This window comes from Lynx rufus, unplaced genomic scaffold (genome assembly GCF_022079265.1).
Source record: "Lynx rufus isolate CCGP_SWC_20201006 ecotype Redwood Valley unplaced genomic scaffold, mLynRuf1.p SCAF_4, whole genome shotgun sequence".
NCBI lineage: Eukaryota > Metazoa > Chordata > Mammalia > Carnivora > Felidae > Lynx > Lynx rufus.
Window position 1 is genome coordinate 12,852,208 of NW_025814856.1, and position 505,774 is coordinate 13,357,981.

The 505,774-nt window shown below is 55.6% G+C and overlaps 24 protein-coding genes, 4 long non-coding RNA genes, 1 other non-coding gene and 1 pseudogene across 69 annotated transcripts; 16 read left to right on the forward strand and 14 right to left on the reverse strand.

The window, feature by feature from the left end:
• Positions 1 to 12,769: 12,769 nt before the first annotated feature.
• IL12RB1 (interleukin 12 receptor subunit beta 1) lies at positions 12,770 to 33,198 on the reverse strand. 5 transcript variants are annotated; one of them, XM_047094893.1, is made up of 16 exons: positions 33,004 to 33,198; positions 31,679 to 31,741; positions 30,703 to 30,817; positions 30,052 to 30,221; positions 28,262 to 28,404; positions 24,942 to 24,975; positions 23,688 to 23,813; positions 22,628 to 22,710; positions 21,517 to 21,760; positions 19,102 to 19,263; positions 18,264 to 18,401; positions 17,743 to 17,898; positions 16,101 to 16,235; positions 15,052 to 15,154; positions 14,687 to 14,768; positions 12,770 to 13,894 (listed from the first exon to the last, which is right to left on the reverse strand). In XM_047094893.1, exons 1-16 carry the CDS (start codon positions 33,071 to 33,073, stop codon positions 13,541 to 13,543), a joined length of 2,178 nt encoding a protein of 725 aa, XP_046950849.1. In that variant the 5' UTR covers positions 33,074 to 33,198; the 3' UTR covers positions 12,770 to 13,540. The 5 variants fall into 5 exon arrangements, with proteins under 5 accessions (XP_046950849.1, XP_046950847.1, XP_046950850.1 ...); XM_047094891.1 differs by having other exon boundaries at positions 31,679 to 32,187; positions 33,004 to 33,091; XM_047094894.1 differs by lacking the exon at positions 31,679 to 31,741.
• A 14,615-nt stretch (positions 33,199 to 47,813) lies between these two features.
• MAST3 (microtubule associated serine/threonine kinase 3) lies at positions 47,814 to 77,381 on the forward strand. 17 transcript variants are annotated; one of them, XM_047095575.1, is made up of 28 exons: positions 47,814 to 47,995; positions 48,296 to 48,385; positions 55,942 to 56,030; positions 56,114 to 56,186; positions 56,365 to 56,385; positions 56,897 to 57,011; positions 57,422 to 57,582; positions 57,768 to 57,843; positions 58,151 to 58,360; positions 58,457 to 58,558; positions 58,849 to 58,981; positions 60,496 to 60,557; positions 60,958 to 61,043; positions 62,085 to 62,293; positions 62,973 to 63,111; positions 65,771 to 65,903; positions 66,149 to 66,314; positions 66,928 to 67,029; positions 67,662 to 67,784; positions 68,631 to 68,740; positions 70,079 to 70,215; positions 70,743 to 70,984; positions 71,721 to 71,927; positions 72,221 to 72,447; positions 72,905 to 73,027; positions 73,639 to 73,775; positions 73,880 to 74,061; positions 75,275 to 77,381. In XM_047095575.1, exons 1-28 carry the CDS (start codon positions 47,949 to 47,951, stop codon positions 75,805 to 75,807), a joined length of 4,035 nt encoding a protein of 1,344 aa, XP_046951531.1. In that variant the 5' UTR covers positions 47,814 to 47,948; the 3' UTR covers positions 75,808 to 77,381. The 17 variants fall into 17 exon arrangements, with proteins under 17 accessions (XP_046951531.1, XP_046951530.1, XP_046951529.1 ...); XM_047095574.1 differs by having other exon boundaries at positions 56,117 to 56,186; positions 70,740 to 70,984; XM_047095573.1 differs by having other exon boundaries at positions 47,815 to 47,995; positions 70,740 to 70,984.
• LOC124523732 (uncharacterized) lies at positions 76,205 to 78,425 on the reverse strand. The gene is made up of 2 exons (XR_006965089.1): positions 77,727 to 78,425; positions 76,205 to 77,620 (listed from the first exon to the last, which is right to left on the reverse strand). It is a non-coding gene; the product is annotated as an uncharacterized LOC124523732 (long non-coding RNA).
• A 53-nt stretch (positions 78,426 to 78,478) lies between these two features.
• On the forward strand, positions 78,479 to 91,286 carry PIK3R2 (phosphoinositide-3-kinase regulatory subunit 2). 2 transcript variants are annotated; one of them, XM_047095590.1, is made up of 16 exons: positions 78,479 to 78,565; positions 80,247 to 80,995; positions 83,786 to 83,878; positions 84,244 to 84,294; positions 84,385 to 84,516; positions 84,606 to 84,816; positions 85,311 to 85,396; positions 85,556 to 85,664; positions 85,753 to 85,851; positions 86,010 to 86,190; positions 86,275 to 86,400; positions 87,906 to 88,048; positions 88,287 to 88,463; positions 89,373 to 89,444; positions 89,618 to 89,788; positions 90,122 to 91,286. In XM_047095590.1, exons 2-16 carry the CDS (start codon positions 80,674 to 80,676, stop codon positions 90,327 to 90,329), a joined length of 2,181 nt encoding a protein of 726 aa, XP_046951546.1. In that variant the 5' UTR covers positions 78,479 to 78,565; positions 80,247 to 80,673; the 3' UTR covers positions 90,330 to 91,286. The 2 variants fall into 2 exon arrangements, with proteins under 2 accessions (XP_046951546.1, XP_046951547.1); XM_047095591.1 differs by lacking the exon at positions 78,479 to 78,565 and having other exon boundaries at positions 80,189 to 80,995.
• LOC124523733 (uncharacterized) lies at positions 85,750 to 93,074 on the reverse strand. Its single transcript, XR_006965090.1, has 2 exons — positions 92,420 to 93,074; positions 85,750 to 86,716 (listed from the first exon to the last, which is right to left on the reverse strand). It is a non-coding gene; the product is annotated as an uncharacterized LOC124523733 (long non-coding RNA).
• Positions 93,075 to 93,875: 801 nt separating this feature from the next.
• Positions 93,876 to 97,276, forward strand: IFI30 (IFI30 lysosomal thiol reductase). Its single transcript, XM_047095592.1, has 7 exons — positions 93,876 to 94,004; positions 95,010 to 95,192; positions 95,275 to 95,349; positions 95,598 to 95,690; positions 96,518 to 96,670; positions 96,856 to 96,909; positions 96,994 to 97,276. Exons 1-7 carry the CDS (start codon positions 93,876 to 93,878, stop codon positions 97,054 to 97,056), a joined length of 750 nt encoding a protein of 249 aa, XP_046951548.1. The 3' UTR covers positions 97,057 to 97,276.
• Positions 97,277 to 105,137: 7,861 nt separating this feature from the next.
• Positions 105,138 to 107,811, forward strand: MPV17L2 (MPV17 mitochondrial inner membrane protein like 2). Of its 4 annotated transcripts, none has more exons than XM_047097070.1 (4): positions 105,138 to 105,491; positions 106,150 to 106,320; positions 107,034 to 107,110; positions 107,203 to 107,811. In XM_047097070.1, the coding sequence occupies exons 1-4, from the start codon at positions 105,305 to 105,307 to the stop codon at positions 107,386 to 107,388; spliced, it is 621 nt and encodes a 206-aa protein (XP_046953026.1). In that variant the 5' UTR covers positions 105,138 to 105,304; the 3' UTR covers positions 107,389 to 107,811. The 4 variants fall into 4 exon arrangements, with proteins under 4 accessions (XP_046953026.1, XP_046953027.1, XP_046953025.1 ...); XM_047097071.1 differs by having other exon boundaries at positions 105,405 to 106,320; positions 107,203 to 107,331; positions 107,535 to 107,811; XM_047097069.1 differs by having other exon boundaries at positions 105,407 to 106,320; positions 107,203 to 107,419; positions 107,535 to 107,811.
• Positions 107,808 to 113,036, reverse strand: RAB3A (RAB3A, member RAS oncogene family). The gene is made up of 5 exons (XM_047097067.1): positions 112,937 to 113,036; positions 111,538 to 111,765; positions 110,288 to 110,406; positions 109,584 to 109,708; positions 107,808 to 108,712 (listed from the first exon to the last, which is right to left on the reverse strand). Exons 2-5 carry the CDS (start codon positions 111,763 to 111,765, stop codon positions 108,522 to 108,524), a joined length of 663 nt encoding a protein of 220 aa, XP_046953023.1. The 5' UTR covers positions 112,937 to 113,036; the 3' UTR covers positions 107,808 to 108,521.
• Positions 113,037 to 116,998: 3,962 nt separating this feature from the next.
• On the reverse strand, positions 116,999 to 129,561 carry PDE4C (phosphodiesterase 4C). 2 transcript variants are annotated; one of them, XM_047096779.1, is made up of 15 exons: positions 129,401 to 129,561; positions 126,154 to 126,345; positions 125,225 to 125,261; positions 125,034 to 125,134; positions 124,720 to 124,772; positions 124,233 to 124,345; positions 124,059 to 124,152; positions 123,362 to 123,525; positions 123,064 to 123,162; positions 122,454 to 122,618; positions 122,268 to 122,367; positions 121,505 to 121,659; positions 119,883 to 120,005; positions 119,442 to 119,624; positions 116,999 to 118,878 (listed from the first exon to the last, which is right to left on the reverse strand). In XM_047096779.1, exons 1-15 carry the CDS (start codon positions 129,544 to 129,546, stop codon positions 118,540 to 118,542), a joined length of 2,064 nt encoding a protein of 687 aa, XP_046952735.1. In that variant the 5' UTR covers positions 129,547 to 129,561; the 3' UTR covers positions 116,999 to 118,539. The 2 variants fall into 2 exon arrangements, with proteins under 2 accessions (XP_046952735.1, XP_046952734.1); XM_047096778.1 differs by having other exon boundaries at positions 125,061 to 125,134; positions 129,401 to 129,546.
• A 21,665-nt stretch (positions 129,562 to 151,226) lies between these two features.
• On the reverse strand, positions 151,227 to 163,962 carry IQCN (IQ motif containing N). The gene is given in 4 exon segments (XM_047094618.1): positions 151,227 to 152,185; positions 159,428 to 162,727; positions 162,729 to 162,817; positions 163,950 to 163,962. Coding segments are annotated over 4 exon segments (4,329 nt in total). The 3' UTR covers positions 151,227 to 151,258.
• A 6,130-nt stretch (positions 163,963 to 170,092) lies between these two features.
• On the reverse strand, positions 170,093 to 171,941 carry JUND (JunD proto-oncogene, AP-1 transcription factor subunit). Its single transcript, XM_047095602.1, has one exon. It carries the CDS (start codon positions 171,842 to 171,844, stop codon positions 170,801 to 170,803), a length of 1,044 nt encoding a protein of 347 aa, XP_046951558.1. The 5' UTR covers positions 171,845 to 171,941; the 3' UTR covers positions 170,093 to 170,800.
• A 962-nt stretch (positions 171,942 to 172,903) lies between these two features.
• LOC124523740 (uncharacterized) lies at positions 172,904 to 176,738 on the forward strand. Of its 2 annotated transcripts, XR_006965092.1 has the most exons (3): positions 172,904 to 175,246; positions 175,785 to 175,935; positions 176,273 to 176,738. It is a non-coding gene; the product is annotated as an uncharacterized LOC124523740 (long non-coding RNA). The 2 variants fall into 2 exon arrangements; XR_006965091.1 differs by having other exon boundaries at positions 172,904 to 175,935.
• Positions 176,739 to 188,600: 11,862 nt separating this feature from the next.
• On the reverse strand, positions 188,601 to 202,585 carry LSM4 (LSM4 homolog, U6 small nuclear RNA and mRNA degradation associated). Its single transcript, XM_047096880.1, has 5 exons — positions 202,492 to 202,585; positions 197,861 to 197,902; positions 194,282 to 194,380; positions 191,111 to 191,294; positions 188,601 to 189,293 (listed from the first exon to the last, which is right to left on the reverse strand). The coding sequence occupies exons 1-5, from the start codon at positions 202,492 to 202,494 to the stop codon at positions 189,202 to 189,204; spliced, it is 420 nt and encodes a 139-aa protein (XP_046952836.1). The 5' UTR covers positions 202,495 to 202,585; the 3' UTR covers positions 188,601 to 189,201.
• A 9,489-nt stretch (positions 202,586 to 212,074) lies between these two features.
• PGPEP1 (pyroglutamyl-peptidase I) lies at positions 212,075 to 242,526 on the forward strand. 2 transcript variants are annotated; one of them, XM_047095045.1, is made up of 5 exons: positions 212,075 to 212,184; positions 214,172 to 214,224; positions 229,699 to 229,815; positions 233,956 to 234,188; positions 238,096 to 242,526. In XM_047095045.1, exons 1-5 carry the CDS (start codon positions 212,151 to 212,153, stop codon positions 238,286 to 238,288), a joined length of 630 nt encoding a protein of 209 aa, XP_046951001.1. In that variant the 5' UTR covers positions 212,075 to 212,150; the 3' UTR covers positions 238,289 to 242,526. The 2 variants fall into 2 exon arrangements, with proteins under 2 accessions (XP_046951001.1, XP_046951002.1); XM_047095046.1 differs by lacking the exons at positions 212,075 to 212,184; positions 214,172 to 214,224 and having other exon boundaries at positions 229,772 to 229,858.
• Positions 242,527 to 271,535: 29,009 nt separating this feature from the next.
• Positions 271,536 to 273,571, forward strand: GDF15 (growth differentiation factor 15). The gene is made up of 2 exons (XM_047095887.1): positions 271,536 to 271,809; positions 272,583 to 273,571. Exons 1-2 carry the CDS (start codon positions 271,536 to 271,538, stop codon positions 273,227 to 273,229), a joined length of 921 nt encoding a protein of 306 aa, XP_046951843.1. The 3' UTR covers positions 273,230 to 273,571.
• A 3,162-nt stretch (positions 273,572 to 276,733) lies between these two features.
• LRRC25 (leucine rich repeat containing 25) lies at positions 276,734 to 280,947 on the reverse strand. The gene is made up of 3 exons (XM_047095888.1): positions 280,748 to 280,947; positions 279,402 to 280,195; positions 276,734 to 277,172 (listed from the first exon to the last, which is right to left on the reverse strand). The coding sequence occupies exons 2-3, from the start codon at positions 280,184 to 280,186 to the stop codon at positions 277,034 to 277,036; spliced, it is 924 nt and encodes a 307-aa protein (XP_046951844.1). The 5' UTR covers positions 280,187 to 280,195; positions 280,748 to 280,947; the 3' UTR covers positions 276,734 to 277,033.
• On the forward strand, positions 280,152 to 282,763 carry LOC124523944 (uncharacterized). Its single transcript, XR_006965139.1, has 3 exons — positions 280,152 to 280,406; positions 281,405 to 281,877; positions 282,247 to 282,763. It is a non-coding gene; the product is annotated as an uncharacterized LOC124523944 (long non-coding RNA).
• Positions 282,764 to 292,462: 9,699 nt separating this feature from the next.
• On the forward strand, positions 292,463 to 306,955 carry SSBP4 (single stranded DNA binding protein 4). Of its 8 annotated transcripts, none has more exons than XM_047095493.1 (18): positions 292,467 to 292,845; positions 298,772 to 298,844; positions 299,204 to 299,265; positions 299,362 to 299,446; positions 303,044 to 303,133; positions 303,624 to 303,689; positions 303,915 to 303,974; positions 304,060 to 304,129; positions 304,296 to 304,363; positions 304,448 to 304,515; positions 304,833 to 304,878; positions 304,969 to 305,004; positions 305,130 to 305,184; positions 305,271 to 305,341; positions 305,437 to 305,515; positions 305,898 to 305,926; positions 306,088 to 306,311; positions 306,571 to 306,955. In XM_047095493.1, the coding sequence occupies exons 1-17, from the start codon at positions 292,787 to 292,789 to the stop codon at positions 306,295 to 306,297; spliced, it is 1,227 nt and encodes a 408-aa protein (XP_046951449.1). In that variant the 5' UTR covers positions 292,467 to 292,786; the 3' UTR covers positions 306,298 to 306,311; positions 306,571 to 306,955. The 8 variants fall into 8 exon arrangements, with proteins under 8 accessions (XP_046951447.1, XP_046951453.1, XP_046951448.1 ...); XM_047095496.1 differs by having other exon boundaries at positions 292,469 to 292,845; positions 306,088 to 306,195; XM_047095497.1 differs by having other exon boundaries at positions 292,464 to 292,845; positions 299,388 to 299,446; positions 304,296 to 304,515; positions 306,088 to 306,195.
• LOC124523673 (U6 snRNA-associated Sm-like protein LSm2) lies at positions 293,205 to 298,763 on the forward strand (annotated as a pseudogene).
• A 212-nt stretch (positions 306,956 to 307,167) lies between the features above and the next one.
• Positions 307,168 to 315,542, reverse strand: ISYNA1 (inositol-3-phosphate synthase 1). Of its 2 annotated transcripts, none has more exons than XM_047095490.1 (12): positions 315,460 to 315,542; positions 312,949 to 313,064; positions 310,044 to 310,172; positions 309,739 to 309,900; positions 309,329 to 309,461; positions 309,024 to 309,217; positions 308,681 to 308,830; positions 308,380 to 308,595; positions 308,105 to 308,269; positions 307,896 to 308,009; positions 307,604 to 307,821; positions 307,168 to 307,478 (listed from the first exon to the last, which is right to left on the reverse strand). In XM_047095490.1, exons 2-12 carry the CDS (start codon positions 313,033 to 313,035, stop codon positions 307,277 to 307,279), a joined length of 1,770 nt encoding a protein of 589 aa, XP_046951446.1. In that variant the 5' UTR covers positions 313,036 to 313,064; positions 315,460 to 315,542; the 3' UTR covers positions 307,168 to 307,276. The 2 variants fall into 2 exon arrangements, with proteins under 2 accessions (XP_046951446.1, XP_046951445.1); XM_047095489.1 differs by lacking the exon at positions 315,460 to 315,542 and adding an exon at positions 313,493 to 313,581.
• Positions 313,511 to 391,383, reverse strand: ELL (elongation factor for RNA polymerase II). Of its 2 annotated transcripts, none has more exons than XM_047095487.1 (12): positions 391,235 to 391,383; positions 344,721 to 344,768; positions 337,464 to 337,585; positions 336,884 to 337,047; positions 334,501 to 334,775; positions 330,795 to 330,919; positions 322,987 to 323,083; positions 321,363 to 321,837; positions 318,284 to 318,350; positions 317,865 to 318,036; positions 316,488 to 316,532; positions 313,511 to 315,801 (listed from the first exon to the last, which is right to left on the reverse strand). In XM_047095487.1, exons 1-12 carry the CDS (start codon positions 391,367 to 391,369, stop codon positions 315,685 to 315,687), a joined length of 1,842 nt encoding a protein of 613 aa, XP_046951443.1. In that variant the 5' UTR covers positions 391,370 to 391,383; the 3' UTR covers positions 313,511 to 315,684. The 2 variants fall into 2 exon arrangements, with proteins under 2 accessions (XP_046951443.1, XP_046951444.1); XM_047095488.1 differs by lacking the exon at positions 391,235 to 391,383 and adding an exon at positions 345,643 to 345,672.
• A 10,000-nt stretch (positions 391,384 to 401,383) lies between these two features.
• On the reverse strand, positions 401,384 to 410,567 carry FKBP8 (FKBP prolyl isomerase 8). Of its 2 annotated transcripts, none has more exons than XM_047095769.1 (9): positions 410,476 to 410,567; positions 408,774 to 409,096; positions 406,463 to 406,632; positions 406,187 to 406,275; positions 405,690 to 405,907; positions 404,858 to 405,030; positions 402,973 to 403,050; positions 402,333 to 402,464; positions 401,384 to 401,915 (listed from the first exon to the last, which is right to left on the reverse strand). In XM_047095769.1, the coding sequence occupies exons 2-9, from the start codon at positions 409,069 to 409,071 to the stop codon at positions 401,829 to 401,831; spliced, it is 1,245 nt and encodes a 414-aa protein (XP_046951725.1). In that variant the 5' UTR covers positions 409,072 to 409,096; positions 410,476 to 410,567; the 3' UTR covers positions 401,384 to 401,828. The 2 variants fall into 2 exon arrangements, with proteins under 2 accessions (XP_046951725.1, XP_046951724.1); XM_047095768.1 differs by having other exon boundaries at positions 405,690 to 405,910.
• Positions 410,568 to 417,325: 6,758 nt separating this feature from the next.
• KXD1 (KxDL motif containing 1) lies at positions 417,326 to 425,322 on the forward strand. The gene is made up of 5 exons (XM_047096217.1): positions 417,326 to 417,399; positions 420,180 to 420,301; positions 421,260 to 421,412; positions 422,994 to 423,040; positions 423,980 to 425,322. The coding sequence occupies exons 2-5, from the start codon at positions 420,201 to 420,203 to the stop codon at positions 424,207 to 424,209; spliced, it is 531 nt and encodes a 176-aa protein (XP_046952173.1). The 5' UTR covers positions 417,326 to 417,399; positions 420,180 to 420,200; the 3' UTR covers positions 424,210 to 425,322.
• A 690-nt stretch (positions 425,323 to 426,012) lies between these two features.
• UBA52 (ubiquitin A-52 residue ribosomal protein fusion product 1) lies at positions 426,013 to 429,444 on the forward strand. Its single transcript, XM_047096319.1, has 5 exons — positions 426,013 to 426,107; positions 427,180 to 427,293; positions 427,531 to 427,617; positions 429,049 to 429,151; positions 429,248 to 429,444. Exons 2-5 carry the CDS (start codon positions 427,191 to 427,193, stop codon positions 429,339 to 429,341), a joined length of 387 nt encoding a protein of 128 aa, XP_046952275.1. The 5' UTR covers positions 426,013 to 426,107; positions 427,180 to 427,190; the 3' UTR covers positions 429,342 to 429,444.
• Positions 429,445 to 430,930: 1,486 nt separating this feature from the next.
• REX1BD (required for excision 1-B domain containing) lies at positions 430,931 to 433,649 on the forward strand. 4 transcript variants are annotated; one of them, XR_006965182.1, is made up of 6 exons: positions 430,931 to 431,048; positions 431,143 to 431,225; positions 431,585 to 431,813; positions 432,192 to 432,286; positions 432,718 to 432,797; positions 433,428 to 433,649. XR_006965182.1 is itself a non-coding variant. In XM_047096317.1 (5 exons), the coding sequence occupies exons 1-5, from the start codon at positions 430,947 to 430,949 to the stop codon at positions 433,498 to 433,500; spliced, it is 567 nt and encodes a 188-aa protein (XP_046952273.1). In that variant the 5' UTR covers positions 430,931 to 430,946; the 3' UTR covers positions 433,501 to 433,649. The 4 variants fall into 4 exon arrangements, 2 of the variants coding, with proteins under 2 accessions (XP_046952273.1, XP_046952274.1); XR_006965183.1 differs by lacking the exon at positions 433,428 to 433,649 and having other exon boundaries at positions 432,192 to 432,364; positions 432,718 to 432,803; XM_047096317.1 differs by lacking the exon at positions 432,192 to 432,286.
• A 618-nt stretch (positions 433,650 to 434,267) lies between these two features.
• On the reverse strand, positions 434,268 to 444,484 carry CRLF1 (cytokine receptor like factor 1). The gene is made up of 9 exons (XM_047096316.1): positions 444,373 to 444,484; positions 439,477 to 439,758; positions 439,050 to 439,179; positions 438,706 to 438,875; positions 437,521 to 437,678; positions 437,275 to 437,443; positions 434,989 to 435,176; positions 434,833 to 434,880; positions 434,268 to 434,288 (listed from the first exon to the last, which is right to left on the reverse strand). Exons 1-9 carry the CDS (start codon positions 444,482 to 444,484, stop codon positions 434,268 to 434,270), a joined length of 1,278 nt encoding a protein of 425 aa, XP_046952272.1.
• Positions 436,930 to 437,002, reverse strand: TRNAK-CUU (transfer RNA lysine (anticodon CUU)). Its single transcript has one exon. It is a non-coding gene; the product is annotated as a tRNA-Lys (tRNA).
• A 6,105-nt stretch (positions 444,485 to 450,589) lies between the features above and the next one.
• On the forward strand, positions 450,590 to 455,618 carry TMEM59L (transmembrane protein 59 like). The gene is made up of 8 exons (XM_047097155.1): positions 450,590 to 450,788; positions 451,752 to 451,908; positions 452,010 to 452,119; positions 453,266 to 453,418; positions 454,000 to 454,102; positions 454,426 to 454,543; positions 454,645 to 454,762; positions 455,013 to 455,618. Exons 1-8 carry the CDS (start codon positions 450,621 to 450,623, stop codon positions 455,139 to 455,141), a joined length of 1,056 nt encoding a protein of 351 aa, XP_046953111.1. The 5' UTR covers positions 450,590 to 450,620; the 3' UTR covers positions 455,142 to 455,618.
• Positions 455,619 to 491,875: 36,257 nt separating this feature from the next.
• On the forward strand, positions 491,876 to 492,106 carry LOC124524181 (kelch-like protein 26). The gene has a single exon (XM_047096264.1). It carries the CDS (start codon positions 491,876 to 491,878, stop codon positions 492,059 to 492,061), a length of 186 nt encoding a protein of 61 aa, XP_046952220.1. The 3' UTR covers positions 492,062 to 492,106.
• Positions 492,107 to 494,225: 2,119 nt separating this feature from the next.
• Positions 494,226 to 497,089, forward strand: LOC124524182 (kelch-like protein 26). Its single transcript, XM_047096265.1, has one exon. The coding sequence runs from the start codon at positions 494,230 to 494,232 to the stop codon at positions 495,805 to 495,807; it is 1,578 nt and encodes a 525-aa protein (XP_046952221.1). The 5' UTR covers positions 494,226 to 494,229; the 3' UTR covers positions 495,808 to 497,089.
• Positions 497,090 to 505,774: the final 8,685 nt, after the last annotated feature.

Sequence of the window (505,774 nt, forward strand, 5' to 3'; positions counted from 1 at the left end):
CATAAAATGATCTCTGGGCTCCTGGGTCTGATCCCAGGCCTGATGTCCAGGATCGAGGGAAATCTCAGCTCTTCCTGGAGCAAAGCCCAGTGGCGCCAGAGTGGGGGATGTCTAGAAAACTCCGAGAATGCCCCAGGCCTGAGACAGAGGCGCCAGGCCGCCTCAAGAAGGCGGCTGGGAATTCTGCTGCTGGCATCCCCCTGCCATTCCGGAAATATGTGATGTGCACCCCCACACCTGCCAGCTCCGAGGCTGGAGTGACCAGAGCAGTGACTCCTTCATCCCTGGGGAGGCACTTGCAATATAAGGAGTGACCGCCCTTCCATGGGCTGCCTTCCTGGGAGACGCTGGGGGGACGGCCGGACAGGGGAGAGGTGGGGAGTGAGAGGTGACAGCCTGAGTTTTAGGGGACCTGGGGATCTCATCTCATTCCCTGAGACTGGGGGAGCGGGGCTGGCCTTATGACTGATGTCGCTGAGGAAGCGGGCTGGAATCCAAATGACCAGATCTGGAGAAACCCATCATTTCACCAGGAAAAATCTCTGAACCATGACCTCCACCAAGAGTGGGAACAGAGGACGGATAGCTTAAAATGAACTTGTCGTGCACCCCAAAACCCATGAGGGCAGATGCCGGCCATGTGAAAATCGGTCCATCCAAAAACAAACAAAGAAACAAAACAGCTCGGTGGTATCGGGAATATGATAGAGGAAGGAATGATCTGGTGAAACAGATCAAGTGGAGGCCTCCCTACATTGGAAAGAGAAATAAATGAAATAAATGGGGCTCTCGACCCTTCAGGGAAACAGAAATGGCTCTCTTAAGAGATCCTAAAGAAGCAACAGGGAAGGTGGATGTACCATATTCATGGATGGGGAGGCTGAGGCTTAAAAGATGCAGATTCTCCCCATCGGAGGGTCTGTTTTGTCTCCCCCCCCCCTTCTGAAGTTTTAACACAACCCCATCCAAAGTCACAACACGGGCTTTCCTTCAGGAGCATGATAAGGTGACACAAAAATTCACCGGGAAGAGCAGAGGGTTGCAAATAGAATACTTATACAGAAGAACAGGGCGGTGTTACCTGTCCTACCAGCTATGGGGACCCATGACAAAGCTTGTAATTAAGTCAGAGGGATACTGGCACAGGCAGGGACACGTTGACCAATGGATTGGAATTAAATGCCCACAGTCACCCCATGGAGGTCAGGAATTGGCTCCAAGATAGAGAGGATCTATCTCAGCAGCCGGGAGGGGAGAGTATTGTCTAAAAGAATCCGTACAGTGAGAGTCTATGTTGAAAACAATTCAGGTAGGGGCGCCTGGGTGGCGCAGTCGGTTAAGCGTCCGACTTCAGCCAGGTCACGATCTCGCGGTCCGGGAGTTCGAGCCCCGCGTCAGGCTCTGGGCTGATGGCTCGGAGCCTGGAGCCTGTTTCCGATTCTGTGTCTCCCTCTCTCTCTGCCCCTCCCCCGTTCATGCTCTGTCTCTCTCTGTCCCAAAAATAAATAAACGTTGAAAAAAAAAATTAAAAAAAAAAAAAAGAAAACAATTCAGGTAGTTCTTTCTGCCCACGGGTCCTGTCCCCGTGCTCTAATAAAACCAGTTACCTTTTCTGTACCAAAAAAAAAAAGCCCAAACAATTCAGTTGGGTCCCTTTGCCACATCACACACAAAACTCAGTCTCCCGCTCCAGTCTCCGTTTCCATCTCACATGGCCTTCTCTTCTGTCTCAGCTCTTCCCCTCCTTTCTCTTATCTTCCAAGGACACTTGGCATTGGATTTAGGGCCCACCCTAAACCAGAATGATCCTATCTCAAGATCTTTACCTTAATGACATCCGCAGAGACCTTATTCCAAATAAGGCCGCATTCACAAATTCCAGGTGGACCCGTCTTTCGGAGGACACCAGGCAGATCGCTTCGGGGGACCCTTGGTCTTAAGCTCATATCAGAACACAGTGAACACCCGTTAGCCTGGGGTCCACAAGGTCATGTACCTGTTGCTTCCAATCCTTGCTCGCCTCGATGTCCCCAGCTTCCGGCAAGGGCTTGGCCCACAGCAGATTGGAGACGATTCCAGAGCGGTGAAGCGAATAGATTCAGGCTCCCGACAGCCGGGGTTGAAGTCCTAGCCCCTCAGAGCAGCAACCTGATCTCTCTGTGCCTCAGTTGCCCATAAAGTAGAGCTGATAATGATCTTCTTGGACAATGCTGGGTTGTGCCCCCCCCTCACAAAAAAGATGTCTACCCACAACCTGAGAATGTGACCTTAAAGGGCGTGAAAGCAAAACCAAATGCCCAAGATAGTGTCCCTTAGGCCAAAAAGGGGCTTAATACCTAACCTAATTGCAAATTCAACCTCCCTGAGAATGTAAGTCTTAACCAGTCAGCCAGGAATTTTCTTTCTTTCTTGTTCTTTAATTTTTTTTAATTATTTATTTTTGGGAGAGAGAGCGCGTGCGAGGGAGGGTCAGAGAGAGAGGGAGACCCAGAATCCGAAGCAGGCCCCAGGCTCTGAGCTGTCAGCACAGAGCAAACCCATGAAAGGTGAGATCATGACCTGAGCCGAAGTTGGACGCCCAACTAACTGAGCCACCCAGGCGCCCCGGCCAGGAATTTTCAATCTGCACCAATGAGGGATCAGTTGTGGGCCCTGTCCATGCCCCCCAAAGGAAGATGAGGGAACCCACCTAATAAGACTCCTTGGTCCTTCTCACTTAAGGTGACCTGGCCTGGAATAACCCTTTCTTTTCTTTTCTTTTCTTTTTTTTTTTTAATTTTTTTTTTTTAACATTTATTTATCTTTGAGACAGAGCATGAACGGGGGAGGGGCAGAGAGAGAGGGAGACAAAGAATCGGAAGCAGGCTCCAGGCTCTGGGCCATCCCAGAGCCTGACGCGGGGCTCGAACTCACGGACCGCAAGATCGTGACCTGAGCTGAAGTCGGACGCTCAACCGACTGAGCCACCCAGGCGCCCCTCTTTTCTTTTGCTAATAACTTTCTAGCCCCACCCTTCTGGTAAAAACCTTCCATTTTTTTTTACAACTCCTCCCAGCTCCGGTCCAGTCACTAGGTGCGATGCTGTCCCATTTGTCCCTGGCCTGATTAAAAAAAACAATTTTTTTTTTAACATTTATCTATTTTTTGAGAGACAGAGAGAGACAGTGTGAGCGGGGGAGGAGCAGAGAGAGAAAGACACAGAATCCGAAGCAGGCTCCGGGCTCTGAGCGGTCAGCACAGAGCCCGCTGCGGGGCTCGAACCCGTGAGCCATGAGATCGTAACCTGAGCTGAAGTCGGGACGTTTGAGCGACTGAAACACCCAGGCGCCCCGTGTCTGGCTTGATAAAGGCAATTAGATCTTCTGCTCGGTCCAATTTTTGTTCTTTAACAAGGGTCACTGCAAACATAATGAGCTTTGGATCTGGAGACAAGAGCTTCGGGGACTCGGGTTAAGGGACAAAGAAGAAGACAGAGACAAAGGCCACGTGCACGTGGACATAGACGCAGACATCGGGGTGATGCAGCCACAAGCTAAGGAACCCCACGGGCTGCCGGCCACCACGGGAAGCCAGGAGACAGGCCTGGGTTGGGCGCTCCCTCTGAGCCCCCAGGAGGAGCCCACCTCGCCACCACTTGGGTTCCAGGCCTCCGGCCCCCTGGACTGTGTGAGAACAAGTTGTTTGAAATGTGGCAGGTTCATGGTCATCTGTTCCAGCCCCCGGGAAGCTCAGACTTTGCCTTACAGCGTTGTTGGGGGTGATGGGATGAACTAGTACCTGGTACACAGCCTTTTAAACAGCAAGCACTTAATCTATGCTCCGCAGGAGAATAAAATGTGCTAATTCAGCAGAGCATGAAGTCATTGTTGACTGTTGATTGAATGAGGGATCAAAGCTCGGTGGGGATGAGGGCTCCGTGCACTCCCAGGCCCCTGGCTCCCCTGCCCACACGGTCCCCAGACCCCTGACCTCCCCTCTGCCCAGGGTTGCCCTGCCTTCCCTGAGCAGACAGGTTGATCAGCCCCGAGCAGGCAGCCGGTGGGGCAGCAAACCTCCCCAGGCCTCAGGCGGTTGGAGCCGGACGACGCTATTTGCAAATCTGCAAATCGAGCAAATCGAAACCGGGACTGAGGCTTTGGCCACCCACTTGTGAAACCAGCCGCTGCTGTTTCCTCCCTGTCAGAAAGTCTCCCAGTGAGGGGACAAGGGGAGGGGCAAGGGGAGTGGAGGAGGGCTGACTGTGTTCCCAGGGGACCTTGGGAAGTAACGGCACCTTTTTGCTTCGGTTTACCCATCTGCGACTGGGTGGGGGCAGGGGAGGGATCTGCGGGCTCCTGGTTGGAGACGTGGGAGTCGGGGACGCTGGGTAAGTGACTTCACCCCTCTGAGCCTCAGTTTCCCCATGTGTGAACTGGTGAGACACACACAGCCGCTCTTTCCTTTGGGAGACATGACTCCAATCCGATCACCTGCCCTGAGATCTCCCAGGGTGCCCCACTGCTCTGAAGGTGACGACCAACCCCCTCCCTGTGGCCCCAAAGGCCCCATGAGTCCCACCTTGCTGCCCTCCCCACATGAACTCCCCACGCCACCTCCTCAGGAAGAAACAAATGCATTCCTAGCTCAGGGCTTCGGTCTCCATGCCGCCCCTTCCAGAAGGTGCTCACCTGAGAAACTCTCTCTCTGCCACATCTGGCCAAGTGTCCTACTCCATTCATTCCATCCATCTCCCTCCCTGCCCCCAGGCCATAAATCCCACCAAGGGATATGTCCCCATCGTCCTCAGCCCTGTCCCCAGCCCCTAGCCCAGGCCCTAGCACACAGTAAGCGCCTGGTAAATGGCTCTCATTAAGAACGTGATTAAGCACGCTGATTAAGCACGTTGGCTTGACATTGCTGTGAACAAAACACAGACTCCTGATGGCAAGAGAAAAAGAAGGGCATGTGGGCGGACCTCCGAGCTGAGACCTGAAGGAGGTGACGGAGACATACGGGTGTCTTGGGGGAGACCCGTCGCGGGCAGAGGCACAGCCTGTGCAAAGGCCCTGGGGCAGGAGAGTGCCTGCCGTGGAGGAGTTTCCCAGAGGCCCATGTGGCCTGAGTGGAGTGAGAGTTGTGTTAGAGTCAGCAGTTCGTTAGGCTTTAACAGGATGTCTGAAGGCCAGCAAAGTGTGAGTCACGGTCAGTTATGGGGAAGGTCAGAGGTCTGTCCTGGCAGCCCGGCAAAACAAAGCCACAAAAAGCCGGATCAAACCAGACAGGCCCAAGACAACAACAACAACAACAACAACAACAAAAGTGCAAAGCCCTGCTCCCCCCAAAATCCCCTCCCCAAGAAATAAATATTCCACCCCCTCGTTAACAACTGTCCATAAAGGCTAGAGACCCAAACCCCAGGCCTAGCAGCTCTTCCTTGAGCCTGCCTGCTCTCACCTCTCAAGAGTGTACGCTCGCTTGAATTACACGTTCCTTCTTGAACCACTCAGCCGTTACGCCTGGTCCGTCCTCGAATTCTTTCTCGCAAAGGAGACCAAGAGTCTCTGGCGGCATCCCGGGGTGCAGCTGGATGGAGGCCGCAGGACCCGGGGTTCTCCCCAGCCTCCCTGCCAACAGCTGGAAGGAAGTGGGAACCGCAAGGCCAGCAGGGTCCTGGGGCTATGAGAAGGCCTTTGGCTCTTACCCCACGGAAGGTGGGAGCCATAGAGCGTTCTGGAGAAAGGCAGGGCGGGTCTGACCCTGGCCACATGGAGGGAAGGTTCTATGGGGGCTGAGAGCAGAAGCACGGAGACCAGGGAGGCAGTGCCTTGCTGGTTATAGGGACAGATTCTGCTGGGGTTGGACCAGAATCTGGGGAGAAAGGGTCGGGCTTAGGAGCAGTTTTGCGGGAGAATGGAGAAGAGGATGGGCCTGTTTGAGCCCATCTCACAGGGAGGTAAACTGGGGATCTGGGAGCAGAGGGATGTAGGTAAAGGAGAGGCTGAAAGGGAAAGAGGGGAGTTAAGAGGTGGCCAGGGTCTGGGACAGAGATTCGGGGCCTCCCCAGACTCACCAGGGCTGGTACAGACACCATGCTTCCATCTCTGATTTTCTCTAGAATTTCAATCTTGTCAGAGGGAAGAGGCTCACCTCTTCCGGTTGACGATAGGCCCGACCCAGCTTCCCACAGGCTCATTTACTCCCCTCAGCAGCTCCGAGACCAGGGTACCACCTTTTACAGAAGGGGAAACGGAGGCGCAGACAGATGAACCCGTCACGCAGGTTGACGAGTGGCAGAGGAGGGGTTTCGAACCCAGGACGTCAGGCTCCAGACCCCGTTGTTGGGAAGGCGCTCTGCCTTGGGGAGGGGGTGGCGTCATCCAATGTCCCACCCTGGAACGTATTATTTAGTACCCGGCTTCAGATGGGGTTTTTGTGGTTGTGGGATTGTTCATTCATTCCTAGCCACCTTCAGGTTCCTGCCTTGTGCAGGTGAAGTCCAAGGCCCCAGCTTGGGAAGGTCTAGGCCTGACACAGATACTCCTAGTTCCATAGAGTCTAGGCCGGGAGGAGTTACCCGGAGCTGGGGGTCCCCAAGGGCCTGGGGGGCTTCCTGAAGAAGGGACCCTCAGCCTGAGACTCCCTTCCTGCGCCCCCCCCACAGTTACGATGAAAGGCAGGGAGCTCGGGGCCAATGGGGGCACTTCCTGGGTGGAGGTTCCACCTCAGACCCTGCTTCTAGCTGCCCCCCCCCAGCTCCTGGCTGGCACCAGGCCACCTCCAGTGCCACCGCGACACGACTTGGGCCACCCACCAGACCACAGTCACTGGGAAACCAGCTGCGGGAGGTGAGGGTGTCACTGTCCAGCCTGCCCGGGGTGGGGGGGGGTGGGGGGAACCATTTACAGCGACTATTTATGGGGCAGGCCCAGGGGACCGCAGGCTGGAGGACAGCCTGAGAGCCACAGAGCCTGGTGGCTGGACCAGAATGACCAGTCGTGCCACTGGGGGTTGGAGGCCCTGGATGAGACTCCTCATGATACAGGCTTCAGTTTCCCCATCTAAAAAAGTCAGGGGAGGGGAGTGGTGGATGTCGGGCTGCTGGGTTTCCTAGGTTTGAGAGGGATTCTGACGCGGTTTGGGTCTCCCGGGCAGCAAGAGAGAGCCCCAGGCTTCCTGGAGCGGGGGCTCCGAGGCCACAGTGAGGACAGATGGGGGGGAGATTAGGATCTGGGCTCGGGAGAGCCTCTTAGACTGAGGGCTGGCGCTGGGTTAGTGCGGGAGATCCCCAGGCAGGCTTGAGGGAGAGACAGGAACGGATCGGGAGAATGTGAGACAGGGAAATGAAACATGAAAGGGAGAGAAATGGGAAAGATTGGGGGGGGGGTACGCTCAGGGAGGCACAGACCCCCCCCCACAAATCCATGGGAAGCTGGGGGCTCAGGGCCAGCCCCCTTGTCCACTGGGCCAGAGGAGCCCCTGGGTGGGGCATTAATCTGTGTGCTTTTTAAAATTATTATTAAATATAATTTATTGTCAACTTGGTTTCCATGCAACACCCAGCGCTCCTCCCCGACAGGTGCCCTCCTCAATGCCCCTCACCCACCCTCCCCTCCCTCCCACCCCCCATCAACCCTCAGTTTATTCTCAGTGTTTAAGAGTCTTTCATGGTTTGCCTCCTTAATCTCTGTGTGCTGTTGAGCAAACCATGACTTTAATATTATGGTGTTTGAGGGGCATCTGGGTGGCTCGGTCGGTTAAGCGTCCAGCTCTTGATTTTGGCTCAGCTCATGATCTCGCGGTTTCGTGAGTTCGAGCCCCGCTCCGGGCCCTGGGCTGACAGCTCAGAGCCTGGGGCCCGTTTCAGATTCTGTGTCCCCCTTTCTCCGCCCCACCCCTGCTTGTGCTCTGTCTCGCTCTGACTTTCAAAAATGAAGAAACATTCTTAAAAAATGGTTTTTTTTTTAAGATTTTCTCTCTCTGCCCCTCCCCCCCCAAAGTAAATAAATAAATAAACAAACTTCAACAAATAAACACACTTTAAAAAAACATACCGTTGTGGATGATGTTAGCGACAGCTTCACTCTGCTCGCTCTCCACTCTCACAACCCCGAGGGAGGACTAACTACCCCCATTTCACCGATGGAGAAACTGAGGCTCAGAGAGCCCCCCCCCCCCCCCTCCACCAGGCTGCACAGCTAGGCTGGGAGCAGAGCCGGGACAGCCCGGGTGCGGGTGCGTGAGACCTGTCGGTTGCCTGGGTGACCCCACCCTCACCCCCCCAACCCCCTGCCCAGCCCCCCAAGGCACATCCGCCAACCGCCCCCTTCCCCCACCAGCCCTCCCGGAGTGTTTTTCTTCCCTCCTCCTGGGTGTTTTGGTTACGGGCCCCCCCGGAGCAGCCGGGCCGCGTAACAGGCGGTTCCTGCCGGCAGGGTCAGCCCAGGGCTGGCGGGGAGCCAGGAGCAGCGCCAGGCCCAGGGTGGGGAGGACTCAGGGAGCGATCACCGCCCTTGCCCCCCCCAGGCGGTCAGCCAGTTCCGTTTTCCTCTCCCCCTGTTCCCCCCCCCCCCCACCAAACCCGTGTCCCGCTGGCTCCACCGGGACAGCGGGGCCCAGCGTGGTCGCGGCCCCCATCTGTGGCCACGGGGGCCCCCTCGCTGGATGCGGGCGGGTGGCTCCGGGCGGGGTTTCCCGCGTCCTTGCCAAGGTTCCGTGCGCTCTGTTCGTTATTAAACATTGATGGAGGCTGCAGGGTGCGGGCCCAAGAGGCCTTCCAGTTGGGGGAACGAGGGCAGGGCGCAGACGCCCCAACCCCAGTGGGGTGGGGGGTGTTCCGGCCAGGACCCGAGGGAGGGGCTGGGGGCAGGAGGATGGGACAAGTGGCTGGAAGGCCGGGAGAATTCTCAGCTATGACACCTAATCACAAGCAACCAAAGGAATACGTAAATTGGTCTCCATCAAATTAAAAAGAAAAACAACAAAAATTGACCAAGGTCATTCCTAAGGAAGTTGAAAAGGCAGGGGCGCCTGGGTGGCTCAGTAGGTTAAGCATGCGACTTTGGCTCAGGTCATGATCTTGTGGTTTGTGAGTTCGAGCCCCGTGTTGACAGCCTGGAGCTTGCTTCAGGTTCTGTGTCCTCCCCCCCCCCCCCCCCCCCGCTTGTGCTCTGTCTCTCTCTCTGTCTTTCAAAACTGAATAAACATTAAAAAAAATTCTAAAAAGAAAGTTGAAAAGGCAACCCACAGAATGGAAGGAGAATTATCTGCAAATCTTGTATCTGACAAGGGATCGATATCCAGAATATATGAAGCACTCTTACAACTCAAAAGGAAACAAATAGCCCGATTAAAAAATAAGGAAAGGAGGGACTTAATGTGACAGCCTATCAACATTTGAAGATATTGGTACTTGATATCCTGTTAAGGAAAACGTGCCTCCGAATTTTAAGCTGGAGGGTCACTGGAACAACTTTTCGAAGAGAATCACAACCACGTGATTTTTTTAGATTTTCAGTACATACTAAGAATTGTGTACAAACTGAATTGTCTGTACTGACCCTCAGAACAACCAATGAAAACTCAATTATGAAAAAAAATATGGAAAGCATTCAAATAGATGTTTCTCCGAAGAAGGTCTATAAATGGCCAATAAGCACATGAAAAAGTGCAGAAAGAAAGAAAGGAAGAAAGAACAAATGAAAGAAAGAAAGGAGGGAGGGAGAGAGGAATGAAAGGAAGGAAGGAAGGAAGGAAGGAAGGAAGGAAGGGGAGAGGAATGAAAGGAAGGAAGGAAGGAAGGAAGGGGAGAGGAATGGAAGGAAGGAAGGAAGGAAGGAAGGAAGGAAGGGGAGAGGAATGGAAGGAAGGAAGGAAGGAAGGAAGGAAGGACGGAAGGAAGGAAGGTGAGTGAATAAATACACGGGGATAACGTCCAGCGATGGAATATTACTCAGCCATCGTAAAGAATGGAGTTCGGACACACGCTACAACACGGATGAAGCTCTGAGACATTTATGCTGAGTTTCTTTCGCTGAAGAACGCACACGGGAGGCCACACGTCGTATGATCCCGTTTATATGAAATGTCCAAAGAGACAGATCCATAGAGAGACAGAGAGCAGATTGGCGGGAAGACAGAGAGCCGGGGGGGGGGGGGGGGGGGGGGGGGGGCTGGGGGAGGGCGGGGGAGGGGAGGGGGAGTGACCGCTCACGGGCGCAAGGTTTCCTTTGGAGGTGATGGAAATGTTCTGGAATTAGACAAAGGTGACGATCGCGCAGTATTGAGAAGGCACCAAGCACCACGGAATTAATTGTTCGTTTTACAAGGGTGATCTGTATGGTGTGTGGACATCTCTTAAAAAAAAAAAACAACAAACATTGACAAACAAAAAAAGGAGGAAGGAACAAAGGCACACAGCTGGGGGAAGGGCCAAGGGCCTGGCATCTGCAGGGTGAGGACGGTTAAGCGCGAGCGGCCTGGCCACGGCTGTCCTGCGTCATCCCTACGGCCCAGGGTCCTCGGGGGCCACTGATAACCTCAGCCCCATCCTGGCTCAAGGGAGGAGACAGAGAGACAACATCTCTTCCTGACCAAGCGCAGAGGCCCCTGGAGAAAGAGGAGGGAGGGATCTGGGGAGGTAAACTGAGGCAGCCTATCTCCCTGATGGAGACATGCTTCCTGACTCGAGGCGGAAGCCATGATGAAAGGGAGTCAGATCAAGAGAGACAGAGACAGAGGAGAGGGAGCAAGAGGGGGCCAAGGGCTCTGGAGAGGCCACCTTATCCATTTTCCAGACCAGGACGCTGAGGCCAGCAAGGCTGAGTTTTCTGTTCCTCTGAACAGTAGCAGGACTCACGCATCAGGTCTCAACCATCCTGCTCCAGGACACCATCCCCCAGCCTGAGAGTAAAACCCATAGGCCCCAGGAGGCAGTAACTTCTATCCCCACGGCCCCCACACGCCCCCACTCCCCCATCAACCACGCCTGCCTCAGGGCCTTTGCTCTCTCCGTTGTGCTGGCCTCTCTTCACCACTTGACCCTGGTATCACTGCTCCCAGGAAGCCCTCCCTTACCCACTGTTCACACTTTCACTAGTCGCCCTCACTGTGTCGGGTTTATTATAAGTCCCTGCGTGACGATCACGTGACCATCTGCCTTCCCCACCGCGCCAGAAGCCCCTCGTGACAGAACCAATTCTGACCTGCGCAGGATAGGGCTTGGCACACAGTAGGTGCTCAACGCGGACTTCGCAAATCAACGGATGAATACAGATGTGAAACGGGGTCTACTACAGTCCCGACTGCCAGAGCTGCTGGGAGGAGCTGAGGGCTGGACATTCGGAGGACCCCGGAATAACGAGTACACACTGGGCGCTCAATAAACACCGGGCCGGGGCTCTGCTAAGCAGGGTGGTCCAACCCAGTGAGGTAGGGACCCCAAACCAGTGCTCTGAACCCTTTCCTATTATACACACAGGCAAACAGAAACCCAGAGAGGCACCTCCTATAGGTCATTTCCTAGCAGCGGAAACAACTCAAAGTACAAAAAGGGAACTCAAAGTCAACAAAAAGGGAACCTGATGGAGGAAAAAAAAAAAAAAAAAAAATCCCAAGGTGGTGGGTTTCAGGCATGGCTGGATCCGGAGACAAGGGAGCCATCTCACTGGGCTGCTGTCCTCCCTGAAAGCTTCTCTCCCAAGGCAGTTTCAGCCTTCCCCATCCCCCACCCCCCCACCCTGTGGAAGCAGGGTGTCCACTCTCCCCATTCTACAGCAAGAAAATTCCAGATGGTGCTCAATAAATGTCCAACTCCTACCCCTTGGACCCAGGGAGGCTGTGCCTCGGTATGGGTTTGTTACCTCCTGGGGCCACCAAACAGGGTGGGTCCGGGACTGGGGCAGCCCCTATGGGGGCGTTTAGTTACCTGGCGGCTTCACTGTGAGGGGTAGGGGTGGGTATCGGGTTCTGGACTTGAGAAGGTAGCTTTGAGCTGCGGCCCAGGTCCCTCTGGTCTTTTTTATGAGGCCGCTGACCCGGCATCCCTTGCTGTCTGCCCACTTGGTCTTGCCACCAAGGAAGGAGGAGCACGGATTCGCAAGGGAAGGCATGCCTGGATGGGAGGTGGCACATCCACGGGAGGGAGCATGCGCACAACGGTGAACCGTCTCTCGCAGCTGGAGCACGGGGTGGGGGTGGGGGGGGCAAGGCTTCTGTTCTCCCGTCTAGATGCATAGATGGAAAACTGGGGCGCCCCCCAGGGGGCGGGGCCTGAGCCTCTCCCCTCCCCGGGGCGTTATGGAGCCAGACCTTTCTGCCCCAGAAGCTTCCTGTCCTTTTGCCACAAAATCCAGGGGTTCTGGGTTCTAATCTCCTCCCCTTCCCCCTCCCCGCCCTCCCTTAAAACCGTTAAAGTCTGTTTTGCAAACTCCGTGGCAGGGGAGGGGCGGGGAGGGGGCAGGGGAGGCCCGCGAGGGGCCGAGAGACACGGGCTGGTGTTGCCACCTGGTGGCCACGGGGGGAATCCGAGACGACGGGAGGAGCTCGGGTGGGGAGGGACGGAAAGAGGGCAGATTCAGGGTCCGAATGGGGCGTTGGCGGGGGGGGGGGGGCTGCGGAGCGTTGAGGGCGAAGAGAAAGGAGGAACCCCAAGCGCTGACCCTGGGCGGAGGGCGAATCGACCCCTAAGGGGGGTGGAGCTGGGGGAAGGAACCATGGCTCCTGATTTCAGGGGACCCGCTCCCCCTCGGGCTGTCCCTCCCCTTGCCCAGTCCTGATCTGGTAGAGTTCGGAGTGATGATCCAGTTGTGTCTCATTTATTAAAACGGAAGGCTCATTTATTCAGCCATAAGCTCCCTCCCCCACCCCACAGCTCTGTGAGTTCAGTATTATCCTCACCCCCATTCTACAGGGGAGGAGACTGAGGCTGAGGAGGGGCCATCACTTCCTTCAGAATGATTAGAGCCCCCCCCCCCCCCGCCTTGTTTTCCCCACCACTAGCTCCTCAGAGTCTGGACACCCTGCAGCGCCCGCAGGAACTCTGTGCCCAGACTCCCCATCAAGTGCTCTTGGGACAAGACGTCCAGCCTCGGGTCCTAGAATCAGCATGAGCCCCCCCCCACCCCCCTCCAGCCTATTCAACACCGAAAAGTTCTGTCCCTTCCCCCATGGATGTCTTGGGGGGGGGTAGCAGCTTCCATTTTCTGGCGCTTTCTAGAGTTCCCACCAGAGGACATGTTGCAAGACTTGCTAGACAGAGTCAGTAGGGGGGCGGGGCGGGGAGGGCGGTGGCATCAGAGCCTCGAGGGTGGAAATGGGGTCTGGGTCACCTGGCCCAGGTCTGACTCCCACCAGTGCTTTGTTAGCTTCAGCCTAGCCACTTGCCCTCTCTGAGCCTCAGTGGCCGTGTCTGTAAGATAGAACAGCCATGTACCTCTCGAGGTGGTTGTGGGGGTTCAGGACATCGCGGGAGTGTCTAGACAGAATAAGCTGGGTATGCAATGTTTGCTTAATAACCGGCTGTCTTCAGGCTTCCTGCCTGAAGGACGACTTTCTCCTCTGTCCCTCAGGCCTCCAGGCCGGTGTGCGAAGGGCCACTGAATACGGGAGTCTGTATTAGGTCTCCCAAGAGCAGTGAGAGTCCAGCCGCCTGGGCAGGACTGCCCTCCAGACCATCCTGCCTTCCCGGCTCCGGAGTCTGAGCCTCAGGGTGTCCTCGCACCTGTCTCCTGTCCTCCGAGGGCAGCTCCGCGTCCAAGGCCAGCTCAGGAGCGCCCTGAAGCAGCCGTGTCTTCTCCTTGAGATGCCCGGGCGTGTCCGGGTCCGTTCCCTCACCTTTTTCCCAGGGCGCGTTCACCACCAGGGCCTCTTTTCGGTACACCTCCTCTGGGAAGTCTGCCGGGCTTGTCCACTGCCAAGCCTAGATAGGAAGGGTGGGCCCGAGGCTGTGGGCAGCGCCCTATTTCCTATCCACACGGGGAGTGGATCGTGCTCCTGCTGGCTTAATTCTCTAAAATCCTGAGACCAATTCGAGGATCAGCTCTAAATCAGTGACCCCCCCCCCATTCGGCATCCCCTTGGGAAGTCCTCCCCGGCCCCCCCCCCCCCCCATTTCTCTTTGGGAAATTGTTCCTCTTCTGACTGTTGATGTGATTGGGCAGGCAGGGCAGTGTCTCCACCCCAACTTGAGTGATGGACATGTGACCTGGCCCAGCCAATCAGAGCACTCTAGCCCCTGATTCCATGAGCATGTGGCCCAAGCTGGGCCAATCAGTGATGGCCCTGAGACTTTTGCTGAAGCGAATGGGGAAAACGGCACCTGCTTCCACTGGGGAAAGGCTGAGCCTGGCTGGGAGGGAAGACTGCGGGCAGAACAGCAGCCCAGACAAATGGATGTTCAGTGTCGGGATTCCTAGATCTAGCCATGCCTGAAGACCACCATCCAGGGAATCCTCCCCTTACCCCCCCCCCCCACCCCCACCCACACTGGGTTCTTCTGTTGTTGTTTCTGCTGCTAGGAAATGACCCACAGGAGGTTCCTCTCTGGGCCTCTGCTTGTCAGTGTGCGAAATAGGACGGGTTTTTGGAATCCCTGTGTCAGTGGTTAGGGGAGAATAAAATGAGTGAAGGCATGGCCATTACTCTGTAGAACGCCAGCCCAGAGTATAGACCCAATAAATAAGACCTTAAATTAGAAAAGGAGTGCCCTTACCTGCTTCCCCTGGCTGCTATGGAACTCGACCACAGTGCTGGCACAGGGTGTGGGCAGAGGCGGGCACAGATACCGCGCAGCCCTGGGGAGGGAAGGGAGCTGGTCGGAGGAGCAGTGTTTCTATCCGTTCTTACTTTTTCATTGTTCTGTCTTATTTTGTTCATCTCCACTAGGTTATAAAGGGAGAAATGATGTGGACTGGGGCGGGGGGGGGGGGGGAAGGCGGGCATCTGACAGACTTTGTTTCAAATCCCAGCTCAGCCCCCACCGCTGGATCCTTTGGACCTGACTCCCTGAGCCTCAGTTTCCTCATCTGTAAACTGGGCACCAATACGGACCATCTTGGGGGAGATGGTGTAAGTTACCTGTTCAGGCCGAGGTACCCAAGGACGCCCAGGAGAAGGATGCTCAGGAAACTCCCCAGAGACGCGAGGAGTACGGACAAATCGAACTGGGAAACCTGGACTTCTGGGAGTGGGAGAGGTTGGGTTGGGGGAGGGACACCTCCCGCCTCTTACCGGGAAGGGAGGTGGGAGGGCTGGACCCTCCGTCAACTCGCTGCTGACCATGGCATGCCATGGGTGCCTCTGTGCCTCAGTTTCCTCATACGTGAAGCCAGAGACCGGGGAACCCACTTGCCCTGTGTCTGCGGGACAAAGGCCCGGCCCGCCGCGCCCAGGACACCGTGGCTCCAAGTGCCCGCAGGTTGTGCCCATGTGGTTGCTCCCCTGGACCCAGACCTGCCACCCCACGCGAGGACTGACTGCCTGGTTCTCTTGGGACCAGATTTCACCGTAAGGACAACAGGCAGCGACTATGGCAGGAACAGGGATCATTTGATTTCCAAAGCTCTTCCAGCCACACCCCCCAGGACAACGGAGCCCGCCTCCTTATCTTTGCGATAAGAGAGACACTCATTCATTCACATTCACTCACTCCATAAATAGCCCCCTGCCCCCTCTACCTCCCCTGGAGCCCCCAGGCTGGAGGGGGGGGTGGTGGGACAGAGCCTGGGACACAGACACCCTCCCTCACCCACTCCCAAGATCTCAGGCCAGGAAGGAAGGGCAGTAACAGCTAGGGGGGCAGGGGGCGGGGTGGGCACCCAGAGGAAAGCGTGGAAGGCTTCCTGGAGGAGGAAGCTTATGAGCTGAGTTTTGGAGGATGGAAAGGAGTTAGCGGGAAGCACAGACATTCCGGGCAGAGGCGCCTGCACAGGCAAGGCAACAGGAGTGTGAGAGAAGGTTCCGGAAGGGAAAAACCGCAAGAAGAGGTGGGAACAGAGTGAGGTGGGACTTCCTCCTGAGGGTGATGCACTGGGGGCAGGGGCAGGCCCAGGGCGGGGCGGCTGGGGGAGGCTTGGGCCGGGGCAGTGCATGCTGGGTAAATACCCAGGCCCTGCCCTCCTACTCACCGAAGCTGAATGGCTGGGGTTGGCTCCAGGCGCCCTGCAGCGTCACCGTGTCTGCTCGAACCTGGACGGTGTAGGCTGTGCCAGCCCGAAGGCCACCAAGGGTGACCTCGGTCTCCGTGGGCTTCACAGACAGCTCTGTGGGAAGGAGGCAGGCGCGGGTTCCTAGACTGCCTTTACTCCCACCGGGCGATGGGATGCCCGGGGCCTGGCTGGGCAGCGACACCCTAGGAGTGGCAATGGGGACTCAAGGCGTTTTGCTGAAAACTCTTAATGCACCCACGCACCTCGGCTTGTTGGGAGGAATCTTCGTCACCAAAATATTTAGTGAATGGTGCTATTTTTCTCAAATCCTGACCTCTTCGGGCTCCTTGCTCCGTCCCCTGACCAGACCCACCTGCCTTTTCCTCCAAGCTCCTTAGAGACGCCAGGTTCTGTTACACCTCAGGGCCTTTGCACGGACAGTCCCCCCCCTCCTCTACTTTGTTCACCCTTTCCCCGGATATCCGCGTGGTTTCCTCCCTCTCCTCCTTAAAAACACTTTTTCGGGGCGCCCGGGGGGCTCAGTCGTTTGAGCCTCCGACTTCGGCTCAGGTCATGAATCTCGCGGTCTGTGAGTCCGAGCCCCATGTCGGGCTCTGTGCTGACAGCTCAGAGCCTGGAGCCTGCTTCCCAGTCTGTCTCTCTCTCTCTCCCTGCCCCTCCCCAGCTTGTGCTCTCTCTCTCTCTCAAAATAAATAAAAATCTTAAAAAAAAATAAAATAAAGCCCTCCATAAAAATCCTCACGATGAGAATACCGCTGTCGGCCGTTATCAAGAAGAAAAAAACTCCTAGAAGCCTCAGTCGATATTCTTTGTGTATATTCAAGACAGAATATTCTTCAAACGGAATTTGGGGAGAACGGGTAAATGTGGCCAACGGGTGGTTCGTGCGCTAATCTTCAGCAACCTGACTTTTGGCAGATGGGTTTTCGGTAATGGCCGCTGCCAGCTACGCCGCCCCGAATAAGCCACCGAAGCCCACTCGGCCTCATTTACCCCCTCTAAGCAATGGGTGGCCAGGCTGATGGCAGGTGTCTTTGATACCTGGGTGTCCCCCCTGCCCCCGGGGCATCTGTGCCTTGACCGGTGAGTGCTAGGTGCTTGGTGGGAAGGCAAGACACGAAGAGGCAGGTCTCGCTGGCCCGGCCCGTTGCTGCAGGAGGTGGGGGGTGTGAGGCCGTATCGGAAAGGCTGTGTTCCCCGCGTGGAAGAGGGGGGGCCTAGTGAGACTTGCCCGGCGTGTTCTCACTTCTTCCCCTCCTAAGGGGCGAGAAGGGGCACCTGACTGAGCCCAAGTCCAGGCTTCCTTAACCCTTGGGCGGGAATCCCACTCCAGGCCTCAGTGTTCCCATCTGTGAAATGGGGACAGCTGCTGATTCACAGGAGGGGCTGCCACTCACACACGGGGTATGTTGTGGGCACACGGCTGCTGCCCCCTGGGGGCCCGGAAAGGGCCGTCGAGACTCGGAGCCCATCTCCTGGGTTATGGGCGGGAAAACCAAGGCCCAGAGAGGGGCAGCGAGGTGCTCGGGGTCCCGCAGCCAGGCAGACCTCAATCCCAGACCCCTTCTCCCCGCAGCCAGACCCGCGCTGCCTCACGTACTGGACATCTGGCCTCCATCCTTCTCCTGGCAGAGCACGACGTACTCCTTCAGGACGCCAGGGCAAGCGCTCAGCACGGAGGGTGCCCACTCCACCGTCACGGAGTCCTGGCTGAGCCTTTTCACCAGCACGTGTTGTGGGCTTCCGGCCCCCGGGGCTGCAACCGCGGCCATGGTCAGTTCCAGGAGTACCGGCTGAACCCTTCCTTCCCGCGTGCCCAGCCCGGCCCCGCGCAGAGACCCACGCGGGTGACCTTGGCGGCAGAGTCGGGCGGGCCTGGGTTCGAGTCCTGGCTCCCCGACCAGGCGCCATCATTTCTCTTCTCTGCGCCTCACTTTATTGAATCTATAAAATGGGGCGAGGCCGCTCGGGGCGTCTACAGGAACCCCCTTCTGCGTGTCTCGCTTCTGGCCAAGGCCTGGCCCGGAGTAAGTGCCCCTGAATGTTCTTTCCCTCCTCCTCACGCCCAAGGCCGCTACCGAGCCCTCCGGAGGGACCACCCCGTAGGTCTGGGCTACTCACCGTGGCCCCCGAAGTGGTAGGTGGACAAGACCGTGGACCACGAGGTGGGCTTCTGTGGGTGTGCGGACGCGAAGATCGTGACGCGGTAACACATCTTCTGCTCCAGCGCCCCGGATGCCCTGCTCCAGCTGTAGGTTGCTGGAAGGATTGGCCCGGGCCAGGCCAGTAAACAGGTTGTATTTCCCTCCACATCTCGGCGCTGGCTGTGCCTCGTGCCGGGAACTCCCAGAGAGCGCTCCTGCTCATGCTTCAAAACCCTCGCACCAATGTCCCCTCTTCCAGGATCCCTTCCTTATCCCCCCACAGCCCGTCCCCGCCCCCCTCCAGCCCAGCCCTTCCTCTACAGGGCCTGGTGTGCCTGTCCCCAGCTCTGTCTCCCCAGTCTGCGGACTCCTCACGGGCCAGTCTGAGGCTGAGGTTCCTGGCGGAGGCCAGGCCCAGGGTAGGGAGCGGGAGGGAAGACGCGAGGTTGCGGGGGCCATGAGCCCTCCCCGTTTTCCTCCGGAGGCCTCATTAAATTCGCCACCAGGTTCTTGCTAGCTGCACCTTCTCTGGCACCGGTGAATGTTTAACAGGCACCCTGGGATGTGAGACTCATTACCTACTGGGGCGCGATCTGCCCAGGGCTAAGCAAGCCCTGATGCCCCAGGATCCTGGCAGGGAGCTCCCGACCTGCATGGGGGGGCGGGTCCAAGTCTCAGCCTGGCTCCCACCTCTGGGGGACGTCGGGTAAGCAGCCAGGCCTCTCTCGGCCTCACACACCGCACACGCACGGCCCCTAGAGGTCTGACCCGACCAGGAGCTCTAAGGCAGAGGCAGAGGCGGGGCATTACGGTACCCATTCCAGTAGGGTCCCGATCCTGGGGTGGAGTCAGGGTGCAGGTGGTCAGGCTCCTGTCCTGGCCCCGGGGCTGCCACTCGATGCAGTAGGTCATGTCCGGGGCCCAGGCTGGCCAACGCATGATGGTGCCGTTGGCGCCGGCGCTGATATTCAGAACCCCTGGTTTTGGAAGGAGCGGAGAGAGCCACGTGAGAACAGGTGCCCCCTTCTCCCGCCAGTCCAAGGCGTGCCATCCTCTGGCCAAACCCTAACCCCTCGGGGCCGCGGGTATCTGCGCCTGGCTCTGTGTCCTCACACTGGGGGCCACCGGGCTGGGAGCCGGGCCCAGGGGCTGTTTGAATAAGTTCGGTCGTTTCCAGGTCTGACCATGAGTTCCCTGCTAAGACGCCCACCGTCCGCGACGCCTGTACGCGCGCGCGCACACACACACACACACACACACACACGCATGCGCACCCCTCCCCTTCCCGCCTCGCCAGCCCGGGGAGCATCTCTTGTTCCAGCAGATGTCTGGCCACCCACCTCCTGCCTCACCCAGTGACGGGTGGGTGTGGTGCCGGATGGGCCTCCTGGCCTGGGCACAAGGACACATCCACTCAGCTCCCGGCTCATCTCTCCCACTCCCTCCCGCAAGGGCGTCTGCAACAACCTTGGGGAGGTGGGCACGACTTCTAATTCCGGGGTCCACAACTAGCACGTATTGAGCGCCGACTATATGCGCCGGGCCCGTGTGAGGGCTTTGCTATATCCTTCGCTACCAAGGGGGACCGTGATCACCCCACTAACACAGACTCGGAGGCTCAGGGAGGGAGAGCCACTGACCCAAGGTCACACAGCGGGGCCATGACCCAAACCAGGCCGGGGAGCTGACTGGCTCGCTGCTGTGCGAGCGGCTTCACCCATCTGAGCCTCAGTCGTCTCATCTCTGAAATGGGCATCGTGGTAACAGCCCTGTGCTCACAGGGTTGCAGGGTGGCTCGGTGGGGCCGGGACCGGGGTGCGAGTGAGGCAACGATCGGGCACAAAATGTGAGGCACTGAAGAACTCAGTCGTCAAGGTAAATGTTTTAAATGCGATATTAAAAAAAAAAAAAATCAAGGGGCACCTGGGTGGCTCAGTCGTTTAAGCGTCCGGCTGGGGTCATGATCTCACGGTTCGTGGGTTCGAGCCCCAGATCGGGCTCTGTGCTGTCAGCTCAGAGCCTGGAACCTGCTTCAGATTCTGTGTCTCCCTCTCTCTCTGCCCCTCCCCCACTCGTGCTCTCTTTTTCTCTCTCTCTTAAAAATAAGTCAATAAAACATTAAAAATAAAATAAAATATAAATAAAGCTAAAGAGGTCAAAACATGAACGGAAAAGTATGTGATGGGCACAATTTACAATCGCCAAAAGGTGGAAACAGCCCAAGTGTTCATCCGCGGATGAACAGGTCAATGCGCCGGGGTCCCGGCCACGCGATAGAATGTTCCTCGGTCATAAAAAGGAAACGTGGATGAACTTGGAAAACGTTATGCTGGTGAAAGAAGCCAGATACAAGAAGCCACGTGGTATGTGACCCCGTTTCCGTGAAATCTATAGAGACAGAAAGCGGGTTAGTGGTTGCCAAGGGCTGGGGAGAAGGGGGATGGGGAGTGACGGCTGATGGGCACGGGGTCTCCCTTTGAGGGTGATAGACATGTTCTGGAACCGGACAGAGGTGATGGTTGCGCATCACTGTGAATGTCCTAAATGCCACTGAATCGCACCTGTTAAAGTGGCTGGTGTTGCTACGCGAATTTCACCTCAATAAAATATGTGTGTGCGCATACGTGCCCGTATACATAAATATAAATCTTGATTTGTTTCATCATACGTATAAATACATGTACATATTTAATTATGTATATGTATACATAATGAACAAACATCAAGATTTTTATTTTATGCTGGGGGGGGCGCAAGCGAGAGAGAGGGAGAGACAGGAAGACAGAGGGAGAAGCGGGGCTCCCCCGAAGCGGACTCACGAACCCGTGAGATCATGACCTGAGCCGAAGTCAGATGCTTCATGACTAAGCCACCCAGGCGCCCCAGATATCAAGATTTTAAGTGAAGATAGGATCAATCCTGTGCCCGCCTCGCCCGCCACACCCTGGTCCCCGTACAAGTTTATTTACAAAAACAGGTGGTTGGTCTGGGCTGTACTTTGCCAGCTAGAGTTTTGTTGTTTGCGCGTTTGCTTTAAATACTGCGTTGTAACATGACATGCCCTAATTAGTTGATTTTGACACGTTCTTAAATTTGACACCCCCTTCACTTTGTGCCTCACCTGCCTCCCCGCTCCCCCCCTACCCCGGCCCCCCTGCCTGGCGGAGGCTCAGAGTAGGTTCTCAGATCCCAGAGGCCCTCCCGCAGCCCTCCCCGGCCAGAGGAGACACCTGGGTGGGTGTGGGCATGGGCAGGAATGTGCCACGTCTGGTTGGGGCCCGGGCCGAATCGATTCTGGGAGACGACAGCCAGGTCATAGGCGGCGCCGGAGATATTGATGAACCTTCTCAGCTGCAAGGTCTTTGTGGCCTTGGGCTTACACGGGCAGGACAGCATGTGCAGGTGGACACGGTAGGTCACCTCCCCGCCAGACTTGGACCTGAGGCAGCCTTCTGGAAGGTCAAGCTGGGGCAGCTGTGGGGAGTGTGAGAGGCTTGCGGAGGCCTGACCCCGGTCATCATCCCCAGGGTGCGGCCCCCGGGCAGACTCATCCATGGGCCAGGGCCTGTGCCAAAAATTAAAACAAAACAACACAACCAGCCCCCGCCCCCTGTCCCCCAAAAAGAAACCCTCCGTGCTGCCAGGGCGGCTGGAAAATAGCCATTCACGTCCGGTGCATGTTGGTCTGAGGGGGAAATAATTGGGCGAAACTCACAGAGAGCCAGGGAAAAAAATGTTTTCGTTTTCTGGGGGTTTTTTTTTGGTGGGTTTTTTTTTTTTTTTTTTCCATCTTTGGAAAAGCCTGGAAATTTTTCCTAAGAAAAGGAATTCGAATGAGAGGAAAGCCAGGAAGTGAAAGAGCTTTACTGCAGCCTTTACTGTGACAGCCCGTTAGGGAGCTGGCCGTGTTAATTATGGTGAAGCCAGGCGGCACAACATTTGGTGGTTTTGCACCCTGACTTGGCCAGGAGAGTTTCCCTCTGTGCCTCAGTTTCCTTCCCTGTAAAATGGGGGTTAATTAGACTGTTCTTAACGGGTTGTTTATTATCTCCCATCTAGATGGACATGGCCGACCCCTGGCCTGCCCGTTTGCACCCCAGCCCCTCACAATCTGGCCCCCACCTGGCAGCCAGGGGAAGTCTACGAACACCTGAACCCCGCCATATCCCTCCTCTGCTCACATACCCTCCATTGCTCCCAATTACCCTGCAGAGTTAAACCCACGGTCCTTGCCACCTCCATGGCTCTTCCCCATGTCCTACTCGTGCCCCGACTCCAGCCTCTTTCTTGTCGCCTTCTGCCCATCCCAGGCCACCCTACAGCCCTGTGCCGGCCCATTACCTGCCCATCCAGAGTCACCTGCCTCTTCCCGTCTGGGCGGAGTGCCCCCACCGAGAACCTCCAGCTGGGCTGTGGGAGACGTTCTGCAATGAATGGGACGGGCAAGACAGTGACGCTGGGGGCGTTCCCTTGCCCGCCGCCACCCACAGACCCCCGATGGGGACCCCCCCCCCGCCCCGCCTTGAAACACAGGATTCCCATGGGATGTTAGTTTGCAAAATCTGAAAACATGGAGATCTAGTCTCCAACAACGTGACTATACTTAACGCTAGAAAACTACACTTTGAAATGGCTAAAATGGTACATTTTATATATGATGGGCTTTTTACCACACTTTTTTTTTTTTAAAGTCTGAAAATAACTCTTGGAGTTGTTTTCCGGCAGATAATGCACTTGGGCAGGAGGAGACCCCAGATCACAAGGCCAGGAGCAAATGTTGCCAGTGGCCTCATTCTTCCCTCCCTCTTGGACCCCGTCGCCACTCTAGAGCTGCCCAAACTCCAGCTTCCTGTGTCATTTGGGAAAGTACGTCTTTGTGACACAGCCATTTTCCCCTGTCAGCGCCCTGGGTGGCTTGAAAAGAGAAAAGCAACGAAACACCTCGGAAGAAGAGAACGACTGAGAAATGTTTCTTTTCAGATGATGGATTCCCCACATTTGACGACGTGAAACTCGCTCACCGTTCTGCCCCCTTTTACTCATTTCCACTGATTTCTCCCGTCGCCTGTTTACTGACACCCGCCGCCTTATTTCCAAGGCCCACTGCTGAATTCTTCTTCTTCTTCTTTTTTTTTTTTTAATGTTTATTTATTTTTGAGAGCGAGAGAGACAGAGCATGAGCAGGGGCAGAGACAGGGAGGGAGACACAGAATCCGGAATCCGAAGCAGGCTCCAGGCTCTGAGCCATCAGCACAGAGCCCGACGCGGGGCTCAAACTCAAGAACCATGAGATCGTGACTGAGCCGAAGTCGGACGCTCAACCGACTGAGCCACCCAGGCGCCCCTCCGCTGCCGAATTTCTACTGCCTGCCCTGGTTCCTGTGACTCTAGGTGCTCTCACCAGGCGGGACACACACGGAGCTGCTCCAGCCACTCCAGGGATCTCCTGGGGCTCCCGGCCTGAGCCGCCGCCTCCGCAGCTGGAATTCCTGGGCTGCGTCCATCTGCAGGGGGCAGAGGCATGACTCTGGCAAGAAACAGGTCAGACATCAAGCTGAAGGGCTGTCCCACACCTGGGGGTGCCCCGGGGCTTGGCACTTGGCACTTAGCCGTCATACACTTTTGTTTTTTTTAATTTTTTAACGTTTGTTTTTTTTTTTTTTTAATTTTTTTTTTTTCAACGTTTTTTATTTATTTTTTTTGGGACAGAGAGAGACAGAGCATGAACGGGGGAGGGGCAGAGAGAGAGGGAGACACAGAATCGGAAACAGGCTCCAGGCTCCGAGCCATCAGCCCAGAGCCTGACGCGGGGCTCGAACTCACGGACCGTGAGATCGTGACCTGGCTGAAGTCGGACGCTTAACCGACTGCGCCACCCAGGCGCCCCTAACGTTTGTTTTTTAAGACAGAGAGAGCACAAGTGTGGGGAGAGGGGCAGAGAGAGAGGGAGACACAGAACCGGAAGCAGGCCCCAGGCTCTGAGCTGTCAGCACAGAGCCCGACGCGGGGCTCGAACCCACGAACCGCGAGATCATGACCTGAGCTGGAGTCAGATGCTTAACCGACTAAGCCACCCGGGTGCCCCAGTCGTCATACACTTATTGAGTGCCAGCTGTGTGCTGGGCCCTAGGGACACTGCGGGAATAGGCCAGGGCCTGTCCCCTTGGAGCTTCAAGATCACCCATTCTTCTGGGGCGCCTGGGTGGCTCAGTCGGTTAAGCGGCCGACTTGGGCTCAGGTCATGATCTCGCGGTCCATGAGTTCGAGCCCCGCGTCGGGCTCTGTGCTGACAGCTCAGAGCCTAGAGCCTGTTTCAGATTCTGTGTCTCCCTCTCTCTCTGACCCTCCCCCGTTCATGCTTTGTCTCTCTCTGTCTCAAAAATAAATAAACGTTAAAAAAAATAAAAAATTAAAAAAAAAAGATCACCCATTCTGCCCCTGCCCTAGGTCAGGGGCAAGGCCACCCATGGGGATGTGCCCCTGATCAATGGCTTCTCACCCCCCAGGCTGTTTCCTCACCTGTGAACTGGGAATAATCCAACACTGAACTACAGGGTGGGCCAGGAAGCACACAGAGAATTTAGCACTGGGCCTGGCACCCAGTGGGTGCTCAATTAATGCTAGCTTGCTGCAGCTGTTGTTATATTATTCTCACCGAAGCCAGCATCATCTTGACGTCCACAGTGGCCCTAGGACAAGATCATATATATACATATATATATACACATATATACATATATATACATATACACATATATATGTATATACACGTATATATACATATACACATACATATATACATATATATACATATACACATACACATATATATAATATATACATATATATACACATATATACATATATATATACACACACACACACATATGAATGAACCTGTGACCATTTCGGTGTTGAGAAATACTAGCTCTTTTCATTGTAAACAATTATTTTAGGGGCACCTGAGTGGCTCAGTCGGTTAAGCGTCCGACTTCGGCTCAGGTCATGATCTCACGGTCCGTGAGTTCGAGCCCCGCGTCGGGCTCTGTGCTGACAGCTCGGAGCCTGGAACCTGCTTCCGATTCTGTGTCTCCCTCTCTCTCTGACCCTCCCCTGTTCATGCTCTGTCTCTCTCGGTCTCAAAAATAAATAAACGTTAAAAAAAAAATTTCTAATTAAACAATGATTTTACGTGCAATGTGGGAGCTTGGGTCGGAGCCAGGAACAGAAAGAGGATGTTTGTAAAAATAAATAAATAAATACATAAATAACCAGAAATAAAAGAGGACATTCGTGGAAAAGCGAGTGACCTCTGCAATTTAACTCATAGCAATCCATCTCAGTTGCAAACAAACACACTCAAGAATGTGAGATATTAACATGTGGGGAAGCTGGGTGGAGTTTCTGTGGGAGTTGTCGGCTTCCTGGAAACTTTACGGAGAATCTAAGATTCTTCTAGAATTACAAGTTTACTGAAAAGATTTCAGGAGGCAGGGGCGCCAGGGTGGCTCAGTTGGTTAAGCGTCCAACTCTTAATTTCGGCTCAGTTCACGATCTCGCGGTTCGTAGGTTCGAGCCCCGCATCGGGATCTCTGCTGACAGCTCAGAGCTTAGAGCCTGCCTTCAGACTCTGTGTCTTGCTCTCTCTCTCTGCCCCTCCCCTGCTTGCGCGCGCTCTCTCTCTCTCTCTCTCTCTCTCTCAAAAAAAAAAAAAGAAAGAAAGAAAAGAAAAAAAGAAAAATCTTAACAAAAATTACTTTAGGTGGCAAAACCTGTATGTCTATGGTGTTGGGGGTCAGGAAAGCCAGATTTTAGGACACAGCCTGGCCCACACTTCCCGGTGTGATGCTGAGAGTCCCCCAACATCCCAAGCTTCAGTTCCCTCCTCTGCTAAGGTGCTCAGGGGGCTGGAAATAAAACAGAGAGACACGCCTTTCGCCATCAGAGGCCCCATACCACTGCCTCTGACTGATTCCGTGGACCTGATGGCATAACAGAGACTCAGAGGGGCCCAACATTGGGAGGGACGGCGGGGCTGACGCTGAGGCGGCTCCCTGACCTCAAGATGCTCCCAGTCTGAGGGAGGAGGAGACGCCATAATTCAGAGGCTGGAGGTCTCTGTCTCTCCCAAACTAGGGGATTCTTCTTCTTCTTTTTTTTTTTAGGTTTATTTATTTTGAGAGAGAGAGAGATGGAGAGAGCACGAGCAGGGCAGGGACAGAGAGAGAGAGGGAGAGAGAAAATCCCCAACAGCCTCCATGCTGTCAGCGGAGATCCCACAAACCGTGAGATCGTGACCTGAGCTGAGATCAAAGTGTTGGGACGCTTAACCGACGGAGCCACCCAGGTGCCCCCCAGACTAGAGACTTCCTGGGCGCTAAACAAGGGCTGAGATTTCTGGCAGGCCCAGCTGGCTCTGCCCCGGGGGGGGGGGGGGGGGAACAGCAGGGGCGGCAGAGGGTAGCCAAAGAATGAATGAAGGTCCAAAAAAGTCATACAGAGAAACAACCTAAGGGTCCGACGATGGATGAATGAAAAAACAAAAACAAAAACAAAACCAAAATCAGGTGGTGTATATACAACGGACTATCACTCAGCCGTACAAGAAGGAAATCTTGCCGTCTGTGACGACATGAATGGGGGAGTGTATTATGCTAAGTGTAAAAGGATCTCTCACCCACGTGGAATCTGGAGCAAAACCACCCGGAAACGTGTGGATACAGAGAACTGATTGGTGGTTGCCAGAGGCAGGGGTGGGCGGCGCGTGACACGGGTGAAGGTGGTCAAAAGGGACAAACTTCATTTGTGAAAGAAGTCAGTCCTGGGGATGTCATGTCCAGCTCGGTGACTGTAGCTAATAATACTGCCTGATGGGGGCGCCTGGGTGGCTCAGTCGGTGACCCGTCCGCCGCCGTCGGCTCAAGGCATGATCTCCGAGTTCGTGAGTTCGAGCCCCGTGTCAGGCTCTGGGCTGATGGCTCAGAGCCTGGAGCCTGTTTCAGATTCTGTGTCTCCCTCTCTCTCTCTGCTGGGGCGCCTGGGTGGCTCAGTCGGTTAAGCGGCCGACTTCCGCTCAGGTCACGATCTCGCGGTCCGTGAGTTCGAGCCCCGCGTCGGGCTCTGTGCTGACAGCTCAGAGCCTGGAGCCTGTTTCAGATTCTGTGTCTCCCTCTCTCTCTGACCCTCCCCCATTCATGCTCTGTCTCTCTCTGTCTCAAAAATAAATAAACGTTAAAAAAAATTTTAAAAAAAATAAATAAAAATAAAAAATAATAACAATAATAACACAGTGTGGTGTATTTGAAAGTTCCTGGGAGAGTAGATCTTCCAAAGGTCTTAGGACAAGAAAAAAGGTTTATAACTTCGTGTGATCATCTCACAATATGTATATAAATATCAAATAAGTATGTTGAACACCTGAAACCAATACAATGTTATATGTCAATTATATCGAAGAAGAAGAAGAAGAAGAAGAAGAAGAAAAGGAGGAAGAGGAGGAGGAGGAGGAGGAGGATGGAAGGGAGGAGTGGAAGTGGAAGGGCAGCTTCCTGGAGAGGCGGCCCTGGAGCTGGACCCTGAAGGTGGGCTGGAGTCTCATGTGCTCAGATAGAAAGGAAAGCATACAGATGGAGAAGACTGCATGGGTAAAGGCAGAGTCTGGAAATGCCGGGCATGAGCAGAGACTAACAGCCATTCAGGAGGGGACCAGAGGAAGCACGAGGCAGGTGAGGGTACCTAGGGCCAGCCGAGGAAAGGATGCCCTCCTGAGGGTAATAGGGAGCCATGGAAGGTGTGCGAGCGAGGGAGGTCACGACGAGAGCTGGGTGTCAAGGAGACTCCAGAGGCTAGAAACAAGGCAAGAGTGGAGGCCAGGTAGGAGGGGGGAAGGGTGTAGAGACGGTGAAACTGATTTGGGGGATGGAGCTGCCCCGGGGAGAGGCCTGTGTTCTCCCCCCGCCCGGGGAATAAACTCACCAGCTTCCAAAGGCTGCCGGCTGTCCGGTGCCGGAACTGGACCTCGGCGCCATCCTGGCGGGCTGGGGTCTCCCACTTCATGAGCAGCCGCCCCGCGGAGCCAGACACCTTGATGTCTCCCAGCAGCGGTGGGTCGTATTTAACTGGAAGCAGAGATGGGGTTTGGGGAGGGGGCCAGCATATGCGTGAGTTACTGGTCCTGAAAATTTCAGAACATCCGTCCCACCCAGCCCAGGGTAACTGACTAAGCCCCCAGTATGTGAATCGGGGAAACCCTTACATGCTCCGTCTAAGCCTGGGAGGGAAATATCAATACCCCTTAGAGCAACGCTATAGTGAGACAGGCGCTTTTGTAAGCTGCTGACGGGGAGGGTCGTTGGCAATCTATTTTTCGAGAGGACGATTAGGGAAATCTTACTAATTTTTTAGACCCTGACCCAAAGAGAGACGTCTATCATTCTTTCTGCACCTTGGTCACACCATGCCTGATTCTACCTCAGGGCCTTTGCACTTGCCGTCGCTCTCATGTCCTCCACCTGGAACACACTTTTCTACGCTTTATTCCTGTTGGATCTTTTTTTTTTTTTATCCTTCCGGGCTCAGCTTGAGCCGGAAGCCTCCCTGGCCTCCCAGCGGTATCTCCTCGTATGTAATAATCATGCCTCGTTCATCACCCCCACTTGATTCTGGGCTCCACGAAGGCAGAGAGAGGCAGGGCCACGAGTACAGTGAAGCAAGAAAGGCAAGGGTGTACAAAGACATGGTCGGATCCTGTCTTTAATTAACTAATTAATTTATAAGTTTAGAGGGGTTTTGTTTGTTTGTTTGTTTGTTTGTTTGTTTTTGAGAGAGAGAGTATGAGCAGGGGAGGGGCAGAGAGAGGGAGAGAGAGAATCTTAGGCAGCCCAGCGCGGAGCCTGACGTAGGACTCCATCTCAGGACTGTGAGATCATGACCTGAGCCAAAATCAAGGGTCGGACGCTTAACCGACTGAGCATATTTTAAACCGCGATATTTTAGGGGCGCCTGGGTAGCGCAGTCGGTTAAGCGTCCGACTTCAGCCAGGTCACGATCTCGCGGTGCGTGAGTTCGAGCCCCGCGTCGGGCTCGGGGCCGATGGCTCAGAGCCTGGAGCCTGTTTCCGATTCTGTGTCTCCCTCTCTCTCTGCCCCTCCCCCGTTCATGCTCTGTCTCTCTCTGTCCCAAAAACAAATAAACGTTGAAAAAAAAAAAAAGCGATATTTTAAAACCGACCCCATATTTTAAAACGCGGTACTTTGTTCACCGTGGATTTTTTTTCCCATGAATTTTGATTTTTAAAAATCTTGCATTACCGTAGTGTTTGTATCGACTAGCGAGGTTTGGGGCACCCCTTGGAAATGTTGTGCCCCAGGCGGGCTCCCTTCTCACCTCACCCTAGTCCCAGCTCCGAGCTGCAGACTTCGGTGGCCTCGCTCGTGTCCCTGTGACTCAGCGGTAGCACACGGTGGGAACTCAGCAACGATATGTCAAAGTGTATGTGGTTGAGTCGTGAAAACAGACATAGAAGACCCAACAGGGTCCCAGCAGCTTTCACCCAGAAGCCACCTAAGTGGCCGGCAGCTGGGGATTGGCGAGGGGACCATAAAAAACTGCCATGTCTCACGATAGCGTGTGATGTGAAAACAGCTGGCGTTATCGAGCCGCTGGCCGGAATCCCCCCCAGGTCCAGGCTCAGGGACCGGAGGCTTCTCTGGGTGACGAAGGGGCCGCGGGGAGGAGGAGGAGGAGGAGGAGAACAGGGTACTGACCTGAGCTATGAAGCATCAGGGTGACCTTGGGTGACTTCTCTGTCCGGTTCCCGGCTCGAGATTCGACCCAGAGGGTGACAGCCTGCAGCACAGATATGCCGTCCTGGTCGGAGAACTGCACCTTGGTGGCCGAGCCCGCGGCAAAGTAGCAACAGCGCCCGGACCTGAGGCTGGGGAGGGAGAGTGCTGGTGCTCAGTCTGGGGGTCCTCGGGACCCCCAGGGTGCCTCGGCAGAAGGTGTGAGTCGCATCCCATCATCTTCTTCTGCCCCCTTTGCTCCCCCTCCGCGGCCTGGGGACTCCGTGGGGATCAGCCTGGAACCGAGGGGTTGGGTGGGTGTGTGTGTGTGTGTGTGTGTGTGTGTGTGTGTGTGTGTCCCGGAATCTCGCGAGATGGGCTGCCACAGGAGGAAGGAAGATGGGAATGAATGGATGGGAGGATGGACGAGTGAGTGAGAGGGTGGGGACGAGGGGCTAGAGGGACGCACCCCCCCCACCTCCCACCCCCGCCACAACATAGAGAGTCCCAGCCCTCTCTTCTCACGTGAGAAACTGAGCCTCCCGAAAGGAGCCTGACAAGGTCACACATCTGAGAGCGGGAGCCAGGGTGGGATGATGAATGAGGGTCTGGGAACTGGGGCAGGGTCCTCACCAGCACCTCAGGAAGTGGCTGACCCCAGCCGCGGGGCCCTCGTACCGCCAGGAGCATTCATAACCGGCGCTGAATATCCGGTAGCAGGTCAGGTCCTTGGGGCCTGAAGCCGAGCCTAGAGGAGATACCAGAGGTTTGGGAATGGACCAAGAATCGGCAGGGGCCCCTCCTTGCTGACGCACCCTCAGGGTAAATCTTTGTGACATTTAAGGAACCCGCTCCCAGCCCCCTCCCTGTGCCCTTTTCTCCTGTCTCCTGCCGTCTCCTGTGCTCACCCCCCTCCGGCCACACCAGTGGACTCCTCACCAGTCCTCAAACACACCAAGCTTACTCCCACCACAGGGCCTTTGCACACGCGGGGCCAGCTGCCTAGCATGCTTTCCCCCCAGATCTCGACATTCCAGTTTCTCCTTCAGGGTCACCTCCTTGACCGCCAGGCAACCTGAAACAGCCCCTTCCTTCATCCCCCACCTCCTCTGGTTTCTCATAGCACATCCTAGGATGCCGTCCATGTACGTGTTTGGCAGTCGGGGTCACGGCCGGGTCTTTCATGCCTAGAACTGTGTCCGCACAGAGTGGGTGCTCAGTGACTATGTCTCGCACAAAAGAGCGGATGAAGAGCCCGTTCAATGGCAGGCCCTTACTGGGGTGCATCGCAAGCACACATGTTCCAGCAATGCCTGCCTCCGGGGAGCCCCAAAATGTCTCACGGCTGCTTAGCCCCCCCACGCTGAACAGACACAGACACCAAGTCTGCGACGCTGCGAGGGAGGAGACGAGGCTCAGAGAGGCAAGCGACCGATCCAGGACGCCCGAGCTTGGTGAGGATAGGACAGCAGGCCGTCTGGTCACTCCCAAGACCTGAGGCCGGCCTCAAACTTTGGCTGGGCAGGAGAGAGCTGAGGGACCGGCCCCCAGGGATGGGCCAGTCAGAGCCCCGCATGCCCTCTCCCCACAGCGCAGAACTGTTCCAGACCTGAGTCTGTATCCGGATACGGTGGGTCCTGAAAACAGCACCCGCTCGTGCCGCAGGCTTCGGCTGCAAAGGCAACAAAGAGATCATGACATTCCCAGAGTTCAACTGCGTGGGAGAGGGGCTCAGGCCGGGGGCTCGCCAAGTCACCATCCACCCACCTCTCCACGTTCCCATAAACGGATCCGCCCACCCGCCCTGCCGTCCCTCCACACGTCCAGTCTTCTGCCCATCCGTCCACCCGCTCGTTCATCCACGCGTCAACCTCTCAGGTTGCTCTTCCCAGGGTCCCCCGGACCCCTCCCCGTCTCTGATCTCCAGCCCTGCCTCACCCCTGAAGGCCCTGAAACCCTGCCGCTGCTGTTTCCAGAGAGGGAAACTGAGGCACAGAGAGGCAGAGGGGTGGCCTGAGGTCACACAGCAGCAACAGCTGAACCGGAATTAGAGGTCAAACCCAGCCATCTGCAGGGGTCTGGGCTCCTTCCCATCTGATTCCACAAGACGGAGAGAGTCTATGAGTATATATAAGGTAGGAATATACCATGTACTACAAACATGATCAGTTACCCTGTATATCACTTATATACATATTTGTTCTTTACCCTTTTCTTAGCATTTCTTTTTATTTATTTACTTATTTAAAAGGTTTTATTTAGGGGCGCCTGGGTGGCGCAGTCGGTTGAGCGTCCGACTTCAGCCAGGTCACGATCTCGCGGTCCGTGAGTTCGAGCCCCGCGTCGGGCTCTGGGCTGATGGCTCAGAGCCTGGAGCCTGTTTCTGATTCTGTGTCTCCCTCTCTCTCTGCCCCTCCCCCGTTCATGCTCTGTCTCTCTCTGTCCCACAAATAAATAAACGTTGAAAAAAAAATTAAAAAAAAAAAAAAGGTTTTATTTATTTTTGAGACAGAGGTGTGAGCGGGGGAAGGGCAGAGAGAGAGGGGGACAGAGGATCCAAAGCGGGCTCTGGATGACAGCAGAGACGCCCACACGGGGCTCGAACCCACGAACCGTGAGACCATGACATGAGCCGAAGTCAGGCGCTTAACCGCCCGAGCCACCCAGGCGCCCCATCCTTTTCTTAGCATTTCTCACAGAACTCTGGGAAGTGGGAAAGATTCAGGGGTTCGGCCCATTCCACGGAAGACAAAATCAAGACCGGAGGGAGGATGCCCAAGTTGGACCCCGGAAGCTATGATCAGCGATCTCCCATTTGAGAGAGGGAAAGACTGAGGCCCAGAGACGCAGAACCCAGCCCAGAAACCCAGATCCGCGGCCTTTCACTCACACGTCTCCCAGCAAAGAGCCACCTTGTCGGGGTGGAGCACTCACCGCCCTGCCCTGGAAGTAGCAGCAGGAGGAGGGGGACCAGCCTGGTCAACAACTGCCCCATGAAGTCCATGCAGAGGCCTGCAGCCCCGGATGAGCTTCTGTGTTGCTGGCGAGGCCCAGCCACCCCGTCCTCGCCCTGGAACACATTGAAGCTGAGCAAGAAAGAATGCTAAAAAGATTAAAAAAAAAAAAGTTAGGTGTCATGGCCCCTCCTGGCATAAGTCAAACTGAAAGAGAAACCCAGGAAGTCAGCTCGGTGATGGTGGCCTCATCCCAGCCACAAAGCCACCCGTGGGGCCAGTCGGACCCAGGGCCTTAGATCTCAGGGTCTCTTCCGACCCGAGAAAGACCCAAGCAGGACACCGGGTGCCAGCCTCATGAGGGGGCAGCTCTGTGCCCTTGCCCCGGTCTCTGGCCCTCTCTAGCCAACTTCTGACACTCGGGTGCCAAATGGGAGCCCAGGGTTCTTGGATGTCTGAGTTCACTCTCCCAACAAGTCATTCTGAAGTGTTTGCTGTACCTTACCCCTCCCCCCCGCACCCCCCCCTCCCCGGCCGCAGCAAATGCCCACCTCCCCGTTTCCCAGACTCTGGTCTCAGGGCACCCTGGGTCCCGGCTCCTAAAGAGCCCCTTTGCTTCCTTCAGACGAAGCGTTTTCTCTTCTCCGTGTCTGTTTCTTTGGCATCTGGGGGGTCTCACTTTCTGAGTCTCTCTCCCCACTGTCAAAAGAGGCCCAGGATGTCCATGGAGAAGCACTGATTCATGCTACAAAGCGGATGAATCTCAAACACGTCGTGCTGAGTGAAAACAGCCAGACGCAGCAGCCCACGTGTTGTATGATTCCATGTATATAAAATGTCCAGAGCAAAAAAAATAAATAAATAAATAAATAAAACATAAAAAATAAAAAATAAATAAAAAATAAAACGTCCAGAGCAGGCAGATTCGAAGAGACAGAAAGATTAGCGGTTGCCAGCGGCTGGGGGGTGGGGGCTGGGGAGTGACTGCTAATGGGGACGAGCTTCCCCTTGGGGTGGGGAGAACGTTCTGGAACTCGACAGAGGTGACGGTTGCAAAACGTAGTGAATGCTCTAAATGCCACTGAACTGTGTATTTTAAACTGGTTACTTTTATGTCATGTGATTTTTCACCTACAAAAAAAAAAAAAAATGTTCACGGAACCGTGGGAGACGGAGGAGCACGCGGTGAGGGTCTGTCTTGGAAGAGCATCTGGGGAAACTGAGGCCCAGGTGGGCCAGGAGGAGGCCCATTCTCGGAGAAGCCCTGTCCCCGGGGAGGGGGGGGGGGGCAACTGGGCCGGTCAGGGTCAGGCGCCCGGGAGGCCATGAGGTCAGAGCCATGGGAACAAAGAAACAGTGTCCCAGGCCTGGCACAGTGGGGACGGGGACCCCGTGACCCCGCACAGAGCAGCCTTCACTGGCAATAGGGCCAGGCCAGGCCAGGGGGTGGAGTGGACTGATGTGTGAGGCCTGGGGGAGGGGCAGAGACAGAGAGAGACAGAGACAGATTGAGAGAAACATAAGGAAAGAGGGAAGAGACCGGTTAGAGAGAGGGCCAAAGTCACGACCTCCCCTCGAGGAGCCTGAGACCCCACCCGAGGAGACACCATCATGGGCCCCATTTCACAGATGGAGACACTGAGCCCAGAGGCCTCAGCTGCCTGTGAAAAGATGGATTCAGAGAGAGTCCCCTCCCCTCCCCGCCCCCCAGTGGGGCTGAGCGGTGAGTGGGGAGTGAGCCTCATGCCCCAGGGCTGCCCCATCACCGAGGTCGGCCCTTCCAGGCCTCAGCTACCCCATCTGCAAAATAGGCTGTAGCGAGGATTAAGGATTTGGGCTCCCGGCAGATCGTGCCCACCGGACAGCCAGCGTAATTAATCATTGTTTGGCGGGCCTCCAGTGGCCTCTGCTCTTGTCACAGCTCCTTCCCATCTCCCCAAAGTCAGAGCAGCCACTGGAAAGACATCAAAGGAGGGAGAGAAGAGTGGAGGAGGGGTCAGAGCTGGACACAGATGCCACCGCCCCCCAGCTCCTTGATGTCAGGGCTGGGTGCAGGGAGGGGCTGGGGGTGTTCCAAGGGAGAGTAGGGAGGGATGCCCAGAGAAGGGGGATCTTGAACTGGGGTTTATAGAATGCAACAGCACTCCCCACAGAGGGGCACAGCAGAGACCAAAGCTCAGGGGACATGCTTTGGGGGACCATCAGGATGAGCAAGGAGGTCTCGGACTCCACAGGAGAGATGAAGGTGATAAGTCGGACAGGGACCTCGAGCGTCAGGCTGAAGGGCTGGGCTTTTTTTCCCAAGGGCACTGGGGAGCCATAGCAGGTGTGTGAGCAGGACGCCAGTCACAGGTGAAGTGGTGTTTCTATCCTTATCAAAGTCAGGATCTGCACTTCACCTTCCCCCATGCCCGATCCGCACACCCAGCTCCCTTGGCCTGCCCGCCCCTACTCCAGGAAGCCCTGGGGTGCCCTCGGTGGCCCCTCCCAGCTGCCCTAGAAACACAGCTGGGGTATGCCCCTAGGGCTGCCCCACTTTCAGCCGCCTCACGAACTGCTGGGAGGGGGAGGCAGGAAGGATTGGGTTAAAAGGGGCCGCCGGAAATGGAAATCGTGACAGGAGGAACCACAGAATTTCCCCACCCCCTCAGCTTCCGCCTCCTTCCTGGGTAGAGTGACCTTCAGTCAGCCGAGGGTTGAGCTTTTCCCTTCTCGTGGCCACAAGACCCTGACGTCCCTGGAGGGCATCTGAGAATGTTGAAGGATGAATAGGATTTTGCAAGGAGAAAATCTGTTAGGTTTTTTTAATCAAACACATTTCTAGGCATCACTTATTCGTTCAACGATCACACTCCCTGATGCCCCTTAGAGATACCTGAGAAGGGTTTTGATGGATGTATAGAAGTTCGCAGGGAAACAAATCACTTATTCCTTCGGTAAAAATGTTCTTTGATGCTTCTTAAATTTGAAGCGGGTTTTGAAAGATGCATAGGCGTTCACCAGGGGAAAATTGCACTCATTGTTCGATTGATTCAGCGAGTCAGTCAATAAATGTCCCCTAGCGCCCACGGAAGGTGTAATTTTGGAAGTTCTGTGGAGAAGTTCTCTAGATGGAGCAAGGGCATTTGAAATCTCTCTGGTGGCTCCCCCCCCAGCAGCTCCCCCATTTGCCTGGTCCAACCACCTCTGGTACAGGGAACCTCTCTTTCCCCAAGATTGCAGCCAAAGTCCCAGGGAAGACTGATTGGCTGAGCCTGGGTTTCATGTCCACCGTGAGCCAGGGTGCTGGCTGAAGTGAATGAAAAGTCTCTAGGTCACATGTCCACCCCAACTTGGACTCTAGGAGAACTTGTAGGCAGAACAGACCAGAGACAGGGCTGTCGTCGGTCACTGTAAGGTGCGAGCTCCCCATTACCCGGCGTAGACAAGCTATAGCCTGAGGTCCTTTTAGCATAGGGTTGCCAGATAAAACGTGCCCTATTAAATGAGAATTTCAGGGGGCGCCTGGGTGGCGCAGTCGGTTAAGCGTCTGACTTCAGCCAGGTCACGATCTCGCGGTCCGGGAGTTCGAGCCCCGCGTCAGGCTCTGGGCTGATGGCTCAGAGCCTGGAGCCTGTTTCCGATTCTGTGTCTCCCTCTCTCTCTGCCCCTCCCCCGTTCATGCTCTGTCTCTCTCTGTCCCCAAAATAAATAAACGTTGAAAAAAAATTAAAAAAAATAAAATAAATGAGAATTTCAGGTTAAACGCCCATAAGTTTTTAGCATATCTACTTACCAAGGATCGCGTGGAACATTATGAACAATTATTCATTGTTTGTCTGAAATTACATTTAACTGGGTGGCTCAGACGGAGTGCCTTCAGTAACAGGAATTTCTTTCCTTACAGTTCTGAAGGCTACAAGTCCAAGATCAAGATGCTGGCAGGTTTGGCTTCTTCTGGGGTCTTTCTCCCCGGCTTGCAGATGGGGTTTTCCTGCGTGTTCACGTGGCCTTTCTTCTGTGCGTGCCTGTGCCCTAATCTCTTCTTTTTTTTTTTAATTTTTTTTTAACGTTTATTTATTTTTGAGACAGAGAGAGACAGAGCATGAATGGGGGAGGGTCACAGAGAGAGGGAGACACAGAATCTGAAACAGGCTCCAGGCTCTGAGCTGTCAGCCCAGAGCCCGACGCGGGGCTCGAGCTCACGGACCGTGAGATCATGACCTGAGCTGAAGTCGGACGCTTAACCGACCGAGCCACCCAGGCGCCTCCTAATCTCTTCTTATAAAGACAGCAATCATATTGGATTAGGATCCACCCAGGTAACCTCATTTTACTTTAACTGTCCCTTTAAAGTCCCTCTCTCCGGACACAGTCACATTCTGAAGGACCTACGGTGAGGATTTCAACGTCTGGATTTTGGAAAAACATGACTCAGCTTACAGCAGTGGGTGCTTTTGACTGCACAGAACAGTCTGGCCGTTTTTGAAAAAGCAGAAATACAGAGTTACCATATGACCCAGGAATTTCACGCCTAGATGTAGACCCAAGAGAATTGAAAGCATATGTCCACACAATAACTTGCGCATGAATGTTCACAGCAGTGCAACTCACAAGAGCCCAACAGTGGAAAAACTCAAATGTCCATCGACAGGTGAACGGATAAACAAAATGGGGTCCATCCACACGATGGAATATTATTCAGCCATAAAAAGGAAGGAAGCCCCGATTCAAGCTACAGCGTGGGTGCAACTTGAAAACATCGTGTGGAGCGACAGAAGCCGGACACAAAAAGGGCCACATGTTGTAGCATTCCATTTATGTGAAATGTCTAGAACAGGCAAAGCCACGGAGACAGAAAGCAGACTGGCGGCTGCCGGAGGGAGGATGGTCAGTGCTCACGGGTAAAGGTTTTCTTCTAGGGTTGGTAAAATGTTCTGCGATTAGAAAGTGGTGACGATTACACAATTCTGAGAATATGCTAAGAACCACGGAATGGTACTCTTTAAAAAGATCTATTTTAGGGGCTCCGGGGTGGCTCGGTCTGTTAAGCGTCGGACTCTCGATTTCGGCTCAGGTCATGATCTCACGGTTTTGTGGGTTTCGGCCCCGAGTTGGGCTCTGTGCAATGACAGCGTGGAGCCTGCCTGGGATTCTCCCTCTCCTCTCTCTCTCTCTCTCTGCCCCTACCCCCCTTGCGCTTTCTCTGTCTCTCTCAAAATAAATAAACTTAAAAAATAAAAATAAATTAAAAGGTATATTTTATGGTGGGTGAATTATATGTCAATTTTATTTATTTATTTTTATTTATCTTTTATAAATTTGTGAGGGGAGTACCAGTACCCTTTTTATTTTATTTTTTTTTTAATGTTTACTTATTTTTGAGAGAGAGAGAGACAGAGCGTGAGCAGGGGAGGGGCAGAGAGAGAGGGAGACACAGAATCCGAAGCAGGTTCCAGGCTCCGAGCTGTCAGCACAGAGCCCGACGCGGGGCTCGAACCCACGAACTGCGAGATCATGACCTGAGCCGAAGTCGGAGCTTACCCGACTGAGACACCCAGGCGCCCCTCCTTTTTTTTTTTTTTTTTTATTTAATGTTTCTTTATTTTTGAGAGAAAGAGAGCACCAGCAGGTGAAGAGTGGAGAGAGAGGGGGACAGAGGATCAGAAGTGGGTTCTGGGCTCACAGCAGCTTAGCCCAACGCGGGGCTCAAACTCCCAAAACCGTGAGATCATGATCTGAGCTGAAGTTTGACGCTCAGCCGACTGCGCCACCCAGGCGCCCCCCCAATATTTCAGTTTTAAAGTGTGTATGACAAAAACAAAATTTCAGGAAGCCCTGTATTTTTATGTGCTCAATCTGGCCACTGTAATTTGGTAGGAGCCTATCCGGACTCAAAGGCAATCGGGCCCTCCCTGGGGTCTCTCCTCCAGCCTGAGAAGATACTGTAATGTCTAAGTCCAACGGATAGCCAAGGGAACCTGCAGGTGCAGAGACAGTGGCAGTCCCAGTGGAAGAGAGAATATGGGTCCCATCTTGGCACTTGGGCTTCTCCCTGCCTCAGTTTCCCTTCTGCAAAGGGGGGCTGATCAATTATCACCAGATACCTGTGGAAGGTGGTCCTCATTAGGCGCTTAGTCAGGTGCCCAGCTGACTCGGCAAAGGGAGTCCTCCTCAAAACAGAAACCGGCAACAGTGGCTGCCTGTTCTTGTAAATAAAGTTTTATTGGGGCTAGGGCCAGAATTAAGGTGAAACCAGTAAGGCAGCGTGATGTAAAGGCAGAGGCAGAGCCTGCATTTTTGGTGTTTCGTTCATCCTGCGCTTTTCGCACTGGCCCTTTTCAAATTTCGAACAGAACTGAGGGTCTCGTTCACCTCACCCTAGAACTGGTCTTGTTGTGCGCCCTGGGCACATCAACTAACTTCTCTGAGCCTCAGTTTCCTTCTCTGCAAAATGGGGGTGCTAACGTTCCCTTATTCCCAGGAGGATTCATTGAAAAATGGTTTCATCTTGGCTGGGGGGTAAGGGTGGGGCCTGGAAGGGCGGGTCTGGCCCATCCAATGGAGGCGGGGCCCTTCCAGGAGGGCTCCCAGGGAGGGGCGGGGCCAGGACACGTCAGCTGACCGGCTTGACCAATGGCGCGGGGTGGCGGGGCTTGGCAGGCTGGGGCGGGGCCGGGGGCGGGCCAGGCGGCGCGGACTAGCGGGCCATGGACGAGCCGAGCCTCCTGCGGCGCCGAGGGCTCCAGGTGAGGCCCCTGCGTGGGCGGGCGGAGGGCGCGGCCGAGTGCACCTGGCTTGGGTGCCAGGGGCGAGGTTTCGGCGTCCGGAGAAACTGAGGCGGAGAGCGGGGCGCGCGCTGCGATCGCTCCTTCTGCCCGCTTTTCAAAGTGCTTTTCGCCTGATGGGAAGGGGACATAGACTCCGTTTGGTTTGACAGATGGAGAAACTGAGGCTCCAAGCGCTAGCGTGGGAGACGGGGGCTGAGGGTTGGGCCCCTTCCCACCAGCTGCTCTAATAATATGAGCAACAGCAGCCTTTGAGCGCTCACCATATGGTCCTCGTCGTGTTAATCTTTTTACTGGTGATATATTCTTATTAATTAATGTGGATCATTACCTGCCTCGTGCCTTCGCTGCGCCACCGCGCCCCAGCCTCGGCTCACCCCTAAGGTGAGCCGAGGAGGTTGGGGCTGTCCGGGGCGCCCATTTGTCAGACAGGGAAACGGAGGCTCGAGTCTGGAAAAGTCACAAACTCGAGGTCGCCCGACAGAGGTTCAATCCGGCAGCCTTAACTGGCTCTCTGTTGCAGAAAGCACTGCAAACTGGCTTGCGGGGGGCCGGGCGGGCGGGGGGGAGGGGTGTCGAGGGCAGGAGACACTTTTGCTTATCCGGATCTCAGTTTCCCCATTGGCTGTAGGGGCCCTCCTCTTCTGACCTCTGGCCCTGAGTTTGTGCGTGAGAGAGTTCGAACCCACGCAGGGGCCACGGGACCCCGATGGGCGACTCCTTTGACTTTTCTGGCCCTCAGTTTCCCTTATCTCTGTGCAAAGGGAATTAAGATGATCTAGCCGAGGCGTAGACCACACCCTTAAGAAGCCACCAGGTTGCCTGTCGGGAACCTGGGATTCCTCACTTACCCAACAAACATTTCTTGAGTGCCTGCTGGAGAGGCGGCGGGGTGTTCACCCTCTGAAACCGCTCTCCTGGGTCTCCTAGCCTGTTGGGGGGTATGGACGCCTGAGCAGCAGTGACCCCAGGGAGTTGTCAGCTGCAGTGTGGGACGCTCAGGCACTCTTGGAGAAGGCGCCTGACCCAAGCGTTGCTGGGTGGTCTTGGAGCAGAGGAAACAGCGCGGGTGGCAGGGCAGGGGCGGGGGGGTGGTGCATGGGGAAATAAGAGAGTCTGAGGGAAGCTAGAACCTTGGAAGGACGGGGTGGGGGTGGGGTCCGGGAGGGCAGGGGCAGAGATGAAAGGCAGAAGCACCCCCACCCCCAGGCGTGGCGGGGGCGGGGGCCGCAAGGGGAAAGTCCGAGGCCAGAGACAAGAGCGAGGGGCCTGGGCGTAGGGGAGGGGGCGGTGAGCGGTGGGGTGTTGTGGGGGGACAGGCCCCGCCCCGAGCCCCAGTTAGACGCGAGCCCCGCCCGCGGCCTCTTAAAATAGAGAAACTGCCTTCGGGTAGGCGAATGGGGGCGCTGCTGACGTCAAGAAGTGGGGGCCTGTTTCACGGGGAAGAGGCACCCGCTCCCTGATGACGAGTCCCATGCTACAAAAGGGGAAACTGAGGCTCAGAGAAGCCTAGCCCCTGCCCAGCAGTCACAGCACGTAGGTGACAGAGTCAGGATTCGAACCCAGGCAGGTCTGGCTCGCCCTCTTGCTCTGTGGAGGCAGAGGGACAAGTAGAGATTGCCCAGATGAGTGAGGGAATTCCGGGTGGAGGGCACAGCACGTGCAAAGGCCCAGAAGCATGTAACTATGTATGTTGCATGGGGAAACTAGAAGCCGGGCTAGGGCCAGGACTGTGAGAGTGGACCCTCTGCTTCAGGGCGTTCCAGTGCCGATTTTGAAGAGGTTAGATTTTCTCCCTAAGGTGATTGGGAGCTATGGAAAGTGCTGGTGCAAGGGAGGAACACTATCAGACCTGAAGGCTTTGAAAGACTCCTCTGGAGCAGGTGGGGGCCACAGAGGGGGCCAGAGGCCAGGAAGTTACCTGGAGTAAATAACCAAATAGGAAACCGTGAAAATAATAAAAAATTAGTCATAGTAGATGTATAGAGCTGCCTGGGTGGCTCAGTCAGTTCAGCATCTGACTCTCGATTTTGGCTCAGGTCATGATCTCACTCACAGTCATGAGGTTGAGCCCAGTGTTGGGCTCTGCACGGAGTGTGGAGCCTGCTTGGGATCCTCTCTCTCCCTCTCTCTCTCCCCCTCTCCCCCCACCCTGAAAATAAATAAATAAACATTTTTTAAAACTTAAAAAAAATAATAATAGTAGAAATATAAATAATGTCTCACAGTAACGGGCACCCACAAATGCGAAGCACCGTGTGTGCATTTAATTCTCCTAACAGCACAAGAGGTCAGTGCTATTATTAGCCTCGTTTTTTCAGAGAGGGAGACTGAGGATCAGAGAGGGAAATTGAGAGATTTGGAATGCTAACCAGTCCGGCTTCTGAGGATGCAAAAACGTGGAGGGCCTGGGTCTGGGGCATAAGCTATCCGGTACCTTAACTCGGAGCTTTGTTAATGGGCCCAGGAGCACCCCCAGCCAAGCAGGTAGCAGCCTCCTGGTCAGAGCCAGTCAGGTGCTCTGGAGGCTGACCCTTCCAAAGGTCAAAGAGTCGATTCATAGAAGCTTGAGGAAGTGGAGGGGACTCAAGTCAGTTGCTGACTGGCTAGTATAGACCATATCCGTGGGAAGGCTGGCTAATCTGACCGGGGCAGTGCGCTGGGAGGTGGTAAGCAGGAACTGGTCTGGCCCTTGGACCCCCAGTGTGCGACGGGTCAGAGGAAGAGCTGGGAACTGGGCCTTCCCGCTTTGGGTTAAGCTCAGTCTTCTGTGCAGCACTTATGGGTGCCGGTTAACGTGAGCTCCACTCCTCGCATTGTTATTGCTACGACTACTATTCTTATTATTCTATCGTTATTTTTTTATCATCTCCCACTTGGGCCTTTGCTTCACAAGCCATGCTTCTTTTTTTTTTTATTTTATTTTTAAGTTTTTATTTATTTCTTTAGAGAGAGAGAGAATCTCAAGCAGGTTCCACACTGTCAGCAACAGAGCCCGACTCGGGGCTCGAACTCATGAACCGTGAGATCATGACCTGAGCCGAAATCGAGAGCCGGATGCTTAACCGACTGAACCACCCAGGCGCCCCACGAACCACAGACTTTTAAAACACCAGATCTCCAAATCCAGGGGCAGTGAAGGTGGCCAGAGCTTGTATCTATCTGAACTTTGTCTCTGCTGCTGCTGGAGGCATTCCCTGGAAGGTCCATCCTGCATCCTCGTGGCCCAGTTCAACTTACTCTTCTCCTCCAAAAAGCCCTCAGGCTGGTGCTCTGTGGTCCCTGCTGACTTCTCTCTCCCTTCACTGCAGTTGCCAACTTCCCGTTGGGGCTTGGTGCCAGCCAGCCTGGGTCCTACCCCCACCGCACAGATTCCCACCAGCCTGACCACCCCCCACCCAGGAAGCCTCTTGGCTCCCCCCACCTCCAGCCCCTTGTCTCCCCCTGGGTCTCCCCAGTGCCTCCAGTGTGGGGGTGTCCATGCCCCGGGGGGGGGTTCCTCAGGATGGAGCTGAGGTTTCTGGCTGGGAGGCAGCATTGCCCAGCCCAGCCAAGAACCGAAGAGGTTGCCGTAAATATTATCTTTAAAGGGCAGTTCCAAGGGATCGGGCCCCCACCTACTCTGGTCTATGCGGGAGTCACTCCTTGAGAACAGCCGGCGAAGAGGGGGCTGAAGGCGGAAGCAGATGGCTCTGGGAGCAGAGGGTCCGGGGGCGGTGCCGGGAGAATTCCATGTGGTCCCAGCTTTCCACAGAGCCTTTGCAGGGGGCTGCCGACCTTCCCTCGCTTCTCTCTGCCACTTTACATCTTTTTGTATTTTGGAAGCAAATTAAAATTTGTGGTTAAATTGGTGGTTATTATTAACCTCACAAAATCATTGTCTTGGCACGGATTTATCGAAGCCTCCCCAGTGCCGGGCTCTTAGCTTGTTTCTCGATTCCTCCCAGGACCCTATGGAACCGGGAGGCTTTCCAAACGAAGAAACTGATGTGAAATTGTTTGGCGGGGGTCACACAGCTCAGATGATGGGGAGCCAGACTGGGAACCCAGGACGGCCAGGGCTTTGGAAGGAAATGGTTGGGATGGGGGAGGGGGTGCCGGAGCAAGGAAGTCCTGGGTTCAGATGCCAGCTCCTCGCTGTTTCACGGGTTAGAGGAGAGGGGTAAGCTGGCATAAGACCCCATAACAATCGGAGGGGGCAGCAGGAGGCCTTAATGGTGGTGGTGGTTCCTATGACTGTGATCAATTGCCCTGAACGATAGTGAGCTCTCCATTCCCAGAGGTATTCAGGCAGACAGAAACACCCCGGGACGGCGGGTCAGCCTCTTCCCACCTTGAACCGCCCGGTTCTGTGGGCTCAGGGTAGCTGGGGTCAGGCCTCGGGGTGACACCCCTCCTCTTGGACCCTCCTCTTCCCCTGCTGGGGGACCCAGCCAACCTCTCCCAGCCCCGTCCTGCACCGGGCAGCTGCCAGCCCCCTTGAATTGGCTGTGGGGGCTGATGACGTCAGTGGTTGCCATGGTGAACGCCCCGCTCTGGATGTGGGCAGTCCGGAGAGCCCACCTAGGTAAAAATAGTCATGTGTCTGTCCTCCACAGGACCGCCCTGGCGTGTGTGTTTGGGGGAGGGGGGAGCGGGGGGGGGGGTGGGGATGTCCAGAGACCTGGATTCCCTTCCTTCTCCTTGCCAAGAGACACGGGCAGCTGGCTTCCCTGTGCGCCTCGGTTTCCCAGCCTGAAAACCGGCCCTTGCTCCTGGTCTGTATGTATTAGGTGGCTCAGTAAAATTTATCAGGTATTACGACAGTCCACCTAGGCCCTTGCTTGAGCTCAACAATAACACAACGCACAGCAGCCACGATAATAATGTCTGATCATCACTACCCTGGGACCCTCCCGATGTTACCCTCCGCCTTATAGGTGGGAAAATCAAAGCACGAATTGCGCAAGTTACTTGCTCAAGGTCCAGGCAAGAACAGGTAATAAATAGATCTGGACCCAGGTCTGAGTATCCCTAGATTCTAAACTTGCGTGACATGGCCTTTTGAGAATTTAGAAACCTTCTTGGGTGAGCTACATTTGAGGATGGACTCCGGGGTCACCATGAACCCCAAGTGCACGGCTTTTTGCCCTGCATATGGCGAGGGCACCCAGGGTTGGTGCAGTCAGCTTGCTGAGCTCTAAAAGGGTCTTCAAAAGGGAGTCACTGATTAGTGCCCCCACCCCCCCATCGGTTCCCAAGACACAAATCCACATAAGCTTTGCAGAAGTGACTCTCAGATCTGGGAGGGGGCAGAGTGAGGACGAGTCAAGAATCTCCCTTTCCGCGAACAATTGTTACTATTTAGCCACTATTGACATACTTCTTTACAAATATAACTAATTTGTTATTTAAAATAATGAAGTTATGGGGCGCCTGGGTGGCTCAGTCGGTTAAGCGGTCCACTCTTGATTTCAGCTCAGGTCACGATCTCCATGTTCTCGTGAGTTCGAGCCCCACATCGGGTTCTGCGCTGACAGTGCTGAGCCTGCGTGGGATTCTCTCTCTCTCCTCTCTCTCTGTCTCCTCTCTCTCTCTGTCTCTCTGCCCCTCCCCCACTCTGGCTCCCTCTCTCTCTCTAAATAAATAAATAAATAAACTTTAAAATCAAATAAAATAATGAAGTTATTTTTAGTACAAGGAGGGTTTGAGCTAGGCAGGGAGGTGATTGGGAGTCTGGAGGGCTTTCAGGAGGAAGGGGTGCCTGAGCTGAGGGATGATGTGCAATTGACTAGCACCAGAGGGGAGGGAAGGCAGTCTTGGCAGAAGACACAGCTGGTGCAAAGGCCCTGAGGCAGGGCAGAACCCAGAATATGGGGCAGCAGAAAGGAGGCATTGGCTGGAGCTGGGTGAGCGAGGGGCCACCTTCGGGGTGAGGTGGGTGGAGGGCCGGGGATGTGAAGGGCCTGTCTCCTTGGGAATGACCCCTGTTTCCTCTCATTTCAGAAGGAGCTGAGCCTGCCACGCCGGGGACGTGGGTGAGTTCACCTAAGGCCAGTGGGCTGGGCTGGACCCAACGGTCCTGGGCACAGATATTTCAGCGGCAGCCTCCAGACTGTGAATTTATTTGATAATCACAACAAAGCTGCTCACCTTGATCCTTTCCCCCGGTGTTTGCAAAGTGCTTTGGAAGTGCTTCATTTGGCCCGCACAAGCTGGGGGCCCACGCCAGTTTGCAAATGTGGAGATTGAAGCGCTGTAGGGTTGCACAGCTGGCACAAGGGCATCCAGACTGGAAAAGGAACCCTTGTCTAGCATCTAGAGTCCAAATTAGAAGATTCCAGCCAAGTATCCTGGAGCCAGCTTGCATGTCTCCCATGACGGGGAGCTCACTGTCAGGGAACACAGGTAGAAAATTGTATCCTTCAGGGTCACATTAGCATTTTTCTGTAGGCTGGCATTTTCAGATCCCAGAGCTCACAGACCGTTGTGTGTCGTGTCTTTGCTGGTTTACAGACGGGAAAGCACAGCCCAGGACAGGGAGGGTTTTGCCTTGTGCTAGTGGTCCGGAGGTGTGTGAGTGTAGCACACCCGCTCTTTGGGGGCTGTGTTTGCCTGAGGGATGGGAATTCTCTTGCCCGGCAGTGAAATTACCCACTTAACAAACTTTTTTGGGGTGCCTACTGTGTATCAGGCCCTGTTCCAGGCATGGGGGGGGGCACAGAGACAAATCGATGCTGGACCCTGCCCATGGAGCTCACACTCTTCTTGGGGAGAGTTATGGTGAAGAGATGTACTGCAGGGGAGAAATTAAACAGATAGAGAAGCTGGGGGTGGGGGGCGGCTTTAGCCCTGTTGGAGAAGGTAACATTTGAGCCTAGATCTAGAAGAGGAAGAAGAGGCAAGAGGGAAAGTCTGAGGGGAAGAGCATTCCAGTTAGAGGGAACAGCATGGGCAAAGGTCCTGGGGTGCAAACCAGCTTGGCGTTGAAAGAACATCATGGAGACAGCAGTAGCTGGAGTGAAGAGAGCACAGGGGAGGTGAAGGGAGAGAGGAGGGAGGTCCTGGGGTTTGGATGAGAGTTTGAAATCTGATGGTGGGGATGGGGTCAGACTGGCCCCCAAGCCCTGACCATATGTTCTTGATGGACTGGGGATGTGCAGCTGGTGGGGAGGAGCCTGAGGGGCCCGTAGGGGCGGGGCTCCGGCATTGACCGGAAGGCGGGCACTGTCCCTGGCCTTTGCCCAGGCTGGCGGCGGGGTGGTGGACCGGAATCAGTCAGAACCACGGAGGACAAAGTCCTGGGCCACGGGGCAGAACGAGGACAAAGACTCCCTGAGAGCTGTCTACTTTCTGCTACCTACCGCGTTCTTGACCGGGTCTAAGTGGGGTGTCGAGGGGGGTGGCCATAGCCAGACACAACCCCGGAGTCTTGGGAGCTGGGCTGGGCAAAAGGGAGGGTGGGACTCGGGGCGCCATGGGTTGTTGTGTAGGGACGGCTCCGCCCAAGAGGGGCCCATGGGACCGAACTGGGATGTGGGTGAGGGGGACGACGCTCCAGACAGGGACCCCAGCGAAGCAAAGGCCTGGAGGCGTGGACCGGCCTCTGGTGTGCGTGGGGATGCTGAGACCCGCCGCGAGGGGCTGTGCTGAGCGGCAGGCGGTGGGGGAATAGGGGCGGGACGCGCTCAGATCCGGGGTCCGACAGACAACACCCCCCCCCCCACCTCCGCACCTCCCGGGGAGGGGTGGGGCGAGGGCAGAGACCCGGCCGGGAAGGGGTGGGGCCAGGCGATGGAGCAATAATGCCAATCGAGGAGGCAGTGACCGCCCTTCCTTTTCGGCCGCGCAGCCCTGGGGCTCGAGACCCGGCAGCCTCGGCGTCCCTCTCTCCGGGAGGGGGTGGCACCTGCCACTCCAGCCTCCCGCAGCCCGACTTTTCCTGCTGGGCTGGGCCTGCGCGCAGGTGCGGGGCCCGAGCCCCGCCCCGAGGCGGAGAGAGCCCGCCCCCCGCGCCCCCGGCGGCCCGGCCTCCGCGCCGCCGCGTCCGTCGCGCCCGCCAGGCGTGCTGTCCCCACGTCCGCCTCTGTGGGTCTGTCCGATCGCGCCACCATCAGGGGTTGGGGGCCACAAAGAGGGCTTTGGCACCCAGCCGCGTAGACGCAACCGCGGCCTCAGCATGAAGTCTCGCAGGGACAAGCTTCACATCCCGGCGCTGACCCTCGAGTGAGTGCTTGGCGAAGAAGGGGGGAAATGGGGAGGGAGGAAGAGAGGCAGACAGACAACCCGCCCTTCCCCCCCGCGTCTCTTTTTAAGTCGCCCCGAGTCAGACCGCCGCCTCCGGGGAGCCCTCCCGGGTCATCGGTCATCGGTCAGGCCCCACCCCCGCGGCCTTGGCGAGACCCAGAATCCCGGGCCTTGGGGGCTCCTTCTCCCTAAGGGAACCTAAGTCCGGGTCCGAATTCGGATTCGGCCACACGCAGGGGCCACCACCAGGTTCACCGTCCCCGGCCTCTTTCTTTACAGTCTGTCTCCGAGCAGCCAGAGCCCATCTTTGCTGAGCCCCAGCAGCCCCTGCAGCCCTTGCAGCCCCTCACTGGGCCTGCATCCCTGGAGGTAAGTGACAGCACTTGGGGGGCGGGGCTCGGACATTGCCCTGACACCCCAGAACCTTGGAAGCCGCCCAGACCCAGCTTCCTCACCAAGGTACTGTGGGCTGGTGACATCACCTCTCTGGGCCTCAGTTTACCCCTCCATAAAATGAAACTACTATCCACATTAGGGCCTTGATGGGGGAAATTCCATTTTCAACCACAGCCAACAGGTCCTCCATCCGACAGGTGGCCAAGGTGAGGCTAGAACTTGAGCTGTGGCCCAAGGACATCCCTGGGACAGATGCTGGGTTCCCAGCCTGCTCTGGGCCCTCCCTGCTGAATCAGCCTTGCCTTCCAGCCTGTGACCTCCAGGACCCTCCCCACACCCAGCTCAGCTGGCCAGAAAGCTCCTCCCTCTGAATGTAGACACACACACACACACACACACACACACACACACACACACAAAGCTGAGAGTTCACCGTTAGAGCCCCACGCACTGTACCAGGCAAAGTGGCGTCAGGAGGAAAGAACCAGCTTGACTGAGTGCCAGCCCTGTACCAAATACCTTCTGTTTCCTGCACAAGCCGAGAGGGAGGCGCCCTTCCTGTCCCCATTTCTCAGCTGAGGAAACTGAGGCTGAGAGGAGACGCCACTTCTCCTGGTTCAGTACGTCTGAGGACCGAGCATCAGGGCCAGCTTGGCTACCAAAGTCTGTTGAGGGTTTGAGGCAGCCTCTGTGACTGGCGCATCTCAGGGTCTTGCCCCCTCTATGGGAGGGAAGATCAGGGTTGTCGTGGGCTCTTCGCACGCCTTGGGAAAAGTTCAGGGAGGTGACAGATGTGTGAGTCAGTCATGTCTAGAATTCAATGGCCCATCAATCATTTATACCTCAGTATGAACGAACTGATTAGATTCTTTCCAATAGACCTTTCGTGGGGAGAAGAGAGAACAATTTGGAGCCCTCACTGGGTGCTGGGCAACAGACAGTTCCCTTCGTTAAGTAGGTACCTACTGTGAGCCAGATGCTAAGGGCATAGCTGTGAACAAGATTAACGTAATCCTTCCCTCATGGGCCTCTCAGTCAGATCTCTGGAGGTGGGCAGTGAACAAGTGAGGAGACAAACAAGAGCCATTCAGACGGTGACCCCTTGGGGGAGGTGGTGTTTTAGCCAAGGTCGAGGCAGAGCTAGGGGAAGAGAGGTACCAGGCAATGGGAACTGTACGTGCAAAGGTCCTGAGGCAGGACCAAGAATTGAAAAGCTTCTGTGGCTGCCTTGGGGGAAGAAAGGTCTGCCGAGGACAAGTGATAGGAAGGGAGGTGGCCAGGATAACATCTGGGTAGAAAATGGTGGGGCCTAGACCAGGTCGGGGTATCCAGTGGGGACTGCTGTACCCCCCATTTAGGGGAGGAGGAAACCCAGGACATCAGAGTATGTTGTGCAGAGGTACCCTGGGAAAGAGTGTCGGGCCAAATCTCACACCGACTGCTTGGCCTCAACCACCAAGTGAACAACAGCTGAGCCAGTTTACCAGGAGCAAATGGAGGCAGAGAGTTTGGGGCTCTGAGCAGAAAAGCCTCCTCACCCGCCACCAGAGGGCAGCAGAGCCCCATCACCTTGGGCCAGGCAAGGAAATGGGTCCCTGCCTCCCCTGCTCCAAGTACCCTAGGAATAAGCCCACGTTTGTCCCCTCAGCCTCCAAGTCCCCATGAGTCTGGCCCCTGCCACCTCTTATCTCCCTGTCATCTATCTCCCCATCTGGCTCACCATACTCTAGCCATGAGGCTTCCTGGGCTGCTAGAATATAAGCTGGTCCAGCCTCAGGGCCTTTGCATTTGCTACTCCTCTGCCCAGAGCTCCATTTCCTCCTTTCTTTGTTTGCCACGTCTCTATCAAGCCCTCAGATAGGAAGCTTTTTCTGAACACAGCCCCCATTCAGGGCCTCCCAAGCCCCAGATATATCCATTATGCCTGCCCATTTCCCTCATTGAGACTGCATTACGGGTGTGATTTCCATGTTTTCTTGTGTGATTCTTAGGTTATTTTTCTCACCCAGAGGTTTGGGAGCCCCTTGAGGGCCAGAGCTGGATCTGTCCTCTCTATTCTAGGGCGGGGCCTGGTATACAGCAGGTGCTCAGTTAATGCTTATGGCATGGACAAATGGGAAGGAGGTGGGAGGGCTCTGCCTGTGGTGGTGAGCAGGAGGTAATCGAAGAAGGTCGTGAACTCAAGGTCGTGAATTCGGCCCTCATGGACAAGGGGGCAATAAAAAGCACCGTCAGAAGAATGTTCCCTCTGGGGCCTTGAATGTCAGGGACAGGAAGAATTTGTATTTTTCTATCCAGGGAGCGAAGAACCATACAGCATATAGAGCTGGGAGGGGTGTGGACAGTGCATGGGCAGGTGGGAAGGGCTTGGGATGGTCAGACCACGGAGGGGTTGAGGGTAGGGTTCTGTATGCTCACTGGGGCTTTGCCATTTACATAGTCACTTAGCACAAGCAGAGGGAGGCAGGTCCTGAGTTACGGACAGGGTTAGGATCTGAGACCTAGGAGGGGGATTCACCCAGAAGTGTGGTTTTGCTGTAAAAGCACCGAGGAGCCACGGAGGGCGGGTGAGTTGGGGAGGGACGTGATCTGGTGGGCAGGGGGCTGACGCCAGGCATCGGTGGCTTAGTCAGCCTTTCACGGGAGGCCTTTGCCACGGCCACAGGCGTTGTGGATTGTCAGCTGCAGCATTGTTCTGCAGAGGAGGAAACTGAGGCCAGATGGGCGTGGGAGAAGTGGCTGCTGGGGATGCCAGCACAGTGGGAGTAATGGGGGGCACGGAGGCACTATAGGGTGCCACCACAGCTGGGATTGACGGGTAATTCCTTTACGAACTGCGCAGAAGCATCCCTGGCACACATGGTGGGGAGGGTTTGTGGGCACGGTATGTCAGCATATGGTGACACCAGACCACGATTCCATCTCTACCTGGGCCTCAAACCAGGTCTGGAATCTACCCACTTTTCCCCACAGCCTCACCCTGGTCCGGGCCCCAGTGTCGTCCTCCCAGACCCTGTTACAGCCTCTCACTAGCCTCCTGCCACCTGCATTCCTGCCCCTGACAGCTCCTGTTCCCCATGGAAGACGGTGGGGAGGGGCGGAATTGACAAACAATTCAGACCATGCCCCTTCCCTGCTCACACGTCCTCCGTGGCTCCCCATTGCTTCTCCCGTTACAACCGCACTCTTCCTGCAACGTTTACATGTTAAGTCCTGCTGGCCTCTTCCCCTCAGTCTGGTCTCAGGGCTTCTGCACAAGTTGCGCCCTCTGTTGGGAACACTTCCCATGGCTGGCCCCTCTTCCTTCTCAATGTGTCACCTCCTCAGAGAGGTCTCCTGGCTAAAGTCGCCCTTTGCCATTTGTTACCTCTGTTCTTTTCCTTCCTTGACTATGGTATTTGAAATTATCTTGATCATTGAGTCGTTTGCTGTTTACTGTCTGCTTCCCCCACCAGACTTGGGGCCTCTGAGGGCAGGGTACTCAGGGTTTAGCACAGGGTCAGGAACACAGTAGTTACTCAATAAATGTCGTGTGAGTGAATGACCAGCGAGGGGTGTTTGAGACCCAGGCCCAGGGGACCTGGAGAGCATCAGGAGGACAAACCCAGTAGCTTCCTGAGGGTGACTGTGGCCATGGCCAAGGCAGGATGGGGAGTCTCTTGAGAAACCTGAGAAGCAAAATTCGCGGCAAGAAGGTTGGGGGGAGTTAGGGTTACACACCAGGCGGGGGCCCCTATCCATGACTTCTCAGGTATGGGGTCTGGGCTTCAGCGTCTGGGTTGGTTCCCAAAGCATCATGTGATCTGTGAAGAGGCCACCCTCAGGGTGACACTGTCCCTGACTTCTGGGACGGTCATGAGAGGAAGAAGCATTAATTCACTACCTCCTGTGTCAGACGTTCCTATTTCTATGGTGAACAGGTACTGCATTCCCAGCCCTTTCTGTGCCTCCGATTCCATTCCATTTTCCTGAGGGGACATCTGTAGAGGGAGAAACAGAGGCCTGGCTGGAAGTTAGCCTGATGCTAATAACATTTATCACACATTTATCAGGCACTGTTGTGGGTGCCACCTTACGTCTAATTCATGTAATCATCCTATCAGCCCAATTTCCCTCCCATTTTACACTTGAGAAGACAGGCCTCAGAAGTTAAATCAGGTATCCCCTGAGTCGGGTAGCCAAGTTGATGGCCTTTCCGTCACCATAGACAGGCAAAGCATGTCAGATGCCCTGATTTCCGTTTGCTCAACCCGTCCTTTCTGCCAGTCCAGTGCTGAGAGATGCCGGGGCCTCAGGGAGCCCAAGCCCGAGAAGACAGAGCCAGACAGACGAGAAAAGGTTTCCTGGAAGAGGGGACGCTGGATTTTGCCAGGCAGGAAGGACATTCCAAGAAGGGGAGCCACCGTGGGGCACGGTAGCATGAGCCAGGCCAGGCCCTGGGATAGGTCTCAAGTGCCACACTCAGAAGGGGTTCGCGCGGGGGGGAGAGAGGGAAAAGGAGACGTGAGCAGATTGACGTTTTGAAGGAAGGGGGCTACGTTCCACCGCCTCACCTAACAGGCGCCAACGCCCCGCCCCCGCCGTCCGCAGCCCTGGCAACGCCCCGCCCCTCCGCCCGCGGCCCTGGCAACGCCCAGCCCACTAAGCCAGCACGCGGGTCCGCCAGCCTCGCTTCCGCGTCGCTCGCTCCGCCCCGCGAGGCCCCGCCCCCGCGAGGCCCCGCCCCCGCGCTCGCCTGGGCGGGTTCCCGGCCGCGTTCCGGGGCGCGCGCTTCCTCCTCGCCCCCTAACCCCAGCCCCGCGGCGCGCACCCCCTACCCCGCTCCGCGGGGCTCCTGGGGCCAATCCCGCCGCGGAGGTTCGTGCCCCGCCGCCGCCGCCGCTGCGCCCCCGCGCCTCCCGGGTCTCGGGCGGCGGCGGCGGCACAAAGAGAAGCAGCATGTCCGACCCCAGCTACTGGACGGCGGTGGCTGCGCCAGGCCACCGGAGCCGCCTTGCCAAGGGCGCGCTGCTGCAGCGCTCCAAGAGGTAGGGGGCACCGTGCGGGCAAAGGCGCGGCGGCCGGCCAAGCAAACACGAGTTGCCAGAAGTATATCCCGTGGCGGGTGGCGTGGGCCACTGTGTGCGGCGGTAGGGGGCAGGGGGGGACGCTTTGGGATCGAGGTATCCTCTAGGACCCCAGATACCCTCGTTTCGCCCGTCGTTACCCCGGAGTGGGGTGTCTGCCCGCCGGGGTCTTAAGTTAAGGGGGTAACACAGGCAGAAGGGACTTGGGACCGAGGCAGGATTCGAACCCGGGTCTCTAGGCCTGGGAGACCTGGGGAGGAGCTTCTTGGAAAAACTGAGGCTAGTCTGGCCCTGGGGCTCAGTTAGCGGAAATGTTGTTTCAGAAGCAGATATTTACCGCACGAGGCTGGCATGCAGGTGGTGCGTCAGGAGCGGGGTCACGGGGGTAAAATACTGGGTTTAGCCTCCAGCGAAGCCTGGCTTCTCTTGGAGTCTGTTTCCTCTTCTGAAAAGAAAAGGCCAGGTAAGGGCTGTGGACTTTACAGGACTTGGGTTCAAATTCCTGCCCAGCCACTGCCTGGCTGTGTGACCTTAGGCAGTTCCTTAACCTCTCTGTTCTTAGATGTTTCACTGGTGCTGGGTTGGGGCGTTCCTAGAGGGCTAGGCACCGAGACCAGCTGCTGAAGGACCTGGAATGCTAGGTTCAGGGCTTAGACGCTTCTCCCAGATCCTGTGGAGCTACAGAGGGCTTATGGGCACCTTAGGGATCGGGTACAGGAAGCTGGCCTCAGGCCAGCGTTTTCTGTCGTATTCTCACTCTGTGTTGTCCCACTTGGGTGTTTATTGAATGGCTAGGCAGAGCTTCTCCGCGTCCTGGGCCTTCTCCAGAGAGGGCTGAGCAAATAGTCGACACTAGACAGTTGCTCGGGAAGTGCACAAATGATGCCCGGTTCCCCTTTGAGACCTCAAATATGGCTGTGTTTTCTTTTCAAGAAGGCCCCGCCTGAGAGCGAGAGGGAGGTGGCCAAGTGTTTTTCCCAAAGGCAGCTGTTAGTGATAAATGATGCATTGGGGTGCAGCATGGAGCTGAGGACCCAGATGAGGGCTGGGAGAGGATGTGGGACTGGCGGGGGTATGGGTGTGTGTGTGGGGGGGGGGGTTGTTGGCAGGAAGTCTTGCAGGAACCTGTGGGTTTCACTTTTGCTTCTGTACATCAGACTACAGGACAGTTCCTTGCGGCTGTTGACATCCGTGGCCTCAGTTTCCTAGGCTGGGAAGTGGGTGCAACTGGTGTCTCTCACCTCCGGGTTTGTTGGGATTGGCAAAGGGTGACTTAATTCACCGGGGAGGCATTGCCTGCCCTCCCACTGCGTGCACTAGACCCTGCAGGAGTTGTGGGGAGAAAGATGACAATATACGTGCCCACGGCCATCGACCCAGTGCTGGGCCCAGAGCTGAACACTGTGTACGTAGTGCATCAGATCTTGCCAGCACCTTGCAGGGTGTACAGATGGGGAAACAAGCTCAGAAGGGCAGGTGCACATGCTGGATCCCTCCTCCCTGCCTGTCTTGATGCCTGGGTCGGCGGCTGACCCTGCTCTCCCATGTCTTAGCCTGCTCTGTGCCTTCTGCCTGGGACACCATTCCTGGCCCTGTAAGGCCCTGAGGTTTCTCTCTCCCTCCCTGTGCCACTGAGCTGCGTTGGCGGCTCAGAGTATGTGGGCTGCTGCACTTGTCGAGCAAGCAGAGCCGTTGCTGGGCGACTGCACCGGGGAAGGTGGGGAGACGGTTTGCTCTCAATTTCCCTCTGCCAGGGCGGGGGCCGGGGCCGGGGCACAGGTGGGAGAGGCTGGGCAAGCGCGGGAGTGGCCTGGGCCAGGGGGTCTGGAAGCCAGAAGACAACGGGGATGGAGGGAGGGGAACGTGTGGGCAAAAGTTGGGTAGAACAGGAAGGACAGGACCTAAGGTGCGAGATGCTGATTTTCGGGGTTTTATAAGGATCAGACTGGCATTTTGGGGGGATCGTGGGGAGGAAGGTCGCCAAGAGATTGGGGCAGTGAGCCTGAGAAGGGGTGCGTGGAATGGAATGGGAACCTGCCTCAGTTCACCAGTGAGCTCCGGGGTCCTCTCCACTCTCTGCCTTATTTGCCAGTGCTCCTGGCCGGGGCATGGCGTCAGCGAAGGAGTGGGGGTGGGGTGGTGAACACAGAAGCGTGAGAAGGCTCACGGGGGGCTCCTGGCCATGTGCAGTGTCCCCCAGGAGTCTGGAAGTGTTTCATGCCACCACTGATAATAATAAGAGTTTTAACAGTAGGCAACATTTGTCAAAAATGACTACCCCAGACCTCAAAGGCCGAGCTAAGGGCCATGCAGGAGTCCAACTGGGGGCAGAGTGACAGTGGTCACACCTAGCTTCCCGTCCTGCCCCAAAGCTGGCCACATGTGCGCTCTGGCTTGGGCACGTGGTCCTCTGAGCCCTGAGGCCTGGGCCAGCGCCTAACCTTGTCCCCACCTCCCTGACAGCTGCCGCAGTGGGAACCGCAAAAGCCTGGTGGTGGGAACGCCCTCCCCAACCCTCTCCCGGCCCCTGTCTCCGCTCTCAGTTCCAACAGGTGAGTGTGGGAGCAAGCCTGCAGGGGCGGTGTCCCGTCTCTGCCCCCCCTACCTCAGTTTCCCCTGCCTGCTTCTTCCTCAGCAGGCAACAGCCCCCTGGATAGTCCTCGGAACTTCTCCGCTGCGTCGGCCGTGAACTTCCCCTTTGCCCGAAGGTGAGTGGTCACTGGCTTTGAGGGATGACCTCAGCACAACCGGTGAGGGGACAGGCAGCGGCATGCCCTTGGTGGTTGGCCCTGCCTCTTCATTCGCCTTTTCCCCTCCCCTGTCCCCTGCCCTGTGACGGTCTCTCCCCCTGGCTTCTGCCCCCGGCAAACGCGCGGCCTTCTGCAGCCACGTCCCGCGCATGGACAGGTAATTTCAGGGAGCCCTTGGGGAGGAGGAGGGCACACCATCCAGGCTAAAATCACTAATTCACTAAAAATCATTAATTTACTTAGAGTTGACGTTGGACCAAGCATTTAAATGTTACTCGTTCACTCATTAACATTTATCGAGCACCCGTTACATGCCGTACCCTGTGCCGGGGGCCGAGGAAGGGGGAGGCTGGACTTCGACCCTTGGGGAGTCCTCAGTCTCAAGGGGGTGACTGGCATGTATCCCAGCAACTGCAACTCACAGAGGTCAGAGCTTCGATGTGGGAGGCACTGGCAGCTGGGTCAGGGAGGGCTTCCTGGAGGAGGTGTCAGAAGGACAAGGAGAAAACACACAGTGGATTTGTTCACCTTGAACCTCTGTTCGCCGCCTTTTCAGAAGATCCTTCCTCCAACAGGGCCAGCACCTGCCAGCCACGGTCTCCGTCCTTAGTCCCCACAAACCACGGGGGCCATGCCTTCTTTCCAACTCTTCTGGTTCTCCCCTCTAGGGCTGACGGCAGAAGATGGTCCCTTGCATCTCTCCCATCTTCTGGCTATGGAACCAACACACCCAGCTCCACCGTCTCGGTACCCACAGTCCCACCTTGGCCAGCAGACAGGCGGGTGCGAGGTGGGGCGGGACACGTCTTTGGTTTTTATCAAGGTGTCGGATAGTTGTCCAGTCAACAAACATCCTGGCTGCCCCCTCTGTGCCCCATTCCGGGCAACGTATGGCTCCCTGAAAGGACCCAGCCTCGGTCCCAAGGAGTCCCCGTTCTGGAGGACACAGACATCCCCATCCTGTGGGGTTAGGGCCTGGCCAGAGGGAGTCTTAGGGTTGCTTAAGGAGCAGGCGGCGAGGCTTGTTGGAGGAGGGGGCATCAGAGCTGGGGTTTTGAAGGATGCGTAGAAGTCAGGCAGGAGAGTGTTAACATCTAATGACCAGCAGGCAGCCTAGGCCTTGAGGGGTGATGCTAGGGTTCTGGCTTTGGCGCTGACTGTGAACTCGTGGCCCTGATACCCCCTCCTGCCAGTCGAGCTCATCCTCCCGGGAGCGCCTCCACCAGCTTCCTTTCCAGCCGACACCGGATGAACTATGCTTCCTGTCCAAGCATTTCCGCAGCTCAGAGAGCATGGCTGACGAGGAGGGCGGCCACCGCTCACCCCACCTTCGTCCCCGTTCCCGCAGCCTCAGGTGGGCCTCGACCTCTAACCTCGGCCCCTCCCCGGGCTGCCTTTGGGGCCCACATTGTGGCCCCTCCTCCACCTCTGGCCCTGACCCTGTCCGAGCCTGGCCTCTGATCCTCGACCCTCCCCCGGACTGGATTTCTGGTCCCACGTCACAAGCTGACTGTCCCCCGCCTGCCCCTTCCCCTTCAGCCCGGGACGCACAACAGGGAACTTCGACAATGAAATCGTCATGATGAATCATGTGTACCGGGAGAGGTTCCCCAAGGTGGGCAGTGCCCGGTGGCTGCACCGGCCCTAACTCCCCTCCATGTTGTTGTCCCTCCTTGGCACCCTGTCTTCTTGGCTGTATCCCGCCCATCTCTCCATTTCTGTCTGTCCCTATCTCTCTGTCTCAAAGCGCCCCCCTCCAACCCAGGCATATTGCTTCTTCCCCCCCCCCCCCAGTTCTCTGGCCCCGTCGTCTCCATCATCACATTCTCCCCCACAACTGCCTGTCTTGCCCTCACCTGTGTGTATTGGCCCCCCCCCCCGGCCCCGTCCAGTGACCAGGTTGTCCCATCCGCCCTGCCCAGGCCACGGCACAGATGGAAGGCCGCCTGGAAGAATTCCTTGCTGCTTTTGCACCCGGCGCCCGGCTGGCCCTGGCCGATGGCGTCCTGGGCTTCATCCACCACCAGATCATTGAGCTGGCCCGCGACTGCCTGGCCAAGTCTGGAGAGGCCCTCGTCACCTCCCGCTACTTCATGGAGATGCAGGAGAAGCTGGAGAGGCTGCTACAAGATGTGCGTGGGGGTGGGGGGTGGGGGGTGGGTGTAGGGGTCCCCGGGGAGGGCAGGGCCAAGGGCCTGCAGGCGACGCCATCACCCGCCTCTCCCTAGGCCCACGAGCGCTCGGACAGTGAGGAGGTCGGCTTCATTGTCCAGCTTGTCCGGAAGCTGCTCATCATCATCTCGAGGCCGGCGAGGCTCCTTGAGTGCCTGGTGAGTCTCTGCACCCAGCCAGGTGTGGGGCCCAGCGGTTGAGACTAGGCCGCTAGAACCGTCCTGCTGAGATACAAGAGACATGCCCATCGGGTGGGGTTTGGGGAGGAGCACGGGGTGCCTCCCGGCTGGGCTGGGCTCTTTTCCCCAGGGAAGTGCCAGGAGCTGAGATCTGGAGGGGAGAGTTGGAGCCACCGATAGTGAAGCTGCTTCAGACGGAGGGAACGGCACGGGCCAAGGCCTGGAGGTGGGCACAAGCCCCGCCTTACCGGCCCCTCTGCCACCCCCAGGAGTTTGACCCTGAGGAGTTTTACCACCTGCTGGAGGCTGCCGAGGGCCAGGCCCGAGAGGGCCAGGGCATCAAGACGGACCTGCCTCAGTACATCATTGGGCAGCTGGGCCTGGCTAAGGACCCCCTCGAGGGTAAGCTGACGGGAGTAGGGTGGAAAGGGAAAACCAAGGAGAGGCCGGGGCAGAGCTGTGATTCGAACCCAGAGCCGTCAACTCCACAGCTGCCATGATGTCCTTCGTCTCTCTGTGGCTCTGCCCTCAGCCACCTGTGGGGCCCACTGTGGGAAAGTGCCTGGGGTTCCTGGGTCAGCCAGCTGTAAGCGGGACCTCTGACCTGCCAAGGGGTGGCTCCAAGAGGAGCCACCGCTCCTCCCACGAGTCCCCAAAGTACTTTCCTGATTTCATCATCTGACCGTGGCCCAGGAGACGGACTTAGAGTCGGACAGGACAACCAACCCGTGGGCTTGACCAAGCTGGTCAAGAACTCCCCCCAGACAGCAGAGTCAGGAGACGTGCACCTGAGACGTGGGACCCGGGGAGCGTCGAACTTGGACCTGACCTGGTCCAGGTGCGGCCATGGGAGGCTCTGGGGAAAGGTTGATGTGTAAGCGAGTCCTGGCGGATGGAGAGGTGACCAGGTACAGATCTGGGGAAGAGAGGGGGTGAGCCGGGCAGGGGGGGAGGGTGAAAGCAAAGGCCCTGAGGTGTGCGGGAAGAACAGTGAGGGGGGAAGCGACTGGAGCTGAGGAAGAAGCAAAGCTGGGAGAAGGTGGTGGGGTCAGCAGGGCTTTGCCACAGTGGCTGGCGTCTGCCCAGCATCACTGCTCTGTTAACCCTGGGACTGGGCTGCCACTGTCCCCGTTTAAGGCTGAGGCTCCAGGCAGATGAGGTCGAGCAGGGATTCAGACCTCGGCGGGCCCCAGGCCAGACCGCTTGTCGACTGGCTGTGTGGCCCCGGCTGTGCCTGGCTGTCCAATGAAGGCAGGTGGTGCCGTGGGCGGCCCCGGGGTCAGAGGAAGCAGAAAGTGGCCGGGCAGTTGGCAGCTGAGACTGTGGGGCAGGTCATCTATCCAGTGCCCCCGGCCGGGAACCTACTGAGTAAAAGAGGCTGTATTCAAACCCAGACCTCCCTCACCCGTGAGACCCCATTGTCCCATCCCAGCCTTGCTCCGTGACCGTGAGACACTGTCATGATTCAGTGCCATCATCACGGCTCATGTGCACCAGCCGCTCACTCGGGGCCGCCCCTCTGCCAAAGCCCTAGGGCCAGAAAACGGCATGGGTGGGGGGCTCCCTCTGGGCCACACCCTCAGCTGAGGAGGATGTTAGGAGCCAAGACCCAGAGGGCCCATGTCACAGCCTGCGTTAACAGGCCCAAGGCTCGGAGCCAGGATGATGGCTGTGCCATTCAGAGGCTGGGCTTCCCACGGGTCCTTCTGGAAAGTTCCTCAGGCGTTGCTTACTCTGGCCTGGGTTTGGCCAAGGTCTGGGCGTAGTAGGGGCTCGATGATGCGATGATGGTATCGTGGGAGCCGGTCAGGGAGGCACTACGTCCCCAGGATGAGCCCTGGAGGCCTTGGGAAATCTCTGGGCGATCGAGGCACAGGCACGGAGGCATCATTTGAGGCTCCTCCCTTGTCTCACAGAAATGGTGCCTCTGAGTCACCTTGAAGAGGGAGGACAGCCTCCAGCACCTGAGTCCCCGGAGGTAAGTCACAGAGCTTTGACGCCCCCACCTGTCGGGTTCTTTTCAAGGTAGATCAGGCAGCCGTGGGAGGGGCTGGGTGTGCGGACGTGTTGCATGTAGTAGGTGCTTAGTAAATGCCTGTGACTTGAGGGAGAAGGTAGAGGCGAGTGCCCTGCCCTGGCGGTTGGACAGGGCAAGGCTGGAGGGGATACTGGAAAGGGGCGTTTTGGAAGATGTCTAGGAGTTTTCTGGAAGGAGGACGTGGCTCCAGCCAAAGCTCAGAAACTCAGAAGCTGAGTTTGAGAAGTCTGGAAGGAGAAAGTAGCATCAGATGTCGGGACCAGTGGCTGGGACTTGAAGGCAGGAGGAGCCCGGCCTGCTCTGAGGTGGGGCAGGACCCTGACCCTTCTTTGCCCCCTAGAGCCGCGCCCTGGTCGGCCCATCGCGGAGGAAGCCGTGTGAGAATGACTTCGAGACCATCAAACTCATTAGCAACGGGGCCTACGGGTAAGTCCTCGGGTCCCCCAGGGACTGATTTCTCAGCCGCCCACGGGGATGCCTGAGGTCCAGCGGCCCCTGAATGTGCAGTCCGGGAAGCTGAGGCCTGAAGAGGGCAGTAGAGACACAGTACAGCCAGGCCAGGGTCTCAGACAGGCTCCGCCACGGTCTAGGCCATTACCTGCCCCAGGTGTAGGGAGTTCTAGGTATACAAGGAAAAAGATGGCTCCGTGGTGGCGGTAGTGAGCAGTGAGCGTTATTTTAGTGCTACTTTGACAGGTCCGCGTGGGGCTGGGGTGGGAGGGGGAGTCCTTCACAGGGTAAGACTGTCCAGAAGGGGCTTGTGCGTCTGGGTGATGTGGCTCAGCAGGGAGCTGCAAGAGGGAGCAGTGGCTTGGGGTCTTTTTAGCCCCAGGGCTCGTCTTCCGGATGGCTAGTAAATTTGGTATCGTTTCACTACGGATGCAAAGCTGGCAAGCTCTCAACGGTTAAAAATCTGCTTATTTGGGCCCTATTTAAAGCACTTTGAGGGGCGCCTGGGTGGCGCAGTCGGTTAAGCGTCCGACTTCAGCCAGGTCACGATCTCGCGGTCCGTGAGTTCGAGCCCCGCGTCGGGCTCTGGGCTGATGGCTCAGAGCCTGGAGCCTGTTTCCGATTCTGTGCCTCCCTCTCTCTCTGCCCCTCGCCCGTTCATGCTCTGTCTCTCTCTGTCCCAAAAATAAATAAACGTTGAAAAAAAAATTTAAAAAAAAAAAAAAAAAAAAAAGCACTTTGAGTTTGGTGCCAGGGGGCTTTTGACTGCAGGGGTCTCAGTCTGCCGTGAAGACATAAGCCAAGGGCCATCTCTGTCATATCGATGTGACACCAAGAAAGGCAGCTTAAACCCATAGGGTGGCTGCTTTTGGAGAGGGGCCAGGTAAGGAGAAAGGGTGTCCCGGCTGTAGGGCGCAGCGCGGGCAGAGGCCTGGCAGGTTGGGTTCTGGGCCCAGGTCGGGGCCCGTTGCCTGCCCGGGCCTCGGTCTCAAGCCTCGGCGAACCCGGCTCCCCCAGGGCTGTCTACCTGGTGCGGCACCGAGACACACGGCAGCGCTTTGCCATCAAGAAGATCAACAAGCAGAACCTGATTCTGCGCAACCAGATCCAGCAGGTCTTTGTGGAGCGTGACATCCTCACCTTTGCCGAGAACCCGTTTGTGGTCAGCATGTTCTGCTCCTTCGAGACCCGTCGCCACTTGTGTATGGTCATGGAGTATGTGGAAGGTGCGGTCACTAGGGCTTGCATGCCTCCAGTGACGGGGAGCTCACCATCTGCCCAGAAGAAAGTCCCTCCTTTGACCAAGCTAGAGTCTGCTCCGGCCTCCCTGGGGTCCCAGCCTGCCTTGGGAGCTCCTCAGTCTGTGGTGGGGGGGGTCCAACCTGGGCAGTTGGGGCTGAGGGAGTCCAAAGAGGTGTGTGAGGGTGGGACCCAGACATCCTAGGCGGGGGGGGGGGGGGGGTGGTACCAGTGAGCAGAGGCCTGAGGGCCAGAAGTAAGAGCAAGGACGGAGGGAGGGTGGGACGTGTGGGTCGGAAGGGCCAGGATGATTGGGGGCCAGGGAGAAGAGTTGTTGGATCAGGTTTGCAGTTAAAGAATGAGCAGGGCCTTCAGGGGGTGCAGGGGTGTGCACTGTTCAAGGTCCTTCTAGGCAAGGAGGGGGAATGAGCACTTAGGAGGCACTGGCTGTGTACAGGGTAAGGAACCGTGTCCTCGCAGGGCTGCTGCCCTGCCAGGGGAGAATCAGGAATCTGGATCTGCCCTCCCTCCTGCCCTTCTTGGTTCCCCGCCTTGGTTTGGTATAGACCAGGGAGGCTTTGCAGGAGGGTGGGGGGGGGGGGGTCTCGTAAGCCTGGAGCAAGGCTCTAGAGCCCAGGGCCTCTGAACGCATCTGTCGCCCAACAGGTGGTGACTGTGCCACACTTCTGAAGAACATGGGCCCGCTGCCCGTGGACATGGCCCGCATGTACTTCGCCGAGACGGTCCTGGCACTGGAGTACTTGCACAACTACGGCATAGTGCACCGGGACCTCAAGCCTGACAAGTGAGCAGCCTGGGGCTTTGGGAGCGGGGCCTCTGATTGGGGTCTGGGGCTGCTCAGAGCTCCCCGCCTATCCAGGTCCTGCTGGCCCATGGGCCCCTGGCAGCAGGAAGACAGGGAGCAGTGGCAACTTTGGGCACCTGGTGCATACAGAGGAGGACAGGTACTTAAGAGGCACCTGCTGTATGCGAGGGGAGGATAGTTGTATTTATGGAGGTGCGGTCAGGCAAAGAGAGAATGTGCACTTTAGTGTGCACACAACGCACAGGGGAAGGGACTGTGCACTCACAGAGTTACCGCGGCACAAGAGGAGAGAACGTGCACTTAGGAGGCACCGGCTGTATACAGGGAACAGGGACGTGCCCTTTGCAAGACCTTCTGTGTGAAGAAAGGGACTGTGCATGTCTTGAGCACCTGTTGTGTGTTTGTGCAGGGAAGACAGGAAGAGATGTTCACTGAGAGCCTTGGGAAGTTTATTTTGCTCTAGCACCTGATAAGCACCTACTGCATGCCAGGTCCTCTGTGGGCGACCGTGAGACGCGTGTGTGAATAATCCATCGTGCTTTATAACCCCTACATAATTTGCAAGGCACTCTCCCCTGCATTAATTGAGCACCTGCTGTTTATAGAGCAAGGGGCTGCTCTTGATATCAAGTGCCGTCTGGATACCAGGCCAGGAGCTCGAGTTTCTTAGGTTCTTGCTGCACGGGGGTGTGAACATCAGCATTAAGAGCCTGCACGTTTTCAGGCGTCTTGTAGTTTGCCAGCGGCTTAGAAAATAAAGTGTGTATTTGGCACCTGCCATGTACCTGGGCCTCTGTGCGCAACACTTGTCAATATGCTCTGTGCCGTCAGGTCTGTGGATCATCCTAGAGTGGGGTGGGGTCTCCTGAGTGACCCCAAGGCAGCACCTGCCCCTCCCAGGCTCGGGACCCCCATCTGCAAAATGGCACAGGCCGGCGCCCAGCCCCCGAAGGTTCAGGGAGACAGGCGCACACGATAGACACGCGAGAGAGATACTTTCTCCTTTCACTTTGGAAAATTCCAAATACATCCCAAAGTCGAGAGAAGGCGCATTCATTCACTGGGGCTGTCAGAGCAAAGTAGCACAGAACTGGGCGGCTTAAACAATAGAAGTTAATTCTCACAGTTCTGGAAGCCAGAAGTCCAAGATCGAGGTAGCAGCAGGGCTCCCTCTGAAGTCCCCAGGGAAGGATCTCTTCCAGGACCCTCCCCCAGCTTCTGGTGATTTCTTGGCTTGTGGCGACATTGCCCCGCTCTTCACATGGCGTCCTCCCTCTGCATGTCTGGGTCCAAATGCCGTTCCTGTAAGGACACCAGTCATACTGGATGAGGGGTCCCTGTACTCAGGGACGTCCTCCTCTTAACTAATCACACAACAATCCCGTCTCCAAATAAGGTCACGTTCGTAGTCACTAGAGGTCCGGACGTCAACATGTGACTTTGGAGGTACATAACTCAGCCCAGAACAGAAGGAAGGGTCCAGTGCCCCCCCGTCCACTCCCCACATTCAACCCGTTTCCACAGCTTCCAACGCTTGGCCAATCCTGCTTCCTCCCCATCCCTGGGTCCCCCCACCCCCCATGCCGGGCAATTTGAAGCATATCCCAGGCATCGTATCATTTCATTATCATTTCATTTGTAAGAAGGAAAGGTTTTTTTTTTTTTTTTTTTAACATTTACCTATTTTTGAGAGAGAGAGAGAGAGAGAGAGAGAGAGCGCGAGCAGGGGAGGGGCAGAGAGAGAGGAAACAGAATCCAAAGCAGGCTCCAGGCTCCAAGTGGTCAGCACAGAGCCCGACGCGGGGCTCGAACCCACAAACCGTGAGATCATGACCTGAGCCGAACTTGGACACTTAACCCACTGAGCCACCACGGCACCCCCAGAACTTTTTAAAGACAGTAGGTGCACAGAATCGTTCCTTTAGAGAGTCCGTGGATGCAGTTCTGTGCCAAGTAAACGGTTTATCAAACCACTTGGCTATACGCAGGTCTCCAGAAATTAAGCAGCCGAGGTACCAGGAGGTGCGCGAAACGGCGACTTTCTAAAGGTGGTGCGTATGGTTCTGTCATCTGGCAAGGCGTTTATATCCTTGAGCCGACGGGAAAACTAGAACAGCAGGGTGCATGGGAGGTGTACAAGGTTTTAAAAACGGGTGCCCTCAGGAGGTGCACAGAAATATTTCTGTATACAGCAGCTGCTCAAGGTATGTTCGTTTTTCGACAGGAAACGTAAATAACGAGGGCTTGCAAAGAAAGCATTTAGTGAAAACAAAAAATGGCCACGTGTGCAAAAATATACTGTGGGTTTCAGACGTTTTCATGCACAGCGGGGAGACGGTATGATTCTCGGGAGATGTAAATTCCAACAGCGGAGTATACAGTAGGTGCTCAGTAGCGACACCAGATGCATCCGGTGGGTGCACCGAGACGTTTGCCAGATTGGCAGTATTGCCCAAGACCTGTCGGTCCTCGTGATGACGTGCCCGCGCTCGGGAAGTGCTTTCCGACCCCCTCGGGGGAGTTAAGCCGCCCTGGCTGGACCTCAGCCCACCTGGGGTGGCACCAGGTTCCGGGGCGGCATGAGAAGCCAGGCACCTCGGGCCCCCCAGCCCTGAGTGCACCACCCGCCCACCCACAGCCTTCTCATCACCTCACTTGGCCACATCAAGCTGACCGACTTCGGCCTATCCAAGATTGGGCTCATGAGCATGGCCACCAACCTCTATGAGGGCCACATCGAGAAGGACACCCGGGAGTTCGTGGACAAGCAGGTGTGCGGGTGGGCAGGTGGCCCTGGGTGCGGGGCCGCCCCCCCCCCCCCATCTGGATCCTGACCCTCAGGACGCGGGGAGACTTCGCAGCACGAAGGAGAAAATAAACCGCACCCCCCCCCCCGCCCCCCGCCCCGTAATTCTCTCCACCCCCCGTTCCCAGCCTGGCCTTGGCCTCTCCGTCCCCCTCGTGGTCTCTCTGGAGTTGGAGGCCATCCTCCTGTTCCCCATTCTGCCTGACCCAGGTGTGCGGGACCCCTGAGTACATCGCGCCCGAGGTCATCTTCCGCCAGGGCTACGGGAAGCCGGTGGACTGGTGGGCCATGGGTGTCGTCCTCTATGAATTCCTGGTGGGCTGTGTGCCCTTCTTCGGAGACACCCCCGAGGAACTGTTCGGCCAGGTGGTCAGTGGTGCGTTTCCCCCACCGTGGCCCCGGTTCGAGTCTTGGCCGCCCTGGGGCTCTGGGCAGCAGTTTCCCTACCGAAGGGAGCAGCTATGTGTGTGGATTGGGCACGTGTGGTGTGCCTGGCCCCAGCTGGACACTGGGGACATGGCCAAGGGCGAGACAGCAAGGGAGATAAACACGCAAGTTAGGGAACATCAGATACAAAAAAAAGTGCCCAGGAAAAGAAGCAGGAAGAGGGGAGGGGATAGGGTACCAGAGGTGGTGGGGGCAGGGGCTTGGGGGGGGCGCTGCATTAAATAGAGGGTCATGGAGGCCTCGCCAAGGTGACGGTGTGAGTAAAGACCTGAAGGAGCAGCAGGGAGTCCCAAAAGTAGAAGAGGGGAAGGTGTTCTGGGCAGAGGATGCAGCCACAGCAAAGGCTGTGTATGAGGTGGGACCGAGCCTGGTGTGTTGATGGAATAGAAAAGGCTGATGGCTTAGAGTACAGTGAGTGAGGGGAGGTGGTTGGAGGTGCTATGAAGGGCTGTCCTCACCCTCTCACTCTCTTTTATTTTATTTTACGTTTATTATTATTTTTTTAATTTGACTTGATTTATTTTTCCCTCTCCTCATTTTAGATGAGATCATGTGGCCCGAAGGGGATGAGGCCCTTCCGGCAGATGCCCAGGACCTCATCACCAGGCTGCTCCGACAGAGCCCACTGGACCGTCTGGGCACTGGTATGTGGACGTGGGATGGGGAGAGGCTGCATAGAGAAGGGGGACTTGGGGCTGGGGTTTTGAAGGACGCACAGGAGTTCACCGGGAACTAGCGTAAGACCTTGAAGGAATAGCGGGTATCTGGGTCGGATGCAGACAAGGGGCACTGAGGCTGAGTGAGAGCCTACAAGGTCACCGTGGGGTATGTCCTAAGGTCCTCAAAGGCCCAGCCCAGTGGATCCCACTGTTCAGATTCCCCAGCCACCTAGTTAATGGTTAAAGGACTATTCGAGACTCACGCAGCCACTAGAGGTTATGTCCATGAGGAAGCTTAGCCACTGGAGAGGACCACAGGGGCTGAGGTTGGGGAACAGGATCCCTTCACGCAGTCAGCTCTCTGCTCCGTGGAGTAGAAATGCATAGAGAAGGCTGGAAAGAAAGCCCTCCTAGGGCTTTGGGATCTCGGAATCCAGCAGAGGAAAGAGCAGGGCCTGGGGGCTAGCCCCAATTCTGTCTGTCTTCAGGCTCTTAAACAGCGGCTGTTCCCCTCGCCATCTTTATGGCTCTGTGTTGGCCAAGTTGGGGCTCAGATTTGGCCCAGGGGGCAGTGGGGGACAGGGACACGCAGGGCTGAGCCAGGCATGTGTTGGCAGGTGGCACCCACGAGGTAAAACAGCACCCCTTCTTCCGAACACTGGACTGGGCAGGGCTTCTGCGACACAAAGCTGAGTTCGTGCCACAGCTCGAAGCTGAGGATGACACCAGCTACTTTGACAGTAAGTCGGGGGGGGGGGGGGTCAGGGGGGTGGGCTCTGCTATCCCACAAGCCCCTGAGGCGGGGAGGGGATGTCTGCCAGGGTCTCCACCCAAGCACCTCGCCCTGGACCTGGAGCTTCTGACTTCCGGAGCTTTCTGAGTAATCAGAGCGTGTCTGCCGGCAGCTGCCCCCTCCCTGGCTGGGATTTCCTGTGCCTCTGGGGTCCGGAGGCCACGGCGTCCTCTTGGGTTGTGGGAGGGGAAACCAAGGCACTGAGTGTGGCAGACCCTTGCCTGGCGTCCCTAGCAGGTTCAGCCTCCTCATCTGTCACACGGGAGGGAGGGGCGCTTCGCTTTGCCTTGTGGAGGGAGCCCCTCCGACATTGTGGGTGGGCTCAGACGAGTCTTCCTCTGCCCACTTGGGGCTCCAGCCACACAGGTTAAATGCCCTAGGCTTCCAGCACCTCCTCTAGAATTTGCTGTGTGATCTTGGGCGTGTCAGAGGTCTTCTCTGAGCAGCTGTTTCCTGTCCTGTAAAGTGGGGAGCATCCTTCATGTTTAAGATGCACACGATCACCTAATTCTGGGTGACCCATCTCAAGGGCGAGGTTCCCGAGGGTCAGACACAAGAATCCCCACCCACAGTCCCACGGTTTTTAGGGACCCAGCTGGAGTTTTTCGGCCGGGTCCTCACTCTGCCAACGCAAGCCTCCCGTGGCCCCTAAATACACCAGACACAGCCCCACCTCAGTGCCTTTGCCCTGACCGTGTCTCCCCACCCCGGGACGCCCTCCCCAGATCACCCCACAGCCCTCGCGGCCGCCTCGGGGCATCGGGTGGGCTGTACGTGCCTTTCCGTCCTGCAGCGCGCTCGGAACGCTACCGCCACCTGGGCTCCGAGGACGAGGAGACCAACGACGAGGAGTCATCCACGGAGATCCCCCAGTTCTCGTCATGTTCCCACCGGTTCAGCAAGGTGGGCCCGGGGACCTAGCTACGGCACTGGGGATGTTGCAAAATGTTGGTTCGAGGTTGGGGGCGGGGTTCTGCTGCTTTCTGTCGTGATGGTGGTTGAAATACGTATGAAATATACCATCAGAGCCGTTCGATTCATTGGTTGGTTGATCGATTGGGGGGGGGGGGCGGGGTAGAGTTTTTCCCTTTAACGAAATGACCTTGGAAATGACGTACCTTTCCGCGACGCCAACGCTACAGTTTTCGGAGTCACAGTAAGATACGCAGAATTGCATCCATAATTAACATGAATGCCAACACTTCAAGCAGTGATTTCAGTTACGTGGCGAACACAGTCAAGAAAGCAGCCACCGGACAAACGTGGGCTCCTCTCCTGCCTCCCCCTCTTCCCGGGAGGTGGCGTAAGGGGCAGCAGCTGCAGCGGCAGAGGTCAAAGGGGTGGCGCCCCATCGTAGCCATTTTAAACTACAATTCGGTGGCATTCTGCGCATTCATAAGGTCGGGACACCCATCACCTCTGGTTCCAGAACGTTCCCATCATCCCAAAGGGAACCCCGATCCCGTGGGCAGTCACTCCCCTTCCCCTCTCCCCCAGCCCCGGGCCACCCACAGTCTGCCTTCTGTGTCTGGTGTCTTTCACTCAGTTGGATGTTTTCAGAGTTCACCCACGGTATCGTGTGTGCAGGGCTTCGTTCCTTTTTGTGGCTGAGTAGTGTTCCACTGTGTGGACGGACCACGTTTTGTGTACCCATCCGTTGGTGGACACTTGGGTCATTTCCACTTTTGGGCGACTGTGACCAGTGCTGCTGTGCTGGGTGCCACATTTTATAGCCTCACAAGCTTAAGTTTCCTTCCTTTGTTTCTAATTTGATGAAGAAAACCTTCCCTGCTGCTTGTGGGCCTGGGCCCCAGGCAGAGCACCCTGATCAGCAGCAGAAACCCTGGCTGCGGCCCCCTTGGTAGCCAGGCCCCTTCGAACCTTAGTTTCTCTGTCTGTACAGTGGGCGTCTTTACTCTGCTGTTTTTAGGGATGTGGTGAGTCTGGATTTAAGGAAGTGACTCACAGGGAAGCACGGGGCATATAGGAAGCACTCAACTAAGCTCACTCTTTTTCCTTTTTTTTTTTTTTTTTTTTGAGAGAGAGAGAGAGAGAGAGCGCATGTGTGTGTGTGAGTTGGGGAGAGGGGCAGAGGGAGAGAGAATTCCAAGCAGTCTCCACACCCAGGGTGGAACCCGATGCCGGGCTCGATCCCACAACCCTGGGATCGTGAGTCGGACACTCAACCGACGGGGCCACCCAGGCACCCCCACTGTTACTAATGTTTTCTGTTTCTTCCAGGTCTACAGCAGCTCCGAGTTCCTGGCCGCCCAGCCCACGCCAACCTTCGCCGAACGGAGCTTCAGCGAGGACCGGGAGGAAGGGTGGGAGCGCAGCGGCGAGGGCGAGTATGGCCGCCGCCTGAGCATGGATATTCGGTAGGTGGGCTGGAGAGTATGAGCAGATCCAGCTTCCGAGCCTGCTGGGAGGTGGAACCACAAAATCTAACACTGCAAGGAGCTTCCCGGTGGCCCAGGAGAAAAGGGTCAGACACACTGGCTAGCCTGTCAGACCCCTGCCAGCGTGGCCCCTATCATTGCTGCCTCTGGCTTTGCGTCCCTTACCACAGCAGGCATAAAGCCGCCGTGCACTGTCCTACTGCTAGGCTTCTGCTTGCTCCGTTCCCTCTGCCAGCATACCCTTCGCTAACAAACTCCTGTCCGTTCCTCAAAGACCAGACTCAACAGAAATAATCAATGTCTACTAGAGGATGAGTGTCGGAAGCTGGGTTTTTAAAAACGCCAATTCTCTGGGCAGAGGACGGGGCAAGCAGAGGGAACTCACCCTGTATTTACGAATTCCCTCTGGTTCTGGGCTGAGTGTTCAAATCTGGCTGCCAGGGGTAACTGGGTGTCCCGGGGCGACGGCGCCTGGCAAGTGTGATTTTGGCCCTTCCCTGCAGCAGCCTGAGGTCCTGGACGTCCTCTGGTACTTCCTGTCCGTCGTCTTCCCAGCCCGAGCGGGGCCCCAGCCCGTCTCTCTTGAGTACTATTAGCCTGGACACGATGCCCAAGTTTGCCTTCTCGTCAGAGGATGAGGGAGCCAGCCCAGCCTCTGCGGGCCCCAAGAGGCCCATCTTCATTCTGGGGGAGCCCGATCCACCCCCAGCAGCCACCCCAGTGATGCCCAAGCCCTCAAGCCTTTCTGGTAGGTGAGGTCCAGGGTGGGCGGGATAGTGGTGTAGAAAGTTTCCCAGAGGGACTATTTGAGATGGGTTTTGAAGGATAAGTAGGAGCTCCCCAGAGAGACCATTTGCCTGTCTAACAAAGGCTTTAAGATAGGAGAGGCCAGGGCTCCCAGAGAATCCTCGAGCCTCAGCTTGTCTCCCAGTCTAGGGGTGATAACCCCAGCTTCACTGGGTCAGGATGGGACTGGAGAGGGGGGTGAGACCGCAGAGCTCTGAGGGGTGCTGGGGGTCTGACGGGTGGGAGAAGGCTGCTTAGAGGAAGGGACTTGCAGAGTGGAGCTTTCCAGGGAGAGCAGTGCAGGAAGGAAGTGTGGGAAGAGAGAACCCTCTAAAGAAAGGCCAGGTAGGGGCGCCTGGGTGGCTCAGTCGGTTGAGCGGCCGACTTCGGCTCAGGTCATGATCTCACGGTCCGTGAGTTCGAGCCCCGCGTCGGGCTCTGTGCTGACGGCTGGGAGCCTGGAGCCTGTTTCGGATTCTGTGTTGCCCTCTCTCTCTGACCCTCCCCTGTTCGTGCTCTGTCTCTCCCTGTCTCAAAAATAAATAAAACGTTAAAAAATAAAAATTTAAAAAAAAGAAAGGCCAGGTAGCCAAACTAGGGTCCACGCTGACCGGGGAGGAAGGGGCTCTGCCTGCCGAGGGCAGAAGGACTGAGTGGTGAGACCGGCCGGGCTGACCCCCAACCCTGCTGACCCCTAGCTGACCCAGCCGCCCTCAGCCACGCACGCCTACGGAGCAACAGCATCGGTACACGGCACTCAACACCACGGGCCTTGGATGCTGGCCGAGGCCGCCGCCTTGGGGGCCAAAGAGACCCAGCTCCCGAGAAGTCTCGGGCCTCCCCCAGCGGGGGCCGTGTGCCCAAGTCCGCCTCAGTGTCCGCCCTGTCGCTCATCATCACGGCCGGTAACGCACGTGGCCCAGCCTCGTCTTTGCTTTGTCCGTCCACGTCTGTTGTAACCGCGGGGCTCGGGCTGTGCCACAGGAAGGGGGAAGGAGCGAGACACGGGGAGAGCTGGGGGGGGCCGGCATTCCTGGCGGAGGGCACTGCATGTGCAAAGGCCTGATCGGGGGGCCGTGCCTGGGACACTAGAGCAGCAGCAAAGCAGCCAGAATGGTCCGCTTGGTGGGAAGGGGAGGTGCCCTCCCCACCCTCGTCCCTGCGAGGGAGCGACCCCCCCCAACCCGTGTCCTTGCAGATGATGGCAGCGGCGGCCCCCTCATGAGCCCTCTGTCCCCACGCTCGCTGTCCTCGAACCCGTCGTCCCGAGACTCCTCTCCAAGCCGAGACCCGTCCCCCGTGTGCGGCAGCCTGCGGCCCCCCATTGTCATCCACAGCTCGGGCAAGAAGTACGGCTTCAGCCTGCGGGCCATCCGCGTCTACATGGGCGACAGCGATGTCTATACCGTGCACCACGTTGTCTGGGTGAGCTGGCCTCGGGGTGGGCAGGAACAGCGGGACTTGGTTTGAGTCTAGCTTCACCCTGGCAAGGCACTTCACTTTGGGAGCCGCGTTTTCTAGTCTTGGGAAAGCAAGCTCATTGGCCGAAAGGTTTTGGAGCCCAGGGCAGGGAGCTGGTGCCACCTGGGTCTTTGCAGCCCCTCTTACTTAGGAGGAAGGGGTTGGGGCAAGACGGACAGGGATGGACAGAGCGGTAGAGACCTCAGTTGGGCACGAAGCTCCCGCCCCACGCCCGCAGATGCACCCTGGGTGTGATGTCCTGCCTCCCCCCGGCCCAGGGCCCGTTCCCTCCCTGCCAGCACCCAAGGTCAAGGAAACCACGTGAGTGGCAGCAGCTTGCTGGGGTCCCACAGCTGACCCAGCTGGGCCGGGGTCTCCAGCTGTGGGTCCCAAGCCCCCTGACCCTACCATCCACCCCCAGAGCGTGGAGGAAGGAAGCCCTGCCCAGGAGGCGGGCCTGCGAGCTGGGGACCTCATCACCCACATCAACGGGGAGTCAGTCCTGGGTCTGGTGCACATGGACGTCGTTGAGCTGCTGCTGAAGGTTCAGCCCCCCATCTGCCCACCCTTGGGACTTCCAGACCCCCACCCCACTCTGCCTACCCTTGGGGCTCCCAGAATCCCCACGTCCCGTCCATCCTCAGGGGCCCAGGTCTGCCCCCACTGCTTTGCTCCTGTGACCCCTCAGCTTTTGATCCTGAGGTTGTCCCCTCTGGAACCACACCTTTCCACACCTGGTCCCACCTCCAGGCCTTGCATGTCCCCTCCCCTCTGCCCAGGACGTACATCCTCCTTTGCCCCCTGGGTGCCCCTACGTTTGGCCCTCCTTCTGGCTCACCCTGGCCTTATGAGGCTGGGGGTGTCCGTATTATCTTTATCTTCCTCAGGGGGGCTGAGGCCTGGGGGTGGGGAGGTGGGCCCAGGCCAGGAGGCAGGGCCTTGTTTGGAGAGCTCCTAGGACCGGTGGGTGGACAGGTGGGCAGCTCATTGCATGGATGGGCAGATGACGGACACGCATCTTTGGCCCAGTGAGTGGGAGGTCAGTAGGCGAGAAGTGGGTAGATAGGATCTGGGGCTCTGACGGACGAAGAAGTGCGTGGGGGGGCTCGCTAGGTGGGAGACACACAGGTGACCCCCTCGCCATCCCTCCCGCAGAGCGGCAACAAGATCGCCCTGCGGACCACAGCCCTGGAGAACACCTCCATCAAGGTGGGCCCCGCCCGGAAGAACGTGGCCAAGGGCCGCATGGCTCGCAGGAGCAAGCGTAGCCGCCGGCGGGAGACCCAGGACCGGTGAGCGACGGGTGGGCCTGCGCGGAGTGCTGCAGAGGACCGGGAGCAGGCTCCCTGGACTGCTGGGGACAGGGGTTCTGACGCATCGGGTCTCTCCCCCTCAGGCGGAAGTCGCTCTTCAAGAAGATCTCAAAACAGTCCTCTGTGCTGCACACCAGCCGGAGCTTCTCCTCCGGCCTCCACCACTCCCTGTCGTCCAGCGAGAGCCTCCCGGGTTCGCCCACCCACAGCCTCTCCCCCAGCCCCACTACGCCTTGCTGCAGCCCAGCTCCCGACGCCCCCGCAGGTAGGTGTGCCCCCTCCCCCCGCCCTGCCCCGGGGCCACCCTGGGGCTGCTCAGGTCTGTGGGGCCTGACCCCGTTGAGGACGCCGGTGGGGTTTACAGGAGGGAATGACATGACATAGGAAGTGAGGGGACCAGAAGGGCCTTTCCAGTCGCTTGGGGTCTGAAAGGCAGCCTGGAAGTGGGAGGAGAGAGGCGGGAGAGCAGAGAAGAGAGTACCCAGCAGAGGGAGCATCGTGGACCAAGGGGGCTAGGCTGCAGGGTTGTGAAAGCAGGGAGAAGGCTGGGAGGGAGGAAGTTGGGAGATGGGTCAGGCCAAGGAGCTGGGCTTAAATTGGTGGGCAGCTGGGAGCTATGGAGGGTGTGTGAGCTAGAGAGGGCATGTTTTATTTATTTATTTATTTTTTAATTTTTTTTTAACATTTATTTATTTTTGAGACAGAGAGAGACAGAGCATGAACAGGGGAGGGTCAGAGAGAGGGAGACACAGAATCTGAAACAGGGTCCAGGCTCTGAGCTGTCAGCACAGAGCCTGACACGGGGCTCGAACTCACGGACCGCGAGATCGTGACCTGAGCCGAAGTCGGCCGCTTAACCGACTGAGCCACCCAGGCGAGGGCATGTTTTAGAAGGGTCTGCGTTTTAGAAAGATCATTCCGGGGCAGGAAAGGATGGGGACTTGGCCCAATGTCTGTGAGAGACAGCCAGGTGCAGACACCCCTAGGCTCACTGGGTCAGCCTCCAGTGATGGGAGGACCAGGCTGGGGCACCCCTGAGGGGAAGCAGGGAAAGCCTCCTGGAGGAGGCCCCTGCTCCAAGAAGCCCTCTCTGCCCCCTCTCTACCCTGACTTCGAGGGGCTGAGGATATCTGTGCCACCTTTCCTTTCCTCAGACCAGGTATCCTCGGCAGCTGAGGCTTGGGGTGGGGGGGCGGTCACGGGGCAGATGGTGGATGCGTACCTTTGGCCCATTGAGGGGTAGGTCATTAGATGAGAAGTGGGTGGATAGGAACTAGGGCTTTGATGGATGAGTAGGAGTTCACCAGATCTAAGCCAAGGGAACACCTTGCACACATTACAGGAGGCGAGAAAGGCAGGCATATTGGGTGGCCGTAGGCAGAGACGTGGGCTTTGGCAGGCGCTCTCAGGCCCAGGGCCCCACGACAGGGCTGGGGACATGCAGGCCGGTGGCCCTGACCCTCATCTATCACCCACAGACACCGCATCCCCTCCCAGTGCATCCCCGAGCTCCAGCAGCCCTGCCTCTCCTGCCGCCGCTGGCCACACCCGCCCTAGCTCCCTGCATGGCCTGGCCGCCAAGCTCGGGCCACCCCGCCCCAAGGCCGGCCGCCGCAAGTCCACCAGCAGCATCCCGCCCTCCCCACTGGCCTGCCCCCCGGTGCCCGTGCCCCCACCCCGCTCACCCTCGCCCCTCCCCGGGCACCCACCTGCACCCGCCCGGTCTCCACGGTTGCGCCGGGGCCAGTCGGCTGATAAGCTGGGTTCGGGTGAACGGCTGGATGGGGAGCTGGGGCGCCGCGGCCGCGGGCCAGACTCGGAGCTGGTAGTCATGCGGCGGCTACACCTGTCCGAGCGCCGTGACTCCTTCAAGAAGCAGGAGGCCGTGCAGGAGGTGAGCTTCGATGAGCCACCCGAGGAGGCCGCCGGGCCGCTCACCTCTGTGCCGCAGATTGCCGTGGAGGGCGCCGAGGCTGTGCCAGGAGCCCTTGGTCCTGCCGGGAAGGACTGATCCCTCCCACCCGGCCTCCCCCTGGCCTAGAAGTTGGGCTTTTTCGTGTGCAATGTTTTTTCCGTCAAGCGACTCTTGGATGGAGACTGAGCCACCAGACTGTGACACCCGGAAGGCGAGAAGCCATCTCAGTCCTTACCGGAAAGCAGAGACAGCACCTCCTTCGTGTTCCGGTGCAGATCAGGGGCCATACGTGGGGGCAGGAATGGGGGACAAGGGTGGCATTGTAAATAGCAGCAAATCCCTGCGACTAATTTATTACTTTTTATAAGCGATAGTTAGACTGAGCCACCACTGTGAAGGTGGCTGCCCGGGTCCTGCCCCTTGCACCTGGGACCCCATTTGCAGACGCTGCCCCCTGGGCTGAGAAGGAAGCACTTTGGACAAGTTACGTATGTTTGTGTTTTCTAGGTTTTCTGTATGTTTTAGTTTTGTGTGTGTGTGTTCCTTGATCCCATCCTGGCCCAGGACCCACTGACCTGAGGGGATACAGGCAAGCTTACCTGTCTGGGCCCAATGCGGATAGGACTTGGAGAGTCTGTAAATGATTCCCCTCCACCACAAAACAAAGCAATCCCGATGAGGGACTGGACGCTGAAAGCTACGTCTCACTGTCATAGCCTCTATCCCTAGGCCAGTCTCGCTAGAGTTTGCTTCTAGTCCTGAAGGCTTCAGCCCGGGGGAGGGGGTGTGGGACCTGGGACCTTGATGGAGGAGCAGAGAGGTCACCCACTCCACAGGGGGACACTGATGCCCTGGGGGGGGGGAGGCGCAGGCCTCGAAGGGTACTACTGCCAGGGCAGGGGAAGAACGTCCAGCCTGGACAAGATTTCACGTGCTCAGTGCCCACCAGGGTGAGCCCTTGACCATGATGTGTCTGAAACACCCTACGGAGGGTTCCCGCAACGTATCGCAGCCTTCCTAGAATGAAATTCGAGTGAGAAACCCAGCTGGGGGGCAATGGGGCCCAAGTTTGAATCTTGGCTTCCTCGTGTGGCTCTGGGAAAATGGCTTTCCCACTCTGTGCCTCAGTTTCCTCGTGTTTACAAAACTAATCCCAATGACTATTTATTAAGCATCCGCCCTATGCCAGACGCTTTTACTCGTGGCTTCTCCCCCAGCCAGCCTTGAGAAGGCTGCAGGTGGCGGTGTCCTCCCCATTTTACGGACAAGTAACCGAGGCCTGGCGAGGGGTGGAGACGTGTCGCACGATCACCTGGTAAAAAAATCACGCAGCCAGGCCCCGTCGTGGGCACTGTCGACAAGGGAGCTTGAACGGAGAGTCTGGTGTCGGATACAGCAGATCCACCTCCAGCTCTCTTCCCCAGGCTGCTGTGTGACACACACTGGGCGTCTCAGAACCGCCACTTCCTCTGTGGAGGTGGCCGGCCAGATCCCTGCGCCCCACCTGATGAGGGCACTTTCCAGGCACCGTAGCCCACTCTGCATCCCTCCCAGAGACCCTCGCCCAGCACTGGCTGGTGCTGGAGCTAGACCAAGGCTGTGCATGACTTGTGCCCCCCACCCCCCTTCCATCCTGGAGCTGACCGTGAATAAAAGCCCACGTTTACAAAGAGGAGGCCCAACGTCTGGATTTGTGAGGGGCAAAGAAAGGGGTAAGGGGAGAGAGTGTGGTGGGGACGGGGTGAAAACTGACTTCCTTTGGAGGGGTTTTGAAGGTGGCGCAGGAGTTCGCCAATGAGATTCTCCCTGATGTCTTCTCGGGTCCCTGGCCTCCTCCTGCCGTCTCCCCGAGTACCCATCATAGGCTCTGCTCTTAAGCTTCATCCGGACACCGATCTGGGGCCCCGAGCTGTGTTAATAAAACAAATAAACCATCTCTGTGTCCTTTCTATACAAGTCTTCGCTGGAACTGTGCCCTGTCCCCCCACAGTCCCCCACGCCGCACGCGAACCCACCCCAACTCCGTGTTTTGGGGTTACTTCTGGGCAGTACCAGAAGCCCCGGGCCACGCTTCCGAGTGTCTTCGGCTATTCCGGAAACAATCGTCCGTCTCTGGGTCCTCGTTGGGCGTGTTCCCGCGCTCGCTGCGCTGCAAATAGTTCAGCTGTTTCCGGACGCTCTGGGCTGCCATGGAAACGCTTTCAATCCCAGCTTATTTGGCTCTTTCCTGAAAAGCTCAGATTTCTGCGGCGAGCTCCCTTCCCACCCCACCGCCTCCTGCTCCCTGAGCTCGGGCCGCCTCGCGCCCTTAGGACCCATCCATCAGTTCCGGAAACTGGTGGTCCATCCCTGGCTCTCGACTCACAGGGCCTCCCTCTGGGTCCGAGCACACGCGGTTCTTTGCAGAAACTGCAGTCTCGGGGCTCAGCCTCGGTTCCATCAGTCCCGCTGGGGGGAGACGCTCGGCGATTTCCGGAATCACTCGGTCATCTCGAAGCCCAGCCGGGCCCCGCCGAGCTTAGGGAAACGCTTAGCTGACGCGATTGCGCTCGGCTGTTTCCGGAAATGCTCGGCTATCTCGTGGCACCCTCTGCCCGCCAGTCCCGCGGGAGGATGTTCGGCTCTTTCCGGAAATGCTCGGCCATCCCGAGGCTCCGCCCCCGCCTCGCTTCACGCGCCTGGCCCGAACGCGCTCGGCCATTTCCGCCGGGGGCGGGCCCGGCTGTTCGGAACGGCGGCGGCTGTGGCGGAGGCGGGGATCCCGCGGCTGCGGCGACGGCGGCCGCGGCGGAGCCACGGGTCGGGCTCCGCTCCGTGTGACGGCGGCCGCGGCGGCGGTGGCGGCCGCGACCAGGTAAGTCCAGGCCGGCTGGCGTGGCAGGCTAGGCTGGGCGTGCGCGCCAGTGCGGGGCGCCTAAGCAGAGCGCGGGGCCGAGGTGGAAGTCGGAACGCGAGCGCCTAGCCGCATCGCGCCCCGCGGGAACCGGGGGCCTCCGGGAGCAGGAGGCCTCGGGTTCGACCTGGCAGCGGTGCAGCCTGCCCCGGACGGTGGGGAGAGGAACGCGGTGCCCCCAGGCAGAGATAAGGCGCTGGGACTGCGGCCCCCGATGGAAGGAGGCCCTGCCTGGAGTGGGGCGTCGAGCAGTAATAAGGGGCACCCAGGCTTTGTGTGGGACATGGTGAGATGCAGGAGGGTCGGGGGTCGTCTCCGCTTCCGTTCCCCTGGGGGCTGCCGGGTCCACGCAGGCCTGGGCACGCCTCTGAATACGCGTGAGCGCGCGGGCCCTGCGTCCAGCCGCCGAGCCCCTGGCCAGGCCTGGCCCCTCCACCCGGCCTCCTGGATTCCCCGGGCGCACACACCGGGGCGTGTGCAAACGTGTGCACGTTGGGGCGCGGGGGCCGGCAGGCGAGCGGATCCAGGAGGTTTCCTGGACGTCCCCTCGCTGGGCCTCAGTTTCCCCACCTGTAGAATGGTGGTACCGGGTCCAGGAAGCGGGTACGTTTGGGCACCCCGGAACGGGGAGCTTCTCCTCCCTGCAGAGAGTCCCTTCTGGGGCTCTCGTGGTCGGGGCACAAAGCCCCGACCCCTCTGTCTGGCACTCGAGGACCAGCGCGGTCGACGGCGGGTGGCTTTCATCGGGCCACCCTGAACTCTTGGCAAGCAACTTCCCACTGTCAAGCCTTTGCACGTACTATTCCCTCTAGCCAGTACTCTCTCCTATCCTTTCTGAAGACCCGCCCTCTAGAAAAGCACGCCCTCCCCCACTCCCCAGTCTCGGGAAGACCGAACCTGTGGGGCTGAGACTGGGAATGCTGTCCGTGGCGGGCTGTTTCCCCGAGGCTGGGCGCTCCCGGGGCGTGATCACCGATCGCCATGCATCCAGCAGCCTCCCCCTTGGCAGCTGTGATGCCCTCCTGCCATTAACCCTCTCCTGGCTGCATGGAGGTCCCCTTGTCCGCCCATCACCCCCCCTCACGTTTTGAGATCCTACTCTAGGCCCCTCATTGAGCCAAGCCGGAACACGCACGCACGCACGCACGCACACGCGCACCTTCATTTCTCCCCCCGCAGAGACCTTGGACTCACTTGTTAGTCCTTTGCCCGCGCTGGGGCCTCCAGCTGGACCTGCTTTCCTACCTCTTTGCTTCCTTGCTGCCTCCTGTGTTCAGCTGGCCCGGCCCCTCTTTGGGACTCCCATAGTACCCTAAGCATTCCCCATCACGCTCTGCCCACTGGGGGTCTAACTGGCTTCGTGGCCCACTGGTCCGACAAAGACCTCCCTGCGCTGAGCCTCGGTTTCTCCATCTCTAACGGGCGATGAAGAGCGTGCGATATGCCTGGGGCAGAGCTCACCAGAACCCCAAGGGCTGCTGTTACGCCCATTTCACAGCTGGGGAAACAAGACTAGAGAGGGGCTGGGACTGGCCCGAGGTTACCCAGCGAGGGGATTCCAAGCTCAGATTTGGACCCATCTCTGGGGTGGGGGTGGCAGGAGCCCGACCCGGCTGACGCTGCCCTGCCCATCTCCCCCTAGGTCGGCGTCCTGGCCAAGCATGGTGACAGCCTGTGCCCTCGGCCCCCTCGTCTGGCGCAGCCGGAAGAGCCGCCAGCCTCGGGCGCCGATGGCCCCCCGTGTGAGGGAGTGAGCAGCCTGGCCCTGCCCTACGGATCGAGGGGGGACGCAGCGGCCGAGTGACCTGAGACCACGCTGCCGACCCCCTCCCACCAGTTGACGGATGGTGGAGCGAGCCATGAGCGACCCACGTCAGGGTCGTGGAATGATGGTGGGAGGCAAGGCATGAGTGACCCCCGTGGTCACCTGTAACTAACTTCTTGGTAGAAATAGTGGTCTCGGTGCCCCAGGCCGACTCAGCGGACCCTCCCCGGCCGTCGCCCCAGCTGATGGGGCCACCGGGGCCCCGAGCAGCAGCTTGACCGTCCAGACCCCACCCTGCCCAGCCATGGCCGGCGCCGAGGGCTTCCAGTACCGCGCGCTGTACCCGTTCCGCCGGGAGCGGCCGGAGGACCTGGAGCTGCTGCCCGGCGACGTGCTGGTGGTGAGCCGAGCAGCCCTGCAGGTGCTGGGCGTGGCCGAGGGCAACGAGCGCTGCCCACAGAGCGTGGGCTGGATGCCGGGCCTCAATGAGCGCACGCGGCAGCGAGGTGACTTCCCCGGCACCTACGTCGAGTTCCTGGGTCCTGTAGCCCTGGCCCGGCCCGGCCCGCGTCCGCGTGGCCCCCGCCCACTGCCCGCCAGGCCCCGGGACGGGCCCCCTGAGCCAGGTGAGCAGCAGGCAGGGGCCCCGGCAGGGGCGGGGGTTCCCTCAGACCCTCAGCTTCCTCTTTTTTCTAGTGAAGCAATGGCACCCCTTCCAGGGGAGGAGGAATAAGGACATGTGGTTGGTCAGCAAGTGTTGACTGCACTGCTGTCGAGGGCTGGGCACGGTTCATGGCGCCGGGGACACAGCGGTGGACACGGGCCCGGCCCCGCCCTTGTGGGGCTCCTGGTGCAAGAAGTGACAAGTGACGAGAAGTGATTAGGTAACGGAAAGGGCTGTGAGGAAGGAGCCTCACAAGGGGAGAGCTGGGGGCGAAGGGCTCCAGGCGGCAAGCACAGCAAAGGCAGAGGCTGAGCGGTAGGGATGGAGTGGCGGGTTCGGGGAACAGCCCATGGAGCCGAGTGGGAAGGGAAGGGCCACGCAACAGGGGCTGTGCCTCAGGGACTTTGTGGGATTGACTCTGAGCACAGTGGGGAGCGTTCGGCAGGATTCAGAGGTTCACTTTAGCCTCGTCCCTCGGTTTACCGATAGGGTCCCTTGAGAAACCCCCTGTCTGTTGCCCTAAGTTTACCTGGATTCCAAAATGGAGGGAGCCACAGAGCCTAAATAAAGAGGATGGGATGATCATTCCAGGCCATGTAGCACACTGGGGTATGAGGACCCCACACGCCTCCCCCAAAGACCCTTGGCCATCTACACTTCCGAGGCACGTGGTAGGAGTGCAGAATGAGGGCACTGGGGGTAGGCTCAAATCGCTGTCTGCTGGGCAGGGCACATGGGTTCCAGCCAGGGAAACCAAGGCTCAGGTTGTGGGGAGGAGGCTGGTAAGTGCTGAGTGCCTGGTAGTCTGCTCCCCCACCCCCCGCCACAGCAACCCAGGGAGGCCCCGCCTACAGATGGGGAGACCCAGGTGCAAAGGAGTCAAACCACTCACCGTGGCCACATCCCCCAGGGAAGACCAAGGCCCTGGGAGGCGCCATGGCCCCAACCTTTGGCCTGCCCGGTTTTGTGCCAGAGGGACATTGATGCCCCAAGAGGGTCACAGCAGAACCCCACAGCATGGGGCCGAGTTGGGGGGGGGGGTGCGGGAAACAGAGGCTGTGGTGTGGTGCTGCTAGGGGTTTGCAGCATCTGGCGCCTCCAGGGCCGGGGCCTACGTCCCGCCTCAGCCTGGAGGAGCAGGAGGCGGCCCCATCCGGGCTCCCAGCCAAAATCTGCCTCTCCCCCTGGTAACAGCCGCCTCCCTCCTCTGCCTGGCCTCGGTCCAGCCACCACACACATGCCCACTCCGAGTGGCTGCCCAGCCCCGCCCTCCAAGTCTTCCAGGACTAGGTGACAGCGGCTGGGGCCAGCCCTCTCCAGGCCTCAGTTTCCTCATCTGGCAGCAGGAAGAACTGGTCCTCTGCACGTGCAGGCCCTGCCTCTCCAGGGCCCTAGGACCACCCAGCAACGTGCTGTGGCTGCCTGTGTCCCCTCCGTTCCATCCCGCACAGGGAGCTAGTGCGCAACTTCAGTGTCGCACCTGGGCCCCCAGAGGGTGGTTGCTCCCTCCCTCGGCCTCAGTTCCCGCATCAATAAAATGGGGGTGACACCTGTTCTCACGAGACTTCCCTCCCCCGCTTTGCAGAGGAGCCGCAGGCAACTTTCGAACCTGTGCCCCCACCCTGCCACCATCACCCACCTCCTCTCCCCTTGTTCTCTCTTTTTTTTTCCTCTTTAGTGTTTTTGACGTAGCTGGGCCTTTCTCCAGCTTGAGGCACCACCTGGCCCATCACTCAGGGAGGCCCCGCAGGCCTGGGCTTGCCCTTGCTGGATGCCAGGGCGTCCCTGCCGAGGGCCGGAGCCGCATCAAATGGTGGCCGTGCAGGCAGAGCACGCCTGAACACAAAGGGCCCGGTGGAGCGAGAAACGCGGGCCCAGGAAGGCCTCTGACACCCGCTGGGAAGGGGTTCAGCATTTTTAAAACCGGGAGAAATACTTTTTTTTTTTTTTTTTTTTTTTTTTTTTAAAGCAAGATGACTTAGAGAATGGAGAAAGGTCCTTGAAGTGAGGTGTTCTGACCCGGATAGGGGAGACTGTCCTTTTATTGTCTTCAACCGCTTTGTTGTTCCCACTAAGGGAGAAATGACACCATGAACCGGTTTCTTACTCGAGGGAACTGAGGCTCAGAGAGGGCGGGTTCTGTACCCAAGGTCGCACAGTGAGCGACGGCAGCACCGCCGTAGTGAATGCCCACGGACTCGGTGGCCTCAAGCAACAGTGTATTTTCTCACTGTTCCGGAGGCCACAAGTCCAAAATCAAGGTGTCGGCAGGGCCGTGCACCCTCTGGAATGTCTAGGAACGGGTGGTTCTTTGTTTTTTCCAGCCTCCAGGACCTCCAGGTGTTCCTTGGCTTGTGGGCGCATCACCCCAATCTCTGCCTTTGTCTTCACCTGGCCTTCTCTTCTTACAAAGACACCAGTCATTGGATTGAGAGCCCCAAATCTAACATCTCGTCTCACAATTCTTACCTTAATTGTATCCGCGTAATAAGGTCGTAGTCGCAGGTGTCAGGATTTCTACCTGGTCTCTGAAAGTGTGTAAACTGCTACTTCAACCCAGAAAATCGTTTGCCACCAACTCAACCCTCCCAGCCGCTTCAGCCGGGCCTTTTGGCTTCCAAACGATGGCGGTTCAGATGCCAGGCGCCTGCCTAGACCCGACCCCACCGGGAGCCGCGCAAGCGGAGGTGCAGGCAAAGAAGGGCCGGAGTCCTTCCAGGGACCCCCCCAACACGCTGTCCCCTTCTGCCAGGCCTCACGCTCCCTGACCTGCCAGAGCAGTTCTCCCCACCTGATGTGGCTCCCCCGCTCCTGGTGAAGCTCGTGGAGGCCATTGAGCGGACAGGTGAGCCTCCGCCCGGCTGCAACCCATGTATGCTGCTTGCTTATCTCTGGTGACGGGCCACTCCTCCTCTCACGGGGCCGCCAGACCCACTCTGCATGGAAAGAAGCCGAGCTTGGATGCTCTGGGCCTCCACGTGGAGGTGGGGCAGTAGTGACTCCTACCGGGTTGGATGGGAAGGTGGTCACCGGACCTGCCGTTGCGCGTGCTGTGCCCTCTGGCACCACCTGCCTCCCCTCCCCCTGCTCTTCTGATCTCTGGGAGGTTGAGTAGCCATCCCAGGCTCCACAAGGGGTACGGGGATGCATGTGAGAGCTGGTCTTCCCATCTGGGGTGGAGCTGACCCACCCCTTCCCCTACCCCTCCAGGGCTAGACAGCGAATCCCTCTACAGGCCTGAGCTGCCCGCCCCGCGCACAGGTGAGGGGAAGCTTGGACGGGCAGGGGTTGGGGGAGCGCTGGCCCTGGGCCTCCTTGGCCAACCCTGCCCCCCCCTCCTTGCCCCCGCAGACTGGTCCCTGAGCGACGTGGAGCAGTGGGACGCCACAGCCCTGGCAGATGGCGTCAAGGGCTTCCTGCTGGCGCTGCCCGCCCCCCTCGTGACGCCCGAGGCTGCGGCCGAGGCGCGCCGGGCCCTGCGGGGTGAGCCTGGCGGGAAGCCCGGGTGGGAAGGGGGCCGGGGCGGACCGGCGCCGGCCCCGGCTCACCCTGCCCCGGCCGTGTGTCCACAGAGGCCGCGGGGCCCGTGGGGCCGGCGCTGGAGCCCCCGACGCTGCCACTGCACCGCGCGCTCACGCTGCGCTTCCTGCTCCAGCACCTGGGCCGGGTGGCCCGACGTGCCCCGGCTCCGGGCCCCGCCGTGCGAGCCCTGGGCGCCACCTTCGGGCCGCTGCTGCTGCGCGCGCCGCCCCCCTCGCCGCCGCCAGGGGGCGCGCCCGACGGGTGAGGCGCCAGAGGGGGCGGGGCTGAGCCGGAGCTAAAAGGGGCGGGCTTTCAGGGAGGAGGGGCGGGGAGCCTCCGCCCAGGGTGGGGTCTAGGCCGTGATAAAGGAGTGTGAACGGGGGCCCCGGGGTTAAGAGGCCAGAGGTGTTGTGATGCCGGGGACTAGTTAGGATAACCGGGGTGGGATCTGTGGTTCCAGGAAGACCCCAGCAGCCTTGAGACTTGAAGCGATGGGGCCTAGACCACAGAAGAGGCTCGTGGGTGGAGCTGTGCACCTTCGCTTCCGCTCCCCCTCCCACCCTAGGTGCTAGACTCCCGTGTGTTTGGTGTGTGAACATTTATCGAGTGCTTACTGCATACACGTAAACAGGCGGGGGGGCCCCCACACCTGCCCGTCTTCTTCCCTACACGCGTTTTCACGTACGTCTGCCGCACGATGCGGGACCCTGTGCACCTCAGACCCTACCTACCCCCTGCGCTCCCCTTCCCCCTAGGACTGAGCCCAGCCCTGACTTCCCGGCGTTGCTGGTGGAGAAGTTGCTTCAGGAACATCTGGAAGAGCAGGAGGTCGCACCCCCAGGTGACTCTCCCCCCCCCCCCACCCCAATATTAGCTCTTACTGTTGGGAATCACGAATACTGACCTGGAGTCCTGCCCGCATCAGCAAGCTCTGTTGCAGTAGGAGCCAGCCACGGTATACAGTTGGTGCTCAGTGTACATTTCTTTTCCCGTCCCCCAGCGCTGCCGCCCAAACCCCCCAAGGCCAAGCCAGCCCCCGCAGGCCTAGCCAATGGGGGGAGCCCGCCCTCCCTGCAGGATGCCGAGTGGTACTGGGGTGACATCTCCAGGTAGGGCCGTGGGACGGGGCCCCGTGGCGGGCAGAGCCCGAAGGGCAGGGTCTCCCGGTGGGCGCCCCAATCCTGGGTCTCCCCGCAGGGAGGAAGTGAATGAGAAACTCCGGGACACACCCGATGGCACCTTTCTGGTCCGAGATGCATCCAGCAAGATCCAGGGGGAATACACACTGACCCTCAGGTGGGGGCCTGCCCCTTCCGGGGTGACTGGGTGTGAGAGGTGGGAGGGAGGACACCCAGGGCGGAAGGACAGGGGGTTGCCTGGAGAGTGGGGCACGTGCGGTGTCCGGACGGCTGGGGATCCCACGGGCTGCTGACACCCCTCTCGCCCGCCCCTAGGAAAGGCGGGAACAACAAGCTGATTAAGGTCTTCCATCGTGACGGGCACTATGGCTTCTCAGAGCCGCTCACCTTCTGCTCCGTTGTGGACCTCATCACCCACTACCGCCACGAGTCGCTGGCCCAGTACAATGCCAAACTGGACACACGGCTCCTCTACCCAGTGTCCAAGTACCAGCAGGTCTGCGGCCGGGGTGGGAGGACAGTGCCAGCCTCCGGCACAAGTGTCCCAGGCCGCTTCTCTGATCACCCCGGGTGTCCCTAGGACCAGATCGTCAAGGAGGACAGCGTGGAGGCGGTGGGCGCCCAGCTCAAAGTCTATCACCAGCAGTACCAGGACAAGAGCCGCGAGTACGACCAGCTCTACGAGGAGTACACACGCACCTCCCAGGTACCACAGGCCTGCACACGTGGGGAGACCCAGGCGTGGAGGGGCGGCGGCGAGGCCATAGGGACAGCCGTCTGCTTCCAGGTCACAGAGCAGTCACTCAGCACCCGGAACTGCCCTAAAGGCAGAAATCAGTGCATGTGTTTTCAAAAAAGGAAGGCACCAGCCAGCCTCCCGGGAGCAGCTGAGTCAGGACCTAGAAAATGCCTTGGTGGAGCCTCTGCGTTTCTCGGGGCCTCACTTTCCCCATCTGGAACCGCGGGTCTTCCTTATTTCTCCGTCACCCCTCAACCTGGATGTTATCCCGAGTGATGATAACCTGACAAAGAGTTGATGGAGACAAAGGGTCAGGCGATCACGGGAAAGCGCAACATCTTTTAAAACAGGGAAGGGGGATGGGGCGCCTGGGTGGCTCGGTCGGTTGGGCATCCGACTTCGGCTCAGGTCATGATCTCGCGGTCCGTGAGTTCGAGCCCCGCGTCGGTCTCTGTGCTGACAGCTCGGAGCCTGGAGCCTGTTTCAGATTCTGTGTCTCCCTCTCTCTCTGCTCCTCCCCCACTCGTGCTCTGTCTGTGTCGCTCTCAAAAATAAACATTAATTTTTTTTTTTAACGGGGAAGGGGGAGGGAGGTTTTATCACTCAAAGACTGTTAATAATCTACTTCTGTAAGTTGAGACGCAGCTAATTCAGACTGGACATCCCATTTCAGGCAGAGAATATCTCGGTTCCCCCTGCCATCCCCGAGGAATTTCTTCCTTGTCCCCTTTTTACTGATGGGTCGTCTGAAGCTCTGAGCAGACAAGACGCCTGCCTGATGGGTGATGAACATCGTGATCTTGGGAGCGACTTAGGGCCCCTGAGTCTCAGTTTCCCCATTAATAGCTCTCGCTTTGTAGGAAGCTCTCGGCAGGTTCTACAAGATGATATATTGAAAGTACTCCGTGTAGCATGTACCCTGAGAGGGAGCCCCATGCCCTGTACGTAGCAACTAGATTTGTCATTTTTTCTAATTTTTTAAATTTATTTTGAGAGAGAGAGAGAGAGTGCACGTGAGCGGAGGAGGGACAGAGAGAATGCCAAGCAGGCTCTGTGCTGTCAGCATGGCACGCTGAAGGCACACTATCATGCAGCTTCTCAGACCTAAGCTTCCGGCAGCTTAGGCGTGAGATCGTGACCCGAGCCAGTACCCAGAGTTGGACGCTTAACCAACCGAGCCACCCAGGTGCCCCTAGATTTGTCTTTAATTCTCAGCAGTGCTAACAGATCCAGGTGTTTGTAGGGTACCCAAAAGAGGATCTAAAGGAAGAGTGGGTTTGGGGAGTGGGGTTCTGAAGGCTGAATAGGAGTCCGTTCAGTACAGGAGGAGCTAGAGGAATGATGCACCTGATGGAGGGAACAGCGTGAGCAAAGTCTCCATATAAGAGTGGGGATCTGCCTTCACCCCTCATGAGGGACTTGAAAGGAATCCCAGCAGGTGCTAAGAGTGCCCCCCCCCACCGCCATTTCAGGAACTGCAGATGAAGCGCACAGCAATTGAGGCCTTCAACGAGACCATCAAGATCTTTGAAGAGCAGGGCCAGACACAAGAGAAGTGTAGCAAGGAGTATCTGGAGCGCTTCCGGCGTGAGGGCAATGAGAAAGAGATGCAGAGGTGAGTCGGCTCCTCTGCCCTGCCCTACCCCACCCTACCCTGATCTGGCACAGTGCACTTGGGGAAAGAAAGGAAACAGGGGGGACACCCCGAGTTCCAGGGGGAGGGAGGGTCGTTTGAAATGGGCTCTGAAGGATGAATAGGAGTTCGCGGGGAAAGAATTCAGGGACGCAGCAGTGCAAAGGCGTAGAGGCTGGGGCGCCGTCTGAGGCCTCAGAGCCGCCCCCCCCCCCCACAGGATCCTGCTGAACTCAGAGCGGCTCAAGTCTCGCATCGCCGAGATCCACGAGAGCCGCACGAAGCTGGAGCAGGAGCTGCGGGCACAGGCCTCCGACAACCGGGAGATCGACAAGCGCATGAACAGCCTCAAGCCAGACCTCATGCAGCTCCGCAAGATCCGAGACCAGTACCTCGTGTGAGTGCCTGGCTCTGTGCTCGGCTGCAGAGTCCCTCGTGAGCTCAGGCACATCTGGCGCGGTGACCTCTGCCGGGGCCTCACTCGCGTTGCCTCCACCAAGCGGCCCCGCCTTGCCCCTGAGACCCCTCGTCTGTCCAGGAGCCCCCCCCGGCCCTGTCGATCAGACCCCTCCTAGCCCCCCCCCCCCCCCCCCGGGAAGGGCTACCTAGGTACGGGTCGGCCTCAGCCTCACAGTGGTCTGCGAAATGGGAACACTGTTCCCACGGAGCTTGGTCACTGGGAGCCTCCAGCAGAAGCCAGTCTGTGGATGCTAACCGCGCGGCCTAGCGCACGGGAGGGTCGCAGCAGCCCCAGCTCGAGCTGAAATCGTGCCCCTGCCCCCCCGAGCCGCCGAGGGCTTCCTCAAGGGCTTCTCTCTCCCACCTCCGCCTGAGATGCATACGTGTACCTGCCGTGTGCCACGCACTGTGCTGAGTACCGAGTGCGCGTTAGCTCATTCTGTTCTCTCAAAGTTCTTTGTAAAGTTAGCCCTTAACAGCTGAGGGAAACTGAGGTACGGGACAGAGCCCCCCCGTGTGAAGGCACACTGCCGTGCCGCCCTCAGGCCTAAATTTCTGGTAGCGATAAGACCTTGCTGGGGTGGCCCATTCTAGGGGTCTGATAAGTGTTAAAGGAAACATAGTAAGTGGGGGCTTCCCTGGAAGGTCCCCGGGGCCAAGCTTTCCTTGACCAAGCCAAGGCTGACCCCTTGTGGCAGCCGGCGGTATTGCACCCAGAACCTGCACTCCTGTAGGCCGGTCCTTGCCTCCGGCCGGGCCGCCCTGACCCACTGTGGGCTAGCCTGCCTGTGCTGCTCTGTTCCCCTCCCGGCAGGGTGGAATGAGCCTACCTTTCCTCTTCCTCCAGGTGGCTTACCCAGAAAGGTGCCCGGCAGAAGAAAATCAACGAGTGGTTGGGGATCAAAAATGAGACCGAGGAGTAAGTGAACACCCGATGGGGGCCCGGGAAGGCTTCCCGGAGGAGGGGGCCGTTTTCGGTGGGTTTTGCAGGACGAGTAGGAGTTCACCAGGGCAGGTGAGTCGTCCAGGCGGCAGGAGAGCCTCAGAGGCTTGTGGGTGAGTGACAGGGGTCCCTCCCTGCTTCCTCCGCAGCCAGTATGCGCTGATGGAAGACGAGGATGACCTCCCCCACCACGAGGAACGCACGTGGTACGTGGGCAAGATCAACCGCACGCAGGCTGAGGAAATGCTGAGTGGCAAGCGGGATGGCACCTTCCTCATCCGCGAGAGCAGCCAGCGGGGCTGCTATGCCTGCTCTGTGGTGTGAGTGCCTGGCGGGGGGGGGGGGGGGGGGGCCGGGAGTGAGCGCAGGGGTGGGGGATGCGCGCGTTCCTCCGGAGAGCTCTCGCTGAGCACCTACTGTGTGCTAGACCTTGGGAAGACGGCCAGGAAGAAGCTCCCCGCCGCCCCCCCCCCACAATGGCTGCCACAGGAAAGGGAGGAGGCTAAGGCAGGAGGCGGTGGCATCCGGACCAGGGTGGGGTCCGGGACGCGGGGAAATGCGCGTCCAGCGCCGAGATCACCTGGTGGGAGTAGCGGGAACGGGGAGAGCCCGGGGGGAGCCCACCTGAGCGCCCCCTTCGCCTGCGCCTGCAGGGTGGACGGCGACACCAAGCACTGTGTCATCTACCGCACGGCCACCGGCTTCGGCTTCGCGGAGCCCTACAACCTGTACGGGTCGCTGAAGGAGCTGGTGCTGCATTACCAGCACGCCTCGCTGGTGCAGCACAACGACGCGCTCACCGTCACGCTCGCCCACCCCGTGCGGGCCCCCGGGCCCGGGCCCCCGCCGGCCACCCGCTGACCACCGAGCACCGGCCCGGAGCGGTCACCCCCGGGCCCGGAGGCTGGGGGGGCAGTCCCATCCTTCTGCCTCTGTCCCTTCTTCCGGGTTTTCTGTCTTGTCTGTCTCCTTTAGGAGCCTCTTCCTGTCTCTTTCCATCTCTCTTTCTGAGCCTCCCTCCGTCTCTCCCTGTCACCCTGTCTCTTTCCCTCCCCAACCTGTCGGTCCTTCTCTCTGTCCCTCTGTGTCTCCGGGTTGGGGGTCCTACCTCCCCAACCCCATACCCCCCTCCTCCATGGGCACTGCCCTCCCCACGGCTCTGGCCACCCCTAATCCTGTGCGCCCTGCCCACCAGAGCCCCCCCACCCCCGGGGTCCCCGAAGCCCCACCTGGCTGCACCTGCCATGTTTACAGAGGCCCCTGGGCTGTGCGGCCCCAGCCTGGGTGCCCCGATTTTTAAGCCATAGACCTGGGGTCACGGCAGGAAGGAACTTTACTTGGCCACTTCCAAGAACTTCGGCTGGGACATTCTGGGCCGGGCGGGACCCGCCCCCAGACCCAACTTCCCCTCCAAACCCTGAAGTGAAACCACCACTTGGTTATCCCCCCCATAGGGGTCACCGGCCAAGAAGCAACGCCCCAAAATGAAAAGAGTTAAAAATAAACTCACAAGCCGGCCCCACCCGGCACCAGGCCTCCCAGAAATAGAGGCCCCCGGCACCGCTTGGGCGGCTGAGACGCATCACTGCCCACGGCACCTCTACTCAGTGTACGTTCAAGGCTTCTCGATCATGTTGGGTTCTGATTTGATTTTCTCTTGACTGTAAAGCCCCTTTTTCTCTCCTCTTTTGGGATGAGAGCCCTGGTTTTCTACACTACCCGCGGACCCCCCCCCCACCTCCCGCCTGCCCAGCTAGGCTGGCAGGCAGGTTTTGTAAAGTACGTTGATACTGATATGGATATAAAACATCGAACGTGTGGATGCTTCTGTTGTTGGTGACGGGACTTCTCTATGGCTCCCGTGTGCTGGGGACCCTGGCATTCACAGGGTCACACAGACCCGGCAGCCAGTGAAGGCTGACGGTCCTCCCTCCCTCCCTCCCCGCCACCCGGTTTAGCTGCTTGTGACCAGAGAAGTTGAGAGACCTGCCCAAGGTCACAGGGCAGAGAGGCTCAAACCCTGAGCTCTGCCCTGGGCCGCGGCCTCCTCAAGGCACCCCAGACTCCAGCCTGGCTTTTCACCATCATCCAGGCTGTCCCCCAGGTTTGAGTCCCAGCCCACAGCCACCAGCCAGGCCCTCAGGAAAGCCGCCTCCCCTCTGATGGGCAGCTTCGTCATTGCCAGGTGGGGTCGATAGCACAACCCTCTCATCACACACAGAAGCCCCCCCCCCCCGCCATGTCCTTAATGCCCTCAGTGCCAGCCCCTCCCTGCTGACTCTCCTCTGACCCCCTCCACACCCACCCCTGACTTTCAGGCCTCCAGGTCCCAGAGGACACTGACCTGGGGCCTCATGGTGTCTTTGACCTTGACCATTCGCCATCCTCCCCTCCCCAAGGTCCCGGTCTCAGCCCTCCCCTCTCCTCCCCCCTCTCCCTACAGAGAGTAAGCTTTCTGCCCTCTCCCCTCGGGGCTGGCACCTGTCAGGGCCCAGCATGCCTGCAGCAGCCCAGGATAAATGAACAAAGCTGCCCTCTGAGCCGTTTCTCACTGGGCTCCAAGGGGCAGGACCTGCCTCCCTTGGCCTGAGCGCCCGGGCTCTCCCCAGGGCTGTCCCTGCTGTGCCCCGTGAGTGATTCCAGCCCAGACGCTGTCTCCCCTGTGGTCTTCACCCACTGCGTGGGGGAACACAGGATAAAGGTCACCTTCTAGGTCCCATGACACCAGCAGGCTGAGCCTGGAGACAAGAGGTGACACCCCACATGGCCTCCAGCAGGTGCCTGCACTCAGCCACCTGCTGTTTCCTTGGGACAGTTCCCCCACCCTTTCTGATCCTCTCCCCAGAGGATCTGACCCTCAGATTCCTCTCACCAAGTAGGATCAATAGTTGCTACTCCCACCCCCAAGAGCAAGTCTCTTAAGGCTTGGATAAGCAAAGGAATGAGGTTACCTCTGGGAATTCATCCAATCAGGCTGGGGCCTAGTAACCACTGGAAAACTTGTAGCAATTTGGGATTATTTCTTCCGCCAGGGCTTCCTCTTCCAGAGACATCACAGAAATGGGTTTTGCAAAGGGTTCAAAGAGAATTGGCAGGACCATCCAGCCGTGGGGACTTTAGGGAACCCCCTCGCCCCCCGCCCAAAGCTGCTGCCGCGGACACCAGGCTGGGAGGCCGGGGCTTCTCCCAGACCGGAAGGAGGCAGAGCTGGGGAGCTGGGGCTGTGATCTGGGCCAGGTTTGGGCATTTCCTCCCGTGGGATCAGGTCCTGTGTCATGCCTGGTATTTGAGGCCCTGCAAGGCCTGAACGTCTGGGTTATTCCCTCATCACCCCCAGCCTCCACCTCAGGCTAGTCTCTGCCTGCACCTCCCAAGAACTTTCCAGCTGGGCCACCCCACCCCTAGCCTGGGCCAACCCTCCCTCTGCCTCTGAGCCCACCACGTGGCTTTCTTCCCCAGACTTCACTCTTCTCCCCCTGTTACAGAAGGGGAAGCTGAGGGTCCATCGCTTGAGGTGTCCAGTGGAGTCTGGAGACAAACCCCGTTTGGGTCCCCCACGGTCAACCCCCCTCCCTCCCATGGGAGCTCCCTGCGGGCCTGGATGCTCACCCCCCCACCCCCACCCCAAGCTTTGGATGGAGGAGAGAAGGAACTCCAGCTTTCCTCTTGCCCGCCACCCCCACCCCAGCCAGGGCTGGGAGGACCCAGAGAAGCGAGGGGCCCTCCCCCCACTGGCTTCTGCTTTCTGGCCCAGCTGTGGCCAAGCCTGAGTCAGCGCCGCGGGACCACGCTTGGTGGCACTGAGGCGTCGGGGCTGGGGAGCCTGAGAGGAGGAGGGGGCGCGAGGGGCAGGTCCCATGGTCGAGAGTGAGGGGCTCCCCGCGCAAGGCTGGGGTGCGGGGACGGGCTGTGCAGCCCCTCCCTGCTCCCCCATAAGAGAGCAGGGTAGGGAGAGGGGGCTCCCAGGCTAGGAACGGGGGCCTGGGTCACCCTGGCCAACCCCAGAGCTGTCTGTGGGCCCATGGAGACCCTTCTTTCTCTCTCTGTCTCTCTCTCTCTCCCTCTCTCTGTGTCTATCTCTGAAGCCTCCACCTAATCTCTGCTCCCCGAGTTCTTGCCCCAGCTTCACGTGATTGGGCGACCCTGGGGGCTGGGAGGGGTCGAGAGAGATGGAAAGGCGGCCCCACGGCCTCGGGATGGCGGGCCCAGCACCTGGCGGGAGTGAGGGTGGGGGACAGGCTGGACAGGGACCCAGAGAGGTCAATAGGTACCTAGAGACGCCAGCCCCAGCCCCCAGGGGCGTGGGCATCGGGAGGCGGGTCCGGCTGGGGGCTGGGCCACCGCGGGGTTAAAGGCTGCTCCTTCCCCGGGCCGCTGCTCCCGCCTCCGCACGACGGCCCGGCTGTGATGGCCTCGTCGCCACCCCTGCCGTTCCTGCCGCCGCCGCCGCTGCTGCTGCTGTTGCTGCTGGGGGTCCCCGCGGTGGCGCGGGCGTCCTCGCTGGACAGACTCCCCGAGGGGGCGGCCGCCTGCCGGGTAGGGATGGCGACGCGGCGGGTGGGCCGGCGGGGACCGACGCCCAGGCAGGGGGCGACGCGGGACAGGCGGCTCCTCCCCTCTCCCCGGACTTTGCCGGGAAAGCCTAGGGTCCCGGGGACGCTGTCCCGGCGGGTACCGAACCCCACCCGCGGGCACCGTGGCCGCGCTCGGATTCGTTTCACTTGCCCATCTCGCGTCCGAGACTCTCCGGCAGTCCTCCACCCACCCCCGCCCGCCCAGCCCGGGGGTGCATTGAGCACCTACTGTGTACGTCTGGGGCGGGAAGGGAGTCTCCTTCTGTATGCCAGGGGAAGCCCAGATAAGTCGGCCCGTGGCACCGACCCTGCAGGTGCTGCTACTGGGTGCATTCCGGCCGGGGAAGAAAGAGCTCGCGTGCTTCTGGGGCCGAGCAAGCAGTTGTCCCGGAGGCTGAGCGACTTGCTCACTGCTGCACAGACACTGGCTGCTGCCATCCGTCAGCCGAAACCGGAAATCAGCACAAATTAGGCGCCGCCTCTGCAGTGGGGTTTGGGAGGGGTTCACCTGGGCCCCTGAAGAGGAAGAATAAATAAGGAGTCCGCGCAAGGGTAGGGCCCTGCTCAGCCCCGGGGGGGGGGGGCAAGGCTCTGGGGGATGAGGTGGCAACAAATGAGCATGAATTAGTCTCCTGTGGTATGCACCTCTGAGAAGGCAGGATTGAGGGCAGTGACCAGAAATGCACATGCCTCGGGTCCTTACTGCGTACAGTTCCCCTGGGCCAGGGGTTTCACCTCAACTGAAGGAAAGCAAGAGCTGTGCATAAATTAAGTGCCTACTGTTTGCAAGTCTTTGCTTTGCAGAAAAACTAGGAAGACTTAGGGATGCAATAAAGCCTTAGGGTCAGGGTTCCACCTGGCAACGTCTGAAAGGAGGGCAAAGTGGAGCACCTACTGTTTGCAGCTACCTTTCTTCAAGAGAACCAAGCGGGGCTGTACTCCCTTCACACCCCTTCCTCCCACACAGGCTGGGGACCTGTGCCCACAGGGGCCCCTCGGGAAGTCACAGTCCCCGCCTGTCAACGTGAGCCTCTACTACGAGGCACTGTGCCCCGGCTGCCGGTCCTTCCTGATCCGAGAACTCTTCCCGACCTGGCTGATGGTCCTGGAGATCCTCAACGTCACGCTGGTGCCCTATGGAAATGCCCAGGTCCGTTGGCACTGGGGAAACTGAGGCGCCAGGGGAGGGGGCAGCCGGCGGGCCAGCCAGCACTCACCTAGCTGCCTTGCAGGAGCAAAATGTCAGCGGCAGGTGGGAGTTCACATGCCAGCACGGTGAGCAGGAATGCAAGCTTAACAAGGTGGAGGTGAGCAGCTCCCAGAATTCCCGAGCGGTGGGGGCAAGAGGCTGGGGACGTTGCCCGTTGTCGGGAAGGCCGAGGCGAGGCTCAGAAGGGACTGGAACCGGCCCCATCCTCTGCCTGCGTGCCTCCACTGAGTCATATCCTCGTTCACCCCTTTATTAGTGAGCACCCGCGATTACTCCCAGAGTGGTGTAGGTAGGGGTGCCCTGGGCCCACTTCATGCCCTTGCCTGTCTCCTCCCTATCCTACAGGCCTGCCTGTGGGACCAGCTAGAGAGGAATATGGCCTTCCTGACCATTGTCTGCTTGGAGGAAATGGATGACATGGAGAAAAACCTGAAGCCGGTGAGCCACACCCCTCCCCTTGGCCCGGGTTGGGAGGCCCTGGGCTTCCCTGTACCCAGACGGACCCAGGCTCAAGTCTTGGCCCGACCGACCACCGCTCTCTCTGTAGCCCCAGGAAAGTGACCTTCCCTCAGGAAGCCTCACATCTCTGAATCAAGGGAACAAAGATCTTTTGGAGGCAGGGGTAGATCAAGGAGGGCTTCCTGGAGGAGCTGCCTCTGAACTGGGCTTGGATGAACAGAAACGTACAGGCATACAGATGATGATCCTCATCTGGGGTATGAGGATGACGGGACAGGCCCGCCTACTTCTCGGGAGGGTTACGAGAAAACAATTCCCAACGGAGTAACTCATGAATGCCGATCGTTTATTCACTCATCAAACATCTGGACCGCCGCCTAAGAGGCCTCACCCCGGGATGCCCCGCAGCCCTGCAGAGTCATAGCGGGGCCAGAAGAGTGAGGAGGAGGGAGCGCTCAGAAGATTCTGGAGCAGGAAGTGGAGGGGTGTTCCTGGTGGAGGGAACAGCACATAGGAAAGCTCCGAGGAAAATGAGACGCTAGAGGGGCCAGTCTAGGGGCTGCAGGTCTGGTCTCATGAGAGGCAGGAGCAGTTGGACTCCCACCTCGGGGGCCTCCCCTCAGGCAAATATTAAGCACCTGCTGTTTATGGGTCTTGTTGCATTGCTGTGGACCCAAACGTCTCCTGTTGCCAGTGAGGAAACAGAAGCTTGGCTCGGGGGGACTGGAGGAGGCACCGTTGGGGAGATAACACAGAGGAAGCTGAGGCAATGCTCCGGCTCACCAGCAACCCTTCTTCACCCTCAGTGCCTGCAGATCTATGCTCCCGAGGTGTCCCCGGACACCATCATGGAGTGTGCAATGGGGGACCGCGGCATGCAACTCTTGCACATTAACGCCCAGCTTACAGATGCCCTGCAGCCGCGCCACGAGTATGTGCCGTGGGTCGTCGTCAATGGGGTAAGAGCTCTCGGAACCCTGCGTGTGGCCCCGGGGCAGGGACCAGGATGATGGATGTGCCCACTGGTCCTGGGAGGCAGGGGCCAGACTCGGAGCCATTTGCAGCCCCTTCCGGGCCAGACTCAGGTTAGTTGGGGCAAGTGGAGCCGGGGAGACTGTACGACTTCCTGTCGTGTTTTGTGCAGAAACCCTTGAAAGATCTGAGTCAGCTCCTAAGCCTCGTCTGCCACCTGTACCAGGTAAGCTGGAAGGGGGACAGAGGGGCCGCTGGGGGCGGGTAGGGACTCGTTCCGGGACCGCCAGCTCACGGCTGTCCCCTCCAGGGTGAGAAGCCAGATGTCTGCCAACCCGTGGCCAGCTCCCACAGGGAAGTCTGCTTCAAGTGACCGCTGGCGCCCCCGAAGGGAGCTGATGGAGGAAAAGCCAGAGCACTGCCCCCGTTTTTTCCGACCCCTGACTCCCAGCGGCTGCTACTCACCATCCGGATAATTTCTACCCATTCCACGAAGCCCAGACTCAGAATCCTGCCCCGACATCAAGACTCTTGCCCCACTGGTGACGGTGCTACCTTGAAACTAGTTTAATAAACACTTCTGGATGCTGTGATTCATTTGATAAGTTCGCAAATCTCTCTCTTCCGGCCACCACCGTGCCGAGACCCCTGAGAAGCCTCCTTTCTAGGGAATGCAGAGCCGGACAGACGTTCCTGGTCCCACAGGGAGCAGAGATGGGCCAGAGGGAGGCACCAGGGCAGGAGGACCCCAGAGAGAGAGTGAAGGCTCTGCATAGGAATAGGGGCAGTGGGGCTCGGGTTCTGAAGGGTGAGTAAGAGTTCACTGGGCAGAGGAGGTATTCATTAATTCAACCCACAGCACTAACTGTTCCCTTTTGCTGACCCCGCACTAATAGGAGTTGAGCTAGAAGGTGGAGCAGGGATCTTGTCTAGGGAGTTTCGAAGAAGGCGTTCACTAGTGGCAGGGGGGTGGATCCCCGCATTCCAGGCAAGAGGAACAGACTGCAAAGACCACGCCAGCAGCAAAATCCGGAGCTGTGGGCGCCTGGGTGGCTCAGTCGGTTAAGCATCTGACTTCGGCTCAGGTCATGATCTCACGGTTGGTGAGTTCGAGTCCCGCATCGGGTTAGCTTGAGCCCCACTTCGGGTGAGTCCCGCTTCTCTCGGTCTCCCTCTCTCTCTGCCCCTGTCTGTCCCTTGCTCACTTGCGCCCTCTCTCAAAAAAAAAAAAAAAAAAAAAAAAAAAAAAATCTGGAGCTATAATGCCAAGTTGAGGCCAGGCTGAGAACACCAGGACATATTATAGGATACCTTAAAAAAAAAATGTTTTTGTTTTTGTTTTTGAGAGAGAGAGAGACCCGGGTGGAGAGGAGCAGAAGAAGAGGGAGAGAGAACCTTAAGCAGACTCCCCACTCAGTGTGGAGCCCGATGCAGGGCTCGATCTCACAACCGTGAGATCACGACCTGAGCCCAAACCAAGAGCTGGACGCTTAACCAACTGAGCCACCCAGGCGCCCCAAGATACTTTTCAAAAAAAAAAAGAAAAAATAGGATTCTTTGATATAAAATGATTACATGTTAAAATTTTTATTTCATTCATGATTAATGAAGAAACCTGGTTAGATGTTCAAAGAAGCATTCAAAAAACAGGGAGGTTTATAAATGAGAAATCTTGAAATGATTGTGCAAATAGAAGTAAAAATGACTTTCACTTTCTCATAAAGTGGTGGAGGGGGTAACACGTTTTTTTTACTCCCAGTTTTTTCTTTGTTTTACTTTATTATTTATTTAAAATCAATTTAATGAACATACAGTGTAGTATTCGTTTCAGGAGTAAAACCTAGTAATTCATCACTTAAGTTTTTTTTTATTTTAATAATAGATTTTATTTAACCTGAGGTTTTATTTAACCTGATATGGATCTGATACATTATCATTTCAACGTGTAAGGGATATGAGCAATCTTAATGAGACCTTCTTTGTTCTTTTTTTTTTTTCATACTAAGTCCTTTTTTTGTTTAAGTTTATTTATTTTGTTCTGTTTTTAAATGTTTATTTAGTGGTGCGCCTGGGTGGCTCGGTTAAGCGTCTGACCTCGGCTCGGGTCACGATCTCGCGGTCTGTGAGTTCGAGTCGCGCATCCGGCTCTGTGCTGACAGCTCAGAGCCTGGAGCCTGCTTCGGATTCTGTGTCTCCCTCTTTCTCTCTGCCCCTCCCCTGCTCATGCTCTGTCTCTCTCTCTCAAAAATAAATAAACGTGGGGCGCCTGGGTGGCGCAGTCGGTTAAGCGTCCGACTTCAGCCAGGTCACGATCTCGCGGTCCGTGAGTTCGAGCCCCGCGTCGGGCTCTGGGCTGATGGCTCAGAGCCCGGAGCCTGTTTCCGATTCTGTGTCTCCCTCTCTCTCTGCTCCTCCCCTGCTCGTGCTCTGTCTCTCTCTGTCCCAAAAATAAATAAACGTTGAAAAAAAATAAATAAATAAACGTTAAAAAAAATTTTTTTTAATCACAGACACAGGACACCTGGGTAGCTCAGCCCGTGGAGCGTGCAACTCTGATCCACTATGAGCATGGAGCCTGCTTAAAATTCTCTCTCCCTCTCCCCATCTCTCTCTCCCGTCCCCACCCCTCCCCACTTGCACTCTCTGAGAAAAAAAAAAAAAAAAATCACAGACTCAAAGAACCTACAAAGTTAAACATCTGACTCTCTTCCTTTTTTATTTAGTATCATGCTTGATATAAGCAAACCATTCACTTTTATCATATGTTTTGTTCTTAGGGTTAAATTTATCATTTTATAATCTTAAACGCAGAGATAACGACCTCGTTTGACTAATCTTAACTTATGTAAGCATTTTTTTAAAAGGTCAGTTAAAGGGCATCTGGGTGGCTCAGTTGGTGAAGCATCCGACTTCTGCTCAGGTCGTGATTTCACGGTTCGTGAGTTCGAGACCCGCTCCAGGCTCCTCACTCACTCTCCCTCTCTCTCTGCCCCTCACTCACTCACGTTCTCTCTCTAAAATAAGTAAGATAAATAAATAAAATAAAAAGTCAACTAAATAGAGCTCTTTGACAATTTTTAGCAATAGTTCTGGAGGTAGAAAAATGCCACATAAACATAGAGACAGATACAATCAGAGATCTTATAGCTCCTATTTTTAAATTTTAGCCATGACACAGGTACAGGAATAACAAAACTCACATGTTTGAAAAAAAATAGTTCAGGGGATGCCCAGCTGGCTGAGTCAGTGGAGCGTGTGACTCTTGATCTTGGGGTTGTGAGTTCAGACCCCACACAGGCATGGAGCTTACTTTAAAAAAAAAAAAAGTTAAATTAAAAAATAGATTTAAAAATAAAATTATTTTAATAGTTGACTCCAAACTATGTTTCTGGCAGATGGAACGAGTTACTAATATTTGCAAAGAAGATTTTTAAGAGATTTCACCTGCCGGTTTGTTCCCAAGTGGCCCTCTGAGTATATATTCCCATTTTAGCTTAGGAGAGAAGGCTTTGAAAATAGTTCCTAACAGCCTCAGAATATCAGCCTCCTTAGGCCAGTTTCTGTCCATAGAGTTCCTTTAAGAATAATAATAATGAAAAAAAAAAGTCCTTTTAAATATCTTATCAGGCTTGTGGTTTATATACACAATGGAATACTACGTGGCAATGAGAAAAAATGAAATATGGCCTTTTGTAGCAACGTGGATGGAACTGGAGAGTGTGATGCTAAGTGAAATAAGCCATACAGAGAAAGACAGATACCATATGGTTTCACTCTTAGGTGGATCCTGAGAAACTTAACAGGAACCCATGGGGGAGGGGAAGGAAAAAAAAAAAAAAAAAAAAAGGACGTTAGAGTGGGAGAGAGCCAAAGCATAAGAGACTGTTAAAAACTGAGAACAGACTGAGGGTTGATGGGGGGTGGGAGGGAGGGGCGGGTGGGTGATGGGTATTGAGGAGGGCACCTTTTGGGATGAGCACTGGGTGTTGTATGGAAACCAATTTGTCAATAAACTTCATAAAAAAAAAATATCTTATCAGGCTTCAGCTCAGACAAACAGTAAATTTTTCTGGCGCTATTGAAATCTTATTATTATTTTTTTAAACAGAAGCATACCTGTTCCAAGTGACTCAAAACCCAAACCCGGAAGTGCCTGGGTGGTTCAGTCGGTTAAGCGTCTGACTTCAGCTCAGATCATGATCTCTCAGCTCGTGGGTTCGAGCCCTGTGTCGGGCTCTGTGCTGACAGCTCAGAGCCTGGAGCCTGCCTCGTATTCTGTGTGTGTATGTCTCTCTCTCTGCCCCTCCTCCGTTCGCTGTCTCTCAAAAAATGAATAAACGTCAGGGGCGCCTGGGAGGCGCAGTCGGTTAAGCGTCCGACTTCAGCCAGGTCACGATCTCGCAGTCTGTGAGTTCGAGCCCCGCGTCAGGCTCTGGGCTGATGGCTCGGAGCCTGGAACCTGTTTCCGATTCTGTGTCTCCCTCTCTCTCTGCCCCTCGCCCGTTCATGCTCTGTCTCTCTCTGTCCCCAAAATAAATAAACGTTGAAAAAAAAAGTTTAAAAAAAAAAAAATGAATAAACGTCAAAAAAAAAAAAAAATCAAAACCCAAACCAAAGCCTTTTATGACCTAACCAGGGACATAAGAGGTGTCCCCAAGGAGGGCACAAAAGTTCATTCTTCCCAAGATTCAGAGCCACTCTCAAAGACAGCCAACAGGACAGACGTTCTCCAGAGAGCTGGCAACGACCCTAACCACAAATGGGGTGCGACCCACGTTTCTGGCTGGCCCTTGACATGTTCTCAGGGCTCCTAACCTGACGGTTGGTCCCCTACAGCACCCAGACCTGACAACAGGCAGGCAGAAAGCCAAGCCAAGCTTTCAGCCCACAAAAGGGGACAAACAGGAAAACAACAGCTGGGAGGGAGGGATTAACAAGCGGGTACCCAAAACCAGAAAATTTTTGAAGTTTATTTTTATTATTTATTTTTTTGAAACAGATACAGAGCAAGCGGAGGAGAGACAGAGAGAGGGAGACAGAGGATCGCAAGAGGGCTCCAGGCAATCAGAGCAGAGCTGAACTGAACGTGGGGCCCGAACCGGGAGATCACGACCAGAGCCAAAACTGAGATACTTAACCGACTGAGGCCCCGCCAGGCGCCCTTCAAAACCAAATTTACGAGAGTCACGCAGAATCCAAAGAACTAGTCCTTCCGAATGCTTTCCTCTCGCCAGTCGGAACCCAGAAGGGAACAAAGAGAAATTTTTAGCATCCTCTCCCCACCAGGCACTAGAGCCAGAGATCCAGAAGGCAAACGAGGTAAGAAATCTTACCTATTGCTGGCTTCATCGGGCCCCGGGACCTCCCAACTGCAGACCCAGAGCCAACGGAGTCCCAGCCAATGTTACACCATCCTGGTTACCAAGCAGGACAGCCTCCGGCTGAGACTAAAACCAGGCAGATTAAAAGCATGTGGATTTTGGGGCGCCTGGGTGGCTCAGTCGGTTGAGCAGCCGACTTCGGCTCAGGTCATGATCTCGCGGTCCGTGGGTTCGAGCCCCGCGTCGGGCTCTGTGCTGACAGCTCAGAGCCTGGAGCCTGTTTCGGATTCTGTGTCGCCCTCTCTCTGACCCTCCCCTGTTCATGCTCTGTCTCTCCCTGTCTCAAAAATAAATAAAACGTTAAAAAAAATGAATAAATAAATAAATAAATAAAAGCATTTGGACTTTATTTACACACACGAGGGAGCCCTTATGAGAAAAAGGAAGACTCGAGAAATAATTAGGCCCAAGTGCTTCTTTACTAGGTTGAACACAGGGAGGCAATGATGGAAAAGCAACTAAAGTATATAGGGATGAGCCGCTCAGATGCCCTTTTCTATGAAATTATTCATTGATCTCCCATTGTCTCTCAGCCAGCAACTAGGAATCTTCCGATAGAAATGATCAAATGGTCAGACCATAAAGCCAGATTCCCAGACTCTCACACCCCCAATGCAGGTGACAATATCCATCATAAAGGCATCAAAAGCAAAGCACACATCTATAGAGAGGAGAACAAAGGCGAGAACAATAAACAGTGAAATTATCTTACCCCTTGGGAATCATCACAACTGTAGCCACCATGAAATGTACTTGTCTATTGACAAAGCCTACCTGACTCTGTCCTGTGAACAGTGTGATGTTTTCCCCACCTTTGGGCCATTTTGGAAGTTTTTCCACCAAGATGCAGTAAAATCTAGCGCCTGGAATACCAGGCTATGGCACTTGACAGCAATAGGGAGTGCCAAAGGACAATTTTCCAAAAAAAAAAAAAAAAGAAAAGAAAAGGTAAAATCACAACTCTCCTACAGATAAAAAAAATAAATGAGCACATGTTAAAAATTATTAACTCATTATTTTTTTAAAGCACGGGAAATTGTACATTTTTTAATGTTTTTATTTTATTTTATTTTTGAGAGAGACAGAGTGCAAGTGGGGAAGGGGCAGAGAGAGGGGAAGACACAGAACCTGAAGCAGGCTCCAGGCTCTGAGCTGAGCTGCCGGCACAGAGCCTGACTCGGGCCTGACTCTGGGCGGGAACTCACAGACCGCGCGATCATGACCTGAGCTGAAGTCAGACACTCAACCAATTGAGCCACCCAGGCGCCCCATCTTAACTCATTATTAATGAGGAGAACCGGTCAGATGTTAAAACCATTTCAGAGGGGATTCAAACAAGAAGCAAATTAGGAATAGTAAAATAAATGTGCAAATTAATGGAACAAAGATTAGGGGAAGTGTCTCTCCACCTGGCTGAATTCATTTGCATATCTCGAAGCAAAAATTATTTTTCCCTGTAATCATGTAACTACAGAGTTTATAAAAAATCATCCATAGAAATCAAAATCAGAAACCCCTGAAGGGTTTAAAAAACATTTTTTTAAATTTAGATTTTATTTTTAAGTAATCTCCACAAAGTGGGGCTCAAACTCACAACCCGAAGTTCGAGAGCCATACGCTCCACCAGCTGAGCCAGCCAGCGCCCCAATAATTTTTTTATCGTATAGGGGCATATAGCAAAATAGTTTAGTTGTTGCAGACCACAGTCTTTGTTGCGACTCCTCATTGTAGTGAGGGTAGACAATACAGAAACGAATGAGCATGTCTCTGTTCCAATAGAATTTTATTTACGGATCCAGAAATTTGATTTTCGTGTAATTCTCATGTTACGGAATCTTATTTTGATTTGTTTCCCCAACCATTTGTAAAGTGAGAAAAGGAGGTGAAAAGGAACTGAAAAGGAACAAAGGCTTTAATCTGGGGTCCCAGAATTACACTTCAGGAAGCACAGATTCCTGAGTAACCAGAAAAGTGTCCCTCTCATGTGGGGAAGCAAACGGATTTCATGAGAAAGAAGAAAACGGTAATTACATGATTTAGATAAAGGAGAAAAAAAAAACCCTGCTAATTTGGTGCTGACCAGTTGAGTCACTTCTGATTACTGTTGTTATTTTATTGGTGCGATCAATGAAACTGTCCCTAGTATTTATTAATTTACTTTCTCCATATGATCCGAATGCCAATTACTCTTAAAAATTTTATGAGCAACTGCTTGTAAAACGATTGCTGTCCAGCCCAGCTCGAGTTCATTAGTTGCAAAGTAAAATGGAGCTTCAAAACGGATTCTCTCGGGTCCAGAAATTTTATTTCAACTATTTCACACACTTAAAAAAATGTAAGAAACATTTTTAGCTCGTGAACCTCACAAAAACAGCAATAGGATTTGGCCCACAGGCCACAGTTTGCGACACCCTGGCTCCTTCTAACCCACAGCTTTCCACTGAAACTCCTCTATTTTCCCCTACAGGAACACGGGAGGTAAAATAGGGATATAATTGTTTGTATAACTGCTGGGAAATAAATTAATGCATGTAATGTGCCCAGAACGGTGCCTAACGTTTTCATTGTTATTATTCTGGAACTGAGGTCAGATACCCAGCTAAAGTCAGGACCAAGGTCAATGTCCGGATCAGCCTCCAACTGGGCCGCGCGCGTATCAGAACTGTATCTCTCCCCCAGTTCCGTGAGTCTCTGCGGGATTAGACTTCTGCCGCGGGAGCGGTCGTGGTCACGGGTCGCATTCCTTCCTTCTCAGGAATTCCGGGAGAATCTGAGAACCTGGAGGGCAACTAAAAATGAGAACAAAATTGACCATCTCAACACAGGAGGCGGGACAACCGGCAGTGAGTCGCCGGCATACCGCTGGTCTGTGATTGGCCAGCGCAGTAGTGGGCTGGTCGGTAAGAGTGTGGCGACGGCTGTCCATTGGTCAGCGCAGAAAGGGGCGGGGAAACGAGGGACAGTCAGCCTTTGATATGCGTGTTGCAGTGAGACGCCTATTTGCGATTGGTCCGTTAGGTGCGGAAGGCAACGACTGGCTTCATTCAGCGATCGGCCCCGGGATGGGATGCCGGTCTTTTATTGGCTAATACCTCTCGAGGCCCGCAAAATTGAGCGACCTGCGGTCAGTGATTGACTGGCGAGGGCTGGGGCGGGCGTGCAGAAAGCGAAGACAGAGTGCGATTGGCCAGCACCGGGAGGGCGGCGATCCCGGCGCGGGTTCCAGAGTAGCGGCGGGCTATGGCTTCCGGCGGCAGGCGCTGGCTGCGCGGTCTGTGGGCCGTGGGGCAGCCCCTGTTCCAAGGTCGTGCGCTGCTCGTCACCAACACGCTGGGCTGCGGTGCTCTCATGGCGGCCGGGGACGGCGTGCGCCAATCCTGGGAGGTCCGCGCCCGGCCTGGCCAGAAATTCGACCCGCGGCGCTCAGGTGAGGAGGCCGGCGCTATACTGGCCCCTGGCCCCGGAGGATCTTTGGCCCCAACCTCAGATTTGGAGATCCCTGACCCGTGGCCCTAATTCCCGGCAGGACCCCTGACCTTGGCGTGCACCCGAGACCCTCAAAACCCACCCTCGGGTCTCCACCTCGGGGTCTCTGTCCCGTCCCCACTCCAGGTCTCCCATCTCCTCCTACTTCCTGGTCCCTGCCTCCTCCCATATCCAGTTTCTGTCCGCTTCCACCCGCCAGGCCTCGCCCCCACTCATCCCCTTTTCAGCTTCCCTCCCTTCTGCACAGAGACCAAACCGCACCCAGGGTAGTCGAGAGCTCAGCCTCCGGACCCAGTCAAGCCTGGGATTGTGCCCTGGCCCCACGCTTCCCAACCCGCTGTGCCTGTTTCCTCGTCCGGAGAGCAGGGCAGCGGTAGAACCTGCTCAGAGGGTGGTGAATGGGATGAGAGAAAACGGGAGAGGAGCCACTGGGACGGTGCCTGGCAGTGTGGCTTGTAATGGAAGATCGTACGGCTGGGCTCAGGGAGAACTTCAGGTTAATCAGGGAGGGAGGTTAACCAGGGAGGGAATGGATGGGGGGATTTGCTTGCCTGACGTGCCCTCCCCCCCACCCTCCCCGACTCTTGGACTGCTCTCAGCTAGCATGTTTGCAGTGGGCTGCAGTATGGGCCCCTTCCTGCACTACTGGTACCTCTGGCTGGACCACCTGCTCCCAGCGTCCGGCCTCCGTGGCCTCCCAAACGTCCTCAGGAAGGTCCTCATCGACCAGCTGGTGGCCTCTCCCATGCTAGGCGTCTGGTACTTCTTAGGTAAGGAGCCTTGTGAGCTTGGGCTTTGCCCCTCCATACGTCAGGAGGGGCATAGCCAGCTTTGTGTTAAGAAGGATGCTGAGGTGCCTTTCTGACGTGCTCTTCTGTGAGTGGCTCGGGCCTGGGTGCTGTGTCCCAGTGGTAACAGGACAGACCCGTCGGGGGCAGGTATGAACGGCAGAATCAGACAATGATCCTTAGTGTAGGAGGGATGAGGACAGGATCAGGTGGGCCCAAGGCAATGGTTGGGAGGGCTGCCCAAAGGAGAGGACACTCAGCTGAGACCTGAAGGAGCCAGCAGGCATGAAGAACTGCCCGTGTAAAGGCCCTGGGGCTGAAGGAAGAGTTGCTGGGGCTGGGGTTGATGTTGATGGGGTGCAGTCATCCAGCCCTTGACTCTAGGATGAGTTTCCCCCATCCTCCCCACCCCTTCCCCCCAGGCTGTTTCCTGTGTGGAAGGCAGGAAATAAAACAGCCTCAGGAAGGGTGCATTTTCATCCTTTGGGGTGCGTGTTTATTTATAACCTCTCCCTCACTGGAACCGACTTGTTCTCCGCCCCAGCCACTCTGCTGCGTGTGGCCCTTCCCACCACAAGGCTTTTAAAACATGGTCTGTCTGCCGGGGACACTGGCCTTCAGGGCTCCTGCCCCATCTACTCTATCACCGGTACTCCCCAGCCTCTGACACTCCCATTTTTTGGTTTCCTTCCCAGGCCTTGGCTGCCTGGAGGGCCAAACCCTGGATGAGAGCTGCCAGGAGCTGCGGGACAAGTTCTGGGAATTCTACAAGGTGGGCAACGCCCACCCCCTCGGGCCCCGCCCTTCCCTCGCGGCCACGCCCTCAAGGCCCTGCCCCTGACCACACTCCGCCCCTCCCCTCAGGCCGACTGGTGCGTTTGGCCAGCCGCGCAGCTGGTGAACTTTCTCTTCGTGCCCAGCCAGTTCCGAGTCACCTACATCAATGGCCTGACGCTGGGCTGGGACACGTACCTCTCCTACCTGAAGTACCGGGTGAGCACGGTGGGTGCACCAGGCACCCAGGGGACTCCTCAGGGGCCACACGTGTGAACCCCCAACGGCAATGCATCTGCACTCCACGGTGAGGTCCTCCTCTGCCTGTGACAGTCCACAAACCACAGTAGGCGGGTGGGGAGCTGATCACCAGCAGGGTAAAGACCGAGCCCCTCTCTGCTGTTTGATGTGACCTTGGCCAGGTCCCTGCTGAGTCTTTCCCGCAAGATTGAGCCCAGCCACAAGACTGGAGGATGAGGGCTCACTTGGCGACGAGGAGTCCAGAGGGGTGTGTGACCAGACCTTCTTGCACGGACGGACCCTGGGCCCAAGGTGGGGACACAGCCCATGCCCTTAGAGCAGGGCCGAGCCTGGAGTTGACCTCCAGAATCTGGGGCCTTAGGCTGGGCCGAGTGGCCTCCAGTATCCTGCTCGGGTCACGGGCTGTGGAAAGTCTATTAAATTATCTTGTCATTGAAATTGCTGTGGATGACCAAGGCCACCGTTGGCAGGCCGGCACTCATAGGGACATGGCGTCATCCATTCACTTTATTGGGTGTGTGTAGTGTGGTCATGACATCTCCTGGGGATCCGAGGGGCACGTTTGACACTCATGACGTCCGAGCAGGTCTGGTGTTTTGGGGGGGGTCCCAGGGTGGCGAGTACCCACAGCAGCCCTCACCTCTAAAAAAGGGTAAAACTTTGGGGGTGAGGAGCCAGGTGGGTCACTGCCTGGCTCTGATCCACCCCATGGTCCATGCTGAGACCCACCCCCCCCAGAGTGGCCTTGGCCCAGCGAGTCACAGCCAAGAGGCTGGCCAACCAGACTACCTCCCATTACCCAATGAGCCTGCCCTGGGGTGTCATCGGGCCCCCTCTTCAAAACCAGTAACTCTCGATGGGGGGTGAATTTTAAAAAAGGTGGGGTCTTGAGAGGAGGGGAAGCGGTGAGTTCACAGGGCCACGACACGCCACGGCAGAGTGGGGACAGGGCTGTATGTACAGGGTGGGACGTGGGATGGGTAGGGAGCCCGTGCCCCTGGGGGACATCTCCAATAAATAAATAAATAACTACAATAATAAATAAGGGTGAGGGGCCAAGTGGGGGCAGAGGTCTCGCGCCCTCGGCCAGTGGGGGCTGGATCAGGCCCGGGGGGGTGGGGAGGGCGGGGGTGGGGGCAGGGCAGCTCTCAGCAGGCGCAGTCCTGGTGCGGAGGCGCCTGCTGGTCCGTGAGCTGTGGGCCCTGCTTGGCACCCGTGACTGCAGGGTCGGCCGTGTCCAATGACTCGGACATCTTCTCACAGATGACGTCCACCAGGCGCTCAAAGGTCTGCTTGACATTAATGTTGTCCTTGGCGCTTGCCTCAAAGAACTCAAAGCCTGTGGTTTGGGAAGGGAGGGGTGAGGACCCTGGTCTTCTGCCTCCCAGAGCCCCTTCTCTGAGGGCAGGGAACATCTGGAGATCCCCAGTGCCGACCACCTGTCAAAGGCACCAACAAGCCCTCTAGGGAAGCAACACTAGGCCGGGTGGGCCCTGTTGTTCATATTCCTTCCCGCACCCTCGGACTGTCCCTTCTGGTCTCCAGGCCCCTGGCAAGACCTACTTCTTTGCTCCTGCCGGCCGACCCAGCCTGTGCACTGACCCTGGCAGCATCTGACATTCCCATCCGCCCGTGCCCTCCCCCGCTTACGTACCCTCTGGTCCCCTGCGGCCTCTCCGGAGGATCCGTGTGGTTCGGACCCTGCACGATCGGCCACGTTTCCTCCAAGTGGCCCCCGTGGCCCCGCCGTGTGAAATGACTCGCCAAAACACCCACGATCTCCCCCACCTGTGGCCTTTGCCTAAGTTGTTCCCTCTGCCCGAGAGAGCACCCTTTGCTCAAGCACCAGATCTAGTGCCTTCCTCCAGGTCTTCCCTACTCCAGGCAGAGCTTGCCCCCCTCCCCAGGCACTCCCCCAGCCCAGCCCCCCGTAAAATGAGGTCCTTCAGGCCCAGCAACCCGACAGGAGGCCAGGCAGCGAGGGGATCCGAATGAATCAGTAATTCCCTGCCTGGTGAACTCCTATGCATCCATCAAGGTCCATCTCACGGCTCCTGGATCAGGGCCATTTGCAGAAAGCGTGAATTGTCTGCATTCAAATCCAGGCCCTGTCCTGGCTCTGCCGTGAGATCTTGGACGCGTTCCCTCCCTTTCAGGGCCTCGCTGTCGCTTTCCTAGCCTGGAGGTGTGCGGCCCCACGAGGCACTCACCAAGGTGGTCAGCCAACTGCCGGCCACGTTCCGACGACACCACCCGTTCATCTTCCATGTCACACTTGTTCCCCACCAGCAGCACCTGGGCATTGTCCCATGAGTAGGTCTTGATCTGGGTCGACCTGGAGGAGGCGGTGACAGGTGGGGTCAGGGCTGGGAGGATCCTGCCTCCAGCGTCCTTTTGTCTCCTCCCTCCCTCACCCCACTCTAGTCCCCCACCTCCTGATTATTCCTTGAACTTGGCAGACTTGGTCCCTCCTTCCAGCCTGTGTCCTGCCAGGAACACGCTTCTGAGGCTCCCAGACCTTCGAAACCCCTTTCGAGCAGCCCTCCTTCCCAGATCCCTGTCCCCCAGAGAGAATTTCTCCCTCCTCTGCAAACTCAGAAATTTCCTTAAAACTTAGCATTACTTTGGGCAGGAATGTAAACGTTTATTTATATCCTTTCACCTATGAGAACTGTCCTATTCTCTGCCCCCGCCCTGACTTTTTCTCTCTACGTATTTCATATTTCATTCTTCCATCTGAAATAAAACCTTTTTTTTCCCCTTAGTTCGAGCCAATGCTACCAAGCTTTAATGATTACAGACTGACAGCAGGTCTGAGAATCTAGTATCGTATTTACATTTCTGCCAGGGCAGCTGGGGCTTCGCATCAAACCCAGTTCTGAAGACAGTCTGCGAGGGGATGGGGTGTGCTCACCAGTCCTGCACGGCGTTGAAGGACTCCTCGTTGGTAATGTCGTACATGAGGATAAAGCCCATGGCACCCCGGTAGTAGGCCGTGGTGATGGTCCGGTATCGCTCTTGCCCTGCTGTGTCCTGGGGAAGAAAAGACAGGGGTCAGAGAGGACCCACGCATAAGCTCCTCAGAATGGAAATAAGCCCTGAGGTTGTCCAGCCCAGCCCCCCTGGGGACCAGAGGTGGCTCAGGGAAAGCAGACTGGCCACGTACATCGTGCTCCATCATCCTCCAGAGGCAAGCACCTACAGAATCAGTCCATCACTCCTTCAACATACCTGGGCAGTGACCTGTGCCACACCCTGTGCGGGGCACTGGGGGCACAGCCGTTAACAAAATGGACAAAAATCACTGCCTTGTGAAACTGACAACCCGGGATAGGAAACAGACGATAAACACATAAAAAAGAAGAAAACGTATCCTATGTTGGAGGGTGATAAAGACCGAGGAGGAAGATAAAGTTGGACAAGGAAGGACAGGCAGTGCAGGCGAGGTATGGTTTTAAAAGCTGAAGGAAAGGAGGAGGGACCCATGTGGGGATTAAGGGAGAGACAATCCAGGCAAAAGGCACAGCCCAGGCAACGGCCCTGAAGTGGGTCTGTGCCTGGAACATCTGAGGAACGGTAAGGAGGCGGAGGTGGAAGGAGACCGACCAGGCAGGGGCTCCCAGACCGGGGGAGAGGGGGGTACTCCTAAGCCAGGGGACAGGTATGGGTTTTACCCTGAGTGAGGTCGGGGCCATGGGAGAGCAAGAAGCAGAGAAGGGAAGGCTCTGACTTGGGATTTAACAGGTTCCCTCAGGCCTCTATGGGGTTAAAGGAGGTGACCAGTAGACCCCAGGGAAGGTGCCTGCTCCTGTCCCAGGGAACGAGGTTGGGGGGCCAAGATCCAGCTGAAACCGAATACAGACTCCTATGAAAGAGCTTCAAGATGGGGAAACTGAGGCACCAAGCCAAGTGATGCTCTTGACAATAGCAAGGCATAGGAAAGGACCCAGCATTTGCTCCTTCCCCACACCCAGAGAGCAGTGATTAGGCACCCATGCGAGAACAACAGCACTCTATTCTGGGCCTCTGGCCCCCGGATACACAGGAGGCACCTGATAAATGCCCAGTGTGTGAATGAATGAATCCAGACAGGGAACAGACAATGCTGGGGCTGCTTTTCTGGGAAGGGAAAGTGAGAGACAGGAGCTCCCCAGCTGGACCCACCCAGATCTGCAGCTTGATCCTCTTGTCGTTGCGGTAGATGGTCTTGACCTTGAAGTCTATGCCCACAGTGCTGACAAAAGCAGGCGTGAAGGAATCGTCTGCATAGCGGAATAGGAAAGACGTCTTGCCCACGCTGCTGTTGCCAATGATGAGGATCTTGAACATGTAGTCGAAGTTCTGGTCCGAGGACTCCTTCTGCCCATAGCGTGAGTCTGTGGCGGACGCCATCTGGGTGTGTGGGGTGTAGGTGAGGTTGAGGAGTCCTCTTCCACCACCAACTGCCTAAGCCCCAGGCACAGGGTGCAGAGAACTCGAGAGCTCTTGAGGGGGACTAGTGTTTTGAGATTACCCTTATCTCATTAGAAGCCCCAGTGCTAATGGTGGGGCCGTGGCAAAGGACGGCGGTGACCTTGAAAGGCCGGAAGTGTCAGAGGAGGAGCTCAGAGAGGTGGGGGTAGGGACACCCCAGCAAGCCCCTCCAGCACGCCCTCGGCCCAGGTCCCAGGTCCGACTGTAATCCTAAACCCTAAGGCTAGGTGGGTAGGGGTGACTGCAGCCGGCCCCGCCCCCCATCAATCATTCATGTTCCTCAGAACGGAGCTGCTCGGGCGCACGTGCACACGCGTGTACGATCCCGCGGGGATGCGAGTCGCAGCACCCCCTTCCCCTAGACTCCCAAGATAGGAGAGATCGGGCTAAAGCAGCTGGTCATGTGACAGGCACGGGGCGTGCACACGTTCACGTGCACGCAGCAGGGAACACAGCCGTACACGCGTGTGCACATGAGAGTCGAATACACTCGACGCACAGGAAAGAGACGCAGACACTTGTCTGCACACCAACACGCATATACAAATGTGACAAGCCCACCCGTGCGCAGGACGCCCTCCACCCATGCAGGCGTGTACACGTCACCCACGCGGGCACGCATTCCAGTGCACGTATGGACACGGCGTGCACGTACATCACAGTCCATGCGTCTCCTTCCACACGCGTGCAGCACGCACTCACGGGAGTCGGGACACCCACAGGGTCACACGAGCATACCCTGGTACATAAGCAAAAGGGTATGCACACAAACCCGCCGGCACAGGCGGGCGCGCACACGTGTGTTCACACCACGCGCACGCGCACGCACAGAACCTCCCGCGCGCAAAGCTTCCCGCAAGGCACTCGCCTCCCCTCCCCCTCCGCCGCAGAGGCCGAGGGTGGGGGGTGGGGGTGAGATTCCGGCAGGTAGGGGGAACCAGGGCCCTACCCTTACAAGGGCTGTGATCGCCGCACCCTTCTTCCCATTTGACCCTAGCCAACCTCGTCCCCTACCCTGCAAGCCCATCAGTCAAATGAAGGTTATGTAGGTGTTCGCTGAGGCGGCGAACCAGGCCGCCCGGCAACTCACCTTGCCCTGCACCGATGCGGTGGTGACCCTAGCGATGGCGACTTTTCGGCAGCTGTGGTGACAGGGCCCCCGTGAGTTGATATGGGGCTGCGGCGCGACAGGGGCAGCGGCGGCGGCGGCAGCGGCTCAGGCCCCTGCAGTCCGCGGTGACGTCCTGCAAAGAGTGAGGCGGGGCCTCATATGCAGATGTAGCCGTGACGCCATCCTGGGGCGGAGCCGCGCTTGGAGAAGTAGCCCACTGACGCACACAGAGCCAGGGGGCGGGGCTCCCACGCAGATTAACCCACGAACGGGGCGGGGACCAGTGTGCTCAGCCAGTAGTGCGCGGGGGCGGTGCCTACCTGCCCCGCCCCCTGCTTGCGTCATGGAGGCGGGGGCGAGTGGCGTCCTGTCACTGGCTCAAGCTCCGGAGCGACGGACTGAATAGCCGATCAGAGATAATCACCTTTCTGCTCTTGTCCAATAATGGTTCCCATATGGTTGCAGGGATGAGAGGTTGAGGCCTTCCTTTGCTAAGCCTGGGTCTTCAGGGGGCGTTCCCGTTCCCCGCCCCCGCCTCCCCCCCCCCCCCGCCTTTGGCCTGAGACTTCAGCGGACCGCGACCTCTTGTTAAAAACACTCTATTCCCAATTTCAGAAAAGAGGAGCAGACATCCGAGAGATGCTCCATGTCCCCTATTTATGGGGTTCAAAATAAGTACAAATGAAGAAAAAGCGGAGATAGGGGTCAAGAGAGACCAATTTCCGAGGTGTAAGATCCCCGAAGAGGACCGGGCTGGTAGATGCCCGATCCCGTTTCTGAGATGAAAAAGAAGAAAGAAGAAATAGGGATCAAGAGAACCACTTCCTAGAAAAGAAGGAAGGGGCTGACGCTACAGGAACCCCTCCTCTCCCTGCGCCCCACTTTCCGGAGAAAAATTCGAAGACCGTGCTGAAGTGGGGCAGAGAAAGGGCCTACCTCCTAAATGCCCAAAGCCTGCATTAAAAAACAAAAAAACAAACAAACAAAAAAAACAAGAAACCAGGAAACAGGGAGGGTCTGAGCGAGGTTCAAAGACCCAGCCATAAAGATGGGGCTGGAAGATGCTTTACCCGTGCCTGGTCACTGACTTAGGGGACCCACTCCCTCCATCTGGGGAAAGAAGACTCAAGAGATTGGAGACTTTGGGGGCTGAGCTGCTCATTTATCCTCCCAAATCTTGAGGGGGAAATGTCAGAATTGGAGGGGGGACAGGAGAACAAGACCCTTTCCCCCGTTTTGGATCCCTGCCCCTCAACTCCGGTCCCCAGACCCGGCAGGAGGAGCGTGGCCCCAAGAGAATCCTGATTCTTTGATTCCTCCCCGGGCGCTGATGGAGGGGATGGCAGGGGGTGGGTTTCGTCCTGTTTATAAAAAGCTTGCCAGCTGCGGAGGCGCCTAAAGACCAGAATAACTTAGCGCCTGGAGCCGCCCCCCCCCTCCCCCGTCCCCTGGAAGTTCGGGGCGTCCCTCGCGTTCCGCTGGCATTTATTTTTATTAAGGGTAACATTTTTGTCCCTCTCCTCCAATCGCACTATAAAAGTATTACGAACCTACTGCGGAGAGTTGGGAAATTCAGAAAAGCATAAAAAAATAAACAAAAATAAATTTACCCCCAATCTCCCCCACCCCCAGACCGGCAGTCAGTGGGGCCCCAAGCGCGCTGGGACAGGAACCGGCCCACACCCCCGGCGGAGGTAAGGACGCGTGAGGCTTCTTGGCTCCCTGACCTCCCAAACGCTTGCTCTGGGCTTTGTACGTGGGTGGCGCTCAGAAATAGCCCACAACACTGTGTACCAGCGTCTGCACAGAGGAATTTGTGTTTTATTTTATTTTATTTTATTTGTATTTATTTTTATTTTTTCATGTTTATTTCTTTTTGAGAGAGGGAGGGACAGAGCGTGAGCAGGGGAGGGACAGAGAGAGGGAGACACAGAATCCGAAACAGGCTCCAGGCTCTGAGCTGTCAGCACAGAGAACGGCGCGGGGCTCGAACTCACGGACCGTGAGATCATGACCTGAGCCGAAGTCGGCCGCTTAACCGACTGAGCCACCCAGGCGCCCTGGGAATTTGTATTTTAAAGTAAAAATAATGCAAGGCATTTATTGTTGAGGAAGAGCATTCCACTCCAGAATTAGGGATGGTTGAATGGGGGAAATGCTGGACAGCAGGGGAGACCAGAGCTGGTGACACAGAGGCCTTAAATCCTCCCAAGTCCCACCCTACTCCGAGTAAAGTCTAGACTCCACCCGACAGCCCAGGCCCTCCAGCCAGCTGCCTCTCGCCAGCTACCTTCCCATCTCATCTTTCTCCTCCAGTCAGATACTCCCTCTCGTTCCAGGTGCAATCCTACCTCAGGGCCTTTGCATCCGCTGTTCCCGCTGCCTGGAGCACAGTTCCCCCACCTCCTTCCAAGCCTGGCTCTCTCACCCCCTTCAGATCTCGGATGGACACCCACCTCCCATTTCGGGTCACCTTCCTATCACGTTGCCATATTTCTCCTTCTCCTGACACATCCCCATCAGAAATAATTATTTGACTTGTCTATCCATCAGCCATCTGAGAGTTCTGAGAGACAGGGATTGGTGTCCCCGGCACCTAGACCTGTGGACACAGTAAGTGCCCTGTGATGGTAGGACATGTATGAATGAATGATTGGAGAGAGGCTGACTTTGGCCACGGAGGCGAGGGAACCTCTCTGAAGAAGTGCCATTTGAGCAGGAACGTGAAGAACGAGCTGTTCCCTCCAGAAAGAGGGAACAGCAAATGTTCACTAAACAAGCTCAAGGGACAGCCTCTTTCCAGCTCTCCTTTCCAAGGAGAGGCCCAGGCAACGTCTCCTTAAGAGAAAGGGCAAACTGAGGCCCTGAGAGTCACCCTAGGAGGTCACAAGGGCCAAAAGTTCCAAGGAGCCCTGAAGCCCTTCTCCAACCTTCCTCTTCAGGTACAGAGTAGGCCACAGAGGCGAAAACTGTGTCCCTTGGTAAGGACCCTAAGCGGGAGAAAGTGGGGGACCTTGAACATGTGAGCAACTTCGCTCACCCCCTCTGCAGGCCTCAGTTTCTACATCTGAGAAATGGGAGAAGGAAGAGACAGAGTTAATGTGCACCTCAAGCAGGTAGCTCGGTGCGTGGCTCAGGACACACTCTTCTCAAGCTCAGAGAGGTTAAGAGACTCGAAGTTGTCAATATTCATCTCTAGGGGATACTGAGGATGGTGTGGTGGGCCTGGCCCAGGCCTAGGGGGATCAGGGTGTGGAGACGATGGTGGACATGAATCCAAGAATCCTCGAGAACTTCCACGAGTGCCAGCCTGGGATGGAGGGCCAGGAAGGACCGTGCAGGGGAGGAGACGCTGAGCTGAGACCCAACCAGTGAGAATGAGGGTGGGGGTGAAGCAATCCAGGTGGTTTGGCACGGTATGTGCAAAGGCCCTGAGGTGGGGCCATAACTTGGGGTATGGAAAGCCAGCATGGGTGGAGTGCGGTCAGTAGGAGGGAGAGAGATGCCTGTGACCCAAATTGAAGGGGAACATATGTTCTTATGAATAGGTGGAGAGAAGAGAAAAAAAAACAAAAACAAAATAAAAATGGGGAAATAAGGTGAGAGGCTGAAGGCAGATGATCTACAGGAAGGTTATAGCAGAATTTTATTCTCTTTTTTTTATGTTTCCATTATTTCCAAATTCTCTACAGTAAACACATATTACTTGTAAGTAAAGGGGAGGAGGGAGAAATAATTATAAATACAAATCCCCTAAATCTCTGCCTTTTATTTATTTTTTTAATTTTTTCTAATGTGTATTCATTTTTGAAAGACAGAGAACGAGCAGGAGAGGGGCAGAGAGAGAGAGAGAGAGAGAGGGAGACACAGAATCCGAAGCAGGCTCCAGGCTGCGAGCTGTCAGCACAGAGCCCGATGCGGGGCTCGAACTCACCAACCGTGAGATCATGACCTGAGCCGAAGTTGGACACTTAACCCACTGAGCCACCCAGGCGCCCCTAAATCTCTGCCTTTCAAAAGTCTGGAAGGAAACGCACCAAGTTCGTGACCCAGATGAATTTTAATTCTCCCTCTGTGGAATTTGATCATTACTTGTGATGAGGATGAATCATGTCAGTGGGATGGAATCATCAAGGGAATTATTTAGGAATGAAGCCAGCTGTCCTTGAAGCCAGGGGCTGCTTGATGACTTGTGTCATGTATGATTCTTCAGGCAGGCGACGAGGGGCGGGGCGGGGAGATACTGAGGCTTCTGGAGGCGGGAATCGAACCTGATCCTGGAGCACAGAGCAGGCCCCTTCAGCATGAGCTCGACGTCGCGGGGAGCCGAGAAACGGCGGGTAAGGCGAGGAGAATGCCCGATTTCGCCCCGCCTCCCTTCCGTGCCTCCGTCCGCCAGGGGGCGCCGCTGGCTACTGTCCAGCTCCCAACTGCGCGGCCCAGCAGGCCAAACGGCCCTCTTTGCAACCCCGTTTCCCCATCCCTGAGATGGGCGCGGCATTAATTTTGGGTGATAGGTTTATTTAACCCCGGAGACACGTTCAGTGCCCCACGTTTCTAAGATATTTCGGAGAGGTCACGGACACCACCCTCCAACCAAAGTTTACCCAAGTACTAGGATCAGGCCATGGAGGGGAAACTGAGGCCCAGAAGGGGCTGTGCCTGGAAAGCAAGGGTCAGAGGCCCCCTTCCCCCTACAGGGAGTCTGGGGGATCCTCAGAAACAGGAGGTGTAGAGATTTGCCGTTGGGGGAGGGGGCGGATTCTGTGCTTTGTTGCTGTTCTGTAAGAGGGAGAAAAGGCGGGTGGCAGGGGTCCTGGGGCTAGGGAGAACAGAACCCACAGACCCGAGGACAGAAACTACAGCCACTTAAAGCAACAACCAGCGAGTGCACAGGCGGTCATAAGCTAAGTCAGTCTTCAGAGTTCCCGGCACAGAGCCCTCTTTCCTGCTCCGTGTTGGTCCCGACCGGAGCTCCTGAGCCAGAATCGGGTCTGGGACAAAGCTTTGGTGCTGAAAATTCTCCCGTTCGAGTTTCCAGTCTCTTGCGTGGAGCCGCCTGGCAGATGAAGGCGAGGCGCCTGAGGTGGGGGTGCATCGCCTGGGGGCTGCCTCCCCACCCCCTCGTGCAGGGCTACCCTAGAAGCACGCAGCGGGCCCGGGCCCGGCACACAGCAGGTGCCCAATAAACATGTGATAAAGGGTGAACGAACCAAGTGATGGATGTCCCTCAAGAGTGGCCGCTGGAGAAGGTGGACAAGGGAGGGGCCTGGCAAGACACCCTCTTTCCACACCGGGGGGTGGAAGCCCAGGAGGGAGAGATCCCAAGGGTGCTGGGAGAGGCTGCCTCCAGCCCAGCCCCTTGGAGAGCTCTCTCAGCAAATCCAGGTTCAGACTGGCCCCCAGCCAGCTGCCTTCGCTTTGACCGTGAGGCCTGCCTAGAACTAAAAGCTTGGTCTTCTCCCTCAGTGGTAGGGGTGGTGGGGACGGGGGACAGAGGCAAGGCAGGGGCCACCTCGGACCTCTTCCTGGGAGGCCCACCCACCCAATCAGGAGCCATTAGGTCCCGAAGGGCTCCGCCATCACACTGGCCTCCGGTTGTCCAGGGGTAGGGCCCCAGGGTCTGGGCCGGCCTCAGGGACCAGCAGCTCAGTGTCAGGTGACTCCGACACCTCCGTGTCCAATGTTGGTCCCTCCTCCTCCTCCTCCTCCTCTTCTGCCTCCTCCAGAGTCAGCTCAAACTGGAACCTGTCGGGGCCACCCTGCTCGGGGCGGGTGAGACCCACAGGACTGCGGGGGATCTTGCTCTGGTACCACTCGCGGTTGTCCTCCAGTGTATCCAACAGGTCCTGTGCGTCTGGGTGCACGAGATCAGCCCACGTCTCCCACAGTGGGTGTGCAATGTAATCAATGAAACCCACCTGTGGGTTGATACAGGGCAGGGAGGTGGGGAAGGTAGCTGTGGCGTGAGTCACCGTGGAACCTAGACCTGGTCCGGCCTCCAGGCCTCTGCCCTGCTTGTTCCCTCTGTCTGGAATGCCAGCTCCCAACTCCTACTCATCCTTCAAAACCCTCTTCAAACAGCCCCTCCTCTGGGAAACCGCTCCTGCCCCTTCTGGTCTCCCTCAACCCCTAAGTCTTTCTCCCTACCTCATCCCTGTCACCTCCCCTCAGGGCCGGATGTATGTGGCCCCCAGACTGGGAGCCCCTCCAGGTTCCCCCCGCCTCCACGGCACCCAAACAGGTATTTCCAAACTCCTCCCGTACGGATCCCTCCCCCCCTGCAACGGATCCCTCTCCCCGCAGTCCAGAGGGAATGCCTCCCGGGACTGACTCCACAGAGCCCAGGGCAGACCTCACCCTTAGGCCACTTCCCCTCCCTGGCCAGCTGTGGTCAAGCCAGGACTCCCGGGGTCGGCTCACCCAGCGTTTCCCTCCCCTGTCCCCGGTGCCTGCTGGTGGCTCAGCCCAGGGGCCCTCACACCTGGGACTTCTCCACCGAGGCGGTGTGCTTGTCACACATGGGGCTGATATCCAGGCCTGATTCACGCTCCCGGTCGCCCTGCTGGAAGAACTCGGCCATGATGCGGTCGGTCCACCGGCGGTACAGCTCCAGCGGCTTGGTGGGGTTGCTGAGGTCAGCACAGTGTACCAGGTTCTGCAAGACCTGGGGAGACCAAGGCTCGGGAGGGCTCGGGCCGGGCCACTCTCAGGCCTGGTAGCCTCCGCAAGAGGCTGGCGCCACGAACACCCCCATCTTACGGGTGGGGAAACTGAGGCCCGGGTGGGAAAGAAGGGCCAAGGCATCGGCGTGTGGCTCTGGGTGCCTCCGTTTCTTCAAGCTGGCTGCACAGCTGGTGCTTCGTAAGCAAAGCTAGGTGAGAGCCGTGGAGACCGAGGCTCCAGGGCCCATCTGGACACACACCTGGATGCGGTCAGAATAGTTGTCCAACAGCAGGACTCCAAGGCTTGTCACCTTCTTGGTCTCCACCATGGTCTTGAGGTCGGCCAGGAGGTTCATGTGTTTGGACATGTCCGTGGCCAGCACCTGGGAGCAGACAAGATGACGAGGATGAGGACTGCGCCCGCCCCACCTTCCAGACCCCACGCCCACTCCGTTCCTTAGCCCTCTGAGCCTCAGGACCCTCATCTGTGAAATGGGGGGATGTCACAAGATTCACTGCAAACCCAGTTCACCCGAGGAGCTGAGTCAACGGTCCCTTCTCCAAGGTTGCTGGGTTCGTGAGGGTACATCCCACCCATGGGACAGGGCACAGGGAGAGAAATTAAACCGGGGGCTGGCGTGCCCGAGGGCAGTGGTGAAGCCCAGCAGAGGGCATAGCCTGTGCAAAGGCCCTGGTGCTGGGTGAGCTGAGGAACACAGAGGAGGCAGTTGCGATGGCAGCTGAGGGGAGCAATGAGTCTCAGGGAGGAGTGGGGGATTTATTCAGAGGGCCACGGGAGCCACAGGTGGATCTGAAACCAGCAAGGACCTGCCTTTGGTGCTCCCCAACCCCCCTGTGGCCACCGTGCGGCCAGAAGGGCTGTTTTCAGACATTTGGAGGGAAGTTCAGCTCAGAGTTTCAACTTAACTGAAAAAAATAATAATAATCAGTTTCACTGGACCCGAGCACAGCCAGCCCAGGAGTGATCCACACGCAGTGCGTGGGCTCCTCTGAGAATCAAAGAAAAATCTCAAAAGTTCTCCCCAAACCTCCCACCTGCCCGAAATGATGTTCCTACCGGGGGTACCTATTGCCCAAGGCCCCAAGTCAAGACCACCTCACCAAACTTTTCATTCTTGGTTTCCTCTGAGCTGTTCCCTCTGCTAGAAACACTCCTCCCTACCCCATGGCCGCCACACCCTGCGAGTCCTGCCAATTTCAGTGTTCCCTCCCGGGGAAGCCCTCCCCAACCTTGAGTACTCCCCTGCCTCCCCCCATCACGGGTCTATCTCTGGGTTCTCTCATCGTGGCTCTGCCTGTGGGTCCCTCTCCCTCACAGGCCATTGAGTCTCCTAAAGTCTCCTCCACAGGCCACTGAGTCTCCTACTGGTCATTGGCACAGGGCAAGCACACAAGAGGTGTCCAATAAACGCTTGTTAAATTAATGAAAGAGGGGCGCTTGGCTGGTTCAGTCTGCAGAGCATGCGACTCTTGATCTCAGGAACGTGAGTTCAAACCCCACGTTGGGCGTGGAGGCTACTTAATTAAAATAATAATAATAATAATAAGTAAAATAATTAACGAATGAGACACCAAGACCCCAAAGCCTACTGTTGTCTTTTGATCTGAAAAATACCAAATGGACAGACTTATGGCTCAGAACAAAGTTGCACCTGGAACCCCAGAAACTCAGTTTATGAAACTCTGCCAGGATTTCATTCCCCCAACCAAGGGTCTGGTGACCCTCACCCAGGGCTTGGATGGTCGCTGCCCCATTTTACAGAGGAGGAAGCTCAGGTTCAGAGCGGAGACATGTCCAGGTCCAACCGAACCCCCAGCCAGGCCAAGATCACCCCCATCCCGTTCATAGCCGTGTCCTCACCATGTCGATGACCATCCTGCGCAGACTCAGCCGCTGCTTGGCACTGAGGTTCTGGAAGATGTCACAGTTCTCTGCCTGCAGCAGCTTGAAGCCCACGGCCAGGTGGTGGTTCTCCAGCACGGAGGCATCGTTGTACATGAGCGCAAGCTCTGAGTCTGTGGGGGAGGCAGAGAGCCTCAAGACCTGTCCGCCCACCACCTCCACCCAAAGGAGTTGGTAGGCAAACTCCTACTCGCGCACGAAGGCCCCAACTCTGATGCCCTCCATTCCGCGAAGCCTTCTAGAATTCTGTCTTTCCCCCTAGCCCTGCCCTGACTGCAGGTCCGGGGGCATCGGCGTTCAGATCTCCCTCCTCGAGACCGGGGACCCCTTGAGGCGTCGGCGTGGCAGGAGGCAGTGCGCACTGAGTGCCTGTTGAATGAACAACTGAGTCACCGTCTTACTGGATTCTGGGGTGGTTAAGAAGGCTCCACTCTCATCCCAGGCTCTCCAAGGATGTATACAAGAGGCACCCAGTAATTATCTGAGTTTTTCCGACGTCTCAAAGGACCCCGAACTTTCAAACCTTTGTGGCCCCGGATCAGCTCTGCCACGTTTGTTATTGTCTCACGTATTGAGCACCTACTGTGTACCTGGAACTGCTCTGAGCACCAAAGGGAAGGACTGTCCCAGCCATTTCACAAACGGGGAAACTAGGCTCAGAGCAGGAATGGGTGGGTCTGGGGTCAGGTGATTGACAGGTGGGGCCCCACCCCCGACTCACTGGTGTTAACGAGAAACTGGTTGGAGACCCCAGGGTGGTCCACGTCGTGGATGGCGCTTGCGAAGATAGCAGCCAGGACTTCCAGGTCTGTGAAAACGGCCTGGGCAGGCAGGAGGCGTGAGAAGTAGGGGGTGGGCTCCCTGCACCCTGCACCCACCCTGGCTGCCTCTAGACTTAGGGTAGTACCTCAAGGGCAGGTGTGGCCAGCAGCACGTGCGTGGACTGAGCCACGTCGGCGGCGTGTAGGCTGTTGTGGTAGGCCACATCGGCATGGTAGTGACTTTCCAACGTCAGAAGGTAGGTGACGAGTGTGTCTGCTGGGATCTGAAATGTCTTGAGCAGGTCTCGTTCCTGGTCCATCACAGGCCTCCAGTCAAGGCCTTGGCCTCTGGGGCAGCAGCATACACCGTTCCTATGCCTTCTCTCCTTCTGAGCTCCTATCCGTCCCTCAAATGCCCCCTCTTCCAGGACGCCCTCCCTGCTCTCCCTCCGAACTCCCTTGGTCTCTGTCCTGCCCCTCTGGTCTATCCCTGACCTCACAGGCCTGGGGCTCTCTTCGTCCAGTCCTTCCCTCCAACCCTGAGTCTCTTCAGGGCCAGGCTCCGGGCTGAGGCTTGTTGCCAATGCATGTTTCCACCTAGTGAACTCCTATTCGTCCTTCAATACGCAGCTCGCATTATGCCATTCGGGGGGATCAGGGAGGACTTGAAGAATGAGTGTCCCCCGAGGCCTTGGGGTAGGAAGATGTGAAGGAAAGAAGCCCCAGTAGCGTTGGAAGCCAAGGGCGGGGAGGTACCTGAAAGATGTTGAACATGATGGTTGTAAGGGGCCGGTTCCCACTTAGCTCTGCCACCTTGAACACGTCGAGCCCCCATTTGTTGGTATCTTCCAGTTCCTAAAATGCGAAGAACTGAAGCTTAACTCCAGCCCAGCTTGCTCCGACTCTGGACCCTTGACATCCCCCACCGGGCCTCAGGTCCTATGCTGAGCCCCACCTGCCCAATCTACAGGTGGGCAAACTGAGGCCCAAGGTAGGGCATCCACACAGAGCCAGGACTCAACGGCAAGTCTCGGTATTCCAGTTGGGGACCCACCTTGGCCAGCTGCCCCTCCTGGTCAGTCTGGACCCCAAAGCGTGGGACGGTGGCTGCAGAGAGGCCGGCACTGTGGGGGAGCCCACGCAGCCCGCTGATCTGAGACATGGGCCTTGGGGTCTCCGTGGGGGTCACCCTGGGCAACTCCATCTCAGTCTGCTGGTCTGTAGATGGAGCAGGGCGGGGCTCAGGGAAACTGATTCACCTGCTGGGGTCATCCTGCCTCGCCTCAGGTCACGGACCTTGCCAAACCTCAGGATCAACCTATTTCTTTTTCATCTGGATCAAAGTGAGCTTGGAGTAAAGTCCCTATCGGGCCCGTAGCTACCCTTCTCCGTTCATGGCTGATCTCAGTGACCTCTTCTGTTTGATATTGCCCGTCGGCAACCAGGGCTCAGCATTTTCCCCCAAAAAGCCAAATGTGCTTTCCATCTCCCAAGGTGGAGACCCAGCTGTCTCGTTCACTCCCTGTCTCCCTTGGAAAACTTCTACTCGTGCTTCAAAACCCTAGCTTTAATATGCCCCTCCACCTAACAGTTCCTTCTGTTCCTCTCTCTGGAACAGCTCTGACCCATGGGGTTGGAAGTGCCCATGTCCAGCTCTGTCTCCCCAGGAGGCCTGTAAGAGAAGTCTTTTCTTTTTCTTGGTTCTTCCTACCTCTATTGTGTTGCTCAAGCAGTGACCCACCACAGCTCACCCAGGAAGGTTCGGGAGATGTACTCGGACACCTGGTTCCCAGAGCGGCTGGTTTCAGACAGGTGAGTTAATTCCCGGTTCAGCATCCGCTTGAACTGCAGGGGAAGGTGAGGACAGTGATGATGGGGGCACCGTGGCCAGAGGCAAACGATCTGGGCTATCTGGCCCTCCTCACCTTGTTGGAGGCCATCTCCCCCACTGAGTGCCGCGTCTGCAGTGTCTCCAGCTGATCCAGACACCAGTCCAGCTCGTCCAGTGTCTCCAGAGCCAGCTTCTGCCCAGTGTCCTCTGGGGGCCAAGCTGGTCAGGAGGCCTGCCTCACCCTCCCCCCTCCCGGCCTTGGGGACCCCGCATCCCTCATGCCACCTTCTGTTGCATCTGGGCCCCAGAGCCCTTCCCAATAAGGCCACTCAGGACCTCAGGATCTGAGTGGTAGACATGTCCCCAAGTAGCTGTGTGACCACGGATGGGCAGGTCTCTGCCCCTCCCTGGGCCTCAGCCTCCCCATCTGTAATATGGGTATGGCAGACCCCACCCCCAAAGGTGTTCTGGAGATTACAATTAGCAAGTCCCTAAGGACTCATGGGCTGAGTAGGTCGCCATGGAGAGGAAGTTCACAGCCGTCCAGCTGTGGGAGGAAGGGGAAGGGGCAGGCACATTACCTGTAAGTGGAGGGGGCTGACTGCCAAATAGGGGGTTTTCGACCGATGCCTGCCTGCGTTACGGATGGCCTCCCTCACTCATGGGCCCCGCCCCCAAGTCCTCCAGGCCCCGCCCCCACCCACCCCTTGCCCCGCCTCGCCCCGTCCCTCAGGTCGCTGGCCACCTTATTTCGGGTCAGGCCCCACCGCAGCTTTGCCCACCTGTCTTCAGGCCCCGCCCCTCTAGGCCTCGTCCCGCCCCCTCCTGCCCTTCCCTCCCGCAGGCCCCGCCCCGATGCCTGCCCGAGTCGTCCCGGTCTCTTTCTCGGCCTGACCTCGCCTCCTCCCCGCCCTCTGCGTACGTGGCTGCCCCGCGTCCTTGCAGGTGGGCTAGGGCTGCGACGTTGCTCCGAACCGTTCTCAGACTTGCTAGGACCTGTCGGAAGGGGCGCGATCAGCGCTGGAAAGCGGGGGTCGGTTCTCCCCGCTTGGCCCAGGGGAGGAGGGGCAAATGGTGGGCACCCACCTGGGCAAAAGGCGTCACGATCATGTCTTCTCCGTGTCTGCGGGGGGGAGACGGGACATCAGGAAGGGCGGCCAAGAGAAGCCCTCACGCTGGTTCCCATCTTCCAGCTTTTTATACATATATATGTATATATATATATATTTTTTTAATGTTTATTTATTTTGGAGAGAGAGAGAGAGAGAGCGAACATTGGAGGGGTAGAGAGAGAGAGAAGGAGACAGAGGATCCAAAGCAGGCTCTGCGCTGACAGCGAGCCTGATGTGGGGTCTGAACTCACCGCTGGGAAATCATGACCTGTGCTGAAGTCCCGATGCTTAACCGACTGAGCCACCCGGGCCCCCCACACCCACCGCCTTCTTCCAGCTTTTACCCAGACTATGCCCTCTACTGAGTGTGACCTCCCCACATGACTCCACCTTTGGTCCCTATGCTCCCCTCACCTGACTAGTCTGAAAGCCACCAGAGTTCCTCTGACCAAGCCCCATCTCACAACTAGTGAACCATGGGCAGCAGAGGTCTTAAGACAGGCAAGGCGGAAATTACCGTGTTTTTCTTTTTTCTTTTTTTTTTTTTTTGAATTTTATTTTTAAAAATTTTTTTCAATATATGAAATTTATTGTCAAATTGGTTTCCATACACCGTGTTTTTCTTTTCATTGTGGCTACCACGAAGCTCAAATCAAGGTGTTTGTTCGGTTGCTGTCATTGAACATCTCCGGATCGCCACCGAACTCCAGGCTAAAGTCAAGCACAGAGCCTTACTGGGTATCATTCTCAGCATGCTCGACTGAATAAGGGAGCTGTCTGGAAAACACCTGCTTAAACGTCAAAGCCCAGCTCAAGTGACCACTTGAAGGAGGTTTGCTGAATGGAGACATTAAGGAAGGAGGGACGAACAAGGAGGTGTCATCCCATCAGTCTTGGACTCACAGATCACTAGCCACAGAGGAGTTCCGAGACATGGCCTTGGGTGAGAGGTCGTAGTCGCTGTCGGAGCGGTACAGGAAGGACTCTCGCCTCTGGCCGTGCTGAGCAGGCGCCTGGATGACCCGGCCAAGGCCAGGCCCGGCCTGAGGGTCCAGGGTGCTTCTCCCGCATGACAGTCCATTTTCCAGATCAAAGCTGAAGGCAGATTAGGCATGGTCAGTGCCGAGGGTCCTGGCACGTGGAGGCCTGGCTGTGGCCCACACCCGCTGTCACATCCTCCCCGGGGGGCCTCGGTGGGTTGGGCAGAATAGCCTCCGGCTTGTCTACCTCCCCACAGGCACACCCCTACTCAGGGACCGCGTGCCTCTCATTCCTCTGCCTCCACATCTGTACCCCGGAGCCTTTCCCACTGGGAGCAACCTGGTCTCTGGGACATGGGTTTCGGATCTGTCCCCAAGTGACTGTGTGACCATGGGTAGGTTTCAGCCTTTCTCTGGACATCAGCCACTTGGTCTCTAACGTGGGCTTGGTATACTCCTTCCCCGAGGAGGCTTTTAGGGAGTTACAACAGAGGACCTGACGAGGGGCAACTGTGTAAATTAAGGTCGAGGTCCCATGGTAAGTTCACGGGGACTGGAAATGACTTCCTGGGTTTTCCTTTCTGGAGACCAGGGTCCTGCCTAGATCTGACACGCTCCAAGGCTCCCCCAGCCAGCTTAGGAGATGCTCCCATCACCTGTCCCCACCCCCAGCTCCCAGGCCCCAGCCCATTCCTTATGGCCCGGCCCCAATCTCCACGACCACGCCCCCAGCTCACTTGGCCTTGTCCTCAGTTTCCCCACTCGCCTGCTTCGTTTTAGGTCCAAACGCTCTGCCTGTTCTTTTCCACCTCCGGGCCTTTGCACAGGCTGTGCCCTCTGCCCGGAGCACCAACGTCCCTCCCTCGGGTGCCCCTTGTTTCGGATAATCCCCAATACCCCCTCCCAGCTGTCAGCCCTTGTGTCTCCATCATGCCACACTCTGACTGGGTAAGGGGAATCTACACCCCTACCCCTTGGGATTAGAGATCAGAGAAAAAGTGGGAGGGGCCCGGGGAAACAGAAGTGTGGGAGAGGAGTTAGGACAGTGAGCAGTTAGCAACCAGGGAGAGGAGGGGCCATCTGTGTGTGGGTCATGGGCTTTTGAGAAGGGGATAGGCAGGAGAAGCGAAGACAGGAAGACACCGGAGACCGCCCCAAACATGGGGCCCCTGGCTAAGGGCCGGTGTCCGCTTCGTCCCCTGCGAAGGGACCCCATCCCAGACCACCGGCCAGGATCAGCACCAGCCTGAAGATTCTGAGCAGGGGATTCGGCTCAGACCGTGGTGGGGGTGGGGGATTCGACAGGATTCTGTCCAGTTCGGCCGGATTCGGTCTGGGTCGGTCAAATACAGCCAGGTTTGACCTGAGTTTGGTCTGATCACACAGGTTTGGGCCTGGTCCAGATAGGTTCGGTCGGGTGAATTCGGTAAGATTCGGATACGTCCGACCGCGCTCGGGAAGGTTCGGCTACATTCGGTCATGCTCGCCTAAATCCGGCAGCGCCAGGTTTCCGAGCAAGTCCGGGTGGCCCTCGACCCGAGTCGGGCGTATTCGGCTTCGTCCGGCCTCACTCGGGTGAGTTCGGGCATTTTCGGCTATGTCGGCAGCTCTCGGCCTTTTCGAGTTCGCCGCCTCCCTGAGAATCCCCAGGCTGCTGGGACCTCCGAGCTCCCGCTTCGTGACGTCACCCCTAGGGGCGGGGCTTCTTAACCCTGCCCTGCCCAGGCCGGGGCTTGGCGGCGGGCAGCGAAACACTCTGGAGGGCTAGCGGCCCTCGGAGGGGGGAGTCCTGCCCTCGGAGGGGGGAGTCCTGGGGGTGGTGCACCTCTACCCCTTCCTTGCCTCTCCTCAAATGTTCTGGAAGAGCAAATCTATGGATCAAGAGGGAAACTGAGGCCAGGAGAGGCAACAGGGTGCTGGATTCGCATCCAAGTAATAGGTGCAGAGGGTTAAGGGCTGGGCCGGGATTTTCGCGCCGCGAGAAAAGCTGTTTTTCTTTCTGCTCTAAACTTAGCCCGGAGCGGCGGGGTCACACCGTGATTCCATGACGCGGGCGGCGCGGAGCGAGGTCGCCTGGACTATGAGAATCGCGCGTCTTAGGTAAACTGAGGCAAGAGGGCCTCGGAGGAACCCACCCTCCGCTAGTCTCACCTTCTGGGACTGGTGGCTCTCCCTCAACGCCTTTGAGCTCTCTCCGGGGAGGACCTCTCTCCCTCCGCAGGGACCCCTCTTCGCGGGCGTCTGGTGCCCTGGGGACGCTCTCCGGGATCTGGGACACCCCTCCAACCCCTCCGGGGCTGAAATGGAGCCATCAAGGACCACGGTCACGACTCCCTCCACCCTGCCAGCTGTCGCTGGCCGTGTGACCTTGGTGAAGGGACCTCCAGTCCCTGAGCCGCCAGGTGCCAAATTATCAAGTGAGTCCTAACGCGGCACGAATCCAGCGCAAGGCGCCAAACGCGGTCCGCGCCCACAAGCCCCACCTCCCGCCCCAGCCTCGCCCCCGAGCCCCACGAGGTCACAGCTTCCTGAAGGGGTCGGGGTTCGAACCCGGAACAGTGGGTCGAGTCTTTGTAGGACGCGTGTGGGGCTGCGCGGAGCCAGCGCTCAGCGAGGGCAGGTCCGCTTTCACCGTGGGACACACAACTCGCCCGCTTACGCTGCGAACGCCCTGTTTCGAAGGCCCCGTCAAATCGGGTCTTCATCTGTAGACACCGAAGGCTTAGTGTGAGCACCCCCCCCACCCTCCCCGGGGGCCATCTAGTCGCTGGCTCCGGTACCCGACTGGGGAGCGAGACCAAGGGGAGGAGTCATTTCCTCCTCCCCTCACCGCCAGGGCGTTCAGCCCGCCTGCCCCGGCCGACGAGGGTCAGGAGGAGACGTGAGCCTCAGCCCGTCCGGCTCGGGGCTGCACATCTGGAAAGGGACAGACGCTGGTCCCCAGGGCATGTGGACAGGCAGCGGGTGGAGGGAGACAGAAATGGAGAAAGAGTCTCCAAGTACGAGAGACCGAGAGCGGGCAGAGGGAGAGAGATCCCGAGAAAGAGAGGGAGGGGCAGAGCATCCCTACCCGGATTCCCCACCCGGCTCCAGCTGTCCCTGACTCTGCCCTTCCCACCTCCAGCCTGGCGGTTCTGGCGACCCCCGCCAGGCCCTCCTTCTCGCCTCACCACAGCGGATGGGCCACAGTGAAGCGCCGCTGCAGGCGGATACTCTGGTTCACCAGGAGCTTCCGGAAGAGCCCGGGGGAGCCGCGAGGGGAGCCCCGGGGAGAGCCGGGCCCGGGGGCCGGGGCGGGCGCGGGGGGTCCCTGCATCGCCAAGACCGCATGGAGGCTGCACCCAGCGCGGGCTGCGCGGGACCTTTTCTGGACAGCCGCGGGGGCGGGGCCCGGCGGGGAGGGGGCAGAGGGCGCACTTGGCCCCGCCTCGCCGCGGGACCTCTCCTGGATGCCCCCACCGGGACCAATGGGGGAAACTGAGGCACTGAGCTGGACGCGACTCTCTGCTCCCTCCCTTTGGGGGTGGCCCCGTGGGTCCCAGAACCCGGATCTTACGCCACTTCTCTCTGCCTAAATGTCCCTAATTAGAGCAGCTTCTGGGGTTGATAACTTGGCTGAGAAGAGTGAAATGCGGAAGTCAGTAAGGGAAGCGTCCCCCTTTGTGAGAGGGTCACAGAGGCACGGAGTTTACCGAGGGGCTGCCCGCGTCTCACACAGGGCTTCCAGTGCCCCTCTGCCCATTTCCCATATGGAGACAATGAGGCCTGGAGCCACTCGGCGCTGCCCAGAAACTACAGACCCTTAACCCTTTGCCAGGTGGAGAAACTGAGGCTTGGAGGGAGGTAGTAACAGGCACAAGGCTTTGCTGCAGGGCAGAGGGGTTCAAACCCAGCCTCCCCTCTCTGAGTCCCCCTCCACTAGGCCCCGCATGACCCCCACCCACTCTGACATTCCCCAGGCCCCGTCTCTGGATCCTTTCCTCTCTTTTGCTGTTCCTACTAGACAAACATCCGCACTCCACTCTCGCCAGGTCTTCCGTCTGTGAAGCATCAACTGCCTTTCCTCTGCCCCAGGAGGGACCCCAGGGGGCCTGGAAAGGGAGGTGTGTGTCTGGGGGTTTCCAGGGGTCTGTAGCAGGTGCTTTATCCTCTGAATGCTGGCATTGGGATGGCCCTGCCCCATTCCATAGGAAAGGAAACCAAGTCTCAGGGTATCGCACTCGGAGGCAGGACCTCGAATGCCCATGTTTTAGGCAGAGGCAGCTCTAAAGGCATCTGTGTCCCTGCTGTGGGATGACACCCCCTCCCCCGCCTGGGCTTTGCCCCAGGGGACTTCATGAGTTTTGGGGTCCTTAGACAAACGGCACCCCCATTTCTGGCACTCCTAGGGGAATGTGAGATACAATGGGGGTGATTAGAGCTTCAGCAGGGACACCTGAGGTGCTACAGGCAGGAGAACTCTGACTCTCTCCTGACTCCCAGCCATCGTGTTGTCCCCATTGTACAGGTGAGAAAACGGAGGCTCAGAGAAGTAGGGTCCCGCTGGGGCTCAGGAGTGCAGAGAGTCTCAAGGACCTGGCTGGGAACCCCCTCCTGCTCCCATGGCCCTGCAACCGGACACCTGGTGGGAACCAGACTTGCTGTCCCAACGACAAAAATACCATCTGTAGCTACTGTGGCTGGACCTAATTATAGCCGGTCCCCAGGGGATAGAGGCCGCCAGGATCAGCCTGGTGGAGGCACTGGGGACAGGGTCAGGGGAGCCTTGATATCACCTCGGCCCCGTGGGAGGGGCTTGGAATTGCCTGGTGTCCCCAAGGAGAAACTGAGGCACGGGGAGACTCAGTCCCTCCCCAGAAGTCACAGACATGAAATGGAGAGCTAAGACGAAATGCATCGACACAAACTGCTTCCTACTAGCCTGGAGCTGAGCCAAGGGCTGTGCATGTAAAAGTCATTTGATTTTCAGAGCAAACTCTACAAAGTGGGGACTATCGTGCTCATTTTGCCGATGGGGAAATTGAGGCACAGAGAGGCGGTGTTCACTTGTCTGGGGGAGTGGTAGGGCCAGGGTCATTCAAGCCGAGGCAGGAGGGCTCCCTAGCTTGTGCCCTCTCCCACCTAATGCTTAACTGGCTCCAGCCCCTCTGGAGTCCCAGAGGCTACTCTGACATTCATGTTTGATCAAAAGATTTAACAGTTTAATGGTTTGAAACATTAATAGATTCAACTTTAAATATTTTATTAACAGTTTTAACAGTAATGCTCTATTAATAGCTTTTTGGATGGAGAAACTGAAGCCTGGCCGGCTTGACTGCGGGAGGCCCCGAACCCAGCCGGGTAAAGAGCTGAGGCTGAAGGAGAGGTGGACGTGAGGACTCCCACCTTGACTTTGTCCCTGTGTGCTGCATGACCTGAGGAAGTGCCCAGCACTCTAGTGCCCTTAACATATCACTGGAATCCCCCCGCCGCTTTGAGCATTCCTTCCCTGGGCAGACACTTTTTTCCTCTGCCACCAGGTGGCCCCAGTGAGATGGGTGCTGTTGTGCCCATTTTACAGACAAGTAAACTGAGGTCTGGAGAGGAGCCATGACTTGCCGAAGTCCCCACGGAGAGTCTAGACAAAGGGAGGAGGGTGGGGGCTGAGTCCAGTTATAGATGCTCACATGGGGCAGATCTCACCCTCCTCTGCTCCAGACCCTCTCCATGGCTCCCCGTTGCCCTTCTGTCTCAACCCCCACCCCTCTGAATGCCTTGTATGGTCTGAACCTTTTGAGGTCTGAGCCTCCCTCACCCCCCTCCCTCCTCTTGGCTCCCTCTGCTCCAGCCTCTTCCCCCCTCCTTACTTTTCCTTGAACCAACCAGGTTCATTCCCACCCCATGCCTGTGCCCAAGTGCTTTTCTCCGGCTGCCTGTTCGTGTTTCAGGTCATAACTGGAGCACGACCCCCTCCAGGAAGCCCTCCCTAACTAGATGGGCAAATATCCTCTGGGCGTCCTTCTCTCATAGGTACAGTTTCACATTTCCTGCCATGATTATTTGATCTGGATCTGCCTCGCCCACTAGACCCTCAAAGGCAGGAAGGACATGCCTTTGCTCACAGTGTGCCCTCGGTGTCTGGCACTCAGTAGGTAAATGAATAAGAGAGGCTCCCCTCCCACCCTCCGGCCACAGTGATCTGTGTTCAGCTCTTCACAGAGCTGTTCTGGTCCTCTTTGACTCTGAGGCTTGGCACATTCTATTCATTCTGCTTGGCATATCCTTCCCTTCATTCTCGCTGGCTAAATTCTCCTCATCCTTCAGTTTAAGCTTAGATGCCACCTGTTCCAAACCATCTTTTCTCACCCCCTGCCTGCCCCGTGCTGGATCAGAAGCCTCCTCTGAGCTCCCCTGGCACCCTGACCTCTCCCCATGGCAACACAGGTCACTCTGTGCTATTTCCCCCTGGTGTGAGTATCTCCACCATCAGCCTGTCAGCACCTGTTTACCCACGGCTGAGTCTCCAGTACATAGTACTGGCGCCTGGCACATAGTAGGTGCTTAATAAACGCTTGCTGAACCAGATGCTAGCATCCTCCCAGACCACATGATCTGCCTGGGGCAGTGGGGAGGACAGCCAGAGCTGGGGACGAGGCTCCCACACAGAAAGTTCAAGACAAAATGTAGAAAGTACAGATTCGTGTTTGCATCTCACTGTCAACACTGTTGTTCAAAGAAGCCCTGCCACTTTTTCGGGACCACAGAGCAGGTTAGCCTTGAACCCAGCTTCCCCGAGGGCTGAGACCCTCCCCCACACACCGGCATATATATGCACGTGCACATGCACACACACTCACGGGAACACAGTCCCCTGCCTTCCGGAGCCACTTGGAGTCTCCCCCTAGATGGGCCCAAACCCGTCTGTTTGTTCTTTCTTGAAGATGGAAAATCATGAGTCACTGGGAGTGGGGACAGGAGGAGCTGAGGGATGGGGGGGCGGGGGCTGGTGGGGGCATGGGGCCTGCTGGGTCACCTGGGAACAGCTCCAAATCCTCTGGGCCATGGGGCCCATCTGCCCCAGATGTCTCCCAGGGCTGCTAGAGGACCAGGCTGGGAGTGTTAGTCCAGGCTTGTCGGCCAAGTAAGAAGTTAGTGGCCCCAGGAGGTCCATGGGCCAAAGTGGGAAAAATGAAAATCAAGATCCAGAGAGGAAAGCAACTCATCTGACGTCACCCTGCCTGGCCTCAAACCCAGGACTCTAGATCTGGCCTAGAGTCAAGTGGCTCCCCCTCCCATTCAAGGAAGGCCTGGGGTTTCTAGATCCTGCTTCTCAACCCTCCACCTCCTCAGACTTCTAGCCCTGAGACTCCCATCTCTGGTCCCTCTAAGGCCCCTGCTTTACCTCTCTGTTTGTTTTCTGTCTGTCTTATTCCCCTGCCTGCCACCCCCCTTGGTTTATATGAAAAAGGAGCAGCAGCCCTCCCTCTTTACCCCTCCCCCCATCTCCACCCCATCCCTTTGGATGTGGAAAAAGCATGCTGTGTTCAGTCTCCCCAAGAGGCTCTTCTCCTCCCCAGGTCACAGGGGGCAGGGTGGAGAGGGGTGGCCAGACAAACCATAGAGAAGCTCCTTCCCCCAGCGCTGTGGATAGCCTGCCCTGGTCCTCTCATACACACTCCCCAAGGTGCCCTCAGATACTCACGGTGACCACCAACCCCAGAAACGTCCCAGGACATTCCAAGATCTGGAGGACCCTCGGACACCCAGCTGGGTCGGAGTGAGATCACCCTCAGTCACACACCCATGGGCACCACAAGGGGAAACACATAGGCACGTACGCAGCGATGTACGCACACCCAAACGCATCCGGTCAGCCACAGACACAGCTGGCTCTGGACACGCACAACAGGTCGGAGTACACGCGGGTGCAACTGCTCAGACTCAGACACACACTCAGATGCAACTGCACCTTAACGCAACCAGTCACAAACCCATAAGCAAACCCTCCAGCTCCAACCCACATAAAGAGCAGCTTTTTCCTCCGAAGAACCGGCCTCAAGCCAAGCAGCAGAGACCCCCGCCCCTGGAGAAGCGAGGACCCTCCCCCACTCCCGCCAGGCCCCGCGCGCCCCTCCCCCACGCCTTGGGAGTGCCCTGCCCCCGCCCACCTACCGCCTGTAGAAGGAGGTGGGCCAGGAGCGCAGCGACTTCTCGAGCCCGGGCCGCGGGCTCCGGTCCCGCTCACTGCGGCCCGCGGACTTGTCCGGGTCCGAGTAGAAGCGCTGCTGGATGCGGATGGGGCGCCGGGGCTGACGCCACAAGTGCTTCGGGGGTCTGGCTATGCCTTGGCGGCTGCGAACGCGACTCAGCTCGCTGGATGCCTCCTCCCCTTCTTGGACCCCTGGGGTCTCCATGCGCCAGAAGAAGGCGGCAGGGAGAGCAGGGAGCAGAGAGAGCAGGGCACGGGAGCCCCGAGAACGAGGAGTATCTGCGCCCGCCCGGGTCGGGCCAGGACCGGGGGTGGAGGCGACAGCGAGCAGCTGTCCGCGCCGGAGGTGCTGAGGCGGGAGAAGGTAGAAACAGGGACTCAAGGTGGGGCTGACACCAAGGAGCTGTCCTTGCCCAGATGGTGCTGAAGGACAGCACGGAAAGAAGAACTTGGGGGTGGGGGTTGGAAACAGGGGCTGGGGATACCCCGAGAGCAGAAAATGGTTTGCTGTCCTCCCCTCTAGTGCCGAGTGAAAAAGGGTCAAGACATGAGCTTGGAGTGAAGACAGAGATTGTCCTCCCTGTTGCTGCCGAATGGAGAGCTGGGAGACAGGGGCTCTGGAGATCCCCAGCGCTAAGGCTCTGTCCCTTCTCCTGGTGCTGAAAGGGAAGGTAGATTCGGGGACTCCGGGTGGATGAGATGCGAGGAGCTAGCTGCAGGAAAGCGCAGAGACAGGGGTTCAGGAACACCTCCACACCAGGGCGTCGTCCGCCCAGGAGGTGCTGAAAGCTGAGCAGCGGCGGGTCCTCAACCCTCCCCAATGACTGTAGCAAGGAGGAGTCTGGAAGCAGAGTCAAGGGCTCTGGTCTTCAGAAGTAGGCACAGATGGTGTTTCTCTGTCAAGCTCAGGAAGGTAGGATTAGCAGTTCAGTCCTAGATGGGGTCTCCTGGGAGCCCTGAAGCCCCTACTCACACAGGGCAGGGATTCGGGAAGGGCAGAGAAATGGGGAGGGCTGTAACAGGGCCCTCCCATCCCTGGGGTGGGCACACAGAAACTGCGTCTAGTCGGGGCTGACAACAGCGGAGGTGGGTAGAGAGGGGCACGCTTTTATAGCCACACCAACGCCTAGACCCTCGGCGGAAATGGTGGGATCTCATTCGTCCCACTATGCCTTGGGCCCCACCTCACAGCCATGATTCCTGCCCTCAAATCCCAGGCCTGCCCCTCCCTTCCCCAGTTCTAGAAACTCAAGGCCCTACCCACCAGACATCCTAATCCCAGGAGTAATTTCCTGGTAAGTGGCAGAGGGAGGGTGAGAACATTTTCTATTATGGTTAACAGAAGTAGACAGGGACAAGAGCAGGGCCGGGCTGGTGGGTGCAGTCTCTGGGCTGGGGCAGGGATGCATTTGGGGCCACTCAGTGCAGTAGATTTGGGGGCAGGAAGAGCCATGATCTCAGAAGGCCATTTCAAGGATATTTCTCATGGAGACCACCCTCTACCCTAGTTGTGTCCCCAGGTTGGAGAAATGGGAAACGTTTGGGCCCGAGAGCCAAACAGACTGGGTTCAGCACAAACAACTCTTCTATGTACTTTACTTTCATGGCTCAGTCATTGCCCTTCCTCTCAGCCCCCTGCCCTCTAGAGCTGATAGTAGGAGATAACTTGGTCCATTGGCAGGGAACATGGGTTCTCCCACTGGCTGGCTGTCACTCCACCCCGCCCCCCAGCCTGTTTTCTATTCTGGAAAGTGGGGATAATGTTCGTGTCCTACATCCTGGCATTGTTGGGAGGGTGGAAAGGGATGTCACCTGCGAAGGGTCAAAGACTAGGAGCTGTCCACACCAGTCCGTCCCCCTACTCTTTTACTCCTGCTGGTGTCCAACAATGCCTGGTTTGTCTACCTCGTAAATAACTTCTGTATCTGCCTACTTCTCTCCAGCCCATGGCTCCACCTTGGTCCACGTACCACCATCTCCTGCCCAGAACTGCCCAGGCCTCTTCATTGGGCTCTTGCTGCTTCTACCTCTGCCCTTGACAATTCTACTCAGTAGTCACAGAGAATTTTTTAAGTGCCAATCTGATCAACTCACTCACTTGAAAACCCACCCATGGCTCCCCGTTGCACACCATGAGGTCTTATGTGGTCCAGCCCCTGCCAACAGCCGCAGGCTCCCCTCCCACCCTCCAATTACACTGATCTGTGTTCAGCTCTGCGCACACCTGGTCTTCTTGAGATGTGCTTTGCACATTCTGTTCCTTCTAACTGGCGTATGCTTCCCTGCCCTTCTGTGGCTGACTTCGCTGAATCCTTCATGCGAAACTCAGATGCCACTTCTTCCAAGTGGTCCTTTCCTCACCCCGTACCCCCCAGTGCAGGGTCAGAAACCTCCTCTGGACTCCCGTGGCGCTCTGATCTCTCCAACTGGTATGAGTCTCTCTCCATCAGCAGCCTGTGAGCCCGTTTGCCCGTGGCTGTGTTACCGATACAGGGCCTGACACATAGCAGGTACTTAACAAATGTTTTCTGAACAGGTTAGAGAAAGGTTCAGCTAGACGAGGCATTCTGTCTCTCCTGAGACTGGCCCCCTTCATCCCCATCTGCCTCCTCACCTGCTTGGGCCTGGACTGTGGCTTTGCTCTGTTCCTCGAGCCTCGATGGTGAACACCACACGGGCACTGGGCTCACCCTCTCCAGGGGTTCCAAGGCGGCTCGACAGTGGCGGCAGCAATGGGGTCCCTGAGAATCTTCTCCGGACGAGACCACTGCCAAGCGGGCTCATGGGAGCCAAGCCAGAATCCACCGACTCTCGGACCCGCTGGGGAGACAGTGGTGAGACGTCAGCAAGTTCCCAGGCAAGGTGCCTCTCCGGGGCCCAGGGAACCGTGAGGAGAGTCTGAGATGCCCTCACCCAGATTCCTGGACTAGACCAGAGAGCCGTATCTCAGTCCTACTTTCTCCCTGAGTGAATTTACATCTCTGAGTCTAAGTTTCCTCATCCATGAAATGGGCGTGTGGATCTCAGACCCGCAGAATATGAGTGGTCCTGGCCCACAGCGGGCGTTGCAGCAATATTTATTTATTAATCAATTAGCACATAGTATATTTATTATTGATAACATTCTATAATATATACTGCTATTTAAGAATACTCTAGTGATTTTCTATCATATTATATTTTTTATTAAAACATAAAAATAAAACATGCCGCACATGGACAAGTGAATAACAACAACAATGCCAATAGCTAACCTTTCTTGCACACTCACTGCACATAGGTGCTGTTCTAAGGATCCCTCACGGGTTAGTTCACAAGGGCACAACAGGGCTAGTATATAGACCATTATCCTCATTTTATTTGAAAAAAATTTTTTAGAGATTTTATTTTTTAAAATAATCTCTAGACCCAATGTGGGTCTCTAGACCCAAATTCACAACCCGGAGATCGAGATCGCATGCTGATCGCATGTGCCAGCCAGGCACCCCCTCCCCATCATCCTCATTTTACAAACAAGGAAACTGAGGCTCAGAGGTGAAGAAAATGCCCACGTTTGCTGTTGGCAAATAAATCCTGAATCCGGAGCTGTGGTGCCTCATTTCCTGAAGGAAGAACTGAACAGGGGGAAATTAGATGAGAGGGTGTTGGCAAGCATGTCCTGAGGAAACACTTGAGACATTTGAAAATCAAACAGAATCAGAACGAACTGATGAATCAGCAAGGGTGAGCTTTCCAGCCCAACAGAACTGGCTTCACCCCATGCCACGTGGTGTAGAGGAAAGCATGCCTTAGTGTTCCCATCTGTGAAATGGGATGAAAGTGATACCAATCATTTGGCGGTGTTGATAATAAAAGGACAGGCCCACATGTTCCAGTCACAGTCTGAGACCTGTCAGTGGTGCTGACTCCAGGTCTTGGAATTCACAGCCTTGGGTGTGTGTGTGTGTGTGTGTGTGCGCACACACTCACGCGCTGGGGGATCAAAGGAGTAAATGGGATGTGGGAGAGGTGGAGCTCAGAGGGGCAGCCCAGCCTTCTCCTGCTCTGCCACTAAGCCTCATCAATTAGTCTATCTCGACAATCAGACATGCACATAGGAAAACTGAGGTCCAAGACAATATGGCACATCAGGGCCAGAGCTAGGGCAAGGGGAAGCAGGAAAGAAGGTACGAGGAACACACATCAGTTGCGCCTCTATAAGCCATGTTTCTGCAGGGCATTTATTTCTTCACGGAGGAAGAGGAAATGACTGGCTGAGAGTCACAGAGCCAGGGGCTGCTCAGTTCCCCCCCCCAGCCCCACTAAGCTCTTTGCACAGATATGATCCTTCTAGGACCCAGGATACTTAACCGGTCCCCTCACTTCCAACCCCATATGAGCATAACCCTCTCCCAGGAGCACCTGAATTCTAATGTAGAAATCTAAGTGTTCAGCGCTAGGCCTCCCCTGGGAGGTTTTGTGGTAGCCGGGAGGATGTGCAGGGAAAGCAGAGGGTGGGGTGTGTGGATGCATTGGGCCCCTCCCAGAACAGGAAGCCCACTGGGATGTCACCTGCCCATTTTCTTCTTGGGGAAGCTCAGTTCCAGATGGAGAAACCACCTGCCCACATTCATACTCACTCATTTATTCATTCCAAAAAAAAAAAAGAAAAGTTCCCATTGTGCTAGAAAGAAAATGAAACTGTGTCATAGCTTGGAGAGTGGTGGGGTGAGGGGGACGGATAATGTTGCTCAGGCGTAGTTAGGGGCCTCTCTGAAGAGGCAACTTTGAACTGAGATCTGAACGAAGAAGGAGCTATCCAGGAGAAAGCTAGAGCAAAAGCATACCAGGCACAGGGAACAGCATGTGCAAAGCCCCTGAGGTACGACTGAGCTGGTGGGTTTGAGGAACATCAGAGGGGCTGGAGTGGAGTGTGGGAGATGAGTGGGTGGGAGTTGATACAGAGGCTCGGGGGTGGGATGAGGAGTTGGGAGTTGGTTATGGGAGTGGACTGAGAACTTCTGAGGGATGTGAGTTGCTTTATCATTTTAAGAAGCCTCCTGTGTTGATCTCAGGGCAAAGGGACGTCGGGGGCAGGGTAAAGGCTGGGGCAGCATCTCAGTAGGTCAGGATCATGGTGGGGCCCACGGGTGGATTTGGGATATGTTTTGGAGGCTGAAGGATGGGCCATGGCCATGGATGTTCAAGGAGATTCAAAGGTACGTCATGATTATGATGGGTGACCAGTCCTTTACCGGATAACTAATAGCCACATAGTTACCTGGGTGGGTGGGGCCACCTGGATGGGGAAGATTGGCGGGGGTGGGGGTGGGGTGGGGAGTATGATAATTAGGGCTTGGTTTAAATATCATGTGACCCTCCCAGGGGAAGCCAGTGGAGGCGGCTGGATGTTTGGGTCTGGGCTTGTGGGGGGCCAGGCTGGTTTTAGGGTAAAACAGGAAAGACAGGCCCTGTGGGGAGTGGTTGACCTTCCCCCGTCTGGACCAGGGCTGGGGCAAGAGTGGGGCACTCTCAGAGCTGTAGGCTGGAGAGGGGACGGTCCTCCTGGCCTCTCAGCCGCAGCATGAATCAAACTGCCACTCCAGACTAATTGCTTTCCCTGTTGAGAGGCTGGCAAGCGGACAGAAAGCCTCGGGGGAGGAGGGGGAAGGGCTTGGAGGGAGGCCGAGAAGCTGTCTTTCTCGCCTGTGCCCAAGATCTCGATATGAGCCAGCCCTGGCTGCAAGCCCCGAGTCCTGCCTCTAAGACAAACCCTAAATCTGTCTCTCGCCTGCTCCCTACTGTCCCGTGGTTCCCAGCACCCCTAGAGCAAATTCTCAGAAGCCCCTGGGACCCCACCTGCCCCAGGCCCTACCCACAGCTGCCTCTCACCTTCCTCCATCTCCCCGTAGCTCAGCTGGCCCCAACCCCACCTAAACCTGCCTCAGGACCTTTACACGTGCTCTGCCCTCTGCAGGGAACGCCCTTCCCCCAGCTCTCCCTCAAGGCTGGCTGCTTGTTTTCATTTATTCAACTTAAATGTCACCTCCTGGGAGATGCCCTTCCTGCCCAGCCTGCAGTGTCATTCCCACTGACCCATCCCCAAATCCCATTCTTTTTGTTAGTTGGACACCCAACTCCCCAGCCTGTGAGCCTCCACGTCCCCCATGCCCAAAGCTGGGCCCAAAGCATAGTAGATGTTCCATGTGCAGGTAGAATGACTGATGCTGTAAATTGTGTGCTTTGGGGGAACACGGGGGGGGGTCCCCTCTGCACAGAGGAAGAAGGTGTGGCTCAGAGAAGGAGCTGGCTGCCAGGGCTCGCTGGGGCCTGACCAGGGCCTTCCCACACACCACGTTAAAAAGGAGGAACGGGAGGGGGTGTCTGGGTGGCTCAGTTGGTTAAGCGTCCGACTTCAGCTCAGGTCATGATCTCACAGTCCTGCGCTGACAGCTCAGAGCCTGGAGCCTGCTTCGGATTCTGTGTCTCCCTCTCTCTCTGCCCCTCCCCTGCTCATTCTCTGTCTCTCTCCGTCTCAAAAATAAATAAAAACATTAAAAAAAAAAAAGGAGGAACAGGAGGATCTTGGGTGGCAGAAACATTGGGGGGCTCAGCAGTGGGGTTCAGGGTGCAGACAAGGGTCCCGAAGGCCCAGGTTGAAATCTCAGTTGGCCACTCACTTTGAGGGAGGGATAGCCTCTCTGTGCCTCAGTTTCCTCATCTGCAAACTGGGACTACCCTCATCCTTATTCTCCTTGCATAGACAGCTGGGCTGCGGATAAATGAGTTACGGCATGCGGGACCTTGCCTGCTGCAGGGGACCAGCTCAAACCACAGGGGACCTCTCTCAAACCACACAATTTTAGCCCCCGCCCTTTTTTTTAACATAAGCAAACAGAGTTCCAGTTTCTCAGTCACTCAGGCCTTGGTGATCAGTCTGGGACTCAAAGTCAGCCCGTGCTGGGTTCTCTGCGTACTACCTCAGTTTCCCAGAATGAGGTCGTTGGCCCCGTCCCTAAGGTGTGACCTCCTACCCTCCCTGGACTGAGGGCACCCAGGCCTCCTTTCCCTGGGCAGTCAAAACCTCGCATCCAGACCCCAAGGCTCCCTGCTGCTCCCTCCTCCTCTACTGGTCTCCTGCTCCCAAAGGCACTGGCTGTGGCCCTGGGCTGGACACCTGGATTGCATCCCAGACTCCTAGTGACCTCTCTGGGCCTCGGTTTCCCCCAGGCAACTCTGGGTGTTTCCAGTAGGGGACATACTGTGACCCCCTCCCCGACGGCCTGGACAGCCCGCCCCCCAGCCCCCAGCCCCCACTCACCTCACTGAGCAGGAAGGACAGTGCTGTCCCGCTGCGCCTCATCCTGCAGGCATCTCTGAGCCCGGGGAGACAGAGGTGAGATCCCTGAGGCCCCGAGAGCCCAGCCGTACCCCTGCGAGACTCCCCCCAGACAGGGGGCTCATCCCACACCCTGTACCCTCTCTCAGAGCCCGCAGATACTCAATCAAGGTAGCCCGGGCCACACCACAGGTGCCAGTGTGGGACACCCCCCCAGAACTCTGCGGGGGCCCCTATCCAGGGACAGCAGGCCCCGACGCCGACGCACACTCCCCAAGCCTCCTGCTCCCTCCGTGCCAGGGTCAGCAGCCTTGGAGCATAAGGACCTTCGGGAAGAAGTCCCCTGGCCCCGGGCCCCATGGGGGACCATTCGGCTCCCAGCCCAGCTCTGATGGATTCAGGGACCCAAGTCCGCTGGCTGAGAACTCCCCAAACTCACACAAGGCCCTGCTAGGCCCCGGGCAGGCCTGGCACTCACTGCCACCGCTGAGTCCTGCCTGAGTCCCGTGACCTCCCTGGGAGCGGAGGAAGGGAGGACTGGACCTGCCCAAGTGGGCGGCTCAGGGTCCCCCCCCCATCCCGGCGGAACCCCTTAACTGTCTGAGTGCCAGGCTCAGACAGGACACACCCATATACCACCCTGAGGACAGAGCCAGAGGGTGGCAGGCAGAGTGACGGGGGACAGTGGGGGGGGTTCCCAACATGGAGTGTGACCAAGTGTATGTGTGTGTGAAGGGGGAGGTAGGCTCAGGGAGGGTGGGGTGTTAGGTTTAATTGTTCCTGTGTTTGTAAGAGGGACAGAGAGATGGAAACATGAAGAGCCAAAGAAAGAGAAAGAGAGAAAGAAAGGGAGAGACACACAGAGACAAAAAGAGACAGATAGGGAGAGACAGAGAGGAGAGACAGACAGAGGTGCAGATTTGAGTAAGATGGAAAGATTTTACCCGCTCAGGGTCTGGGACACATGTTGCACAGCATAGCCCATGAGGTGTGGCCTCAGGAGTTTGGGGGTGGCCCTCTGGGGGGTCCCTGGAGGCTCCAGGAAAGCTGGTCACCACGCTGTGCCACTCTAGGCAGATCGATGACCCTCTCTGGTCAATGCCCTCTTCACAAACAGCGGGGACTGGAGCTTCAGTGGAACCAGCACCCCCCCCCAACCCTGGGGTTGGGTGGGAGGGGCTGTGGCCAGAGGAAAGGGGTTTGTGTGGTTCTGTCACCTCTCGAGCTACTGCAGGTTAATGTGTCACCAGAACAGCCGCCTGCCGGGGAGGCCCTGCCGTCCCTCTGCCCCCAAAAATCATTAGAGCATGACCCTGTCCCCGGGGCAGGCTTCACCCCCCCCCCCGTGCTGTGTGACCTTGACCTCCCACCTCTGACCTCCCACCTCTGTCACCACCCATTTCACAGAAGGGTAAATCCAGCCTTGAGGGGGCAGCTCCAGGCCGGAGTCCTGGCCGAGGCATAGCCTGGAGCCTCCATATCCCACTCTGGCTAGAGAAGCCCGGATGGTCCTGGGGATGGGGTCGGTGGAAGCAGGAAGAACCCACTGACCCACCAAAGGTCCCAGCCCCAGGCCTGCCGCTCCCTGGACCGTTTTCCCTCCTGCACAATGGGAGGAGAGAGTGGGGCCCAGGCTCAGGAAGCAGGGCCGAGGTGGGGGAGCCATTGTGCCTCCATGTTGTCTGCGTGCTTCTGGTGCCTTCCTGCCCCCAAGCCTTTGCACAGGCCGTGCCTGCCTCCTGGAGAGCTGCTTTGTCCGCCTCAAGACTGGAAGAACTTCCTGGCTGGAAACTCCCCCGTGATGTAAAGCTGGTCTGAGCTGGTAAAATCTTTCCATTCTAAGACACACACTCCTTCGCACAGCCAGCGCGGCCCCCCACTCACGTCTCCCTTATCCTACTCCGACTTCACTTACTTCCGTGTTGTTTCCCAAACGTCGCGAGTTCTTCCTACCGCAGGACATTTGCATTTGCTGTGCCTGTTTCCTGGGATCCCCTCCCAGCTTTCTCCAGGGTGGCTCCTTCCCACCACCCCTCACCGCCCTCTCAGGAAACCTGGACGCAAGGGCCCTTGTGATTTGGCCACAACCCCAGTCTGTGACTCCGTGACCCTCTTCGCCACCTGAAGTGATGTCATTTGATTCCCTGGCTATTGTCTGTCCCCATATTTGAGACTGTGGGCCCCAAGAGGGTGGAGAAATGGTCCCCACTATGACCCCAGCACATAGTAGACACTCAGAAGCGTTTGTCACAGCAGTCCATGACTCGGGAGGCCACAGAGGAACACAAAGGCTTTATTCTGGCAAGCCTAGCCCCTCCGCAGGTGCTCTACCCCGTCCAAGCCCCCTTCTCCCTTGGCCCCACGGAGATCACTCTGGTGGGTGATGGGCAAAGGAGGACCTTTGGCTCGCTGTCTCCTGGGGGAGGAACACACACGAGAGAACGTTCAGGCACGAGCAGGGTCTGCAGCAGGGACTTGGGAGGGCAATCCCTCCAGCCCAGCCCCCACCTCACCGTGGACATCTCATCCAGCTTCTAGAACTCAGACACACCACGGTGGCCACGCCTCACAGCCATTAGCACAGACCCGATGAGCAAGACGGACACCAGCAGACACACAGCCACCACCACGCCTGGGTTCCTGTGCAACTCGGGGGCCCCAGTGTCCCCTGGAGCTGAGGGGAGGAGGCCTGAGTCAGCCCTGGACCCCACCCCTCCCAAGGCTGAAACACCCACTGGGTGTTTCTACATCCCTTCCAGGAAGCCGTGCTCACTTCCCTCTCCTGTTGCTGCTGCGACTTTCTTTTAAGTTTATTTATTTATTTTGAGAGAGAGAGAGCGCGCATGGGAGGGGCAGAGAGAGAGAGAGAGAGAGAGAGAGAGAAAGAGAACCCCAAGCAGGCTCTGCACTGTCACCGCAGAGCCCGACTCGGGGCTTGAACTCTCAAACTGAGAGACCCATGACCGGAGCACACATCAAGAGTCGGACGCTCAACCGACTGAGCCACCCAGGCGCCCTGCTGCTGTAACTTTTTTTTTTTTAATATAGTTTTTAAACAATGTTTTTTTTTAATTTTTTTTTTCAACGTTTATTTATTTTTGGGACAGAGAGAGACAGAGCATGAACAGGGGAGGGGCAGAGAGAGAGGGAGACACAGAATCGGACGCAGGCTCCAGGCTCTGAGCCATCAGCCCAGAGCCCGATGCGGGGCTCGAACTCACGGACCGCGAGATCGTGACCTGGCTGAAGTCAGACGCTTAACCGACTGCGCCACCCAGGCGCCCCTTTAAACAATGTTTTTTAATGCTCATTTATTTTTAAGAGAGAGAGACAGAGCGTGAGCAGGGGAGGGGCAGAGAAAGAGGGAGACACAGAATCTGAAACAGGCCGCGGGCTCTGAACTGTCAGCACAGAGCCAGACGCGGGGCTCGAACTCCCAAACCATGAGATCGTGACCTGAGCGGAAGTTGGACGCTCAACCAACTGAGCCACGCAGGCGCCCCTGTAACTTTTTTTAAAGCACGATTTTCTCCTTTCCCTTTTGAAAATCATTTGTCTATAAGGAACTCATTCAGTGCTCTGTGTTTTTTGCTGCCCTCGTTGGGGACTCTCAGGAGTTCTTGCCAATTGAGAAAAAGCAAATCTAGGATTCTGTTCCCAAATGCAGCGACGTTCTGATGATGCCTGCAAAATTTGAGCCTTTGTGAGGCTGGTTTCCATCCTAGGACTTCAGGCAGGTCATTACACTTTGTGTCACGCTGTTCTTTGGACATTTGAGACAACACACTGTTCTGAATGACGGTTTTTTTTTTTTTTTCTAGACCCCCTAGAAATGCTTGGCTTCTACTGAACCCCCAGGGCCCTGTCTGGCCATGCTCTGCAAATACCCTACCCTCCCTGCTGCCACCAGTATCCCCACTCATCCACCCCACTCACTCGGTCGGTCCCAACCCTGTCACTGGCCCTCAGATGCGCCAGGCACAGTCCTACCTCAGGACCTTTGCATGGGCCGTGCCAGCTACCCGGGCTGCTCTCCGGCTAGATACCTGTGTGACTGCCTCCTTCACCTCCTTTAAACTGAGACATTTGCTAACCGTTCTTTAAAAATTTCAATCCTAGGGGCGCCTGGGTGGCTCAGTCGGTTGAGCGTCCGACTTCCGCTCAGGTGATAATCTCACAGGTCATGAGTTCAAGCCCCGCGTCGGGCTCTGTGCTGACGGCTCGGAGCCTGGAGCCTGCTTTGGATTCTGTGTCTCGCTCTCTCTCTCTTTCTCTCTGCCCCTCCCCCGCCTCACACTCTGTCTCTCAAAAAGAAATAAATGTTAAAAAAGAAAAAAAAAATTTTTTTTCTTAATTCAATCCTAGGGGTGCCTGGATGGCTCAGTCGGTTAAGCATCTGACTCTTGATTTTGGCTCAGGTCATGATCTCATGGTCTGTGAGTTCAAGCCCCACATCCGGCTCTGGGCTGACAGCACAGAGCCTGCTAGGATTCTCTCTCTCTCCCTCTCTCTCTCTGCCCCTCTCCCTGCTCCTCCTCTCTTTCTCAAAATAAATACATTTTTAAAAACTAAAAATGTCAATCCTAGTACGGGACTCTTGATCTCCGGGTCGTGAGTTTGAGCCCCACACTGGGGGTAGAGATTACTTAACAGTTAAAAGTTTAAAACAAATTTCAATACACTTGTATTCACATTCTGACCCCTTATCGTGCTTATCTTGTTCTTTTATAAACAAATCAATAATTTACTTATAACCTGTCTCCCAACAAAGCTGTGTCTCACAGGACCTGATACACACTAGGTGCTTAATAAATGTGCATAGAAGAAAGAAGGTCTGAGCGGCTTTAGGTGATACCCGGTAGAGTAAGAAGCCCTGATCCACACATTCTCAGGTCTGTGTCTCTCCCTGGTGGCTAATCCCAGAACTGCAGCCTGCTACCCCCAACCATTTCCCCAACCCCCAAACCTCCAGTACTCACCCGAGCCAGAGGACACAGAGGTCCCGTCAGTGCTGACTGAGGGCATGGAAGAGGGCTCTGGTCTCGAGCTGGGAGAAGTGGAGCTCCAATGCAAGGTCAAGGTGGGGGAGCTTGGGGGGCTCGAGTGGGAGGTAGGGGTAAGCTCTGAACCCGGGGAGCCAGAACTGGGGTGGGTGGCCGTTTCTGGTTGTGGGGAGGAGATGGGCTCCAACCCTAGATTTGTGGAGCTGGTGGGGGTTGCCCCTGAATTTGAGGAGTCGGGGTTTGAAATAGGGGTGCGGACCTGGACGTTGGAGTCTGTAAAAAGAGAAACACGCCCAAAATGGAGTCACTTGTGCTAAGCCCCATATCAACAAGCCAAGACTTAATACCTAATCTAATCGCGGTTTCCGCCCCGCCCAGGAGTGGGACCTTTACCCCGTCAATCTGGAATTAGCTGGTCAGCACTTGTGAGATAATCTGCCTCCTAGATGCCCCTCCTCTGCTTTCTCGCAAAGGAAGGTAAACTTGCCTGAAACAATCCACTCTTTGCTGGGAACTGCCTTTCTCTTCCCCCACTTCTGCCTATAAAAGCCTTCCATTTTGTACAGCTCCCCGGAGCTCCTTTCTATCTGCTAAGATGGGACGCTGCCCAATTCATGAATCATTAATAAAGCCGTTTAGGTCTTCGGATTTATTCCTGCCGAATTTTGCCTTTTAACAAGTCTGCCTCTACACTCGACGTGCTGCTGTGGATAGTAGCGGCCGGTGGTTTCCACTGAGCTCGAGGAGCCGTAGCTGGGAAGCTCGGTTCTCCGTCCTGCTCGCCAAGAGCACGGAAAAAAATAACACTGGAGGGAAAACTCACCGAGGGAGCAGGGAGGGGATGGTTAGGGACAAGGGGGTGTGGCCTCAGCCCCAGCCCCTCTCCGGAGGTCTCCCCGTTATCCCAGATGGTAAACACCTGCCTCTCGGGAGACCTGGAGGACTTGGCGAACCACGTGAGTGCTCCGTGGGAAGCGGGAGGCGCCCTTGTCTGAAGTTCTACAGCCAAAGTTACAGCCCGGGTGGGGCCCTCCCCGCCCCCACTCTTGCTTCGGGACTCTAAAGGCCCTCGGTATATAGGGAATGGCTGCAACCCAGCCAGCTGGGGAACTCTTTCTCTTTTTTCTTTTCTTTTCTCTTCTTTTCTTTCTTTCCCTCCTTCCTTTCCTTTCTTTCTTCTTTCTTTCTTCCTTCCTTTCTTTTCTGTTTCTTTCTTTCTTCCCTCTTTCCTTTCCTTCCTTCCTTTTCCTTCTTTTTCTTTCTTTTCTTTCTCTTTCCTTCTTTCTTTCTTTTTCCTTCTTTCTTCCTTCTTTCCCTTCTCTTTCTTTTTTCCTTACCTCCTTCCTTTTCTTTCTTTCTCCCTTTCTTCCTTTCTTTTTTTTTCTTTCTTTCTTTCTTTTCTTTCTTCCTTCCTTTCTTTCCTTCCTTTTCTTTCTCTTTTCTTTCTTTCTTTCTTTCTTTCTTTCTTTCTTTCTTTCTTTCTTTCTTTCTTTCTTTTCTTTCAAGTCTATCCTCAATGTGGGGCTTGAAATCACCACCCTGAGACCAGGAGTCTCATGCTCCACCAACTGAGCCAGCCAGGCGACCCTGGGGAACCCTTCTAAACCTTCTGGGACTCAGTTTCTTCCTCTGTAAAGTGTAAGTCGAGCCTCTGAACGCTCACACAGGTTTGGCACATAGTGGGTGGTCAGGTGCACAGATCTACCTCCAAGCCCCCGGGGAGGATCAGCCTTAATCTTCTTCATCAGGTACCTGGAAGGTCCCCAAGGCTAAACTCAGAGTCTTAAATGAGAGGTTGGTTCTGAGGTCTCTGGCTCTGGGAACAATCCGTGGTTTGGGGCTCTGGAAATTACCCTGCTCTGTTCCAGCCACTCCCTGGCTCCTACCCCATCCCAGGCACTGAGCCCAGGAGCTAGAATGAGGGTGGGTGAATATTTTGTGGGCCACGTCCCACAAGGACTTCCTAGTTCCAGGCTGCTAGGCACCTTAGCTGCTTGTGAGCTCGTTCATCAACGGCTCCTTGCCCCACCCTACCTACTCTGCCCCGGGCGAATCTTTGTGCTTCCTCCCTCACCTCACCTCCGGCAGCAAAAATGCGGAAATAACCTCAGGCGCCAGGAGGGGGCTGGGTCTACACACAGACCCCTAATTCTCTGTCCAGGCTCCCAGGCTCTGTGGGATGCCAGAGAAGTCTAGCAGAGGCATGGTGCACTGGCCTGACTTCATTCCCATTTTACAGATGGGGGACTAAGGCTCAGAATGGTTGGGAACCTGGCCCAAGGTGACTGGGAAGGTGGGAAGAGGGCCCCTTAAGGACCACCAAGGAGTCAAGGATGAAGAGGCCAGCCTCCCCAAACTGCTTCCTATCATTATTTTTGAGGCATTTCTGCTGAAATGAAGATGCCTCAGGGCCACAGTGGACCCCAAGCCAAGCCAGAACTCTGGGGGGCTGAACTTTTTTTTTTTTTTTTTTTTTTTTAAGTAGGCTTCACATGCAGCAAAGAGCCCAAGGGGTGGGGGCGCGGGGGGAAGAGACGGGCTTGAACTCGTGACCCTTCAAGAGTCGGACCCTTAACTGACTAAGCCACCCAGGTGCCCCAAGGGAGCTGAACGTTTTAAAGTCAACCGAGGAAAGCCAGTGCTTGAAAGAGGAGGTGGAGGACGACACAAGCTCTGCTGAGTGCCGGGGACAGAGTAGACAGGTGCTCCTGAGCTGCCGGAGAGCTGACCAGAAGGTGAAGTGAAATTGGATCCAGGCACTGTGCCGGGAGTTTGCTTTGCCCGGAGTGCCCTAGACCAGGAGGCTGGCAAGAGCCAAGGCATCTGGTTCTACTCTGGGCCTGGCACAGCTGGGAGACTCGCCTCGCCTGAGCCTCAGTTTCCTGAGCTCTGCAGGAGGGATACATGTGGTGCCTTCGGAGTGAAGCTCTTGCCCGCAGTGGGAATCCCGGGCGTGGTGGCCTCCGTTCTTGACGTTCTAGGGCTGAGGCCGGGGCATGGGTCAGAGAGAGCCATGACTCGGTGGGACAAGGAGGGCTGGGGGGAAGGCTGCGGGTTCAATTCTTCTGCAGCCAGGGGACCGTCTTACAGGGCGGCAGAAGGAAATCAAGTCAGGCGCCAAGAACCTCTCCTGGGAGCCATCAATGCTTAGTGACCAGGAAGTGAGCCCTTACGTGCCCCCCACTATGGCCCTGGGGCCCTCACTCCTCTCCCCTTGGGGGCTACAAGAAACTGAGGTTTGAAACAGAACCTCAAACTGGGTATGGAGGCCCCCACCAGCCTCTTGCTGGTTCAGATCAGCAGCAGAGTGGCAGCGCCCCACTTTGCTTCTGAGAGGAGCGGCCCTTCACGTGTTGGGGGAAGGCTGGGGGTGGGGGGGGTGGCCTGAAGGAGGGATTCAGAAGCCAAGTGTGTTCCTGAGCCATACGCCCCCCCCCTCCAGCTTCCCCAAAGCCAGGCCTCCTTGTCACCTGTTCTTACCTCTAGAGGCGACAGGGGCAAGGGAGGGATTCCCCAGCAGCAGCACCAGAGACAGCGGCAGAAGTGGCGAGGGCAGCTGGGAGCCCGCCATTCCAGGGCAGGGAGGGCGAAAGGCGGGCTCAGCACAGGTGTGTGGCACGCGCACGCGCACACGCACGCGCCCCCTGCCTGCGGCGCGTGGGGCTGGGCACAGGTGGGGCAGAGGTGGGGCCTCAGGACACAGGGCCTCTGGGGGCCCGCTACTGTTCCCCGGGGGTGCCATTCCTGCCGCCCTGTCCACCTGGACCCCCCGCCTCTCCTACAAACCCCACCTGGACCATGACCCTGAAGCCGTCCAACTCTCCCTATCCCCTCAACTCTGTGGCCCCCTCCGTAGCTGCCCTAAATCCATGCTGTCGCCGCCCCGCCCCTCCTCTGTCCGGGCCGCCCCCCTCTGGGGCAGCCCCCTCACTCTCTCTCTCTGCCCAGTTCCTGCCCCAACAGGCTGGTTGGGTCTGTCTGGCTCGCTCTCTCACCAAGACTGGGGGTGAGAGAGAAAGGCAGGCTACACTTCCCCAATCGGGAAGTGGCTGGGAACTCGTAGCATTTCCTGAAGGGGGCACCCATGCATACGCCCGTAGGATTTTCTAGGGGCAGGGAACTCATGGTGGCCATTCTGGACCAGGTCCCCGGACACTGGCTTCTGGAATGTGCTGGGGACCGCTTCCATCTGGAACTGACTGGACTCCCCTCCATTAGCCACGGATAGACACGGTGACGTATGTGAGGCCACCCTGTCGGCCCTGACCTCTGGAAAAGATTGAGGGTCCCTCTCCCGGCTGCAGAACCCAGGTGCCGACTGCACGGTTGGAAGCTTTGGGGCCCCTCCCATCCAAGATGTTCCAGAGCCTCTCAATTCCCTCCCACACCCCCAACCACACCCAAGACACCCCCACGAGCACAGGTGGACCAAGACTCAGGCTGTGGAGGGCTTTATTCACTAGACCCAAAGAGCCACACTGCCCCTCTCCTGGTGTCCCCCCACCAGTCAGCCAATGTCCTAGACACCCGGCCACTGCATATACTGCGGATCGTCCCACGCTGCTGGTCCCAAGAGCGCATCCGTGGTGAGGGCGGCCCGAGTGTGATGGCCGCGCCAGGTGGCTTGAAGCGTCTTGGCTGCCACCTGCTTCTGCCTCAGCTGGCGGCGTGCGCTGAAGCCCCTCCACGCCGACTGGATGGTCGCGGCTGCCTCATTCTGGCGACGGGACTGCCGGGGGCTCCCGGGGGTTGTCTGGGTGCCAGAGCCCCATGGGACGCCTGCCTGGACTCTGGCGCCCCGGCCCATGCCGTGCACCACCCGAGTAGGCAGGGTGTGGCCACACATGTGGCACGTGCGGGGGCTGGAGCCCACGAGCATCACCACACTGGGCGGGCTCCCCGCCCTGGGACTCAGGGACTGGCAGAGGGGGCAGACGTGCGGCTGGCAGGACTGGAAGCAGCGGTGGTCAGAGGTCCACCCGGTCCTGCCGCCCATCTCGGCCCACACGCCCTGGAGCAACGCTGGCGGGGTTTGGCCCCGGCGGATACAGAAGCCCCGCCACACGGCCTGGATGACGGTGGCAGCTCTGGAGAGCCGGGCCAGGTCCCGCCGCACACAGTAGCCACGCCAGGCGGCCTGGATGATGACGGCCCACTGGTGCCACGCTTTGATGGCGCGGCGTGCCAGGTAGCCACGTGTGCGCGCCTGGATAACGACCACAGCGCGGATGATTATCTTCTCCACGGCCTGCATCGATGCCATCAGCTTCCCTGGCTGCCTGGGATTCACCGCTGCCTCTCTGCCCACAGTGTCCCCCGGCACAGAAGCCCTGGCCGGCTCCCACGGGCCACCAGGGGTCACTGCGCCGTCCACGGGCCCGACGGCTCCACTGGGGACGGCAGAGTTCCGCGCTTGGCCACCAGCTCTGACGGCGTCCGCGGGCCCCTGGAGTACAGCGGGAGTCAGGAGTGCCCTAGGACTATCTGTAGGAGCCACAGCGCTCTGGAAATCCCGAGACCCCCACGTTGGCTCCTGGGTTAAAAGGGGCCTCCGGGAACCACCAGGTGAAGACTCATAGCCCAGAGACACCCTCCAAAACTCTGGGTGCAGCCCAGGGATGCCCATGTCGTGTGTCGCCTCAGTACGCGTGATTGGTGTTATGGCTGGTGGCGTAGCCGGGAGGTGTTCGGGACTTTGCCGTGAGGACCTGTGGGCCTGCTCTCGCACGTCACGTGAGGGCACGATCCTGGCTACCTTATCATCTAGCATTTCCGACACAAGACTACCAGGCATGGACCTATCGGATTTTCTAGAGCCAAGAAACTTGTGGCTGGTCTGAGCCGGATCCCCAGACGCTGGCTTCTCGTGTGTTCTGGGGACAGCTTCTGTCTGGAACCCACCAGATGCCACCCCACTCACCCTGGGCGGATAAAGCGGCACATGTGAGGCCACCCTGGCGGCCCCTGACCTCTGGGAAGTCCTGGGGGTCCCCATCCCAGCTACCGACCCTGGGTGCAAACTGGATGTTATAGTGCTGCCATGGGCCAGCTTGGGTGACCCTGCGACTATGGTAGAAGCCCCCGCCTCGTGGGCGTGGCTCTGGGGCACGTGATCCACCAAGGGGTTCTGAGGCACAATGAGAGCCACCGAGGGGCTCTGGGACCCATGAGCCGCTGTTGCCCGCTGATGAGCCAAAGGGGCCCCGGTAGCTCTGACAGACTCCATGTGCACACTGGGGACCCTGCTAGTTGTCACAAAGTGGGAATTGGGGGCCCCCCAAGTGGTTGCTGACCCCTGCTGCAGAGCTGCAGTGACGCCACCTGCCCTCCAGTGCTTGGCAATACTCAGGGCCTGGGGAGGGACAGGGGCCATGCCACTGGTCAGCGACTTGGTTTCACTGGGAACCACCTCCTCCAACAATGGCTTTTGACCGTTGGGAAGGACCTGGAGGTTGTGGTTGATGTCAGTTGACGGGAGGCTATGGGACATCCACGGGGTTTCCTCGAGGACTATGGACTCCCCACTGAATTCAGACGCCTGGGACAGAGCCTTCCCCAGGTCCTCTGGCTTCATCATGACCTGGTCATCTGTGGTCTCAAATGGCATCATCCCAAGAGCGTGGCTCAACTGTGAGGCTCTTTGTAGAACCGTGGGCCTTTGGTGCACCCTCCAGGTTGTGCCACTAGCTTCCCCAGCCCGGGGATGAAGTTGAGCCAGGCCAATGGCACGGGATGCTTGGAAGGGGGCTATAGACCCTTCCCCAGCCAGGGATCCGTAGTAAGGACGGGGAGTGATCCCGATCAGCATGGACCCCTGGGGAAGGCTCTGGGCCACATTTCCGACTGTGGGGGGCAGGCCAGCTGCGCTAGCCCTGGACCCCAGAACCAGGCCCCCATTCAGTCCCCCAGCCATAGATGCTGGAACCATAATAGAGGCCACCGACTCAGGGGAGACACTTGGGGCCACCTCACTCGCCACTGAACCTGGGACAAGGCTCGGAGCAGTGAAACTAACTGCGCATCTTACAGGGAGGCTTTGCCTCATCCCACCAGCCCCAGACGCTGCAATCAGACTGGGGGCCACAGAACCTGGACACAGGGTCCTGGTCATGCCACTGGCCACAGAACCCAGAGGAAAGCTCTGGGCCACAGCACTGGCCATGGGATCTGGAGGAAGACCCTGGCCCATGCCCCTGATACCGGATCCTGGGGGAAGGCTATGGCTGATACCATAGATCACAGACCCCGGGGGAAGGGTTTGAGCTACACCACTGACCACATAACCTGGTGGAAGGTGGGGAGGCACGTCACTGATCACGGGCCCCGGAGGCAGGCTTTGGCCCACACCTCTGATCACAGACCCAGGAGGAAGGCTGGGGGCCACACCACTGGCCATAGCACCTGGGGCCATAGCTGTGGCCATCCTATTGGCTACAGAACCTGGCACCAGGCCACTGCCTGTGCCCATCACAGGCTCCTGGCTGACAGCGTTTGCTTGTTGGTAACCTGGTGCCACAATTGTGGACACAGAAGGATGCTGGTGGTTCAAAGGTGTTGGGAGATCGACATTGACCGGAGACATATTGGGGGCCACGCTGGCCTGGGAAAACTTGAATGGACTCCTACCCCGTCTGTTGGGCACTGAAGCCCGGGAGAAACCAGGACACGCCTCTGAGGCTTGTTCACGAACCAAAGGGACACCTGCCACAGAGCCCGGGGATGCAGTGGGGGTCGTCCCACTGGCCACCTGAAACTGGTCTGGGCCCACACCAGTTACCGCACTTCTCTGGCACACACTCCCTGCGATGCCTGGACACACAGGTCCCGGACACACACTTAGGAACATACCAGCAGCCAGGGTCCCCCGAGACATATTTGGGAACATGCCGGCAGCCATGGCACCTGGGGACATGCTGGTAGCCATGCCCCTGAACAGAGCCCCCGGAGATATACCGGTTCCCTGGTCTAGACAAGAATCCTCTCCACTAGCCACAGGCACCTGGTAGAGGTCTGGGGCTGAAACAGCAACAGCAGAATGTGCCGTCCTACTTGGGCACCTCCCCCTGACACTGAATGGCTGATGGCATTCAAGGGACACCTCACTGAACTCAGGGGCCTGGGGGTGTGAGGCCACCCCGCTAACCATTACAGGATCTTGACATGGGTCCACCCCAGGGGTCACAGATGGCTGGCTCAGACCTTGACCCATGCTGCTGGTCCCAGATGGATATGATGCACTCGGGGGGACTTCAGTCACAACCGATGGATGACGCCGACTCGGGGCCACGGCATTCACCCTTGATGATGGTAGATTTGAACCCACTTTAGGGGGCCGACTTGACTGACCAACTGCACAGCTCGTACCACTCATTACAGATGGTTGGAATAGGCTGAGGGGCTCCCTACTGGCCACAGGTGCCTGGGCTAGGCTGGGGGCCACCCCACCAGTCATAGGTAGCGGTGTTAGGCTGGGGGCCATTCTACCGGTCACAGATCCCTGCATTAGGTTGGGGGCCATCCCACTGGTCACAGATGGCCAGGCTAGGCTGGGGGCCACCCCACCAGTCACAGGTAGCTGTGTTAGGCTGGGGACCACCCTACTAGTCACAGATGCCTGCATTAGGTTGGGGGCCATCCCACTGGTCACAGATGGCTGGGCTAGGCTGGAGGTCACCACACTGGTCACAGGTGGCTGGGCTAGGTTGGGGGCCATCCCACTGGTCACAGATGGCTGGGCTAGGCTGGAGGTCACCACACTGGTCACAGATGGCTGGGCTAGGCTGGGAGCCATCACACTAGTCATAGATGGCTGGGCTAGGTTGGAAGCCACCCTACCAGTCATAGATGGCTGGGCTAGGTTGGGGGCCATGGCACCAGTCACAGATGGTTGGGCTAGATTGGGAGCCACCCCACTAGTCATAGATGGCTGGGCTATGCTGGGGGCCACCACACTAGTCATAGATGGCTGGGCTAGGTTGGAGGCCACCCCACTGGTCACAGGTGGCTGGGCTAGGCTGGGGGCCACCCCACCAGTCACGGATGGCCGGGCTAGGCTGGGGGCCACCCCACCAGTCACAGGTAGCTGTGTTAGGCTGGGGACCACCCTACTGGTCACAGATGCCTGCATTAGGTTGGGGGCCATCCCAGTGGTCACAGATGGCTGGGCTAGGCTGGAGGTCACCACACTGGTCACAGGTGGCTGGGCTAGGCTGGGGGCCACCCCACTGGTCACAGATGGCCGGGCTAGGCTGGGGGCCACCCCACCAGTCATAGGTAGCAGTGTTAGGCTGGGGGCCATTCTACCGGTCACAGATGCCCGCATTAGGTTGGGGGCCATCCCACTGGTCACAGATGGCTGGGCTAGGCTGGAGGTCACCACACTGGTCACAGGTGGCTGGGCTAGGTTGGGGGCCACTCCACTGGTCACAGATGGCTGGGCTAGGCTGGGGGCCATCACACTAGTCATAGATGGCTGGGCTAGGTTGGAAGCCACCCCACCAGTCACAGATGGCTGGGCTAGGCTGGAGGTCACCACACTGGTCACAGATGGCTGGGCTAGGCTGGGGGCCATCACACTAGTCATAGATGGCTGGGCTAGGTTGGAAGCCACCCTACCAGTCACAGATGGCTGGGCTAGGCTGTAGGTCACCACACTGGTCACAGGTGGCTGGGCTAGGCTGGGGGCCACCCCACTGGTCAAAGATGCCTGGGCTAGGTTGGGGGCCACCATACTAGTCACAGATGACCAGGCTAGGTTGGGGGCCATGGCACTAGTCATAGATGGCTGGGCTAGGCTGGCGGCCACCCCACTGATCACTGATGCCTGGGCTAGATTTGGGGCCACTCCACTGGTCACAGATGGCTGGGCTAGTCTGGGGACCACCCTACCAGTCATAGATGGCTGGGCTAGGTTGGGGGCCATGGCACCAGTCACAGATGGTTGGGCTAGATTGGGAGCCACCCCACTAGTCATAGATGGCTGGGCTAGGTTGGAGGCCACCCCACTGGTCACAGGTGGCTGGGCTAGGCTGGGGGCCACCCCACCAGTCACGGATGGCCGGGCTAGGCTGGGGACCACCACACTAGTCACAGATGGCCAGGCTAGGTTGGGGGCCACCCCACTGGTCACAGATGGCTGGGCTGGACTGGGGGCCACCCCACCGGTCATGGATGCCTGGGCTAGGTTGGGGGCCACCACACTAGTCAAAGACGGCCAGGCTAGGTTGGGGGCCACCACACTAGTCACAGATGCCTGGGCCAGGCTGGGGGCCACGACACTGATCACTGATGCCTGGGCTAAGTTGGGAGCTGTCCCACTAGTCACAGATAGCTGGGCTAGTATGGGGGCCACCCTACCAGTCACAGATGGCTGGGCTAGTTTGGGGGCCACGGCACCAGTCACAGATTGTTGGGCTAGGTTGAGGGCCACCCCACTAGTAATAGACGGCTGGGCTAGGCTGGGGGCCACGTTACCGGTCACAGATGCCTGGGCTAAGTTGGGAGCTGTCCCACCAGTCACAGATGGCTGGGCTAGGCTGGGGGCCACCCCAGCAGTCATAGATGGCTGGGCTAGGCTGGGGGCCACCCCACTGGTCACAGATGGCTGGGCTAGGCTGGGGGCCACCCTACCGGTCACAGATGCCTCAGATAGGCTGGGGGCCACCCCACCGGTCATAGATGGCTGGGCTAGGCTGGGGGCCACCCTACCGGTTATAGATGGCTGGGCTAAGTTGGGGGCCACCCCACCGGTCACAGACGGCTGAGCTAGGCTGGGGGCCACGCTACTGGTCACAGACGCCTGGGCTAAATTGGGAGCCACTCCACTGGTCCCAGATGGCTGAGCTAGGCTGGGGGCCACCTTACCGGTCACAGATGCCTGGTCTATGTTGGGGGCCACCCCACCTGTCACAGATGGCTGGGCTAGGCTGGGGGTGACCTTAGTAGTCATAGACGATTCAGATAGGCTGGGGGTGACCCTACTGACTACAATTGGCTGTTGTGGGTTTGGAGCCATGTTATCTGCTACTGATGGCAGGGAGAGGCTTGAGGTTAATCTACTGGCCCCAGAGGGCTGCTGATACATGGTAGGGGCCACATTACCCAAAGACACACTTCTGGTCAGTCCTGTTCTATAGGATTTCTGGGACAAGCTCTTCTTCAGATCCATGGAGCTTTGGCCTGAAGACACATCCCTCTCATCCGGATCATCTGAGCCCCAGTGGACACTCAAGGTCACATGACCGGACACTGAGCTGTGGTGCAGAATGGGCATCGGCTCTGAACTCGCAGAGGGAGGGTGGTGGAGGTTTGGAGTTGTGTGTGGCCAGCTCACCTCCCTAGTTTCTTCCCTGTCTCCAGGCCCCTGAGGCCCCCCTGAGGCCTCTCCAGAGAGGAGGGCATCTACCCGGATGTCCCTATCCAAGCTGGCCTCCAAGGACTCCTCCTCCGCCAGGTCGATAGCAGTCAGACTGGTCACAGATATGGTAGAAAGGCTGAGTGAACTACAGCTGGGCAATGAGCTCTGGGAATTACTCACATTCGGGCCACAGTCTGTGGAGTCTGGGGACAGGCTTCCGGACAGGTCATTGTCCAGACCCTGTGGCAAACTGGCCACCAGTTCATTGAGTATACGGCCAGTCACTTGCTCCCATGGGCAGTGCCCACTGGAAATGGTACCCTCGGTCCGCTTCCTCTCCTGCCGAGGGATGGCTGTACCGGGCAGGGGGTGTGCCAACCTACTGCCTGGGGACGCTTGGAACACACTGGGATCTACCTGAGTCTTGAGTGCCCAGTGATGACCGGGAGCCGCGGAGCCAGGCAAGAGACCTAGGCTTATGTCACAGGCCTTGGGAGTCTGTGGTTGGGCTAGGGGTGCTTTGCTCACAGCGGCAGCCTTCCGTGGACCTGAGGTCGCCTTGCCGATTCTCTCCCTAGGGTCCGGGGAGGCCCGTTTGTGATTTGAGGACTGAGTTTTCTGCACGGCGTCCTCACGGACCACAGATGGCTGTCGTGGAACTTTGGTAGCCGATGACCGGTATACGCCGGGGGGCACCTTGTTGACCCCGGAGGGCCGACACCAACAAACAGATCCCCCATAGGCAGCGACACACCGGTGGGAGTGGGAGGCTTTCCCGCCACCCACAGTGCGGGGAGGCATAGCCGGGGCCACCCTGCCCTCCCTCGACGAGGCCCAGGGATGTGGGGCCACCCTGCTGACATGTGGCTTATGGGAGCTCTGGGCTGTGCCACCGGCCACTGACGGCTGGCTGGTGCTTGGGCCCACACCGTTGGCAATGAGCGGCTGCCACAGACTGGGGGGCAGCTGCAGGAGGGGTGGCCTGGGCAAATCGGGGCCCGTGTCGCTCTCCACGGGGTTGAGATCCGATGCCAATTCACCGGCCACTGGGGGGAGGCACACAGTTTCCTCACTGACCTCAGGATTCAGATACAGGTTTGAGGAGGAGTCCCTGCTGGGCCCCATCTCCCGTGATGAAGTGGGGTCCAGGGCAGCAATTAGGGGGTACTGATGAACAGTGGTGATCACTCTACTAATTAGGGAGGCACCCATAGAGACCACCGACGAGCAGGGTGACCCCCCGAGCATGGCCCCATCCCCCATCGCTGCTAAGAACCCGGCAGGCCTGCCTGTGAAGGAGCCCTCCCAGGCCCCATCCTGGGGAACCCTGACCTTGCTGGGCTGTGGTCTCACGGGGCCTAGGGTGGGCCCCCACGCAGCTGATGGGCTCCCCACCTCCACTGGGGTCGGCATCACAGTCATCCTGCTTCCTGCTGTTTGCGAGGTGGCCTTGGGGAGGACGACTCCGGTCCTCAGGGCTGTCTGAGACAAAGACTGGCTCAGGACCGCGCCCAGCTCCCCCTGACACAGGGCCTGGCTCAGGGCTGCCCACTCCTCCTCCGTCAGCGCCTTGCTGAGCACGCCCGCCAGTTTGCCCTGCTTGGCCATAGCGAGTTTTGCCCGGAGCTCGGTGGGGGTCAGGGTGCGGGACAGGGCAATGCCCAGCTCACCCCAGGACAGCACTTTCATCAGCGCTGTGCCCAGCATGCCCTGGGGCAGGGCCTTGGTCATCGTGGCACCCAGGACTTTCTTTGTCAGGGCCTGGTTCGGGGCTGCCCTCACTTGCCCCTGGGAGAGGGCTTTCGCCAGCAGGGCACGGAGGTCCTCCTGGGAGCCCAGCTCGGCGGCCAGCTCGGCACACAGGGAGGCGAGCTGGGAGGCTGCCAGCTCTTCCTGGCAGGGTGTGGCTGGGCCGGCCATCGACGGCTGGGCCCGGGGAGCTCCACTGTCACCCCAGGATTCAATGTTGCGCGTGGGGTGTCTGGCAGATGCCGACAGGGGCATCAGCATGCTCTGGGTCTCGGAGGACCCCTGGCATGGGCCCCGGGTGGCTTTGCCCTGTGTATGGCTGTGGGGCTGGATCCGGGTCAGTCTGTCCTCTGGCTTGGCTCGGGGCAGAGTGCCAAGGGCACCAACGTGATGACAAGGCTGGGAGGAGGCCCTGAACCCAGCCAAGAGCGGCTGCGACCGGGTCTTGCCGCTGAGCTCAGCAGGTTGGTGGGTTCCATAGAGGCACTCGGCTGCTTCTGTGACCAGCTGGGCCTGGGAGTGCACCTTGGTCAGCCCGGTAGGCAGATGTGCTTGAGATTGGACCTTTACTGCTCCTGTGGCCAGATGTGCCTGGGACTGTGCTTTGGTCAGACATGTGCCCAGATGTGCAAAGGATGGGGTCTTGGTCAGCTTGGCAGATGGACGTGCCTGGGACAGGGCCTTGGACGGACATGGGCCCAGATGTGCCTGGGGCAGAGTCGCGGTCACCTCAGCAAGCAGCTGTCCCTGGGACGAGGCTGTGGTTGAACACGTGGCCAGCCGTTCCTGGGGCAGAGCTTTGGCCAGACATGTTCCCGCGGCCTTGGCCGGACATGTGGCCGGCTCTCCCCGGGGTAGGACCACAGCTGTTTCTACAGGCACATACACCTGGGATTGAACCTTCATGACATCGGTCCTCAGGTGTGTCTGTAATGAGGACTTGTTCCTGTCCTCAGTCACTTTTGCCCGTGGCGAAGCCCTGGGCGTTTCAACGGCCAAACTGGTGTTGGATACTGTTTCCGTTTTCACCTGTTTCTGGGAGAAGGTCTTGAGTTTTTCAGCTTCTAAAGGAGGCCTGGCTGGAGCCTGGGGAGTCCCAGCCCCCAGATGTGGTGGGGGAAAGTATTTGACCTTTCCCTCAGGCAAGGATGAGCGGGATGAGATCTTGACCATCCCTGTTGTCTGCTTTGCATCCACCACAGCCTTGGCCTTTGGTCCGTTCAGATACGTGTGGGATGAGGTGTTGGGAACTCCGGCTGCCGCTGCTGCTGGAGGTGAAGACTTCAGATTTCCAGCTGTTGGAGGTGGCAGGAACAGGGTCCTGATGATGGCAGCCACCGAGCGGAATTGGGCTGGGGTTTTGGTGACCATGGCCGCCAGACGGGTCTGGGGAGGTGTCTTGGCCATCGCCGGCACTGGGCATGTCTGGGGCGGAGTCTTGGTCATTGCGGCCACAGGGCGTGTCTGGGTTGGGGGCTTGATCATTGAGGCTAACAGGCATATCTGTGGTGAGATGTTGGCCATCATGGCTGCCGGTCGTGTCTGGGGTGAAGGGTTGGTTATCGAGGCTGTCGCTCGCATCTGGGTTGGGGTCTTGGATACCGGGGCTGCTGGGGATGGCTGGGGTGGGGTCTTGTTCACCATGGCTGCCAAGCAAGACTGTAATGGGGTCTTGGTCACTGTGGCTGGCTGGGATGTCTGGGGTGAAGTCTTAGCCACTGCAGCCACCGGGCATGTCTGGGGTGAGGCCTTGGCCACCGGGCCTACCTGGTACATCTGGGGTGGGGTCTTGGTTATTGTTGCCATGGGTGTCGAGCATGGCTGGGGTGGGGTCTTGTTCATCATGGCTGCCAGGCAAGACTGGAGTGGGGTCTTGGGCATCGCGGCTGCTGGGTACATCGCGGTTGGGGTCTTGGTCATCCGGGCCGCTGGGTACATCTGGGGTGGGGCCTTGGCTACTGTTCCCGTGGGCACTACACACGGCTGGGGCGGGGTCTTGGTTATCACACGTGCTGGGCCTGTCTGGGGTGGGGCTTTGAAGACCTCTGCTTCCATGTGGTCCTGGGTCTGGGTCTTGAGTGATCGGTGAACTGCCGGGGCAGACCTGACAGGTGGTGGTGGCCCGGAGGCTCCTGACTTGCTGGCTCTGGCAGTTCCTTGCCTGGTCTTCACTGTGTCCCCTTCTACATGGACAAGGCAGGAATTTCTGACGGTTCTTGTCAGCAGGCACGGGCGGCACTTTGCATCTAGACTCACTGGACATGGAAGTCTGATGGCAACGGTCTGGTGTGGTAGGAAGGTGACGTTGGGGCCTCCAATGGTACAAGGGACCCGTATGCCCGGCTGTGGAGTACTCTGGGTCTGCAGGAGGACCAGCTGGTGGGTGCAGGCAGCCAGGCTGTCGGAGGAAGGGAACTGGGTCTCTTTGCTCACCATGATGGGCTGAGCCAGAGGGGACTTGCTCTCTCCTGGATGCTGGAACCGCACCTGCTGGGGGGGGTGGTAAGGGATGTCCCCCTCCTCCACGCTCACTTTTTTCTCCACCGACTTGCCAGACCGGAGGAGACGCTTGGTGTTGAAGTGTCTCCAGGCCTCCTGGATGGCCCTGGCTGCCATCATCTGGGAGATCAGCTTTTGCCGGAGCCGGTAGCCTCTCCAGTTGGCTTGGATGAGGGTGGCTGCACGGGACAGCATCATGTCCATCTCATCTACCAGGATGTTCTTGAAGGCCTGGCTCTCAACCACAGCCCGGAGGCGTGGGATGTGACGAGTCGCCTTCTTGTCCTTGTCCAGATCTTGCGGAAGGCTCTCCTTGGAACCAAGTGGCTCATGCTGAGGTTTTGGACGCAGTGTCCGTGCTTTGTCTTGGAGATTGGGGTCGGACTGGGGCTGGTACAAGCTCTGCCCATTGGCTGATAACTGGGGCTGCGTTGCTTGCTGCATTGTCTTTCTTCTTGAGCAGGTCAGCTCTGCCTGTGAAGGGTGGCAAGGAGGTAGGTGGTCAGGGAGTGGGGTCATGCAGGCAAGAGGTCTCCTTGCTGCAGCAAGCACTCCAGGACCTACATCTTTCTGCTCTTGGCACCTCACAATCTTCCTCCTCTCCTTTGCAAGCCCTCTTTCTCCTGGCCACCTACCGCGGTGGCCTTTGGTACCTATGTCTCCCTCATCATCCTGTGGCCACTTCAATGCTGGCACAGTGCACCCGCTCAGTTAAATGTCCAACCACCTTCTTGCTTTTTGAACTTCCTTTATATCTGGAACATAGTGTGAATATAGCACTGATCACACTATTTTGGAAAATTTCTGGGGTGTGTGTGTGTGTGTTATTTTTTGCCTCTCCCCATTTACTATGAATTCCTAGAAGGCTAGAACCAAGTCTGAGTCATTTCTGAGTCCCCATCTCGGTCACAGGGCCTGGTTTCAGGCTGCGAGCAGGTGAGTGTTGGGTGGGTGGCTACATTAATAAATGAGTGGTTGAGTGGATTGGAAGTTGGGCAGATAGGTGGACGAATGACTAGATACGGAAGGGATAAATCTGGATAAATGAATGGTGAGTGGGTTGGAAAGAGGGATAAAGGGTTGTGTGGAAGAATAAATCGGTAAATGAAATTGATGAATGAATTGATCAACAGATCAACAAATAAGGAAATGGACACATGGATGGATGGATGGATGGATAAACAAATGGATGGATGGATGGATGGATGGATGGGGAGAGAGGAGGAGGGAGGAATGGACGGATGGGTAGACGAATGAGTAGTGGATGGATAAAATCTGAGTAGATAAACGGGCGTATGAATGAAGAGAACTGAAGGAATTGAAGAGATCAATGAACAGGAGGTAGACTGATGGCTGGATGGATCAGAGAATAGATGGTGGATGACTCGTAGATGATGGGTAGATCAACGACAGATGGAAGGATGAGTAGAAGGACGAGGGGGTGACTGCGGTTTTCAGAAGTACCTTGGTTCAGAGGGAGTTGGGATATTGCCAAGCAGCCCTGATGCGTAACCTGGAGCATAATACACTTGTCTGGCAGAAGCCCCCCCACATCCCTGCCATCTGGTGGGAGTAGCCAGATTTCTTTTCCCAGCCATCTGCATACCTTGAAGGGCCATAGAGTTGGCGAAGGAGCAGGAGGAGAAGGTGCAATCTCAGAAGCCAACTTGTAAGAGGAAGCAGCCTTCATTCAGCCCTTCATCTCATGCAACGTGCAGCAACGCTGCCCTGGGCTGGCTCTGACCTCGAGACCAACATGAGAAGAAATGTTAAAAAGCAGACAAACAAAATCCCCAAACCCCAGCATCTCAAAACAAAAATCAAAGACTTTTAATTCCACAAAGATGAATGGACAGAGAAGTTCATTCTAGTGTTATTCGGGGTTTTTGAATGTTTGTTTATTTTGAGAGACGGAGAGAGAAAGAGTGCGTGCGAGCAGGGGAGGGGCAGAGGGGGACAGAGAGAATCCAAAGCAGGCTCCATGCTATCAGCACAGAGCGTGACCCAGGGCTCAATCTAATGACTGTGAGATCGTGACCTGAGCTGAAATCAAGAGTTGGACACTTAACTGACTGAGCCACCCAGGAGCCCCTAATGTTATTTTGTACATATAAGCAAAACAGTTAGAGATAGCCAAAAAGGTGATTCCTAGGGGGTCAGTTACAAGTGCATAAAGAAGGATGTTCAAGGATGTTCATCACTGTATTGTTGAAGAAGAGTAAAAACTGAAAACCACCCAAATGCTTATCAACAGGAGGTGGCTTAAATTACACAGAACAAGGGGGCCTGGGTGGCTCAGGTGATTAAGCGTCCGACTTCAGCTCAGGTCATGATCTCGCGGTTTGTTAGTTCAGGCCCCGTGTCGGGCTCTGTGCCGACAGCTCGGAGCCTGGAGCCCGCTTCGGATGCTGTGTCTCCCTCTCTCTCTGCCCCTCTCCTGCTCGCTCGCTTTCTCTCAAAAATAAATAAACATTAAAAAAATTGGTTTAATTTACTCAGAACATTCATACAGCGGTATGCAATCCAGCCGTCAGAAAGGTGTCCAGATCCACAAAAAGGGCTAAAATTTAAAAGATGGACACAGCATGACCACTTGGGGAAACTGTCGGTATCTTGAAGGCGATTCATCAATTCCACCCTGACATTTACACTCAAGAGGTCCACGTGTTCATTACACTCACCCCAAACCAGAAACCATCCAAATGCCCATCAACAGAAGACTTAAATTCAACCATATGAGTAATTGATATAATAGACCAAACACCTTAAGACAGAGATGATCGCGGGCGCCTGGGTGGCGCAGTCGGTTAAGCGTCCGACTTCAGCCAGGTCACGATCTCGCGGTCCGTGAGTTCGAGCCCCGCGTCAGGCTCTGGGCTGATGGCTCAGAGACTGGAGCCTGTTTCCAATTCTGTGTCTCCCTCTCTCTCTGCCCCTCCCCCGTTCATGCTCTGTCTCTCTCTGTCCCAAAAATAAATAAACATTGAAAAAAAAAAAAAAAAGACAGAGATGATCGAAATAGATTTGTTTTCAAAGACCCACACGCTGCCTCCTTTCACAATGAATGTTGTAGCGTCACCTATGTAATGGCTTGAATGTCCTGCCCCAGCCCGGTGTTCACCCCAGCCCCAGGACAGGCTGGGCCCATTCAGAACAAGCATCAGTGTGAACTGAATCATAACGGCAAATGGGCCCGAGGCTGGTTCTCCTGGAGGTGGGCACAGTCATTGTCCCCATTTCACAGAGGAGAAACCTGAGGCCCGGAGAAGCCAATATACCATATTTCTTATTTCTTTGTTATTTCTGATTTGCCTCCCCGCCAATTAACTATGAGCTGCCCATGGGTAGGGATGTCTGCCTATTTTCTTTGCTGTTGAACCCCCAGTGCCTAGAATAGTACATACAATAGGTGCTCAATAGATGTTTATGGATAGATGCATGGATGGATGGATGGATGGATGGATGGATGCAGCCCAAGCTTCAGAACTTGGAGAGAGCAGCTTCAGGATCTGAAACGGCCTATCCCAGAGTCTGGGGTTTCATCAGCCACATGGGTCAGCCCTTTCAATGAGCTCAATCAAAATGAGTGAACAGACAACGGAGTGAGAGGGGACAGGAAAAAGGAAAGGGGCCCCCAGACGTGTAAGCTGAGCTGGCTTGGAAATTTTGAGTAAACCCCTCTGAGCCTCAGTTTCCCTGTCACACAAGCTAAGACCACTTTCCCGGCCTCCCAAGAAACACGATAGGCTCTCCAGGCTGGGACCCCAGGCAGACAAACCCACCATCAGGTTTTTGGGGGCGCCAAGCACCCCTGGTCTGAGGGACTGAAAAGCTGACCCACTTCTTGGAGTGGCCTGGAGAGTCCAAGGGGGCTCTGAGGATGCTGGAGGCCAGGGGAGAACAGCCCAGTCTCCGTGTACCCACCCCCCAAACCCTCCACCAGCCCCACTCACCTGCCCCTGAAGCTGAACCGACCGGCCCGAATGGCCAGCCTTGGGGCCCTGGTGCCACAATGGCTTTGTGACTCACAGCCAAGTTCCAGCCAATCCCCACCAGCTCCTCCTGGGGAAAGGGGGTTCTAGAAGGCAGACCCAGTGTGGGGGCAGTACCTAGATCAGGGCTGAGGGTTATGGTGGTTGCTACATATTTCCTGCCTGTCCTGAACAGAAAATTAAGGCCCTGAGCACAGAGGGGGGCCCGAATTCTTCCCCTACACGTGTCTCAAGGCAGACTCAGTCTCACATGCCTTGGGCATTTGTTGAGCACCTAAGTTTGTAGTGGGACCTCATCTGGGTCTGGGGACACAAACAACTCAAATAACTTGGGGGTGTGAGACTGCTAGGAAGGAATCAAAGAGGGGGTGGATGGGCTGAGTCCCAGAGGAGAAGGGGTTAGTCACAGGAGAGCTGGGGGAAGGGCATCCCAGGTGGAGAACACAGTTTGGGCAAAGGCCCTGAGGCGGAAGAAGTTAGGCATGGTTAGGGAACGTGGAGGCTGATGTGGTTGGAGGCGAGGGAGAAGAGGGCCGGAGGTGGAGGACAACCGAATAGGGAGGAGTCAGAGAGGAGTACGGAGTTTGGATTTTATCAAGAAGGTTCTGGGGAGCCGTAAGAGGGGTCCAGAGCAAAGAAGACACTGCTGTTGTAAAAGGCCAGGGATTGTCTGTGTCTGGCTCTGAGGATAGGGGCTCCTTAGAGTGAAGCTAGGCCCAAGGTCCCTTGGGGTCCCCATACGGGCCTGGCAAAACCGGGTATTGACTCTGAGCCACAGTCCTGAAGGGGAAAGTGAGGCCACCGTCCCCATTCACCTCCTGGGGCTGGGCTGATGCCCGGTGTGAATCACACTGCTGGCCGGGGCTGGGGCTGACACACACCTTGGCCTCGGCTCAGCAGGGTCCTGCCAAAGCCACACAGCCCGGCCCGGCAGCCTCTGCCTCGCTTCCCTGGGGGTTGCTGGGGAACAGCTTCCAAGGCCAGCTGGGTAGCTGAGGGAAGAAGTGTTATCAGGCTCCCAGCTGTGCAAAGGCCCTGAGGCCGGAAAAGAAAGAAGTAGTTTGGGGGTGGTGGTGCCTGGAGAGACACTGACCTCTCCAGCGCCAGATGCACTCAAGGACTTTTTTTTTCCAGAAAGGTTTCAAGTATGGGGTCAGATCTGTGGTTTTCAACAAAGCCCCCATGTCACATGCTGGTGAAAACATAGGGCCTCCTCTTAGACCCAAGGCTCCTGGGAGCCAGGCAAGAGTCTAGGGTTCTAGCCCCTGCTCTGCCATCTAGCAGGGGTGGGATACAGTAAGATATACTTGGCCTTCGTCCCTGGTCCCTGGCACTCTTCTCCTGAAACTCTCGGAATCTCTGAGGGTGATAAGTGTCTTTTGTAAACTAAGAGATGAGTGATGGCTGGGGACTAACAGATAGCTTCAGGATGGGGGCTGGTCCCCAGAAAGACCAAGGCATTAGAGGGTTGGAACTTTCAGCCCCACCTGCCAGACCTCCTGGGAGGGAGGAGGGGCTGGAGATTGAACTAATCACCAAAGGTCAGTGACCTAACCATCATGCCTATGGAAAAAGACCACTGGGGTTCAGAGAGCTTTTTAGTTGGTGACCACGCGGAGGTACCGGGAGGGCGGCACACACAGAGGGCGTGGAAACTCCACCCCCCTTCCCCTTGTATCTTGCCCTATATATCTCCACCTGGCTGTTCCCGAGTTGTATCCTTTAAAATAGTCCAGTAATAGTAAATAAAGCACTTTCCTAGGCTCTTTGAGCTGTTCTGGCAAGTTATAAAAACTGGGGTGGGGGTCATGGAAACCCTTGGTTTCTAGCTGGTTGCTCAGATGTCCCAGGTGACAACTTGGGGCTTGCACCTGGCATCTTTTTTTTTTTTTTTATGGTTATTCATTTTTGAGAGACAGGGCATGAGCAGGGGAGGGGCAAGGAGGGAGGGAGACACAGAATCCGAAGCAGGCTCCAGGCTCTGAGCTGTCAGCACAGAGCCCGATGCGGGGCTTGAACCCACAAACCGTGAGATCCAGACCCGAGCCGGAGCGACTGAGCCACCCAGGTGCCCCGTAACTGGCATCTTAAATGAGGATGGTCTTGTGGGACTAGGACCTTCACCTGTGGAGTCTGTGCGAACTCCAGGTAATGTCAGAACCGAATTGCAGGGCACCTGGTGTCTAGAAAACCGGATTGGTTGGTGTGGGGAAAACCCCCCAACACATTTGACGTCAGGATTAGGAATAAAACAGTTCAGGGGGGTGTCGGGCACATCTCCCAACCTCCTGGGCCTCCCCTTCTCTGTAGATTGGGGGCTGCACGGGGAACACTTGAGTATCGTTATTCTTCTTCCCCCAAAGCGATATGGGAGATGTTACCTGGGCACGAACGTACCCATTTCACAGCACGGAAGGTAGAGGGGAGAAGGGGAGAGGACTTGGTTGAGGTCACGCAGTGGCAAATTGGCAAGTGAGGGCTCCGTCTCCTGAAGAGTGAAGCTCTGCCCCTAAAACATGGCTCTTGGCCCCCTCTGTGTCAAGACACCCCCAACTCAGCTTCAGCCTCTTTCTCGCTCCCGGGCCCCCTCCTGAAACGTCTGCCTGAAGGTAGGTGGTGCTCAAGAGGAAGTCACATGGTTAAAAACCCATCCCCAAAGCAGCTCCCGAAGCCTTGAAAAGTGGGCGGCCGGGGTGATCAGAAGGAAGAGTCCCACCCTTCCAATGGCAGAGGGACTGTGGGCATGTGCCGTTCCTTCTTTGCACCTGTTCCCCCATTTATAAAACAGGGACAATTCATCTGCCTTCCTTAGCAGGGCTGGGTATACAGCTGGCGCTCAACACACGACCACCAGCTTGACTTGCCCTGTGCCTAGGTCCCTCCAGGCCCCAAGTGAAGCAGAAGCCCCAAACCCAGGGTCTTTTGCCCACACAACAGCACGGGCCAGAGCAGGCAGGGGAAGAAGGCGGCCTGGCAGGCAAGGCTCTGGAGGTGAGGTCCGCATGTCCCTGCAGTCTCCCGAAAACTTCAGGCTGTGTGACCTCAAGTTACTCAATCTCTCTTAACATTAGTTTCCTCAAAATGGGAGAGTAGGATGTTGGGAAGGGAGAGGTCTTCAGGGAGTACTTGGAAAATCCTGACTCCAAGTCAATACCCTTAAAGGACGATGGCACAGAATGTAGTTCTAACTCCGGTCCTGGAGGCAGACTGCCCGTCAGACCCCACCTGGGCCACTTTTCTTCTGGTCCTGAGATAGCATCTCCATCCACGGGACAACGGTGAGGTTACACTGAGCACCACCTGTAGCCAAGCACCACTCTGTGAACAAAGTGTTCATCCTCCAACTTTGTGGGACAATGTTACAACTGTTCTGCCCATTTTACAGACACGGTTAACAGAGGCCCAGAGGTTCAAGTTTCTGCCTTTTCCTGCCTGCCGGTACTGGGCTGTCCTCTTTCCATCTTGGTGTCTCTTCCCCCAAGGAGACAACCGTGGGCCCATTAGTTCCAAAAGCTTGTTGGAGATCCCAGTGTCCCCCACCTAACCTGGACATGAGTCGGCCCCAAGCCTAGGCGCGCCTAGATGGCGCTCGCTGCGCGCCAGATGTGCAAGGCCCCTCCCGGACGCCGGCTCTCCTCCGAAGTAGGGGCGGAGGGAGGAGGGGAAGGAGGCAAGGAGGGGGAAGGGGAGCGTGCGGGCCAGGCCCAGCCCAGCCCGACAGGCCCCGGCGGGGGAAGAAGGAGGCAGAGAGCCGAGCTGGCGTAACGAGACTTTACTGAAAACAGAAAACCGGGCGAACCAAGGATTACAAACCGGAATGTGGACTCGTAGCAAAACAAAACAACAGAACAAAAAGGGCGGGAGGAGGGGTGTCGGAAAGACGGAAGGGGGGGGGAGCAAGAGCGAGGAAAGGGAAGGGAGTTTTTTTTTTTTCTTCTTCCCATTTCTTTAAAAAACCAACACAAGAAAAAACACACACACACAACCAACGTTTGTTCCCGAGTAGAAACATAAATAGGGCAGAATCGAACACTCTGTTCTTCTCTCTTCCAAAGGCAAAAAAAAAAAAAAAAAAAAGTAAAAGGAAAGGCAGGGCTTGAGGCTGCGCCCCCTCGGAGCCCCCTTCGGCAGCGGTGTGTACAACGGGGCGGCCGGGGCGCGCGGGTTTGTGCAACACTGGGTGGCCGCGCTCGGGGAACAGAGGCAGCGCGAGGGCGGGGGGGGTCATGCGCTTGCCCCCCGGGAGTAGGGGGTCCAGCTTGTCGAGTCTGAGGCGCCCTCTCCGAGTCCTGGGCACCCTCGGGGGGTCCTCAGGGACCGCGCCCTCTCGGAATCCTGGCACCCTCGGGGTGGGGGGGGTGTCCCCGGGGCCGCGCCCTCTCGGAGTCCGGGGCGCCCACGCCCCCCCCCCCACGCAAGCCCGCCTCCCGGGGAGGGGGGCCGCGCATGCGCCCCGCGCGCGGGCTCAGTACGCGGACACCTGGTGCTGGGGCAGCAGCTGGCAGCCGCTGTTGACGTGGCTGAGGACCTTCTGCTTGAGCTGCGCCACCTGCTCGCGCAGCAGGCTCGCCGTGGACGCCAGCTCCGTGTTCTGGCTCTTGAGCGTCTTGACTTTCTCCTCGAGGCGCGAGATGCGCTCCAGCTTGCGCTTGCGGCACTTAGAGGCAGCGATGCGGTTGCGCAGCCGCTTGCGCTCCGCCTTAATGCGCTCCTGCGTGTCCATGTCGATGGGCGACAACGGCGGGCTCTCGCCGAAGCTTGGCACGTCGGGCACCGTCTGCGGCTCATCCTTGAGCGCCGTCAGGCGGGGCGGCCCCAGCGCGCCTGGGGGCGGCGGCGGAGGGAAGGGCACAGGCTCGGCGGCGAAGGCGACTGTCGCAGCACCCCCTGAACCTCCGGTGCCGCCCGCATAGCTGCTCAGGTTCGCGTAGACGGGCGCCTCGGGCGTGGCTGCCGCCGGGGCCAGTTCGCCAGGAGGCGCGGCGCCCGCAGCCGTGCCCGAGGGTCCTCCCGCGGCCGCGGCAGCGGAGGCCGCGCCCGCGCCCAGCTGGTTCTGCTTGTGCAAGTCCTCCAGGGCCTTGACGAAGCCCTCAGCAAACTCCTGCTCCTCGCTGGCCGCCACCTTGGGGTAGAGGAACTGAGTGCTCGTCGGTGTGGTGGTGACCAGCCCGTTGGACTGGATGATTAGGCGCTCGAGCTCCGGCGAGGCGAGCTTGAGCAGCCCCAGGTCGGGCGAGGCAAGCAGGCCGTCGGGGGGCGCCGCGCCTGGGGCGCCGTCGGTGCGCAGGGGGGCCGGGGGCGGCGCGGCGGCAGGCTTGAGCGCCGCCGCCACCTGCTCGCTCAGGCTCAGCGTCAGCGCGTCTTTCTTCATCATGCTGCCAGTCGCCGCCGTCGGGGGCGCCCCGGGGAACAGGCGACCCGGGGACGCGAAGCTACCACCGCCACCACTGCTACTGACGCCGCCGCCCAGGCCGCTCAGCGCCTCATCGCCGTAGAAGGGTGTTTCCATCCTCCGCCTCCCCCGCCGCGCCGGCCCGGGGGGGGGGAGTGGCCGCGGCCGCCCGGGGGGCCTGCGCCCCCCCGTCCGCTCGGCCCTACGCCCGCCCCGGCCGAGGCCGCTGCGCCCGGCCCTCCGCTGGCGGCGGCTCCTACGCCGCGCAGTTCGCGCGCCCTCTTATAGCCTCGGCCCAGCGCGATGAGCTCACTGCCCCCGCTCGCCATTGGGCGTGGGTGACGTCGCTCATTTGCATGGTGGGGTGGGGCCAAGTCGTTGACGCCCCCCTAGCTGCCGTTGCCCCGGTGACGCGCGGTAAACCGCACAACAGCGCGCTGCCTTGTGGGTTGACGTCATGGGGGCGGACCCCGAGCCCGGACCCGGTTACCCCGCCCCGGGAGCGCAGTGTACAACCAATGCCCCCAGCGCTGCCTCCCGCCAAGGCACGTCCCGGGTGGCGTGATGAGCCCGGCCACCAGCCGCCTGCCCGCCCCAAGGCCCCGCCCCGCATCCGCGCGTGGGGCCCCGGCGGGGAGGGGGAGGGGGAGGGGGCGGGGGCGGGAGCGGGGGCGGTGCCGGCCTCCGGGGACCGGTGGGGGGATGGGGCCCGGATGGATAAATAACTCCCTGGCGCCCTCCGCTCCACTACGCCTACAAGTGCCTTCCTTACCGCTCCTCTATTCTGGCTCTGTACGGGCTGGGGGCAGAAGGCCTTAGGGAGCTGTACCCGGTGGCTTCCTGGGCGTGTTGGCCAGATCTGCCTGTTTCACCCCCACCCCAAATCTCCAGTGATGTGTTTGCCCCAGAAAGACGAGGGAAGGGAGAGGAGAACTGTTGGAAGCTGCTGAAAGCGCTTTGATCTTGATACTTTTCACTGAGGAGTCTAAAAGTACGGAGTCCAACTTCCTGACTTTACAGACTGAGAAACTGGGGCTTACTAAATTGTGACCAGGCCTGACCTCTTATTCACCTGGTAGAACCCGGGCCTCCTGGGCCTCCTGCTCCTGGGCAGCCGCCTACAATTTTACCCTGCATCTGCCAGGGCCTGCTGTGGGTCCCGAGGTGAGGGTGATGGACTATAGCCCCTCCCCCCTCGCCCCGTTTCCTCAGCGGCTCTCCCTTCCCTCAGCGGCTCTCCCTTCCGGAATGTTAAGGCAGGAGCCCATCTGGTCATTGTTACCTGCTTGTTATTATTTTGTTATTGTCAGTGCTCAACGGGCCTCCTAAAAGACTGGCTGGGGATGGGATATGAGGGTGTAGGGAGAGGGCAACCTCTCCAACACTCCCTAGGGATTGTTGGGACATCTAGGTCTGGCTGACAGCTCCTGCGCACAACCCCTCAGGTAGACTGTGAAGGCTCCAAGGACCCTTCTTCCACGGACTCCCTCTGACCTTTCACTTTCACCTTCTCTGAGCCTTGGCCTCTCAGCTCATAGCTGCCTCAGGGCCTTTGCATGTACTATGCCCTTTGCCCGTGCTCCCTTCCCCACTGCAAATCCTAATGTCCTCAGAGAGGCCACTCCCACTCAGTGTATTTCCATTGTATCCTTGGAAGCATTCAGAATGACAGGATGGACCATAAATTTCCGGAGGGCAAGGACCTTTATCTATCCCGAACCTGTTGGTCACCAACATCCAATACAGCACCTGGCTCAGTGTTGAAGGAGAGTGCTGCCTGGCCTAGTTGCGGTGGCAGTCTCTGGCCTCAGTTTGTCTGACTCACCTGGAGGCATGAACATTCCCAGTCCCCAACCCTCGTCTCCTACCTCCCTACCTCATCTGGCCCTGCCCCTGATTGGGCCCTGGAGCAAGAAGGCCATGAAGGAAACTGTCACCAGGAGCAGGAGGCCTGCCCTGGTGGGCAGTGGCCCAGGGGTGTGAGTGTGTCTATATCCACACAAATGTCTGTTTGTGCCTGTGTTGTGTTCATGTATGGGTCAGTGTACTCAGGTGTGTTCACACACAAGGGCAGGTGTCTATGTGCCAGTGTGGGTTCATGCACGTAGATCTGTGTGCCTGTATGTATACACATATATGTATACTTGTATATACGTATGTGTCCATTTGTGTGTTTCTAGGCACGTAGGTCTCTGTGCCCTCCAGACCTGTCCTCTCAGGTCCCAGCCTGGGCAAAGGGACCCTTGATGAGAGGGGATCCTGTCCCCAGCCTGTTGCTAGCCTTGCCCTGGGACCCTGCTCTGGGCCTGTGCAATGGGGCTAGATTGGAGGAGATGGGGCCATGCTTCTCTCCAAGGCAGGACATGAGTGGGTGGCCTAGATAGCCTCCACCCTGACCTTGGGCCTTGACCTTAATAAGTGGGTGAATGGTCTGGTGAAATATGGGCAGAACCTACCTGAGCTGAAAAACTGACCAGCAAACAGGCCTTGGGAAATGGAGGCACAGGGAACCCAAGGCAATTCACCTCTCTGAGTCTCAGTTTCCTCCTCATGAAAATGGAGTGAGTAATCTCACCTCCCTCGTGGAGTATTGTGATTTTTGTTTCTTTTCTTTTCTTTTTTTTTTTTTTTTATTCAGTAAACTCTACCCCCTTCATGGGGCTAGAACTCACGACCCTGAGATCAAGAGTCCACATGCTCTACTGACTGAGCCAACCAGGTGCCTCAAAAAATACTGTAGTTTTTATTGGATTTAAAGGAATAGAGCTCATAAGTGCTTTCTATAATTGTTTTATGTTATTATTATAAGGCTAGCCTTAGCTGTGTATGGTTGTTTGGCCTGGAGCTCCTCCGGCCAGAAGTGCCCTTCTATCCAACAGGCAAATTGCTACTCTTGCTTCAAAACCCACTGTCTCCTCCTCCAAGAAGTCTTCCCTATCCACACCCTCAAGGAGTCCCCTAAGCCACCCCCCACCCCCCACCGTCTGGCTGAGCCCGTCCACCATCTGTATTGGGCTCTGTCTGCCCCAGATGGGGCAGGGGAGAGTCCTGTAAGCTGGGTAGGCAGGACCTGTCTTGGCCTCTAAGTATGGGGAGCTGCCCTGGGCAGACTCTGCCAGCCCCACTTTTCAAGGAGTTGAAAAACTGGCTCCTTCAGTCTCTGCTGTGCACCTGCTGTTCCCTCTGACCCAACACCTTTTCCTACCCTCTCCTTTCTCCTAGCCAGAAAGCCCTCTGGGACACCCTAATACTGCTCTTCCATTGGGACCAATCCTATCCCCATCTCATCAGGCATTTCAATAGGAGGCCTGAATCCATCAACCAGCCATATGCAGTGAACTAGGGGTAACTCCTATTCTCTCATTCATTCGACAGATACTGACTGAGCACCTACTGTGAGCCAAGCGATGGGGACACACACGAGTGACACAAACACCCTCACCCCGCACCCGGTCTGAAAGAGGAACCTGTCAAACGCGGCTTCAAGGAGGCTGAAGGGTGCCCCCTCCATGGACGGGGGTATGTTTTAGAGTTGGGTGATCTGGGAGGGGCACCCTGGGAGGTGATGCTGAACGAAGGAGAAGCTGGAGCAAATCTTGAGCTAATTTGAAGGCCCAACATCCCAGACTGTGGGAACAGCAAAAGCAAACGCCCTGGGGCAGAAAGCAGCTGGCCACATTGATGGAGAGAGGCAGGTGGCGCTGGATTGGGTGAAGCCAGGGGAAGCCAGAGGGAGAGAAGGAAAGCAAGGGTGCAGGACTTCTACAGAACCCGGTGGTGTTTGTCCCAAGAGTAGTGGAAGTGGCTGTAGAAGATGGGACTGAGGGAGAAGTCGGTAACAGGGCTCGGCCTGGACTCTGCATTTTCGCCCTTCCTCTCCCAGCCCCTCCAGGAGTCTCAGGACATTATCTCACTTCCCAGATCAGCGTCCAGGGAGGGAGCGGGACCCACCCCTACCCCCACCCACCCATCCCCGTTTGGAACGGAAGCTGAAACTAACCCCCACCCCTCTCCCAGCCACGGCTCTAATCTCTGCCGCTCTGGCGCCTTTCTCCAGAGCGAAGAGCTTACCCTTCTTGTTTAAAGCGACCTGCAACTCGGTTTAATGTTTAGTCTTTATTTGAAGACCCAGAGAACTAAAATCTACTCGATGAAACGGAAAGCCCCAAAGAAAGAGAAAGAAGGAGTTAATCAGGAAGCAGAAAGGGGTGAGGCGGAGGGGACCTCTCCATGGGGAGGTACGCGGGGAATGTCCCGCGGCGCTCGGGACACCGCGGGGCTGGGTAGAGTTTATGGGGAACGTCCTCCGACACTTAGGACCCACCGGCTGGTGGGGGCGGGGCTTGCGATCGCAGTCCCCGGGTGACGGGACCCCGCTAGGGGGCCGGGGGAGGGGCGCCGGCCTTGGGCCGGGGGCGCGTCGGCCCCGGCGCATTCCTGAGGATCAGGTTACCGGCCAAGGCGGCGGCCCCTCCCCTCCCTTCCAGCCTGGCTTCCGCCCTCGCCAGGGGCAGGAACCACAGTCACCTCCCCCGTCCTGTGCAGGTGCTTGGCCAGCCGCAGGGAGGGGATCCACACCCTGTCCTCTGGGCCGGCACTGGCGCTCTCCAGTCTCACAAGACCCTTTTACCGACGAGGAAACCGACGCGTCCTCAGCGCCTTTTCAGCACTGGTGGAACCAGACTGATAGAGCTTGCTTTACGACCCGTGGCCCAGTTGACTCCACCGAGGGTGCAGTGTCGACAGCCTCTCGTAGGCAGGCCGGGAAGAGCGGCTCAGTCTAAGTCCAGTGTTCATTGATTGTCCTGGGTGAGCCCAGAAGGGCGCCGGCTCAAGGAGAAAACCATGCCTCACAACACCTTCCCTACCAGATTCCTGCGCTCATCCAGGGAACTCTGCTGTATACCCAGGCCCAGGTTAGGCCCTTTCACAGGCAGACTTTAAGAAACCAGAAGGTTTGGGGGTCAGAGGGTGGTGAGTCGGGCTTCACTAAAGCAACTTCAGAAGCTGATTTGTTTGATTTTGTTTTTCTTCTGGCCAGCCTCAAGCACCATCAGCCTCAATCACCCCTTCCGCCACCCACTCTTGAGCACCTACTGTGTGTCCGGGCTCTGTGTGCTGGGGGAGGGTTTTCCATCATCCCTCATCACCTCCTAAGCTGATCCGCAAATAGAAGACAGGACAGAACCACCATAATGAAGAAGTATGCTTTAGGCTGATGTCACTCTTTCTCCTTCAGGTCGACCCCTTTTTCTGTTTTTACTTGGGTAAATATATTTCAAAAGGGAAACTTCATGTCACCACCAAGAATGGAAAACCAGTTTCTCTTCCATAAATAGAAGGAAAGTGAAAAACGATGAAATGAGAGCAAAACCCAGGCATTCCCTCCTCAAGGACACTCTGGGCCAGGCCCAGAGTGGGAATGTCCAAATATCCAGAAAGCACTAAAGGCAGAGAATCCCCAAGCCAAGAAGAGTACAGGAGGGGCCACAAGGGTAGTTTTATCCCCTAGCGGCCCAGCACACAGTAGATGGTCAGTGATGTGCTAAGCCTTGGCAGTGAGCACCTACTACATGTGGGGGTTGCCTGCATCCAACAGCAGCCTTCCAATGCCTGTGGGTTACTGACCCGTTTCCAGGTACAAGTGAAGGTGATGGCAGGTAGCAGCCCTTTGGGGGTGGGACCCCACTGGGGCCTCTCTGGGGAGACTTCAGGTTGGCTCAGTTAAGTGGAAGCTTCCGCCTAAAGACTTTGGGGCTGTCCCCACCCACAGTCCTGTGGCCCCTGACGTCCTTCTGTGCTGAATTATGGGCCCCCTTCCCAGGCTGCCCAGGGACTGGGGAGGGAAGCAATGTGTGAATCAATGAATGAGTGCGAATAAGTAAATGAGTGAGCGAGTGGATGATGTAACGGATGGTTTGGTGAAGTAATGAATGGATGAATGAATTAACGAATGACCGGATGCACCCATGCTGCCAAGATGGGATACCCACTGCCCACATTTTTCCGTGATACCTTCCCACCAGCACTGCAAGGAGGGCCACCTGTCCACATTTTTCAGATGGATAAACTGAGGCTCGGAGCAAACCATGGCTCCACATGTTGGAGGGCAGATTGGAATACAGGTGGCCTGGTTCACCGCGAGCTGCAGGCAGAGGGGCTGGAGCTCAGGGGGCCTGGCTGGGGCAGAGGAAAGTTGGAACTGGACCTCAAGCCTGCGGGGCCTAGAGGGCCGGCACCTGATCGTCGCCCAGTAAAGGAGCGGGGCCCCAGCGGAGGAGTACATTGAATGGGGGCCAGGCCAGACGAAGGGAGAGAGCGGGGAAGCGGTGGGGGCGGGGGCGGGGCCGCCGGAGTGGGGAGGAGCAGGCAGTCTCAGTCGCTTAGGAAGGGGCCCCAAGGAAGGAGCAGGATTGGGGGGCGCCCCGACACGCGAGACACACAAACGCCAGCCCTGCGTCTCCCGAGGGTGGGGGGCACAGCCCCCCCCATCGGAACCTGAGGCCGCCACCGTAAACTCCCTCGCCTGCCCGCCTCCCCCTTTACTTCGCCACCGCCTCTCCTCTGGAGGAAGTGGTGAGGGTGCGGGGGAGGGCCCCCCATTCTCACTTCCCCTGAGGCAGGGCGGGGACTGCAGGTCAGGGTCCCCTCCCCCCCCCCCGCTGCGAGGATGGATGGGTGTGGGGGGGGTGCCCACAGGGGTGGGGGCGGGGAGCCGCAAGAGCTGGGGCTCGGCCAGCGCGGGGCGGCCCCTCGCTGGGTGACCTGAGCTCTCTGGGTTTGAATGGTTCTCATCTGAAAAATGGGGGGAAGAAACTCAACCTTGGAACAATGGATTGCTGGGTGAGAGGCCCCGCCCCAGGCCCGGGGAGACCGAGCCGGACAAGGACACTCCCAGGCCCGGAGGGGTCAGGGCCGGGCCGGAGGGAGAGATGTCGCCGTAAACACGGACTTGGACCCGGGCGGGAGGCGCATTCCAGGCGGAGGGAAGGGCGCAAAGGCCTGGAGGCTGGTGGGGACCTCCCGCCTCGCCGGGCGGCTGGGCCTGCCCAGGACCTGCCCCTCGTCGGTCCCCCCAGCCCGGCCCCTCCTCTGGCGGGGGTGGAGGAGGGACCTGGAGGGCCTCCGCGCGGCCAGCCGACGCCGCACAGTTCACCCCGCGCCGCGGCCGGACCCAGTGGCGAGGGGGGCGGGTGGCGTCAGCGCCGACGTCAAGGCGAGGCGGAGCCGCGTAGACTCGGGCCCGGCGCCCGCGCCCCACGCAGAGCTGGAAGTCGTGGGTGTGGTGGTAGGCAGGGCTCGCCTTCCAGCTGTCCCGACGTTGGGGACCGGAGGGGGAAACTGAGGCCCGGCGAGGCGCGTGGCCTAGCTGAGACTGAAGCTGGGCCTCAGGGCTCCAGGGCCCCGTCTCGCAGCCCCAGCCCTTCCTGTGTCCCACACCGTCACCCTCTCCCAGTCGTTCGCTCGCGCTGGCCCGCACCGCGACAGCCCCCAGGGTCACTCGGCTGCGGCGGCGACGAACTGGGGTTTTGTGTGTTGTTTGCTTTCCGGCAGGTAGACAGGTCCCTACGAAACCGCCCAATGAAGCGTCACCGCAGACACGTGGGCCTCAGTTTCCTCAACCGGACAAAGGAGGAAAGCTGACATTTAACCGCGCGGGCTCACAGCTCCTGCCTTCGGGAAGGGCGGGGGAGACAATCTAGAGGCGAGAGATACAAGTGGGGGGACACCAGCGAGGCCGAATTCGAATCCACGGCTGGCTCCCGGTCCCCCTTTTGTCCTCTATACCTCCGCCCACTCTCGTCCCACTCCCTCGGTTTCTAACCCTCTCCCCTCTCCTCCCTTCTCCCTCCCCTCCCCCCACAGGCCCCGCTCCGCTCCGAGCCCCGCCGGGCCGCTAATTAAATGCAGAACTGGGGGGAGGGGGCGGCTCGCTGTTAACCCCTTCCCGCCGGGCCCAGGAGGGCTTCCCTTGGCTGAGGAGGGGAAGCGGGAACGCTGCTCAGCCCCCCTCCGCTCCTGGCTTAAGGCCCCAGGACAAGCCCATTTGACGGACGGGTAAATCGAGGCTAAGGGGCCAGCCCCGAAGCTCTAGGCAAGACCCGATTATTAATCAGGGCCTCCAGATAGGAGGGCCAGGGCCTAGAAATAGCCGAGAGAAAGGGGAGATAGGGGGAGAAAGGCAGAAGGAGATGGAAGGAGAGAGAGCCGGGAGGGAGGGAGGAAAAGTCTGTTGGAGCCAGACAGAAACAGCCAGAGACCCAGAGAGAGTGAGACAAATGAGTTAAGAAGAGACACCAGCTGGAGAAGGCTAGAGACAGTAGGAAGAGGAAGAGAGAAACACTCAAGTATTTTCTATGGGATTCTCCGTCCTTGGCTGGGGACTAGAACTAACTAGTGAGGAAGGAAAGGTGGCCCTCTAAATATCTACAAGGAAAACAGAGTAACTATCCCAGGCTGGCACGGTTGGGACTGGGGGGGACGCAGTGGCCCTGAGAACCATCAGTATGTGTGGTGATAGGGGACTCCTAGGCCACCTCGGGTGCTGGAGGCCCACAGGGCAAGCCCCCCCTCACTGGCTCCTGGCCCTGGGCTGGCTTGCCCACTATTCGCTGACCTCTGACAGGGCCTTGTTGCCTGAACTGAGGGTCAACCCTGACCAGGGAGCTGTAGGTCACTTCACGTTCCCACCCTGTCCTTAGAGCTCTGGGTCAGGTAGACAGGACCCAGACACAGCCATTCCACTGCCTGGGACCCCTGTCCCTCCGCACGATGACTACTGCCACCGTGGAGCTGGGTAAACGAGAGATTTGAGAGGGGCCCAACATTCTTGGGGTGCGAGCAACTGAAAAAATGGGTAATACGTCAAGCAGTGACAGGAGCTATGAAGAGATCTCAGGGGGATGTGCAGAGGATCAGTGACATCTGTGGACCAAAGGGGCACAGGGGAAGGGGGGGACCAGGGAAGGCCGGACTCCTGAAAGCTGGAATAGCACAGGCAAAGGTCCTGAGGTAGGAATGCATGATGTGCTGGAGGAGAATCTAGAAGCAGGCCTAGAGTAGGGTGAGGAGAAGGGAGACAGGGTAGGGGGATCACAGGGACACCCAGGTCACCAGCAGCTGGGGGGGGGGGGTCATTGGAGTTTTTGCCAGCCCAGGAGGAGCCTGTGACAGCCCTCCCTGCCTCAGTCTCCCCACCAGTGCCCATGTTTCAGAGGATGCAGAGGAGTCTCGGGGGAATAGGCGCTGCCCAGAGCCACAGGGACCTGTCTTCTGTCCTCTGCGGGTGCCACCCTGGCCTCCTCTCACCCTCTGTGGCTCCCTGCTCTGGCTTGTCTTCCTGTTACCACCTAGCTCTGCCCCTCCTGTGGTCCAGCCTCCCAACACGTGCCCATAATGTTCCTTCCCCTGCAGTACCCGCCTCAGGAGACATTCCCTGGCCCCCTCCCAGGCAGAGCAAAGAGACCCTTCCTCGGCTGGGGCTGGCTCTCCAACCGCCCTCAGCCCTCTCACCCTTTGGCTACAAGCTCCGCAAGAAAGGAGGAGGCTCAGGAGACTGGGTTAAGGGAAACAGGGGAAGGTGAACAGTGTGGTCCTGGAGCCTGCATAAAAATAGCTGCCCCCTCTGCGCCTGCCCCCTTCAAGGAGGCATGACGGTGGCTGCAGTGACGGGGGATGTGCCAGGAGGAGCATCAGGCAGGGCCCGCGTTGCCATGGCGACGCTGACTCAGAGGCAGAGGCAGGTAGCAGCATCTAGTACCCGCCAGCCCGCCCCTGTGCTCATGGCACCCTGCCCAACCCCCACCCTCCAGCCTCCACTCTGGGGGACCTCTTTTGAAGCTGAAGAAGGGTGGGTGAGACCCCAGCATGGCTGGATGAAGTTCTCCACTCACCCCTACCCGATCACCTGCTGGAAGGTAGGAGACGCTATTTTATCACACTAACCTGGGTACCACATCTTCCTCCTTCAGGACACTCATCTGCCCATCCATCTGTTTATATGTCCATCCATCCACCCATCCATCCATCCATCCATCCATCTATTCATCCACCCACCCACCCACCCACTCATCTGTCCATCCCTCTATTTACCCATCCACCCAATATTTATGGAGCCCCTACTATGCGCCCACATTGTTCTCAGCACAGGGCAGTCATCCTCTGCTCCAGCATTCAAGGTATCAGAGAAGGATCTGGGCTGGGGCGATGCAGGTGACGATGATGAGGCCTCCGTGGCTTCTTGGGCCAAGGCCTTGAGAAGTTGAGGCCCCTTCTCTCCCTCCTGCTCCCAGTCTGTCTCCTCTACCACTATCTGTTTCAGACTCTATCTCCCCATCCCAGAGTACAGCCCAGACCCTTCCCCAATCCCACCCCCAGGCCCTCACCCCCAGACCATGTATCCCCTTTCCTCTTTTCCCTCATTTATTCACTCCAGCCACATGAGCCTCTGTGTTTTTCCTCCAACACACCAGCTTATTCCCACCTCAGGGCCTTTGCACATGTTTTTCTCCCTGCCTGGAAAACGCTTAAGGTCTTTACCTGGCATTTATCTTGTTTATTTCTTGGCTTCCTTATTATCTGTCTCAACGCCCATCTCCAGAGTATAAAGACTTAAGAGAGAGTCTGGTTCCTTTGGTGTCCTGTCTGCCTGTCTCTGCCTTCATTTTGCCCACTGTGAAATGGACAGATGGGAATGGTGTTCACAAGTAAGACTTTATAGAGGGGGTTGGGAGTAGGAATTAAGTCCTTAGAACTGTGCCTGGCACAGAGTAAGTGCTCAATTAACATTTCCTTAAAAATAGTCTGGGCGGGGGCGGGGGGGGGGGCGCCCTGGGTGGCTCAGTTGGTTAAGTTCCCTACTTCAGCTCAGGTCATGATCTCACACTCCATGAGTTCGAGCCCTGCATCGGGCTCTGTGCTGACAGCTCAGAGCCTGGAGCCTGCTTCGAATTCTGTGTCTCCCTCTCTGTCTGCCCCTCCCCCACTCACGCTTTGTCTCTCTCTCTCTCTCAAAAATAAACCTTAAAAATTTTTTAAAACATAGTCCAAATGTCCATGAGCTGCTGAAGGATAAACAATATATGATCCGGCTATACAATGGAATACGACTCAGCCATAAAAAGGAATGAAGCCCTGACACAGTTACATCGTGGATGAACTTTGAAAACGTCGTGCTCAGTGAAAGAAGTCGGACACAAAGGCCACCTGTTGTATGATTTCATTTATATGAAATGTCCAGAGCAGGCAAATCCATAGACCCAGACAGCAGATTAATGGTTGTTCAGGGTCTAGGAGAGAGGGAGTGGGAGGTGACTGGTAACCGGACAGGGTTTCTTTTTTTGGGTAATGAAAATGTTCAGGAGGGGTGCCTGGGTGGCTCCGTCGGTTAAGCGGCCGACTTCGGCTCAGGTCATGATCTCGCGGTTCACGAGTTCAAGCCCCACATCAGGCTCATTGCTGTCAGCCTGGAGCCTGCTTGGGATTCCATGTCCCCCTCTCTTTGCCCCTCCCCTGCTTGGTCTCTGTCTCTGTCTCGCTCTCTCAAAAACAAATAAGCATTCAATATAAAATAAAATGGTTAATTTTGTGTGAGTGAATCTTACATCAGTAATAATTTTTAAAAGAACATTGGGTGATAACTAAGGAAATCTGAATGAAGTGTGTACTTCAGTTAATAATGATCAGCTTACTGCAACTTCAAGATGCCCAGCATGCACTTGCCCTTGAGCCTTCACACCTGCTGTTCCATCTAGCTGGAGGCTCCGGGGAACCTAGGAGCTGGATCAGACTCTGGGGTCTGAGCTGCAGTCTAACCATTTGCCGTCCCTCTGCCCCCTCCCCCCCCCCCCCTCCTCCAATCACTGGAAAGGTCAGAGTGCTTGGTGGATAGGGATGATGTTGAGGACATTCCCCTGCCTTTGGAGGGTCAGGCTGCACTCTCCGGGGTGTGGGGGAGGGAGAAGGACCTCCAAGCTCATGGGGTCCCGCAGCAAGTGGGCAGGAGAGGCAATGGATTGCCAGCTGCCTGGCATGGCTAGCTGGGGAGCCCTCTCCTGTTTCCAGCTGTCTCATGAACACAAACAGCAAGAACCATTTTTTGAATTTTTAAGGAAAGTTGCTGAGTAATGAAGATCTCCCTGGACAGCACTGCTGTGCCCTCAGGCTCCCTCTCCAGGAACTGAGTCTTCTGGGGTTTGTGGAAAAGACAGCCTTTCCAGAAGCTTCTGAGGAAACCATGTCGAGGCTCTCCATGGCGACAGGGAGAGTGGGAGGGAGGGAGGGAGGCCACCTCACCATCATCCACACGCACTTGGGCATTTAGGGACATCCCCGAGCCCTGCTTGCCAGGGATACTCAACATGCCAGAGGGGCACAGTGTGGAAGGACAGGCCCTGGGGGGGGGGGGCCTACAGGGAGGGTTTTCAAAGGAACAGAGAAGGGAATGAGGGAGGGGAAGACGCAGGAGGACGCACTGAGTATTTTTAGGCACTGAATGCAGCCCTGAAATATTTCCACGGCCACTCCCCGAGGGTGAGCAGGGTGACTATTTCGGTGCCTGGTTCCAGTGGAGGCGGGACGGACAAGGGTGAGTCACCGCTGGGTGGCTGGACCCAGACTGGGAGGGGGCTCTTAGGGCAGGACCGGGGGCCTTCCAGGTGACCACTCACCAGCCTGGGCCAGGCAATCAGTGCTGGCCTCCAGGGCGAGGAGGACGGTGGCCTAGCCAAGCCAAGCATGTGGCACCATCGCCAGGGTCCCCCCAGTGAGCTGCTCGGGCTGAGCCCAAGGCTTATAGAGACGGAGAGGGTCCCAGGAGGAGTTTCCGACACTCTACAGGTGATCGGTGAAGAGTGAAGCTCCCCTCTGAGCCGCATGCAAGTCTGTATGGAGCGCTTGCTGTATACCAAGCCTCCTTCCCCTTGTGATCGTCCCGACAACCCCTGTGAGGTAGAGGCCACTGTGATCCCCTGTGACCAGCAAGGAGGTGGAGGCGCAGTGGGGTAACCCTTGCCAAACATTTGGTGTATCTCGAACCCAGTCCATCAGTGGAGGCTACAGTCAGGGGAATAAGTTTTAAAGCAGGTGCCAACCTCGCCCGCCCCCACCCCAAACGACTCCTGTCTCCTGATTCCATACCTGACACAGCTAAACTAGGAGAAGGTAAACGGATCCTCTAAGTTCCAGGAGGCAACAGAAGGAGGAGCTTGGAGGAGCCTCTGGAGCTGTGTGACCTGGGGGCAGGTGGCTCACCCTCTCTGTGCCTGAGTGTGGGAGCTACCTGGCACACACTGGATTGTTTTTAGGATCACGGCTTGGGTCTGATGACTCCTTTTTTTTTTTTTAATGCTTTTTCAAAAACAAAATTTTTATTTAGAGAGAGAGAGAGAGAGAGCACACACATAAGCACATGTGCTGGGGGTGGGGGTGGGGGCGGGTAGGGAGGGACAGAGAATCCCAAGCAGGCTCTGCACTGTCAGCACAGAGCCTGACGAGGGGCTCGAACTCAAAAACCATGAGAGATCATGACCTGAGCTGAAATCAAGAGTTGGGCATTTAACCAGCCGAGCCACCCAGGCGCCCGGGGTCTGATAACTCCTGACCTCATCTCTGCCCGGCCGTGACAAGCCACATAAGCTTGGGGGGCTTTTCACTTGCGGTTCCCTCCACCTGTTCCCTCCTCTCTTCCCGTGGACAGTGGCTTCTTGACCTTCGGGAGTGGATTTGAACATGCCTCCCTCGGTGAGGCCACCCCTTCGTCTCTGGAAATCTTCAATCCCAGCATCCTGGCGTTCCTAAGGAAAGACGAACCCTTCTGCCTGGGCCCTCATGGCACCCCTGCCCCCTCTTTTTTTTTTTTTTTTAACATTTTATTTATTTGTGAGACAGGGAGACACAGAGCATGAACGGGGGAGGGTCAGAGAGAGAGGGAGACACAGACCGAAACAGGCTCCAGGCTCTGAGCTGTCAGCACAGAGCCCGACGCGGGGCTCGAACTCACGGACCGTGAGATCATGACCTGAGCCAAAGTCGGACGCTTAACCGACTGAGCCACCCAGGCGCCCCCCCGCCCCCTCTTTTACCACGTCTGTGACCTCTACTGTGGGCCGAGCCCCCAGCACCAACCTCCTCCTAGTCTCCTGGCTTCCGCTCTTGTCTCGGTCTGTTCCAGAACCCTCTGTGCCTCCCATCTTGCTCAGGGCCTGCACCTGCCCCACTTCCTACCCACTCACTTTGTTCTCGTCACCACTCTGTGCAGGGCCTTTGCACTGGCACAGGCCTTTCCCCTTGTCTGAAATGCTCTTCCCCTCGATGGCTCGTTCCCTTGGCTTCCTCCTTTTCTTGAATGTCACCCTCTGACCACCTTTCTCCCATTCTTGCTTTCTTTTTTCTCCACGCTGATGCATTCGGCTTGTTTGTTGCTCACTCACTCTGTGGAAGGTAAGGGCCACCGGGCCAGGGCTCTTTGCCTCATTCATGCTGAGTGTCCAGCAACCGGGACGGGGTGGTGGCCCCAGTTCCTCCGCCTCCAGGCCAGCCCCCTGCTCCACTGAGGCGGGCAGCTTCTCCCAGCGGTCCTGTGAGCGGACATCAGCCCCACTCCTATACCCCTTACTGGCCAGGTGTCCTCAGAGGGACAGTGGAAGACACCAGGGCACTCGCTGAGCCACTGGACACACACACACTGCTGATACCAGGACAGGCTGGGGGCCCTAGGGTCCAGATGGATGGGTGGGGAGGACACTTGTCATCATGCTCCCGTGGACTCAGCGGGCACAGGGAAGGGCTTCCCCGCGGAGCTCTTGAAGCAGCATGAGGCCCCACCGAGAAGGTGTTGAGGGGGGGTGTGTGCAGACAGGGGTGTGCAGCAAGAGAGATGCCCCCCCTTCCCCCCGCCCGCTGCCGCCTTGTGGGACAGATGCTTCGGGTCGCTGGCCGCATCCGTGTCCCCCAGATGGACTCTTGGCCCCAAGTCAGGCTAGCAGGGGCCAGGGCCGTCAAGGCTGGCCCTGCAGGGCTTGGGCTCCAGGCTGAGTCACACCTCCGCTCAGATGGGAACTGGAGCAAACGCCAGGGGTAGGAGGTCCTTGGTTCTTGGGAACCGGGAACAACCTACGTTGAAGGCGTCCTACTTGCCCCGAGTCACGCACCGGTCAGCTGACGAGGGCTCAGGTCCCAGCCGACAACCATCAGGCGGGTGGAAAAATCGAGGCCCACTGCTTAGGATCTAGACGGGCTCTTTTGGTTTCTCTTCTTGTTGAGGGGGCCGAGGCTGGTTTCTCGAAACCAACCGGGAAGCTTTGAAAAACGGGGCCGTCCCGACAGCCAGCTCAGAAAGACAGAACCTTCCGGAAACCCACTGCACCTAAGCGGACTGGGCTGATGAGGCGGCTCACGTCACGGGAGGGCGAGGAGGGGACTGGGCTGCAAGCCCGGGCTGCCTGGCTGGAAAGGTCAGGGCCGGCTGGCATGTCTGGCGACACACGCGGGAAGCCGCGATTACGCAGGCTGGCTCCGGTGCCGGCGCTGAGCCCCAGTGCAGAGCCGTGGTGGGGGTGGCGGGGAGGGAGAGCCTGGGCCCAAGACCCTGAGCTGTGAAAGGCGTGTTCTCGTTCTAGTTGTTCTCAGGGCAGGGCTAGGTTAGGGGAGGAAAAACCAAACTGCTAGAAGCAGGAAGGGGCGGGGACTCCAAAGGGCTTCCCATTCGCAGCCTTGCTGGACACCTGACCCCAGCTTTCATCAAAGCCTCTCCAGACGGGGCCCCACAGGCTTTTATGGGCCTGTGAGTCCGGGGCCATGGGGGAGGGGAGCTGAGAACCCGGCCATCTCCCTTCCCACCGGTCCTTCTGGCTCCTGCCCCCACCCCCCACCCCCCACCCCCAGCCCGCAGCCCACGTCTCTGAGGGATGTGATCTCTCTGGGCCTGGGGCTTTGCCAGGCGCCCCCAGGGTTCCACTCTGCCTCCTTGCCCTGTCCCCCGTCCGCGCCAGAGTCCTGCTTTGACACTCGACACATACTCGGGCTGCAGCAGGTCCCACGAGGGGCGCCCGAGGGAAAAGCAATGGTGGTGGCCTGGGGCAGGGCAAGAGCACATCTTGAGACGGGCTGAGGAGTCTCGGATGTGGCTACCTGCGAGACTGCCTGGCTAGCCCTCGGCAGCTCCAACCAGTGGAGTTCTGTCTCAGGCAGCACCTTGGATGCTGATCACCCCTGAGAACGGGTCTCGACACGGTGACGATGAGAACCCGCTCTGGTGGGAAGCGGCTGGTGCCCCGTCTTGCCTCCCAGCACCAGGCTGTCCCGCGGTTCCCCTCACTTGTAACAACAAGGAAAATCAGTCCGCTGACAATGGCACAGAAGCATTTTGCAAAAGTGCTGGCTCAACATCCCAGGCAGATCACGTCTGTGCCCCAACTTGGGAGAGGAGATAAGAGCCTCATGACAAGGTTCCTCGCACGTTGCTGGAGGCAGCCGCTCGTCACAGCTTCTCTCAGTGAACCTGGTGTGAATGGTGCTTACAAAGCAGGGGCGGAGGGCAGGACACTGGTGGCAAGGATGGGCTGCGTGGGCATCACGCTGGCTCCTCCCTGGGACTTCCCTCCCCCCCCTTCCCCGCATCACCTCTCTCTGCAAAGGGGCCCAGGGATGACAGGCAGACCTGGTGCTGGAGGGCCACTCCCACCGCCCGGACAACAGCCACCTCTTTCTTAAAAGGACATCATGGGACACGGAACCAGTGTCCTGTTGAAATACTTCCCCTTGGCGAGACAGGCAGCAACCCTCGAAAGGAAACTTCTTTTATGGGGCTGTGATTTCCTGAGGATACCACACTCTAGATGTGCCCAATGGCTCAAAAGGAATTAGGAATTTGCAGTTGGTAGTTGTATTTGTTTTTATTTTTGTAACACAAACAGGGAGAGAGGAGGCAAAGGGGCAGGGCGCAGCAACGTCCCAGGAACAGCTTCTGTGGCGGCATACGTTCCTACGTATTTGTTTTCAAAAGGCAGTTCTGAGGTCCGTGTTTCAGGAAACTCCCAAGGCTGTCAATCTCAGTGCAAACAGCTTAAAATAAAAACCTCCGGTCTGTTCACCACAGGAGGATCCAACTCAAAATGCAAAATAAGCCTGTTTGGAAAGCGCCCGCCCTCAAAACAAGAGCGAGGGCTTTAAAGACATATTAAACACAGAATCTTCCAGGAATCGAGTCAGCTGCGGCATCACAGAACCAAAAACACCAAATAACATATCCAACTGTAGAACTGCTGGCTTTAAAAAATAAAGGGGTGGGGGTGGGGGTGGGACTTACGTAAAAAGGATCACAAAATGACAGACGGGGAGGGACGGGGGCTCTTCCCCAACACCTGCCTCTTCTTTTTGCTCTGAACACACTCCCGAATCGGAGAGCAGGACCGCAGCGTCAGGGAGCGGCAACAGATGCTCAGGGGCAGCTCAGTCTCGGGGGGACGAGGGGCGGCTCACTGTTTGCCCGCCTGTCTGCCCGGCTTCTTTTCCGGCTGACCTCTGCCTGTGCCTGGGATCCCACCTCGGCCCCGGCCACCAAACACACCTGTGAAAACAGAGGAGGGGGCTGCAGCAGAGCCGGGTCTGGAAGTCCAGCTGAGATGTGGGGTGGTGCTCCAGAAAGTTCTCAGTGTTGACGAGGGACAAGACCAGCTCCCCAGGGGTACGAGGGATGGCAGGGAGGACAGAGGTCAGCTCCCAGTCACACGGGGGCTTGGGGCGGGCTTCCTGGGAGAGGGCCTGGGGCCAGGGTAGGGGGGAGTCATCAAAAGGACAGAGCCAGATGGCTTCCAGGAGGAGGGGAGCGAGAGCCCGAACAGGGACAGCACTCAGCCCAGGGGGAGGGGCACAGGCCCCCAGCTCTGAGGACCCAGGCTTCTCTTTGCCGGCACCGCCCACACCCACTGGCCCAGGAGAGAAACCGTTGGGAGATTCTGTGTGTCCAGCCTGGGGGCGGGATAAGGGAGTTCTCTGCCCTCTAACCCCCGCTGGCCAGTGATGGGCCTGTGTTTCTAAGACATTTTATGTGGAGCCCGAGGTAGGAGCTGTGTAGGAGGCTGAGTAGTCAGGGATAGAACACAACCCCACCCAGGGAGGACCCGGAAGGACCAGGGCAGCATGGGGACACAGAAAGGTGCCCACAGTCCCCCTTCCGCCACAAACCCACAGCGGGCCCTACAGGGACTGACGCCAATGCCCGTAGAAGCTGCCTCTCCTCACCTCTCACGGGCAAGACCAGCTCTGCCACACACCGTGAGATTTCCAGCTGCCGCCGAGGGTCCCATGGGCTCTCTTTTCAGAGTGGCCCAAGGAATTACTCCTCCCTCAGTCTCTGCTCCTCTGGGCAGCTCACTCAACAGTGGTGGCCCCCAGCATGAAGAGCCAGCCCCCAGGTATGGAAAAGGCCCAGTTCACCCCCAGGCCTCGGTAACCCTCCATCTGGAGTGCCCTCTCCGCCTCCTCCCTCTGGCTCACTCCTGACGATCACGGGAACCTCGAGGCTCCGGGGGCTGACTCTGTCCGTCCTGGCCCTGCCTGTGAGCCCCCGGGGGGGGGGGGGGGGCTAGGCCTGGCACACAGAAGGCCCCTACAGATGGAAGAGACAAAGCCAGGCCCCTCCAACAAGAGGAGTGAGTGGAGGGTGGGGGGTCTGCAGATGGCCTCTGGGCTCAGGCCCCAGCTGACTGCACAACAAATTGAATTTTAAGCCAGATTTATAATCCCGGGGTTGGGGGTAGGGTGAGGGGAGTCCATCAAAAAGGCATGAACTCTTCCTTGTATAAAGGAGAGACAGCAGGGAAGGGTCTCACGCCAGGCCCTGAGCTGGGATTCTCACCAGCAGCCTGGTGAGGCAGGGGCCCCCAGACTCTCTGCAGAGGGGAACCTGAAGCTGGGGAGGTGCCTCGCCATGCCCAGAGGACCTGCCAGGACCCACAGGTGGGCATCAGACGAGGGCTCAAGTCCCAGGTCAGCACAGGCACCGCATCAGTAGGCTGAGCTGGACCCAGAGTTAAGGGAGCACCGATGACTGCTGCCGGGCAGAAGGGCCCAGGTCGGGGAGGAGGGGGGGGTCAGCACCACCCACGAGGACTACACGATGCTCCTTGGGTTGGGCCTGTGGGGCTGGGGCAGGCAGCAAACAGCAGCACCAGGAGAGCCCTGTGAGTCATGACCCCCAGCTCTACGTAGGGGGCTCAGAGCCAGGCCTGTGGCACCGTGACGGCACCACCCAAGAATGTCAACACTGGGACGGGATGGCTGACACGTGCTGCTGCAGCCACCCTTCAGCGGCAAGGCCCGGGCAGACCCCGTGGCCTAGCCAGTTGGAGGGGTCGGGGGGAATGAGGGGAGAGAAAGGCCTACCTCGCCCAGCACCCCCCATGCCTCGACCCTTCTGCTGCTTCTGCTGTTGCAGGCCACCGCGGCCACGGCCCTTGGCCACCACCTCCTCCTTGACCATGTCGATGATCTCATCAGGTATGCGCAGGTACTTGATTGTGCTGCCACGGATGTAGCACTCGGGCATCCGCCAAAACTTGTCCCCATCCTGTGCGAGAGAAGGGGGAGTCTCAGATCTGGGGAGCATGGGGGGAGTCCCTGCAGAGGGGGTGCAGACGGCCAGGGCACATCTGTCCCTCATGTCCCCATTCCCACCTGGGCCACAGTCCTAGCCTCCCTGCACCTGCAATCACCCCTGCGTAGTTCTCAGTCCTGGACTTGATGTGGGGGTGGGGGAGCTGCCTTCCAGTGGAATCTCTCCAGACCCTTGGTATCCCTTTATACAAAGAGTCAGGGGATCACATGAGATAGCTTCCTCATTCTCGACCTGTCCTCCAGTGTGGGACAGGGTTTGTTACCTGCGGCCCACAGCCCAGAGAAGGCTGTGGCCCTACGTACCAGGCACTGCCACAGCCTGGCCATGGCCCAGCCCCTCCACTCTCCTGCCCCCAGCCTTCTAGAACGCACCTTCTGGAACCCTCTCCTCCTGCCCTGACTCATTCATTCATCCACATGTCTCCTGACAGGCTCTGAGCTGGGTGTGGGACACAAGTAAGTGGGATAGAGACTCTGTGTGACCGGTGAAGAGGGCGGGAGGGGGTGGCAAGGCTGGCCAGAGGCGGCAACCAATGATGCCAGTTTTCAGAGGAGCTAATTAAGGCTGGAGAGATTAGAAGGCTTGCAAAGTCACAGACTCCGGAGCAATGCCAACGCTGCAGGTCCTAGGATGTCAACTGCCTCCCCCCCCCCCCCCGCCCCGTACCCTGTGACCAGCACAAGGCCTTGCTCCACACCCCCTCCTGTTGCCCTTGGGCAGGAGCCCAGGGCCTCTTCCTTCAGATTAGTTCTCCAGCCCCACCCCTGGTACCCTGAGCCAGAAGTCTTGGCAGCCCTCTCCTCCCTGCACATCCCTAGAAATCAGACCAAGACACTTCCCTTCTCAGAACCCAATCAGGGCCCCCTTGGCCCAAGGACAAGGTCCAAACTCCTCAGTGTGGCTCCCAAGGGCCTGAGATCTAGCCCCACCCTGGCTGCCCTCTCTCAGCTCTCGATGACGTGCCTTCCAGATGGAAACTTCTGGAACACACAGTGGGCTTCTTGCCTCTAGCACTTTGCACATGCTGTTCCCACTTTTCCATGTCTGGCTAACTCTGACCCCCGACAGGCCTTGCTTCCCAGCCTCCTTGAAACCCCCAGTCCTCATGCATAACACTTCCCAGCAGTGCCTGGGTCAGGCCAGTCTGGCCCAGTGGAAGTACTCAACATGACAAATGGAAAACTAAGGGCCAAAAGGAATGTCTGGGGGCCAACTCTTCCCAAGAGTGTGCACAAGCCCCCAACCCGCACAGGAATCCCATGAGGTCTCGGGGCACTCCTCTCCCAGGAAAGGTAGGCCAGGGGCCAAGTCCGCAGGGATGCAAAGTACAGCCTGACAGAAACAGAATGATTCCATGGAAGCTCAGGGCTGGGACTGGCTGCTCAGGGCTCAGCTTTCCCTTAGCCAAGGACAGGCTGGGCCCAGCACACTCCCTGCAGGAACCAGAGCTTACTCTGCATTCCCTGGCAAGAGCTGAGCAGCCTGAGCTGAAACCACCCTCCAACCAACCTTAGCTTTCCAGTGCTTTCTTGGCCCCTGGGGTGTCTGTATCCTGCCCATGCTGCCTGCTGCCCAAGGGAGGTGCTGCTACCACAGCACCGGAGGATGCCGGAGAGCCCAAGTGACACTGAACCTCACACCGGCCTCTCTTTCCAACCAGTAGATACAAAGGGAGGACGACCCAGGAGGACCCACAGGTCCAGTCTCTGCTGGCGGTGGAGGTCAAGGCTGACCTTGCCCTGAGAACTGGCGGTTGCTTCCAGGCCCCAGCAGTGGACACAGACCTACTGGCCACGTGCTCGGCTATGCACTGTGACAGCGTCTGCTATAGCCACACTGGAACTGCCCAGACACCTGCTGCCAGAAGGGCGGCATGAAAACCCGGAGAAAGTTTCTAGCGGGACACCTCCCACAATGTACCATCACAAGAAGCAGGGCACAGAGCCACACAGGTGAGGGGAGACGGTCACACTTACCACTTTGCCTGCCGGGGTGTGAACCACCCAGGAGGACGGCCCAGGGGCAAGACGGGCTGCCTAGTGCTCTGCTGTACTCTGGGATGGCAAGCCTCAGGGCACCTGCCCACGGGCTCAAGACAGCCCCATTCTGGATGGTCCCCCTGCACCTTCCTCCCCGGTAACATAGGGGGCTGTTGCCAAAAGGGGGATGGAGACTGGAATCGAGGCAGAAGGAAAGCCCTGGCAAACCCCAACACAGGTTAGCAGTAGAGAGCCCTGCCTTCACCACTATCATCATTCTCATTGCTCTGTGGGTCATCCTGAGGGCTGGGGAGGCCTGTGACCCTAGACCTCCAGTCCTGGCCCATCCAGGGGTCCTCCTGGCCCTGTACTTCCTGGTTTGAGGCCTTGGGAGGTAAACAAGTTTCCTAGTCCACAGGGCCACAGGGCTGCCCTCGCCCCCTGGTGGCCTGGACATCCCATGGCCACATCACCCTGGCCTGCTTGGCGAGAGATATACACAACCAGGACCAAAGGCAGCAGAGGCTGACAAGGAAGGTCAGGTTTGCCTTGGAGGCCACCGCCCTACCTGGACACTAGGGATCTGAAACCAGAAGTGCCCCCTAGGCCTAAGTCCTTCTTGTTTAGGACGGGCACCAGAGGTGGGGGGATGGGGCAGCGTCCCCATAGGTGCAAAGTCCGGGGCACCAGGTGGAGTTGGAGGCCCGCACATCTGCCCCCACCACACCTGGACCAGTCACTCGGGCCCCGCCCTTCCTAAGCCCGACTTCTTCCATAGCCTTACCCGGGCGGGATGACCTGGCAGATGTCATCCCACAAGGGCAGGGAGGGACCTTCACTCCCCTGAGGGCGCTGAGGCTCTATAAGCCCCAGATCTTATACCAGCCTGGCCCTGCCTGACCAGCTGTGCCAGAAGGCCCCCAGGCAGTGGGCGCAGACTCAGGGCACGAGGGCACTCACCCTAGATGTGCAGATCACCTCTCGAAGGTTAATGTTCATCCAGTTATCACAGCTCACCAGGTGCCCATTGTATGTCTCTCCATTTTTGAGTTCCACCAGCTGGAAAGAAACGGCCCCAAGTCAGCCATGGGTCCCAAGGGAAGCGCAGCCCTACTTCTAAGAGCTATGGGACTATGGCCCGGGCCTCATTCTGACACATCCTAGCACCTCTTGGGACCCAGTAGCCACAGCACATGGTGCCTAACATGGTCCACACACACACATCCCCATCCCCTGACCCCCGGCCTCAGTGGCCCATCTTACAGGCGACACGTTTTACATCCTCTGTATGTTTTGCTGGGCATCGTAGACTTCTATGATGAAACCAAAAAAAAAATTTTTTTTTAAAGTTTATTTATTTTTGACAGAGACAGAGTGCAAACATGAGCTGGGGAGGTGCAGAGAGAGAGAGAGGGAGACACAGAATCCAAAGCAGGCTCCAGGCTCCGAGCCGTCAGCACAGAGCCCGATGCGGGGCTCGAACCCACAAACCGTGAGATCATGACCTGGGCCGAAGTCGGACGCTTAACTGGCTGGGCCACCCAGGTGCCCCGAAACCAATTTTTTTGTGCAAAGCAAACAAACAAAAAAACAAAAAACAAAAAACAAACCCACAAAAAATCCTCTACAAAGCTTTCTTTAAAGGAACCAGCGAGGTTTGGGTAACAGTGGCCACTGATTCATGACAGCTGGGAAGGCACACCTCAGCTGGTCCCGGCAGGTGTGCCAGGGGCAGGTGTTCTTTGATGGCACATGGGTGAGCTTTGGTGGTCTGGAAAGTCTTTTTCCATCCAACGCCTACTTACTCATCTGTTTTGTTTTGTTTTATTTTATTTTATTTTATTTTATTTATTTATTTATTTATTTTTAAAGCCTTCTTTTTTTAAAATTTTATTTATTTTGTGTTTTTTATTTTTTATTTTTTTAACATTTATTTATTGAGAGACAGAGAGAGACAGAGCATGAGCAGGGGAGGGGCAGAGAGAGAGAGAGGAAGACACAGAATCCGAAGCAGGCTCCAGGCTCTGAGCTGTCAGCACAGGGCCCAACGCGGGGCTCGAACTCACGAACTGTGAGATCACGACCTGAGCTGAAGTAGGACGCTTAACTGACTGAGCCACCCGGTCGCCCCCTTACTCGTCTATTTTAATGTGTTTTGGGAAAACACAAGTAGTAGCACATCATTCTGAAAATATGCTGACATTTAAAAAAGAATCAACTCGGGGGAAAAAAAAAAAAAGAATCAACTCAGGTACCTGCCCAGGAGAAATAAAAACAAACATCCACGCAAGACCGAGTGTACAAATGTCACTGCGGCCAAAACAATCCCAAAAAGACAAAAAATAGAAACCACCCACATGTCCATCATCAGCAGACAAATGGATAAACAAACTGTGGTATGTCTATACAAAGGAGTATCACATGGCCATAAGGAACGAAGCCCTGATACACGTTAAAATGTGGACGAACCTCGAAAAATATTAAAAGAAAACAAACACAAAAGGCCACACAGTGCATGATCCCATTTCTAGGAAACGTCCAGAAGAGGCAGATCCATAGACACAGAAGGCAGGTTAGTGGTTGCCAGGGGCTGGGGGAAGGGGAGTCACTGTTAACAGGGATGGGGTTTCCTTCCCGGGTGATGAAATTGTTCTGAAACTACACAGAGGTGGTTGGTTGTTTACAACACTGTGAATGTACTAAATACCCCTGAGTTGTATGTGTTAAAAGGCTGAATGGGGGGCGCCTGGGTGGCGCAGTCGGTTAAGCGTCCGACTTCAGCCAGGTCACGATCTCGCGGTCTGTGAGTTCGAGCCCCGCGTCGGGCTCTGGGCTGATGGCTCAGAGCCTGGAGCCTGTTTCTGATTCTGTGTCTCCCTCTCTCTCTGCCCCTCGCCCGTTCATGCTCTGTCTCTCTCTGTCCCAAAAATAAATAAACGTTGAAAAAAAAAAAAAATTAAAAAAAAAAAAAAAAAGGCTGAATGGTAGGTGCGCCTGGCTGGCTCAGTCAGAAGAGCATGTGACTCTTAATCTCGGGGTTGTGAGTTTGAGCCCCTTGTTGGGTGTAGAGATTGCATAAATAAATGAATTAAGTAAAAACTTCAAAAAAAAAAAGGTTCAGGGGCACCTGGGTGGCTCAGTCAGTTAAGCTGCCGGTTTCGGCTCGAGTCATGATCTCACAGTTCATGGGTTCCAGCCTCACATCAGGCTCTCTGCTGTCAGCGCAGAATCTGTTTTGGATCTTCTGTCTCCCTCTCTCTGACCCTTACTTGCTTGCTTGTGCATGCACACACACACTCTCTCTCTCAAAAGTAAATAAACATAAAAAAAAAAAAGATTGAACTGTCTATGAATTATATTTCAGTAAAAAAGAGAGAACAGAATATACTGACATATATCACACACTGTATGATTATGGGCAAAAGTCATTTAGGGAAAAAACACGCGTTATGTGATCCCATGTATATTTTCAAAAAGCACATTCATGTTTATACACGTATGTTAAAAGTCTGGATGTGCAGGGCACCTGGCTGGCTCAGTAGGTGTAGCATGTGACTCTTGACCTTGGGTTTGTGAGTTTGAGCCCCATTTGGGCCAGGAGTCTACTTAAAAAAAAAAAGTGTAGATGTGCATATATCAAAGATATAGTTAATTTGCTGGGAAGGTTAATGAAGAGAAGCTTCTAGGTTTTTTTTAATGTTCACTTGGTTTTGAAGGAGAGAGAGACAGAGCATGAGCAGGGGAGGGGCAAAGAGAGAGAGAGACACAAGAATCTGAAGCAGGCTCCAGGCTCTGAGCTGTCATCATGGAGCCCAACGTGGGCTCGAACTGAAGGGCCATGAGATCATGACCTGAGCTGAAGCCGAATGCTTAACTGATTGAGTTACCCAGGTGCCCCTGGAGCGTCTAGTTTCTATGTATCTCTAGTGTTTGACATTTTAAAAAAAAGTTTATTTGTTTTGAGAGAGAGAGAGAGAGAGCATGTGTGTGTGTAAGTGTAGGGGGCAGAAGAGGGGCAGAAAGAGAGGGAGAGAATCCAAGCAGGGTCTGCACTCAGCGCAGAACCTGACCTGGGGCCTGATTCCACAAAACTTGAGATCGTGATTTGAGCCGAAATCAAGAGTCGGACACTTAACCCACTGAACCACTCAGGTGCCCCATGGTGTTTGACATTTTTTCCCCCTAAGTTTTTAAACATTTATTTATCTTTGAGAGCAAGAGAGAGAGAGAATCCCAAGCAGGCTCTGCATCGTCAGCACAGAGCCCGACACAGGGCTCGATCCCATGAACTGTGAGATCATGACCTGAGTCGAAATCAACAGTCGGATGCTGAACTGCCTGAGCCACACAAGTGGCCCAGTGTTCGACATTTTAATAAGCATGTATTACTTTTATAAGCAGCAGAACTAACCCAAGTCCTGACACAGGCAGAAGAGGGTTAGGAGGGCAGGTCTGCCTCACCCTTTGCCCAGTGTCCCCACCCCCATTCTGAGGCCGGCCCCCACTGAAACTCCTTGCCCCCGGCCCACACGGACTCACCATGGGATGATTCTGAGCAGTCTTCAGCAGTGACAAGGGAAGCTGTAAGGCAAACAAAGGCACGTGACTTGTCTGTCTGATCAGCACCAAGGAGCCTTGGCCTCTGGGCACAGCTGGGACTCCAGTCCCACAAATCTGCCAGCTCATCACAGTGCTGGGGGTGCGGGAGCATGCATCCCTCACCCCGATAGAAGACACGTGCTCCCAACTCTGCCCAACCCCAGGACACACGCTGCCTCCCGGTGTGGTAAAATTTCAAAAGCCTGCCTCCTGCCCAAGATCAGAGGCAGCAGTCACCTGGTCTTGGGGCTGACCAAGGGCATTTCTTTATAACTCACGTTGCATATATTTACACCCTCGACAGGAAAGGGCTTAGTCCTCCGTGCTTATCAGTAGCATCACAGCACACAGGTCCTACCGCTGGTTGCGTTTTTTACTCAACTGCTGTCTCTGAGATGCATCCATGTGAATACATGCAGCTCCTTCAACTTCATCCTCAGTGAGGTTATTGTCACACCCACTCTACAGATGGGGATACTGAGGCTTAGAGACTGAGGACCTTGCTGGGCACTATAGAGCTAGTAAGAGATAGAGCCTGGCTTGACCCCATTTGCTGGAAGGCAGTTCATGCTGAGCCCACGCCTCAAAGGGCAGCCAAGCAGCCTTCATCGAAGGTGGCTACGTCTGAGCTAGGTTTTCAGAGAGCACTCCATCAGGTAGGAGGAAGAAACATTCCAGAAAAAAAATCTGTCACTACTACAAGTGACAGCAAATAAAAGATGCACTCTTTGAAATATCACCCACACAAAGTTTTCAAGATATTAAAAAAAAAAAAATCTGCTCTTCTCATTTTGGGTGTACAAATCACGACCCACATACTAAGGGCCTGCCTCTCGGTCTCCAGGAGGGTGACCTCGGGTGGCAGTGCTTGGGTCCGGGATTCGATGACAGGCCAGCTGGCAAGGCCAGATGAAGGTTCCGGACCGAGGGTCCCACGGATGAGACACTGCCTCAGCGGGGGGGACGGGAGCTTCACTGTACCCTGTCCTGGCAGTTCTGGAATCCGAAGTCACCCTGCCCCCCAGAAGCTCTCTGCAGGGGAGTCTCAGCCTGCCCTCACCCTCCCAACGCAAGGCAGCTGCTTCTCCAGGTGGTGGCGACCGGAGGCCAGAAATGGCCCTCAACCCCCACAGGGGGGCCCCAGTGGAAAGACCTGAGCGGGGATTCCCACATCCCATAGACCTTCTCTATGAAGGGCTGCCCAGGGGAGGTCCGGCGCCGGCAGGAAGCCAGGCCCAAGCCCACTTCCTGTATTGGCTTCCTGGAAGGGCAAGAGAAGGGGCCACGTGGAGAAGAGGTGGCTGCTGAGAGGAGGGCGGGCAAGCAGGCTGGGGCCCCAAAGAGACAACCTGCAGCTCCTGTGCCCTCATCTGTGCGATGGTGCCCGGGTGCAGAGAGCCATGGAAAAACAGGAGGCTCCGACTCCCACGTGGGGGCCGCGAGCCTCGGTCGCCTTTTACAGTGGAGAAGCCCCAGGCTTTCCTGGGCAAGCCTGTTATCTTGTGTCCAAAATGGGAACGTGGACCAGGGTGACACACTCGGGTCTTCCTCCCAGATTACCTGAGGGGGCAGGGCCAGGCTGGCCCTGGAAGGCATAGAAGATGGACTCAGCACTGAGGCAGAGAGAAGTGCAGCCAAGGCCCCTCTAGATGAGGGACCAGCGGCCAGAGCAGGAGGGACCTTCCAGGGACACACAGCAAGATCCTGGTAAAGCCCATGAAAGCTGATGTCCGTCAGCAGGGGACCCACAGGGGTCCTCCTACGGCATACACAGCTTCTTTTTATTTTTGGGAAAGCACAAGCCAGGGAGGGTCAGAGAGAGGGGGACAGAGGGTCCGAAGCAGCCTCTGCACTGACAGGCTGACAGCAGCAAGCCAGATGTGGGGCTGGAACTCACAAACCGTGAGATCCTGACCTGAGCTCAACTGACTGAGCCACCCAGGTGCCCCGTTTTTTTGTTTTTTTTTTTTAAGTTTATTTATTTATTTTTGAGAGAGAGGGAGTGGGAGGGAGAGTGTGAGCGGGGGAGGGGCAGACAGAAAGGAGAGAGAATCCCAATCAGCACAGAGCTCGAACTCATGGAACTGTGAGATCAGGACCTGAGCCGAAATCAAGAGCCTGACACTTAACTGAGCCACCCAGGCATAGGCTTCTCTGCCGGCGCTGGCCTTTCCCTTGTCCCAGCTACTGGCACCACAGCCCTGAAGAAGCCACAGCTTCCTCGGCTGTCACTGGCAGTGCCCTATTCACAAAGCAGCTGAGAAGGCGTCTGAGACACAGAAGGCACCAAAACCTGCTCCCAACACTCCCCTGCACATCCAGGCCCCAGGCAGGTCACAAGGCCAAGCCAGCTCCAGCCAAACTGGACCATTCGGTTTCTCACAAGCCACACCCATTTGTGCTGTACGACCTTTGTTCCCCAAGTTCCCTCTGCCTGAGCTGTCCTTCCCCAGGCTGGTAGCTGCTCCCATATCACTTCTTAAGGCTGTTGGCCAAGCCCTCATAATAACCTCGTCTAGGGATTGAGATTTCCACCTGGGCCACCCACTGCTGCTTCCATTATAGGACAGAGCCAGTCTCTAATTATCTTGTTTATTATGTCTCCCTGGCTAGACTGGAAAACTCAGAGGGTGTGGACTTTGTCCAGTGCCGAGCTTGGAGCCAGGCACTTGAGAGGGACTCAGTAAATATTTGCTAAACAAATACACAAGAAAATGCACACATCATCCAGGGAGGCAAGCGGTGTGGGTGGAATAACTGCCCCACCCCACAGATAAGAAAAGGCGAGGCTCAGATGGGGAGGGGTGGCATCGGAACAGTCCCCCCAAGGCTGCAATGGCCGGGAGCAGTGTCCACATCTTGCCATCTTCCAGATCTTTATCCCTAAACTGAGCCGGAGACAGAGGCTAGAGGAAGGGGAAGATCCCTGAGAACTTAAAAGACTCGGTGGGGAAGAAGTTCTTGAAGGTGACCAGGGAGATGGCACCAGGACACCATTGGGGGAGACAAGGCTGTCTAGAGTTGGGAAAGTCAAAAGCTTCAGAAAAGAGCCTCCCTTCCTCTAGGCTTTTTCAGAATGTCTGGGGTCTGGTTCTCAGGTCTAAACCAATCTAAGGCTAGACCTGACAGCTTCCTGAGGCTCCCAATTCAGGAAGCTGTCATGGATCGACCCTCCAGACCTCCTGCTTTCGGCCCCACCATGACCAAAGGGAACTGGCAGTGTGTCATGCGTTGTCCCTTCGTGAACATTCTTCAGGCTGAAAAAATAAGTCTTTCCACAAGCACTGTTCTAGGCTCAGGCAACAACTTATCAGGGATAAAAGTCAAAGATCCTGCCTCCAGGGAGCTTAACGAGGAAGGAAACTTCCGGTTCCGCCCATGCCCTCAGGTCAATTCTGCCCTCCAGCAGAGAGGAACACACTCCCTTCTCTCAATTCCTGCAACAGCCAGCAGTATTTAGTGCAAGCCTTCCCTAACCTTCAGGGTGACTGGTGCTGATGGGCTAGGCACTCTCCTTAGGAGGCCTGGCTCTGAATTTGTGTGGTCCTGCTTCCCTGTCCACACATTTTAATTTTTTTATTTTTTTGAGAAGGAGAGAGAGAGCACGCAAAAAGAGGGGCAGAGGGAGCGAATCCAAAGCAGGCTCCATCCTCAGCTACGGGGCTCCATCCCATGACCCTGGGGTCGTGACCTGAGCCAAAAATCAAAAGTTGGACGCTCAACAGACTGAGCCACTCAAGTACCCCTACACATTTTTTTTAAAGTAAGCTCTACGCCCAACACGGGGCCTGAACTCACACCCCCAGTATCAAGAGTCGCATGCTCTACCAACTGAGCCAGCCAGGCGCACCTCCCTGTCTATACTCTGAAGGCACAGGCACTCTCTGGCCTAAGTCCAGAACTTCCAGACCCGAGAGCAGCATGGTTCTGGAAAGGTTTCCGGTCAGGGCCTCAGTTTCTCCTTCAGTGAACTGGGAGGGTGCAGTGATTCCACTCGTGGTTCAAAATGCCCTTTCTCCAGAAACGACACCCTGTGTGATCCAGGGAGAAGGCAAATCTCCTCTATGGGCCTGTTTTTTTCAGCCTGAAAACGAGTGGCACAGAAGACTTGTGCTAACATTCTAAGAACCTTGCAGGTCTTGAAAGTCTCAGAACTGGCTTAATTTGAGAACTCAGATCGGCCCCCTGTCGCTCCACCTTTCCAATATATGAAGTTAGATTAGGTCGGATGCACTTGGAGCCACTCCCTGCCCGAACTCACTCTAAGGCGTTCACCGGACCCTTTGCCGGGTCCCCTCTCTCAGGCCTCGGTTTCCCCATCTGCAAGGTGGGAAGACTGCAGCTAGGCAGACGTATTATGAGTACACGTTCGTCCAATCCTAAATTCCCTGAGAGCGACGTGCTGGGTGCCCTGGGAGACCTCCCTGCCCTCGTCTGCGGCCGGGGGGCAGAATCGAGGCCCTGGCTGCACTCTAGCTCCGTGTCGCCCCTGCCTCAGCGCCCGCCCCGAAGGCGCTCGGCGGCCGCGTCCCCCGCCTCCCGGAGAGACCTCGCAGCCGCGCAGCCCTCACCATGGTGTCGGCGGGAAGCCGGCTAGCCGACCACTTCCGCCGCCGCCGCTCACGCTCCTGCCGGTAGCCGCCCTGCCGCGCGCCACTAAGCTGAAATGAAGTGGCAGCGACGTGAGCCAGTCAGCGCGGGGCTCGAGGGAAGAGCAACCAATCAACGTGGAGTAGGGAGGGGTCGGCTAGACAAGAGGGACAAGGTTGGCTGTGTTCTCGCTGGAGGAATACGGGAGAGGGCCGTAAAGTGTCGACGTGAGTGCTGAAAAAGGGGCGGAGCCACGCGCGCCAGCTCCAGTGGCCTTGTGGGTAAAGGCGCATGCGCAGGTGAAACTCTCGTTGCTCTCCTGGGCTCCGCGCTGTGGGCAAAGCCGGATATTGCCACAATTTGCAAAGGAAGAAATTGAGGCTTCGTGGTTATTGGGTTGTGTCTAATGCCTCCCTTAGGGCTCCTACACTTCAGATTTTAGTTATTTTAGTTGAGCCTCGCCCCAGGCACGTTTTTTGGTAGGTTGGAATCCCGACTGTGCCTCTCTGAGCCTCAGTTGGGTGACCATCAAGGGTTCCTTCCTCTGCTTTGACCTTCAAGCTTGTAAGTGAGCAGTAGGTGCCTTCCTCCAGTGACTACTCTTTTCCAGGTGTCCTGAGTGTCAGCATTGGCATGAGAGCCTTTCTTACGAAGACCAGGGCCAAGTTCTTCCAGCTAAGAAGGCCCTATATTTCCTGGAGCCTGCTTGGGGAGGCCTTGATGCTCACGTTCTCAATAAAAATTCCCATGCATCAGGCCTCAGAGACCTGAGCAGAAAAAGATGGGAACACATAGGCCTAGCCACCTCCCATTAAAATCTCCCCTCTAGGACCTGGTGAGGGAGGGAGATCTGGGTGCCCAGCGCTGCTTTAAATGAGCTGAGTGAGGCATGTTATTCCCTTTCCCCTCCTCTTTAAAAACCGAAATAATCATCTCTACCAACCAGGGTTACTGTGTGGCTTGAAAAAATATGGAAGCCACATAAAGTGCTAGGCACCTGGGAGCGCTGAATCAACAGTTGTCCTTCAAGCCTTAGCTTGGGGTCCTTCCACCCCCGGAAACCAACCTTGAAGACTCCAGGGCACATAGCCTATCAACAGGGTGACCCCAGGAAACCCCCATTGGAGGTGGAGGCTGAGAAAGGGAGGGTAGGATCCTTGCAGGGGGCACCAATGGGTAGTCAATGCAGTAGTCTAGCAACTGGGGGGTCAGTCCAGCTGGAGACCTCATGGAGACAGCATAAAAGCTGGTGTCTTAATAGTGATCCCACCTAGGGTCAGGGCAGCTGGGGTATATATTCAAGCCTTCTCTAGCATTGGCTTAGGCCTGGGTGCTGGTGGGGTCTGAGTTGTGTGCAGGACACTGGTAGGTGACTAATAGTGATACGCCACTGGGTTAGAGGGATTAGAATGACAAGCCAAGCCTTGTTTGCCAATGTTAAAAAGGCTGATTACGGTAAACAGCAGAAACTGCGGTACCATGAACTGTCTCGGCATCAGCATGGTGGTGGAAATAGGAAGAAAATCACAGGCTGGTACACTCCTTTCTGATTTTCCTCGACTTCTGTACTTGGCAGTTTCTTCTTTGGCCCAACTGGCAAACGCCTGTTCATCCTTGAAAACTCTGCTTGGGTGACCCCGTGTGGCAGACTGCAGTCACTGCAGTTGTTGTCGGCCCTTTTAACATAGGGATGGCCAGTCAGAATAGAAGGCTCCATCCCTCTAGCCCATCATGATTGGTTAAAGGAGGAGCATGTGACCAGCCAAGGTTCATTAGGATCTCCCTTGGGAGGGACGCTGAGGCTGGCCAAGAGAGCTTTCCATGGAGGTTGTTGAAAGTGACATAGTTTAAGACTAGGATTGGTTTTCTGGACGATGCTTTCTCTGCATGGTGAATCCAACCTCCACAAGAGCTACCATGTGGGGAAGGAGGCATGGTGTGAGGCCCTGGATCCAGCTGTACCTGAAGCCATGAAGTGTGACTTTCCACTGAGCCCAAAATGTTGTCCTTTATTGCTGAATTCTCTTGGAGTTTGGACTCGGTCCCCGGCAGTTGGCATAAGGTGCACTAATGTATAGGTGCTCTGCGAACATTTCCGTGATAGCCCCCCAAATCTAATCGTCCCTTCTCTTACACTTTGAACTTCAGTAGCTGGCACTGAATCACTACCTGGTCTGTGTCACATTGTCATTGCTTGCTTGCCCACTTAAGCCTTTCTCAACTCTGACTTGTAGGCCCCTGTTTACCGCTGTCAGCCAAGTTCCTGCTGTTCATCAAGGACACGTGACCCAGGCTCAACGAATCAGAAGGCACCCCTGGGATGGTTCTGAACCGGCAGAACCGGAGCGGGAGTCAAGTACAGACCTCCCCATCTCGACTTCAGAATCTTGGCCGTATTTAATCCTGGATCCAGCTGTATGTACCTGATGCTTCATAAATCCTCCTCTTTCCTTATCCCTTGAACCAATAATGCTATTTTTTTTTTCCAGTCTACTTTAAATTGTGTTTCTGGGGGCGCCTGGGTGTCTTTGTTGAGTGGTGGACTCTTGATTGCAGCTCCGGTCATGATCCCAGGGTGGGGATCTAGCCCCAAGTTGGGCTCTGTGCTGAGTGTGGAGCCTACTTGGGATCGTCTCTCTCTCTCTCTCTCTCTCTCTCTCTCTCCCCTCTCTCTCTCTCTCTCTCTTTCTCTCTCCCTCTGCACCCCACCCCTCAAATAAAAATAAAATAAATATAAGTTGTGTTTCTGACAGCAGAAACCTAAAGAGTAAAGGTCAAGGTACCTGTCAAATTAACAAAAACACTCTACCCTACACTAAAAAAGGGGGGGGGGCTGAAGAATTGTAAGACCCCATGCTGTCAAAGTGGTGGTGAAAACTGGTACACATGTATTTCCTTTCGAGTGGGGAAAACATTGGCATTGTTGGCCAATTAGGTCTCAAAATCCACAGACGTGTCACGTCCTTCAGTAAGCCATTTCTGAAATGTTATACCAAGGAGATCTTGCAAAGGAAGGGAACCACTCTATGCCAAGGCCTTGCAGCAACGTTGCCAATTGTAAAATAACACAAAGAACATCAAGGTCTAACAGCAGTGTACTGGTTGCATAAACTACGGTTCACCCACTAGACGGAATATTTTCCATTCATTAAAAATTATATGTAACCTCACCATCATCACCAAGGGTGGGCTGAGCTCCGTGACTCACTTTCAAAGAACAGAGCAGAGAAAGGGGAAAATAGTGACTTGACGGTGGAGACATGTGACAGTTGCCACACACAGTGGGGTGAATGGCAGGCCCCTAAAGACACGTCCAAGTCCTGACTCCAGAACCTGGGAGTGTGACCTTATTTGGAAAAAGAGGCTTCCCACATTTAATCAAGTTAAGGGTATTGAGATGAGATTGTCAGGGGTTTAAGGTGGAGCCAAAACCCAATGACTGATGTCCTTGTAAGAGAAAGGCAGAGGGAGATTTGAGACACAGAGAAAACAGAGGCACAGTTTGGGGTGATGCAACCATAAGTCGAGGAATCCCCAGGAGCTGGAAGATCCAATGAAGGATCTTCCCTTAGAGTCTCCAGAGGGAAGATGGCCCTAGGGACACCTTGATTTTGTGCTTCTGGCCTCCTGAACCTTGAGGAAGAGATTTGCGTTGTTTTAAGCCACCGAATTTGTGGTCATTTGTTATGGCAGTCACAGGAGACCCAGATGACACCACCATGAGAAATTGTGTGGCTGTTAGGAATCCCTGCTACGATGAGACGAAAGGGGCGTCTCACCTCTGCAGTCTCCCCCAAACAACCACAGCCCCGTTCTAATCACAAGAACATCAAACAGACCCAGGTGGAGGGTACCCCACAGGACACGGGCCAGTCTTCCTCAAGACTGCTCAGGTCATGAACAACAAGGAAAGACACATATCCCGTTCTATTAAGGAAAAAAAAAAAAAAGGATTCCCCCTTATTCTGTGTGACCACATTGTCATCCACGCTAATGCATGGAAACAATTCTTTACAAACGAAAGTTGGTTTTTCAACAACTCTGAGAAATTAGGTGCGGTACTGAGTCCATTACATCGTATCGATGTCAATTTCTGGTTTGGCAATAGTTTAGTAAGATGGACCATTTTACTGGGTCAAGCTGAGTGAAGGGTCCATGGAAATGCTGTCTTTGCAACTTTATATTCGTCTTCAGCTGCTTCAAAAAGAGAAGTTATAAAAGCTGAGTGACCAAAAGACTCGAAAGCAGCCTGTCGAAGAGATACTTGTATACCCGTGTTCATAGCTGCTGTCTTCGTGACGGCCAAAAGGTGGGAGCAGCCCAAGTGTTCACGAAGGGATGAATGGAGAAACAAAATGTGGCGTATTCGTACAATGGGGTATTATCAGCCTTAAACAGGAAGGAAGTCTGACACACGCCACGGTCACGGAGGAACTTTGAGGGCACTGTGCTAACTGAAATAAGCCAGTCACAAAAAGACAAAGGCTGTATGATTGTATTTATATGAGGTCCCTAAAGCAGTCATATTCATAGAGACAGAAGGTAGAATGGTGAGCGCCAGGGGCTGGGGGAGGAGAATGGAGAGTTAGTGTTTCATAGGGACAGAATTTCAGTTTTGCAAGATAAAAAGTGTTCTAAGGACCACTCGCAAGAAAGTGTGAATGTACTTTTTAATTTTTTATTTTTTTTAATGATTATTTTTTTTTGGGGGGGGGAGAGAGTCAGAGAGAGAGGGAGAGAGAGAGAATCCCAAGCAGGCTCTGCTCTGTCAGCGCAGAGCCCAATGAGGGTCTCAAATCCACAAACTGCGGGTGAGATCATGACCTGAGCTGAACTCAAGAGTCAAACTTTTAACCGACTGAGCCACCCTGGCGCCCCTGAACGTACTTTTAACACTACTGAACTGTACGCTTAAAAATGGCAAAATTTAGGGGCGCCAGGGTGGCTCAGTCGATTAAGCGTCCAACTTCGACTCAGGTCGTGATCTCACGGTTCGTGAGCTCGAGCCCCACATCGGGCTCTGTGCTAACAGCTCAGGGCCTGGAACCTTCCTTGGTTTCTGTGTCTCCCTCTCTCTCTGTCCCTCCCCTGCTCAGGCTCTGCCTCTCAAAAAGTGAATAAATGTTAAAAATTTTTTTAAATGGTAAAATTTATGTTAGGTGTAATTAAAACACACACACACACACACACACACACACACACACACAACCCCAAAACTCTAGTGGCATTTTTTTTAAAAGGAAAAGTGTCCGTGTTGGATTTATTTTGGAGTACAGGTATACCCAACTTTTCAAAAGTTCACGTTATGCCACTTGCTTTTATGAAATACCTACTCCTTAGTACCCATTTGCCGTAACCGAAAGAAATGGGAAGGTTTAGCGACTGTTCCACAGCGAGTCCTTATAGAGGCGGCGTGCATCCTGGGCAGCAGGAGTGGAAGCCCCAAGCTCCTTCTCCGAGAACTACACTCAGCGTCACAACGTCAAGCCACCAAAGCACCCGCCTGTGGCTGTGAGCGTCTGTGTCTTATTTTGATTGGTTGGTTGGCCGATCGATCGACTGAGTCATTCATTCCCTTAACAAGATGCGTCCTGGGGCACCTGTGAGGCTCAGACAGTTAAGCCTCCGACTTCGGCTCAGGTCATGATCTCACAGTTTGTGGGTTCGAGCTCTGCGTCGGGCTCCGTGCGGACAGCGTGGAGCCTGCTTGGGATTCTGTCTCTGGTGTCCCTCCCCTCCTTGTGCACTCTACTTCTCTCTCTCAAAATTTAAATAAACATTAAACACACAAACAAGATGTGTCCTAAGGTATCAGAAAAGCCTAAGAGGTTATTTTGGGGGGTCTGGGAACGCTAAAAAAATTTTCCATATTAATTTACATGCTTCTTTGCCATTTCTGCTTACTAAAGGTTTCACAGAAACACTCTACTTTCAGTTAACAGCAGAAACCTGTAGGTGATGTGTGTTGGGGGTGCAAGAGCTGTTGGCGATGTTCCCCTCTACTCCCACTTTCACACACCACCCCCATCCCGGTTCTCTCCCCAAGAGGCCCTAGCATCAATTTCTTGTTTTTCCCTCCTGAGATATTTTCTGCATTTGCAAACACATTTGTGTTTCTCTTTCTTTCTTGAACATTTGCTTTTTATTCCATAGATTCTTCTCCGCTGGATTTCTTTCCTCTTCTTTTTAAATATTTTATTAATTTGTTTGTTTTTATTTCAAAAATTTTTAATGTTTACTTTATTTATTTATTTATTTATTTATTTATTTATTTATTTATTTATTTTTGAGAGAGAGAGAGAGAGAGAGAGACAGAGTGAGAGCAGGGGAGGGGCAGAGGGAGAGGGAAACACAGAGTCCAAAGCAGGTTCCAGGCTCCGAGCTGTCAGCACAGAGCCCCATGCGGGGCTTGAACTCACGAACCGAGACATCAGGACCTGAGCCAAAGTCAGATGCCTAACCGACTGAGCCACCCAGGTGACCCTGTTTATTTTTAAAGTAGACTCTACACTGGACTTGGGGCTCAAACTTACCCTCAGAGATCAAGAGTTTCATGCTTTACTGACTGAGCCAGCCAGGTGCCCCTCATCTTTTCTTTTTTTCTTTTCTTTCTCTTTGTGATAAAATGCACATAACATAAAACCCCTTAAACCATTTTAAAGTGTACAATTCATTGGCACTAAATACATTCACCATGTTGTACAACCAACACCTCTATCTACTTCTAGAACATTTCATCACCCCAAAATGAAACACCATCCCTGTTAGCAATCACTTCCCCTCCCCCCTCCCCCAGCCCCTGGCAACCATTCATTTGCTTTCTGCTGTCTATGGACTTGCCTGTTCTGGACATTTCTTATTCATTCATTCATTCATTCGTTCGTTCGTTCATTTACTTTTGAACATTCGTTCATTCATTTACTTTTAAATTTTTTTTTTTTCAACGTTTATTTATTTTTGGGACAGAGAGAGACAGAGCATGAACGGGGGAGGGGCAGAGAGAGAGGGAGACACAGAATCGGAAACAGGCTCCAGGCTCTGAGCCATCAGCCCAGAGCCTGACGCGGGGCTCGAACTCACGGACCGCGAGATCGTGACCTGGCTGAAGTCGGACGCTTAACCGACTGCGCCACCCAGGCGCCCCTTCATTTACTTTTAAAGTTTTCACTTATTTTCAGAGAGAGCATGAGCAGGGGAGGGACAGAGAGAGAGAGAGAGAGAGAGAGAATTCTGACAGCAGGCTCCACACCATCAGCACAGAGCTGTTCTGGGTATTCCTTGTAAGTGGAATCATACCCTCCGTGGCCTTTTGTAACCGGCTTCCTTCACCAGGCACGATGTTTTCAAGATTCATCCATGCCTGGATCAGAACTTCATTCCTTTTTATGGCTGAGTAATATTCCATTGCATGGATGGGCCAATTTTGTTTCCCTGTTCAGCCATTGATGAATTGATGAACATTTGTTTGTACAGACCTTCGGGCAATTGAATAACGTTGTCATGAACAATCACGCACAAGTATTTGTTTGAACACCTATTTTCTTTTTTTTTTTTTTTTTTTTTAAATTTTTTTTTTTAACGTTTATTTATTTTTGAGACAGAGAGAGACAGAGCATGAACGGGGGAGGGGCAGAGAGAGAGGGAGACACAGAATCGGAAACAGGCTCCAGGCTCTGAGCCATCAGCACAGAGCCCGATGCGGGGCTCGAACTCACGGACCGCGAGATCGTGACCTGAGCCGAAGTCGGCCACTTAACCGACTGAGCCACCCAGGCGCCCCATTGAACACCTATTTTCAATTATTTTGAATTTATACCTAGGAGTGGAATTGCTGGTCCTATGATCACTAGGCTTAACTTTTTGAGGAATTGCCAAGCTTTTCCACAGCAGCGCTTTAGGGCTTGGCTTTCCAATGTAATTATCTTGCCCCCCCCGCCTTTTTTTTTTTTTTTTAAGGAGCCCTCCATTTCTCCTTGCCTCTTCATCTATCCCCTGGTGTTGCTGGGCCTTTCTTCCACTTGCTCTCAGCAGTACTGTGTGACTCAGTTTCTCCCCATCAGCGCTGACTCTGGATGTTATACAGGTGTCCTTCCTTTTGTACATTGGGATGAGGGCAAGTGATGTGGCTTCCTTCCCTTTACAACCCTGGCTTCTAGCAACATGTGCAGACACTTCTGACAATGTTTGAGTTACGAAACGTGATCGTGGGGAGATTTTTGTTCTGTTCTCTTCTCCCACTTGGCTTGGCTCTTGTTCGCACAGCTGGTGCAAGCCGGCTCTCAGATTTTCTGAATTCTACCTGAAGCTGCCAGAGACCAAAATAGCCACTGAGTATGTGACCTCTGGTCTGAGCTTGCAAATCAGGGCTCCAGGCCAGTCCGAGGAGCTCTGCCCTGGGTATTCTGAGGCTGGGGCCAGAGGCAGATGGCCTTTGAGTCAGCACCCAAGCTAATCCGGTGCCAAGGCTGCTTGGAATGAGATGTCAGCGACCCGAGTCCAAGGTCTAGCCCTGTTTTCTGATGATGGGGCCAGAAACTCAGCTTTCTCTCTCTGGCAGATTTTGGAGAAATCCTGGTCTCTGATGATCATTAGTGGGCCACCTACAGTATGCCAGGCACATACTGGGTGCAGGGACATGGCTGTAATGGAGGCAAGCTCCTGGCCTGGAAGTTCTAATCCCTGTGTCAGAAGAAATGGGAAATAAATCGGAAAAGTAGAGTCTATCATGGACTGTGGACGAAGAGCAAGCAAGGAAAGGAGATGGACCTACTCACAGAGGGTGAGGGGCCGGGTAGGGGATTCTCAGCCAGGGAGGGCAAAGAGAACACCCAGGAGGAGGTGAAGTGGAGCTGACTCCTGAAGGAAGAGAAGCAACTAGGTTCGCAGATACCGGCAGGGCATGTTCCAGGCAGCAGGAACAGGAAGTGCAAAGGCCCTGGGGTGGGACTCTGCTAGGCCCTTGGAGGGCTGTTGGGGCTAGAAGTGGGGTAAGTGTTGGGGAGATGGAGAGAGGGGAAGCCTAGGTCTGCGGAGCCACATCACCGTCTTTCTTTGCAACATAGGAGCCTGCAGAGGACCTCTGGGCGCCGCCGCACTGTGGTGCTGGGCTTTCGCTTTATTTCGTCCCCCTCTCAACCTCCTGGCCCGCAGGCTGCTTCTGGGACTCCAGGAGGCTCTAGTCGAGTGGCCTTAGGATCCATGCTTCAGTTTCCTCCTCTGTAAAACGCAGCGACTAACGGAGCCTTACCGGCAGGTGGCGGGGAGGGGGGCCAGATAATTCACAGCAGTGAGCAGACCGCGGCGCTCAGTGAGTTCAAGCGGCCACGCCGCACAGGACGAACTGTCCCCATCACTCAGGTGGAGACACTGAGGCCGGGGAAGGCGGGGAGTTGGGCCCTCCGGGGGTGAGTGTTCGGTTCTGGGCGCGCACGCAGCGTCTGGCACCCGGGGGCGCGCACGCCGAGCGGCCCGGCCGGGGGCGGGGCCGGGGCCGGGGCCGGGGCCGGGGGCGGGGCCGGGGGCGGGGCCGGGGGCGGGGCCGGGGGCGGGGCGGCGCGGGATCCGGGCCGCGGGGGCAGCGGCGGCTGCGGGACTCGCCAGTCCCGACGGGAGCGGGTCCGAGGCGCAGCCTGAGCCCGTCATGGAGCAGCCCAGGAAGGCGGTGGTGGTGACGGGTACGCTGATGGCGGCCGCGGTGACAGCGGCCGCGGGCAGGGGCGGGTCGGGCGGCTCCAGAGCCGGCGGGGTCGGGAGGGGCGCGGTGGCCGGGCGGGGCAGGTGCTAGAAGTCGTCTTAGGTTTGGAAGATGTCATCGCCCAGCTCAGTCCGCGCAACACGTAGAAAGTGAAGAAGGAGAGCCCCTGTGTTCCCACTGTCAGGGGTCGGGGCAGGCAAGGGCGTGGGGGTCCGGTCAAGTGCCCAGAGCGGACCAGGCCCCTCGGACGTCCTTCCTTCCCCAGGTGAGGACAGTGGCTCTCTGGGCACCTGTCTTCTGTCTGCCCGGCTGGTGGGCAGGACTGGACTTATCCCTGCCCCTCCCGAGGTCGGGCCTGTCCCCACCCACGGCCCCAGGGGACAAAGGCCAATTTGCGGGCAGGAAGTGCCCCAGTGACAAATGAACCTCCTGGCAGCCAGTGCTCCCCCAGCCCTGCGCTAAGAGGGGGCTGCTCTCCTGAGGCAAGAGCAGGTGGAGGTCGGGGGACCTCGAGCGGGTAGCCGCTCTCCCTGTTGTCGCCAGGACCGGCTCAGTCAAAAATCTTTCCGCCCCGGGCTGTTTATGGGTGAGTCCCTCCCCGCTGTCACCAACTCCCTGAAACTAACTGTTCCTCCTCGAGGAGACTCCGCCTCAGGGCCACGTGGGCGTCAACTTCCGCCGGGCCTCTGGCTGGGGGGTCATTTTGACCCTCTGTCTGGAGGGGTCAGAGTAGGAGATCCCGCTAAGGTTCACGCAAGTGGTTTGTAGACCCGGGAGGGTGAGGCTGGGCCTGGAATTCTCAGGAAGATAGAAGAAGGCACTCACTCAACAGATGTGTGTAATTGGGGCGACGGTCACTGCCCCCCCCCCCCCCCCCCCCCCGCGCAGCCCTCCTGTATCTGGTTATTTGTTCCTCTAGTGTCCACTATGCAGGGAGCCACCGGAGTGGACTTTTTCCTTGCATGAGTTCACGATATGTTCACCATCTCCATTTGGCAAAGGGGAAACAGGCTCACAGAGGTCACCCTGTTTGTAGGTGGCTGAGCTGAGACTCATACTTAGTCTATGAAGGAGGAGAGGGGGGGTAGAGAAATCCTGCCCCCACTGGGGGGGGGAGCCTGCTGTTCCAGGACACAGCATCCCTTCCGGGGGGGGGGGGCCTTGTCACCACCTGGGACCTTCAGTCTTCTTGGGGGTGTTCATTTTTAGGCAGGGTGACAGGGTGATCAGAGTAGAAGAGCTGTGGACTCTCATGAATCTGGTTTAAAATCCCAGCTCTTCTGCCTTCTGGCTGTGTGACCTTAGGCAGCTGTTTTCACCTCTCTGTGCCTTAGTCTCCCTCCTGTAAAAGGGGCCCAGGAAGCAGCCTTGGCTGAAAGGGGGATGCGGTGAGGCCGAGTGCCACAGTGCGTGCAGAGCACTTAGCACATCCTCAGGTGGACTCTCTTGGTTTGTAAGTGGGGCTGGAGTTTGAGCAAGTGGACAGTAGGGTTGCAGGGTGGTGTCCCGTCAGCCTGTCCTGGGAGACACCCACACGCATCCCTTAAGGGCTGTTCCTTACTTTGTGGTGGTTCACGGAGCCCAGAGGCTCTGCACAAAGACGGCGAGAAAATAATTGTAGATGGGGGTCGGGGATAGTGGAGGAAATTGCGAGGGGAACAGACCAGCCCTTTCTGGGGCAAAAGGAGGCCACTGGCCCCTTGCTGGGCACAAAAGTCAGGTGACGGTGAAGACAAGAAAGGACAGTTAAAAGCCGTTAAGAGCAGAGAAAGGAGGGGGTGCTCCGAAGGCCCCTGGGTGCACCCAAGAACACAGGACCAGGCCCCCTGACATTGTCCCACGTGGCAGGTGTTCTCGAAGATCCCTGTTCCCCCAGGTGGGGCAGCAGCCTGACCTTGGGCAGGCTAGAAAAGATCACTGGGTGGTGATACGCTGACTTTCCTGTTTTTGTTTTGGTTTTTTTGCAGGGTTTGGCCCTTTTGGGGAACACACTGTGAATGCCAGCTGGATTGCAGTACAGGTAACTCAGATCCGGAGGGTAGGAATCAGGCTTGGGGCTGGGGTCCCCCTGGAGATATATGGCACCAAAGAAGGGAAGGAATCTATGAAGAGAACGTCTCCCTTGAAGCTTCCTGCAAAACATTTATGCCCGATACACTCTTCTTTCCACATGGGAACCACTGTCACTTGCACCTGTCAGCTTGCTCTGCACCGAGCACTCTGAATTTCCCCCACAACCCCTTGCACGGTTGGGGGCACTTATTCGTGTGCCCACTTTACTGATGAGGCAACTGAGGCCCAGAGAGAGTTATCTGAGGTCACACGGTGAGGAAACTAGAATGGCATTGCCTCAAAGGTACCCCATGCCCCAACCAGGTTTGGGGGTGACCAGGCAGGGATGTTGGGGGGATGTATTAACCTTGTTGAGAGGATATAATGACCTTCACTGTTGCCTCCCAGCAGCTGGGGGAGGAGAAGGCTGCATATTGAGGGGGGGTGCCTTTCCCACTATCCTGAACAGGTTGTTAGCCTTCAAGCCTTCCAGTTTCTTTGTCAGATGGGGCATTTGGAGAGACAGACGGGAACAATGGGGAGAGAGAAAGAGAGAAACGTTTTCTCCTTATATAAATCAGATCTGCAGAGACCGGAGCCAAACTCATGTTAATCCTAGCCCATTAGCTGCTTGATTTAAAGCATCCCCTGCTTTTCACTCCAGAGCCCTGACTTTGGAGAAAAATCCAAGTTAAAACCTCAACGCATCAACCCCTAGTTGGGGGGCCCCCCACCTCTTATGCCACCCCTCATATAGACCTCGAAATCGTGGCGACTTTCCTTTTTAAAAAAATGTGCACCCCACCTTCTGAGCGGGACAGAGGGACGGGGTCCCCGGGACCCTGCAGATGGAAGCGTGTCCAGGGCTCTGTCCATTGCACCCGCTCCCTGGAGCCCCAGACAAAAAGGAAACAGCGTGTTTCTGAGGACGTTGTGTGTCTGGCTTTGTGCGAGTTTCAGACAGGAGCCTTCACGGGGCTGAGTGGACACAAAGCCGTGTGTCTGAATTCCTGGGCCCCAGACACTATGATCTGCATCTAAATAGGAGAAAAATCAATTAAACAATCTTTGGAAATCCCTCCGGGCTTTGGGATGTGGATGGTGGGGGACGGCCGCTTTTCATCCCGCTGCCCGAGGGGAAATACCCCCTGATATTTTGGTTGCCCAACTTGCCAGACCTGGCCTCTGGAAGACTTTGAGTTTTCTTCCTCAAGCTTAGGAAACAAGAAGAGAGGCTTCTCCACCATTCCCTGGATAAAAAGATGCCAACCTTCCCAGATCTGAGCGTTTCCCTTAAAACAAAACCCAACCAAACAAAAAATTGTAGTTGCTCGTACATACTTTGAGTGAACACGTCGGCGTAGCTCCACGAAATTTTCCGCACGTGCACCTTCGCGTCACCCGCGTCTGGATCAAGATCTAGAACATTCCTAGCCCCCTTCTCTTCGCAGAAGAGCCTTGTGCCCCTTCCTAGCTATTTCCCCCCAGGCGTAAACCTCGCTGTTGACTCCCCCCCCAACTCCCCCGCCCCCGCTGCCGTCGTGGGTGACACCTGTTCTAGAACTCAGGCATCAATGCAGTTGCACTCGGGTCGGGTACCTTCTGCACAGCACAGTGTCTGCAGGTTCCTTCTGTGGGGTGGCTGGGAGCTCCCCTTGGTGTGTTTTAATTGACCTAGGTAAAACGGATTTGCCCATGCAGAGGGTGTCCCGTTGGGTGGGTGGAATCCATCCCTCAAGAAAATGTGCCTCGGCATGTTCTTGCTGTGATCCAGACCTGAGTTCTGAGTCAGTCCCCTCAAGCTGAAGATGGGAATTTTGTTCCCCGGGCTGAGCAGCAGTTAACTTCCGGTCCCTACTGACTTTTCAGAAGCCCAAGCTGTCATCTGTAGAAAGAACCCCTCCTCTCCCAGGGACCAGCTAACTTCTCTTCTCTCTCTCTCTCTCTCTCTCTCTCTCTCTCTCTCTCTGTCTCTCTCACCTTCTCTTTATCTGTCTCTGTGTCTCTCAGACTCCCTCTGGTCTCTCCCTCTTTCCCCTTATGGCTCCATCTGTCTCTCTGTACATCTGTCTCTGTCTCTGTCTTTCACTCTCTTCTCGCCCCTGTTCCCCCCACCTCCTCTGTCCGTCTGTCTCATCTGACCTTCCTTCTTCATGCCTTAGGTGAACGTGTGCTCTAGTGGAGAGTGAACTGTTTCCCACAAGCCACAGTGGGGAGGTGGGAGTGCTGGGGACGGAGGGCACCCCCTTTTCATCTTTCCCCAGGGTGGCGCTGCCCCTCAGCACCTCTCACAGAAGGGGCTTGATCTTTGGAGTGTCCTGTCTCCCCCTGGGTCTAGGGTGGCGGGTGTGGGACACTGGCTGCAGATCTCTCTTCCTAGGAGGCTCAGGTGGGTGTCAAGGGCCGGGACCCCCTTGACTTGGGGCCGTCTGGAGTGTTCCCTGCCCAAGCGCCACGAGGAGGAGCTGGGTCACAGGTCCTGGTGACATCACGGGACAATTACTGCCACAGTGAGTCTAGACAGACCTGCTAAGGATATTAACCAGGGAACAAAGGGGGTCTTTGTCGTGGGGTCAAGGGAATCGGTCAGATGCGGCCTCGCGGCGGGGTCTTGTCAGGTAGACTGGGGTCTAGACAATGCGCCGTCTGGGGCGCGGGAGCCCTGTTTGTTTCACGGGTGTGTGCTCAGCAGCCACGCTCACCGCGGTGTCGTGGGACTTGGGGTATGCTTGCCGCTCCCCTCCTCCCCCAGGAGGACTGTCCAGCCCTGCTGGGACAGAAAGCCTCCCGAGGCAAAGAATTCAGCTAGATTACAGGCCACCCGCTTCTGATCACTTCGGATGAGCCTTATATAGCCGCTCCTTCCCCCGCCACTGCCTTGTTTAAAATCGGGGAATAACTTGTATAAAGCGACACTACAGATCTTTAGCGCCCCTAACACTTCAGTGAAGAGTATTTATACCCTTGTCAGGGATATTTCGGTCAACATAGTGACCCATTTCCAGCAACCTGGAATGTTCCCTTCTGCCCCGCATCGCTTCCCCAGCACCCTCCGCCCTGCCCCCGAGGCAGCTGCCGTCCTGACCTCAGTCACCTTGCATGAGTTTTTGGCTAGCCTCAAACTGTGACTGAACAAGATGGCACAACCTCTGTGTCCCCCGCGGGCCGGCTGCTTTTGCTTAGCCTGAGTTGGTGGCTCTTTTCCCGACTCACCCCCTCCTCCCACTGACCTTGGCATTGAGGGGCTTCAGGGCTTGCTCCCAAAGAATGAAACGGCAGGGGCACTGTGGAGGGGTGGGTGGAGGTGATGGTATATTTTCGGTGACAGCTTTCTTAGTAGATTTTTTTTGCCCCCCAGATGAGGGGGCGGGGGCTAGGTGATGACCCAGAGCACAGGAGGAGCAAAGATCAGGGCAAGAAGGCTACTCCCAGGGCACCTGGCTGGCTTGGTCAGTAGGGCATGTGACTCTTGATCTCAGGGTTGTGAGTTCGAGCCCCACGTTGGGCATGGAGCCTCCTTAAAAAAGCAAAAATTGAAAAAAGAAGGCAGTGAGTCATTCCATGGCTCCTTGGTGAGGCCAACTCATTTCCTACCACCGAGAACCGATGTGGGCATGTGGCCATCCCACTAATGCTCAAGAAACATCACCCAGTGGACACAGCCCTTGAGTTGATCTAGGCAAGTGACACTGCTCAGAACAGAGTGCCCGTCCTGCTGGGCAGAGAGGATCCGTAGGGAGGGCCTGCTGTTCCGAGCCAGGCATCCAGCCTTGGCACATCACATGTCATGGTGGCCACCAGGAGGGTTATGGTGCCCCAGAGAAGGTTTCTTGGGTTGGTCACCAATAGAGTTAGCATCCTTTGTCCCCCTGCCCACAGAGGTGGTTTCCCCAAGTACATGTGTCTGGGCTTGTGGGTGGTCTGGCCTGTGGACAGCTCCCCAACTGGAACCAAACAAGTAAAGGTGATTTTTTTGGGGGGAGGGGGCAAGTGAGCGAGGGCAGAGAGAGAATCCCAGGAGGGGCAGACAGAGAGAGAGAGAGAGAGAGAGAGAGAGAGAACAAGTAGGGGAGGGGCAGAGAGAGGGAGAGGGGATCACAGACAGACTCACACTGTCAGCGCAGAGCCCGATGTGGGGCTCGAACTCAGAAACCATGAGATCACGACCTGAGCCGAAATTGGACGCTTAATGGATTGAGCCACCCAGGCGCGCCCCTGCCCTGAGTCATTTAGAGGTCAATTGCAGACATGACACCCCCTTGACCCCTAAATAATTCACCGTGCATTTCCTAAAACACAACCTCAGCACAATGGTTAAAGTCAGACTCCTTTAACAGAGATGCAATGCTACAACTTACAGCCCTTATTCAGAGTTTGCCAGCCTCCTCATTCATGTCCTTCACAGCAGAAGGAAATTCCACATCACACATTGTGTTCAGTTGTTCTACCTCTTTAATCCCCTGTAATCTGGAAAGTTCCTCGGTCTTTCTTTGTGTCTCACGTCAGGACACTTGCTGAGAACTGCTCAGTTCTTTGGAGAGCGTCCTTCGGTGTGGTTTGTTTGACGTTTCCTCTTGATTACACGGAGGCTGCAGGTTTTGGTAGGAGGTCCTCAGAAGCGATGTTGTGTCCTTCTTGGTGCATTGTATTGGGAGTCACCAGAGTTTGAAGTGTCTTGTGACTGGTGTTGTTGACCTTGATCGTTTGCTAAAGATGAGATCTGGTGGACTTCTCTCCTATGATATGGTCTTGCCCTTTGTCATTAAAAAGTACCCTGTAGGGGCGCCTGGGTGGTGCAGTCGGTTAAGCGTCCGACTTCAGCCAGGTCACGATCTCGCGGTCCGTGAGTTCGAGCCCCGCGTCAGGCTCTGGGCTGATGGCTCAGAGCCTGGAGCCTGTTTCCGATTCTGTGTCTCCCTCTCTCTCTGCCCCTCCCCCGTTCATGCTCTGTCTCTCTCTGTCCCAAAAAAAATAAATAAACGTTGAAAAAAAAAAATTAAAAAAAAAAAAAAAGTACCCTGTCGTGAGATACTTTGTAGTGTATAAATACTTGTTTAGACTTACTTTTAGCATCCCCTGGTGAGTGTTGCCTGAATCAGTTTTTGTTTTAGTTGATGGTTACCAAATGGCAGTTTTCTAGTTTCAGCTTTCCTTTGACACTTTTTTTAATGTTTATTTATTTAGAGAGAGGCGGGGGGGGAGGGGCGGAGAGAGAGGGAGACACAGAATCCAAAGCAGGCTCCAGGCTCCGAGCTGACGCAGGGCTCGAACCCACAGACCACGAGATCATGACCTGAGCTGAAGTCAGACGCTTAACTGACTGAGCCACCCAGGCGCCCCTCCTTTGACACTTTTTTTGGCCTCCTGCTTTTAGGAGCTTATTTGTATCCACGTGGACTTACTGCCCTCAAGATATGACCATTGCTCACTCTCAGTCTTTATTTTGATGTTCAAATTGTTGGTGTTCAGATTGTCTCAGATTTGGCTCGTGGCATTCCCTTCAGGCTAGCTCCGGTGCCCTTTTTGTGTGTCCCCATCATTCTCCGAGCACGTCGCTTTTTGTTGTTTTTTTGTTTGGTTGGTTTTTTGGTTCCAGAGTCAATTTTTGCAAATGAGTTATTTCAGAATAATTTTAGAACCTAACTTACAAATTCAGAAAGATTGCACAGATAATACAAAGGGTTCCTGCACATGCCTCGCTTGATTTCCCCTAGTGTGAACATCTTAAATAACTACTACATTTCTCGAAATGAAGAAACCAACCCTGGTCCACCACTATTAGTAAACTCTGGACTTTATTCCGGTTTCATGAGTTTTCCCACTCATGTCCTTTTCTGTACCAGGATCCCATCCAGGATCCTTCATTGCATTTCACCGGACGTCTCTTTCTATTTTCTTTTCTGATTTCTACCTGAGTGTTGGATGTCAAGTGCTTCGTGTCCTTTTTTTTAAAAAAAATCGAGATTGGGCGCCTGCGTGGCTCAGTCGGTTAAGCGTCTGACTTCGGCCCAGGTCATGATCTCACGGTTTGTGAGTTCGAGCCCCGCATCGGGCTCTGTGCTGACAGCTTGGAGCCTGCTTCAGATTCTGTGTCTCCCTCTCTCTCTCTCTCTGCACCTCCCCAGCTCATGCTCACTCTCTGTCTCTGTCAAAAATAAATAAACTTAAAAAAAAATTAAAAAATAATAAAAAAACCAAGATATAATCTTACGGAAATACAATTACGTGCCATAAAGTTCCTCCTGGTACAAGCATCACCAATATCTAATTCCAGAACTTTTTCATCACCCCAGAAAGAAACCCCATGCCATTAACCGTCACTCTCCCATTCTTCCTTTTTCCTAGTGCCTGATAACTACTAATTTACTCTCCATCTCTATGGATGTGTCTGTTCTGGACATTTTATGTGGAGTCATACATCATGTGGCCTTTTATGTCTGGCTTGTTTCACTCAGCATCCCGTTTAACTTATTTTGTATTTTTTAGAGCATTTTTAAAAATTTTTATTTATTTACTTTGAAAGAGAGAGAGTGGAGGAGGAGCAGAGAGAGAGGGAGAGAGAGAGAATCCCAAGCAGGCTCCACACTGTCAGCAAGGAGCCTGACACGGGGCTTGAACCCACACACCGTGAGATCATGACCTGAGCTGAAAACAAGAGCCAAACGCCCAACTGACTGAGCCACCCAGGTGCCCCTCAGTGTCGCATCTTCACAGTCCTTCCCTATTGTAGTGTGTCCGCACTTCATTCCTTTTTATGGCTGAATAATATTCCATTGTGTGGGCATACTGTGTTTGACTCGCCATTCAATCGTTGATAGCTATTTGGGTTTTTTCCACCTTCTAGTTGTCGTGAATCGTGCTGCTATGGACATTCACATACAAGTTTTTGTGAGGATGTAGGTTTTCGTTTCTCCTAGGTATACATAGACCTGGGAGGGGGACTGATGGGTCATGTGGGAACTCCAGGTTCGCCCATGTACTTTCCCTGCTCCGGCCTTGGAATCAGCAAGTTCAACAAAAAGCCTTCATTTCTGTCCTCAATAATAATTTAAAAACCAGGAGCTGGGGGCTGGGTGTGCTCAGTACTGCTGGGGTGTCGTTACTTGTGAGCTGTCAGTGGGCAGGGGGGGAAGCAACGATGCATCGGCTCGCACACCCACCCTTACGTGCACCCATTTCTTTTTATTTAAAAAAATTTTTTTAATGTTTATATATTTTTAAGAGAGAGAAAGAGAGCGAGCACGCACGGGTGGCGGAAGGGCAGAGACAGAGGGAGACCCAGAATCCGAAGCGGGCTCCAGGCTCTGAGCTGTCAGCACAGAGCCTGAGGCAGGGCTCGAACTCACGGACCGTGAGATCATGAGCTGAGCTGAAGTCAGACACTTAACCAACCGAGTCACCCAGGCACGTGTAGATTAAAAAAAAAATTTTTTTTTTTAACATTTATTTATTTTTGAGAGAGACAGAGACAGAATGCAAGTGGGTTAGGGACAGAGAGAGAGGGAGACACAGAATCCGAAGCAGGCTCCAAGCTGTCAGCACAGAGCCCAATGCGGGGCTCGAACCCACAGAGCGGTGAGATCGTGACCTGAGCCGAGGTCAGACACTCAACCGACTGAGCCACCCAGGCGCCCCAGGCACCTGTAGATTTTAGATTCCCCATCGGGATGGGGAGAAAAGGCAGAGAGAGGAATTCCAGAAAGTTCTGCAGGGTTTCAAATTGGAATCGGGATAGTTCCCAGCTTTCAACAAGTGAAGAAGTACGGTTGGCAAGGAGCCAAAGGCTGAATCTCCAAGGGGGAGAATCCGGGGCATGGGGAACAGAGTGCTCAGATTCCTGACTCAGGGACAGGAGCCGAAGAGCAGCTATTTTCCCTCCTGTTACCAGCGCCACCCCCACCCCCACCCCCCAGCCTGGTGTGGACGTGATCGCAGATGCCTTTAGTGCCTGCGCCCTGGGGGCGGGGTGGGGGGGGGGAAGCTAGCCAAAGGGAAGGCAGTTAATACAGACCATGGCTTCCTGCCTTGTTCTTTCTTTGTCCTTTTAAAACGGTGAGAAAATCAAGGAAGAAATCAAGGAGAAAATCAAGGGAGAAAATCAAAGGAAGAGACAGAGCCCGATGCGGGGCACGAACTCCCGAACTGTGAGATCATGACCTGAGACAGAGGCAGATGCTTAACCGACTGAGCCACCCAGGCACCCCTCTTTCCTTTTTAAGGCTGAATATTATTTTATATTGTATGGCTAGCCCAAATTTTGTTAATCCATTCATTAGTTGATGGACATATCGGTTATTTCCGCCTTTGGCTATGGTGTATAATGCTATTATGAACATAGGTGTATAAATGTGCATTCAGGACCCCGCTTTCAATATTTTGTATAGAGACCTAGAAGGGGAGTTGTTGGATCGTATGGTAATTCTGTGTTTAACTTTTTGAGGAACCACACACTGTTTCCCACAGCAGCTGCACCATTTCACTTTCGTTTTTTGTTTTTGTTTTTGTTTTTCAAAGACTTTATTTTTAAGTAATCTCTCCACTCAAGGTGGGGCTTGAACTCACAACCTCGAGGTCAAGAGTCATGTGCTCCACTGACTGAGCCAGGCAGGCAACCCTGCACCATTTTACATTCTTACCGGCAGTGCGCAAGGGCTCCAACTTCTCCACATCCTCCTCAACCCTTGTTATTTCTTGTCTTTTTGATATTAGCCATTCCGACAGGCGTGAGGGGATCCCTTGTTGGGATTTTGATCTGCATTTCCCTGACGACTGATAATGTTGCGCATCTTTTCATGTACTCATTGGCAATTCGTATGGCTTCTTTGGAGAAATGTCTGTACATATCCTTTGCCTATTTTAAATTAAAAAAAAAAAACATTTTAGAGAGGGTGTGCAAGCTGGGGAGAGGGGCAGAGGGAGAGAGAGAATCTTAAGCAGTCTCCGCGCTCAGCACAGAGCCTGACATGGGCCTTGAGCCCACGCCCCTGGGATCATATGACCTGAGCCCAAATCAAGAGTCCGATGCTCAACCGACTGAGGCAGGTGCCCCCGGCCTTTGCCTGTTTTAAAACTGGGTTGTTAATTTTGTTGTTCTTCTTGTTATTGAGTTGTAGGCATTCTTTATATCTTCAAGATTTTGATTCCTTGTCAGATACGTGATTGCAAATGTTTCCCCTCATTCCATGGGCTGTCGTTTCACTCTGTTGATTGTGTTCTTTGGTACACAAAAGTTTTCCATTTTTATCAAATCGAATTTCTCTGTTTTTGTTTTATTGTCTGTGATTTTGGTGTTGTTGAATTTGTTTTTCAGAGGAAAAAAAGAGCTCAGTGGGTCTCTTCGTAGGGACTGGGGGAAGATTCATTTATAAATTCTCAAATTTTTCCCCTGCCTCTACGATGTGCTGGGTCAGAGATCAGAAAAGCAGGTTTTGATTTCGGTCTTCAAACTTGATCTGTATGGATTTTTAAAAAATTGCTCTTTGGGGCGCCTGGGTGGCTCAGCCGGTTGAGCCTCCGACTTCGGCTCAGGTCATGATCTCTCGGTCCCTGAGTTCGAGCCCCGCGTCGGGCTCTGTGCTGACAGCTCGGAGCCTGGAGTCCGCTTTGGATTCTGTGTCTGCCCCTTCCCTGCTCATGCTCTGTCTGTGTCTCAAAAATAAATAAATAAATAAAAAACCTTATTTTTTATTTTTATTTTTTAACGTTTATTTATTTTTGAGGCAGAGACACAGCCTGAGAGGGGGAGGGGCAGAGAGAGGGAGACACAGAATCTGAAACAGGCTCCAGGCTCTGAGCGGTCAGCACAGAGCCCGACGCGGGGCTCGAACTCACGGACCGCGAGATCATGACCTGAACCGAAGTTGGACGCCTAACCGACTGAGCCACCCAGGCGCCCCAATAAAAAAAAAAAAACCTTAAAATAAAAAAAAACTGCTCTTTAATGTCCTTATCTACTAATTAATTCTATCATCTCTGTTGTTCCTGGACTATTTCTGTTGATTGATTTTCCTCTTCATTAAGGGTTCTAGTTTCCTGCCTTTTTTTTTTTTTTTTTTTTTTTTTTTTGCTTGTCTGGTAAGTTTCACTTTCCTGCCAGACCTGAATTTTACCTTGTGGCCCGCTGGATACCTTTTTATTTCCTCGAAATATTCTTGAGCTTTGCTCTGGGATACGGTTAAGTTGCTGGAAACAGTTTGATCCTTTCCAGCCTTGCTGTTAAGTTGTTTTTTGTTTTTTTTTTTTTGTTTTTTTTTTTGTTTTTTTTTTTTTAGGCAGGACCAGAATAGTCTTTATGCTGGGGCTAATTTTTCTCTACTTCCTTATGAAGTTTTTCCACTCTGGCTGATTCACACCCTCTGCTCCTTTCGAGGCTCAGTCCCTGGTCTTGGCACACCTATATGCCCATTAAGTTCTCAAACTCTCAAAAGATGTCTGCATTGATCAGGCTCTCCCTTTCCCCTCCTCCCCCCTCCCCCCAGCTATCTTCTTTCTAGGACTCTGCTCTGCAAACTGTAGCCTTCTTACCTTTTCTAGAACCCCAGCTTTGATGCCTCAATGTCTGAAAAGTGTTATTTTACACATTTTGTCTATTTGTTTCCATTTGTTCCAGATTGGGGGGAGCGGCGGGGAATCTGATTCTGGAGGCTCCGTTTTAGCCAGGAAGAAATGGCGCTTTTTTTTTTTTTTTTTTTTTAAAGGAAGCACGTACATGTTTTATTTATTTATTTATTTATTTATTTATTTTTTTCAACGTTTATTTATTTTTGGGACAGAGAGAGACAGAGCATGAACGGGGGAGGGGCAGAGAGAGAGGGAGACACAGAATCGGAAACAGGCTCCAGGCTCTGAGCCATCAGCCCAGAGCCCGACGCGGGGCTCGAACTCACGGACCGCGAGATCGTGACCTGGCTGAAGTCGGACGCTTAACCGACTGCGCCACCCAGGCGCCCCAAGAAGCACGTACATGTTTTAAAATGCAATTTAAGTTAACATCTTTTGAGCAGTTTTTAGACTCTGCCTTATGTGTGTGTGTTGTTGTATTTTTCCTCCCTATGACATGGGTACTCTTGTTAATCCCATTTACAGATGAGAAAACTGAGGCACAGAGAGGGTGAATGACTTACCGAAGGTCTCTCAGCCAGTAAGTGGTAAGAAGAAGGAGCAAACGTGGCCAGAGCCTCCGGCTCTGGAGGCTGTGCCCCTGACTCCTACCCTCCAGCATCCATGCATTCAAGAGCCACTTTTTTTCTCTTTTTGTTTATGTAGATGAAACTTACATAACATAAAATTAACCATTTTAGGGGCGCCTGGGTGGCGCAGTCGGTTAAGCGTCCGACTTCAGCCAGGTCACGATCTCGCGGTCCGTGAGTTCGAGCCCCGCGTCGGGCTCTGGGCTGATGGCTCAGAGCCTGGAGCCTGTTTCCGATTCTGTGTCTCCCTCTCTCTCTGCCCCTCCCCCGTTCATGCTCTGTCTCTCTCTGTCCCAAAAATAAATAAACGCTGAAAAAAAAATTAAAAAAAAAAAATTAACCATTTTAAAATGAACAGTTCAGGGGCATTTACTATGTTCACAGTGTTGTACACCCCCCACCCGTCTCTGGTTCCAGAACATTCCCATCCCCCTAAAGGAAATCCTGTCCCCATCAGCAGCCACTCCCCATCCGCCCTTCTCCAGCCCCTGACTACCACTAATTTACTTTCTGTGCCTATGGATTTGGCTGTTCTGGACATTTCATAGACAGAAATCATATACCGTGTGACCTTTTGTGTCTGGCTTCTTTCAGTCCGCATGTGCTTTCATGGTCATCCACACTGAAGCACGGGTCAGGGCTCTGTTCCTTTTCGTGGCTGAATAATATTCCACTGTGTGGCTAGACCACATTTTGTTTCTTCATCCTTTTATCCAGTGATGGATGCTCGGGCCCGTCTCTACCTCTTCTATTGAGGAGGTACTTTTAGTTACTTATTTTCAAAGTTTTACTTATGTAAGTAATCTCTGCACCCAACATGGGACTTGAACTCATGACCCCAAGATCGAGAGTTGCATGCTCTTCCAACTGAGCCAGTCAGGTGTCCCAGGAGCTACTTTTTTTTTTTTTTTTAAGTGTATTTATTTATTTATTTTGAGAGAGAGAGCTCGCAAGCAGGGGAGGGGCAGAGAGAGAGGGAGAGAGAATCCCAAGCAGGCTCTGCACGGTCAGCGCAGAGCCCGACGCGGAACCTGATCCCACGAACTGTGAGGTCATGACCTGAGCCGAAATCGAGGGTTGGATGCTTAACCAACTGAGCCCCCAGGCGCCCTCCCCCAGGAGCTGCTTTTCAATGTAGGAAAGGATGGAAAGAAAAGAGAGGGTCCCAGCTAGCAGCTAGTCCAAACCTCTATTTTGTAGTTGAGGAAAGTGAGGCACTTAGGTCTATATTTCGGTCTATGCTTGAGCTGCTCAGTTGCTCAGCCAGTATTCGCAAGCACCTACCTTGTGCGTGCCCTGTGCTATAGAAAGGACACCATTCTGCGGGGCTGAGGGAGTGTGCAAAGGGGTGCTTGTAAAAGTGTCAAGTGCTTGTCAGGAGGCTGAGACATGAAAGCTAAGGAGAGAGTTGACTGACGGGAAAGTAAGGGGAAGAATGTTCCATGTAGTGGGAACAGCCAGTGCAAAGGCCCTGAGGCAGGAGTGAGTCTGGTATGTGGGAGGCCACATGGCTGGAGTGAAGTTAGCCAAATGGGGGTGGTGGGTGGGGGGTGGGGAGGGTTGGGGGTGAAGGAAGAAGGGAGAGAAGGGCAAGGAAATTGGCAGCGTCCGGCTTATGGGCCTCATGGATGATGGCGGGAGTTAGGATTTTTATTCTGGGTGTGGCAGGAAACACAGCAGAGTAAGCAGGGGAAGGGTGTGATGTGATTTTAGATTTCGCCTTGGGAGGCAAGCCGTTGGGCAGCGTAGGGTGGGAGACCATGGGGTTTGAGTCTCCAAACTGCCAAACAAAACCTGGCGTATCCCATAAATCCCACCCATGGGACTCTCTGACATCCACCGGGGTAGCCTTTTCAACCCCCGAGTGAGATCTGGGAATAATATGAGAGAGCCCTACCGATAGTAATCGTTGGGAGCGTTCATTTTACTATGAAAAATGCTCAAGCGAAGGATCGTCTGTCCGTGTTTGGGTGGCCATTCAAAACAATCCCCCCGGGTGTGTGGCACGTAGCAGGCGGGTGAGTGTTTATGAAATTGTGGGAATGGAAACAGGGCTCAGGACGTAAAGCCTTCTGGTGGGGGGGGGGGGGGGGCGTGACGGTGTGACAATTCACTGGCGAGCTCCGTGCCTGCTTCGTCTCCAAATCCCCACACCCTTTAGAGAATGTCTCCCTGATCCCATTGCACAGTCCGGGAAGTTGAGGCTTAGATGAAAAGGGAACGTGAGAGTAAAAATACTAATGACCGAGAGAAAAAAATTATAATAAGAGAAATGAAATATGCTGCCAAGTTTCTCTTAAGGATATGTGAAATGTTTTGAAATGGATTTCACCCAAAATGTCACCCCCTCACCTCGCAACCACCTGCCCCAGCAGCGGCCTGCCCTCCACCTGTGCACCAGTGTTGAGCGAGCACATCTGCCCTCTGTCTGGCCCTGGGACTTCTTCGGGGGTGGGGGTGGGGAGGTTCTTTCTGATCACTGGGCTTGGTGACAGGGATGGGGTCTCAGTCCCCCGTGCTGGAGTTTAAGACTCTCCCCACATGGGGGGGGCGCCTGGGTGGCTCAGTCAGTTGAGTGTCCAACTTTGGTTCAGGTCATGATCTCACCATTTGGGAGTTTGAGTCCCGCGTTGGGCAGTGAGGGATCAGCTACCCAGATCCTCTCTGCCCCTCCCCCACTTGCGCGCGCGCATGCGCGCGCTCTCTCTCTCTCTCTCTCTCTCTCTCAAAATTTAAAAAAAAAAAAAGAAAAAAAAAAGAAGACCCAATGATTTGGGGCACCCAAGTGGCTCAGTCAGTTAAGCGTCCGACTCTTGATTTCAGCTCAGGTCGTGATCTCACGGTTTGTGAGTTTGAGCCCCATGTCGGTTTCCATGCTATTAGTGCGGAGCCTGCTTTGGATTCTCTGCCTCTCCCTCTCTCCCTCTCTCTCTGCCCCTCTGCTGTCTTCTCTCTCTCTCTCTCTCTCTCTCTCAAAATGAATAAAATAAACTTAAATGAGATTTCCCATACAAGTACACCATGCCCCCCACCCCCTTGGTGTCGTTGTCTCCAGGTGACCTTGACGCACCCTCTTGGGGGGGGGGCAGTTGGGAATTCTCTGTCGGTGAGAAGGGACCTTCGTTTCCAGGTGTTGGATGCTCTCCAGCAACTGCGGTCAAATGAGCGTGGAGTTGGGACAGCGTGGATAGCAAGGTCAAGGCAACCAGATAAAGTAGCCTCGAAGCCATGTCAGGGGATGCAAGAACTCGCCCGCAATGAATTAATTCGGCGAAGCCAAGTGCACGCAAAAAAGGCTTTGTCTGGGACCCCACATCCACCAGTGGTAGCGTTTTCCAACCACTGCACGCGATCTGAGAATGATAGGAAACGATCCTGCAGTGGTCATTATTCATTATTCAGAGTATCAGTTAAAAAAAAAATTTTTTTTAATGTTTCTTTGTTCTTTGAGAGAGAAAGAGAGAGAGCACAAGCAGCGGAGGGGCGGAGAGGGGGAGACAGAATCGGAAGCAGGCTCCAGGCTCTGCGCTGTCAGCCCAGAGCCCGATGCGGGGCTCGAACCCACGAACGTGAGATCATGACCTGAGTCGAAATCAAGAGTTGGACGCTTAACCGACTAGGCCCCCCGGGCGCCCCTCATGATGTTTTTAAGCCACCTCATGCTGGAGATTGTTAGAGGGTCCCTAAGGGGTTGGGTCCACCTGTGGACGTGAACCGAGATCCTGCTATGTGTGGCATGCGTCAAGTCTATAAATAATTCTTATCAGGTATAATGAAGCGGAAAGTATAATAACAAATAACAAAGACAATAGTCGTAATGGGAGCCGACATTATCTGAGCACATACGATGTGCCGAGCATTTCTTGGAACTATTAGCGTGTATGCGTTCGTTTAATTCTTACAGCTGCCTTGTGAAAAAACTACTTTTTTACCCCCATTTTATGGATGAGGAAACAGGCTCAGAGAGGTTAAGTAAGTTGCCCAAGATCACACAGGGTTCAAACCCAGGCGCCCAGCTTCAAAGGCCGCAGCTGCCCATGGAGATGCAGAGAGAGTTTGAGAAGAGGGAGCGGGGAGGGGATCGAGGGAGGAGCTTTGGGGCTGGGCCAGCGTGCACACCTTTCCTTCCACTCTGCACACTGAGTCTGGAGCCCCACCTGCTTTCTGAAGACGGATCAGTTTACCCCCTGGGAACGCATTAACCCTGCAGCCCTCACCCAATGCCACAACACTCCCTCTCGTCTCCCTTCCAGGAGCTGGAGAAGCTAGGGCTTGGTGACAGCGTGGACCTACATGTGTATGAGATTCCAGTCGAGTACAAGACGGTCCAGAGGCTCATCCCTGCCCTGTGGGAGAAGCACAGCCCACAGGTGAGTGGGGCGAAGGCAGGTGCTTCCTCATCAGGACCTGCAGGTGGGCACCCCGCACGTGGATGATTTGTGTGGCTTTGTTCCTGCTTCAATCACATGGCCGATGCCCATGGCCTTGTCCCCCAAAGGGCCACACTTTCCCGGGTTACCCGTGGATGCGAGGGAGGAGTGCAAACATCTGCGACCCCACAGAGCCTGGCTCCATCCCTCTGGAGTTCTGTGTCACTCACGACCCATTTAGTTACAGGTGACAGTCAAAGCACACCTTAACTCAGCTTAAGCACAAATGCTTGTAAGCTTCAGGTATAGCTTGATCCAGGCACTCGCCCAGTGTTATCAGCCATCCCTCTTGGCCCTTCGGCTTTGCTTTGTGCCTCGCTTTTGCTCTGGCAAAGGTAGGTGGCTGCTGGCCGATACCCTACCGACTCAGCCCCTCAGCGGAAAGAAAACATCTTTCCTTTTGATAATTGCCCAGAGTCCATGGCTGATTCTCACTGGCCACCGGGGTCCCCTGCCAGTCCCTGAGCCAATCACTATGGCTGGGGGTTGGAGGGAGGAGCGCTCTGATTCGTGAAGCCTGGTCACATGCCTCCTCTGGTGGCCAGTGGGTGGTCTCCCCTCTCTCCGAACCTCTTGAAAGGGGGTTCCACAAGGGGACCATGAGTATGGGAGGGAGCTGTGATGTGGTGTAATGGAGGCCAGACAAGAAGGAGCCACACTCTCCCACCACAGACACATGTGACTCCAAGGGGTCAGGAGTGGAAGTTGCCTGGGAAGTTACCTGGGTGGTGTCTCTGATAAGTGAGGTAACTGGTCGCCCGTGGGCGCCCCACCCAGCTTCCCACACTAGCCTGCCTTGCAGATTTTCCAGGGCCGACCAGTGGAATCTTCCTTCCTAATGAGCCCTCCTGTCGAGTCTCAAGTGGACTTTGTCCCTTGTGAGAGGGGGACCTGGAGGCTTAGTGAGACGTGACCAAAGGTTCTGTCAATAGACATTTTCTTCTGCTTTTTCTTTAAAAAATTTTTTAAATGTTTATTTATTTTTGAGAGAGAGAGAGAGAGAGACAGAGCATGAGCGGGGGGAGGGGCAGAGAGAGGGGGAGACACAGAATCTGAAACGGGCTCCAGGCTCTGAGCGGTCAGCACAGAGCCCGACGCGGGGCTCGAACTCACGGACCGAGAGATCGTGACCTGAGCCGAAGTCGGACGCTTTAACCGACTGAGCCACCCGGGCATCCCTCTTCTGCTTTTTCTGTGCAGTCCTGCCTTTTTCTAGTTAAACAAATAAAAATACCCTAAAGCATGAACATGTTTTGAAAAATTTTTCCGACCATAGAGAATCACCCCTGCCTAGTTAAGTGGCACCATGATTATTGCCATTTTATCACTCACACACGTATCTGCACACACGCGTGTGCATGTATGTTACTGTGCACACGCATGTGCTGTTTCAACAACCTGCGTGGACTGGGCTCCTGCGGCTGCTGTAAGAATTGGCCGTAAACTTCGGACCACAGAAATGTAGTCTCACGTTTCTGGAGGCACAGAAATCCAAAGTCAAGGCCTCAGCAGCTATACTCTCTCTCAGGGGAGGGTCATTTGGGGTCTCTTCCAGCTTCTCCCTCTGTGGTCACGTGGGCTTCTCCTCCTCTCTGTCTCTGGCTTTTCTTCACGTGTCTCTTTTACGGACATTTGTCATTGGATTTGCGGCCCACCCAGATAATCCAGGAAGATCTCGTCAAGAGACCCTTTACTCACTTACATCGATAAAGACCCTTTTTCCAAATGAGGTCACAGTCGCGATTTCCAGGCAATTAGGACGGGGTTTTTTTTTTCTTTTCTTTTTTTTTTTTTTTTTTTTTTTTGCATGCGGGGGGTATCACCTTGCAGCTCATTATACAACAGCTGCTGCTTTGTTTTCACATTCACCAATATTCAATTTATGGAACTCCAGATAGGACAGTGCCAGATGTGGGGCATCCGGTAGTGAATCAACTAACCTTGTGACTCCAAAGAGTTAGATTCTCCAGCATTATGGCCCATTAGACATCATCACTCCCTTCTGCTGGACACTTTACATCTTCCACTAGCCACACTTAAAAGATATAAGAACAGGGGCGCCTGGGTGGCGCAGTCGGTTAAGCGTCCGACTTCAGCCAGGTCACGATCTCGCGGTCCGTGAGTTCGAGCCCCGCGTCGGGCTCTGGGCTGATGGCTCGGAACCTGGAGCCTGTTTCCGATTCTGTGTCTCCCTCTCTCTCTGCCCCTCCCCCGTTCATGCTCTGTCTCTCTCTGTCCCAAAAATAAATAAAAAACGTTGAAAAAAAAAAATTAAAAAAAAAAAAAAAGATATAAGAACAGGGGCGCCTGGGTGGCTCAGTCAGTTGAGCGTCCGACTTCGGCTCAGGTCACGATCTCGCGGTCCGTGAGTTCGAGCCCCACAATGGGCTCTGAGCTGATGGCTCAGAGCCTGGAGCCTGCTTCGGATTCTGTGTCTCCCTCTCTCTCTGCCCCTCCCCTGCTCATGCTCTGTCTCTCTGTGTCTCAAAAATAAATAAACGTTAAAAAAAAAAAAATAAAAAAAAAAATAAAAAAAATAAAGAAAAACATTTTAAAAGATTTTAAAAAAGATATAAAAAGAAATAGGTGAAATTAATTTTAATCATGTCTTCAACGTAACCCCATGTGTCTAAAATATTATCCTCTCAACCTGTAATCAACTTTTAGAAAGTTATAATTTTTTTAATTAAATTTTTTGTTTATTTATTCATTTTTGAAAGACAGAACATGAGGGGGGAAGAGGCAGAGAGAGAGGGAGACACAGAATCTAAAACAGGCTCCAGGCTCTGAGCTGTCAGCACAGACCCCGACGCGGGGCTCAAACTTACAAACTGTGAGATCATGACCTGTGCAGAAGTCAGACGCTTAACGGACTGAGCCACCCAGGAGCCCCAACTAAAAGTTATTAATGAGGCATTTTACATTCTTGTTTGTGCCCAGTCTCCGAAATCTGGTGTGTGTTCTGCACCGATTAAACATCTCAAATTTGTAGGAGCCACATTTTGTGCTCACTAGCCCTGGCTGCTGTATGGGACAGCTGTGCATCAGCCTATATTTTATTTTTATTTTATTATTTTATTATTTTATTTTTTGAGAGGGCAGAGAGAAGGAGACGGGAGGGGGTTGGAGAGAGACAGAGAAGTGAGACTCACCCGAAGCAAGTCTTCTGTTTTACCTGAAGCAGGGCTCGAGCTCACCATCATCAGCCTATATTTTAAGTGGGCTCAGGTCATGATCTCGTGGTTCGTGGGTTCGAGCCCCGCGTCGGGCTCTGTGCTGACGGCTCAGAGCCCGGAGCCTGCTTCAGATTCTATGTCTCTCCCTCTCTCTCTGCCCCTCCCCTGCTCATGCCCTTTCTCTCTCTCTCTTTCAGGAATAAACATTTTAAAAGTTTAAAAAATAAAAAAAAAAAATAAATGTTTATATCTTTTCTTACAGTGCCCTCTCTGGGTGTAAGCATATACACAAATAATAAGTAATAGTTGAAATTCGACTGTACTTAATCTGGTGTCCTGCTTGTTATAAATATTTTGTTGTGAGCATTTTATTATGTAGGTCATTAGAAATCCTCCCTTATATCACGTTAACGGCTGGGTAGATTTTAGTAATTGACATGACTGCCCTCCTATTATTATTCTAGTGCTTTGATACTTTTTTTCAATTTTTATGCAAAACCCTGACGTGATCGTTGACAGGTTATTACCTCTTTCGCTTCGATCCCTGAAAGTTACACCATGTTTTTTGCATTTGGCAATATGTCTTGAAGGTCATCCTGTATAGAACTGCTTTTGGCATGTTAACTCCGTAACGTATCCAGCCAACCCCCTACTAACGGCTAAGGAGGTTGTTTCTGGTATTTGATTGTATTAACACAGTTGCAATGAACACCCTTGCATGTTTTACAGCCTTGCGTGTTTCGCTTGGCCTATACCTTTGTGTGGGGCCGACTGTGTGGTGTATTCCAGCAGCAAGAGGCCAGAAACGACGTAACTCCAGGCAGAGCCCCGAGAGGATGCTGTCCTCTCCTGCACCTGGGGTGGGGGGACCCCCAGTCTCATGGCCCTGCCCATCTGTCTGCAGCTCGTGGTGCATGTGGGGGTGTCGGGCATGGCGACCGCGGTCACACTGGAGAAGTGCGGGCATAACAAGGGCTACAAGGGGCTGGACAACTGCCGCTTCTGCCCCGGCTCCCAGTGCTGCGTGGAGGACGGGCCCGAAAGCATTGACTCCATCATCGACATGGATGCTGTGTGTAAGAGGGTCACCACGCTGGGCCTGGATGTGTCAGTGACCATCTCCCAAGATGCCGGCAGGTAGGGCACCTTGGGGTGATCGCGAGCAGCGGTTTCCCTCCTCCACCGGCCCAGGCTGGCGTTGAACAAGCCGAGTGCGTTGACTTTGGCCTCTGTGGGCTGAGCACTCGCCGTTCACGAGGCTCAGAGCTAAGTACGTGCACATAACAGGTGCCACGGATTCTGCTTCTGGGACTCATTATGTGTGGATCTGCCCACCTCTCCCCTGCTCTGGGTGCTAGCATCTGCCACCTGGACGCTGCTGCCCCGGCCGCCTCCCTGGTGTCCCTCCCTCCACCTCTGCCCCGGCCCTGAGGGTCCTCTTCCTCCAAGCGGTTGGTTTCTGTTTGTGTTTTCTGTGGCTGTTGTAACAAAAACCATCACCTTGGTAGCTTAGGACAACAAAAATGTATTGTCTCCCAGTTCTGGAGGCTAGAGGTCCAAAATCAAGGTGTTGGCAACGTTTGCTCCTTCTGGAGGCCCTGAAGGGGAATCTGTTCCCTGCCTCTCTCCCGGTTTTTGGTCTGCAGGTAACCCTTGGGGTTCCTTGGCTTGTGGCCACATCGCCCCGATCTTTGCCTCCGTCTCTACATGGCCTTCTTCCCTGTGTGTGTATTTACATGACCTTTTCATGAGGACATCAGTCATGGGATATAGGACCTACCTGAGGCCAGTATGATTTCATATTAGCTAATTATATCTGCAAAACCCCTATATCCGTATGAGGTTCTGGGTGAACATACAGTCTGGGAAGAAACTCTTCAGCCTCTTACAAGCTCTTTTATAAATTTAAGTCTGATGGTGTTCCCTTCCTTGCTTAATCCCTCCTGCAGCTCTCACGGCACCTAGAATAAAATCCAAGCTGTCTCCACCACCATCCATAGGTTCTGTGTGGTCTGGCCCCTGCCCACCTCTCCACTTTCATCTGCCTTCATTCTTCTGTCCCCCACTGCATGCCAGCCACACAAGCCAGCCTCCTCCAGTTCCTCAAACACAGCACGCTCACTCTAGCCTCAGGGCCTTTGCACGTGATATGGCCTCTGCCCTCATATGCAGATCTCACCTCCCTCTGATAAGGTGTCTTTCAGGTTTTAGCTCCAGCACGTTGCCTCCTTGGAGGGGGGGGGGTGGCCTCTGCAATCTCCTGGACCAAATTATGTCCCCTCTGTTCAACGCCCTCTCAGCACCAGGTGTCTCCATTTCTCAACACTCTGTACACTTCTCCAGCCCAAAGGCAGCAGGTGGCAGATTCAGTAGACTGAATGGAGTAACCGCATTCACCACCGTTCTGTTTTTATTTTTTTTAATGTTTATCGATTTACTTATTTTGAGAGAGAGATAGAGAGCGAGCAGGGGAGGGGCAGAAGGAGAGGGACACAGAGAATCCAGAGCAGGCTCCATGCTGTCAGCGCAGAGCCCGATGCGGGGCTCGAACTCACGAACCTTGCTTGAGATCACGACCTGAGCCAAAACCAAGAGTCAGACGCTTAACTGCCTGAGCCACCCAGACGCCCCCATCATTCTGTTTTTAAAACTAATTCCAAATGGCACAGATAATTCCAGACTATATTCTCATGTGTTCCCACTGGGAAAAATTCTCTTGCCCTCTCTCCTTCTCCCTAGCGATCCCTCTGTTAAAGCTGAGACTTAAATTGTAAAACTTCCTATGCACCGACACCTTTCCGTAGACGGGTAACCCTTGAACAACATGGGGGTAGGGCTGCTGATCACCCCCCTGCATACAAAATTTGCATAACATTTGACTCCCCTCACCTCTGCCAAACTTTACTACTGTTAGATCACTGTTGACCAGAAGCCTTACTGATAACATAAACAGTTGATTAACACACGTTTTGTATGTTATGTGTGTGTGTGTGTGTGTGTGTGTGTGTGCTGTTTTCTTACAATAAAGTAAGTTAGAGAAAAGAAAATGTTATTAAGAAATTCATAAGGAGGGGCTCCAGGCTGGCTCAGTCAGTAGACTGTGTGACTCTTGATCTCGGGGTAGTGGGATTAGGCCCCCACGTTGAGTATAGAGCTTACATTAAAAAAAAAAAAAATCAGGGGCGCCTGGGTGGCTCAGTCGGTTGAGCATCCAACTTCAACTCAGGTCACGGTCTTGCAGTTCGTGAGTTCGAGCCCCGCATCGGGCTCTGTGCCAACAAACAGCTCAGAGCCTGGAGCCTGCTTCCGATTCTGTATCTCTCTCTCTCTCCCCCTCCCCCGGTCGTGCTATGCCTCTTTCTGTCTCTCAAAAATAAGTAAATGTTAAAAAAAAAATTTTTTTTAATCATAAGGAAATGGGAGCTAACCCAAGTGTCCACTGATTGATGAGTGGAGAAAGAAGATATGATACACACACACACACACACACACACACACACTGGGATATTATTCAGCCATAAAAGAATGAAATATTGCCCTTTGCAACTCCACGGATGGAGCTAGAGAGTATAATGCTCAGCAAGATAAACCAGTCAGAGAAAGACAAATCCCGTGTGATTGCACTCATATGTGGAATTTAAGAAACGAATGAGCAAAGGGGAAAAAAACAGAGAGAGAGAGAGGCAAACCGAGAAACAGACTCTTAACTACAGAGAACACCCCAGTGGTGCCCAGAGGGGAGGGGTGGGGGTGGGTGAGGTCGGTGATGGGGAGCAGCGAGGGCACTTGTCACGACGAGCACCAGGGGTTGTCTGCAACTGTTGAATCACTATATCGTACACCTAAAACTAGTATCACACTGTACGTTAACTAACCGGAATTAAAGTGAAAACAAACAACAACCACAAAAGAAAACCATAAGGAAAAGAAAATGCATTTACGGCACTGGGCTTACTGGAAAAAAAACCCTTGTGTAAGGGGACCCTTGCAGTTCAAAGCCATGTTGTTCAGGGTACGTGAGGGTACGTGAACACTTGGTCCTCCAGTTTAGGCTTTTGTCCTATTTTGTTTTGCTTTTATGCGGCTGGGGTTACGTGATGTGTATGTTCTTGAGCTGTCCCTTCGTCGGTTTCACTCGTGGGCACGCGGCGCGGGTCTTGGTGGATTCTCCGTTTCCCTCTGGATCCACCGTGTGCCTTGTAGATGGCTGCATAGTATTCCCTTGTGTGGATGAGCCGATTCATTAAGCCGCTCTTCAGTCAGCGGACGTTTAGATGGCGCCCTGGCTTGTTTGGGCTGCTACAACCAAATACCACATACTGGGCGGCTTATAAACAACAGAAAGTAATTGCTTACACTTTTGGAGGCTGGGAAGTTGAAGATCAAGGCACCGGTCCGGTCCTGTTCTAATGAAGACCTCCCTCTGGGCTGCAGCCCCCTTCGTGCTGCGGCAGGAGGAGGGAGCTAGCTCTCTGGGGTCTCTTTTATAAGGGCCCTAACCCCATTCACGAGGGGCTTTCACGTCCCAAAGGCCCCACCTCTTAAGACTATCACATCGGGAGTTAGGGGCTTCAATAGTGAATTTGAGGCTGGATATTCAGACCGGGGCAGGTTACTTCCCATTTCTCGACTTTTCTACTTAACAATGCAGCAAATGCCTTGTTGGTCTTTCCTGTGCCCTCATGCCAATGGCTTCTGGAGCTAGATTCCAAAAACCAGAAATAATATGTCACGAAGTCTAGGCATTTGTGATATACTAGCCTGCCCAATTTTCCCCCTGGAGCAATTTGCATCGCCACTGGTAGCATCTCATACTGCCTCCTTCCTCACATACGCACCAGCACACGAGGTTATCGGGGTTTTTCGTTTTTGCCAGCCTGGGGAGGGTGAAGCAGTCGGTGTTCCATCCTGTGGCTTTCTGGCGAGGTTGGGGGTCTTACGGTAGATCTGGATGGAGGCTGTCTTGTTAGTCTGTGTACTGACTCTCTGACCCTGTTTTGGTCTCCCTCTGCCACCCCCCCCACCGCCATGCCCTGCAACGTAGGTACCTCTGCGATTTCACCTACTACACCTCTCTGTACCAGAGTCATGGCCGCTCAGCCTTCGTTCACGTGCCCCCGCTGGGCAAGCCGTACAACGCAGACCAGCTGGGCAGGGCGCTGCGGGCCATCATCGAGGAGATGCTGGACGTCCTGGAGCAGTCAGAAGGCAAAATCAACTGTCGCCACAAACACTGAGAGCCTCTTAGGCCTCCCGAGACCTCGTCCCACTAGGGACCCTGGGAGGGACATCTGCCTTCTGGGGCCTGGCCAAGGAGGATACGCCTGACAGCTGGGGATCTGATTTGGATCAATATTCCGACTTACACACCTCTTCCTTTTTCTCCGCAAAAGGGCTGGTCGATTGGCAAGGGGTGGCTGAAGATTTTTCCTCTATCGCCTTTTGCTTTAGGGGACACCGCCACAATGGCCGGGAAGCCCGTGGGTCCCGATCTCCACGGGGAATCCTGGCCGAGTGGATCTCTGCTCTTTGATCCCGCAGCTGGGGCCCCCTGTTCACCTGCCTAAGTCTCCGGTGAAGGGATTCCGGTGTTCCCCCCGTCCATGACTGGTTTTTCCCAAACTTAAAAACTCCTTGAAATGTCTTTGCCCTGATTCATGTCCCAACAGCCTGGACAGCCCTGGAAAGGGCTGCCTTGGGATATGGCAGGGGCTTTTTTTTCTTTCTTTCTCCTCTCTCTCTCTCTCTCTCTCTCTCTCTCTCTGTCTCTCTTACTCTGGAGCGGGGCTGCCGGTGGAAAGCAGACCTTGTCATTTTGACATGCACATGACTGTTGTTTTTTTTTTTTTTTTTAATGTGTAAACATTTATAGCAGCTGCAAACCCACCCCGCATCTGGCCTGGATTTTTGTGGACTTGGTGCTGGGGACCAGCTTACTGCTCTCCTCGTGGCGGTGGGGGCAGAATGGGGCCTGGGGGCCGGAGTTTGCCGAACTCCATGTGTGCTGGCGTGTTTGAGCACGAGGGTGGCGAAGCGGCCAGGGGGCTTTTGTGTAGATGGATTTGGAGCCGCGCCCAGGACTCAGGAGTAAATTTTGATCTCACTCCCTGGCAGCTTTGAACTTGCCAGCCGGGGATGAGAGTAACGCCACCCAGCTGGACCTTGATTACCGGTCAGAGGGAGAGAACGACCACAGCAGTCAGGAAGCCAACTGAGGAAAACACCCATTCGGGAAGGGATCTACTACTTTGGGGGACCGTGTGGTTTTATCATGCCCCTAAGTGTGAGGTGTGCTGGAATCTGATGCCGTGTTGGATCGTGTCGGTGTTTCCCAGCATGCAGTTCTTTTGAAAACAGATGAGGGTTTTGCTTTGTTTTGTTTTGTTTTGTTTTCTTCAACCTTCACCTTCTTCCCCTCTTGTTCCGATGGCCAGGGGAGGTCCTGCCTCTGCTGAGCTGCTGTGTCGCTGGGAAACCGGGTTGATGGGTTTCCGAGTTAAATGCATGTTCGGAGTCCTGGGTTTCCTCTGGATGGGGGAGTGGAGAGGAGTGGGTGACTTGGGGCCGGCACTTGGCAATGGGTGTGGACTATGGCTGGCAGGTTGAAATGATTGGGACTCTTTCTCCATGCCCGCCTGCCTTCTACCAGAAATGTCCCTTTCGCGTCCCCAGTCTGAGTTTGTAGTGTCCCGAGAAATCTGCAGCGTGGGATTCTGTGAGCAGAAATTGCGGCGCTTCTGAATATGGGGAGCTCGAGGCTCATGGGGTTAGCTCGGTTCCCCAAAGGTCCGATCCGCAGGTGTCGGAGGAGGAAATGAATCCAGGCAAGATGGGGAGGGAAGGGGTGGGGCATTCCTGGAGATGAGCCACGTCTGTGCTTAGCTGGATACCCACTGGAACCCAGACGCACCATCCCCAAACTCCGCATTTCCATCCTTCTTTTGTCTTCATTTTGCCTCTCTGTGTGAAGCACCACGTGATTCAGAAAGTTAGAGGTACAACTTACTGTCCGATCATTGTTGAGTGTACGTATGTCATTTTTGTGTTCCGGCAATGGTTTTAGATTTTCTCATCCAGTCCAGCTGGAATCCTCTCCTTGTCCACGATGCAGAGCATTTCGCTCATTCTTATTTAATCAGCCATTGGACCTTTCACCCACTTGCTGCCAACTCTTGGATCGCCCAGTTTGGGGCAGACTCACCTGTTCCCTCCGCGGCGTGTCTGTCCGCATTTATCGGGCCTTGGACTAAAATGTCCTTGTGTGAGAAGGGAGGACCAAGCCCCGTTCTTCCTCCCTCATCATTTGCGGAGGCTCAGGGGGAGGGGGGCACGCAGAATGGGGCAGGGGGATGGCTCTGTGAAGTGGCTTAGCCGCGTGTGGAGGGGAGATGCTGAGAGGTGGGTGCAGCAGGTGTTAGTGGCAGAAAGATGGGCAGAAGGATGTGGTGGGAAGGCTGTTGGGGGAATCTGGTAGGGTCAGTGGGGAGGCGCCTCTCCCTGGGCCCCCATGGCGGGGTGCCGAGGTGGGGGATGGGGACAGCAACAGTCATCTGGGTGTCTGGTGACGGCATGTCCTTTAAGGTGCCAGAGCCTCTGCACCTCATACCTTTCTTCTTCTCTCAGCCCCTTTGGCTCCGCCTTCCTCACCAAAAAGAAGGTCAGTGGTATGTACTTGAGGGTGTAGCTTGAAAAAGAAACAAGAAGGCGTGGTTGGAGAGAAGGAAAGGTGGCAAGAAGCAGGAATTTGAGTCGGTGGCCTGGGTTTGCACCACCTGGCCCGCCTGGTCTGGTCAAGGAACAGCCAAAGGTCCCTTGGCCGCTGGGAGAGACAGGGCCAGGTGGGGGACAGAGGTCAGGGCCAGGTGGGGGGGACGGAGGTCATGGCTTCCCAGGTGGTGCCAGGTCTTTGGGGGAAATGTCAGATTGCAATAGTTTCAGCAAGGCAAAGAGTTTTCAGCTGCCTTGCTCTTTACTGGCACAGTGACTTCTGGAACAGAAAGGGCCTGCTCAGGGGGATGGCTGGAAGAGTAGATTCAGGATGCCTTTTTGTTGCCTTAGAAGTTTCTGCCAGGAAGCCAGGCCCGCTGGGGTGTGTGTGTGTGTGTGTGTGTGTGTGTGCGTGCGCGCGCCCGCATGCCTGTGTCCCCCGAGGGCGACTGGGCCAGGGAGGGGAGCTGCTCCTGGAAATCCGCCCACCCCACCAGCCTCTTTTCTGCTGCCACTGTCTAGACTGTTGACCTTTGACCTCTCCACCCCTTGGAGTGTTTAAACCCAAAAGTCCCCTCTGGGGAGAGTGGGACAAAGCCCCATTCTTCTCCATGGCCCCAGCCTCCACCCCGAGACCCTCGAAAGCGCACGCGTGAGCCTGCAGCGGGTGTGGGGACGTTGGTGGTCATACAGGCGGAGGCAGGCCACCGCGTTGCCAGGTGGCTCCTCGTGGCCACGGATCCCCCACTGTATCCATTGACTCCGGGAAGCCGAAAAGGGCTTTTGTTTTTATATCCCACAGTGCATTTCCCTTCTCCAGGCACAAGTGCCTCAAAAGGGCCTGGGCCTGCTGGCTGGGAGGGAGAACATCTCTATTTTTGTGGTGAGGAGGCACATTAAAGGCCACGGACCCCCTCACACCCATGGCAGCATGGCTCTTTGGGCTGGGAGGCCATTTGCTGCCATCCACATCTCGGGTGGATGCTGAACATTTCTGCTAAGAGACTCTGTCCTCCGGTTCATGGGCGGTTGTCACAAGCTGAGTGTCGCGGGCTCCCAGGTCTCTGGGGGACCTGTTCCAGCCCTGAGCTGCTCCTCCTGCCAAACCCATTTCTCCCCTTCTCTCTCCTCACCAAGCCTTCCTTTCAGCTGCCTGGAGACCCACAGAAGTGCCTGCCTCTCTAATGAACACGGGGCACAGAGAAAGGGGACGAGATGAGAAAGAGAGAAGTAACCCCAGGCTCTGGACCCCAGGGCCCAGGCCAGGGTCACCGGAGCCACTTGCAGAGGTGGGGTCTGGAGCGAGTGACTTTTGTGACTGACACACTTTGTCTCCAGGAAATCACAGAGAAAGCCAGTTTGGAATTGGGCTCTGTGCTTCCCGGGCGTGTGGCATCCCCAGATGCCAAGGAAGCTACATCGGGATCTTGGGAAGCAGACTTGGCTTTTGCCTGCCCTAGGGGTACCTGGCATGTTTCTGGGGCTCCGTTAACATCTCAGGTTTCTCTCTCATCCTGTGTCTCTCTTTCGGAAAAACCTTTCCCACCGAAGGTAACTGCGTTTTCTGTCCCCCAAGGTGGGCCTGGCCCCTGCACCCTCAGGGTGGCTTCTCCCTGACCCCCAGAGTTCCTGTGAGTGCCTTGTCCGAAACCCTCCTGGCTGGGACCCCTGGCTGGGGAGGGGTCTGTCGGACTTTGCTGGGGGCTGGGCTCTGGGACACCCCAATCTTGACACCCCAGAAAGCAAATAAAACAGTTGAAATGTGTGATTTCTTGTGTGTCTTTGTGAGACGTTAGCAGCCACCGGGGTCATCCCCAGCCTGAGGGTATCAGTGGGCACAGGGGGCTCTGACTCACTGGGATTTCTGTCCTTGGTGCCCACTTTGTGGCGGCTGTTGTGAGTGTGCTGAGTGGATCATCATTGATGAGGGGGTTTCTGTACAGAATGGTCTCCCTCCTCACAACCCAATGCCTCTGTTCTGATGCACAGAGAGATCAAGTAACCTGCCTACTGTCCCACAGCAAGGGGGTGTGGTGGTGCTGGGGTTTGAGTCATGATCGTTTAGATTCCCGGCGTGTGCAATATTCCCACTCACAACTCTGTGGTGGGGGTGCCATTACGACCTTTCACAGATGGGGAAACTGAGGCTCTGACAGGTGAAGCCTCTTGTCATGGCCAGGGAGAGGAGAGGCAGGAAAGTGAACCCAGGCCAGCTTCTCTGGCACTGAGTAGTTTGAACCAGAGACAGGGCTTGGTCATTCCCCTATGTCTGTCCTCGGAAGGAATGAAGCCACTCCAGGGTCAGGGGCTTTCAAAGAATAGATTAAAAAAATTTTTTTTCCTAATGTGTTTTTTATTTATTTTTGAGAGACAGAGACAGAGCACCAGCTGGGGAGGGGCAGAGAGAGAGGGAGACACAGAATCCGAGGCAGGCTCCAGGCTCTGAGCTGTCAGCACAGAGCCCCGCGCGGGGCTCGAACTCACAAATGGTGAGATCATGACCTGAGCCAAAGTTGGATGCTTAACCGACCAACTGAGCCACCCAGGCTCCCTCAAAGAATAGATTTTTGAAACCAAAAGGACTTGTCTTGGGGGATGTTGGTCCCGGGGGAGGGGGCACCTCCTTGAAGTCCCTGAGGACACAGGGACTTTGCACCCTCAGAGGAAGTGTCCTCTGCACCCAGCACAGCTCCAGGCGTTTAATAGGTGTGCAGTAAACTACAGGGGGAGGTGGGAAAGGGGTGAATGCTCAGTGTTCTATCTCCAGGCCAGCAGGGGGCGCAAGGAGGCGCCGGAGTCTCCAGGGAGCGGAAGACAAGCCCCGGAAGGCCAGCTTCCTTCTCTAGCCCAGACCCTCACACCACCGGCTCCTTACCGCTGGAGCCCTGTCTCCCTGCGGCTATGTCGGTCACTTATGAAGTGCCTACTGTGCATTGCTGCCTGGGCTGGGGACACACCAGGGATCCAGCAGTTTCCAGGCCGGGAGTACGGTGCAGGGGATCCGGCAGTGATGGGGGACATACAGGGAGCTGAACGGTCAAGGCATATGAGGGGAGGCTCATTAGAGGGTAAGGCTTGGAGAAGTCTGTTGGCCCCATTCAATAGTTTCCGTCAGCTCTCGCCTGGACATTCTCAGTCTTACTTGGAGATCAGGGGCTTGGATGATGGGGTTTTGGGGTGACGGGGAGTTCGGAGCTGACAGCCAAGAAAGAATTCTTGAAGACATCTTTGGTGCAAAAAAGGTGATTTTATTAAAGCACGGGGACAGGACCCGTGGGCAGAAAGAGCTGTACTGGGATTGTGATGGGTAACTCATTATAGACCTTCGGGTTGGGAGGGGGTTAGGGATAGAGCAAATCTCTAAGGTATTTTGGAAGCAAGGTTTCCGGGGCCTGGCGGGCCTCAGCGTTGTTTGGAAAACGTCATTTGTTACCGATTAGTAAAACCTCAGTCATGAGACCCTTCAGATGTGTATCAGAGGGCCCTATGCTTGGAGTATGATTGCCAGCATAGACTTGGGGGCTAAGGATATAGGAGGTTTGCGAAGGAATTTTTATGTGTTTAAGGAGCCTCACAGGATCCTGGGGGGTCAGGATAATGTGAAGCCAAGGTTGTCTTTTGCCCCCAGCAAAGTGTCATCGTCAAGGCAGCTGAGCTCCTAGAGGAAGGTCGCTCTGCCTGTTTCAAGGACTCGCCAACGGGCCGCAGGCAGTAAGGGAATTTCATTTTTCCTTAGTTTGCCTTAGTTTCCCACATCAGCACGGCAAGCACATAAACCCCTTTCCTTTGTTCTTGGGTAGCCGGGAGTGTCCAAGGAATATCACACATGTCCCACCAGAGCAAGGGGGGTTGCTAGCCTGTACGTTGCCCTTGGCTTGCATTATGCTCCCTCACCATAGGACACCAGTCTCGTCCTTCTCATCCACCTGATTCTGGGGATCTGCTGGGGGCCCCTCCCCATCTCTCATGCCCTCCGTGGCTCTCTTGTTCTTCCAGGAGAAAGCCTGACTCCTCTGCTGGGCATTTGAACCTCTGTTCTCTGGTTACTACCAATCCCAAGCTATCCCCTCTGCCTGGAAGCCCTCCCGCCCCCATTTATACCTGGAGAACTCCTATGCATCCCTCAAAACCCAAGGTCATCTTGGGACACGTTGTGTGTGAAAGTCCTGGGTAGGGGTAAGGGGGGAGGGTGAAGTGCTGAGCCGGATATCCCAAAGTCCTTCCCCCACACCCTCTTTAACTTTCCTACCCCTTCCTTTCTACACTGGCAGCTTGCCATCACGCGTTCAGCAGTTTCTACAAGGAGTGTCTCAGACCTGCCCTGACATGTCCAGGTCCCTGGAAAGGGGGAGGGGCAGGCTCAGGCTGCCCCACCACAACCACCCCCACCCCCACCCCCCCCACACACACACTGTGGTCCTGATGGGGAAGGTGGGGAGGCCAAGATAGAGACTCTGAGAGACTGAAAAGCAGAAATGCAGAGAGAGCAAGGGAGAGATTCAGAAACAGGCAGAGAAAATACGGGAAGTCCCTAGACATTTTCTCTTCCAAACTCCTGTGAGGACACTCAAGGGGCAGAGGGGGTCCCGAGCCAGCCAAGGAAAAGGATTTGAGGTGTTGGGTGACCTGGCTGGGTGCTGTGTGTCCCAGCCAGGCACAGGGTGCCCTGCTCTGGGCTTCGGTTTCCCCCGTGCTAACATTCACCCACCTTCATGTGGCAGGACTGTGTGTCTGTGCTCAGCCAGGGCCTGGCACCGAGTGGGTGCCCCATTAATGCCCATCGTAGCTCCCAGAACCATGACAGGAGCCAGCGCACGTGCCAACCTGGGCGCTGGAGCGCGGGGAAGGGAGGGCAGGCTCGGGGTTCCCCGGGCCAAACGTTCCGGGCAGTGAGCACGTGGGGTCCCGAAGCCCGCTGCCTCAGCTGACCCACTTCCTGCCCAGCTCAGGCTGTCCACCCCCCCCCCCACCCCCCCCCCCGGCCAGGAACCCGCACAGCCGGTCCCAGGGGCTGAGCTAACCACTTCCGCCCCAGGCAGCTTGGCCGGGCTGACTCACGCTCAGCTGTCCTCACCACTCCTAACCCACGGAGGGAGAGTTAACGGGGGGCAAGGGGGAGGGGCTGGCAGAGGCCCAAACCCAGAATAAGAGAGGTCAGGCTGGAAGCATCACAGAGGAGAATCATTCACCAGTCAACTTCCTGACAAATGAAAACCTGACCTTGACAAGGGGGAAAAAAAAGAAAAAAAAGGAATAAATGGAGGGTTTTGGGTACATTAGAGTCAATCACAATTTCGTGCTTTTGGACATCAAAAAAATCCATAAAGAAATGGAAAAGACAAGCCAGGGACTGAGAGAAGATACCTGCCATGCATTTCACTGGCCGAGAATACCTTCCAGAACATATGAAGACACGCTGATGGAAGGGAAAAAAAAGACATATTTTTTAAATGTTTATTTAATTTGAAAAAGAGAGAGAGAGAGAGATCGAGCAGAGAAAGGGCAGTGAGTAAGGGAGTGAGAATCCCAAGCGGGCTCCAGCACAGAGCCTGACGTGGGGCTCGAACTCACAAACTGTGAGATCATGACTCGAGCCAAAACCAAGAGTCAGATGCTTAACCGACTGAGCCACCCAGGTGCTCCCCAAACCACCAGATACTAAGATGGGCGGATGACATTCATTGTTTCATGGGGCGGCCATAACAGTTACCACAAACTGGGTGGTTTAAAGCAGCAGAAATTTATTCTTTTATTGTCTGGAGGCCAGAAGACCCAACTCAAAATGTCAGCAGGAGGCCGTGAGGGAGAATTGGTCCCAGACCCCCCTCTTCTGGCTTCTGCCAGCTTCCAGCACTCCCTGATGGCCCTTGGCTGGTGGCCACATCACTCGGATCTCTGCCTCTGTCTTTACGTGGCCTTCTTATAAGGCCATCAGTCATTGGATTTAGGGACCATCCTACTCCAACGCGACCTCATTTTAATGTAAATAATTACATCTGCAAAGACCCTAAAAGTCACAATCTGAGGTTCAGGTGGATGTGCATTTGGGGACACAATACTCAATGACGTACAGACATGAACGGGCAGTTCAGGGAAGGTGGACCAGGACAACCAAACATAGAAGCCCAACCTTAGTTGGGAGCAAAAATCACTCGGAGACCTCTCCTCACCCCTAGGGAGACTCGCACGCAGGCTCTAGAGACAATGGGCAGAGGTCGCTGGGAGTGCACTGGTGATGGGCGTGGGAATCCGTCTGGCCACGTTAAAGAGTAATTTGGCTAGTGCAGTTGCGGATGGCTGGACCCTCCGACCTGGCCATTCTGCTGCTGGTGTGCATCCCAGAAAAACCTGAAGCGCATGTCTTCCCAGCGGCCTGGCTTATCATAACGAGGAGTGGGAGCCCAGAAAAAAAAACGCTGGGGCATGATACCGTGGAGCACTATAAGCACCAAAAAAGGATGAGCCAGACTTCCAAATCTCCTGAACATGGAGTGAAAATGAGCAGGTTGCAAAGGGGGATAAACAGTGTGATACCAATGTTAATAAAGGGGTTTTTTTTATTTGCATTTTTGTTTTTTTTTTAATTTTTTTTTCAACGTTTATTTATTTTTGGGACAGAGAGAGACAGAGCATGAACGGGGGAGGGGCAGAGAGAGAGGGAGACACAGAATCGGAAACAGGCTCCAGGCTCTGAGCCGTCAGCCCAGAGCCCGACGCGGGGCTCGAACTCACGGACCGCGAGATCGTGACCTGGCTGAAGCCGGACGCTTAACCGACTGCGCCACCCAGGCGCCCCTTATTTGCATTTTTGTATTGTGGTCAAATATAGAGAGCGTAAAATGTGCTATTTTAACCATTCCTAAGTGTACTGGTCAGTGGTCCATTTACAAGGTTGCATACGCACCACACACGACCTCTACTTAATTCCAAAACTTTTCCATCAGCCCCAGACAAAAACTCTGTAACAATAATTCCTCATGCCCGTCCCTCTTCCTTTAGCCCCTGGTAATAACCTCTAATCTACTTTCGGTCTCTCTGAATGCACATATTACAGATATTGCATGTGAGTGTAATCATATAATGCTTGTCTGTCTCTAACTTATTTCACTCAGCATGTTTTCAAAGTTCATCCAAGTTGTATCATGGATCAGAACTCCATTCTTTTTTATGGCTGAGTAATATTCCATTGTGTAGCTATACCACATTTTATTGATCCTTTCAGCCAGTGAAGGATACTTGAGTTGCTTCCGCCTTTTGGCTATTGTGAATAGCGCTGCAGTGAACATCGGTGTGCAGGATTGGTTCCAATCCCTGCTTTCAATTCTTCTTAAAAAATTAATTCATCTTTGAGAGACCCAGAGAGCACGAGTGAGCGAGGGGCAGAGAGAGAGGGAGAGAGAGGGAGAGTGCAGAGCCCGGAGCAGGGCTCAAGCTCACCCAGTGTGGGGCTCGAACTCATGAACCGTGAGATTATGACCTGAGCCAAAGTCGGATGCTTAATGGACTGAGCCACCCAGGTGCACCCTCCGCTTTCAATTCTTTTGCGTATATACCCAGAAGTGGAATTTCTGGATCATATGGTAATTCTCTGTTTAGCCTTTTATTTATTTATTGTTTAAGTAGTCTCCATGCCCAAGATGGAGGGCAACTCACGACCTTGAGTTCAAGACCTGAGCTGAGATCAAGAGTCAGACACTTGGGGGCACCTGGGTGGTTCAGTCAGTTGATCAGCCAACTTTGGCTCAGGTCATGATCTCACAGTTTGTGAGTTTGAGCCCTGCATCAGGCTCGCTGCTGTCTGAGGAATCCATTTTGAATTGCCTATCTCCCTCTGCCCCCCGCCCCCACCTCTCAAAAAAAAAAAATAACATTAAAAAAAATAAGAGTCAGACACTGAATCAACTGAGCCACCCAGGTGCCCCTATGTTCAGCTTTTTGAAGAACCACCAAATTGTTTTCCACAGAAGTTGCACCATTTCGCATTCCCACCAGTGGCACAAGAGGGTTCCAGTTTCTCCACACCCACCCATTATTCTGATATTAGCCACGCTAGTGAGTGGGAAATTGTATCTCACTGTAGTTTTCACTTGCATTTTCCTAATGACCGTTGATGTTGAGCATCTTTTTAGGCATTTATTGTCCATTTGTGTATCTTTCTTGGAGGAATACCTATTCATGTCCTTTGCCCACTTTTAAATTAGATTGTCTTTTTGTTAGTGAGTTGTAGGAGTTCTTGGTATGTTTTGGATATTAAACCCTCATGAGATATAATTTGCAAATATTTTCTACCTCTCTCATGGATTCCTTGGGATTTTCTATATATAAGGGTCACATCATTGGTGAATAGAAGTAGTTTTATCTCTTCCTTTAAAATTTAGATGCCTTTTATTTATTTTTCTTGTCTAACTGCTCTGGTTAGAACTTTCAGCATGACATTGAGTAGCAGTGGTGAAGGTAGACTTTCTTGTCTTGTTCCTTGTCTTAGGGGGAAAGTTTTCGCCTCTCACCATTGAGAAGGAAGTTAGCTATGGGTTTTTCATAAATGTCCTTTATGATGTGCATGAAGTTCTATCCCTAGTTTTCTGAGAGTTTTTATCACAAAAAGGTACTAGATTTTGCCAAAAGGCATTAATTAAGATGATCGTGTGGGGGCGCCTGGGTGACTTTGTCGTTTAAGCATCTGACTTTGGCTCAGGTCATGATCTCACAGATTGTGAGTCTGAGTCCCGCATCAGGCTCTGTGCTGACAGCTCAGAGCCTGGAACCTGCTTCAGATTCTGTGTCTCCCTCTCTCTCTCTCTCTGCCCCTCTGCCACTCAATCTCTGTCTCTCTCTCTCTCCTTCAAAAATAAACAAACATTATGTCCACCAACTGATGAATGGATAAAGATGTGATTTATATATACAATGGAATACTACTTGGCAATGAGAAAGAATAAAATCTTCCCTTTTGCAGCAACATGGATGGAACTGGAAGGTATTACGCTAAGTGAAATGTCAGTCAGAGAAAGATAGAGATCATATGTTTTCACTCATATGTGGAACTTGAGAAACTTAACAGAAGACCATGGGGGAAGGGGATGGGGAAAAAATAGTTACAAACAAAGAGGGAAGGAGGCAAACCATAAGAGACTCTTAAATACAGACAACAAACTGAGGGTAGATGGGGGGGCGGTGTGGGGGGAGGGTAAAATGAGTGATGAGCATTGAGGAGGGCACTTGTTGGGATGAGCACTGGGTGTTATATGTAAGCGATGAACCACGGGAATCTACCCCCAAAACCAAGAGCACATTGTACACACTGTATGTGAGCCAATTTGACAATAAATTATACTTTAAAAAAAGCAAAAATAAACACTAAAAATTTTTTTTAATTTTTTTTTTTTTTCAACGTTTATTTATTTTTGGGACAGAGAGAGACAGAGCATGAACGGGGGAGGGGCAGAGAGAGAGGGAGACACAGAATGGGAAACAGGCTCCAGGCTCTGAGCCATCAGCCCAGAGCCCGACGCGGGGCTCGAACTCACGGACCGCGAGATCGTGACCTGGCTGAAGTCGGACGCTTAACCGACTGCGCCACCCAGGCGCCCCTAAAAATTTTTTTAAAAGATGATTGTGTGATTTTTTTCTGTTGTTCCATTAATATGATGTATTATGTTGATTGATTTTGTTATGTTGAACCATCCTTGCATTCTTCAGATCAATCCTACTTGGTTATGGTGTGTAATCCTTTTAATATGCTTGTTTGTTTTTGTTTTTGTTTTTGTTTTTTGTTTTTGAGAAAGAGAGAGCACCCACATGTAAGTTGGGGAGGAGCAGAGCAGATGGAGAGGGAGAGAATCTCAAGGAGGGTCCATGCCCAGCCTGGAGCTCAACGCAGGGCTCAATCTCATGACCGTGAGATCGTGACCAGAGCTGAAATCAAGAGGCAGATGCTTAACCGACTAAGCCACCCAGGCATTCCTTAATATCCTTTTGGATTTAGTTTGCTAGCTTTTGGTTTAGGAATTTTACAACTATATTCTTAAGGGATATTGATCTGTGTTTAAGGAAATACTTCAGTCCTCCTTCTTTGTTTCTCTTTCACTCTCACACAACTACCACCATACTCACACAATTTCTGCAACGCCACAATAAGCAATTTTCAGCCAGGTATCTGACAGTTTAACTCAGTTCTGACACTATCTACCTGCAGATAGTGTCAGATCCTTCTGGTTAAGGGTTTGGCCCTATAAGACTGCCCAATACTTCAGATGCCCATAGCAAGTCCAAGTTCATAGACGGGCTACAAATCAGAGGTTCCCATGACCCACACAACTCAGGACAACAGTTTACTTACTGTTTACCTGTTTATTATAAAAGGATATGATAAGGATACAGGTGAACATTCAGATGGACAAGATCTGTAGGGTAAGTATGTGGGAAGAGGCAAGGAGTTTCCATGCCTTCTCTGGGTACACCACTTTCCCAGCATTTCCACATGTTCACCAACCCGGAAGCTCTCTGAACCCCGTACTTTTGGGATTTTTATGGAGGCTTCATCACGTAGGCATGATAAATCATTAACTCCATTTACAGCCCCTCTCCCCTTTCTGAAGAATAGGGGGTGTGGCTGAAAATTCCAAACTTCTAATCATGGCTTGGCCTTTCTGGTGACCAGTCCCCATCCAAGAGCCCACCCAGAGTTGCCTCATTATAACAAAAGACACTCCTATCGCCCAGGAAATTCCAAGGGTTTTAGGAGCCCTGTGCCAGGAATTAGGGTCAAAGACCAAATATTATAACAAAAGATGCTCCTCATGTTTTTATCACTTAGGAAATTACAAAGGCTTCAGGGGCTCTATGCCAGGAACCAGGGCAGAGACCAATACGTATTTTTTCTATTCCCTCGCAGTCTGTAATTTTTTCTTATAACGTATTTATCAGTCTTTATTATCAGGGTAATGCAGGTTTCATTGTAAGTGTTGCTTCCTCTTCCATTTTTTGGAAGAGTTAGATAAGAATTGGTGTTATGGTTGAACCTTGAACAACATGGATTTGAACTGCACAGGTGTATACATGGATTTTTTTTTTATAAATACAGTGTGGGACTGTAAATGTATTTTCTCCTCCTTATGATTTTCTTAATGCGTTTTTGTCTAGTTTACTTAATTGTAAGAATACAGTATTTAATACATATACAAAATATAAAATAATACATATAACGAACAAAATAGTTTTAGTCGACTGCTTATGTTATAGGTAAGGCTTCTGGGCCACAGTAGGCTACTAGTGGTTGCATTTGTGGGGACTCAAAAGTTATACCTGGGGCGCCTGGGTAGCTCAGTCGGTTAAACGGCTGACTCTTAGTTTCGGCTCAGGTCCTGATCTTGCCTTCTGGGAGTTCCAGCCCCTCATCGGGCTCCATGCTGACAGTGCAGAACCTGCTTGGGAGTCTCTCTCTCTCTCTCCCTTTCTCTGTCCCTCCCCCACTCACTCTCTCTGTCTTTCTCAAAATGAATAAACTTAAAAGAATTTTTTAAATTTTAAAAATTTCAAAACAAGTTATATGCTGAATTTTGACTCCATGATGGGGGGGGGTCAATGTCCCTAACCCCCATGTGGATCAAGGGTAACTATTTAATGAATGATTGGTAGAATTCACCAGGGAAGCCCTCTAGTCCTGCACCTTTCTTCGTTGGAAATTTTTTGACTACTGATTCTATCTCTTTATTTATAGGTCTGTTGAGATTTTCCATTTCTTCTTAAGTCAGTTTAGGTAATTTGTGTGTTTCGAGGAATTTGTCTGTTTCATCTAGGTTATCTAATTTGTTGGCATATTTGGCATATTTTTTTTAGCATTCTCTTATCTTTTTTATTTCTTTTTTTAAAGCTCATTTATTTGGAGAGACAGAGAGAGTACAAGTAGGGGAGGGGCACAGAGAGAGGGAGAGAGAGACTATCCCAAGCAGGCTCCCCATTGTCAGTGCAGAGCCTGGTGCAGGGCTTGAACTCATGAACCATGAGATCATGACCTGAGCCGAAGTCTGACACTTAACCAACTGAGCCACCCAGGTGCCCCTCTTTTTTATTTCTATGAGTCAGTGGTAATGTCCCCACTTTTATTTCTGATTTTAATGATTTGCATCTTCTCTCTTTTTCCTTTGTCAATCTAGCTAAAAATGTGTTGATTTTGTTGATATTTTCAAAGATGCAACTTTTGGTTTCATTGATTCCCAGTGATGCTATTTTCTCTATTCACTCTTTATCTTTGCTGTAATCTTCCTTCCTTCCTCACACTAGCTTTGATTTAAATTTACTCTTCTTCTACTTCCTCAAAGTGTAAAGTTAGGTTATTCATTTGAGATCTTTTTTTCTTTTTCAATGTAGGCATTTATAGCTGTCAGTTTCACATGTGCCCTGCCTTTGCTGCATCCCATGACTTTTAGTATGCTTGGTTTTCATTTGTTTCCAGATATTTTCCAACTTCCTTTGTGACTTCTTCTTTGATCCACAGTTTCTTTAAAATTGTGTTGTTTGGGGCGCCTGGGTGGTGCAGTCGGTTAAGCGTCCGACTTCAGCCAGGTCACAATCTTGCGGTCCGTGAGTTCGAGCCCCGCGTCAGGCTCTGGGCTGACGGCTCAGAGCCTGGAGCCTGTTTCCGATTCTGTGTCTCCCTCTCTCTCTGCCCCTCCCCCGTTCATGCTCTGTCTCTCTCTGTCCCAAAAATAAATAAACGTTGAAAAAAAAATAAATAAAATTGTGTTGTTTAATATCTATATATTTGCAAACATTCCAGTGTTCCTCCTATTATTAATTTCTAGCTCCATTCCGTTGTAGTTGGAGAAGACACTTTATAGGACTTCGATTTTTAAAATCTTTTAAGACTTTTCCCCCTAGCATCCGGCCTATATGGGAAGATATTGCATGTACATTTGACAGGAATGTGTAACTCTGCTGTTCTTTCATGGAATTTTCTATGGATGTCTCTTCAGTCTAGCTGGTTTACAGTGTTGTTTAACCCTCTATGTCCTTAATCTTCTGTCTAGATGTTCTAGATGTTATTAAAAGTGGAGTATTGAAGTCTCCCATCGCTTTTGTAGAACGACTTGTTTTTCCTTTGGATTCTGTCGATGTTTGCTTCTTATAATTTGGAGCTCTGTTGTTTGATGTATATATGTTTAGATATGGCTTTGAATTACCGTCTACTGTCCTTTTATTTCAACTTTAGCATTTTTTAAAATGCTTGTTTATTTTTGAGAGAGACAGAGAGAGTGTGCGCGTGTGCGAGTGGGCGAGGGCAGAGGGGGGTGACAGAGGATCCGAAGCAGGCTCTGTGCTGACAGCAGAGAGCCCGACGCAGGGCTCTAACTCACGAACCACAGGATCATACCCTGAGCCGAAGACAGATGCTCAATCACCCAGGTGCCCTGTTGGCTACAGAATTCTTGGTCAGGCTGTCAATCTTACTGAGGATGTACTGAGCATGTACATGATGAGTAGCTTTTTCTTGGTTCTTTCAGATTTTGCTCTTTCTCTTTGGCTTGCAACAGTTTCATTACAGTGTGTCAATGTGGGCTTCTTAGATGTGTAGATTGGTATCTGCCACCAAATCTGGGAAGTTTTTGGCCATCATTTCTTCAGGCATTCTTTCTGCCCTTTACTCTCTCTCTACACACACACTCTCCCCCTTCTGGGCCTCCTATAATGCTTATGTTGATTCTCTTGATGGTGTCCCACAGAGCCTTTAAACCGTTCACTCTTTGTTCTCTTTTCTTTCTGCTCTGCAGACATAATAAATTCAATCATCCTATCTTCAGGTCTGTTGATTCTTTCTTCTGCTTGTTCAAATCTTCTGTTAAGACCTCTAGTGAATTTTGCATTTCGGTTATTGTCCTTTTCAGATCCAGAGCTTCTGTTGGGTTTCTTTTCATAATGTCTATCTCTTTATTGATGATCTTAGTTTGTTCATACTCTATTTCCCTGACTTCCTTTACTTCTCTTTCCATGTTTCCCTTAGGTCTTTGAGCATGTTTAAGATAGTTGTTTTATAGTTATTGTCTAGTAAGTCAGATGTCTGGGCTTCCTTAGAGGTGACTTCATTCCTGTCAATTTATTCTGTCCCTTTGAGGGCCACCTTGCTGGCTCAGACAGTGGAGCATGTGACTCTTGGCCTTGGGGTTGTGAGTTCGATCCCCACAGTGGGTGTAGAGATTACTTAAAAATAAAATTTAAAGGGGCACCTGGGCAGCTCAATCGCTTAAGCGTCTGAGTCTTGGTTTTGGCTCAAATCATGATCTCATGGTTCGTGAGTTTGGTTTGAGCCCTGCGTCGGGCTCTGTGCTGACAGCTCAGATCCTGGAGCCTGCTTTGGTTTTTGTGTCTCCGTCTTTCTCTTCCCCTCCCCTGCTCATGCTCTGTCTCTTTCTCTGTCTCTCAAAAAATAAAATGTTAAAAAAATTTTAAACATGAAATAAGATAAAATTTTGAAAATTAATTTATTTTTCTCCTTTGAGTAGGCCATAGTTTTATGTTTCCTTTTATGCCTTGTGATCTTTTTGTTGAAAACTAGGCATTTGAACATTATAATGTGGTAACTGTAGAAACCAGATTCTCCTCTTCCTGAGGGCTTGCTGTTTTTGTTTTTGTCTTTAAATTGTTGAAGGTTGTCTTGTTTCATTTGTTTAGGCACTTTTCCAAACTATATTAAGCAAGGACTGTATTCTTTGTTGTGTGTAGTCCTGAGTTCTCTGTTCGTTTAGCTCAAGCTCAGTTAATATCTTTTTTCTTTTTCTTTTAACTTGTTTTATTTTTTATTTTTTTAAATTTACATCCAAATTAGTTAGCATCTAGTGCAACAATGATTTCAGGAGTAGATTCCTTAATGTCCCTTACCCATTTAGCCCATCCCCCCTCCCACAACCCCTCCAGTAACTCTCAGTTTGTTCTCCCTATTTAAGAGTCTCTTCTGTTTTGTCCCCCTCCTTGTTTTTATATTATTTTTGTGTCCCTTCCCTTATGTTCATCTGTTTTGTCTCTTAAAGTCCTCGTATGAGTGAAGTCATATGATTTTTGTCTTTCTCTGACTAATTTCACTCAGCGTAATACCCTCCAGTTCCATCCACGTTGTTACAAATGGCAAGATTTCATTCTTCTTGATTGCCGAGTAATACTCCATTGTATATATATACCGCATCTTCTTTATCCATTCATCCATCGATGGACAGTTGGGCTCCTTCCATACTTTGGCTATTGTTGCTAGTGTGCTATAAACATGGGGGTGCACGTGTCCCTTCGAAACGGCATACCTGTATCCCTTGGATAAATGCCTGGTAGTGCCATTGCTGGGTCATAGGGTAGTTCCATTTTTAGTTTTTTGAGGAACCTCCATTCTGTTTTCCAGAGTGGCTGCACCAGCTTACATTCCCAAGGCTCAGTTAATATCTTGACAGAGATTTCTTCTAATGCCAGGAGATAAAAACAACAACAACAACAAAAACAAACCCAAAACCAACCAAACAACCAACCAAACAACAAAAGAATCCACCTCTCCTAGTATTTTCAGATTGGTTCTGTGCTAGGGCATTGCTTCAACATTAAGCTGGGTTTGTACTGAGTCTGGGGATCAGCCTGAGATGAAAGCTTAGGGTCTCCTCAGGTCTTTTCTGAGCATGAGACTAGCCCTGGACCATACACATAGTTTTCCAAATTCCCTCCATATAAAAGGAGGCTCTGAATGTCCTAATTCCCCAAAGAATCTCCCCCAACTTTTCCTCCTGGGGTTTAGATGATTGATAAATACGTTTTGACCACAATCTTTTACCCTAGGTGCTTGCAGTTTGTTAGTTCATCTTGCAGTGTTTTTGAGCAACGCCTGCCACTTTTCTGGCCTGAGCTCTGAGTTAGGCAATTCAGAGATGAGCATTTTGTGTGAGTCCTTCAAGAAGCCCTGAGTAGGTTAGAACAGACCTACAAAGTAATTTGTGAACGAGATCTCCTCTGCCTCCTCCAGAATTAGAGACCAGGGTCCAGCACTGGTAACACAGGTTGTCTCTGTTAAACCATCACTGCTGAGCTGAGGAGGGGATGGGACAAGGGCAAGTAAAAATACCATCAAGCTTTCCCACCATTTTCGAATTGCCCTTTAATTCTTTTCTTCAACATTTGCTTAGTTGCTGCAAACCTTTGATGGTTTTCCAGAGTTCTGACAAAATCAACTCTGATAGTTTCTGTTTGTTTGATGTTCTTGTGGGGTTGGGAGAGGTTGGAGCTGTCCATTCCACCATTTTGCTGGTAGGTTTTTTTTTTAAGATTTTATTTTATTGGGGCACCTGGGTGGCTCAGTCAGTTGAGTGTTGGACTTGGCCTCAGGTCATGATCTCACGTTCGTGGGTTTGAGCCCCACATCGGGCTCTGTGCTGACAGCTCGGAGCCTGGAACCTGCTTTGAATTCTGTGTCTCCCTCTCTCTCTGTCCCTCCCCTGCTCGTGCCCTATCTCTCTCTGTCTCTCAAAAAGAAAAAAAGTAAAAAAAAAAAAAAAAAGAAAAAAGATTTTATTTTATTTATTGTTTTATTTTAGAGAGAGAGCGAGAGCATGAGTGAGGGAAAGGGACAGAGAGAGAGAGAGAGAGAGAAAGAATCCCAAGCAATCTCCACGTCCAGTGTGAGCCTGACATGGGACTTGATTCCATGACCCAGGGATCATGACCTGAGTCAAAATCAAGAACCCAACACTCAATTGACTGAGCCACCCAGGTGCCCCTAAAGATGGTATGTATGTGTGTATGTATTTATTTGTTTATTTTAAATGTTTTATTTTGAGATAGAGAGAGAGCAAGTGGGGGAGGGGCAGACAGAGGGAGACAGAGAATCCCAAACAGGCTCTGAGCCACCAATGTGGAGCCCAATGCGGGGCTCCAACTCACAAACCATGAGGTCATAACTGGAGCCAAAATTCTAGAGTTGGATGCTCAGCAGACTGAGCCACCCAGACATCCCCTAAAGATTTTTTTTTTTTTAAGTAATCTCTATACCCAATGTGGGGCTTGAACCTACAACCTCAAGATCAAGAGTCACTCGCTCCATTGACTGAGCCAGACAGGTGCCCCATGCTGAAAAAGTTTTAAATATGCTTACCCCTTCAAAATATATATAATATTATAAAAATAGGCATTGGGATGACCAAATCCCAGTTTTAGATAGAGACTTCCCTGGGATTGGAAAGGACAGCATAATGGATGGATGATGGAGGGTATAAAAGGTGTTCAACTCTTTTGGGAATGTTTCTTTTTTTTTTTTTATAAACAAATTTTTTTTTAATGTTTATTAATTTTTGGGACAGAGAGAGACAGAGCATGAACGGGGGAGGCGCGGAGAGAGAGGGAGACACAGAATCGGAAGCAGGCTCCAGGCTCTGAGCCATCAGCCCAGAGCCCGACGCGGGGCTCGAACTCACGGACCGCAAGATCGTGACCTGGCTGAAGTCGGACGCTTAACCGACTGCGCCACCCAGGCGCCCCTGGGAATGTTTCTTTAGCTGGGTAGTAGGTAGGTGGGTGTTTGTTACTTTATTATTGATATTTTTGTGTAGACCTGAAATATTTTGTAACAAAAAGTAAAACTGAGACGAGAAGGCTTGGCAGTTTCTCAACAAGTTCAACGTAAAATTACCACACGACCCAGCAACTGCTCTCCTTGGTATAGACCCAAGGGAACTGAAACAGGTGTTCAAACAAAACGCGTACATGCGTGTTTATAGCAGCACTATTCACAGTTGCTAAAATATAAATATTATGATTCCACTCATATGAAATGTTCAGAACAGGCAAAATTATAGGGACAGAAAGTAGATTGGTGGTTGTCAGGGGCAGGGGCAAGGGGGGTGAGGAGTGACTGCTAATGGGGACGGGGTTTCCTTTTGGGGTGATGAAAAAGTTCCGGAACTAGATAGCGATGATGGTTACACAACACTGTGAATGAATGAAACCCACTGAATCGCACATTTTTAAATGGTTATGTTTATGTAATGTGTCTTTTACACAATAAAAAATTTTTTTTAAATTTTTTTTAACGTTTATTTATTTTTGAGACAGAGAGAGATAGAGCATGAACGGGGGAGGGTCAGAGAGAGAGGGAGACACAGAATCCGAAACAGGCTCCAGGCTCTGAGCTGTCAGCACAGAGCCCGACGCTGGGCTCGAACTCACGGACCGCAAGATCATGACCTGAGCCGAAGTCGGACGCCCAACCGACTGAGCCACCCAGGCGCCCCAATAAAAAAATTTTTTTTAACAATAAAACTGACTTTGCTCAAGAAATGGCCCTTGCCATCGATCGGGTACTTTTTGGGGGTGAATCTACATGCTTACAGATTTGTAATCGGATCTTGATCCCGAAAAGCTGCAAATAAACCTCTCCGGGTGAGGAAAACTGCCCTTGACAAGAAAGAAAAAGAATCCAGGATGTGAAGAGCTCACTTGCCCAGGTGACAGAGATGCGGAGAAGCCAAACCAGGATTTCAAACAGGCTCATCCGCTGAGAACAACCTCCAGGGCCCGGCTGTCACCTCCAGCTGTCTCACTCTCACTCTCACACTGTCTGTGTGAGAGTCTCTAACCTCAGGGCCTTTGAATAGGCTGTGTCCCCTGCTAGCGGTTTTTTCTCTACTCCCATCACACCTAGAGTCTTCTTTTTCCACTTGAAGGGAGGCCCTGGCACATGACAGATGCTGAAGCAGTATTTGTGGGATGAATGAGCGAATGAATGAGTAGATGGGTTTCTCTAAAGCACCTCTCGGGGTGCCTGGTGGCTCAGTTGGTTAAGCGTCCGGCTTTGCCTCAGGTCATAATCTCACAGTTCATGGGTTCGAGTCCTGCATCCAGCTCCGTGCTGACAGCTCGGAGCCTGGAACCTGCTTCGGATTCTATGTCTCCCTCTCTCTCTGCCCCTCCCCCACTCATGCTCGGTCTCTCTCTCTCTCAAAAAGAAATAAACAGTAAAGCACCTCTCACGTGAGCACTGTCAAATGGCAAAAGCAATACAATTTAGCAATGAGTTTGATGTCCCTTCTTCAAGGGAAAACAATCCACGAATCCATGGGAGACTGTCTCATGGGCAGAGTAGCATACCCCCTGAGGAATGTAGGATTTTACAGAGCTTTAGAAGTGACTCAGAAGCAGGACATGGCTGACTAGGAGGTCAGGGATTTCCTTACAAGGTTAGCAGGTCTTATTTTCTAGGGTAAGGTAAGCTAGCTAATGCTGAACGGGAAGATTGTGATTGGTGTATGTTAGGTTTCCTATAAGGACAGGCTGATTTAGGTTTATTTATTTATTTTTTAATGTTTATTTATTTTGAGAGAGAGCGAGAGAGCGAGCATGAGTGGGGGAGGAGCAGAGAGAGAGGAGAGAGAGAATCCCAGGCAGGCTCCGTGCTGTCAGCACAGAGCCCGAGGTAGGGCTTGGACTCACCAAACTGTGAGATCATGACCTGAGCCGAGATCAAGAGTCGGACGCTTAACCGACTGAGCCCCCCCAGACGCCCCAAGGTGATTTAGGTTTAGATTTATGATGTGGGCAGGGCCCACACTGGGGTGGCTTCTATTTTGTGGGTCCAGGTATGCAAATTACCCTTATCAGAAGCAAGGAGAAAGACCTGTGGATCCTCATAGCTGTGGCCTGTCCAGGGCTGAGGACATTAGAGGAGGAGCCTGGCACAGAGAGGCCAAGACACCTGCCTAAGACCACACAGCCAGGAAGTGGCAAAATCTGGATTTGAACTTGAGTCTCCCTTCCCTGAGCATGGGTTTGTCCTACAATGGCCCGAGTACCGCAAGCCCATTATATACCCCGGAATGTGTGTGCATCTTTCCCATCTGAAGGTGCGAGAAGATGCCAACCCCTCGCCACCCCCATTCACTGCTGTGGGTGGCCCTCAGGGACTTTCCCAGACCACGCCTGATCTGATAGCTATCCCTCAGTCCCTGTGAATGTGCCTTGATTTGGAAAAAGGGTCTTTGCAGATGTGATTAAGTTAAAGGTCTGGAATGAGCCCATTCTGGATTTATAGTGGGACTTAACTCTACAGGTGTCCTTAGAGGGGGAGGAGGAGAGAAGAGAAGGCCATGTAAAGACAGAAGCAGAGATTGGAGCGATGCGGCCACAAGCCAAGTATTGGGGAGGAGGAATTCTCTCTGCCCTTCAAGGTCCCCGTAGCTGGACTAAGAATCAAATTGACATGAGACATTAACAGGAGAAAATGAAATGTAATAGCCTGCATATGTCTGGGGAATCCACACAGATATGGGAATTCCAAAGACAGTGAGGCAACGCGATGCTTGCATGAGCTCAGGAGAGGGGTAGGGGTCTGAGGAGAAAAGGGAAGAGAGACCCGTTAGCAGGAGGGTAAGAGGAGGTGTTTATAAAACAAACACCACCCTGTTATGTAGATACGTTTCTTAGGTAAAGAGGAATTTTGGGGAATAGCTCTCTTCCTAGCATAAGCAGGTAGTTGAGTGGGAGGTACAGAGCTTTTCCCGAATCTGCTGGGTTCTGATTGCTTTTAACTCAAAATAGGGTTCATGCTAAAGCGGCTCATCTTGGGGCTGCCTGCCCTTGGCCCCTCCATGAGGAACATCTGGGGCCACAAACACTGGGAGAGGCCAGGATTTCAAACTTCTGGCCTGCAGAACTGCGAGGGAATAATTTTCTGTTGTTTTAAGCCTCTCCGTTTGTGATCCTTGATTACAGCAGCCTAGGAAACCAGCATAGTAATAGTGGGGCCTGGTCCTTGAAAAGGTGCTGGTCTGCGGGGGGCACAGGGCCAGAACCAGATACCCTAGTCTTCGGTGGGCAGGATGGCACCCTGAGAGGGAGGCCCCTCAGCCTCAGGGAAACTGGGGAGAGCATAGGGAGTGCTTCATGGGAGGCAGGACATCAAAGCTGGGGTTGAACAGATACATAGGGGTTTGTCAGAAGGAGACACTGTTTCCGAGCAAACTTGCCCGGGCGTGTTTCAACCCAACTCTGGCTGGAGAGATTGCTGCCCAACCACCTCTACTAACAGAGGTCATTAAATCTAAAACATTGGGATTATAGCTCAGATTAAGGCCCATCTACTCAGTGCTACCCTTTAAGGGGGTAGTGCTGAGAAAGCAGTGTTTGGAAGAGATTAGCAATGCTTCAGAATCTGCTGGGCATCTCAAGGGCTGAGCCAGCAGTTAAACCCAGGCTGCCTGGAGGACCCTCTGGATGACACAGGCACCCACTGGCCTGGAAGGAAGCTCACGTAATAGGATAGCAATTCTCCTTGTCCTGCAAACTCATAGGAAATTTTAAAATAACTTTTTTTTTTTTTTGGCCTCTTCCGGACCTCCTGCCGTGACTGTGTTTGTTTCATGTCATGAGAAACAAATAATAGAAGTGGGTGTGTGTTTTCTTGTGTGTTGCGTGTGTTTGATGAGGGTGGCCATGGCCAAAAGTAGGTGGTGGCGAGGGAAAATTCTGGGAGGTTTGGGGCCAAGTCAGGTGGCGGGAACGGCCTGACCCCTGGCCTTCACGCTGTTTACTTCTACCTTGGATTGGCCCCTGGGGACCCATGGAAGCTGCCAGAGAGGAATGCAGGGCCCTGGCCCACTGAGCTCATTGATGGCCGCCTGCCTACCTCCCGCCCCACCGCCCCTCCCAGCTTGGCCACGGGGCTGGCCATGAGGTCATCAGCTAACGATTTTCTGAAGGGGAGCCAGAATGGCCCGGATGCCTTCATTCCAGAGTTTGGTGAACTGGAAACGTCATGGAGCTAATGTTCCCCTTCGCTGCCCCTGGGCATCCCCCAGGCCCTCGGTGGTGCTATGTCCCCTTGGGAAGTTCCAGGAATAAATAAACTAATTAGTGGTTCTGCTTGTAAAGTGATGCCCACTCACGAGCCAGCAGCTCCACTCCCTTCTGGAGTGGGCTACTAAGCAGCCAGGAAAAGGGGTGAACCAGATAGAGAACGAGTCTTTATCTTCCGACAGATGAAGAACAAGTGATGTTGGGTGAAAGATGCCAGACAGAAGAGAGAATGCTGGTTCCGTTATATCAGGTTGGAAAAGAGGCAAACTCAGCCATCGTAACAGAAGTGGCATCGCGGTCATCCAGGGTGTTCCTGGGGCTGGGAATGTTCTGGAACCTCATCTGGGAAGTCGCCCCGCAGGCCTACCGTATGGGAAGTGTCACTGAGCTGAACACTAAGATGACTTCTTTTCTGCTTCATGTTAGTCGTATCTCAATAAAAGTTTAAAAAGAAAACGGCCGAGGCTGTGGAAAATATTCCGGGCACTCCTCAAAAAGTTAACACACAGAATAACGATGTGACCCAGCAGTTCCGCTTCTGGGCATAGCCCCACGAGAACTGAAAACAGGTCCTCAAGGGGTGCCTGGGTGGCTCAGTCGGTTAAGCATCCAACTCTTGGTTTCAGCTCAGGTCATGATCTCACGGTTTGTGGGTTCGAGCCCCACGTTGGGTTCTGCACGGTCAGTGAGGAGCCTGTTTAGGATCCTCTCTCTCTCCTTCTCTTTCTGCCCCTCCCCGGCTTGTGTGCTCTCTCCCAAAATAAATAATTAAACTAAAAAAAAGAAAGAACGAAAGAAAGAAAGAAAGAAAGAAAGAAAGAAAGAAAGAAAGAAAGAAAAAAGAAAGAAAGAAAAGAAAGAAAGAAAAAAGAAAGAAAGAAAAGAAAAGAAAAGAAAGAAGGAAAGAAAACAGGTCCTTGAATCATTGTATATCCTTGTAGGGCTGTTCACAGCAGCCCTATTCAAAGCTGCCGAAAGGTGAAAACAATCCCAATGACCATGAATGGGTGAGTAGATGAACAAAACGTGGTCCATCCATACAATAGAATATCACTCAGCTATAAGAGGAATGAAGGACACACACTGCCCAATGGATAAGCCTGGAAAACAGCATGCTGAGGAAAGAAGCCAAACACTAAAGACCATCCATCTGTTGTATGATTTCACATATATATGTGACATTGTCACTTATAATAAGAAATATGTGTTTGGTCTTTGACCCTTGGAATTCCTGTGATGAGGGCTATAAACGTGTCTTTTTTTTTTTTTTTAAACGCTCCATGCCCAATGTAGGGCTTGAACTCATGACCCTGAGATTCAGAGTCACATGCTCTACTGACTGAGCCAGCCAGGTGCCTCAAGAGCTATACGCGTGCCTTTTAGAAGGCACCTGACCGTGTGATTAGAGAGTTCAACTTTCAGTCCAATCCACACTGACCTCAGGAGAGGGGAGAGGGGCTGGAAGTTGTTGAGTCAGCCCCCAACTGCCGATGATTTGATCAACCATGCCTACGTCATGAAGTCTCCATAACAACCCAAAGGGCAGGGTTCCCTGGAGGGCTTCCGGGTTGATCAACATAGAGATTTAGGGAGACGGCACCCCTTCCCACCTAATGCATCTCTCCATTTGGCTGTTGATTTGTATTCTTTTATATCCTCCCTAGTAAATCAGTAATCTAGTGAGTAAATGGGTTTCCTGAGTTCTGTGAGCTGCTCTAGCGAAGGAGCTGAACCCAAGGAGGGGGTCTTGGGAGCCTGTGATTTATAGCCAGTCTAGAAGGACCACGATTAACAACCTTGCTAGGGGCATCTGAAGTGGAGGACTGAACCCTTAATCTGTGGGATATCCCACAGGGAGGTAGTGTCAGAATTAAGTCGACCTGTAGGACATCCACCTGTGTTGGAGAATTGTCCGCGTGTGGAACCCTACCCGCCCCGCCCCATCACATTGGACATTGGGTGCAGTATATACTTAATATGAACCGTCCGGAACAGGCAGATCCATGGAGACAGAAAGCTGATTGGTGGTTGCCAGGGGCTGGGGGAGGGGCACGGGGAGCGACCGACTGCTCATGGGGACGAGGTCTCTTTTTGTGGTGATGGAAATGTTCTGGAACCGACTGAGGTGATGGTGGCACAAATGCTACGTCATTCAATTGTTCGCTTGGAAATGTTGAGCTGTTAATTTTCCGTGGAGCCTCATACGGCCTCCCAGGAGAGCTAGGTGGTGAGTGGAGATGTCTTCAAAGAAATCTTCCCAGGCCTCCAACCTCTGTGCCCCTGGGGACCCAGGCATTCTAACAAGACACAGGGAAGTCTTACCTGGCCGGTGGGGACATGTGCAAAAATCCCATGGTAGGATGGCTCCCTATTACTCTATCTACCTTACTTGCCCCCGGGGCCCTGGATTTCTTTTTCTTTTCTTTTCTTTTCTTTTTTTTTTTTTTATTTTATTTTTTTTTTAAATTTTTTTTTTCAACGTTTTATTTATTTTGGGGACAGAGAGAGACAGAGCATGAACGCGGGAGGGGCAGAGAGAGAGGGAGACACAGAATCTGAAACAGGCTCCAGGCTCTGAGCCATCAGCCCAGAGCCCGACGCGGGGCTCGAACTCACGGACCGCGAGATTGTGACCTGGCTGAAGTCGGACGCTTAACCGACTGCGCCACCCAGGCGCCCCTTCTTTTCTTTTTTAATGTTTATTTATTTTTGACAGAGAGAGAGAGAGAGACAGAGCATGAGCGGGGGAGGGGCAGAGAGAGAGGGAGACACAGAATCCGAAGCAGGCTCCAGGCTCTGAGCTGTCAGCACAGAGCCCGATGCGGGGCTTGAACTCACGGAACACGAGATCATGACCTGAGCTGAAGTCAGACGCTCAACCGACTGAGCCCCTCTTTTTTTTTTTTTTAAGTTTACTTATCTATTTTGAAGGGGAGGGGAGGGACAGAGAGAGACAGAGAGGAAGAGAGAGAATCCCAAGCAGGCTCCCTGCCATCAGCACCAAGCCTGATGTGGGGCTTGAACTCACGAACTGTGAGACCATGACCTGAGCTGAAATCAAGAGTCAGACACTTAACCAACTGAGCCACCCAGGCACCCCGACCCTGGTTTCCTTAATCTTAGAAAGCAAATGGGTCTGAATGGAAAGAGGCTGGGTCCAACCTCCTGCCCAGCTGCAATCAGGCTGGAAATGACGGTGGCAGGAGCAAGTTTAAGCACCTCCTGCTGGCTGGGGACATCACCCAGGACACTTTGGGACCCTCCCAAAGCCGGGCAGTAATCCCAAGGCACAGAAGCTGAGACAGACTCAGGGGAAACCCAGTCTCCCCAGTGGGTGCATGCTGGGCGTTGGGGGAAGCCTGGCCCTGCTCCCCCAGCAGGGACTTGCTTTGTGATCCCCAGCAAGCCCTTGTACCTTTGCTGCACACACTGTCACACTTCACACATCCCCACGGTCGGCCTCACACAGCTGCCCATCTTCTCTGTGGCCAAGGAACAGGCACAGGGGCCAGTGCCTGGGGCCAGGGGTCCTCAGCAGTGGAGAAAGGTCTGAGGGGAAGGCCTGGGTCCTCCTGGGGCACCCCTTGCCCTCTACCATCTGGTGGTTGGACCTGACACCAGCCCTAAACCCCAGCACTCCAATTCCCTGCCCCCTCCACTCTGGGCCCAGCCAAGGGCCTGGGCCCCAGAGTAGCTTCATCTCTGTCTAAGTCTTCAAAGGGCCTCCAGTCTGGGGCAGACAGAGCCAAGCACAGATACTCCCAGGGCTGTGAGGTCAGGTCTGCGCTGAAGGAAAGGATGGGGGTTGGGAGCATGTGGCTGAGCCTGGAAAGGTCATGGTAGGCAAGGCTTCCTGGAGGAGGAGCTTTTTGGGTAGGGTTTTGAAGAACGAGCAGGAGTTCCCCCCAAGGATCAGGGACTGCAAAAACACTCAGTCAATCACACAACCTCCTATGGGTCTGGCCCTGTCGTTTATGCCCCATTTGAACTTCTCTCCAGTGAAAGTCTCAGTTCTTGTTTTCCAGATGAAGAAACAGAAGTGGGATGAAGGGGAATGACTTGCCTAAGGCTGTACCTTCTGGCTCCTTCTGGCCCTTTCTCCTCTGCTTCCTTTGGTTTTCAACATCTGGAGCCTTTGACCGGGCCCTCTGAGATGCGATGTCTGGATGTCCCCAGACTCCAGAAGTTGCAGAAACCTTTCAAAGACACCCTGACCACGCTGCCGTTGAACAAGAACTTGAAAGACTCAAACGCCAACCAGATCCTAAAGTGTGAGTGAAATCTCAGAGACCCTTTGGGGCAGTCCCCACATCTAACCAGTGGTTCCGTGTCCTAGAGACCCACTGCTGAACCTCAGTTACTCCCCATCTGTGAACTGGGCAGGAATAGCCCATCTCCCCTCATGACTGAAGAAGGAGCCAGCAGCCTCATCTGCCCAGCCACACAGGGTGGGGCTCGGTCAGCATGGGATTATTATAACCCCGCCCTGATCACAGATGGAGAAACTGAGGCCCAGAGGGGTCAGCAACTCTCCTGAAAGTGCACAGGGCCTGCAGAACCCAGAGGCAGGTGCCAGGAGGGCATCGTTCTTACCGTTGGTGGGGGTCAGGGGGGAGATATGTGCAGGGGTGAGGGGAAGGTAGCCAGAACCTGCTTAGGTTGGTTCCAGATTTGAAGCAATCGAGGGCCAAACACTGCTAAAGTTGCCAGCAGAAGGTGCCCTCAAGAACTGGGCTATATGATCCTCTGGAAGGAGTTTGGTGGGGGAAGGTGTCAGGATCCGGACAGTGCTCTGAACCCTCCCTGGTCTTGCCTGTGCTGTATATTTTCCAAGTAAACTTGGGTCTTCTCTGAACCTAGTAACTAGGTTGAGGGCCCTAGAATCTCAGGCCCACTCCACAGTTGTCGCCAAGACCTGGACCAGCTTGGGGGGCTGTGTGTCTGAGGATCCTAAGGGTCCAAGGAATCTGGAAGTTAGGCACCCTGTGTGGTCTGGTACCCTTCATTGCTCAGACATGGAAACCAAGATCCAGAGAGTTGAAAACACAGTAGCTGGTTGTTATTGCCCCAGGGACTTAGCAGGCCTTCAATAAAATGTTTTTGCCTTCCAGAGGAGGCAGAACCACTGTTTGGCTCTTAGTCCCTCTAAATATCAGATATACATGAATTCCTGCAAGTACTTACTAAGCACGTACTGTGTGCCAGACATGGTGGTGACTGGGCAGACAGAAAGGGAGATGAAATGATACATAATGAAATAAAATGGGGCAGTGCCTATATTAGGCAGGCTGGAGGGATATGTAGCCTGCCATGCTGAGATTCAGGGGACTAGTGTGCCAGGAAGAGGAAGCAGCTTGTGCAAAGGCCCTGAGGTGGGGTCCGGCTTGGTGTGTGGGAAGAAATGGGCACCCTGCGCCTAGCACATAGGAGTCCCACGAGTTACCAGTTTCTCTTTCTCTCTCCACAGGAAACTTCCAGCCTAGCATCTCTTCTGCCCATGAGAAATCCTGCTCCCACTGCCAAGGCCACTATGAGTCTTATGGTCCCCGAGGCACCACGTGGGCCTGGGAGTCAGCTCCTTGTCACCCCAGAGGTAGCATCCAGGCCCCTGGAACACCAGATCCACAAAAAGACTGGACATACACCATTTGGGTGTCTTATATGTCTTATAGCTTAACCACAATGCTGCCACTTTGCCTCTAAGCCCACAGGTCAGAATGGCAGCACTTAGGGTGAGGCAGGCACTAGCTAATGTCCACATCTTGAAACTTAATTCCTAACAGATCCTGAGTGCACATTCCAACAGACCTTGTCCCCTGACTCCCTCCCTGCCTATGAGTCCTCCTTACATCCCTCTGAAGAGATGATGGGGGTTGCCATTACCACCTTTTACGGACAGGGAAACTGAAGCTCATTTATCACAAGCTGGGGGTTGAGAACTCACAGATCATGAGGGAAAACAGTCCAGCCTTTAGCTGCTCTTCCTTCCCCAAAATTCATTTCTCTTCCTTCCTCTCCCCATCAAACCTACCTTCAGCTACCCAGAGACCCACAGAAGTGCCTGCCTCCCCAGTACACATGGGGCACAGAGAAAGGGGACACGATGAGAAAGAGAGAAGCAACCCCAGGCTCGGAGAGGGGGCTGGCTCCCCACTGCTTGGGTTGGGGTCATCCAAGGGTTCAAAAGGGGTGGGGTCTGGGGCAAGTGGCTTTTGTGGCGACACACTCTGTCCTGAGGAAATCCCAGAGGAAGTCAGTTTGGAATTGGGCTCCCTGCTCCCAAGGCATGCAGTTTCCCCGGACAATACAGGAGGCATCATCTGGCTTTGGGGGAGCACAGGTGGCTTTCTGCTTGCCCTGGGGGTACCTGGCATGTTTCTGGGGCTCCCTTCACATCTCAGGTTTCTATCCCGCTCGAAATCTCTCTTTAGGACAAACCGTTCCTGCTGAAAGTGACTGTGTCTTTTGTCCCCAAAGGAGGGTTTAGGCCCTACATCCTCTGGCCGTCTTCTCCCTGACGCCCAGAGTTCCTGTGAATGCCTTGTCTGAAGCCCCTGTGCCTGGGACCCCAGGGTCTGCTGGACTTTGCCCAAACTTGACACCCCGGAAGGCAAATAAAACAGCTTAAATAGGTGATTTCTCACGTCTTTGTGAGAGGTTAGCCTCCACCAGGGTTGTCCTCTGCCTGGGGGCATCAGTGGGCAGAGGGGGCCCTGATTCACAAGGATTTCTGTCCTTGGAGTGTGACCTGGTGCCCAGTTTGTGTTGGCTCTTATGAGTTTGCTGAGTTAAGAATGGTAAGATTTCTGTACTTAATGTTCTCCTTCCTCACAACCCACACTGCTTTTGTTCTATGCACAGAGAGTTTGAGTACTTGCCTATGGTCACACAGCAGAGTGGGTGGCACTAGGATTTGAATCACGATCGTGCTGACCCACAGCGTGTGCAAAAATTCCCACTCCCTGTGTGTTCTCTCCACAGCCCTGACTCAGAATGCCATTACCACTTTTTACAGATGGGGAAACCGAGGCCCTGCCGGTTGATGCCTTGTCCCACATGTCATGGCCAGGGAGAAGTGGGCCAGAATGTCAACCCAGGCCAGCTTCTCTGGAGCTGACAAATGTCCAGTCTGTTGGGACCTGGATCAGGAAAAACTCTTTATGAGGCTTTTAAATTTGGGGGGGGGGGAAGAGAGAAAGGAAGGAAGGAAGGAAGGAAGGAAGGAAGGAAGGAAGGAAGGAAGGGAGGGAGGAAGGAACAGTCCTAGACAGAGGGAACTTCAGAATCCTATCACAGGCTTAGAAATGCCAGGAAAACAGTCAGCCAAAGGCTGGTCTCCAGTGTGGAGTTGCCCCCTACAATCTTACTTGCCCCTCCTGGTTTGGTTCCCTTAAGAGAAAAGTGTATGAACGGTGCCTGCAGCGTGAACTCTGGTGAAAGTTGGCATCTCACCATGATTGATCTCGCAGGGATGCCTACTAGGAAAGCGCCCCCTCTGCCCCACCCACCCCAGGTGAGGTCAGACCTAGGCACTGGTGACCCTTGCTGACCTGCCCTTACCACGTTGGGATTACTCAGCACTCTGGCTCACCTTTGGTGCCTGGCCTCTGCGGAGGGCATAGCAGTGCGGCCGCACAGTGGCCCCAGCTCCTTGTCTAGTCAGTCCGGGACCCTTTTTGAGCTCTTACTGTGTGGGCCAAGCTGGTGGGGCAAGAGGCCCATCTTCCCAACAGCCCCTGTCAACATGGTAGTGACAGTGGCAGGAGCCGGTCTGCTTACTAAGCACCTGAATGCCCCGGGCATCACAGAGGGATACTTGAGACCCATAGCTGGGCGGTAATCCCACTGCAGAGAGGCTGAGACTGAGACTCGGCGGAGGTGGAGGGGGTGGGGGTTGCTGAGCCTTGGCTGGGCTCACACAGCCAGTGGGTGCATGTTGGGGGTGGCGGGGAGGCCCGACCGTGTTCCTGCAGTGTGGGGATTTGCTGTGTGACCCGCAGCAAGTCCTTGTCACCTCTTGCCTGCACACCTGGGTCTTCCTAGGGCACCCCTTGCCCTTCTACCATCTGGTGGCGGGCCTGATAACAGCCCTCCAATTCCCTGCCCCCTCCACTCTGGACTGGGCCCCAGAGTATCTTCATCTCTGTCTAAGTCTTCAAAGGGCCTCCAGTCTGGGGCAGACAGAGCCAAGCACAGATACTCCCAGGGCTGTGAGGTCAGGTCTGCGCTGAAGGAAAGGATGGGGGTTGGGAACATGCGGCTGAGCCTGGAAAGGTCATGGTAGGCAAGGCTTCCTGGAGGAGGAGCTTTTTGGGTAGGGTTTTGAAGAACGAGCAGGAGTTCCCCCTAAGGATCAGGGACTGCAAAAACACTCAGTCAATCACACAACCTCCTATGGGTCTGGCCCTGTCGTTTATGCCCCATTTGAACTTCTCTCCAGTGAAAGTCTCAGTTCTTGTTTTCCAGATGAAGAAACAGAAGTGGGATGAAGGGGAATGACTTGCCTAAGGTTGTACCTCCTGGCCCTTTCTCCTCTGCTTCCTTTGGTTTTCAACATCTGGAGCCTTTGACCCTAACCAGGAAGGGAGAGAGAAAATCCCATGAGGGAGAAGGCCTCCTCTTAAGCGCTTGCTATGGAATTGAGCACATAGAAATAAGTCTTTTTCTGACAAAAGCATTCTTTTCACCAGTCCACCAAGCTGGAAGGAAGTCCCCATTTCATAGAGGATACTGAGGCTCAAAGAGGCTTCTGGGGGGGAGGGCGTCCCCCACTTCCCCAGGAGAACTCCCCAGAAGGGCCTCCCCCTTAAAAGCAGCCCAACACTCAGCCATGTATGGTCCCTGGAGTGTTTACTCTGCACCCAGAGCGGAAGGGACCAGGCAGGCGGGGGCGGACAAAGTCCGGGGATTATAAAGGCCAGTCCAGCAGCGTCCGGTGTCTCAGTTCAGAGCTCAGCTAGCACAGGCATGCGTGGGCCTGGACCCACACCACCAATGCTGTTGATGCTGCTGATGCTCTACTGGCTGCCTTCGGGAGGTGCCCTGTCTTTGGCCCAGGAGCACCTCCCGGCCTTTCCGGGACCCTCAGACGCTCGCTCCGGTACGGATGTCTCCAGATTCGAGGAGTTTCGGAAACTCTACGAACACCTGCAGACCAGGTTGCGGTTGAACCAAAGCTGGGAAGATTCAAACCCTGACCGAGTCATCTCTGAAGCTCAAGTCCGGATACTCACTCCAAAGCGTGAGTGAAATCTAGGAGACCGGCGCCCCCTGTGCAGCTACCGTCATCTAACCAGTGGTTCTGAGACACAGGGACCCAGACCTGCCACTGAGCCTCAGTTTCCTTATCTGTGAACTGTACAAGAACATCCCCCCCTAGGGGCTCCGGGGGGTGGGGGTGGGGGGGAGGTGGTGGCCGGGTTTATGCCAAGACTAGGCGGGGTGTGGGCAAAGTGAGATGTTAAAGATCGCAGATGGGGAAACTGAGGCCCAGCGAGTCTCTTGAAAACTCACAGAGCCTGGAATTTCCAGAAACAAAATCGGGCGCGGGGTGGGGGGTGGGGTCCCTGTCCTTGGGTTTAGGGGTGGGGGAGAGCACGCAATCTAGGAGAAGGGATGCAGGGGCGGGGACGAGAGGAGCGCAGCCCAGGGATAGGCTGGATCTGCCAGTCTGATGCAATCCCTTGACAAGCCACTGCTCAAGTCTCTTACCAAGCACCCACTGTGTACCAGGCATGGTGGTGACCGGGGAGACTGAAACTCCTACTAAGATTCTAGTAGGGGAGATGAAATGATACACAATGAAAGAAAATAGGGCAGTGCCTATGTTAGGCAGGCTGGAGGAACACGTAGCCTGCCATGCTGAGATTCAGGGGACTAGTGTGCCGGGAAGGGGAAGCAGCTAGTGCAAAGGCCCTGAGGTAGGATCCAGGTTGGTGTGGGGAAGGAAATGGGCACTTGCGCCTGGTGCACACAGGCCCGTCACTGACCGACTGGCTCTCTTCTCTCCCTCAGTGCGACTTGGGCTGGGCGGCCACCTGCACCTGCGCATCGCCCGAGCTGACCTGACGAAGGGGCTCCCCGCATCCTTCCGCCTGCATCGCGCGCTGCTCAGGCTGTCCCCGACGGAGCTGAGCTCGTGGGACGTGACGCGGCCGCTGCGGCGTCAGCTCAGCCTTGGAGGTTCCGGGACGCCCACCCTCCACCTGCGACTGTTGCCTCAGAGGGACCGCTTGCCGGCGGCGTTGCCTTCTTCTGCAAGTCCCCAGCTTAAGCTGCACTGGCGGCCACGCGCGGCCAGAGGGCGCCGCAACGCGCATGCGCGCTCCAAGGACGACTGCCCCCTGGGGGCGGGGCGCTGCTGCCGCCTGCAAAGCTTGCGCGCGTCGCTCGAGGACTTGGGATGGGCCAACTGGGTGGTGGCGCCTCGCGAGCTGGACGTGCGCATGTGTATCGGCGCGTGCCCAAGCCAGTTCCGGTCGGCCAACACGCACGCGCAGATGCAGGCGCGCCTGCACGGCCTGAACCCCGACGCGACGCCGGCGCCGTGCTGCGTACCCGCCCGCTACGAGCCGGTGGTGCTCATGCACCAAGACAGCGACGGTCGGGTGTCGCTTACGCCCTTCGACGACCTCGTGGCCAAGGACTGCCACTGCCTATGAGCGGTCCTAGTCTTTCGCTTACGGCTCGTGCGCAGTGGAAGTGACCTCAGAGGTCCTTGCCTGTCGAAGGGGCTTGTGGGTCCTGAGATACCCGATTTCCCACCACTGCTATCTACCCCGTCCGGCGGAGACCGCTGTATTTATGTTTGTATTTATTATTAACTTATTGGGGTGATCTGCCTGGGGACTGGAGGGGCTGGTCTGACGGTGTGCATTTATTTAAAACCGTGGTAATAAAAATGAAGTTGTCTGACCCGAGCCCCGATGGTCGTCCAGGATGGAGCTGGTGACCCTGGGAAGAACCTTCCGCTTCCTGAGCTCAGTTCTCACAGGGGACCTGGTATTGGGGTGAGTGGAACTGCTCAGGGAACGGGTGGTGGGGCGTTCTGGGATGCCAAGCAATTGGATGGTGCTCATGACGCCAGTGCCCCTCAAAGACACCCTTCTCTCTGTCTCTGTGCTTCTCTGTCTCTCGTTCCTCTGTTTCTGAGACCCTTCTGGGTGTCCCTCTCCCTCCATATCTCATCTCTCAGTATTCCTGCTTCTGTGGTGATACGGTCCTCTCTCTATCACTGTCCTGCTGGCCCTCCTTGCATTGGAGTCCCCTTTCCAAACACAGGCAGCCATCCGTCTGCAATCAGGCATATTGTGTGTGATGTCGCCCCTGAACTCGAAGGACCCCATCACTTCTATTTGTGGCACATCACTCTATGTTAACGGTACCTCTATTCTTTCAGATAAAAAGAGCTGAGCTGGGGGCCGGGGGGGGGGCGGGGAATGGGGGGGTGGGGAGGACTGCACCCTGCATGGCAGAGGCGGCCGGGAGTCCCAGGCCTCTGCCTGCACTTGGTTTCCACCAGCCCACAAACAACAGCATGGCAGCCATCCCCTGCAGCGTCTTGCTCGTGGCCACCCTCGACTATCACTGGCACCGCCTGGGTTCCACTTCCAGTAACACCTCCTGCGGAAGGGCAGAGTATCCTGGGGAAGCCATCCCTCACCACCCCAGTTCCCCAAGACTAACCCGGGTCACTGATGGGCAAGCTGCTTTTTGGGGAAGTCCACTCTCCCATTCGCGGCCACAGTGTTGGAGTCCCCAGAACCCTCAGAATCTCTCCAGTGGCAGGATCACCTGTGACTTGGCTCTGGAAGCTCTATGAGGAAGCAGCTTGGTGGCCAGCCTGACAAGGCTAACGCCTGGCCCCAGTCCTGAGTGGGCACCACCAGGCACCAGCCTTCGGGAGGCGGTAGGCTCATCAGAGCCCATCCCTCCCCTCCCCGTAGACTAGGCAGGCTGCAGCAAGCAGACCAGTGGTTTCTTTTCTATCAAAACAGCAAAACACTAAAAAGGAAGTTGAGAGAATCCCACTCTCTACTATCCAAGCCACAGGCATGCCTTTCTGACGCTCTGTTATTGTGTGCCTTGCACCAAGTGGAAAATCTACTCCAAGCAGCTAGTTAAAAACAAAAAATGGGGAAATAAACACATTGTGAGGAACATTTTCATGCACACTGCATCTCCAGTGTTATGAGTCTTCCTACTTAGGATCTTGGAATCCCCAAGATGTGCCAAATCCAGGCCCCTCCCACACCCAACTGCCTGTCCATCCTGAGAATCTCTGATAGGAAATGTTACGGGGGCCTGGGGAAGAGAGTGCCTACTTCCAGCAGTGAGTGAGGTGTGTCCCCTGTGAGTGCTGCCACCCAGAGGCAGACCTGAGTGACTGTAGGTGCCCCTGAATGTATTCAGTAAATGCCCACTTTGTGTCAGGCCTTGATTGGGCACTGAGGACACAGAAATACCAAGACAGGCAAAAAAGCATCCCATTTGAGCTCAGTCGAGTGAGGAAGATAGGTGAGTGCAAAGAAAAATAATGAGAAAGTAGTGGACGGTGGGAAGAATTGTGCTGAGAAGTCAATCCAGGCCATCTATTAATGAATGGAGTCCGAGGTGATTTAGATGGTCGGCAGAGGGGGGGGGGGGGGGCTCCCTGAGGAAATGATATATGAACTGAGACCTGGAAGAACAGGACCCGGGAGAGTCGGAGGATAAGCATTTGTGGCATAAGAGCAGGTGCAAAGGCCCTGGGGTGGAAACAAGCTCGGTGTTCAACAGCAAAACTGTTGAAGATGGGGCCAGAGAGGTGGGGGCAGGGGGCAGAAGCCACCAAATCTCATGGGTGATGGTGAGGGTGTGGGTTAGACATAGGAGCTGGGGAGGGCTGGGATCTGATTTATGCCAGAGGCAAGAAAGATGACTGGGGACAGGAGTGGCCACTTGAACAGTGTCTAGGGTGGGCATGCAGGGAATTAAGGTAGTAAAGACCCTCATAGTTTCCCTCTCCCGTCCCAGATCATTCCCAAGTGTTGGGGAACCCAAGGGAGCCTCAAAATTAATACCAAGGTCACCCAAAGCCAGCAGATGCCATATTGAGCCTCTCCCCAAATAACAGCTGTTGCCTTTGCTGAACATTGTGTTGCCCATGGGCCTTTTTATCCCTCTAGGCTGCTGCTTGTCAGGCTGGTCCCCCTACCCAGTATGCGTGTCCTCTCCACTTCTCAAACACTTAACGCATTCTTCAAAACCCACTCCGGATTCCCTTCTTATATGCACCCTTTTCTCAGCTCCTTCGTTCATCTCCCTCTGGGGCCCTTGACCCCATCCCTCCCTCCAGGCCAGGCTTGACCTCTCAGGACTGAGGGTGCCTGTGTCCAGCTGTCTCCCCTAGATTGGAGGGTTGGCAGGAGCCAGGCTGGAAGCAGCTGACAGGACACCCAGCTGAGGCATGAGAATTTGAACAAACTCTTAAAAGACACTGAGACTCAGTTCCTGACAAGAAACCAAGGAAGCCTTCTTAGAGGAAGTGGCATTGAGCCTGACCTTGAAGGGTGAGTTAAGATATCTCAGCATATTAAAGCTAAAACAGCTGCAGAGACACTAATTCTAATTGCCTTGTACAGATGGGGGAACTGAGGTCCTGTTAATGGCAGAGTCAGGACTTGGACCCGTGCCCCCTGACACCCAGAGACCAGAGTTCTGCATCTGTATTAAGATATTTAACAGTGCGACAAAGTGAAAGGGGATGGCATCCTGGGCGAAAGGAATGGCATGGGTAAATGACAACTTCAGGAGCAAGGTGGAGTTGGTGGTGAGGAGGCCTATACCAGAAGGACAGAGGGATGGGAGGGGCCAGTGAGTTGGGCAGGGCAGGATCACGCAGGCCTCAACCCCCAGGCTGAGGTCCTGGGAGCCCTGGGGAATCCATGGAGGGTATGTGAGCAGGGGAGGAACACAGTACCATTCATAAGTTATAATGATCCCTCTGGGACTGGTATGGGCTGCCCTGCGGGCTAAGCCTGGGTATCAGGTACCCGGGAAGGCAGCCCAAGAGGGACAGAGGGGAGAGACCAAGGGTGGGGAACAATTCAGGAGTCTCAGAGATCTGGTTTGGGTAGCTTAAGGAAATCCCCACCTCAAGGAACCCACTCACCCTGAGCCAGCAGCCTTGTCAGCCCTGCAGTATTTATTGAGCACGTCTAGTACTCTCCCAGGAGGGTGACAATGGCATTCACAAATTGACCCTCCTGTCCCCATACCAGGGCCTCTCCTCTTCCCCTTCCAGCAGCTGCGGGAGGTGAGAAGCAGAGCGGGGGCTGGAGAGGGAGCTACAGAGCCTCCCTGGGGCTTTAGGGACGGTCCTTCTCTGTCCCCATTCCTCAGGTGGGAAAACGGAGGCCAGGGAAGAGCCAGAATGCTCCCAGTCAGCTGGAAGGCAGCAGGTGTGAGTTCAGGGCACCAAAGACTCAGTGCCCGGGGATCACATACTCCTCTTCGTCCAGTGGGGCTCGGTCCAGCGACCGCAGATTGCAGTAGACAGGCTGGGAGGCACGGTCGAGGCCCTCATAATTCATGTAGAAGTCGCTATCCTCTGATGGGTGGGCCCTGTGGAGACAAACAGATGCGAGGGGAGGGAGGACTCAGGGTGCAGGCACGTCAGCTTTGAGAGGCAAAGAAAGTTCTGGGCAGCTGAGATCCCCCCCCCCCCCAGTATTTACATGTGAAGAAACTGAGGCACAGGGCAGTGTTCTCCCAGCCTCTCAAGTTTCTCTGAGGAAAGGAGGTGGGGGGGCCAGAGATTCAGGGAAGATTCCGTGGATTTAGCATTGTAATGCTGTGGCACAAGGACCTCGAGCCCATGGTCAAATCGTCTTCCCCCTTAAAGTTGAGATCATTGCTCATTTTTTACATTAAATCTAGACTTCAGTTTCCTCTTGAAAAGTCAGAAGTTCCAGCTGCACCAGCCACACGGACACAAGTGGCTAAAGCCAAACCAGTGCCCCTTCAAATGGGAAATGTTTTCACTAGGTTTCCTGAAGCAACTGACTTTGTGGCCTCAGTACAGAAATAAATCTCAGAGTCCCAGATCCATAGAGGAGGAGGCAGTTTCTTGGCAACGTCTAGCTATGGTAGGCAAGACCCGCAGAGAAGAACTTTCCTGCCTCTGGAACATGCTTCTAGAACCCTACCCCAGGTTGGGGGGGGCACCTCTTTTTTTTTTTAACGTTTATTTATTTTTGAGAGAGGGAGAGAGAGTGTGTGTGCATGCACACAGGCGGGGGAGGGGCAGAGAGAGAGAGGGAGACATAGAATCCGAAGCAGGCTCCAGGCTCCCAGCTGTCAGCACAGAGCCGGATGCAGGACTCGAACTCATAAACCATGAGATCATGACCTGAGGCGAAGTCTGAAGCTCAACCAACTGAGCCACCCAGATGCCCCTGGGGGATACTTCCTTGTTACCTCTTATAACAAAAGCTATTTGGGGCAAGTTGTGTCTATCAGTCATTCATGCTTTACAATGAATCACTCCAGGGGCTCCGGGGTGGCTCAGTCAGTTAAGCATCCAACTCTCAGTTTCGGCTCAGATCATGATCTCATGGTTTGTGGGTTCAAGCCCTGCATTGGACTCTGGGCTGTCAGGGTTGAGCCTGCTTGGCATTCTCTCTCTCCTCTCTCTCTGCCTCTACCCTGCTTGCTCTCTCTCTCTCTCAAAACAAATAGGCTTAAAAAAAAAAAAAAGAATGAATCCCTCAAAATACATAAATGCTTATGTGGGATAGACAGGACTCAGAGCCAGGATTTGTTTCCTGCCCCTGCTTTGGAATCACTGTGTGACCTTGGGCAAGTCATCCCCCTGTCTCCCAGAACCTCCGCCTGTACAACTAAAACGTAGGGTGGGAATGACACATCCGATATCATTTGGATCGCATCACGATGTTTTTGGCGGAGACTGGCCCTGAGATTTTGCTGACAGTGAGGCAGAGGCGAGCATCAGAACATGAGCTGTTTTATGGAGTCCAGTGCCTTTCAGCTCCCCACCACAGACCACTTCTGCTTTTGAGCCAAATTTGCATCTGCTTTGCATGTTCTCTCATTTCTCACCAGCAGCTTCCCAGCAGCCTCCCCACTTTGTGGATTCCCTTGCCCAAACCCATCCATGATCCTGTTCCACTCCTGCTGGGGTTCTCCCAGCCCCCTCCAGCCTCCGCTCTGATGTCTTGCTTTTCGCAAAACCGATTCACGGAAGATTCTCTATTCTCTTCCACCTCCAGGTCTTTGCCCCTGCTGGTGCTGCCGCCCGAAATTCCCTCATTCCCTCAGCCAACCTGGAAAAGTTGAACCCATCTAAGTCCAGCCAAATCTGAAGGTGACAGGGCTTCGTTGGGGGGGGGGCGGGGAGAGGGACACAGCTTTCTTAGCATCTCATGTGCCAAAGGCAGATGGGGAAAGGGGAGCTGTCCCCATTTTACAGAGACTGAAACAGAGGTTCAGAGACAGCCCTTGGGTCACACAGGAACTGAGCCCAGGCCACTGACTGCTACTGCAAAGCCCCTACTCTGCCTCAGCACGCGCATCCCCTCTCCCCATCCTTGATAGCCAGAAACTGGGTTTGCAGGTCACGAAGGGGGAAACGTGTCTCAGATACAGGAACTCAATTCTTATCCCAACTCCATGAGGTGGGGGCTGTTATTATCCCCATTTTACAGATGAGAAAACTGAGGCCCTGAGGTGAAACTACTTGCCCAAAATCACACAGCCTACGAGAGGCGGTGCGGGGATTTGAATCCCCGCCGTCTGCCTCCAGAGTGTTGCAGGCAGATGTGAGTCACTCACCCCTGTTCGGCCCACTGGTGCCTGGTAGCTGGCTGGCCCACGAACACATTCTCATAGTCGGGTGTGGAGGGTCTGGGCAGGACAGCCTCTGGGGGCTTAGGGCTGAGGCCTCGGCTACTATACCTCGGCTGCTTGCCCAAGCCAGACCTGGAACCATCCTGAGCAGCCCATGTTTTGTCCAGGTCGTGGCTGCTGACCATCCAGTGTCCCCGAAGTCTCCAGGCCAGCACTAGGCCAGCAATGGTGAGCCCAAGGAGCAGGCTACAACCAGCCACCAGTGCCCCGATGGTCATCACGGACAGGCCAGGGGGGCAGCCAACCTCCAGGAAGGTAGAGATATTGTGCCAGGCGCCAGTAGCTGTGTCCAGGCACAGCAGAGGCAGCTGGCCAGAGCAGTTGTCCCGTCTGACCTGGTGCCAGGATTCTAGGACACAGCTGCAGTCAGCCTTCAGGTCAAGTTTACAGCGCATGGCCAGTGCCCTGTCCACTCGGTCCAGTGGGTTGTTTGTCACATCTAGGACCTCCAGCTTTCCCAGGAGGGCAAAGAAGGGCAGTGGTAGCTCTTGAAGACCATTCCCAGACAGGTCAAGAAGGACCACGTTCCTGGCCTGCAGAGACTGGTTCCGGGGCAGGCTCAGGCCTTGGCCGCTGAAATTCAGGCATGTGGCTGTGAACTCTGTGGTCCAGTCCACGTCCCACGAGGACACGTTGCATGACAATCCTTGGCTGCCGGGATCCTGCAGCAGCAGCGGCAACAACAGCATCCACACCAGGGCGCCCCCCATCCAAGCAACCTAGGCAGAGACACCAGAATCCAAGCCCCGACCTTAGCCTGTGGACACTTCACCCTCACTGCCTGTGTATTAATATTAATGTCAATGTTAATATTATTATTTCAGAGTGACTCAGGCTCCTTCGGACATGATTAAACGCAGCCTCTAGTGTGCCTCGCCTCTGGTCGGCTCTAGCCTCTGTCTGACCCCAGTCGCCCCCTCTGGGAACCCGGTACGTAATTCCAGGGCCCAAAGGTCTCGGAAGGCGAGGAGGAGACCCGACCCAATCAGTCCCTCCCCTTCTCCCCGTGGAGCCCCTTCGGGTTAAGTTTCCCTTCCCCTCCCCTCCCCACCCCGAATATTTCGGGCGCCCTCATTGGCCAAGACGGGACCATATGCAAAATAAGCGGTTGCCCCGGAAACGGCCCGCCCCTGGCCCAACTAATTGTTTCTTCCGGAACTGCGAAGTGTTGGGAGTCTTGGGCTGATCTGGGGTGGGGCTGCTGAAGGGAACCCCCTACAATTTGGTTTGAGGCCCCTTCTCGGACCCCAGTTCTAGCGCCTCCGTCCTACCTTTGTGGTCCCACCGCCACGCTTTTGCCTCGGCGGTGCTGGAAGGCTCTGGCGCGGGACGGCTGCGTGCTGGCTGACCTGCACGAGAGGGCCCAAGCGGTCAGCACCCTCTGCGGATTCGCTCTGGTCCCGGGCGCTCCTCAGGATCCGCACCCAGAGACTCAGGGGAAGAGGAACTGGTGTCCGGGTGCAAGGCTGAGGGGAAGAATGAAGACACAGAGACACGCCCCCCCCCCCTGCAAGACCTCAGGCCCAGGATTCTCACGGGAGGGGGAGGGGCGACCTGCTTCTCTCTTGCTGGAACCCAGTGACTACATGTCCCCCATTAACACCCCGAATGACTGCTATCTCATCAGCTCGCTTCCTGGTCTCAACTCGGTTGCCGCCCAAGCCACGCATTCACATATTCATTCAACAATCACCCATGCTGGACTTCCAAAAGGCCTCGGCTATGGCCAGGTTCTGGTGGAGCAACCCAGTCTTTGGAGAGAGCAGAGCTAGCCACAGACACACCCAGTCCAGTGGAGTCGGGTCAGGGTCAGAGGGAGGGACAGAGTCCGGTAAGGGTTCCTAGAGGAGGGAGCATTAGAATTGGGGCTTCAACCCGTGGGTAGAGTTTTGCCAAGAATTCCTAAAACCTGCCTTTGACTCTCCCAGCTGCTAGCCTCCCCGACAGACTCAGAGCTCCTGCTCCTGTACAGTGATGCCTCCACCGTGGAGGGGGCTGCGAGGAGGGCTCCCTGGGAGAGGAGACGTTGATTTCAGGACTTGGGGGTGAGTCACAGTAGCTGGCAGAAATAAATGCATAGCAGATTCCAGGCAGAAGTCACAACAGGCGTGGAGGCCCTGCAGCTTGAGAAAGCATGGTGGGCTGGGACTGTGCATTTAGGAGTGGAGTGGCTAGATGGACAGGCTAAGAGGAGGAAGTGGTGGTGTGGGCAGGCGGTGGGCAGTGCCGGCCTCAGAAGCCAGGCGGAGGAGTGGGGCGTTATTCCCAGGGCCGTGGGGAGCCAAGGAAGATGTGTGAGCAGTGGAGGAGTGCTGTGTCCAAAGATTCCTCCAGAGTGAGCGAGCCTGCTGTCTGGAGGTGGGGAACCTGGGCAGGAGACCAGCGTTCCAGAAGGAGACAGGTACCTGAGTCAGACCCAAAGCGTAGTGACAAGAGTAGATGAAGGAGGGTGGGCTAGGAGAGGGTTTCCGCCTCCCTGGGGTCCTAGCGTCAGGCAGACCCAGTTCAATTCCCTTCCAGACCCTGACTCACTGTGCAATCTTAACCCCCCTGTGCCTCAGTTTCCACATCTGTAAAGTGGGATAAATTCTGAGAGCCTTCTTGACGGTGAGAAGCTGAACCCCACCCCCCCCATGCTTCCCCCTCTCCTCAAACTCTGCCCCTTCCCCTCTTCAGACTCAGAGGGATGGCCAAAGGTTTTGAGCCGAGACTTTTAGAAAGAGCTGGAAATTGTCGTTCCAGCGCACCCAAAGGTACTTTTTCCTAACAGAAAAATTGCACATCACAACTCTGAGGCGTCATTTGTTTTCCCCTATGAGACTGGCAAAGATTCAGAAGTGTGCCGATGTTCTGCGCTGGCCGGGCTATGGGAAAACAGGGAAGCCCGTGCCCCACTTCAGGATCACATGTGGCGCTGTCCCAGTGGAAGGCACACTGACCGGCAGAGGCCACGGGGGTTCCAAACACTCGTGCCTGCTGCCCCAGCATCCGCTGCTGGGACTGTCCTGAATGTTTCATGTGGACAAAGTGACAAGGGCGGCGGTGGCATGAACTAACTGAGGAGTGGATAAATGAAACGTGGTGCCTCCAGACAGCGGAATGTTACTCAGCCGCAAAAAGTGGTGAAGTGCTGACGCTCCCTTGGTCATGGATGAACCTTGAAAACATCAGGGTGAGTGAAAGAAGCCAGAGTCACAAAAGCCCACGGAGCCTATGACTCCATTGATACGAGACGTCCGGACCAGGCAAATCCCTAGGGACAGAAAGCAGATTGGTGGTCCCCAGGGGGCTGGGGTGAGGGTGGGGCGGCGAAGCAGGGGGATGGGGTTTCCATCTGGGGCAATGGAAATGTTCTGGAGCCAGAGGTAGGTGGTGCTCACAAAACACTTTGTAAATGTACAAAAAACTCACGCAATCGTTCACTCTAAGATGGTGAAAATGGTCAATTTTATGTTAAGTGTGTTTTGAACAATTTTAACAAAGAGGGAGGGCCAAGAGATGACACGGTTAAGGATGATTCATCTCAATGTTGTTATATGGGGGGGGGGGGAGAAAAAAAGGAAGCAATCTAAGGGATTGGGTAGATGAATAATGATTTATCCATCCTGGAGGGGGGGTGCCACAGAGTCATAGAAACAAAATGACGGGTCTCTATGGACTGAGAAGCAAAGACTCATTTATTTCTCCCAGAAACCTTTATTAAGCTCCTACTGTGTGCCGAGGCCTTAGGGAGAAGGATGAGGGGGACTTACTGAGTAAGGAGGTGGGAGAAGGGCATCCAGGGGATGGAACAGACTGTGGCAAAGGTCTGGGGAGGGGTGGAGGGGGTGGGAGCAGACCTAGGTGAGAGCAGATGTCTCCAAGAGAAAACATTAACTGAAAAAAGCCAAAAAAGTAAACTTCTAGATTTCATTTCGTTCTTCCAGAGAAACCGTGGATGAAACACGGAAAACAAATACCCGCGGTTACCTCGAAGCAGCGGGCAGATGGGAGGGAGAAATTCACCACGTAGGTTTTTCATGCAAAACACAGAAATCAGCCAGCAAACACATGTAAGACACGCTGGCTTTGGGGATAAGAGGGACAGAGGGGCACCAGCCAGCTTCGGGCCTGGGTGGGGGTGGATGTCCCCTATGCCCCACACCCTGGGAGGAATCCGCAGAGTTAAGGGCTAAGTCCTCCTAGAATAGGAGGAAATGAGAAAATGAGGAAGTACCAGACACAAGGGCTGGGGGTGTTGGGGGGGGGGAGGGTCAGGCGTGGGGCCTGGGATAGTGGGTTCTGGAGGTGGGTCAGGGGGACCTGGGGGTCCTGGAGTCTGGAACATTTAGAGGGGTCTGGAGTTTGGGAGGCCTAGGTCCTGGGGCTTAGGAGTCTGGAGGTTCCCGGCATTTGGGGAGGTCCTGGGTTCTGGAGCATGGCAGGGGTCTGACAGGTCTGGGGCCTGGGGGACTTGGGGTCTGGACCTGCTTGCTGCAGCCCCAGAAGGTCACGGCCAGGCTATGGGGAGCAGGGCAGCTCTGGCTCCACGGCCTGAGGGGGACCAGAAGCTTCCAGAGGGTACATCTCCACACTCCCTCTCCTTCCAGGCTGACATGTCCCGAGACTGAGTCTGAAACAGGTCTGAGTCCCACGCGGGGCCAGTCTCTCAGCACAGAGACTTTCAGAGATCCTTAGAGATACCTAGAGACCTTCAGAAACCCCCAGAGATACCTAAAACAACCCAGAATCCCCAAGACCCCAGAAATACCTATAGGCCCTCACAGATAGCCCAAGACAGAGAGATTCCAGAGACACTCAAGGACACCTAGAGACCCACAGAAACTTCCAGAGATACCCAGAGAAACTCAGACATCCCCAAGACCCCAGGGATGCCCAGAGACCTTTACAGACCTTCAGACACCCCCCAACAATAGTCAGAAAAATTCAAAAGACCCTCCACTAAAGACAAAGATAGATATACAGAGTTCCCTGGGGGTAAACCCAGACCCAGGGCCACCAATGTGTGGCCCCCACAACTTAACCATATTTGCCCGACATCCTCTGACCCCCATGTACCCACCTACGCTGGGTAAGGCCTCGGCCTGGGCCCTGCCCCCAACATTTCCGAGACTGGGAGCTGAAGTGGATCAAGGGTTTGCTCTCTCCCATTATCCACCTCATCCTGCTCCTGGGTTCTCACACTTACCCAGAATCTGCCCCTCTCTCCACCCCTGGGGTCCAGGCCCCCAGATCTCTTGCCCTAAGCCCTGTCCTACCATTTCCAATCTCCATGTATTCAAAGTGCAGCCTTGGAACACCAGACGTCCCCCCCCCCCCCTTTCCTTCCAGGTCTGGCTGCTCTGAAGATCCAGTCTCATCTGGGGGAGGGTGGAGGGCAGGGTGCCAGGCAGCCCAACCCAGCAGCAGAGGCCATCTAGAGGCCTGGATCTTGAGGTGTCTGAGGGGCTCTGGAGCCAGCAGGTCAGGACCAGAGAGGCAGGTGTGACAAGCAGAGGCTGCACTGGGGCAGCAAAGCTGACTTAGGGGCAAGCCCGGACTGTGGGTAGATGTGGGCGGCCGCGGACCAGGCGTTAATCCAGCAAGCGATGACTGAGGTCTCCTTGGCCACTTCACCGCTGTGTGACCCAAGGCCAGTACCTTAATCTGTCTATGCCTCGGCTTCCTCTCGGGTAAAACGAGGACAGCGAAAACCACCCTAGAGGGTGGCTGTGAAGGGCTGAGAAGCAGGTGTGAACACGAGCCTGCCTACGGCACCGGGGACACTTGGCTGAGTGTCCCACGGGGGAGGGGGAGGGGGTCAATGATGGTCCATCGAATGGACAAAGATTGAATCAGAAGGTATAGCTTGATTTTGAATGAGTAGAAAGACCGAGTCTGAAGTCACGTGGCCATGTTGGTTACGGTGAAATTTTAGAAGTCAGTGAATGCTGTTGTAAGGGGGGGTGAGGTGGGTGGTGGGGGGGGGCAAACAAAAATATATCGCTGAGGCAGCTGCGGTCAGCAAGCACGTTCCACCTGCGAGAGCCAAGTTTGGTCTGGCTGTGGGAGGCTGCGGGAGGCCAAGCTGCTGGGCCACAGGGCTCCCCTGGGAATAGCCCTCCGCCACAGAAGGAGGAGCGTTGATTATAAATGCCTCAGATTCCTCCTACCTCACTTAGGACATCTCTGAGGCACGCTCTGGGCTGTGTCCCTGAGGGCCCCCTGGGAAACCAGCCCCTGGGAACCCCCTGGTTGGTACCCCCCTGAAGGGCTCCTTCTCTCTCCTCACCTTGACCTCTGTCTCTTCCTCGACCAGGGCTTCTCGGAATGACCACCTAAACAGTCCATGCTCTTGAATTCTGTTCTTAGAACCTGCTTCTTAGGGACCCCAAATTAAGATAGGTGGAGTGATTGGGACACCTGGCTGACTCAGTAGAGCATGTTGACTCTTGACCTTGGGGTCATGAGTTCAAGCCCCACATTGGGTGTAGAGATTACTTAAATAAAAATACGCTTAAAAAAAAAGGATGCAATCTTCACGATAGCCCCTCGGGATAGGAACTGTCATTACGCTTCATAGGAACTGAAAAGACCCCTGGTCCATTTTACAGACAGGGAAACTGAGGCATGGTGTGTTTGAGTAGCTTGCCCAAGGCTCAAGAACAACTGAGGGTCAGCCGAGAATCCGTGTGGTTGACCATGAGGCTGCACGGTGCTCAAACACAAGATGCATTCGCGTACGTCTACCTGGCGGGGTCTGCAGGTCTCCAGGTCACTCCTGGATGCATGGATTTGAACTTGAGTTCATGATAGCGATTGCCTGGGGCTGTGGACTAAGGAGGGTATTTCGTTTTATTTGTTAGGTTTTCTTTTCTTTTTCTTTTTAAAGATTTTATTTTTAAGTAACTGCTACTCCCAAAGTGAGGCTTGAACCCACACTCTGAGATCACGAGTGGTATGCTGTACCGACTGAACCAGCCAGACGCCCCTAATTGTTTAATTTTTTATGAAGATTACATTCATCCCTCAAATATTTACTGAGTGCCTCCTGAATGCAGCAAAACTCCTGCCCTTCCTTGAGGAGCTGATATTCCAGTGGGGAAGGTGCAATGATTAGGAAGTAGGAGTGCAGTGGAGAAAAAGTTAAACAGAGTGTAGAGGGGTTTGGTTCATGGCTTGGAAAAGTTGGTGAAAGACCTCTGGAGAAAATAAAGTGAGGGGGAAAAAAAGATATGCAGGGCAGAGTTCAAAATGGGAAGTTTTGGGGGCGGGGGGTGGAGGAACCGGGTGATTTTTTTTTCTGTATTTTTCTTCTTCTTTTTTTTGCTATGAAATAATTCAACACATAAATATGTAAATATATATCTGGAAGCCGACTTGGGGGCATGGGCAAGGTCAAGAGGAGCTGACTACGTTCCAAGCCTGAAGCTTGAGATCTCAAGTGCTGTTCCAAAGGTGCACCAAGGTGAGGCTTGAAGGGGGGAGGGGGGTGGGAGAGGAAGACCCTTAGAAGCTGGTGCTGCGAGTCTCTGCTGCCCTCGTGTGGCCATACTTGGGATTGTAAGTCCTCAGTGGCCTGGGCAGAGGCAGAAAATTGGTCCCTGGCCCTTTTGAACCCTGGACTCCACCCTGGCCAGGGAGGATGGTAATGATGGTCTGTGTCACAATCAGGCTAAGACCACTGAGGACACTGAAGGCCTCAGATCCCAGCGCAGAGGGGACAATGATCATTTTTAATTCATGTGTGTGCCAGCAGGTATTTATTGAGCTCCTGCTGTGTGCCAAGACTTGTTCTAAGCACTGAGCAAAACATTCAAACTCCCTGCCCTCGTGGAACTCATGGACTACTGAAAATGTGGGAAATCAACGTGCAAAAACAAGGTTTTCAGGAAAATCCAACGGGGCAATGTGACCCGGGTTGGAGGGCCTCTCTGAGAAGACATGTGGGAGCTGAGGCCTTAAGGATGAAGAGTAGCAGGCCATGGGGAAGGGCTGGGGGCAAGGTATCCCAGGCAGAGAGCACTGCCATGCAAAGGCCCTGGGGTAGGGATGAGCTGGATGCATACAACAGGACCGTGGACACAAAGTACCCAGCTTCTGGTGCTTAGCAAGCATCCATTCCCCAGTGTTACTATTAAGTGATGGACTCCCAAATGGGGGGGGGGAGGGAAGACCCCTCCCCTTTACTGCCCAAAGAGATACCTGGTTCTCCACTCTCTGCTGTGTGTCTTCAGGTAAGTTGCTTCCCTGTACTGAGCCTCAATTTTATCTGTGGAACTCTTTCTGTACCTGCTACAGGCTCTTCCCTCCTTCATTCCTCTCTTCCCTGCTCCTCCCCCCAGGCCTGAAGTTTCCGCAGAATGCCTCCAGTTTCTCAGAGTGAGTATCCCAGACCCAGACAGGGCAGGCATGCCAGTGGGTGAGGTGCTGCCTCTGCGTCACCCGTGTGACTTTTTTAGTAGCTCTCTGGGCTCAGAGAGCCCTGTTCTAGTCTATAACATGGGAATGAGGCTGCTGGGCGAATTTTCCAGGGATGATCTGATCCGGGCTGAGCCCACCAATTCCTTACGATTGGTTTGGCCCTGGAGTTCAAATGCAACGAGAAGGAACAGGCACTTCATTTATGGGCACTGGAGCCCACGGAAGGCACTGGAGGTAGCTCAGCGTACTGGCTCAGGCGGAGCTTTGTTGAGGATGGTGCTGATGGGCGGGGCTGTAGAATTGCTTGAGGCTCCTCCTCCTAGTCATCCAGGGTCCCCTCGGTTGCCTAGAGTTCAGCAGCAGCTCTGCAAGCTGGGGGGTTCGGTCGCCTCCGGTTCCAAGACTCTCAGTGGACCTGCGCAGCCAGGATTCAAACCCAGGCCCAATCTCCATCCATCCGGGGACTTCTACCTCCAGGCGATCAGTCTTGGAGTACAGGAAACCTGAGACTCCAAGGGGTTTCTGCCTCTTCCGGGAGACTTTGCCTCCCCTCCACCCCCCCCCCTCCACCCCCAGCGCTCAGGTTGGGGGCCTTGCTCCTCCCACCAGGTCTAGGCTAGAACTCCCACCCCTGCTCTAGCACTCGGGCCAGCTGCTGTGGCTTCTCCCCTCCCGATGTTGTTTGGGTTTTAATTTTTGTGTTGCAGTTAGAAAATTACCCATAATTACAGCTTCTGAGAGGAAACATCTCAGGGCCCAGACCCTGCTCCCAGCTGTGGCCCGCCTCCCACGCACGGCTGGGGAGGAGCCCCCATCCCGAATCCGGGCCCCTCCCAAGGCCTGCCACTTTAATGAGAAGTGGGGGGGGGGATGCTCCTTCCATCTCCAGTGGAGAGGAAAAACCATCATCAGGAAAACCCAAACCAGGCTTCCCAGCGACTTCTGCAACATATTCACCGGCCGCCAGGGCTGTGTCCGCAGGGAGGACAGATCCGGGGGGAGGCAGAGGCTGTCAACAGAGTATTTGATGCATCATTTTATCGTAACAGTGACAAATTCAACCAAGACCAGTGCTGAACCACTAATCTGGGGGAGATGGCCAGGGAAGGCAAGGAAGAGGGAGGGGAGGAGAAAGAGGGGAAGGAAGGAGACGAGGGGGGTGGCGGGAAGAAGGAACTAGAATAGGCAGGGCCAGGAGCCAAAGAGCCCTCCAGGCAGCAGCAGGAACAGCCCGTGCAAAGGCCGGGAGGTGGGCCTGTGAAGGGCGGGTATGAAGAATGGAAGGGCTGGCAGGGAGTGGGGAGGGACAGACTTTCCTCCATTCAACCCCCCACTCCCACCCCGCCCCAGCCCTAGGAGCACAGTCCGCTACGGGCTTGCCCAGGCACCGCCTCCAACCCGGTGGTGATCCCGAGGCAGAGAACTGGCTCAAGGCTGCAGTCCCCGCACAACCACACAGGGGCAGTCGGGAGCCGATGAAGGAATGGCGGGTCTAGGATTCCGACCAGACTTTAATAAGTCTCTGCTTCGGGTCCCCACCGGGACCCCAATCAATTCCCGGGTCTGCCATTGGCCCAGGGCCCCTGTCTACCTGGGCTTCTTACGCGGGCAACCTTCTGCATCCTCCATGCTATCTCAATGTACCCAGGAGCCCCATGGAGCTTCTTAAAATCCTGTTGCGGATTGCCGTTCAAGGCTACACACTTTCCCGTGGCTCCTTATTGCTTAGAACGAATCCCAACCCGTCCCCTCGGGAGCGATCCGGTTCCTCTTCCTGTTCCAGCCACACTGCCCTCCTCGTTCTGCCTCCAGCACCTTAACCGTGTACCCACCTCAGGGCCTTTGCACTTCTGTGCTGCAGTCTGAACATTTTGCTTTCAGATCTTTCAGATCCACCCCTCCCTTAATAAAATAACAAACAAAAAAAACCACGAAAACTTTCCTCCCCTCCCCCCCAAGCCCCTCCCTCTTCTGGGTGCGGTGGGGGTAAGGCCCTTCTGTGGGTTCTGCTCTTGTAAGGAGGGCGCCCTGCTTGGATGTGCGAGCGGCTCCGCTTCCCTGACGCCGCGTGGGGCCGATCTCCCTTTTCTCGGACTTTTCCGCGGGCACCGAGGCTGTGTTTGGAGATCCGTCCCGGTTGCCATGAGAACCGCGCTTGTCGCTTCAGCCCGCCGCACCTCCCCCTTCGCAGCTCGCGCTGCGTTTCCCTCCTTCTCTCCATCCTCCCACCACCCCCCCACCCCCCCACCCCCCCACCCGCCCGCCTGCCTCCACCCTGCCTGGGAGCCCGGCCCTTTTGGCCATCGCTGGATCCTCTCCACTGGGAACCCCTCCCTCTGCCCAGCATGTGGTACTCCTTGAAATTATCCTACGGACACGCCAGCGTTTGACGGTCAGCCCTCCCCATCAAAATCTCAGTTCCACAAGCAGTAGCAAAGCGTGCTGGCTGGGTCCCCAGAGCCCCCACAAGAGCCCTGCGCACAGCAGATGCTCAATAAATGTTTGTGGGGAGGCTGGAGATCACGACTCAAGGAACCGTGGCTCAGAAAGGCCGAGGGACCCGCGCAGGACACACAGAATCCCGGGGAGCCACCGAGCGCTGGGAGATAAATAGGGGGTGCCTGGGATGGCATCCTCGGGGCCGGAGTGTCACAGTTGTCACATATACGCTGTGCGACGAGGGGGAGCCACTTTCTCTGTGCCTCGTTGGAAGTAGGCGCCGGAGACCGGTGGTGGGAGCGGGTATTACGACGAGGGTGCCCTTGGCTCCCACGTCCGCCGGTGGCCTCCGGGGCGCTGGGCAGCCGCCAGCTCGAGGCCCCTATAGAAGCTTGCCGGCCGCGCCCCCATTAGCTCGCAACGCAGGCCCCTCCTCTACGCCTGCCCGGGCCTCGGGGGCCCCGCGGGAGAGGAAGCTGGGGGAGGGGACGACCGGCTGGACAGGAAGTGGGAAGGGCTGGCGTCCCCCTCCAACCCCGGCCGGGGCCCCTCGGGATGGAGGCGGGGCTGGGGCCTGCCTGGCCCTTCCCTTCCTCTCCGCCTGTCTGGAACCCCAGCGGCTCCCGACTTCCCGACCGCCAGGCTTGAGGGGTGGGGATCCCTACTGGGGAGCGCGGCCTCTTAGAGGGAGGTATAACAGGGAGTCAGCTGGCAGGGGCGGGGGCGGTTGCTCCCATCAAGACACACACACACACACACACACACACACACACACACACACACACGACGCAGGAATCCTGAGCACACAACCACACAACACAGGTCCCGGGGAGCCAGTAATCAACCTCCGCGCGGAGGCACACGCAAACACACACACTTGTGCACACAGCCTAAGGGCGTCACTCGGCCTCACACAACCGCCAAGGACACACAACCGCTGCCGCAGAGCCAGGGCCAGTTGACCAGACAGCAGCCTTTCCCTGGATACCTACCAAACTCCAGGCAGGCATGATGCACATGTGCACTCACACAGGAACTGCGGGTTCACACCCAGACACAGACACACACGCTCGCAGTCGTGCATGGGGGGGGGGGAGCGGGGGGGGAACCCCTATGGCGGACATTCACAGAAACATCCAGACCTGGAGACACAACCGGACTGCCTCCCTCCACCGGGCGCAAGCAGGTCCCGCGCACAGGCCTCCACCCCTCGCAGGCACCCTTGTCCTTACTTCGGTGTCTGCCCCCATCTCACACCCTCTGGAGGGAGGAGAAGGGCCCCTGGAGGGGGAATGGGGTCCCCCCCACCCCCCGCCTGCAGTCCTGACTCCTGCAGAGGAGACAATGAAAAGTGGGATGCGCCCCGTTTACAGCCGGCCGATACCCAGGCTGAGCAGCAGCCGCAGGAATGACCCAGGCGACAATCACCCAGCAACTGCTATTGACACAGGGTGTGGCTACGGGGCGGCGCTGTGTGGTGGTCTTCGGGTTGCATGTGTCTGCGTCGTGTGTCTGTGAGTGGCCACAGGCCCCGGGACCGTGTGACGCTGTCGTCTGTGGCACTGTGAGACCCCAGGGCTACGTGTGGAGCCCTGGGTAGGAGTTCCGACAAGCAGCCGCGTTTTTGCCACGGCCCGTTGGGAGCTGTAGCACAACGGAGCCGACGTGTGCCTGTGCGTCCCTGTGAGCAGTGGCCTGTGTGCTTTGCTGTCCTGGTGGCCACTGTGTGTACCACCGTGTGTGGGACGGGGTGTCCCTGGGTGAACTGTACGTGTGGCGGGTTCCTCTCAGGATGTGGGGGGACATATCTGTGGGGAGGACACCCAGCGTGACGGCCTGTCGCTTTAGGGAACTCTCACTCGTCGTTCCAGTGGCTCTGTGGATTTGTGTGTGTAGGGTCCTGTGTGTGGCTGTGCTCCTGGGTGTACAATTTGGGTGGCTGGTCCTATTTGTAGACCGTGTGTGGAGCCGTGATCAACTGTATCCTGCTGTGTGTCCCCAGGTGGCCGCCCCCACCCGTGCCTGCGTGTGTGTCCCCGCGCTCCCCCCCCCACTGCGTTGGGCACTGCGCGTGCGCGCCCGGCCCACGGTCCCCACAGCGGGACCCATCCGCGCGCCCGCCATCGCCCCTTTAAGAGCGGCGCCCGCGGGCGGCAGGGAGGCGGCGGGCGGGGGCGCGCGCGGCGGGAGGAGGGGGCGCGCGCTTCCCGGAACAGCCCGCGCTGAGGGAAGAGAGGAAGAAAATAAAACCCGTGGCTGGAGCTGAAGCTGGAGCTGCCGCCGCCGCCGCCACCGCCGCCTTGGCCGTCTGGAGCTCCCCCGCGCGGACGATGCCCGCGGTGCCCGCGCGGGGCTCGGGGCTGTGAGGCCCAGGGCGCGGGGTAGCTATGGCGACCGCTAGCGCGGCCCGCGGTGCCGCCTGACAGGTGTGGGCCCCGGAGGCGGCGGCGGCGGCGGCTCGGAGCAGCATGTACGCCAAGGGGGGCAAGGGCTCGGCCGTGCCCTCCGACAGCCAGGCCCGCGAGAAGTGAGTCGGTGGGCCGGGGGCGGGACTCGGCCGCCGCGCAGGCTTCCGTGGGCCCCAATGCCGGCGGGCACCGCGCGGGGCACGTGGGCGCGGGGGCAGGGCGTGCGGGGCCCCAGCGCGGCTCGAAGGGGTCGCGAGATTTGCGGGGGCGCGCGAGACCCGAGGGGCGCGAGATTTGAGGGGGGCGCGCGAGACCCGAGGGGCGCGCGGGGCCGCGAGATTCGTGGGAGTGCGCTAGATCTAAGGGGCGTGGGGAGCTGCGGGGTTCGCGAGATTTGACGGGCGCGTGGGACTCGGGCGGCGCGAGGGACGCAAGGGGTCGTGTGGCTGGAGGGGGTGCGCGAGATCCCAGAGGTCGGGAGGGCTGAGGGGGCGCGTGAAACCCGAGGGCTTGAGCGACCCTAGTGGCGCGAGGGGTCGCGACGTGGCCCCATACTTGAGGGCGCGACAGATCCGAGCCGGACTCGAAGGTCGCGAGACCTCCAACAGTCGAGACCTGCGTGCGCGCGAGGTCGCGAGCCGAGCCCTCTCCCACATTCTGCAGGGAAGTTTCCGCGGCCGACGAGACTGACCTCAGTCGGGGAGGGGGGAACCCCTGCACCTCAGGAAGAGCTTGAGAGAGGAGAGGGCCTGAGGGGTGCTGGCCCCAGCCCCGCGTGGGCAGCTGGGTGGATCCCCTGGGGAGGCCACACGGCTCCCAGTGCGGGGGGGGGGGGACACTGGGATCTGCAAAAACCCCTCATGCGGAGGCTAAAGGTGCCATCGTGCCTATTCTCCAGGCCCCTTGGTGCCCAGAGCTGCCCTGCGTTCGTCCGTTTCTTGTAGGGGCTCCCATGTAAGCGTTGGTTTGGAGATCGGGTTCTGCTGCTAAAGAAAGTTTGGAAAACACCAGATGGTCGCACCCCCTCTTTCATCCGTAGGGCTGCGGGGGCCCTGGGGAGGAAGCGATCTGCTGAGGTCTCAGCGTCTGGGGCACGAGAGAGCGAGAGCTCTCGGAAGGGGGGAGGGCGACACCGCACCCGGGAAGCCGGCTGGTTGCTGCTGAGCCTTCCTTTCTGAAATAAGGACGACCGGCCTTGTAGGATTCTCACAAGGACTACAAGGACTGGTGAAAGGCTGCAGGTGGAGCACCCCACGCAGGCAGCCACCAGCCCAGCCATTTCCTGTGTCTGGGCCTCGGTTTCCTCCTCTGTGAAATGGGGTGTGTGTGGGGGGGGGGGGTTACACTGCTCAGGTCCTCAGCCCCTGGCACTATGTTTTTCTCCTTGCTCACCCTCCTGCCTCCTCCTGCCCTTCTTCCCTCTCAGGTCCCTGTCCTGGGCCGGCCTCTGGCTCCCCATCTCAACACTGGGTCTGGGACAGCCTGCCCCAGAAAGGACTGAATACCTGCTGGGTGCGTCCAATAATAAACACTCCCAACCTACAGGGCAGCCTGGAGGGCACCTACCACCCAGACCTAACTAGCACTTGCATTTGGTCATTGGATTTAGGGCTTTTTAAATAAGAGTACGAAGGTAGCAGGGGTAGCTGCAGGCCCCTTTGTCCCCTTTGTATCCCTCCTCCTATGGCTCCAGAGGCTCTGCCATCGTGAAGCGGTGCTAGGTTGGTTTAAATCATTCCATAAACGACAACCATGGTTGGTGTCACTGGGTTCCTTGTGTTTTTTTCTCCTGGGGTGGGTTTTGAGACAGGACACATGACCACAGGTGAAGTTTGTTCCTTAGCTCAGCAGGTGCGGGAATCACCTTGCGTTTGCTCTGTTTCTTGCTGGGCTTCCAATTATGGCTGTGGGCATCCTTGTTTGGAGAGCAGATGAGTAAGAGGTCCTTAAGAAAGGAGCCCCTGAACTGAGTCTTGGAGGCTAAGCAGAGCCGCTGGACACAGGGGAGCCTCCAAGGAAGGACTTGAGAAGAGGTAGCGTCTGGGAGGGAACAGGAGGAGGAGGAAGACAGAGGTGGAATTTGTGAGTGGGGGTCGTCACTCTGGCCACCGTCTGGGAGAAGGGCTGTGAGGGGCAAGTGTGGAGGCTGTGCCAGGCGGATGGTGAGGAGGGTGGTCACCACCCTGGCAAGAGATGCCTGAAGGCCTGGCCTTGAAGGCAGCCGTGGGGAGGGAGGAAGTGTGTGGCTTGGAGAGTCCCTTTGATGAGTGATACAAGCCCCTGGGTAGAGGGCATCTCCCAGCCCCCAGCAGCAAGTCCAGGGGCTTTAGGGGGGAGGAGGACACCGTGCGGGGAGGATCCGTTTTCTTGATTACGGTGGTGGTGCCGCATTGTAGCCTGCAGGGCTCTAACATCCTATTAGGTCACCGTGTGCATTTCTTCCTATGAATACTTGGGGTCTGGGCACGCCAGATCCTCTAGGTCACTCGCTCCTTCCATCCACCTGCCCTCTTATCGCAGAAGCGCCCCCATGAGTGCAGTCATTCTGCAGGTCATTTGCCAACCTGGTTAGGGGTGGGGATGCCAGGATTTGGATCCAGAGCCCAGGCCCTTCCCCATGAGCGAGCCCAGGGCTTGGTCAGTGACCGTCAAACTAGAAGCCCTGCTTGGGGTCTCTGAAGGGCCCTGAACAACTTAGCCCATGTCCAGGCTTCAAAAATTTTCACACACCCCTCCCCCCGTCCCCCGCCGCCAACATGCTCGCTGTCAGGCCCCAGGCTGGCGGTTCCGGCCCTCGCTTTCCCTCCGGCAGTGGCTGGACCACCTTGCTCTTCCACTCCTTTTTCAAGTCCCTCGTGGGCAAGGATGTGGTCGTGGAACTCAAGAATGACCTGAGCATCTGTGGAACCCTCCAGCGTGTGGATCGGTATCTCAACATCAAACTAACTGACGTCAGTGTCACAGACCCTGAGAAATAGCCTCACACGTTATCAGTGAAGGGCTGCTTCATCCGGGGCTCAGTGGTCCGCCCTGTGCGGTTGCCGGCAGATGAGGCCGCCGCAGCGGCTACAGGACGCAGCAAGGAAGGAGGCCCTGCAGCAGAAACAGTGGTGGTTCCTCCTCCCCGCGCTGTCCCTCTTCTACTGGTGACCTTTAACCTCAAGTCCCAGCCGGGACCCCTGGCTCCCATACTTGAGGGTTTTTTGTCTTTTTTTTTTTTTTTTAATAGTGGAGCCTTTTTTTTTTTTTTTTTAATTACTTCAGGGATGAATGGATGAGAGGAAATAATAGTGGGGAGCAGCTCTCCTCTGTTGAGGGGAGGATAAGTAGGCTGAGGAACTGCAAAGCCTGCCTTGTCCCCAGCATCTGTCCTTCTCACTCCTTCCGTGGAGTGGGAAGAATCTCCTAGATTTCTCCAGGGCGCCCATGTGTTTCGTTTTGGGGATGGAAGGAATCTCCCGTATCGGCAATAAAGTTACGATGCACACACAAGCAACAACAATAAAAACACTTTTCACCCAAAACAAAACAGCTCACAATTCTTCCCTCAGACTCCATCGTAGTAAAAATTAAAGTACCAACATGTAAGAGAAATCTGCAAAACTGAAAACTGTGCCTGGTTTCTCTGCTTTGGGGATAAAACCCCACCCAAATCCTTAACATCGAAATACTCAGCCAACTTGTATGGGTGCTTACCAGACTACTTGTGTTAATCCCCCCCCCCCACCTGAAGTCACAGGGAGTCCTGGTGTTGGTTTGTTCATTCCTTTGGGGTAGCTGGGGGCCCAAGATGCGCCGGGCTCTGTTTTAAGTTCAGTAGCGAGTGAAAGAGAGCAAGTCCCTGCCTCCACCCCCGGCCCCCTCCGAAGCTACATTCCAGAAGGAGCTGCAGGCAGAGAGCAGAGACCTATGTGTCAGAAGGGGATAAATAAGGTGATGGGGGGGGGGCGGCAGATGGGGCAGGTGGTGTTAGGTGTGATAGGAAAGACTGTGACAGGTGACATTTGAGCTACACCGGTCTCTAGGTAGAAGCGTTGGAGGTGGGTGAACACCCTGGGTAAAGGCCCTGAGGTGGAGGATGGCCAGTGTATGTGTGTTGGGGCAGTGAAGGGGGAGTGTTACGGGATGTGTGTGTGTAGACACTAGGGGCTGGGGAGAGCGCAGCCCCTGGAAGGGGGTGGGGGGGGCTGTCGAAATCCAGGTAAGAGATCCTAGTGGCCTGGGCCAAGCGTGTGCTAGAGGAGGCAGGAAGAAGGCTCCGAATCAGGAGAGAGAGCTTTTTCCTTAAGTCTTTTCCCCCTAAATTCAGTAAGTGCAGTGATCTCAGGGCTGTGGTTGGGTGGATGTTATTCGTGCACGTGTGTGCACCCTTGTACCTTTGTGAGTCAAGGCCAGACCACCCAAGCCAGATCACAGGGGCGTGGGGGGCAGGCAGAGGCGGGCTCCTGAACCTGCATTCTGGGTCACATGTCACTGCTGAACAGTCAAGGCCAAAGGGAGGTATAGGAGGACCCAATGGCTGGCAGTGTAGACCCCTTGGTGGATGTGGTGGGAGCCAAGGGTATTTCTTCAGGGGGCTTACTGAGCTAGAATTCCCCCAGGGCAAGACCGCAGCCCCCCACTACCCCTACCCTTACCCCATCTACCTGGATTCCCCCACCTCATTTTGCTTCCTTGTCTCTGGACGTCTCACCCCAGACTTTCCTGCTCCTTGCAGCAACCCCCGAAATGGGTGAGGGACTGACCAGACCTCTCTCAGCCTCTCCTTACCTGGAAGGTGGGGTAGCTGGTAGGCCTGGGCTGGTTGGCTCTGCTTCAGGCCATTGGCTTTTCACATTTGTTGCTTCACTAATGGACACAGGGCTGGCAGATGCAGGCCCCTTGAAGGCTCAGGAAGCCTCCAGAAAGGAAGAGTCACAGGAGTGAATTGGACAGGTAAACCTGGACATGGGGCCATGGGGCCAGGAAGGCTGAGAGGGGTGCGATGATGTGGGGGAATCCGCAGCCAGTCTTGAGGAAAACCCACGCTTGGAGTTGCGTGAGCACCGTGAACTCTACCCCTCTATGCCCTGTCCCTGTAGGTGGCTGTCACAGCTCATTTGGTGTGGTGTGAGCCAGGGGCCCACCTCACCCTGGGACAGCTGCCCACCCCAACCCCTTAACGTCCCCCTTTTGCCCTTCCCTAGCACGCACAACCTTCCGGCCCACCATATAACTTAGCTTCTCCTATGTATTCTTGTGTCCCTGTCTGCCCACGAGCAGGTAGCTTGCAGAGGTACAGGTGTCTGTTGCGTTCATTGCACAGGGAGGCGCTGGATGAAGGAAGAGGATCCAGGCCAAGGACAGAACCCATGGGGTGGGGCAGGGACTGGGGGCCAGGACAGAATGGCCAGAACTGCCTCTGTGAGGTCTGAGGAAGGGGGAGTGATCTGATGGGGGGCGGGTATGTGAGGATCAAGAAGCCTGGCTGGGAAGGTGGGGAGAGAGCAGGAACATGAGACAAAGCAGGGTTATTTTAGGATGGGGCCCTCAGCCAGGGAAGGGCGGCCAGCCGAGTGGGGAGGCGTTCTAGAAGGCCTTCCAGCTCAGGCCAGCCCTTGAGGAGTCCCCAGTCTTGGATCTGGACCCTATACCCAGGGCATAGTCTGGAGTGACATCCGGGAGCCCTTTCTCCTGGGCAGAAAACCTCCCTGGGACCAAGGCTGTTCTGGGGTCTCAGCGTTGGCAGGATGGGGCCGGGACTTGGTGTTTAACAGAGCAGAGTTTGGTTTGCAAGTGGGGGGTTATGGACTGCTGAGAGCGTTGCCTAGAAGAAGGGCCTGCAGGCTGGGTATTGATGGATATGTAGGAGTTGGCTGGTCTGAGCAACTGAAGTCATCACCTGTCAGGGTGGGGGAGATGTGGGTGATTGGGGAACCAGTAGGGGGCAGCGAGTGAGGCCAGGCGTGGCGTCATGAGGGGCTCACTGAGGGCCTCTCTCAGGGATCCTTGGGACTGTGGGGCTCGCCCCAGGCCTGAGCCAGCCTCCCCTCTGCCTGCCTGCAGGTTGGCACTCTATGTATATGAGTACCTGTTGCACGTTGGTGCCCAGAAGTCAGCCCAGACCTTTCTGTCCGAGGTAAGCCAGCCTGGCCAGGCAGAGATCCCCCCCCAAGCTGGGCCCTTCCTTACCACCCATACCCCGGGGTCCTCTCCACCTCCTTTCCAGATGGGTTGGGGGTGCCCCTCTGCTGGCCCTGGGAACTGAGGGCTGGGGTGGATCAGGGCCCGTGGACTGGTGTCCAGGCATCTGCCTGGCCATCTGACGATCTGTGCCCACTTATCTGCCCCTCACGTAGTTGCCCCCCTCCCAGCTCCCTTGCTCTGGGCTGCTGGTCCCCTGCCCCAGCATTCCCCAGGCACCAGGCTGGGCTAGGGCTGCCCCAGGTTGGAAGGGGTCAGGCAGGGCCCTCTCACTGTCTTGCCTTCCCCCTGCAGATCCGATGGGAGAAGAACATTACGCTGGGGGAGCCCCCAGGGTTCCTGCATTCCTGGTGGTGGTGCGTGTGAGGCTGGCCAGGGTGGGCCACGGAGGGGGGCTGGGTGGGGACGTGTGGGGAAACCATCGTCCCCCCCCCCCTCCCTGCCGCCCACAGCGTGTTCTGGGACTTGTACTGTGCAGCACCTGACCGCAGAGAGGCGTGTGAGCACTCAAATGAGGCCAAGGCCTTCCAGGACTACGTGAGTCCCTGCCCCGGGGACTGGGACCAGGGCTCGTGGGCATGGGCAGGTTTCTGGGCCTGTGGCCTTGGGGTCCTGTGTGGCCTGAGGCTGGCTTGGGTGGCCAAGTGGGTCTGGCTGTGGGGATTGATCTGGGATCTGGCCACTTCTGGGGAGTCCCTATTCCCTCTACTCAGTATAGGGATACTCACAAGATGGGGGAGGTCCTTCCACTGCGCTCAGCTCCTGAGGGCCCCCACAGCCCCCCCATACCTTCCTGAGGCGGGCCCCGCCTCTCTTCTCCATCATCTGAATCCCCCGTGGAGCCAGGAGCTCCTGCCTCCCCATCTGCCTAGCTGTGTATGTGTAGTTTGTGTGTGTGTGTCTACATGTGTGGCGGGGGACAGGGTTGGGGCCACTACTGCATGTCCCCTCCCGCCCCAGCCTTTCTGAGTGCAGGCGGGAGTGGGGGTGGGGGTTGGCTAACTGGCAGGTGCACCCTTGAGCAGCAGAGGCCCAGCAGTGGGCACACTTCCTAACTTTGCTTGGTGGCTGAGGCTGTTGACTCCACCTCTTTGGCCTCAGTTTCCTTCTGGGTTGAGTGGGGGTCAGAGGCCTGTCTGAAGAGGAAAGGGCGTGACATGAAAGGGCTGGTGGCATTTTGTCATGGGCAGATGGCAGCCCCTGCCTTTATCTTCTTGGCCTTGGGTGTGGGGCTTGGCCACCCGGCTTCTCCAAGAGGTCTCTGGCTGGCCAGGAAAGGCTTGGGGGCTCCGGGCCCACTCAAGGGGGAAGCAGCAGCGCAACTGGCGTCCAGGGGCGGGCAGCTCTAGGCGAGTTTCCCCCTCCCACCCTCCTCCCCGTTGTGCGCCCACACTCGGACAGCCGTCCTCGCATACTGAGCAATCCTCCCCGCTGTGCCCCCTCGGGCCTCCCAGGGCGTGGCGGTCCCCATCTCGCTCTGCAATTGGTCAAGGTTGTGCACCGCCTCCCCGCATAACGCATCCCCTCCCCTGCCCAGTGCAGGCCTTCGTAGGGCGGGAGTGCAGCCCCAGAGGGGTAAGGCTTCGTCTTGTCCCTGAAGACGCTCCTCACGCGCCTTACGCTGTGCTTGGGAGCTGGGGTCATACTGTTGGTCCCTACTGGGTCCCACTGCTCGTGTGCTGCCCCCCTGTCCCTCTCCTGCCAGAACTGGGGCTCCAGGGGTGTCTGGAGTTGTGTGCGTGCCTGACTCCTTGAGGGCGCCCCCTCCCGGCCTGCTCAGCGCCCCTTCCCTCTCCGCCCCGGCTTTGCCTCTGCCCGCGACTCCAGCGGCCTCTCAGGGCGCCTCCAGGGAGGGCAAGGAGGGCGGAGTGTTTGGTTCTTCACACGGAGGGGTACGCGCTTCCCGGGAGCGCGCCGGTTACCATGGCAGCGGAGCGCGCGTGGCGTGGGGGGTGGGGGAAGATGGCACGGGCACAGCGGACGTGGGTGGGGGGATGGGGACCCCCCCCCACCCCGCCCGCGGTGGGTAGCGACCTGGCCCCGGGGTGGCGGGTTCTCTGTTGCTACGGGCGCACATCCTGACCGGCCGCTGCTCTAGCGCCCTGCTTGCCTCCTCTACGTGGTCGGTGTGTGTGGGGGGGCCTCCGAGTGGGGACTCAGTTCGCCCCTCCCGGCTCTGCTGCCGACCTCGGCATCTCCAGGAAACGCTAGCGCGCCCAACCCGTCGTCATAGCAACGCAGGTTGGGCCAGGGCGTCTCCGGGCGGATGATGGACGTGGGGGGGGGGGTCTAGCTGGGCCACCCGCCAGGGAGAGTGGACCGCCCCATATTAACCCTTCTGGGCCTAGAATTGGGAAGCTACAAGGGGGTGAGGGGTGCCCCATCTTTTCCCTGCCCCCACATCTCGTGGTCCGCAGCCCAGAAATCAGCTGCCCCCACCTCCGCCCTCCCGACCAGGAAATGATCTGGCGCCTGTTGTGGCTCAAAAGGAGGGGGACTGCTCTCCCACCCTCCCTGTGGGGTAGGTGGGGGGGGGGCGGGGGTGGATAGACCTAAGGTTCAGAGGTGCCCCTGTTCAGCCACTGAGGCAGGCGCCTTCGAGAATAGCTGTTCAGCTGTAAGGCTGTATCTGTGGGAGGGCATGAGGTGGAGGAAGGGGGGGGGGTGGCAGTTTGGAGGGGGGGCTGAAAGCTTTATCCCCCCTCACTCCTAGGGTCTCTTGGGCTTTCAAAAGATTTGCAATGGGCCCTGGGAGTGCTTTCAGTCACCATAGGCCTGGGGAGGCTCCCACCCATACCTCCCCAGTTTGGGGCCTGGAGTCCTTCAGAGGCTGACCTTTGAGAAGGGACAGGAAGGGGGGCAGCTTGCATTCCCCAGGCGGAAGGGTATGTCTCCAGGGGCCCTGCCCTGACCCAGCCAAGGGGCCCTCTCCCCACTTCTGTAGGGCAGGAAATGCTGTGTGACCGTGGGCAAAATGCTTAACTCCTCTGAACCCAAGTGGCTGCAGTTCTACAAATTCCTGAGCATCCCTTGTGTGATGGCTTGTGCTAGCCCCAGGGACGGCAGTGACCCGCAAAGACCAGACCCTTCCTCTTGGGTCCTGTCAGGCCTGGAGTGGGGGCAGATGATCCAGACAGACCAGAGTCAAGGGGCCCCCAGAGAACTACTCCTCTCTTCTCTACTCAGTCCCTGCAGAGTCCTCCTCCTTCCCTATCCTTTGATGTGTCCCCTCTGCCCTGTAAACTAGGCCTCCATTTCCCCTTCTCCTCCCTGCTCTGTGGGCCCCAAAGGCAGACAGGCCTGGGACTTGGAACCGACCAGAGGAAGTGGCCTGTCAGCCTGCCCCCTGCCAGCTCTGGCCTGCCACCAGCATCTCCGCCCTTGGCTGACATGGGAACTCCCCTCTCTGGCACCCTGTCATCTCCTCTCCTCCATCTGAAGTCAGGAGCCTGAAGACCCCACCCCAGTAGTCCTCCTCTTCATTTCCCTCCCTATTGGAGGAGGAGGGGGATTGGTGTGTGCAGCAGCTTCAGGGAGGAGCCTTCTGGAAGGGAGGTTCATCTTGAAGCTGCCAGTTGGTTTTTAGGTGTCTTGGATAGAGCTGGGGGTCTAGCTTATCTGCCTCACCAGCCTACCGGGATGGGCCTAGAGTTGGGGACTGTGCCCCTACTAGTCTGAGGTTAGATTCAGATGGAAGGAACAGGCCTGTGCCAATGGATGAGGCACATGCCCACTGGAGCCCTGGGTTGTTGGCATTTTCAGACCCCCAGATCCTTGGGCTTGGGACTGACTCCTTAGGAACTGGGAATCCTGGCCTCCTTCCTGGGCTGTGGGTTCAGCCTGGCAGGGCCCTGATCACCTCCAGCGTCTTGGGTGCAGCAAAGAGGCAAAGCCCATCCTGAGGGCCACAAAGCGCATCTGAGGAGGAGGCCAAGTCAGGGTTGCTAATCGTGGGTGGGGACAGGGGCAGCTGCTCGTCACCTAGAGGACCCTCCAGGCATCCTCACCTGCATGGGTAGAAGGTCAGATGGTCCAGGTTCCTTGTGCAGTGGAGTGGGCTGCTTTTGGAAAGGAGAGGACACTCAAGCAGGAAGTGACCTGACCTGGTTTTCATGGTATTCCCCACCCCTGCAGAGCTCTGTAGCGGCCCCTAGTCCAGTGATGGGGAGCATGGCCCCCAACGACGCAATGGCAGCGGGCCCCATGGCACCCGGCTTCTTCCAGGTACAGCCAGGGCTGGTGCCCCCTGTTCTGCAACTCTTGAGTGGTTATGTCAGGGTGACAGGTGCGGGCACTGATGGGGTTGGGGGTCTCATGTGGGGAGAGGCCCTGGCAGGCTGGAATTGGGTGGGAGGGTGGTCAGTGCGTGGGTTTTTGCATCTGGGTTTTGGTGTAGCCAGCGGGGGAGGGGCCGCTTGAGCTGGGTCCCAGGCCAGGAGAAGGCGGGGGTCTCTGTGCAGTTGGTCTGTGCGCGCCAGGTTGCTAAGAGTCTTGGAGCATGGCTCTCTGAGCCGTGGGTCTTGCCCCTGACTGTTTCCGTAGAGCCCCTCACCCCAAACCCCGTCTTGCCTTAGGGGGAGTGCAGGACTGGCCCACCCTCCCGCCTCCATGGCATCCCCTCCCCCCTCCCTGGCCACGCCCAGCAAGGCCACAGAAAGCAGTGAAGCTTCGGTGGACCTCGCTCTTCCCAACCCACCTGGTTCTGTCCTCCTAGGGCCCCCCCGACTCCCAGCAGCCCCCCCACAACCCCAACGCCCCCATGATGGGGCCTCACGTTCAGGTAAGGACCTGTGACGCCCCGCCCCTTCACCACACGCACGTCCCAGCAACTCGAGCCCCCGGCCCCACCGCACTTACGCTCCGGGCACTGGCTGGCTGCGGTCTGCTGACTGGTCCTGGAAGAGGGGGCTGTCCAGGCTGGGGGCCGGGGCGCCGCAGGAACGGGGTAGCTTCGGGGGGGCGAACGGGCGGTGGGAGGTGCTGATCCCCGGCCCACCTCTTCCAGCCCTTCATGTCACCGCGGTTCCCAGGGGGCCCCCGGCCCGCCCTGCGGATGCCGAGTCAGGTGAGAGAGGGATGAGGGGAGGGGGGGCAGGAGTTGGGCCAGGGTGGTGGTGCCCTCGCTCACTGCTGCCACGCCCCCTCCGCAGCCTCCGGTGGGCCTCCCGGGCTCCCAGCCCCTCCTCCCTGGCGCCATGGAACCCTCCCCGCGTGCTCAGGGTGAGTAGGGAAGCTCCCGCTGCTGCCTCCCCCTCCACTCATCGGGACCCCGGCTCGGAATGCCTGGTCCCTGCTGTCTCACGGTGCAGAACTACCCCCATCCAGCCCATGTCCACCCCGGGGAGTGTTACCGGCCTGAGCCCCCCTCCTTCTGTCCCCACCTCAGGGCATCCGAGCATGGGCCCGATGCAGAGGGTGACACCTCCACGGGGCATGGCCGGCGTTGGACCCCAGGTGAGGGCAGGGTCCGGGAGAGGGGGTACGCCTCGGGGCCTTCCCCCCACACCTTGGCCACTCACAGCCCTTCTGCTTCCCCAGAGCTATGGAGGTGGCATGCGGCCCCCACCCAACTCTCTCGCCGGCCCGGGCCTGCCCACCATGAACATGTAAGGCCCTGGGAGAACCCCTGGAGTGTGCCCACGTGGGCCATCACCCAGCTTCACGGGCTGGGTGGGCCGGGGCAGGCTCAATCTGCACTGGCCATTGTTAATGCTCTGGATATCGTTTACTCTGCTGTCAGGTGGGGAAACTGAGGCCCAAAGGCTGGTGAGGGATGAAGGCTGACCCAGCCAATGTCTGCTGCGCTGAGGGCCTGTTTGGGGGCACATGGGGCAGCGGGGGGTGGGGTGGGGGGGTGACAGTGCGTAGTGGGGGGCCGTGTACCACCCGGCCTCACCCCAGGGTCCACCACTGTCTCTTCTAGGGGCCCTGGAGTGCGAGGCCCATGGGCCAGCCCCAGCGGAAACTCGGTGAGTGGTGGCCCGGAGGGCCGGGGGAAGATGGTGGCGGTCTGTGAGGGGTAGAGCGGGCCGACTGCTCATAGCTGCCCTTCTCCCCAGATCCCCTATTCCTCCTCCTCCCCCGGCAGCTACACGGTGAGTGGGGCCCAGCGGGGCCGTGGCTGTGCCGCTCAAGCCTGGGGGGAGGGGTTGTGGGTGGCAGATGTGTGTGTGTGTGTGGGGGGGTCTTTCTCACCTTCTCTGTCTCCCTCCTTGTGCAGGGACCCCCAGGAGGAGGCGGGCCCCCTGGAACACCCATCATGCCCAGCCCTGGAGGTGGTACAGCCCGGGTGGGGTACAGGGAGGGTGTTCCTGGAGAAGTCGTCACGCTTCTTCCCCTCATGCACCAATATCTCCCCCAGACTCCACCAACTCCAGCGAGAACATGTACACTATCATGAACCCCATTGGGCCGGGCGCCGGCAGGGCTAATGTGAGTGGAGGGGACTCCAGGGTGGGGGCTGCAGAAAGTAGTGGCCCCACTGGGGGTCTGGTGGCCCTAGTCCCACGCTGCCCCGCTGCCCGCAGTTCCCACTTGGCCCTGGTCCGGAGGGCCCCATGGCGGCCATGAGTGCGATGGAGCCTCATCACGTGAACGGATCCCTGGGTGAGTGGGCGTCCGGAGACCACCCCCGCCCCTCTCCCCAACCAGGCTGCTTCACAAGCCTTTTGCGCCCCCTGGCGGATGCTCCCGCCCCTCCAACCCCGTTTCTCCTCTGGCGACCCAGTTGTGCCCCGAGCTTCCGCAGGCGGCCCAGTGGCAGGGGTTGCGTTGGGGGGGAGGATTCCTGTAACTAAACCATGAGTGCCATCACTGACCCCTGCCCGGACCCTCCGTCCGAGATCCCCAGCAGGCTGGGCCTGGGAGCGGGGGCCTGGGCCTGGGAGTTCGAGGAGGGTGTCGATTGACCCTGGGCTCCCCGGGGGCGGGGAAGTCGGGCCTGGCGCAGGCGCGTCTGAGCCGCGGTCCGCCGTCTGTCGGTCCACAGGCTCGGGCGATATGGACGGGTTGCCGAAGGTGAGGGGCCGCGCTCCTGCGTGGGGTGGGGCCTGGGGCTCCCGGGGCGCGGGGATGCGGGCTTGACCAGGGCGGTGAGGCCTAGTCCAGGTCGGGACGAGCGGTGGGCAGGGCCTGGCCCGCGGGGCGGGGAGTACCGCGCTGACCGCGGCCGCCCCCAGAGCTCCCCCGGCGCCGTGGCCGGCCTGAGCAACGCCCCGGGCACCCCGCGGGACGACGGCGAGATGGCGGCCGCCGGGACCTTCCTGCACCCGTTCCCGAGCGAAAGCGTAAGCGACTGCGTCGACTCCCCCCCCGCGGCGGCGTCGGGCCGGAGGGGCCTGGCGGGCAGGCCCCGGCGGGGCGGCCGGGGGGCCAGAGCAAGACCGTGACCGCGGCGGGCCAGGTGGGGGGGCGGCCGCGTCATCCTTCCCCTCCCCTCTCCCCCCTTCCCTCACTCCCGCCCTTATCTCACCGGCCCGCCCCCGTCCCAACCCCACCCTGGGACCCGCACCCCAGGGCGGCTTCCCCACGCTTCGCCACCTGTCTCCCCCCCCCTCCCTACGTCCGCCCCGCCCCGTCCCCTCTTCTCCCCGGGGGGGCGGGTCCCAGCCTAGGCCGGAGCTGAGCCCGCCTCCGCGCGCCACCCCCTCGTCTCTCCGCAGTACTCGCCGGGGATGACCATGAGCGTGTGATGGGGCAGTAGCCCCTTGCCCACTGCCGGCCTCGGCTTCTGCCCAGTGCCCCTGCCTGGGACCAAGGTCCAGGGGCTCGGGCAGTCTGCTGGGTGAGGGTCTGAGGTCACACCTCGGGCGACTGTACTCCAGTTCAAGGATTGGACAGCTGGGAGGCCCCGCACGAAGGACTCTCATTTTATAAAAAAACAAAACAAAAAACAAAAAACGCAAGGACCTCAGAGACGTTCTTTCATGTATAGGACCTTCCTGCCATTTCTATTTTGTCCAAGGGGGCTCCCTGGGGACCTCTTTTCCCCTGGACAGCAGGGGGTGGGCCCCATCAATAAATGTAACTTGGTTTTGGTTTTTGGTATCTGGTCTCAGATTTCTTCACTTTGGCTTGCAGCCACATCCTCCATCATGGGGTTAGGCAGAGGCTTCAGGGTTCTGGAAGTCTCAAGATTTGGGACATCAGTTTTTGAAGGGTAGGTTGGAGTCTACCACGTGAGAAACGGGAAATGGGGTCTAGAGTGGGGGGGTGGGGTGATTAGGATTAGGTCGCAGGCGCCAAGAACCCACAGGTGATGCTGTGGCCGTAGTGGCACTGGCTTTATTGTCTTTAGGGGTCTTGGAAAGGTTGGGTCCTGAGGGGCAATGGAGGCCGGAGTTTGGGGGCAGAAGAATGACCATGGCCTTAAGTGGTGGGCATCTGGGGTGCGTCAACCTGCGAGTGCCCGTTGGCATCACCCGTACAGCCGTTGGGGGCAGTTGGCGCTGGTCCCTTCTTGCAAGGCACGGGGCAGGCAGCGACCACGGGCCCCCCTCGCGTGAGGCCCGGGCGCTCCATCTTGTGCTCCAGAAGCATGTGGTTCTGTGGCGGGAGCCCCACACAGGCCCTGGGGAAAAGGCTGGGGGTTAGCGGGGGCCGGACTCCGCAGCCGGTGGACCCCGCGGCCTCCCATCCCTAGAGTCCCTGTGGCCACTTGGGCCTGCGACGGGGAGCCCCGAGGCCAGGGCGCACCTGAGGATATTCTCGATGCAGCTGCGCTGGCGGAAGAGCGCATTGACCACCGGGCTGCCCGGGGGCACTAGCGGCGCCTTGAAGAGGAAGCCGAGCAGCGACAGCACCGAGTGGAAGCTCTGCGGCTCGGGGTCGGCGTCGGTGCAGAAGCTCACTCGCTGGCACAGTTCGGTCAGCAGCACCAGGTCTAGCATGATGGGCGCGGCCAGAAGCGAGTCCTGTGGGGGCCGGGGGGTCAGAAGGTAGGGGGGGCCGGCGGGCAGCCCCCCTCCCGCCCCGGCGGGCCCCGCACCTCGCACGTGTTGTGCAGCACCAGCGTGTTGGTGCCGCCCAGCATCAGCTCCGACGTGTACTCATCCAACGCACGCTTGCTGTCGCCCACGTACGGCACGTACTTGATGACCACCTGGAGGGCAGCACGAGGTCACAGGGGTCCCCGCCCTCCTCGGCCGGGAGCCCCCACCCCCACCCCACCCCCACAGCGGCCCACGGCCCACGCACGCAGTGGTCGGGCTCCTCGCCGGGTGCGTAGAGCACCGGGTTGCTCTGCACCATGTCATCCACCACGCTGCTCTTGGACACCTCCTTGGAGCGGAACTGTGGCGGCGCCGACAGGTTCTGCCCGTCGTTGTTGCCCAGGTGGTTGTAGCTCACGATGGACATGGTCTGCGGGGAAAAAGGGGCCCCGCGGCAGCTGCAGGCCCCACAGCGCACAACCCCGGCGCTTAGGGTCCAAGCACCCCCTCCTGCGCCGTGCACCCCCGGGGCCCACGCACCTTGAGGCCGGAGCCAATAAGGAAGTCCACCAGTACGGACTTGACCTTGGTCTGTCCTGACTTGAAGTCGTCTCCACCCACGAAGACGCGTCGCTGACGTGCAAGCTCGAGGGCCCCGGGTACCAGCGTGTTCTGCGGGGACCCGTTGAGGAAGGCACAGCCCTCCAAGATGCTGGCCACAGCGAAGAGAGTGGAGGGCGACACCTCCAGGCCCAGCTGCGGACGTAGGCGGGCAGTCAGCACGGAGGGGTTCTTTGGGGCTCTGGCCCTGACCCCTCTCCAACCCCGTGTGCACCCCCACCTGGATGGTACGCAGCAAGTTCTCAGCAGTGTCATTGAGGCCTGGGACCACTTCGCAGAAGCGCTCCGTGTTCGCTGTCCACAGGACGATGACTTTGTCTAGCCCAGCGCTGGACCGGAAGTCACGGATGTCCCTGCGGATCTGCTCCAACTGGGCGGGGAGGGAAGGAGGTCGTACAGGCCCCTCGATCTGGAGAGGTCTGGGCGACTCAGTTGCCCAAGTGCAGAGTGAGGTGTGGACCCTCAGGATGGGAGCGTGAAGACAAAAGACGGATAGAGAACGTGGGGGCAAACGGCGGGAGCAACAAGTGGCAAGGGATAAAGGACTTGGGGCGGGGCTGCACCTGCTGGGCGCGAGTGCCAAGTATGAGGTTGTCCGCACGCGCACTCTGGTTAGCGGCGATGAACTCGGGGATGTAGACAGAGGGCCGGGGGCGGAGGGACTCCATGTGTGGCCACAGTTGCTCCTGCAGTCCCCAATCCAATACTTGCGCGCGCCGCATGGCCTCAGCCAGGTTCACGGATGATATGTCCCAGCCTGCGGCGGGGTGCGGGGTGGGAGGCTAACACCCCCAAGCTCAGCCCAGCCCGGAACCTAGGCCCCTCCAGGCCCCGCCTCCCACCCGCCCCTGCCTAGGGCCCCGCCCACCGTCGAACACGAGGTCGTCGGGTGCCACCATGGGCAGCAGTGCGCTGAAGGGCACGAACACCTCCTGGCCCTCGGCGTCCAAGCCCAGGCTAACGGTGCCGGCCTGCGTCAGCGAGCCGTAGTAGTTGGCCTCCTGGGGGGCGGCAGGCGGGGCGGAGTGAGGTGGGGCGTGGCGTGGGCCGCTGGCCGGCCAGGGCCCCGCCCGGCATCCTCAAGCTCCGCCTTACTTTTGGACGCCTCAGCCGCAGAAGCGGCTCCCCGTTTGGAGGTTCCCCCCACCACGGGAGCCGGCCGGCACCTTAGGCTCCTCCCCCTGAGGGCCCCCCTCCTTCGTAGAGCTCCGCCCCCTAGAGGCCCTTCTCCCTCCCGCACCGACTCCGGCCAAGGCCAAGCCCCACCCGACCCCCCACCTTGCGGCCGGTGCGCGTGGGCCAGGACAGGCGCAGCCGGTTGGCCAGCACGGCAGCGGTGAGCGTGGAGCCGTTGTTCCCACCCCAGCCGACGAGCATGACCCCGAGCCGGGGCACCTGCCGGACGGTCCGGAAGGTGAAGCGCGTGGACGTGGGGTATACCTGGGGACGGGCGGTTCAGTGAGTCTGGGGCCACACCCCCCTCTTACTGCAGGGACAGGCCCACAGACGTTGGGTCATTCCCGTCCCCTCCTGGCTCCCTAGTTCCCCCATTCCCACCCCACAACTCCTGGTCCCCTGCCTACCTTGAGGACACCGCCCTCGCGGCTGACGCACGTTGTCCGGTACTCGTACTGAGCCTCGATGGCGTCAGGGCCGTAGACCACGTCGGGGCTTTCGACCACGAACTCGGTTGTGGCCTCCATCGCGGAGAGCTAGGGGCGGAGGGTGGGCAGGTCAGCGGGGACACGGGAGCCGGCGGACCGAGGCGACTGCGGTCCCCGGAGAGCCCGCACCAAACTCGGGGACGCACTCACCGGCGCGGAGTCAACTCGGACAGTGGCGGACGGCGAGGGCTCGGGGCGCGCGAACTCCAGAGAAAAGAGCCGCGGCCCCGCCCACGCCCCGCCCCTCACCCCACCCGCGCCAGGGAGGAGGGGCGCGCGGGGAGGAGGGGCGCGTCTGCCTAAGATTCGGGTTCAAGGCCCCGGAGACCTTAGCCATCACCGCCCTTGGGATCCCGCCCTGCCTGGCGCGGCAGGACATCCACGTGGGCTCCAGACCCCGGCCCGAGCACGGAGCGCGTGGATTCACTTCGCACCACAGTCGCTTAAGGCGCTCGGCCGCTTTGCCTCATTTTGCAAAAGAGGACAATAACGGTTGCAAGAGCGCGCCAGGCCCAGCCACAAGGCAAAAGGTGGAGCTGGAGCAGGGCAGGGGGGCTGGGCACCTGGGTCCGAGATACTGCAGTGGAAACTAAGGCCAGAACTCTGACTCCCAAGCCAAACACTGCTTCAGCCTAGGCCGCCTCGGCCTCCCCCTTCCTGAGCAGAAGACACTCCCGACAGGGCTCACATGGTGCGTGTAGGGGGCGCTGCGAGGCCTCGATTTCCCTACCTGTGGCAGGAGGGCTTGGCAGGGCCAGGCTGGAGGGGGCCGGTGTTTGGTGAGAGGGCAGCGGAAGGGAGGGGGTGGGCAGGACCAACGAGGTCAGCTGGGGAGGAGCTAGGCAGGCACAGCACGGCGCCCCCCTAGCACCCAGTGATAAGGGAGCGTGGGAACCCGGCGGGCGGGCGGGGGCGGCTCCCCCAGGAACTTTCCAAAACAAGCGGCCTCCTCCGGCTGGAAAGTTTCCACCACTGGAGCTGACCCAAAAGGTGGATAGTTGGGAACGTTCGCAGGAAACATGGTCAGGGCCTGGCCTTGGGGGTTGTGGGCTCCGAGACTCTGGCTCCAGGCTTTGCCCTCAAGGGGCTCCAGTGTAGGGGCGTCCGAAGTACACTGGGGCACCCCTACCTGGCCAGAGGCAACTCACAGATAGGGTCTGGCAAGGGCAGGCTGCCTGGAGGAGGTGGTTGCTGCAAGGTTCTTGAGACAAGAGGACATCTCTTATGGGGAGATATGAAGGACTGCCCAGGCAAAAACCTGGGGGGGTGGGTTCAGGGGCAGATGGAAAGGTGGCCAGGTGGGGGGGAAGAGAAGCGGTCTGGGGACAAGGGCAGACCCTCGAGGCTGGAGGGAGGGAGTATTGTATAATATTTGGGTTTCGTCCCCAGTTCCTGGCTGGAGATTGAGTCCAGTCACCAACGGCCAGTGATTTCATCATATGTACATAACGGAGCCTCTGCAAAAACCCAACAAGGAGGGCTCGGGAAGCATATGACGGTGCTGCCCACATGATGGGCGGTGGCACATCTGGAGAAGGCATGGAAGCCCAGTGCCATTCTTCGCTCCCTGCCTTCACCATCTACCTCCTCCGGCTGTTGGGAGTGTTTTCCTGAGCACTGTGAGCCATTCTGGCAAACCAAGGCGGGGAGCCGAGGGAACCCCTGATGTATAGCCAGTGGGTCAGAAGTCTGGGTGGCCCGAGACTTGTGGCAGGTGTCGGAAGTCGGGGCGGTCTTGTGTGGGACTGAGCCCTTCACCTGTGGGGTCTGATGCCAGCTCCAAGAATTGAAATCCAGTAGGTGCCAGAAGGCTGGAGGGAGCTTGTGCCTCCAAGTGACAAGTGACCTGGGAATGTGTGCAGAGACCAGAGAGGTCCCCAGCCCCAGGCCTGGGGAGCCCTAGCATTCACTGGGCAGCCTGCAGGAGGTGCCAGGAAGATGGTGGGGGCAGAGCTGACCCAGACAGGCTCCCCGGAAGGGCAGTGGGGTGGCTGGGTGGGGGGCTGGGAGGGACGTGGCCTCGGGCTGCTTCTAATCCTGGCAGACAAATGGGCACCGTACAGTGATCGCAGGGACCACCTGGGGACCCCAGTGGGGCTCTCGAGGGCAGGGGCAGGGCTGTCTCAGCCACCGAGTGCCAGTGCCCAGGTGGAGCCTGGCGCACAGGAGGGACTGTGGGATCGGAGTGCCGGCAAGATGACACCTGGGGATGTCGTCTAACAAGTGGCCGGAATGGTGGGCGGCCCCTAGCCCCTCGGCCATGGTACAGATTGTGAGCTTGGGAAGACCCTTCTGGGGCTGGGGGGCTGGACTTGTGACGTCCTTGGCTCGGGAAGGATGGTCACGGGACTGCCTGCCGCTGAGGTGCCGGGGGTGACGGCCACCCTGGGAGGCACGGGGGCTGCAGGGGAGTCTGGTGGAGGGCCTAGGGAGTCGGGTGGGCAAGGCGAAGCTGAGGCGTGACGGGGTTGAAGGGGGCAGACGCTGGCCCTGGACTCCGGACCGTGGGGGAGAGAGATGTTATCCCCGAGAAGAATGGTACGGGCGGGCAGGCCGCCCGGGGAGCAGGGTACACTCTGCCCCACAGGGCCTGCTTGACCTTGTCTCCTGCGCCCCTTGGATTCCCAGGCCACCTTAGAACTCGGACCAAGGCTGCTGGCCAGCAGGGCTGTCCCAGAGGCTAAGGCCCACAGCCCCTGACCCCTGGACCCCTTTAATCCCAGTCTTACTCTTTATCTATTTTTCCTTCCTAAGATAAACACCCACCCGCACCACGTCCTTCAAGAACAGGACCCTGACCCCTGCCTTGCCTTCAGCTCCTCACCTGGAACATGGGACAAGGACAGCCATCCCTGCTGGCATCCTGGGCCTGTGGGATTCCACTGGGCCTCAGCGTCCCCATCCCCATCATGGGCACAGGGGCGGCCCCAGCGAGCCGGCCTAGTTGGGAGAAACAATAAAATAGTGCCGTCACCGCCGTTTTCATCATTTCCCCAAACATGGGTGCTCCCCTGGCCCCACGCGTTCCCTGCTCCTGGGGGCTCTGGCACTTCGGGAGGCCTCTGCTGGCCCTGGTCTACCCTGTCCACACCCGGGGACACGGCCCTGCTCATACACCCACCCTGGCTCCCCGCTGCCCCCACATCCCCAGTGTCCATTCCTCTCCTGCCTGTGACCAAGTGGTCTGGCCTCGTGCCTTGGCACCTGCAGGGCCCATCACCTCGCCTGGGTCAGCCTCCACCTGCCGGCCTCACCCCCACGTGTGCTCATCGCCATGGCTACTCCGGGGCCGGCCAAGTCTAGTCCTGACCCCAGCCCTCCCCCACAGGGGCCCAGGAGGCCCCTGGCTGTGACAGACACAAACGCACCCAGGCACTCCGGGCTGCTAGGTTCGGTTCAGTGAAATTTATTGTAGGTTGAAAAAAAATCAGCATTCACCTGTTTAGTGTACAAAAAGGACACTAGATCTTTTAAGAAAATATTAGGAAACTGAAGACGCGGATGCCTTTCAATCGTAACATTTTGGCAAAAGTGAAAAGTTCTTGTAAACACCAACTCCATGGCTCAAAATAGTTTTTCTCCACAGTACAATATTAAAAAGGGGGTGCAAAACACAGTATCAATAAGTTAGACCATATTTAATCAGCCAGAACTTTTGTCCATCAACCCCCAAAGCACAAAACTTTTTCTTAGCTTCATAATTCCTTAAAAGGAGAAAAACAACAACAACAAAAAACAACAAAAAGCCAACAACAAAAAGGAAATTCAACTGAGAGTCCCTTGAGCCGGTTCCCAGGGCAGAGGGCCGGGTCAGCCCCGCGGGCTGCAGCCTCCTTGAATAATCCCTTTTCACCCGGGTCCGCGCGTCCGGCTGAGGACAGTCTACGCGTACAACGCGGCTGTCTGCAGAACTCGGGGGGGGTCCCTGGAGTCTGCTCAACCCTTATCCCACTCCATCCCAAATGAAAAAAAACAAAACAACCACTGAAACATGAGGGGTCAGTTCCCTCGGTGCTCGGGGCATCCCAGGGGTCCCAAGAAAGGAGCCTTGGGTGGGGCAGGCACACTGCCGGTGCCTCCGTGAGGGCGCCTGCTCTTTGGGAAACCGTTAGGAGACGTCCCCATGGCTTGGAAAAATAGACATTTTTCTGCATGAGCATTTCTGCTCTCCCTGCCTCACTACTGTTGGCGACAGCACCCCCCACCCACCCAGCGCATGACCCCCAGGCTCCAGGTTGCAGCCTCTCCGTCTGCCTTCCCTGGTTGTGGCTTCGCTGAATGCGGCCCTGAATGTGAACACACGCCTCTGTCCCCACTGCACCCCGGCGGGGCCCTCACACACACGTACACACACATACATGTGGTCCCCCAACACTGGGGGACACTAGACTAGGCACAGCTACTAAGCAGCAATGATGGTGTCCATGGATCCCACGCCCCCCGCCCAGAGTGGGCGGACGGGGCACGTTTTCTGAGCTCACTCTCAGGGGGTCCCCTGACCCCATCAACCCCCCCCCAGCCCCTCCCTGAGTGTAAACCCTGCGGTGACTCTGCTAAGATGACCCCAAGACCCACAAGTGGACTGAGGGATGGAGTGAGGTCAACAGCATGGAGACCACACGGTCTCAGCGCGAAAAGAAAAGCAGCAGCAAAGGGGGAAATGGAGAACGTAATAAAAGAAAATCCGACACTGTTGTTGCAGTGTGAGCTCGTAGCACAGAAAACCCCCAGTGACCCCCTACAGCTGAGGGCCTGAAATAGCAGGGCAGGCCTGGTGGGCCGAGAGCCGCTCTGCCCCTCCGGCTCTCAGCAGCTGCTCTGGGGCCAGCTGGAGTTCTCGAAATAGACCTGGGCGGGCCTCTACCCCCCTTAGAGCAGAGACCCCGTCCCGGCCTGGGCCGGGAGAGGCCCGGGGCTGTAGGGAGGGCCCGGGGCGGGAGCACAGCCAAACGTGGGCATCAGCTGCACCCCCGCCCCTGCCCACCGCCCCCTCCTTGGTTCTCTCCTCAGCCCTCAGGAGCAAGACTTTCAGATGGCATCTGTAATACTGCAGAAAGGACACAGGGCGGCATCTAGACCCTGGTGTCCAAGGAGGGGAGGCACAGGTTTAGAAAAGATGCTTTCTCTCTCATACAAAAATAGACTGAAGTCTCATAAGCAGTAGCTAAAAGTGGCTGTCTTTGTATAAAACTAGAAAAGGCAGGCAGGCTGGCCTTGGAGTCTTTCGGGGAGGGGGAAGCTCAAGCCCCTTGGGCTGTGGGCCGGAGAAGAGGTGGGGGCTCCTCAGGAGGTGGGGGGGGGGCGGGGGAGTGGGATGAGACGCCGGCCCCCGCACCTGGATCTGTGACCTGTGGGCACCAGGTCTGCAGGGGCTCCCCCGAAAGCCGGCGTTGCTGGCTCAGATGAATGTGTCTTCCTCGTGTTTATTTGTTTAAATAAATCTCTTTTTTTCCGCTCTGGAACTCCCCACCCCCCCCACCCGCCCCCAGCTCCCCCACCATCCAGGAGGGTTGGCCCGGCATGGGGAGCCGGCCTGGACCACCAGCCCCGTGGCCTCAGGCTAGGGCCAGGCCTGCAGCTGTCGCTGGTCGTACTCGGCGATGAGCCTCTTGATGTGGGCCAGCTTGCTGTGCAGGTACTCGCAGCGGTGCTTCTCCTGGCTGTAGTTGGTGTTGGTCTGCAAGAGAGCAGCGGCAGGGCTGAGCCACATCCTGCAGCCGCCACCCCAGAGCGTGCCCTGTGTGAAGCAGGCCAGCCTGCTGGTCGCCTCGGGCTCCCACTCCCCCTACTTGCAGGCCAGTGCCCACCAAGCAATGACAGGGACCCTTGCTCTATCTTGGACCAGAGCCCTGGGCTGGTGTCCCCCCGCCCCCGAGTCCCATCCTGGGAAACACGGTCACTGCCAGGATGAGGGTCAGAGGCAAGACTGTCACAAAGTCTCCTTCCTGGGCTGGGACCTGGCTGGCAGAGAAACACCCTGGCACACGGGGGCACACACGTGGTGAACCCACAGCTCGTGGCCTTGAGGAGCAAGAACTGACAGAGCCCTGACTAGGCATTCCTGCCAGACTAGCAGCTGGGGGCGGGAAGCTTCGGCTCCTCCCTTGACCTTGGAGGGAGCCAGAAAGAGCCTGGGGGCTGCACCCACGAAGCAGTGGGAGAGCTGGAGGGTGCTGGGGTGCCCAGGGAGGGACGGGCTGAGCTTCTTAGCTGTCAATGGGGGCAGGGACTGCCCTGAGGACCCAAGACTCCAGCCTAGCCAAGGCCCATCCCCCTTCCGTCCTCTCCCGGACTCTAGTGCTGCTCACCTTAAGCCAGCTTCGTCTGACCCCCTCCCCAAGCCCACAAAGGGTAGATACTTACCTTTTTGATTTTTCGATATTCCTGCAAAATCTGCCCGCGAGTAGTCTGGAAAACAAAAGAAAGCGAACAATGACCCTGGCTGCAGGAAACCCCAACTGAGTGACCCCTTCTCCCTGATAACCTGTGACCTGCACAGTCACCACCTGCCTTGAGACAATAGCCTCAGCATGGCGTGAGGGAAGCTGACCAAAGTAAAGAGAAGCAGGCGGAGGGGTGGGGAGGGGAGATGAACAAGGCAGGAGGTGGGGGGAGGATGTTGGGCCAGGGGAGAGAGAGGCAGGGGCCCAGCCTCAGGGACCAGCACGATGGGCAGCACAGCAGGAGGGGCCGGTCAGAACCGTGGGAGGGAGGAAGCAAAGAGCAGGTTGGGTGGCCTCCCTCCTTCACACCCAGTTGGCCTGTCCTCTGTTCAAGGCCAACCATCCGAGGGTGCAGGGAGCTAGTGGGGGATGTCCACGTGGGGGCTGCAGGAGGGAAGAGAGAGAGAGACCCCAGGGACTCATGTATCCCAGACCCTCAGAACCCCGATCATGACTCCAATTACGAGCTGGTTTCGTCTGGAAACCAAGGTGGCTCCCACGAGGGGAGACGGACCTCAACACCCGATCAATCAGATAACTAGCTCCGAAAGGTGGCATGAGGGGAGGCTGGAGTCCCAGGGCTGCTGACCAAGGGTAGAGCCCCCCCCCGACCCCCCACCGGTGAGCTCCAACACGGTCAGCTCGGGGAGCCCGCACGCCTTTGATCAGAGGGCGAGGGAGTCCTAAAACGGGCAGGGGGCCCTCCACAGGGTCCACAGGAACCCTCCAGCCCCTCCCCCTGTGGCTCTGAGAGCACGGATGGGCTGTGAGCTGCAGAGAGGACCCCAGGTGCTCTTGCAGGGGGGACCCAGTAATCCGACCCACCGCTCTGTGCGGGGCCTGGCTGTTTCAGTTGCCCCAGACGCCACCCCTGCCCTAACAGGTCATCTCCCACCTGTGGAGTCAGCCTCCACCGTCCCCATTGCAGAGGAGGCCAAACTTGGCCTGACAGCCCGCGGACTTCCACGGCCGAGCCCTGGGGATGGGCCTGAATCACATCAGCAGCAAAAGGACAGCTGACTGCCAGGCGTGACAGGGAGAAACACCGGCAGACGCGGCGGCCCTCCTCACCTGGGAGGGGTAGAGGCCAGGCTCGGGGGCCATGGCTAGGGCTGGAGGCCTCAGGTTTGGCTGCACCCATGAGAAACAGGCCCGTCTCACCAGGTCGGGTGCAGAGCACGGGGGGCAAGTGTGCAGAGCACGGGGGGCAAGTGTGCAGCGCCCGGGGTGGGCCGGGCCCCCGCCCAGAGTATGTCTGTGAGTGCGGTGGACAGTGGCGGGGGAGGGGGGTGTCCACCTCGTATTCCTCGGAGCCCTGGGACAACTGCCGGAGCTGGGCGTCCAGCTGCGTGAAGCGCCGCGTGATCTGCTCAATGCGCGCGTGCAGGTCGCGGTACTCGCTGTACTCCGCGTTAAAGTCGTTCTTGTAGCTCTGGCGCTGCTCCGAGGAGGAAATGGTGGCATATTTCCTGGGGAGAGGGAGAGAGGGGCCAGCAGGGCCCAGGGGGCTGCTGCGGAGAGAGGCTGGGGTGCCCGTGGTCACCCGCGCCCCGCCCCCCACCAGCCCCCACCTCGTGGGTGATTTCCTGGCTTGAGCGGGAGCCTGGTCCTAGAACTCCCACACAGCAACACGCAGTCGGATCCTACCTCTGCTAACTCGCGGTGCGGGGGAGAGTGTGGGGCGGGGAGAGGGGGGCCAACCAGGGAAGTACTCACAGCAAGTAGTCGGGGGTCTCTGAGGTTGACGTGGGGACGCTCGAGCTGTTGCAGGCCCCATTTAAACCTACAAAGGAAGAGCAAATGCGTACCTTCTGAGTCCACACCGAGACCCGCACCAAGCTCTGTTGTCCGGAGGACGTGGAAGGATAGCAGAAAGGGGATCAGGAAGGGCAGAGGGAGTGTGAGGGCTGGGCAAGCGACACCTCGGGGGCCTCACTGGACCCAGAAGCGCCGCAGCCGAGCCAAGTGTGCGTCCCTGCACCACAGTCGTGTAAAGTGCAGGGAGCCCTGGCGTGCCACGTGCACGTTTCCGGCAAGCAGCAGAAAGGACACGTGAACGACAGGGCCGACGCATGGGCCACTTGTTCAGAGCTTGACCGATCCAGAGACCTTGCCACCTCTGCTGACTGCATGTAAAAGACCGCTACTCTGAAAACAAGCAACGCCCTTGTCCAAGGTCTCTGGCCCTGCCGGACGAAGAAAGATGGCCACCTGGTTCCTGCCCGCATCCCAGGCCGTCCACTAGGAGGAGCTGGAGGACACGGGACTGTCCGCGGCGCTTGGGGGCAGAGTAGACCAAAACTACCATCTAGCAGATTTCCGGGGGGGGGGCGGCGGGGGGCTTCTTTCAGACGGCCTTTTTTCTCAGCACGGAAGACATCTGTCACCGTGCAGTATATCCTCGGTACCCACTGTGTGTCCCTCTGACTGGAAAGCAGCCCACCTGGGAATCCCTGGGCTGCAGGGAATGATTCCCACCATGGAGCACACCTCTCCCCTCCCTCGGGGCCGTGGCCCGATGAACACACATGTAAGTTTAGTCCGTGCTTCCGCGACCCACGCTTTGCATAAGGTACGCCTTCCAGAGTGTTCTGCCATGAGTGGGCCCAGTCAGCATTGCCTCATTTAGCCTTCCTGAGATCTTCAGGTGAGAGAACAAATGGAGAAACCAAGGCTCAGGGTCAGATTCACCTACCACCTGAGACACCTCTGGGGGCCGGCCTGAGCAAAACTTAGAGGCCCTACTCCTACCGGAGCACTCTCTGCGCATCGTCCTCACTCAGCCACCCCGCCCCTTCACTAGCCGAGCTGATTCCCACCATGTGGCCCGGGCCTACAGGGAACCCCCCACAGCTGCCCCCTCCATTGTCCCTTCTACCAGCTTCTCCTATGCCTCCTCCATGCCTGGGTCCCACTGTGAGAGGGACTCCCCATCCGACCCCTCAGAGGTCAGTGGGCCTCCTGAGCTCGGCCTGGCTGTGCCCAACCCCCACACCCAGTACACCAGCCTGCCCAGGAAGGTACCCTGAAGCAACAGGAGGGGTCCAGGGACCGAGCAAGAGTGGGGGGCAGACACAAGGATGTGCGTAGGACCCAGGAGTGCACCTGCAGCACAGGCACGAGTTGGGGCTATGGGCCCAAGGTGGCATCAGGACAGGGGTGGCTAAGAAGAGCCATCTGCCCGGCAGATGCTGCATCTGTCGGGGTCAGAGGCAATCATGGCGCAGGGCTGGGACAGTACGGCACAGAGGAGTGGGTTAAATCAATGCCTGTGCCTCCCGTGTGGAACACGAGAACAAGAAAGCGTCCTCACATGCTGACCTGGAACCTTCTCCAGTGCGTCTGAAGCAGAGGCAGGGTGCACAAAGAACCAAGGTGGGTGTTTCCTGCTTGTACGGCTGCCTGCACAGGCAGAGCACATACTCTATCCCAGAAGGAGCCTCGGAGCAGGACGGGGGGCCTCTGTGCCCAACCGTTTTGTTACCATTCAAGGCACCTGCGAGACGCAGATGAAGACAGTCACCCAGCCTAAGGCACAGCTCCCAGTGCCTCAGCTGTCCTCATGCCTTCCCTCGGGCCACCTTACTCCCTGGTTTGCCCGATTCCAAACCTCACTTTCTCACTTTAATCCGGGGACAAGCTACCTAGGCCGCTGTGTCCTGGGCAGGACCTGAAGCCACCTGAGCCTCATGTGTGGGGCCCACCCCATGGTATTCCTCCTTCCCGGGGCCCTTCCAGGGGCACATGGGGTCTTGCGTTCACCCTTTGGGACAGGTCGTGCTGACTGGCTGCGCCCGCTCAGGGTTTATCTCCCCAGGCAGGACAGGCTCAAGGGACCTAGGCCTCACCTCAAGGGAGGGGCCGGCAAAGGCCTTTCTAGAGAGCAGCTGAACAACTCATTAAAAATAAGGAGAATGCAGCTCCACCCTTGACCCAGGAATGCCTCCTGCTCGGATCCTTTCTGGACACATAATCTGAGAGCGGCAGAAAGTCACACAGCGTGAGACTGCCTGCAGGAGGCAGGTGCAGCTGCAGCTCTGTGGCCACATCATGCTGATTCTGTTAACAGCCACGTGGGGTGCTCAGCTCGGGTGCCTAGGGCCGTGAACTCAAGGTGACCCAAGCTCCGGGGGTGAAGACCCCCACTCCCACCCCAAGCCTGGCCTGTCCATACACCTTCCCAGGATCTCTGGGCCCCACAAAGGTTCTCCTGCTCTCTCTCCAGCCACCCTTGTACCTGCTGCTGTGATCCCAGCTTTCTCGACTTCGGCTTCCTCACCTGCTACATGACCTCATTCTGACTCCTACTGCCTGCTGTTCTATGGACAGCTTCCCAAACCCAGTCTCCACAGGCTGAAATATTCACTAGTCAGCAGGCTACACAACGCCTGCGGCGGCCCACGTGCCGCCCCACTGCCTTCCCTGAACCCCAGCCCCACCCTGCTCCCCTTTCAGTGTCTGGGACCTCCCTGCAGCCAGGGCTGTCGCCTGGAACTAGCTCCTCTCCGGGGGCGTTGTTTGCCTCCATGGGCCTCAGCTCGGTCGGGTTCTGTGCACCCAGCACCAGCCTGGCACACAGCAGGACTGCAGAAGCCTCCAAGGCCAAGACCACTGGGGCACTCGTGACCTCGTACAAGAACACAGGGTGCAAAGGAGTTGAATGTGCAGGGCGTGCCAATATGGGGGCCCATGGGGTGGTACAGCCCCCTCTGAGCAGTGGCGGGTGTGGGGAGCTCAGGCTCCTGGCAACGTCCTCCTGCAGTCTCCCACCACAGGCCTGTCTCCTGGTACCTACCCGGGGCATCTGGTGGGGCTCCAAGGGGGCTGGGTAAGTGGTCTGGCAACCGGGCCTGGTGCCTGTCCTCAGCTGCCCTCTCCTTGTCTTTGTGCTTCTTGGACTTCTTCTTGGATTTGCTGCGCGATGAGCCGCCATGGGGCCTGCTGGGCTGGGCACAGTCCGTCAGCAGGGGCAAACCGAGGCGCGTAGTCGGGGCCGGGGTGGCCACTTCTCCGTGATCACAGTCCCGGCCGCTGTGGCCCAGGTCATTGCTGACGTCAGCCAAGGGGTCATGGGCCCTCGGGGGCTCCAACCGCGGGGGCAGGTGGGCATCCGTGCCAGCCAGCGGGCCTGGGGTAGGCAATAGGGCCTCGCGGCCATGGGGTGCACTCAGCTTCCCATTGATGGCAGGCTGAGCTCTCTGGGTGAAATGTGATATCCTGAGTTTCTTGTTGGCCAGGGGACCGATGAAATCAGGAGGCTGTGGTCGTTTCTACAAAGGAAGGGAAACTTTTAAAAGGGAGACTGTGTCTGGAATCACTGGTGTCCCTTGAGAAGTGGCTGGGGAGCAACAGGCTGACCCTGAGCTCAGCAGCGAGGCCCTAAGAAACCCGGTGCCCACCTGCAAGGCCCACTCTGGCCACAAGGGGGCACACAGAAACAGCCAGGCCCTCGCTGAGGCAGGCTCAGCCCACACTGAGTAAGAGCAGAGAAGCAGCAATCAGCAGAACTGGCCAGCTGAAGCACTCAAAAAGGCCACCTCTGGGGACTGGTCTGAAATGTCCCTGCTTCCAGCATCTTCCCTAGATGAGGGGGATGGTGACAGAACCAAGTCTGAAGGATACAGGGCAGCCCCACCGGCTGGGATATCCACCCCTCTAGACCCAGGACTCCTTGGATCCCCATGGCAACCCTGTTACGTGTGCAGGCCTCATCCCCATTTCACAAGTGAGAAGGCTGAGGCGCGTGAGGCAGGGACGGACCACAGACAGCCCAGACCCAGGGAAGCAGCTAGACAGAAAGATGGTGGACAGCAGGCCCGCGATCAGGGGGAAGCAGTGCAATGGGGCCCTCAGCCCTCTATTTTGGCCCCAAAGCCAGGGCACGCAGAGACCTGACCTCGCCACAAGCAGGCTTCAGAGCCTTGGACACGGGCTGGGAGCCTCCAAGGCAAAGGAGAGAAGGGAGATAAATAAGGGACCTGGGACAAGGGACTCAGGGGCCAGAGCATGCGGGTAGGGACATGTGAGTGCCCTTGCTGACTACTGATTAAATCAGCAGCGGCCACCACTCACAGGGCCCTGTGCCCGCAGCCAGCACACTCCATTTTACAGAATGTTCGCGACAGCTTTGAGAAGCAAGTGCACCTGCCATGCCTGCTGGCTCAGGGCAACGCGGTGCCTGCTCTCCATCCACCCACAAGTACTCGAGGGAACTGCGCCAAGGGCCCGGGCCCGGGGCCCCAGACTGGGGGAAGCCAGGCAGCTGCTCACTCACTGCAGAACATACCCGGCCCTGAGCCAAGGGCCCAACAGGCTACCCGAACACTGAGGTCCGGCCTGGCCCCCTGGCTCCTACCCCGCCCTCCCCCCTCACCACTGCCACCACCACCTGCGGTCACACCCATGCCTGCCACTCCTACCTGAGGGGGCGAGGCGGAGCTTCCATGTTCCCTGGGAGGACTGGAGGCAGCAGGGTCTCCGGGGAGGCCACCTGCACTCTGTGGCTGGCACAGCTTCCTATGAAGGAGAAGCGGGGTAGCTGAAAGGCCCCGCACACCCAGGCCCACCTGCCTTTCCACGGACACCATGCTGTCCCACCCTCACCCAGTGATTTGGGGAGGGGCCAGCTGCCCTGGCGAACCAGAACGGGGTTGAGTACCCGGGAACATCAGGGCATGGTAGGCAGAGAGCAGCCTAAGCATGTCCACCCTGGGTTCATCCATAGCCCAGAGGACCACCCCGCTCAGTGTCCTGCTGCGCCCAGAAGAGTCAGTGGACACCCCCTCATCTAGACACCCGTTACTGTGGAGACCAGGGACCCAAGTAAAATTGACTGGATATTCAAGGTCTGTGTCACGTCCCTGTGGAAGCTGGGTAAACTGGAGCACCGGCCCCCTCCTTTTAAAAACAATCATTCAGGGCGCCTGGGTGGCTCAGTCAGTTGAGCGTCTGACTTCGGCTCTGGTCATGATCTCACCGTCTGTGAGTTCGAGCCCTGCGTTGGGCTCTATGCTGACAGCTCAGAGCCTGGAACCTACTTCAAATTCTGTGTGTCTCTCTCTCTCTCAAAAATAAACATTAAAAAAAAAAAATCATTCGTCCTAATAATGCTGCTTACTGCAGAAACTTTAGAAAATGCAGAAGGGGACTGAGATGACCTGGCATGACAGGAAGTCCTCCCGGATTCAGGACTCACTTTCCTGGGAGCCACATTACAATACCTCCTCACGGGCGACAGGGGCAGCCAGCGATCCACAGGAGGGGTACCTGAGCATAACAGTGCAGCCAGGGACCAAACAAGAGACACTCTGACACTCAACGGGCAAACAGAAGGCCTACTAGTGACCCTGGCCTGAGGCCCCTCTCTAATCCGCCTCTCATATTCCCGGAGGTTACGAGTCTCACAGGAGCCCAGCCGCCAGCCCGGTGCTGTGCGTGGTGCCGCGGGCCCTCCAAGTGCCCTGCAAATGTCTGCCACGGGGACCATGTCGTCTGCACTGCTCCTGAGCACTGACAAGCAGAGCACAACTCCTTGACCGATGGCCACATTACAGACCACTGCTGCTGTCCCCTCCACGGTGGCCCCAAACGCAAGGAGAGCCACAGGAAAAGGGCCTGCAACACGCAAGCACGCACCAGGGTAAAACAGTCCGTGTGGCCACAAGGGGTACTGCCAGTCTGCCGTCCGGGGCACAAGGAAGCAACCGGAGGCATTCACATGCACTCTCTCCAGCCTCCGTTAAAAAGGCACGAAAGAGGGGAAAGACAGCAGCACGGTCTAACGCAGAAAGCAGAAGCGTTGACTATCTTATAGGAGCCAAGAAAACGGCCCAGGCCACAGGACCCCACGGGCCTGGGGGCCAGAGCCTCAGAGACCGCAGAGAAGGGGCTCCTGCAGGATCCTGGTCCGCTGCGGGGAAAGACCCCACAGTATGCTGAGGAGTGAAGGAGCCCAGGCCTTCTCTGGGAGGCCAGGAGGCTGCTCCAGCCACACCCGGACAACAAGACGGACAGACGTGTGGCCTCAGGAGAGGAGGAAAGGGAGGGGCCCGTGGGGCTTCAGAGAAACCTCAGCAGCCCTCCTGAGGAGGTGAAGCCGCTCGGAGGAAAGTCTTGAAGGCCTGCCCCCGGGCCTCCAGGTAACAAATGTGAGAGAGACAAGAAAATGCATTTGAAAGGGAAGAGAGACTCTACAAGCAGATGAAAATTTTAAATCCACAACAGAAACACCAGCCTTAGTATCCTCAGAAAGACAAAGGACTCCAAATAGACATTTCTCCAAATGAGAATAGACATTGGTCATTCTCCAAATGAGAACAGACATTTCTCCAAAGAAGATACACAAATGGCCAAGAAGCACATGAAAAAGCGCTCAACACCATTAGCCGTCACGAAAATGCAAATCAAAACCACAATGAGATATTACCTCATATCCATAAGAGGGCTAGAATTAAAAACAAAAAACCAAACAGAACAAAAACCAGAAAATGGGTGGGGGGGAAAGCAAGTACTGGTGAGGATGTGAAGAAACTGGAACCTTTCTGTGCATTGTTGGTGGGAACGTAAAATGGTGCAGCTGTTGTGTAGAAAAGTCTGGCAGTTTTTCGAAAACCTCAACTCCACTCCTCTTTCCTCACCTGAGAGGACTGAGACTCTATGTCCATACACATCCTCTGACACAAATGTTCACAGGAGCGCTACCCACGATCACCAAGAGAAAGAAATGACCCGAGGGTCCAGCAGCAGATGAATGAATAGACAACTGTGGTGTATAACCACACACGAGAGAATATTACTGAGCCACAAAAAGGAACAAGGCTCTGCCACGTGTTACAATCTACAGGAACCTTAAAAAACGTTACAGAGTAAAAGAAGCCAGTCAGACAAGGCCACGTGGTGTATGATCCCGTTTATATGAAACGTCCAGAGAGAACAGGCAAATCCAAAGACACAGAAAGCAGATCGGTGGTTACCAGGGGCTGGGGGAGGGCGATGGGAGTATCTGCTAATGTGGGGTTCCATCTTTGGGGACATGTTCTGGAACCAGCTAGAGGCAGTAGTTGTACAATGTTGTGGATATAATTAATGCCACTGAATTGTGAGAAAGAACAAAGCTGGAGGCATCAATCCCGTGTTCCAAGATACAGTACAGGGGCGCCTGGGTGGCTCAGTCGGTTGAACGTCCGACTTCGGCTCAGGTCATGATCCCACAGCTCGCGGGTTTGAGCCCCGCGTCGGGCTCTGTGCTGACAGCTCAGAGCCTGGAGCCTGCTTCAGATTCTGTGTCTCTCTCTCTGCCTCTCCCCCACTCACACCTTGTATGCCTCTCAAAAATAAATAAACATTTAAAAAATTTTTAAAAAAGACACAATATAAAGCTATAATAATCAAAACAGCATAATACTAGCACAAAAAAATAGACACACAGATCAATGGAACAGAATAGAGAGCCCATAAGTAAACTCACGCTTATATGGTCAATTAATCCAGGACAAAGGAGGCAAGAATATCCAACAGGGAAAAGACAGCCTCTTCAATAAATGCTGTTGGGAAACTGGACCACCTATATGCCAAAGGATGAAACCAGACCACCTGCTTACACCATACACAAAAATAAACTCAAAATGGATTAAAGACCTAAATGTGAGACCTGAAACCATAAAACTTCTAAAAAGAAAACACAGACAGTAATCTCTTGTACACTGAGTTTAGCAACATATCTGTTGGATGCATCTCCTCAGGCAGGGGGAAAAAAAGCACAAACAATTGGGACTTCATCAAAATAAAAAGCTTTTGCACGGCAAGGGAACATCGACAAAACAAAACGACAACCTACTGAACAGGAAAAGATACTTGCAAATTATACATCTGCTAGGGGATTAATACCCAAAACATATAAAGAACTCACACAACTCAACACCCAAAAAAAAAAAAACCAAAAAACCAAAAACACCCCACAAATAATCTGACTTTAAAAAGGGCAGAAAATCTGAACAGATATTTTCCCACAGACCTACAGATGGCCAACAGCTACAGGAAAAGATATTCAACATCACTAGTCATCAGGGAAATGCAAATCAAAACCATGAGATATCACTTCACACCTGTCGGAACGGCTAGTATCGAAAAGAAAAGAAACGAGTGCTGGTGAGGATGGGGAGAAAAGGGAACCCTCCTGCACTGTTGGGAGTAATGCCAACTGGTACAGCCACTGTGGAAAACAGTATGGAGGTCCCCCCCCCCCAAATTTAAAAACAGAACTACCAGGCAATTAGCAATAGCACTACTGGGTACTTATACAGAGGAAACAAACAAACGAATCAAAAATATACAAGCTCCCCTAAGTTGACTGAAGCATTACTTACAATAGCCAAGATATGAAAGCAACCTAAGTGGCCGCGAAGAGATGAACAAGATAAAAAAGAATGTGGAATATAAAAACAACGGAATATTACTCAGCCATAAAAAAGGATGGGGCCTCACTGTCTGCAACAACGTGGATGGACCGAGAAGGTATTATGCTATGTGAAATAAGTTAGACAAATACCATATTATTTCACTTATATGTGGAATCTAAAACATAAGATGAAATAAATAAATAAATAAAATGAACACACAAATGAAAAGAGAAACAGACTCATAAATGCAGAGAACAAACTGGTGGCTGCCAGAGGGGAGGGGCATGGAGGGGGGGAGAAAGAGGCGAAGGGAATTAAGAGATACAAACTTCCAGTTATAAAATAATTAAGTCACCGGAACAGGCACAAAAAGTACCGCATGGGGAATACAGTCAGTAACACTGTAACAGTCTCACAGGGTTACAGATGGTGACCACACTGCACTTACTGGTGAGCACTGAAAAATGTACAGAACTGTCATATCATTATGCTGTAGACTTGAATCTAATGTAACACCGTATGTCAACCATATTTCAACAATGAAAAATTTTAAAATAAAAACATCACTCCCACGGAATGAGAATGTGATGCCACAAAAAACCAGACCAAAGACCAGTGGGAGCTAGAAACAATTGGCAAAAGGGATGGGATGGGAGAAGCTGAAAAGAGAGAGTGACGTGCAATGGGGAAGATGCGAAAGTGGACAGTTTATGGAGCACAACCCTCCCCCCGTACCTCTGACACCTCCACTCCCCTCCCCCTCTCTGCCCCCTGCCTCACATAAAGGGAGGTTGCCGGAGGGGCATAGGAAGCCTTTCCAGGAGCACACACAGGGTGGGAAGAAGGATGAAGGGAGTTTTCAGGCTGTGAGAGCAGAGACACTCGCCCCAGAGCACCTGCCAGGCCACGCCGTGATCACGCAGACGTGTAAATGGCTGGGTGGGGAACCTCCAACCCTTGTGGGCCAGGCCTTCAACATGGAGGCAAAAGTCCTCGGGATCGGGGCGCCTGGGTGGCACAGTCGGTTGGGCGTCCGACTTCAGCCAGGTCACGATCTTGCGGTCCATGAGTTCGAGCCCCGCGTCAGGCTCTGGGCTGATGGCTCAGAGCCTGGAGCCTGTTTCCGATTCTGTGTCTCCCTCTCTCTCTGCCCCTCCCCCGTTCATGCTCTGTCTCTCTGTGTCCCCAAAAAATAAATAAACGTTGAAAAAAAAATTAAAAAAAAAAAAAAAAGTCCTCAGGATCTGAAGGCCCAGACTTGGGCAACTGCCAATCCAATCTGACTGAGCTATGGCAGAGGGGCCAATCAAAGCCCTTTCCTCAGGAGCTGTATCCCTTCAGCACCAGGGCAGCTGTATCCCTGCACAGGGAGAGGGAGAGGAGTGAGGAGAGCGAGAGGAGAGTGAGAGGGGAACAGGAGTGGAGCGGTCTCCTGGGCGAACCGGCAGGACCTCTGATCTGCTGAAAGTGACAAAAGGCCATGGGACAACCAGGGGAAGCTTGGGTTGTGAAGGACAACGCGAATGAGCAGAGTAAGTGACAGGGCAGCCAAGCAGGTTACCAAGTCCACAAAGAGCATATGTGATGGGACGGTGACTGTGGTTTGGCGTGTGGTCCAGATGCCTGCCCTCAGGGAAGCGAGGCCAGGACAAGTGCAGGTGGTGGCAGGGTTGAGGGGAGTGAGTGTAAGGCCAGGCAACGTTGCCAAAGTCTCATCCTGCACTGGGAACACCTGGGGCAGGACGGGCCCCAGCAGCTACACACATGGGGAATAGAAGCACAGAGAAAGAATCGAAAGGATGCAGGAAGTGGGTGTCCGTGTAGAGCAAAGCCTCAGGGGCCCAGGTAGACTCTGCAAGCAGAAGCGTGCTTAACTCAGGTATGGATTTTGAACAAGCTGTAGGAAAAGGAGATGGCCCAGCTTCCGGGGTGACACTCGTCCCTACTCCCCACCAGCAGAAATACCCCGAGGCCCAGTTTTCCTTCCTGCCATGGGGCCATGGCTTCAAGAACTGCTATGCATGGGGTTTTCTTCGGGGCGTGAACAACCTAAAAAAGAACTGAGCAGACAGGTGGCTGGGGTCACCTTCAGCGTGGTCACGGGCATCGAAGATGCTGACCCTGACTTCTGCACACCAACCAGTTCAAGCTTCCAAGGACGGTAGGTGCTGCTGGTAAGTCGAGTGTGTCCTGGCGAGGCTGATCCCTAAGCTGGCCCATGCAGAGGGAAGAGGTGGCCCGGGCGGAAGCCAAGTGCCTTGGGTTTACACGAGTCCTGGCAGCTCACTCAGCAGAGCAGGGAACACGAGCCCGGAACAGCACAAAGCTCCAGAGCCGAGATTCCTACTGACCCCACCTACACACACACACACACACACACGCACACACACACACACACACACACTCCTGGCCATTCCCCTTCTGGGGAGCTCAGTGTGGCCAATGCCCTCAGGGTCTGAGAACAAGCAGCCAGTTAGTGAGAGGCTCTGAAGGACGGGAGGACAGGTACAGTCTTGCAGTGAGTGTCCCTCGTGCGCCCCTTGCCACCTCCAAGCACTTGGGCAGGTAAACTTGACCATTTCAACAGTGGTCAACTCAAGACATATTTAGCTGGGGCAACAGCAGACCCCAGAGAGGGGATGGGGGCGGGGGGGGGTCTTCTGCTGAAAACCTCTCCTCTCAGTCTCCCCAAGACCTCTGGACAGCCGGAGCCGTGACCCTAGGCTGGCCTAGAAACAGGTACTGGCTTGGGGAGGAGTGCCCTGCAGGGCTGATGAGAAACTCCGGGTTCACCTAGAGCGGCCCCAAATCGGCTCTGCTTTTTACACGCAATTAGTGCTTTAAACAGCTGAACTTCAAAACACACACACACACACCTCATAAATAACTCCAAGTCCCTGAGAAATCACTTAAGGACTAATTAGTGTATCAGCCTGCTCTGAAAGCCGCTTCACAGCCCGGCTCCCAAGTCAGGCATCAATTGAGAAGGAAATCATTAATTGCTTGCCTGAGCCAGGCAGGGGCCTACTTAACCACTCCTCCCTTGGGCCACCAAGGCCACTCCTGACCTCAGGTCCCAATTAATCTGAGAGGGAATGTGTTTAATTAATGCTACTTAATCATGTCTGTGGAGAGTTTTGTTTTGCTTTGTTTCTCTCTGCTTCAAGATCTCGAGAGGTTCTTCTTAAGAAGGAAGTGGCCTACTGGGGCGCCTGGGTGGCGCAGTCGGTTAAGCGTCCGACTTCAGCCAGGTCACGATCTCGTGGTCCGTGAGTTCGAGCCCCGCGTCAGGCTCTGGGCTGATGGCTCGGAGCCTGGAGCCTGTTTCCGATTCTGTGTCTCCCTCTCTCTCTGCCCCTCCCCCGTTCATGCTGTGTCTCTCTCTGTCCCAAAAATAAATAAACGTTGAAAAAAAAAATTTAAAAAAAAAAAAAAAAAAAAGAAGGAAGTGGCCTACAGCAGAAGCCTGTGGGGGTGTGCAGGTTTGGGAAGGGAGCCTGATGGGAAAGGAAAGGAGGCACTGGGATAAGCTGGGTGGACTGAATCCTTCTGTCTGGGCATTCTGGTGTTCAGGACAGTGACTTGTGCCCTCCACTCCAGCCAGCAGGGGCTGGCCTTTCCCCCGACAAGGGGCCACGGTGGGCTGCCCGGGCACTGTGGCGTCCCAGGCAGCGGGGAAAGACTGCCAGAGAGTCTCCATGGATCCTTCCATCCTGCTCAAGGGCCCTGTGGCCTTCAGAACCACACAAGGCCACCCCAGCATCCTCAGGAGGAGATCTGCCCCAGAACCAAGGTGTGGGGACAGGCCCAGAGATGGGAGGCGGCATTACCGGACCAGCATCCGCTTCAGCAGCTGCTGGTCCCCTTCCGAGTAGCCAGGCCAGTCCTTCTGCACATCCTTATACACACAGTCCTTCAGCGTGCATGTGCCATCCTTGGCATTCACGTTGGCCACCTGTAAGAAGAACCAGAATCACCTTGCGGGAAGCCCAGGGGAAGCAGGAGCTACTGAAAGCATTTGATGGAAGGTGGGGGCAGACACCCAGGAGGGGAAAGAGGACAGAACCCCCCCGCTCCCCGCCAAATCCCCTGCCTACCGGGGCAGCAAGCCTTCGGATGCAAAGGGGTCAGAACACCAGGTCCTGACACACGTGTCTTACAGCTGCCGGAAGACAGGTTGGCTCCTAAAGGGGCGGTGCTGCCATCTATACTCGCAGGACCCCATCACCAGCCTCCCGACTGAACGTTTCATCTTCACCAAATTCAGGTTAAATCTTAACACCCAAAATGATGGTGTTAGGAGGTGGGGCCTTTGGGAGGTGATGAGGTCATGAGGGTTTAGAGCCCTCATGAACGGGAGCAGTGCCCCCTATAAGAGACTCCAGAGGGCCCTCGCCACTCCTGCCACGTGATGACACAGTGAGAAGACCCACTCTGTGAACTGGGAAGGGGGCCCTCACCAAACCCCCAATCTGCTGGCGCCTCGATCTTAGACCTCCCAGCCTCCAGAACTGCGGGAAGTAAACGTCTGTTGTTTATACGCCACCAGTTTATGTTATTCTCTCAACAGCAGTCTGAACAGACCGACGCCCGCTCTCGAATACACACTCCCCGTACACACGTGGCGGAGGCTGGGGCAGCCGGGGCCTCCAGGGGCCAGGCTAAGTCCACCTTCCCCGCAACCAGCCAGCCCTGCTCGGGCGGGGTAGCAAAGGCTGAGCTGGTCTCCAAGACTGTGAAGGCAGACTCAAAACGTTGACCCTGAGGATGCTTATAGAAGTTCGGGCCCCACCCCAAAGCGGGTACTTCCGGGACTATCTCGCTGGCCTTTAGCGCACGGCCGCAGGGAGCTGGCGCGGCGGCTGTTTTTCACTCTCACGGGCTCTTCTGAGAGGACTCTGTGTCACAGCGGTTTCCACAGGGAACATTTTTTAATGGTTGAGTAATATTCCACCAAACATCTGCACTGTGATTTACTCAAAGGTTTCTCCTTTGTTGGATGCTGACGCCATTTCCAGTTTCTCTGTAGCATATAAACAGACACCGCTGTGTGCAGGTTTTTCCATGCTGGCGACGTTTTCCTTCGGCCAGCTTCCCAGAAGTGGGATTAATGGGTCAAAGGCTCTGAACATTTTTATGGCTCTTGATGCGTTTTGCTAAAACGCTCTCCAGAAGAGCCACCCACCCGTCAACACTCCCACCCATGGGGGGCGAGCCTGTGGGTTTCTCTGAGGCCCCGCCAGCACCGGAGACAGATGCTTTAAATCTTTGCTTTGGATGTTTTCACAGAAGGAAGAGGGAAGGTTCCTCTGAGGAGTGTGGTTTCGTGTGTGTTGCTCATCGGAATCCCTGATCACTTGGGGGCGGCTGGAAATGACCAGCCGGGGCAAGGCCCGGCCCACAGTGTTCCCAGAGACCTTCCCCTTCCTCAAGCTGACGGGGTCCTGCTACTGCCCACGACCACCAGGGAGAACAAGCTGGGTAGTAAATACAGAAGCACAAGGCAGATGGGGCCATTTAGAAGAAATCACAGTAGACATGGGGAACACCCTCTGCCACCGACACCACGGGAGGCTGCTGACTCCAAATCAACCTAAGAAGCCAGAGCCCAGCAGGGTACCTCTCTGGTCCTGGGAGCAATGAGAGCATCTCAGAGGTTAAAAAAGCAGCAGGAGGGGCGCCTGGGTGGCGCAGTCGGTTAAGCGTCCGACTTCAGCCAGGTCACGATCTCGCGGTCCGGGAGTTCGAGCCCCGCGTCGGGCTCTGGGCTGATGGCTCAGAGCCTGGAGCCTGTTTCCGATTCTGTGTCTCCCTCTCTCTCTGCCCCTCCCCCGTTCATGCTCTGTCTCTCTCTGTCCCCAAAATAAATAAACGTTGAAAAAAAAATTTAAAAAAAAAAAAAAAAAAAAAAAAAAAAAAAGCAGCAGGAACCCCTGGCACAACGACATCAGCACCGACAGATCCCCTTTCTCTTTGGAAAACTGAGCCCGCTGGCATTCTTGCTGCATCGGAGGACTGCTCAGAGGGTAAATCTCAGGTGTAACTGTGTGCACGGTCAGTTAAGTTTCACGTTCTGGTTTGAGGGGTTCAAGTGCTTCTTCTTTACTCTGGGCACAAACAGGGCAAGAGAGGAAGGTGGGAGCATGGGCGTTCCCAAGAACACCACAGTAGGGGCCAATGGCGGCCTGACCGGGAAGCGGTGTGGACTACAGGCATGTCCAGGTGGGCACAGGTCCCACCTGCGTCTTCAGTCCTGGCTCACGTCTGAAGACCTGGCAATCTGCCAGCCCTGCCTCATTCTGAGCTCCAGCCCAGGGGAAGGGCCTCCACTGTGCTTCCCTTGAGTTCCCAAGGATAAGGCTGACACCTGCGACTTCCCAAGGAAACAAGCCCCCTAAGAACATCATTCCTGTTCTGGAGCTTTCTGGATGCTTTGGCAAGCCCCTCTGCCAAAGAAAACTTCTGAGCCATCAAGCTACATATCTACCTTCTAATAGGCCAGGAGCCAACTCGTGAGCTCAGAGGGAGAAACCTTAAAGCTTGGTCCTCGCCTGCACAGCCTCTGAGTGGGGGACAGTGGCTCAAGAGGCCACATCCACACAGGGGTTCCTGCCAAGTAGAGCCCCTGAGGCCAGGGTCCCGGTGACGTGAGGGGCCGCGAACCCCGTGGCTCATCCTCAGACACAGCTACCAACTGTCACAGCATGTGAGTTCTGCACTGCTGCCAGGAGCGTCTGAGGTGGGACGCAGGTGAGCTGGCGGACAGAATCCCTGGAGGCTCGGCCACACCTCCTCCGCGGGATGCGACTGTCATGCCAGCCACGTGGACCTCACAGCAGGGCTCCACGGTGGCCCATCCCCACTTCACAGCAAGGAGGCATCTGCGTGGTCTGGCTGATGTGGCGAAGCCAGAGCGAGCCGTTCACCTTCCCAGGGGTCCTCAGACTCCCTCCGGGGGCTTTGGGAGACAGGCCCCCCCCCCCTCCTGCTCCAAAGCCTGAGCTGTGCCCTAATAGCAGGCTTCATCTGCTGACATCACGTTCAACCCCTCAAGAGGCGCTGCGGGCAAGCTGCAGCCACACACGGAAGCCTGAGGGTCTCCACGTGAAGCCCCTTGCCCAGAGCCACGGCTGGTGTGGTAGGGACGCCCACTGACCGTGGAGCCTGTGCTCTTGTTAACTCACATATGCGGTCACCCAGGCTTCTTTAAATTCTAAAAGCCTCAGGCGGCGAAGTCTTTGTTGGATCCTCTGTGCTGTGCCCGCTGCCTGTGTGGTAGCAGACAGCGAAGGAGGAGCATGCTGACCTCCCTCCGAGCCAACCTCGGAGCCACTGGACAACAAGCACCATGGCCAGCAACGTGTCCGTGACACCCTTAAGCCGGTCCTAACCCGGGAGGCTGAGGCTCTGAGGCAGGCTGCGAATCTTGGAAGAGATCCCAGGAAGGGCTCTTCCCAGCACCCCTGTGTCCAGACCCTCTGCCGAGGCCACTCAAGGTTGACTGAACCCTCCACCTGGCCCCGGGCAAGCACGAACCTGCTGGAGGAGGCCGTCCAGCGCATCCTTGTCCGCCTGGGCCAGGCCGTCCTTCTGCAGCCGTAGCAACAGCTCAGCCTTCCGATAGGGCCTCAGCGCCAGGAGGTGCAGCACTCGGTCACGGAAGGGCCTCTGAGACACCCCACCGCCCCCACTAATGCCACCAACACTGCTCTTCTTGATGGCACTCGCCAGGTTGATCGGCGTCGCCCGCTTCCGGGAGGGCACGGCGTCCGTGGCCCCCGGGGCTGGTTTCCGAAACTGAACCTTCTTGCCTGCAACGAGAGCCAAGGCATTAGGGATTTAAGGGGGTGAGGGGGTACGGCCTCTGTGTCCCTCTGCCTGGGGCTGATGCCGAACTCTGAGCGAGTGCGTGGACGCCTGCTGACGGCCGACAGCCCAAGGGGAAGGCAGCTGGAGCCCCATCCAGCCTGGCCTGCTCCGTGGGGACCTGGAGAGCTGAGTACACCATCTACTGACCACACACAGCTACCAGGCCCTTGCAGGGCCCCAAGTGTCAGAAGCGGGAGCTGCAGGAAACAGAGGTATGTTCAGAGCTTTAATGGATTTCATCAAGGGCAGGCCGACCGCTATACGGAGAGGGCGGCTGATGAAAAGGGTGGGGTTCCTGAACGGCCAGAGGCAGGCGCCCCCAGAGCCCACACATCACAGCACTCTCCAGCCACAGGATCCGCCATTCTCTTTTATGATAAAGGAGGAGTGGAAAAAGGTATGGGGCCGCTTGGGCAGCTTCTCTGGAGACCCTGGGGTAGGAGCAGCTCCCCAGGCTGCAGCCCCGTCAAGTGCTTCTTGGACAGACCCAGAGTCCCGGGGGAGGGGGGCAGCGGCCCGATCCCCCACCCCCCTAGTGCGAACAGACTCCAGCACTGCTCTTGAGAGAGGGGCCTCTGCTCAGAATTTGTTAACTCCACCCTGGACGGCAGCACGGCCACTGAGGGAACGTGCACGGCCAAGTGAGGTCAGCGTGTGCCTCACGTCCTTGGGCCAGAAAGCTCTCCACAAGAACTTTTTGTTTTGCTCTCATCCCTTAAATCTCATTTGTCAAATTAATACGGGAAGGAGTGCTGTCAAAATCCTTAGGGCCAGACTTTGTTCCCAGAGGACCCAGCTGATGGGCTGACGCAGGGTAGAGGAGAGGCCTGACGCAGTGGGACATACATGACTACGCTTTCAGAGGCCAGGAGACAAGTGCTGCCACCAGAACCGAAACCAAGAACTCTCGCCGTCCCCAAAGTGGTACAACAAGCACACTTTTGACCAAGTTTTTGGCTGAAGGACCCAGAAACTTACTAAGATGTATATGAATGTCCACATTTGCACGCTGAGGCGAGAGCAGGCAGGGGAAGCATTTCTGGCTTCTGGCTGCTGCTCTCGGGCGGCTTTGTCCCCAGCAGCAGCTCACAGCCCAGGGCATGGGCTCCCTCGGCATGCACGGCCACATCCAGCAGGATGCAGCGTTCACTGGTAGCATGGACTCCTACTCCTCCTGCCTAGGGTTTCGCTCAGAACCAACCCCACTGCCACACCAGTGAAATCACATACTCCCTTGGGGGCCTTTGAAATCCTCCCACCTTTTCTTAAAAAACAAAAAACCCCAAAAGCCATTAAGGTCCTGTTTGCTGTAAGCCATTTTGTGCCTTTCTCGGGCCTAACGCCCTTCCTCTTGGCCTTGAATCCTGATGACTCTTGAACCTGTCTGGGTCTAGGTGCTGGGAAGACTAAAGCAAGAATGGAGCTTCCTAAAAGTAAACACTTTTCATGCTGCTGGTGTCTCAACTTCACCAAAACCGTTTCCAAGCAGATGATGAGCTGCCAGAGCCTTCTCGTCCAGCAGGAAATCAACACATTTCCTTCCCAGTTGTGACCTGACAGGCCCTTGCTGGCCCCAACCCAGCAGCAGACTATTTGCCATAGGGCACATCTCACAATCGGCACCTTGCCGCTGGCCGTGTCAGGCCTGGGGAAGAGCCAGCCAGGCGGGTGAGGGCAGGGGTGGCAGCTGAAGGAGGACAGACCCCAGCCCTGCCATCGAGGAGCGTGTCTATCTCCCTGATGGGTAGGGATTCCCGAGGTCAGAACCTGAGAGAAGGGCTCGTGGATTCGGAATTCCTGGAGTTCTTGGGGCTCATATTCAAACTGGGGAATCAGCAGATGCCACAGCCCCCAACAGACTTGGCCAGTACAACAGGACCTTTTCTGACCTGACAATGAGAGATGGCTCCCCTTGCCTGGGGCCGCACCTCTGTCAACCCACCATTCCCACTCCTGGCCAGGACAAGCCCTCAGTCCCTCCTGCTCCCCACCACAGCTGCCCAGCAGGCATGAGCCCCCCCACAGGCGGAGTCGCAGGCCTCATCCTCACCCAGGTAGCGGCCTCCAGGCTTGATGACGATGGCACCACGGCTCCGTGTCTCCTCCTCAGCTTGTGCCATGCTCTGTCGTGCTTTCTGGTAGGAGTCATCGGTGGCACACACCGTGATTTTGTCCTGGATGCTGCCCAGGCAGTCCAGGTGAACATCCCCGTGGCTGCAAAACACGGGGCCAGAAGCTAAGGTGAACTCCTGGGATGACAGGGAGACACGGTCTGGGCGCCCGTGTTCCCCCGTTACCCCCCAGCTGGAAATGGGGCCAGCGCTAACTTGAGCAGCATCGTTTCCACACAGCGTATCTTAACCGGGAAAAGACAAGGGAACCCAGGCCCCTGGGCAGAGGTAGCAGGCCTGCACCTGTGCCCTGGACACACTGAATGCAGCAGCAAGGCTCGGGTATGAGAAGGGGGATCTGGAATGGCCTGGCTGGCTCAGTCAGTAGAGCACGCGGGTCTTGATCTTGAGGTCGTGAGTTCAAGCCCAACATTGGGTATAGAGATGACTTAAATAAATACCCCCCCTCAAAAAAAGAGAAGAAGAAGAAGGGGGCACTGCGCCCAGATGGGGCCTTACCTGGACACATATTGCTGGATGCAGTCAAAGCTGCCCTGGGGGCTGTCACGGCCAATGTTGGAGAGGTAGAAGGAGAAGGTCCGCGCCTCTGTGGGGCAGTCAGGCTGGGGGATGGAGATGTGCTGCATGGAGAGGGAGAAACATCACTGGGAGGTCCACATCACGGAGGGGACCGTGGGATGGGCCATCCACTGGACCCCAGACTGTCCCCCACAGCTTGACACAAGGAGGAAGTGCCAGTGCTTTCTAAGCATGGCACGTTGGTCTGAGGAGCACAGAGCACTTAGCACACGCCCGGAGCCAGGGAGCCCACCCTGATCTGGGGCCATGAGCCAATTTCCCACCCAGCAAATGGGGCAGATCTGGCCTGGGACATGTGTGAAGGTGACGTGAGACAAGACGGGCAGCAGTAGCTACCAGTGCACACTGAGCAGCCGATATGCTCCAACCCTTGCTCCCCTGTGGGATACACACTCCACCTGGATGTCCATTCGCTGTCCTGCAGCCAAGACCAAGGCGGGTGCAGGCCCCGAGGGGCTCACAGATCGGCCGCACCCTCCCCCAACAAACCGTGACACGGTTACATGTGACAAAGGATGAATGTCTTGGTTAATAGAACCCTGACTTCGGACAGTGCCTCTGCAGAAGAGTGGGACAGCCTGACCGGCAGATAGACAGCAAAGGTCCCGGCCAAGGTGCAGGGCTCGGTGCAGGTGGGATAGCACTGCACCCACAGGCCGGGGCTGCATTCCAGGCCAACCCTCACTGGGTTGAAGTCCTGGGGGCTGTGGAGGAAGCTGGTGGGAAGATCCATGCTCTGGTTGCTGGCCCATATTTGGGGCACAAGATGGGCCTCCAGAACCCTCTGTTACCAGTGGGGACTCCTCATAAAGTAATCCCTGGGTTTTGAGTGCAGGAGCTCAACACAGCTAGGCACACAAACAAGGGGGGGCAGAAGTGGTAAACGGAGGTTGAGGGGGTGGGCAGGCCCCATTCAGGCCTTATCCTTGGGCTGCTAAACCACCTCAGTATGCCCAGGCCCTATTTCTTCTCCACTGATGTGAGACCACCATGCCTCCCTCATCAGCACTGGACCAAACATGGCCCCAACTGAATTCCAGCCTTGCCCAGCTGTCATATGTAAATAAGGGCAGTTCAGCCTGCGACTGAGGACACGGTGGCTCAGGTCACAAGGAGGGCCGCTGCCCTCTTCACAGCCTCCCTCCCTTCACCGCTCCTCAGGGTGGTGTGTGGACCCATAAGGGAACCTGCACGTGCACCTGGCCTAGAGTTAGCCCCAAAATACTGAGTGGCCTGCCCAGCCTGCAGTCAGTCCCTGCCCCAGACGTGCACAGTGAGAGCCAACGTGGCACAGACTGGCTCCCAGATAAGGCAGTTCAGCCCTGTCCTGCCTGTATGCGACATCTCCTTGTCTCACACTTGTGCCATCTTGTGCTGCCGGCCCATCCCTTCTTGGATGTGACGTTTGTTCTCCATCACAGAGGCAGCCGGAACACGCCGCCCAGATGTTGAGGCTCAGGCTGCTGAGGGTCACTGCAGGAGACGCACCCAGAGCCAGATACGCACTGATGCCGTTGCCCAGAATGCAGCCGGAAGCTCATGCACCCCAAAGTCAGCAAGTCAACAGTAGCTTCCGGTGGAAGCTGACACCCCTGCCATCGGGTGGCTCTTCCTCCACCCGATCCTTGAACCTCCTCCTCATCTCATCCTGGCTCTGATGGAGACATAGCCTCCCCAGGCGCCACTTTCCACCTCAGTCTGCTCAGAGGACAGTGGCTGCCTCAAGGGCAATGGTCCTCACTGGGCTGTCACCCCTGAGAGGAGGGCAGGAGGTCAGGTCTCAGTCCCAAAGTGATTGTGCTTCTCTCTGGGTGGGAGCCGTGGGGACTCTTCGCCGTGACCCTTTTATGCCATCTAAACCTTTTCCACACAGGTGTGCGCGCCCACCTCCAAAATTCGTCCTGGACGTGGGGGTCCCAACACAGAGCCCGGAGGTGGGTTTGTGTAGCCACTGGGGCCACAGGATGGTGGGAAACCCGGGGCTTGAAACTGATGCATGGGAGAACGTGATGCTGCTGGGGGCAGGGGAGACACACACAGAGGTCTCCAGTATCCTTCAGGACAAAGGCGGGGACACCCGAGCGGGGGAAGGAGGAAGGCAGAGGGGAGGTTTGCTGGGAGCCTGTTGTGGCCAGGTCTCTCGGCCCCATTGCCGCCCAGCACTACCACGGCCTGAGGACTCCTTTGGTTAACGGGCGGCTTTGCTGCTCCTCAGTGACGCTGGTCATCGGTTACCAGTCGGTGGGCACCGAGCAAGGAAATTCCCCATCTGGGCATGAATAGACCAGGAATGCATGGCTTTCTCTGTGCCAGCGAAGAGCTTGGCACATGTACCAGGATGTGGCCCGACAGTCAGCCCTGCTCAGCTGCAGTATGTGCCTCTTGGACCGAGTCTCGGCTGCCCCACGGGGGCCACCATGTGGCCCTCAGCTGGCCTGGGCATGCAGGTCTGGGTGCCTCTAAGGTCAGCCCTGACTCCAGGTTATGGGGGCAGGGGGAGTCACTTTAAACCTAATCGAGTGTCTGTGTACACAGACCCAGAGCAGCAAACAGCCTTGTCCTTCCTGGGCGGCCCTGAGTGCCTCTGAGACCTGTGAGGGGCACAGGTCCCTGCCAGAGCCCTTTCACCTCCTCCTTTTTATTTATTTATTTTGAGAGAGAGAGAGAGAGAGAGATTGAGAATGTGCACATGTAACCAGGGGAGGGGGAGAGAGAGAGGGAGAGAATCCCAAGCAGGCTCCGCACCGTCAGTGTGGACCCCGAGGCAGGGCTCAATCTCACGAACAGCGAGATCATGACCTGACCTGAAATCAAGAGTCGGACACTTAAGTGACTGAGCCACTCAGGTGCCCCTCACCTCCTCCTCCTTTTGAAATCCATCCTAAGTGGGACCTGCCTCCCCTCCCCGCCCCCCCCCCCCCCCTGGATCTGCAGGTGCAGGCGGGAGCTGTGAAAAGGCACATCAAGTCCTGGTGGCAAAAACTGGCGGGGGAAGGGCTCGATATTCCGTTCCGGTAAGAACAAGACAAACAGGTACGCACAGGAACCCAAACTCCAACTGACCAGGTTCTCTCTGGCCAGAGGAGGTTCCAGGCAACACTTGCTTTCTTAGTTATTTTCGCTTCCTAAAGAAGCCTCAGAATAAAACATGTTCTGGGTAAAGAGAACCACGGTTGTCCAGCTGAACTTGACTTCCAAGAGCAAAGCAGCCACTTCGGCCCAGGGGCACTCCCTCAACCCCAACACCAGGGTGCATTCTAAGCACCTCCCTGCATTCCAAGACCCGCTCTCAAGCCCTCACTCACCGAGGATGCTCAGAAGTGGGAGTGCACGCCCCTGCCCTCTGCTCAACCTTGGCACACAGATGGTTCCCGACTCTGCAACACCCCATTTTAGAAATTTTTTAGACTGTTTTCAAATTGTCCCTGTGACAACACGGCAACAAGCACCCTCGTGCCTCAATCATGTGCACATCCCGGACTGCTCCTTCAGAGTTGGCTCCTGGACACAGACAGAAATTGGTCAAAGGCTTTCGACCAGCCCTGCCAAACTTCATTCTAGAAACTGCAGCTCAGGCAAATGCCGCAACACTAAACTGCCCTGGATACCACCCCTACTTCTCTTTTTTTGTCAACTGAAGAGTTTTGGGGTGGGGCTGGCCAGATGGAGGTTTCTTTTCCCCTCTGGAGGCTGACTTTTCACCAGCTGTCAGATGTTCACAACTCAGAAGTGAACCCCAGGGGCACCTGGGTGGCTAAGTCGGTTAAGCGTCCGACTCCTGATTTTGGCTCAGGTCATGATCTCACAGTTTGTGAGTTCAAGCCCTACACGGGGCTTCGTGCTGGCGGAGCCTGCTTGGGATTCTCTCTCTCTCCCTCTCTCCCTCAAAATAAGTAAAATAAACTTAAAAGAAAAAAAAAAAAGTGAGCCCCAGACAGCAGAGGGGCCCAGGTCAGCCAGCTCAGTGTCTGGGAGAGGGCAGGGAATGCAAACACAAACATGTACGTGGCAATGAAACAGAGATGAACACTTTGCTCTGGCACATGACACCCTAGAGGCCAACACGCTACAAGTGAGAGACTGGCAAATGCCATTAGTCACCCCAAGGAACTAGCCAATGCCAGGGCCCGGCCACACACCACAACCTCCTCGGGCAGGCCTGGCTCCCATGGTGCTTACAAGCATAGGCAGGGAGGCGACCAGGCCAGATCGGACTCCCACCACCTCGCCCCCAGGCAGCGCTCAACACTGAGGTCCTATGCTGGCTGTGCACACCAAGGGGGACATGCACTAGGGGCTGAGTGAGCTTGCTGTGGGCTGCAAGGACACTGGTTTCCTTAAGTCCTTATTACCCCCCCACACACACAACCCCCAAGGCAGAGAGCCCATCACCTGGGCGAGGAGGCTGAGGGACAGTGAAAAGAACTGGCAAAGGCCCCTGAGCCAAGAGCCTACAGACCTTCAGTCTGTCAGCTTCATGGGCCTCTGGGAAAGACGGTCCTTGTCACGCTATGCAGAGCCTGGAACGTGGACTCAGCCCATGGACCACGAACACTGAATGGGCCTGCCCAGCCCCGCCCCTCTGGCCTCCCGTTCCTCTCTGTACCCAGCCTACCTCACTGGCCCCATCCCCACCCTCAGCTATACACAAGCAGCTCAGCGACCAGGAGAGGTGGGAGGGGAGAGCCCAGGCACCCTGCCTCCTCTGGCAGCATGGTGACTATGCAGATGCGGCCCGGCCAGGAAAGCGTCTGCTGTGTGTCCAGCACCAGGCCAGGCCCCTCACACCTGGCAGGGAGTAGGGGATGCATCCCATCACTGCCCAGGAAGAGAAGGATGACGTCCAGACACGGAGGGTAGACCTAGTGCCTGACCCTTCACAGCAAGCAGGGAAAGAACAGCACCCCTCGTCTCTACCTGGCACAGCCCTCCCCAGGCTCACAAAGGGAAGAGTGGAGAACTGTGGCCTGACTTGCCCAAAGCTGCGGCACAGGGCCTCTGTACCCTCAGAACCTTCTAGAAACTCTGTTACACATGAGAAAATCCAGAAGGAAGGAAAGTGGGCAAAGCATGATTCTGACTCTAAGGTGGCAGGACCCCTGACTCGAATGGATGTGGCTCTCAGGCTTTGCACAGAAATTTGGGTGACACAAAACATGGCCCAGGAGAACCTCATGGTGCTTCCGTGAGCGGCCGTGTGGTGTCCTGCTGACCAGAAAATGCTGCTCACAGGATAAGCCATGGCTTTTAGTGGCCCTTTCCAGGCATCTGCTTCCGCATCTTCCCGACTACAGAGGGTACAGCATGACTATTGGCCACCAGAGGGCACCATGGGACCGGTCTGGCAGCAAGCCGAGGGAGCCCTGCCCCCCAACACTGACCTCTGCCCCTGGGGAAATGTCCCAGGGACAATAAAGGGAAGGCTGCCACAAGACTGATGGGACCAAAGAGAGGTGCAGAAGTTCCAGAGGAGGAACTGGGGGAGCAGGAGTCTGGGGCCTTTCAAGAGGTCTTGCTGACTTTAACTGGTCTTCGCAATAATGTCAGTTCAGTTCAGTTCACGTGTGCACCTGGCCAGGCCTCAGCCCCCAGGGGCATCATGAATGCTAATCTGGATGGGGGTATTCTGTAGATGTGGTGGCATCCACAACCAGCTGACTTTAAGAAAGTGACCCTCGGGGCGCCTGGGTGGCGCAGTCGGTTAAGCGTCCGACTTCAGCCAGGTCACGATCTCGCGGTCCGTGAGTTCGAGCCCTGCATCAGGCTCTGGGCTGATGGCTCAGAGCCTGGAGCCTGTTTCCGATTCTGTGTCTCCCTCTTTCTCTGACCCTCCCCCGTTCATGCTCTGTCTCTCTCTGTCCCAAAAATAAATAAACGTTAAAAAAAAAAAAAAATTTAAAAAGAAAGTGACCCTCAATGGTCTGAGTGGGCCTCACCCAAATGGCTGAAGGCCTTAAGGAAACTGAGGTTTCCCTGAGGAGAAAGAAGGTCGCCTATGGACCACAGTGCCCACTCCTGCCTTCCCCATGGATGACTTTCAGCCTCACCAGCCCCACAACTATGTGAGCCAATGCCTTGCAATACATCTCCTTGTATCTTTGTATCTGTACACACAGACACGTGGATGTTCTAGAGGCTCTGTCTCTCTGGAGCACCCTGGCAGGTGCGCAGATCTTCTTAAGGAGGCAGCCGGCCAGCTGTCAGGTGGAAACTAACTGATTTAGACACTTGTGGCAACCCTTCAGATTAAAAAGAGAAAAAGAGAGAGACAGACAGACAGACAGACTTGCAATAAAGACCACAAGAAAAACCAGTGTATCAAGGTATGTTTGGTGGGTGAGGGATCTGTGGGGGGGGCGGGGGAGGGGGCAGGGGTAAGTCCTAAGCCTTGGGAGGCAAGGATTGTGGACAACTAATCCTTTCTTTTATTCTCCAATTTTTTTCTGTAAGGTGGTCATTTAGAATGAAATAAACACATTTCACAAAAAATGGGACTGCTGAGTTTCTATACCTACCCCCTGGGCCAGCAGCCCAGTACCAAAATCAGACACCCACGGTCCCAGGTCCAACAACAGAGACCAGCTTCCAGGGAGGCTACAGCTCCAGTCCCACTTGGCCTCTGGGACACCTCAGGTTTTTTGTTTTTTGTTTTTAAATTTTTTTACATTTATTTACTTTTGAGAGACAGAGCACAAGTGGGGGAGGGGCAGAGAGAGAATGAGACACAGAATCCGAAGCAGGCTCCAGGCTCCGAGGTGTCAGCACAAGAGCCCGACGTGGGGCTTGAACTCACAAACCGTGAGATCGTGACCTGAGCTGAAGTCGGATGCCCAACCGACTGAGCCACCCAGGCGCCCCTAGGACACCTCTGTTTTGAATCAGCACAGAGATCAGATCAGTACGGGGGGCCCAGGAGTCATTGGCTACAGGAAGGAAGGGGAGACTCTGAGGGGCCACTGGACAGAGAAGCTGCATTCGCCCCAGACAGCCTCTTGGTGTGGCCCTGGCTGTGGGACCAACCTGGCAGGCCTCAGCTTGGCACAGGCCCTGGCCTGACACAGAGCCGGATGGGGCCAAAATGCTGCCCCCAGCCTGCCTCTGTGCCCAGCAAGCCATGACAGGCAAGACAGCACACTGGTCACAATTCCAAATACGATTAAGACAAAAAAGACTCACCCCTTGACTTCCCTGGAATCGGATTGACGGTCTCAGTGAAACAGAATCCTGCAAAAAAGAAAAACAGGAAAGTGTCATTAAGATATCTCTAAATCCAGGGATTTACTTCCCAGTTGTAGAAAGAGTAGTGTAAGGACAGTGCTTTCAGGAGAGGCAAGAGAAAACACACATACGCTGAAAATGCCAGGAAAGGTCACTGAAACAGAATTTTAAAAGATCGGCAGGAGTTCTCGGATGCTGTGGGGGCCAGGTATATAAGAAGTAAGAGTGGAGACACAGGCAGTGGGCAGTCCCTCACCGTCCTCCCCAAACCAACGTCAGCCCAGGCTGTCCTGACCCAGAGACACCCTCTCAGAAGGGAACCGCCATGGACAAGCACCACTGCCCAGAAGGCAGGCTGATGAGGTGATGTCCTCACCCCCCACCCCCCACCCCCCCACCACCAAACACCCTGCCAAGACAGGGCCCAATGCCTGCTCAGTTCCCACGTCACAGCTTCAGAGCAATTTGTCACCGAGCTTGGGACGGCGGAATTTCCAAATGTCACAAGAAAAAATATACTTAAAAACTCAAAATACTTGAAGCTTCAGCTATTCAGAGCTCAGCCTTCTGTCAGAATTTCAGAAAGAACATGGGTCCAGATGGAGGGTCGCACCTCTCTTTCTCACCCATCTTGGGCCCCGAGCACCCACCTTCTGCACAGCAGTTACCGCCCCACCGTGTGGTCCTAGTTTGTCACCACAACCCTCTCCCTCAGCCCCCAAACCCACCTGGCCTCTGTGCCCACTGTCCTCCCCAGCCTTCTTCAGACGGCAGGCAGGGTCTGGGCTCTCCCACCTCCAGTCGAGCCCCACCTGCAGTGAGGCGAGGCCCTCCCACCTGGCCCCCACACTCCCAGACACCAGGGGTCTGGAATGGCTACCTGTCTGCTCCCCATCCAGCATGTCAGGCCACCGCAGGCCCTGGGGTGAAGGAGCTCTCCAGATTTGTGGAAAGAACCAGCCAACGGGGCACCTACGTGGCTCAGTAGGTTAAGCGTCCAAATCTTGAGTTTGGCTCAAGGTCATGATCATCGTTCCTGAGACTGAGCTCCACACTGGGCTCTGGACTGACAGCATGGAGCCTGCTTGGGATTCTCTCCTTCTCTCTTTACTTCTCCCCGTCTATGCTCTCCCTCGCTCTCTTTCTCTCTCACTCTCAAAAAATAAACATTTAAAAAACCCCACTAATAAGACAAAATTAAAAAAGAAAAAAAACAACCAACGGGCATGCTGGCCTCTCGGTGCCCATGGACCCATTAGCCGCTGGGGTGAGGGCTGCGGTTGTGTCGCAGACATGGCTCAGCCAGCATGGACCACGCAAGCCACGCATGTACCCCTGCCCTTTTTGTTTACCAGGAACCCCTTCTTTACCCAAAAATCTCAAGGATTCTGTCATCGGGAGCAATTTGTCACTGAGTGTGGTGCAGCAGAATTTCCAAACGTCCTGAGAGATCACACCGAGCACCAGTACTTACCTCCATGGGATCGGACACCCTAGAAGCTACCCTATACTTCCAAAGCACATCACCTCTCACTGCCAGGCCATCAGATATGGGACGTCCACCAGCCCCTTGTTCTGCTCCAGGACTAGAAACTAGCCCCTGCAGGCACAAGGCCCACTGTGCTTTGGAGAAAGGAGCCAGGCTTCCCCCAAAGCAGGCTCAGGACCAGCTGCCCCATCCTACAAACCACAACCTGACCCCCGCCTGGGCTGATGTTCAGAGAATGAGAAACACAGCCCCTGTGGGGTCCCCGGCCTGGCTGGGCTCTTGAAGACACGACACTTAGGCAGCCTTTGCTTGGAATTGGGTTAAAGAAAGAGACCAAAAAGAAAACCTGCAGGTGGCCAATGAGCATGTGAGAAGCTAAGACTCATCAGTGAGGCGCAGGCTTTGTAGGGAGATACCGTGCACCTATCAGAATGGCTAAAACAAAAAGGATGATACCCCAGACATTCATCTCTTGCTGGTGGGAGCATACAAAGCACAGCCACTGTGGAAAACAGTCTGGTAGTTTCTCAAAAGGTTAAACACAGTTACCACATGACCCCGAATTTCCACTCCAAGGCACAGACCCAAGAGAAATGAAAACATAGATCTACACAAAATCTTATCTACAAATGTGCACAGAATTACTCTTAATATCCAAAAGGCAGCAACAATCCAAACATCCATCAACTGGTGGACAAATTCCCGATGGACACAACATGGACAAACCCCAAAGCCACTGGCTAAGTGAGAGTACCTCAACATATGACATCCTGCAGGTATGAATCTGCTCATATAAATTTCCAAAACTAAAGAGACAGAAAGTCGATCAGTGAGTGCCTGGGCTAGGGGTGGGAGCGGCAGTGGCTGCGGATGTCGGAGGCAACTTCTCAGGTGGTGTAGTCACTCTCATGGACTCCACACCTAAAACGGGTACATTCTGTGTGCTGTCGACACACCTCCATGATAGCTGTGACCTGTCCTCAGGCTCACGGAGGGTCTCTCTCTGAAGACTCCTGGGCTTTGAGCAACATCACCCGAACACAGAAGATTCCTGAACACCCAGGGGAGATACTCTGGTCTGATAATCGTTTGCAGTGCAGGAGTGATATAAAGGAGATGGAAGTAAACGGCAGAAAACACAAGAGCAGCACAGCAAAGGCGATGTTAAGACCGAGTAGTCCTACAGAGCTCTCTACCACCATCACCGGATCATCAAAGACAGGAAAGCAGGCTGTTCCTGGCAGAGGGAACAGCAGATGCAAAGCCCAGAGCAGAGGTGTGGGACGCCGCGGTGCACCCCCGGTCTGTTAGTCCAGACCCCCACACAGGAGTCAGCCAGGGACGAACTCTAGTACCGTGTGTGTCTGTTATCAACACAGGGCAAGGTCTGTGTCCTCCAGGGGCTTGGGGGACAGGGGACATGACAACGGTGATGCTAGGAGTCTGGATATACAGTAACAGTGGGGAGGAACTAGAAAGAGTGCACCTCCCTGGAAAGAATTCCACCAGGACGGCCCCAGAAGTTCCTGGCTGACAACCAGCACCCACGCCAGCTGGTGTGGTGGGCCACCCTCCCCCTGGACCACATGCTCCCCGTGGGCCATTTAGTGAAGCATTTAACCGGCCTGGTTGTGGTCAAGCAAGTTATCCGGAAGACTCCTTTCTTGCAGTCACTCATTTCCCAAGGGCAGTGGCTTCACCCATTGGAGACGCTGGCAGAGAGGCCTAAAAACCCAGGCTTTCTTGACAATGCCAAGTGCATGCCCCCATGCGACGAGGCTGTCACCACAGAACCAGACTCCTGGCTATAAGGGCTCTCATGGTGTCTCCTCCCTCCAGCAGGAGCACCAGACCCTTCTTGTCAATAGCAGAGCAATGCACTCACGCTATCGCATACACACTTGGGTGACTCCCCACAGGCCCTGTCTAGAGCCACTAACAAAAAGAGGCTCCAGGACAAGACCCACCAGAGTTCCGCCCGCCCCGTGCAGGCAGGGGAAAGGGGCCCCACCTGGTAAGACATTAGAACAAAGGGAGAAGCGGCACCTCAGTGCCCTCACATTCACTAGATGACAAAGTGTATTCTAACGGCACTCAGGCCACGCCATCCAACACTGGACAGCCAGTCACAGCCACAGCCACACTTAGGGCCTGGTAGGGCCCACCCTTGGTAATCTGGGTTAATAAGGCTCCCTGAGCCACTGCGGCTCTTACCCATCAGCTCCTCCACCCCAGGGCAAACTACCTTGACTGTTTTTGTTTTTGTTTTTTATTTATTTTGAGAGGGGGAGAGCACCCGCATGCATGCAGGGGAGGGACAGAGAAAGGGAAAGAGAGAATCCCAAGCAGGCTCCACGCTGTCAACGCAGAGTCTGACGTGGGGGGCTCGATCTCATGAACCATGAGATCATGACCGGAGCTGAAATCAAGAGTTGGACTTTTAACTGACTGAGCCACCCAGGTGCTCCTACCTTGACCTTTTGTGCAGACTTTCCACACGGGGCACCTGCTGGCCACTGTGCACCCCACCCCTCCGCCTTAAGATTTCCAGGAAGAAACCTAGGTGCCAGCCGGGCCACCTCTCCACGGGCTGCAGGAATTCGGTTTTGGAGTGTCCTCTATACTGGCATGTGACCATCCCACCTGCCACAAACTCCCAGCTCAGAGACCCAGCAACATTTTAATGAAGCACAACAAAATGAAAATTGTTGCAAGAAGGTTTTAATTTTACGGAATTTTGTAAAGGGTTCTAAACTGTACTGAAACCTCGTGTGTGTCTCCACACACGAGTGTGGCCTTTGGCACACATTATTTTGCCCGGGGAGGGGGGGTGATACTTGCAATGGAAATCTGTTTTTAGATCAAAGTATGGGTTTTATTCTTCTAAAAGGAAGTTCTCAACTACTTACTGTAAAGCAAATACACTTAATTTGAATGACTCAAAGCACATCTAGCCTGTCACCTCCAAGAACCTACTAGAATCAAGCTGGCTGCATCATTCAGCAGTTCTTAACCCTCCCTCTGAGTCAGGTTCAGGGTGGGGCAGGTAGGCTGAGGGGAACCCCAAATGCTGTGCACCCCTGTGGAAACCCCAACCACTGGGTCAAGTCACATTGACAGAAGTGGCTTTCAGCATGTGGGGCATCGCCCCAGCTTCCTCCCTCGGCCGTCTAACAAAGAGGTGCAACCATCTGGGCTTCTTCCCGCTCCAACCAGCAAGCTGCAGCAGACACCAACGTGGACCCCCACTTGGAGGTCCCTGGGTGTCTGCTGGGTACACTGGGGACACAAGACCCAGCAAAGGCCTGCTGCGCCTGACCCCCGTGGGTGGCCGACGGCCAGTGGTAGCAGAAGCAGCCACAGCTTTGTTCGCACCAGCAGTGCCGCATGCCGCGCGCAACAGAAAGGCCTGCTGGTCTGAAGCTGGCTGTTCCCAAGGGCTCCCAGGGAAACACGGGCCGGGCAGCCCCAAGGCCCTAGGCTAGCAACTTCCAAATTCCTACAGGCAACAACACACACCCAAAGCCGAAGATCCAGCACCTGAGAACAGCATGCCTGCACTTCCCCTCACTTAGCAGCCTCCATGGCTGGTGAAGGCACAGAACTCAGTGCCATCCGGAGGTGGAGCAGCGGGGGACGAGGGCACACGCACAGCAAAACATGTCCTACAGGTCACAGGCAGAGAGCTAGCTGCACTTTGGGCTTGTCATCCCTAAACTCCACGACAAACCTCAAGTCACAGGGAGGGTCAAATGACTTGCCCACACCCACAAGGGCAGGATTCAACCCTGCCTGCCACCACTAAGGCCCACGTTCTCCGCGGTGGGTGATACACAGCTGCAATCTCCTTTTTTCCGAGCCCTTTAGGGGCACGCAGGCTGACCACGAAAGGACCCAGCCAGGTCTGCTGCAGTCACCTCTGGCCTTCTGTCTAGGGATTCTGGGGTTCAGGCCAGTGATTCATGCCCTCCACTCCACTGACAGGAGGTTGGCCTTTCCTCTTTGGGAGGCCATGGTTGGCCACCCAAGTCCAGGGAACATTTGCTGGATGAACAGAAGGGCAAATGAACAGACGGCAATCTCATCAAACCCTCTCAGCCCTTCACAAGCAGACACTTACATAAGAGGCAGATAGACTACCTGGGTCCAGACATGCCACCTACTGGCAACAACAAGGGTGGTGGACAAAAAACATCCAACAACAATTTTCGGATAGGGGCACGGGCAGCACTAGCCAGAGATGTGCAAGAGAAGGGAAACAGCTAAGGGAGTCTCTGACTGCCCAGCTCACTGCCTCAAGAAACTTTCCAGATCACAGGCGGGGGAGGCTGAAGGGGCTGGATGTGTAGACAGAGGCCCATGGAGGAGGGGGCAGCGCGGAAGGATTCTCCTGGAGCCTGCACAGGGCCCTGAGCTGCTGCCCACAAAGGCTCAGGGGCACTTCCCAAGGCAGGGCCCCCAGGATGTGGCCTGGGACATGCCATATGTGGCCAGTCCAGGGGAGTCCTCGCTGCACCCCGCTAGGCAGTGGAGCTCAACTAATCCTCTTCTCTCAATTCCCCTTACTAAAAAAATCTCAGAAACAAGCTTCCGTGGGATCAGCTGATCCACCACTAACCAAAGTGCCTGTCAGAGGCCACAGCAGAACCAACACGCTTCAAGAAAGACAACGAAACCCAGCACACAACCCCATGGAATTCACAACACTCAGTATCCAAAACCAAAGCCTCCAGACATGTTGAGGCTATAGGAGAATGTGACCCCCTAACACAGGAGAAAATGCAGCCAATGGGAACAGACTCAGAAAGGCCAGAGATGATGGAACTGATAAAGGCTTTACTTTAGAGCAACCATTATATATTAAAAGTGTTCAAGGGCTGGGGTTCCTGGGTGGCCCAGTTGGTTGAGCGTCTGACTTCGGCTCAGGCCGTGATCTCACAGTTTGTGGGTTCGAGCCCTGCATGGGGCTCTGTGCTGACAGCTCAGAGCCTGGAGCCTGCTTCATATTTCGTGTCTCCCTCTCTCTCTCTGCCCCTCCACCACTCACGCTCTGTCTCTCAAAAATGAATAAACATTAAAAACATTTTTTAATTAAAAAAATGTTTAAGGACTTAAAAGAAACTTGAACTGGTGAGAAGAGAAATATGAGGCATAAGAAGAGAGCCACATGGAACTTCTAGGGCTGAGAAATGCAATATCTGGAAAGAAAAACTCACTAGGAAGGATTACTATTAGGCAATGTGGAAGAAAAAAGTTATGAACCTGATGACAAACTAACAAACACTATCCAAAATGAATCACACACAGGAAAAAAAGTCTATGGAAAAGTGAATACAGCCTTGGTGAACTTCGGGACAATGGTACCAAGAGTTCCAACATATGCATAACTGGTATCCCAAGAGCATGGTATCTGAAGAAATAATGGCCCAGATGTGAGGAGCACAATAATTCAATAGATCCAAGAAGCTCCAGACGGAAAACAAAGAACCATGTCACAGCATACCATAAGCAAATGAGCATGACTGCTGACTGACATGCTATGAACCAAGAAGCAAAGATAAGACTCACAAGGCCCAGTATCAAAAAAAAACAAGCCTGGAGACCAGGGAAAGACATCTGTAAAATACTGAGGAAGAATAACGCCAACCCAGAATTCCTTATCCAGTGAAAAGAGAAGGGGAAACGAAAACTTGTGCAGACAAAGGCTGAGAGAATCTTTGCAGTAGATCTGTACTGCAAGGAAGATTCTGAAAGTCCTTCAGGAGGCAGGAGAATGACACCAGAAGGGCCCGTGGCTCTGCACAGAGGGTAAAAAGCACCGGGTTACAGGGAATGTGTGTATGAACATGAAAGACTTGTTCTCATTGTGATATTTCCAGAGAAGACAACGGGGGGGGGGGGGGGCGGGGGGGCACCTGGCTGGCTCAGTCAGTTGAGCATCAGACTCTTGGTTTCAGCTCAGGTCATGATCTCATGGTTCGTGTGATGGAGCCGTGCACTCTTAGTGCAGAGCCTCCTTGGGATTCTCTCTCTCTCTCTCTCTCTCTCTCTCTCTCTCTCTCTCTCTCTCCGACCCTCCCCCCACGTGAGAGAGCATGTGTGCACACATGCACTCTCTCTCTCTCAAAATAAACATTTTTTTTAAAACTGGCTTAAACAAAAAAAAAGAAGAAGACAATTGACGGCTCAAGGCACAAATAATGATAATGAAGCACAGAATTTGGAAGTGTAGCCTTAAAAGGGTGGCAATGAGGGGCACCTGGATGGCTCAGTCGGTTAAGCTTCTGACTTCAGCTCAGGTCATGATCTCGTCGCCTGTGAGTTCGAGCCCTGCATCGGGCTCTGTGCTGACAGCTCAGAGCCCGGAGCCTGCTTTGGATTCTGTGCCTCCCTCTCTGCCCTTCCCTTGATTGTGCGTGCGCTCTCCCGCTCTCTCTCTCTCTGTCTCTCAAAACTAAATAAACATTAAAAAATTAAAAAAAAAAAAAAAAAGGTGGCCATGAGGCACAAGGACTGGGGTGGGGAAGATGGAAGCAAACCTGAGGCACAAGGTTAACTGGAGGGCCGCGCTCTCAGTGCCAAGCTAACCCTGACCTCCCTTGAGCCCAGGCCTTGGGGGAATGGAGTAGCCAGACTCTGCACCTTTGCCTGCTGGACACGCTGGCCGTGCACCTCCAGCCCGGCTGACCACTTACCCCTCTATGCACTCAAGGGGCATTTCCCGAGTCCCTCGAGTCCCAGGCCATGCCTCACAGAGCATGGCATGCAGGGCAGGACAACTGGACACAGGCCACCCACCATGGGGCCATGATTACACACAGAAGGATCCAGTGAGGGAACCAGTGCACACGGCAAGAGGGCAGACCTGAACCAGGGTGGCAGAGGCTGGCGCGGAGATCCTGAGCAGCACAAGAGCGGCCCTGGGTAAGAAGACGTGGCGCAAATGGAAGTCCGCGGCGGTGTGATGGGCACAGGGCTTCCCCGGGGCTTGTGGACCCCCGACAAGGTGTGGCACCGACAGTGCGGAGCAAGCGGCCAGAGCCCCGTCAGAGATGCCTTCACAGCAGGACCAGCGGTCACCCTCTGGACCCACCTGGCCCGGCCGCCAGCAGCTGGAACACCCTGGCGGTGCGTGGGCTCACCATGCTACCATGACCCGTCACTGCCTTCTGTCTGGCTGCTCCCTGCAGGGGACAACATGGGGCCAGGGACACACCATTTGTGAGGGGAGCCCTGTCACCCTATTACCTGGCCTACTCAGCAGAACAGAAGGCGGACATGCCAGGGAAGGGCCAACAGACTAGCCCAGGTGCTGCCCATTTCCCTGTTGCCTTGGCAGCTTTCGGGTCATTCCCCAGACTGTGATTAGCAAGTTATCAGGTAACACGACTTCCTATGACAGTCTCTAGGACACACCTGTCCGCATGCATCGCGCTCAGTAAGTGTATGGGCTGCACTTCAGGCCAGCAATGCCACACACAACACCTCCAGTCTCTGCAGACCCTCTGAGGGGTCACGTCATTCCCACCACAGGCTCAGAGGTCATACCCTTCCCCAAGGCTGAGCAGCCCAGTGACTGCAGCAGGCATGGAGGGGGGTCTGGGCCCTTGAGAGCCCCACCCCAGCTGTGGCCCTATCAGGACCCAGTGTAGCAGAACACCATCTCCTATTAGGCATGTGCGGGGTTTGAAACCAGGAGTTCGTTGGGACAAGTGTCGCTGTGCTTCGGCCAGGAGCCCAGGGTGAATCAGGAGGCCTGGCAGGGGTGGGCAGCGAGGAGGCCTCACTACAGAGCACACTGCAGTCTTCCGGCCCCAGGCAGCTCCTGCGGGTGTGATAAAGATGGTGATGCAGGTAGGAAGAAACAGGCAGCATGCAGGGCAGGGCAACAGGCAGCCCCGCAGGAGGAGGCACGGATGCTGCCCACGGCAGGCCCCTTCACGCCAGGACCGGGACAGGGAGAGTCAGAACTTCACCATGGCCAGAATCCCCCTTTTTCTCCCCATGGAGAAGAGCACTTCTTGGGTAAAGCAACAGGAAGTGTTTACGGAATCCACCTCCAGGTCCAGGAAGCACACTACGTAGGCACTGAGTTACATTCAGGGTTCTTAACCAAGTGATTCTGCCCCGGGGGACATGGGCAACGTCCAGAGACATACTTGGCTGGGGAGGAGGGCCCTCCTGGTCTCTGGAGCATGGGAGGCCAGGGATGCTGTGCAACACCCCACAAGGCCCACAACAGGCTAACTCCAGAGTGATCTGGCCCCAGACGTCAGCGGTGCCGAGGCAGAGAAGCCCTGAGCTAACTGCTGTCATGAGGAAAGCAAAGGGGAAAGCAATTGTCAGAGCAGAACGTGGGCCATAACGTGGGCTATTCCACGGGACAAATGACCTGGTTTCTTCAACAGATGGATGGCACAAAAGGAAGAAGGATGGAGTGCTATAAATTACCAGACTTGACACACACATCAAGTGTGGGTCTGCGTGGACCCAGCCACGTGAAGGCAGCCTGCAAGGGTGCCTGGGGCTGTGCCTCGGGTGCTCTCACTGAGCTGCATAAAGACTGTCTGAAAAAACCAGTTCCTTTCTGTAAACATTCAACTCAGTCACTGAAAAAGCCAAGGGTGCGATGAAAATATGACCAGGATTATTTTACAAAAACTCCAGCAAAACTAAACAAAGTCGGGGAGGGGTGTCTTGGGGAAGAGTTGAAACGAGAAGGGTCAGGCACTCACAGAGGGCAAGGTCGGGAGATGGCATGGGGCCAGTCGTTGTTCTCATCTCTGTCATTTCTTCACATTAACATTCCCATGTGAAAGGTCTGTTATTTTTAATTTTAAGTTTATTTATTTCGAGAGAAAGAGGGAGTGCAAGTGGGAGAGGGGCAGAGGGGAGGGGGAGAATCCCAAGCAGGCCCCACGCTGTCAGCACAGAGCCCCACGCGGGTCTCGATACCGCGAACTGTGAGATCATGACCTGAACTGAAATCAAGAGTTGGACGCGTATCTGACTGAGCCACCCGGCACCCCCATGTGAAAGATTTAAAACAAAAAGTGCACACGTACAAGCCCTCCCACACCACACAGAATGGACACGGGGCAAGGCCAGCAAAACGGACAAGCACCAAGTCTGCACGTCATCTGGGGAAGAGGGGCAGGGCCAGCAGAGGTAAGACAAGTGAGGACTGGTCTGACCTGGACACGGCCCCAGGATGTCTGCCACTGGCCTTGCATAAGCAGCAGCACCCAACGCCGCCCCTCCCAGTTCCGGAGTGCCAACTCTTCCTGGGGAAACGCTCCCTGTAATCCACATGGCCTGACCCTCGTGACGCAGAGCCACCTGTGGAAAATGACCAAAAAGAAGGCATCTGTTCTCCCTAAAGCCTCTGTCTGTAGGACTCTGCAAACACAAGTGAAGTGCACCAGCATTTCTTTGGGGCTGTGATCAATCAATCCTCTCCTGAGCAGTATGTGGCCAAGAAAGGGGGCAGTTAAGTCCTGAGAAAAGGCCTGGCTGCAGACCTCCTGGCAACCGTTCCCACCTGCCCCCCCCCCCCCCCCCGCCTCTTTCCAGTAAAGCACAAACAATTGGGAAACTCTTTTCAAGGAATCCTCCCTGCAACTTCCCGGCAGATTCTGAGCAGGATGCCGAAGCTGTGGAAAGTTTAGACAGTGTCTGTGGCCGTGAGGGGCCGTTTCCATGAAGTACAAACAGGGAGAATGGCGGCACATTCATCACTGCGTGGAGGGACACGTAAAAGCCAGAAGATATTCCAAGCAGCCAAGAGCCAGGTGTAAATCAGGACCCACACAGTAGCCAGCCCGGCAAATATTTCTACCTAAATTCATGGACGTGCACAGAAAGTTCGAGGATTAGAAAAAAAGATGCAAATCACCTGAAACTGTGACCTGGACAACCCCCCCCCCCCCCACTCCCGTGTGTTTTGCTTGATCTTCTTGGGTCAGCAAATAAAGGCAGACCAGAAGGGCCACCTTCTTTCCGAGGAGATTCCCATGTGCCCATCCATACTCCAACTCCCCACCACGCCCGGTCCCTGGCGATCGCCAATCTGTTTTCTCCTTTTCCAGGTTATGTATATGGAATCATGCTGTATGAGTTTCCTGTGACCACTATAACAAATCACCACAAACTTGTGGCTGAAAACAAGAAAAATGTATTCCCTCTGTGTCCTGGAGCCCAGAAGTCTGAAATCAGTATTCCACAGGCTGAAATCCAGGGGTGTGCAGGGCCACACTCTGTCCAGAGGCTCTAGGCAGCGAGCCCTTCTCGCTTCGTCCAGCTTCTTGGGTCTCTAGGCATTCCTCAGCTTGTGGCCACATCACCCCAATCTCTGCCTCTGTGGTCACACCGCCTTTTCCTCTGCGTCAAATCTCTTTCTGCCTCTTTCTTACAGGGTTACTCGTGATTACGTTTAGAGCCCACCCAGATAATTCAGGATGATCTCCCCACCTAAAGATCCCTACCTTAATCCCATCTGCAAAATCCTTTTTTCCATCTAAAATCACATTCACAAGCTCTAGGGGTTGAGTCTTGGACACTGATCAGACCCCTATCCAGCTGACCGCACACACTTCGCAGAATGCCTCTGAGATTCACCCATGCTGCTGTCTCCAAAGTCCATTCCTTTTTACCGTTGTTAACCTACTGTATTATGCCAGCGTGTTCATCCGTTTGCCGACTAAAGGACACAAGGCTCATCTCCTATTTGAAGGACTAATGCATAAAGCTGCTATAAACATTCACATATGGGATTTTGTACGGACACGAGTTTTTGTTTCACCCAGGAGCACAACTGGGGGTCCTATGGCAAGTGTCTGTTTAACCTTATGAGAAATTGCCAAATTGTCTCCCAGAGTGGCCACATTCCCACCAGCAATGAGGGGAGTCCAGGGGCTCCCTATCCACACCGGCATTTGGCATCCTCGGCTGTTCTACTTTAGCCACTCTCATAGGTAGGAAGTGGCAGCTCATTGTGGTTTCCGTTCGCATTTCCTTATTGACTAATGACGTGGAGCATGTTTCATGGACTAATTTGCCATTCTTTCATCTTCGTGGTGAAGCGGTACAAAGCTGCAATGCATTTTTAAAAACTGGGTCGTTTTCTTAGTATTGCATTTTGAGAGCTCTTTATATGTCTGGATACAAGAGTTTTATCACGCGAGTTTTGCAAAATCTCTCCCAGTCCATGGCCTTTTTATTCTCTTACCAGTGTCCTTCAAAGAGAAGTTCTTCACTCTGATGAAGGGGCACTTACCAATTTTTTCTTTTATGGGACTTGTTCTTTGGGGTTATAGCTACCCCTTGGCTTTTCTGAAATAGTCCTGTTTTATGAAAATCTAAATCGCCATTCTTACCAACGTTCCCTTCCTTTCCCAAAAAGGAAGCTCTAGGGAACTGCCAGGTCCAGCCCCCTCGGCCCAGTCCCCGCTGAAGTGTTTCTCTCAGATGCTCGTGTCTGCACACTCCCTGGATCACGACCCTGGATGCTCCCTGGATGCTGACCACTTGGACACCATCCGGTTTCGGCCTTATGACCCTGGCGGGTTGGACCAGGTACCGTCCTCCCACCACACCCGCCCTTTGCCCTGAAGTACAGCTCTCACTACTTCAAGGCCTCCATACTGGTACAGCCAAGTTGGGCCTGGGCCACACGGGGCCAAGATCATTCCCCCGCGGGGTTCCCTGTGTCCCCTCGTGTATCGGCCAACACAACCACCCTTAGGTGCCCAAAGCGGTGGCCCTACAGACGGGACACTGAGTGAATCAGCACATAGGGGACATCAGGACACAGGAAGTGCAGAAGGACCCATGGGGCATGGTCGGGCGCATGCTCCGCTCAGATGAGGGTGGGCAGCATCTGAACCCTGACCAGAGCGGGTACTGCATGGGCTCGCTGGGCACAGGCTCTGCACAGAAACTGCAGCCAAATCGAACACAACAACTTGTGGTATCTCGGCTGGCAGCCATCATGAAGCCCCTTCTTCAACTATCCAGACATCAAGGTTCCCACTGTTACAACTGAGGAAAATGAGGCAGAGAGAGAAGACACGGCTGCTGGAGGTCACAGGTGGGGCTGGGGTTCTCTGAGCTGTGCAACCCGCGCCTGGGCCTGGGCCTGGCCCTCTTTTCAACACCTCTGTCTCATTATTTCATCTTTCCCATCTGCCTTTCCTCAACGAGAAAAAGTAAGAAGCCGCCCTGCCTCGATCCTTGCTGCACGCCCCCAGGACACACAGCCCACAGTGCTGAGCACAGCCTGTGCAGGGGCCAGGCCCACACACCGGACCCGACCCCTCTGTCCCCACGGTGGCCAAGGGCCGAACCTGCAATCTCATCGCTCCTGGGACCTGAGACTCCTCTGTCTGGGCAGGAGCCAACCTCGGGGAGGTACGTCCTTGCCCTCTTCTCTCTCTCTCTCTCTTTCTCGCCTCAGTCCAGGAACACAGGAAACGCAGATAAACGAGCAAGAAAGCACACAGAGCACTTTGCACCAAGGCTCTTCTGCCACAGCCTCATGAGGAGCCTGAGTGCCGAGTGGGCTTCTTCTGTTTTTCTAACTCGACTAACACTCATCATACCAGGCACTGAACTCCGTGTCGAACTTCACTCCGCCCAGAGCCGGTGGGCAGGAGTGGGGAGCATGACAGCTCCACTCCCCACACAGCTGAGAGAGGATCAAGTGACAGTGGAGGAAGCTGAGGGCCTGACCTAGGTCACGGGGTCCTCTGGGGCACAGCCTGGGATTCGGGCTGCCCAATGCTCCACATCTCACGGTGGGCTCGGCTTGCTTGTCTCCCGTCTCATCACTGCCCCCTGCGAAGTGCCACCAACTTGCCTCTGGAGACGCAGGCCCAAATCACAGACAGACTAAAGCCCTGGCTGCAAACTCAGACCTTTCTTCCCTTTGGGGTGCAATGGTACCCCACAGCCTCTGGCCAGTGCCCACTGAAACATCACCCTCCTACATCCCTGTCACACACACATGACCTGCAGCTGGGAGCTACCAGGTCAGGGACCTTACCCAGCCTCAGAGCTCAGTGTGGATCCAGCCTCGTCACCTGGGCACGCGTTCTGAATCCACAGCCCCTCCACCCCCTCCATCCCCAGTAAGCCTCTGGGTGACGCCAGCCTCCAACCAGCCTGAGTATCAGCTCCAGGCCGTGCTCAGCACCCTCTGCCCCCTTTATCAGGATACCAGAGTAAATCCTAACTGCTCAGGAACACAGAGAAGGCCAACCCTGCCATCTGCCACCTGGGGCGCTGGGAACAGGGGCTGCCTCTGAGCAGAGCCAGCCTGTATGCAACTGGGCCAAGGAGGCTGCCTCTGCCATAAGGCTGGTTCAGACACTTGACCTGGGACCACAGGGAGAAGTTCACCTGGGAAACCCCTTCCAAGAGCTCAAGAGACGGCCTGAAGGCTTTAGGGGAAACGTGTGGACAAGCCAACCTCTCCAGAGAGCTCAGTCACCCTCTCTCATTCTAGAAGCTCTAATATTTTGAGCCAGAACATTCCAACATCTCAAAGAGGTGTCAAAATTGTCTGGGGCTCAGGGCCCACCCACATGGCAGTTCTGAGTCCCTCAGTCACTGGCAACATGCTCTTGCTGACATCAGAGGGAGGGCACCGGGCCCAGGGCTCGGCCAGGGCTACTCTCTAATGTGCAGACAGGAGGAGAGCAGAGTGGATGTGATCAACGCGTGTGAGGTGGTTACACTGGGCAGTGAAGCTGCAGAAGGCCGACCCGGCTGCCTTGAGCCCATGTCTTCCTTCTTCTGGAGGAGTGTGCAGGCACCATGCAGGGAACCAGGCTTGGGGTTCCGGAGTCAGGCTCACAGCAGCCAACTAGCTCAGATATAGGCTCTTAGTTACTAGCTGCACATCTCAGGAAAGCTCTCACCCTCACTAGGTCTGACGCAGATCTGACCTGGCCAAGGTCGTGCCAGGCTAGGTCCCGCAGGGAGGCTCCAGGACCAAATGACACCCTGTGTCCTGCACCCACAGAGCGTCACCAAGTCTCCTCAATGAGGTCCCCTGTGGTTGCCAGGCACTCAGGTTTCACCACTATTAGAGCCAAGAACAGATCAGTCCCTTCAGATCCTGGCTTGGCTTCCAACGGGCCCAATTGTTAGTCTTTGGGACAACAAGATCCTCTATCACCTAGATAAACAGAATGGACCTTCCTGGAATAATCTGGACTTTCAGACTCTGGATGCCCAGGGGCTGTGGAGCCCAGGGGGACAGAGCCCATCTACCCCTCCGGCTATACTCTCAGCCACTGGCTTCAGACCTATTCCAAGAAAGGCCCTCTGCCTGCTACTCCCACCTGATGCTAAGTATGGCCCTCTCTAAGCACTGACAGTCTGGCTGAAGGAGCAGGCATCCTCAGCTACCCTCCATCTGAGGGCACCTGGCAGATGAGCAGTGAGTGAAGTCTGTCCCACCCTGCTTCTCTCTGCACGTCAGCTGCCACCTGGCTCCCATGACACAAAAGGATCAGCCCTGTTGCTGGGTTAAGTCATGCATAAGCATCCCCCAAGATCCACCAACTGAGTACTCCCTAGAGAGATGACCATCCCTTAGAGCACACTGCCCATGAAAAACGGTGCCAAACCGGGCTCATCCTGCAAAGCAGACGGGGCAGCGGTGCCCGTCCATCTCTCGTGTGGTGAAGGCAGAGGGCAGCATGTGCTCTGCCAGGTGTCTAGTGCCCACCTACCCTCCGAAGCCTGACCGCGGGGACCCCCTGTGTACACGGTCACGCCTTTCCGGGGCCAACTTCAGGCAGATGAGGAAACTGAGGCTCAGGGAAGCCAACCAACTTGCTCGAGGTCACCTGCTCAGTAAGCAGCAAAGCACGCAGCACTCGAACCCAGGACTCCCTCAAATAAGGAGGGAGCAGGCCCTCTACTATGTGGGATGTGTCTTTTCTCCTGGTCGCCTTTCTTCCACATCAGCAGGGTCATGCTACTCTGGACGTGCCTGCTTCCCTCCCAAACCGGCTGACCAGCATCCTCAGCTGGAGCTATGCGGAGTGCTCCCCATTTCTGCAGGTCTGCTTTCCTTAACCCGCCTGCTGGGGAAGAGTCTTGCTCTGAAAACACATTCGTGTTCAGCCAAAAGTCTGAAACTGTCATAGGCCTTTTTACAGAACGTTTTGTCACCTGCCTAAAAACAAAAGCGACTGATCTCAGCTCAAAGTGACAAGATGAGCATCATGTATTTGCCAAGAGCTGATGCGTCCCAGAAACCAGGAGGCAGCTCAAGTTCTGCTGAGTGAACTGCAGACCCAGGTAAGAGCAGTGCAGGTGTGCGCGAGGAGTCCCTTCCAGGAGCTGCAGCACAATCCTAGGAGCTTAGAAGAAGCTGAAGCTTGTTTTGCTTTTCTTTCTTTTCTGTTTCTTCTTTCTTTCTTTCTTTCTTTCTTTCTTTCTTTCTTTCTTTCTTTCTTTCTTTCCTTTTTTATTTTTTTTAAACTCACAAGAACCTTTCTTGGTTCTCTCTCATTTTTAAAAAATTTTTAAATGTTTATTTGGTTTTTTTGGGGTGGGGTGCAGAAAGAGAGGGAGACACAGAATCCAAAGCAGGCTCCAGGCTCTGAGCTGTCAGCACAGAGCCCAACGTGGGGCTCGAACCCAAGGACCGTGAGATCATGACCCAAGCCGAAGTCGGATGCTTAACCGACTGAGCCACCCCAAGCACCCCAAAAGTATTTAAAAAAAATTTTTTTTAACGTTTATTCATTTTTGAGAGACAGAGAGAAACAGAGCATGAGCGGGGGAGGGACAAGAGAGAAAGAGGGAGACACAGAATCTGAAGCAGGCTCCAGGCTCTGAGCTGTCAGCACAGAGCCCGATGCAGGGCTCAAACCCATGAACCATGAAATCATGACCTGAGGTGAAGTCAGACACTTAACCGACTGAGCCACTTAGGTGCCCCAAGAGTATTTCTTAAAGTATGTAAAATCAGACAGTCTCACTGCCATGGCGAGGTCTGGGGAGAGCGGGGCAAGCCCAGGTGGACTCCAGGCTGGCCACCTCCCTGCTGCATCGATGAATGCTCACCCCTGCCATGCTCCCTCCTAAGTAGACCTTCTCACCTGCTGACACCCAGGCCTTGTGCCCCTTCCCAGCCAGCTCCTCCAGCTCAGGAGGGGGCCTCCGATCTTACACAAGCATCCATCAATTCTTGCCCTGCAGCCCCAAAGGACCACACTGCCCCCTTTATGGTTCTCAAACCCAGCCCTTATGATGCTGTGAACCCCATGCCACTGTCTAGGGCATTGCTCCTGGGATCCACCCCACTGACTTCTCAATGGAGAGCTCCTCGGACTTCCCGCCAGGCACACTCACTCTGACCCCTGCCACCAGCTGAGGGCATCTCTCTGACCAACGTGCTAGAGTGGTCTCTCCCGGCCAGAAGGGGAGTCCTAGGAGGAGAGTACGTCCCATCATGGCTGATCTCCAGGGCCAACAGCCTGGCACCAGGCTGACTGAGGCTCGGGGCAGCCCCAGCTAGGCTGCGGGGCAGGAGAGACATGCCGCTTCCAAAAGCAGGGAATAAGCGCCACCGCTCAGCTCTCTCTCCTAGACACGATCTGGAAATAATCCCAAACTCACAGAAAAGCTGCAACAGTGCAAAGAACACCCAAGTACATTTAAACCCCGCACTGACCTGCTGTTGCTTCCCAACCTGCCCACACAAGTACGTGGGTTTCCTCCCTGCCCACCCCGCCCGGCACACCGTCACATACCAATTTAGGTACACGCACTGGCTTTCTTGAATCACCTGAGAGCAAGCTTCACACATCACCACGTTTCACCCCTAAACACTTGGCACGCTTCTTAAAAGTAGAGGTATTCTCTCCCATAACCACATGGCAGCTGCCAGCCTCGTCATGCTCGTTATTAACAGGACATCTCCCACCACGGTCCACCTTCCGCGTTGCCACCTGGCTCAGTGGTGCCCTCACTTACTCTCCCTCTGGCAAGGAGACTGGCATACCACGCTGAGCCACCCCATCTCGAAAGTCAGATTTTTTTTTTTAAGTTTATTTATTTATTTTGAGAGTGACAGAGACCGTCCAAGTGGGGGAGGGGCAGAGAGAGAGGGAGAGAGAGAGAGCATCCCAAGCAGGCTCTGCACTGCCAGCACAGGGCCCGAGGGGGGGCTCACACCCACGAACCGTGAGATCATGACCTGAGCCGAAACCAAGAGTCAGACGCTTAACCGACTGAGCCACCCAGGCACCCCTCGAAAGCCAGCTTCAATCTGGAAGTTTCTCAGCAGTTCTTTGACGTTTAGGCACTGGCATTTTGGGGTAATACAGGACACCACCCCTTTTCCTACTAGAGCGTGCCACACTTCAAGTCTGCCTGATGCAACCCAGAATAAAACTCATTGTGTGCTCCATCCCCAGGCCTCGAGGTGACAGTGGCCCTCCAAGGCACCCCACCTTCAGCATATGAAGTCTGTCTGCCCTCATGGCTGTGAACACTGATCACCCAGGCAGGGCAGCCCTGCTCGGTCTACCTTCTCCCCGTGCAGCTCACAGCAGACACCCTCTCCCCACAAACAGTCCAGGTCCAACCCTGCCACATACAGCTTCACAGTTGTGGCCATAAAACCAAGTTCCTGTCTCATTGGCCTCAGCAGCCCATGGTCAGCAGGAGCCCTCTCTTCTCCTTATTCATTTATTTACATGCTTACCATCAGCAGTGTAATGGTTAAATTTATGTGCCAACTTGACAAGGCCAGTTGTTTGGTCAAATACCAGTCTAGATATTGCAGCAAAGGCTTTTCTTAGATGAGAAAAACATTTAAATCAGTAGACTTTGAATAAATCACCCTCTATGGTGTGGGTGGGCCTCATCTAATCAGTTGAAGGCCTTAAGAGCCCAAAAATCTGAGGCCCCTCCGAGAAAGAAGGATTTCTGCCTTTGGACTCAAGATACATCATTAGCTTCCCTGGGTCTCCAGCCTCCCAGGTCTGCCCTGCAAATTTTAGACCTACTAGGCCCCATGATCTCATGAGCTGGTTCCTTGAAAATAAGTCTCTCTTGGGGCATCTGGGTGGCTCAGTCGGTTAAGCATCCAACTTCAGCTCAAGTCATGATCTCGCGGTCCATGAGTTTGAGCCCCACATCGGGCTCTGTGCTGACAGCTCAGAGCCTGGAACCTGCTTCAGATTTTGTGTCTCAATCTCTCTCTGCCCCTTCCCACTCGCACTCTGTCTCTGTCTCTCAAAAATAAATAAGTGTTAAAAAAAAAAAAAAGTCTCTGTCCGTCTCACTCTCTAGTGATTCTGTTTCTCTGGAGAACCCTAATACAGATTCACGGAGTGCCATTTGCAGTGGTCTCAAACGCATCGCAGTCATTAATCATCTTGATGCTCAGATTGTCCCGGGCTGGCCCTGGAGCCCTTGGTGGTGGCTCCTGACCCATCTCTGCCCTCCTCGGAGTCCTCTCTAAAGTCCTGGCACCGCGAGAAGCTCTGGGCTCCACTTGGCTTGCTCCAGGCACAGCAGAGGCATCACCTATCTCTGTGAGGAGCCCTGGTTCCAAGACTGAGACCTGGAAGCTTCCTCATACAGAGGCCCCCACCGGGATAGCTCGTGAGAGAGAGCACTGCAACAGAGGAAGTCGACAGGACACGGGTGTTCTTGAATTTGAGTGGGAAGACAAAAACACATCTATTTCCACCAACTGGACCTTGGCGTTTCTTTCAGTTACAAACACAAGCACCAAACTATGCAGCTGATCTGGAACAACACTGACTTCAACTATAGGAGTCCCCTTATACACAGGTTTTTTTGATACAGTACTTTAAATATATTTTCTCCTCATGATTTTCTTCCTAATACTTTTTTCTCTAGCTCTCTAGCTTGCTTTATTGTGAGAATACAGTCCATAATATGTACAGCATACAAGCTATATGTTAATTGACTATGTTATCGGTAAAGCATTATTTGAGTTTTGGCGGAGTCACCAACCCCCACATTGGTCAAGGGTCAACTGTGCAGCAACACGCACAGTATCAACTCTGATTTCTAAATTCAAGATACGTAATAGCAACTGAATCTGCTGTATCTCATCATTAACACGTTAACAATAAATTTGTTACTAGCTCACACATTTCTTTTGAACGCTTTACTCACTCTCCATGTAGAACGCTGCCTTGATAATTCTACGTATTTTGGTTGTCTGAAAGGGATCCATGCCCAGAAAAGACTAAGGCCCCTGTCCGTGATTCGCTGACTTAACAGGACCTGCCCCAACTGAGGTTCAGCCATGGATGGCTTCACTGGGAAGGTACTTATGAAGTGAACTGGAGTTTAGAAAAAGAAAAAATCATATATATATATATATCAGCTTCACTAATCTGCTGTTTCTAAACCATACTCCTCGCCACAGAAAGTCAGTGAGCACTCACCAGATAAGCCAGGTAAAGTGCCAGCTCAGGCAAGGAACATCAGTGCCCCAACCTCTACACCAGTGCTAATGGGGGAATGACACCCCCAGTGTTTCCTGGTGCCACAGGGCTGGGGGCTGGGGGGCTCCATGCAGCAGGGAACACATGGGCAAGTTCAAGAGCATTTGGTTCAAGTTACTACAAATGCCATTAATTATATCATGAACACAGGTGCACCTGGGCACAAGACGTCACATGAGTGAGAGGACACCTAGACGTGAATGCCCCCCCCCAACCCCAGGCCCTGTTGGGAGCCCCTCCCTACCCCCTACCTGGCCTTTCTTGAACCTCCCCTTCTTACTCCTGGCACCTTTCCCCAGCATGTGGCCACCTCCCACAGGTTTCTAGGTTGGCACAAACTCTGCTCCCTGGAGTGGCTGTCCCTCCTGTCCTGCCTGCAGCCCCTGGCAGGGAGCACCTATGCACTGCCCTCAGCTCAACCTCCATTAGCACACCAGGCCGTGAGAGGCCCTGCCCAAACTCAGGTACTCTGCAGTATGAAAGCACATCATTCTCTTCACCCCTGGGTCCCACCAAGTCCTGACCAGAGGGAGCCCAGCTATCTTGTAAACTCAGTGACCTACTTATAAACTCAGCAATCATTCAGCAAGGAGCATGACAGCTTCTGATTGCCAACCCCGAGCATTTTGACCAAGTGAGGTGCTACTTTGCATGGCCATTTGGGCCTAAAGCACACAGGTGCCTCCGTGCCCTCTCTGCCCAAGGTGTCCCCAGACCCTTCAATGACCAAAGGAGGGAGGTGACAACAGGCAGAAGCCGAAGCTGGGGAAGGCAGCTTGGAGCAGAGAGCAGGGCTCTGAGTGGAGCGGTCAGGCCACACACCTAGTCCCCTGCTCTCCTATCCTCGTGGCCTTGGACAAATGAGCAAGCTTCCTTGAGCCTTGGTTTCCTCTTCTGGAAACAGGACCATGAAGACCAACTGTCTAGGCTGAGAGGACCCCAGGAAAGGCTGGGACAAGTATGTACCCCACCCCCAACATCATGATTCCTCTTGCTAAGACCCCCTTCTGGCCCCCAAAATGAAAAGTGTGGCTCTGAGCACCTCCCAGAGCAGGCCGGGCCATGCGGTGACCTCACCGCGCTGCTGCCCCTGATCCAGTGTGGTTTCTAACACCAACAGGGACAAGCAGAGGCAAGCACGGCTGCCTTCATATACTGCATCAAGATCAGACCACTAGGATAACCGAGAAGGAAAGTGAGGGCTTATTACACCAATCAAGGCAAAGCATTTCTACAAGCCCAGGGATTTCTCCGAGAAATTAAAAAGGGAAAAGGCAGGAGACAGGGAGAGGTGGCTGAGAGACCGGAATGACAAGAAGGGGCCACTGTCACCAGAGCTGCCTATCAGGCCGTGCTGGGAAGCTCTGCCATGCACCTTCCAGAGAAGACCCTCTCTGTACCATGGCTCCACAGAGCCTGCCCTGGGCTCCAGGCAGCATAATGACACTTTGTCCCTCCCAAGACAGAGACTGCTGGCCAGAGAGGGCTGGACACCCCTAAACACACAGCATGGGGCCTTCATCTTGGGTGGAAAACAGAGATCATTAAATGGGAGCAAGATGCCCCACTCAGGAGGATGGAATGACATCAACGTGGCTATTCTATTTTTCCATCTCTAACCTGCCTGGGTGACCCGATGGGGAGGGCAGGCAGGACAGCCACAGAGGTGCCCCAGAACAAGGGAAGAGGGACTCAACTCAGACCCACTGGGTTCCCACGCAGACACTTACAGGTACCACCGAAGCCAAACGTGTGACATCACGAGCCAAGACAGCTCATCGTCGTGAGCGTGTGACATGTGGCGTGTCTGAGGCAAGGGGAGCTACGTGTAAGCCCCTGGGGGCACAGTGGGTCCCTGCCTTATCCAGAAACCTTCTCAGCCTGCAGGAGGGTCTCACGCGTGGACTCCGAGACGATGCTGGCCAAAATGCCGAATGAGGCGGGAGCCTCCCAGAGCATTTTGCAATCTCCGTGCACAACAGAGGTAGAGCAACCACCAAGCTCAGGAACCAGCAGCACACACCCCAAGGGGTGCCCCAGGAAAGTGCCATTGTGATCACTCAGTTGTTCACAGGGTCAGGCCAGCCCAGACCTGGCTACAAGCCACACCAGAGCATTTCCTGGACTCAAAAAGAAACAAGAGCAAGTCAGACGCAAGAAACAACTTACTAGAAAGGTAGTTTGGGTAGGAGGAACAGCAAGGCGAGCCCCAGTGTCTGGAGGAGCAGAGTGGCCTCTCACTGCGGTGTAATATCAAGTGTTCCGAGGGAGCAAACATCACATCCGTGACAAGAAACAGCTAGAAGGAAAGATCAAGCCTTCCTACTCGTCAAAATAAGGTCATTGTAATCGTTTCATTTCAGGCCTGAAATTAAATTTTGGGAGCAGCTCATGATGTGCGCCATCACGAAAGCAGAACCTGGCAGGACTCCAGAGCCGCCGCCTCCACTGGAGAGGGGCCAGAAGGTCTACTTAGGAAAGGAAAACGGAACCGTCTTGCTGGCACTGGACAGTCGCGTGTATCAGCGGTGAGACTGCGCGGCCCAAACCCTTTCCGGACTTCTAGGCTAGGGACCCGCAACTGACCCGGACAAGAGGTCTGGTTAACTCCGGAGGCCCTTTAACAGCCCCCTCAGGGCCTGAGGCTGGTCTGGCTTCACGCCAGCACCATGCTGCCCACCGTACTGGTGAGCAAATGTCACACAGCCAGGGGCCTGGGTGACAAAGAACTCAAGATGGAACTCACGGATGAGGCAGGAACTGACAAAGTAAAAAGCACTCCCCCCCCCCCCGCCCCCCGCACTGGGTCCTGAGCTCCCTCTTCCACACCACCCCTGGCCGCTCAAACCCAACCCAGGGCTGGAGGGAGAGGGCCCGACCTCCCTTGAAAGCGGAGGCAGTGCCTGAAGGCGTCATATCCTTCCCTTACAGGAGATCTAGATCTGAGCAGCGCACTTGTCCAGCGTCCACATCAATCAACCAGTCCTAGCAGGGACAGGGAACCAAGGGCTCATGAGCAGGAATGATCACTAGGCCACCGGCAGCTACTGGGAATTGAAAGCGAAACTGTCTCAGTGCCCAGAAGCTGAGATCAGAAGATTCACTTCTGCTTCAGGATCTGCCATTTAAAAGCTGTGTGACCTGAGTAAGGTACTTAACCTCTCTGGCTTGGTCTCACAGGGCTGGTGATCTGACTCACCAGGCTGCTGAGACAAGGTATCAAACAGCACAAACCAGCTCTGCCACACACATGGCCTCCAGCTCCCACTTCCAAGTTTCTGAATGCTATAAAATAAAGCATTGCAACATTCTTTGGGGAAGGGAAAAAAAAAAAAGGCCAGGAAACAAAAAACCACCCTGACAAAAGTAAGGGGGCAAGGCCACTAGGGTCAGGGAGACCACCCTTCACTAGCCATGTAACCTCAGGTGGTGATGGACATCATGCCTGCGCTAATCAGTTTTCTCATCTGTGAAATGAGAATGACCCCATTCTTGACTTTCATGGGCTGCAGTCAGAACCTGGCAAGTTTACACCCTCAACCTTGAGAGGCAATGCAGACACAACAACGGCCATGTGACCTCACTGCATCGGGTCTCCTGCCAGGTCAAAGGGGACAAGGGCCGAGCAAAAGGACACCCAGATGCTCTGGGTGCACCAGGAGGCGCTACCACGGACGGCCAATGGGACCGACCCTGACAGAGGGAGGGCCCCTTCCCCCCAAACAAAGAGAGCCATCAGAACCACAGAACCTGGGGCGTCTGGGTGGCTCAGTCAGTTGAGCGCCTGACTGCAGCTCCAGTCATGACCTCGTGTCTCGTGGGTTCAAGTCCCACCATCAGGCTCTACGCTGACAGCTTGGAGCCTGCTGCAGATTCTGTGTCTCCTCTCTCTATGCTCCTCTTCTACTCATGCTCTGTCTCTCTCTCTCTCTCTCTCAAAAATAAGAAAACAAAAACAAAAACAAACACAAACAAAAACAGTGGCACCTGGGGGCTCAGTGGGTTAAGTGTCTGACTTTGGCTCAGGTCACGATCTCACTGCTTGTGGGTTGGAGCCCCATATCGGGCTCTATGCTGACAGTTCAGAGCCTGGAGCCTGCTTTGGATTCTGTGTCTCCCTCTCTGCACCGTCTCCACTTGCTGACTCAAAAATATAAACGTTAAAAATAAATAAATAGGGGCACCTGGGTGGCTCAGTCGGTTAAGCGGCCGACTTCGGCTCAGGTCATGATCTCACGGTCCGTGAGTTCGAGCCCTGCGTCGGGCTCTGTGCTGACCGCTCAGAGCCTGGAGCCTGTTTCAGATTCTGTGTCTCCCTCTCTCTGACCCTCCCCCATTCATGCTCTGTCTCTCTCTGTCTCAAAAATAAATAAACGTTAAAAAAATAAATAAATAAAAAAAACACTCCTTCTTTTAAATAAATAAATAAATAAATAAATAAATAAATAAATAAATAAATAAAATAATATAAACAAACAAACAAACCAACCATGGGGCGCCTGGGTGGCTCAGTTGGTTAAGCATCCAACTTCGGCTCAGGTCATGATCTTGCGATTCATGGGTTCTAGCTCCGCGTCGGGCTCTGTACTAACAACTCAGAGCCTGGAGCCTGCTTTAGATTCTGTGTCTCCCTCTCTCTCTGTCCCCCACCTCGTGCTCTGCCCCTGTCTCTCAAAAATAAACATTAAAATTTTTTTAAATAAATAAATAAAAACAAATTTAAAAAAACACAGAACCTTTCCCAAAACTGCATCGACAACTTCAAACAATATTCAGCAAACTAATAACAAGCAATTAATAAGTGGTCATTTAAGTAAAACAGGACTACTGGCCATGCTCACGTTCCCACATCTGTCATGTATGTGGTAGGTATACCACAATAACTCTGGTGCACGTTAAACATTTGAGTGAACCCCTGAGATGATGCTGAGAACTCACCGTGTGGATGTCTGTCGTGTATTACTTTGACAGCTGCCCCACCAACCCTCCAGTCATGACTTTGAAATCCTACACACCGAATCTGGTTTTCTCCAAGCAGGACCTGTTGGTACCTTCCTCCTTTAACTACCTCCCCTGACAAAGGCAGAAATGGGAAGTGTCCTTGCAGGAGGAAGGGACAGAGGGACAGAGGAGGAACCATGGGCTTCCTTCAAGGAAGCAGTTGTGTGTCAGTGCTGACAGTGTACCCTTGTCCCTGCAGAGGTCAGCATGGCACAGGTGCCCTTACCTCTTGGCGAGCCCTTTGCTCTGCCCCAGGGACAGGAAGCACTTCATGTGGCCCTGCACACAGTGGCCCTCACTGGCTATCCCTGCTTCCAAGAGTCACCAGCTGTGAGTCTGAACGTGACATGTGTATGAACGGACTTTGGGAATCATCGGGGCCATCCCGAATCTGTTAGTATTTTCCAATTCACAAATGTTGCTTTAGCTTTTTCACTAATGTGTCACTGAGACAAGCTGAAGTAAACACAAGACCCTGGAAGATAGCCTGAGAACACAGTCTGAGTGCTTCAAAGTCACCAGCCAGCTGGGTCCATGGTCATGCTCAAGAAAATGACAAATGGCTGGCTGGGTGCCAACTTCACACATTTAATTCACCAGAGCAGAACCTGGGAGTAAGCATCACTTATGGGGACCCGCCAGGACAACTTCCAGCCGCCAACGGAGGCCAAAAGTCACAGCAGGAGAGGTGATCTTGTCCCACGAGGAGCACGGTGGGTCCCACCTGGGAGAAGGAACAAACATGTGACGATGCCATCCTCACCCTCTGGACTGGCAGACAGCACTCAGCTGGCACCCAGAGAGAAAACCAGGATCAAGCCACACTGGAGAAATCCCAGTTAAAAGACTAGCCAATGGGAAACGGCAATGAACACAGCATAGACCGAAAAGATAGTTGCAAGTAGCTAAAACACGAGACACCATCAGGAAGACAAAAATGAGAGTGAGATAATCATTTTTGCCCAGCACCACCACAAAATTAGGAAGAATCAGATAATCTGGTGTGCAAGAGGAAGTGGGAAAGGCATGGTGGGGCTGGGGGTGGGGGATGGAATAAGCACAACCCGCGGGGCAGCAGCTCAGAGCTGGGCCCTCCCCTGGGTTTGTATGGTCAGGCTGGGCTAGTGGCTCATGCCAGGGGCCACTTGTTCAGACGAGGATGGACAGGAGTCACGGGGTGGGACCCACGAGCCTCAACAGGATGTGCATGACGAGCACAATCCTGCAGGTCTGGCTGGTGCCCAAGAGCGGTCACAGCACGTAAAAGCAAAATAAAGTCGGAAGCCACTGATCCAGAAAAGGAAGGTCCAATCGAATCCACGGGCTCACAGCAAAGGCCTGGCGCGTGCGGCCCTCCCACACACACTCCGTCCTGGGGAGAGTCCTGGGCTCTGGGAATGTACCTCTCGATGGGTGAGAGAGCAGGGAGGCAGTGAGGGCCCTGATACTGGAGAGAAGACTTCCAAAGAAAGGCCCTCGGCAGTCAAGGAGGAGAGCACACCGGGGTCTGGACAACAGAGTTCCAGGTGCCCTGTGTGGGTGGTTTGGGCATGGGAGACACATGATCGCAATCACTCACCGCCACTGTAAGCATCCCCCAGTGGCACCGAGTCGCACTGCTGCCCAGCTGGCCGAGACAAGGGGTTCATAACCGGCAGAAGGAGCCCTGTGTTAGGTCACCAAATGTCCCAGAGCTCTGTGGGATACGAAGGCCCCAGGAGTGGCCCCTATCACTGTGGCTCAATATTCTCCATCAAGAGCGCACACTCTCAGTCCAGCCGGAGCTGAATGAGGGCTCTGGGACAGCAGGGGACCCTGGGAACAGGCACAGCCACCCGGGGGTGACGGGCCACAAGAACAGAGCTAGAGAGAGGCTTCCGGGAGCCATGACCACAGAGCTATCTATGCTGACAGAGCACTTTCTATATGGGCCACAGGCATGACAGGAGTGAGCCAGGAGGAGATGGAGGGATCGCAGGTGAGTGGGGCGAGGGGCACGGGCCCCTGAGGAGGGAGAGGTGCTCTGACTACAGCCTTTGACCCAGGCAGAATGACCAGCAAGCAGCAGGCACCCACCTCGACGTGTGCTGCAATGACAGTGCCATAGACAGGGCAGCCAGAAGCCAGACTGAGCTGGCTTTAGTCAATCCTGCAAGCAAGGACCACCACCCCCGCCATCACAGAAAATCTGTGACCAGCCAAATTAGGAGCAAATGTTTACAGCTGAAAGGTTAAATGTCCCCACCGAGGACCTTCCGGTACCCTAAACATAGGAGCTCCCAAAAACCCCATCTTTGAAGGAAGACAAACCTTAGTGATGACATTTGCCACTTGTTAAATCAGAGTGCCAGGACATGGGGCATGCAGCACGGTCAGTGTTCTGTGAGGAAAACGGATGACCTTCATCTTTCTGCTTCTGAACCAACTTAGGGAAGGAGTTTTAGGCCCACAAATGCAGAATCCAAAAGCCCCTGCCTGGGGAAAGCACTCGGCAGCCTGGCAAGGTTTGCCAATGCCCAGGCATGAGCCCGGTCACTGGTAACAGATAGGCCAGGGCCCCAAACAAATGGCCCTGATGCTGCTGTCCACGGCACCCCCATCACAAGCAGGCTGCAGGGGCGGGGAGCACCCTGCAGGGGAAGGCACTGCCCCGTGACCACACGAGGCCAAGAACTTGCCACTGGCCACCAGCTCCTGGGCAGAGTCAGGCCACACTGTAGGACTCCCTGGCCCCTACTCCCATCACCTACTTAATAAAGTGCCACTTTATACCTGGTTTTATTTGATAAAAAGGGGAAAAGGTAGCACGACAGGCCTAGGCCTACCACAGGGAAGGTGCTACGAGCCAGCCATTCCAGACTGGGTCCAACCAGACTGTCCACCTGTGGGCCCACGCTGAGGCTCCAGGCAGCTTCAGAGGTGCCTTTATGGTGCGCTCTGTGAGGAAACACCACCATCCTGGGCTAAGATCCGGGGCAACGCAAGCGAGAAGGACATTGAAGGGCTTTCTTTATGGAAAAGGAGTCTGGCAGAGCCAGAGAACAGCGAGTAAATCAGATATATAAGCATGGAGAGCCCCCCCCCCCCCAAGGAGTTACAGCCACCAGGCTAGGGAGCTACCACAGGAGCCGAGCTGCCAGTATCCAGACCCGGTGCAAGACGCCCGCCCTTGGAGCAACAGAGCAGACTGCACAAGGCTAGAGTTAGACCAGGAGACCGCACAGGACCTGCGTCCCTCTTGACATGGTCCCACCACACGTTCATCTGATAATGGTTCACTATGCTCCTGTGTGCTACAGCAGCCCAGCTACGGCTGGGACAGAAGCAGGCAGACCTCTAGGGACATGCTGAGTGCTGGAGGGCACACGGAGTGGGGACCCTCTGACCCGAGATGACAAAGGAAGGGGCAGGGTGTAGGGTCGGGAAGACATGGAGGTAAAGCATTCCAGGTGTGGGCACAGGGCACTGTGTCCTGAAGCCCAGAAGCGTGTGGTGCCCTGTGGTGCAGCATGCCCCGGCCACCCTCCCCGTCCTCTCTGACCTGTCACCCTGACCGTGATGCTCAAGGAAGAGGTCCAGGCCGCTCCCTCAGCACATCCTCCCATGACTCCCCAGGGTACAGGCTCTTCCCCACCACCTGCCTGGGGCCCAGGAATGCCACTTTTCCTTCAGGTCCTGCCAAATATCCCTTCTCCAGGGACCTCTCCTGGCTGGTAGGTAGGATTAAAGCCCATGGGACTATCCCTCTTCACTTGGAACCATCAATGCCCAGCACAGGGTCAAGCACTGGAGGACTATTTGCTTACCTTGCTGTTATACCTGGGACCTGGCTGGAGTCTGGGCAAAGTTAAGGACACACACTCTGGGCCATCAGATGCCTAGGTCTGACTGGGACCCCACATGTAGACATCCCACTCACTCACTCCCCACTGCCCAGGCTTCACCTGGCCTGCAGAGTCTGGGGAGGACTTGCCAGGTGGTCACAGCTCGTGCAAGGTATGCACAGTCTGCTTTATTTCAGGCCCTGCATGATGGGTGCTCATCCGCTGTGCAGACAGGGCAGGCTGGCACAGGGGCTGAGGAAGGCTGGCCCCATAAGTGGGCACAGGACAGGAGGCTGGCTGCTCTGTTAAACGACCTGCCTGTATGGGCTGACTGCTGCCACTCCTGTTCTGTTTTTTTAAACACAATCTTCTGACTCTTCGGGTTACCAAAATCTCCGCACACATCCTGAGTGGAAATGATGACACGAGGCTCACTTTTCTAAATTTCCCCTAAATTTTCCATAGACTTCAGGATTCTTCCTGGACTCCGATGTAAAACTGCCATGCACATCTGATTTCTGCTGTGCTCATCTGTGGCTGGGGCAGGGAAAGGGGAAGCAGCTAGAGGCTCCAGAACCCTCAAGCCTGGAACCTGGCTTTCAGAACAGCAATGCTCATCTCCCCAGAACTGGCCAGCTTGCAGAGCTCGGATTCTGGGCCCCCTGACGCCACCTGTCAAGCTTAAGGTGAGCTCAGCACCACCCACAGGGTGAATCGATAGGTTAAAAAGTAACGAGAAACACTAGCCCCAACTTTAAACAAACAAAGCTTTCCAGGCTGCATCCTGGCTAAGGCCCAGCCTTGAGTGCGTGTGAGCTGTGTCCCCACTCCCCTCTCTAACACACCCTGCGGGGTTCTTCTGAGAAATGCTACTGCCTCCAGAAACCGTCCACTGTGGGAAGCCTTCCACAATCACCACTGAGTCCTGCCACCAAGTTGTCAATAGGTCCTGGGGACTCACACAGACCCTGTAGCCTTGAGCAGCCAAGGAGTCGGTTGGCCAGGAGTCTATGATGCCTGTAACCCAGGAGACCCTCCACCCAGAGTTCCAATGGAGTGGCAAACTCCTGACTTTCCAAGACACCTCAGGCCTTAATTATTCTCCTGGATGGCTGGGGCTATGGCATGGACAGCCAGCCCCTGCTCCTCCCAGCCCCGTGTCCTGCTCTGAACTTGGCAGCCACCCAACCATATCAATATCAGTGAAGGTTTGGAAGCAATACAAGCTGTCCCCCACCCTGGCCATCGGCTGTTCAAGGGACAGCAGCTCAGATAGCCAGAACCTGTATCCAGGCCCACGGGGCACACACATGAACGCCAGGCAGGGGCAACATCCTGGGTCTGCAGCCTGATTCAGCCCCGATTCGGCCAATATGAGGTATCCTGTTCCACCACCCCAGGCCTGGGCCTTGCATCCCGCATCCTCCAGTGACCTCCCTGCAACACCCCCAAGCTCGTCCGCCCTGAGCTTCACAACAGCAGAGGGACGCCCACACCTGCAACACGTGGTGTGCTTGCTCTTAAATAGCTGAGCCCCAGGAATAGCACCAAGAGCCCCAAGAAGAGAACACAGAGGTGGTACCACATCTATTCAGACCAGCCACTCACCAAAGCTGAGCTGTGCCTAGCAGATCCCACACTTGGCAATCAATTCCTGTCACCCGAAAGCATCTGGACTCAATGAATTTACACAAGAGACCAAGACAAGAAAGAGGAGAGGCAGGTCACAGGAGCCACGTGAAGATCCCAGAACAAAGCGCGATTAGAGCCACTGTTCCGGGTGGGGCACAGACCCTGGTGAGTTGCCCTCCATCCTTGAGGAGAAAGCGGTCCAGCATCAGCCCAACTTCTGCTGACAGCCTGGGAGCCTTGCCCTGCATGCTTGGGCACCAGTGAAACCCATTCACTGGCCACATTCTCACAGCCCAGGTTCACGGTGGTGGGGGAGCGGGGGCAAGGGGTGGGGAAGGGGAGGGTATTAACCTCATCTGCTCAGAGACAGGACCTTCCCCACAGAGATACTAGCCAGCAGAGCCAAAGGCAGGAAGGACCAGGGGCCACATAGCATCAATCCTACACTCTAAGCCAAAACCCGTCTAAGAATCCTTAACACAGCTCCACTTCCTGTCAGGAGGAACTGGCACAGATCACTGGGTCATGTGGCTCTGTGCACAAGGCTCCCCACCAGCAGGACCCTGCGCACAGGTAAGGGAGCCAGCCAGGCCTCGTCCCGACGCCAGAGCAAGCCGGAGGCACGCTGAACACAGGCGACCAGTGCTGGCTGTCCTCATCCCACTTGCCAGATGCGCTGAGAGCTGAGCAAGCAGACATCTGTGAGCGTCCAACACCAAAAATAGTGTGACCAGGGAGGAAGGAACACACTCTTCTAGCTGTGACCTGCCTCTGCCTCACATATCTCCCCGCAGTCTCTCCACACTGGGATGTTCCCCACATGATCCTGCCCTCGGGTCTCCCCACCGCATAGCACCTCTGCCCAGCCCTGCAGCAGTTCAACAGTCCCACCGATTCTGAAAAAGGAGAGATGACACTGAAAGATAAGAGCAAGATCATGCCATTTCTACTGATAGAAGCCAAGAACCCAGATACCGCAGGCCCTTGGCAGAGAGGCCTGACTGCCCTTCTCCAAGTCGTTTTTTTTTTTTTAATGTTTATTTTTGAGAGAGAGAGAGAGAGAGACAGAGCATGAGTGGGGGAGGGGCAGAGAGAGAGGGAGACACAGAATCCGAAGCAGGCTCCAGACTCCGAGCTGTCAGCACAGAGCCTGGCATGGGGCTCGAACTCACAAACTGTGAGATCCTGACCTGAGCCGGAGTCGGATGCTCAACCGACTGAGCCACCCGGGCACCCCCGTTCTCCAGGTCTTTAGGGCTGCTGGTACCTAATTCAGAATCCATCTATAGATGATACTCATTCTGAGCTGAGAAAGCTCTGGAAGATTCACTGAGGCCCCCCGCCGCCTGTGGAAAGCTCACTCCTAGAGGACAGGAGATGCCTGCTGCTCACTGTCTCCTGTCATCTAGTTGCTCCTCATGCCACGAAGCACACGTTCGAAAGACACCCCAATGAACAACCAACCCCTGAGTACAATCCTCCCCTGGAAGATGACACTAGTCCCACTGTATCCCCAGGGACCTAAGGCTGAGGAGACAGGGAGGGGAGAGGGACGCTGCAGCCACAGCCGGACTCCAACGGGAGGCAGATGCCCGCCCTCCCACCTCTGCCAGGAACACCCGTGCTTGGCCCTTCCTGCCCAGGCTGCGCATGAATTGTGTTTCCAGAGTTCACCAGCAGGTCACAAGTAAAAAGGACAGGTCCACCAGAGGCTGTGCCAGTCTGGAGCTGTGCCCGAGAAAAGCTCCTGGGCAACCCAGGGATTTGCACGTGGAATGGGAAGCATTCCAAGTCTGCATGAAACTGGGGTGGGAGGGAGGGTGCAGACAGTCCTAGGGCAGACACCCTCAGGTTTGAGGTTCGATTTAATCTATGCTGACCGTGTATCCTCAGGTCAGTCACCATCGTCCAGGTGTCCCTTCAGTGAAATGAAGGGGCCAGACCGAAAGGACACTCCAAGATCTCAGTCCAGCCCTGAGACGTGACAGGAAGCCACAGCCCACAGGGGCGGCATGCCACAGCACAGGGGTCCAAGGTGTGAGCCCGGTCAGCACATTCTACTAGCACAGGTAGTCCTCACGTCACACGCCCGTGCCAACACTTCAGACCAGCAGCTCTCAAGCTTTGTCTGTAAAGGGCCAGAGAATCAATCTCTTAGGTTTTGAGAACTAGACAATCCCCATCACAAAGACTCAACTGCTATCGTACGGCAAAAGCAGCCTTAAATGATGCTCTGTTCCAAAAAAACTTTAGAAACACAGCTGGCAGGTTGCATTTGCCCCTTGGGTCATGGCTTACTAACTTCTTTCAGACTCTAAGGATAGCACTGAAAGAAGAACATGCCGTAGGGGCCCCTAGGAGGCTCAGTTGGTTAAGCGTCCAACTCTTGATTGCGGCTCAAGTCATGATCACACAGTTCGTGAGAGCGAGCCCTGTGTCGGGCTCTGTGCTGACAGCGTGGCGCCTGCTTGGAATTCTCTCTCTGTCCCTCTCTCTTTGCCCCTCCCCACTTGCGCACATGTGCCCTCTCTCTTTCTCTCTCTCAAATAAACTTTAAAAAAAATGCCGCAACGGTCTACTTCGTTGGCATCCTTATCCAATTCTGTTCACCTCATATGGCAGCAAATATGCCAGAGGCCTTGGTTTTGGAGGCTAGCAGCTACAACAGCAACACTGGGCACAGCAGACCTCAGCTTCCTTGAGGACAAGAGGCCCACTATCACTAATGGTAGAGGGAAAGCTCTACCACTAATGGTACGAAAACAGAGCAGCCAGGATGGGGACAAGGCATGGGATCCCTGTCAGGACCTGGAGAACAATGTAGCGGGGAGGTTACAGGCAGGAGGTGCCCACTGTCAAGGAGAAGGCCATGCTAAGCTAATGCCCCACCCCCAGCTACTGCACACTGAGCTGTCCTGACTTCATTCAGTGGGCATTCTCCTTGCTGTAAGTGTTGCTCTAGGTCCCTTAAATCATCCCCTCCAGATGTGGGGAGAACCACAAGGTCCATATCAGGAAGCTGTCCAGGAAAAAGTCCAAAAGTCACTGTCCAGGAAAAAAAGGGGGGGGGAGGAACCTTCCAACCCACTTATCCTCACGCCAATGGCATGAGGCGAGGCTAGTCTAAGCTCTCTGGGTCCCAGCGGTACCACTCCCCACAAGGAAGAGCAGCATGAAGGGTGGCTGTCTCAGCCCGGCCCCTCGCCCCCCCTCTGATCAGCCTATGCTTAACTGTAGGGCCTGAAAGCAAGTGTGGGGCCCTAGGCCCATGTGCACATCCCGTAAGCAGAAGGGGAGGTGCCAGCAGGACAGGGGCAGGGAGTCCCGCCTCCACAGTTGGAAGCCCTGAGGCAAGTGGACTACATCTGCCCACAGGGTCAGAGAAAACACCACTCCTCCTTAAGCACTACTGGCACAGGCCCCAGCCCTGAGGCCAAGCCAAAGGCAGGAGCAAAGGCAGCAGCATAGTCCCCTACCTGTCCACCACCCCCCAGAGGGCAGGGAACACCCTACCCGAGGGGCCTCCAGGCCATTTCCTACCTGGAAGAAAGCCCATTTTCCACAAGTCACTTTTTGATTCAACGTGGAACTGAAAGAACTAAATTCACCAAAGGAGAGATTCTGCCCCATCTGAGCTCATGGCCAGGGAAGGGCCCGGCAGCCTCAGGTGCCACAGGGTGGAGCCCAACCTTGCCAATGTCCCTCAGGGCCTCTGTTTGGTTTGGGGACCGGAACACAGAAGTCGTGCCACTGGGAGGGCTGGGAGGTGGTGACAGTTTCCTTGGCCTCGCTGCCATCTACACCCAGGTGACCCTGATCAAGATCCTCATGCAGGACCCTAGGCTAGCCCAAGCCCACCTCAAGTGTGAGAGCCAACATGACCCAATTCCTTGGGGTCAGGTTCTCTGTCACCTGCGATAAGGGGACTCCTGAGCCCATCAGTGGTCCAGCAGGCGTCAGAAGCCCCATAGACCCAAACTCTCGTTGGAGACCCATCAGTATAGCTACTATCAAAACAAACACACACACATACACACACACACACACACACACAATCCAGAAAATACCAAGTGTTGGTGAGGATGGTTGGCTGAAGAAATTGGAACTCTTATACACTGCTGGTGGGAATGTGAAATAGTGCAGTCGCTGTGGAAAACAGCTTGGCAGTTTTTCAAAAAGTTAAACATAGAATTACCATATGATCCAGCAACTCAACTTCTGGATATATACTCAAAAGAACTAAAAACAGGAACTCAAGTGAAATAAATCAGAGAAAGACAAATACTGTAAGATCTCATTTATATGCGGGATCCTAAAAAAGAAAAGAAAAAAGACAAACACGCAAAAAGAGATCAGACTTGTGGTCACCAGAGGCAGGGAGTGGGGGGAGAAAAACTGGCGGAAGGGGGGGTCAAAAGGTGCAAACTTCCAGTTATAAAATAAATGAGCACTAGAGATGTAATCTATGACATGGGGACTACAGCTAACAGTGCTGTTATGATATACAGAGAAGTTGCTAGGAGAGTAGATCTTAAGATTTCTTATCATAAGAAACAACTCTTTTTTTTTTTTTGTATCCATATGAGATGAGAAATGTGAACTCAATTTGCTGTGGTCATCATCTCACGATATGGGTCAGTCATGTTACTATATGTACACCTTAATCGTATACGGCGCCAGATGTCAATTATATCTCAATAAAACTGGGAGGAAAAAGGGGGGGGGGAAGCAGAGCCTCAAACAGATGTTTGTACACCAATGTTCACAGCAGCACTATTTACAGCAGCCAAGAGGTATAAACAACCCAGTATCCATCAACAGACAACTGGATAAACAAAATGTGGTATATCCATACGATGGAATATTATTCAGCCTTAAAAGGGAAGGAAACTGGCACAGGCTACAACATGAATGAACCTTGAACACCATGAAAGAAATGAGTCATAAAAGGACAAATACCAGGGCGTCCAGCTGGCTCAGTTGCAAGAGCATGCAACTCTTGATCTTGGGGTCATGAGTTCAAGCCCCATGTTGGGTGCAAAGATTACTTACTTACATAAACAAACAAACTTTAAAAAAAATCTAAAAGGACAAATGCCATATGATCTCACTTACATGCGATCACAAAAGTTATCAAATTCATAGAGACAGAAACTAGAATGGTGGGTGCCAGGGGCTAAGGGAGGGGAATTAGTTTTTAATGGGGACAGAGTTTCAATTTGGGAAGATGGGAAAGTTCTGGAGCTGGATGGTGATGACGGCTGCACACACACTTGATATCACTAATCTGTACACTCAAAAAATGGTTAAAAAGGGAAAAAAATGGTTAAGATGGTAATTTTATGTTACGTGCATCTCACCACAACTTTTAAAAAACGTTTACTTATTTTTGAGAGAGCACAAGCAGGGGAGGGGCAGAGAGAAGGGACAGAAGATCCCAAGCTGGCTCTGCACTGACAGCAGTGAGCCCGATGTGGGGCTTGAACTCACGAATCACGAGATGATGACCTGAGCCAAGATCAGATGCTCAACTGACTGAACCACCCAGGTACCCCTCACCACAATTTCTTTTTAAAAGGCTCCAAGCGGTCCCAGATAAAGACTCTCGTTGAGTGGCTGGAGCACTCCCAAGGCCTCCCTTGACCATGGCCTGTCACAGGATGGAATCCCCCAGAGAAAACGCTTGTCTACGGAGTGGAGTGAAATCAGCGTGGAGTCAGTCCCCCCACACTGACCCTAGACAGGGGCTGGAGCTCGTCTACACCCACACAGGCCACTGCAGTAACAACTGCTTAGTAGGCTAGATGATGAAATTAACCCCAACTTCCTGCCGGGGCATCCCTTACCCCCACACCCTCCGGCTGCCCCGTCACCCCAGCCTCCCTCCTGTGGCCAACCTCTTAGATCTCACGCAGACTTCAGCAATCTCAGCCTCTTCCCGTATGGTTCCAACTGCTCCACTTCCCACGGCACCTCCTGCCCACAGCCCGCTGTGTTTCTCCCTCCCAGTAGTCATCGCCCATGGGCACCACTACCATGCTCTCAGTGGGCCTCCCCCATAGAGATGTGAGGGCCTTGGGGCATGCCTGGCTAGTCTGCCCACCACGAAGCCCCCGAGCCCAGAATGGCACCTGGCCTGCCTCGGCCCACCAGCAGATCCCAAGTCAGTCTGATAAAAAGAACATCAAAGCCACATGCACCTGTCCAAGTGAGGGTTGTGGTGGGCCGGTCCCCCCACCAGAAAGAGGTCAAGGGGCACAGGGAAAAGTAAGGGGAAGCCCCTTGTTATTCGGCCTTTACACACTGGGGCTCCACTTGCCCAGACTGGATGATGGAGGAAACAGGGCCCGCACCTCCCATCCCTGGGGAACAGTATTCTCCTGGGGAGAGGGGGCTTGGCCCCTTGAGACTGCCCTCATGTCACTCCCCAACAGCCATGAGCCCGCATGCAACCTGAAGGCAAAGATGGGGCCACCGCACCCAGAGCTCTGGGCCCGACTCCTCATACTCCGTTGGCAGAGGCCGCCAGCCTGGTGGGCTCAGCAGGCACCCTTGGGCCTGGTCGGAAGTCTCTCCAGAAGCTCAGCCAGCACCTCATGCCTCTCCTCTGCTGTGCGGCCCCTGCCCACTGCCCGCTCCACCATCACCACCTGCTGAAGCTGCCCAAGGCGGGATGGAGAAGAAGGACACGCAGAGGGGCCCAGCTCCCTCAACACAGTGGGGTCGGCTCCGTGGCAGGAAAATTGCTAAAAAATCTGGGGAAAGTCATTTCCTTATTTAAAAAAGAAACCCTTAACGATAGAGACAAACGAGTGGATATTTTAAATTCTTAAAGGCCTCACATTCTCAGGTCATTTGTGGTACACTGACACATGCATATACACAGGGGGGCGGAATGGACTGGACACAATGGAATGACAGGACCATCTGACCCAGCTGCTCACTACTATCTCAGGTGACGCTTCAACCCAGGGAAACTGAGGCTCAAGAGGAAGCCTGGATTCCCAGGCTGTTAACAGGAGCTAGCTAGAGCCAGTCCACCTGACCCCAACTCCCGCTCCTCAGCATCCTTTGAGGGAGGCACCTTCTTATTAAGACACCTTCCCTACATGTCTAAGATGGACACGGGGACAGCAAGGCAAACAGTGAGGCGCTGACACCCACTGACAGCCTGAGGTAGGAGCAGAGTTAGCTGGAAGGGCACACATTCAAGGAAGGTGTCCCCGAGTTGAGCCTCATTTTCCCCGTCTGAGGAACAGTGAGAACACTCGAAACAACCCAAAAGCGCAGTAGATTAACCACAGCCCCCAGTCAGGGCAGTTCATTAACTCCTCAAAGACGGGGTAATCCAAGGCTACCTGTTCCACAGCACATTTGAGAATGCTGGGAAGTGAAAAGTGGGCACAAGGCCCTTGAGCCAACTTTCTCTATGCTTTAGACAGCATCACCTGTCCTCCATCCAGCCTTGGCTCCCCCAGTATCCAGAGCACCCACTCTCCAGAAACTGGTCAACACCAGCACAATAAGGGAAACCTGGCATGCAGCTACCCCTGAGCAAAGAACATAATCCAAGAACTGGGACCGAAAAAAACCCAAAACAAAAAAAAAAGGCTGCTGGCTTCCAGAGCTGCCACATCAGTTCAAAACACCTTCCACACCTTCCAATCACACTCAGGACATTTAAAAAGAATCACGTGACATCCACATCTGGGTACAAAAGCGGCAACCCAGGGGCACCTGCGTGGCTCAATCGGTTAAGCATCCAACTTCAGCTCAGGTCACCATCTCACAGTTGGTGAGTTCAAGCCCTGCATTGGGCTCTCTGCTGTCAGTACAGACTCCACTTTGAATCCTCTGTCTCCCTCTCTCTCTGACCCTCCCCTGCTCATTCTCTCTCTCTCTCTCTCTAATAAATAAACATTAAAAAAACAAACAAAGCACAATAGCTCCTCGTTCTCTCTTTAAAAGCAACCCAGAAAGATGTAGGCTCTGCAGCCAACACCAACAGGGCAGCGTATATACATCTACCACCTTAGCCCTCGACGTTAATGACAATGATATGCACCCACCACAGACCTGCAGCAGCCCTCGGATCAGCCACCCTTATCCTTCCTCTGGCCCAGAATCACTCCAGAGGCGACCGTCAACATCTTTTCAAGCCACACATAACCTGACTCTCACCAACCCAGCGCAGGCATGACAATAAAGCTGAGTGCATGACGATGTTTCTGCCACGCGGCAGAAATCAGGAAACGTTAGAAACGTCCACCTCCCCAACTAGCCACGACTGGCTGCCCAAATACTTCCCACACCTGTCCTGTTGCCCATTCCCCTGTGCCACCCCGGCTCAGGCCCTTAGAACCTCCATTCCATCCCCGGCCTCTCGCCTCTAGCCCTGCCGTCCCTGACCATCCACTCCCACAGCCCAGACCACATCTCTCCCAAGCCTCGATTTCAACATGCAGAAGTTGTACCACTCAGCCACACGCAGCCTCAGGCTCCACTCTGCTGTGCAGGCGCACCAGGGGTGCCCCTCACTGCACTTCAGCGCTTCTGCACAGCCCTCAGCAGGGGACAGCAGACAGGGCTCCCAGCACACAGGAATCCCCAGGATCGGTGTGGTGCCCCAAACACGGTACCCGAGGAATACTGATCCGTTAGGGTGCACACAGCAAGGGAGATGCAGTCACTACAAAGTAAAGCCTACAGCCACGTTGAATAACACAGCTGATATAGTGTCGGGAAGAAACAAGATCTAATATCTTAAGAGGACATCACTATGATGATGAGGTGCCCAGACGCAAGACAGAGGAAGGCACCAAGGTGTCAACAACAGAGATGGCCTTGGCCCATGGGAACAGGAAGTCGCTCCGTTCAGATATTTTGCAAGTTTTCTATGCTGAGCTATACTCCTTTTATAGTGAACTTTTCAACTTGTGTTACTTTTTTTTTTTTTATGTTGTATTTATTTTTGAAAGAGAGACAAAGAGAGGGCACACGTGTGAGCAGGGGAGAAAGGGGGGCCGAGAGAGAGAAGGAGTCAGAGGATCCAAAGCGGGCTCTGCACTGACAGCAGCGAGCTCAGTATGGGGCTTGAACTCACAAACCTCGAGATCATGACTTGCGTCGAAGTCGGCCGCTCAACCAACTGAGCCATCCAGGTGTCCCTCAACACGTGTTACTTTTAAATAGGAGTTCCATGACCCCATGAACTTGACAAACATGAGAGGCCCCCTCCCCTCCAGAAGGGCTGCAGGGAGTCACCAACATGCCCTGACCTGGTGACTCAGCCAAGAAAGAGCTGCATCACAATGGCCAGGGAGGGACCTAGACCAGAGAATATAATTAGCATCAGACTCCAATGCAGCCACTTGGTGTGGGGACAGGAGGTCTCTCGCTGGATGGTTAATTTGGACACCAGCTTTTTTGTTAAAAAGTAAAGTGACAAAACAACTACATACTATAGTTGTCTGTCACTCACTGCACCTACAGGTCAGAGGTCACTTGGGGGGACTGTTCTCAAAAGCATCCCTTTGGGCACTTGGTTGACTGTGGAGCGGCCACATATCACCGGAGGTAAGATCTCAGACAACTCCAGGTTGTGCTCGTCACAGACCCAAGAGAGACTCATAAAGACAGGGGCAGGGAAGCAAGGCCCTAAAAATGAAGGACTCAAAGGAGGCCAAACCCCACAGGCATGGATTGGCAGCCTGGGCCTGGCCAGGCTGCATCAGGCAGGGCTGCTGCCACATGAGAAGGAGACTTCCTGAAACCAGTGTCTGCTCCAGAACCAGTTACTCGGAACAGGGGAAGCAGTGTTATTGTCAAAGACACTCCAGAGATGTCACAATCTGGCTATGATGTCAAAACTACTTCAAGGGTGATGAACTCTGGCCTTGCGATGAGTCAACAGAGGGTGGGTTTCTGCCAAGCAGCCTGCTGTTTACACACAATCACCACAGTCACCGTGGCGGTGGTGGCAGGAACAGCGCGCAAGCCAGAAGCCTAGTCAAGGGTCACAGTGGCCGAGGCGGGGCCCGGCCCCTCCCCACAATCTCACTGGCCGCCCGCAGAAACTTCTATCCCTCGCCCCCACACCCTGGGTCACTCACACATCCTGTCACAGCACCTATGAGACAAGAGCCTTCTAGGAAGGATTCACCCCACCCACAACTATCAAGAGTGTACTTTGAAATACACAAGGAAACTGAACCCCTACAGCCAGAGGGCAGGAGACAGGAAGCAGTGCTCTGGACACCAACAGGCCGGCCCGATCCACCTGGCCCGGCCTGCCAGGCCACCTCCCTTCAGAGGGGGCAGAGCTTGGAGCCATCCCAAGCTGGTTCTCAGCCCCATCCCAGTTGGGAAATTCCTTCCGGTGACTTGACCTCCCAGAGTCTCTTCCCATTTCCTCACCTGACAAGTGGGAACCACTCCCCGCCACAGCCCTGACAGATGGGGGTGAGATAAAGTAACGTGTGCAGCTCGGGCCAGCGCTGGCGTGTGGCCGGTGAGCCACAGGTGTTGGTTGTCACCATCTTTAGGCTTTCCCAGGGCAGGGGGCACAGTACAGTCACAGTGACAACCTCAGGAATTTGCATGGCCATTCATGTCACCCGTGCTTGCAGGAGTCCAGAGCGCTGGCATTTAACTAGAACTGGAGACCGTGGTGGGATCCCCTTTCATAGTTGCATCCCAGTGGCTCAAACTCCCTCCCAACTCAAGAGGCAGCCTGGGCCAGAGGACAATCCAAGTGATCTTGGGCAGGTGGCCGATGACCCTCTGGGTGCCAACTGCCCTCAAAGGCATAGCGGGAACAATCAGCTAGCCTTCCAGCCAAGGTTGTCAAGAAGATGACAGGAGCCTGGACAAAGGACTTTGAGGGGCCTGGCCCATAGCCAAGAGGGGCAGCACCAGCTATTTCTGAAGATGGCTGGTCTGAAAAGCAGACAGAGCTGGCAAGAAGCTGTCCTGCTTAGGGCTAGGTGGGCACCCCCAGAAAGGGGAGACAAGCTTACTTCCCGGGGCCTCGCTGTGGGAGGGGAACAGAGGCTAAATTAAGGCTCCTCCTGCCACCAGTGCCCGAGCTGACATCCACACAGCCGCCCCCTTAGCAGCAGGCGAGCAGCCCCCAGCACAGCTCTAGAACAGTCATGGAGTATTTGCGGCAGGCCTCCTGCATGTCCTCTCCCCACACACCCTTCCCCAGGACAGAGCCCTGGCAGCTGTCCTCCATGCCCCAACACCCTCCCCTAGTCTCTTGTGTCTCAAGGCTTGAAGGCAGCATGCCTGGAACCCCCACCCCTCCCTACACAGGATCCCTCACCCAGAGACCTCAGCCCTGGCATCACCTCGAAGCACCTCTCTCAATCAGCACCCTTTTACACCACCCCACAGCATCACATCATCCCATTTTATTTCCTTCCTGCTGCTGGCGGCTGTCAAGTTCTTTGTGCCCATTTCTGTGCTGTCTTGTTCATTATTATATGCCTCCTGCCTCCAGAATGTCAGCTCATGACACTAGAGGCCCATCTCGGTCACTTCTGAACATACAGCCCCTGAGCAGTAGCCCTGTGCAAACCAGCTGCTCGATCAGATTTGGGTGGATGCAGGAACCCAGGCTCCCTGCCTCCCACAAAGTCTATTCAAACCTCCAGGTGGGAACCAGTTCTGGGTACAAGTACCAAGTGCTGAGAACAAGGGAGGAGGGAGGTTGGGGGTGTTAGGGCTGCACTGATGGCCACACACATGTCAACAGAATCCTCACAGCCTTAAGAGAAGAAGGAGCCAGAGAGAGAGGGCAGGGCACTGGGACCCTCACAGCCCTGACAGAAGGATCTGGAACTGGGAGGGGTTGGGTACTGGGACCCTCACAGTCTTGAGGAGAAAGATCTAGAGCTCAGACATGGCCAGACACTAGGAACCTCCCAGCTAAGAGAAGAAGAATCCAGAGCTCAAAAAAGGGTCGGGCAGTAGGACCTTGCAACCCTGCAAGAAGAAAGAGTCAGAGCTGGGAAGGGTCAGATACTGGAATATGCACAGTCCTGAGGACAAGAAGGATCCAGAGCTGGGAGAGGATCGGGCACCGGAATCCTCATAGCCCCAAAGGGGAGGAATCTTGACTGGGAGGGGTCACTCACTAGCCCAAGGCCTCAAGCAGGTAGAACCAAGATTCAAACTCAGATAGACTACAATCTTCGGGCATCTTGAGCCCCTCCTTGGGTCCTCAATTTTTCCTTAACGACAATATGCTCCTCTCCACCGAGGAGCTTATAAACCAGGAGAGAAGGTCACCCAGCAACAGAAATACCCAGGTGGTTGAGGCAGGTGCCCCAAGGAGGGTCACTTCCTCAGAGTGGCCAGGGAACACTTCTCTAAGCAGGTGCATGATGCTATCTTGGAAGGATGGATCTATACCTCCGCCCACTTCTCTCCCAGAAGTAGCCCACAGTGAAATGGGAGATCTACAGGCATAACTGCCTCGGGACTCACTCGAGTTTTTATATTCAAGAAGAAGCTTCACGAAGCCTAAGTCTAGACGGTGGCAGCTGTGTATATTACCTTCTGCTACATTCCAGACTGGCCACTAGGTCTACACAAAGGCAGCTCACACTCCACACCCCTCTGGAGAGAGAAACCATGGGGGACTTCTACTCAGGCTCCTCCAACAGCTAGGATTACAGGCTCTCTTCGGCCACAGAGAAAATTTCGCAGTAACTTCCTCTCCAGTCCCCTGCCACATCTGAGTCTGTGAAAGTCTCTTTGCAATTAAAAGTAAAAATAAAAACCCTCTCCACAAGTTGCTATTGACAAACCATATAATAACCACAGTGCTACAGAATAGAAAACTCCAGACACGATTGACAACTGCACATAAGAGGTTTTGTTAGTAACCCCTACACTTCTCCGGTCGCACAGACCAGTTCTTCAAGTCACCGTCCCCATGCCCACCACCCAAAAGCACCCAAGCCGCCCTGATTTTAGCTCAATCCTCTACAATGCCCAACAAGTAATATTAAATATGAAATTGCCAAGTAACTTAAATTATCAGTCAGCTTCCGAGAAAAACTCAAATTTGGGTCACCCTCAAAGTTTAGTCCAGCTGGCCTAGATGCCCCAACTGGCTTGGAGAAGTTCTTTGAGGGAGCCCCTCCTGGCTGATCAACACCGTCATACACAGTGTGCTTCGAAGCTGTGCTTCGAGGGGCATGAGCTGGAGTCTGTAGTTACCTTCACCCTCACATGAGGAAGATCCAGCTTGCTTAGGGGATGTAACCAACACCCTAAATTAAAAATAGCAGTATGACAGCATGAGGTGGACACATAGGCAGACCTTCCGGACAACTAGATCAAGCAAGGGCAGCATGGCAGGGAAGGCGGGGCTCTTAAGTGACCAGGTACCAAGTTCACCTTATTTACATGACTCATGAGCTCTCCCCCAGCTGTTTCGAGGAAAGCCCGCCTTCCTGCAGGACAAGTCAGAACTGCCTAGGGAAAAGACTCCAGACTGGAATGCCACAAGGAAAGGAGACTTAAGCTGGACACAGTGTCCCCACCACCTCCTCCTCACCTGCAAGGGCACCTTAGCCTCATCTTGAGGAATCCTTTTGACAAGGGGAGAACTCGCTCTTCTAAAAAAAAGAGACCTCTTCTGTGAATGGGAAACTGTGACACCAGGACAGGAAGGAAACTGCCCCCCCCAAAAAAAGAAAAAAGTGGGAAGAAGCACGGGAAGGGTGGGCACCAGGAAAGTGGTGGGAACGTTAACAGGGGAAGAAATTCCCGGCTTAGCTAATGGTGCTGAACAAGTCTGGGGCAGGAAGAAAGCCACATTCCTTCCTAGTTAGTCTCTCTCCTCACCCGCCCTCGGCCCCCCCATTCCCAGTATACACAAACACACACACACACACACATGCACACATGGAGCAGGGCCTCCACGAGCCGGACACCAGACCCCTCCCCAGCCACTTTATGACTGCAAAGTCCCCACTTTCCAGGCAACAAGGAAAAGGGCTCCCAAGCCACTTCTTCTCCTCAGGTCCTGACCACTCCGGGCACCTGCAACTTCTGTCCCAACACAGACGGAGGGCGCCATGACGCAAACAGAAATGGGAAGAAGCAAGTTTCTGATCAGGGTCCCAGATGTGCCCCCAAATCGGGCCTGAAAGAAGGTGTACTGCAGCCTCCCCCCAACCCACGCACACTGAGCCAGGTGGCAGAAGTGAAACGCCTCTAACTTCCCCAGATGGGCCCAAATCAGCCCCTGAGAAGTTTGAGAGTCAGCAGCTAGGTGCCCACAAAGGGCTCCCAGCCTGGGAAAGGCACCAGGCCAGCGACCCCCACATACACACCTTCTTCCCCCCAAAACATTCCCACTCTCTAAAAATGTCCAGTAAGGCAGGGTCACCTGCGAGGAGTAGGGGAGTTGGAAACAAGCTGTCAGTTTCTGCCCAAACGCCCCTTCCCAAGAACCAACAGTGAGCCCAATTCCAAGGGCTCCATTGGTGTCAAAGCCGGCCCTCCCAATGAAAACACAGCTTCCCCACACAAACGGAACAGGATCTCCACAGGTGCCCCGACAGCGGTGCCCCACTGATCCACCCTGCCTGGCACCCAGACGGAGAAGCCCCAAGCTTCCCCTCCACCCTGTCCTCCGGCCAGGTGAACAGCTCAGTTCCTGCCCAGGTGCTGGGTGAGCCGGGAAAGGCTCTGGAGCCTCCAGGTGCCGACTTAGTCGCCCACCCCCACCCCCGGACCAGACGCGCGAGCTCCGGGTCCCTCGGCCGCCTCGGGCCGCCCGCCAGTGTCACCTCCCAGCGCCGTAAAGGAACGCAGTTCCCCGCGCTCCAAGCTGGACAGGTGCCCACCCCGCGACCTGTCGGCCCAGGGACCCGAGAACAGCACCCGGGACGCCGGACCCCGCGCCCCCAGGCCAGGACGCCTCCGCGAGGGGCGCGTGAGGCCGGCCTGCGCTTCGACTTCTCCGACGGCCGCGCCGGGCTCCACGCCGCTCACCTGGCTGGAGCGGTAGCTCTCGAAGGCCCTCAGGGCACTGTCGGTAAGCTTCACGTGGAACACAGACACCTTGCTGCCGTCGCTCACCCGCCCGCAGGACAGCCCGTAGCTCCGATCCTCCTTCAGCGCCGCCATCTTGCGACCATCGCTCCCCCGCCCCCCCTTCCCGGTTCCAGCGCCGGAGCGCCGGCCACGCCCCGCCCCGCCGCCCGCTGACGCGCTGCATTATTCATGAGACGCGGCTGGCCACACCCCCTCTGGCTCTAGCGAGGCCCACAGTAGCCTCTGCACGGCCGGCCGACTGCTGCATTATTCATGAACGCAGCTGGTCGCGCCCCCTGTGGGCCTGGCGAAGCTCACAGTCACCGCCCCAGGTGCTGTATATTCATGAAGTGTGGATGGCCCCACCTCTCAAGGCCCCGGAGAGGGTCACTTCCGTGCCCGGACTCCGCCCCGACACGCGCACCCCTCCAGGCCCCGCCTCAATATACATTATTCATGGCCCTGACTCAGCCAGGCCGGCCGAAGCCACGCCTCACTGGCCGCTGACGTGATGCATTATTTATGAAGTCGCACCAAACCTACCGCCTTTGGTTTCTGTTGAGAGCGGTAGCCTGTGCGTGAAGGGGGCGGGGCCGGTGCAAAACACGTGGGGGGCGGGGCTGGCTATTGGCCCGGTGAATGGGCGTGACTATGCAAACCGAGCGCGCGTTGGACGCTGGGTTGGGCTAGTGGGGCTTCCCTTAAGGTAAGTAGATGGGATTCCCTGGCCCGGGCTGTTAGGGAATTGGGGGTGATGGGGAAGCAGGAAATTTTGCTCATGATAAAAGTAGACTTTTATTAGAATAAAATTCTACATCCCCAAGGTTCCTGAAATATGGTGGTTGTGCAGCTTTCCCATTTTAAGAAAACACTTTATGGGGGCACCTGGATGGCTCAGTAGGTTAAGCTTTGGACTTTGGCTCACGTCATGATCTCAAGGTTCGTAAGTTCCAGCTCCGCACCGGTCTCTGTGCTGACAGCTCAGAGCCTGGAGTCTGCTTCTCTCTCTGCCCCTCTCCTGCTCACACTGTCTCTCTCTCTCTCTCTCTCTCTCAAAAATAAACATTAAAAAAGGTTAACATAAAAAAAAAACATTTTATATATCATAAGATTAACCCATTTAAAGTGTGCTATTCAGTGGCGTTTAATACATTCACAATGCTGTGCAGCCACAATTATCTCATCTGGGGAAATTTTCATCATCTCTAAAGAAAACCCGTACACCAGGCACCTGGCTGGCTCAGCCCATGAAGTGTGCGGTTCATCACGGAAACTGCTTCCGGTCCTCTGTTCCCCTCTCTCTCAAAAATAAAAAAATAAAAAAATAACATTTAAAAATAAATAAAATATTTCAATTAATTTTTTGAGGGGAGGAGGAGCAGAAAGAGGGGGAGAGAGGGAATCCTAAGCAGGTTCCACATCCAGCGCGAAGCGGGACACAGGGCTGGAACCCATGAACCATGAGATCATGACCTGAGCCAGAATTGAGTCAGATGCTTAACCAACTGAGCCACCCAGGTGCCCCCCAAATTAAAATCTTTATAAAAGAAAACCCCTACCCACTAGTCACTCCCCATCCCCCCTTCCCAGCCCCTGCAACCAGTAACCTACTTTCTGTGTCTATGGTTTTACTTATTCTGAACATTTCATATCAATGGAATCATACCATATGTGAACTTCTGTGACTGGCACTCAGTGAAAGACTCAGCATGATGTTTTTGTGAAAGTGAATGAAGGCAACCTCATTTAAAATAGAGTCAGGAGGTCAGAAGAAGGAGCTCTGTGCCCTACTGACTCATTGTTAATTGCAGACCCCAACAGGAAGACGTCTACTTTACTATACCCCAGTAGGACAAAGGATGATTTTCTCCTCACCCAGCAATAGCCCAGCCAATAAGACACTGCCACAACTCACCCAATGAGAAACTCACTACCTTGACTTTCCTTCAATGGACTTTCATTCAAGGCAGTCCCTCCCAACTTCCTCTCTTTTCTCTAGGAGGTAATGTTTCATCTCTTTTGTTTGGTTTTGCCGATACCCTAGCTTGCATGTCCTGAGTTGCAATTCCTCTGCTATTCCTGAATAAACCCATTTCATTGGTAAAATAACTGGCTGTTTCGTTTTCAAGGTTAATATATTCAAGGCTGGTCCCATTGTAGCATGTATCAATAATTCATTCGCTTTTATGACTAACATTCCATTGTGTGGATGGGCCACATTTTGTTTACTCATTCATCCACTGATGGACATTTAGGTTGTTTCCACCATTTGACTATTATAAGTAGTGCTGCTGTGAACACTCAGTGTACAAGCTTTCGTGTGGACAAATATTTCCCCCTCTCTTAGGTCTAAACCTAAGAGTGAAATTATTAGGTTCTATGGTAATTGTTTAACCTTTCAAGGACCTGCCAGACTGTTTTTTCACAGGAACTGCCATTTTATCAATCTCTCATTTTACAGGTGGGGAAACTGAGGCTGGAGACCAGGTCTGGCTTGTCCAGGCAAGCTTCTCCTGGGCTCCTGGGTATCCTAACCTGTGGAAAGTTCTTGATTTGTTTTCTTTTTCCCTTCAATCTAATTACAGACAGTAGTCATAGGATGAAGATTTTAAGGTGAGAGAGGAAGGTGAAGTTCAGGGGCCTTCTGTCTATCTCTACTCAGGTGATCTCCTTAGATCTGCCCACCGCTGCCAAGTTGGCACTATCATCTGACCATGAACTGCTGACCCCAAGGCCATGCTAGACTCCTTGAAACCTTTTCCTGTAACTGCCATTAACATCTCCATTTACAAATGGAGAAACTAAGGCTCAGAGGCATGAGGCAAGCACTCAAGGGTATTGGCCCTGCCAATGAGTGGGCTGGCTAGAACTTGAACTTAAGATCTTTCTGACCCAGAGCCCTCCTGATTACCCTTCACCCTGCCTCTAAAACCTGGGTCCCTTTCTCTATATTTCTTCATTGAACACCCTCAGCCCAGGGCCTAGCATGGAGTAGCTGCTCAGGAAATGAGTGTTGAATGCATAAATGATCTCATTTAATTCTCACAACACAACTACCAGCCAGTTTTGTAGATGAGAATAAGGCTCAGAAAGTTTTCACATGCTGCCACAGAGATTCCAACTGCAGCCTGCCTAAGGCTTAAGGGTTAAAACTCTGGAATCCTCTACCCTTCACCTGGGGTCAGTCCATCCTACAGGGAAGATGCCAGCACTTGCTCACACACACTGACCCCTCTGCCCACTGTCTGTGCCCAGCTGTTTATCCAGGAGCTGGGCCAGGTAAATATTGGAGTAGGCAGGGCTCACTGCCTAGAGGGATCACGGAAGGGCAGGAATAAGGCAGGTGAGGAGTGGTTAGTCAGAGTAGAGGATGGGGAGGGTAGAGACAGGTGGACTGCTGAATGGAGAACGCAGGAGGAGCCAGCTTTGAAGGCTGACCAGCTCCCTGTGTGACAGTGGGAAAGGCATGACCCCTTTCTGAGCCTCTGTGGATTTATCTGAGAAATAGACAACAGTAGGACTATTGAGTGCTTAAAATACACCAGGTTCTGTGCTTGGCATCCACGACTGCCTTTGGGAGTGAATACAGTGGTTTGGACTCATCTGCCAGATGAGGAAACCAAGACTTGGAGAAGTCAAGAGAATTAAGAACACAGCAACCATGGGCTGTGCTGCTTAGCACCAAGCACTTCTCCACTTTACCCTTAATGCTCCAGTGGCTCCCAATGGAACCCCAGGAACAATAATGGAGGAACCATCAGCCATTGGCATGCTCTCCAAAATCTCTAAGAACTACGTCACCCAGGGGTGCCTGGGAGGCTCAGTTGGTTAAGCGTCTGACTTTGGCTCGGGTCGTGATCTCACAGTTCACGAGTTTGAGCCCAGCATCAGGCTCTGTGCTGACAGCTCAGAGCCTGGAGCCTGCTTCAGATTCCGTGTCTCCCTCTCTCTCTGCCCCTTCCCCACTCACACTCGATCTTTCTCTTTCAAAAATAAATAAACATTAAAAATCTTTTATTTAAAAAAAAAAAACAAACTACTTTACCCAAGGAATTTGAAGCTGGTTGGTCCAATGGGATGGCCCCTGGGTGTGCACTCCACCTGGCCAGCTCATTGCAGAAGGTCTAGCTCTATGATGGGAACAGTGACTCTAGTCTACTCCTCATCCCCTATATGGCTTTGGACATGTCTTACCCTTCTCAGTGTGCTCACATCATAAAACAGGGATAATAATGGCATTTACACAAAAGCCGGGCCCTGGACCAATGGCAAATAGCATCATCATGGAAGTAATTATTATTATTATTTTTTAATGTTTAGTTCTGAGAGAGAGAGAAAAAGGGAGGGAGGGGCAGGGAGAGAGGGAGACACAGAATCTGAAGCAGGCTCCAGGCTCTGAGCTGTCAGCCCAGAGCCCGATGCGGGTCTTGAACTCATGAACCGCGAGATTAAGACCTGAGCCAAAAGTCGTACGCTTAACCAACTGAGCCACCCAGGCACCCCTGGAAATCATTACTAATGAGTTTACAACAGTGTATCTATATAATCCCTTTCTGTCACATCTTTAGGTTGTTTGCAGTTTATGTGTTTTTAAACCACATTGGGGGGCGCCTGTGTGGCTCAGTCGGTTAAGCGGCCGACTTCGGCTCAGGTCATGATCTCGCGGTCCGTGAGTTCAAGCCCCGCGTCGGACTCTGTGCTGACCACTCAGAGCCTGGAGCCTGTTTCAGATTCTGTGTCTCCCTCTCTCTCTGACCCTCCCCCATTCATGCTCTGTCTCTCTCTGTCTCAAAAATAAAATAAACGTTAAAAAAAAAAATTTTAAACCACACTGGGATGAACACCCACTATTAGTCAGCTATTGCTAATAGCTATTACTAATATATGTATTAGTTATATACTGCTATATAACAAAATACTTCAAACTTAGTGGCTTAAAACAATAAACATTTATTATCTCACAGTGCCTGGGAGTCAGAAATTATCTCACAGTGCCTGGGAGTGATATGTTTTAACTGGTCCTCTGCTCAAGGTCTCATGAAGCTGCAATGGAGGTGTTGGCTGGACTGCATCCTCATCCGGAGGCTCAACTGGAGAAGGATCCATATCCAAGCTTCTTGAGCCTGTTGGCAGAACTCATTTCCTGGTGGTTGTAGGACTATAGTCCCCATTTCCTTTCTGTCAGCTGGGGGCCACTCTCAGGTGCTAGCCACATGGCCTCCTCCATCTCAGTAAGAGAAAGCCTCCCTCTATCGAGAGGGAGAATTCTGAGTGTTGAATGCTGAACCCCTCTCATGGTTCAAATCCCTCTGATTTCCTCATCTGCAACCAGTGAGTCAGGCCCACTCAGATTATCCCCATGTCTTAAAGTCAATTGGCCCAATAACATAATCACAGGAATGAGATCTGTCCCACTTCTAGTCCTGGGATGATATAGAATAAGAAATCTCGGGAACACCTTAAAACTTCTGCAGCCCATAGCCCTAGGAGCCACATCTCTGCACACCTGTCCCACAGCCTCCTACAAACTCAGTTGTTCAGTCAGCAAATGAGCCTCAGGGATTCTGAAACATACTACTTTGCAGCAGACAGAATGCAAGGACTCATTAGGGCACTCACTTTGGAGAGAGCCCCTCTTCGTGGTGGGGCAGCCAGCATGCAGCCTCAGGGTCCAATGCCTGCTTCACTGCCCCCTCAGCTGGGCATCTCAGAGCCAGCAAGTCTAGCTTGTAGGTCCTCAGGCCTCATCTGTGCATCTGGGAGGCTAACAGTCCTTCTTGGGACAGGGAGTAAAGACATCTGTTGTTGGGGATCCCCAAGACTATGCTCAGGTTTGATGATTGACTAGAAGGACCCACAGAACTCAGAAAAGCTGTTCTGTTCATGGCTATGGTTGATCACAGTGAAAGGACAGTCTAAAGTCCTCAAGGAGAAGAATGCGTGAGGCAGAGCCCTGGAGAAACCAGGCACAAGCGTCCAGGTGCAGACCTGTCACAACCTTTGCGACAACACACACACAGTACTGCCAACCAGGGAAGCTCACCCGAGCCTCATTATCCAGAGTTTCTACTGGGGAGGAAGGCTGACCACCCATGTGCTTGACCTCAGTCTCCAGCCCCTCCAGAGGTCAAGTTGATACCATTTGGTTAAAAGCCCCACCCTAAAGTATATTATTAGCATAGACTCTCTGGTGTGGCCCAAGGTCTTAGGTAAACAGACACTTTTATCTGTCAGGACATCCCAAGAACTTAGACGTAGATGGGACCTGCCAGGAGCAGACCGAGGGCCAGTCCTTTCTTGGGAACGTACAGGGTTTGGACAGCCTAGGTCTGCTGAGTTACTTCCTTACTGACCTGTATCAGGTGGGGCTCCAAGTGTCCCCAAACCACCGTTTTGCTTCATGGATCAGCTGTATTATCCTCACCGTGAGCAATGAAGAAGGTACGGCCTAGCATTATCTGGAAAGAGTTTATAGTGATGACCATGCAGACTCTTCCTCAAAGGTGGCCTGTGTGCTGGCTATACCTTCTGGAAAATGTTCAAAGTCAGTTAAAACACTTTCATGCTTAGGTGACTCTGATGGCGCCACAGCCGATCCCCTCCATGGTAATTTTCTTCCTTTCACCCATCCATCTGTCCACAAGCATTTATGATTACTCCTTTCTGTCCTCTGCCCAGTCAGGGAGGCTCCCTGAGGAGGACACAACAGGCCACAGAACAAAACTGATACAACCCAGCAGACTTCCCTCCTCTAAATGCCCACATGCAACAGAAAATCCAGGCTGACTCAGGCAAAAACAATTATTGGCTCAAAAGAGTGAAGAAATGATAGACCTGGGGCGGGGCACAGCTAGCTCCAGGAGCTGAATAGGATCACCGTGACTCAGTCTCTCTCTCAGCTCTGCTCTCTGGATGGCCTTCACTCTCAGGACCCTCTTCATAGAGACAAAGATAACCACAGCAGTACCAGGCCATCAGCCCCAACTCAGCATCCTCTAGAGTAGAAGAGTATCTACTTCCTCTGGGTCCAGAAGTTTCAGGGAAGGCTTTGATTGGCTCGTTGTGGGTCACAGTGTGGAGCCAATCACTGTGGCCAGGGTGCTAGAACGCTCTGATTGGTCAGGCCTGGGTTGCAGATCCATCCCTGAAGGCTGGTGGGGAACCAGCCCTATCTGCATGGAAAGGAGTGAAGGTGAGTTCAACCAGGAGGAAAAACAGAGGACAGGCATTCAGGGACCTAATGGTACCACGCTGGGTGACTCCAGCCAGCCCTCACCCACGCCCCAGGAGCTCGTCCTTTAAGGACGACATGTGATGGAGGCATGCAAAGGATGCTTCATCAAAGTGCTCAGGAGATGTGAGTGCCTCCCTCTCCCCCCGCCCCCCATACACACACACACACACACACACACACACACACACACACACACACAGAGCTCATTCTATCATGCTCACTTCCAATTCACAGCCCACTGTGAGCTGTACCCTTCAAGGGCAAGGCAAGGCTGAGTCATTGCCTAAGACCAAGTACACAGGAGGCACTGATACCTGTTTTCATATGAAAGAACATCCATCCTAGCTGTCCTCTGAATGTATCATGTACTGCCCAGCCGGCACACCTTTGACATGCCATGCCAGTCCTGGGAGCACTCTTTATGCCTGCTAAAGGACTCCTGTGTCTTCAGGGACACTTCAATGCCCCTCGTCCTGGACACCCTACCCCGCCCACCCCATTCACACAATTGAGGCTAAAATGACCAAAGGAATGAATATTCTAAATGTCACACTTCTGGCGATGGCATTCAAAGCCTCTCTCATTTCTGGCCATAACTTGCAGAGAGGTGTAGAATTGGCTGGGGGTCAGAGCATGGGCTCTGGAGGCAGGCTGACCTGGGCCTAATCCTGCCTATTGTTTCTTGGTGATGGGCCAGCTCCTGGACAGGAGCTGACTCTTTTCTGAGCCTCAATCTGCTCAGCTAATAATGGGCACAACCAAAAAATCCTTGGAGCAAAGGGAGCAGACACACTCAGCCAGACTCCACTGTTACTAAAAAACTAGTCTTCAAGACAGCATGGGACCCAGTGTGGGACCCACAAAGAGGACACAGAGACCCTCAGCATGGAGTAGTTGACCAGTGTGGTCAACTGATTTTTTACAAAGCTGCCGCAGTAACTCACTAGGGAAGAGAAAGTCTTCCCCACAGATGTTTCTGGAACAACTGGATAGCTATAGGGGAAAAAATGAACCTTAACTCCAACCTTACACTATATACGAACGTTCACTGAAAGTGAATTGTAGTCTCCATAGAAAAGTTGAAGCCATAAACCATTTAAAAGAAAGCCTAGGAGCGCCTGAGTGGCTCAGTGAGTTAAACATCCGACTCTTAATTTCAGCTTAGGTCATGATCTCACAGTTTGTGAGATCAAGCCCCACGTTGGGCTCTGTGCTGATAGGACAGAGCCTGCTTGGGATTCTCTCTCTCTCAAAATAAATAAATAAATAGACGTTAAACAGAAAAAAAAAAAAGCCTAAAAAAATCCCTACAAACTCGATTTAGCGAATATTGACAAAAAGCACACAGAAAGGTAGAAAAAGCTGATAAATTGGACTTCATTAAAAATATCTGGGGGCGCCTGGGTGGCGCAGTCGGTTAAGCGTCCGACTTCAGCCAGGTCACGATCTCGCGGTCCGTGAGTTCGAGCCCCGCGTCAGGCTCTGGGCTGAGGGCTCAGAGCCTGGAGCCTGTTTCCGATTCTGTGTCTCCCTCTCTCTCTGCCCCTCCCCCATTCATGCTCTGTCTCTCTCTGTCCCAAAAATAAATAAATGTTGAAAAAATATCTGCTCTAAGAAAATGAAAAGTGAGCCACAGAATGGGGAAAATATTCACAATATACTACCTGACAAAGAACTTGCCTCCAGAATGTGCGAAAAATGGACACAGCATGAGGCCGCCGTGGGTACCCGGTGGACGAGTGCCATGACAGACATGATCGCCACTTGGGAATGATGGCAGTGGTTACTCTCACAACCTCGGCCAGGAAGTCACCCTAGCCAGCCCACCATCCCACTGGCCACCCCTCAGGCCAGCTTCCCAGCCTGAGGTCAGCAAGTCTGAGGAAAGGGGGGGTGTCCTACCTGGGACTCCAGTCCCCCGAGCCTGGCCAACCCACAGCCCTTACCCCAGCACCACTCACAGAGCCCCCCTCCTGTCTGAGTACAAAGTAGAAGCCTAAGAGGGCTGAATGGCGGAAAGGAGGGTTCAAGCCACCAACAGATCGGTGTCCACAGATCTATGTCCACAGGCTTATAGAGCAAGGGCCTGGTGCAGGCAAGTTCAAGGCCTGATTGCTACCTTCTGCTGAGTGGCTGTGGCCAATGGCTTTCCCTCCTGGGCTGTAAGGGGACAGGTGCAGGACAGATCCTTAACGGTGATCTATTCCCAGAGATCTCCTTTCCTGGAGGCAGGATGAAGCCTTGAGAAGGGTCTCAGGTGCTGCACTGACAGAGGCCTGAACACTGGCTCTACCTGTTCTGGCTGTGATGGTACACAGCATTTAAAGGAGATGATCCTACAGCCTCAGATTGGGAGAAAAACTAAACAAAACCAAGAGGAGCTCCTGGAATCAACCCCAACCCCTCTCCATAGTCCCTGAGGCCCTGCAGGGTCCAGTTCTGCTGACCACACACTCTGCTCAACCTTGAACACATCAGGCTCACCCCTGCTCCAGGGCCTCTGCACTGGCCACGCTGCTACCCAGACACGGGGCTGTCAGCGTGCAGCACAGCCAGACCCCTGTGGCCACTGAAGTCTCAGCCCAGCACCCAGTTAGATCCTGCCAGGATCCCCATCTTCAGATGGGGCAACAGAGAGGACAGCAGTGGGGTAACCAGCACAGCTGGGTGTGAACTCCTGCGGAGTCCAGCTGGGTACCCGGAACACATTGCCCCACTTCTCCAGGCCTCCATTTCCCCCTGTGTAAAGCAGGTCTGCTGTGGTCTGAGAGGAGACACCCCCCGCTCTAGTCCTGCATGACCCTGGATGTGACACAGGCTGTCTCTGGCCCCGCCCCAAGTGACAGCGGAAGAAGGTACTGGAGCCAGCAGAGTGCGGGGTAGGAGGCTTTATTTCACAGAAGGGGTAGGAGGGAGAACCTGGACAGAGGGCAGCAGGCGGGGTGGGTGGGTGGTGGTGCTTGGAGAGGGACTGGGTCAGGAAAGGGCTGCCCCCAGGCCTGTTGGGAAGGAGAAACTGAAGCCGGCCTCTGCTGAGACCAAACCCAAGGGGTTGGGGGTGGGAGTGGAAATTGGGTCTGGAGGAATGAGGGCCCCCTCCCTCCGGGCTGGATATGGAGCCCGGGCCCTGCCTCAATTTCCTCCTATAGGGCCATAGTCCCTCCTGGCTCACTAGGGCCACGTGGCCCCCAAACCTCACTGCTCCCGCCCCAGAGGAGGGGGCTAGATCAGACAGGGCAGTTGACAGGGAGCCTGGGGAAGTCAGGGAGCGCGGGGTGGGGTCCACGGTGTGCGAAGGGGTGGTGGCCACCTGGGTGGTCAGTTCCTGGCAGCGATGACCACAGAGAGAGCCACGCCCCCCAGGGCAACAGCAGTCGCCCCAAACAGCCACTTCCATGGGATGGACTGTGGATAAAGGGGAGGGAAGAGAAGGCTGGAGGGTGGTCAAGACAGATACCCTGGTCTTCACCTACCAACATGGCCGAAAGAGGCCTCCCAGCAAACCACTGCTGGACAATGCCTTTCCTGCCTTCTGGCAAACTCCTACTCAAGCATCGAAACTCCCCTGTCCTAGAACACTACCCCTTCCCCTCTGGAAGAGCTATCATTCCCTGCCCTGAGCCCTCGAAATTGTGTTCCATCTCCTGCTCCAGCCCTGGCCACACAGGGCTGCGGCTTCTCTGTGTCTCCAGCATGGTCCAGCCCGGTTGACAAGGACATCAATGCTGGCAAAATGAAGAAACTCCTTCTGCGTGGTGTGCCCCACCCTTAGCCCCTACCCCTCCTCTGGGAGCATCCCTGTGCCTGCCAGCCCCAGCTCACCCAGGCACCCTTGCCAGGACACTTGGCAGGCAGCCGGCTGGGGTTGCCCAGCATTTTCCGGTACAGGGCGGTCTCTGTGCTCCGCTGGGCTGCGTGCTTCTTCACCAGTTTCGAGAGCTCTGCGTGGATCGTCTGCAAGAGGTGGGTGTCAATTGGGCGAAGAACATGCAACCTGACCATCTAAACTGGACCATCATCTCTGATGCTCTGCCTTTCTGTGGCCCCTGGTCACTTTGGACTGGGTCCACTGGGACATGGAAGTTCCACCTGCCCCTCTCTGGGCCTCAGCAAAGTAGGGGCCGGCATCTCTATCCCCCTAGGTAACCAGTGGAGGAGGCAGAGCACAAGGTGGCCAGGAGAGAGGAAGATTCCGGGAGAAAAGCTGAAGACATTGACACGGCCGCGGTTAGTGGCACCCTTGGCCTCTGGGATCCCCGTGGGGGAGGGCTGAGCCCAGACCACCTATGCAGGAGTCGTGACGGTCTCAGCCAGCTGGCTGTGGCTCTTCAGCCACCGATCCCCTGTCACTCCCCAGGCTGGAACACCATAGGGAAAACCACAGCAAGAACAAGAAGACTCCAGGATGACTTCCCAGATAGGCTGGCAGGACAAGTCCCAAGGGCATCTCCTGTCTGCTCACCTTGTTGGAAGGTTCCAGCTTCAGGGCTGCCCTCAGAATGGGGATGGCCTCACTGTACTCCCCTTGCTGGGCCAGCACCTGTGGGAGGAAACGGATGGCATCACTCCAGAACCACAACGGACCGTGGTCTTCTTCAAAAGACCCAGCCCTGCCAGGCTCCTGGCCACCCTGACTAGTCCCAAATCTATCACCAACAACCACCCCAGGGTTCCAGCCACCTTCACTCCCGAGCCCTCAGACTACACGAGTGCCCCACTAGGCGGTGTCATCCCAATCTGCTCCCACCCCTACATGTCAGTCTCAGCCTCTGCAGGAGACCTGGGTGTGGCCTCACCTCCTCCCTCGCCACCCTGGCTGGTTCAAGAAGCCAGGTGAATGTTTCCGAAGCTTTGGCTACAGTGGATGATTCAGAGCCAGCCAATGAGATCCAGCCTGAACAATGCTGGTGTCACTCAGAGACCAGATGCTAAGTGGGGAGGATGGAAGCCTTGGTCTTTTGAGGGGGTAAGAAGCAGCATCTCGGTCACGTTGAGAGGGAAACCCGTAGCAGACAGGCACAGCATCCTCACAACATTGCTAATGCCTGGATCCAGCCATGCCTGAAGCCAAGCACCCTGGCAGTTCCACAAGCTATTAATTCCTCCTCTTGCTTGAATCAGTTTGAGAACGTTCCTGTCACTACAACCAGCAGACACAAACATGCATGAGACCACATTAGCAGACAATCCCACTGCCCCCAAGAGGATTATAAACCTTTGGAAAATAGGGGCAGCATTTTCTTCCCAAGCTTCTACACAGAACTCTACACACAAGTGCTTTAAAAATGCTGGGTGGAGAAAGGCCCTGTTCATGCCTCTCATAAACGGGCTGGGTGATCCACCATTTGCTTGTATCTCAATTTCCTCCATTCACTGATAAAAGGTGCTGAACTCCCTGTCAACACACACACACGCACAGACACACACGCAGACACAGACAGACAGACAGACACACACACACACACACACACACACACACACACACATACACAAGGGCAAGGATCAACAAAAATGGGGGCGAAAGCAATTACAGTCAAATCTTCACAGGCCAAATTCATCCCTACGTTCCACAGCACTTACTGGGTACCCCCTGTGTACCTGGCCCTGTTTGCAGGGCTAGAGATTTCACACCAAGTGAGCCAGACAAAATCTCCAGCTTCTCGTAAGGGAGGTAACAGCCATAATGACACCTGTCAATGCTGACGACAACATGGAAAGCATGAAGACAGGGCAGGGGGCAGGGGTGTGTGGCCGGGAGAGCTTCCTGAGGAGATGACATCAGAGCAAAGACCTGAAGGGATCAGAGAGGGGCCCATGGGGGGGCAGGGGGGGGATCTGGGGTATGCATGTCTCAGGCAGAGGGCATAGGCTGTGCAAAGTCACTAGGGTGGGAGTAGGCCTGGCCTGGGCAGGAACAGCGAGGAAGCTGAGCAGGATGAAGAAGAGAGGCAGAAGGTGATGGCAGGGGACCAGATGACTCAGAGCCCCAAGGGCTGCAATGAGGACTTGGCTTTTATTCCGACAAAGATGGGAACCACGGAGGATTACATGCAAGGAGCAGTCACCAATAGGCTACCCCGCAGTGTCAGGGATAATAGGACCTAGGATTCAAGTCTGGCCTCGGTCAATGAATTACTGGGATTCAGGCCATACCAAAGCACCTGCCTAGGACTCAGGTTCCCCACTTGTACCCCAGAGAGCTTGGCTGGTTGATGCTTATGCCCGTCTCAAATCCAGAGTCTGGAACCAGCCCCACTGTTCTGGGCGGGGGAACCAGCCTGCCCACCTGCAGCCTATGCCCGTCTGCCCGTGGCTGGCGGTCCATCCATCTGCAGCCCACAGCTCACCTTGCCCTTGCGGAAGAGCGCCTTGATGTTGTCGGGCTGGTGCTCAAGCACGAGGCTGCAGGAGCGCAGCGCTGCACGATAGTGGTCCAGCTTCAGCTGGGAGGCTGCCAGGTTGTTCAGACACTTCACCTTCAGCTGCAGGAGCTGCTCCTCCTCCTCGAATGTCATGTCCACTGTGGGAGGACGGTGCTCAGCCACGGCAGTGGCTACCACACTGCCAGGCCCCCACCACTGCCCGTCTGCGGAGCGACGGCCGCCTTCCACTTCGGGGAAATGCGCCCCGTATGCTGTGTGACTCAGGCCAAGGCCCACTCCTTCTGTACCTCACGGCAGAGGAGCCTGGGTGGGGAGGGCCTCTGAGTATCCCCGTCACAGGAGACGGGGAAGGGGGCTCTGAGTTCCCAGTGGTGGGGCCTCCATCATCTGATCCCCCAAGCCCAGCCCCTGCCATCTGTTCCATGAGTCCTCTGGTCTCAGTTTCCCTATTTCTAACATACGCCAAGGCCAGCGCCAACCTTAGGGCGCTATCAAGGAGTCTGTAAGATGGAGGCTAGGCAACGCAAAGGCCTAACCACAGGGCACATGGATTGACACGGTCTACAGCCACCCAGGTTCCTACATACACCTGCGTCTGTAACATTCCACTGATCAGGGATACGCTGCAACTCCGGAGTGGACCCTAACCTAAAGATTAGGAATAGCTGAACATCTATCCATACTCTGGAATATTCTAGAACACTCGGAGTCTGAGGCCCTCTGTGGCAGAGGGAAGTTTCTGGCACACTAGTGGATGCCTCTGCAGGGGAATGGCAAGATTTGACCTGGCAGTCACCTTTGGCGCTAGAGGTGATGGCCTTGATGGCGAGGTCGTAGGAATTGGCAGCCAACACGAAGTCGGCCCGCTGGTAGTGGGCATTGCCACACTCCCGCTTCCGGTTGGCCAGAGCCACACGCTCCTGCCCCGTGAGCATTTCCAGGTCGGGTCCATCCACGGCAGTCTTCAGGGTCACTTCCAGGCACAGGGCCGCGTGGGGGGGGATGTATGGGCTCCTGCTGGGGGATGGGGCAAGAGCAGCACTCAGACCCAGCGGCCACTATGAACGAACCTCAGACATGCTGGTTTAGCTAGGGAGCAGGGGGGAAAGGGTTCAAGTCTTGGAGCTGGCCCCACTGTCACCCCCTCCTCAGTACACCGAAAGGGAAGTAACTTACCACCCATGAGCTACCTGACTTGGAGAGTAACTTCCCTTCCCTAAGTCTGTTTCTTTTATATAAAATTGGCAGGCAAAGGGGTCCCCCATGGGGACCCTGCTGGTGACAGGTTCTCACCTGCCCTGGGGGCCATAGCAGTACTTGGAATCAGCAGTGACCATAGCTGTCTCCCCGACATCCATGAGCGGAACGCTGAGATCCAGGGCCTGGGTGTGTAAGGGCAAGGGGTCAGGCAGGCTCAGGTGCAGAGTAGCAATGCCATGTTTGCTCCGGCCCCCCCATCTTCCGGCCCCCAAGCCCAGCCCCTGCCAGCCACCACCACCTCCCCTCCATCCCGCCTTGCCTCCTCCGCTCAACCCCAGGGCAGCTGCCAGTCCCCTCGCCCCTTCCCACCTGGATGACATCGCAGTCGCCCAGCGTGAACACCAGCTCTGGCTCTTCCTGTACCCGAGTGCCATTCTCCAGCGAAGTCTGCAGCTGCACAGTGACTACCTGGCCTTTAGCTGGGCGACTTGAGCCGGGTGGGCCCGGGACCAGCGTCTTCTTCCTTAACAGCCCATTGCCTGCCGGGGACCAGGGACGAGCAACCTGTCACTAGGCGGCTTAGATGGGTGCCTGCTCCCTGAGCACCCCTCCCCCAGCACTCAGCTGAGCCTCAAACAGCTGCTCTGCCACTTACTGGGCAGGTGATCCCATGCCTCTGGAACTGTCCCTGGCTGGACACTGGGCATTAAAGGATTAACTTAAGGGGTGATGATAATGGCCTGTCTGACCATCATCTTAAGAAAATTAAGACTCGTCCAGGGCAAAGGGCTGAGAAAAGTTGTCCTGCCCAGCATTGTCAGGCTGGCAGGGATATCCAGACTCTGGAGCCACCCCCATCTTCCTCCCCTGGTTCCAATCCAGCCCTTGATATTTGGGCCTCAATTTACCTCACCATGAAATGAGGTAGTCAGGGGGACCCCTGGAGACACCCAGTGAGCAGTTTGCTTGGTTAGCAGAGTGCCTGTGACGCCAGGCGTGTGTTCCTACCGAAGCGCCACATCGCTAAATTTAAAAGTTAAACAGAGCCAGAGGGCCTACATGCAAAAGTGCCTGTGATGGCCCCAGAGCTCATGTTTTTCTCCATGCCCCAAGCAATCACAGGAATGGCCAATGGTCACAGCCAACAGCTACTAAGCAGGCATGAGGCCGAGCACCCTTACAAACCGCAATGAAGACACCCACTGACATCCCAAGACAACCACAGGCAATCGAGGGCTTACACCTGTGGGGCCTTGTCATACTGATACTACCTACAGTCACCCATATTCTGACATTTATCTGCATTCCATAATATTCCAACCAGTCTGGAATATACCATAACTCGAAATGTACCTTAGACTAAAAGTTAAGGACAAGAAAGTTATCGATTGATATTCTGCAATATTCTAGAATGTTCCAAATTTCTGTGCTACTCCTTGACTTGTACATGCCCTACATCCAGTCTCAGAACCAATGACCTAGGGGATCCCTAGGGATCCCTGTGTCTAGAAGTTTCTGGGCACTAATGGTGGGTGTCCTGGAAGGGTTACAACCAGGCACTGCCTCTCATCGGGGTAGACTCTGGGGAAATCAAGTACCCTCTCAGGGTCTCAGTTTCCTTGTATAGAAGCCCAAATACTGACCTCAGAAAGTGGCTGGCTCAAATATAAAAGGACAAAATCAGGTTTGCGTGCAGAAGGCCAGCAGGGCAGCTCTTAATATCAGTAAAGAGCTTCCCAAATTCTAATATGGCCAAGGGGGCTGTGTGACCTTGGGCAAGCACCGCCACTTCTCTGAGCCTCAGTTTCCTCATTTGCAAAATGGGGATATGGTAGGAATTACATCACAGGGTTGTCGTGAGGATAAAATACGATGCACAGGCCTGGCACAGAACCAGTGCTCAGTAAATATTACCTGGTGTTATTTTTAGAAGTAACAATGTTTTTATCAGCAATAAAGATAGTATCAGTGACAATTCTGTATTATCGGTATCAGTGTTATTTAACACTCTTATTTTAACGTTAGTATCAACAGTGTAAAAATGATGTTTCACTAACATATTTATTAGCGGACACCGACATTATTGAATAACGCTAGATATCAGTACCAGTAGCAAAAGGTTTTCTAGTTTCCAGAGTTGTTATCATGAGGTGGGGCATATGGGTGGGTTCCCCTAGTTTCTTTCTTGCAGGACTTCTCTGAGCAGCTACAATGCTAATGCATGCTATGAGCCAGACAGAAGCATGAACAAAATGGGACGTTCCGCAGATCCATCTGACCCATGGACACATTTTCAGGAGACAGGCACTTGCCAGACAAATGCCAAAAAAAGAAGCAGTGGGGGTTGGGAGCTGCCAGCGCCTGGTGTGCTGGCTGTGTGGCTCCGGGCAGGTGACTCAGCCCCTCTGAGCCTCTGTTAGCAGCTCTGGGAAACAGGGACATAACACCAGGTGCATGTGCGTGTGTGCATGTGACAACGAAAGGGATTCTTAAACATGAAGTATCTCAACCAGTTGCCTGTGGCTGGCAATCACCGTGGTTACGTGTTTTATTTCAAACCTACTTCATAGCAGAGAAGGAAAAATGAGGCTCAGGGGAGAAGGGGGCCTAGGCCAAGGTCACTTCTGAACCTGAGCTGTCCAAGCCCTGTGGGTCAACCCAAGCCACCCCTGCTCCTTACCCAGGATGTCCAGCCACTCATCAGGGGCTGGGGCGGGCTCGGGCTCAGGCTCCATGGCGGCCAGGAATTCTCGGGCCAGGGCCCCAGGCTGCTCAGCCTCCTCCAGTGGAGGCTGCCCCACGTCTTCAAGTGGTGGCAGCTCACTCAGATCTTCCTCCTCCTCCTCCTCCTCCTCCTCCTCGCCCTCTGCGTCTTCCACCCCATCCAGCACCTCGAAGTCCTCAAGTGGTGGGACCCCAGCAGGCGGTGGGGCAGCGGGCTCAGGACCCGCGGCAGAGGGCTCAGCACAGGATGCCATGCTGCTGGGGGGACGGGAATTGGCCCTGGTGGGGGGAATGGATGGGGTAAGAATCCCACCACCCAGCCCCTCAAATTCTCCTCTGCATCCATTCGCCACGCTGCCAAACACTTGCTGTGTGACTCAGGGGCTCCAGGCCTCAATTTCCTCATCTATACTAGTGGGGAAAGAACCACCAAGCCGTGGACATCAATCAGTCCCAAACAATGTTAGCTATTATTACAGCTAATTATCTTTTAGTCTTTATAAATACCCAGAGAAGTAGGAAACATTCCCCTCCCCCATATTTTGCAGAAAAGGAAATTGAGGCCCAGAGGGGCAAAGTCATTTACCCAAGGTCACAGAGCAAGGCAACTGCAGGGGCAGAATTTGAACCTGGGGCTTATCTGATTAAATGCCCAAAGGGGGTGCTGGGATTTTTTTAGGGCGACTGAAGTCTCAGGAAGTCTATTTTTAGAGCCCAAAGGGAATTGAGTCTTCACCAGGGCTCCCTACCTTCAGCTGCCCCTTCTCCTATGGGGAGCCACCTAGAAATCCCAAGCCTTCTCTTTCCATAACCTGAACCTAATACCACTGCCCCAACACCAAAGACCCTGGCCCAAACTCTTCCCTGGGAGCCCTTTCTCCTCTTCTCAAGCCTCCAGACCATTCTCAAAGTAGCCTCCTTTACAAGAGTGATCAAGACCCCCGTGGCATTCTACAGCCTCTTCCTCGGGCCATCAACTGTCCCCTTCCCCCAGGCCCCAAGCTCGGAGCTGGTAGAGCCTAGCCATCATTCTAACCCACAGCATCCTCTCCCTAACCCTCACCTGCCTGCTCCTTCCGGTCTTTGGCCCCATATTCTGAGACCCTCCCAGCCCCTACCCCCACAATCCCCTGCGCCCGCATAGCTCGCCCTCAGCCCCCCCCCCCCCCAACCACCGCCCCCAGCCCGGGCCAGCTACCCCCACAGCCACTCAGTCGACCCGTAAACACCCTGATGTCCCCAGACGCCCCTCTCCGGATCGCATAACACTCTACGCCCTCTAGACGCCCCCGGCCCAGGCCTGGTTCTTCGTCAACCTCCCACCCAGGGCCCCAACGCTTCATGCCTCTTTGACGCCACCAGTCTGGGGCCCCCGACCCCTCGCACCCCTCGGGGGCCCAGGCCCTGCACTTCTCTGGCAGCAGCGCCCCCACCCACTCCCTTCAGCCCCATTCGGTCCCCACCCCCGGTTGCCCCCGCTCGGCCGCGCCCCCTCTAGCACTCCGACCCTCCGCTCCCCCCGCAACCGGTTCGCCTCCCCCCGCGGCCTTTGGCCCCGCCCATCGGCCCCAGCCCCCGCCGCCCCAGCACCCAGACCAGCCCAGGCCTGGGTAGCGCCCCCAGCCGGGGCAACCCTGCCGGCGCCCCGGGACACGTGCCTCCGGCTCCGGGACCCCCGCCTGGGGTCCTGCGCCCCCCTCCCCGCCCCCAGCCGCGGCTGCCGCGCCTCGGGAACCAGGCTCGGGCGCCCGGCCCCGCCCCCACCACGCCCATTGGTCGCCGCTGCTGCGACTGCAGCACCCATTGGCTCCAGCGCACATCCGTCTTGGGAGCAAGCACCACCCTCTTCCTGCTTGTTTCCGCGGGGCGTTCTTAAAGGGGCAGAGACTGCCGCACCACCCCGGACGGGGGCGGGGGCGGGGGCGAGAACCAGGACGGGGAAGAGGGCCGGGGCGGGGGCAGGGGCGGGGGTAGCAGGCGGAGGGTCTACAGACCCAAGTCTGTTCGCCAATACGCGCCGGGTTGCCTAGCGGGAATCTGCTCCCGTCTGAGCTTCGTCTTGCTCATCTGCAAAATGGGGATAAACACCCCCATCCGCGCACTATCACCTTGGGGGATTTGGGGAGGACAGCCTTAAAAGGTATTGCCTTAAAAAGCTCAGTCTTGACCATCAGGGCAGCTCTGGGACTGCTGGATAACCCACGCTGTAGCCCTAGTTACGAACGTGGTCCCAAGGTCCTGAAGGGGAGCGATCACCCAAGAGCACACAGAATTCCCCGCCTCACCCTCGCGTGGTCTGTGTAATCCCCTGAAGGTTGCCTTTTGCATACAGAAGGAATTCAATTAGTGGCTAGGTGAGCGACTGAGCAACCAGGTCCGCTGGAAGGAGTTTCTCCTCCCTGCACCCTCTGCTAGAGGGTGATAAGGTACCCATGGCTTTGGGAGAAGGTGGCAGTGTCGATTAGATGGATTTTTATGGATCTTGTTTTTTTTTGGGGGGGGGGCGCTTACTCTTCCTTCGCTCTATTTTATTTCCTTCCCGGGGTTTACTCATTTACAGAACGATCTTACATCTTTTGCTTCCCTCCTCTTATCCTGTTTTGCTCCGTTCTGGAAAGAATTTTGCCTGTTTTGTCCCCACCGCATCCATGAATACCTAGAACCTATGGGAGTTCAATTGATGAATGAATAATTGAATGAATGAATGGATGAATGAATGAATCACTGGCTATTGGAGGTAGCTAACACCGGAGGAGGTAACAGGCTTTTGTAGGTAACTAAGGTCAGATTGTAGCTCCTTGCGAGGTCACCTCCTACAGGAAGCTTTCCCTGACCTCCCCAAGGCAAGGCCTGGTTGGCTGTCCTCTTAGCATGATGAACCTCTGCTTCCGAACTGATTTTATGTCTGTGCCATTATCTGACTTACCTCTGCCTTGCCCACTATATTAGAAAACTCTCAAAGCCTTGGAATTGTCTACTGTTTGCCATTGTTTTAGCGCTGGGGCCTACACAGTGACTGGCACAAAAGGAGAGGGGGTGAGGGGAATTCAGGAAAATCATTGTGGTTGGGAGGAAGGCAGGCTAGCCAGCCTCAGAGGTGCTAGGCTAGTGAGGATATGTAAGAAATTTCCTGGGAAAGAACATCAAATAAACTCTGGGCCAGTGGTGGTTTTGAGGGACTTGGACTTTTCCCTGTCCACCTCTGAACCTCAGTGTTTTCATCTGCCCAATGGAGTCTCTTACCCATCCAGCTTCACCTCTGTTATAAAGGCTGGAAGAACTGTAATAAACAATGAGGGGTGGGGCACCTGGGTGGTTCAATCGGTTGAGCGTCTGACTAGCTCAGGTCATGATCTCTCGAAGTTCACAAGTTCCAGCCCTGCCTCCGGCTGTGTGTTGACGGCTCAGAGCCTGGAGCCTGCTTTGGATTCTGTGTCTCCCTCTCTGCCCCTCCCCTGCTCACACTCTGTTTCTGTTTCTCTCTTGAAAATAAACATTAAAAAAAAATTTTTTTTTAATAAATAAATAAACAACGAGGGGTGCCTGGGTGGCTCAGTGAGTTAATCAACCAACTCTTGATTTCCACTCAGGTCATAATCTCACGGTTCATGACATCGAGCCCCACATCAGGCTCTGCGCTAACAGTGTGGAGCCTGCTAGGGATTCTCTCTCTCCCTCTCTCTCTCTCTGCCCCTCTCCTGTGAGCACACACTCTGTCTCAAATTTTAAAAAACACAGGGGCGCCTGGGTGGCTCAGTCGGTTAGGCATCCGACTTCGGCTCAGGTCATGATCTCGCGGTCCATGAGTTTGAGCCCCGCGTCGGGCTCTGTGCTGACAGCTCAGAGCCTGGAGCCTGTTTCGGATTCTGTGTCTCCCTCTCTCTCTGCCCCTCCCCCGTTCATGCTAAGTTAAATATAAACTGAGAACAGCAACTGATACAATAACAATAATAATGGCTGACAGCACAGGTGAAGGGAAACACTTTACATGTATTTAATCCTCACATCAGCCTTATGAGACAAATACATACCCTAATATTTGGAGGCCGTGTCATGTACTGCATCATGTTGCAATGTCAGTTCCCTGGTGAACTGGACTTTTTATTGTTATGATGTGCCCCTCTTTATCTCAATGCTTCTTGCCTTAGGGTGGGCTTTGTCTGATATTAAGATGGCACGCTTGTTCTCTTTTGGTTCACTTTTAATTTTTGTTTGTTTGTTTAAAGTAGGCTTCACACCCAGCGTGGAGCTCAATGCGAGGCTTGAACTCATGACCCTGAGATCAAGACCTAAGCTGACATCAGTAGTCGGACTCTTAACTGACTAAGGCACCTGGGTGCCTCCAGCTCTTTTTTTTTTTTTTAAGGTTATTTATTTATTTTGAGAGAGAGAGAGAAGTGGGAGGGTAGGGACAGAGAGAGAGGAAGAGAGAGAGAGAGAGAGAGAGAGAGAGAGAGAGAGAGAGAGAAACCCAAACAGTCTCCATGCTGTCAGCACAGAGACCGATGCAGGGCTTGATCTCAAGAACCGTGAGATTGTGACCTGAGCAGAGATCAAGAGTCAGATGCTTAACTGTTTGAGCCACCCAGAGCCCCTCTTTTTTTTTTTTTATTGGCTCATTAAAATTTTTTTTTAATGTTTATTTATTTTTGAGAGAGAGACAGAGCACAAGCAGGGGAGGGGCAGAGAGAGAGAGGGAGACACAGAGCCCAATGCAGGGCTCAAACCCACGAACCCTGAGATCATGACCTGAGCCTGAAGTCAGACACTTAACCAACTGAGCCACCCAGGCACTCCATTGGCTCAGTTTTTAAATGCTCCATCCTTTTGCAACCTTTACCTTTCACCTTTCTGTATCCTTATGTTGTACATGTGTCTCTTATAAGCAGCACAGAATTGGGTTTTGCTTTTTGATCTAGTCTGCCTGTCTTTGTCTTTTAACTGGGGCATTTGGCCTATTTACATTCAATGTAATTATAGACCTTTTTGGACTTAAATTTGACTTCCTGTGTGTTTTCTCTCTGACCCACCTGCTCCGTGCTCCTTTTCTCTTTCCTTTATGGCCTTTCTTAGGATAGGATGCATGTTTTTTTGGTAAGACTATCTTCGTCTTACAGATGGGGAAACTGAGGCACAGAGACAGTAGTTACCTTGTTTAAGGTCACAGGGATGAAAAACAATATAGGCCAGGTCTCTTCCCCTGTTGAGTTTCTATTCCACCTCCGGAGGTGGATATTGCACAATGATGCAAGTAAGTATCTAATTGCAGCTGTGATAAGCACGAAGTAGGAAATAAAACTAAAAAAGTGGCAGAGAGACGCTTCCAGTCCCTAGACTGTGGCGTCCCCTCAACAATGTCCCCATCACTGGATTGACTGTTCTCATCACTTTTCACCCTCTCCCTTGGACACACACAGGGGTTAAATATTTTCTTGTCTCTGATCCACTGTGCACCAAACATTTGGGGCCAACCAAGTCCCTTTTAGCCTTGACTTGTAGCTTCTATCCCTGCCAGTACCCTCATAAAGGTTTCCTGGCTTCTAACAGAGCCCAAGATACCCATTAAAAAGGTTGGTTTCTCCAGCCTGGGCCTTTTCCGCTGCAGCCTGCAGACAGAGCCATGGTTCTCAGCAACCCCAACCCAGGCTCTTCTCTTAGTACTGGTTGCTGCCTGGCTCACAGAACTCCACAGTTCTTAGAGAAATCAAATCTACACTCTGTGATTCTCTCAGCCCTGAACGATTGTCAACACCTAGAAAACTCCTAATCCTATCTCAAAACCCCATCCAGATGTACCTGCTTCCTTGCCTCCGAATGAGTCCTCATACCGCACTCCTCAGGTTCCTCCAAGTTTAAGTCTCTCCTCTCTATAGTCCTGCATTATTCTCCTTGGTATTGGCATTGTCTGTGTCTGATACTGTCTCCTTTCATCCTCCAGGGCTAGGCAGGGATTGAATACTCTTTGGATCTCCAGAATATGGGCCACACCCAGAGGAAGTGCCTAGAGGGTTTACTGAACAATTTTTAAAACTGCTGAACTAAATATATAAGAATCCTGATCCTCATTAACTTTTCAGGGAATGAAGGCAGCAGAATGTGGGAGTAAAAAGTTTGCCGTCAGTTTACTGAGGGCTTATAGTGGGCCCAGCCTTATTGTAAGGAAGTAATCTGTATGATTTTACAAGGCTAAGCCATTTGCCCAAGTCCACTCGGCTAGGATGTGACAGAGCTGGAATTAGAACTCAGATATGTCCAAATTCAGGGCTCTAAAAGAGTCCTTTATGTACCCAAAGGCATGTACGTATCTTCCAAGGTTTCAACAACCTTAAGAGGCAGATGCTATGATCACTCAGTTAACAAACTGAGACCTAGAAAAATTAGATCTATAATGTGTAACAATACACATAAGACTGCAGTAATTAGCGATAATTAATTGCTAACGTTTATTGAGCCAGTACTATTTGCCCTGTTTTGTTCATGCATTTAACTTGAATTATCTCACTTAAAGTGCATCTTTGTATCAGTGTGAGTGAATTCATGGTTTTCAGTATATTAAAAAGGAGACAGATATAGAAGGAAATATAAATGTATATGCATTGGTTAGCATATATATCTCCTAACTCTTATTGCTGAGGGGGTCTTTGAGCAATGATACTCCAATAGCAGTGAGCACACACCTAGCACCCAGATCGTGGTTTCTCAATACCATTCTCCAAGAAAAGGAACCAGGATCCCTAGAGAAATGGCATGGAACATCTTGTAGTACTAAAGTAAGGAAGTGCTCAGAGAAAGATGGAGACATTAAAAGAACATAGAAGTTACAAAGGAGCAGCAAAGTAAATAATAGAAATTAATTATTGGGGCACCTGGCTGGTTCAGTCAGTGGAGCATGTGACTCTTGATTTCAGGGTCATGAGTTCAAGTCCCACATTGGGTGTGTGCCTACTTAAAAAAAAAAAAGAAAGAAAAAAGAAATTAATTGTAACCCACAGAATAGAATAAATAGTCATGAGTTCATGGTGATATAAATACATGAATAAATGGGGTGCCTGGTTGGCTCAGTTGGTGGAGCATGTGACTCTTGAGCTTGGGGTTGTAAGTTCAAGCCCTGTGTTGGGTGTGGAGATTACTTAAAAATAAAATCTTAAAAAAAATTTTTTTTTAAACATTTATTCATTTTAGAGAGAGCCTGAGCAGGGGGAGGGGCAGAGAGAGAGGAAGACACAGAATTTGAAGCAGGCTCCAGGCTCTGAGCTGTCAGCACATAGCCTGATGCTAGGCTCGAACTCATAAGCCCTGAGATCATAACCTGAGCTGAAGTCGGACACAACCTAGTGAGCAACCCAGGCGCCCCTAAAATCTTTTTTTTTTTTTAAAGTTTAGTTATTTACCTTGAGAGAGAAAGAGAGGCAGAGAGAGGAGAGAGAGAATCCCAAGCAGGCTGTGCACTGTCAGGGCAGAGCCCTATTGGGGGATTGAACTCACCAACTGCAAGATTATGACCCGAGCTGAAGTCAAGAGTCAGATGCCTAACCAACTGAGCCACCCAGGCGCCGCCCCCCCCCCCAAATAATAAATAAATACTTGAATAAGTGCATAACTAGTGAAGAATGGACAGCTCTTGTTTACAATAGAATTCCAAATAATAATTAAACTAGTAAGTAGAAAATAACCATAGTAATTGTTGCTGGCAAGAGCCATGGATGGGTGCAAAAACTAGTGGGTGAAAATATATTAAAAAAAAAAAAAGCGCTAGGGTATTTGCGCTATGTATCTCCCCGTAAGATACTTATTGCAAAGAGAAAAATGGTAACTTAACAGTTGAGAAACTGACAGACATTGCTTAAGCAAGTAAGCAAAGTCAACATCACCAGTAGTGAGACACATCAATATCCTGTGACGCCAGACATGACGCATCGAGACGGCTATAACATCGCTTCTGCGGGAATCCTGCCCAAAGTGAGAAACTTCAGTCTAATTATGAGGAAATATTGGACAAACCCATATTGATGAGTAGTCTAGAAAACCAGCACTCTTCAAAAATACTAAGGTCATAAATGATTAGGAAAGACTGAGGAACTGTCCCAGAGTGGAGACTAAGGAGATACACTTAAACATAATGTGGGATCCTGGACCAGAAAAAGGTCACCAAAAGCAGAGCAGGGATTTTTGAACTGGATGAATCTGATTTCCCACCTAGGAAGCAGGATGCCTGGGTCTGGGTCAACTACAGGCCACTTGAGCATCGCATGACTTTGAGGGCGTCCCTGCCGCTCAACTTCAGTCTCAACACCTACAAAGTAGGACGCCTTTTAGACACCCCCAACCCCTTCCGGCTGCTGGGCATCTCGGGCCTTGGAAACTACGCAGGCGTCAGAGGGACGGCTTGATTGGCTATTCGTTGTGACGCACTTGCTAACTGTAGCAGCGCCTAAGCCCCACCCCTTCCTGCCGCGACTCCTAGCACGCATATCGGCTCCGGGCACGTCGCCTATACGCGCGGTTGCACGCGTGTTGCGTGGTGACGTCGTGGCGGCACGGGCGCCATCCCGGAAGCGCGAGCAAGGCCGCCAGATGTGCAGGTGCTGCTGCCACCGACGCCGGGGCCGAGTTCGGGGTGGGGCTGGGAATGCCGGGGCCGCTGGGGAGCCGGGCCGGGTCGGGCGCGGCCCCCGGGCTGTTGCGGGGTGGGGCGCGCCGCTGGCCACATCTGGGCACTCCCCCTGCCTACAGGCCTCAGTTTCCCCGTCCGCGCAATGTGTGCGCCGGCGGCGCCACGGGCCGATTCCGGAGCCAGGGCGCCGGAGCCGGGGCTGCTTGTGTGCAGTCTGCAGTGTCACCTGGAACCGGGCGTTGCAGTCTTTGGGCCTCAGTTTCCCCGCTTTGCAGGGGCGGGGCGTGAGGGGATAGGCGAGTCCCGCCTCTCTCGCGGGTTTTGCTAAGCTTGGGCCGCCAAATTAAATTCTGTTAAATACTGGGTGGAATCGTGGCTCCTCCGCCTTGCCGTGTGACCTTGGGTAACTGAGCCAACCCCTGTGAGCCTTAGTTGCCCTTGGAGATGATAGTGTTTGCTTCATAGGGATGATTGGGGATAAAATGAAGTGCTGTACAAGTGTTGGCTCCTGTTCTTGGAAGGACCAGGGAGCCCCTTGCTACAATGCTGATTCCCTGGCCCCGCCCTAGGACTTCATACTCCCCATGGAGAAGCAGACTGCTTCGAACCCAGCTCGTTATCACTATCACAGACGGCGCTGTGAGATTCTGATTCTTTATTACTCCCATTGTCTGGATGAGAAAACTCAGGGAGGTGCGGTGACCCTCCCAAGGTCACACAGCCTCCTTTTCTGCGTGTTTCCCTCATAAGTAATATTTGGAGCAGAGACCAGAGCCCGTGCTAGGTCATTTCTACTCTGTTTGTGGGCCAGACTAGCTGTTAGGGAAGTTTTCCTGAGGCAGGGGAGCGTGCCTTGAATCAGCCCTCACATCTGGGAGCCAGAGACTGGAAAGAGCCCCTTGAAGCAGAACCATTTTACACAGGTCCAAATCTTGTGCCCTGCCGAGCACTAGCTGTGGGCTTCCTGACACACGACTCTGCCCTTTGGGCCCAAGTGTCCTCATTATACTTGATTATGCTTCTTTGGAAACGTGGATAGTGGATACTGTGGGTGTTGGTACCTGGCACATAGTAGGAATTCAATAAACCTAGTGATTATCTGGTGGGGGGGGGGCGGATTTCACCAGGTGTGGCAGCTTATTTCCAGAAGGCACGTAGGGGCTGCAAATAGATAAGTCTTGGCCTCCATGGTGTTTGAGGGAAGAAAAGTATTAGCTGTTAATATTTGTAAATGAGGTAATTTTACACACACATAAAAGTCCACATTTCTGAGGGTTTTTTTTTTTTTTTCCTGGAAAAATTCAGAAGTCTGGTAGTAGTCAGTTACTGTAAGAAGCCGCTGTCCTGGCAGAGGTGGATACTGAACACCCGTTCAGATTCACACTCGTGGGTCCTGCAGACTGGACATTTGAGTTGTGACTCGGGTTTACTGAGTATGTGACAATGGTCCAGTTTCTCAGTTTCTGAGTCTCCGTTTTCCTAATATGTAAGTAAGGGTAACAGTTCCCGGTGTATAAAGTTAGTGCATTGGTTAGCATACAGTAAGTGCTCAATAAAGAGGAGAGTGGATTAAGGGCTCTGAAAGCCCTTTGTGATTCTGCATGTGAATCTCAACCAATTGCAAATGGGCCTTTCTGTCAGCAGTTAAATATGTGGACCCCAGAGCCAAGCTATGTCAAGATTCTGGGTTTTACCTGACACCCCCGCCCCTGAGGGTGAGTGCCGAACCTGTGGCCCTTCCTGCCCTGGCAGGGTCCAGGAGGCCCCCCACCTGTCATGATGGTCATCTACCTAGCCACACAGCCGTCTGGGTTGCTGGGGCCCGTAGCCTGGCTGAAATTCTTGGCTTTAATTTGCTAATAAAACCCTAGAGTCAGAGCGGAGTTTGAAAGCTTCTGGTTGCCTCCACCAAGCTAAGTTCTGGTGACCCCTTGCTGTGAACCGGTTTCTGGGCTGGGCTCTGGAGGCCTTTGCTCTCTTGAAGCTGACATTGCTTTGGTAGCGACGGACAAAAAAGTCAAATGATTACTAAGATAATTTCAGGAAGAGATGAGTCGATGGATAAAATAAGGCGAAGTGCTTATAAAAGTGATCAGAGTCGGGGCGCCTGGGTGGCGCAGTCGGTTAAGCGTCCGACTTCAGCCAGGTCACGATCTCGCGGTCCGGGAGTTCGAGCCCCGCGTCGGGCTCTGGGCTGATGGCTCAGAGCCTGGAGCCTGTTTCCGATTCTGTGTCTCCCTCTCTCTCTGCCCCTCCCCCGTTCATGCTCTGTCTCTCTCTGTCCCAAAAATAAAAATAAACGTTGAAAAAAAAAAATTAAAAAAAAAAAAAAAGTGATCAGAGTCGAGAGGAGGGGCAGTCATCACAGGAGAAAAGATACTGGAGGTGGTGATGATTTGAGGGGGCAGTCATGTATGTGAGGACGGCAGGTGCAAAAACCCTATGGTGGGATGAGCAAAGTTGGGGGGATGTAGGAAGAGGCTGGCAAATCTGTGCAGGTGGAAGGTGGCCGTGGCCTTGGGCACATGGAGAGTGGGGGCCACAGAGGTCGGTGGGTCATGGGATTCTGATGTGCTTGGGTGCAATTTACAAATATGTCCTCCCAACACCCCTGGATTCTCAGGATGACAAAGCTGAGGCTCAGGTGGCATGACCAACTCATGGCCCGCGTTCCCAGCCCCTCCTTTCTGTCCCAGCAACCCCACTGCCTAGTGCAGACTGAAGACTCTTTTGCCTTGCCTGTTTTAGGCAGCGGAGGAGGAGGAAGAGATGGACCCCCCGGACTCGGCCTCGAGGGTCTTCTGCAGCCGCATCCTAAGCATGGTGAATACAGACGACGTCAATGCTATCATCCTGGCTCAGAAGAACATGTGAGTGGTAGCCAAGGGCTGTGGGCCCCAGGCGTGGGAAGGAATCCACTCGCTGGCCAGCATTCTTGCCCTGTCTGCCCTTACCCTGGGCCCACACTGGTGATAAAATGAAGGAAATGAGCAAATCTGCCGGCTGGCTCCAAAGTAAATTCCTTCCTGGCCTGGAGGCGAGGCCTTGGCACAGGAAGCAGGGCTTTGGGATGGTTTCGCAGCTGTGGATGGCTTGGCAGGGGCTGTAGCAGCTCCTATCCCAAGGCCCGGGGTGGGCTGTTGGGGGAATAGGAAGGGGCTGCGGGAGGGGATTTAAGGAAGCCAGTGAGCTAATCTCCTGTTGGGAATCTAGTCTCTCGCAGCCCAGGCTGTCTCTGCAGAGGACCTGTGGTCTTTCGGAGGGGCTGTCAACACCTTTGCCCTCCTTAAGGGCTTGGCACTGTGACCGATTCCAGCCTGCTCTGTGGGGAAGAGAGGCTTACACAATCTTGGGATCGAAGCACAGCCTCCTGTGGCTTTATTTTTGTGTATTTAAGCCAAAGGCTCTTCCTTCCATTTATGACACAGCAGCGACCTGATACCCTTCCATTTCTCTCCACCTGTGACAGGGGTACTGGGTTTGTCTGGGTCAGATTTAGGCCTGGCCTGGTGAACTCCCAGAATGAGGGGAGACAAAACCAGACACACACCATGGCCCCATGGTGTCAGGGCTGGGCCAGGGGAATAACCTGGGTCTAGGGACTCAGGGGAGTCAGAGTCTGCTTGAGGGAGGGTTTATGCATGAGAAGGATGTACTTGGGTAGGGTTTTGAAGGTTGAGTAGGAGTTCGTTAGATGGCTCAAACAGCAGGTAGAGTTCTACATGGCAAGGAAGCAACACATGCAAAGGTCACGAAGCAGGAAAGGGCCTAGCACGATCAGTTTGTAGGGCATGGTTTGCAGGGCTGGTGCCTTCTCTTTGCTGCCAGGCTGGACCGCTTTGAGAAGACCAATGAGATGCTGTTGAATTTCAACAACCTGTCAAGCGCCCGCCTGCAGCAAATGAGCGAGCGCTTCCTGCACCACACAAGGACCCTGGTGGAGATGAAGCGGGACCTGGACAGCATCTTCCGCAGGATCAGGTGGGTCCCCAGCCTCTCCAGCTTCTGCCTCCCCCTCAGGTTTCTCCCCTCTTCAATGAGGATCATCCACTCTGCAAAACAGAGATTCTGCTAATTTGTTCTTTGAGGCTTCATCGCTCACTTAGCGTCTGAGAAGATCTGAAGTTTGGGATAAAAAAATCTTGAAGTTTCGGGATTTAGATTTTATTTATCTTTCAATAACTGCAACGTAGTACCAGATGCAGGATGCAAAAGGCAGGCAAGTGCAGACAGTGAAAGGCAAGTCTCTGGTCCTCCAGCCCCCGGCCCAGGTCTTCTCTCAAAAGGCATCTGAGGTTGCCAGTTTTGGTGGGTCTTTTCTGAGCTGTTTTCTGTGAGGACAGAGAAGAATGACGTTCAGGTCCCTAAGCACGTAGAATGCTCAGCGCAGCACCCAGAGCCTGCATCACTGTGGCCACATGCCTGGGCCTGGAACTAGCCAGAGCTGCAGCTGTATTTCCAGCTGACAGCACCACTTACTCTGTCCTGGGGGCAGCCCCACCCACTGGCAGACTCAGGAACAGAACATCATAAGACAGGCCAATTAAATCCCGTATAAAAACACATATTTTCTGAGGTGTCTCATCAGGCTGGTTGCCCAGGCGTGGTTTTGGGGGTGAGCAGGAACCCCAAGTGTTGGCATCTTTTGTGCATATCTGTATCACCCAGGAAGGGGATAGTTGTGTCTGCCCAGTTGCCTCGTGGGTGGGGACCCAGCAACGGTGGTGCTTCTGGTGGGGACTGGGTCACCACAGTCAAGGATGAGACTCCACCCCCCGAAGACCCCTTTGTTATTCTCTGTAAAGGTGACTTCATTACTTTTTTTTTTTTTAATGCTTATTTATTTTTGACAGACAGAGCATGAGCGGGGGAGGGGCAGAGAGAGAGAGGGAGGCACAGAATCCGAAGCAGGCTCCAGGCTCTGAGCTGTCAGCACAGAGCCCCATGCGGGGCTCGAACCCACGAACCGTGAGATCATGACCTGAGCCGAAGCTGGGCTCTCAACCGACTGAGCCACCCAGGCGCCCCGGTGACTTCATTACTTTAGGAAGAAAGGAAAAACAGCTGATTAAAAATGAAGGAGGCGTTTCTCTGTGAACGTCAGTTCAATGTATGCAAGTACTCAGTGTCTGGGGTGTGCATAATCACTCCTGGCCCCCACACAGACACTGTCATCCTAGTGGTGGGGGACAGGATGGGACAAGTCACCCAGAGGAGCGACAGCTGAGGAAGGGGTGAGGAAGCCTCCTGGAGGGTTATCTGGGCAGGGAAGGACTAGACCTAAGAAAGGCATTGCAGATAGAGGGCCTAGCCAGACCCAGCACGGAGGACACGCACAAGCTCTTGACAGCTGAGCAGCTGCCATCTATCCTAGGGCTGGGAGGTCCGCAGGGCTGAGCACATGGGCCTCCTTCCAGCCCAGGAGCAGAGTGACAAGCAGTAAAGAGTTGGGGGGAGTTCCCATCCCCCACCCACCTGGAACTGCAAGGGTTCCTGGCGTGCACCAGGCCCAGCCTGTCTGCTTGGCAGGTTCAGCCCTGTATGCCTTCCCTTCCCCTGCAGGACGCTGAAAGGGAAGCTGGCCAGGCAGCACCCGGAGGCCTTCAGCCGTAAGTGTCACCCAGGGCTCCTGTGCCCCACGTCTGGCCTCTGCACCCACGGATGCCAGCACCCTCACCCCAGGTCTGGCTTCTGGAAGTTCACCTCAGGGGCTGACACTGAGCCCAGGTCCTGGTGGGCTGTAGATCTAGAGAGACTTGGAGCAGGGGGCAGGGGCATGGGTGCTTGGCCGGTCTTGGCAATCTGTAGAGCAGGTGCTGGGACTAGGATCCCCTCCCTGGGGGAGGTTACACAGGGGAATGTGGATAAGAACAATGACAGTCCTTGCCCAAGTGGATGTAGTGTAGCTCTATGAGCTAGGCTCTTACCTCCAACCACCCATGAGAGTTGGGGCTGTGAGTATGCCATTTCATACAGGGGGAAACTGTAGCCCTAAGGAGCAGTGACTTCTCAGAGGAAGTGCAGCACCCCCTATGCTGACTCTCAGTTTACCCCCTCTGCCAAACGGGCCAACATCTCCCTACCTCAGGGCTGCTAACGACCATAGGCACAAAGGCAGTGCTGTCAGTAGATTGCCTTAGTCAGTAGAGCATGCGGCTCTTGATCTTGGGGTTTGAATTCAAGCCCCCTGTTGAATGTAGTGCTTACTTCAAAAACAGCAAAAACCAAACAAGGCAATGCTATCATCAGGCTTGCTTTGTTTATAGAGCAGAATGCTGAGGCAAGGGTAGTGAGAGGCTTGGCCCTGGCAACACAGGAGGGCAGAGCTAGGCTCAGGCCTGTGTTGGCCTGACTCCCGAGAACCTGGGTCCTTATACCCTGAAGGGAAACCTCTCCTCTGCCTGGGCCTCAGTTTCCTCCTCTGTAAAATGGGCCAAGTTAGGCCCCACGGGGTGGCAGGGGAGCTGTTAGGGGTCATAGGCCCAGTGAATCCCTCATCACGGTGCCCGCCACAGTGACTAAGCCAACTCCTGGCCTCCTTCCCCCAGACATCCCAGAAGCATCCCTCCTGGAGGACGAGGATGAAGATCCCATACCACCCAGCACCACGACCACCATTGCCACCTCAGAACAGAGCACGGGCTCATGTGACACCAGCCCTGACACTGTCTCACCCTCCCTCAGTCCTGGCTTCGAGGACCTTTCCCATGTCCGGTCCAGCTCTCCTGCCATCAATGGCCGCAGCCAGACGGACGATGAGGAGACACCGGGGGAGTAACCCTACTCCCTGGCGCCCCGAGGGGTCTCAGGGAAGTGGCAGCTCTCCCCAGGTGTCTGAGGTGGCAGTACGTAGCCCTGCCTGGAGATCAACAGCTTTGCCACCCTGTTCTGTCACCCAGGGCTCCTGGGGGACAAGACTCCCTCCAGGGGTGTGGAGTTCCTGGGGGGTCTATCATTCCCAATTCCTCCTCACTGAGAACATCTGTCTTCTGCAGACCCCTCTGCCAGGCCAGGGGATGACCAGCTCAGCTGGAGTTATGGGCTGGGCATAAGGGAGCTTTTCCAGAGCCAGGCTTGAGGTCTGCTCTAAACATCTAAAGGCTCCCAGAGACCAGAGCCAGAAGGCCCCTGCCCCGATGCCCTGGTCAAGACCACCTCAAAGTGGATCAGCACTGTCATGTCTGAGTTCACCCCAACCCATCCCTGTACCTACTAATTCTGGTCTCCCTGCCCTTTCCTCCAACAAAAGTATTGAATGCTGTCTCTAGTTGGTATGTCAAGGAGGCTTCTGAAACAGTTGTAGAAGGCTCAAGATGGAGGCGGGCCATTCAGCTGCAAGCCTGATGAGGTCTGTGTTTCTCTGGCCAGAGGTGTGAACCCTCAGGGCCCAGCAGGCCTCTCCCAGGACCTCCATGGAGCAAGCTGAGCCACCTTAGAAAACAGAGTTAAATGGAATATTTTTGTACCCGATGTTTACAGATGCTGTTGGGAAGTTATCAATAAAAAGACTCTGTTACTAAAAAGGGAAGGGTGTACTTAGCGGTGGCTTCCTTCCATCCTTGGGCCCAGGATGCCATAAGGGGGATAAGTGCAGGACGTGAGACAGGAGGGGTATATGGACGGCCAGGCACCACTGAGGTAGAGACGTGGCTGCTCTTGGTGGCAGTGTCCAGTGGTAGCAACCGTAATAACCCAGGTTCCTATCACTACCTATGTACTCACACGTGCCGGTTCCCTTATCTCTGAGTAACTTCTCCAGATCGGTCTCAGGATGGACTCCTCAGGGAGGCAGGCCGGGTCCCTTTCCCCATTAGACACTGTGTAGAGTTCCCTGTAGAGTTCTTTTAAGCACTTAAAAATTACGTTATTAAAGACATCTTCCTAGATCCAAGAGTGTGTGCTTTTGCCTGTTAATAGGGGGCGCTGGTAAGTGTTCAAGGAAATAAAGAGGAACCCTGCCAAACCTACACGTAACTTCTCAGTCCTCACCCTTCCCGTTCCTGGCACTGTTTAGCCATCCACGACTCCTTGGCCCTAACAGAAGTCCTCTTTGGCCCCAAACTGACCCTGGGTGGCACCCCATTTTGAGTGAGTACATCAGCTTCACCTTCCCTCACTGCTCTTATAGGCGCCGCCTTGAAATTCCTCCAGGCACAGTGGCTAGAAAGTGTTCAAATATCTAACTCCTTGGTGATAGGTGGATCCCGAGGGTTTCGGCACGTCCCACCCCTGTGCCGCCTACCACCTTCCCGTCCTGAGCCCTGAGTCCCGGACCCGTTGACCCTCTGCTTAATTCCTTCGCTTTAGCACAAATTGTCTCCTCTACTCTTGTCAACAAGCATTCCCCGAGTGACCGTTACGTGGAGTTTTTAGCCAACTGAGAGACAACCTGGAAAGGTGAGGCCGTCCCCTCACGTGCCCTGGAGGACAGGGGAATGCACCCGGAAGCGGGTTGGTGACACTCGCCCACGGGGGCTGCGGCTTCGTTAGCCAGCACCCAATACGGCGGCGGGGCGGGGCCGGGGGTGGGGTACGATGCGCGGCGCGGATTGTGACGCAAGCGCGCAGCGTGCTCGGTGCGCAGGCGCTCTCGGCTGCAAATCGGCGGTTTCCGGTCCGTCGCCCTCTTTCTCTTCAACGAGGTTCCCGAGCGGTTTGGTGGCAGCGGCGTTGCGGGTTCGGTCCAGACCGGGGTCGGGCGGGAGGCTGTGGGAGGCCGCGGGCGTCCCGGTGGCGGAAGGGACAGCCCGGAACCCGTCCACGCGGGCCAGGTTCGGCAGGGCGGCCCGGTCGGCTAAGTTGGGCGCGTGGAGCCGAGGTTCCCAGCCGGGACTGGGCCCCGGGTGGCGAACGGGTCTTTGGGAGAGGAGCCTATGCGCCCCTCCGGCCCAAGCTATCCCAGGAGGCCTGGGGGCGTGGATGAACTTTCTGGGCAAGGGGGAGGGGGTACTAAGCGCAAATTTTTTTTTTTTTTTTTTTTTTTTTTGGTGACCTACAATGCGCCAAACCTTTAGAAAATATTAAGTCCTCTTCCCCTCCCACAGGGTGATTCAATACTTGCCTTCTCTCATATCTGTAAGGAGAGGGTGGTAGCATCCACCTTATAAGGTTTTTTTCTGGGGGGGGGAGATGAAATATGTGTAAACAAGCACCTGACACGTGCTTGGCAGGCACTGTTTATGGGTTGGCGTAAAGGCAAGAAGTGTGGGCGAGTTTGGGTATAACTTAGAGGGAAGCCAGGGTGTCGGATGTCTGAGCTTGGAGTTGGAGAGAACTGCCACCGAGGAAAATGTGTGGGAGGAGCGGCTGCCAATAACGGGATTCCCATTCAGGTTGCAGGAAGGGCTGCTTGTGGAGCAAATGCGGCTTACAGAGGGGTAGGGAAGGGAGGGAGGATGGGACCTCCTGGCCACCCTCGAAGAAAATGTGCCTGAGCAAATGGTGCCCCGGCTACGTACTTCTCATTCCGTCTTCAAAGTTGCCAGAATTTCATTTGCTGGGCCCCAGGAGGATAACCACTATCTTTGAAGCACACTTTGCCACAGGGGTCCAGGGGTAAGGTGCGGAAAGCACAATCCTTGATTATAGGATATTTGGGCTGTAGCCTCAGAGAGGTGGAAGGAAACAGGCGCTGGGATGGGCCTGTACTTGTGGTTGATACTGGCACGGGGGCTGGCCAGCCCCTGAGCTCAAGCTGCTCAGACTTGCGGTTCTTAACCTCTTCATCCTACTCCTCCCCACCCTCCAGCAGTCGCAGAGATGCAGATCTTTGTGAAGACCCTAACGGGCAAGACCATCACCCTCGAGGTTGAGCCCAGTGACACCATTGAGAATGTCAAAGCCAAAATCCAAGACAAGGAGGGTGAGTTGAGCGGAGTCCAGAGGAGACACTGTCATGTGCAGGATGGGTGCTGGGCTTGTGTAGACCTCAGCCTTGGCCAGTGCTTCCCTTGTGTGATCTTAAGAGGACAGCTTGTTCTCTCCACCTCAGTTTCCCCTTTGATAGGTTGGAGGCTATGCCAGAACACCCCTGCGGGGAGAAGGGAAGCTGCCAGCAATGTGCTTGCCAGAGTCTTAGTCTGAGCTTTCCTCTTCCCAGGCATCCCTCCTGACCAGCAGCGTCTGATTTTCGCGGGCAAACAGCTGGAAGACGGCCGCACTCTGTCAGACTACAATATCCAGAAAGGTACTGGGAGTTGAGTGGCTGGACAGAGGCCCGTGAGGCCTAGAGCCAAGGAAGAGGCTTTGCAAGGATGAGGCTTTGATGATCTCATTGGCAGCATTGGGGAGGGTGGGGGAGGTGATCAGATGGGGCTAGAGGAGTCTTTTATTTATTTATTTATTTTTATTTATTTTTTTCAACGTTTATTTATTTTTGGGAGAGAGAGAGAGACAGAGCATGAACGGGGGAGGGGCAGAGAGAGAGGGAGACACAGAATCGGAAACAGGCTCCAGGCTCTGAGCCATCGGCCCTGAGCCTGACGCGGGGCTCGAACTCACGCACCGCGAGATCGTGACCTGGTTGAAGTCGGACGCTTAACCGACTGCGCCACCCAGGCGCCCCGAGGAGTCTTTTATAAAATAATGTTTTCATTGGGGGAAGCATCTCCTGGTCGCCACTTATGTTTCCAAGTGTGGCAGTGGTTTCTCTTGTTCTTGCTCACCTTTTTTTCTTTAAAAGACTGTTTTGTTTAAAAACGTGTTAAGAGGGACACCAGTCTGGCTCAGTCAGTAGAGCACGCAACTCTTGATCTTTGGGTTGTGAGTTCAAACCCCACATTGGGTGTTGAGATTACTTAAAGATAACATTTTTTTTTTAACGTTTATATTGGAGAGAGAGACAGTGTGAGCAGGCAAAGGGCAGAGAGGGAGACATAGAATCTGAAGCAGGTTCCAGGCTCTGAGCTGTCCACACAGAGCCCAACATGGGGTTTGAACTCATGAACTGTGAGATCATGACCTGAGTCAAAGTCGGTTGCTTAACTGAGCCACCCAGGCACCCCAAAAATAAAATCTTTTTTTCTATTTTTTATTTTTTTATTTTTGAGAGACAGAGCATGAGCAGGGGAGGGGCAGAGAGAGAGGGAGACACAGAATCAGAAGCAGGCTTCAGGCTCCGAGCTGTCAGCACAGAGACGGATTTGGGGCTTGAACCCACGAACCGTGAGATCATGACCTGGGCCAAAGTTGGCCGCTTAACCGACTGAGCCACCCAGGCGCCCCCCCCCCCAAAATAAAATCTTTAAAAATATGTATAAAAATGTGATAAGAGAAATTTTGTCACTATCGTAAAGGAAATCCTTGTCACTTTCTGTAGCAACTAGATTTAATTTCTCAGCAAAATGAAAGATCATCTTTACATCCCTCAGAAATTACCTTGTCTGTTGAGAACCCCAATGCACATTATGGTTAGCATATATTAGTCTCAGACTGCCCAAAGCCTGGGCTGGTGGGAAGTGAGATGGAGGTTGTGTGGGGTGGTCTGGGCCAGTATGTCCATCTACGTCTAGAGTACCCAAGGGATTCTCATTTGAGGAAGTTCTGGAGGGCCCTACCCTGCACCTGAGGTGCTGGGGCCAGGCTTGGTCACTGTCTCTCTTTGACCTTCCTCTCCTAGAGTCCACCCTGCACTTGGTGCTTCGCCTGCGGGGTGGCATCATTGAGCCTTCCCTCCGCCAGCTGGCCCAGAAATACAACTGCGACAAGATGATCTGCCGCAAGTGAGTACTCTCAGGTGGTGGCAGGGGGTGGCTAGCCCCGGTGGGGAGGGCTTGGGTTGGGGTGTGTCCTCACCAGTCTCTCTCATCCTTCTGCAGGTGTTATGCTCGCCTGCACCCCCGTGCAGTCAACTGCCGCAAGAAGAAGTGCGGCCACACCAACAACCTGCGCCCCAAGAAGAAGGTCAAATAAGGCCCCTCCACCGGCTCTTCTTTGCCTGCAGGACGGCCTCCTGCCCAAGCCCCAAGGCACTGGGGCCTCAATAAAGTTTCCCTTTCATTGACTGGAGCAGTAACTGGTGTCTGCATGGCTGGTGTGTCCAAGGAGGAGCTGGCTGAGCTGTGGGCATCTCCCGGAGGGACTCCATCACTTGATTCTGCACGGCCCTCGAGAGTCCCGTGTCCTTTGGGTTTTGATTGTCTCAGCTATAAAATGTGCCGTGGTCCCTGCCCTTCACATCTAACAGGGTTTTTCACAGCCACAGTGCACACAGGTTTCAGTCTCGGCCCTCTGCCACATACCCTCATGAACCTGCCTGTCTGCATTTTGTCATCCTTAATGAAGACTCCCCCAACCCCCCCAAGCCCAGGCTCTTGCCAGACTGCAGGTCAGCCATGTCACTGCCTGGGCCCTACTCAGACACTCGGATGACTTCATGCCTGTGCCCTGGAGGTGTCCAGGTGTGGGTGGGTAGACAAAAACTGCACCTAGTGTAAAACATATTCTCCGTTGGCTGAATATGAGGAGCACCTGGGCCCACCTAAGCCCTCTAACCTCAGTCTTGGAGGGGCAGGCCTTGGTGTTTATAAAACTTGTGCTGATGCTCCTGAGAATCAGGTGAGCTCCGGAGTGCCCTGGACTGGCCCCGGTAAGCATGCTTTTATTTGTCTTGAGATGACTGGGGCTTTGTGTCCGGTGACAACCCAGGCCTGGACAGTGACTCAGATCTGAGTACCAGCTAAAGGCTAATGTCTCAACCCTGTTAACTGCTGGCCCCTGCTTTCCTAGGCTAGGCTACCAACATCTACTTATCCCTGGAGAAAGAAGCTTCCCAAAGCTCAAACAAGGTAGTGTATCCCCAGCAGAAAGCTCCAATGCCTCCCGTGCACTTAAAACGAAGCCCTGCTGGCCTCACCCCTACCCCAGACTCGGCCTTTGCACAGGCTCCCTTCAGCTAGCTCCTTTCTGAGGAGTGCACACAGTACCTGCCAGATTTGTTAAACAGCTGGGGGCTCCTGGGTGAGTCCGTTGGTTAAGCATCCGACTCTTGGTTTCTACTCAAGTCAAGATCTCACGGGTGAGATCAAGCCCCACATGGGGCTCTGTGCTGACAGAGCAGAGCCTACTTGGGATTCTCTCCCTCTCAAGCATTTTTTTTTTAAAAGCTGCATTCCAGCCTTTTGGGCTCTCCAGTATTGGAACCTCTGATCAAATCCTCATGTCACAGCAATCATAGCAAAAGATCACCTCTCGGGCTCTTTTTATTTGAATGGGAAATGGGATGGGAGTGTGAAAAGATGTTGAGATAAATGTGTACAAACAAACCGACGGATGGCCTTGTTTACAGAGCTGTACATTCTAGGACAAACACGATCGGAAGCAGGAGCTCGACGGAGACAGACGGGGTGGTTGGGGGTACAGGGCCTAAGACTCTGGTCTTTCCTCCATTCTTCCTCTGGATCTCCAGGTTTCCGGTTTGGCCGGCCACGGGTTGGGGTGCGGAGACCTCCGGGCCTGCAGGGGGCGCCTGGTGCAGCGGGGCGCCCTAATCTTGGGCAGGGCCGGGGCTGCGCAGTCATGATCACTGCCAAGGCCTCGGCGGACTCCGCCGTCCCCTCGGTGCACGGTACTGCGGTGGCCGCCGGTGTCCCGGAGCGCGAGGAGCCAGAGTGGCCCTGGGTGAGCCCGGGCCTGAGCAGGAGCAGGCGCGGGGTGGGCGGTGCAGGCTTGGGGGCGCCGGCCTCATGCCCCAGCCATGCCCCCCGCCCCGTAGAAAGATGCCCCGATCCGGGCGCTGGTGCAGCGCATCCACCAGTTGCAGGCTGAGCGCGCGCAGGCCTTCCGCCGGCTGGAGGAGTAAGTGCGGGCGCAGGGGTGGGTAGGGGTCGCAGAGTTCAGCCCCAAGCCAGCTCCGGGGATGGGCGTGCCTGGGGGCGGAGCTGGGTCCCTGAGCGGCTGTGTTGTCAGAGGTGGGGAGGGGTTCGCTGGGGGACCAGATCTTTGCTTTCCCCCGCTGGGACCCAGGGCGCGTCCCCACTGCCCGATGGGCCACTCCGCGTGGCGTCTCTCCCTTCCCCAAGCGCAGGAGTGCGCCCATCTCCGTTTACCCTGCGGGAGTCAGAGAGTGTCCTCCACACTCTGGGGTCCAAGGACCCTTCCTGGGGGACTTTCAGGTGGTCAGTGCGGGTGCAGGGCCTGAGAGCCTGGGGGCGTAGCCTCAGGACCCCCACCTGCCGCAGAGGCCACCTCCAGTACCTGCGAAGCGGCCCGCCCTACGACTTCCCCCGCTACCGGAGCACGGTGCACGAGGTGACCCAGGCCTTCGCCGCCGCCTCGCGGGAGGTGCTGGCGGTGGAGGCCGAGCTGTCTGGGCCCAGAGGGCAGCCGCTGCTCGCGAGCCACGTGCGAAGCCTGCAACAGCTGGAGCAGACGCGCCTGGCAACGGTGAGGCCCCATCCTCGGCCCCTGTCCCCTTCGCCGCGCCTGGTCTGTCGTGGCCCTCTGTGCACCTCATAGGCGACAGCCAGAATCCGGCCACCCAAACCCCAGCCCCGGCGCCCCAGACCCCACTTCTCCCTGCCCCACCTCAATCCTCCACTAAGGTTTCACTTGGGATTCTCCCGCCCTGGCCCCTCGTAGTCCCAGGACACGCCCACTTCCCCGGAGCCCCAGTGCTGTGCCCAGTGCCCGCCCCCACTACGCTCCTACCCCTTTGGCTATTCCCATAGCCTCAGGTCTGGTCCTCAACCCGGTGCATATTGGGGAGCGTGAATTTCCACAGCAGACACCCTCTTGGGTAACGCTATATATATCCCCGTCTAGGTTCTGGCCCTACTCCTCCCCTGGGTTCCAAGACCCCGCCTACTCTACCCCTACAGCCAATCCCGACCGAGACGCACTTCCCAGGCCGAGCCCACGTGAGGCCACGCCCACATCGCTCTCTAAAGTGGGATTCCCAGGCCGCGCTGCTTTAGGAGACCCCAATCCCAGTCTAGGTGTTTGGCCCACTTCCACACGCGTCCTGGGGACTATGAGGTCCTACCTACTCCACCCCTGTCACCAATTCCTGGCTGAGCCTGTGCCGCTATGCCCATGCCACGCCTTCACACGACCACACCCACATTGCGCCACACACTAATCTAGGGCCTGCCCACTCGATCCTTGGGGGGGGGGGGGCCTTGAAACTGACTCGCAGACTCCGTGCGTGCGAAGCACCACCCCTCGCGAAACCCTGCCATGCCCCCATCCTGTGCTGCCTTTCTGGGTGCTTCAGTGTCTCCCTGCCTGATCTGTGTGGGAGGGCGGGGGGTCCTGCCAGCTGTGACATCCTTCCCGTTGCCCACATCAGGTGGCCCTGCTGCAGCTGATGGGGACGCCAGAGCTGACTGGGCAGGAAGACACCCTGGAGACGCACCAGCTGAAGATGAAGTGAGCACTTACTCCCAGTGGGCTGGAGGTGTTAGATTTGCACGTGCACCTTCAGGCGCCCACTCTCAGCCAGGTGTGCCCCAAGGCTGGCACAGTCATACTGGGCTGACCCTTTGGACCTGCACACAACCCTTAGGGTGTGCACACTGGAGTCTTACCTGGTGGTTCCCAGACATACAGCACACATTGTCCCGGTGCACACACCCTACAATTTCACACCAGACTCTCACGTTTCTGGGACACAGTTGGGCACCTCATACATGCCCATCTTGCTCACATGGCTGGACTTAGAGCTTGGACACGGTTGCCCACAGGACACGGGCCTGCACATTCCTACCTCCAGCCCCTGCAAGCACTCACGAGTGCACACCCACTCAATATCTGCTATGTGACATAGCACAACCTTCTGATGGCACCTGCTCAAGATGGCTTTTTCTCCCTGCCCACTCTCACCCACAGGACCACCCCTTCTCCCAGGCACCCAAATGGTTCTCTCGGCCACTAGTTCTGCCTGGAACTCTGGCGGCGGGCAGGAGGGCCCGGGGCTTGCCACGGCCCCCTAGGAGCTTCGCAGTGGCAGCTAATTCGCCCCATCTGGGTTTTATTTATAGTTCCCATCCACTCTTGTAGGGTAATTAAAACCATGGAAGCGATCAGCGAGGTTCTTCAGGACCTTAGGTTTGATGCAGAATCTGCCGAGTGATGGTGGCTCCCCAGTGACACACCAAGGGATATGGGAAATGTCCCCAAGCCTACCCCTTGACTGTCAGCTGGCTGGGGTCACGCTCCACCAGGTCGCCGACTGCCCTTGAGTTTGCTGCACCTCCCACAATAAAGAACCCTTCGTCTGTAGCTGCTCCACTGTCTCTGTGTCCTGGGGTGCTGGAGTGGGTGTCCCTGGGGAGGAGGCCCCACAAGGCCAGGGATGGCAGGTATGACTCCCCCTGCTCCTGGACAGTAGGGTTGGTGTTTTGGATCACACCCTCCAGTGAGTTTAAAACCAGATATTTCACATCCTGGAGACAGAGTCTGAAATTCTGGGAGGCAAAGATTCCAAGCCCATAGGGTGGGTCATTAGGATTCCTCGTGCTTCCCCTAAACCCCACAGCCCCTACCCTGGGCCAATCGAGCCCCAAACATCTTCACAATCAGGGCACCTAAATAGCTTGTTTATTTAAAAAGATTCTTTGCAGGGGTCCTGGATGAGGTGGGGGTGGGGGAATAATGACCCCTCTTCACCCCCAGCCCTGGCAGGGGTTCTGGGCAGCTTAGCCAATCCTCACACACACCCCCACTGGAGTTGCACCCAAGAGTGGCCTCACATGGAGGTCAAGGATGTTGTGACCCTCAGAACACCCACCCCAGCTCCTGCTGAGGGTGCTCGGTGCCCTGAGGTGAGGGTACAGAGTTAGCCCCCAGTCTGGGTGCAGCCCCCAGGTCTCCACGCAGCAGGGAGGGTGGCCCCAGTCCCTAGAGCTTATCTGGCAGGACCTGCAGGCAGAGGGGAAGCCAAGCTAAGCAGGGAGCCTGGGAGGGGCCAGTACCCTCCAAGGGTACTCTGCCAATTACAGAGCAGTTGAGGAGGCCCCAGTTCAGGTCGGGGCCCTGCCACTTTCAGCTTGGTGACCTTGAGTAGGGTACTGCCCCTTTCAGGGCCTTGGTTTCCCCATTTGAGAAGTAAGACTATCTGTTCGTCCCAAAGGGTGTCCCGTGGGTAAAGCACTTGGCACAGGGCGAGCATGCAGTAGGTGCTCATATATGCTAACTGGGGTGAGTATGTTCATTCTTGAAGATGACATTCCACTTTGGACGTTTTCCGGGGTCAGATGCTTTTACTAGGCTAAAGGCCACAGGACTAGGTAATCACTAGGTGTTCAGTAAATGCTGATGAATAAGACATGGAGGAAGGGATTCCATCTCAGCAACTCTAAGGCTGAGGGTGGGGGGCCCACGGGCCTGTGGCCACCAGGAGGGGCCCTTGTCTCCCTCCCTTGCCGGCCCACCCACCCAGGCAGCTGGGGTGGGCCCCCCTTACCTCTCGTCGTGCCCCGTCTGCCCGAGGGCAGGATCCCCTCGTCCTGTGCTTGGAAGGAAGGAGGCAGTGTCTGGGGGCTGCGGACCTACCTCCCCAGCCCGATTCCCTCCCAGCCCCCACCACTCCATCCCTCGCCCGCGGGTCCCTCCTTCCTACCTGATTGCGGGTCTTGTGTGACTTCTGCATCCAGGCTCGCCACTGGTCGTAGAGGCGGAAGCTCAGGTTCGAGCAGTACGCGTGCTTCTTGAGCCAGCCCAGGAACTGCTTGAGCTCGCGCCGCACCGGCCCCGAGCTCGGCTCGCCGCCCCGCGGCTCGCACGCCCCGCCGCCCGGGCCCGGGCGCTCTGATGTGGGGGGAGGAGCCGCAGCGTCACGACGCGCCCGCCAGAGGGCGCGCGAGGGCAGCAGAGGGAGGTTCCGCGCCTTGGTGGGACCGTGTTGCCCTTGGGCGCCTCCCTCCCGGTTTCTCCGGGACCGGGTCCTGTCTACCCCCCAGCACAGCAGCCCAGCTGAGCCCCCGAGGAGGTAGGAGGCAGGGGAAGGAGAAGGTCTTCCTTCATGTCTCCTCCAGGAAACTGATTCCCGTGGCCTGAGCCAGGTGTGAGTGGAAGGGAGGGGGAGAAGGAGCGAAGCCAGGGCCAGATGAGATGAGACTCAGACACCGAGCAGGGGACAGAGAAAGAGAGAGAGAGAGACAGCTGGAGAAAGAGAGGGAGAGATGGAAAGATGGAGACAAGGAGAGACAGGGAGATGTCGGGAGGGCCAGAGCAACAGGGGACAGCAAATGCAGAGGGACAGAAAAGGGCAAGGTCAAGAGAGGACTGGAGTGGGCAGAGACGGTGATGTGGGGATGTAGGGACACGGAAACCAAAAAAGGCAGAAATGCAGAGAGATACAGGGGAAGAGAGTGACGGAGGGATGGAGGGAGACAGTGAGACGAGACCCCAAGGGGGCCAGGGGGAGGGACGGTCCCCAGGACAGGCCTGAGAGAAGGAGCCAGTGGGATGGGGAGTGGGCTGGGAGGGCCAGGTGGGAGGCCGGCCTGTCTGTCCAGCTGCCGGCCGCAGCCAGCCCCTAGCAGGCCGGCAGATAAGGACATCGGCCTCACGTCATAAATAACGCCGGGAACCCGCTGACAGGCCCTGGCACGGCCACGGCCCCCACCGCCCCTGCTGGCCTCCCCCGGCCTCCCTAGCCTCTCCAGCGGACGCAGCCGCCTGCTGGCTCCCGTGCAAGAATCGCAGGTGCTGGGCACGAGCAGGGGCCAAGGCGCAGGCCCCTCCCGGCCGTGTTCACTCCCGCCCACCCCCAGAACCTGGAGGGGCCCAGGATGGGGGCTGGGGAACTGGCTGGAGCCTGGCTCTGCCCCCCACCCCCAGCCCCGCTTTGAAACACCCTCTGGGCCTCAGTTTTCCCATCATCCCACGAGGATGGACCTGGACTTCAAGGAAACTGAATTCAGATCCCTGTGTGACCTTGGGGGCTGGCTGGACCTCCTAGGGCCTCTGTGTCCTCACCTGAGAAGAGGAGGCTCCCTTGGGGTGAAACGATGGGGGCGCAGGAGACGGGAACCATAGTAAGTGCCACTTGCAAACACTTAGATGGCGCCCACCACGCGAGTGCACTTTCTTGGATTACCTCATCTAACCCTAACAATAGCCTGAGGTGGGTATGATTATTGTCCCCACTTTCCAGATGGAAGAGCTGAGGGCAGACATTTCACGTAACATGTTTCGTACCATTTCGCAAAGGGAATGGAGGCTCATGGGCTTAGAGAAGCCCCAGATGGCAAGGGAAGTCAGACTCGGGCCCCTGATGGTCCCCGTTCCCCTACCTTGATCAGAAGGGGAAACCAAGGCCCATTAGAGGGAGAGTTGGTAGCTGATCAGCCTCAGAAGCAGAGGTTTCAAACTCACTTGCCTTTAGGGATTAGGGAGGGGGTACAGACGGGCAAAATGGGCCTGGTGGGGATGGGGCCAGTAGAGAGTGAGGGCCCTGAGTGAAGGGGCCACCTCTGCTGATGGGGGCTGTGGGGCAACTCTGGCTGTGTCCTGTTACATTTTCTTTTTTCAAGATTTTATCTTTAAGTACTCTCTAAACCCAACGTGGGGCTTGAACTCACAACCCTGAGATCAAGAGTCTCATGCTCTTCCAGCTGAGCCAGCCAGGCACCCCAACATTTCCTAGACAATTAATCTGTCCAGGAAACCTAAGATATTGGTGTTAAAACTTCCTGTCTTTAAATGTCTGCAAGTAGGTCAAATTCCCCCACCCCCACCCCCACCCCAAATGACAGGTCAAAGAAAATGGATCCAAGGGCCACATTTGGCCCCAGGAGCCACCAACTTGAGACCTCTGCTCTCTCGGAGGAAACAAAGAAACAGAGGCTCTCGCTGCTTTGGGAGAAGTCTCCTGACCACCCAGCCCTGCTAGGGTGCTCACCACTGCGAGGGGTGGAGGCGGCCGTGGGGTGGCTCCACTCGCTCCAGATCCCTGCCTTCTTGGAGCCGTAGATGCCAAAGGGATTGCAGCGCACTTGTACGAAGTAGACTGTGCCTGGCTTCAGGCCGGCCAGGCGGCAGGAGGTCTGGTTGCTCACATCGTCCACCACCTGGCGGCAGTGGCAGGGTCAGAGGCCGGGGGCGGGGGAGGCGCAAGGGGTGGGGGTGGGGTGGGGGTGTCAGGCACCTTCCAATCCACGCTGTCCTCCACTCGGTAGCGGATTTGGTACTTGGCTTGGAAGAGGAAGTCCTTGAGGGCCGGCGGGGAAACCCAGCGTACGCTCAGCTGGTCCTCCAGGCCCCCAACTCGGCTCACGTGCACATCGGGTGGGGGGTCGGTGGTCACTGTGGGGCGGGCGGGGCTTAATCACTCAGCTGTCCCAGAACCGGGCTGGCCCCGTGTGGGCTCAAATCTCAGCGCACGGGGCTTTGGTGGCACCTGCCTGGGTTCTGCCCTCTCCCCACCCCCCCTCGCCCTTTCAGGACGGGTGGATTACATTAGATAATATTTGGGAAACACTCAGCACCTAGAAGCACTCAATTAATGTTAGCTGTTATCACCCTTATTATCTGTGACAGGAGAAACATAATCCTATCTTCAGGGAACTATGTAAAAGCAGACGCGGCCTGGCTGATGCTATTGTTATTATTATGCCCAGGAGGCCAGGGGGCCATGAGCTGCCAGACCCCTGGGAAGCTCCTCCTGACCTCACCCCACCCCCCCCCTCCACTGCCCACCTGCACCTCTGGACCTTCTTTCTTTACAAAAGTTTTCAAATGACAGCCTTCCTGGTGCAGAGGGAAGACTGAGGCTCAGAACCTGCCCACTGCACCTTCAGGACTTGAGGAAGCAAGGCAGGAAGCCGACTGGGGTGGGGGATGGCTACTAGCCTTCTGGGGATCCTTCTGGAAGCCCTGTGGGCAGCAGAGAGGTCTGGCCTCTCCCCCTGAGGCCTTAGTGAGGGTCTGAAAGGGTTAAGGCACAGGCCTGCTAGGGGCTGAGAAACACCCTAATTAGATTAGGCCCAATTCTGCTCGCAGATCATCCGTTTCCTGCCTCCCGCCTGCGCACCCCCCCCCCCAGCTCCAGGCTGAGGCTTCCTGGGGCGCCTCCCGACCTGGGCGCCCCCTCCCAGCTCCCCCGGGGCCCCCTCCTGCACACCTGGGCTGCCGAGGGGGAGGCAGCCAGGCCAGGTGTTCTCCACAGAGTGGGGGTATCCTGGCTGCTTTAGGGGACTGGGGACCGATGGGTGGATGCCTGGTTCCTCCCGGCCCCAGCCAGGGTCGGAGCTGGAGCCTCAGCCATGAGCTGAGCCGAGAGAGGAGGTGCAGGCTCCCTCGTGGGCCTAGGAGCTGGGGTGGGGGGGCTCACCCACATCCAGGATGTCCAGGGTGAGCACATCGGAGCGGGCCGAGCCCAGCCGGTTGGTGGCCTCTACCCAGATCTCATAGGGCGTAAAGAGAGCCAGGTCCTTGGGGATGTGGCAGGAATGAGGCCCTACCGTGTGGTACTCCTCACACGTGTTGTCCTGCCCGTACCACCTGCAGGGCAGGAGGGGGTGTGAGGACACAGGAGAGTCTCTTCAGACCCCCCAGACCTCCCCATGGCAGCCCCAGAGGGCAGAAGGGACACCCGGCTTGGAGAGGGTGGGCTTTGCCAAGACCTCACAGCCAGGCTGGAACACACGTCACCCAAGGGCCACCACCACCACCAACCTCAGCTTGTACTTGAGAGAGTAGTTGGTGTGGAGGAAGGTTTCCCCATGGGCTCCCGGCGTCCAGCGGCATGTCAGGTCCTTCATGTTCTTGGACCAGCAGCTGATGTTGAAGGGTTTCTCTGGGGGCACTGGGGAAGGGGGTGCAGGGGACTGAGGGTCTGGACCAGCCCTGGATAGGTGAGGTTCCTAGCCACCAGCTGGGCCCCCATCCTGGAGTAGAAGGAGGGTGACCAGAGTGGCTGTTAGCAAGGCTGTCCGCCTGGAACCTCCTGGGGACAGGTTCGGGGGTTCCAGGCTCTCATGCCCACGCCCAGAAGTCCCTGCCTCTCAGCCAGCATGCCCACTGTTCAGTCCTGGGCCAGAGGGCCCGTGATGCATGCCCCTCTCCCAGGAGTTGCCCGTGGATATCCTGGGGGCCCGCTTACAGCCAACATAGAGACAGGAGCCAGCCAGAATGCTGCCGTCACGAGCGTGGCACACGAGGTTGTCGCCTGACTGCTGCCTGGATCCGTTGAGGTTGGCCAGGGCGAGGGCCAGGGTGGAGGTGTTGAGCACACGGGAGAGCTCGGGGGCTAGGCGGCGTCCGTTGAGGGTCCAGTAGAGGCCCTCAGCTGTGGCGCCTGACGGGTCCCCGTGCACTGAGCATGTGGCCTGCAGGGAGGAGCCGATGAGGAGCGTGGGGTCCTGGGGGCTGATGACAGCCGTGTCTGGGGTCAGAGAGGAGTGCCCGTCAGGCGTGAGATGGAGTTGCCCTGAGCCCCCCACCATGCTTAGGACTTCTGGACTCATGGCAATCCTACAAACGAGCTGTTTATTTTTGTCTCCCACTTCACAGATAAGGAAACTGAGGTTCAGTTAGGCCAAGTGACCAGCCCAAGGTTGGCGGCGAAGCCAAGATTTAGCCTCAGGACCGTTGTGATTCCACAACTCAGGTCCTTCCAAGCCGCGTCTTCACGGACGTGCCCAAGGCTCTGGGAGCGGTCACAAAACTCAGGCATAAACGCCCATTCAGACTCAAGTAAATTTGGCTTCGCACATAGTTCTGACAACTATTACATTCTTTTTCTCGCCTTTTCTTTACTTTTCTTTTCTTTGTTTCATTTTTGGCAATTAGAAGTAAAAGATTGATATCCCTACAGGCACACGCATAGTAGGTATGTCTTTGGGGGTGGGGGGAGGGAGACACTTCTAAAAAAGTGTACTGACTCCTACTAGAATCCTGGTAATCTTACAGGTGAAAAAACTGAGGCTCTGAGTCATCATCTCTTGCCCAAAGTCATTGAATGAGAGAAGAGCATGCTACTGAAACCCAGATTTGTTGCTCCGTGCTGCTGAAACTGAAGGAGGCTGGGGCAAACTCTAGGCCCCCAACCCCCATCCAAAGGGACTGGCTCTCATTGTTCTTTCCTTCAACTCATTTTTCCTAATCTGCAAGACGGGAGCAAGAAAGCTCATGATCCCTAGGGCCATTGGGAAGATCAGATGGAAAGTGACTTCCTAAACAGGATTGTGTGGAACTGGGTGCTGGGCACAAGGGTCTCGGGGATACCATGGCTGATGTCCTCCCTCCTGTCTACTGCTGGGGTTAGAACCTAAGAAGAGTCTGTTTTTATCCAAGGAGAAACCAAGGTCCAGATAAGGGTGAGAGGCTGCGCAGTCCAAGACCCTGATCCCCCTCTCTGAGCCTCAGTCTCCCCATCTGGAAAATGGGCATGGTGGTATAAACCACATGTTTGAGAGGAGTGAAAATATTGTCTTAAGGACAACCCTGCGGGATGTTTAAGCCAGGCTGACCTGGGTTCAAATGCCCCCAGCTGACTGTGGAAGCTTGGCCCATTCACTTTATTTCTTTGAGCCTCTGGGAAGGCGCCTCTCCCTCCACCAAGAGCAGTTGTGAGGACTCATTCACTCATTTGTTCATTCATGCATGCATGCATGCATGCATGCATGGAACATCTACAGTTTGCCAGGAGCTGAGGGCACAATGGTGACCAAGATACTCAATATTCCTGCCGTTGTGGGCCTTGAATCCAAGGGAGCAACAGGAAAAAGTACACATAAATATCTAAGAATAAATAAGGGAGAAAGTGAAGCACACCCCCAGGAGACCTATCTGATGAGGCATTTGAGCTGAGACCTGAATAAAGTTGAAGTAACCAAGAAAACATCTGGGAGAGAGTGTCCAGGCAGTGGGAGCAGCAAGTGCAAAGGTCCTGGGGCAGGAGTGGTGGGGAATGAGGTCTGGGAGGTCAGCAGTGCCAGACCTGCAGGGAGGGATTATTCCAGGGTTCCTAACAGGGGAAGATTTACATTTTAAAAGGTTCCCAGGCAGCTGTAAAAAGGGACTGCAGGGGGGCAGCGGGGTGGGGGTAGCCCAGCTTCCCTAAGATGGCAGCCAAGGACAGGGTGATCCTGGCCCCTTGGGAGGCACCCTGAATGCCAGCGGCTGCCCTTTGCTGGCCCTCACTGCCTCAGATGGGCGAGGTGGGGTGGACGTGGTTCTCCCTGCTGGCCCTGACGGTTTTCCGGGGCAAACTTGGCTTGAGGGCCATTTCTTGCTGGAGCCTGGGATCACAGTTGCGTTTGGGGCTTGGCCCAGGGCTCGCCGGAGGTCTCAGCGTCCGTGCGAAGAAGCCGGCTGAGCGGGCCAGAGCCGAGGAGGCGGGGGCGGCCGGGGGCGGGGGCCAGGGGGCCGCCCCGGAGGTCCCAGGCAGCCAGCCGCCCGCTAATTCGGAATTCCTTCGGCATGAACTCGGGCGTGCCAGCGTCTCTGCCCCGGCCCACCCACCGCTTCCTGCCTGGGCCCCCCCACCAGGGTGGGAGGCACGGCCAGGCCTGCCTGGACCCCAGGCCCACTCTCAACCGTTTGGGGGTAGGTCACGCCCCTCCTGCCCCCCACCCACCAGCATCGTCTTAGCCAGGAAGGGGCTCTCTGGGGGGTCTTGGCTGGGGGGCACTGCCCCTCTGCCACACCCGCCTGGCCTGGGCTGGCGTGGCCTGCCTGCCAGCAGCTGCAGCTGCCCTCCTGGGGCTGGGCGGGGGACAGGGCGAGAGGGCAAGGCCAGGCGGGCCTGGACAGGCCAGTCCCCCCCCCCCCAAGTTCCATCAGAAAAGGTCAGAATGAGGACTTCTCCTGGGACGTCGGTGCCAATCCCAGCTGGAGCACCTGAGCAATTGGCTTCCCCTCTCCTGTTCTCAGTTTCCTCCTCCATAAAATGGGAGGAAAATACGTTCTACCTGTTGGGGAGATTAATGAGATGAGATCATGATGTCCAGAGGGCCCAGCACACTGCAGCACCTAGGAACTATGGGGATTACAGCCCGTCCCAGTTCTGAGGTCCCAGCTGGCTCCCAGCTCCCTTCAGGTCTCCCCAAACAATGGGCCAAGGCGCTTGGGACCTGGACGCACACATTTCAGTCCAGGCAAAGCAGCTGGGAACAGCCCACGAAGGTCGTAGGGGCCCTTGCCTGGTTTGGGGGGCCTCCTTGAAGGCTCCCCAAAGCATATCCCTGAGCTAAGCTTTTGGACAACCACCCCCCTCCCCTTGCTCCCTGCCTCCCTGCCTTTCACACAGAGCTGGGGCCTTTAAAAGTTTTTTCCTTCTCCCTTCCCAATCTGGAGCCACTGCCGTTATTAAAAAGGAACACCATGTGTTTTAAAAGGGAAAAGTGTGAGATTCTCTGCAAGCAAGGCAGGAGGGTGGCCTCCATCCCGGGGTCCCGACAGGGGTCCCCATCTCCTGTCCCGCTGGTACCTGCAGACACTTTACGACCCACCCGCCTGCTGGTCAGGTGCTAAGACACACCGTAAGTAGAAACATATTGCTGAGGTGTGAGAATCTTTTATTTAATTTCTTCCCTCTTAAAGGAAAAAACACACGCACAACAATCCCCCCAACCACCACCACCTTTGCCTGCTGCTCTGCGGACTGGGAAACAAAGCCAGCCACTAACAGTGGCACTTACAGGCACTGCTCACGGCCTAGAGCAGAGTTGCCAGGGAACCCGGGAGGGCCTGGGTCAGCCCCTCACCTGCCCAGGCACCTTGGGCATGCGGGGCTTTCAGCAAGTGTCCCCAGGGGGTGCCCAGACCCCGTCCTTTCTGGAAGAGCACCACAGGAAGCTTGCAAATGGCTCTGTGTAGCGTGGGATGACCTGGGGAGCAGTGTGTGCGGCCCCCAGCGACCCGCGCGCCTGGATGGGGTGCATGGAACGACTGGGAACGTCTAGGGCAGGCTGTGCCTGCGTGTATACCCCTGTGTTGCCTCCCCCGGAGGAATGTGTGTGACCACGAATGTGTGTGTGTCAGGGATGGAATGTGTGTGTGCGCGCCCCGATGGTGTGCGAATGTGCATCTGGGCTGCAGTGTGCGCTCATCTGAGGGCGAGGGTGACGGGCCACAAGCCAGTGTGTCTTTGTGTGTCTCTGGGTGTGTCCCAGAGAGGGTCTGGATGTAGAGACGGTGTCCTGGAGGGGGTGTGCTTCTAGATGGGGGGGACAGAGAGTGCCGGGGGCCAGGAGCTCCTGACAGGGCGGGGGTCTTGGGCTGCGGGCCGTGGGTTCCCTGTTGCCCTCCCCCCCCCCCACACCACCGCCACCAAGGCTGGGCCACTGGTGCCCGGACTCGCTCCCTCTCACTCTCACCCACTCGCTCACAAAGATTTCTCTCGGTGGAGACTCTCAGCCCCGCGCAGCCTGGCCAGGAATGGTTCCGAGCCCGCCGGTGGCTGGGACTCCGCGGACCCCCGAGCGCGGGGTCCCGCTAGGGGAGGGCGGCGGCGGCGGCGCCGGCCCGCGGAGAGGCGCGTCCCCGGGGACCCCGGGCCGCGCGCCAGGCGGCCAGAGCGGCCCCCCTCCCGCCGCCCCGCCTTCCTCGCGGGGCTCATCCCTCCACTCGGGGAGGGGGGGGGGCGCCCGGAGCCAGCACCCAACGCGCCTACCGCGTGCGCCCCTGACTGGGAGCGGTGCCCCTTGGTCTCCACGGCTCCGAGTCCACGGGCGCTGTTGCGTGCACCCGCCGCGTCCTGGAGTTCAGCGAGTCCCAGGCCGCGGCACCCCCGACCCCCAGGGCAGAGCCGGGTGTCCCCGGCCGGGCGGCCCAGGTAAGAAGGCCTAGGGCGTGGAAGCCAGACCCTCTGGCCGGGGGACTGCGGCGCCGTGCGCCCCGCAGGTGAGGGCGCCCCGAGGGCCGCGCCGGGGGCGCCTTCCTTTGTTCCCGGGCCGTCCAGGTGGCGCCCGCGCCCCCCTCCCCCCGCAGCTGCCCCCGGGGCGCACGCTCTCGGCCCAGGCGGGAAGAAGGGAACAGGACGCCGGGTACTCACGGGCTCCTGATCCGGCTCTCGGCGCCCCGAGGACGCAGAGTAGCAGTAGGGGCAGCAGCGGCGGCGGCCGCCGCGCGGATTGGGCGGCGGGGCCCGGGCGGCCGGCGGGCATGGGGCCGGCGCTGCCGGGGGCGCGCGGCAGGAGGCGGCGGGCGGCGGCGGCGGCGGCGCGGGGCGCCGGGCGCGGGGCTCGAGGCCGGCGCGGGAGGGCGCGGGCCAAGCAGCCCGCACGTCGCTGGGCGCGGGCGCGGAGGCCGGAGCAAGTCTGAGCAGCCGAATTGACAAGGCGCTAATGCGCCGCTGGCCCCGCCCGGCCCCGCCCCCGGCCCGGCCCGGCCCCGGGGGGGCGGCGGGCCCCGCACCGGCCTCCCCGCCGCCCGCCCGCCCGCGGGCACCGCGCGCCCCACCCGTCCGGCCTCCGCCCCGCCGCACACCGCGCGCGCCCTGTCCCGCGGCCCGGAAGCCCCCGCTCAGCCCCTACCAGCCTGAGAACTCTTTCCAACCCCGCCAGCTCCAGGCTCCCCACCCCCAATCTGGGACCTGGCGCCCCCAACCCCGTTTTCATACCTCTGCCCACTTCCCTGCACCCTGCTCTCAGCCCTTTGCCCCTTAAGTGTCCCCTGCGGCCCCCAGCCCTGGCCCGCTCCTCCCCCCCATCCTGCCTCGGCCCCCACCCCGGTTTTTAGCCCCGCCCCCCCCACTGAGTGGTCCCTGAGCCCCGCCTGCTCCCATTTCCACCCCTCCTTCTTCCCCAGGGGCCCAAGAGTCGTACCCCCCGGCCCCACGCCCTGGGCGCGCGGATCCCACCGCTCTCGGCCCAGTGCCCCCCGCCTCCCACTTCATCCCGCCTCTCCTCGGTCCTCCGCGCGCAGCCTCGGTCCCAGGCTTTGCTGGAGGGAAGACTGAGAAAAAGCTGGAAGCCAACGGAGTCCCCGGCCCTGCCCTGGCTCAGCTGTCCCCTTCACGCAGGACAGGGCTGAGGTTCCTCAGGGGGCTCTGGGGGCCTTAGGAGGGAGCTCCGGCGCGGACAGACTGGGAGAAATGGGACCTGGTGGGAGCGGGGACGGGGATTTGCCCCGGTCCCGCAAGCGGGACGGGAAGGGTACCCACGAGGAGAGTGGTGAGGAGGCCCACCCCGACTCACTGACACCCCTCCCCACGGAAAAATCAGTTCAGCGGCCCGCGGGTGGGGTGCGCCACGCAGTGAGTAATAGCTCCGGCGGCCGCCGCCCGCCGACTCCAGGTAACGCCGGCTGCCCGGAGCGACGCATAGTTTGTCTTCCTTTTTTTCTGCGCCTTCTCCGTGTTATTATTTTTGGCCACTGCTTGGGTTTCGGGACCCCTCCTGGCCCGGGCGCCTCACTCCCCTCCTGTCGGTCAGCACCCGATGCAGTGCCCAAGATAGAAGGGCTCCTGGCCTCTCCGGAGGTTTAGGGGGTGCTTGAGATGAGAGTTCCAGGGACACCTCCAGCCCGGAGGTTTGAGTCTCAGCCCTGCCCCCAGCGGTGTGCCCAGAGAGAGAAAGGGCTCTAACTTCCCTTACAGAGGGGTTCCCTTAGAGGCCTGGACCTTCTCTCTCCATGTCCCTAACCATCCAGAGGGGTAAAAGCTTCTGAGCGTGGCTCAGGAGTCCTCACGTTGTTTGCTCAAAAGCTACCCTCCACTCCTGTTGCTTGGATCCCCAACTCAGACCCCAGACTGTCAGAAAAGAGGATTGGAGGACAGGATCCTGGGGGCTCTGCACACGCACATTCTGGATTCTGGGTGGGTTGATGAGAGAGTAAAGCCCTGGAGTAGTACACTGCCGTTCACTGATGCAATCAGGCCTCAGTTTTATCCTCTGTACAATGGGTAGCTCTCAGACAGCCTAAGGTCTTCTGTGAGAAAATGCATTGCTACAGAAGGTGCCACAATCTAAGCCCTTGGCACGGCCGTTGGCACTGGAGGTATGTTCTTTTGTAGCAAAGACGGTCCCCAGGCCTCAGTTTGTCACCTCTGAAAAAGGGGCCAGAGTTCCACCTGCAATTGTTTGCAGGATATGCGCAACCCCTCCCCCACAATCTTTGCCCTGCAAAGTTTGACTCCCTCCAGGAGGACTTAAGACTTCTCGAGTGAGATCTTGATATCCCCTCCCCCTATCTCTGCTCCTCCCCCAGTCATTCCTGGGTTTTGGGAAAAGGCTCCCCCATCCACCCAGGTGCTCAGGCCAGAGACCTGGAGGCGTGCGTGACAACTCTCTCCTTCGCTCATCCCCCACGTCCAATCCATCAGCAAATCCTGTTGGCTCTGATTCCAAAACACATCCCCATTCTGAGATTCTGACCCCTTCTCCCCACCCCATCCCGGTCCAGGCCCCACCATCTCCCTCTGGGATACTGCTCGGCCTCCTCCTGGGCTTCCCCGGTGACCCTCCTGCCCTGGTCTGCACGGCAGGCAGGAGCTTTTAAAAGAAGCAAAGCAGGTCTTCTCTGCCCAGCCACCCTATCCCCCCCTCCTCTCCCTTCCTCTCCTCCACTCTCTTTTTCCCCTTCCTCTCCCTCACTTCGCTCCAGCCACTGCAGCCCTGTTTCCCCAAACACATCAGGCTTGTTGCTATCACAGGTCTTTACAGATTTGCTCTTCCATCTACAGGGATGCGATTCCTCCCAAAGCTCCCCACACACACACACAGTTAGCACCTTATCTTCCATCAGGTCACAGGTCAAGTGTCACCTCAGAGGGCATCCGCCCTCCTCCCCCCCCCCCCCGCCCTTACAAGGCACCCTTCTACCCCTTCACCTTTTCAAGTTGTCTTTGTAACACAACTCTTTGAACATTGTCTTTCTCTTGAGACGTATTTTCTTTAGACTGTGAACGCCCTGAGAGCCATTAGGACCTCATGCTGGGCCCAGTGAGGGCCACAGAAGAAGAGCTCAATGAATATTTGCAAAATGAAAGGATGGAGAAGTTTCAGTCCTTCTAAGTGGCTAGAAAACGCAGTCCCAGTGAATCATGATGCCTGGGGTCTCAGTGAGACCCACGCTGGGACCCTGACTTGCTGTGTGACCCAAACTGGTACCATCCTTCTCTGGTCCTTACCAATAGAAGGGTAGGGATCATTTGCCCAGTCCTGCCCTGGAGCATGCCCTCTACCCTCTGGGTAACTTTTACTTCATTACCTTTGACTTTAAGGAAAGAGACTTGACCCCTGGGTGCACACTTCCCAGCCCTGGCACTCCCAGAGGTTTAACCCCTTCCTTCCCAATCCACCGCCTTTTGCGAAGGAAGAGGAACCAGCATTGACGGCACTTCTAGCAAATATTGACCCAAGTCCTTGAAGGTGTCTGGGAATGTACTGAGGGGGCAGATGGAGAGAGGGCCCCACGTGGGCCGGGGGAGGACTCCTCCTTAGTCTGCATACTCTGTACCTAAGGATTAGGTCGGGGAAGACCCTCCAGCCCCAGCCCCGCATGTAATTGAAGAGCATTGAGGGGACACTGGGGAGGAAGCAGCAGTAACAGCACTGGCCCGGAGGAACCCAGAGCCAGTGGGAGTGAGCAGAGCAGAGATGCTTCTCCCACGCTGAGACCCCAGTGCTCAGGGGCCCTCAGTATGGGATTAGCCTGTGTTCCAGGCCTGTGTTCCCAGGAGGCAGGGGCAGTGAGGGTCCGGACCTGGACATATGAGGTTGGGACAGCAGAAGGCGGGGCTTTATCATTGCTACCCTGGAGCTTGCGCCTGGGTAGCTGGGATGCCTAGGTTCAAAGCTTTGTGCGCTGAACTTTAAAAATTCAGACCCCATAGGCATTGGAGGTGGGGCCTCAGGAGTGCTGCCTGGGTCCAGGTCAGGGCCCCTGGACACTCTGGAGAACCTCGGATGTCTGGGTTCCAAGAGGAGAAAGTTGCGGTGTGTGTGAGGGGGGTGGAGGGCGGGGGGGGGTGGGGGACGGACAGCTGGGTCCCTTTCTCCTCCTCCCCCCACCGTCAGCAAGCGCCGGCGCCACGGTGCCGTGCCTCCTCCTCAGCCTGTACCCAGCTTGGGGGTGGGGGTCAGCGGGGTCGTGGTGAGGGCGGCAAGGGACAAAGGGCGCTTGTCCGATGCCCGCCCTGACCTCGGCCGCCGCTTCCCGGACGCCCGGCCCGCCGCTGATTCACGCCCAGGCCCGCCGCAGCGCCCCGCGCCTGCCGCCCCCGGCCGGGCCGCCCCGGGGGGTAGGAAGTGGGGGGGGGGCGAGGGGCGGCGCCGAGTCAACTTTCCCTCTTAAGCCCCGAAGGAATGTCGGCGGATTTCCTGAAACCCGACCCCGGCCGCCCGCCGGCCCTCCCGCCCCTCACCTGGACCTGCTCCCCCGGGAATGGCAGGAGGGGCGCGGGGGCTCACCTGGGGGGCCAGGGTCAAGTCCTCCTTCCGCTCCCGCCCCCAGCGGCCTCGTGGAGCGGAAAGGGGGGGTGGGTGGGCAGCAACCAAGCCCTCTCGCTCTTCTCCGGCAACCGACGCCAGCTCCCCAACCACTCCGGCCTCAGTTTCCCCTTCCCCAAAAGGATGCAGGGAGTCCTTCTTTCCTGCTGCTCTTGAAGTGACGCCTCTTCTGCCTGATGCCCCACCCTCGGCCCGCGTCTCTTTGCTCCTCTCGCTTGTATCTGGGCCCACTCCTTTTCCCACCCTGAGCCTCAGTTTCCTCATCTGTAAATTAGACAACGCTACCGGCACTTCCTTACAGGGTTGTTGCAAGAACATACCTGGGAGGGGCTTTGTGTGCAATGAATGGAAGTACAGTAACTGTGGAAGGTTTAAGCGCGCGGGGCTCCGGAATTGACATGTGTGGGCTTGAATCCCAGCTCTGCCGAGGGGTCCTGGGGCCCAAGTTTCCCACCTGTGAGGCGGGGGACAGTATCAGTCTTAACCAATGGCTGTTTCCCAAGGCACAGGGCCCAACGCGCGGGGGTTTAGCCCCGGGGTTCCCTCGCTTTCGCGGAAACCGCGGGCTGGAGGCCCTTGCCGCAGGGTCGCCGCGGCGTAGCCCGGGAGGGGCGGGGCGGGGGAGGGGCCGCGCCGGGATCCAGATGTTCAGGGTCCGCCAGGCACAGCCGCGCCTGATTAAGCCACGTGGGGGCCGGCCGAGGCCGCGGAGATGAAAGCGCCGCGGCCGGCCCGGGGAGGGGGTGCGCCAGGTCCCCCCGGGTCCCTTCCTCCTCGGCCGGAACCTGCGGCGCCCTTTGACCCACCGACCCCGCGTGGCTGCCGCCCCGTCTGTGGGGGTGGAGCGTTGATGGAAGCCAAGTGGACGGCTGCGCGACCTCCGCAGGCACCTGCACCGGGCATGCTAGCGAGGGATGGAGGGGTCATCTTTGCAGGGGGCCGAAGCGTAGAGGGGCGCCCACACTACCCTGCCTGACTGAGAGGGAGCTAGGGAGACCTCTTAAACCGAGATACAGGGGGTTTCAATCTGTCACCTTGGAGCGTGGCAGTTATGGAAGGCAGCAGTGTCCCTGTTTGCCCCAAGTTTCCCCACAAGAATTAGGAATTTTAGCAGCACCTACACGCACCTCTGTGCCCCCCTCTCACTCAGCGCCGGGCCGAGAGGCTCCCAGTCTGGGGGAGAGAGTGCTAGATCCCCCAAGCCTGTGGATCAGGGCTGGGCCAGGAGGGGGCGAGGCTGGGGGAACCCTGAAGGGCCCGGAAAGGCTTCCTACAAGAGGCAAACCAGTTACAAAGTTACCACCCCTCTCACTTGGATGGCGAAGGACTGGATGCCACAGACCTTCCCGAGGCCTTCACCGACCCAGTCTTGTGATCCTCACGTCCCTCCACCTCCACTCTCTGGCTTCAGCACCACCACCCTCCTACCCGCCTCCGGGTTCTCAGTTACTTTTGCCTGGATTGCCCTCCCCGCTTGGTCAGCTCAAACTTTGCCTCCTTGGGGAGGCCCTCGCTGGATCCCCTGGCGAACAGAGACGCCCCAGCCCATCACCCAGTTTGTTTCCTTTTGGCCCCAAAGCGCTGGCTGAGATTCTCCAGCCTGCATACGAGGGAGGTGTCATGGCACCCCCGAGATGGGACAGGAGGTCCACCTGCCCCACCCCACCCGCTCCCCGACGGTGCCGCAGCGCAGCTCCCCCGCCCGTTCTCCGCATCCCCCGCCCCCCCTTCCCAGGCTGCCTCGCTCGGGTGACGTCAGCGACCCGGTCCCCGCCGCCGCCGCCGCCGCCGCATCCTCGGTGCCTGCCAGGAGCCGGCGTCCCCCGAGCCCCTCGCGCCCGGCACGGCCATGGCTTCGGTGGCGCTGATGCCGCTCCTGCTGCTGCTGCTGCTGCTGCAGCCTCCACCTGCCACCCCCGCGCCTTCCGCCCGCGACCCCTTCGCCCCGCAACTCGGGGACACGCAGAGCTGCCAGCTGCGGTGCCGCGACCGCTATCCCAGTCCGCAGCTCTCGCAGGTGAAACGCATGCGGCGCGGGCCGGAGGACCCGAGACCTCCCTGGTGGGGGAGGGGTTGGGGATGCGGTTCCCACCGTCGGGAACGCGAGACAGGGGTTCTTCGGAGGGGGAAGGAAGGAGTCGGAAATGGGGCTTCCACAATGGGGATGGGTCCCTCTGGTGAGGGAAGGGCTGGAGTCTCTTCTGTTGAGGCGAGCGCAGGGGTCGGGTGTCCCTCCGATGGGGCTTGGGAGTTGCACCTCCCGCGGAGGAAGGGCTGGGGGGGGGTGGTGGTGTCCCTCTGATGAGGGAGGGTTTGGAGATGCAAGTCCCTCTGATGAATGCGGAGCTGGGGGGGGGGTCTCTCCAAAGGAGGGGCTGGGAGGGGGACTGAGGTGTCTTAGTCCGCTGCGCAAAGACCCTCGGGGCGCCCATCCCCCACCTCCCTCAGGCCTGACGGTCCTCTTCTCCTCCTCCTCCACCTAAGCGACTTCCACATCCTCCTCCCTCCCCTCCCCCCCCCAAGAGCTACCAGCCCTCATTCACATCCTCGGCGCCCCCCCCCCCAGCTGGATCTCCATTTTCCCAGGCCAGAAAATACGACAAAACCTCCTCCTCTTAGCCTCCTCCCTCCTTCCTGAGGCCTGAGAATCCCCCTCAATCTCTGCCCTCCTCCCTGGAGCCTTGGTGGGGGGAAGGCATTTCTCTCCCTCTTATGCATTTTACAACCATTGCCCAAACCCAGTGCCCTCCACGGTCCATCCCCCTTCTCAAGCTCCCTCCCCTTCTCTCTTCCTCAGAGCTAAGAACCCCCACTAATATTCTTAGCCTTCCTCTCCCCACCTCAATCTCTCTGGATTTGGGGGGGGGGAGGAGGAGGGAGAGGACCACAAATCTTCTATCTCCTGCTCTGAGCGTGTGCTTCCAGTGCAGATCTCCTCCTGCCCCTCCCCCTGGCCTGAGCCCAGTGTCCCCTCTCCCAGGCAGAGCTTGAGGAGGAGGACCCCACGGAGTCCCCATATGAGTATGACAGGGCTGTCCTGATCAGTGCTTGTGAGCGTGGCTGCCGCCTCTTCTCCATCTGCCGATTCGTGGCCAGGAGCTCCAAGCCCAATGCCACCCAGACTGAGTGTGAAGCAGGTGAGGCCTGGCTGGGTGGCCAGGGTGGGGAGGGGTGGCGGGGGAAGGGTCAGCCTTTAGTCACCCCTCCTGCCCCCTCCCCACTCCAACCCATCCCCCAGCCTGTGTGGAGGCCTATGTGAAGGAGACGGAGCAGCAGGCCTGCAGCGAGGGTTGCTGGAGCCAGAACCCGGAGCCGGAACCTGAACCCGAGCCTGAGCCAGAGCAGAAGGTGGGCACCCTCCCACCTGTGGCCCTGGGATTGTCGCCACTCTTCTCTACCCCCCTCCCTGCAAATCTGCACTCATATCCAGAGTCTCCCAGGCTCTGCAGTCCATTCTGGGCTTACCGGGTGCCCTCGATGGAGTCAAGTCTGGTCTCAAGCCTCAGTTATCACCTCTGTGATATGGGAAGTACTCTCTCCTCCCACCACCTTACGAGGAGTAAGAAAACAGCCACGGTTTGTCAGTCATTTGTCCTGATCCAGGCTCAGCCATAGCCTGTCCCAAATTCCTCAGGCTACCTAGAGGCACCTGGGACAGCGCCACTCCCATTTCGTGCCTGCGAAGCAACTACCCGAGTTCATACAGTTAGGGCTGTACGAGATGGGATTTAAAGCCAGTGCCACCAAGGCTTATGAACACCTCTCCCCTCACTCGTCTTCTGTGCTATTAGAGCTGACTTTATCGAGCACTTACTACATGCCAGGTGCTGGTCTGAGCACCTTCCTTGTGATGAACAGGTGGCCGCTGTCACGGCGGCGGGGGCTCAGAACTGAGTTTCAGGGAGGAGCAACCCCCCACCCCCACTGCAGGGAGAAATAATAATTGCTCACCTGTCATGTCCATAAGTGAGTCTAGGAAACCCTATATCTGGGGAAACTAAGGCACAGGACATCATTCATCACAGCCAGAGACCCATGGACCGAGATTCCCCAGAAAGCTCTTCTCCCTTCACCCATTTTCCTCCACCCCCTCCAGGCCTTCACTGTTCATAAAAGCACACTGCACTATGATTCCTTCCTATTCTGAATTCTCTGCTGATGCTGTCAAAATAAGAAGGATGGTGGTGACAAATTTAATAATAGCATCTACTACACATTAGGTGCTTGTGCTGTACCGTTGTCTAGCTGAACTCTCATAACAACCCCACGAGGGAAGAGAATCATCCCCATTTGAAGGTTCAGAGAGGGCAATCCGCTTCTCCGAGGGCAACAGGAGGCCAAATGCAGCTCCTAAGGCCTGTGTTCGTTGTACGAAGCCCTGTTGCCCCAAACCACTTAGCAAATTCCAATCATAGTGAATTCTCCCAGCTCCCCTCCCATTGGTGAACGCCCTACCTTGGTGACATTTCTGTGCCTTGGGCCTTCCCTTGGCAGAGAAAGGTCCTGGAAGCTCCAAGTGGGGCCCTTTCGCTCCTGGACTTGTTTTCCACCCTCTGCAATGACCTTGTCAACTCGGCCCAGGGCTTCGTCTCCTCCACCTGGACATACTACCTGCAGACTGACAATGGGAAGGTGGTGGTGTTCCAGGTGAGGGGTCTGGCAGGGGCCACACCAGCGCGGTGGGTGGGTGATCAGGGTAAGAAGGTGGGATGCGTTGGTTCTTGGCTCATGGGATGCAAAGTCCTCAGGTGGTCAAGGTTCAGACGCAGCTAGATTCAGGGGTTCGCTGTCTCACTCCCCTCCTTGACTCTGCTTTTTTCTGTGGTGGCTTCATTTCCAGGCAAGCTCTTCCCTCCTGATAGCTGGGTAGATGCCCAAGGCTCTAGATTATAACCTCTCTGAAGTTCTAACTAAATTGGGACTTACTTTGATTGGCCCTGGCTGGGTCATGTGACCATCTCTCGGCCAATCCCTGTGATTCTATTGGCTTGGTCAGGAGCTAAAAAGGATGGGGTCAAGATGCATTGAGATGCCCACAATAGCAGGGAACCACATCCCTGATGTCACAGCCCAGAGCCCCACAGAAGGGTGTCCTCCCTGCACCCAGTGGAACGATGTGCCAGTTGGGCATGGGACAACGTAGCCTTCATGGGCCAGAGATGTGCTTCCCAGGGCTGACGTGGTGACTTTCTAAGTGGCCCTTCTGTGCTGTCTTGTTCTTGACCCAGACCCAGCCTGTGGTAGAGAACCTGGGGCATGAAGGGGCCCGTCTGCAGCGAGTAGAGGTGACCTGGCGGGGATCCCACCCTGAGGCCTTGGAGGTACACGTGGGTAAGTTCTGAGGCTAGACCCATGCTCCTTCCACAGGCAGCTCCACTGCCATAAGGCATCCTCCTGGAAAATGAACCTCTAGGAATGGGATTTCTGTCTCTCAACTCTTAGAATTGCTTGGTCCATCTCTCAGGGTTCTGTAGTCTGTTTCCCAGGATTCCATGCTCCACCTCCTAGAGTTCCATGGTCCATTTTCCCGGGTTCTGATCTATTCCAGGACTCTATGACCCATTGCCCTAGGTCCTGGCTTCCTTTCTCCTCTCCATGGCTGCTTTGATCTCTTGGGGGAGGTCTGGGAATTGCTAAGAGCAGACCTGTCTCAGACCCTGTAGGCCCCTTGGACAAAGTGAGGAAGGCCAAGATCCGAGTCAAGACCAGCAGTAAGGCCAAGGTGGAGTCCGATGAGCTGCAGGACAACGACTTCCTCAGTTGCATGTCCCGGTGGGTGACAGGACCCCGGGGGTGGGATGGGAGTGGAGCTGGAAGGGAGGGTCTCCCAAACCCCCACTAGGACCGCTGAGCGTGCCTTCTGGGTGGGTCAGGCGCTCAGGGCTCCCTCGCTGGATCCTGGCCTGCTGCCTCTTCCTTTCTGTGCTGGTGATGCTGTGGCTGAGCTGTTCCACCCTGGTGACCGCCCCTGGCCAACACCTCAAGTTTCAGGTGGGCGGGGCCCAGTGGAGGGGTGGGAGAAGGACTGCTGCCTGGTCCTGAATTGGGCCACCCACTCTCCCCTGGAGGCAGGGTCTCCTGACTTGCTGTGTGACACTGGGCAAGTTTCTTCACTTCCTTATGAGATGGGGGGAACGATGCCAACCCATAGTTGAGGTGACCTGAGATCAGGGGTGGGAAGGAGCCTTGGCAGGGTGGGAGCTCATTAGCCCTCCCTCCATCCCTCTTCCTCCCCCTGCAGCCCCTGACCCTGGAGCAGCACAAGGGCTTCATGGTAGAGCCAGACTGGCCCCTGTACCCTCCCCCGTCGCATGCTTTTGGGGACAGCCCCCCACCCTACAAGCTGAAGCTGGACCTGACCAAGCTGTAGGTGTCCATCCACCCATGCATTGCCAAGTGCAGGGGCTCCGCGAGCCTCGCTTGCCCTGTGCCCAGGAGTCCAGGCCAGGGTGGGACCATCCTTGGGCTCCTCTACCCCTGATCCTTCTTCTTTCCCCAGTCCCACTCCTTGCCCCTCCAGGCCCTGGGATTGCCACGCCCCCAATAGGGGGGTGGGATCTGGCCTTGGTTCCTCCCTGCCCCCCTTCCCCAGAGTGTGCTACTTTTGTCTTCTATCTTGTAGCTTCTTGAGTATTTGAGCCCCAGTTCTGTGCTGCCTTCCTCTTTCCTCTTTCCTCCCCTTTTGGAGGGTGGGGGCTGAAGGCACAGGGGAGCCACCTTGTGCTAGGGCCCCCTCCTTTTACCCACCTCACCTCCAGAGATCCAGTCCCAAGAGAGGAGGCCCCTGAGAGAGGAGGTGGTGGGCAGCTCCATGCTGGGAGGGCGGCTGAGACTGGGGTTGCAGCATGGGGGTCGGGAGGAATAAACCATGTATATAAAAGATATTTTGGACTGAGCCTGCTTCTGTCTGTCTTTCCATCTGTCCTTGGAAGAATAGCCTGGGCATGGCCAGGACCCCGGTCCACTTGGAGATGGGGACAGCCCTGGCAACTCCCTGTGGCTTGAGGAAGGACAGCCCCTCTGCCGCCCAGCCCACATCACACTTCTGACTAGGGATGTCCCTAGAAAAGTGGCCTTTGCTACCTGCTTGGCCTGGATGGGTCAGTACCCTTTCTTGCCTCCCTTTTAGGGTCCCTTCTGTGAGATGCACAGGTAGAGGCTTGAGGGGGGATGTTTGTTACTGTTGTGGCCATCAGGGTTCCATTGCCCTTTCTTTTGGGGACGGAGTTCTGCTCCACTGGGAGCAGCTTCAGGGCACTGACCTTGGGTCTTATCCCCTTCCCTATCCAAGGGATCCATCCTTGGCATGAAAAAATTTGTTTAATGTTTATGTATTTCTGAGAGAGAGAGAGAGAGAGAGAGAGAGAGAGCATGATGAGCTGGGGAGGGGCAGAGTGACAGAACGAGAGGGAGACACAGAATCCGAAGCGGGCTCCAGGCTCCGAGCTGTCGGCACAGAGCCCGACACCAGGCTCAAATTCACGAACCATGAGATCATGACCTGAGCTGAAGTTGGACCCTTAACTGACTGAGCCACCCAGGCGCCCCCATACTTGGCACGCTTACCCCGTACTTTGCATTTCAGGAGGCTTGCAGGACAAGAGCAGCCTCCCCCCATGAGGCCACGGCCATGGCTCTCCATCCTTCCTGTCCATTCTGCTGACTCCCTGAGATTCTTCCAATAAATCCTCTTTTAGCTTGAGCCAACTGGAGTCGTTTCTATTGCCGGCAACCAGAGATTGCTGGGGAGAGTTTGGGACGAGGGGTGTGGTGGTGGTCAATGGGGTGGCGGTTTCCCAGGGCTGATGGACATCTATGGGTGACAAGTGGGCTGGGGGAGGGGCTTTAGAGGGAACAAGGTGTGGGGCTGATTATCAGCCCATCCATGCTTCACCTTACCTTGTGTCCCAGGAGGTGGCGATCCACTTGGGCTCTCTGCCTTTTGCTAGAGTCACCACAGGTAGGAGGTGGGAGGAGGGAAGAGCGAGAAGTCCGAGTGTTTCTCTTCTGGTGTCGGTCCCTGTACCCCCCAACCTCCAGCCTGTGCGTGGTCACAACTCCTCGCTGTTGCTCTCCCAGGGTGCTGCGCCACCTCCTGTCGGTTACCCAACCCTGCCCACACCTCTGCAGATAGCCCCTTTACTACAACTCCTGAAGCATCCATTCTGAGCGGCTCCTGCCTGCACCTTCCTCCCTAACACCATGAACATCAGGACTCAACATATAGACAATTTAGCCCCCAAGGGATTGTTCTGGGTCCTGGTGGGGTTTCAAGGCAGCCCCTTGGAACGTTGCCAAGAAATGACACCTGGGCAGAGGTAAGAAGCAACAGCAGGCCCGCGCTGCCCAGTAGAGCTTTCTGCAATGATGGAAACGTTCTGTCTGCAACACCCCCACCCACATAACATTATGGGTCCCTTGCGATGTGGCCAGTGAGACTGAAGACTTCATTTCTCATTTAGTTAGAGTTAGTGTACGTTTAAGGCTTTCCCCCTATTTTTGTGTGGTGGTAAACTATACATATCACATATTTTAATCTGTTTTTAAGTGTACAATTCTGTGGCATTAGGTTCATCGACAATGTCGTGTGACCATCACCACTACTTAAGTGGCTACTCTAGGGGCACCTGGGGGACTCAGTCGGTTCAGCTTCTGACTCTTGATTTCAGCTCAGGTCGTGATCTCACAGCTTTATGAGTTCAAACCCTGTAGCAATCAGGTTCTGCGCTGACAATGCGGATCCTGCTTAAGATTCTCTCTCTCTCTCTCTCTCTCTCAGCCCTTCCCCTGCTTGCACTTTCTCTCTCAAAATAAATAAATAAACTTAAAAAAAAAAAAAAGGCTGCCGTAACTGCTCAGTCCAGTGCAAAGGGGACCCTAGTGGTCCTTTCCGCCTTGCCCACGGCCTCCCGTCTCATTGACTCCAAACACCTGGGTGGCATCTTGAGTCTTCCCTGTCCTCCCTCCACCTTATCCCATCGGCAGAGCCTATCTCCCCCACCCCTCCAACCCACATGCTTTTCTTTATCTCCATGGCAACCAGCAAGGCCTAAGCCGCTACCAGTTCTCAACCAACCACTGCACCTGCTTCCCCTTGGGGCTCCCCGCTTCCCCTCCAGCCCCCCTCCAGCTCCATGCAGCAGCTTGGAGCTGCCAGGATCAAGCGATCCGATCCCAGCTATCACCCGCTTCTGGGGTTTCCTGCTGCCACGAGGAGTCCAAACAGCCACACGTACCATTGAGGCAACCCACCATCTGGCCCCAATCACGTCTCCCATCACTTCCGTGGAGGCTCTCCCCATCGCTCACTATGCTCCAGTCACACTGCTTCTCTCTGGATCCCTGGAGCCTACCTTGTTCCTTCCCGCCCCAGGGCCTTTGCATTTGCATGTGCCTATGCCAGGAACTCCCTCATGGCCCTGCTCTGCCCAAGTCCTCATCTAAAAGGGCTCCTCCTGGGGCGCCTGGGTGGCGCAGTCGGTTAAGCGTCCGATTTCAGCCAGGTCACGATCTCGCGGTCCGGGAGTTCGAGCCCCGCGTCGGGCTCTGGGCTGACGGCTCGGAGCCTGGAGCCTGCTTCCGATTCTGTGTCTCCCTCTCTCTCTGCCCCTCCCCCGTTCATGCTCTGTCTCTCTCTGTCCCAAAAATAAATAAACGTTGAAAAAAAAAAGTTTAAAAAAATAAAAGGGCTCCTCCTCCGCGAAGGACATCCTGGCCTCCTCAGACTCCTCCTCCAGAAGCCCCTGTTACACCTGTGTTCAGCTTCTGCACCTGCGCTCACCACATTTATAGTTGATGAATGATCACTTATTTCAATGTTGGCCTTCTTCAACATAATTTCATAAACTCAGTGAAGGCAGCTCCTGAGGGGCTCGTGTGTGACCTGGCATCATGGAGTAGGTATTAATTATTTTTGTTGGAATGTCTCCCTATTTCTCAGACCCTAGAAGCAGCCTCATCTGGTCAAGTCCCTTCCGTGCATGGGGTTAGACCTTTTCCCTCCTTTGCTGATCACCACCCCCTCATCATGAGTCGTTATTGCCCTCAGGCATCACCAGATTTCCTCTGTTTATCATTTATTTATTTATTTATTTTAATTTTAGAGAGGGGTGGGGCAGAGGGGCAGAGGAAGAGAGAGAATCTCAAGCAGGCTCTGTGCTCAGCATGGAGCCCGACACAGGGCTCGATCCCTCAACCCTGGGCTCATGACCTGAGCTGAAATCAATAGTTGGACACTCAACCGACTGAGCCACCCGGGCGCCCTTATCTGCTTCTTTTTGAGATTTTTGTTTTTAAGTAATCTCTACACCCATCGCGGGGCTCGAACTCGCAACCCTGAGATTAAGAGTCACATGCTCCACCGACTGAGCCAGCCAGGCGCCCTTACCTCTGCTTAACGTTTCAAAGGCTTCCAATATTCGCCAGCCTGGCAGCCACCATTTCCTACCTTTGGGTCTGAAGACAAAATGGGTCCTACCCTCACGGTTCCCTGCAGTAACATCAGTCAACGGTCTAACCTCCGGGCCTTTGCTAGAGTTGCTCCTTCTGCTCGGAACACCTTTGTGGATTTGGTAGGAATCTACCTGGCACCCTACGTCGCCCCCTTCCTGCTTCTGAACAGAGCCCCGGCTTGGTTTGATCAAGATTATGTGGTTTCGGGCAAACTGAGCAGCATGACCCAAGCCTTCCCAGGCGCGGGTGGGGTTTACTGGGAGAGATACACACACACACACACACACACACACACACACACACACACGCTGTCAGCTGGGGTTGTTGAGCGGGGAGGAGGATGTGGGTCTGGAGCTGCCGAGGGCCATTTGTTACCACAGCAACAGAGCCGCCCAGAGGGACAGAGAGAGACCGTGTCTTTACACGCCATCGCGGGAAGTCCTGGATCAAATGTGCCTGAAGTCCACCCTGTCCCTCCGTGTTTGCCTTAAGCCGGTTTGCGTTGGAACTGCAAAGTTGTGACTGGTCCCAGTCTCTTTGCCCTCCCTCCCCCCCCTCAAGTCTGAGCCCCCGAGGGCTCGAGGTTCTTGGTATGTTTCGATGCCATGTGTCTAGTGTGTCAATTCTCGAAGCTCTGGTGACCAGCCTAGGGCTGGGCCCAGAGTGGGTGCCTCAGAGATGTGGGATGAATAATGCCAGGTGGTGTGGGTAGAAACTATGAGTTCTGTGCTGTGTGGTGTGGGGAGAGAAGTCCCTTCCAAATATGTGGCGAGCGGCGGTTGCCCAGAAGAGGCGGCAGCTGACTTGGGCTTTGAGGGATGGGTGGAATCTGAGAAGGGAGGGTGTCCTGGATATGTGGGTGTGTTAGAGGTGTCCCAGGGGTGTGCGCGTGTATATGGGAGGTGGGTGAGTGTGTGCATGTGCAGAGAAAAGCGACGTTCACTTATATACACCTACCCTTTGGAGGGCTTCGTCCACCACCCGCAAAGCCTGCATGGCCTGGCCCCTGCCACCTCCTCCCTGCTTCTCCCTCTACTTTCCTCTCTCCTTGCTACAACATGCACCTCAAGGCCTTTGCACTGGTGTGCCCTCCATCTAGAATTCTTCTTCCCTAGATTATCTGGCCCTATCCCTGGATTCATTTTTTTTTAATCTGATATTACTTCCTCCCTGAGACCTCCTATTCAGCTCATCACCTGCTGAGTCTTTCTCCTTCCTTGACTTGCTTACGGCTTCATGATCTGTCTCCTCCCCCACCCCAAACTGGACATGCTGCAACAGTCCAGGCTCTGTTCAGACGCATGATTGGGTCTGCTGTGGCCCCAGCATCCCTACTGGCTGACTTGAGGGATGCCCCAGCAGGGCCGCCTGGAATCGCTGGGGGAGACACGCCAAGTGCCGGACAAACGCCTTTGGGCCCCTCTTCCAAGTCACCCCTGTCCCCTTCTCGGAGTCTCAGGAGTGAGAGGGCCCGTTGCCTCTGTCCGGGGCTCGTCCAAGGAGTACAGGCCCGCAGAAGTGACCTCGTGGAAGAGCTCTGACTCTCTATAGCTCTCTGAGCCTCAGTTCCCTTGTCTGTCCCTGCCCCCCCAGGTCTGTGAGTCATCTGGGAAGCTGCCCCCTCTGCCCCTTCCTCTGCCTTCCTCCCGCACTGATACAGACCTGATGGAGGGTGGGTGGCTGGCTGGCATCATGGCAAAAGGCAGGAGCACCCATGTGTCTGGGGAGTGCAGTGTTGCCATGGCAACTGGTGGTCCTGCTTCCCTGGTGACGGCCTGAGTTCTGGGCCCAGAAGTGGTAATCTGCAGAGGAAGGGAAGAAGGGAGGGAGGTGTCCCTGGCAACATTTATAAACACTTGGAGGAAAGAATGGGGACTCGTGTCTTTCCCTTTGGGGTAGGGGTAGTGGTGCGAGTTCAGGGCAGGTCCCAGTTAGGGGTTGCCCAAGTTCCTTCTCAGAGCCAAGCGCCAGCCCAGTGGGGAAGCCGAGGGGCCTCCAGGAGTCCTGTGTCACGTAACACTGCCCACTATCCCTTCGCACCGGGTCCTGCCAGGCTCCGTGCAGCTCACGGCACTCTCCCTCCTCAGGGTCCCCACATCCGTTGTTCCCTCTGCCTAAAAGTTTCTGCTCTCCTCCTGGCCAACTCTTCAGCCTGAGTATCGTCTCTGACCTCCTGGCTCAGCCTGGCCCCTCTAAGTCACTACGCCCCAAATCAAGCCTCTATCATGTTGACAATTAAGTTATTGCTTCTTTGCTTGTGTGATGATTGGTTTAATAAATGTTCCCCCTGCCAGATGCGACGCGCTAGCAGCCTCAGTCACAGCTGTGTCCCACACACCAAGGAGGCTGCTCTCAATACATCATTGTCGACACTCTCCCTCTCACTCCAAGCCTTGCCCACATCACCCCAGACAATGTGGTCTCATCTTTGTCCCTCAGGCTCTTTCTGGCACCAGGCTTGGGCCCTACACATCACTTCCACCTGGAATGTTCTGAAACATCCTGGGCCCTTCTACAATGTTCTGGAATGTCCCAGAACATCTTAGAACATTTTGTCCCTGGCTTTTATTAGAGCTGGCACATCACCTTCTCCAAGAGGCTCTCCCTAACCTTCTGGCTACAGCAGTCTACCTCACCTGGTCACCCTCAGCCCATTGCCTTTATGACAGTTACCATCATCTGGAAAGACCCTGGTCGTTGATCCTTTCATGTGTCTCAGGTGTGTCTTATGCATTATAGGGGCACCTGGGTGGCTCAGTCAGTTGAGGGTCCGACTTCAGCTCAGGTCATGATCACGTAGTTCGTGAGTTCAAGCCCTGCGCCCGGCTCTGTGCTGACAGCTCAGAGCCTGGAGCCTACCTCGGATTCTGTGTCTCTGTCTCTCTCTGCCCCTCCTCCACTCACACTCTATCTCTGTCTCTCTCAAAAATAAATAAACATTAAAAAAAAAAGAATATGTTATTGCAGAGTATCTTGGAGCATGAGGGCAGGGATCTTGTCTGGTATGCATACAGTTGAATTCCCAGTACCTGGCACACAGGAGGTGCATTATAAGCGTGTGTTGATTGAATGGAGGGGGTCAGGGATGAGACCAGGGGTTGGTGCTGAGCTCCAAAGTAGGACAGCTCTGACACCGTCCTGCTGGGACCTTGGTAGAGTTACTTATCTCCGTGAGCCACAGGGTCTTTCTTCCATTTATTTATTTTTTAATTTGAAAGAGAGAGAGAGAGAGAGAGAGAGAGAGAGTAGGGCAGAGGGAAAGAGAGAATCCTAAGCAGGCTCCATGTTGAGCGTGGGGCCCGATGTGGGGCTCGATCTCATGACCCTGGGGTCATGACCTGAGCCTGAATCAAGAGTTGGACACTCAAATGACTGAGCCACCCAGGGGCCCCTCTTCCTTTCTAATTGAGGTGTAGTTTACAAATGGCAAGGTGAGCCCATTTTCACTGTACAGCTCCATGAACGTTTACACTCTCCTGTGACGGAAATACGGAACACCCCCAGCTCCAGGGGGACCCTGTCATGCCCCCTTCCAGTTGGTTACCCCCTAGAGGTAGCCCCAGGTTTGACCTCTACCACCTTGGCTCCATCTGACCAGTTTCCTGTTTTGTTTGTTTTTTAGTAAGTCAGCTTTAATGAGGCATAATCGCCATCCAATAACACAACCATTCTGAAATACCCAGTTCTATGAGTTTTGACAAACGTAAACCTCCCTGTTGTTCCATCACCAAGATAGCAGAATATCCCATCACCCTAAGTGCTGGGCGGCCAGGAAGGCTCCCTGGAGGAGGAGACCTGCAGCGGACGTGAAAAATGTGGAAGGATGTGCAGAGACCCCTTTGACCTTCCCCTCTGTCATGCCTGAGTGCACAGTTTCTTGTGGCTGCCATAACAGACGACCACAGACCAGTGGCTTAAAGCGATAGAAATTTATTCCCTCACCGTCCTGGAGGCCGGAAGTCTGAAATCAAAGTGTTGGCAAGCAGGCTACCTCTGAAGGCTCTAGGGGAGAATGCTTCTTTGCCTCTTTCCAGCTCTGGTCGCCGCAGGTGTTCCTTGGCTTCTGACAGCCTCACCTCAATTTCTGTCTCTGTCTTCACACGGGCTTCTCTCTGTTTGAATCTCCCTTTTTTTTTTTTTAATATTTTATTTTTAAGTAACCTTTATACCCAACATGGGGCTTGAACTTACAACTCTGAGATCAAGGGTTGTACACTCCACCAACTGAGCCAGCCAGGCACCCCTGATTCCCCTCCCTTTTTTTTTAGTTTATTTATCTATTTTTTTTTGACAAAGGGACTGAGTTCGTTTGTTTATTTATTTAATGTTTACTTATGTTTTTTTAATTTTTTTAAAAGTTTATTTATTTTTGAGACAGAGAGAGACAGAGCATGAACGGAGGAGGGTCAGAGAGAGGGAGACACAGAATCCGAAACAGGCTCCAGGCTCGGAACTGTCAGCACAGAGCCCGACGCGGGGCTCGAACTCACGGACCGCGAGATCGTGACCTGAGCCAAGGTCGAGAGTCGGAACTGTCAGCACAGAGCCCGACGCGGGGCTCGAACTCATGGACCGTGAGATCATGACCTGAGCCAAGATCGAGAGTCGGACGCTTAACCGACTGAGCCATCCAGGCGCCCCAAGAGTTTTCCTCTCTTTATGAGGACACCAGTTAGTGGATTTCGGGCCCACCCTACTCCAGGATGATCTCAGCGTGAGATCCTCACTTTAATTGTTTCTGCCAAGACTCTTATTCCAAAGGAAGGTCATTTTGAGGTTCCAGGTTAGGTATGTCTTTTGGGGAGGACACCATTCAACCAGCGTCCTGAGAGTTTGTTCAATGCCTTTTCAGCGAGACTGTTCACCCAGGGGCAGGGCTGTCTTAGTTTTGTCTGGCGCGTGTGTCCCATGCCCACCATGGCCTTTGGTGCACAGCAGACGGTCAATAGGTACTCGCTGAATGCCTGAATGAAAGAAAGGAGAAAGGGAGTCAGCATGGGGCTCTGGAAAGGGCTTGAGACTCAGATTGGAGAGCAGGGTTCCCATTTCCTGATCCTGAGCCTTGGCAGACTGCTTCCACTGTCTGGGCCCCACCTTCCCTGTTTTGCAAGGTCATCACGAGACCAAGGGTAAAAGGTGATGTAAAACCCACCATTTTAAAACGAACAATTCAGGGGCACCTGGGTGGCTCAGTCGGTTGAGCGTCCGACTTCAGATCAGGTCGTGAGCTTACGGTTTGTGAGTTCGAGCCCCGCCTCGGGCTTGCTGCTGTCAGCGCAGAGCCTGCTTCGGATCCTCCGTGCCCCCCACTCCCTCTCTGCCCCTCCCTTGCCTGCTGTCTCTCTCTCTCTCTTTCTCCAAAATAAATAAACGTAAAAAAATAAAGTGGACAATTCAGTGGCATTCACAATGTTATGCAACTACCATAGCTAGGAAGAGAAGAGAGTCTTCGCCCCTTGGGGAGTCAGCATTCTAGGGGGAGGATGGAAATAGATGACAATTTCCCAGAAAGTTCCTCATAGAGCTACCCTCTGGCCCAGCAATTCCACGCCTAGAGATGTGCCCAAGAGAAGTGAAAACAGGATATCTGTATACACATGTTCACAGTAGCGCTAGTCACAGTCACAAAAAGGGAACAACCCAAATGTCCATCAATGGATGAATGAATAAATGCAATGTAATCCATCCGCACTACAGAATATTACTCAGTCATTAAAAGGAATGAAGCACTGATATTCGCTACAAAGTGGGGGAACTTTGGAAGCATTATACTAAGTAAAATAAGCCTGACCTAGAAGGACACATATTGTATGATCCATTTATATGAAACGTCCCAAACAGGCAAATTCGTAGAGACAGAAAGAAGGTGGGTGGTTGCCAGGGGCTAGGAGAAGGGGATGGGGAATGACCGCTCACGGGGATGGGGTTTCCTTTTCGGGACAATGGAACTGTTTTGGAACTAGGCAAATGTCATGGTTGTATGACATTGTGAATGCACTAAATGCCATTGAGTTGTACACTATAAAATGGTGAACTTTATGGTATGGGAAATACATCTCAATTTTATTTTCTTAATATATTTTTTGAAAGTTTATTTATGTAGGGGCGTCTGGGTAGCCCAGTCGGTTAGCGTCCGAGTTCGGCTCAGGTCATGATCTCACAGCTTGTGAGTTCGAGCCCCGCGTCGGGCTCTGTGCTGACAGCCCAGAGCCTGGAGCCTGCCTCGGATTCTGTGTCTCCCTCTCTCTCTGCCCCTCCCCCACTCACACTCTCTCTCTCTCAAAAATAAATGAACATTAAGAAAAATTAAAAAAAGTTTATTTAGTTTGAGAGAGAGAGAGAATGAGCAAGGGAGGGGCAGAGAGAGAGAGAGAGACAGAGAGAGAGAGAATCCCAAGCAGGTTCCACACTATCAGCACAGAGCCCGACACAGGGCTCGAACTCATGAACCGTGAGATCATGACCTGAGCTGAAATCAAGAGTCAGACACAAGAGTGAGCCACCCAGATGCCCCTTTGTCTCAATTTTAAACAGGGGAAAACTGAAATACCATACAGAGTTTGTTAAAATAGGGGGAAAAAATCAAGCAGGGCTTGGGCACCCAGAGTAGGGGAGGAAAAATGCTGGGAGCTGCCTTGGGCTTGAAGCCTACTACCTGAGCTGCCCTGAGTGCTGTGTGTTGTTTATTTCATCCTGGCCTTGCTCTGTCCCACAGGGACGCCTTAAACTTGGGAGAACTGAGGGATAAAGTGCTGCAGCGTCCCACCCAAGGCCTTGAGGCTTACAAGAAGTAGGTGCAGAACTAAGGGTAACAACAAAGGTTAGTGACATTTATTCGATGTTGACTGTCTAGTTTACAGAGAAGCAAAAGGAGGCATTGGGAGCATCAGCAGCTTGTTCCTGAGACCACTCAGTGGTGAAGGGCAGACAGGGTGGACGCTGGCCCCAGCCCGAGGCTGTAAGAAAACGAGGCTGGCTTCCAGGCTTCCTGTTCCTCCTCTGCAACACCTGGGGGTTACAAGGAGGCCTCAGAGCTCTGACCTGGGGCCGCGAGTCCCACAGCTGGTCCGGAGCAGGGGAGCAGGTGGTGAGGCCCCCCCGCCTCTGGGAGAGCAATGCCAGCTGTGGGCCAGATGGCGGCCAGGCCTGTGGACGCTGTCTGCCGTGTCCTGCCTCCAAGCTCTGCCAGACCACAGGTCAGCGTTATTGGATGAGGGTGTCGGTAACCTTCGCGGGCCCTCCAGTTCCCCCACCTGCCAGGTTTTCCACCTGCCTGTGTCCCCTCCCCGGTACAGCAGCCAATCCGACTCAGGTCAAGAACCCTGGGGGAGGTCCCTGGCCTCGCTCTGCCTCACTCTCACATTCTATCTGCTGTATCTTCTGTTGGCTCCACCTGCAAAGTACATCCCAGCTAGGACCATTTCCCACCTCTCCCTGGGATGAGTCCCATCACTTGGACTAAATACTTGCCTCCTAAATAATGTCCCTAATTCAAGATATGGTCCACAAGGTTCTCTGTGACCTAAAGCACCACTCATTGCTTCCCACCCCGCCTTCTCCTCCCCTCTCCGTCTCCTTCAATTTTCCCTCGCCAGAAAACACTCCAAGCATGATCCTGCCTCGGGGCTGTTGCACTGGCTGTCCGGTGCCACACGATCTTGGAATGCCTGGTATGTCCATCGTACCATGCATCTCTAGTGTGCCAGGGGCCCAGTGAACCTCTTCTCGCTTATCTTCAGCTGTATGTCTGACATGTGGGGCGGATCTTGGTGTTTATGAAGTGTGAGTGCATATGGATGCCATTGACTGCAGCCGTATGTGTGGCGGGCGTGCGAGCTGTAGGTCTCTGCCGAGCAGGGTTTGATGCCTGCATGTGGTTCATCTGGAACAAAGGCTCAAGTGGCAGGCCGACCTCGGGCGGGCAAGGGTGTGTGCGTGTGCAGAGCTTGCCAGAACTTGAGCTGGTCATGCGTGCACATATTTAACATTTACTGAGCGCTTATTGTGTGCTAGAGAAGTCAGCGGGACCTCTCAGCACCTGATATCTGTCAACTTGCACAACGTCAACTCCTGAGCGTTTAACACAAATGACTGAGTATCTACTGTGTACCCACCCGATCCTCTGCTGCAGGTGGATCCGAGTCCGGTTCTATCTGCAGGAGCCTGCTCAAGCAGGCCCCTTGCTTCCTCCTTGCCGTTTGCATGTGTACCCCCTTCTCCTCGCGCTGATCGCAGGGAAAGCTCTGAACTTCATTTGGACCCCTGGACCCTGCTGGGGGCTGCACAAGGGAGGATTGGAGGGGCGGAGATTCTAGGCTTTCTAGGCTACACTTTGGGGGCTGTCCTTGAAGGCTCTGGAAGCTCTACAAAGGCTTTGCTGGCCCTGGGCTCCATGGAGTCTACAGTGGGAGTTGATGGAAGAAGGGAGGGGAGGAAAGGAAGGAAGGAGAACAAAGAGAAAAAGGAGGGACACAGATGCACAGCTTTAAGCCTTGGCTGAAGATTAGGTATTTGTGGGGGGGGTTGGAATTTTGGGGTCCAAGGGCATTGGGTCTGGTGGAATAGACTTTGGGGGTATAAGTGTGCTTTTGAAGGGTCTGTGGGCAAGGATTTGGGGGAGTGGGAGTTAGGATTGGAGTAGAGGACAGGGGTTTTGGGGTGTCAAAACCGGAAATGTGGATGAGGCAGGTTTGGGGATATGAGGGCCGGTGACTGGAGTCTGAAGGTGGATGTTCTTGGGTTTGAGGGTGGAGGCTCTGGGAGGGTCAGAGGAGAGTTAGGACCCAAAGCCTGGTTGGCAGTCTCAGGCCGGGGCAGGGGATGAATTCCCACGTTTGAGGGAGGTCTTGGGGAGTGAGTGACCCTGGAAAGGGAGGGGAAGTTCTCAGAGCTCTTGGACCAGTTTCTCCATGCTCCTCCCCGTCTCGGCCCCGCCCCTCCCCCTTTTTGGAACAGACCCCGCCCCAGACCAGCCGAACTTCGCCTTCGGGCCAGCATCTACACTCCGAGCCCCCTTCCCGGGTCCCACCCACCCCTCACTCTTCGCCTTTGTCCCGCCCCTTCCCAGCCTAGGCCCCGCCACCTAGACCACGCCCCACCCCTTCCCACAGACTCCGCCCCCACCCAGGCCCCGCCCCTCTCCCCTGTGTTGAATTGGCCTATGCCTTCACCGCCCCAGCCCTTCCGCAGACCCCACCTCTCTCCTCCCAAGACCCACCCCCTCATTAGACTGGGCCCCACCCCTCGCCCAGGGCCGCGCTCCTTGCAGAGCAGGCCCGGTGCCGCCCGCCCCCGTCCCCCCACCCCCGCGTTTCTGTCTCCCGGGCCGGCGCGCGCGGCTCCCGTCACTTGAACGCGCGGCGGCGGCGGCGGGAAGATGGCGGAGTCCGGTGGCGGTGGTGGCGCTGGTGGCGGCGGCTTCGGAGCGGGCCCGGGCCCCGAGCGCCCCAGCAGGTGAGACCCGCCCGCAAGGTGGGCCGGTACCTGCCCCGGGGCCAGGGTAACGTGTGGGGAGTCCGGGGGATCCTGAGGGGCTGAGGAGCCTCCTGGGCTGGTTCGAGGGTCTTTGCGGGGGACTACGGGCTTTAGGGGGTCAGGGGGTACAGAGGGGGACCGAGGGCTGCTGAGGGGCAGGTGAGGGCAGGCTGGGGGCCGCAGGACCTCGATGCATCTGCATGTGGCCCTAGGGGTCTGCGGGGGCATTGAGGGGCATGGGAGTCTGAAGGAAAATTCGTGGACTCCAGGCTGTGATGGGGTCATGGGGGAACTGGGCATGCCAAGGGGTCTGGCAGGCAGAGAGGGCCTCAGCAGAGGACCATGGGTAGTCTTGAGCTTGTTGAGGCAGTCTTGGGGACCCTAGGGAGTGGAGCTTGAGGGACTGAGGTCCAAGGCTTACTGGAGGGTGTTGTAGGACCCTGAGGTGTCTAAATGTGGTCCTGGGGGCATACTGTGGGGTCCTGGCAGGGATGAGGACTGTGGAAGGCTGGAGGTGGTGGCTCAAATGAACCTGAGGGCCTGAAAGAGGCCTAAAGGGCTTGGAACCTGAGAGGGGAGGCTGAGGTTGCCTCCCCAGGTCCCAGTGAGTTCTGATGGGCAAGGAGGGGTCTGGAGTTCCCCGGGGTCCTAAGGGCCTGGGGTGCGTCTTGGGGAGCTTTTGGTCTAAAGAAAACACAAGGAGCATCCATCTTGGGTGCTCCTTCCTCCCATCCCTGCGGGGTTCAAATCCTCCCGCAGGCGAAAGGACTTGAAGCAAGGTCTTCCCCACAGACCAAGGGGGCAGAATTCACCCTCTTTGGTCACAGGGAGGCCCCCCCTTTCCTTTGGCCAAGTCCCGAGACTGGTTGCCTGAATCCCAGAACTGGTGTAAAAATGGAAGGTGTTTGTATGCATTGTTTTGGATTCTCAGAGGGGGAAAACACGTGCTTTAAGTAGCACAACCTCCCTCTTCCCATTGCACACGGCCAGTGTGGCCCGGATCCTCCCATCCTGGCCCCCTAGGAAACCCTACCACCCTTGGCTGGCCGAGGAGGAAAGCTGGGCTCTTCTTGATGGTGAGCTTATGGAAGCGAATAATTTCAGTGTGATAAGTGCTGAAGTTGTTCACTACTTGTGAGCTGTGGAGGCAGTCCTCATTGGGGAGACTTGGGCTGGTGCTGACCCGAAAGACTTGATGGGTCGGCGCATGAATTGGGCTTTAGAGGCCTGCAGTGGGGAGCGAGGAGAGCTCAGAAGATTTGTAAGACACTCAGGGGGTAGAGTTGGCAGGGCTTGTTGACCAGGCATGAGGCGACATGTAAGAAACACATAAAAAGGGGCAGCTAATTCTGGGCCCCTGCCTTGGGCCCAGGGAGGGGATAACCTGGGGGGCAAGAGCAACGTATAACTAATTGCATACCACATAATTCACTCATTTTAGCTGAGCAGTTGATTGAGTTTTAATAAGTTCACAGAGTTGTGCATGCTTTAATACAATCCGGTTTTTAGAAGGCCTCCATCACCCCCAAGAATTCCCTCAAGCTTGTTGCGGTCAACCAAACTGCCAACCCCCTGCCCCAAACACACCCTGATTTGCTTTTGCTCTCTGGTTTTGCCCTTTTAGAAATTTTCTATGAATGGAATTCTACAATATGTGGCTTCTTACGTCTGGCTTCTTTTCCTTAACTGAATGTTTTTGGAAGTTCATCTGTGTTGTCACAGGTATCAGCAAGTTGTTCTTTTTCATTGCTGCAGAGTATTCCATTATATGGATGAACAGATTTGCTTACTCATTTACTGGTTAATGGACGTTTGGGTTTCCGTTTTGACAACTACAAATAAAGTCCCTGTGAACATCCAGGAATGCGTCTTTGCGGGGACGTAGACTTTCATCCCCCGGGGTAAATACCTAGGAGTGGAATGACTGCATCCAATGGTAGGTGTAGGTTTACACTTGATGTGGCCTGTCTTTAATTTTAGCCACTTTCAGTATATGCTGGTATCTTATTTTGTTTTCATTTATTTATTTTTAAATGTTTTCTTATTTTTAAGAGAGAGTGTGCATGCTCGTGAGCGGGGGAGGGGCAGAGACAGAGGGAGACAGAATCCCAAGCAGGCTCTGTGCTGACAGCGGAGAGCCTGATGTGGGGCTCAGACTCACACACTGTGAGATCATGACCTGAGCCGAAGTCAGATGCTTAGCCAACTGAGCCACCCAGGCACCCCCGATTTTGGTTTTAATTTACATCTCCCTAATAAATAATCATGTTGGACACTTTTTCATGGTCTCATTGGCTATTCATATCTTTGGTAAGATGTCTTTTCAGATTTTTTTGCCCGTTTTCTATTTGGGTTGTCTTCTTATTGTTGATTTTTAAGAATTCTTTATGTATTCTGGATACAAGTCCTTTATTAGATATATGATTTGCAAACATTTTCTCCCTCTCTGTGACTCATCCTATCCTTTCCTTTCCTTTCCTTTCCTTTCCTTTCCTTTCCTTTCCTTTCCTTTCCTTTCCTTTCCTTTCCTTTCCTTTCCTTCCTCTCTCTCTTTTTTAAAGTTTTTATCTATTGATTTTGAGAGAGAGAATGTGTACGCATGCACAAGTAGGGGAAGGGAAGAGAGAATGAGAGAGAATCCCAAGCAGGCTCCATGCTGTCAGTGCAGGGCCCAGTTTGGGGCTCGATCCCATGAACTGTGAGATCATGACCTGAGCTGAAACTAAGAGTTGGACACTTAGCTGACTGAGCCACCCAGGAGCCCCGCTTTCTTTCTTTTTCTTTTTTTTTTTTTTTATTTTTTTTTCAACGTTTATTTATTTTTGGGACAGAGAGAGACAGAGCATGAACGGGGGAGGGGCAGAGAGAGAGGGAGACACAGAATCGGAAACAGGCTCCAGGCTCTGAGCCACCAGCCCAGAGCCTGACGCGGGGCTCGAACTCACGGACCGCGAGATCGTGACCTGGCTGAAGTCGGACGCTCAACCGACTGCGCCACCCAGGCGCCCCTCTTTTTTTTTCTTAATGATATCTTTCACAGGGCAAAATTTTGTCATTTAAAGAAAATGTTTATTTTTTGAGAGAGAGAGAGCGTGTATGTGCGCATGCCCGTGTGAGCATGGGAGGGGCAGAGAGGGAGGGAGACAGAGAATCCCAAACAGGCTCTGTCTCACGAACTGTGAAATCATGACCTGAGCTGAAGTCAAGAGTTGGATGCTTAACTGACTGAGCCACCCAAGCACCCTGGAAATTTTGCCATTTTGATGAAGTCTGGTTTATCAGTTTTCTTCTCTTATAGATCACACTTTTAGTGTTATATCTAAGAAATCTTTAAAAAAATTTTTTTTAACGTTTATTCATTTTTGAGAGACAGAGACAGAGCATGAGTGGGGAAGGGGCAGAGAGAGAGGGAGACACAGAATCTGAAGCAGGCTCCAGGCTCTGAGCCGTCAGCACAGAGCCCGACGTGGGGCTCGTACCCACGAACTGCAAGATCATGACCTGAGCCGAAGTCGGACGCTCAACCAACTGAGCCACCCAGGCGCCCAGAAATCTTTCTTTTTTAAGTTTACTTATTTATTTTGAGAGAGAGAGAGAGAGAGAGAGAGAGAGAGAGAGCAAGCAGGGGAGGGGCAGAGAGAGAGAGAGACAGAGAGAGAGAATCCTGAACAGGCTTTGCACTGTCAGTGCAGAACCTGATGTGGGGCTGAAACCCACAAACGGTGAGATCATGACCTGAGCCCAAGTCAAACGCTTAACCTACTGAACCACACAGGCGCCCCTAAGAAATCTTTTCTAAATGGAGGCACTTTTTAAAAAGACATCCCCCCCACCGCTGAGATGCCCATTTGCCCCCTTCCATCCATCCCAGTGAAAAATTACCATTGTCTAGAGTAACTGATAGGGAAGGTGCTCTTATCCCTGTGGTGCTGGTATGGGGAGAAGGGGCCAGAATCCCTAATATGGTGAGATGGAACGTTTAGAAAGAGGATCAGGTTTTGAGGGAGATTGTGGCACACAGTGTTTTGCCAAGGCTCCCTTGAGGTTAGAGGCCTTTGTAGCATTGTTCATTTATTCATTCCTTCATTTATTCCAAATGGGCCGGTGAGGACCAGTGTATGACATGCCCATGCCTCATCTTCTCCATACTTCCACACTCCAAGGTCATGGCCTCTCAGAGCCATCTGCCTGACCACCTGAGCTCAGTTAGCCCCAAGAACACTTTTTCTGGCCACTTTGTATTACGTGGTAAAGTTAAATAGCATAAAACTCACTCCCTTAAAGCGAACAATTCAATGGCATTTAGTACCTTCGCGATGTTGAGGAACTATCACATCCGCCTAGTTCCAGAACATCTCCATCACTTCAAAAGAAACTTCTGTACCTATTGACAGTCACCCCCCGTTTCCCCCACCCCAGCCCCCCACAACTATTCATCCAATTTCTGTCTCTATAAATTTCCCTGTTTTGTAAACGGAGTCCTACAACATGTGACCTTTTGTGTCTAGCCTCTTTCACTTTGCACGTTTTCCAGGTTCATCTACATTGGAGTGTGTATGAGCATTCCATTCCTTTTTATGACTGTATAATATTTCCCCATGTGGAAATAGCCCATTTTGTTTATCCATTCACCAATGGATAGACATTTAGGTTGGTTCCACCTTTTGGCTACTTTGGATACTGCCGCTGTGGACATGCACGTTCAAGTTTTTGTCGGAACACTTGTGTTCAGTTCTTTGGGGCATATACCAGGAGTGAAGTCGCTGGGTCTCATGGCTGTGGTGTGTCCTCGATCACGCTGTCACCACCTGCCACTACTTGGTATGTTTGTTAGTGGGCACGCCTTGAGGCTGGAGAGCATGTCTGCCTTATGCTGTCTTGTATGCCTGGAGCAAGGCTGCACAGAGGAAGTAAGTGTTCGAGAAATATGGCCGGGAGCGGGGAGGGAGAGAGGAAGGGATGGATTGGAAAGGGGTGTGGCAAAGCTCTCTAGAACTTGCAGTCTGGCGGGAAGGAAGTCCCCTCTGCGGGATTGGGTCAGTCCTTCGCCTTTTCAGGGAGACTCGCGGGGTTGCTGAGGCTGGGGGAGGCTGGCCTTGTCTGTGAGGTGGTTTTCCAGTCTGCCAGGAGGCGCCTGCATCTGCCTTTTTGTCCCATGAAGGGTTTTGTCATTTGGCCAGGGGTGGGGGTGGTTCCTGTCTTCCCCTTGGCCTTTCCAACGGTCCCACAACTCAAGAAACTGTCCTCAGGAGGGACTAAGCTCCCCCACCCCCCACCGCCCCCAGCATTATATAACTTGTTTGTTCCAACTTCACTTTTCTGCAACCAAGGGGGAAAAAAAGAAAGAGAAAAGCTTATTCTCCTTCCTTCCCATCTCGAGGGATCAACAAAAAACTCGTTGCCTAGTAGAGATGGTCGTTAATAACCAAGCTGAACCTCCGGGATGGATGGAGCGTGGCTGTCTCAGCCGAGGGCTTGCAGACGGGAGGTGGGGTCCTAGCTGCAGACTCACTCGCACAAAAGACACTTGTTCTCTAGTGGGCCCCCTCCCAGCTCCACCTCAGGCCTTCCACGAAGGTCTGGGTTTCGGGAGGGAGAGGAGGTTTGTGGCCACTCGGGGTGTTGTGAGGGGGTGGAGGAATTCTTCTGGGAGCTGCACTTCCCCGGCTAAAATTCCATGACTGTGAGGTACCGGGCCGGTTGACTTCTGGAGGGACCTTCTTGCTACGGAGGCTCTTCAGATGTTGGGTCATTGGCATCCTCAGTCCTCGGCCCATCTTCCCTAACAGCGTCTGGATGGGGCCCCGTCTCGCTGACTCACGCTGCTCCCGGGGGCTGAGTCGAGGGTATCCGGTAAGGGACGTGCCGGCCACAGGTGTTTTCATGGGAAGTTATGGCCCAGACACAGCGTGAGCGGGTTTGGCAGTTCAGCGAGGCATCTGCTTCTGGCTTGGTGACCTTTGCTTGTTTAAACGTTCTTACCAAGCCCTCTCTGCCTGTGCCCTAGATTGTCCCCACTCAGCCCCGAGGCCCTAGAAGAGTCCAGCCCCCCAACCGTTGTGTGAAAGACGGGGGGACCTTTTGGCCTTTTGAGAAGGTTCTTGTTCCTTTGGCTTTGTCCTCTTTTCAGCCAGGAGGGAGAGAGGGAGTGTTGACTCTTCAGAGATGGGGCCTCAGCTCCTCCTCTTGAGAATTCTGGGAGATCTGGTGGTATCGGGGGCCTCATCAGAGCCACCTGTGTCTGTGGTCCCTCCTTCTGGCAAGCAGGGCGGCCCCAGGTACTCACCGTGCACCTTGGGCATGTCTGCAACCCTTCGTGCCTTAAATTGCTCATCTGGGAAGGCCGACTGGGAAGGGCATCTGGGACGAAGTGACCTATGTGAGGGTGCACCTAGATGTGGCGTGTGCATCGAAATGTTAATGTAGAGATGGCGATGTCACCCTGCAGTCCTGATGCTGCCAACATTCTGGCCGCTGCAGCCGCAGGGGGCACGAGGGGATTGTGGGGTTTGGGCAAGTCTCGCCTACGCGGCAGTGTGGCAGGTGGGAAAAGAGAAAGCTGGTGTGTTAGTCCATTCTGGTTGCTGAATGTCATAGACTGGGTGGCTTCCAAATAATGCACACATTTCTGAAAGTTCTGGAGGCTAGGAATTCCTAGATCAAGGCACCGGCAGGTTTGGTGTCTGGTGAAACCACTTCCTGGCTCACAGATGGCTGTTTTCTTACTGTGTCCTCTCATGATGGAAGAAGCAAGGGGGCTCTTTGGGACCCCTTTTTCTTTTTCTTTTTTTTTTTTAATTTTTTTAACGTTTATTTATTTTTGAGACAGAGAGAGACACAGCATGAACGGGGGAGGGGCAGAGAGAGAGGGAGACAAAGAATCGGAAGCAGGCTCCAGGCTCCGAGCCATCAGCCCAAAGCCCGACGCGGGGCTCGAACTCGCGGACCGCGAGATCGTGACCTGAGCTGAAGTCGGACGCTTAACCGACTGAGCCACCCAGGCGCCCCTCTTTTTCTTTTTTTTAAGATTTTTATTACTTTTAAGTAATCTCTACACCCGACGTGGGGCTCGAACTTACAACCCCGAGATCAAGAGTCGCATGCTCTACCGACGGAGCCGTCCAGGCACCCTTGGGTTCCCTTTTATAAGGGCACTGATCCCATTCGTGGCCCCACCCTCATGACCCAATCACCTCCCAAAGCACCCCCCTCGGCCATCTGAATACCATCACATCACGGGTTAGACTTTTAACATGTGAACTTTAGGGGGACACAAACGTGCAGTTGTCCTGAGCAGTTGGGAGGATGGTGGCACTCTTACTTGGTGGCCGTGAGAGGATCGGTGGCAGGGGCAGTAGGAGAATGGAACACATCGAGTCCAAGCTGCTTCTGCAACATGGAGAGGGCAGGCGCTTCCAGGCGAGCCTCGCACCCGGCAACAGAGGGCAGAGCACAGCTCTGTGGGTCTCTACAGAGTATTGGGGTGGGGGCAGTGGAGTCTGAGGCAAGCTGGAGGGAGCGCTGGGCTGGAGGTGCTAGAGGGCCGGGGCCGGGGCCGAGAAGCTCAGCTCCTCCTCAGGCAGCGAGGTGCCCCCTTCCTCACCGCCCCCTTCCTCACCGCCTCGCCAGCAGGGTCCCGCAAGCTCACGATGTGAAATTGCTCTGAAAACCACGCGCTTCACCCCGAATTGCGGAGCATTTGTCTCACAGCTGGACGGCTTCCACCTGGTAGCTGCGACCCCCCTGGGGGACGGCCTTCTTGTCGTCGGCCATAGGGGTAGAAAGGTTTTATTAGCCTCTGCTATCATAGTGCCATCTCCAGGGAGCCCATGCGGCATGTCATCCCACTTTTCTCAACGCCGATTATTTTTTATTGCCGATCCACACGGGAGAGCTTAGCGAGACCAGGTCGGAGGTTTGCGCTCGTATCGCCCACCCCAGACACTTTAAAAGCGGGGCTTTCTCTGCATTGCTACCCTTTGGCCTTAGGGCGTGTTGTTGAAGGCCCTGGAGAAGGGGAGGGGAGGAAGGCCCAGATAGAAACAATTCCTCCACATAGGCGGCTTCTGGCATCCCTGGCTCTGGCTTCTTTCTCTTGCGGACGGGACTCGTTTGACGCCTCTCTCTTCCTCTGGTGATTGTCGTATGGTTCCTGGGTGCCTGCTGCTGTGCCTGACGCTAGCCCTGGGCCCCCGGGACGGACAGGCTTTGCCCACGTGGGACATGCCAGCAGGGTTAGCAGGACAGTTGTGTAGTCATTTCTTTGCACTTGCCATGAATGATCCTGAGGTTCCTGCCTTTTCTGGAAGGTTCTGAGAGCCTCGTGGATGTGGCTGAGCTGAGTCTGACGGTTAGTGTCATCAGCTCAGAGGAAGGGGGTCGTGGGAGGTAGACTATTTTCTGGGTGTGGGCAAGTGGCACGTGAAGGTTCTGAAGGAGGAGCAGCCTGGCTTTTCAGGAGTCATGAGGGCAGAGAGGAGCTGGAGAGGGTGGGAAGGAGGAGGGAAGGAGACTCAGGGGGTGCAAAATTTGAGTCAGGGGAGCCTGGGTCAGATCTATGTTTTGGAAGGATCCCTCTTTCGAGAGACAAGGGGGCCTGGACCTAGCTAGGAGCCGTGGAGATGGTGAGGTGGGCATGAGTTTGGGGAAGATTCGAGACTGAACTTGTGCCGTGTGCTGATGGACGGTGGAGGCCAGGCACGGAGTCACTGGCTCTCAGGTTCCCTCCAGAGACCGGGGAGTGAGTACTGGTTATCGACTGGTGGGCAGGTGAGCTGGCAGGAGGTAGGATGAGGCCCCACTTGCCTGAGGATGTGCTGCCTGTGAGTGGAGATGGGGGGCAGAGGTGGACAGCAGCCCGGAGGGCTTGAGGGCTTGTCTCTGTTCTGGAAAGCCCTTGTGCCCTTGTGCCTCTCCTTGCTCGAGGGCCCCAGGTCTTCCAGCGAGCAGTTGCTGGTCCCAGGAATGTCCCTTCTCCTGAGAAGAGGCTTTGGCCTAGTCTTAGCCACCCAGGGAGGTCTCTCCAGTTTGGATTCTGCACCCCTGCTGGAAGCTTCGCTTTGAGAGCACTCACCCCGCACACGTTTATTTGCTGTCTCCTCCCCTCATCTCTTGGCCCACCATGTTGGTTCCACCTTTGAGCCACATCCCCGTCTGGCCCCTTCTTCCATCTCTTCCTCATCCCTGCTCTGAGCCGCCATCGTCGGCTCTTGCCCTCCCAGCGAGCCCTCCCAGCGGCTGCTGCCCTGCACTCCAGGGGGTCCTTCCCAAGACAGGTGTCAGACCATGTGGCTCTGCCTGCCTCCTGCCTGAGGGCTTCCTCACTTTCAGAACAAACTTTACTTCTCCATGGGACCCCCACCCCCACCCCCACCCCCACCCTACGGTGAGGCCCTGCCCACCCGCTGTGTCCTTGTGCTTCTGCAGCCCTGCTGGTTTCCAACAGCACTCTGCTGCCACCCCTCCGGGGCCTTCCACCTGGCTCTTCTTGGCTGGAGTGTCCCGTCCCTGTGCTTTGCACAGCCCCCGGGTGGCCTTCTTGGGGCCTGGTGGCTCTGTCCACTTGCCTTTCTGCATCCCCTGCCCTGTGATCACTGTACATTCTGTGTGCTTAAAGACCCGTGTCCCCTAGAATGTATGCTTCCTAAGGGCAGAGCCTCCCTGTGGCGGCTCCGATTTGCTCCAGCAAATACCCCACGCATAGCCTGGGATAGGTTTTCGAGGGGACCTGGCCTGACCTAGAGGCTTCTGGAACAGCCTTCCGCACTCCGCTGGGTGAGGCTCCTCCGTTCCCTCGCTTTATTTAACGGCACGGTCTGGGTAGGGAACCAGAAGCGGGCATGTCGGTCAGTGAATCAGCCCGTTAGAGGGAAGCCAGTGAGCGGTCCCCTTCTGCGTGTCTTCACTTAGTTAACGAACAGGATCTCAGCGCTGTGTGCGGAGGACGGGAAACGGCCGGCCGCTCTCCCTGTCCAGCTGCCTGCAGTGGGAAGTGGGGGCCCGGGCCGCAGGGTCCCCACTGCCGGCAGCCCCGCCCTCCTCCTGTGGTAGCCGCTCCGCAGCTGTGCAGACGAGCTCTTAACACTTGTTAACCCCGAGTCTCCAGTCTCTTCCTCCTCCCCCGCCCCTTTCCCATTTCTCTCCAGAGAGGACCGCTCAGGATTCGCAGAACTCATCCCCCACGGCTACGAGAGCGCTTCCCTAGCATTCCTCCTCAGCGGAGCGGGTTTTGGGGCACAGCCAGCGTGGTTTCAGACCCCGAGCAGCCGAGGGGCCGATTGCTTCGCGCACACCGCCTCACCGCACACTGAAAATATTGTGATTCGGGAGGAAGTAACCGGCACCTTTGGGGAATCGCAGACCTTTCCTGTGAGGGAAGCAGCTTCCGGAATTGAACAGCTCAGCCTGGAGGAAATCTTGAGGGGTGGACCTTTGGGCTTTTAAAGGCCTCGAGGGGGGTCACCCGAGTTGAGGCCGAAGATGTTTTCTAACGCCACAACTGCAGAATTCCACAGGGGTCAAAGACGGATCGGCCGGGAGCCGGAGCGGGCTGGGCTGCATATCCGGAGAGCTCTCCTCTCAACGGGATGTTAGAATTTGAAGCAGCCTGCTGAAGGAAGCAGAGCGGAGAGACGTGATCGCCAGAATCTTCCGAGGCCGGAGCCCAGAGTAGGGCACTCTCCCAAGGCGGGGTTTAGGGGGTGGCACTGTGTCCCTTGAGCCTGAGGCTCACACAGTGAGCCCCACGGGACGGGGGGTACGGGAGCCCCACTGAGGATCCCCGAGGCAGCCTCCACATGGACAGCTTACAGGACTGTGTTTAAAAGTGGTAACCACGTGCTTGCCTTGGTGAAGTCTGGTGGGTCCCTGGAGGGCATCTCTCGCTCTCTTTTCTCCCCTTCTCTGTCCTGCAAGGGGGTAAGGCAGGGCAGTTGGGAGCACACAAATGTTTATGCTCCACGTGAGTCACTTGCAGCAGCAATGGGTGGTGTTTTTCTTGCCGAGGCTGATGGCCTCGCATCGCCCTGCAGCTCCAGCCTTAGGCTTGCCGCCAGCATCTTAGCATTTAGAGTTGCTGAACTTTCGCAGTGGGGGCCACGGGTGGCTTGCTGACCTTTCATGGGGAGCCAGCTGTCTTGTCACAGGCAGACAGGACTCAGGCTGAGTATGGCCACTACCCACTTGCTGCCAATTGCCCAGGTTGGACTTCCTCAACGCCCCAGGCTCCTCCCATCCCCCCCCCCCCCCCCGCCCCGGGGTGGGAAGATTAAATGCAGGGTAGGGAGAGGCAGCAGCTGGAGAAGTGTTAATTCCATGGTGGTTTTCTTAGAGGCTCATCTGCAATGTGGTGGACAGGAGCCGTGGATCAGAGATTTCTGACATCGAAAGCCCCCTTTGGGTATGAAGTCTAGAAACTCAACTCTGCCTTCAATTAGAAAATAAAAGTTCAGGGGCGCCTGGGTGGCTCAGCCAGTTGAGCGTCTAACCCTTGATTTCGGCTCAGGTCATGATCCTGGGGTTGTGGGATCGTGTGCTGCATCGGGCTCCGTGCTGAGCATGGGGCCTGCTTAGGATTCTCTGTCTCTCTCTGTTTCTCTCTCTCCTCCCTTCCCCTCTGCCCCTCTCCCCTGCTTGCACGTGCTCTCTCTCTTTCTCTAAAAGAAAAAAAAAATTAAATAGATAATAAAGAAAAAAGAAAAAGAAAAAAGAAAAGCTCACTGTTCACATAAAAAAACGTTCAGAGAGAGTTCTAGTTTTAGGTACACTGAGATTCAGGGCTCAGATGATTCCCTTGGAATCTGTGACTCCTTTCTCTCAGCCCTGCCTTCCCTCCCGCTCCCCACCATCCTAGCAATCACAGGGGGAAGGCAAATCTCCATTCTGGTGGCTCCAGCAAAAGTCCCAGGGAGGATTCTGATTGGATCACATGGGTCACACCCCCATCCTGGCACCAATCAGTGTAGGCAGGGATCTGGGAGGCTCTAATTGGTCATCAGTCTCCCTTTTCAGCCCAGGGATAGGGTCTCCTGATTCCTACCACGGGGGAATAGGAGGCTTCCTGAGGAAAACAGGAAACCCTTATCTGAAGAGGGAAGGGATGTTGGCACCCCCTAAAATGGAGGTATTCATGACAGGCTCCTTCTGATGCCTAAATTTGTGCTGCTGTTGGAAGGACTAGGCTGAGCCATCTCCATGTCTGCATCTGCCTGTGTCTGGCCTAGCACCACTGGTCATGAGCATGTGCCATTTGGCAGAACTGTCCCTTTTAGGGCCTTAACACCTGCCCTGCCAGGGGAGGTGGTTGGGCTGGCACTGAGATGCTGGAGTTTGGCAGTGCTAGAATCTCACTGGGCTTTTGAGTGGTGCTTTGGGGCCATGTAGCCATGGACCTACTTGCCTGATCTGCAGAGGTTTTGCTTATTTAAGTGGCTCCATCGTCAAGCCCAGTGTGGTGGGGGTAATATGCGGGGGGATGGGCTCTGACTGGGATCAGCCTTGTGTCAGTGGGTGGGAACGAAATAGGCATAGCCTCAACCTGAGACTTGTCCACGAGTCTGCCCCTGCTGCCCCTCACCTGGAGGCCCTGGCTGGGCTTTGAGGCGAAAGGGAGGCTGTGGAGAACCCCGGCTGGGGCGCGAGGGCAAACATGGCCATGGGGAGACCTTCTACTTTCAGAAGGCGGGAGGGTAATGTGCCAGAGTGCATGGAAGAGTTGGTGGACTTGGAAGTGTGGCATAAGGAGGAGGGTTGGGGGAGGCAGGAGGAGTCAGCCCTTCAACATGGTGAACAGTATGAGCGAAGTGTGGAGGCCAGACATTCCAGAAAACGTCCTGTTGAGGGCTTCCTGATTGAGCCCAATCAAAGGATAACATACTCAGTCCCAGAACTAGGACCAGGAGGTTGAATGAATGGGATGAAGAGGGCAGACATATGCAGCAGCTATCTGCAGCAAGCAAAGATGTGAGTCGGGCTCCAGCCAGTGCTGCCACCTGGCAGCCATCCACCTGCCACCTCACCAATTCATCTACCTACCTATCCACCCACTTATCCGTCCGTCCGTCCATCCGTCCATCCATCCATCCACTCATCCACCCACTCAGCCATCCAGCCATCTAACCAATGAGCATGACTGAGCTCTGAGCACGTGCTGGGCACAGTGCCAGGTACTGGAACACAGCAGGAGACAGAACCCGTCCTCCCCTGCCCTGGTGAGGTTCCTGTTTCGGCCTCAGGGAGATAGGCTGGGAACAGATGGGTGGTGTGCCCGATGGAGCAATAGTCAGGGGGCAAATAGAGCTGGGTTGGGCGTCAGAGAAGCCTCGGGGCCTGGATGGGGCTCTCCCACTCTCCCAGTGACCTGGCAGGATGGGATTACATCCCTTGTAGTGGCTGGAGGATTAGTGGGATAGTCTACACCCCGGCCCTGGCCAACACTGAGGAGCCACATCTGGATCCTCCCGCTACCCAGCTCTATGTTCACGCATGGTTCAGTGTCCTTAGGGAGTGGTTTCAGCTCTCCCAGCCTTGGTCTCCCCATCTGTATCATGGAGCTGATACGGGGCAACCCACCTGGGGCTATGGAGCGGCTGACACCAGGCCTCTTGTGTGCTCTGTGGCCTTGGTTGGGTTCCTGAACCTCTCTGTGCTTCGGTGTCCCCATCTGTAAGATAATAGTGGTATCCTCCTTTCCAAACTGCCTACCGAGAGGTGAGCTGGGAGCCAGGTTTGTACCTACTCCAGCCCAGTATGGAGTGGGTGCTCACTCACCAGGACAGGGAGGGGCGGAGGTACTGTGAAGGCAGAGAGCTTGCTGCTGGTGAGGGAAGTAGGGTCTGGGTGTCCCCTTTTCTTTTTTCTAGGCTTGAGAAGGGCCAGAATTGGGCAGGTATGGGATCAGAGGGGTGCTGCCCACAGGGTCCTCTGGCCGATCAGCAGTGGCCAGGTCCCCATGTGTTCTGGGCTCACCCAGAGATTGGGATATGGCCCAGGGTCCAGGCAGGAGGTCACAGCCCAGCTTGAGGGGCACTGGGCTGACAGCGGCCCATGAAGAATGAGGCTGTGGAGGGCCATGGGGGGCTTAGGCAGGAGAAAGATGGGGTTTGATGTTGTTGCCTTACCCCGGTGGGAGGGTGGGCAGTGTCTGCAGAGTTCTCATCAAGGACCCAGTAAATATTTGGGGAGGCAGGGGTTCATGTGGTTTGTCCCTGTCGTAGAAGGGCAGGATGGCCAAGCTGTCAGGGCCCGCCTTGAGTAGAACCGGCACTTGAGCGTGGCCACCCCATGCCGGGCTCTGTGCACTTGGAATCGCGGGGGGCTTCCATGTGGGCTTGCGGGGCTCTGATTGGCAGGCTTGTGCTGTGTGGGGGCAGAACCTAGCCTCTACGCCAAGTCCTGAGGACTTTACTTCTCTCCCCATGCCGGGCCCTTGGGAGGTTCAGGATGGTTCTTTCAAGGTGGATGTGGGAACCTCTGCCCGCTTGCCTCGATGACCTCCTCCCCACCTCAGCCTCCCTGGCTGTCACGTGGGGGCTCTCAGGAGTTGCCAGCCCCAGGGGCCTGCAGGCTGCATGGTCACTTCCTGCTGGGAGCTCCCTGACAACCCCTCTGTTCTGTCACCCTGTTACTGCCTGACGAACCCCGACGGACGGGAGGTAAGGATATACACATAGGGAGATGGCTGTGATGGTGATGCCATGAAGAAGGTGAAGTAGGCTGGTGTGGCCTGGGGCTCCTCTGCAGGGCTCAGGGAGGGCATCTCTATAGGCAACGTGCTTCCAGGATGGGCTCACAGTGGGCCTTAGTCATGCCCACCTCTGGTTCTTGGAGGCAGGCTGGGTAGGGGGCAGTGGGTGAGACCCCACTGGCCTGGTGCACCTGCCCTCCCGGGATACACAGATTTACTCACAGGGTGCACAGATAGTAGGCCTTGGCTCTGGGCATCGTGTTTTAAATAATTGAAGCAGACATGGGAGAAAAACCAGCATGATGACTAGGAGTGAGAAATAAACAACCACTGGTGGCATGGAGAGGGCCCAGGCTTGGTGGGGGAACGTGGGGTCCGGGGGCCCTGGCTGGATTTCTTCTCTGCCTCTCCAGGTCTCTGTCTCCTTCCCTGGCTGGCTGTCCTCCTCTGTCTGGGTCTCTGTTCCCTCTCCCTCTGAGTCTTTGTCCCTTCTGGGTCTCTGTTAGTGGTTTGGTGACCTGGCCTGCTGGGACGCTGCAGTGAAGGACCTGCATCTACCCCTGGGCTCCACGCTTGTCCACCCAGAAGCTCTGGTCTTTTGTCTGCTCCCCTGGGAGCCCAGAGATCAAGCCTCATGAGACAATTGCGGGCAGCTCCTTTGGAGCTTATCAGGAAGGGTAGCCCCAGGAATGGGCCTGTTGCCGCCTGAGGGGTGAGGAGGGCGGGCTGGCCTCTGGCGAGCAGTCCCAGGAGAAAGCTCACTGACGTGAGCATGGAGGCTGCTGGCCAGCCTCAGCATTTGAGGGCCCGTGCAAGGTGCCAAAACACGGTGACTCTATCCTTTGGGCTGGGAGCACAGTACCCGGAGCTGTGAAATATTGTGGGAACCATGGCAACAGTAGCTGGGGGCGTCTGCCTTTGTGGGGCATGTGGGACTCTGGCTTAGATGCACTTTTTACCCACGGAGCTGCATGTCCAGGAGCCGGTGCTGTGGCCTTGGCAGTCGGCAGGCTGCGGTATAGCAAGAAGCTGGAGTCGCCTGCGACTACATTTGCGCACAGGGCTGTGCTGGGCCTCAGTTTCCCTGTCTTGAAGGGAGATTCATGAGGTTGCATGTGAAGAACCCGGCCCGGCATGTGCTCAGTCAGTGGGCCTGCCTTGTAAAGAGTCAGAGGTGGACGGGAGAGAGAAGGCAGAGAAGTTTCCAGTATGGCTGGAGGACAGGGGGTAGGGGAGGGTGTTGTGTGAAATAGGGCAGAGAGGTGGACCAGCTGGCCGCCAGAGCTTCTCCAACACTACCCCCCCCCCCGCCCCGCCCTGGGTTCTGTCTCCCTCTCTGGGTCTCTATTCCACCCCCCCCCACAAGTCTCCTTCTCCCCTTCATTCTGGGTCTTTGTCCCCCTCTCTGAGTCTCTGTCCCCCTCTCTCCTGTGAAATGCAGCATCTTCCCTGCTGACGCACCCGGGACCCTCGGGCGGAGTGGCCTGCAGCTCCCTGGTACGTCGTCGGCCGGGGTGTGAGCCAACCAGCTGTGCTGTGCTGCTGCGCTCCATCGAGCCACATGGACAATAAAACCGAAATTGGCTTTGAAAGTGGAAGTGCTCTCCGTTTTGAGGGGAAGTGAGGGAATTTGCATGTCAGAACAGTATGTTAAAGGGGCAATACCGTCAGACTCTGTTCTGGCCCGAGCTTTGGGCTCCATGTGGGGGTGGGAAAGGATTTTACAAAACCCCAAAGAAATGTTTCCGTGAAATTCTTTCTTGTTCTTGCCTTGCCTTTCCTTTTTTTTTTTTTTTTTTTTTTTTGACATTCCAATGAAAAGAACTGTTCCGGGGCTTCAGATCTCTCCTGTAGGGTCGGGAAACCAACTATGGGGACCAGGGCCAGCAGCCAGATGAGGGCAGGAGTTGGGGAGCACCCACCCCACCAGGTGTCACTTCCAGGGCAGCCCCCACGTCCACTGTGGGGCCCTGTCAGTGGGGCGTGGGGATGGCAGTTGGTGTGGTCCTGCACCTCTTGTGGCCTTCTCCACTTGGCCATCTTGTCTTGGGTTGGGTCCCCCTAAAACAGACTCTCAAGCAAGGATTCCAGCCCATGATGTATTCTGGGGGTGACCCCACGAAGGACTGCTCTGTGTGGGGAAGGAGACCACACGGGGGTGTGTCAGCAAGGAGCTGGAGACGAGGTGGGCAAAGGGCTTGGCTGGCCGTGGACCCCCAGGGGATTGTGGAGATGTTGCCACAGATAGTCCACCTGGGGTCGTCACCCTGCCCGGTCCCACTTTACATTAGCCCTGGTGTAGGGGAGACTCCAAGGGAGGCAGTGGCTGTGTCCCCATGTCCGGTACAGGCCTAGGCCTGGCCAGAGGTGCCCAGTGACAGTGCTGGGGGATGCAGTGTGGGAGTCTGGGGTCAGGACAGCCCTGAGCTCAGGCCAGGCCTGAGGGGGGCATGTGTAGCCCCTCAGAGGCCAGATCCAGGCCAAGGGTGCAGCTGGGGCGGCAGTAAGCGGCCTCCAGAGACATCCTGACCCGGCTGCTGACGCATTGGCTCCGATGACTCAGTGCGGGTGACCGTGGCTCGGGTGGCCGTCTGGAGACTCGGACAGGCTCAGGGCCGCCGCCGCCGCCTTCCTGGGGGCCCGTGGCCCCGCCGCGCCGGCCGCCCCCTGTCTGGGCTGGCCTGAGTAATGGGTCCTACCCTTAGTCATCGGTCCCAGGCCTCAGCCCTCCCTCCTCCTCCTGCCCACCTCCGCCCAGCCGAGCCTGTCTGTCCTGGGGACTCCAGCTCTTGCTGGCTTTCTCCCTCCTTCCCCGAACTCCCCAGAGGCTGTGAGGTGTGTGTGGTGGGTGCTGATGGGGGCTTCAGGGACAGCTGTGCCATCTATGAGATGAGAGGGGGAAAAGAGCCTTGGAGGGTACTGTGAGCCTTGCCAGGGGCATGAGGAGAAGGGCCTGGAGGAGGACGAGGTGTGTGCAGAAAGGGGCCGTTTCCCCCCCATTCAGCACAGCTCAGGTCTCATACCCTGTAAGCAGCTGTGCGGTGGGCTTGATCGGGGGCTCTGGGCTAACTCCTGTGTAGGAGCATTTTAATGCTTGAGATGCACGCGGACTCTGTGCTCAGCTGAGGGCAGCCCTTGGTCAGAAGGTCCAATAATTCTTCATACCCCTTTGGAAGGTGTTTAGCTGGTTTCTCATCTGTGGCCCCCAGAGACGGTATTTGGTGAATATCCTCCTGTGTCCCTCATCTTGCACATGTAAGTATATCTCAGATAAATCCCAGAAGTGGAGTTGCTGGGTCAAGGACGTGAGCCTTTAGAATTTTGCTAGGTCTGTTGAACTGCCTTCCTGGGTGTTGTTTCACTTCACATTCCCACTGGGAACTGATGTGAGTCTTTGCGACCAGACACAATGCTTCTGCTCACATGAAGGGTGAAGCCGGTCCCTTGCTGTGTGCACGTATTTTATCATGAGCCCTTCTGACTCTTAGGTCTCTCCAGCCAGCTGTGCTTCCTTTCCTATGAACCATCCTTTGTGCATCTTTCTGTGAGGTTGCTGACTTTGTATTGATTTTTTGGTGCTCTTTATATATGAAGAACCATGATAGATATGTACAGCCAGGAACCGACCAGTTCCAGGATGAACTTGCCCCTGGTGTGAAATCTTTGTTCTGCTGGAAGCATGCATTGGCACGACAATTCTTAGGGCTTAGAGGAAGCACACAAAGTCCTGTTGCCCTACCGCACAATCTCCCAGCAGCTTCTAAGGAAAAAATGAAGCGTAACGGCAAAGGCTGGGGTAGGGGCACACATGTACAAAGTCTGTGAGGCAAGGTGTCCACAGAGTGGCACTGCCATCCCCGGGGCTGCCCCTGGCTGCTGAGTGTGAGTCTGTGTCTCGACATAGTCCCTGTTCACATGCGTGGTGAAGTTGGAGACGCGCCTCCTCTCCACTCCCTGGCCCTGGGAGGGAGGCTCTGAGGGGTCACACCAGCTATCCCTGACCCCTGGGCCACTCTGCTCCACAGAGAGGTAGAGTGCTTGGCCCCAGGCCAGAGGGCCCTGTAGTGTGGGGAAAGGCGGTTCCCTGTGCTGTCTGGGCCCCAGGGGCCCCAGGGAGAGGGTTGGCTTCTCAGGACAGGCCTTTTGTGGAAGCTGGGACTTTGGGGCCAATCCCCAGGATGCGGCCAAGCCCTCTGCTCCAAGGGAGAGGCTGGGTGTCCCTGTGTTAACTGTGGGTGTGGTGGGGCTAGGGGCACCCTATCCTCTGCACATCTCTGCTGCAGGCTCCTGTCCCCTCCCCAGCTGTGAGGTACTCAGAGCTGCAGCGCGAAGCTGATTCTGGACGGTTCGACCACTTTGGGTCTCCATTCCCCAGACTGTGCACCCAGTGAGGGCAAGCCCTCTCCATCTTGTTCATTCTGTATGGTCCCTGCCACCAGAAAGGGACAAGGGGCTGACAGGCCAGTGAGGTGAGAGGAGGGTCAGGGGAAGGGTGCACGGATCTGAGCACCTCAAGGGTCCTTGGAGGCTCATGCGGCATGTGGCCTTGGAGGATGTCAGTGAGAAGGCACAGTGAGACCCCATCGGGTAGCCCTGGCCAGAGGATGGCCACACTTTGAAGCCGGTGGATCTGTGAGCCAGTGACATTCTGTTTGTGATCCTCAGAACTTGGGGCCACTGTGGGGTCTCGGGAAACTGGAAGAACAGAGACTTGAAGTCCCAGCGGCGGCCTGGTCAGGCACGACGGGCTAGATGTAGCAATGTGGGAGGGGCACAGGGCATGTGACACGGGCATCCCTTCTACCTGGCAGAGAGAGGTGGCCAGACCAAGCTAGAGACTTGGGGTCTTTCTGGGCCCCTTTCCTTCCCTCCCTCTGTGGCCTTCAGCGGGGCTGCGTGTCAAACCTCGCAGGCAAACCCAGGGTCTGGCCACGGGCACCACCGGCATCCCAGCATTACCAGCCCAGATGACCGTGGTGCTGGGTTCTGAAACATGCGTTCCCTCCTCCCGGGATGGGAAAGACTTCTGCCAAGTGCAGACCATGTCCCCCAGACATGTCCTGTATCCCCTCCACTTCCCCATGTCCTCCCTGCTGTGTCCCATGTCCCCTATGCTGTGTCTTATGTCCCTTTCTCCCACACACCGGGTCCCAAAGGTCTGGGACCTTGCAGGCCTATTGCCAGCACCCCAGGGCCCTGCAGCCCCTTGGTTGGTTTGCCTCCCTTTCCTGAGGCTCTCTTGGAAGGGCCACTGAGGCTGGTAGCCTGTGCCAGGGCAGAGGCCTCCAGTTGGTAGCAGTTGCATTGATCGAGTGCTGACAGTATGCCCCGTGCTGGGCATCAGCTCTTTTATCCGTGGTATTGTTTGGGGAGCTGCTGGACAGTGGGGGCTGAGGAGCCTTCTTTCTCCTGCTTTCTTGGAAAGACCAGTGCCCACATTCCTGGCCCTCATTTGTGGGCAGGCGTTAGTCCCAGGAATGGGAAAGCAAGTTCCAGAGAGCTGGGGGCCTTGGGGAGAGAGCAGAATACTTGGCCTTGCCTTGGGGTGGGTGGGGTGAAGCATGGGCTGGGAGAGTCCTGGCAGGGGTTCTTGACCCTACAGGGGCCTGACCCTAGAGGTGATGGCATTATTCCCTCCTGTTAATGTTTGGGAGGTGAAATGATGTAGTGGGGCCGCCTAAGCCATTCATTCTTTAATGCATTCAACAAGTTTTCTAAGATGAGACGGCAGAGGGGACAGTGATGCTGGAAGGGAGGGGATGTGGGGGTGAATGAAGCAATGATCCTTGTATACTGTGGGGGTGCTGGTGGTTACGGCAGGGTTTTATGCAGGACCTGAGAAGGCCCAGATGTCCTTTTGTTTATTTTTATTTATTTATTTAAATTTTATGAGAAATTCACATAACCTAAAATCTACCATTTTGATTAAAAAAATTTTTTTTAACGTTTATTTATTTTTGAGACAGAGAGAGACAGAGCATGAACGGGGGAGGGGCAGAGAGAGAGGGAGACACAGAATCTGAAACAGGCTCCAGGCTCTGAGCGGTCAGCACAGAGCCCGACGCGGGGCTCGAACTCATGGACCGCGAGATCGTGACCTGAGCTGAAGTCGGCCGCTTAACTGACTGAGCCACCCAGGCGCCCCATTAATTTTTTTTTTTTAATTATCTTGGGGGCAGGGAGGGAGAGGGAAGGGCAGAGAGAGAGGGAGACAGAGAATCCCAAGCAGTCTCTACAATGTCAGTGCAGAGCCCAGTGCAGGGCTTGAACCCATGAACCATGAGATCATGACCCAAGCCGAAACCAAGAGTCGGATGCTTGACAGACTGAGCCACCCAGGTGCCCCAAATCCACCATTTTATTTTATTTATTTATTAAAAAAATTTTTTTTAACCGTTTATTTACTTTTGAGAGAGAGAGAGAGACAGAGACAGAGCACAAGCAGGGGAGGGGCAGAGAGGGAAGGAGACACAGAATCTGAAGCAGGCTCCAGGCTCCGAGCTGTCCGTACAGAGCCTGACATGGGGCTCGAACCCACAAACTGCGAGATCATGACCTGAGCCGAAGTCGGACGCTCAACCAACTGACCACCCAGGCGCCCCCCAAATCCACCATTTTAAAATGCACAATTCAGTGGCATTTAGTGCACTCACAGTGTTGTGCAAACATCACCTCTAACTTGTTCCAGAACAATTCCATCACCTCAAAATGAGACCTGTGCCTGTCAGCAGTCATCCCCCGCACGCCTGACGCCCAGCCCCTGGCAACAACTAATCTGCTTTCTGTGTCTATGGATTTGCTTGTTCTGGACTTTTTATACAAAAGGAATCCTACAAGTTATGACTTTGTGTGACTGGCTTCTTTCACTCAGTGTCATGTTTTTGAGGTTCGTCCACGTTGTAGCGTGATTCAGCTTCATTCTTTTTTGTGACTGAGTAATATTCCATTGTGTGGATGGCCACATTTTGTTTCTCCATTTGCCCTTTGGTGGACCTTTGGGTTGTTTCCACCTCTTTCTTTTTTAAAGCTTTATTGTTTGTTCTAAGATGACCTTTGCCTCCTGAGTCCTTATTTTGAGGTGCAGGAACCTCTGTTTCACTTGTCCCCATCCTCCCCGTCGAGCCACCCCCACAGGTAAACCCATCCTTGTAGGGCAGATATTCTTGGTTTTGTGACTTACCCACAATTTGCTGTGCCCCTCCGCCTCCCCTGCTTCATTGACCCTGACAGACAGGGAGATCCCACCTACTCTGTCATGTCCTGGGCCTGGGCTCAAATCTTGCTGTGTTGTCTTACAGCTCTGGGACTATGGACAAGCCACTCATTGTGTCCCTGTCCCTGGAAAGTAGGACCAATGGGCCTTTCGCCTAGACTGGGCAGTCACCATAGCCTAGAAGCAAATTCTTCAGAAAATGACTTTGTGGTCATGTGGTTGCCCTCCCCTGGGGTGCTGGGCACAAGGAGCTCACTGGGCAGGTGTCAGAGTAGCTGGGCCTCCAAGAAGGTTGGCCTTTCCTGGCCTGCGACACCCCAACCCTGGGGACCAGAGCTGCCCTGGAAGCTGTCAGTCACAGAGCTCCTCCTCCATGCCTGTGCTGGGGCCCTGTGCCGGCACCTTAATCCCACCCCCAGCCCCTGCAGGGGAGAGAAGAGAGGTTTGCCCTCGGTGGGGGGGAGGGCAGCTTGCTAGGGTATGGGGGACAGTGATGTGACATGAAGAGTCCTGCACTGCAGAATACGCACTCAGGAGACACATTGAGAATGAAAAATAATGAAATAAAGTTTAAGAGGAGGGGTGGAAGGAACTCAGATGTCCACAGATGGGTGAAGGGATCAAGAAATTGTGGTCCGGCCACACGATGGAATATTACTCAGCCACGAAAAGGAGCAAAGCATCGATTCACGCTACAACGTGGATGACCCTCGAAAACATGCTGAGTGAAAGAAGCCAGACACAAAAGACCACACGGTATATGTTTCCATTTACACGAAGTGTCCAGTGGAGCCACATCCAGAGGCCGAAAGCAGATTGGCCGTTGCCAGGGGCTGGGGGAGGGGGAGGGGGGGGTGACTGCTGATGGGGACGGGGTCTCATTTCGGGGGATGAAAATGTTCGGGAATTAGACAGAAGCGACGGTAGTAAATGTCACTGAATTGTTCACTTTGAAATGGTGCATTTTATGCTATGTGAATCTTATCTCAATGAAAAAACAAAAGGGACACTGGAGCCTCCTCAATTCGAGCAGAAACCCTGCCCCTTTCACAGGTGGCAAATGGAGGCTGGAGAAGCGGTGTCCTTTGCCAAGGCCAGTTGGTGGCCAGGTGGCAGACGCGGCCGGGACCCAGGTTTTGTTTCTGCCTCTCCGGGGCTGGTCCTGGCGAGTTGGCGCCTCAGGCATCTTTAGAGCCCGGGCGAGCCAGCCCAGTGTCCCCGGGCAGTGACCAGACAGCCCTGTGGCCGCTGAGCTGAGCCCCCACCTCTGCTCTCCTGCAGCATGGCTGACAAAAATGGAGCTCTCAAGTGCACCTTCTCGGCGCCCGGCCATAGCACCAGCCTGCTGCAGGGCCTCGCTGCCCTCCGTGCCCAGGGCCAGCTCCTGGACGTCGTGCTCACCATCAACAGAGAGACCTTCCACGCGCACAAGGTGGTCCTGGCCGCCTGCAGCGACTACTTCAGGTGAGCACAGGTCTCGGGGGACAGGCTGGAGAGCGCCCACCCTACTGAGAGGGAGTGTGATCTCAGTGCCAGCCAGCCGGCACGTCGCTGAGGGAAAATGGCTGGCGTTGGCCGCACATTCGGTAAACCTGTAGCTTTGTTTAGGTTTGTAACTTTCTCAAACTTCTGGGGGCCATGGTGCAGGCAAGCAGAACAGGCCTGGGGGATGGAGGTGGCCCGTGGGCACTGGATTAACCGTTTCTGCCCTGGGGGAGTGGCAGGGCTTGGCCAAGTTTTCACTCTGTCTTTGTTTGACACTGGCGTGTCCCAGGCACTATGCTTGGCCTTGGCGTTCCAGCAGGGATAAGACAGACATAAGTCTCTGTCCTCGTGGTTCCTCTACTCAGGCTGAGGGATAGGAGGGATGCCTAGATGGGGGTCCCCGCCTGTACCTGGGACTGTGTTGCAGTCCCCTCATGCCGCGTGAGGCCTTGCTGGGTGTACTGGTCAGTCTGCTGCGAGGGTCTTCTCCTAAAGTCTCCTTCCCTACGCTGGGCTGGGCAGGGGGGTGAGGGCCCCTTGGAGAAGGGCGAGGGCCATTCTCACCAGCTGGGGGCTGTCACGGGCTGAGGACAGTCTCCTCATTTCCTCAGTGACCAGCTGGCCAGTTCCTCCTGCCAGGCTGTGACCCTGCCAGAGAGAGCTGGGGCGCTGTCCTGGGGTGGTTCTCTGGCCCCACTTTGCCAGTGGTGGTTGAAGTGCCCCTGCAGACTGCGTCTCGGAGCTCCAGCCTCGGCGTGTTCCGAGGCCCGTACGGTCCTCGAGGCCAGGGTGGCGAGGCTGGGATGGCTTGCCCGGTGCGCCCCCCAGCTGCCCGCCCCCCCCCCCAGGCCCAACAAGGCCATTCTGGGGAGACGGAGCAGCCAAGCCATCTGGGGCGCCGTTTCTATTTTTATTCTGGATTTGGGGACGGGTGGGCCGGCCCAGCCAGAAATGCCCTTTAAAGGCTCCTCTGCGCTGGCACTGCAGCCGGCAAGGCCTTAAAAGGCAAAGCTCCCTCCCGTCGCCGTGGCTGCCTCTGTCTTCAATGGGCTGATGGGACTCATGGGGACAAGAAGAGGCAGGGTCCGGGGGGCTGCCCGAGCTCTGCTCCTAGAAGGCTCCATGGCGCTGCTGCTCACAGGGGCGGGCAGTTGTTAGCTGGTGGCTCAACTGTCTTTACTCTGGGACCTGACCCCAGACCACGCTGGTTGTGTGACTTCAGGACAGGTATCCGTTGGGTGAATGGATGAGGGGAGTTCCTTCTCCTTGGTCAGCCGTCACAGTGCACATCTGCCCCGTGAGAGGAACCTCCGATGAACTCCCAGCAGGTGCTGGGGTTCTTTCCCCTCCTCCTGATGGGGGACCCCAAAAGCCACGGGGTGCTCTGACCCAGGTCCTGTTTCTCTCACTGGTGCTCACACTAGCACTGCTTTCCAGAGCAGGCAGAAAGGCTGACAGCTGGTGTCACTCACTGGGAGTCTCACGGTGGGCTAGGGCTCCTGTGGGTCATCCTCGGGGGGGGGGGGCTTTCCTGACTGTCTGGCCTCTCTCTGGAAATGACAGTGACCTTGGGTGGGGCCTCCTAGCGTGTACTCTGACCGGGGAACCCTAACCCTCTCCCCGTCCCTGTGTGACAGGGCTGAGATTCAGGCTAGGGAAGGTGAGGCCACGGGCCCACATGTGCCTGCTGGTGAGGGGCTGGGCTCTGAGAACCATGGTGCACGGTGTTCTTGGGGTCCCCACCTTGTCTCCTGAGCCTGCTGTGTGTGTGGTCTTCCAGGGCCGGGTGCCAAGGTAGGGCTGCACCTGTCTCCAGCGTCAAAACCGAGGTTTTGCCTTCTTTTGCCCACCCGTACCTGCCCCGCCATGAGCGGGCCCTAGCACTCCACACCCCTGGGTGGGCTGAACCCAGCCCCAAAATAGAGGGGCAGAGTGGGGAGTTGCCGTTTGTAGGAAGACATGTGGCTCGGGTGGGTTAAAAATCTTTCTTTTCTTTTTTTTTTTTTTGCGTGTCTTTAATGAGCATCTGGCCTCTTTCCCCTGGCTGGCCGTGCCCTGCTCATGGTGTCCAGGGGCCAGGCTATTCCTGGGTGGCCACGATGCCCCTTGGCAGCCCCGAGCCTACATGCTGTGTTTCCGAACTTCAGGGCCATGTTCACGGGTGGCATGAGGGAGGCGAGCCAGGATGTCATCGAGCTGAAAGGCGTGTCGGCCCGCGGCCTGCGGCACATCATCGACTTTGCCTATAGCGCCGAGGTGACGCTAGACCTGGACTGCGTGCAGGACGTGCTGGGTGCGGCCGTGTTCCTGCAGATGCTTCCCGTGGTGGAGCTGTGCGAGGAGTTCCTCAAGGCCGCCATGAGCGTGGAGACCTGCCTGAACATCGGCCACATGGCCACCACCTTCAGCCTGGCCTCGCTCAAGGAGTCGGTGGATGCCTTCACCTTCCAGCACTTCCTGCAGATCGCTGAGGAGGAGGACTTCCTGCACCTGCCGCTGGAGCGCCTCGTCTTCTTCCTGCAGAGCAATCGGCTGCAGAGCTGTGCCGAGATCGACCTGTTCCGCGCCGCGGTTCGCTGGCTGCAGCACGACCCGGCCCGGCGGCCGCGCGCCAGCCACGTGCTCTGCCACATCCGCTTCCCGCTCATGCGGTCGTCGGACCTGGTGGACAGCGTGCAGCCGCTGGACATCATGGTGGAGGATGTGCTGTGCCGGCAGTACCTGCTGGAGGCCTTCAACTACCAGGTGCTACCCTTCCGGCAGCACGAGATGCAGTCCCCGCGCACGGCCGTGCGCTCGGACGTGCCCTCCCTGGTCGCCTTCGGCGGCACGCCCTACACGGACAGTGACCGCTCCGTCAGCAGCAAGGTGTACCAGCTGCCCGAGCCCGGTGCCCGCCACTTCCGTGAGCTCACGGAGATGGAGGTGGGCTGCAGCCACACGTGCGTGGCCGTGCTGGACAACTTCGTGTACGTGGCGGGCGGCCAGCACCTGCAGTACCGCAGCGGCGAGGGCGCGGTGGACGCCTGCTACCGCTACGACCCCCACCTGAACCGCTGGCTGCGGCTGCAGGCCATGCAGGAGAGTCGCATCCAGTTCCAGCTGAACGTGCTGTGCGGCATGGTGTATGCCACGGGTGGCCGCAACCGGGCCGGCAGCCTGGCCTCCGTCGAGAGGTACTGCCCGCGGCGCAACGAGTGGGGCTACGCCTGCTCTCTGAAGCGCCGCACCTGGGGCCATGCCGGCGCCTCGGCGGGGGGCCGCCTCTACATTTCGGGGGGCTACGGCATCTCGGTGGAGGACAAGAAGGCGCTGCACTGCTACGACCCCGCCGCTGACCAGTGGGAGTTCAAGGCGCCCATGAGCGAGCCCCGTGTGCTTCACGCCATGGTGGGTGCCGGCGGCCGCATCTACGCCCTCGGGGGCCGCATGGACCACGTGGACCGCTGCTTTGACGTGCTGGCCGTGGAGTACTACGTGCCTGAGACAGACCAGTGGACCAGCGTGAGCCCCATGCGGGCTGGCCAGTCAGAGGCCGGCTGCTGCCTGCTGGACAGGAAGATCTACATTGTGGGGGGCTATAACTGGCGTCTCAACAACGTGACGGGCATCGTGCAGGTGTACAACACAGAGACGGACGAGTGGGAACGCGACCTGCACTTCCCGGAGTCGTTCGCGGGCATCGCCTGTGCCCCCGTCCTGCTGCCCCGGTCAGGGACCAGGAGGTAGCTCCCGGGACCCGTGGGACCCGGCCCAGCCTCATGCCGTCTCTGCCAGGGGTTTTGGTGAGCGCACACCGGGGCTGAGGACCACAGAACCACCCCCCCCCCCGGCCCGCGGCCTGACATCTTGGGGCCTGCTGCGTCGATAAGGCCCCTCCCCCTGGGGTCCCTCCTTCCTTCCCGAAGCAGATCCTGGCTTCGTGCCCACCGAGGGAGCCTGCCGGCCCTGAGGCCGACATGTCACGGCAGCGGGGGTTTCCTCACCCGCCCCACATCCTCGCTCATGGAGGGAATCGGGGTCTCCTTTGGGGTGTTGTTGTGTGGCTTACGTCCCACTTCTCTCTCCTCCCCCAGCTCGGCAGTCTCAGACGCTCAGATGCAAGCTCATTAGCGTCGAGCCCCAAACCCATGGTTTGCACCCTGCCCCCTCCCAAGTTTCTCGCACTGTGCGTTTTTAAAAAATAAACACCCCCCAAACTCTGGAACACACAGACCTCCAGGAGCTGGTAAGGTGGCAGGGGTGCGCCCTGCTCAGGGTTGACTTCAAGGGTGGGCATGTTCCTGCCCCCAATAAGCCTGAGCCGCCGGGGTGGGGAGGATGGCCTTGGACAAGGGTCTCGCACTTATCTTCATTCCTGTCCCAACTCCCTCAACGTGTTCTGTCGTCCACTTTCAGAAGGAGAAAACACAGCCGGCTCTCAGAGAGGGTCCTTATGGTTTCCCAGCCTTCTATTTGGTGCTGGGCGTCTCAGGGGTCCTCAGTGAGGAGTGGGCCGACACGCTAGGGGGACACCTTTAGAATCTCTCAGTGTGTCTGCATTCCACAAGTCTGATGATTTTTATTTCTCTCCCTTTTTTCCAGCCCCCCACCCCCCCACCCCCGCCCCACCCATCCCATGTTCCGGTTGTCAGGCCACAGGGCCTGTGCCCTCAGCAAGGGAGGTCAGGCGGGTGGTGCAGGCTCTTCCCTTCAAGGGCTTTGCGGCATCTCTGGCCACATTTGATTTGGTGTCAAACCTCTAAAGCTGGTTTGGTCTGGTTTTGCTGTTTTAGTGTTTTATTTTTTTTTTTTTTTTCTCCTTTGGTTCTGTTTTGCTTCTTTTAAGACACCGGCATTGCTATCTTATAAATGGGATTTGTACCCTCGGGGCAACTTAAAGTGTCTCTTCTGCTGCTAACGGACGATTGATGTTGTGTCTCTGTGACCCACTCACCGTGTAAAGAATTAACCTCATATCTTAGCAGATGTCGTCTCCTAATATTTTCCTTCATTTAATAAAAATGTTATGGTGAAGAGATGGAGAGGGCCCAGCGCTGAGCTTGTGGGGCCTGATGGGTCACAGATTCCTCACGTCCTCTGTGTGGTTAGGGGCTCCTCTCCCCTCCTCACCCTTTTCCAGCATTGCAGAGGGGCTGGAAGAGGGGCTGGCCTTTGGCTCAGGGGCGTGGGGCAGTGGGAAGTGTGGCCAGAACTTCCACCTAGGGACTGGAGGAGAAGACAGATCCGCCCTGGGCTGGGTGGCCTTCGGTGAGACTCTCTCCAGGTTGTTTCATGCGCCTTCTGGCTTCGTCCCCGGCCACCAGACAGCCCCCAGCTCCTGGCAGGTTGTCTCCATCTGCTCAGTCCTGGGGTGTGAGATTGGGGAGCCAGGGAGCCCCTCTCCCTGGAGGCCATGATGGGGGAGACTCAGGGCAGTCCTAAAGGAAGCATGAAATCATCACCATTCCATATGGGCCTGAGAGCTCCGTGAATCGCCCCCAACCCCGGCTCTCATGCCTGGCCTCACGACGGACCAGGCTGTATGTTGGTGGAGAATGCCTGCTGTTCATGGACAGCTTTCTGAGATGGGAGGCTTCCAGGATCACCCTCAAAATGCACCCACAGGCCTGGTGCTCCTGTGCAGCAGCCTTCGGGGCCCCAGAGCGAAGCCGGATGTGTGGGTGGGGGGCAGTGTTGAAATGAAAACTTGGTTGGGAACCAGGAAGGAGACCATGCTGCCAGGGGCATTGAAATAAAAGCGGCAGCCCTTGGGGACTTACCAGAACATTCCAGTCCCTTTTCACCCCCCTCCCCAACCTGAGCTCCCCCAAAGAGAACCCTTCCCTGCTAGAGGCATGGCCCCTTCAGGGGGGCAGTGAGAATCTTTTGCCAGCTGCAAGTCCCCCCAGATCAGCTCACACCTCAGAACATCTTGTCCCCAATGAGCTGGCAGGGGTGCCGGCGCAGGGGGTGGGGTTGGGGGGGGGCGCGCCGTATCTAACCGGGTCGATTGTGCATAACCGTCTGGGCTGGTTCATGGAATGTTCTCAGGGGCCCCCTGCCCCTCCCTCTTCACCACCTCCCCCCCCCGGAAGAAAGGAAAATTATTTTTCGTATTGTAAACTTTAAACACGAAAAAGCTGTTTTTAATTTAGCAGAAACTGGCTTGAATCTTCACTTGGTGAACGTTTGTGTCCTTCAGAGAAAGGCGGAACATGCATTTGCACACACATGCTTGCACAAATGCACGCACATGCATATAAGCTCACATGCACACCTGCACTCGTGCACTGTGACATGCACGTTGACATGGTCACACTGGTATTCACACGTAGCCTTGCTCGTGTGCTGAGTGACATGCACACGCACTTGCTCACACAAATACACTCACACTCGTCCTTGGACCTGCCCGGGCCTCTCTGCATGGTATCCTAAAGGGTTCTGGGTCCTGTCAGCTCGTCTCCTCCCCTCACCTTTCATCCAGGATGGCTTGGGCCATGAATGGCCAGCCACTGCATGCAAGGACGGAGCCTGGGGAAAGCCCGTCTGCTTCCAGATGTCCCATTTCCCCACCAAGGCCCTGGATGCGGCCGGCAGGAGCCTCCCTCCACACCTGGGCTCGGGCTGTGGGAAAACGCTGTCTCCCGGGATGGTGGGATTCAGGCCCGCTAGAGGCAGGCCAAGTGTGACTTCTGGGGCCTCGCAGCAAGTGAGGCCAAGGGGGCCTCCAGGGAGCTCTGTGAGGTGGGAATCTGCCCCGGACCTGGCCAGCTTGGAAACCCGCCCCTGGCTTTGTCTCCGAGAACGTAGCTCCATCTCCTGTGTTCTCACAGGCCCCGGAGAGTTTGCTTCTCATGGTGGAGCCTCAGTGCACGGGTTTTATTAGGGGCACCTGGCCTTGGAAGCGCAGCCCGAATGTTCGCTGCACAAATGAGAGGTCCTGGGATGGGGAGGTGGGAGCAGAGCCTCATCCACTCCAGTGTCCCCGGGCACCATCTGCCTGCGGGTCCCAAGGGCAAGAGGGCCATGAAGCCGTGCTCCTGCCTACAAGGCCCCAGCTTGTGTCTTGTCGCTGACCCTGCTTATTGCCATTCCGGCAGCCATTTCTCCCGCCTCACCAACAGAGCCCTGATTTGGTGCCAGCAACAGCGTGCCCAGCCTCGGGGGTTAATTTAGGATTTGGCTGAGCCACTCTTGGCAATGCCTTTTGCCGGGGTTGTTTTTGATCCGGGCACATTTCCCAGATCTGGCCAGCCAGCTTTAAGGGGAGGTCGGGGTGGGGGTTTCTGGACAAGGGAGAGGCCTTATCGCCCCCTTTCCTCCCTTACTGCTTCCTGTGAGGACATGATGCCAGGAGCTTCTGCAGCCATCTTGTGGCCACGAGGAGCACGTTAAGCGAGGTGCAGAGATGCCACCTCCCAAAGCCCTGAAATCACAGGGCCACCTGTCCCACCCTGGAACTTCTGACCTCCGGACTCCTTTTTATGAGAAATCACGATGTTTGTGTCACTTAAGATACTAGTGCTCAGGTAATTCTGATAGTTGTACCCCAAACAGTTTCAAAATTATAGTATAAATGTAACATGCTGGGAGTTCCCCATCTTATGTAAGCCAGGGTTTCTATTTGCCAGCAAGAGAAACTGCCTCTGGCTAATTTAAATAGCAAAAGCGTGTATTGGAAGACCATTCAGTTGTTCACGGAAGTGGCAGGAGGGCCGCAAAACCAGGCTCAGAAAACGTAGAGATCAAGGGGGGTGGCAGCCCGAGTGATCACCTGAAATCATGCCAGGGAACTGGCTGGTGAGGACACTTCTGCCTTCAGCACAGAATCCAGATGCCTCAGCTGGTACTGCCATCTGCCCTTGGCACTCAGCCGTAGCTGCCCCTGAAAACCAGATGCTCAATGGTATCTCTTTGTACCACTTGTTCCAGAACGCAGACGTCCTATTGGCCTAGCCCACGTCCCGTGTCAGTATGCCCCAGCTGCCTGGGAAAAGAGTGCATCGGCGTATTAGCTGCTACTGCTGGGTAACAAACAACCCCAAGCCTCAATGGCATGCAGAAATGAATGTTTATTTTTCGTGTTGTCTATGACTCGGCTGAAGGGTGCTTGTTCTAGGCTGCCGCTGGCTGGGCATGCTCTGCTTCTGGGTACGAGGCTGTGGAATATCCAGGAGGCACAGATCCCCCTGTCTCACATCCCCGGACCAGCAGCTAGCCAACATGGGTTCTCCAGTGGTACCAGAGGACAAGTGGAATCGTGGGAGCCTTCTAAGGTCCAGATTTGGAAATCGTTGTCTGGCCAAAGCAACTGACACGGCCAAGTCCAAAATCAGCACTGGGGAAACAGCCTCCGGCTTAAGAAGGACAACCTGTGAAGTAGTGTTGCAAAGCGCAGGACACAGAGACCGAGGGGGAACTGAGGCCCGTAGTTTGATCGGTCATACTGTTGGCTCGGAGGCTTCTGGTGTCGGTGGGGGAGGGTCTACCTTGGCATATGGGGACTCCCCAGACTTGGATGGGGACTCAGATGCTGGGCCACCAAAAAGAAAAGCCTGCTCTACGACTCCTGCAGCCAATCCACCCCATGGTGGCCAGCCCTCCTTTTTTTGTCAGGTAGGTTGGGGCTGTTCTTTTGGACTGCAACGAGGGGGTCTGTGTGGGAGTTCGGTGGGAGCTTGTCCAAGTCGCAGGGCACTAAGGTGTCACCGGAAGACCTACACCAGGCATCCCCTCAGCATGGGTGGTTACCAGGGAGGGACTGGAGTGCCTGCCCCTCAGCTCCAGCTTCTTCCTTCGGTCTTTGGCAACCCCACCTTGTCCCCCCCTTTCACCTAACCCAGCCCGGGATGGGGGGATAAGGGGTCCGGCTCGTCATCTAACCTCTTCCTATTCAAGGGTAAAGGGTGAGTCCCATGTCTGGCATTTCTGGCTGCCTTCGGGTTCCCCCCTCTTGCTTTATGATCAAACCTGGCTCTTGCTTTGCCTTTCAAAACTTCGATGGGGGCCTGGTTTGGAAGTCAAAGACGGGCCCTGGATGGTTTTTCTCTTTGCCTTCCCGCTCCGATGGCCCGAATTCACCTCTACCCGATGTGGGTACCCCGGATTGACTAAGATTCCATATAAGGCAGTGCAGAAAAGCAAGGCATGAAAACTAACATCTCGAGGTAGGGTTTTCTTTCCTAACAGTTATTGAATGCTTGCGAGGAAGCAGGCGCTGAGCTAAGTGCTTTACATGCATTATCTATTTAATCTTCCCAAGAGCCTGCGGGAAAGAGTACCACCATCCACATTTAACACAGGACAGCCTGGCTCAGAGAGGTGAAGTTACCTTCCTCTTTTCACAGAGCTGGAGAATTCCTAAGGGTTGGACCACACAGGAATGTTCAGGAGCTTAGTTGTTTTTTTTTTTTTAAGTTTATTTACTTATTTTGAGAGAGAGAGCGAGAGCGAGAGAGTGCCAAGACGGGGAGAGGCATAGAGAGGGAGAGAGAAAGAATCCCAAGCAGGCCCCACGTTGTCAGTATTGAGCCCTATGTGGGGCCCGAACTCATGAACCGTGAGATCATGCCCTGAGCCGAAATCAATAGTCGGACACTTAACCAAATGAACCACCCGGGCACCCCTTGTTTTTTTTTTTTTTTTTTTTTTAAGTTTTATTTATTTAAGTAATCTCCACACCCAACGTGGGGCTCGCAACCCTGAGACCAAAAGTCCTGTGGCCCTCCAACTGAGCCAGCCAGGTGCCCCTAGAGTTTAGGTTTTAATTTAGCTTGTATTTAGAAGCTTTATGTTGAGGGGGCAGCCTTAGCAAAGCCCTGAGGCAGAATGCAGCAAGGCTGGAGCAGCGGACCTGAGAAAGGGAAGAGTGGGAGAGGACGTTGGAGAGGCCGACTGGGAACAAAGAGAGCTAGACAGAGCTATGAAGCCGAGAGAGAAAACTATATCCTGCAGCCAGCAGGAAGTGGCTTAAAAGGACTCACTTCTTAGCTCACACTTGGATGTGCTCTGTAAATAAAGTGAAACTATCCAACAATTGGACACTCCCAGCCCCTTTAGGTCAGGACTGGCTGGAGAAGGACCCAGGACTGGGTGACCCTAGAGCAAGGAATACAGCTCTCCTTAGGGGTGAGGATAGGCTTTCGGGGGGGGGGGTGGTGGTGTTGGGGAGGCATTTGAGGTGGGTTTTGAGGGATGAATAGGAGTTTCCCAGGTAGAAAACGATTCATTTAACAAACACTTCCTAATCCTCCCTCTGTGCTTAGTTTTATGTTAGCTCTGGGGACCCAGGAAAACAGAATCAACAGGCAAGTATAAAATGAGGCTTAGGGCTCCTGGATGGCTCAGTCAGTTAAGCGTCCGACTCTTGATTTTGGCTCAGGTCATGATATCACAGTTTGTGAGTTCGAGCCCCTCATCAGGCTCCATGCTGATGGTGCAAAGCCTGCTTGGGATTTTCTCCCTCTCTCTCTCTCTCTCTCTCTCTCTCTCTCTCTCTCTCGGCCCCTCCCGCACACACTCTCTCTCAAAATAAATAAATAAACTTAGAAAAAATAAAATGAGGCTTGAAGTGCTCAGAACCTTCAAGGGATAGAGAATAAGCCTTACGAGTAAGGAATTGGTGTGTCTGTGTCCTTTGTGCATCACACAGGGAACTTGAGCCCAGGAATGTTCGGGTAGGGTGAACATACTTTCAGCTTTTGATCTCAGTCGGTCTAGCAGGGAGCAGATAGGACCCTAGAAACAGCTGCCTTCAGAGAGTGGGATGTTCCTGGGTCATGGGACGCACACAGGAGCATATTTCAGATGGACCCTCAGGGAGGGTCTCTCAGAGGAGAGCCCTGAAAGATGAGAAGGCGCCAACTGTGATGGTGCCACAACAATGAAAAAGCAGCCAGCAGAGGCAACAGCACACGTCAAGATCCGGAGGTGGTGCAGCAGGGAGGCTAGACAGTGGCTGCAGTGAGAAGCCAGGGAGGGGGAAAGGGGCACGGGGGCCTCCTGAGTCGCCAGGAGGAGGGTGGATTTTTTTTCGTGAGTGTGATGGGGAGCATGAGATCCGCCCTGATTTACAGAGACCCTGGGCTGCTCTGAGAAGCCCATCCAGACCACGCTAGTGTTAGCAGCTTTTTTTTTGATGAGGGAGGAAAGCCAAAACGGCAGGGCTGGGTTCTACCCTGGTCACCAGACGCCTCAGCCTCGCCTTCCTCGGGGCTGGGGGTCAATGGAGCCGGAGGAGGGCTTGGGTCACTGTCCGGCCATTGCGCAATAAGCAGGCTCACAGCTTCCTCTGACTCATCACCAGGGTTTAGGACGGATTGAGTTACTGCCTGGGTGTGGGGTGAATGGGGGTGAGTAGGATGAGCACTGGCTCTTCACCTCTGTTCTGTGGGCATGGCCCGGTTCGGTGACCTGATAACCCCTGCTACCTCCCAAATCTTTTTGATTTTTTTTTTTTTTTCTCTGCCCGGAAACTGGCTTGGTGCAGGCATGTATGTAAGTGATCAGAGTAACCAGCAATTTCGACCACTTATTATAAGCCAGGCACCTGACATGTATTAACATCATTTAAACCTTACAAACCCCTGGGGTTGAGGCTTGGCTCTGGCACTCAACTTGCTACAGACAGCTGCCATCTTGCTCTGTCTCTATTTCCTCTCCAATCTTACAGGATGGTGGCTGGAACTGGAAACCATATCTGTAGAACGCCCAGCTCTGCACCTGATTCACAGAAGCTGTAGTCTCAGTCAGTGCCAGAGACCAGAAAATGGACCTCAAATCGACTTCAGCAAAAAGGAGAATAAATTATTGGCTCAAATAAATGGTAACGCCAGAGTGTTTGGCTTCAGGCATGGCCGGATCCAGGACCTCAGTGTCTCTCTACCTTTGGCTCTTTTTGCTCTGTGTGGGGTCACTCTCTTGGGCCATCTCTCTTCAGGTGACCTCGGGAATGGCAAATTTGTGTTTTCTTTCAAACCAGCCATCCAAGCAAAAAAGATGCTTTTCTGTCTTGTGGTTCAAGCAAAAATTCCAGAACTGGATCTCATTGGATAAACAGGATCACATGCCTGCCCTGAACCAATCGTGAGAGCAAAGCAATGTGCAGACTTCCAAATTGGGATGGGGTATTTGTGGGGAGAGGGGGTAGTGAAGCCCACACACGGGCTGAATGATGTGAATTCATCCCCACATCATGGACTGAAAATTACAGAGTGTTCCATGAAGGGCAGTTGGTTGTTGGCACCCAAAAGGGGATGGCAGATGCTTGTTAGGGGAAAAGGTTAGAAGTCCACGAAAGTGCTCAAAAGCATACGAACAAAAAGGATAAAATAAAGTAGTGGCAGTGCCCAGGAGACTCAAAATTAAAACCTATATAGAGGGGAGCCTGGGTGGCTTAGTTGATTAAGTGTCTGATTCTTGGTTTCGGCTCAGGTCGTGATCTCATGGTTCGTGGGTTCAAGCTCCCAATTAGGCTCTGTGCTGACAGTGCAGAGCCTGCTTGGGATTCTCTCTGCCCCTCCCCTGCTCACTCTCTATCTCTCTTTCTCTCAAAATAAATAAACTTTAAAAAATCCTGTTTTATATATATTTAATATGGACAGTTCACTAAACTGTTGTAATGTGTAAATAAATGCATGTTCAGAAAGTACTCATGTCCCTCTGTGATCACCACCAGCATCCCCTCCAGCCATCCCTTGCCCTAGTAAAAAGTACTTTTGTGCAATGAGAGCTGTCCCACTTTCCTCCAGCTGCCCCTCTTGGCTCCCGCCCTGTCCATGATGGGAAACTCCTGGAGCCTCCCGAATATAAACCTTTTGATATTGGTGGTTGTCATCCCTCTGCTTGGGAAGGGACAGTTAGATGTCAGAACCTCTCATTTCCCTGGGTCACTCTTCTGCCAACTAGGAAGATCCCGTTACCCTTTTCACTGCCGGGTCTGGTCTGGGTGGGATTTCGGGACCTTTCCTTTAGCACTCCATGGCAAAGCTGCATTCCTTCAGTAAGACTAGACTGGAGGAATTTGCAGAGAGAGGCTGAAGCCCTGTAGTTCTGGTTCTTTGGGCTTAAGGATACAGAAAGTAGAAACTGGTCAAATGTAAGGTGATAGGGAAAGCAACGTGTTAAAGATGATGCCTGGGATTTGGGGCTGGGGGCTGAGCTCAAGGTTTAGGGCTCAGTTCAGACGCCCCCCTACTTCCCTGACAGTGGTGGCGGTAGGAGTCTCCCTCCCTAACATCAATATCCTGCCAGTCCATCGCTAGTTTTATTTCCCACATCACAATTATCTCCATCAGAAATGTTCTTGGGTCATTTATTGGCTATGTCTGTCCCCGCCCCCCCCTCCCCCCAACTGCACACCCCATCAGGTCAGGGACCACGTCTGCTTGCTCCCGCCTTTTCTCCAGTGTGCCTGGCACATACAGGCTCTCAATAAATATTCGTAGAATGAATGAATGCGTGAATGAGCAACTCCTTCAACTGGTCTCAAAGCTGAACTAGTTCGAGCCCCGGCAAGCCTCGGGGTGCCAACTGTCCTTATGGGTTGCTGGCCCCATCCTTGTAAACTGGAAGGGTTTGGGTTCGGCGTTCTCCTTCTTGGGGGCTCCAGCGCCTGGACCCGTCCCCGAACCATGCACGTCCGATAGCCAGACGGCCGCTGTCCAGCGGGCCAGGAGTCTGCACACTACGCATGTGCTCAAATCCTACTCTTTCC

What these genes read in the sequence shown, in the direction of transcription:
- SSBP4 (XM_047095491.1), top strand. Translation starts at nt 292,787, where the DNA reads ATGTACGCCAAGGGGGGCAAGGGCTCGGCCGTGCCCTCCGACAGCCAG. An exon ending in TTCCTGCATTCCTGGTGGTG is followed by an intron (nt 299,266 to 299,361) that starts GTGCGTGTGAGG and finishes TGCCGCCCACAG; the next exon opens with CGTGTTCTGGGACTTGTACT. An exon ending in CCAAGGCCTTCCAGGACTAC is followed by an intron (nt 299,447 to 303,043) that starts GTGAGTCCCTGC and finishes CCACCCCTGCAG; the next exon opens with AGCTCTGTAGCGGCCCCTAG.
- LSM4 (XM_047096880.1), bottom strand. An exon ending in AGGTGATCTGCACATCTAGG is followed by an intron (nt 191,295 to 194,281) that starts GTGAGTGCCCTC and finishes TCTCTCGCACAG; the next exon opens with GATGGGGACAAGTTTTGGCG. An exon ending in CATGGGGGGTGCTGGGCGAG is followed by an intron (nt 189,294 to 191,110) that starts GTAGGCCTTTCT and finishes CTGTTTTCACAG; the next exon opens with GTGTGTTTGGTGGCCGGGGC.
- MAST3 (XM_047095573.1), top strand. Translation starts at nt 47,949, where the DNA reads ATGAAGTCTCGCAGGGACAAGCTTCACATCCCGGCGCTGACCCTCGA. An exon ending in TCCGCTCTCAGTTCCAACAG is followed by an intron (nt 56,031 to 56,113) that starts GTGAGTGTGGGA and finishes CTTCTTCCTCAG; the next exon opens with CAGGCAACAGCCCCCTGGAT. An exon ending in ATTAGCAACGGGGCCTACGG is followed by an intron (nt 61,044 to 62,084) that starts GTAAGTCCTCGG and finishes CGGCTCCCCCAG; the next exon opens with GGCTGTCTACCTGGTGCGGC.
- KXD1 (XM_047096217.1), top strand. Translation starts at nt 420,201, where the DNA reads ATGGACCCCCCGGACTCGGCCTCGAGGGTCTTCTGCAGCCGCATCCTA. An exon ending in ATCCTGGCTCAGAAGAACAT is followed by an intron (nt 420,302 to 421,259) that starts GTGAGTGGTAGC and finishes CTTTGCTGCCAG; the next exon opens with GCTGGACCGCTTTGAGAAGA. An exon ending in GCACCCGGAGGCCTTCAGCC is followed by an intron (nt 423,041 to 423,979) that starts GTAAGTGTCACC and finishes TCCTTCCCCCAG; the next exon opens with ACATCCCAGAAGCATCCCTC.
- IL12RB1 (XM_047094891.1), bottom strand. Translation starts at nt 31,928, where the DNA reads ATGAACGAGCGGGTGGACGGATGGGCAGAAGACTGGACGTGTGGAGGG. An exon ending in CCATGCCCACACCCACCCAG is followed by an intron (nt 19,264 to 21,516) that starts GTGTCTCCTCTG and finishes TTCCAAAACCAG; the next exon opens with GGGTTCTGAATATCAGCGCC. An exon ending in GGATGGAGGCCAGATGTCCA is followed by an intron (nt 16,236 to 17,742) that starts GTACGTGAGGCA and finishes TCCTTCCCACAG; the next exon opens with AGCTGTCTGTGAAGCCCACG.
- LOC124524182 (XM_047096265.1), top strand. Translation starts at nt 494,230, where the DNA reads ATGTTCACGGGTGGCATGAGGGAGGCGAGCCAGGATGTCATCGAGCTG.
- LOC124524181 (XM_047096264.1), top strand. Translation starts at nt 491,876, where the DNA reads ATGGCTGACAAAAATGGAGCTCTCAAGTGCACCTTCTCGGCGCCCGGC.
- PIK3R2 (XM_047095590.1), top strand. Translation starts at nt 80,674, where the DNA reads ATGGCCGGCGCCGAGGGCTTCCAGTACCGCGCGCTGTACCCGTTCCGC. An exon ending in GCAGGAGGTCGCACCCCCAG is followed by an intron (nt 85,397 to 85,555) that starts GTGACTCTCCCC and finishes CCCGTCCCCCAG; the next exon opens with CGCTGCCGCCCAAACCCCCC. An exon ending in TGCTATGCCTGCTCTGTGGT is followed by an intron (nt 89,789 to 90,121) that starts GTGAGTGCCTGG and finishes CTGCGCCTGCAG; the next exon opens with GGTGGACGGCGACACCAAGC.
- IFI30 (XM_047095592.1), top strand. Translation starts at nt 93,876, where the DNA reads ATGGCCTCGTCGCCACCCCTGCCGTTCCTGCCGCCGCCGCCGCTGCTG. An exon ending in TGCCCTATGGAAATGCCCAG is followed by an intron (nt 95,193 to 95,274) that starts GTCCGTTGGCAC and finishes GCTGCCTTGCAG; the next exon opens with GAGCAAAATGTCAGCGGCAG. An exon ending in TGGAGAAAAACCTGAAGCCG is followed by an intron (nt 95,691 to 96,517) that starts GTGAGCCACACC and finishes CTTCACCCTCAG; the next exon opens with TGCCTGCAGATCTATGCTCC.
- FKBP8 (XM_047095768.1), bottom strand. Translation starts at nt 409,071, where the DNA reads ATGGCATCCTGTGCTGAGCCCTCTGCCGCGGGTCCTGAGCCCGCTGCC. An exon ending in CGCTCTTCCGCAAGGGCAAG is followed by an intron (nt 403,051 to 404,857) that starts GTGAGCTGTGGG and finishes TTCCTCCCACAG; the next exon opens with GTGCTGGCCCAGCAAGGGGA. An exon ending in AGCTGGAACCTTCCAACAAG is followed by an intron (nt 402,465 to 402,972) that starts GTGAGCAGACAG and finishes CACCTCTTGCAG; the next exon opens with ACGATCCACGCAGAGCTCTC.
- JUND (XM_047095602.1), bottom strand. Translation starts at nt 171,844, where the DNA reads ATGGAAACACCCTTCTACGGCGATGAGGCGCTGAGCGGCCTGGGCGGC.
- GDF15 (XM_047095887.1), top strand. Translation starts at nt 271,536, where the DNA reads ATGCGTGGGCCTGGACCCACACCACCAATGCTGTTGATGCTGCTGATG. An exon ending in CCGGATACTCACTCCAAAGC is followed by an intron (nt 271,810 to 272,582) that starts GTGAGTGAAATC and finishes TCTCTCCCTCAG; the next exon opens with TGCGACTTGGGCTGGGCGGC.
- TMEM59L (XM_047097155.1), top strand. Translation starts at nt 450,621, where the DNA reads ATGGCTTCGGTGGCGCTGATGCCGCTCCTGCTGCTGCTGCTGCTGCTG. An exon ending in GGAAGGTGGTGGTGTTCCAG is followed by an intron (nt 453,419 to 453,999) that starts GTGAGGGGTCTG and finishes TTCTTGACCCAG; the next exon opens with ACCCAGCCTGTGGTAGAGAA. An exon ending in GCCAACACCTCAAGTTTCAG is followed by an intron (nt 454,763 to 455,012) that starts GTGGGCGGGGCC and finishes CTCCCCCTGCAG; the next exon opens with CCCCTGACCCTGGAGCAGCA.
- PGPEP1 (XM_047095045.1), top strand. Translation starts at nt 212,151, where the DNA reads ATGGAGCAGCCCAGGAAGGCGGTGGTGGTGACGG. An exon ending in GAAGGCGGTGGTGGTGACGG is followed by an intron (nt 212,185 to 214,171) that starts GTACGCTGATGG and finishes GTTTTTTTGCAG; the next exon opens with GGTTTGGCCCTTTTGGGGAA. An exon ending in ATCTCCCAAGATGCCGGCAG is followed by an intron (nt 234,189 to 238,095) that starts GTAGGGCACCTT and finishes CCTGCAACGTAG; the next exon opens with GTACCTCTGCGATTTCACCT.
- UBA52 (XM_047096319.1), top strand. Translation starts at nt 427,191, where the DNA reads ATGCAGATCTTTGTGAAGACCCTAACGGGCAAGACCATCACCCTCGAG. An exon ending in AGACTACAATATCCAGAAAG is followed by an intron (nt 427,618 to 429,048) that starts GTACTGGGAGTT and finishes TTCCTCTCCTAG; the next exon opens with AGTCCACCCTGCACTTGGTG. An exon ending in GACAAGATGATCTGCCGCAA is followed by an intron (nt 429,152 to 429,247) that starts GTGAGTACTCTC and finishes ATCCTTCTGCAG; the next exon opens with GTGTTATGCTCGCCTGCACC.
- ISYNA1 (XM_047095490.1), bottom strand. Translation starts at nt 313,035, where the DNA reads ATGATGGGGATGGGGACGCTGAGGCCCAGTGGAATCCCACAGGCCCAG. An exon ending in ACTTGCTGCGTACCATCCAG is followed by an intron (nt 308,596 to 308,680) that starts GTGGGGGTGCAC and finishes CTACGTCCGCAG; the next exon opens with CTGGGCCTGGAGGTGTCGCC. An exon ending in GCGAGGAGCCCGACCACTGC is followed by an intron (nt 308,010 to 308,104) that starts GTGCGTGGGCCG and finishes GCTGCCCTCCAG; the next exon opens with GTGGTCATCAAGTACGTGCC.
- CRLF1 (XM_047096316.1), bottom strand. Translation starts at nt 444,484, where the DNA reads ATGCCCGCCGGCCGCCCGGGCCCCGCCGCCCAATCCGCGCGGCGGCCG. An exon ending in CTCCTGTCTCTATGTTGGCT is followed by an intron (nt 439,180 to 439,476) that starts GTAAGCGGGCCC and finishes CCCCTTCCCCAG; the next exon opens with TGCCCCCAGAGAAACCCTTC. An exon ending in AGGACAGCGTGGATTGGAAG is followed by an intron (nt 437,444 to 437,520) that starts GTGCCTGACACC and finishes CACTGCCGCCAG; the next exon opens with GTGGTGGACGATGTGAGCAA.
- ELL (XM_047095487.1), bottom strand. Translation starts at nt 391,369, where the DNA reads ATGGCGGCGCTGAAGGAGGATCGGAGCTACGGGCTGTCCTGCGGGCGG. An exon ending in CTGAAGCGGATGCTGGTCCG is followed by an intron (nt 323,084 to 330,794) that starts GTAATGCCGCCT and finishes TCTCCTTCATAG; the next exon opens with GAAGCTGTGCCAGCCACAGA. An exon ending in AATATCGAAAAATCAAAAAG is followed by an intron (nt 315,802 to 316,487) that starts GTAAGTATCTAC and finishes GCTCTCTTGCAG; the next exon opens with ACCAACACCAACTACAGCCA.
- REX1BD (XM_047096317.1), top strand. Translation starts at nt 430,947, where the DNA reads ATGATCACTGCCAAGGCCTCGGCGGACTCCGCCGTCCCCTCGGTGCAC. An exon ending in GCCTTCCGCCGGCTGGAGGA is followed by an intron (nt 431,226 to 431,584) that starts GTAAGTGCGGGC and finishes CTGGGGGCGTAG; the next exon opens with CCTCAGGACCCCCACCTGCC. An exon ending in AGCAGACGCGCCTGGCAACG is followed by an intron (nt 431,814 to 432,717) that starts GTGAGGCCCCAT and finishes TGCCCACATCAG; the next exon opens with GTGGCCCTGCTGCAGCTGAT.
- MPV17L2 (XM_047097068.1), top strand. Translation starts at nt 105,954, where the DNA reads ATGAGAGAAAACGGGAGAGGAGCCACTGGGACGGTGCCTGGCAGTGTG. An exon ending in AGGCGTCTGGTACTTCTTAG is followed by an intron (nt 106,321 to 107,033) that starts GTAAGGAGCCTT and finishes TTTCCTTCCCAG; the next exon opens with GCCTTGGCTGCCTGGAGGGC. An exon ending in AGTTCTGGGAATTCTACAAG is followed by an intron (nt 107,111 to 107,202) that starts GTGGGCAACGCC and finishes CCCTCCCCTCAG; the next exon opens with GCCGACTGGTGCGTTTGGCC.
- RAB3A (XM_047097067.1), bottom strand. Translation starts at nt 111,765, where the DNA reads ATGGCGTCCGCCACAGACTCACGCTATGGGCAGAAGGAGTCCTCGGAC. An exon ending in GGATCAAGCTGCAGATCTGG is followed by an intron (nt 110,407 to 111,537) that starts GTGGGTCCAGCT and finishes TTTCTTCCCCAG; the next exon opens with GACACAGCAGGGCAAGAGCG. An exon ending in TTCAACGCCGTGCAGGACTG is followed by an intron (nt 109,709 to 110,287) that starts GTGAGCACACCC and finishes CGCCTCCTCCAG; the next exon opens with GTCGACCCAGATCAAGACCT.
- LRRC25 (XM_047095888.1), bottom strand. Translation starts at nt 280,186, where the DNA reads ATGGGGGGCGCCCTGGTGTGGATGCTGTTGTTGCCGCTGCTGCTGCAG. An exon ending in CACCAGTGGGCCGAACAGGG is followed by an intron (nt 277,173 to 279,401) that starts GTGAGTGACTCA and finishes TTGTCTCCACAG; the next exon opens with GGCCCACCCATCAGAGGATA.
- PDE4C (XM_047096779.1), bottom strand. Translation starts at nt 129,546, where the DNA reads ATGCAGGGACCCCCCGCGCCCGCCCCGGCCCCCGGGCCCGGCTCTCCC. An exon ending in TCGTGACGCCTTTTGCCCAG is followed by an intron (nt 125,135 to 125,224) that starts GTGGGTGCCCAC and finishes CCCTTCCGACAG; the next exon opens with GTCCTAGCAAGTCTGAGAAC. An exon ending in AGGAGGGGCAGCTGGCCAAG is followed by an intron (nt 123,163 to 123,361) that starts GTGGGTCCCCAA and finishes TTCGCATTTTAG; the next exon opens with GAACTGGAAGATACCAACAA.